Source organism: Bubalus kerabau, chromosome 1 (assembly GCF_029407905.1).
Source record: "Bubalus kerabau isolate K-KA32 ecotype Philippines breed swamp buffalo chromosome 1, PCC_UOA_SB_1v2, whole genome shotgun sequence".
Taxonomy (NCBI): domain Eukaryota; kingdom Metazoa; phylum Chordata; class Mammalia; order Artiodactyla; family Bovidae; genus Bubalus; species Bubalus kerabau.
Window position 1 is genome coordinate 227,884,262 of NC_073624.1, and position 557,729 is coordinate 228,441,990.

A 557,729-nucleotide genomic window follows, 5' to 3' on the forward strand; every position below is an offset into this window, starting at 1 on the left:
ATGAATGCAAAGTCTTTTCAGTGAAAACCTTGGAGATGCTTTAACGGTCAGCATGATGGGAAAAGATTAGCTGAAATAAGGAGAAATGAAGATTCAAGATGTATATCCTAAACTATTCTGCCTTCTCCAGACTACTCACTCAAGCTCAAGTCATGGGACATTGAAAAAGAAAGAACCAAAGGAAGGAGCATTCTCTCTTTTCAGAGTTTCCTGTTCTTTGGTTTCATGGCAGAGGACCATAGATAAGCATGAGAGGCTGCTATCAAATTTTAAGCAGTCTTTTCTTATTCCCCAAGAATTGTCTAAGAATAGTCTTTTTGACCCAGAGGGAAAAAAATAATTCTGAAGAGAGATCTTAATTTTCTTGTACCCAGAAGTATGTGAGCCATGTATGGTCTCTGCTCTACTGTCTCTCATAAGCACCTTAGCTGCTGAACAGTGACTGTAAATCACAGGCTCCCAAGGGCAACAAGTCAACTCAAGTAGAATCAGAAGGCATGTGGTCTCCTAGGCACCTCCAGTACTTGTTCTCTTCTGTAGTTCTCAGTCCCAGCATGTATGGAGTCATAGACAGGTATACCAGAAGGCTGGGTTTTATTTCAGACCCTTTCTTTGTTATAGGGACTTGGTGTAGGTGGGCATTGAAAGACAGTGAACGGAGATACTTTGTGAAGCCTCTCTGGAGCTCCCCACATGGCCCAGGCATTGTCTTTGGGGCCCAGAGCCTATCTGAGAAATCAAGGCTGATGGTGGGACTTGAGTCCAATGAGACACTCACTCTGTGTCCCTCTCTGGATACTTCTCTAGTGTTCCTCCAAGGAACTAATCTTACACTTATTTCATCATTAATTTGTGTGTGTGGGGGGCGTGGGGTGGGGGGGGGTGGGTGGGCGGTAATACTGTGTCAGGTAACTGAGACGTAAAACAAACCAAACATTATACACCTAAAATTCAAGCTGAGTCCCTATAATCAGTTGCAAGTATTGACTATCTTTTTCTCCTTAGTCTTCAGAGCTGAACTGCTCGAAGTGTCCTTTATACTTAAGTCCAGAGTTAATGACTGTACCAGCAAGAGGTTTACAACAGTGTTCTTGGACTCTGCCTCCAGTCCTCTTAAGTAAATCAAAACCCACCTTTCAAAGAGCTGCCTTGCTCTCTTTTCTTTGCCTCTCAAGGTTCTGGATTAAAGAGGTTCCAAAATATCAATGAACTGTCCCTTTTCTTTCAGTGTTTCTTTCCTCTAATTGATTGAGTTCCCTAAGTGCGGGCGGCTGCGACCAGCACATTTAGCGCGGGGGGCTACCCCATGTCTGAGGTCAGGGGCAGAAGCCGGGAGGACCCCATCCCCAAGAGGAGGCGGCCAAGAGGAGTTACCCCATGTCCGAGGTCAGGGGCAGCGGCCAAGAGTGCCAGGCTGCAATGGCGCAGGAACAGCGGAGAGGAGCTACCCCACGTCCGAGGTCAGGGGCAGTGGCCGAGAGTGCCAGGCTGCGACGGCGCAGGAACAGCCAAGAAGAACTACCCCACGTCCGAGGTCAGGGGCGGCGGCCGGGAGGAGCAACCCCCACCTCCAAGGAGTGGTGGCTGTGTGGGCGCAGGAGGGCCCAGAGGAGCTATTCCACGTTCCAGGTCAGATGGGGTGGCAGTGAAGAGATACCCCTCGTCCAAGGTAAGGAGCAGCGGCTGCACTTTGCTGGAGCAGCCGTGAAGAGATAGCCCACGTCCAAGGTAAGAGAAACCCAAGTAAGACGGTAGGTGTTGTAAGAGGGCATCAGAGGGCAGACACACTGAAACCATACTCACAGAAAACTAGTCAATCTAATCACACTAGGCCCACAGCCTTGTCTAACTCAATGAAATTAAGCCATGCCGGTGGGGCCACCCAAGATGGGCGGGTCATGGTGGAGAGGTCTGACAGAATGTGGTCCACTGGAGAAGGGAATGGCAAACCACTTCAGTATTCTTGCCTTGAGAACCCTATGAACAGTATGAAAAGGCAAAACGATAGGATACTGAAAGAGGAACTCCCCAGGTCAGTAGGTGCCCAGTATGCTACTGGAGATCAGTGGAGAAATAACTCCAGAAAGAATGAAGGGATGGAGCCAAAGCAAAAACAATACCCAGTTGTGGATGTGACTGGTGATAGAAACAAGGTCTGATGCTGTAAAGAGCAATATTGCATAGGAACCTGGAATGTCAGGTCCATGAATCAAGGCAAATTGGAAGTGGTCAAACAAGAGATGGCAAGAGTGAACATCGACATTCTAGGAATCAGCGAACTAAAATGGACTGGAATGGGTAAATTTAACTCAGATGACCATAATATTTACTACTGTGGGCAGGAATCCCTCAGAAGAAATGGAGTGGCCATCATGGTCAACAATAGAGTCCGAAATGCAGTACTTGGATGCAATCTCAAAAACGACAGAATGAACTCTGTTCGTTTCCAAGGCAAACCATTCAATATCACAGTAATCCAAGTCTATGCCCCAACCAGTAACATGAAGAAGCTGAAGTTGAACGGTTCTATGAAGACCTACAAGACCTTTAAGAACTAACACCCCCAAAAGATGTCCTTTTCATTATAGGGGACTGGAATGCAAAAGTAGGAAGTCAAGAAACACCTGGAGTAACAGGCAAATTTGGCCTTGGAATATGGAATGAAGCAGGGCAAAGATTAATAGAGTTTTGCCAAGAAAATGCACTGGTCATAGCAAACACCCTCTTCCAACAACACAAGAGAAGACTCTACACATGGACATCACCAGATGGTCAACACTGAAATCAGATTGATTATATTCTTTGCAGCTAAAGATGGAGAAGCTCTATACAGTCAGCAAAAACAAGACAAGGAGCTGACTGTGGCTCAGATCGTGAACTCCTTATTGCCAAATTCAGACTTAAATTGAAGAAAGTAGAGAAAACCACTAGACCATTCAGGTATGACCCAAATCAAATCCCTTAAGATTATACAGTGGAAGTGAGAAATAGATTTAAGAGACTAGATCTGATACATAGAGTGCCTGATGAACTATGGACTGAGGTTCGTGACATTATACAGGAGACAGGGATCAAGACCAACCCCATGGAAAAGAAATGCAAAAAAGCAAAATGGCTGTCTGGGGAGGCCTTACAAATAGCTGTGAAAAGAAGAGAAGCGAAAAGCAAAGGAGAAAAGGAAAGATACCCATTTGAATGCAGAGTTCCAAAGAATAGCAAGGAGAGATAAGAAAGCCTTCCTCAGTGATCAATGCAAAGAAATAGAGGAAAACAACAGAATAGGAAAGACTAGAGATCTCTTCAAGAAAATTAGAGATACTAAGGGAAAATTTCATGCAAAGATGGGCTTGATAAAGGACAGAAATGGTATGGACCTAACAGAAGCAGAAGATATTAAGAAGAGATGGCAAGAATACACAGAAGAACTGTACAAAAAAGATCTTCACGACCCAGATAATCACGATGGTGTGATCACTGACCTAGAGCCAGACATCCTGGAATGTGAAGTCAAGTGGGCCTTAGAAAGCATCACTACGAACAAAGCTAGTGGAGGTGATAGAATTCCAGTTGAGCTATTTCAAATCCTGAGAGATGATGCTGTGAAAGTGCTGCAGTCAATATGCCATCAATATTGGAAAACTCAGCAGTGGCCACAGGACTGGAAAAGGTCAGTTTTTATTCCAATCCCAAAGAAAGGCAATGCCAAAGAACGCTCAAACTACCGCACAATTGCACTCATCTCACACGCTAGTAAAGTAATGCTCAAAATTCTCCAAGTCAGGCTTCAGCAATACATGAACTGTGAACTTCCTGATGTTCAAGCTGGTTTTAGAAAAGGCAGAGGAACCAGAGACCAAATTGCCAATATCTGCTGGATCATCAAAAAAGCAAGAGAGTTCGAGAAAAACATCTATTTCTGCTTTATTGACTATGCCAAAGCCTTTGACTGTGTGGATCACAATGAACTGTGGAAAATTCTGAAAGAGATAGGAATACCAGACCACCTGACCTGCCTCTTGAGAAATTTGTATGCAGGTCAGGAAGCAACAGTTAGAACTGGACATGGAACAACAGACTGGTTCCAAATAGGAAAAGGAGTACGTCAAGGCTGTATATTGTCACCCTGCTTATTTAACTTATATGCAGAGTACATCATGAGAAATGCTGGACTGGAAGAAACACAAGCTGGAATCAAGATTGCTGGGAGAAATATCAATAACCTCAGATATGCAGATGACACCCCCCTTATGGCAGAAAGTGAAGAGGAACTAAAAAGCCTTTTGATGAAGGTGAAAGAGGAGAGTGAAAAAGTTGGCTTAAAGCTCAACATTCAGAAAACGAAGATCATGGCATTCGGTCCCATCACCTCATGGGAAATAGCTGGGGAAACAGTGGAAACAGTGTCAGACTTTATTTTTCTGGGCTCCAAAATCACTGCAGATGGTGACTGCAGCCATGAAATTAAAAGACGCTTACTCCTTGGAAGGCAAGTTATGACCAACCTAGATAGCATATTGAAAAGCAGAGACATTACTTTGCCAACAAAGGTCCGTCTAGTCAAGGCTATGGTTTTTCCAGTAGTCATGTATGGATGTGAGAGTTGGACTGTGAAGAAGGCTGAGCACCGAAGAATTGATGCTTTTGAACTGTGGTGTTGGAGAAGAGTCTTGAGAGTCCCTTGGACCGCAAGGAGATCCAACCAGTCCATTCTGAAGGAGATCAGCCCTGGGATTTCTTTGGAAGGAATGATGCTAAAGCTGAAACTCCAGTACTTTGGCCACCTCATGTGAAGAGTTGACTCATTGGAAAAGACTGGGAGGGATTGGGGGCAGGAGGAGAAGGGGACGACAGAGGATGAGATGGCTGGATGGCATCACTGACTCGATGGACGTGAGTCTGAGTGAACTCTGGGAGTTGGTGATGGACAGGGTGGCCTGGCGTGCTGCAATTCATGGGATCGCAAAGAGTCGGACACAAATGAGAGACTGAACTGAAGTGAAGATAATGAAGCCAAAGAACAAGTGAGTGAACAAGTTTGTTTATAGCAAATGAGTAAAGAGGAAGTTAGAAGAGGTAGGAAATGAAAGAGAACCTTTCTTCTGTCACCTCTCTCTGACTCCTGAGGTCTTGCTCTATGGCTCTCCCTGACAGGAGTGCTCCCTGAGGTTTTGAATGGCTAAAGGATGGTCTTAGCCTGTACTTGGTCTAGTAACAATTTTCATTGTTAACCAATTTTACAATAAACAAAATTATTCTTCAAGGAAGTACAGTTCAAACACTCCGCAGAGCCTACTTAGGTAAGAGAGTTTAAAAACAGCCAAACTCCAGCCTCCTTGCCCCCAAACCTCACTGCATTGGCATTGATGTAATTTTATGCCAGTCTAAAATAAAAGGAAATGCCCCAAGTATGGTGCAATAAAGTGCATTAGAAATATATTCTCTGGAATAGGAAAGGGTTCCTTGCAGTTAAGCATTTGGGAAGAGAACCCCAGGTGAAAAGGTAAGCAGACATGGCAAGAGCAAATTAAACATGAGGGTACATTTGTTGCAGAATCTGGGTAATCATCCGCAAATGCCATAAGAATCTTTAGAAAGAAGCTCTTTAGTTTGAATCTCCCATTAACATTTATAATAGTCTTATAGTCCAGCAAATCAGTATGCTGCTGCTGCTGCTAAGTCACTTCAGTCGTGTCCAACTCTGTGCGACCTCATAGACGGCAGCCCACCAGGCTCCCCTGTCCCTGGGATTCTCCAGGCAAGAACACTGGAGTGGGTTGCCATTTCCTTCTCCAGTGCATGAAAGTGAAAAGTGGAAGTCACTCAGTTGAGTCTGACTCTTCATGACCCCATGGACTGCAGCCGACCGTGTTCCGGTCGGACACGACTGAGCGACTGAACTGAACGGAACTGAACACATCAAGACATAGCAACACTGAATACAGACTCTTTGTGTTACACATATGGTATAATGCAAACCTTGGCCCATCAATCATTTTTTTCCAATGGCTTTGAGTAAATAAAGGCAGTACTGCTTTCGTAGGAGAATGACTCCTTCCCAGTTTTCCAGAAACATCAACAAAACCCCCTCTTGTTTGCAACAACAAGGATATGCTCATTTAAATTAAGTTGATCTCTGGAGACTGATGGACATGACTTACACTGAGCCTGCCCTGGGCAGCAGATACAACCAGGCGAGAACAGTAGGATGAACAGGTGAAGATTAAGATTTAGAAGCTGGGTCAGGTGATGGCCTAGGTCTACCTGAGACTTAGCAGAGAGAACTGAAAACCTTAGCTGGGATGAAGGGAAGTGAAGTGAAATTGCTCAGTCGTGTCCGACTCTTTGCGACACTGTGGACAGTCTGTCCATGGGATTCTCCAGGCAAGAATACTGGAGTGGGTTGCCATTTCTTCTCCAGGGGATCTTCCCAACTCAGGGATTGAACCTGGGTCTCCTGCATTGCAGGCAGACACTTTACTCTCTGAGCCACCAGGGAAGTCCAGGGATGAAGGGAAAGGAACCCTAAAAATCATTTGAATATTAATATGATAAAGGCATAATTTGAGCCTTGGGAAATCCTATTCTAATGCCTGATTTGGTTTCGCTCTGTTCCTTATTTTATACAATTTGGCCAATCTTGTCCTCAATGTCCCTTATAGCTGTTTTTCCCCTTCTTTTACATTTAATGTGCTCTCCCAGTTCAGGGGAAACAACTTACCCTTGCAAACCTTGCTCACTCACAACTAATTTCAAATTGTTGTCGTAGAGCACACTTCAGTGGCTTCTGTGGCATGGATGCATCATAGAGGGGATACTGACATATACACCATCTCTACTCTGTTTTTAAAAGGGAATTTTAGGTGGGGAATTTGATGACTATTTAATGGTAGCAATCAGAAATCAAGGCATACAGAGGCAGATGTCTCCATCTGATGCACAACCCACTGTTTTCCTTTTTAAGGAATGACCTCTGAAAGTGACCCCTGACATTCCCTTTGTTCTGAAAGGATGGGTGGATAACTACACAGCAACTTCATCGGCAAGTGTCAGGGCCACACTGGGAATCATACCTAGCTGAGGTCTTCCCGCCTCAGTATTCTGGGTTCTAAGAGGAACATCACTTCAGTGCAGATATGTTGACAGTACAGGACTGTCAAGGACACACAGATCAGAGTGCAGAGGGCAGAGTTACCTGCTCCTGCTTTCTCCTTCTATCCCTGCTAGGGAAGTTCACAATTTCCTCTCCTGGGACCAAAGCGCAGATCTCTCACTGCTAAAAGGATCCTGTTACAGTTGCGAGTTTTCTCACAGTGGTAAGTTTTAGTTCCTTGCCTACCACTTGAAACTGACTTCCAGCCAATGCTGTCTTGAGGAAGCAGATGCAGGGTGTTAGGGGACTTTGCTCTGTCCCAGCCTCATTCTCCTTCTGCTCCAGTAACATTCAAATAGAGTATTTCACCCAGATTCCTTAGAACGAACCAAATTATCCCTCTTCTCTCTTTCAGAACTTAACATCATTGATACCAGTCTCTCTCAATGATGTTTGCTTGAAAGTACTTTTTATCAGGTAAGTAACTTCTGGCTTTGAGTTTTTGAATGTCTGAGAGGAAAAGTCTGTCTCACTTTCCAAAATTATCAATTAGTACAGCTCCTTCTTCCTAGTTAGGTGTGCAAAATGCCCATTTTTGTTCCCATAGACACAATTTGTAAGCATGATACACTTCACTGTCTTCCAATAGAACTAGAACTAAATGTGGTCAAGATAGGTAAAGGCAGGAACAAGATATGAGAGCATCATTTACACTGGGCAGGGGTTTGGGAGAATGTTGGTGTGAAACAAGTGGCAAATCAAGCATGGGGACGACACTCTCGAGAGCAGTGATCATCTTTTCCTTGAAGATAACCCTCCTTGATGCTTAGGTCCATCTCCCTGTGCTTCAATTTCCTTTCCTCTCACCCCTAAGAAGCCTTGTTCTTACTGCCTCCTACACTGGAAGCAGAGAGAGGAGGGCAGCAGGCATAAAACCCCCAGACCTTTAGTCTTACCTTCCAAAGGTCTGGCTTTCTTTTTTCCATGGATAGTGGCCCTTCCTCCCATCCTAAATGTGCAGGATTTTATCTACTGAACAGAAGCAACAGCTCATCCAGAGATTCAGGCAACTTCTGGGAGATAAGACTGCTGTCATTCCCTCTCTGGGGCAGCTCTACAGGGACCAGAAAGAAGAGTAAACCTATAGGAAATGAAAGTAAGTCACTGAAGAAGAGAGAAGGACCATTCCCACCAGCATAGACAAACATCACGCACTTTTTCATCTTTTGCACTCCAGTATTCTTGCCTGGAGAATCCCAGGGACGGGGGAGCCTGGTGGGCTGCCGTCTATGGGGTCGCACAGAGTCCAACACGACTGAAGTGACTTAGCAGCAGCAGCAGCTCTCCTAAAAACCCATTTGTATCTCTTTGTTCTTCCCATAGATCCCTTTTCTTCTTCCTCCTTTTCCCCTACTGAGTTAAGCATATACACCTCTAAGTTTAACCATTTAATAAGCTAGTGACTTTTTTGTTAGCTTTTATATGGATATGAATCAGTCATTTTTCTCCTGTCAATCTGTTATGCTGCTGCTGCGGCTAAGTCGCATCAGTCGTGTCCTACTCTGTGCAACCCCATAGACGGCAGCCCACCAGGCTCCCCTGTCCCTGGGATTCTCCAGGCAAGAACACTGGAGTGGGTTGCCATTTCTTTCTCCAATGCAGGCAAGTGAAAAGTGAAAGTGAAGTCGCTCAGTCGTGTCCGACTCTTAGAGACCCCATGGACTGTGGCCCACCAGGCTCCTCCATCCATGGGATTTTCCAGGCAAGAGTGCTGGAGTGGGGTGCCATTATAGATCAGTTTAATTTGTAGACTCCAGTTACTGAACATAATTGGATAAAGAAAAGTTGTCTTTCTCCACACGTCAATTTTTAAATCTCAATTTTCATATAATATGAAAGCAGGAACCCGAACTCTTTAAAAATTTTGGCCACCACAACATTCTTGATATAAATTAACTTTCATTTATTAGAGAAAGTGCTGTGTTTATGTAATACAGAATACAGAAATACTTAGGCCTCAATTACTCCCCCTAGGAAACTCCAACAAACACATAAAGATTAGCACACTTTCTTATAATTCATGATTGACTGTGGTTATAATAAGAGAGGAACCAACATATTTTTATGGGAAATTGGAAGATAACAATTTGGGAGAGCAGGAAAAAATTCATGGGAGGCTTAAAAACTGAGGTAAATGAGGAATTTGGGGGATCCATCCCCAACTCCACTGATCTGAAATATCTGCAAGGTGAGGTTAGGCCACTGAAATTGTAAAGAAACTCTCCAGGGGATTCTCATTGAGTCTAAAATTTGAGAACCAATATCTTAAGTGATGTTTATTAAATAGGTAAAAGTGACAGATAAAAAAGGAATGCAGAAAAACATTAAGGGCTTATAATCACCAGGCTAAATTGGGACCTTCTTTAGTAGACAATGGGTAGCCATTACAGCTTTTTCATTAAAGGACTACTTTAATTATTTTGTGGTTTAGAAGCGAGGGTTCCCGGGTGGCACAGTGGTAAAGAATCTGCCTGCCAATGAAGGAGATGCAGGAGACACAAGTTCAGTCAGTCCCTTGGTTGGGAAGATTCCCTGGAGGAGGAAATGGCAACCCACTCCGGTATTCTTGCCAGGAAAATCCCATGGACAGAGGAGCCTGGTGGGCTACAGTCCATGAGATTGTAAAGAGTTGGACACGACTGAAACGACTAAACACATATGTTTGCATGAAGTGTATAGAGTAGGAGGATATATTGGAAGGAAGACAGGCTGAATAACCTTGGGCAGGTAGAGCACCTAATGAGTTATATTCAGTCATATCAGCAGTAATGCTGGGCTTCGAGAGGGTGGTATTTGAGGAAATGGAGAAGAGGGGTTAGACTTGAGAGAGTGTTTTAGTAATGGATTCCTTTGTCCAAATTCTATGGAAAATTTTGTTGATCCTCATGTTTTACCTCTACTAGATACCACTGATTTTTTTTTGATGAGCATGCACTGGGGAAGGAGATGTGTGTTTGGCTATGAAACAGATTTACTGACCTAACTCAAATACCTGAGAGTGCTTTAGATGCCTAGAAAATCAAGAAAAGAGGAAAGTTTAGAAGACTTTGGAGAGACCAGGGCTTCTACAGTGGCAGAGATCTTGAAAAAATGTTTGAGAAATTGGCAAGCACATAAAAGGAGCAAAAGAGGGGACACTTGAGAAGAGTTGTATGAAGAAAGAATTCTCAGAGGTCATACCTTCATCTGATAAGCCAAGAAAAAAATGAGACAGATGGAGGGTGTGGGAATAATATGTGTGTGTGTGAGAGAGAGAAATAGAATGGTGGTGGTGGTGGGGGGGAGTTGAGCAATAATGATAATTCAGAGATGTAATGCAGAGGCCAGAGAGCATGGTAGGTTCAGGGAACCTGGAGTAATTACTTTTAAAGAAGGGGAGGCTATAAATGCTGATCTAGATCAAGGCAGTAGCAGTTATAAGTGAGAGATGGACAGAGAGTGTAACATGACAGATAAGCCAAGGAACTCTGCAGTTTTACTAGTTATAACCATGAGTGAATGAGAATCTCAGTTTTCTCATTCCTAAAATGAGGCTCTGGGGGTGGGTTGGGGGGTTGGGGGTGGTTCTTGTGAGAATTCAATGGGACAATGCAAGGGAAGCATTTAACATAGGGTCTGGGACATAGGATTATTACTCAGTACAAGTTAGCTCCTATTATCTTTATTAATTTTCATTAACTTTACAAGACATTAAGGGCTAATTTACATTGTTAAGATTTGAAAGTTGATTTCTATTCAGCCATTTTTTGAGTATTTTAAAGTTCTTCAGAAACCAAAAAAAATTTATTTCAAACATATAGCTGTAAGTTTAAAGAAAAACACATATATCTCAGTAAATAAGAGTTTTTAAAAGCCCTGATATTTAGCATAAGCAGTTCAAAATATAATAACTTACTCTGAATATAGCTTTAAAGAATTACATTCACTATGAAACTTCCTAAATTTTCACTGTCTTTCTCTCTGCTTCTCATTCTCTTTCTATTTAGGTGCTTATCTTTATTATTATTATTATTGTTTTTATACTACACGTTTCCTCTGCATTTTGCTCCTCTAATTTCCACAGGTATGCATTTTTCTTATTTTCCCACTTGTTTTCTTTGTGTTTATTTTTCTGTTTCTAACACAACTGTTTGACAACACAACTAGATTCCTAATCTGCCACTTTTTGTTAGTCTTTTTCTTCCTTCAACAGGGAACAATAAAAAGCCCCCCAAATAGTATTAAGTTTATTTTACATGCCTTATTCATGACTACACATGCAATAAGTAGAACAGTCATCTATAATGTCAGGGGAAACACACTGACTGAAACCGCCCATCCTGGCCAGGCACCATAGTAACCATTTGCATGCGTTGTTTTATGACAGGAGGTCCTGGTAAGGAACACGGAACTAATCAGCCACCATCAACCGGAAGAGTTCAGGAAACGTCAAAAGGAGACACCACATGTCCAGCCACCTCCCAGAATCCTCTCTGGCATCCATCTTGGTTGAATAAGGCGTGTACCACCAGGAAGGACTCTGAGTCAAAAGAAGAAGTGAAGTCACTCAGTCATGTCTGACTCTGCAACCCCCATGGACTGTAGCCTGCCAGGCTCCTCCATCCATTGGATTTTCCAGGTGAGAATATTGGAATGGGTTGCCATTTCCTTCTCCAGAGGATCTTCCCAACCCAGGGATTGAACCAGGGTCTCCCTCGTTACAGGCAGACTCCTTACCGTCTGAGCCACCAGGGATGTCCCACAGGGGAATCCAGCGCAGCAGCTATTCTCTCCAGCCCTCTGAGTCAGAATGATTGGCTAAAGACAACCCGGAAACAAATCCCATCACCATAAAACCCAAGACTGCAAGCCACGTGGCAGAGCTGTTCTCCTGGGTTCCCTTACCCTGCTGCTCTCCACCCGGGTGCCCTTTTCCAATAAAGTCTCTTGCTTTGTCAGCACGTGTGTCTCCTTGGACAATTCATTTCCGAGTGTTAGACAAGAGCCCAGTTCCGGGCCCTGGAAGGGGTCCCTGTCCCTGCAACATATAATATTATCATCTTTTTAAAAAATGCATGGCCACAAATGGAGCTCCTCCAAACAGTGTTTTTTGACCTGATCTCCAAATAGCCATTTTTATTTTTGATGTTTGTTGGCTTTCCAGTGAGTGTCTGCTTGTTGAAAAGCAAAAATCTGTATTACTCCTTTTTCATGAACATCATTTTATTACCTCCACTTTTCACATTTTTAGCTAAAAATTAGGTACTGCTTACATAATGAATGAAAACAAAGGAAATTGTTGGCAGTGTAGAGCTTAGGACATTTTTATGTAATTGCCTCCTTTATTATGCAAATACGTTTTATTTTAACTTAGTTGGAATAAGCAAAGATTTTTAGGGGCTAAACTGGGCAAGAGAAATGGAAATAAAATGTTCAATGTTTTTCATGTTCCTATTCTTCAGGAGGCTCCATAAACTCTAAGAAATCATTGACTATAAAAAAAATACTCAAAAAAAGTTTAGTTTCAAACAAGTTTACTTCTCCAATGGACAAAAATATTTTTTTGTATAGTGTTTTTGTCTGATAGCTTTAAATTTCAAATACTAAGGGAAACCGTCCTGCCTTACTTATTTCTCCAGAGAAGGGGAACGTTATAACAGTGGAAGTTGGGTTTACTACCTTATCTTTTACAAGGGCCAAAAAAACCTTCTCCTTTCCGCAAAACTTATTCCCAGCCACTACTCTAGAGTTCTTGTTTTGGGGGTGTGGTTTATAGTTCTGGAATTTTTCTACAGTTAAAAGCAGAGAGATTTTAGTCTGACCTTGTATCCAGTTAAAGAATCTCTTCTGTAAGATAACAATTTAATGATGTAGTGAATTGTTTCTCCTCCTATCATGTACCAGGAGACCTCTTTAGTGAGCTCAAAGGGTTATGAGATGAATAACAACAACAACAACAACAGTTAATCCTTCTTGAACACCTAACTATAAGGTAGGCATTGTGCTGACTTTTCTAAGAGGGACTTGTTATTGTTATTTTTAACCCTATATAAGAGATTAAGGAATTGAGACATTGAGAAATTCTCTGCCTTTTTCCAGGACACATGGTTAAACAGTGGTAAAACCAGATTCCAGCCCAGGACTCTAACCCAGAGTCCTTGATTTTAACCATTATACTATTTGATTTTCTACTGAATCCAAATCAACCTCCCTTTAATCCCTACTCAATTAGTCTAAATTCTACCCTTTGGGGCCAAAAAGAGCATGTTAATTTCTCTTCTTCATTCATTTGTTTGTAAGAAAAAGAATATTAATCAGGCACCTTCTAGATGATAGATACTGTCTTGCAGCCTGTAATACAGCACTGAGAAGAGAGTTTCTGCTTTCATGGTGTTAACACTCTCTCCCTTAAATTGTTTGAAAACAGCCACCAGATTTCTAAAGGTTTGTCTTTCCTCAGACCAAAGTTTCCTATTCTTTCAACCATCTGTCATAGCACAAAGTTGCAAAATCTTCCCTATCATGGTAGCCTCTCTCCTCTAAACACATTTCAGTTGTAAATTTCTTTTTTTAATTAGCATATAATTGCTTTACCATGTTGTGTCAGTTTCTGCTATAGGACAACTGTGAATCAGCCAAATGTATACATATATCTCCTCCTTCTTGAGTCTCCCCCCATGAGCTGCTGAACCAACCAGACATGAAACAGCAAATCAAATAGCAATCCACATGCTTTCTGAAGGGTCTGTTAAAAATAAGGCAACCTGCCCCAAATGCAGTTTCTTAGGCTAAGACCCATGTCACCAACTGAATTAACTTAATTTTAGTTTCCATTCCCAGAAATAGAATCTTAAACTAGTGATCAGAAATTGCCTAATCAGCATCAGTTAAGTAATCTGCCTGATAGACCCCCACCATCCCCTAAAGAAAAGTGACCCTACAATACTCAATCTGCTTTTTGTCTAGTAACTTCTTGTCCCACCTCCTTTCTGAATGCAAATGCCACTTTGCACTGACCCTTGGGGCTCCTTCTTAACTGCTAATTTGGATGCTGCACAATTTGAATCCATTTTTGCTCAAACAGAATTTTTAATATGCCTCAGTTTATCTTAACACAGGTCTGGTGACTGAACAGAGAAACAAGGAGACCTTTGACGGCCCTCAGCGGCAATGAGCAACAGCAGCGAAGGTACCTGAGGAGTCCCTAGAGTCGCTGCTTCCTCACTGCCTCTGGAGGTGGTGGGTAAGTTTCCTCTAATCCTCCATCCATAGATTGTGTGTTAGGAGTGTTCACTGTTTTGAGCATTTTTTGCGTTTTGAGCATTTTTTTTCCCCACGGCCTGGATCCCCAAACTGGCCTGAGTTGGGTGGCATGGGACACAGATATAGAACTGTTTCCAGTGGCAGACCTGGTCCGACCCCTAAACCAGACCCGGTGGAGGATCAGACCGGGTCCAATTTACGCTGGATTGGGTCCAGAGTAAGGCCTCCAGCAAGTAAAATTTTGTTTGAAGGCTGTTGTCTTGTTTGAAGCAAGTTAAGCTTCCCAAAGATAATTATGAATTACAACGGCCACAGTGGAGTACTTTTAAGCTAGATAAGCTTATCCATGTATGACATGCCTTTGAGAAGATGTGTCCTGAAGAAAATGGGGTTTTCTCAGCCAACGCTCACCATACAGGATAGAAGCAAAATTCTTTTTCCTTCTTTAAAGTTCCTGGTGGCCACTGGGACACACTACTCTCTCCAGAACCTGCAGAGAGGATCCAGGGAAATCCAGCAGGAGCCAGCCAAAGATGAGAATACTTGTGTGGTGCTAAGTTGCTTCAGTCATATCCAACTCTTTGCAATCCTATGGACTATAGCCCACCAGGCTCTTCTGTCTATGGGATTCTCTGGGCAAGAATACTGGACTGAGTTGCCATGCCCTCCCCCCAGGGGATCTTCCCGAATCAGATCTCAAACCCCTGTCTGTCTCCTGCATTGGTAGGTGGGTTTTTTTTTGTTTTGTTTTGTTTTTTTTTACCACTAGCAGCATGGGAAGCCTGTAAGAATGGTTATGTGGACTTAAAAAAAAAAAAAGGCATGATGTGAGAATTGCTAATTCAGTTTTATTTGGGGCAGAGTGAAAACTGCAGCCCAGGAAACAGCACTTCAGATAGCTCTGAGAAACTGTTCCAAAGAGTTGGTGGGGGGAATGGTCAGTATATACATGATTTTTGGTGAAGGGGGAATACATGCAATCAAGCACATATTTTTCCAGAAAGTTTCTACTAGTCTTGTGAAGCCTTTGCTAATTACAGGGAACAGTCATTACCATGAAGGATTTTAGTGCTTTTCTAGATATGGGGAGATACAAGAACTGGGCTCCTGAAATCATCTATCTGAAAGACCTGTCCTGCCATCCCCCACCCTTGCAACTGAGTGCTTCATTTCTGATCTTCACCCTGAATTCCTTTCAGGGGATGTTGAAGGTCAGCACCCGTAGCAGCATATAACTTAATCCTTGCAGCAGTAGATAGGTAGATGGCAAGTGCCAATTTGTAGTTGACACCAAAGTCAGCTGGCTCATCACTGTTACTATCTGTGGTGCCTGCTCCAGAGAGGAAGGTAGGTTTCATTTTGTCCTTTCCTTTCCAAATCCAGATTGGCAGGAAAAAATCATTTGTAAGAAATCAGTCTGTTACTGAAGATAAGGTCATGTGCCCATTGCACAGTAAGGCCAAACAACCAAAACATCAGAGTGTGGAGCAGAAACTTACTGGAGGACCAAGCAACAGGCATGAGGTGGCTTATGCTCAAAAACCCCAACTCTCTGATGCCATTTAGGGAGAAATTTTTATAGCTAAAATTTGGGGTGAGGGCTATAGTGTGTGTGATTCTCTTCTGATTGGTTGGTGGGTGAGATAACAGAGTGGTTCCAGGAACTTTGTGCTCAGCCTGAAGTTACCATCCTCCACCCCAGTGTGGGCCTTAGTTCCTTCAGAAGAACTCAAAGATATCATTAAGTGTATCCCTTGGAAAAGACCCTGATGCTGGGAAAGATTGAGGGCAAGAGGAGAAGTGGGTGATGAGATGGTTGGATAGCATCAACAAGTCAATGGACATGAGTTTGAGTAAGCTCCAGGAGATAGTGAAGGACAGGGAAGCCTGGCGTGCTGCAGTCCATGGGGTCACAGACACGACTTAGCAACTGAACAGCAACAACACCCCTTGAGGAGGAACCAGGACTCGGCTTTAATCACTGAATTATAGTTTCTTGATCATTCTTCCTTTGTTTCTGCATTCTCTTACTTTCCTGATTGAATGTGCTATTTGGAACTCAGGGAAGGCCTAGGAGGCTGAAGCCCTTTTTCTGCAAATGAGAAATATGGGACAGGGAAAGGATTCCTACCCAGGAGGGCCCTCCAGGATCCCTCTGTTTCAGATCCTTGAATCATGTGACTCATAAATTTGCTTTCAGGTGCCATTAGTTGCCCTTCCTTTCTTTCCAGGGGCAGCTGTTTCCTCTTGTGTCTTGTGTCCCAAGAATTTGGCCTAGCAACAGTTAGGTTGGAGGTCTCAAAAATATGGCCAGGCAGAAAGGTGGGTTGCCTAAATTTATTTTTTAACAAGTCAGAAAGTGAGCAGAACCATTAAAGGTAGACAATCTAGGTTTATTTATTGCCTCTGCCTGTAATCTCCAAATCTCTTCTCTCCAGACCGTGACAATTTCTAGCATTCAATGTTTAAATCTGTTTACTAGAGCAAAGTTCCTTACGCTTAGCATTGCCCTTCAAATGTCCTCTAGCATCACAGACAAGATGCTGGAAGCCATCTTGCATCCATAATTTAACCTGGTGAGCTGTGAGGTGTGTTTGGCTGAGTCACTTAGTAGACCACAGCATCCCCTAGTGGTCAGATTTAAACCTCAAGCCATGTATATTCTGAATATCACAAGAAATTAACCTAAACCTTAAGTGTCATGCAACTGTGTTTTGCAAGTGTGGGACAGATTTTATTGGCTACTCTTGGTTCAATGGGTGATGAATTCTCCATTATTTATCAGGGAACCTGATGCATCTCAGGGTCATCTTACCATCTATCTACTTCTCCATTCTGGGCTACTTCTTTGTCTGAGCTTAGGAATTCAAACTGCTTTTCCTTCTCTATTTTTGTGATTATAGATATCTTTTTCCTTTTGAGGCACTTCTTATTTCTACATATGCCATTTATTGTGAGCATGTTACCTAAAGTTCCTGTAGAAATCAGGAAGGGATAGTCTACCTGGGGTGATTGTGGTTTCGACTAAAATGCATTAGATTTGGAGTCTGTCCTGAATTAAAAGCCTAGTTTTGCCACCTTATTTGGTGGTGATATTAGTCAGGTTATCTAACTTTGCTAAGTTTACTCATGAGATAAGGTTAACTACACAGGGTTATTGTGGCTCATAGGTAAAGCGAAGTGAACTACACAGAGGCCTCATGACCATTTCATCTGTGGTCTTGTAGGTCTGAAGTCCCTGTTTTTCACAGCAGATCACCTCTTGGGAGTGCTTTGGTGGCAAAAGTTAAATCAGAATCAGGTCTTAGTTCCTCTTTGTTCATCTCAGCGCAAACCCGTGAGACCCAAAAAAGCAGATCTCCAAGTCAAGCCAGAGATATAGTCCTCGGGTTGCCAGGGAAAATGGGGAGCTGTACATCACTGGCACTCACCTCAGTAACTAGTGGGGAATAGCCTCTGCTGGGGGAGAATTAAGGCTGAATGCAAAGGCTCCTCCACCACACAGCTGAGAAAATGTAACTTTTGGTTTCCTCAATGATTTAGAGCCTCTTTGAGAAAGTCGTGCCTCACCTCAAATCTACTGTGAGATACATGGAAAATCTTAAGACTAAACTCTATTCCACTGGATAGGCAGCATTTCAAAATCGTATGCCTCTGTGCCTAGACCAGTGCCAGGCACAATAGATGCTCAGTTAAATTCCAAGGAACCCTAAAGAAATTATTTCAGTCAGTGAATGGTGTGAGGCAACATGTTTCTGGACTGAGAGCTTTCCAATTGTTTCTTAAAATGCTAGTCTAATCCCCATGGGATTATGATATTTGTGATCAACTGCACATCCTGTAATTTAATGTCTGCAGTCACATTTCCTGGGACAGAGTCCTCAGAATGTGAGGAGGATGGGGAAGGGAAAAGCATCCTGAAAGAAACCCTGTCCAAAATTATAGGATTGCTGTATTTTGTAAAACTCGGTTTATTTTGAGTTTGCCTCCAGCTTCTGTTCTCGGTGTAATCAAACATGCCTTTGAGGAAAAAGCATATAGGAGCAACAGGACGTATTTAGATGCATTTTATTCAGCAATCAGGCCAGCCACGCATTGTAGTGTACTTATGGGATTTCAGAACTTTGGTTCTCAGCAAGGCCCAGATTTTTGAACGAGGACAGGAGTCTGACGTTCCCTGTAGAAGAGATTGGGGAAAAAAAATTAGTTTAAACTTTGCTGAGAAAATGTGACTATGGGGGGAAAACAAGGAAAAAATTCAGCTTTATTTAAAATGAGAGGTTTGGGATTTCCTTCCATTTCTGTTTCTCTTATTCATATATTTATTCACTTATTAAGTCATCAAATACTGATTGAGAACTACTACCTATATTGAGAATACAACAGAAGGGAAAACTGTTCATCCTTATAGAGTTGACAGATCTAGCAGGGCATCATTAAAAGCCTTGAAATGAATCTTTAATCCATTGTTGCTTTTCCTGCTGACGTCATTGTCCTAGCCACCAGATTTCCAGCAGCTACCCAGGCTACTTTAGGATCTTTGCCTTAGGACTCTGGGGATTCCCATCTGTGAGATTTTGCAAAAGGAAATCATATCCTTATCTCGTAGGATAGTTGCTTTAGTTAGCATCTACACAGAACCCATGGTTGGACTTATTTTCCATAGCTATGCTGTCCATGACAGCTGACATGATCTCATATAGCTGCTTAAATTTAAATCAGTTTAATAATGTTAAAAGTCCAGCTTTTTGGTTATGGTAGCCACGTTTTAAATGCTGGTGCCATGACTAGAGGCCTCCATATTGGACAGCATTTCCGTCATTGCAAAAGGTTCTTACAGGAGAATGCTAGTTTATAGAAAAGAATTTGCCAGTGTAGATTGCCTGAGAAGATATAGAGTAATTGGAAAAAAAGTTCTTACTGAATATATCTGCCAGGAGCATAGTGATCAAGGAGATGCAAGCCCTTGTTCTTCTACTCATCTCAAAACTCAACAACTAGGGTCAGAACCTGGATCTAGTTAACCATACAATATATTAACACTTGTTTGGCGGTTTTAATGGGCAGTAGAAAGAAAAGCAAAATGATACATGAGTAGCATTGAAGCGTATATATTACCATATGTAAAATAGATATCTAATAGAAAGTTGCTGAACAACACAGGGAGTTCAACGCAGTACTCTGTGACAGCCTGGAGGGGTGGGACAAGGTGGGGGCAGTTCAAGAGGGAGGAGACGTATGTATACTTACCGCTGATTCACACTGTTGTATAAACATTGTGAAACAACTATCCTCCAACTAAAAATATATTTTTTAAAAATGGTACTTTTGAAAAAGCTACATTTCTCTCTCCTGCTTTCTTATCAGAGAAATATAGGAAGAGAAAGTACTTTTTCGGGCATTCAAATATCACCCCCTTATTTACATATTTTTAAAAGAATAGAAAAAGCAGGCAGGACTGATAGATTTTTACAATCTAAAGAAACTGGGTGTCCCAGCCCTATGCTCATATTTTTCCAGTGTTTCACTCTAAATATTAGGCCGTTTGATCTTGGCACTTGGAAATCGTCCAAGTCTCAAGGCTGTTGTACTGCTTTCCCCTCCCCTTGGACAGAAATATGATGTTTGACTTTAACATCAATAACATAGGCCTTGAGAAAATTAACAGGTGGTATCAACTTTCTTTTATAAGTTTTTAATGTGGGATTTTTTTAAAAGCAGAGAATCTAATGTTTTCGGCCTAAAACTTTAGGATATTAACTATTTCTCCCTGGAAACCTATTTCCACAATCCTTGTTAAATACCAAGAATTTTCTGAAATGATTTAAAGCAGATCAAAGAGAGGGTTCATGATACAATGAATTAGAGCAGTGGAATGATGGAAGTGCATGCAGTCATTTGAGCCTAAATCAAAGTCTTAACACCACATCAGTTCCAAAATAACCGAGTTTTCTAGGTTCCTTGCGGAATCTCTTTTGTTTGACCATTCTACATCTTTAACCTGGAAGGTTTTTGTGATACTATGAAAACAGACCACTGTTTAAATGACTTCCTTTTCATGAATCCTTTCTTGACCCTTTCAGTAAGAAGCAATCTGTCTCTCTCCTTCATTCCTATAGCACATTGCTAACACCCATGTAATGGCATTTGTCACAAGTTACAAGAAGCTACCTTATTTGTGCTATTTTCTCTTAGTTATATTCACAAGGAAAGTGGAGGAGACTAGCACAATGCTTGGCAGAAAGTGTTCAGTAGCAAAGACAGAACATCTGTGGCAAATTTATTTCTCTGAGCTCGTGAGTCTGATTCCCATCACTAGCCACCTATGGTCAGTTCAGAAACTCCACTGAGGCTGGTTCTCACATCCATTAAAAAAAAGCGTTACCAAAATATGTTTTTGGTCACCTAATCAATATAATTCACCTTTGCATATTTTAAGACTTTAGTAAACACGATGATTACTATTGCGAAGAATGTTTTTTTTAAGTATAAGGGAATTTGGGGTATATTGTGAGCTTTAAAAAATCCATACTATCTCGTTTGCTACAAAAGCTTGGGGTTTTTAATTATAGAATTGACTTAAAAAATTAATTGAAAGAAGCATTCAAACACTTCCCCTCCTCTACTGCTTGGTAATTTCTTAAACACCTTTTATACTGCACCATATTATTACTTACATTCTGGCTTTTGTTCAGTTTTTTCTTCATATTGGAATGCTTCTCTCTCCTTCTTTAGAATGTCCTAGAGAAAGCCTCCAAACTTCTCAAAATCCTAGCAGGCATAAATAATTCTTTTTGATTTTGTGCTCTCAGAGCACTTTGCTTGCAGTACCACTGAGCCCACTGTGTTAGCGCTGAGCGTAAGCAAACCGGGAGACAAAACCTGGGGGATTTGCTTCTGTATCTCACACGTACTTAGGCTGGTACCTGACTTTATCATGGAAAGAGCAAGGATTTCGTACCAGATCTGTCACTCATTGCTGAGCATTATTTAAACCAACTAAATCTCAATTTTCTCCTGGGCATAATAAGCTTAGTATTATTTACCTCATAGAGTCATTACGAATATTAAATACCTTGCACAATGCTTGACACAATGTATACTCTTTTCTATCATAATGCACACACACTTCTATATAATCTTTACAGATATATAATGAGAAAAAGATCAAGACTGTTTGAGGGAAAACTAGGTATTTTGTTTTTCACATGGTGAAATTCATGTTATTGGCATATTCACTGAGTCTTAGATATATAAAAATCTGAAGACATCTAGCTTAAAATATATATTTTAAAAGAAATTCAAGCTTGTACTCACTTATTTTCCATACATAACAAGCATTCATTAGAATAAGTAACTCCATCTGTCCCACAGACAGGGTTATAGATCCTGGGACATCCGTTCACTTCATTTGTGCACTTGGCCTATAAATGGAATGGAACAGAATCATTTCCCATCATTTTTCATTCTTTGAATTTATAGCACAGCCTCTAAAATCTCCCTGAGTTGATCACCTTAAAAATGGATTGGAAGGATGATACTAAGTGTTCTAAAGGGAAGAATCCAAAATTTGTGTTCAGAAAACCTGGTTTTAAGTAATGCCTCCGCTACTTAGAGGCTGTGTGACATTGGGAAATCTCTTGGTGTCTCTGAACCACAGTCACTTCATTTGCCAAACAAGAATGATGTTGTCCTTTTGCCTACCTGTCTCATCAGGTGTTGTGAGGTTTGAATAGGGTGAGTGAGAGAATGTTCTAGTTTACAGTCACTACAAGTGCCAGCTTCTCTCAGGTCAGCCACACCTTGAAGCACGTTCTTCCTTGCACACAGTAGTCCTGCTACCCTGGTCTTATCCAAGTCACTTAAAGACGTGCAGTGCCTTCCACCTTTGGAGTTTTTGCACAGCCTGTTTTCTCTACCATCAGTAAGAACTAATAATTATGAAATGACTTTTACAGGGCAGATACTGTCCTAAATGCTTTTTATGTATTATTATATTTAAACTTCACAACTAGCCTATGAACTTTTTTATCATACTTTCCTTCTAGTAAGGATAATGAAGTACAAAGGGAGTAAATCTTCCCAGGTCACACACCTAATAATTACTGGTTCCTGGATTTAAACCCTGTCAATCCAGGTTCTGAACTTTAGCTCTTCTCCACTTGACTCTAAGATTTATTTATTTTGGGCTGCGCTGGGTCTTTGTTGCTGCACAGACTTTGTCTAGTTGCGGTGAGCACCGGCTACTCTAGTTACCGGGTGTGGGCTTCTCATTGCGGTGGCTTCTCCTGTAGCGGAGCATGAGTCTAGGGGCCCATGGGCTTCAGGAGTGGCAGCTTGAAGGCTCAGTAGTTGTGGTTCCTGAGCTCTAGAGCATGAAACCCATTTGCCAATGGTTTTGGCAAACATGTTTTTTGCTCCGCGGCTTGTGGGATCCTCCCCAACCATGGATCGAACCCATGTCTCTTGCACTGGTAGGAGGATTCTTTATCACTGAGCCACCAGGGAAACTCTAGAGTAAGTTGCTGATGGAATCAGAACTTCTTTATAATACATCACAAATGTAGTAATTTATTTACTCATGCACTTTTGGTTTGTCATTGGCCTTCTCACTACATATAAATGTAATGAGAAGAGGACGCTTCTTCCGCTGGTCTCCACTTAAAATTCGTGTCCTACAAGATAGCCCCACTATATAGAAAAACCCCTTTACAGCAAACATAATATGACTACACAGAAATTGCCTGTGTATCTGAGAATTTGTCCCTCAACATAAGCACCTGTGGGGAACTACAGTCACTACCCACATTTAGTAGGTTAAGCCTTGCCAGCGTTCAAACTCCTTGTATTAACTTGAGGCTAAATTGAAAGGTGAGTTAGACTATGCTTTGGTTGGAACAAACACTTCTCGCCCCAGAGGTAAAAAAAATTACAAAATTTTCTCTACCTCTCTTCCCAGGATGTTAGCTCCACTGTTACCTGGAAAACATAAATCAGACATGTGAAGTTGAGTCTTGAATGGGAGAGGACAGATGTATTCTCATTCAGAAATTTCTGCTTCCACTTAAGTCTATGTCTTCTCTGCTGGCCTCTTTCACCACCTAGCCCTTCTTATTTCCATCTTTTTTCCTCAAGGACATCTCACTGCTGTTCACTCACAGCCTGCCTTCTGAAACCTCAAAAAAATTAAGCAAAAATTTGATTAGGACAAAAGTTTTGTATGTTTAAGACAAGTTGACTTGTTTCCTTGAAAATAAAAATGATGTACTTACTGCTTCAGATGTCTCAGGCACAGAGCAAATACCTTCTGAATGCTCACTGACATTCTAGTTAGCAACTTGTTTATTGATGTAGGAAATGTAAGTATCTATCTTAAATTTATAGATAAAGATATGGAGAGTTTCTATAACCAGTAAAACAGTTAACACTAGCAATTACCAGGTCTTATGATGCAAAACTAATTTTTATATTTATGCATAAGTCTTCTTTTGTAAGTGATGCTAAAAAAAGTGGAATCTTCTGACAACTCAAACTTTGGTTCCCAAAGACCTCTTTTCATCCATTGCATTGTGCTATTAGTTTAATTCACATTTTTTGAATTTACAGGTAGATACTTAAAATTGTCATGCTGCATTTTCCAGAAAATAGCAGGTCTTGATGACATCACGTTTATGTAGGATTCGGTGACTCTGGGTGAGCTCATTGTAGGGAAGATGGACTAATTCGATAGTATTAGTCACTTCTTCTAAAGGAAGAAATGTTGGTCAGATTTGATTTTGTTATTAACAATCTCTGAGGTCAACTAGGTAAGGAGGTAGTTTTCCCAAGTTAAATGTTTTGAAAAGGCATAAGACACTCACTGGCCTGGAAAAGAAGGTCCCTGGAATAGTCAGAACCTGATGTGGTGAGAATCCCACTGGATTTTAGAATCTAGTTGAGTCTAAGATTTAATGAGCAGGTGATCGCCACACAGGCATCTATCTGTATTAATTGATATGCATGAGAAATGGAAAAGGGACCACCACTCCCATAAATATATAGCAAATACAACAAATAGCATTGTTCCTTTTTTCATAAAGTGTCGATTTGGTTTCTTTGCTAGATCTGATAAAAAAATTTAACACGTTATCCATTTCCAAAGACAAAAAGGAAGCTGATGCCGATTCTGGAGGTTCAGATCGTCTCTCAGCATTATCAAGACAGTTTGAAGACATACACATACCATCTATTCAAGAAGAATATTTTTTCTAAAATTATTCTGTAGGTCAGAAGTCAAATTCTTAAACTCTGCCCTGTACATTGTAACCTATTTCTACAATTCCATGAGAACATAAAATTTGTAAATTGGCCTTAAACATGTACAGAGTTAGAAGGGTACTTGATGTTGAAATAATCCCTTCATTTTTCTACCATATCTCTTGAAGAGTCAGCTTCATTACCTGAAAAAAAACATTTCATGTCTGAGCACTAGTAAAATTGTTTTCCTGTGTTATGTTAAAATCCCTCTTTCGATATATAATTCTCATCCACTGATCTTATTTCATCTCCCTAGAACCAAAAGATCTGTCCAAGAGTAGACTCTAAGTCTTGAAAGTCATGTGCTCAATAAGGCAACAGGTCAAAAAGGTTTTACTCAAATCAGAAAAATAAGCAAAGATACCTACCAGATAAACTCATCAGAACCAAGGCAGTGAGGAGAAAGATGCTTGCCAGCTTCATGGCTGAAATGCTGGTTCTAGAGCTCAGTTGAAAACTGCACCGAACTTACCACTTCGCTCTGGAACCCTGGGACTGGAAGGGTCATATAGGCAGTGTGGGCTTCCAGTCTCCACCTCCTGCTCTGAGTCACAGATCTCCTTGGTTATTGATTGACTCCGTAGCATAGCCTGTCCTCCAGGTTTGGGGCACACCACCAGTGTAAGAAAGCTGTAGGAGAGGAATGCCCTAGGCCTGAAATGTGCAAGATAAAGACTGTCGGGAAGAGATTATTAGTGGTTACTTGGTTCTTGCCCTAACTTCCTCTGACTATGGAGAGAAAGACCATGGTCAAATTCTGGTTTTCTCATCTGTAAGGTGAACTCAAAAGTTCTTGTCCTCTGTAATTCTGGGTGTATGAAGAGGTATGAATATCTAAAAAAACTCCATTCTTGCTTCTTTTTCTTCAGCTTTTAAAATTCTTTCTCTCTTTTCTGTCTTTTTCTGCCACCCATTCACAAAGCCTAAAGTAGCTGACAGAGGGCCAAGTTAGAGGTAAGGAGGACTCTCTTTCCTAGGTGTGTGTGTACTCCAAGGTAGAGTGGGCTAACCAGAGACTCTTACCAGCTCTATGTCCCTGGACAAGTAGTTCACCTGGGGATGGAAATAATAACAGTACCTACCTCAAAGAATTGATCTTCCATTCCAAAATATGCCTTGTGTATATTTTGGAACCATGTGTGGTTTGGGGAGATAATTCTCAATTCTTTCTCATCTTTCTGCATATCTTATGGGTAGAGACATCGACTGCATGTGGTTCAAACAATCTTTTCAAGAGTGTTTCTACAGGAAATAGCCCTGGAATGTAGAATAGTCTCTCTCTCTGGTGTAAAAGAGAGGTTTGTTTGCCATTGGGTATAAGATAGTATCTCTCACTAGGGCAAAGTTTAGGCAGGTATAATGCTTTTTTTGTGTATCTGCATCACATGGTTTGTGGTATCTTAGTTCCCCAACCAGGGATTGAACCTGGGCCATGGCAGTGAGAGCACCAAGTCCTAACTGTTGGACCACCAGGGAATTTCCAGGCATAGTGCCCTTGAAAAAATTTAGGGATTTTTAAAAGCTGGGCATCCTTCCCTTGTAGCACATTGTGCTTTCTCTGTATGTTTTCTTGGCCCTCTTCGTGTCACGGTATGGAGGCTGGGCCTGGAGAACCAGAGCAAATGCTGGGACTCTGGCTATTGCTATTGAGTAATTACATCCCTTTTCTCTGAGTCAGGAGTCTGTGTCTTCTGTCAGACTGCCTTTAACTGTGGCAGAATAACGTGTCAGCTTCTAACCAGGGTGAAATCTTTAACCCTCCCAGGTCATGATGTATGTTAACTGTATTCAAAAGAAAAAAAAGAACTGTACTAATCTATGGGGATGGATCACTGTTCTCATGAAGCTTTCATGACATTTTAGTTTGAGAGAGATAGGGAATAAAAAAGTAATCAAATAATTACAAAGTATATCAGATCAGATCAGATCAGATCAGTCGCTCAGTCGTGTCCGACTCTTTGCGACTCCATGAATCGCAGCACGCCAGGCCTCCCTATCCATCACCAACTCCCGGAGTTCACTCAGACTCACGTCCATCGAGTCAGTGATGCCATTCAGCCATCTCATCCTCTGTCGTCCCTTTCTCCTCCTGCCCCCAATCCCTCCCAGCATCAGAGTCTTTTCCAATGAGTCAACTCTTCGCATGAGGTGGCCAAAGTACTGGAGTTTCAGCTTTAGCATCATTCCTTCCAAAGAAATCCCAGGGCCGATCTCCTTCAGAATGGACCGGTTGGATCTCCTTGCAGTCCAAGGGACTCTCAAGAGTCTTCTCCAACACCATAGTTCAAAAGCATCAATTCTTCAGTGCTCAGCCTTCTTCACAATCTAACTCTCACATCCATACATGACCACAGGAAAAACCATAGCCTTGACTAGACGAACCTTTGTTGGCAAAGTAATGTCTCTGCTTTTGAATGTGCTATCTAGGTTGGTCATAACTTTCCTTCCAAGGAGTAAGCATCTTTTAATTTCATGGCTGCAGTCACCATCTGTAGTGATTTTGGAACCCAGAAAAATAAAGTCTGACACTGTTTCCACTGTTTCCCCATCTATTTCCGATGAAGTGTTGGGACCGGATGCCATGATCTTCGTTTTCTGAATGTTGAGCTTTAAGCCAACTTTTTCACTCTCCACTTTCACTTTCATCAAGAGGCTTTTTAGTTCCTCTTCACTTTCTGCCATAAGAGTGGTGTCATCTGCATATCTGAGGTTATTGATATTTCTCCTGGCAATCTTGATTCCAGCTTGTGTTTCTTCCAGTCCAACATTTCTCATGATGTACTCTGCATATAAGTTAAATAAACAGGGTGACAATATACAGCTTCGATGAACTCCTTTTCCTATTTGGAACCAGTCTTGTTGTTCCATGTCCAGTTCTAACTGTTGCTTCCTGACCTGCATGCAAATTTCTCAAGAGGCAGGTCAGGTGGTCTGGTATTCCTATCTCTTGAAGAATTTTCCACAGATTATACTAAATGTTATGGAGAAAAAGAAGATATTAAGCAGAGGCAGCATGAGGAAGCAGAAGATATTAAGAAGAGATGGCAAGAATACACAGAAGAACTATACAAAAAAGATCTTCATGACCCAGATAACCATGATGGTGTGATCACTCACCTAGAGCCAGACACCTGGAATGTGAAGTCAAGTGGGCCTTAGAAAGCATCACTATGAACAAAATTAGTGGAGGTGGTGGAATTCCAGTTGAGCTATTTCAAATCCTAAAAGATGATGCTATGAAAGTGCTGCACTCAATATACCAGCAAATTTGGAAAACTCAGCAGTGGTCACAGGACTGGAAAAGGTCAGTTTTCATTCCAATCCCAAAGAAAGTCAATGCCAAAGAATGTTCAAATTACTGCACAATTGCACTCATCTAACATGCTAGCAAAGTAATGCTCAAAATTCTCCAAGCGAGGTTCCAACAGTACATGAACCGTGAACTTCCAGATGTTCATGCTGGTTTTAGAAAAGGCAGAGGAACCAGAGATCAAATTGCCAACATCCCCTGGATCATCAAAAAAGCAAGAGAGTTCCAGAAAAACATCTATTTCTACTTTATCAACTACACCAAAGCCTTTGACTATGTTGATCACAACAAACTGTGGAAAATGCTTCAAGAGATGGGAATACCAGACCACCTGACCTGCCTCCTGAGAAATCTGTATGCAGGTCAGGAAGCAACAGTTAGCACTGGACATGGAACAATGGACTGGTTCCAAATCAGGAAAGGAGTACATCAAGGCTGTATATTGTCACCCTGCTTATTTAACTTGTATACAGAGTACATCATGCAAAATGCTGAACTGGATGAAGCACAAGCTGGAATCAAGATTGCCGGGAGAAATATCAATAACCTCAGATACACAGATGACACCACCTTTATGGCAGAAAGTGAAGAAGAACTAAAAAGCCTCTTGATGAAAGTGAAAGAGGAGAGTGAAAAAGTTGGCTTAAAACTCAACATTCAGAAAACTAAGATCATGGCATCCAGTCCAATTATTTCATGGCAAATATATGGGGAAACAAAGGAAACAGTGAGAGAAACTTTATTTTGGGGGCTCCAAAATCACTGCAGATGGTGACTGTAGCCATGAAATGAAAAGAAGCTTGCTCCTTGAAAGGAAAGCTATGATCAGTCTAGACAGCATATTAAAAAGCAGACACATTACTTTGCCAACAAAGATTCATCTAGTCAAAGGTATGGTTTTTTCAGTAGTCATGTATGGATGTGAGAGTTGGATTATAAAGAAAGCTGAGCACTGAAGAATTGATGCTTTTGAACTGTGGTGTTGGAGAAGACTCTTGAGAGTCCTTTGAACTACAAGGAGATCCAATCAGTCTATCCTAAAGGAAATCAGTCCTGAATATTCATTGGAAAGACTGATGCTGAAGCTGAAACTCCAATACTTTGGCCACCTGATGCAAAGAACTGACTCCTTTGAAAAGACCCTGATGCTGGGAAAGATTGAAAGCAGGAGGAGAAGGGGATGATAGAGGATGAGATGGTTGGATGGCATCACCAGCTCAATGGACATGAGTTTGAGTAAGCCCCGGGTATTGGTGATGGACAGGGAGGCCTGGCATGCTGCAGTCCTTGGGATCGAAAAGAACCAGACATGACTGAGTGACTGAACTGAACTGAACTGAGGTGAGCACATTTATCTACCTTATTTAAATTGCATATGTAAAATTGTGTATATTTCTCATATATGTATCTCTTTGCTAGATCTCTCCTCTGATCTTCATACCAGATATTAAGTGCCTTCCTGAAAATTTTGAACATCCTATAGACACTTCAAATTTAATGTTATACTACTGTTTTAATCATTTACCACAGATATTTGTCTCTTCAGCCTCCCAATTGCTTCTCTTTCCTCCAGTTGTTTGGTCAAGATCTAAGTGTTCTCCTTGATGCCTTCCTCCACCCTCACCATGTGCCATCTTCCACTTTTAATTCATTACCAAGGTCTCTTCTTGACTTTGTGTCCAAAATAACCTCAATTCTGGACACTTCTCATTCCCTTACATGGTCCTATCTAAGATGAGGCAATCATTTCCACCTTGACATTCTGAAATTTCTTTCAGGTAGTTTCCCAACAACATCTGTTATTTCATCTTCCAAGCTACCCTCCATAGGATAATTCAGTGATCTTTATAGAGTGTATGCGTGATCATGTGGTGCTCCGGTTCCCCGTGGTTCAGCATCCTAGGGAAGGTTGATGTGAATGACTTGGCTCCTGTCTACATCTCTTACTTTATTCCCATCAGTTTCCTGCTAGTTCAGTCTGTCAGTCTACATTGGTCTTTTCTCTGTTCTCTCTTGAAGGGGGGCGGCGTGGGGGAGCATCTAGCTTTTAACCCTCAGATTCAGGTTACATTTTCTCATGGAGCTGCCTTTCTGAGCATTCCCTAATTCTCTTCTGCGTCTATATTAACTTTTGTTATTTTATTATTTCCTGATACCCTGCATAGCACTTAACTTCCACTCTATAGCTGTTTTTATGGTTATTATGTAATATCTCTTCATGTTTAGGGAGCAAATTTTGTTGTTTTGTTTACTGTAGTAGCAAGCAAAGTACCTGGAAAAGAGTAGGTTCTAAAGAAATATTTACTGAAAACATAAGTTGAGTAGTACATGTGTATATCTGATTTTCCTAAAGACTCAGTTTTATGCCTTGTTCATTTTTACTCCAGTGTCTGCAATAGAGTAGTCCTTCACTGGCTTCTTTAGTCTTTTATTTGTTCAGCCATTATTATAATTGAATATTCATAGAGCCTTGCTATTTAAAAAGTCTGGCTTGAGTGCAAAGGAAATCCATATGATTTCTGCTCTCATGGAGTTTAGGCTAAGCATTTATAAATATCATCTGAATGAGTAAAGTTTTGTTCATTTCAAATCATAATTTAAATATTAGTTTTATTGTTAATAAGTTTCCAATAGCCACCATAAAGGGTTGGGGCTGTTAATATTTGAATTTTAATAGAAAAGGAATTTTTCTTTGGTTTCACAAGTAGTCTGAGGAGAAAGGATTGACTTGGGACAGGAATTCTTTTTTTCTTTTTTAAAAATTTATTTTAATTGGAGACTGATTACTTCACAATGTTGTGGTGTTTTTTGCCATACATTCATATGAATTACCATGGGTGTACATGTGTTCCCCATCTTGACCCTCCCTCCCACCTTCCTCCCCATCCCATCCCTCAGGGTCATCCCAGTGCATCAACCCTAATTGCCCTGGGACAGAAACTCTTTAGATAATAATAGCAGTAGTAAAACATTCAGATTTAGAACCATCTGATGCCAAAGCCCAGGCTCTTTCCAAAACACTGATTAATAGACATTTTGACTCTGGACCCAAAGTAAAACATAGATTTTGTGTTATGGCCTAGTATATACATACACACACATGTATGTCATAGACAAGTAAGACTGTTAGGAAATAAAACATAATCTTATGATACACGATGGTTCTTGGTACATTTTATTCTGTCCTATCTCATAGTTCACCAGTCCTGACTTGCAATTTGAAAAACATTTTACTACAATGAAATACCATGGACTCCATTCAATCTTGTTTTCTAATTCACGTGGCGGATTCATGTTGATGTATGGCAAAACCAATACAATATTATAAAGTAATTAGCCTCTAATTAAAATAAATAAATTTAAATTAAAAAAAAAAGAATCTGGGTAAAATTCTAGTTAGAAACTGCCCTAAACTATGATAGGAGATGGTTCTTTGGAGGCACAAATCGAAGAGGACATGAAGAGACAAACCTGGCTCTAATTACAATACTGCTGTTTCAACTGTGATAGAACTCTGGGAAAATTATTTTCTTTAACTATAAAAATGTATTTCATAAGATATTTGGTTTGAGTAAAAATAAACCTAGAAAAATAAATATTGTGCAAAAATATTCTTTCATCTCCCTTGGAATAATAATTGCTAACTGGTAATAATGTCACTCTTCTTCCATGGATTGGAATAATGGTAAAACATTTAAGCTTCTTATGATCAATGTTTTGACAGAATAAATACTGTTAGAATAAATACTATGTGCCCTAGAGGATGGGATGAGCACTGGTTGGAACAATTCTGCTACTGTTCTAGACGGTTAGTCATATTTAATGTGTTTACATGGCTAGCCTTGTGTAAATTCCTCCTTCACTTTACTTCTCTGTGTACATATCCATCAGTATATTATCAGGAACTCAATCAAATGTATTATGACCTACTGTCCTTTGCGTCAAGGACTAATTATTCACCTGTATAAAGAATGATGACAAACCTTAAGAGAACTGTTGTAATGGGTGCTGAGAGTATTGGCTGGAATGGGGATATTGGTTGAACACCTGTTAATTTTCACATCCTGTTCTCAAGGTTTGACTGGTATAAAAATTACAGAAATTGGAGAGACTCAGCCTCATATATTTAACCTGACACTTGAAGACTTCTTTGACTTAGCTGCATCTTAACTCTTAAATCTCATTTTTCACAATTCATGGACCTTTCTGATTTTTCTTAAATGATCTCTTCTTTTCTTTATACTGCTTACTCTCTTAAAAGGTACCAATGATTTTGTATCCATCCTCTAAAGCTTGGCTAAAATATCTATGGTCCTTGATTCAATTAGTTATGATTCCCCCTCCTCTTTAATCTCTCATAGAAGTTCATAAACCTATCACTTAATAGTTAAAAAAATTAGATCATCATCATTACTATAATTATAATCATTGTGGCTAAAAAATTTCAAATCTTTATGCCAGGCACTGTGGTACTTTATTTCCATCATTTAAAGACCCTATAGCATCATTATTTCCATTTTACAAGTAAGGAAACTAAGGCACAAAGATTTCAATTGTCATGTTTCTGACCACAGAGGTCAAATACTAACATACACATATTTCCTGTAGTCATGTATGGATGTGAGAATTGGACCATAAGGAAGGCTGAGCACCAAAAAATTGATGATTTTGAACTGTGGTTCTGGAGAAGACGCTTGAGAGTTCCTTGGACTGCAAGGAGATCAAACCAGTCAACCCTAAAGGAAATCAACCCTGAATATTCATTGGAAGGACTGATGCTGAAGCTGAAGCTCCGATACTTTGGCCATCTGATGCAAAGAACGGACTCCTTGGGAAAGACCCTGATGCTGGGAAAGAATGAAGGCAGGAGGAGAAGGGGGTAACAGGATGAGATGGTTGGATGGCATCACCAACTCGATGGACATGGGTTTGAGCAAGCTCTGGGAGTTGGTGCTGGACAGGGAGGCCTGGCACACGTCAGTCCATGGGGTCACAAAGAGTCAGACACAACTGACTGGCTGAACTGATATATATACACATGTGTATGTGTATATACATTTATATATGTATGTGTGTATGTATACATATGTATATTTATATTATATATATCTGGAGCTTCCCCAGTGGTTCAGTGGTAAAGCATCCACCTGCAATGCAGGAAATGGGGTTTGATTCCTGGGTTGGGAAGATCCCTTGGAGGAGGAAATGGCAACCCACTCCAGTATTCTATGGACAGAGGAGTCTGGCAGGCTACAGTCCATGGGGTTGCAAACAGTAGGACACTGAGCGACTGAGCACACACGCAGTGTATATCTGACAAATGACTTCAAATCTCCTGTTTGTTCTTTCTAATGCACTTTTTTATGTCCCACCACTTTTCACTTTGAAACAGTTGCTTGAGCATTTGAGTATAGTGACATGGTTAGCACTAGCTTAAGCTTTAGGAGGCCTGGGTTCCTAATTTAATATTGCCACTGACAACCGCTCAAGTTTCTTTAGTCCTCCAGCTTTGGTTTCCTTTTGATCCATGTATTACAAATATGTTCTTCTATTGAGTGGCTTACATTTTCATCTTTTCAGTGATATCTTTTGATGAACAAAGGTCCTTAATCTTAACAGGTTCCAACTTAGCAATCTTTTCCTTTATCATTAGTGTTCTTTTTTGGAGGAGAGTCTCCTGTTTAAGAGAGTTTTGCCTGCTGCAAACTTATGAAGATATTCTATATAATTCTAGAAGTTCTACAATCTACTGTAATTAATTTTTATAGATGATGTAGATAGATGTCAAGATTCAATCTTTTTTAACATAGATTTGTGGATAATCAATCCGTTTTCAATTATTGAAACTACCACTTTCCCCTATCACATGCAGTATCACTCTTGTTGGAAACCATTGCCCAGGACCACTGTGGGTAAGTTTCTGGTCCCTATTATCTTCTGTCTGTTCTTGCTTAGATATCATACTGAATTTTTTATCTAATGTGTTCTTCTCTCTCTGCAATACCTGCTTGCCCCTCACAGATGCACACCTTTGTTCACTGTGGTGGGCAGTAGATGGCAGCCTTCCCCTCTTATCTCTCCTATTGCCTAATGTTTCGTGACTTTGTAAAGGCCCATCCTGTGGCCATGGAAAATCCACCCTGAGCTATTTCTCCAATTACTTTGGTCTCACTGAAATAGGTCTTTAACTGTTACCACTAAGAATATAACTGGAGTTAAAATATTCTTCTCTTTCTTGGGTTTCTTTTTTTGTAGTCAAAGAATGTTGAAGGCAGGGGGGTTGCACCCTTGTTTTATAGGTGTCAACAGGGTACTGAGCTCACATATTCCTCAGAATTCCAATCAACTGGTTGTTTTAACATCATCATCAGATCCACATCATAAAAGTCTCATAGTTAAAAGTAGGGAACCTGAATGCTGTTTTGTAACAATACAGGTGTAGGGCAAACTAAATGTCAGCCATCTATCGCAACATGACTTTCCAGGGTTGTCACTGTTCTCTAGAATAACCATGTTCTCCACGGGATTGGGGAAGACAAGAATCATCTGTTCTAACTCTTTATCTGATGTTTAAATCTCATCTGTCTGACAGTGGGCATGTGCCAATGTTTAAACACTTCAGGTGACAGGGATTGGCAGTTTCTTCTATGGAGTTGAAACCTTTTCTGGAATTTCCATCTATTTATCCTACTGCTTGACCTCAGGTCAGTTCTGTTTTGCCACATCCTGATCCTCCAAATGTTTGTTAATAATGACTATTGTTCACTTTGAATGTCCTCTTCTGTGAGACAACCCAGTCTGTCAAGTATTCTTACTTGATATTGCTTTAAGTTTTTATTCCTCAGGGTGGTTCCATTTTGTCTTTGTGCTTTTTAAAGGGAATTATCTGGAATGCTACTGCAGGATGGTTTAACCACTGCAGTGGACTAGAGGATCGTTACCTTTCTCTCACTCCATGTATTAAATTCTAATAATGATGTCTAAAATCTTGTTAATTATCTTCCAACTCAAAGTTATACTCTTACTTACTCTGCCACACAAAATTTACCTGTCTTATCCCCCCCATCATGAGATATTCCAAAGTTTCTTTAAAAAAAAATCTGTCCTCACACTTACACACTTAGAAAACTTACATACACACACACTCACACACACACTTACTCACACACTTAGAAAACAAACCTATTACCAAAGAGGAAATGTAGGGGGAGGGATAACTTAGAAGTTTGGGATTAACGGATACATACTACTATATATAAAAGAGATAACTAATGACGATCTGCTGTACAGCACAAGGAATTCTACTCAATGTCCTATAATAACCCATGTGGAAAAAGAATCTGAAAAAAGAATAGATACATGTATATGTATAACTGGGTCTTCCCAGATAGCACTAGTGGTAAAGAATTGAAACATGTAAAATATCATGTATGAAACGAGTTGCCAGTCCAGGTTCGATGCACGATACTGGATGCTTGGGCTAGTGCACTGGGAGGACCCAGAGGGATGGTATGGGGAGGGAGGAGGGAAGAGGGTTCAGGGTGGGGAACACATGTATACCTGTGGCGGATTCATTTTGATATTTGGCAAAACTAATACAATTATGTAAAGTTAAAAAAAAAAAAGTCTAGTGTACTTTAAAAAAAAAAAAAAAAGAGAAAAAGAACCTGCCTGCCAATGCAGGAGACCTAAGAGACCCAAGTTTGATCCCTAGGTCGAGAAGATCCCTTGGAGGAGGGCATGGCAACCAACTCCAGTATTCTTGCCTGGAGAACCCCATGGATAGCGTAGCCTGGTGGGTTACAGTCTGTAGAGTTGCAAAGAGTCGGACACGACTGAAGTGACTTAGCATGCAAGTCACTGTGTGTAAACTGGATCACTTTGCTGTACCTGTCCTTTAGCTGACACTCAGTGTATCAGTTCATGTGGGGTGAGCCAGATGGGGAACTGCCTCAACCTCACCACTTCCTTAGTACATTGAAGTTTTACAACCGATGTACTTTTTCATTCACCAAATACTTATGCAGACTTATTATGTGTTAGGTGCTGGTAGAAGGGATTATATAAATTACATTCAAAGTAAGTTAGAAAGTGAAGAGAATGTGAGAAAATGGAAACGAAGAGAATGACATACATTTGAGGAACTTTTGCTCTAAAGAGAGTAGGGAATAGGTTCCTGAAAGTAGACGTGAGTTCAAAAAGTGTTTTAAGATTGGAAATAATGTGCTTCAAATATAGACTTTTGAAGACAACTATCAGGCTCAATCTACACACTCTTTTCTTTTTAAATTGAAGGACATTTAAATTACAGTACTGAGTTTTAGGTGGACAGCAAAATGATTCAGTTATACATTTAAATGTTTATTCTCTTTCAGATTCTTTTCCATTTTACAAGATATTGAGTATAGTTCCCTGTGCTCTACAGTAGTTTGTTGTTTATTTTATATATGGTAGTGTGCAAATATTTGTATATATTTAATCCCAAACTCCTAATTTATTTCTCCCCTCTCCACTCTGCTATCCTCTTTGGTAACCATAAGTTTGTTTTCTATATCTGTGAGTCTATTTCTTAAATACTCATTTCTGCAAACTCAAAATTCCTAGTTCTTTTAATCATTTACCAGAGTAGCAAGAAAATAATGTCATAAACCCTCTATAGAGCCTTTCTGTATTCAACGCATGAAAGGCAAGTGATAAGTATTTGCCGTTGGGGTAATAAAGGAAAAAATCAATCGAGATGATTTTTTTCTACTGAAGTATAATTGGCATACAACATTATATTGGTTTCAGGTGTAGAACTTAGTGATTTGACATTTTATATGTTGCAAAATGATCACTGCAGTGAGTCTGGTTACCATGTGTCACCAGACAAAGTTGCACATATTTTTCTTTGTCATAGAACTTTTAAAGATTTATGCTCTTAGATCCAAAGGTCTATAAGCAATAAATGCTGGAGAGGGTGTGGAGAAAAGGGAACCCTCTTGCACTGTTGGTGGGAATGCAAACTAGTACAGCCACTATGGAGAACAGCGTGGAGATTCCTTAAAAAACTGGAAATAGAACTGCCTTATGATCCAGCAATCCCACTGCTGGGCATACACACTGAGGAAACCAGAATTGAAAGAGACACGTGTACCCCAATGTTCATCGCAGCACTGTTTATAATAGCCAGGACATGGAAGCAACCTAGATGTGCATCAGCAGATGAATGGATAAGAAAGCTGTGGTACATATACACAATGGAGTATTATTCAGCCGTTAAAAAGAATACATTTGAATCAGTTCTAATGAGGTGGATGAAACTGGAGCCTATTATAGAGAGTGAAGTAAGCCAGAAAGAAAAACACCAATACAGTATACTAACGCATATATATGGAATTTAGAAAGATGATAACGATAACCCTGTATGCGAGACAGCAAAAGAGACACTGATGTATAGAACAGTCTTTTGGACTCTGTGGGAGAGGGAGGTGGGGGGATGATTTGGGAGAATGGCATTGAAACATGTATAATATCATATATGAAATGAATCGCCAGTCCAGGTTCGATGCATGATATAGGGTGCTCGGGGCTGGTGCACTGGGATGACCCAGAGGTATGGGGAGGGAGGTGGGAGGGGGGTTCAGGATGGGGAACACGTGTACACTCGTGGTGGATTCATGTTGATGTATGGCAAAACCAATACAATATTGTAAAGTAATTAGCCTCTAATTAAAATAAATAAATTTAAATTAAAAAAAGATTTATGCCCTTAGCAAATTCCTAGACCAGTAATTCTGCAGCAAAACATGTAAAGAAAATAAATAGCCTTACATGATCTCTTGACAGATTTTTCTGTCTAATGAGTTACAAAATAAAACAACAGAAATTTCTGGTTTTCAGAACTCTGCATGGTTTGGTATTATGAATTAGGGACTGTGGACCTATACCTACTTCATGGAGTTGTCATGAGAAATAAAGAAGATGATGCACGTAAAGCTCATGGCTCAGCCCATGGCACTAAGGGCTTAGTACATGGTTACTATTACTACTACTGACACACTATAGCTTAAGATAAATTTGGGATCAACCTCCTGCCCGTTCTCTTTTCTCTGATTGGTAAAATCTTTCTTCACTGTATATCTAATTAATAGGAAACTTCTGAACTGCTCTTGCATTAATTTTTTTTAAAGGTGGGGGGGTGGTTCTTGTGTCCCAAGCCAAATAAAAAATTATATATAAAAAAGGGGGCAAGCCATCAGTGTTGGAGATCACCCTTTCTGTCTTTCCTTGTTGACAGAGACCTGAGCCTCATTTTCAGCAGCTTTGCTCTTTTCCCAACCTGGCAGTGATTCCTCTCCAGCAATGATTAACTAAATGCTCAAATAGGGGAGAAGGAAACAGTCTAGTTGAGACATGTAAATGTTTTCTGGAAGAAAACAAAATGGTTTTGTGGTGTAAGGAAACCAAGAAAAATTCCATTGCTAAAGGTAGAAGCGTATATTTAAGGTTGAAAGATCAGTAGATGACTAACCATATTTCAAATAAGGAAATGTAGATGGGTGTGGAACAAGCACAGCAAGAGAGAGAATGTGAAGAAAATGAAAACAATTGGAGTAGATTCTGGCTTCTAGTCCTACTTCTGTTAAACTAACCTCTTGCATTTTAATAATGAATTCTTGCCAATTCAAATGATCTTTTCTTAGTCTTTCTCACATCTCTAGATTTATGGTTTATGTCTCCAGACTCTATGTGGCTTCATTCTACTCTGGAGAATTTCCACCGATGCCCTGACATCATTTTCAAACACTTTTGTTGTTGTTCAGTCACTTAGTCATGTTCAACTCTTTGTGATCTCGTGGAATGCAACACACCAGGCTTTCCTGTCCATCACTATCTCCCAGAGTTTGCTCAAACTCATGTTCTTTGAGTCAATGACACCATCCAACCATCTCATCCTCTGTCCTCCCCTTCTCCTCCTCCCTTCAATCTTTCCCAGCATCAGAGTCTTTTCCAGGGACTCAATTCTTTGCATCATGTGGCCAAAGTATTCGAGTTTCAGCTTCAGCATCAGTCTTTCCAATGAATATTCAGTGTTGATTTCCTTTAGGATTGACTGGTTTGATGTCCTTGCAGTCCAAGGGACTCTAAAGAGTCTTCTCTAGCACCACAGTTCAAAAGCATCAATTCTTCAGCACTCAGTCTTCTTTATAGTCCAACTCTCACATCCATGCATGACTACTGGAAAAGCCATAGCTTTGACTATATGGATCTTTGTTGGCAAAGTGATGTCTCTGCTTTTTAATATGCTGTCTAGGTTTGTCATAACTTTTCTTCCAAGGAGCAAGCGTCTTTTAATTTCATGGTTCCAGTCACCATCCACAGTGATTTCAGAGCCCAAGAAAATAAAGTCTGTCACTGTTTCCATTGTTTCCCCATATATTTGCCATGAAGTGATGGAACTGGATGCTATGATCTTTGTTTCTTGAATTGAGTTTTAAGTCAGTTTTTTCACTCTCCTCTTTCACCTTCATTAAGAGTCTTTTTAGTTCCTCTTTGCTTTCTGCCAAACACTGTACCAAACAAATATGATAATCTTTCTTGTCAGTCCTCCTTTTCTAAACTTTTCTTATTCTCTTGAGAGTGTCATCCTCATTTCAGATCTTAGGCTTAAAGCCATCTTTGGTCCTTACTTATCCATGGTACTCAGTCTAATCAACTGCAATGTTCCTAGTTCATCTTTTATCCACATCCTTCTTTCTAGTCTGATCCTATCACTCTGCTCCATGCATGGATTAGTTCCCTATGTTCTTTCAGGTGGGCTCTCCTATATACTATATGCTATGCATCTAATGGTTTTAAAGGGGCAGAGGACCTGGATTTATGACTTGGCTCATCCACTCACCAAAAAGGTTCTCTCTGTCCTCTATCTCTATACACCAGATTCCTTTGTTCCCTAACACAGTCACCAAGTCATGTTCGACCTGCTTTAAAAATCCTGACTCTTTTCTCTGCTGACACAGTGTCTCTCTAATTCAGACTCTTACCAAGTCATTGAAAGAGTCTCTAAACTGTTCTCAATACATCCTGCTCTTTCTTTAAGGGAGCTTCTTATTTTAGGATAGTTTTAGATTTATAGAAATATTGAAAAGATAGTACAGAGTCTGTGTATACCCCCCACCTCGTTATCCATATTGTTACATTATCTTGGTAGCTTTGTCAAAACTAAGGAACCAACACTGGAATATTTCTATTAACTGAACTTCAGATTTTATTCAGATTTTGCTACTTTTCCCACTGCTGCCGAGTCTTTTTTTTGGTCCCAGAATCTCATCCAGGATATGACATCACATTTAGTAGTCATGCTTCTTTAGTCTCCTCTGACCTGAGATGGCTCCTCAGGGATATCCCTTGTTCCTATACCTGAGTTTTGTAAAGTACTAATCACATGTTTTTTAGCATGTCCCTCAATTTGGGTTTGTTTGTGTTTTTTGTTTTTCTCATGATCAGACTGGGGTTATGGATTTGGGGAAAAACACAGAGATGATGAGATACTCTTCTCATCGGATGTCATGGAAACATGCTGTTAACATGACTTGCCACTGATGATGTTAAACTTGGTCACCTGGTTCAAGTAGTGTAGGCCAGTTTCCTCAACTACAAAGTTACGTTTTACCTCCCTTTTCACAGTCTGTTACAGAGAAGGCAATGGCAACCCACTCCAGTACTCTGGCCTGGAAAATCCCATGGATGGAGGAGCCTGGTAGGCTGCAGTCCATGGGGTCGCTGAGTCAGACACGATTGAGCGACTTCACTTTCACTTTCATGCATTGGAGAAGGAAATGGCAACCCACTCCAGTGTTCTTGCCTGGAGAATCCCAGAGACGGGGAAGCCTGGTGGGCTGCCGTCTATGGGGTCGCACAGAGTTGGACACGACTGAAGCGACTTAGCAGCAGCAGCAGCAGCAGCAGCAGCAAGAGATACTTGTCTCTTTCTCCTTATTTGTTTGTTTTTGTGTCCAATAATTAATTTATATCAGTATTTTCAGGGAGGGAGAAATTTCCCCCTCTACCCTTCTTGAGTTCTTTTGGTTGGACCAGTAATAAATTTAACAGAAGACTGATAAATGGGAGAAAAGGAAATAGGTTTAATTTGTGTGCATGAAGTTCTCATAGAAGTGGAGCCTAAAAGGTGGCCAAAGCAAGAAACTTTTATATTTTTTAAACAAAGAAACAATGAATTTATGAGCAATTGACAAGACAAAGAAACTTAGGCTTTGGGTGCTCAATTAGTGAATCTTCTAAAGAGAGTCTGGGCTTTGGGTAATAAATTAAAGAAGTGACAAGTTTTATTTATACAGGCATTTTGGTGCAAATTCTCTGTCTCTGGTGATAAGGCCATATGGGTGTCCTTATGTTTCCAGATGCAGGGAGGGAAATTTCACATGGGAGATTTATTTCCTACTTTCAGGGAGACAGAGAGGAGGATCAAAGTATCCCTGCTACACTGGGCATTTCTTAAGTCACTTTAATTCAAAATAAGCAATGTGATGGGTCACCTGAACCCCAACAGTTTAGATTTTGACATAAGTAAGTACAAAGTCTAACGAATGAACATGAATGAATATTCATTTAAAAATATGAATATTTATGTTTAAAATAAGCCAATACAATGCGATTTATTTTGTGGGTCAAAAACCCTTCCAACTTTGCCATCGGGAGTAATTTCCACTTGGTTCCTATAGCCCTACGTATATGCCTGCATGCTCAGTCGTGTCCAACTTTTTGCGACCCCAGGACTAGAGCCCGCCAGGCTCCTCTGTCCATGGGATTTCCCAGGCAAGAACACTGGAGTGGGTTGCCATTTCCTTCTTCAGGAGATCTTCCTATCCAGGGATCAAACCTGCATCTCCTGCATCTCCTGCATTGGCAGGCAGACTCTTTACCACTGAGCCACCTGGACATGTTCTTTTTCTTTCTTTTTTTTTTTTTGAGTATTTACTTAATTTCAGTCACTACAAAATGCTTGAAACTTACCTTGCATTTTTCCTGCCTCAGTCCTAGAATCAATTATTTTTCTCCTGCCAGTTTTTAAGTCTGTTCTTCGCTTGGAAGCAGAATGCTACTGTAACTCCCTCAATTAAAATTTTTCCTTGACTCCATTTTCACAATTACGATAAAATGAGAATTCCTCAACATGGCATAATCAGTCCTTTAGGACTTGTCCTGCTTTTGTGGACCAAATTCACCCACATCTCAGTTTAGATTTTGCTTCTTCTGGGAAACCATTCTTCATCAGTGCCCCTCTCCCCAAACATGGATTTAGAAAACTTTTCTGTGTGCTTTCTTAGTGCTCTGACTGTATAGTGAGAGGCTGTGAATAAACTGTGTTGAATGAGTAATACTGTAATCTTTATAATAGCAACAAACCACTGTGTTCTCATTTGAAAAATGGGCAGGCTGGCTTCTCATTATTAGTTTGAATGTAATGAAATAGGTTTATGAAAATTTTATGTGAATTTTAATCAACTTACAGATATGAATTAGGCTAGAAAACAGGGGTAAACAATTAAATAATGAAACTTCTATCCTCGAAACCCTCTCCTCCCCTTGACAATACAGATCCTAAGACAAGAAGTTTACTTGGTGGAAGCAGGAGGAAAGGAACTGAATGTGTAAGACAAAAAAAGTAGAAAAAGGATGCATTATTGGCCTGATTACCATAGAGGGCAATCGGTGCTCAATCCCCACTGAAAGGTCTGAGGACATACATAAAATCGGAAGCCGGAGTATTTATCTATGGAACTCTAACTCCCATTGCTAAAGGGTTGGTTCCAGAAGAGTGGACTTTCCTGCCTTTGCTTTTAAGCTCCTTAGAGGAAGGAAAAGATTCTGAGGCCAAAAGACCGAGAGGCACAATATTGTTCTAAGGTGAGATGTTGTCAGTGTGCACAAAACTGGTCGTTGCAGTGTTCATATTGAAATCAAACGTGGACTGAGTCGTTATGTTGGAAAACATACAAATCACTTGCTATGAAACCATATTCATGGGTCCTCAGGGTAGATAAAGTCATAAAAGACTTAGACCCAGAAATGATATGTTAGAAGAAAATGAAGAACTGTGTTGAATAAGATAGCTATTAGCTTGTATGAATGATCAGCACAGTGTAGAAATTAATACTTGCCAGAGTTTCCTTTTTTTTTTTTTTGAGACATCATTAAAAAAGTTCTTGAGGTAAGCCTTGAAAGGCACTTAAGATTTGGATTAACAGAGGAAGGAGGAAACTTCAGTTCAATCTTATTTTTAAGGCTGCCTGGGATGTGACCATTTGAGTGTGTTGTTTGACAAAACTTGACAGGTATTGCACCTACCCTTTCTCAAACTTTTATTAGTAATGCCTTGTATTACCAGGCTCTGGTTACATGGGAAAACTTGACTAGCAGCTTCTTTTACTGTTGTGAAAAGTGCACATCAGTATTCAGAGTGTGATATGGGTCAATAGGAACTGTGGAGAGTCCTTAACCTCATTCAAAAGAAAGCTTTTTGTTGGAGGAGGTAAAAACTTTTTCTCTACCGTTTTTTATTAAAAAAAATTTTATTGGAATATAGTTGCTTTACACTGCTGTGCTAGTTTTTACCATATAGCAAAGTCAATCAGCTATATGTACACATATATCCCCTCGTTTGGATTTCCTTCCTATTCAGGTCACGCAAAGCATTGAGTAGAGTTCTCCGTGCTATACAGTAGGTTCTTATTAGTTATTTATTTTATACACAGCATCAATAGTGTATATATGTCAATTCCAATCTCCCAATTCATCCCATATCCTCCTTTCCCCCTTGGTCTCCATACATTTGTTCTCTACATCTGTGTCTCTATTTCTGCTTTGTAAATAAGTTTGTGTATACTTCTGCCCTTTTGAATTCTTCTGTCTGGTCTGAGAATTAAGTTACAGGAGAAAAACGAACAGATATTTAATAGCATGTAGGAGAGATTTTCAGGAGAAAATCAAACAAATATTTAATATTGTGTGTGTGGATCACAATAAACTGTGGAAAATTCTTCAAGAGATGGGAATGCCAGACCACCTGACCTGCCTCTTGAGAAACCTGTATGCAGGTCAGGAAGCAACAGTTAGAACTGGACATGAAACAACAGACTGGTTCCGAATAGGAAAAGGAGTATGTCAAGGCTGTATATTGTCACCCTGCTTATTTAACTTATATGCAGAGTACATCATGAGAAATGCTGGGCTGGAAGAAGCATAAGCTGGAATCAAGAGAAATATCAGTAACCTCAGATATGCAGATGACACCACTCTTATGGCAGAAAGTGAAGAGGAACTAAAAAGCCTCTTGATGAAAGTGAAAGTGGAGAGTGAAAAAGTTGGCTTAAAGCTCAACATTCAGAAAACAAAGATCATGGCATCCGGTCCCATCACTTCATGGGAAATAGATGGGGAGACAGTGGAAACAGTGTCAGACTTAATTTTTTTGGGCTCCAAAATCACTGCAGATGGTGACTGCAGCCATGAAATTAAAAGACGCTTATTCCTTGGAAGGAAAGTTATGACCAACCTAGATAACATATTCAAAAGCAGAGACATTACTTTGCCAACAAAGGCCCGTCTAGTCAAGGCTATGGTTTTTCCTGTGGTCATGTATGGATGTGAGAGTTGGACTGTGAAGAAAACTGAGTGCCGAAGAATTGATGCTTTTGAACTGTGGTGTTGGAGAAGACTCTTGAGAGTCCCTTGGACTGCAAGGAAATCCAACCAGTCCATTCTGAAGGAGATCAGCCCTGGGATTTCTTTGGAAGGAATGATGCTAAAGCTGAAACTCCAGTACTTTGGCCACCTCATGTGAAGAGTTGACTCATGGGAAAAGACTCTGATACTGGGAGGGATTGGGGGCAGGAAGAGAAGGGGATGACAGAAGATAAGATGGCTGGATGGCATCACTGACTCAATGGATGTGAGTCTGAGTGAACGGGAGTTGGTGATGGACAGGGAGGCCTGGCATGCTGCGATTCATGGGGTCTCAAAGAGTCGGACACGACTGAGCGACTGAACTGAACTGAACTGATGGGAGCAAAATATGCTCCCCCAAACTGTGTCTCTTTAACATGAGAGTTAATTTAGGCTGATTATTTTCAAGGCTCAAAAGACTCAGGAAGACACTTTGATCTCTCCGATAACTGCCTAAAGGATATAGATGGAGGATCTGTTCCAGCTAGGGAGCTCTCACTATAGGTAACTATGCTAGGAATTATGTGTGTAAATGAGGAGGAACCTAGCAAAGTCTTTGTTAAAATTTCTTTGTGTCCCTTTGTCTCTGCATGTTCCAGTAAGTATTTCTTTAACAAACATTTGCTTTTCCCTCATTTGAACATCTACTGAGTATGGAGAGAATGTGAAAATGAATGAGACATACCTTTCACCAATTTTTGCTGCTTAAATGGAACATATACAATCCTTTAGTAAAAACTAAAACAAAATCCTAGAGCCCAGATTGGAAAGGATATTACTTGACTATCTGGTCAAAAGTTTGTGTTTTAATGTGGATATATTAAAGGTATTTAAATAGGAGAGTGTTGTCTGAAATAAAAAAGCACTATGTGAGATTGTGAATTTCAGTTTTATTCAGGGGTCTTACTGAGAAATATAGCCTGGAAGACAGTCTCTTAGATAGCTCTGAGGAACTGTTCTAAAGAGGTAAGGGAGGAACTAGGAAATAGAGCCGTTTTTGCTGGAAAAAATGTAGTTGAACATCAAAAGATTACTATTAATCATTAAAACAGACATCTCCAGTTAATGATTTTAGTGCCTTTCTATGTCCGGTAAGATGCAACAATCTGAGGTCATTGAAATTCTTTCTTAGCTATGCATCTTAAGTATCTAGGGGCCCTGTATCCAAAGCACAGAAAGCTTCCTATTTTTTCATCCTGCTGCTGCTGCTGCTGCTGCTAAGTCACTTCAGTCGTGTCCCCTCAGAGTGCAATCTGTGTTGGTCGGTGACTGCAGTGGGTTATGAAAAACCCCTTTGTATAAGGAGATGATGAGGACATTCTTTGTTCTTTTTGTTTAGAGCTTGTTATCTTTTGGTCATAAATTCTACTAAGGTTTGGTAGACATTTTATGATTGGTTTGTCCCACAATATGATAAAGAATCTGCCTTCAGGAAACCTGGGTTCGATCCCTAGGTCGGGAAGATTCCCTGGAGAAGGGAACAGCTAACCACTCCAGTATTCTTGCTTGGAGAATCCCATGAACAGAGGAGACTGGCAGGCTATAGTTCATGGGATCATAAAAAGTCAGACACAACTGAACAACTTTCACTCTGAAGGCTCATTCCTAGTTCAGGTGATGATTTTGTCAATAGGCTATTCATGTACTATATCTAGATTGTGTGTGTGTGTGTTCAGATGCTCAGTCATATCCAACTCTTTGTGACCCCATGAACCATAGCCTACCACGCTTCTCTGTTCATGGAATTTCTCAGGCAAGAATACTGGAGTGGGTTGCCATTTCCTTCTCCAGGGGATCTTCCTGATCCAGGGATCGAACCTGTATCTCCTGTGCCTCCTGCATTGCAGGAGGGTTCTTTACCTGCTGAGCCATTGGGAAAGCCCCTATATCTAGATTAGGCTTTGTTAATAACTTGTAAATTCTCTGGATCATATGTCTTCAGTTCAGTCGCTCAGTCATGTCTGACTCTTTGTGACTCCATGAACCGCAGCACAACAGGCCTCCCTGTCCATCACCAACTCCCAGAGTCCACCCAAACCCATGCATTGAGTCGGTGATGCCATCCAACCATCTCATCCTCTGTTGTTCCTTCTCCTCCTGCCCTCAATCTTTCCCAGCATCAGAGTCTTTTCCAATGAGTCAGCTCTTCACATCAGGTGTCCAAAGTATTGGAGTTTCAGCTTCAGCATCAGTCCTTTCAATGAACACCCAGGACTGGTCTCCTTTAGGATGGACTGGTTGGATCTCCTTGCAGTTGAAGGGACTCTCAAGAGTCTTCTCCAACATCACAGTTCAAAAGCATCAATTCTTTGGCACTCAGTTTTCTTTATAGTCCAACTCTCACATCCATACATGACCACTGGAAAAATCATATGTCTTACTAGTTTATATGATCCAGAAAATGTTTTCCTTATTGCTTCTTCCTGTATCTAGAGTTACATCATAGAATTTATTTTCTTTTTCTTTTTCACTGCACTGCATGGCATGTGGAAGCTTAGTTTCCTAACCAGAGATTGAACTTCTTCCTGCAGTAGAAGCACGGAGCCTTAACCACTCTACTGCCCGGGGAAGTCCCCAGTACAATTAATTTTATGTAGAGCTATATTTTGGAGAAGGCACTGGCATCCCACTCCAGTGTTCTTGCCTGGAGAATCCCAGGGATGGGGGAGCCTGGTGGGCTGCCGTCTATGGGGTCGCACAGAGTCAGACACGACTGAAGCGACTTAGCAGTAGCAGTAGCAGAGCTATATATGTGATCAATTGCCTTAAAATATTTAGTGATCATTAATTTTGTCAGAGTCTTAGTTAACACATGCAAAAAAATGACAATCTTATAAAATAGATAGGATTATGAGTAATACAGCTAATAGCATTAATAAGGTCTTAAGTAGGGATTTAAGCCATGAGCTTCCAGAATTAAACAAATTTTTTAGAAGATGACCAATATTAGGAAGTACATCACTTAAGGCAGAAATCTGATTTTTCATATGGGTCATAAAATGTTTTATATTAGAAGATTCATCTGATATAAAAACACAGCATTCAGTTTGAATTATGGTACAGGTGTCTCATTGAGATGCTAGAAGGATATTGAGGGCTGTATGATCTTGTAAGACCACTTTTATTGTCAAAGTGACCTCAGAATTCAGTAGGCTGATAGCCTGATCACTATTTAAGGCCTGTTGGGTGAATTTTGTAAAGGCTTCAATGTGGTCAATTACATCTTCCAATCTTACTGAAGGCACAAAAACAGGTGCTAAGTGGCCATATCAATGGTATGACTTAATGGTATATTTCCCAGTATGTATTCAGTGACTTCAGTCGTGTCTGACTCTTTGTGATCCCATGGACTGTAGCCCACCAGTCTCCTCTGTCCATGGCATTCTCCAGGCAAGAATACTGGAGTGGTTAGCCATTCCCTTCTCCAGGGGATCTTCCCAACCTAGGGATCTAACCCACATCTCCTGTGTCCTCTGCACTGGCAAGCAGATTCTTTACCACTACACCAGAGTTATATCTAAGTTAGCACTCTTGTGGCCTTGAGACAAAAGGAATCCTAGGGTATATTTTCCTTTCCATCTTGGAGAAAGCTAGGGCCACAGATTGATGCTGAAAGCCATTGAGTTCCATTGCTGCTACTGCTGCTGCTAAGTCGCTTCAGTCGTGTCCGACTCTGTGCGACCCCAGAGATGGCAGCCCACCAGGTTCCCCCGTCCCTGGGATTCTCCAGGCAAGAACACTGGAGTGGGTTGCTATTTCCTTCTCCAATACATGAAAGTGAAAAGTGAAAGTGAAGTTGCTCAGTCGTGTCCGACTCTTCGCGACCCCATGGACTGCAGCCTACCAGGCTCCTCCGTCCTTGGGATTTTCCAGGCAGGAGTACTGGAGGGGGGTGCCATTGCCTTCTCCATGAGTTCCATTAGGTGTGACCTAGTATATTTCTGGTTGCCAGACCCAGTTTGTTCCATATCAGTCTCTCTCTTTAGGGGAAACATGTTGGCATTTTTCATAAGGCACACGGCCTAGTTTTCTAGTTTTATTATGCTGGGTATCTCAGTATGATTGAATTGTTCCCAACATAGGGGAACCTTAAACTTAACTGACTATAGCTTGGTGTTAGCCATATAAATCCATCCCATAACTGAGGGTGGGTCCCTCCTGATAATTGGTTAGTTATACTCTTTGACTGAAATTAGCTGGTTGCTCTGATTGAGCTTGAATAACTTGAAAGAAAATTATTATTTATGGACATGGTCAGAGCAAGTATGGTTGATTGGACAAATGAGGGAATCCCATTTAGCAATATCAATAGCAGCCTGAACAAAACTACAATTTCTTTCTTCTAAAATAAATTTTCTAAGGGTCATCCAATCAGAGCTTTGTCAATAAAAAAATCCACCAGGGTAAACCAGAAGTACTGGATGCAAGTAATTAACTACAAACCTGACATTTGAATTGATTTCTCAAATTTGCATGGGATTGTATTCATGATAGAAAAACATTTTTATTCATATGCAGAAGTCCATGAAATAACGAAAACATTCTGAATAATTACTGGTCATGTCTGGCATCTTGGGATAGCTGTCTCCTTCTAATGTCATCTTCTTCTCATACTGATGTTGATGTCATTTCTCCTCTGAGTATTAAGATGAGTTCAAGATCAGCAGTTCTCTCCGTAGAGCAGTCCAATGTAGGAGTCCTTTTTAAGTGAAGAATATGAATTTGTGAGTTAATTCCCTTCAGTTTTGTTACTCATGAGCTAGTTAAGAGTACCTGATAAGGAGTCAACTGTCTGTTAATAGTTGGAAGACAGTCCTTTAAGTGATGCTTTTTCCAGTGCACATAATCTCCTGGTTTCAGGTCATGGAGCATCTGATCTTCATTCAAAAATATATTAGTGTGATAAGCTTCAGGAAGAAGCTTAGGGTATCTTTTAATAATTCAATTAAACTTTATAATAATGCAACATAGTAACAAGGAGCCATCTATTAATAGAAAGTGAAGCTTAGAATAAATACAAAATCTCACATTTTTCTCTCTTAAATTACCACCTTCATTTCTACCAAATATAGCCAATTTAAGACTCTTTTGTTTGCAAAATAATTCTAGCTTTTAATAAACTTGGCCTGATGATATATGTAAGTGTAAGTGATCATATAGGCTTTTATTTATTTTTGTTTGTGTTTTGCTTTTTGTTTTGTTTTTGACAGAGTCTTAACCACTGGACTGTGATGGAAGTCTCAATATAGGCTCTTTTAAATTGACTTTGCTGGAACTTTTCATAAGATATTTCAGACTGAACTTTTAAAAGATCTCTCAAGGCATGGAGAAGCACGTTAAGGACTTGTCATCAGATTTCACCTACAATATCCACAGATTTGTGATCAGTTCCTCTCTTCTTGGGGTTCTCAAACTATTCTGAGGTTTCTGTACTTGCCAGAAAGTGACCTTCATTATTTACTTCAATCATTACGTAATTTATCACTCAGGTTCTGGGAACCCTGTAAGCAAGGTACCAGGTTGTTTTTCCAAGGGCCTTTATGGCTTCATAAAGTTTAGGCGGTAGAGTACAACTGCAATGCAGGAGACCTGGGTTTGAGCCCTGGGTAGGGAAGATCCCCTGAAGAAGGGAATGGCAACCCATTCCAGTATTCTTGCCTGGAGAATCTCATGGTCAGAGGAGCCTGGTGGGTCACAAAGTCAGACATGACTGAGCAACTAACACACATGAAGTCCACCTTGGTTCTTTAAAGCTTTCTGGTCTTATCTGATTCTATGTGCATTGTCAAAAATGACATTCCAGTCAAAATCATGGTAATACGACCAGAATTTCTAATTATGCCCTGTCACAAGAAAAACAGATTCTCATTAAACTTATGCAAATAATTATATTGTCATGAAAATAAGAATCTCACTAAGAATTTCTAGATTCTGGAGGAATCAGAGAGAAAAGATAAATGTTTTAGTTCTGCTCACAGAGGTATAATTTATCAAATTGCTATAAACCATAATTAGCTTAAGGAGAAAGATTTCCTTGTATCTGGAAAACAAATATTAAAGCCAGTAATATTTTAAGAAAAAAGTCATAAAAATTATCATTTGGCCCTATGTAACTAATTCTTGTTGATCTTGATCTTCTGTTAACAGTTTTATGAAGTCATCAGGTTTTCTATTAGAATTCTTTATTACTCAGTTCATTGGTATGATCTGAAAGGTATCAGAAACCTGTGCTTGTCAAAAAGTTCTTTCTATGGTTCTTCTTGAAGATGAGGGTTTTTTGTAAAAGCATCATAGTAAAAGAGTAACTGTCTACAATTGATATGAGACTCAAAAAGTCACAGTTAAAGGCCTGATTACAATGTAATTGTCAAAGACTTTTGGTTATTTTGGTAACATACATTATTGAAATATTAACTAGAATTATGATTGATAACATTATACCAGTATATATTCAATTATTAGAAATTCCATATAGTTTCTATAACATTTATATTAATGACATTTACTCATACAACATAACCTAAGATGGTTTGTCATGACTCATTTGACAATGTTTCCCATGTAATTTAACATATTAAATAAGCCTAATTAGGTTAATATCTGTCTGGGATGTTCCAGGGCCTTCTGAAACATGCCAAAGTTAGCTACAGGTCAAAAGAACTTAATTTATTTAATTTAAGGATATTTATCAGATATCAAATAGTTATAAAACACTTGATCAAACAGGATCATAGGTCACTGTGAAACAATACGTATTCATTCAGCCTAGTGACAATAAAAGATTTCAAAGGCACATACAGAGAGTTGCAAAAGATTACCTAAAAGATAAACAGATTTTATAACCTGTTCTCAAAAGCGGATCACTAAGACAACATTGTAAATCAACTATACTTCAATAAAAAGTAAAAAAACAAAACAAAACAAAAAAACCCAATAGTCCAAGAATACTTTGTCCTCTTAACAGAGAGAAAACCAAATTCTAATTTGGTTTTAATTTCCTTTAATATTACCTTTACCTTTAATATTAAAATTCATTCCCAGCTATGCCAGTTCTAATCACATGTAAAACTCCTATCTCAGGGTTTCTTTTCCACAAAACATCTACAGATTCTCTCTTCACCTTCAGAGCCCTTCCTTTTCTTTTTTTTAACCTCTTTTTAGAATAAAATTATTATCTTCCCTTAACAAATGCACTTCTATTCCTTATACCTTCTTTCTTTTGCATACAATGATTTTTCCCTATTTTTAGTAGTTTTAATTTCATATTTTAATTAGAATTCTTAACCTTTAAAAATCTTAACTTCTAATAAAAACCAGGAAGTAAACAACTATAAACTACCCTTTATATTAGCATTTTGTAGAATGACAATCTTATAAATACTATTTATAGTTTCTAGAAACGTGTGCTTTTTTATAGTAAATGTCTTATTGTGGCACCAAACATATTTATTATTAATAGTCCTAGAAATTTTTAGTTTTCCTGTCAAAAGAAGCCTATTTTCAGTAATGTTTCAGTATCTTATTTTGTTTGGTAATGATCTAGATGTTCAGTAAACTTCCATCATTTGTGGGGTTTTAGTTCCCCAACCTGGAATTGAATCCATGTCCCCTGAATTGGAAGATGTATTCTTAACCACTGTACCACCAGGGAAGTTCCAGGGCTTTAGACTCTTTCCAACAGAATATTTCCCTTGTGAACTGTGGAAACATGCAGAGGAAAGGATGTACCTAGAAATGTAAAAATAAAAAATTTTTTGCATTAAAAAATTATTTTATATTGGAGTATAATTGATATACAGTATTGTGTTAGTTTCAGGTGTACAGCAAGGTGTCTTATTTATACACATCTGTACTCTTTTTCAGATTCTTTTCCCATATAGGTTATTATAGAGTATTGAGTAGAGTTCCCTGTGCTATACAGTAAATCCTTGTTGAAATGTATGAGTTGAAAGCTTTGGAGTTTCTTTATATGTGTTTAAACTTGGTTCTTAATTAGCTTCTCCCCTAATTTGGGCTTTATCAGAGTTGAGGGGAGAATGGTGCTCAGGCACTGGTGGTCTCCGAGGCTGGTAAAGTGCCAGACTCAGGTATTATCAAAATTTAATCATCACATGTAATGAGTTAAAAATGTCTGCCTCCATAGGTGTGTTTGGTAGGTAGAAGGACTGAAAAGGCAACTTGCATTACTGGTAATTCTTCTGAAGCCAAAAGTAACTCTTCTTTAGTCAATAATAATAGCAAAACCAATAATAATTATTAATGAAAGTACCAGTAGCAATAAAAATCTATGATAAATAATAAAAAGATATACATAATGAAAAGAACTCATTGCATACCAAGAACTATGCCATGTTGCCTAAACTCCTTTGATATTTTAAAACACACTAGGGCCTGTTTAACAGACATTTAACAGACAAGAAATCTAAGGTTATGTGGGTTAAGAATCCTGCTTGCCATGCTTGAGGCCACACTGTCAGGAGTGGCAGCTAAAAGCAGATCCTAGTGAATCCACATCATGTTTTTACACACACTAGAAACCCTCTTCTACACCTACATACTCCATTAAAGAAGCTGGTGCAGAAGAAATATTTGTGTGCCTCTGGAAAGTAGGTTATGCCTTAAACATGTGAGCAAGTCATTCCTTTTTTGTATTAGAAGGGATTAAAGAAGAAATTCGGAGAAGGCAATGGCACCCCACTCCAGTACTCTTGCCTGGAAAATCCCATGGACAGAGGAGCCTGGTAGGCTGCAGTCCATGGGGTTACACAGAGTCGGACACGACTGAGCGGCTTCACATTCACTTTTCACTTTCATGCATTGGAGAAGGAAATGGCAACCCACTCCAGTGTTCTTGCCTGGTGAATCCCAGGGATGGTGGAGCCTGGTGGGCTGCCATCTATGGGGTCACACAGAGTTGGACACGACTGAAGTGACTTGGCAGCAGTAGCAGCAGCAAAGAGGAAATTGCTGAAGAACAGTATGTTGAGTTGCAGGTTGGAATTTGAGCACTCAAGGAAGTTATGAAACACTACATTGTCCATTCAGTTCATACAGAGACTGTGGCAATTAAGAATCTTAAAATCCTGTAAGTCATCTGGTGAACTGTACATTAAGACTTTTAACAAACACTGACTGCTAATACAATGTGTCACTCAGTTGCTTCTGACTCTTTGCGACCCCATGGACTGTAGCCCACCAGGCTCCTCTGTCCATGGAATTTTCCAGGCAAGAATACTGGAATGGGTTGCCATTTCCTACTCCAGGGGACCTTTCTAACTCAAGGATTGAACCCAGTTCTCCTATGTCTCCTGCACTGTGGGCAGATTCTCTACCACTGCACCACTTGGAAAGCCCTAATACATTGTTTACCAAAGGACATTTTTTTTTCTAAAGTTCACAGGAAAGACCCAATGTTTAAAAACATTTAAAAATATAGGTTTTAATATTAAACTGTGAAACATGCTCATGATAAACTTTGGTAAAAGAAAAGCATATACCCTGAAAAACCATAATTCAAAAAGACACATGTACCCCAATGTTCATTGCAGCACTATTTACAATAACCAGGACGTGGAAGCAACCAAATGTCCGTTGACAGATGAGTGGATAAAGAGGATGTGGTACACATACACAATTACTCAGCCACAAAAAGGAATGAAATTTGGTCATTTGTAGCGATGTGGATGGACCTGGAGTCTGTCATAGGTAGTAAAGTAAGTCAGAAAGAAAAGAATAAATATTGCATATTAGTGCATATATGTGGAGTATAGAAAAATGGTAAAGATGAACCTATTTGCAGGGAAGGAATAGAGATGCAGATGTAGAGAATGGACATGTGGAAGTGGGGGAAAGGGGATGGTGGGTTGAACTGGGAGATTAGGGTCGACATATATACTTCCATGTGTAAAATAGGTAGCAAGTAGGAAGTTACGGTATAACCCAGAGAGCTCAGTTCGGTGCTCTGTGATGACCTAGAGGGATGGGATGGTAGGGGGTCCAAAAGGGAGGAGATACATGTATACATATGACTGATTTACTTCTTTGTATAGCAGAAACTAACACAACATTGTAAATCAATTACACTCCAATAAAATACATAGAAGGAGTGAAAAGAGTAAGAAATAGAGTGAACAGTGTACAAATATATATACTCAGTTGTTAATGAAAATAATCAATAAGCAATAAGAATAAAAAAGAAAAAAGCAGTATAAAAGGAAATTTTGTTGTTAGAAAAGATCTCCTTCTTAAGCCTTCGTGGGTCATATAGCTTCTATGTATTTGTTCTGACACAGGCTTTTGGAGACATATGATCCAATTCCCCTATTTTTCTTTGTGATAGCCCATCATGTAACTAGGTTGTCATATCCAGTTACGCTCTCCTACCCTCCTGCCAGGCTGGATCTTCTTTCTACAGTCTAAGTGTGGTAATAAAGAAAATGTGTTGAGTTGAGCATTTTGGCTTTAAAGGAACAGGGACCCACTCAAGAGAAAAGGTCATTCATTAGAAGAGATTCAAATTGATGCTAGAAAGCTATCAGAAGCTGCAATTGCTTTAGGGGTCAGATTCTCTTTCCCCTCTTGTGGGTCACAGGTTGCCATCCTTTAAGGCAATTCTTGCTTCCTCTCTGCTCGATTCTTTTCTCTCAATAGCAACTTCTCTATCTTTTACTTTCTCAAAGTTTCTGCTTTCTTATAATTTCACCTTGCCATAACCCCTCTTGACTCAAAGCAGTCTTTAGGCTTCAGCATCTACTATCTCCTACTTCGTTTTCTTGCATTAACACTTTTTGTTTCTAAAATGCAAATTCTGACCTAGCTCAGTGTGTGTGTGTGTGTTTGTGTACATACCAGGCTATGCTGCTGCTGCTGCTGCTAAGTCGCTTCAGTTGTGTCCGACTCCGTGCGACCCCATAGATGGCAACCCACCAGGCTCCCCCATCCCTGGGATTCTCCAGGCAAGAACACTGGAGTGGGTTGCCATTTCTTTCTCCAATGCATGAAAGTGAAAAGTGAAAGTGAAGTCGCTCGGTAGTGTCCAACTCTTTGCGACCCCATGGACTGCAGCCTATCAGGCTCCTCCGTCCATGGGATTCTCCAGACAAGAGTACTGGAGTGGGGTGCCATTGCCTTCTCCAACATACCAGGCTATACTATAGCTCATAATCCTCAATCCAGCTTGTAGCTTTCTCCTTTGGAGCTAGGTGCTTGGTCCCTGGATAAACCCATTAGAGCCTCTGTATTTGGGCCTTGTGGTAAACTTCATGGCTATCTGGCAAACAAGGGCTATGGGAGAGGCAGCTGCCTTCCATCAGCAAGGAAGGCATCCTGAGGGTCAGCCTATCCAGCGGAATCATAACCCTTACATTGCCTTAAAGATATTTATGGAGAAGGCAATGGCACCCCACTCCAGTATTCTTGCCTGGAAAATCCCATGGATGGAGGAGCCTGGTGGGCTGCAGTCCATGGGGTTGCTGAGGGTCGGACACAACTGAGTAACTTCACTTTCAGTTTTCACTTTCATGCATTGGAGAAGGAAATGGCAACACACTCCAGTGTTCTTGCCTGGAGAATCCCAGGGATGGGGGAGCCTGGTGGGCCGCCATCTATGGGGTCACACAGAGTCAGACACGACCAAAGTGACTTAGCAAAAAAAAAAGATGTTTAAGTACAAAATGTCCTCATGTAATCCACATTATTCATGTAATACTCACCAATACAGCAAGGCTCTACTTTCCCCATTTTAGAGAATAAAAAGCAGCAAAAATGAAGTATCAGGCCCCAAGCCATCATTATTAACAAGAGTTGTCTAGCATTATGGTCTGTTTGATCTTAAGACAAGTGTTCTGTCTTCTATATCAGAGGTTCTCAAACTTTGACATACATCAGAATTTTGACATACATCAGACTTTGTCTCAAAGTCTGACATACATCAGAATTCCTTGGAGGGCTTGTTAAACTCCACATTGTTGGGCTATAGCCCCAAAGTTTCTAATGCAGTGGGTTTAACAGTGAGTCAGAGAATTGGTTGACAGGTTTCTAGGAGAGGCCCTTGATATTAATCTGAGGTATACTTTCAGAATCGCTGTTGTATACGTGACTTTATCTGAGTCTCCCATTGATAAGCAGTTGTATCAATGCTTATTGATACAAGGGACCAGGTGACAGGAGAATGTAATTGTATTTATCTTCATAGTTATCTGGAACCTCATAATGTTTTGATTTTCCTGGAAGAGGTTGGGAATAAATCCAATCATTTACAAGGCTGGATCAGGGCCGTGGGTACCTCCTTGAATATTATTGTGATTTGACAGATCTGATCAAACACCTACAGCTATGTAGCTCACACATTTGAGGATGGTCAAACAGCCACATGATAAGCCCTGAGTTTGGCTCAGTGGGTAGCAGGGGAAGAGTTAGAGTAAGATGCAGATGATCTGGATTCTAATCCTAATTAACAGCTCATGGTATGACATTGGGACCATTTCAAATAAACTCAAACCTGTAAATTTTTCTGTGTAATAGAAATATTAATACTTGCCAAATTCCTATATTTTGTGGATATTACATGAAATTATGTATTTGTTTCAAATATATATGCTTTAGAGTTTACAAAAAGTACTTTGTAATCTATAAAACCTAATCCATGATACTGATTATGAGGATGGTGATGATAGTGTTGGCCTTTGAGAGCATCTACTCTGTTCTATTAATAGAGGTGTTGAGTACAAGTTAGAGATAAAAAGGAAATTCAGACTTCACACCTACTGGGAGGGCTACTTTTTTAAAAAAAGGAATAAAATAACAAGTATTGGCCAGGATATGGAAGGATTGGTACCCTTGCTCATTACTGATGGAAGTGTAAAAGGGTGCAGGCTCTGTGGAAGATAGTGTGAAGTCTCTTCAAAATAATTAAGCCTAGAATTACTATATGATACAGCAACTTTACTTCTGGGTAATATTCAAAAGAAGGCACAGGAAGCTTGGATCAGTGCTCTATGGTAACTTAGATGGGTGGGATGAGGGGTAGGAAAGAGGCTCAAGAGGGAGGGGATATATGTATTGTTGTTTAATCACTCAGTTGTGTCTGACTTTTTGGAACCCCATGGGTTGAAGCACACCAGGCTTCCTTGTCCTTCACCATCTCCCAGAGTTTGCTCAAACTCATGTCCATTGAGTCCATGATGCTATCCAACCATTCATCCTCTGGTGCCCCTTTCTCCTCCTGCCTCAATCTTTTCCAGCATCAAAGTATTTTCCAATGAGTTGGCTCTGCATCAGATGGCCAAAGTATTGGAGCTTCAGCTTCAGTGTCAGTCTTTCCAGTGAATATTCAGGATTGATTTCCTTTAGGATTGACTGGTTTGATCTCCTTGCTGTCCAAGGGACTCTCAAGTCTTCTCCAGCACCACAGTTCAAAAGCATCAATTCTTTGGCCCTCAAACTTCTTTATGGTCCAACTCTTACATCTGTACATGACCACTGTAAAAATCATAGCTTGGACTATATGGACTTTGGTCAGCAAAATAATGTCTCTGCTTTTTTAATATGCTTTCTAGGTTTGTCATAGCTTTTCTTCCAAGGAGCAAGCATCTTTTAATTTTATGTCGGTGGTCACTGTCTGCCATGATTTAAGAGCCCAAGAAAATAGAGTGTGTCACTGTTTCCATTGTTTTCCCATCTATTTGCCATGAAGTGATGGGACCGGATGCCATGATCTTAGTTTTTTGAATGCTGAGTTTTAAGCCAGCTTTTTCACTCTCCTCTTTCACCTTCATCAAGAAGCTCTTTAGTTACCCTTCCCTTTCTGCCATAAGGGTGGTGTCATTTGCACACCTAATGTTATTAATATTTCTCCTGGCTATCTTGATTCCAGCTTGATTTATGTATACATATGGCTGCTTCACTTCATTGTACAGCAGAAACTAACACAACATTGTAAAGCAATTATACTCTAATAAAAGAAAAAGAACTGAAAGTGAGGGCTCAGATGTACATACACCTAATACATATTTGCATTATGAATCATAGCAGCATTATTTACAGTAGCAAAAAGATGAAAAGAACCTAAATGTCCATTGAAAAGTGAATGAATAAGAAGAAGGTAGTATGTATATTCAACAGAATATTATTTGGCCTTAAAGAGGAAGGAAATTCTAATAATTCTAATGTATTAGAATTCATAGATAAAACATGAATGAACCTTGAAGGCATTATGCTAAGTGAAATAAACCAGTCACAAAAAGATATGTATTCTATGATGCCATTTGCATGAACCTAGAGTGTCAGATCACCCCACTTCAGTACTCTTGCCTGGAAAATTCCATAGACGGAGGAGCCTGGTAGGCTGCAGTCCATGGGGTCGCTAAGAGTCGGACACGACTGAGTGACTTTACTTTCACTTTTCACTTTCATGCATTGGAGAAGGAAATGGCGACCCACACCAGTGTTCTTGCCTGGAGAATCCTAGGGACGGGGCAGCCTGGTGGTCTGCTGTCTATGGGGTCACACAGAGTCGGACACGACTGAGGTGACTTAGCAGCAGCAGCGGCAGAGTGTCAGATACACAGATACTCAGATACGCAGATGACACCACTCTTATGGCAGAAAGCAAAGAAGAACTAACGGGCCTCTTGATGAAAGTGAAAGAGGAGAGTGAAAAATTTGGCTTAAAACTCAACATTCAGAAAACTAAGATCATGGCATCTGGTCCCATCACTTCATGACAAGTAGATGGGGAAACAATAGAAACAGTGAGAAACTTTATTTTGGGGGGCTCCAAAATCGCTGCAAATGGTGACTGCAGCCATGAAATTAAAAGACGCTTGCTCCTTCGAAGAAAAGCCATGATCAACCTAGACAGCATATTAAGAAGTGAGGTATTACTTTGCCAACAAAGATCCATCTAGTCAAAGCTATGGTTTTTCCAGTAGTCATGTATGGATGTGAGAGTTGGACTATAAAGAAAGGTGAGCACTGAACAATTGAGGCTTTTGAACTGTGGTGCTGGAGAAGACTCTTGAGAGTCCCTTGGACTGCAAGGAGATCTAACCAGTCCATCCTAAAGGAAATCAGTCCTGAATATTCATTGGAAGGACTGAAGCTGAATGTGAAACTCCAATACTTTGGCCACCTGATGCGAAGAACTGACTCATTTGAAAAGACGCTGATGCTGGGAAAGATTGAAGGCAGGAGGAGAAGGGGTTGACAGAGGATGAGATGGTTGGATGGCATTACTGACTTGTTGAACATGAGTTTGAGTAAACTCAGGGAGTTGGTGATGGACAGGGAAGCCTGGCGTGCTGCAGTCCATGGGGTCGCAAAGAGTTGGACATGACTGAGTCACTAAAGTGAACTGAACTTAGAGTAGTCAAATTCATAGAGTCAGGAAGTAGCATAGTGGTTGTAACGGGCTGGGTCGGGGGACAAGCAATTGGGGAATTACTGTGTGGGAACAAGTTTCAGTTTGGGAAGATTAAAAAGTTCTGGAATGGATGGTGATGATATTTACCCAGCAGTCTATGTGTACTTAATGCCACTGAACTATATACTTAAAAATGATAAATTTTATGTTATGTATATATTGCCACAAGGAAATTTGAGTAGTTGGTAAATTCTGAGCAACTGTGAGTGTTTAGGGACTAGCCTGGCTGCTCTTGTCGAATTAGGAAAAATTTTTTCTAGAAATCCTATAGGCATGTCAGCCTTGCTGTCTGAAATAGCAAGTCTCACTGGGGAAGATTTGAGCAGGGCAGCTGATCTTGGAGGAAGTAACTAGAAAAAAAGCTGATAGGAACTTAGAAATCAGCAGTTACTTGTCACAAGGCTTCAGTGGCTTTTGGCTCTCTGCCTTCTTAGACACCACTCATTCTTTTGAGAGACCTCCAATCTTCTTGATTCCCAAGGAACAGTTCAGAAGGAGTGCTGGGTCAGGGTAGGCAGGTACCATTGTAGATATGTAGACTGTTAGAGCTGGAAGGAGACTTGGGATCATCAAACTCAGAACACTTCATTTAAAACCTTCTGCTCAGAAAGAATGCCTTGGCAAAGTTTACCCAGCCACTGTGAAGCAGAGTAGGGATTAGAAGGCATATGCAAAAGAGACACTGATGTATAGAACAGTCTTATGGACTCTGTGGGAGAGGGAGAGGGTGGGAAGATTTGGGAGAATGGCATTGAAACATGTAAAATATCATGTATGAAACGAGTTGCCAGTCCAGGTTCGATGCACGATACTGGATGCTTGGGGCTAGTGCACTGGGACGACCCAGAGGGATGGTATGGGGATGGAGGAGGGAGGAGGGTTCAGGATGGGGAACACATGTATACCTGTGGTGGATTCATTTTGATATTTGGCAAAACTAATACAATTTGTAAAGTTTAAGAATAAAATAAAATTAAAAAAAAAAAAAAAGAAGGCATATGCCCTGTTTCCTGAGTTCTTTCTACGTCAGAATGCCTCATGAGTGCACAATACCTAAATCATCCAATTCCTGACTCAAAGGAATATTAAGATAGAAATCATGAACATTTTTCCTATAGTGCTGTGTATTCTTATGCTTTCTCTAACCACCAGCACAAATTCACCCCACCCCACTGCAGGTCACATTGTTGCTAGAGTCAATTTTCTACAAACATGGTTCTCATCATACCATTTACATCTAAATCCTTGCCCCTTATTTCCTCTAGGAAAACTATGTGAATTTCCTATTAAGACATTCAAAATTCAAAATATGGCCCTTAATAATTAAACATCAATGTATTCTCATATTGGAAATACATACAACTGAAAAAAGAATGATGGAGAAATGTTGCATATTTAGAAAAAAGTTCTAGGTTATATTGCTACAAGTAGAGGAAAAAAGAGATGCATATCATCATTTGGGTGTGAAATAAAGGTTATAAAAGTGTTTATTTATATTCCTCTTAATTACAAAAATAAATGCTCAAAGGATAAATAAGACATATATTCATATTATCCAAACCATGAATACATGATGAATTTTTGAAAATCAAATCTGATCCTTGACTAGCTCTCTTTCTCTTATTCGCTACCAAAATCTTGAACTCCTATAATTTTTGAAATTTTAGTATTTGTAACAATCTCAAATCTCTCATAAATTCTCTCATAAAGAGTCCATTCCAATGCTTATCTTCTTCCCATTTTTAAACTTAGTTTCTATGGAATTTTTTATTGGAGTATAATCACTTTACAATGTTGTATTCGTTTCTGCTGCACAACAAAGTGAATCAGCTATAAGTATACATATATCCCCCCCTTCTTGAGCCTCCCTCCTGTCTGCCCCCTCCATGCCGCCTCTCTAGAGCCTCACAGAGTACTGAACTGGGCTCCTTATTCTACATCACAGCTTCCCAGTCACTGTCTATTTCACACATGGTGGCGTGTACATGTCAAGCTACTCTTTCAATCTGTCCCCCCTCTCCTTCCCCCACTGTGTCCACAAGTCTGTTCTCTCCATCTCTGTCTCTATTCCTGCCCTGCAAATAGTTTCATCAGTATCATTTTTCTAGATTCCATATATAGGAGTTAATATATGATATTTGTTTTTCTCTTTTTGACTTACCTCACTCTTTATGACAGACTCTAGGTTCACCCACATCACTACAAATGACCCAAATTAATTCCTTTTTACGGATGAATAATATTCCATTGTATGTATGTACCACATCTTCTTTACCCATTCATCTATTGATAGACATTTAGGTTGCTTCCATGTGGCTATTGTAAATAGTGCTGCAATGTACATTGGGGGGAATTTTTTATATCTTGCATAGATACACCTCTTCTGTGAAACCTTTCTTGCCTCCCCAGATGGAATTTAGTGCCCCCTTCCCTGTGTACTTAGCCCTTCGGCATTCCCACTATTACTCTCCCTCTGTGTTCAAAAAGTTGGACATCTGCATACCGGATGGGGAGTTAATGATAGCAAGGACCACTGCCTCTGGTCCCTGGCACAGTGCTTGCCACAGTGCAGTGGCATGGCTTACTGCACTGGCTTTATCCGATGATTCTTTTGCAAAAGATTTTATTAAGCATGTATTTTGTCACATTAAAATTCTGTCTTTTAGTGCTTGCTTCGGCAGCACATATACTAAAATTGGAACGATACAGAGAAGATTAGCATGGCCCCTGCGCAAGGATGACACGCAAATTTGTGAAGCGTTCCATATTTTTAGGCAAAACACTCTCTGACATACATCACAGCAGGATCCTCTATGACCCACCTCCCAGAATATTGGAAATAAAAGCAAAAATAAACAAATGGGACCTAATTAACCTTAAAAGCTTCTGCACATCAAAGGAAACTATTAGCAAGGTGAAAAGACAGCCTTCAGAATGGGAGAAAATAATAGCAAATGAAGCCACTGACAAACAACTAATCTCAAAAATACACAAGCAACTCCTACAGCTCAACTCCAGAAAAATAAATGACCCAATCAAAAAATGGGCCAAAGAACTAAACAGACATTTCTCCAAAGAAGACATACAGATGGCTAACAAACACATGAAAAGATGCTCAACATCACTCATTATCAGAGAAATGCAAATCAAAACCACTATGAGGTACCATTTCACACCAGTCAGAATGGCTGCGATCCAAAAGTCTACAAGTAATAAATGCTGGAGAGGGTGTGGAGAAAAGGGAACCCTCTTACACTGTTGGTGGGAATGCAAACTAGTACAGCCACTATGGAGAACAGTGTGGAGATTCCTTAAAAAACTGGAAATAGACCTGCCTTATGATCCAGCAATCCCACTGCTGGGCATACACACTGAGGAAACCAGAAGGGAAAGAGACACGAGTACCCCAATGTTCATCGCAGCACTGTTTATAATAGCCAGGACGTGGAAGCAACCTAGATGTCCATCAGCAGATGAATGGATAAGAAAGCTGTGGTACATATACACAATGGAGTATTACTCAGCCATTAAAAAGAATACATTTGAATCAGTTCTAATGAGGTGGATGAAACTGGAGCCTATTATACAGAGTGAAGTAAGCCAGAAAGAAAAACACCAATACAGTATACTAACGCATATATATGGAATTTAGAAAGATGGTAACAATAACCCTGTGTACGAGACAGCAAAAGAGACACTGATGTATAGAACAGTCTTATGGACTCTGTGAGAGAGGGAGAGGGTGGGAAGATTTGGGAGAATGGCATTGAAACATGTAAAATATCATGTATGAAATGAGTTGCCAGTCCAGGTTCGATGCACGATACTGGATGCTTGGGGCTGGTGCACTGGGACGACCCAGAGGGATGGAATGGGGAGGGAGGAGGGAGGAGGGTTCAGGATGGGGAACACATGTATACCTGTGGCGGATTCATTTTGATATTTGGCAAAACTAATACAGTTATGTAAAGTTTAAAAATAAAATAAAATTAAAAAAATAATAAATAAAAAAAATAAAAACACCCCCCCCAAAAAAATAAATAAATTTGAAATACACATGGCCTTTCAATGCTGGTTATCTCTTTTAATATTTTTATTTTTCAACTCTTATTGAAAAATATTTTTAATTAATTAGTCTTGGCTCTTATTTACTATATAGAATCACATGAGCTTATTTTTCTCTTTCTTTTATAATAAACGCTAATCTATTGTTTAGAACCAGGGCCAGGGTGAAGGGAGTAAGGTCAAACATCAAGTGCAAAGTTTGATCCCGTCTTCATCTAAAATTTTGTATTTTGTTCATCATGGACTTTTAAAAAATATGTATTTATTTATTTGGCTGCCGTGGGTCTTAGTTGCAGCACACAGGTCTTCACTGGGTCATGGGAGGTCTTCAGTTGGCGGCGCCCAGGCTTAGGTGCCTGGTGGCATGTGGAAGCTTAGTTGCCGAACGAGAGATTGAACCTGTGTCCTCTATTGAACCTGTGTCCCCTGACTTCCCTGGTGGTGCAGATGGTAAAGTATCTGCCTACAATGTGGGAGACCTGGGTTTGATCCCTGGGTTGGGAAGATCCCCTGGAGAAGGAAATGGCAACCCACTGCAGTACTCTTGCCTGGAAAATCCCATGGACAGAGGAGCATGGTAGGCTACATACAGCCCATGGGGTCTCAAAGAGTTGGACACGACTGAGCGACTTCACTTTCACTTTCCCCTATTTGAAAGGCAAATTCTTAACCACTTCACCACCAGGGAAGTCCCCATTATGGACTTTTTTGTATTAATTTTGATTTGTAACAAATTATTGCATCAAGGTATTATTTATCTTGAAGCTGGATTATTTTGGTGCTCCCTAAAATTTCATACCTGAGGTGATTATCATATTAGAGTCACCCTAGTATCAACTCTGCTAGGGTTGTGATTACCAAATATGATTATTCTAGTTGCTCAGGCATTCTGGCACAAATTTGACTAAATGTAGGGTCCCATTAGCACTTGAGTTTCTGGAGGTATTTCCGTGGAGGCTTGTTGAGATAGTCTAGCTGGAATTATTTTCTGCCTTACTCGCTTGTCTGTCATACCATCTGCCCTCACCCACTTGTATGTTCCTAGGGTTTGCTCGTTCCTCTAGGTCTGGCCTCAATTCCCACTCTTATGAAGACTTTTCATACATATCAGTGCGCCTCATTTGTCCAGCCTGGGGGGCCACTAATTCCCATCCTAGCATCACAGTAATGTTGACAGGACTCTGACTCTGCTCCATTTCAAAGTTCTAGTTCTTCAGATTTAGTTATATCTCTGCCACTTTGAATTACGAAGACATGGGGACCTGGGGTGAACCAGATGACAAGGCCATTGCCAGCCAAGGCTAGAAAGAAAGTCACTGAGTAGGCTATCATGGAAAAGATGTCAAGGACAGACTTGACTCTCCAAAGAAACATCATAACTGACATAGGTTTGGAACTCTCCATGGTCAGCAGTTGCAACACAGACATATCCTCCAAGTTGCTATAAAAATAGCCAAAGTTTAGTTAGGCTTAATTTCTACAACTACATACACAGCTTAAATTTCTACTCTCTCTCTTGTAATAACTGCAGAGTATTTTCATGTTCCTGTTTTAGAATGTGTCTTTCTCTACTGCTGATATTCCTTTTTATTCCCTTCTCCTCCTTCTCCTCCTTCTCCTCATCTTTTTCATATTCAGCTTCTCTACTACACTTTTTAACACTTATTCTGTGACAGCCACTATCCTACTTACTGTCCGTATGATATTGCATACCATAAGTTATGTACCTAGTATGTGTCCAATGCTTTGCTCATATACTGCATTTAATTCATTTCTCATAGTAAATCTGTGATGTATAAAGAATTATTACAGATGAGGAAAGTAAGGATCAGAGAAGTTAGTAAACTCTTATAGTCAAATATCCTGTAGTTAAAAAAGCAGAACTGAGTTTTAAGCCGACTTCTACTTAATTGAAAATTTACATTCTTGACACTGTTTTTTAGTTCTTTTTGTATGTTCTCCACGGCATAAAGGGGGCCCATAGTTATATTCCCAATTTAGTTTATTATTTAGAGTTTTTCTTTAATTCACAGTATTTAACAATTCCAAAGATGGAACACTAGGCAAAATGTGTTTTGTTATTGACTTTACTTTATACACATGAAACCAAAAACTTAAAGAAGCTGTTGTCAGGCAGCTCACTGCACTAGGACCTAGCACCCTTGAACTAAGACCTCCTAATGCCTAGCGGTGTATGTTCCCCATTTCATTACAAGGCTTCCTTACTATTCCTTATTGTGAGAAAAGTATCTTGAAGTTGCTGTCCTGCGGTGTTGGACTCTGCCCCAGTGACCCTCCGAGTTCTCGTAAGGGAAGATGGTCACATCAGCTGCATATAGGAGGCAGGGACAAGGATAGCACAAATGTCTAACCTTATGAATTATGGTTGAGCTCAGTTGGTAAAGAATCCTCCTGCAATGCAGGAGACCCAGGTTCGATTCCTGGGTCAGGACGATCCACTGGAGAAGGGATAGGCTACCCACTCCAGTATTCTTGGGCTTTCCTTGTGGCTCAGCTGGTAAAGAGTCCACCTGCAATGTGGGAGGCCTGGGTTCAATCCTTGGGTTGGGAAGATGCCCTGGAGAAGGGAAAGGCTACCCACTCCAGTATTCTTGCCTGGAGAATTCCATGGACTGTATAGTTCATGGGGTCTCAAAGAGTAAGACACGACTGAGCAGCTTTCACGTTCGCTTTTCAATCTCTTGTGAGAAACCTAGTGACTTTTGCCTCATGTTGTTGGTATTGTTGACTGCTTCTGTTGCTTTTCTATTTTTGATATTTAAGCCCCTCAAGTTGTGGAGACAGTCTGTTAGTGCCTATTCAGTCTATTAACACCTCCAGGTTTTTGCTTATTGTGTTCTTGCTGCCTAGAATGACTCCCCCACACCCTTTTCTACTGGTGAATTCCTGCCCACGCATATCCTACTGGATTGAGTTGCTTCTTCCTCTTATTCTTCATAGTACGTGATAGAAGCTTAATTTCAGCAACAACGCATGTGTATCAGAAATCATTGTCTCAATAAATGTCTTAGATAGCACACTTCTTTTACTTTTCCATCTAACACCTTAGACAAAAGATTTAATCTCTCTGAGCTTTATGTTCCTCCTTTTTAATATAGATAAATAGTATGAATACTTCAGAGCAATGTCGCTAAGTTCTAAAGGAATAAGATCTAAAGGAATATGATCACAAGCTGGAAACAAGATTGCAAGGAGGAATATCAATAACTTCAGATATGCAGATGACACCACCCTAGTGGCAGAAAGCAAAGCAGAATAAAGAACCTCTGGATGAAAGTGAAAGAAGAGAGTGAAAAAGCTGGCTTAAAACTCAACATTCAGAAGACAAGATCATGGTATCTAGTCCCATCACTTCATGGCAAATAGATGGGGAAACAATGAAAACAGTGACACTTTATTTTCTTGGGTTCCAAAATCATGGCTGATGGAGACTGCAGACATGAAATTAAAAGATCCTTACTCCTTGGAAGAAAAGCTATGACCAATCTAGAAAGCATATTAAAAAGTTGAGATATCACTTTGCTGTCAAAGGTCCGTATAATCCAAGTTAGGTTTTTCCAGTAGTCATGTATGGATGTAAGAGTTGGACCATAAAGAAGGCTGAGCACCAAAGAATTGATGCTTTTGAACTGTGGTATTGGAGAAGACTCTTGGGAGTCCCTTGGACAGCATGGAGATCCAACTAGTCCACCCTAAAGGAAATCAGTCCTGAATATTCATTGGAGGGAAGCTGAAGCTCCAATACTTTGGCAAAGTATGCGAAGAACCGACTCGCTGGAAAAGACCCTGATGCGGGAAAGATTGAGGGCAAAAGGGGAAGGGTTAGACAGAGGATGAGATGGTTGGATGGCATCACTGACTCAATGGACATGAGTTTGGGCACACTCTAGGAGATGGTGAAGGACAGGGAAATCTGGTGTGTTGCAGTCCATGAGGTCAGACACAAAGAGTCAGATACAACTTAGTGACTGAACAACAACACTCTGATGTATTAATATTTCAGATTGATTCCTTTTCTTCCTTCCTCCGACAGAAGCCTAAGAGATTTTTCTGATACTTACCTTGGGAATCTTGTTGCGCTCCTGGAGATATTGTGCCCTTCCCACTGCCATGACTGGGTCCCTCTGCTGTTTTTAGCTCTCAGAATTGTGCGTGCTGAGCTTCCACCATTTCGTCAGTTATAGTTCAGGTTTCTCCTCCTCCAGCACTAGCTCGCCGGGTGTTTTCCCCTCATGAGTCTGTTCCAGTAAGCTGTGACTCCCTGGAATTGCCTGGCTTCCTCTCCAGTCTTAGAGCAGTTAACCCTGTGCCCTCATGTGTCTAATGGATCTCAGAGTAGTTGTTGATTTAGTAGTCTTCTGAACTTTTTATGTGTTAAAACAGAGCAGTAACTTTGAAGCTCCTTATATGTGGAATCAGAAAACAGTTCTAGCTTTTGTAAACACTTTGTACTGTTGCTGATGACAGTATCTTGGAAGTCGTGGATTTGGCACCCATAGACTAGAGACTGCTGAGAGGACAGAATATGAATGCAGCTTATTTATCAGACTGCCTGTTTATTTATCCAGGTTCTGGCATGACAGAAGGATCTTAAGGGTGTTCCCTGACACTGCTAAATATTTAGAGGTGCTGCGAAAACCTCTGAGGACTAGAGGCTCTCAGGGCTTCCAAGGACATTAGTCTCTTTGCTTTTACCTGGCTATCACTCTGTGCATCTTTCCACTCTCCTGCAGATAAATGCCCGCTCAAATCAACACCCACTCTCCCAAATCAACTATAATAGTTTCCAAACCTTCTGCTATGTTTTAGAGTTTCTTTTAGCTTATCATTTGAGAAATAAAATGAAAAAGCAAAAACAGTAATTCCCCCATCCTTTTAATTGTGTAATTCATTACTGCCCTGTAGCACAGACTCGGGCATAAGAAATGTATTCACAAATCTCTTTTCTGTTGTTTTGCTTTGTTTTGTAGAACATCTCTGAACTGGCCACAAGGGGGCACTTGTGAACCATTTTGAAAATTAATTTGTGTTCAACATCAAATCTCACAAACCCTCATGGTTTCCCATAGTTTGGAGTTATTCCTCCCTGGAAGAAATAAAATGTACAGTTAAGGGCTTCTAGAGCAGGGAGGCATATCAGACATAATCTAATTCAGCTTGTCAACCTGAAAGCCCCAGATCTCAGGACCTGTGATAGTGTTATTCTTTTAAGTATTGGTGAGGCATTGTGAGCTATTCTAAATATTTCGAAAAAGAAATATTTTAAGTGTTTAAATTGGTATTGGGCATTAAGTTGTTCTGACTTTAAATCATTATAGCCTTACTCATTTGATAGTCAAAACCTTAAAAAAATTGAGACCTATAGGGAAAAATAATTTGTGCATCAGCATATACTGAGTTGGAGACTTCTGCTTGTGACAGAGTCCTAGAAATGGTGGTGAGGGAGCTTCACTGACTTTAAAGTGGCTTATTGCAATCTTGAGCGCTTTCTTCTTAAATTAAGATTCAGGTTAAGGAAGCTATTGGAATGTACGGTAATAAAGATGGTATAATCTATCCTGTTATTTATTATAAGAATCTTTATATAGTAAGTGTGACATTAGCTCACCTCTATTTTTGGGTTTTAATACTGATTCACTAAGCTGTACAATCTTGTCATTTCTAATCATATTTCAAAAGAACTCTTAAATTCTGTTTTACATCCGAGTCTATTCTTCCTTCATTGTGATAGGTCCCCAAGTATTTGAACAATATCTTAAGGTCCCCTTGATTTGTCTTATCTCCAGGCTGGTGTTCCTATATTCATTAACTTTCTCTCATATGATCTTTCAAAAACCTGGACACCCATCTTAATATGGATTTGTTGTGAATTTAATATGGATACGGGTTCCTCCCACCAAGAATTAGAGTGTTTTTCCTCTCTGCTCAGATCTGGACTGGTCCTATGGCTTGACTGGAATAATAGAATGTAGTTTAAAACAGTGGTCCCCAGGAACCAGGGACCAGTTGGCACCACGGACCAGTTTCATGGAAGACAATTTTTCCATGGACCTTGGGGGTGGGGATGGTTTGTGGATGATTCAAATGCATTACATTTATTGTACATTTTATTCTTGTTATATCAGCTCCACCTCATATTATCAGGCATTAGATTCAGGAGGTTGGAGACCCCTGTTGTAAAAGAAACTGTGTATATTTTGAGGCTAACCATGATGACATCTTTGATTGCTCTGTGGTAAAGAGCCCACCTGCCAGTGCAGGAGATGAGGGTTCAATCTCTGGGTCAGGAAGATCTCCTGGAAGGAAATGGCAACCCACTCTAGTATTCTTGCCTGGGGAATCCCATGGACAGAGTATCCTGGCGGGCTGGGGTCCATGGGGCCACAAGAGAGTCAGACACGCCTTAGCGACTAAACAACAACAAATCAGGACATCTACAGTTGTAATTATATTTTCTTGGAATACACTTTCTGGCACTCGTGGACAACAAAGGCCTCTTGCAGACAGCCCACTACTGAGCTGCTGGCCAAAGCCAGCTACAAAGGCCAGTATTTTGTATATCCAGACATCCCAGTGCCTCGTAAATAGACAGCAGAAGGATACAGTCACTTCAAAGAATTATAAGAATAGTAAATGGTTGTTTCAAGCCACTAAGTTTTAGAGTAATTTATTATGCAGCCTTAAATAACTAATAGGTCCAGGTTGCAAATTGCTTCCAAGTATTAGGTTCAGATCTAAATAACCTGACTACGACTAATAACCAGTAATGAAATAAATTTTTTTCTTCTTTGATTTTGATACCACATTTTTATAATTCTGGCAGATTTTTTAAGATTAAATTCATCTTTTTTCGACATGTACTCACTGTTTCATTATATACATTTATTTTTGGTTGCACTAGGTCCTCGTTGCTGCATGCAGGCTTTCTCTAGCTGTGGAGAGTGGGGTCTGCTCTCTCGCGCAGTGCATGGCTTCTCACTGTGGTGGCTTCTCTTGTGGAGCACGGTCTCTAGGCACATGGACTTCAGTAGCTGCAGCACGTGGGCTCAGTACTTTGCTGGTTCTAGGGTGCAGAGACTTCAGTAGTTGCTGCACAGGGGCTCCCAGCAGTTGTGGCTCCTGGGCTCTAGAGTACAGGCTCAGCAGTTGTGGTGAATGAGTTGCTCCATGGCATGTGGAATCTTCCCAGACCAGGGAACGAACTTGTGTCCCCTGCATTGTCAGGTGGATTCTTATCTACTGTGTCACCAAGGAAGTCCTCATTCCGGTATATTTTTATAGCTGTATTATCAGAGCCTGTGGAGTTTGAAATGATTTTTGAGATTAAAACACTTTTTGCTCATATTGATGTTAAAAAAAAAAAAGGATCATTGAAATTAGTTTGGTCTTATTTCTCAGTCCCCTCTTTTGTCAAGAAAGGAATGAGTCCTAAATATTTTTCTAGATGTGATGGAATGATAACCTTCGTTTTCATTATTGTGATACTTACCTGTAAACCAAGAGCCTGAATATACACCATTTCAATTAATCCACGTAACCATATATGCTTAATATTTGATTTTCCTTTACAGGTGAATGAGCTGATATTCAGAAAGGTGAAATGATTTCCTATGGGAATTAAATGAAAGAAATTGATTAGAGATTCTCTGACCCCAGTCAACTGTTTTTTCTGTTTCACCATCAGTATAAGCTGTAAAAGCTGGCAAACTGAGGCACAAACATAGGATAAGAACAAAGCAACTTTTTTCCACTGAAGGACTGATTTAACTAAGAGAAGTTAAGAGAGAGCCATGGCATGCCTGGCATGCATGGCATGACTCTCCATGGCATGGAGAGTCATGGCCCGAGTAAGAAGAACATCCACTGAGGGGGTGCTGAATAGCAAAAGAGTCAAAGCCCTTGCAGAGAGAAGAGGTCATTTAAGTATATCTACATGTGTATACATATATTCTCTGGTTCTGTCCACTGGGAGGACCTTGATGCAGGATATCCTGACTGACATGAGTAACCTAGTCCCAGGACGATTCCACAATATTTTAATACCTTTTTTCTAAAAAGAACTAAGGGTCACTTTTTGGAGAAAGGTTTATTCCAGGGTTGGGGCAGAGAAAATTGAAGATGAGCCTGGATCATCTTGGGATTCCCTGGTAGTTCAGCTGGTAGAGTCCATCTGCAATGCAGGTGGACCCAGGTTCGATTCCTGGGTCAGGAAAATCCTCTGGAGAAGGGTTCTCTTTTGGCTCAGTTGGTAAGGAATCTACCTGCAGTGAGGGAGACCTCGGTTCTGTCCTTGGGTTGGGAAGATCCCCTGGAGAAGGGGATGGCTACCCACTCCAGTATCCTGGCCTGGAGAATTCCATGGACTCTATAGTCCATGATGTTGCAAAGAATTGGACATGACTGAGTGACTTTCACTGGATCATCCTGTAGTACCAAGGCAAGCAAAAGCAAGCAAATGCATAAAGAAAAATAGGAACACACCAGAGGCAGAGACCAGCTTGCAGGGGCTTTCACGGGCAATATTTGAGACATTTTGGTTATCAAATATAACGTTATAGTAATGGCTGATACTCCATTTGGTAAGGTAGGAAACCATGAATTGCTTCTGATATTTAAGCAGTAAATTGAATGTTTGCTTGGAAATTGGATATTTACAGAGTTTCAGTGTACATTCCCACAGAACATTTGTTATTTAAACAGGGAAATGAGAAGAATGGAGAAGAGAATGAGAACAATGGAGAAGTCCGGCAGACTTCACCTTAATCAAGGAATCACGATGAATAATACTCGCAGTAGAGGATAAACCCTGTGCCAAACTGATAGTATCCACTGACAATACAGCCTGACTTCTTGCATAACCGGAACCTGGCAATGAGGAAACGTTGGATGAAGCCAAATTGAGCAATAGTCTACAAAAAAAAAAAGGTGTGTGTGTGGGGGGCTGTGGTCTTTCAAAATGTCATGAAAGTCAAGGCAAGATGGAGCAACTCTTCCAGAGTGAATAAGACTAAAAAGACATAATGACTAAGTGTAATACATGATTCTGAACTGCATCTTTTGCTACAAAAGAACAGGATTCAGATAGTTGGTGAAACTTGAATTAGGTCTAAGTCCCAGTTGGTAGTAATGTATCAACATTAATTTCTAATTATATTCAAGTGGGAGGATGTCTATCCTCATAGTATGCACCAGTATTCCTTAAGTGATGGAGCATTGGATCAATAATTCACTTTCAAATGGTTCCAGAAAGAATTCTTCATACTCTACTCAGATCTTTTCTATAAGCATGAAGTTGTCTCAAATTGAAAAACTTATGCCAAAAAAACCTCAATTCTTTGTTTCCTGGATACAGTGATTATTCATTCCCCTCCTTTTATTCTATATAGCAAGCCAAAAGAAATATGGAATTCTTTAAAGAGAAAATTTAAATAAAAATCTCCAAATATTCAAAATTAAATAATTGAGAAGTTGGTGTTCATGAACTTGTTGGTAACGGTGGCTGCTGTGTTTGAGGTTATGGTTAGAAAGTTGGAAAACAAAAAGTAGAGAGGGAGAGAGTGGTAATAATAATAACATCTGATGTATATTGAATGCTCATCCTGCAGTAGTATTTCTTGTAACCATTTTGCGTGTTCATTCCTTCTCTGGTTCATAACAGTCCTATAAGGAAGTCAATTTTGTTAGCCTCATTTTATAAGTTGATAAAACTGAGGTACAGAGAGATAAGGTAATTTCCCTAATGGAGGAACTAGGATGTGAATCCAGGCAAGCTGGCGCCAGGACCTGTGCTCTTAATTACTAAATGAAGAATAAGGGCATTCAAGGGACAAAAAAGCAGTCTCAGCACTGGGAAGATCTGAAGAAGCCCGAGACATTGTTGAGCAAATATCAACTATGCACATTTGTCTGAGGCTTGCCAGGAGCCCACTCATGTTAGTAAAAAGGCCTCTCTCTCCCTGTACTTCTGGTCAAGAGTCATAGTGTAAACACTGGGAAAGGGAGAAGTGATTTATAGCAGAGGCACTGGTTGAGGACCTGTAACTTGGCAAAGTGCACCAGGAACTTTTCATCTTCTTCTGTGTGTGAGTCACACCCACATGGTGAACGTGCAGTCTGCCTGTTTCTTGGAGGGGTGTTAACTCACATATTCAAGAGAAGGCAAGGCTGAGGTCTTGACTGATTTAGTTGCTAAAGGTACAGTGAATCACTCTTAGATTTAGACAGTTTATCACTTTATTGACAGAAAAGAGAAGAATAGACCCAAAGTGTCAGATCCCTATCATCTTTGTCCCATACATTAAAAAGGATAAAAGTGGGGGCTTCCCTGGTTGTCCAGTGGTTAAGAATCTGCCTTGCAATACAGGAGACGTGGGTTCAGTCTCTGGTTGGGGGAAGATTCCACCTGCCAAGGAGCAACTAAGCCCATGTGCCACAACTACTGAAGCCCAAGTGCCCAGAGCCCATGCCCTGCAACAAGAAAAGTCTGCTCACCACAATGAAGAATAGCTGTTGCTCACTGCCACTCGAGAAAGCCCTCGTGGAGCAGTGAAGACTCACCACAGCCAAATAAAGAAATCTTTAAAAAAAAAATAATAAAGGATGAACATGAAACAGAAGGGACTGGATGACTCCAAGGCCAGTTGTGGGGAGCTAATTCTAGACTACAGCTGTGAGGTTTGGTTTGAATTATTCTGCAGCTCTTGTTCCAAGGCAGGTAGGGCAGAAAGTTCCACACCTCGTAGAACCTGGGAGGCAATGTCTTACGCCAGCCACCCAGGAGAGATGTGAAGGTGTGTGGGAGATGGCTCTTGTAGCCCTCCATCCTCTCAGGTTCCAGGAGGATCGCAAGGTGTTCCCCTAAGACTCAGATAAGCTATGGTTCAACCCTTTACCTGTGTGGATCACTGTAAGGTCACCAGGTGATACGGTAAAGTCATTCCCCTATAAAGAGCAGTTGAAAGGTAGGATTTAGAACATGATCTAGTCATGGAGAATGTCTGCTGGGCACTGGAGAGCTGCCTCTGGGAGTGTTGACATCTTTGCTGGAGGGAAGGTGTAGCAGATGCTATTCTGGTCCTCTAACAAGATGGTGACATTAGCTGTGAATATGAGAATGGGCCATCGATTGGGAGTATGGGGTCATCAGAGCCCAGATTCTTCACTGAAAGACCTTTCTGCTTCCCTTACACTATAAACCCCTCTGACGAAGTTCAGCCCTGCTCAAGAACCCAAATATCTCACTACAGATCAAGTCTTGCCAGATCAAGTCCCAGGCCACCAGAAATTAGTTTTTTATAGCCATACTTTCTCATTAACTCATCTAACACAGTCCATGGGCTGTTCGGTCGTAAACTAAAGATTTGTTTGAAATCTGCCATGGTCAGGGCCTGTTAACAAACAGTGCTGGGCAGAGAAAGATGGAAGAGACTTTTCCCACACAACTTCTTTTTAATTTACTTACTTGTCTTAATTAGTTTCTTAAAACATTACAAATTCTAGTTTTAGCTCTCATCTTCTCTACTTATTCAAATCTTTGAATTTAAGAACCACTTGAATTCATGAAGTCATCTTTGAAAACTCCAGCCTGGACAAATTCATGTTTTTACATTTTTGAGGCTTCCTAGATTTTTACTTCAATTTGGTCTTGATTTATGGGTCATTGGAGAAGGCAATGGCACCCCACTCCAGTACTCTTGCCTGGAAAATCCCATGGATGAAGGAGCCTGGAAGGCCGCAGTCCATGGGGTTGCTGAGGGTTGGACACGACTGAGCAACTTCCCTTTCACTTTTCACTTTCATGCATTGGAGAAGGAAATGGCAACCCACTCCAGTGTTCTTGCCTGGAGAATCCCACAGACGGGGGAGCCTGGTGGGCTGCCGTCTATGGGGTCGCACAGAGTTGGACACGACTGAAGTGACTTAGCAGTATGGGTCATTTCCTGTGTTTCTCCCTCATGGGCTCATATTCTATTTGGATTTCCCTGCAGTGTCTATAAAGAGGCTAAAAGTTAGCCTTAAACAATAATGGACTGATTTTCACTAGAAAGTGTGAAAGTGTTAGTCATTCAGTCCTGTCCGACTCTTTGCTTTCCCATAGACTATAGCCCGTCAGGCTCCTCTGTCCATGGGATTTCCCAGGCAAGAATGCTGGAGTGGATTGCTATTCCCTTCTCCAGGGGATTATCCCGACCCAGTGATTGAATCTGGGTCTCCTGAATTACAGGCAGATTCTTTACTGTCTGAGACAATAGGGAAGCCCTACTTTTCACTAAATAGGACTCAATCAATATTGTAGACAGTCAGGAATTGATTTTTTTTTTTTTTTTTTTTTTTTGCTTTTCTCCAAACTCCATGAGCTTGGTATACAAAGCTGTGACATTTGACTGTTACATGCTTGTGGTTTTCAAGACAAATTTTGAGACTCCAGTTCCAGTCCAGTTCAGTTGCTCAGTTGTGTCTGACTCTTTGCGACCCCATGAATCGCAGCACGCCAGGCCTCCCTGTCCATCACCAACTCCCGGAGTTCACTCAGACTCACGTCCATCGAGTCAGTGATGCCATCCAGCCATCTCATCCTCTGTCGTCCCCTTCTCCTCCTGTCCCCAATCCCTCCCAGCATCAGAGTCTTTTCCAATGAGTCAACTCTTTGCATCAGGTGGCCAAAGTACTGGAGTTTCAGCTTTAGCATCAGTCCTTCCAAAGAAATCCCAGGGCTGGTCTCCTTCAGAATGGACTGGTTGGATCTCCTTGCAGTCCAAGGGACTCTCAAGAGTCTTCTCCAACACCATAGTTCAAAAGCATCAATTCTTTCGTGCTCAGCTTTTTTCACAGTCCAACTCTCACATCCATACATGACCACAGGAAAAACCATAGCCTTGACTAGGCGGACCTTTATTGGCAAAGTAATGTCTCTGCTTTTCAATATGGTATCTTGGTTGGTCATGGCTTTTCTTCCAAGGAGCAAGCGTCTTTTAATTTCATGGCTGCAGTCACCATCTGCAGTGATTTTGGAGCCCCCAAAAATAAAGTCTGACACTGTTTCCACTGTTTCCCCATCTGTTTGTCATGAAGTAATGGGACCAGATGCCATGATCTTCGTTTTCTGAATGTTGAGTTTTAAGCCAACTTTTTCACTCTCCTCTTTCATCTTCATCCAGAGGCTTTTTAGTTCCTCTTTACTTTCTGCCATAAGGGTGGTGTCATCTGCATATCTGAGGTTATTGATATTTCTCCTGGTAATCTTGATTCCAGCTTGTGCTTCTTCCAGCCCAGCATTTCGCATCATGTACTCTGCATATAAGTTAAATAAGCAGGGTGACAATATACAGCCTTGACGTACTCCTTTTCCTATTAGGCCTTTGCTTTAAGCCATTTTGACCATCCGGTTTACAGCAAGCAGAAGAAAAGATAATGAACTCTACTTCAATGTCTCCAGTGTGACTTTTCAGTTACTGTCTCTTTTCACCTAGAAGGAAGAGTCTGAGATAAAATCTCGGGCTGATTCTTTTATTTTTCTGATCTGTGTCTTGAATCTACATTCGGTTGGCTTCTTTAGAACTATCATTCTTCTCACAGAGACAAAAAGGACACGATATATCGCTCCATCTGTTTGTGTCATCTTCAGTTTCTTTCATCAGCATCTTATTGCTTTTGCCTCCTTAGGTATACTTATTCATAGGTATTTTATTCTTTTCTGTGAAATGGTAAGTGGGACTGTTTCCTTAATTTCTCTTTCTGACCTTTTGTTGTTAGTGTATAGAAATGCAACCTAATTTTATATCCTGCAGCTTGATCAAACTCATTGATGAGCTCTAGTAGTTTTTCTGGTGGTGTCTTTAGGATCTTCTATGTATAGTATCATGTCATCTGCAAGCTGTGATAATTTTATTTTTTCATTTTTCATTTGGATTCCTTTTAGTTGTTTCTCTGATTGCTATAGCTAGGACTTCCAAAACTATGTTGAATAAAATTGTCAAGAGTGGACATCCTAGATTTGTTCCTGATCTTGGAGGGAATGTTTTCAGCTTTTCACCATTGAGAATAAGGTTAGCTGTGGGTTTGTCATATATGGCCTTTATTCTGTTGGACTTAGTTGCTTCTAACAGTTTCCTTTAATATAATCAAGAAGAGACAAGAGTCATGCTATATTTCTAAAATCTACCACAGAAGCACATCAGCCAAACATGCTCAATAAACGCTTGTTGAATGACTAACTGAACTTCCACTCCCAATTATGAACTTAATCTCCACAAGTTCATTCAAAAAACACACCCCAAATTAATTTAGAAACAGTGACATTTGTTTCCTTTTCATTTCTTCTAATGAATTATTTATTAACAAGTGCTTGCTGGAAAAGCTTATACAGTTCAGTTCAATTCAGTTCAGTTCAGTTGAGTTGCTCAGTCGTGTCCGACTCTCTGCGACCCCATGAATTGCAGCACACTAGGCCTCCCTGTCCATAAGTTTTTCAAGGTGAAGAAATATAAATCAGAAGAAAGGGCTCAAATTCGGGCCACATTATATATATTTAAGTGACTCTGGCAATTAATTCATTGCTTTCAGCTTCAGACTTTCTTATTTATAAAATGGGATTAAAACTGTTTATCATCAGGGGTTTTATGAGAATGAAGTGGATACCATATGCAAAGTGTAGGGCCTGGCACTGATTGGTAGTTCCTAATAATATTATCAAGTGTGTAAGATTTTGTGTTAGGATCCAAACACGAACAAGAAAAAGTTCTTTGAGATGTTTACAAATTAGTCCTGGGAAAGAAGAATGTGTTTTATATTTACGCAGGTCATCAGATCAGGAGATGACTGCCATTTTAAAGATAGTTTGTCACAGCGATAGATCCCCAGAAAAGGGGCATGCCACACCCCAGGGCAGTAGGGTGCATGGGAAGCTCTGGCTTTGTCAGGAAGGTGTGGTAGGGGAGTGGGCAGGAGCCTTTACTCTGGTTTCTGTGGGAAGGGATGGGGAAACAGGGTAAGCAGGTTTACGATAGGCTAGTTTGAATAATTTCAGTGGGCTCTGTCTGGGGTGTAGGCACTGTCCCTAGCTGTTTGGTACCTGCCTGGGCCTCAGGGGGTAATTGAAGCAGGCAGACAGTGGCCCAGTGTCGGGGATTCCCCAAGGAGGTGGTTGGCAGTGTGGGCTGTAGATTGGCTGGTTTGCTTAGGAAAGTACATTCCCAGGTGAGTCATTTGCTATCTAAGAATTAGTTAGCCCTGGGAACGGTAGTCCCTCCAAGATCAGCAAGGCCCCAGAATGTCAAAGCATCAGAAATATGGACTAAAAAGACATGAATAATACATGGACTCAGGACACAGGAAGCATGGGAGTAGCCAAGCCTGAATCTCTTTTCAGGTCTGACTGTACCCCTAACCCTCTTTTTCTCTACAATCAGTGCACCCTATTAGCTTCATCACAGCACCTAGGACTAGTTCTTTATTTGTTTACATGTTTATTGTTTGTTTATCCCATTACGTTGTCAGTTCCATGAAAGCAGGAAATTAGCTTGCCTTGTTAACTGCTCCAGTCTCAATTCCTGACAGTGCTGGGCACAAAGATGCTTAGTAACTATTTGTTGAACAAAAAAATGAAAACAGTTGTGTTTGATGATTTTGTATGTGTGCCTGTTCACATGCATATATTACTGTTCATGTAAGCATGAGAATGTTTGAGTTTGTGAGAGAGTGTTTGTGTGTTGCATGGAGGAGGTTCCAGTCTTTAGTCTAAGCCATCCATGTTTACAACTAGGTTTTGGTGAAGACAATGTCTGGTTTACTGCTAGATGGGCTCACCAGAAATCTATTAGCATAGGGGTCTGAGGAGCTTCCTGGGAGAGAGCTCACCTCCAGGACCAACAGACCAGCTGGAAACGGTGCCACATACTTCAGAGGTGGAAAAGGAGAAGCATCTGTGTGTGTATCGCTCTGTTTCTCCTGGATTGATCTAGCCTCTTGTGAACTTGTAACTTGGCACTTATGAGAGAGGCTGTTTCCAAACTGAAAGAGCTGTTTTGACCAAAAGCTCTATTATATTTTAGTATATGCTGTGTTAGGCAGAATCCAACCAAAAAATCAAAACCATATCCGGTGACCACACAGGAAAAATTTAACTTGAAAGATAATTTACAAGGTGCTAGAAAGGCAGCTGAAGCAACCAGGGGAAAGATGAGTCAACCCAGAGATTAGAAGGTGCAGGAAGCTTCTACTGCTTCTTGGTCAGGAGGGACAGGGAGAGCAAGTGGGGTCCAGGCTGGGGCTGCGCCATGGAAGCTGGGACAGTGGTGGTGCTCCCTGCTTGGGTCGGACCACAGGTGAAAGGGCATTTCTGGAAGGAGCCATAGAGAAGTGGAGTCACTGCCCGAGATGTCTCCTGAAGCAGAGAGAGGGAGAAGCATCCAGTTGTCTCCCTTTCTCTCCCCTCCAATCTTGCCCCAGGGCCTCCTGTTTGCCCTCCCTAACCAAAATGCCATTGGCCAGGAAGTCTGGAAACCACAGTTTGGAAAACTGAGCTTCCCATAGAGTAGGGCAGAGGGGGTGGATGTGCACAGAGAGGATTTGAGAACAAAATGGAAACAACCAGCAGAGATAAGGGCAGTACTGGTTCCATATTCTGTCAAAATGTCATTAACATAAAAATAAAGGATGACATTGACTCGATACCACTTCACCACATACAGCTTTGGCCATGTGAGAGTTCTGGCTTGGGATAATTCCCCAGGAATAGATGAAGCCTTCTCGGGCAGAGAAAGCAGTAGAAGGGGCAGGATTGAGTATGTGTAATACTCCATACATGCAGTAATACATGATCTCCTCCGTGTAGTTTATAAAGTAGCAGAAAAATAAAGAAATGGCAATTGTAACTCAGCAATGTATGGAAATGAACAACAGGTGACATTTATTAGGTGTTAATCTTGGGTTGGTACAGCTACATCCTGGGTCTACATAATTATATTAAATCCTCATAATAGTACCATACCCTCAAGCGGGGCCCCAATTCCTGGCCTGGCATCTAAAGTGGACTGTGCTTTGATATATCTTCCTCAGAAGGTTCTGAGTACCCACTCAGTGGAGGGGGTGGCCGAGGCCAGCAACATCATTTGGCTAGCTAGCCCTGAGCTGAGACTGGGATCCACCTGGACTCTGATCTCTATTTCTCCCTTTCAAGGTTCATTCTTTCTCTTTTTCTTGCACTAGATACGCCAAGGAGCTCTAGGGCTTGGGCTTACAGATAGGATCCTCCCTGGCCAACAAGTATTTTATTTCCATGATTGCAAGGGACTGGACTGCCAAAAAGGCTTCTGACATGCATGTTTTGGTGACCCAAGTTATTTATATGCATGGGATCTTGTAAAAAATTTTTTTTCCCTCAGGGTCACACCCCTTTGGGACTGTCTTGCTGTTAGCTGCTAAATGTCCTATTTTAGATGAGGAGAACAATACTATAGAGTAACTATTGAATCCCAGGTCTTTAAAAAGGCATTTTTACTTTGGGTCCTGAACTAAATGAGAACACAGAGAAGGCCTGATCCTAGGTGTTCCCCCCAGATAGATGGGAGGCACTAGAAGTGGTAAAATATCTTGCCATGGTAAATATGTGACAGGATTGGGGTGGGTAGAGGTAAATTCCAGAGAAACATGGTTACTAAATGCCATTAAGCTGAGTCTATATTATTTCAGGGCTGAAGGGACCTCAGAATTGTCAACTGGGGCGTTCATCAGGTAATGTGTTTCTCTGAAATTTAAACAAATAGAACACTGGAGGAAAGCAACAGAGCCTTAATCCTTTTAATCCTGATACAAAACCTTCTTTTCCAGGGAAAGGACTCATAGAGCTTTTTGCTTACCACCGTCCCCTATCCCGCTCCATGTCTCATGTAAGAGCTTGTGGTGTGAGAGAGCCTTGAGGGTGCTTTAAGTTAGGGCTTTGTTTCTCATGGGAACCTGAGGGAAAGTGGAAAAAGCCTTCAATTTGTTTAGAGAGGAAACATGACCTTCATGCTGTTCTTCCCAGGGGCAAGTCAAGTGGTCATGACTGAAATCCAAGTCCTTGGCATATAAATATGTGTGCGAGCAGAAGCCACTGCCACACTTGGTACAGCAAGGGGAACCACTGGCTCAGTGGACCCCTTAGGTTTTCCAGTTTAATTTTAAACTCCAGGTAAATATCACAGGTAACCCACCATGAAGCTGGTCACTGTGTTCCTGCTGGTGACCATCGGCATTTGCAGTTACTCTGGTAAGTGGCCTGGAACACACGATCTCTCTCTACTTTCTTGTAACAGGAGCACAACTAGTGAGCCGAGGCTCCTGGTGGCATATGGTGAAGGGGGTTTTAGAGCCACAGATATTGGTAAGGTCAGAAGGGACTTCAGATGCCTCCTGCTCCCAGCTCCAAGCTCTAATCCAACACAAGTTATCCCTGGTGTATCCTACAAAGAAATTAATCAGCTCCCACTGAGGGTCAACAAATGCACTTCATTACTGAACACTGGCCACCATTGATTTCCCTTAATTTTGAATTAAGATTTGATTCTTTCATGTTTCTGAAATTATATGGAGTCATCCTTGCTCTCATCTCTAATCAGATTGCCATGCTGGTTCTCTTGAGACATAGCTACTTTTATATGTTCATACAATCAACAGGTATTTGTTAGATGGCTATAATCTGTTGGGCACTGGGTAGGCTTTGGGAGATTCAGACCTGAATTAGACATGCATATTTCTGTCAAGGTTCTTATAGTCTGGCAGAGGAGTGAAGACTTCTACAGAAGTCACTATTGTACTGGTCCACTGTGATACACAATGAAAGTACAGATAGAGCTCTGTGACAGGGGTGAAGGGTGAACAGTTCCATTTCTAGGTAAGGTATGCTGCTGAGTTGCTTCAGTCGTGTCCGACTCTGTGCGACCCCATAGACAGCAGCCAACCAGGCTTCCCGTCCCTGGGATTCTCCAGGAAAGAACACTGGAGTGGGTTGCCATTTCCTTCTCCAATGCATGAAAGTGAAAAGTGAAAGTGAAGTCGCTCAGTCGTGTCTGACTCTAGCGACCCCATGAACTGCAGCCTACCAGGCTTCTCTATCCATGGGATTTTCTAGGCAAAAGTACTGGAGTGGGGTGCCATTGCCTTCTCCGAGGTAGGGTATAGAAGCTGGCTTTTTGGAGGAGAATGGCAACCAATCCTTTCTTTTTGGAGGCAGTCATTTTAGCTACAGGAAGATACATTTGGGTGTATCTGCAGAATACATCATAATGGCTGCTGCTCATTTGGAGAACAGAAAGCTTTGAGGATCTCCCCTCTGAAATATATAAGTAAATACAGAGAAGACACTCACCAAAGTGCTGAAAGTAGGAAGTAGGGAGATTAATCATAAGAAACTGTGTAATACCCACGCTACAATGGTGACTTTGACTTGTGAATTTTTGAACTAATTTGTAACTTCACCTATTTGGGCTATTTTGTCATTCTTTAATGTCTAGGGGTACCTGAGGAAAGGTGGCAGCAGAAAGATGGGTGGGAAGGATATAAATATCCCCTTTCTGGAGGAGAACTTTGGGTGGGAAAATAGGCAGTAGAAAGTGAAGGGAAAATAGGTGTACAAGCTCCATTTTTTTTTTATTTGAATGAGAAAACAGAAAGGATTGCAAAGGAGGATGAAGTGTTGGCCAGCAGTACGGGGGCTGGGAGTGCCAGCAGGAAGATGTGTGTCTCATGTATGTGCTTCTACATCTGTGTATTTACATACATGCACATGTATTTTGTAAAAATATGTATAATATGCATTTCCCCCATTCTCTAACATTGTCTATGTGAAAGTTATCTTGCTGAAGATATAAAATGCAGTGGTCCCATAGAAGAGCCATGGTAGCTCTCTATTACACTTGGGGGAAAAAAAATCTCAGACTCATTCATATGACATTCAAGTCTGAAAATCTGATCTCACTCAGGTTGCAGCCTCACCTGCTTAGCACATCCAAGTGGAAATCTGAAGAAGACTCACCATCCTGTGTATGATCTTTGATCTTATTATCTTGGTGTCTTGGTCAATTATTTTCCTCTTCCAAATGCTGCTCCCCTTCTTTACCTGTCATCGTGATATTTGACTCAAGACACAACTATGGCAACATCTATTCTGGGAAAATTCCTGTAACACTCTCTTATATTAGAATTAATCATCACTTCTTCCGTGTTTCCATAGAGCTTTGTCCATAATGTTAGCATAGCACGTGCTGCACTGTGGCATACACAGCTCTTTACTGTCCATCAGATTGCATGGGTTCTCTGAGTCAAGTATCTTATTTTATTCATCTGTGTATCTGCACCAACTGACTTAGAGTCCCTACTCAGTTATGTTTGTAGCACTGAGTTGAATTGGTTGGGAGCAGTTTCCTGGGCTCCAGTTGGGTCCATTCATGTGTCCAAGTGGAAGGTCATTATAGCATCTTTCCGTTGGTTTCAAACTCATGGGCTGTGGAGACAGCCACATTCAAAGTATATCCCTGTCCAGTCAATCACTGGTATCTACTGAGTTCATACTGTATACCAGGGTCTGTTCTAGGCATGGGGTACAGCAGTGAATAAAACTCAGTCCTTATTCTCGAGGAGCGTACATTCTAATGAGAGGATGAAGGTTAAATAAATAAATAAAGGTTTAATATTTTAGGTAGTGGTAAGAAAAATAAAGAAGGAGGGTGACTGGTGATGCCATTTTAGATACATCTCTGAGAATGTAACATTTGAGGAGAGACCAAATAAGTGAAGAAGAAAGACATGTAGCTATCTGGTGAAGGAAAGTTCTAGAGAGATAGAACAGTAGGTGCAGAGGTCCCGAAGCAGAAGTTTTTGGGAAATCAAGATGGAGCCACCGATAGAGTGGAGGGCGGTGAGCTCTCACTTGGGATCTCTTCTGCTCTGCAGCTACCGCCTTCCTCATCAACAGTTTGCCTCTTCCCGTGGACAAGGTCTTGCCTTTGCCTCTGGATGCTCTCCCACTCCTGGACCCACTGAAGCTTCTTCTGAATACTCTGGGCATTTCCATTGAGCACCTTGTGGAAGGGCTGAGGAAATGTGTCAATGAGCTGACACCAGAGGCTTCCGAGGCCGTGAAGAAACTACTGGTAACTACAGCCTGTGGGGCTAACTTGGTCAAAGGGCAGGGTTTACCCACCCTGAGTGCCCTTCCTGTCCAGCCCACTCCCACCTGACCTGTTCTCATTTGTGAACCTGTGCTTCCCCGTCGTGGACTGTACCCACACACATTCAGCATGTCCTGGAATCTCAGGGCAAGTGCAGTGTCAACATTTCTAGAAGGAATTTTTGAATGAGAAAACTTGTGTTCTGGTTGTAAAATGTGTGCTACTTCCCAGCTCTGTGATTCTGGGTGGGACTCAATCACTCTTGAGCTTTTGTTTCCTTGTCAGGATAATGGTGGTGAAATAGGATATTGACTATCTGCTAATGACATGTAAACTGTTCTTATTTTTAATATTGTCCTTTTGACTTTCAGGAGGCGCTCTCATATTTGGTGTGATGGCAGAAAAAGCAAGAGTGGGGGAGGGAGGGAGGGAGATGATGCTCTCCCTCCCTCCCCCGCAGAAACTCTTTCCATCCTAAAATGTAGTGGCCCCAGAAAGAATGAATAAAGCATTGAAAAGTCTTCAGTTTGTCCTGTTTTTGTTTGGGGGACTCTATTCAGAAGGGCCTAGTTAGATAGTTTTGTCCTTGGGTTATAAACTCTAGACAGTCTGTTGTTATAAAGACAACTCACATTTCCTTTTTTCTTTTTTTAAGATGGTACTTTATTTATTTTTGCACATTCATTTCAACATTCTTCACCTTTATTTTTTATTTATTAAAATTAATTTTATTGGAGTATAGTTGCTTTACAACGTTGAGTTAGTTGCTGTACAGTAGAAACTAACCTAACATTGTAAAGACAACTCGAATTTTCAGTAAGGCGTAGTCATTCTTCCCCTTTCCTTTTTCTTCTTATCTGGTGATTTTTCAGACTCCTCATGTTCTTATTCCCCTACTTCTAAAGACATTTTAAAAGGTTTTTGTTGAAGTATAGTTGCTGCACAATATTATAAATTACAAGTATACGATATAATGATTCACAGTTTTTATTTTTATTTATTTATTTTTCTTTTTTTTATTTTATTTTTTAACTTTACCAAGGTTGCACTCTATTTGTAGTTATTTGTACGGGTGTACACAATACACTCTTGTAGCTTATTTTATACATAATGGTTTGTATCTCTTTATCTTATATCCCTATCTTGCCCCTCCCCACTTTCCTCTTCTCACTGGTTTGTTCTTTATATATTCTATATCTCTATATCTCTATATTCTATATCTCTATATTCTCTTGGTCTCTGTATCTGTGAGCCTGCTTCTTTTATGTTATATTCACTAGTTTGCCGTCTTTTTTAGATCCCACAGATAAGTGATATTCTACAGTGTCTGTCTGTCTTTGACTTATGTCACGTATCATAAAGAAACTTTAAAACATGAAATACAATAGAAATTTCCATGTATTGTCTGATAAGACTAAAGTGCTACAAAGCTCGTTGGTTGGGAGTCTACATCAGCAGAATGTGAGCATGTATTAAGTCTGTAGTTAAATAAGGCCACCCCATAGCTTCACAGAACTACCACCAAGTTAGGTTGCTATTACATCATTCTAAAATATCTTCCCTTTCCTCAGTGCTACATGTACAATGACTCCAGAATTATCTTTTCCAAGATAACATTCTAGCTGTATATGACCACCGATAAAACAGATTTCAAGCTCCTTAGCATGGCATATAGGGTCTTTCATGATCTGGACTTATTTTACATGCCTCGTCTCATTAATATTCCTTTCTTCACATGTGCCCCAGCTCCAGTCATGCTGAAAAGATAACTAAATCTCTTTGCTGCTAACACATTTTATGCCTTAATGAAAAATCAAGCTTCTTCTCACCTGGAATGTTGGCCCTGGTCTGCCTCCAGACTTGGACTTGTGCAAATCTGGGACTATTTTCCCTCCAATCCATTCCCCATGTTCCGCATGCTCTACTCCATGTTGGGGGCACTGAGGGGATGAGATACTGACCCATGCAGGTGGTTCCCAGGTCGATCTCTCAGGTAATCATGAAAGTTGACGTTGTTGTTGCTGTTGTTCAGTGGCTAAGTTGTGTCCAACTCTCCACAGCCCCATGAATAGCAGTACGCCAGGCTCCCTGTCCTTCACAATCTCCCTGAGAGGCTCCCTGTCCTTCACAATCTCCCTGAGTTTGCTCAAACTCATGTCCATTGAATCAGTGATGCCATTCAACCACCCTATCCTCTGTCATCCTCTTCCCCTTTTGCCCTCAATCTTTCCCAGCATCAGGGTCTTTTCCAGTGAGTCCGTTCTTCACATACTTTGCCAAAGTATTGGAGCTTCAGCTTCAGCATCAGTCCTTCCAATGAATATTCAGGATTGATTTCCTTTAGGATTGACTGGTTTGATCTTGCTGTTCAAGGGACTCGAGGCACAAGCAGGAGATGGGTAGTGGGAAAAGGGGAAAGACCAGAGTGTGGCTTCCTCTTGCTCTCTATTTGAGAGAAGTCAACTGTCTGTACTGGGTCTGAGCCACCAGTTTCTGCTGGATAAGTTTGTTTTGGTTTTAGTTTTTGCCAGGTGAGCCAGTCCTTGGACTCTGGTTGTACCATCTCTTCTTTTTCTTTCCAGCTGAAGTTCATAGTGGCTTTCTGTTATTATCGGTTTCTAGGTTGCCTTACATCACCTAGTTAATTTTTTTAGGTCTTCTCTCAACTATTGAGTCAATTCTGTGCATTACATTCCTTCTGTTCTATGCATTAAAACAGTTTCTGTTTCTTGGTTGGTTTCTGACTAATACAATGTTAACTGTCATCTCCTCTCTGGAGAGTATCTTGATTCCTACCCTTCCTTAACCCCATATTGAAAAAATTTTTAAATTTAATTTTATTTTTGTCTGTTTCCTGACCAGGGATCGAAACTGTGCTCTTTACAGTGGAAGCAGAGTCTTAACCACTGAACCTTCCTAGCTGTCAATATAATCTCCATGTTAAGTATGAGGGGACATGGGCAAACCTATGGCTGAGTCATGTTGATGTTTGGTAGAAACCAACTCAATACTATAAAGCAATTATACTTCAATTATAAATAAATAAATTTAAAAAGAACTCTAAAATATATAGCTGCAACCTATATTTTTCCTTTGAGAAGAAGAAAATTAGTTATTTATAAATCACCTCCAACGGAAACTGTTTTTTAACGTTCAGCTCAAAAGACATTTATATGGACTTCTTTAAAACATACACAGATGTTCTAATTCCCTACCTCAGTATATAGCACCATTTTCCTTGTTGTATGGGGTCAGAAACTTGGGAATCATTCTAGGTATTCCGTCTTCTCAGAAGCCTAATTTTAGCTGCATCTACTAAGAATAGACTAGGTTGCCTCTCTGTGCTAATGCATGTGTGCATGCCTGCTAAGTCGCCTCAGTGGTGTCTGATTCTTTGGGACCCCATGGGCTGTAGCCCTCCAGACTCCTCTGTCCAAGGGATTGCCAGGCAAGAATAATGGAGTGGGTTGCCATGCCCTCCTCCAGGGGATCTTCCCTATCCAGGGATCGAACTTGCTTCTCCTGTGGCTCCTGCATTGCAGGTAGATTCTTTACTGCTGAGCCACCAGGGAAATCCAGCTGTAGTAATAAATAATTCCAAATCTCATGGGCTTACATCCACAACATTTTAATTTTTTATCATACTGTATGACCATCTTGGGTTGGCTGTAGCTCTCCCTGTGTTGCCTGAATTCTGTGACCCAGAACTGATGGAATAGTCTTTGTCTGGAGCATTTCCGATCATCATGGCACATGGGGAAAGAGAACTTAGGTGATAATTACTTGGAAGTAGTCAAGTAATGTGGTAATTTACATTATTTTAACCCATTTTTGGCATCTTCCATTCATAGAATTGTATATGCCCTTCCTAAATAAGTCAGGCATGGTCATATGACTTGCTTTGGTCAATGAATAGGACAGGATCACTTGAAAGTGGCAGCTTTAAAAGTTGGCTTAAGTTCTCTTTCCCCGTGCGCTGTGATTGGAAATGCAACCCAAGATGGCCATACAGTATGAGAAAAAGCTAAAATGTTGCAGATGTAAGACCATGAGATTTGGCGTTATTTATTACTTTCTAATTGGTAACAAAGCCCTGCTAATTTTAAGACTTTTTCATATCTATCATATACATTTTCATTATCACTACTGCTACTGCTTTCCTCAAAACCTTGTCATTTATCATTTGACTACTCTGTTAATCTCCCAAATATTCTCTGTATTCCCAAAGCTGATCTTTTCCAATCTATCAGCCACACAGAAGGAAAAGTGATTTCTTAAAATAGAAAATTCACTCCATCTTCAAACTCACTGAAAGATTTTTTAGTGCTGATTGAATAAAAAAATAGTCAGACACTATTTTAAACTAACAAACATACTCAAATCACAGATTAGACATACTTATTTTCAAACTTGGTCTTCCCAGGTGGTGCTAGTGGTAAAGAATCCTCCTGCCAATGCAGGAGACATAGGAGATGAGGCTTCAACCCCTGGGTCAGGAAGATGCCCTGGAGGAGGGCACGGCAACCCACTTCAGTATTCTTGCCTGGAGAGTCCCATGGACAGAGGAGACTGGTGAGCTAAAATCCAAAGGGTGGCAAAGAGTCAGACATGGCTGAACCAACTTAGCACACATGCATTTTCATCCTTATATCAAAATCTTCTTTCTCAACTGTGAAATCAGATTGATAGGGACCTGATTTTACTTATGTCTGTATTCTCAGCACATAGTACAGAGTCTGTAGGTGGTCAGTGTTGGGTTTGTGTTTATTGAATGGATGGATTTCTTTCTGTTAAGTTTTATCTTGTTGGGTTGATCCTTTTGTTCTCTCCTATCAGTTGTATTAATAAGCTGTTCATTTCTCCTACTTTGTGGCATTTTACATATTTAAGAAAGATGATAATGCTTTTATTCAAGGTGTTAAATGGAGAAGCCTGGGGCAAAAGTTCTGTTTCACCAAGTTTTAAGTAATAAATGTAACACAGCAGTCTGAAGGATTTTTTTCTGGGGGTGTATCAAAGGGAAGGACTTAGTTATGAAGGACAGACTATGTGAGGGAACATAGGCAGAGCCTGATGATAAACATTTGGCAGAAGTTGACAAAATTTATTATCAAAGTGACAACACCAAATGCTGTTAAGCATATAGAAAAACTGGATCACTCATACATTGCTGGTGTGAATGTAAAGTGGTACAACTACTCTGAAAAATATTTTGACAATTTCTTTAAAAACTAAGCATGGAACTACACCATACAGCCCAGCAATTGTACTCCTAGGCATTTCTCCAAAGAAATAACATTTATGTTTATGCAAAAGCCTGTACACAAATGTTCATGGCAGTTTCATTTGTAATAGTCAAAACCTAGAAACTATCCAGTTGTCATTAAATGGATGAATGGTTAAACAAACTGCTATATATTTATCTACAGAATTGGAATACTACCAGCAATAAAGAGAGAAGGAACTATCGATACACACAACAGTCCAGATGAAACTTCTGAGAATTATGCTAAAAAAAAAAGTGAATTATATGAAAAAAGTCAATCTCCAAAAGCTAAATACTGTGTAAGTCCATTATATAAATATAAACACTCTCAAAATAACAAAGTTATAGAAAAGGAAAACAGATTTCTGAGTTCCAGGGGTTAAGAAGCAGACAGGAATAAGAGGGAAGTGAGTGTGGTATATAAGGATCCCATGAGAAATGTTTATGGTGATAGAAGTGCTTTGTATTTGTATGTATTGATGTCAATACACTGTTTTTTATATTATAGCATCATTTTGCAAGAAACTTGGTAGAGAATATGGGGCTTCCATGGTGGTTCAAATGGTAAAGAAACTGCCTTCAATTCAGGAGACCCGGATTTGATCCCTGGGTCACGAAGGTCCCCTGGAGAAGGAAATGGCTACCCACTCCAGTATTCTTGCCTGGAGAATCCCATGGACAGAGGAGCCTGGCAGGCTATGGTCCATGGGGTTGCAAAGAATCAGACACTACTGAAGCGACTTAGCACACACTGGGAAGATAATCAGAATACAGAAATACATATTATATGCAATTTAATTAATACAAGCTATATACCTATATATGATATATATTATATGCATATATAATTATATACACATGTGACATGTGTATATACATATGTGTATAATTGTATACCCATGTGTATAATTATATATACATGTATCTATATGTGTATGGAGAAGGCAATGGCACCCCACTCCAGTACTCTTGCCTGGAAAATCCCATGGGCGGAGGAGCCTGGTAGGCTGCAGTCCATGGGGTCACGAAGAGTCGGACACGACTGAGCGACTTAACTTTCATTTTTCACTTTCATGCACTGGAGAAAGAAATGGCAACCCACTCCAGTGTTCTTGCCTGGAGAATCCCAGGGACAGGGGAGCCTGGTTGGCTGCTGTCTATGGGGTTGTACAGAGTTGGACACGACTGAACCGACTTAGCAGCAGCAGCATATGTGTATAATTACATCAGTTCAGTTCAGTCACTCAGTTGTGTCTGACTCTTTGTGACCCCATGGACTGCAGCACACCAGGCTTTCCTGTCCATCACCAACTCCTGAGATTGCTCAAACTCATGTCCATTGAGTCAGTGATGCCATCGAACCATCTCATCTCCTGTTGTCCCCTTCTCCTCCTGCCTTCGATCTTTCTCAGCATCAGGGTCTTTTCCAGTGAGTCAGGTCTTCCCATCAGATGGCCAAAATATTAGAACTTCAGCTTCAGCATTAGTCCTTCCAATGAATATTCAGGACTGGTTTCCTTTAGGATTTACTGGTAGGATCTCCTTGCAGTCCAAGGGACTCTCACAAGTCTTCTCCAACACCACAGTTCAAAAGCATCAATTCTTTGGTGCTCAGCTTTCTTTATGGTCCAACTCTTACATCCATATATGACTACTGGGAAAACCATAGCTTTGATTAGACGGACTTTGTCAGTAAAGTAACGTCTCTGCTTTTTAATATGCTGTCTAGGTTTGTAATTGCTTTTCTTCCAAGGAGCAAGCGTCTTTTAATTTCATGGGTGCAGTCACCACCTGCAGTGATTTTAGAGCCCAAGAAAATAAGGTCTGTCACTGTTTCCCCTGTTTACCATGAAGTGATGGAATATGTAACCTTAATCCCTTTCTTCCATAAATCCAACAAACTATAAGAAACCCATTCATAGTTTTATATGAGTTTTCAAAATATGGGCACATTTAAAAGCAACCAGGATTTCCCTGGTGGTCCAGTGGTTAGGACTCCATGCTTCTACTGCAGGGGGCATGGGTTCGATCCCTTGTTGGGGAACTAGGATCCCACATGCCCTGTGGCCAAAAAAATAAAGAAACATGCATACATGAATAAGCCATACTTAATCTAAACTGACATCAATATGAATATTTAAATCATTTCTAGTATGTTTTTTGTTACTTTGAAGAGTTCTACATATTTGCATTTATTTTTCTGTTTATATTTTCAGAAAAATCTTGGAAGTAGAAATTCAATGCCAAGAATTCTTTAGTGTTTAAAATTTTGATAGCCACTGACAAAGTTCCATGTAAAAGGGCAACTGAGATCTGAGATTATTTAAGTCAGAGAAGATCCATTCCCAAAGATGAATTAGGGACCCAAGACAAGGCTTCTGGTGTAATTGTTCTGCCTAAGAATGCAATAAATTCCTTTACTGGCTTGATATGTTGGAGGGTCGGGAGATGCAATATATGACATTCTATTTCTGGCCTCCGTGTTTAAGTCAAGTAATATTACAAACAAACAGATAAGAAAGTAAAACTTGCTGCGCTTATATACAGCTTGGAAAGGAAAAGCTTGCAGGCTGTTGAAGCAGATTGAAGACAGTAGGGGGCGCTCATAGGTCGTTAGCAACATCAAAGAAATTTTATTTGTTACATATTATCTATTGAAGATATTTAATAAGAAATTTCAGCACCTTCTATTGTATCAAATTTTTCATTTAGAAACATACCTAGATGAAAATGATCTAGATTGTCCTTCCTAGTAACTACCTATGGCTTTATTTTGAGCATTTTAAAAAGGTGCATTCTTTGCCACTAGCTAGGTGTGTGTGTCTGTCTAATGAGAACTTGTTTCCTAATTGAATGACAGTAACCATTAACATGACTAATAGTTATAGTAATGGTTGTTTGTTATTTATTATGTCCTCTATGTATTTTTAATTCAAGTGGTGATGGAATATAAATTACACTAACTTTGCCAAAAATTGAGCACACAATTATAAAACAAAATGAACATGGCCCCACAGATTTTGCAATGTGAAGAAAGACAGAAACTGTGTAAGTAAACACAAGTAAATAGATCATTATGAATTTATGATAAGAACAATGAAAGAAAAGAATAGGATTTTAAGAATAGTAATAGTGACAAGAGGTTCCCTGTTTTATTTTGAGTGGTCAAGGAAGTCCTCTCTTTGGAAATGTTATTTAAGTTGGGACTCGAGGTTATGAAGAATCCATCTTGGCCAAAGAATATTCTGTTGAGTTTCCTGAATATGCAAGTATCCTGAGAGTCACAGGCAGTTTTGGATCCAGTATCTCCATCTCCATCAGTAGCACCACCACAGGTCCAACTGTGCTAGTCAGACAACTGAGAGTCAGATTGTGTTAGTCAGACAACTTTTGATACTTCCATTTCCATGACACATCATATCCAACTCATCATCTTGTCTTGTCCACCTTGCTTCCTAATATTCTCTTGAGTCCTCCCACATGGCTCCATCTGCACTGATACCCCTTCACCCTAGTCTCTCATCTCTTGTAAGAGTTCACTCTCGAGCCCTCAGTCTGATCCTTGCAGCTGCCAAGTGATCTTCTCAAAATTCAACAATGAGCATTCTCATTCTACTGCTTCCAAACCTTTGGTGGCTTCCCATTGTTCTCGAAGTTAAGAATGGAATCCTGACCCTGCCTGTGAGGTCCTCTAGGCCTAGTGTTTGCCTTTCTCTCTGCTCTCACTTGTTTCCCAGCCACCTTGAACCTCTGGCACCGAGGATGCCTGACACAGGGCTTTTGCCTGTTTGCTCATAAGTACTTCCTCTTCATTTACTTCTGCTGAATTTTTTCTCATTATCTCCTTGTCATTTTTTTTCCTTTTTTCTTTTCCTGGATAACAGTTCAGGTTAGGAAAACCTCCTTATCTTAGGAAACCCTCCTCCCTGTCCAAGTGAGATACATTTATTAGAGGCTGTAATATAATCGTGTTCCTTCCCTTTGGAGCATGTATCTCAAAAATAATTGTATACTTACGTGTGATTAGGTGATCATTATTTGTCTCTCCCACTTGTTTGTGAGCTCCAAGAGGGCAGAGTCTAGTACCTAGCATAGTATGCGGTGCGCAGTAATGTTCAGTAAGTATTCTACGATTAAATGAGTAACATGAATTAATATATACCTATCAGATGATCCGTTTTCTAGATATTCTAGAAGGCATTTCATTTAATGAAAGGATAGGAGACTACACTACCTTCAGGTTAGTCTAGTATTAGTCTGCTTTTAAGTGAACACTGCACTCTCCACCCATGTTGGTAAGAGGAATGCAGGTAAGAGGACTGAAAGCTAGAAGTACCCTGGTTTCCCTCACGTATTACCCGAGCTAGAGGTGTATCGGTCATGTGTTTGGCTTTCCCAAGGTCCCTCAGTACTCACATATGCCAACCAGATCCACTGCGTGTCATTTGTCGTCTCAGTATCTGAGACATGGCTGAAAACGTGGTGAGGAACAAATAAGTACTCCGAAGTCTATCTTACAATTCTAGAAAATGTAAGCTAATCTGTAGTATCAAAAAGCAAATCAGCGGTTCACCGTGGCCAGAATAAGGGGTGGTGAAAGGGAGGAATGAATTACAAATGGATTCATGTTGATATATGGCAAAACCAACACAATATTGTAATTAGCCTCCAATTAAAATAAATAAATTTAAATTTAAAAAAAAAGAAAAATTGGTGGGGGGTAATGGATATTTTCATTATCTTGATTGTGGTGTTGATTTTGTGGAGCTATATATATATATAAAAACTTTTCAAATTGTATACTTTAAATATATGCAGTTTTTTATATATCAATTATGCTTCAGTAAAGTTGTAGAAAGTTATTCATACACTGAGAGATATATAGATCTCAGCTAATTTTTGTCAATACAATGTCAATTTGAGACAGTAAGAGAATTGCTACATTTTAAGTTTTTTTTTTTGACAATATGCATCATAGTTTTTTTTAAAAAAGTCCTTTCATCTAGCAACTTAGTTTTTGGAAGTCTTTTATGAAGAAATAAAGACATCTCGGCAAGTGTTTATATATATAAGAATGGTTATTGCAACATCCTGTAAGAGCTGAAAAAGTAGAAAAAAAAAAGAATCATGAATGTCCAGCAATAGGGAAATTATAGTGTCTTAAGTTTTGAGCTATCAGGTAGCTTTTCAAGGTTGTATCCAGTTATCTAAAATGAATACAGCGGGATATTGTTAAATGAGAAGGACATGCTGCAGAGCATAGGGCACACACAGACCTCGCTCTACATTTGCATGTACTTTATGATGGACAAGAGAATGGAGTTCCCCTCCACTGGTTGCTGGAGGGCTGGTGGGGATAATGGTGTCTGAGTGGGAGATGGTTAACTGATAAACTAGTTTTTCCCTTAGGGTGAGCAAGTTGCTGTTGTTGTTTAGTCACAAAGTTGTGTCCGACTCTTTGCGAGCCCCCAGGCTCCTCTGTCCACCGGATTCTCCAGGCAGGAATCCTGGAGTGAGATGCTATTTCCTTCTCCAGAGGATTTTCCTGACTCAGGGATCAAACCTGTCTCCTGCATTGGCAGGTGGGTTCTTTTTTTTTTACTGCTGAGTCATCGCATATACTACCTTAATCATTTTTGAAGAGGAATTTTGAAAAAATGTCTTGTCAATTAACACCTATTAGATAGTAAGTTCCCTTCCCTCTCAAAAACAACAACAACAACAGAAGGAAATCCTATCACAAACTAAAAAAGCATTGAAGTAAAACCCAGGGGTTTTGGGCTCACAGAGAAATTTTTTTTTAAGTTCAGTCCCCAACAGTGGTGATGTGAGGGATCTTGGGAAATTTCCTTAAACTTTCAGGTTCTCAACTGATTATTTCAAGTGAAAAGTGAAAGTGAAAGTCACTCAGTCATGTCTGACTCTTTGTGACCTGATCGACTGGTCCATGGAATTCTCCAGGCTAGAATACTGGAGTGTGTAGCCTTTCCCTTCTCCAGGGGATCTTCCAACCCAGGGATCGAACCCAGGTCTCCCACATTGCAGGTGGATTCTTTACCGGCTGAGCCACAAGGGAAGCCCAAGAATACTGGAGTGGGTAGCCTATCCCTTCTCCAGGGGATCTTCCCGACCCAGAATCGAACCGGGGTCTCCTGCACTGCAGGCAGATTCTTTACCAACTGAACTATGAGGGAAGCCCCGATAATTTCAAAAAGGAATACTAATATCTAATTTTTGCACTTACAATGAGGATTAAATGAAGCATCATTTCTGAAGGTCCGCATATGGGTGATGTCCCAATGATATCCATTCCTTTACCAACCCAGGTAGCTTTTGAACAGCTGCCATTGAATGTCAAGCATTGTCACAGTCTGAGCTTTAGTCTAAGTTGTCATCTGTGATTGAATTACCCTTCCTCCACTTTCTCTGTGTCTCCAAATCCTGTCTCATCTGTCCAGATTCTGTCTTCCCAGGGCTTCCAAATGAGAACTGATGGCTGTCCTGGTTCCAGTGCTACCATGTCTGTGCCTCTGTTAGATCAAGCTGAGTGTGGTCACTTGATTATGTGCTCATAACTTCTGCATCAAGACCCTGAACTACTTGAAGGCCAAAATTACAGAGTGTCCAACTTTGTATCCTTACTATCTTGTCCTTATGTATAATTTTTTTTCTTAATATGTTGTTGTTGTTCAGTCACTAAGTCATGTCCAACTCTTTGAGACTCCATGGACTGCAGCACACCAGTTTTCCTTGTCCTCACTATCTCCTGGAGCTTTCAGATTCATGTCCATTGAGTTGGTGATGCTACCTGACCATCTCATCCTCTGACTCTCTCTTCTCCTTTTGCCTTCAATAATATTTCCCAGCATCAGAGCCTTTTCTAATGAATTGGCTCTTTGCAGCAGGTGGCCAAAGTATTGGAGATTCAGCTTCAGCATCAGTTCTTCCAATGAATATTCAGGGTTGACTTCCTTTAGGATTGACTGGCTTGATCTCCTTGAAGTCCAAGGGACTCTCAAGAGTCTTCTCCATCACCACAATTTGACAGCGGCAATTCTACGGTGCTCTGCCTTCTTTATGGTCCAACTCCCACATCCATACACGACTACTGGAAAAACCATAGCTTTGACTATATGGACTTTTGTTGGCAAAGTGATATCTTTGCTTTTCTAATATGCTGTCTAGGTTAGTCATAACTTTCCCTTCAAGAAACAAGTGTCTTTTAATTTCTTGGATGTAGTCACCATTCATAGTGATTTTGGAGCCCAAGAAAATAAAATCTGTCACTGCTTCCATTTTGTCCCCATCTATTTGCCATGAAATGATGGGACTGAATGCCATGATCCTAGGTTTTTGAATGTTGAGTTTTAAGCCAGCTTTTTCACTCTCCTTGTTTATATTCATCATGAGGCTCTTTAGTTCCTCTTCGCTTTCTGCCATTAGAGTGGTATCATCTGTATATCTGAGGTTGTTGATATTTCTCCTGGCTATCTTGATTCCAGCTTGTTATTCATCCACCCCCACATTTCACATAATACTGTGCATATAGGTTAAATAAATAGGATGACAATACATAACTTTGTTGTACTCCTTTCCCAATTTTGACCCAATCAATTGTTCCATGTAAGCCTCTAACTGTTGCTTCTTGACTCACATATAGGTTTTTCAGGAGACAGCTTTCTCAGGAGACAGGTAAGGTGGTCTGGTATTCTCATCTCTCTAAGAGTTTTCCACAGTTTGTTGTGAACCACTCAGTACAAAGCTTTAATGTAGTCAATGAAGCAAAAGTAGATGTTTTTCTGGAATTCCCTTGCTTTCTCTATGATCCAACAAATGTTGGCAATTTGTCTCTGGTTCCTCTGCCTTTTCTAAATCCAGCTTGTGCATCTGGAAGTTCTCAGTTCACCTACTATTGAAGCCTAGCTTGAAGGACTTTGAGCACTGCCTTATTAACTTGCAAAAAGAGTGCAATTGTATGTTAGTTTGTACCTTCTTTGGCGTTGCCCTTGTTTGGGATTGGAATGAAAATTAACCTTTTCCAGTCCTGTGACCACTGCTGAGTTTTACAAATTTGCTGGCACATTGAGTGCAGGACTTTAACAGCATCATCTTTTAGGATTTGAAATTCTGGAAGTCCATCACTTCCACTAGTAGTAGTACTAGTGGACAACTACTAGTTTGTAGTAATGCTTCCTAAAGCCCATTTGACTTCAGACTCCAGGATGTCAGGCTCTAGGTGAGTGACCACATCATTGTGGTTTTCTCGGTCCTTAAGACCTTTTTTGTATAGTTTTTTCTGTGTATTCTTGCTACCTCTTTTTAATCTCTTCTGCTTCTGTTAGGTCCTTACCATTTCTGTCCTTTATCGTGGCCATCTTTGCATGAAATGTTCCTTTGATATCTCCAATTTTGTTGAAGTGATCTCTAGACTTTCCCATTCCATTGTTTTCCTCTACTTCTTTGCACTGTTCATTTAAGAAGGCTTTCTTATGTCTCCTTGCTATTCTCTGTAACTCTGCCTTCAGTTGGGTATATCTTTCCCATTCTTCCTTGCTTTTTGCTTCCTTTCTTTCCTCAGCTATGTGTAAAGTCTCCTCAGACCACCACTTTGCTTGTTGCATTTCTTTTTCTTTGAGTTGGTTTGGTTGCTGCCTCCTGCACCATGTTATGAACCTCTGTCCACTATTTCTTCAGGCACTCTGTCTGCCAGATCTAACCCCTTGAATCTATTTGTCACCTCCACTGTACAATCATAAGGGATTTGATTTAAGTCATACCTGAATGTCCTAGTGGTTTTCCCTACTTTCTTAAATTTAAGCCTGAATTTTGCAGTAAGGAGCTGATGACCTGAGCCAGTCACCTCCACATCTTTCTTTTGCTGATTATATAAACATTCTCCATCATTAGCTGCAAAGAATATAATCAGTCTGATTTCTGTATTGGCCATCTAGTGATGTCCAGTGTTGAGTCATCTCTTGTGTTGTTGGAAAAGGGTGTTTGCTATGACCAGTGTGTTCTTTTGACAAAACCCTGTTAGCCTTTGCCCTGCTTCATTTTGTACCCCATGGCCAAACTTGCCAGGACAAAGACTTGGTTTACTGTGATGCTGAATGGTTTGCCTTGGAAACGAACTGTGATCATTCTGTCATTTTTGAGATTGCACCCAAGTACTGTATTTCAGACTTTTTTTATTGACTATGAGGGCTTCTCCATTTCTTCTAATGGATTCTTGCCTACAGTAGTAGATATAATGGTCATCTGAATTAAATTCACCCATTCAGGTCCATTTTAGTTCACTGATTCCTAAGATGTTGATGTTCACTCTTGCCATCTCCTGCTTGACCACACCCAGTTTGCCTTGATTCATGGACCTAACTTTCCAGGTTCCTATGCAATATTGTTCTTTATATCATCAGACTTTACTTTCACCACCAGACACATTCCCATCTGAGCATTGTTTCTGCTTTGGCCCAGCTGCTTCATTCTTTCTGGAGCTATTGGTAATTGACCTCTGCTCTTCCCCAGTATCATAGTGGACACCCTAAGACTTGGGGGGCTCATCTTGCAGTGTCATATCTTTTTGCCTTATCATACTGTTCATGGTGTTCTCATGGCAAGAATACTGGAGTGGTTTGCCATTCCCTCCTCCAGTGGACTGTATTTTGTCAGAACTCCCCACTATGACCCTTGTTTTGAGTATCCCTGCACAGCATGGCTCATAGCTTCATTGAGTTTTGCAAGCCCCTTTGCCATGACAAGGCTGTGATCCATGAAGGGGTTTGCTTAATATAGAGCACAATAAATATTTATTGACCAGTTGCTGCTGCTGCTGCTGCTAAGTCACTTCAGTTGTGTCCGACTCTGTGTGACCCCATAGACGGCAGCCACCAGGCTCCCCTGTCTCTGGGATTCTCCAGGCAAGAACACTGGAGTGGGTTGCCATTTCCTTCTCCAATGCATGAAAGTGAAAAGTGAAAGTGAAGTTGCTCAGTTGTGTCTGACTCTTAGCGACCCCATGGACTGCAGCCTACCAGGCTCTTACATCCATGGGATTTTCCAGGCAAAGTACTGGAGTGGGGTACCATTGCCTTCTCCGATTGACCAGTTACTCTTTGACAAATGCTGTTCTAATTGCTTCTCATATATATTTCCAGGAATATTGAACAAAAGAAGTAAAAGTAGAGCCTCATAGAGCTTGTAGTCTATTGAGGGTGCAGAAAAGGGAACAAAATAAATAAAATTCTTAACACGTGTTAAAAGATGAGTGCTATGGACTAAAATATAGCAGCCTAAAGGGATAAGAAATGGTGGGCCAGAAGATGCAACTTTAAGCAAAATACCAAACAAAGGTCTCACTGAGAAGGTAATCTCAAAGAGAAAATGAACTGAGGGAGCAAGCCATGTGGCTGTCTTGGGGAAGGGTATTTTAGGCAAAGAATACAGTAAATGCAAGGCTCTGAGGAAAGAACATGCCTGGTGTGTTAAAGAAAGGCAAGGATCCCAGATGGCTAGAGTGGAAGGTGCAAAGGAATGAATGGCAGTAGAAGAAATGTGACCTGGGCAACTCAGGGAGGTCCTCAGCCACCACTGTAAAACAATCTGAATAGCTTTTGTTCAGAATGAGATGGGAAGTTGCAGAAGGAATCCATACAATTAGAATATTTTAATAGAAGTACTCTTTCTGCGTGGCTCAGAAGGTAAAGAATCTGAATTTGAATATTTCAATAGATGTGCTCTTTCTGCATGGCTCAGATGTTAAAGAATATGAATATTTTAATAGAAGTACTCTTACCCTGGTGGCTCAGACAGTAAAGAATCTGCCTACAATGCAGGAGACCTGGATTCAATCCTTGGGTTGGGAAGATCCCCTGGACAAGGAAATGGCAACCCACTCCAGTATGCTTGCCTGGAGAATCCCATACAGAGGAGCCTCGTGGGCTATAGTCCACAGGGCTGCAAACAGTTGGACACAACTGAGTGATAAACACCTTATTTTACTTTTCCTGCATGGCATTGCTGTAAAGTGTAAGAGGTAAATTCTCTGAAGTGCTGATGTCAGAGTAGGGACGTTGGGATTGTGGATACAGTGATGCTGTGAACTGTGTCCTCAGGGTGTCACAGGGCAGCAGAGCTGTGCTGGAGATTGGACCAGCCTCATGCTCAGCCACCATCGGCTCTCATATCTTAGGCATGATATCCATTAGCTTCCCTAAATCTTGGTTTCCTCACCTATCTTGTGAAGAAAATACTACTTGGCCCAGGTTACTTCAGTTGTACACTTGGCCCAACTGTACTGCAGTTATAAGGTTACAGTGAGATAATAGTGTCAAGGGATCATAAAAAAGCAAAAGAAAACATGAAGATATGAGAGATTCTTGATCTTCAAAAACAGTTGTTCCTCGAATTTGGGTCATTTGAAGTGATGTGGATGGACCTAGAATCTGTCATACAGAGTGAAGTAAACATATATCAAACATTAATGCGTATACATACGGAATCTAGAAAACTGGTAGAGATGAACCTATTTGAGGGCAGGAATAGGGGTGCAGAAGTAGAGAACAGACTTATGGAACACGGAGGGAAGGAGAGTGCGGGACAAACTGAGAGTAGCGTTGACATATATACCCCACCATGTGCAAAATAGATAGCGACCAGGAAGCTGCCATCTAGCACAGGGAGCTCAGCCCAGTGCTCTGTGATGACATGTGTGCGCTTAGTCGCTCAGTCTTGTCCAACTCTTTGCAATCCCACGCACTGTAGCCTGCCAGGCTCCTCTGTCTATGGGGATTCTCAGGCAAGAATACTGAAGTGGGTTGCTATTTCCTTCTCCAGGGGATCTTCCCAACCCAGGGATAGAACCTGGTCTCCTGCATTGCAAGCAGATTCTTTACCATCTGAGCCACCAGGGAAGTCCTCTGTGATGAGCTAGAGGGGTGGAATTTTGGGGGAGGTGGGAGGGAGGCTCAAGAAGAGGGAATATACGTATACATATAGCTGATTCGTGTTATATACCAGAAACTAACACAATATTGTAAAGCAATTTTACTCCAGTTGAAAAAAATAAAAATAAATAAAAAATAGAAAACAAAACAAAAATAAGTGTTCCTGCTGGCTGCAGAGAGGGGTCTTATTGGAGGGTGGGAAGAGGGGTAACATCGGGCAGGAAGAGGAAATGTGCATTGTAGAGCAGTTGGGAAATTTCAAAATCGCTACAGGTTGCTGGAGATCTTAGATATTTGCTTGTGTATTGGTTGCTCAGTTGTGTCCAACTCTTTGCAACCCCATGGACTGTAGCCCACCAGGCTCCTCTGTTCATGGAATTCTCCAGGCAAGAATACTGGAATGGGTAGCCATTTCCCTCTCCAGGGGATCTTCCTGATCCAGGGATCAAACCCTGGTGTGCTGCATTGCAGGTGGATTCTTTACCATCTGAGCCACCAGGGAAGTCTTACGTATTTCTTTGCAGTGCACCAAATCCAGTACCGATTCGGTGCCTACCTTTTTGCTGTTGTTATTTGTTTTGTTGTGTTGTGTTTTGCTATTTTACCAGCATGAAAGAGGGATTTCAAATTGTACAACAAACAGATGGAGATAACGACAAAAGCTCTGATAGGGCATGTCTCTCTCCCACAGGGAGTACACCAATCATTTTACTTAAAGTAAATTTCCTGAGCACAGATTAGGCACTCAGATCTAAAGGAGGATTCTTGGGTCATATTTGTTGGGAAGAAGCAGTCTGCATGTCAGATGCTGAATATAATAGAAATCTTAGATAACTTTAAGATGATGTGATGTTTAAATTTAGCTTAGTTTTGAAATGATAAACAAAATGAAAAGGTAACCTATGGAATGGGAGAAGTGAAAGTGAAGGTCACTCAGTCGTGTCCAACTCTGTGAATTCATGGACTATACAGTCCATGGAATTCTCCAGGCCAGAATACTAGAGTGGGTAACCTTTCCCTTCTCCAGGAGATCTTCCCAACCCAGGGATCGAACCCAGGTCTCCCACATTGCAGGCAGATTCTTTACCAGCTGAGCCACAAGGGAAGCTCTGAATGGGAGAAAATATTTGCAAATCTTATATCTGTTAAGGGATTAACTTCCAAAATAGATAAGGAACTCATAGTGATCAACAGCAAAAACAAATTTTTTTTAATTAAAAAAATGGGAAAAGGACCCGAAGAGACATTTTTTCCAAGGAAAACATAAAAATGGCTGACAGGTATATGACAAGGTGCTCAACATCACTAATCATCAGGGAAATACAAAACAAGGCCGTGATGAGACATCACTTTGCACCTGTTAGAACGGCTATCATCAAAGATAAGAGATAACAAGTGCTGGCAAGGATATGGAGAAAAGGGAACCTTTGGGCACTGTTGGTGGGGGTGTAAATTGGTGCAGTCATAAAGGCTAAAAAATAAAAAACAGAACTACCACAAAAAAAATAAAAACAGAACTACCACACGATCCAGCAATCCTACTTCAGAATATATATCAAAGGAAATAAAATCATTATCTCAAAGAAATATCTGTACCTCCATATTCATTGCAACATTAGTTACAATAAACAAGACATAGAAACAGCCTATGCCTGTCAATGGATGAATGGATAAAGAAGGTGTGGTGTTATATGTAATATTGTTCAACCTTAGAAAAGAAGGAAATCCTGCCATTTGCAGCAATGTTTCCCTGGTAGCTCAGTTGGTAAAGAAGTTACCTGCAGTGCAGGAGACCTGTGTTTGATCCCTGGGTTGGGAAGATCCCCTGGAGAAGGAAATGGCAGCCCACTCTAGTATTCTTGCCTAGAAAATACTATGGACAGAGGAGCCTGGAGGCCTACAGTCTATGGGGTCACAAGAGTTGGACACGACTGAGCGGCTAAACCACCAGATGAATTGTGATGATGTTATGATAAAGTGAAGTAAGTTAGACAAGAACACTGGAGTGAGTAGCCATTCACTTCTCCAGTGGATCTTCCTGATCCAGAAATCAAACTAGGGTCTCCTGCATTGCAGGTGGGTTCTTTACCAGCTGAGCTATCAAGTTAGACAAAGGAAGACAAATATTGTATGACCTCATGTATATATGAAATCTTAAAAAAAAGGGAAGTCATTCAAGTAGAGAGTAAACTGGTGGTTGCCAGGGCCAGAGGAAGTGGTGAGAGAAATGGGTGAAGCTGGTCAAAGTTTACAAACTTCCAGTTATAATATCAGTAAGCTGGGGATCTAATATACAGCATGGTGCTGTAGTTAATAATACTGTATTGTGAACTTGAAAGTTGCTAAGAAAGTAGATCTTAAAAGTTCTCACTATATGGACTTCCCTGGAGGTCCAGGGGTTAAGAATGCACTTTCACTGAAGGGGGTGTGGGGGTCCATCCCTGGTCAGGGAACTAAGATCCCACTTGCTGCACATGGCCAAAAAATAAATTAAAAAATAAAATTAAAAAAAAAGTAACCATGTGAGCCCATGAATGTGTTAACTAACCTTTTCATGGTAATCATTTTGCAGTATACATGTCTATCAAATCAACACATTGTACATCTTAAATTTACACAATGTTTATTAAATGTCAATGGAGTTGGGAATAAAAAACTGGAAGTCTCTGGAAAATGCAGAAGGTGGATTATCTAAATTTATGATAGAAAGTAATGTATTTTTCAGTATTTAGTAGGTATTCACTCTTGGCTTAGCTATCTGCATTATGAGAGTTTCTTTGTGTTGCATGCATACCTATACTGGCTTAAAGGAAGACAAACAAACAAAAGATTTATTGAAAATACACTGAAGTAATGCTTGGGAAGAACAGGATCCAGGACAGAAGTACCTAGATCTTCTATTCTAGACTAGAGCGCTATATGCTGTAGAGCTGTAGAGTGCAATTAATGCCGTAATTGTCATTGTGCTTTACGGTTTCAGTCTTGTCTTACTATCCACATTAAATAATTCTGGGAGAGTCTTCTGGCTCAGCTGGGTCAGATTTGACAGTGGTTTAATCCTTTATGACCAAGTGGGCAAGAACCACACCAGTGGCCACTGAGGACCCACATCTGTGTAACAAGGTTGTGGAAGAAATGAAAAGACTGCACTAGACTTGTCAAAATTCTTCCATCCACTCTTTTCAAGTGTCTTCAAGGGCACTCTGCTAGTCCCTGAGAATAACAAAGACTGGTGGGAGTAGTGGTTTACTCACTAAATCACGTCTGACTGTTGCAATCTCAGCAGGCTCCTCTGTCCCTGGGGTTTTTTCAGGCAACCCACAGGAGTGGGTTGCCATTTCCTTTTCCAAGTGATCTTCCTGATCCTGTGTTTCTCCTGTGTTGCAGGTAGATTCTTGACTGCTGAGCCACTAGGGAAACCCAATGAAGACTGTGGAACACCAATAACCTTGTTAATTTTTTTTTAAGGTCAGATTTTAGTTTACTAGCCCAACAACATGGGTTCAGATTTTTTGAAAGACTTTTCCAAAAAGAATTTATGAAATTTTAACTCTGAAATTTCATACATTTTTAGGGATTAAGGGCTTGTTCTTTGGAGTTAGGTTCAAATCCTTTTTCTTGTCATTTACTGGTTCTGAGACTTTGGACTTCCATTATCTGAAATTTAGTTCTCTTAATTTGAAATGTTCTTCAGTTATTCTGGATAATAATAATTTTTATATATTTCATTTTTTTTTGCATCATTAAAAACTGTAAACATTTTCTGGAAAAATTACTTCTACCAACAAAAACCTTAATGAACTAGGATTTGTGACCCATGGTGGACATATTTATTTTGATTTCTAGAAGCAAAATTGCAAAGTCAGGATGTTCAGAATAAGCTGTGTTTGGTTGAAGCTGGGGCCTGAATTCTGAGCACTCACTGGGAACTGCTTTGAGCCCTCTGTCCTGGAGGACTTGTGAAACAGAACTGGAAAAGCAGGATTTGGTTGCCCTTGGCTTATTCTGGAGCCTTGTAGGTGTGTCCTTAGAAACAAACCAGACACAGAGAAACAATTACCAGCTAGAGACGGCTTAAGACCTAGGAAAAACAAACATTTTTACGTCTCTGTACTGTAGAACATGAGATGATTTATTATAATGAAATCAACTATAATATGTATCTGAAAAAACAAGCAACAGCAACGACAATGAAAATGCAAGATATATGAGGCAAGAATCAAAAAAGGGATGAAGGGAGAAGGCACATATGTTAAACATTGGGATAAACTGAGTCATCAGTTTTTCTTTGAGTTTCTGGATAGACAGGAAAAATAAATGAAATAGACCAAGCTACATAAATCTTATAACCAGAAATGAGGAAGCAGTCCTTAGGGAAGGCTCATTTTTTTTCTTGCTCTAAATTCTGAAAGAAACATTTCCCATCAGACTTCATGGTGTAGATGCTGAGTGGTGTCTTGCCCATCTGCAGTTTTGCTCATTGGTTACTTAAGGATTTCCTATGAAATTTATTTTTCTAGCTCCCTCCTGAGGAAGTTCTGACTCAGCAAGTCTAAGCATGTCATCTAGTGTGTCAGTTACACTTTTTTCTTAATTAAAAAAATGCAAATAGATATTGAGAATTTGCAAAGTGCTTTGCCATCTTTTACTTCTCTTATAACCTTAGTAAGATTCATCAGATTCTTATTTTAACATAAGAAAGGTGTGTTAAATGTCAAATGACTTAAGACATTGGGAGACTTGAATCCCCATGATTTCAAGTGACTCAGGACACTAGGAGGTGAGATTGTAAGGCTATTAACATAAGGAAATTGTGTCAATGTGATTAAGCAGAGGTTGTGAGGACCTCAGATTAATTAGGTGTCTGACTATTAGAAGATTTGTTTGTGAGAACTTGCCCCTTTCTGCTCGTTATCTGAGACTAGACGGAAATGCAGCTTCTTTGCAAAGTCCTTCTAATGCCCACTCCTTCCTCCGGGTCTTCCTTTTTATATCCTTTCTACAAGGCATATCCACGGCACTTGTACATAGAACTTGACCGTTTTCCTGCACAGTCCTGGAGCACACTGTGCTAGGTGATAGCCCAAACTAGAAACTTCTTAATGATGGAACAGTGTTATTTATCTTGGTAGCATTGACAGAATTTGACACATAGCAGGCATGGGTTAAATGAGCGTTAAAGGACTGTGTAAGAAAGAGGCATATGTTACAGGAGAAAGATGGTTTATTTATATATCTACTTATAAATATATAAATATGCATCCCAGAGATGTATAGAACTCAACTAACCAAAGGGGTAGTGTATTATCTCTATGGACACCTCGAGGCATGTCTAAAATCACACAGTTCAGTCACTGTTCTCTGTTCTCCAGTGAGCTCTATTGCTTATGGTGGAGCACAGACTATGGACTCAGGCTGCTTGAATTCAGATCACCTTACTTAAGCTCCCTGAGCTTTGGTTTCCCTATTTATAAAATTTTAGAATGACAATACCTATCTTTCATAGAGAATGTTAGAATTAAATTAGGTAACGCATACAGAGCACTGAGCTTAATGCCTAAACTTAAACCTAAAACTAAGCAGGTTCATGCTAGTTACTCATAGAATTCCTTTCCCAGGTCTAACATTTCTATATTTATATTTTGATATCCATTCTCAAGAAAGAACTGGATAAAGAACCAGCAGGTATCTCTGAACACAAACCAGACTGTTTTCATATAAATTAGAGAGCTTATTAGTTCTTTCCGCTGGAAATAGTTTATGTAAATCTTATTCTCATGAGTAACTAACTGCATGATTTCATGGGTCCTTAGACTTTAGTGCATATAAGCTCCTCCTTTCACAGGCAGAACTTGCACAAATCAAGTTCCAAGCGGAGTTGGGACAAGCCCAGCTCTCCTCACTTCGGTGCTTACTTGTTTCACCCCACAATTGTGCTTTTCCCCTTAAGAGAATCTTACTAAGTCTGTGACTTTGAGATAATAAAAATACATCTATTTAAAATTATTTAAAAAAACAATGCAAGAACAAAGCAAAAACACACACACACACAAAAACACACCTTTTTTGCTATGTTCAGTATACTATTTTTTGATTGTAAGTTTTTAAGTTAAAATCACCTGGGAAAGTCACTTTGATGAATGTTCTCCTTGTTTTTTATCACCATGTTCCAAAAACTCTCTTGAAAAAAAAACAAAGAGAAAACAATGAATTATGATTTAGACTGATCAGGAATGTTAAAAAGATCACTAATTTATACTATTTGAGCAATACTTTTCTTCTCCAGGTTTGCCTGTGTCGTAAAATAATAAGATCTAAGATTTCTACAGTAGTTCATATTTGACAAACCATGCATGCATAATTCTCTCTTTAATTCTGCCAAGAAATCTATCAGTTTGGTGTCTAGTCTTATATAAACTCTATAAAGATAGATATTTTGATCTATTTGTTTCATAATACATCCCCAATACCTAGAACAATACCTGGCATATAGTATGAATTAATAAATATTTGTTGAATAGGTAAGTGATGATTTTTAATCTTTTTACATATGAAAAGACCTCTGAAGCTCACAGAGATCAAATAACCTGTTTAAGTCAAATGGCTGGTAAATTGCAAAGCAGAGTCTAAAACAGGTCTCCAGAAGCATGAATTAATGCCAGAGGTTTCTATACTGTTTAAGGATTGGCTGTGGGGTAGCTGTTGAGAGGGTAAAAGAAAAAAATGCAGTCTATGAGGAAATTCTTATCTAGTGGAGAAAACAGATGCATTCAGAGACAAATAATTTAAAACAGTGAGGTAAGAAAAGCCATATGCCTTCATAATGCCTTTGCAGGAATTTGCCTTCCTGCAAAGGCATTATGAAATCCCAGCATCTGAATATCTGATGCTGGGGTTTGTGGGTCTTCACAGAGCTTGTCTTTGGACTGGATTTTACAAAATGATTAGACTTAGCAGGTGAACAGAGTGGAGCTGGGGTTTGAGGGTGAGGCACTGATGACAGAAAATCATGTGCAAAGATAACTGGAGATTTAAACGAACATTATCTGTTCTGAAACAGAAATTACTTGTCACTGGGGCATCAGGTGTTTGGCTTCAGAAGTGAGAGATTTGACTGAAAGATATATTGGCATCAGGGAAGGCCCTTTAGCATCAGCTGTTGTATTTGCTCCCATTTTGCAGGCAATGGAAGTTCACCGAAAGGGTTTCAACCATGGCAGAGAGAGAATCAAATTTGTAGCTAGGTAGAGGATGGGTTGGAGTGGGGAGAGACAGAAACAGTGTAACTAATGATAGATCTAATGAGAAGAGCTCTGGAAAGAGATGATGATGGACTCAACTAGCCCTAGGAGTCAGTGGAGTTGAAGAAAAGGAATGGTATAGGAAGAAAAACTTGTTGTTTAGTCACTAAGTTGTGTCCAACTCTTTGCAAACCCATGGACTATAGCCCACCAGGCTCCTCTGTCCATGGGATTTCCCAGGCAAGAATACTAGATTGGGTTGCCATTTCCTTCTCTGTGGAATCTTCCTGACCCAGGGATTGAAACTGCATCTCCTGCATTGGCAGGTGAATTCTTTACTGCTGAGCCACCTGGGAAGCTCTAAGAAAAGCTTAGAAAATTTAGCAATTAGATGGAAGTGTTGATGAGCAGGAAGAATCAAAGAAGACCTGAAGTGTCTAGATTCTGAATAGATGGAAATGTGACTTATTGAGATAAGGAAAAAATGAAGAGGAGCAGATATGTAAGTGAGATGATGGGATTGGGTTTAGACCAGGTGAATTTGATGTATTGACGAAAACCTAAACAAGGTTTTTGTAGCAACCCATGAATTGTTACATTCTGTAGCTCAGGGAAAAGAATGCAATAGAGATCTGTATTAGGAACACATCAGACTGTAAATAATATTCCTAAGGTGGAAGCTGTGATGTGAAAAATCAGGGAGGCTCTACATTTGGAACCTTGAGTAGCAATGATGTTTAAGGGGCAGATGCATGAAAAGTCAAATAGAAAGAATGAGAAAGAAAGGCTTGTGGTAGGGAGAGAACAAGGAAAATGTGTCATGGAAACCTGGGGGTCAGGGTGAAATTCACAAGAATTGGAGGCTTCTCAAAGGGCCAGGGGAATTAAGAATATGGATATTTTTAGATCAGTGGTGACCAGAATGCAGTTCATATAGCTCTTAAGTTTACCCAGAGGGTAAGTGGAGGGAGTGAGCTGGTCTATTCATTGTCCTGAAAGCACATACCCAGCATTTGTTACATGATTGACACGGTATGTAGGCATCAGATACACAGGAGTAAACAAAGCAAAACTTCTATCTTTATGAAGGTCCATCATTCTTGTCATTCTCTCTTCTAATCAAATCTCATCGAGTCCTTTAAGATCCAAAGTACATCTTGCTTTTGCCAGAAACATTCCCCTAAGCATCCTTGCCCAGTGCCAGCTCCTTTCCTTAGACCCTTCACTGTGAGGGTTGACTGACATTTACCTAAACATCTTAGCTATCACCAGATCTGCTCATGTCATCTTATACGATAAGGACTGCAATTTCTTTGAGGAGACTTCTAGACTTATAGTCTAGATTGTTTCCTTCACAAGTCCTCCCCCTACTTTCCTAAGCACACATTAAGTTCTTAGGTATAGTTCTTGAGGGTCTCTCCCCACTCCCCATCCTCTGCCGTATTTATGGTATTTTCTTGGACAGAGGGAGGGCAGTTAGATGTGTTGCCTTGAGCAAGGACTGTTGTGTCTTTAATGAAGATCCCTCAAGTTTGAGTTAACAGAGAAAACAAGTGTTATTTTATAATACATCTAGCGAATTCCCCAGGGAAGGAATAAACGGGATTATTATTGTTCTGATTCTTTGCACTGCTATTGTTATGATTTATAACAATTTGAATTCAACTGGAGTCTAATCTGTACTTTGTAGATGAATAGTGTTGCTCTTATTCTTTTCCGTGTCAGTTTTTTCCTTGTTTACATGAACAGTTGTGGGAACTCGACAGTTGCAAAAGTAACCATGATAGGAAAAATGAAAACACAAAATAAACACCTTTAAGTTTTAACAGTTTGTTCTTGATTGTATGCAGACTCCTGCCTATTCACCTGATTGTAATATGTCAATTTAAGCAGATCGGGGATTACAAAATGGCCCCTGATCACTTCTATACAGAAGCGGTCCTTAATCTGTCACTGGTTATAGACTATTTTGAGAATCTTATAAAGTCAGAAGCACTGCCCCTAGAAAATAGAAAGAGTCACATCTACACAAAAATGTGAATATAAATTTAAAGGTAATGTGGACCTTTAAGACCCAGCCATGTAGCTCAGAGCATCCAATCAATGGTTAATCAATATTAGAATAACCTGAAAGGTTGTTAAAATGCAAACCTGCAGCTTTGCCCCGGAAAGGTACCACATAGGATGAAGCGGTCCGCGTTTTGTGAAGTTCTCCAGGAGATTCTTAAGCAGGTAAGTAATGGTCTATACTTTGTCAAACTCTGCTTAGGGTGTTGTGAAGAGAGAATTAGAGAGCAGAGTCTCAGAGAGGTTAGCACCTAGAAATTCAGGAAAACAAATTAGACCCTGGTGAGCTGAACTGGGAGAGGTTAATGTCAGGAGAATGAAGAACAGGGTGAAGTAGATTTAGAAACCAGAGCTATGTAAATCTAGGTAGGCTGTATTAGGAGTTGGGTACAGGAGCTTGGAAGCAGGTTGAAAATCACAGGAAGTTTATGGGCTGTGCAATTTGCCAGCAAGGCAGTCTCTCAAGATCAAAGCAAACCCTCCCTTCTAAGAGAGGTTCTCTAGGTTGCCTTGGAGGAGAGATAGCTACTGGGTCTGCTAACCCTCCTAAATTACTCAGACTAGAAAATAAAGATAGAACTCCTCGTGCCCCTTACTACTGAGCACATCCCTACCCACCACCTTCATCAGAGAATTACTGTGTCTGCATTGGGTAGGTCCTTTATTCCTTTAACTTGACAGATTAGCCAACTGAGGCACACAGAGAGGGAGAGTCTAACCGCAGATCACCCAGTAAGTAGCACCTGTGTCAAGACCAGACCCTAGTTTTCTGCCTGTTGGTCTGATGCTCTTCTTCCCCCCTACTTGGTCGTGAAATAAAACATATTTTATGGATCCCCTTGTTTCATAAATTCCTTGGGAATGTTCTCACCCCCAAAGAGTTTAGGGAATTCCATGCAGATGCAAATATATGTTAACGTAGGCAACGTTTCAATTAAAACAGTACATTGGCATGCATGTAATTTTGTTTCTCATTCATTTTAAGGCAATGTGGTCATTACCAACAGCCAACTGGACAAAAGCAAGGTTTGTCTCAGCGCTTACGTGCTCCTCGTCATGGAGCGGAGGATGAACTCCACCGCATTCTCAATAATGTCCGAGCCCAAAATGTTTAGGAATTTTGGGAACGCTGGCTCCGAATTTTTGCCTGAGTCATGTGGCTGCTCATCTGGCTTGCCCTCTGGTTTGTCATCTGTAAAACAAAACGGAATCTCAGGGTTGATTCTCAGCAAAAAGATAAGGAAGTTTCTTTCATTGTAAGGAATCCTAGGGCCCTTTATAACACCCCCCATTATATAACCTCATATAATTATATTTAGGGACATCTAATGCCTGCCTATTGTCTTCATGTGCATTATGCCATTTATTCCTAAACAAACAGACCCACAGATATTGATGCCTTTGGTAGACACAGTTTCTCTTTCTGATGAGAAAACCAAAGCTCACAGAAGTTGTTACTTGTTCAGAGTTAAAGCAGCTAGTAAACACCAGTGCTGGGACTGAAATACAGGATGCTTGGTTTTAATGTATTTTTCTCATGTAATCCCTGGACCTCTGGAAATGATAATGAGGAGGATGATATAATAAGAGCTAGCATTTGCTGAGCACATAGGACAGGCAATCCTGGGACAGGCAATCTATGTGCACCGTCTCATTTTATTCTCCCAGCAACCCTATGAGGGAGGCAACATTATTATCCCAAGTTAAAGGTAAGGAAATGGAAGTTGAGAGAAGTCTAGAAGGGGACCAAAGTCACAGTGTTGGAGTGGTAGAATCAGAATTCAGCCCCATGTTTGTCTGGTATTAAAACCTGGGTTCTAAAGCACTCTGTGATGAACTGCATAGTCTTGGACAAAAAAAGGTATGAACTAACTACATGTGTGTTATAAGACTGCAAGTATTATGATGACAAGGAGAAATTCTGTCATTTGTATCCCAGCATGTGATAGTTCTGTAAATAATGATTTTACATCTATATGTAATTTTAAGTTTGATCAATTTTTTGGACTGTGCAGATTTTAGCTCACTGGACTCAGAATCTGAGAACACTGGGTGACTTGCAGAAGATCTTACAAATAGCAGGAGAAGATGTGATTTTAACTGCTGGTCTCTTACTTTTTAAAAACCAGTTTTAATTGGAGGATAATTGTTTTACAATGTGTTGGTTTCTGCCATTCAGTTCAGCCGCTCAGTCGTGTCTGACTCTTTGTGACGCCATGAATCACAGCACGCCAGGGCTCCCTGTCCATCACCAACTCCTGGAGTTTACTCAAACTCATGTCCATCGAGTCAGTGATGCCATCCAGCCATCTCATCCTCTGTCATCACCTCTCCTCCTGCCCCCAATCCCTCCCAGCATCAGGGTCTTTTCCAAGGAGTCAACTCTTCGCATAAGGTGGTCAAAGTATTGGAGTTTCAGCTTTAGCATTAATCCTTCCAATGAACATCCAGGACTGATCTCCTTTAGGATGGACTGGTTAGATCTCCTTGCAGTCCAAGGGACTCTCAAGAGTCTTCAACACCACAGTTCAAAAACATCAATTCTTCAGCGCTCAGCTTTCTTCACAGTCCAACTCTCACGCCATACAACAACCTAAATCAGTCATAAGTATACATATATCCCCTCCCTCTTGAACGTTCCTTCCATCCCCCACCCCATCCCACCTCGCTGGATGTCGCCACAAAGCACTGGGTTGAGGTCCTTGCGTTACATAACAAGTTCCCATTGGCTATTTATTCTGCATATGGTAATGTATACGCTTCAGTGTCACTCAGTTCACCCCATCGTCTCCCTCCCCGCTGTGTCCACAGGCCTGTTCTCTACCTCTGCATCTCTATTCCTGCCCTGCAAGTAGGCTCATCAATACCATTTTTCTAGATTCCATATGTATGTGTTAATGTATGATATTTGTTTTTCTGTTTCTGACTTAGTTTACTGTGGACAACAGGCTCTAGATCTCTTACTTTTGATATTTAATCAAGTGCCTTTTGGAATAAGGCCAAAGATCCAGAAAGTGAAGTTGGTGACATGCAAGGTCCCTTGGTGGGTTTGGCTTTGCTTAGTGGTCTAACAGGTTCAGGGGATTAAAAGCAATGAAGAGCGGCATTTAGAAAGTACGAATGGCCTCCCCTTTGGACCCTGGTGTCAGGATGAAGTAGAACCCTTTATCTTTTGATTTAACTGTAGCCTCACAAGTAGTGCTGGCAGATTTGGTAAACAAAAACACAGATGCCCAGTTAAAACTGAATGTCAGATAAACAACAATACGTTTTTAGTATAAGAATGACCTGTGAAATATTTAGAACATACATAAACTAAAATAGAAAATTGTTATTTATCTGAAATTCAACTTTAACTGGGAGCCTTGTGTTTTATCTGTCAATCTTACCACAAATTTTGACTCAAGAAGTCCCACCCTCTAGACAAAGTACCCCATGACTCTGAATGAAGGAGATGTAACTAGCTTTTGGTGCGGAGGCTGTCAATTAGCGAGAAGAGTTGCATTTGTATCATATCCTAAAATAGAGACTCTTAGTAAAAAATATGGCTTTCAATTCTACAAACATTTATTTTTTACTTTGCCACAAAAAAAGATTCAATAGTCTGAGACCTAAAGACAAGATCAATATACCAACCACCAAGTATTTATTCAGCTGTTGGTTTTCACATTCAATAAGTGCTTTTGAGCCTACTATTATGTACATAGCATATGCTGCTAAGAGTTAAGGCCAAAATGGACGTATATGGACATGATCCTTACATAAAGGGCAGGGCAACCACGGAGACCAGAATTGCTTTGTCTTCATTACAGGAAGGGGAAGGAAAGAGAAGGCATATTTGTAACGTGTAGGTACTAGGATGTACATTCATCACTTTCCTGATCTTTATTCAACTCAGTGACAGCATTACAGTTTTATAGGAGAGAAGACAGATGTTCAGAGAAAATAAATGACTCAGCTAAAGTCACACATCTAGCAAGTGGATGAGCCAGGGTTTGAATCTATTTTTTTTTTTTTTTTTTCAAATTTCACAGAACATGTTTCTTACATGAAATCCTGCCTTCAAGTAGTTGTTCTCTGGAGACATTTACCAGCTGCAAATGGAAATTTCTTCCATGAAAAGTGAGTTCTTTTCTCTGGTTCCTATCTGCCTACTTGAATAACAATTTAATTTTATTATTTTTATTGTAACTTAGCAATAGTTACAAGTTTTCAAAATACAAGGAGCCCTGGCTTAGAGTGTATGTGAAGATCAAATCCTTGGCCCTGCCTTTGGATCATATATATGAGAGGTATTACAGTGTGGTGGGTGATGTTTTGAAGTCCTGTATATCTGAGTTTGATTATTGTCTTCAGCAAAAAATTCACCAATGTTTAACTGCTCTGCCTCTCAGTTTCTTCATTGTGTTCTTGTCAAGATGGAAGGATACTTGATGTATCTTTGTATATCATATATATGTGTATATATTACTGGAGTGGGTAGCCATTCCCTTCTCCAGGGGATCAACCCAAACCAGGGCTCAAAATGGGTCACTGGCATTGCAGGTAGATTCTTTACCAACTGAGCCACTAGGGAAGCCCAAATAAAAGCTCCCCCATATTATATTTGAAAGGAGAAAGTATTCAACTATTGGCTTTGATAATTTTTTTTTCTGGTATGTCAAATTTCTTAGTTTTTATTATTTTCCAAAATTTTCAAATTTCTTAATATTTTAGCAGCATTTATTTACATTAATACTTGACTGTGTTTCTTAGTATAATCATAAAGTTCTGAAAAACAATAATGCTGATATTTCTACAGTTTTTGTAGCTTATAAAGTGATTACAAAACCATGTTCATTTCACCTGGTGAAGTTGGTAATTATCTTATTCTACAGATGAGGAAACTGAGATTCAAAGCAGTGAACTGTTTTAACCAGTTTCAGTGTTCATGAGAGACAGACCTGGGACTGGTCTCTAGGATATAAATCTCACTTTTCGCTTTATCACAGTGATTACTTAGGGGTAGATGGACACAGTGGGCTTCCCAGGTGGCTCGGTGGTAAAGATCTTCCTGCAATGCAGGAGAAGTGGGTTCAATTCCTGGGTCAGGAAGATTCCCTGGAGAAGGAAATGGCAACTCATTCCAGTATTCTTGTCTGGGAAATCCCATGGACAGAGGAGTCTGGCAGGTTACAGTCCATGGGATTGCAAAGAGTCAGACATGCCTTAGTGAGTAAAACCAAAACCAAAGAACCAGATGGACACAGTAATCTCTGAGGCCACCTCTGCCATAGCCCTGCTGGAGTGTCTGCCCACATGTGCCAGTGGACGGTGGGTGACCGAGGCTGTGAGTTCTGCCAAATTATATTTAGAATAGCTCAAAAGGTTCTATTACTAATTAGCACTGTCTGTATTTTCTGACCTGTTATTCTGAATAGAGACAGATTAAGGGCTCATTGTCATCTGTAGACCAAAAATTAATTAATGAAACTTCTGCCTGCGGTCCTCTATGTGCTTGGAACAGACATGAAAGAAGTAGATGCTTTATAATAGAAAGAATCTAAAGACTTGGGTTTCAGTCCCAGATGTGCCACTTCTGCCTGTGTCAATGCTCAAGTAACTTTCTCTCTGCAAGCCTGGTTTATTTACCTGCAAAAAGGGAAATGATAAAACTGTGCATGTTTACTTAAAAGAATTATGAGAATCAAACGAGATAATACATATCCATAATGGTTAATGTTGGTGTTTATTATGGAACAGTATGTTTTATCTTTAATTTTCATGACAGCTAAATGAGAAACTTAACTAACCCTAACCCTAACCCTAAGCCTAACCCTAACCCCTAACCCTAACCCTAACCCTACTCCCTTTTAAGTGTGAGGCCCATAGAGGTTAAATAGTGTTTCTGAGTCACATTTCTGATTAGTGGTGGAGCCAGGCCCAGGAGTCTTATTCTAGACTCTTCACTTTTGAATATTATTAGTTACAGTCATTAAAAAAACAAAAAACAAATGCCCCCAGCTTTCAAGGAATTTATGGTATAATAGTGTCACTATATCATGTGAGGATATAAGAAAAAAAATCATTCTAAACTTCATACATTCACTGAGGATGGAGGCTGTAAATGATGCACACTTGAATAAAAATCCTACTTGCTTTTTGTTAAATCTGCCTCTGTCTCCCAGTCCAGTGCTCTTTCCGCGGTGCCCTAAGTTCCCCTCATTCCTCTGCATGTTCCAAATCAGTGCCACTGACTTCCTCCAGTCATGGCTGACTACTGCATAAAGCATGAGCTGAGACTTAAAGTACTTACCAGCCTGGCAAGTCAGGATTAAGACAAGGAGTCCCCAGACAATTGTCAGCCGAAGCACTGAGACAGCCATGTTTGTAGCAGTGGGTATCGATGCAGAGAAATTGTTCCGATGCATCCGAAGTCTTGCTCCATTTATAGGGCATTTATAGCTGACATCATCTGCTATGGAATTTAGGTTGTTGCATAATATATCAGTAGAGCTTGCTTCTGAATCTCTACTAATGGGCCCTGCCCTATCTTTAAAACCAAGAGTTTTACAGGTAGGAAAAGAAAAACCCTCTTGGTATTTTTAATGTGTGTTTTATAAATGACACTGCAATCATTCTTTTGCAGTTATTTCTGTGCCAGGGTTGACAATTGGGTGAGGATCATGCAGAATTGCTTTCCTGTGCCAAAGAACAAGCAATAAACCGGTTGGCAAGGTGTGCCTACTCTCCTCCCTGTGCACTCTGCTTCCTTCCTTGCTCTGAGCCAGTGACCTGTCCCCACCTGGGCTTGCCCATTCACACCCACATGCTGTGCTCATGCCCTTTGTTTTTCCTGTATATGTTATCATCCCTATTATCTCCCCTTGCTGCGTCCCCACTTATTCCTCAAGCTCAGGTTCAAATGCCCTCTCTGCAGAACCTCCATCATGGCCATTGCATCCCACTCCAGATAGTTGCTCCGTCACCAGCCATATATCCTCCTTGACTAGTTATTTGGGAGCTAAGTATTTTAATAGTTCTCTTCTCCTTTAGCCTATAGATCTCTTAAAGGCAGGGTACTTTATTCACTTTTGAATCCTCAAGGAGTCTAGCATAGTACTTGACATTAGTCTTGGCTTTCACTTCACTTCCCTGGGAACATTGTTCTGGTTCTCCAGGGAATGGCTAAGTGTTCTTTTTATGTACCCAATAGGCACCTGCTTAAATATCTCCACAAATTGACTGAAGGCTCCTTGAGGGCAAGTTTATCTTTTTCAGAATTTACATATATATATCTATTACTCAAGGCCTATAGCAGACATTAAAAAAGAGAAAAAAATTAAATTACAGCACTCACTGAAAGGTAATATTGGGTTTGACATGCTGTTATGTAAAATATCCTTCCTTTCAGATACAGACATTCAAGAAGATACAATTTGGTTCGAGTCTAGGTGATACTGCTTATTCTGAGGAATGATGTAATAAAACAGTTACCTGGAATAAGGATTTAGGGATGGTCCCTAAACTTACATGTTGAACAAAACTTGTACATCGTGAATGTCAGAGGATCCTTTTAATAAATGATGAAATTAACCAAGCTACAGAAATGGGCATTTCTGGTGTCACAGGGCCTAGGCTAGGTCCTCTTACTCTCAGTTTAGTACTTGAAAGCCATCAAGAAGCTCTGCTTGGATGCTTTCAGGCCTCTCCAACCTATCTTCTGGTTCGGTCTTTCCTATAGAGAGGGTTGGACCTGGAGATTGTGTTCCTAGTAGGGAGATTTCAGCAAGTTAGATTTATGCCATCAGGGTCACTGCTTAGGACTGAGCATTGTGCTCTCCAAGAGCCTAGTGGGGAAATAACATTCAAGCTAGCCCTGCCATGGACCCTGACATGTGCCTGTATTTGCAGGCTAACAATTCCTTTTGCTTTGCACAAGCTTCAAGTTCTCAGGGCTTAATCAGCCAAGAGAGTGGTGTGTTTTTCTAATTCACCACAAGGATGCTGTGCAGGCAAGCAAAAGCTCTGGGTATTACAACATAGGGCCTGCTGGCTTATCAAGGATATATCAGCTAAATGGGGCATGGAGATAAGTCTGCATACTCCATGTAATGGCTCATTTAATGAAGAATGAATGGCTCTTGGTAGTCGGGTGTCAAAGAAATAGCACCATCCTCGGGGTCAGAATAGTGCTTCTTCTCTCTTATTTTTATTATTTTTTAAAAATTCATTTCTGTTGGAGTATAGTTGATTTAGTGTTGTGTTAGTTTCTACTATATAGCAAAGCGAATCAATCATACACATACATATCAACTCTCTTTTAGATTCTCTTACCGCTGTGTGGCACTGCAGTGGCGGCTGCACGGCACTGGAGCAACTGTGAGGATATAAGCCTGTCCAAGGGCAAAGGCGCCCCAGCAAGACGGTGGGCGCTGGAGCAGTGGCTGTGTGGCACTGAAGCGGCTGTGAGGAGATACCCCACGTCCAAGGGCAAAGGAGAAGCCCCAGCAAGAAGGTAGGAGGGGCAAAATAGTGTTTAGAATCAAACCCATACCTACCAGAGATGCTCAGAGGGCTCAAACAAATCCGTGTGCACCAGGATCCAGAGACCCCATGGAGGCTGAGACAGAACTGTGTTTGAGTGTCTCCTGCAGAGGTACAGGTTGGCAGTGGACTGCGGCAGGAGCAGGGGCTCTGGGTGCAGCAGACCTGGGTATGGCATAAGCCCTCTTAGGGGAGGTCGCCATTAACCCCACTACAGAGCTGACAGAACTTACACAGGACTGTGGAAACATACACTTGGAGGGCACACACAGAACCCATGTGTGCACCAGGACCCAGGAGAAAGGAGCAGTGACCCCACAAGTCACTGACCCAGACTTGCCCAGGAATGTCCAGGAGTCTCTGGTGGAGGCATGGGTCGGTGGTGGCCTGCTGCAGGGCCGTGAAAGGTTGTTGCTGAACCATGAAAGATGCTGGGATTCTTGGCCTCTGGAGGAGAAGAATTCAATCTGGAGCCAGAGAAGAGGCGTGATGGTTCAGAGCTTTTGTGTAATAGAGTTTTATTAAAGTATAAAAGGGATAGAGAAAGCTTCTGACATAGACATCAGAAGAGGGCAGAAAGAGTACCTGCCAGAGTCCAGCTCCAGCAGCCAGGGATTCAACGTGAAGGGGTGAGTGGTGTCGGTGAGAGAGAAACTGAGGCAGCCTCTCAGTTTTCTTGGACTGACTGTTTATTTCAAGCTTATGATTCTCTTTTATACTTTTACAAAAGCGTTAGGTCAGAGGTTTGATATTTTTAGTTCCCATTGACCCAGATTTATTTTTCTCCAGAAATCATTGTTGCCCCTCAAAAGGAGCTCCTTCCTCAGCTATACTCTTATCTACTTTTTCTCATGTGTCCTTGTGAATACACTGTAACTCATGCTAATGTCTGGGCTGCATACCACATTCCTCAGTTTATTTCTTATCTTTCTAAGTTCTGTTTGCCCCTAGTATCCTAAGCTCACGGGCTTCTACCTAATAATATCCCTAAAGTCCCTAATTTCTATAAGCTATAGTAGAATATGCTAACATTACAGCAATCCTTATATCTTTAGCTTCTAACAATTTTAATTATTCCTAAGCCCTAAATTCAGCAAACTCCTTTGCCATAAACACTTTTCTCACAAATGGGCTTTGGATAGCAATCCCTCCCATGCCCTCAAGCTGCAGCCTGTGTGCTCACCCTGGAACATTTTTTGTAAAAGTCCTGGAACAAATGTCAGTGATTAACTTTATGAATTACTCTTTGAGCACAGCTGCAGAAGGCTTTATGCCTTCTTATGCTTCTCTCAAAAACAATAAGCACCTTAATATTCTCTTCAGTCAACTCAGCCGAGGAAAGGGAAAAACAAGTCAGAATCACAAAGCCTAACTCCTTCATTTCGGGTCAGTGCCTATGGAACAAAGGGAGGGGGTTTAGGGCCGTGCCTCCATTTTGTCAGTAATGCCTAATGCGGCTCTCGACAAGTACCCCCTTACTAGTGTTAAGAATGGAGTTATATACCTTTTAATTAGTTATTACAATCAATCAAAAGCATGTGAAAATTTTACCAGACCCACTCCCACAGTTTACATTTTAGGATAACAAGATTAGAATTTAACAATAGAAAGATCCTACCAGACCCACTCCCATAATATACATTCCAAGATATCAGGATTAGTCATAAGGTTTTCAGGAAGGAGAAACTGTCCTATAGCAGGATACATTGTTCTTGTATAATCCCTAGTACCGAGTTTAAACTGAGTTGTGTAATTGACTAAGACTAAGGCTGGATGGCATCACCGACTTGATGGATGTGAGTTTGAGTGAATTCTGGGAGTTGGTGATGGACAGGGAGGCCTGGCATGCTGCAGTTCATGGGGTCGCAAAGAGTCGGACACGACTGAGTGACTGAAATGAACTGAACTGAACTGAAGGGATGTAGAGGAAAAAAAAGTTTGTTCTTTTCTCCTCCTTGAGAATTCCAGACCCCTATCTCCACTTTGAGAGCCTCAGCCCCCTCTCCCCTTGGGGACCCTGGACTTCTCATCAATCTGCCTAGGAAGTGACTCTCAGTTGGGGACACTAAGTGTGGCAGTGCATGCATGGGACCTTTTGAAGGAGGTCACCACTATCTTCATTACCTCCACCAGAGTTTAGCCCCAACTATGGGAGGGAGGGAACACAGCTCCACTCATCCACAGAAAATTCGATTAAAATTTTACTGAGCATAGTCCTGCCCAACAGAACAAGGCCTGGTTTCCCCCTCAGTCAGTCTCTCCCATCAGGAAGCTTCTGTGTCTCTTATCCTTCTTCATCAGAGGGCAGACAGACTGAAAACCACAATCACAGAAAATTATGAGTAGGGGAACCCTAGACAGATGGGTCATGGTGGAGCGTTCTGACAAAACGTGGTCCACTGGAGAAGAGAATGGCAAATCACTTCAGTATTTTTGCCTTGAGAACCCCATGAACAGTATGAAAAGGCAAAAAGATAGGACTCTGAAAGAGGAACTCCCCAGGTTGGTAGATGCCCAATATGCTACTGGAGATCAGTAATCTGATCTGGAGTAGCATCTATCTATATCTGGAGAAATAACTCCAGAAAGAATGAAGAGACAAGCCAAAGCAAAAACAATACCCAGTTGTGGATGTGACTGGTGATGGAAGGAAAGTCTGATGCTGTATTGCATAGGAACCTGGGATGTTAGGTCCATGAATCAAGGCAAATTGGAAGTGGTCAAACAGGAGATGGCAAGAGTGAACATCTACATTTTAGGAATCAGTGAACTAAAATGGACTGGAATGGGTGATTTTAACTCAGATGACCTTTATATCTACTACTGTGGGCAAGAATCTCTTAGAAGAAATGGAGTAGCCATCATAGTCAACAAAAGAGTCCAAAATGCAGTATTGCATGCAATCTCAAAAATGACAGAATGATCTCTGTTCATTTCCAAGGCAAACCATTCAATATCACAGTAATCTAAGTCTATGCCCTGACCAGTAATGCTGAAGAAGCTGGAGTTGAACAGTTCTATGAAGACTTACAAGACCTTCTAGAACTAACACCCAAAAAAGATGTTCTTTTCATTATAGGGGACTAGAATGCAAAAGTAGGAAGTCAAGAGATACCTGGAGTAACAGGCAAATTTGACCTTTGAGTACAGAATGAAGCAGGGCAAAGGCTAATAGAGTTTTGCCAAGAGAACGCACTGGTCATAACAAACATCCTCTTCCAACAACACAAGAGAAGACGCTACACATGGAGATCACCAGATGGTCAACACCGAAAAAAGATTGATTATATTCTTTGCAGCCAAAGGTGGAGAAGCTCTATACAGTTAGCAAAAACAAGACAGGGAGCTGACTGTGGCTCAGATCATCAACTCCTTATTGCCAAATTCAGACTTAAATTGAAGAAAGTAGGGAAAACCACTCGACCATTTAGGTATGACCTAAATCAAATCCCTTATGATTATACAGTGGAAGTGACAAATAGATTCAAGGGATTAGATCTGATAGACAGAGTGCCTGAAGAACTATGGACGGAGGTTTGTGACATTGTATAGGAGGCAGTGATCAAGACCATCCCCAAGAAAAAGAAATGCAAAAAGGACAATGCTTGTCTGAGGAGGTCTTACAAATAGCTGAGAAAAAACGAGAAACAAAAGGCAAAGGAGAAAAGGAAAGATATACCTATTTGAATGAAGAGTTCCAGAGAATAGCAAGGAGAGATAAGAAAGCCTTCCTCAATGATCAGTGCAAAGAAATAGAGGAAAACAACAGAATGGGAAAGACTAGAGATCTCTTGAATAAAATTAGAGATACCAAGGCAACATTTCATGCAAAGATGGGCACAATAAAGGACAGAAATGGTATGGACCTAAGAGAAGCAGAAAATATTAAGAAGAGGTGGCAAGAATACACAGAAGAAGTATACAAAATCTTCATGACTGAGATCTTCATGACCCAGATAATCACGATGGTGTGATTGCTCACCTAGAGCCAGACATCCTGGAATGCAAAGTCAAGTGGGCCTTAGGAAGCATCACTATGAACAAAGCTAGTGGAGGTGATGGAATTCCAGCTGAGCTATTTCAAATCCTAAAAGATGATGCCATGAAAAGTGCTGCATTCAATATGCCAGCAAATTTAGAAAGCTCAGCAGTGGCCACAGGACTGGAAAAGGTCAGCTTTCATTCCAATCCCAAAGAAATGCAATGCCAAAGAATGCTCAAACTACCACACAGTTGTACTCATCTCACATGCTAGCAAAGTAATGCTCAAAATTCTCCAAGCCAGGCTCCAACAGTACGTGAACTGTGAACTTCCAGATGTTCAAGGTGGATTTAGGAAAGGCAGAGGAACCAGAGATCAGATTGCCAACATCCATTGGATCATCAAAAAAAGCAAGAGAGTTCCAGAAAAACATCTACTTTATTGACTATGCCAAAGGCTTTGACTGTTTGATCACAACAAACTGAAAAATTGTTAAAGAGATGGGAATTCCAAACCACCTGACCTGCCTCTTGAGAAATCTGTATGCAGGTCAAGAAGCAACAGTTAGAACTGGACATGGAGCAACAGACTGGTTCCAAATTGGGAAATGAGTACATCAAGGCTGTATATTGTCACCCTGCCTATTTAACTTGTATGCAGAGCGCATCATGTCAAATGCCAGGCTGGATGAAGCACAAGCTGGAATCAAGATTTCCGGGAGAAATATCAATAACCTCAGATATGCAGAGGCACCACCCTTATGGCAGAAAGCAAAGAAGAACTAAAAAGCCTCTTTAGGAAAGTAAAAGAGGAGACTGAAAAAGTTGGCTTAAAACTCAACATTCAGAAAACTAAGATCATGACATCTGGTCCCATCAGTTCACGGAAAACAGATCGGGAAACAATGGAAATGGAGACATAATTTATTTTTTTGGGCTCCAGAATTACTGCAGCCATGAAATTAAAAGATGCTTACTCCTTGCAAGAAAAGTTATGACCAACCTAGACAGCTTATTAAAGAGCAAAGACAGTACTTTGACAACAAGTGTTGGTCTTGTCAAAGCTATGGTTTTCCAGTAGTCATGTATGGGTGTGACAGTTGGCCTATAAAGAAAGCTGAGTGCTGAAGAATTGATGCTTTTCAACTGTGGTGTTGGAGAAGATTTTTGAGAATCCCTTGAACTGCAAGGAGATCCAACCAGTCCATCCTAAAGGAAGTCAGTCCTGAATATTCATTGGAAAGACTGATGCTGAAACTGAAACTCCAATACTTTGGCCACCTGATGCGAAGAACTGACTCATTTGAAAAGACAGTTGCTTGGAAAGATTGAAGGCTGGAAGATCAGGGGATGACGCGGGATGAGATGGTTGGATGGCATCACCGACTCAATGGACATGAGTTTGAGTAAACTCCAGGAGTTGCAATGGACAAGGAGGCCTTGTGTGCTGCAGTCCATGGGGTCGCAAAGAGTTGGACACGACTAGTTACTGAACTTAACTAAACCATATAGGTTATTACAGAGTACTGATTAGGGTTCCCTGTGCTATACAGTAGGTTTCTGTGCTTAGTTCCTGAGCTGCTCAGGAACTGCTGCTCACTCAGTCGTATCTGCCTCTTTCTGACCCTATGGGCTATAGCCCACCAGACTTCTCTGTCCACAGGGATTCTCCAGGAAAGAATACTAGAGTGGGTAGCCTATCCCGTCTTGAAGATATCTTCCAGAGCCAGGAGTCAAACAGGTCTCCTGCATTGCAGGCAGATTCTTTACCAGCTGAGCTACCAGGAAAGCCCACAGTAGGTTCTTAACTAGTTATCCATTTTATATATAGTAGTGTGTGTATATCATTTCCAGTCTCCTAATTTATCCCTCCACCCTTTCCTTCCTTGGTAACCATACATTTGTTTTCATCATCTTGGACTCTCTTTTGTAAATAAGTTCATTTGTATCATTTTTATTAGATTCTATATGTGATACCACATATTTGTCTTTCTCTGTTTGACATACTTCACTCATTATGACAGTTTCTAGGTACATCCATGTTACTGCGAATGGCATGATTTCATTCTTTTTAATGGCTTAGTAGTACTCCATTGCATATATGTACCACATCTTTATCCATCCTCTGTTGATGATCATTTAGCCTGCTTGCATGTCTTGTCTATTGTGAACCAATGCTTTGATGAGCATTGGGGTGCATGTAACTTTTTGATTTATGATTTTCTCCAGAATTATGCCCAGGAGTAGGATTTCCAGATGATATGGTAGCTCTATTTATAGTTTCCTTATAGTGCTTATACCAGTTTACATTCTCACCAATAGTGTAGGAGGATACCCTTTTCCAGACCCACTCTAGTATTTATTGTTTGTAGATTTTTTTTGTATATTTTGATTTGTGTGAGGTGATACCTTATTGTAGTTTTGATTTGCCTTTCTCTGATAATTAATGATATTGAGCATCTTTTCATGTACTTTTTAACCATCTGTATGTCTTCTTTAGAGAAATGTCTTTAGGTCTTCCACCCATTTTTTTGATTGGGTTTTTTTTTTTAATACAAAAAACTGCATGAGCTTTTTGTATATTTTGAAGACTAATCCTTTGTCAGTTGCTTCATTTGCAAATATTTTCTCCTACTCTTTGTCTTTTCATGTTTATGATTTCCTTTGCTGTGCAAAAGCTTTTAAATTTAATTAGGTCCCATTTGTTTATATTTGTTTTTATTTTTATTACTTTAGGAGGCAGATCAAAAAAGATCTTGCTGTGATTTATGTCAGCGAGAATAGTTGCCTTTTATTCCTTGCAGCACCCCTGATTGAATACTCTCCAGGCCTGACACTGTTTTCTCTGCTGTGTTCTAATCACTTCTCTTCTTTCAGTTGATTCATTTTAGCTTCAGATTTCAACTAAAATGTCTTTTCTTTTTGGTGAAAACTTTCATGATCCTCTAATTCAACTCATATTGCTCTATTACAATCTTTTCATTTATTTATTTAAAAATTTATTTATTTTAATTGGAGGCTAATTACTTTACAATATTGTAGTGGTTTCTGCCATACATTGACATGAATCAGCCATGGGTTTACATGTGTTCCCCATCCTGAACTCCCCTCCCACCTCCCTCCCCATTGAATACATTTCAGTCAGTTCTAATGAGGTGGGTGAAACTGGAGCCTATTATACAGAATGAAGTAAGCCAGAAAGAAAAACACCAATGCAGTATACTAACACATATATATGGAATTTAGAAAGATGGTAACAATAACCCTATATGTGAGACACCAAAAGAGACACAGATGTACAGAACAGTCTTTTGGAGTCTGTGGGAGAGGGAGAGGGTGGGATGATCTGACAGAATAGCATTGAAACGTGTATATTATCATATGTGAAACAGATCGTCATTCCAGGTTCGATGTATTATAATCTTTTATACACTCTATATTCTTCCTTCTTAGCACTTAAATATTAATTTTTGTTTATTTTAATGCCTCTCTTTTAAGAAATGCTAAAATCTGTTCTATGTTGTTCACTAAGACAGCACTGCTTTCTAGGATAGTGCCTTAGGTATAAGAGAACCGGCAATATGTGCTAAATACATGAGTTAATAGTTTTCAGAAGAGAAGCATGGACTCATGTAATAGTTCTATCAGTTATTATCTGTGGGACTATGGCAAGTGATGGACACCACTCAAGTCTCAGATTCTTCATCTGTAAAATTGAGTCATAATTTCCTGCCTGTTTATCTGTACTATCTTGAGGATTTAGGAGTTAACAGATAAAATGCCTGATAAACTGTAAAGAACCTTTAATATGTGCCATATTTAAAGCATTTAAGAAGTTGTGACTTACCTTCCACTGGCGTAAGCAAATGAATCCGACTTTATGTAGAGGGGAAACAAATTATGAAAGACAGTTTCACCCAAGCTGGGAAGAGGAAATGGGGACCTTCTTTCAGAATGCTGTTCTAGTGCTGCAAGAAGATAGGAAAATACAAGGAACATGGCATTCTTAGTTCTTGTGAACATTTCCATGCATAACTGAAAGTCATCACAGTTCTTTCTTCAGGTAATACTTGTAGTCTGCTTTGGAAATCTCATAGACAGATCTTGATGTGTGTGTTAGTGACTAAAGGCATGAGTTTTTGGATCAGACAACTGAGTTAGAGTTTTAGATTGCCACTTACAAGCTGTGTGTCTATGTGATCTTTAGGAATAGTTCCTAATTTCTTTATGCCTTGGATTCAGTATCTAAAAAGAGGAATAATGATATCTCTCAGGATTGTTATGAAAATTGGATGAAAAAAACATATGGAAACAGCACAGTATCTTATATATATTAAGTGAAAAATAAATGGTAAACCTGTTTTCCTATCCTGTTCTACCTTGGATTGTCCCAGAGGAGGGTGTGACTGCCATATAAGCAGCATTGGCAATAATAGTAATAATAAAACAACAAAAACAATAGTAATAGACTAATGTTGTTAACTCTGGCCAGGTATCAAACTAGATGAACTATATTGACAAAGCAGTTGAGAGGCTGCCATTATTATCCTGATTTTATATAAGGAATCTCAAGTTTGGGGAAGTTCAGTAATTTGCCTCGCATTGCAAATCATGTGTGTGCCAGAGCAAGGAACTGAACTCAAGGACATGATTTCGAAATTTGTGTTCTTTTTTCAATTTAATTTTTATTGGAGTATAGTTGATTTACAATGTGTTAGTTTCTGCTGTACAGCAGTGAGTCAGTTATGCATATACACATATCTGCTCTGTTTTAGATTTTTCACATATAGGTCTTTACAGGGTATTGAGTAGAGTTCCCTGTCAAAGTTTGTGCTCTTAACTATTACATTATTTGCAATGACACACGCTCAGTGCTGTAACTGATGAAAAGCCTGAGTCAAGCAAGGAGCCCTGCAGTCACCAGCCTGTTTGTGTAGATTCATCTGTTTTCCCCCAGTAAATTCCAGACTGCATGTTGACCTGAATCATTCACCTCTGATTAGCTCAGGTTGATGTATCAACAATTAGGCGTACAGAGTACCTCTAAATCCTTGGCAGAAAGTGAACTAGAGATAGGGCTTCAGAATTAAATACAGGTTACATCATAAAATTTGAGTTTCAGAGAACTAATGAGAAATTTCTATAATTATGTCCCAAATATTTCACAGAACATACTTCACTAAAAGAAATTTTGTTGGTTATCTGAAAAACAAATTTAACTGGGCGTACTAAAGTTTTGTTTGCTAAAACTGACAATGCTATCTGGAAAGGCCCTCATCAGTATTTTCTTACATTAAATCTCAGATTAGAGAGTAAAGGACAGGATGGAGAGGGAATCAAAGAAAATATTAAAAGATAGTACGTGAGATGTTAAAATCATACATGGAAGGAGGAAGTTATTGAAAAGCTCCAGTTCTATATTATCAAGTCTAGAGCATATTTCACTCCTGTGTTCATCATAAGGAAATTGTTAGCCCCTCTGTTGTTCTTGGTTCAGTCGACCTGAAGTTTCAAACCAGCCCCAGAAGGGACACACATGTTTGCAGGAAGAACTCCCCTTCCCGTGGTATCCATATGCTGAGGAGTGGCTGTAATTTTATCACCCTAATCACCTTTGTACACATAACTTGTAACTTACTCAATCCTCATGCCACCCATCAATTTATTAATTTCTTATTCAGTGGACACATCCTGGGCTTGCACTGTTTGCCAGGTGCTCTGCAAGACTCCGGGGACAAAAGACAAAACAAAACACTTAACACCAGTCCCTGACCTCACCTTTGTTGAGGAGGCAAACAAGTAACCAAACAACTGCAATTTAAATAAGTGAAATGCTGATGGAGGTATGAACAGAAGACTATCAGGGAGTGGTAGCATTGCCCAAGGAGGCAGTTATGGGGGTACCATTTGTGTGGAGCCTGGAAAAGTGGGTGTGTATGTGTTCACTATACAAGCAAGCTATGGAGAAGATACTTCAGGTAGGAGGATGGCATCTGCAAAGGCACAGAGCAGAGCATTTCCAAGAATGACCCCTCAAATTCTTGAGAGTTGAAATCAGAAATGAACATTAAACGTGAGCTAACTGAATGTTGAAATGTATTTTTTAAAAAATATGTATTTATTTTTTGCTGCATCAAGTCTTAGTCATGGCAGAAGGGTTCTTCATTGCAGCATGAGGTCTTAGATGCCCCACAGCATGTGGGAGCTTAGTTTCCCGACCAAGGATTGAACCCGCATTGCCTGCATTGGAAGCTTGGACTCTTAGTCACTGGACCGCCAGGGAAGTCCCTATATCCTTTAAATATGTGCAGTTTATTATACATCAATTATGCTTCAATAAAGTTAAAGAAGGTTACTCATGTACACGGAGATACAGATCTAAGCTAATTTTTGTCAATACAATGTCAATTTGGGCCAATAAGAGAACTGCTACATTTTGAAAGTTTTTTGACAACATCCATCATAGTTTTCTTTTAAAATTAATTAATGTATTTTAATTGGAGGATAATTACAACATCTTGATGGTTTTTGCCATGCATCAACATGAATTGGCCACAGGTATACATGCGCCCCCTTTGTCCCATATTTCCCCTCCCACCTCCCTCCCCACCTTATCCCTCTGGGTTGTCCCAGAGCTCTGGCTTTGAGTGCCCTGCTTCATGCATCAAACTTTCACTGGTCATCTATTTTACATATATCATGTATATGTTTCTCTCTCTTTTTTTATTTCATGTATATGTTTCAATGCTATTTTCTCAAATCATCCCACCCTTACCTTCTTCCACTGAGTCCAAAAGTCTGTTCTTTACATCTGTGTCTCCTTTGCTGCCCTGCATGTAGGATTATAGGTACTGTCTTTCTAAATTCCATGTATTTGTATTAATATATAATATTTGTCTTTTGCTTTCTGACTGACTTCACTCTGTATAAAAGGTTCCAGGTTCCTCCACCCCACTAGAATTGATGGACATCTAGGTTGCTTCCATGCCCTAGCTATTGTAAATAGTTCTGTAATGAATATTGGGGTACATGTGTCTCTTTCAATTCTGGTTTCCTCTGGTATATGTCCAGCAGTGGGATTCTGGATCATATGACAGTTCTGTTCCAAGTTTTTTAAGGAATCTCTACACTATTCTCCATGGACATACCAGTTTGCATTGCCACCAACAATGTAAGAATGTTTCCTTTTCTCCACATCCTCTCCAGCTCTTATTGTTTATAGACGTTTTGATAATGGCCATTCTGACCAGGATGAAATGATAGCTCATTGTGGTTTTAATTTGCATTCCTTTGATGAGTGATGTTGAGCATCTTTTCATGAGTTTATTAGCCATCTGTATGTCTTCTTTAGAGAAATGTCTATTTAGGTCTTTTGCCCGCTTTTTGATTGGGTTGTTTATTTTCTGGTATTGAGCTGCTTCAGCTGCTTGTATATCTTGGAAGTTAATTCTTTGTCACTTGTTTTATTTGCTATTACTTTCTCCCATTCTGAGGACTGTCTTTACACTTTGCTTATAGCTTCTTCTTGTGTAAAAACTTTCAAGTTTAATTAGGTCCCATTTGTTTATTTTTGTTTTTATTTCCATTACTCTGGGAGGTGCGTCATAGAAGATCTTGCTGTGATTTATGTCAGAGAGTGTTCTGCCTATGTTTTCCTCTAAGAGTTTTATAGTTTCTGGTGTTACATTTATGTCTTTAATCCATTTTGAATTTATTTTTTGTGTGTGGTGTTAGAAAGTGTTCTAGTGTCATTCTTTTACATGTAGTTGATCAGTTTTCCCAGCACCGCTTGTTGAAGAGACTGTCTTTTCTCCATTGTACATTTTTGCCTCCTTTGTCAAAGATGCGGTGTCCATAAGTGCAGAGATTTATCTCTGGAGTTTCTATTTTGCTCCATTGATCAGTATTTCTGTTTTTTGTGCCAGTACCATACTGTCTTGACTGTAGCTTTGTAGTATAGTCTGAAGTTGGGAAGGTTGCTTCCTCCAGTTCCATTCTTCTTTCTCAAGATCACTTTGGCCATTCGGGATCATACAAATTGTGATATTATTCTTTTCTAATTCTGTGAAAAAACACCATTGGTAGTTTGATAGGGATTGCATTGAATCTATAGATTGCTTTGGGTAGCACACTCATTTTCAATATATTGATTCTTCCAATCCAAGAATATGCTATATTTCTCTATCTGTGTCATCTTTGATTTCTTTCATAAGTGTTTTATATTTTTCTGTATACAGGTCTTCTGTTTCTTTAGGTAAATTTATTCCCAAGTATTTTTGTTGTTATTGTTGCCGTGGTGAATGGGATTGTTTCCCTAATTTCTCTTCCTGACTTTTATTGTTACTGTGTAGGAATGAAAGGGATTTCTGTGTATCAATTTTATATTCTGCAACTTTATTATATTTATTGATTCAGTTCAGTTCAGTTGCTCAGTCATGTCCGACTCTTTGTGACCTCATGAACCACAGCACGCCAGGTCTCCCTGTCCATCACCAGCTCCTGGAGTCCACCCAAACTCATGTTCATTGAGTCAGTGATGCCATCCAACCATCTTATCCTCTGTCATCCCCTTCTCCTCCTGCCCTCAATCTTTCCCAGCATCAGGGTCTTTTCCAATGAGTCAGCTCTTCGTATCAGGTGGCCAAAGTATTGGAGTTTCAGCTTCAGCATCAGTCCTTCCAATGAATATTCAGGACTGATTTCCTTTAGGATTGATTAGTTTGATCCCCTTGCAGTCCAAGGGACTCTCAGAGTCTTCTCCAACACCACAGTTCAAGAACATCAATTCTTTCGCGCTCAGCTTTCTTAATAGTCCAACTATCACATCCATACATGACCACTGGAAAAACCATAGCCTTGACTAGACGGACCTTTGTTGGCAAAGTAATGTCTCTGCTTTTAAATATGCTGTCTAGGTTGGTCATAACTTTCCTTCCAAGGAGCAAGAGTCTTTTAATTTCATGACTGAAATCACCATCTGCAGTGAGTTTGGAGCCCCAAAAAATAAAGTCAGCCACTGTTTCCACTGTTTCCCCATCTATTTGCCATGAAGTTATGGGATTGGATGCCATGATCTTAGTTTTCTGAATGTTGAGTTTTAAGCCAACTTTTTCACTCTCCTCTTGCACTTTCATCAAGAGGCCCTTTAGTTCCTCTTCACTTTCTGCCATAAGGGTGGTGTCATCTTCATATCTGAGGTTATTGATATTTCTCCTGAGAATCTTGATTCCAGCTGTGCTTCCTCCAGCTCAGCATTTCTCATGATGTACTCTGCATATAAGTTAAATAAGTAGGGTGACAATATACAGCCTTGATGTACTCCTTGTCTAGTAATTTTCTGATGGCATCTTTAGGGCTTTCTATGTAGAGGATCAAGTCATATGCAAACAGTGAGAGTTTTACTTCTTCCTTTTCAGTCTGGATTCTTGTTATTTCTTTTTCTTCTCTGATTGCTGTGGCTAGGACTTCCAGTCTTGTTCCTGATTTTAGAGGAATACTTTCAATTTTTCTCCGTTGAGGACACTGTTTGCTGTGGGCTTTTTATGTATGACTTTTATTATGTTCAGATATGTTCCTTCTATGCCTCCTTTCTGGAGAGTTTTTATCATAAATGTGTGTTTAATTTTGTCAAAAGCTTTTTCTGCATCTATTGAAATAATCATATGGTTTTTATCTTTCAATTTGTTAATATGGTATATCACATTGATTTGTGAATATTGCATCCCTGGAATAAAGCCCACTTGATCATGATGTATGATTTTTAATATGTTGTTGGATTCTATTTGCTAGAATTTTGTTAAGGATTTTTGCTTCTATGTTCATCAGTGATATTAGCCCGTGGTTTTCTTTTTTTGTGGCATCTTTGTCTGGTTTTGATATCAGGGTGATTGTGGCCTTGTAGAATGAGTTCGGGAGTTTTCCTCCATCATCATAGTGTTTAAAAGCATCCTTTGATCTAGCAACTCAGTTTTTGGAAATCTTTTATAAAGAAATAAAAACATCAGTGCATATGTATAAGGATGGTTATTTCAACATTCTATAAAAGCTGAAAAAATAAAATATGAATGCCCATCAAAAGGGAAATTATAATATCTTAAATTCTGAGCTATCAGGTGGCTTTTTAAAGGTTTTTATCTATGTCTCTAAAGTAAATACAATGACATATAAAATGAGAAGGGCAAGCTGCAGAGTACTGGGAACATATCCTTCTCCCTCTATGTTTGTATGTATATTTGGATTGCCAGGAGAATGGAGTCAACTATTGGTTGTTGGAAGGGCTGATTGGGGATAATGGTGTTTGAGTGGGAGATGGTTACTTTTTTTTTTTTTAATATACTGAATGTCATTTAGGCTTTAATGGTTATTTGTTCTTTGACAAATCTGTTCAGAAAGCAGTATAATGAGCACTACCTTTTTGAAATCAGTAAATGCTGAGATTCAAAAGGTGAGAAAAGCAAAGTCCTTGGCTTCTCCATGAATACAGCCTAGTGGAGGAAAATGGATAATTTAATAATCACAGTGACATGTAACTGCAAACTACAAGAGTTTCAAGAGTAGAGGAGAGGAAACTATAGACAGGATTGTGGGTGATGGAGCAAGTGATGGAGCATAGGGAATCTCTGAGGAAGCAGTGCTTGAACTGAAATCATGAAAAGTGATAGTTTAGTAGGTGAAGTGCGATGAAGTTGGGAAGAATTTCCACTCTGAAACAACAGTATTAAAATATCTCTAGGGCAGAAAGGACCATAGTATGTTGGGAGAACAGATAAAGGTCTGGTAGGACTAAAGTGTGGGGAAGAAGGAGGATGGTATTTTTAGATAAGAGGTAGGCAAAGGCTAGATCATGCATTACCTTCAGGGTGCCAATAGTAATGTTTATTTATTACTAAGATATAGTGTCTAAAAGCTTTGGGAAGCCGTAAGAAGGTTTTCATCAAAACTCAGATGTTCAGCATTTGGTTTCAAAAATGTCACTTCACATGCCCCAGTGTGGAAAATCAACTGGGTTAAGGAGAGATAGAGTGGGAACATGCTTGTTAGGAGGCTGCTTAGTATTAATAATGATCAGGCAAGTGATGATTGGGACTAAGGTGGCTGCACCAGATCAGCTAGGCAGCTATTTTAATAATCTAGGCAGGAGATGAGGGTGGTTTGGACTCAGAGCAGTGGTAGAGAAGATGGAGAGGGATGCATGCATTCTCCATAGCTGTTGTGTTTCTTCAGTGTCACATGGACCTCTATAGGCTATCCATGTAATTGATGCAATGAATTAATTGACAAATGCCAGCTGATATGAAATCTGCAGGTGTAATTATAGGTTTAATGGATCCCATTTTGGAGGGCTTTTTTTTTGATTGATATATTTTAAAATTAATTAATTTTTATTGCATTTCAGTAACTTTATTGAAAAGTATATCCCTTAGTACCAAAACATAATGGGAGTTTGGTTAGGTTATCTCTGGCAACTCAAAATTAACACTGATGTATTAAAAATATTGAAATTTATCAGTATGTTGGAAAAACTGTGAAGTTATCCATAAAACATGGTTTACAAAACTATAAGATATGCTGTGGTTCTTTGGTTTATTTTCTAATGTGTGTATACACATAACATGATGTCAAAATTGGGTACAGCCATTCCTGGATGGATTCAGGCTACACATTGCCCTGAGTAACTCTCTGCAACACTTTAACCCTGTAGATCTCTGAACACTACACCTCAGCAACCTTGTAATTATGAAGTTGCCTACTCACCTTTCTTAATACTTCCATTTGGCACAGTAGGGGCAATTAATGTAAGTATATTCTCTTCCTTTTAAGCAAAATTCTAAGTTAGAACCAACAAGTTTTATAAAAACAATCCTCAGTAAAAACTTATGGAGCGTTAAAAAGTTTTCAGAGTGATGCTAATTTGAGTTACTAGTACAGCAAAAAATAATTTTCTTGATGGGACTAGACTGAGGCAGTAAATTTTGTATAAAACTTTTAAAATCAAAGATATAAACATCACCTGTTTTCTAGAAAAATATTAAAGATAACTTCAGTTCAGTTCATTTCAGTCACTCAGTCGTGTCCAACTCTTTGTGACCCCATGTAAGCCAGGCCTCCCTGTCCATCAACAACTCCAGGAGTTTACCCAAACTCATGTCCATTGAGTCGGTGAGGCCATCCAACCATCCCATTCTCTGTCATTCCCTTCTCCTCCTGCTCTCAATCTTTTCCAGCATCAGGGTATTTTCCAATGAGTCAGCTCTTCGTATCAGGTGGCCAAAGTATTGGAGTTTCATCTTCAACATCAGTCCTTCCAATGAGCACTCAGGACTGATCTCCTTTAGGATGGACTGGTTGGATCTCCTTGCTGTCCAAGGGACTGTCAAGAGTCTTCTCCAACACCACAGTTCAAGAGCATCAATTCTTTCGAGCTCAGCTTTCTTTATAGTCCAACTCTCACATCTATACATGACTACTGGAAAAAGCATAGCCTTGACTAGATGGACCTTTGTTGGCAAAATAATATCTCTGCTTTTTAATATGCCGTCTAGGTTGGTCATAACTTTTCTTTCAAGGAGTAAGCATCTTTTAATTTCATGGCTGCAGTCACCATCTGCAGTGAGTTTGGAGCCCCCAAAAATAAAGTCAGCCACTGTTTTTACTATTTCCCCATCTATTTGCCATGAAGTGATGGGACTGTATGCCATGATCTTAGTTTTCTGAATGTTGAGCTTTAAGCCAACTTTTTCACTCTCCTCTTTCACTTTCATCAAGAGGCTCTTTAGCTTTTCTTCACTTTCTGCCATAAGAGTGGTATCATCTGCATATCTGAGATTATTGATATTTCTGTTGGCAATCTTGATTCCAGCTTGTGCTTCATCCAGCCCAGCGTTTCTCATGATGTACTCTGCATATAAGTTAAATAAGCAGGATGACAATATACATGTCCTAGCTGTTGTAATGGCACCCCACTCCAGTACTCTTGCCTGGAAAATCCCATGGACAGAGGAGCCTGGTAGGCTGCAGTCCATGCGGTCGCTAAGAGTCGGGCACGACTGAGCGACTTCGCTTTCACTTTTCACTTTTCATGCATTGGAGAAGGAAATGGCAACCCACTCCAGTGTTCTTGCCTGGAGAATCCCATGGATAGGGGAGCCTGGTGGGCTGCCATCAATGGGGTCGCGCAGAGTTGGACACGACTGAAGCGACTTAGGAGCAGCAGCAGCAGCTGTTGTAAACAACGCTGCAATGAACGTTGGGGTACATATGGCTTTTTCAATTTTGTTTTCCTCAGGGTATATACCTAGGCGTGGGATTGCTGGTTTTTTCCCTAGTTTTTAAAGGAATCTCCATACTGACTTCCACCAGTGGCTATATCAATTTACATTCCCACCAGTAGTGCAAGAGGGTTCCCTTTTCTCTACACCCTCTCCAGAATTTATTGCTCTTGAATTTTTTGATGATGGCCATTCTGACTGGTGTGAGATGGTATCTCTTTGTAGTTTTGATTTGCATTTCTGTAATAATGAGTGATGTTGAGAATCTTTTCATGCGTTGACTAGATCTTTTGCCCACTTTTGATTGGGTTGTTTTTCTAGTATTGGTTTTTATGAGTTGCTTGTATATTTTTGAAGTTAATCCTTTGTCAGTTGTTACATTTGCTATTATTTTCTCCCATTTGGAGGATTGTCTTTTCACCTTGTTTATAGTTTCCTTTGCTGTGTGAAAGCTTTTATGTTTAATTAGGTCCTACTTGTTTATTTTTGTTTTTATTTCTATTACTCTAGGAGGTGGGTCATAGAGGATCTTGCTGTGATGTATGTCATCGAGTTTCTGCCTATGTTTTTCTCTAAGAGTTTTACAGTTTCTGGTCTTACATTTAGGTCTGTAATCCATTTTGAGTTTCTTTGCTGTATTGTGTTAGGAATTGTTCTAATTTCATTCTTTTACATGTACTGGTCTGGTTTCCCCACCAGTGCTTACTGAAGAGACTGCCTTTGTCCCATTGCATATTCTTGCCTCCTTTGTCAAAAATAAGGTACTCATAGGTGTGTCAACCCACTCCACTGTTCTTGCCTGGAGAATCCCAGGGACAGGGGAGCCTGGTTGGCTGCCGTCTATGGGGTCACACAGAGTTGGACACGATTGAAGCAACTTAGCGGTAGCAGCAGCAGCATAGGCATGTGGGTTCATCTCTGGGCTTTCTATTTTGTTCCATTGGTCTATATTTCTGTTTTTGTGCCAGTACCATACTGTCTTGATGACTGTAGCTTTCAAAGATCTCCATCTATGTTTGTATGTACATTTGGATGGACAGGAGAATGGAACCAACTATTGGTTCTTAGGAGGGCTATTTGGGGATAATAGCGTTTGAGTGGGAGATGGTTAACTTTTAAAATGTATACATTTTCCCTGCTTTCCCCGTCATTTTTCCCTTTAGAGTGAGTGTATGCTACTTTAATCATTTTTGAAGAGGAATTTTGAATAAAGAATCTTCAAGTATCATATCCTTCATAAAAATATCTTGGTCATATCTTTGAGCTAATCCATGACAGAATTCACCATTTCTGCTATGGGCCCACACTGTACACCGTTCTATTGTAGTATGTATTATTTTGAGTCAGGGATTATTGTTTTATTTCTGACACCTTCATTAATCTACAGTTTCCTCAAGTGTGGGCCATGCCTTATTTATCCTTGAATACCATTTGCCTACGACATGACTAGCAAATAGACAGTGATGAATAAATGTAATAAATGTTCAGTGAATGCTCATTAGATGTGTAAATGGAAAATAAGAGCCAATAGCAGAGTGATTCAGGAACTCCAGTAGAATGAGAACCAGAGCTCAAATGGAGAGACCAGGTATAAACAAGGAAAGTTAGTTAAGAGTCTAGTGGCTTTGACTCTTCTAGCAGTTAGAGCTACAGTTGAGGATAGAAGCAACATTCCAAAAGAGGTACTTGATCATGCCTTTGGCATATGGGATGGAATGAAAGGGAGTTAACAAAAAATTAAGCATAAAGTAATCACATGGAAATAATGAATTTCCCCCAAATTATGAAGGCCCTAGCTCTGAATTCACAGTATAAAAATTCCTATACCAGTCATATGTAATTTGGGCTTCCCTGGTGGCTTGGCAGTTAAGAATCCACCTGCCAATGCAGGAGACAGGACCTGCAAACAATGCAGGTTTGATCCCTGGGTTGGGAAGATCCCTGGAGAAGGAAATGGCAACCCATTCCAGTATTCTTGCCTGGGAAATCCCATGGACAAGGGAGCCTAGTGGGCTATAGACCATGGGGTCACAAAAAGTCAAACATGACTTGGCAACTAAACAACAACAATAATGTTTATTAACGTATGAAACCCAAACTTTAAAAGATTCCAATAGAAGAAACTCTAGGATAACTTCACTAGTAAATTCTATCAGGGAATAAATGATAGTGCATCTATAGAAGACTTATTCAGAATGCAGAAAACAGGCTTCTTGGTCCTGTGGCTAAGACTCCATGCTTCTTATGCAGGGGTCCAGGTTTAATCACTAGTCACAGAACAAAATCCCACATCACAACTAAGAGTTTGCATGCTGCAGCTAAAATCCCTTGTGCCTCAATGAAGATTGAAGATCCTGTATGATGCAATTAAGACTCAGTGAAGCCAAACAGATAAATAAATAAATATATATATTTTAAATGTAGAAGCGGGAACAGTTCTCCACTAATTGTTTTAAGAGCTTTATTGAGATGTAGTTCACATACTATACACTTCAACCTTATAAAGCGTGTAGTTCAATATTTTTTTAGTGCATTCATGGAGCCATCATAATCAGTTTTACCATTTTTTTATTGCCCCTGCAAAGAAACCTATACCCAGTAGTAGTCATTCCTCATTTCTCCCTAATCCATCCACCTCCAGCCCTAGGCAATCATTAATCTGCTCTTGTTCTCTATAGATTTGCCTGTAAGGAACACTTCATACAAATGTAATCATACAATATGTGGCCTTTTGTACCTGGCTTCTTTCACTTAGCATAATGTGTTCAAGGTTCAATCATGTTGTAGTGTGTATTACACTTCATTAAGTTTTATTAATAAATAATATTCTTCTGTATGGATGTACTGAATTTTATTTATTTATTCATCAGTTGATAGAAATATGAGTCATCTCCACTATTTGCCTATTATGGATAATGCTGCTATGGATAGTCTTATACAAGTGCTTAAATGGATGTATGCTTTTATTTCTCTTAAGTATACACATAGGTAGGAATAGAATTGCTGGGTCACATGCTAACTCTGAGTTTAATCTTTTGAGGAACTGCCAGATACTTCCAAAACAGCTACACTATTTTACATTCTCATTAGCAGGGTATGAGGGTTTCCATTTCTCCATGTCATAACCAGCCCTTGTTGTTATGTCTCTTTTTATTCTAGCCATTCTAGTAGGTGTGAAGTAGTATCTCATTTTGCTTTTGAATTTCCTTAATAACTAATAATAATGAGAATTTTTTGTTGTGCTTGTCAGCCCTCTCATTTTACGAGGCCAACATTGCCCTGCTACCAAAGTCAGAAAAAGAAACTACAGGATGAGAAAATTTTCGAAGAGTTGACTCATTGGAAAAGACTCTGATGCTGGGAGGGATTGGGGGCAGGAGGAGAAGGGGATGACAGAGTATGAGATGGCTAGATGGCATCACTGACTCAATGGACATGAGTTTGAGTAAACTCCGGGAGTTGGTGATGGACAGGGAGGCCTGGCATGCTGCGATTCATGGGGTCGCAAAGAGTTGGACACGACTGAGCGACTGAACTGAACTGATCCCTCATAAGCATGAACACAACATCCCTCCCCAAGAAAGTACTATGAGATCAAGTAAGTAAGGCTTATAACTATTGAAATTGAAAATCAATAAATGCAATTTATCATATGACTAAAGAAGAAAAATCATGTAATCATATTAATTGATACAAAAATAATCTAAAAAAATTCCATATTTATTCATTAGTTATTTATTTTTGGCCACTTAGCATGCAGGATCTTAGTTCCCTGACCAGGAATCGAACTTGCACCCCATGCAGTGGAAGCACAGTGTCCTAACCACTGGACTGCCAGGAAAATCCCTCCGTACTTATTACATGTATATACTTCAGCAAACCAGGAATAGAAGGGAAATTCCTCAATTGATAAAAGGTGTCTAAAATATCCACAGCTAACTTCTTGTTTAATGTTGAAAGACGAATGGTTTCCCTCTTAAATCAGAAACAAAACATAGATATCCTCTGTAATTGCATCTTTCTGATATTGCGCTGGAGGTCCTTACCAATGTAGTACAGCAAGAAAAAGAATTAAAAGGCATACTGATGGAAAAGAAGATATACAACTGTTTCTATTCATAGAAGACATGATTGTCTATGTAGAAAATCCTGAATAATCTACAAAAATGCTGTTAGAATTGATAAGTGCATTTAACAAGGTTGCAGAATGCAAAACTAAGATACAAAAATCAATTGCATGTGTCTGTGCTTGCAAAGAACAAGTAGAAATTGAGTTAAATATATATCATTTGTAATAGCACCAGAAAAAATAAAATATATACATCTAACAAAATATATGTGTATTATGCATGCTGGTAACTATACAATTTTGTTAAAAAGAAATTTTAAAATGACCAAAATAAATTAAGACACTTACTATGTTCTTATATTGGAATACTGAATTTTTATTGCTAAAATGTCAATTCTTCCCAAAGTGATTTTGTATAGAAACTGAAAAAGTGATTTTAAAATTTATATGTTAGGGCAAAGAATTGAATAACCAAAAGAATTTTGGGGAAAAAAATGAGCAAAATCTATGGAGTCACTGCTCAGTAATTAACAGAATATTTTATTGGAGAAAGGATAGGTGTATCAATTGAACAGAATAGGGTTGAGAAATATGTGCACACTTGTATGGTCAACTGATATCAACTAAGATGCAAAGATCATCCAGTATAGAAATGATAGTCTTTTCAATGTTTGATGCTAAAACAATTGAACATCAATATAGAAAAAATAGGAAGAGAAATAATAAATTTTCACCTATACCTGTACAATATGAAAATTAGTTCAAAATATGTCCTAGACCTACCTGTAAAACACTTAAACTCCAAAATTTCTAGAAAAAAATATAGAGGAAAATACTTTCGTCCTTTGGTAAGAGAAAGATTCCTTAGATATAGCACTAAAAACCTGATCCATACACACACAAAGACAGTATTAAGAAAAAAACAAAATGTGCTTTCTGGTGGGAATGTAAAATGAGAAAGCAATTTCTTATAAAATAATATATGTACTTAACCATATGACCCAAAAATCCCACTCCTAGGTATACTCAAGTGAAATAAATACTTGTGTTCACACAAAAAATATACATGGATATTTATAGTGGCTTTATTGTTAAAAGTCCCAAACTGGAAAGAATCCAGTGTTTATCAACTGGTGAATGGTTAAACCAACCATGGTACATCTATGTAAAGGAAGATTGCTAGTAAGAATGATCTGCTGATATGCGCAACAGTATATTGTATAATGCTAGCTTCATTTATATAATGTTTTCAAAATGGCAAAACTATAAAAAACAAGAAACAGAATTCTGATTGCCAAGCATTGATCAGGGAGAGAAGGGCTTATTATAAGTGGATATAAGGGAATTTTCAGGGTGATGGAAATTTTCTGTTATGAGTATGGTTGTAGTTAGAAAGCTTTTTCTTTGGTACAACTCACAGAACATCATGTTAAAAAGATCAATTTAAACTGTGCAAATTAAACCTTAATATTTTACTATAGGTAAATTATATCCAAATAAAAAGAAAAAATTATTAGCCTTGTTTCTGGTGGTAAACAATTGGACACAACTGAGTGACTAAGCCCTGCATTGCATGGTGGTGGTAGTCAGGGTGGTTAGGATATATAATGGGGTGATAGCTTACATCTGTATTCCAGCCATGCAACTTAACTTACCTTTCCCCTTTCTTTCTTTTTTTTTTTTAATTTTATTTTATTTTTAAACTTTACATAACTGTATTAGTTTTGCCAAATATCAAAATGAATCCGCCACAGGTATACATGTGTTCCCCATCCTGAACCCTCCTCCCTCCTCCCTCCCCATTCCATCCCTCTGGGTGGTCCCAGTGCACCAGCCCCAAGCATCCAGTATCATGCATCGAACCTGGACTGGCAACTCGTTTCATACATGATATTTTACATGTTTCAATGCCATTCTCCCAAATCTTCCCACTCTCTCCCTCTCTCACAGAGTCCATAAGACTGTTCTATACATCAGTGTCTCTTTTGCTGTCTCGTACACAGGGTTATTGTTACCATCTTTCTAAATTCCATATATATGCGTTAGTATACGGTATTGGTGTTTTTCTTTCTGGCTTACTTCACTCTGTATAATAGGCTCCAGTTTCATCCACCTCATTAGAACTGATTCAAATGTATTCTTTTTAATGGCTGAATAATACTCCATTGTGTATATGTACCACAGCTTTCTTATCCATTCCTCTACTGATGGACATCTCGGTTGCTTCCATGTCTTGGTGATTGTAAATAGTGCTGTAGTGAACACTGGGGTGCATGTATCCTTTCAGGTTATGGTTTTCTCTGGATATATACCCAGGAGAGAGATTGCTGGATCATCAGTTCAATTCAGTTCAGTTCAGTTACTCAGTCGTGTCCGACTCTTTGAGACCCCATGAATCGCAGCACGCCAGGCCTCCCTATCCATCACTAACTCCCGGAGTTCACTCAAATGCACGTCCATCGAGTTGGTGATGCCATCCAGCCATCTCATCCTCTGTTGTCCCCTTCTCCTCCTGCCCTCAATCCCTCCCAGCATCAGGGTCTTTTCCAATGAGTCAGCTCTTCGCATGAGGTGGCCAAAGTACTGGAGTTTCAGCTTTAGCATCATTCCTTCCAAAGAACACCCAGGGCTGATCTCCTTCAGAAGGGACTGGTTGCTGGATCATACGGTAGCTCTATTTTTAGTTTTTTAAGGAGCCTCCATGCTGTTCTCCATAGTGGCTGCACCAGTTTACATTCCCCCCAACAATGTGGGAGGTTTTCCTTTCCTCCACTCCCTCTCCAGCATTTATTGTTTGTAGATTTTTTAATGATGGCCCTTCTGACCTATGTGAGGTGATACCTCTTTGTACTTTTGATTTGTATTTCTCCAATAATTAGTGATGTTGAGTATGCTTTCATATGTTTTTTAAAGCATCTGTATGTCTTTTTGAAGAAATGTTTGTTTAGATTTTTCACTCTTTTTTTTATTGGATTTTTTTTATATTGAGCTGTATAAGCTGTTTGTATATTTTGGAGATTAATCCTTTGTTGGTTGCTTTGTTTGCAAATATTTTCTCTCACTCTGTGTATTGTCTTTTTGTTGATGGCTTCCTTTGCTGTTCAAAAGCTTTTAAGTTTAACTAGGTCCCATTTGTTTATTCTTGTTTTTATTTTCATTACTCTAGGCAGTAGAGCAAAAAAGAACTTGCTGCTATTTATGTTAGAGAGTGTTCTGCCTATGTTTTCCTCTAAGAGTTTTATAGTATCTGGTCTTAACATTTAGGTCTTTAATCCATTTTGAGTTTATTTTTGTGTATGGTATTAGAGTGTATTCTGATTTAATTCTTTTACATAAAGCTATCCAGTTTCCCACCATCGCTTATTGAAGAGACTTTTTCCTATTGTGTATTCTTGCCTCCTCTGTCATAGATTAAGTGACCATAAGTGTATGGGTTTATTTCTGGACTTTCTGTCCTGCTTCATTGATCTGTACTTCTGTTTTTATGTTAGTACCATACTCTTTTGGATTACTATAGGTAAAGTTTATTTTGAATAATGACAATGTGAAAATAGTAAAATATATTCTTCCTATGAAATGTAACATGTTATTTACTTTCTGTAGAAATAACTGTAATGACCATTTCTTTGCATTAGGGGGTGTGGTTTTTACAATGATGTAGCCATCTTTTCCTTACTTTCAGTTCAGTTCAGTCACTCGTGTCTGACTCGTTGCAACCCCATGGACTGCAGCATGCCAGGCCTCCCTGTCCATCACCAACTCCCGGAGTTTACTCAAACTCATGTCCATTGGGTCGGTGATGCCATCCCACCACCTCATCCTCTGTCGTCCCCTTCTCCTCCTGCCTTCTATCTTTCCCAGCATCAGGGTCTTTTCCAATGAGTCAGTTCTTCGCATCAGGTGGCCAAAGTATTGAAGCTTCAGCTTCAACATCAGTCCTTCCAATGAATATTCATGACTGATTTCCTTTAGGATGGACTGGTTGGATCTCCTTGCAGTCCAAGGGACTCTCAAGAGTCTTCTTTAGCACCACAGTTCAAAAGCATTAATTCTTTGGCACTCAGCTTTCTTACTTAATCCTTCATATTTTCTCTTTCCCTTAAAAACCTTCTTTGTTTTCTCTTCTGTTCTTGTCAACATAGTCATCACAATTTGCATCTTGAAATTCTTCTTTCTTTAAATATGAGGTCTATTTCCCTTGCTCCCTTTCCCAATCCTGAGCTTGATTCATCTGCCCTCATTCTCCTCTTTCTTTTCCTCTTCCTCCTCTTCCTCATGTTCTTTGGGTGGACCAGCTCCATCCTCCACATTATCTTTATTATCTTGTTTTCATCCTCATCCTCTTCCCCTTCAGACCTGATGTTTTTTTTTCTTTCCTACCAACTCCCTGTAAGAATGTTTTACTGCAGCACTTAAAAAATACTTTAACTTTTAGGATTGCAATCGCATAGCTAAATAAGTCATGATTTTTCTATTTTTTAATGTCTCATGGATCATCGTGCCTCTTTCTTTTAAATGCACGCCACAAGGCCTTAAGTCGTTTCAACTCTCTGAATATTGCTGATGGGATTTGAAGAATACTGGACCATACATTAGCATATCCTGAAATGTGCTTCATAGAACACCAAACTTTGTGTGCTTCTCCATGGAGAAAATAAAAAAGATAGGTGTAACAAATTAAGTTGGCACACTTATTTCTCTATTAGGAGAGCATGGTACACTTTTACTATATTAAAGGCTTCAAGAAGTTCGAAGTAAAACACTTCTTCAACTTGGAATAATCTGGCATTTCTGTCACTTATTGACAAAGCCTTCTTTCTTTCCTCCTTCCTTCCTTTCTTTCCTTCTCTCCTCCCTTCCTTTCCTTCCTGCCCCCATCTCTCTTTCTTTCCTTCCTTCTTCACTTTGTTCTCTCTCTCTTTCTGTCACAATAATTTGGAGAGATGTCAGACTGGTTCTTTAAAGACATTTGTAAATATTAAAGTTTGTGGGTCTATCTTAGAAAAGTCAGGCAGAAGGAGGATTTTTCTAAGAGTTCCCCTCAGTTGCTGGTCAGGACAACTCCCAGTGGGTATCAGGTTTCCCAAATGGAGGCATCAAAATTTAATAAAAGAGCAGGGGATTTAGGAGCACCATTGGTGGGAGTCATTATTGAGCAAGTCTTTGGCCTTCAGTTTCTGCCTCTGTCAGAAGATGTGGGATCAGCCTGGTGACTCTGTCATGATCTGAATACTAGGATTACATCTGAGCTGTGTAGGAAATGTCCACTTGCCTGTGAGGGAGGAGAGGACCATGTGTTCATGCTATGAAGTTCAGAGGTGAACTCTAGTGCTCTTCTTGTTTGACTTAGAAGTAGAGTTTTCCCCAGTGAAGGTGGGCTTCCTCTCCCAGTGTAAGGATCTGGGGAGTCCTACATTTGGCTTGAAGAGGGCCTACTGACATAGATTAAGTGCCCAAACCTGTCCCACTTGCTTGACTCTGGGTTTCAAAAATATGGCCACAATCCAGAACAAAGGCCAAAGCTTGTGTCAACAGGTATTTTGATGTTATCCACCCTCCTACACCCTCCTGCATAAAGTTCCCAAGCCTTTAATATGAAGAAAAGAAGGATTCCTTATCAAGTTCCTGAAGTTTCCTTTCCTGTAAACTGATAAGTAGAAACTGTATAAGCTAGTGGATCCTGGTTTAGTGCAGTGAAAAAGAAAGTAGATAGTAATGCACCAGCAATTTTGACAGGAGATTCGGCAATGATAGGTAGTGGGCATGGAGAAAAGGGTCCTGAGGTCATGGAGAAGGAAATTCTGGTCACATTCAAAGAAATTCTTCTACATGTCCAGATTCGAAACGGAGACTCAGGTCTAAGAACCAGACTAAATTCCTGCTTATATAGGCGGTGCTGTGTAGTTTTTAAGAATTCATATTCAGAGGAAGGCAAACCCAGATCCAAACCTGGGGGAAGAGATCATCCAGATGACACGACTGCTGGTTGACCTGAGGGGTGGACCCAGGCAATTGGAGGCTCCTCACCTTCTCCCCTGCCCTTGGAATATCTGTTTTCTCCACTAGTCCCATAGTAGGAGCCATTTGCAAGCCACAGCCTCAAAAGGGTAATAAGTTCTTAAGACCATTGGGACTAGATACATGACTGAACCCTCTTCAAGGCTTCAATATAAACATTTAAGATGCTGGCAGGCAGGTGCAGAGATCTACCTATCTTGTGGTATGCAAGACAAGCCTTGAACCTTAAAGTTCCCGTAGTAAGACTGCCACCTATGAATTTAGAGTGGTCTATCTCTTTAATAATTACTCACATATTTTGATAATTCAGCAAGAGATCTTGAACCTATATTGTATCATGATAAAGGAACCTGTCAGATGTCTCTGTTCAAATCCTGATCCTGCTACCAGTTTGGGAAAGTTACTTTAGCCTCTCTGAAACCTTGGAAGGTTATGAAGATTAAATGGATAATGAATCCATGAACCTGTTATTGGGGTCTTCCTTCTATAAGCATTCAGTGAAAATAGATATTTTCATCACTAATGTAGAATATTGGAGTTCTAAAATACAACTGAATGAAGAAGTTCATAAACATAGGCCCAGAGTGGAAAAATGACTTCTCCAAAGTTACAGAAATGTAAGGACTGGAACCAAGTTCTCCAAGCTCGAAGCTAAGTGTTTTTGCCTCTGAATACTCAGTGGTCTCCATTACATAGTATTTGAAACACGTTTGAACAGTGGAGAAGTATGGTGTATGGTGACAAGTCCCATGGAACTCTGTAGACTTAATGAGGTCCTTTAACGTACTGGAACCTGGTGGTCCAGAGTCGATGATAAGAAAGAGAGAGAGAAAGAGGCTGATATTCCTTGGTTTATGCAGAAAACCAATAAAGCCCTTGACACAGGGCTTGTGTAGCTCACGAAGGTACTGAATGCCCTCTCGAGGGGGTGAAGGCACAGTGTGCCTTTTCGAGAGGGTCTTAGCAGCCTGGGCAGGAGAGTGAGCATGACGGGTTTCTACACTCCAGAGAATTAGCTGGGGGGAGAGAGAGAGAGAGAGAGAGAGAAAGAAAGAAAGACATGTGGACCCAAGCTCTGATGGAACAAGGGTGTTTTACTCAACATAGTGTTGGTATATATACTGTCTTACAAGGTAGCTTTGTTCAGCAAAGATAAAGATCAAAAGTCCAGACTTACAAATTATCAAGGAAACATAAGGCAATCCATATCAAAGAGAGAGCATTGTAAATAATCACTTTTACCATAGGGTTCATAAAAAGGAAGAGGGTTGTAAATAGTTACTTATCACCATATGGAAAAACTAATGTGGATTGGAAGAATCAATATAGTGAAAATGAGTATACTACCCAAAGCAATTTATAGATTCAGTGCAATCCCTATCAAGCTACCAACGGTATTCTTCACAGAGCTAGAACAAATAATTTCACAATTTGTATGGAAATACAAAAAACCTCGAATAGCCAAAGCTATCTTGAGAAAGAAGAATGGAACTGGAGGAATCAACCTGCCTGACTTCAAGCTCTACTACAAAGCCACAGTCATCAAGACAGTATGGTACTGGCACAAGGAAAGAAATATAGATCAATGGAACAAAATAGAAAGCCCAGAGATAAATCCACGCACATATGGACACCTTATCTTTGACAAAGGAGGCAAGAATATACAATGGATTAAAGACAATCTCTTTAACAAGTGGTGCTGGGAAAACTGGTCAACCACTTGTAAAAGAAGGAAACTAGAGCACTTTCTAACACCATACACAAAAATAAACTCAAAATGGATTAAAGCTCTAAACGTAAGACCAGAAACTATACAACTCCTAGAGGAGAACATAGACAAAACACTCTCCGACATACATCACAGCTGGATCCTCTATGACCCACCTCCCAGAATATTGGAAATAAAAGCAAAAATAAACAAATGGGACCTAATTAAAATTAAAAGCTTCTGCACAACAAAGGAAACTATAAGCAAGGTGAAAAGACAGCCTTCAGAATGGGAGAAAATAATAGCAAATGAAGCAACAGAAAAACAACTAATCTCGAGAACATACAAGCAACTCCTACAGCTCAACTCCAGAAAAATAAATGACCCAACCAAAAAATGGGCCAAAGAACTAAATAGATATTTCTCCAAAGAAGACATACAGATGGCTAACAAACACATGAAAAGATGCTCAACATCACTCATTATCAGAGAAATGCAAATCAAAACCACTATAAGGTACCATTTCACGCCAGTCAGAATGGCTGCGATCCAAAAGTCTACAAGCAATAAATGCTGGAAAGGGTGTAGAGAAAAGGGAACCCTCTTACACTGTTGGTGGGAATGCAAACTAGTACAGCCACTGTGGAGAAGAGTGAGGAGATTCCTTAAAAAACTGGAAATAGAACAGCCTTATGACCCAGCAATCCCACTGCTGGGCATACACACTGAGGAAACCAGAATTGAAAGAGACATGTGTACCCCAATGTTCATCGCAGCACTGTTTATAATAGCCAGGACATGGAAGCAACCTAGATGTCCATCAGCAGATGAATGGATAAGAAAGCTGTGGTACATAAACACAATGGAGTATTACTCAGCCATTAAAAAGGATACATTTGAATCAGTTCTAATGAGGTGGATGAAACTGGAGCCTATTATACAGAGTGAAGTAAGCCAGAAAGAAAAACACCAATACAGTATACTAACGCATATATATGGAATTTAGAAAGATGGTAACGATAACCCTGTATGCGAGACAGCAAAAGAGACACAGATGTATAGAACAGTCTTTTGGACTCTGTGGGAGAGGGCGAGGGTGGGATGATTTGGGAGAATGGAATCGAAACATGTATAATATCATATATGAAACGAGTCGCCAGTCCAGGTTCGATGCACAATACTGGATGCTTGGGGCTGGTGCACTGAACGACCCAGAGGGATGGTATGGGGAGGGAGGAGGGAGGAGGGTTCAGGATGGGGAACATATGTATACCTGTGGCGGATTCATTTCGATATTTGGCAAAACCAATACAATATTGTAAAGTTTAAAAATAAAATAAAATAAAATAAAAAAAAAAAAGCGTCCCTTCTCTCTCTCTCTTTTTTAAATGATTCCAAATGTTATTTTATTTTGGGTGAACAAATTTATGCCCATTTACACAGAATAATTTTCTAACAATCAGATCAGATCAGATCAGTCACTCAGTCATGTCCGACTCTTTGCGACCCTAATGAATCGCAGCACGCCAGGCCTCTCTGTCCATCACCAACGCCCGGAGTTCACCCAGACTCACGTCCATCGAGTCAGTGATGCCACCCAGCCATCTCATCCTCTGGCATCCCCTTCTCCTCCTGCCTCCAATCCCTCCCAGCATCAGAGTCTTTTCCAATGAGTCAACTCTTCGCATCAGGTGGCCAAAGTACTGGAGTTTCAGCTTTAGCATCATTCCTTCCAAAGAAATCCCAGGGCTGATCTCCTTCAGAATGGACTGGTTGGATCTCCTTGCAGTCCAAGGGACCCTCAAGAGTCTTCTCCAACACCACAGTTCAAAAGCATCAATTCTTTGGCGCTCAGCCTTCTTCACAGTCCAACTCTCACATCCATACGTGACCACAGGAAAAACCATAGCCTTGACTAGATGAACCTTTGTTGGCAAAGTAATGTCTCTGCTTTTGAATATGCTATCTAGGTTGGTCATAACTTTCCTTCCAAGGAGTAAGCGTCTTTTAATTTCATGGCTGCAGTCACCATCTGCAACGATTTTGGAGCTCAGAAAAATAAAGTCTGACACTGTTTCCACTGTTTCCCCATCTATTTCCCATGAAATGATGGGACCAGATGCCATGATCTTCGTTTTCTGAATGTTGAGCTTTAAGCCAACTTTTTCACTCTCCACTTTCACTTTCATCAAGAGGCTTTTTAGTTCCTCTTCACTTTCTGCCATAAGGGTGGTGTCATCTGCATATCTGAGGTTATTGATATTTCTCCTGGCAATCTTGATTCCATCTTGTATTTCTTCCAGCCCAGCGTTTCTCATGATGTACTCTGCATATAAGTTAAACAAGCAGGGTGACAATATACAGCCTTGATGTACTCCCTTTCCTATTTGGAACCAGTCTGTTGTTCCATGTCCAGATCTAACTGTTGCTTCCTGACCTGCATACAAATTTCTCAAGAGGCAGATCAGGTGGTCTGGTATTCCCATCTCTTTCAGAATTTTCCACAGTTTATTGTGATCCACACAGTCAAAGTCTTTGGCATAGTCAATAAAGCAGAAAAAATAGATGTTTTTTTGAACTCTCTTGCTTTTTCCACGATCCAGCGGATGTTGGCAATCAAAGTTACCCAAATATGGGACAGTCTTCCTTGGAGATAGTAAGTCTTCCTGAGCTGGCTTTCTTAAGCAGTCTTCTGATAATTGGAAGAGATAGTACAGGGGGTGTGGCTCACTAAAAAGAACCATTAAGGTATTTTCAAATCTTAAGAGTCAGCATTTCTATAGTAAATTTCAAAATGAAATAATTTGTCTGGTTCACAGTAGGCTTCATGGCAAAAGTAATCTTTCAGCTGAATTTGTGCATTAGGTAGGACATTTTTGATTACAAGTGGTAGAAGAAAAACTCTGAAGAAAAACAAAAAAAAGTTAATCATATGGGTCAGAAGATGTCTCAAGAAGTCCACAGGCAGAAGAAAGAACTGAAACTAGGATCTGAAATATCATCTGTTTTTTCTCTCCATCCTGAATTTATGCTCCTGCTTATAGATTATACTTCTTTCTTCTTTACTTCTCTCTAGAACAGGTTTCTCTCAGTTCCTCTGTCCACATGGCAGGAAGTAGATATCCATCTGATTGTTTCTGAGCTGACATGTTACAGATGCTACAATATTGAGAAAAAGAAGGAATTTTTCTTTTGGTTTCAATTCCAACATTTTGGTGGTTCATTTTTTATTTTTTATTTATTTTTTTACTGTGGTAAAGTTCATGTAATATAAAGTTAACCATTTAAAACTGTACAGTTTAATGTCACTTAGTACTTATAGAGTGAAACTATCATCTCTATTTATTTCCAAAGTATTTTCATCACCCCCAAAGAAACTTTTTATCCATTAAGTGGTCACTCCTCAACTCCATAACTCCTGGACCTGGAAGTCACTAACCTGATGTTTGTCTCTATGGATGGACCCATTCTGAATATTTCAAATAAATGGAATAATACCATAGTGACCTTTTGTATCTATCTACTTTCACGTAGCAAAGGTTTTTGAGATTCATCCATGTTGTAGCATGGATCAGCATACCATTCCTTTATATGGCTGAATAATTTCCGTTGTATAGGTATCTCACTTTGCTTTCTCCACTTATCTATGGATGGGCATTTGAGTTGTTTCCACGTTTTGGCTATTGTGAATAGTGCTGCAGCTTTTGTTTGAATGCTTGTTTTTAATTCTCTTGCATCTATCCTAGGAGTGGAATTGCTGGACCATATGATAATTTTATGTTTAATGTTTTAGGAAACTGCCAAGTGTTTTCTGCAGTGGCTGCACAATTTTATACTCCTGTCAGCAATGTGTGAAGATTCAAATTTTCTACATCTTTGCCAAACTTATTATCTTTGTTTTTTAAAAAATATTATAGCCACTCTAGTTGGTATAAAAAGGTACCTCCTTAAAGTTTTGATTCTTATTTCCCTGTAACTAATGATGTGGATCTCCTTTTTAATGTTCTTGTTGGCCATTTGTATATCTTCTTTGGAGAAATGTGTTTTTAAGTTAGTAACCTTATTTTAAAAATTGTGTTTATCTTTTTCTTGTTGAGTTATAATAGTTCTTAATATATTCTGATAATAGTCCCTAATCAGTTGATTCCCAGCTCTGCAATTTACCTCAGGCAAGTCACTAAACTCTTATGAACTTTGTTTTCTCTTTTTAAAAATACAGAGAAAAGATACACATACATCAAATATATGTGTGTGTGTAGAGAAGGGATCACTTCTCTCTGTATATGTCTCTTCTCACTACATAAAACGTGTGTGTGTGTGTGTGTGTGTGTGTATCCATCTTAAACTCTATCCATCTATCTGTCTATATCTAGGAGCAATATTTCATTTTTGCTAATTCATTGTTTGTAGTGACTTTTATGGGCTTCCCCGATAGATCAGTTGGTAAAGAATCCGCCTGCAATGCAGGAGACCTCGGTTCGATTCCTGGGTTGGGAAGATCCACTGAAGAAGGGATAGGCTATCCATTCCAGTATTCGTGGGCTTCCCTTGTGGCTCAGCTGGTAAAATATTCCACCTGCAATGTGGGAGATCTGGGTTTGATCCCTGGGTTGGGAAGATCCCCTGGAGAAGGAAAGGCTACCCACTCCAGTATTCTGGCCTGAAGAACTCCAGGCAGAATTCTATGCAGTCCATGAGATTCCAAAGAGTTGGACACAACTGAGTGACTTTTACACTTCACTAGTGACTTTTAGAATGTAAGCATCACAATAACATGAATAGACTGTATGATTTACAAATATTTTCTCTCATTTGGTATGTGTCTTTTCACTTTCTTAATAGTATCCTTTGTTGACCTAAAATAAACAGACCTCCAGCAAAAATGGGTTTATTTGGGATCAGAAAGACTTGGAATTTAGAGTCTGTAGCCAGAACCACTGCAAGTCCTTGAAGAGAAAGGGAAAAAAATTCTTTTAAAGAAAGAAGTTGGGAGGCCTATCCTAAACAAAAAAGCCCATGGCTTTTCATTGGCTCAGTCCTTGTCAGGAAAAAGGTCCTTCCTATTGTGTTCTTAAGGGCATGGGAACTCCCCTTTCTGGTCTCCTATTTAATTGATATTTTTGTTTATTTATTTTTAAATTTAAATTTATTTTAATTGTAGGCTAATTACTTTACAATATTGTATTGGTTTTGCCATACATCAACATGAATCTGCCACGGGTGTACACGTGTTCCCCATTCTGAACCCCCCTTCCACCTCCCTCCCTATACCATCCCTCTGGGTCATCTCAGTGCACCAGCCCTGAGCATCCTGTATCCTGCATCGAACCTGGCCTGGCAATTTGTTTCTTATACGATATTATACATATTTCAATGCCATTCTCCCAAATCATCCCACCCTCTCCCTCTCCTACAGAGTCCAAAAGACTGTTCTATACATCTTTGTCTCTTTTGCTGTCTCGCATACAGGGTTATCGTTACCATCTTTCTAAATTCCATATATATGCGTTAGTATACTGTATTGGTGTTTTTCTTTCTGGCTTACTTCACTCCGTATAATAGGCTCCAGTTTCATCCACCTCATTAGAACTGATTCAAATGTATTCTTTTTAATAGCTGAGTACAATACTCCATTGTGTATATGTACCACAGCTTTCTTATCCATTCATCTGCTGATAGACATCTAGTTTGCTTCCATGTCCTGGCTATTATAAACAGTGCTACGATGAACATTGGTGTACTAAGTGTCTTTTTCAATTTTTTTCTTACTTTTTCTCCTTTTGATCAAGATCATTCTCTGAAGCATCACTGATCAAATCAGCTTTTCCACTTTCAGTCGCTTTTTCTCTCTCATGCCTAGAAGGACCTTTCTGAGGCATGGTTTCTCATGTTGGTGTACAGATTGGAAACCTGTTGAGGTCACGCTCAAGTGACAAGGAGGGGTAGGAGGAAGAACTCTAGGGGACTTTCTATCTCAAGCCCATAAGTTATCAAGTGATAGATATTGGAGATCATCTGAAGCATTATGCCATCATCAGAGGTTTGGTAACAAAATTCCAATGGTTCTGTTCTGAATAACCTGGGAAAGTGGTCTCATCAAATGTGGTCTGCTTTAATTCAAGGACATCTTTACTTTCAGGTCGCCAGATGACATGCAAGTCTAGTCAGGCTTCAGTGCTTTCATAAGGTGTGAATTCAAGGGTCTATTCTCTTGAATTTGGAGGCATGAGGGTTGTTATAGCAGGACCTGTCAAGGCCCTTTCCAGTGAGGATGAAGAGAGTCTTTCTGGAAGTGTCTTCTCCAATAGATGAAATCTCCAGGTTGCAAGGTGTGATATTTAAGGTCTTTACCTCCTGAGAGTACATTGTGAAAAGACTGTTCCACCAGATCATGATTATTTCTAATAGAAGCAATTAGACCTTAGTAATAGTAGAGTATCTTTCCTTTTACATCATGGGTCACAAAAGGCAGGGACAATTGTCTTGCATGTCCTGTGACTGTCCCCAAGGGCGAGAGCTCATGAGTTTCAAAAAAGGTGGATCTAAGATTTAAAAGGACCAATGGCAAAGGTTTAGGTCAAGGTATTTGAAGAGTCTTTACAAATTTTACCAACTGAGTCTTAATAATGACATTAGTGTGTTCAACTAAGCCAAAGGATTTGAGGGTATTAAGCATAGTGGAAGTGTAAAACCATACAAATGATGTAGACTTGTTGAATGCCTGATATGTAAAATGGGTTCTTTGAACACTATAAAGTTGAAGAGGATTTCATCAGGTAGGGGTAATCTTTTCTAAGAGAATTTTAATCACAGAAGAGGTAGTAATCTATTTGCAAGGGAAGGCTTCAGTCCAGTGTGAAAGCATATAGACCATGACTAAAACATACTTGTATCCATGAGATGGGGGAAGGTGTATGAAACGCATTTGCCAGACCATGAAAGGTCCATTAGGCAGGTTAGCATGACAGCAAGTAGCACCAACATGCTTCCTTGTGCTGTATTTTGGACAAGTGGGAACAAGTGAGGAAGGCACTTTTCGCAGCTTTGTTCAGTTTCCCTACCAATACTGATTCATGAAAGCTATTATTTTGTCAGTAGACCAATGGTTTAATGCATGTAGAGTTGGGAGGAGTGGTAATTTCAGTCTCCAACAGGACTGAATCATCATTTGGTCCAAACCAGAGCTTTTTCTTTTTATCAAACCAAAAGTTGTTGACTTTCAGTCTTGGTTATTTCTCTTCTGAGGTCAACTTTTGGGCTTCTCTAGCCATTTTTTCTAAGTTATCATCTAGGGAAAATAGTGTTTGTACCAAGCAGAGGTTTGGCTGCTGTTGGTCCCTTTCAGGGCAGCATTCTTTGCAGAAACATCAACTAGGTGATTTTCTTTAGCTTCCAGAGACTCAAGTTTAGAACACCTTGGAATCTTCATAATGGCAAAAACAGCAGGTTAAAATATTGTATCTAATAATTCTTGAGCATCAAGGCCATTTAAAATTTAATTTCTGTTGAAAATTAGGAAGATATAGTGTTTCCACAATATTCAAAAACCATGAGCTGCTCCAAAAGCATATGTACTATCTAAAATATTGATAGTTTTGCCCTTAACTAAAGTGAAAGCCTATGTTGTTGCTTAGTTGCTAAATTGTGTCTGACTCTTTGACAACTCTATGGACTTTAGCCTGCCAAGCTCCTCTGTCCATAGGATTTCCCAGGCAAGAATACTGGAAGGAGTTGCCTTTTCCTTCTTCAGGGAATCTTCCTAAGAACATATCATTCAACCTGCTGGGCTGAAGTAGCCATAGGTAAAGATGCTGAAATTGAAGATTAAGAATTGTATCTGTACTGACAAATGCATAAAATGTGGTGTGTGTGTATTTCTATATAATATATATATATGAATACTACTCAGCCATAAAAAATATGAGACAATGCCATTTGCAGCAACAAGGATGAACTTAGAGATTATCATATTATGTGAAGTCAGAGAAAGGGGAATACCATATGGTATCACTTATCCATATTATGATAAGTAGAATCCAGATTATGATACAAATGACTTATTTACAAAACAGAAGCAGACCTGCAGACATGGAGAACAAATTTACAATTACCAAAGGGGTAACGAGGTGGATGAATTAGGAGTTTGGAATTAACAGATATAAACTGCACTATATAAAATAGATAAACAAAGTCCAACTGTTTAGCATGGGGAACTATGTTTAATATTTTCTAATAACCTATAGTGAAAAAGTATATATGTATAACCTAATAACTACACAAGAAACTGACACAATATTATAAATAAGCTATATTTCAATTTAAAAAATCCTTTAAAAAAAGAGAGAATTTTAGCTGTCTTCCTTTGAGGTGACTCATTCTCCATATGAGAGAGCTGATTTGCAGATTAATTAAATCTGGAATGAACATAATTTCTCATTCCATCCTGGTTGTTTTTCCTAGAAGGGTAAGGTCCTGGTTCATCCTTTAACCATTGGTTTAACACAATGTTAAAAGCTACCTAGGTGGAATCGATATCTGAAGGAATACCAAATTTTTTCTTTAAAAATAATCTGAAGTTGATTGTAATAGTCACGACAAGATTAATCAGACTTTTATGTGCAAACACCAACTTTGTTTCAATCAATACACTTTTGGAAAAACCCTAAAAGTTATTGGATAAAATCACCCGGTTATTGCCTGAGCCTAATATTATAATAAGCTAGCGGTCTGGTCTCCCAGATGTCCTCTTAGAGACCTTTCAGAGTGTTCCCAGTTTCATCCAGTCCTAGGCTGGCCTTCTTTGACAAGCATATGAACTAGCTAACACAAGACAGAAATACCAGGTTGATAGGTTTGAATGATTGTGTTAAATTCCTCTGCAAATCTGTGAGAATCTTCAGTTACTTTGGGAAGATCTTGGACTGTGGCTCATAGTTTAGATTCAGTCTAGGGAATATGAGAAATTAAGGGTTAGCCTCTGGATTCTCGGAAAGTTTAATTTTTTAAAAACTTTTTTATTTTGTATTGGGGTATAGTCGATTAACAATGCTGTGGTAGTTTCAGGTGGACAGTGAGGAAACTCAGTCATACATATACATGTATCCATCCTCCCATAAATTCCTCTCCCATCCAGGTTGCCACATTGAGCTGAGTTCCTTGTGCTTTACAACGGGTCTTTGTTGGTTATCTATTTTAAACATAGCAGTGTATACATGACCTTCTCAAAGTCCCTAACTATCCCTTCCTTCCAGCAACCATAAGTTTGTTTTCTAATTTTGTGAGTCTCTTTCTGTTTTGTACATTTGTATCATTTCTTTTTAGATTGCACATATGAGGGATGTCATTTGATATTTCTCCTTCTCTGTCTGACTTACTTCACTCAGTGTGACACTGTCTAGGTCCATCCACATTACTACAAATGGCATTATTTCATTCTTTTTAATGGCCGAGTAATATTCCATTATATATATGTAACATATCTTCTTTATCCATCTCTTGATGGACATTTAGGTTGCTTCCATGTCTCGGCTATTGTAACAGTGCTGTGGTGAGCACAGGGTAAATGTATCCTTTTAGATCATGGTTTTCTCCAGATATATGCCCAGGAGTGGGACTGCAGGATCATGTGGTAGCTCTATTTTTATTTTTTAAGAAACCTCCATGCTGTTCTCCATAGAGGCTATTCCAATTTACATTCTCATGAACAGTACAGGGGTATTCCTTCCTCTCCACACCCTCTCCAGCATTTGTCGTTTGTGGATTTTTTGACAATAGCCATTCTGACCAGTGTGAGGTGACATCTCATTGTAGTTTTGATTTACACTTCTCTAATAACTAGTGATGTTCAGCATCTTTTCATGTGCCTATTGGCCATCTGTGTGTCTTCTTTGGGGAAAGGTCTATTCAGATCTCTCAGAAAGCTTAGTTTTAAAGCAATATATTCTGACAAGTTCAGTGGAAAAGGGAGTGAGGCATGTTGCTGATAAAAAGGGAAGTTTAGTGGGAGAATTAGTATGGGGGAACTGAGGGTATATAGGTGTAGGTGGCATAGAAGGACAGGAGGAGGATGGGATACAACCTCAGAAAGGAGGCAGGGCTCGGCACAAGGAGTGGAGGCAGACAGAGCCGATGGCGCTGGAGGTGGCACCAGGGGTGAAGGAGCCAAGGAGGAAGCGCCAGTAGCTCTTGGACCCATTTTCACTTTCTTTAATCCTTTATTTGCATCAGTTAATCTTAAAATCTTATTTTGCAGAGAGAGGCAATTTTAGGCTCCTGATAATGTTGGAATCCTCAAAATATACACATCAAAATAGACATTCTATTTAGTTTGAGAAATTTTAGAGCTATGGTAGTCCAATTTAGTTTTAAGAAAATTAAGTTTGGGAGTTTCCCTAGTGGTCCAGTGGCTAACACTCTGCACCCTCAATGTAAGGGAGCTGGGTTCCGATCCCTGGTCAGGGCACTAGATCCCACATGCCACATGAAGATTGAAAATTCTGTGTGCCATAAATAAGACCAAGCACAACCAAATAAATATATTAAACAAACAACAAAAAAAAGAAAAGTAAGTTTGGGTGTTTTAAAAGTTCCTCTCAATGGCCACTGATATATTCTAAATTGCCTTTGGTTAGCTTGGTCCATTTAGTTAGAAACATGCATGAGGAAAGACTATGGTTTTTCAACATAAAATCAGCTCAAATCCCTGAAGGGAGAGTGCCTACAAAATACTTAGACAACTGGAGTCTGATTCTCAGAAGTTTTTCTCTAGGGCAACAGAATAATTTTCAAAACACCTTAACAGCTTATAGCTCAAACAGTTCAAATATCTCTCACAATCTGTAGGCCTAATACTAACCATTTCTGAGTAACAGTCTGGTCCTAGAGGGACCTACGTCAAGGCTTCTCAGCTCAGTCCCCATAGAACAGCCCTTGTTCCAAAAAAAAAAAAAAAAAAAAGATGGCTCAAAGGCCAAACCAGTCCAACTGGAACAATCTGGTTTCAAATCAGATCAAAATGCCATGACCTCTTCCATATAGAAGAGGGCCTTCCTAGAAAAGATGAAACCTGAAAATAGATCTAAAAAAAGAACTTCAAAATGCAAAAAGTGGGGGGAAGCTTTGATCCAAGAGAGACATCCTTTAAACTCCGGGGTCAGGGAGAAAAGCCATGAGTAATGGTGGGCTCAGTATGGGTACTGCACTTGTTTCTCACCAGCCCTGGAGTTATTGGGGGTCTTCTCTAAATTCCTGTATGTGCCACCAAAGTGTTGATCTAAAATAGACTGCTAGCTATTTCTCCAGCAAAAAATGGGTTTATGGGGGATTATAATTGCAATTTGGGGTCTGCATCCATGACTAGCAAGCCACATGCAAGTCCCCAGACAGCAAGGAGAGGGAAATTCTTTTATAGACGGGAAAAGGAGGTTGGGAGGGTTGTAATAAATAGAGTCCATGGATTTTCATGGACTGAGTTGTTGCTGGGAAAAAAGAGGAGTCTTTCTTCTCTGTTAGGCTCTGCTATTGTTGCAGGGCATGAGAGCTCCACCTTCTGGTCTCCCAGTTCAGTTCAGTCGCTGAGTCATGTCCAACTCTGTAATCCCAAGGACTGCAGTACGCTAGGCTTCCTTGTCCATCACCTACTCCCAGTGTTTGCTCAAACTTATGTCCATCGAGTCGGTGATGTCATGTAACCATCTCATCCTCTGTTGTCCCCTTCTCCTCCTGCCTTCAATCTTTCCCAGTATCAGGGTTTTTTCCAATGAGTCAGTTCTTCCCATCAGGTGGCCAAAATATTGGAGCTTCAGCTTTAGTATCAGTCCTTCCATGAATATTCAGGACTGATTTCCTTTAGGATTGACTGGTTTGATCTCCTTGCACTCCAAGGAACTCTCACGAGTCTTCTCCAACACCACAGTTCAAAAGCATCGATTCTTTGGTGCTCAGCTTTCTTTATGGTCCAACTCTCACATGCATACATGACTACTGAAAAAACCATACTCCATTTAATTGGGGTTTTGAAAGTGAAAGTGAAACTTACTCAGTCATGTCAACTCTTTGTGGCCCCATGGACTACACAGTAAATGGAATTATCCAGCCCAGAATACTGGAGTGGGTAGCCTTTCCCTTCTCTAGGGGATATTTCCAACCAAGGGATTGAACCCAGGTCTCCTGCATTGCAAGCAGATTCTTTACCTGCTGAGCCACCAGGGAAACCCAAGAATACTGGAGTGGGTAGCCTACACCTTCCCCAGTGGATCTTCCCAACCCAGGAATCAAACCAGAGTCTCCTGCATTGTAAGCAGATTCTTTACCAGTTGAGCTACCAGGGAAGCCCAATTGAGGTGTTAATTTATGAATTTTTTACATTTTTGATACATAAAAGTTGTGTGCCTTAGGCTGATGCCTTAGACTTTGTTCAGTTCAGTTCAGTCGCTCAGTCGTGTCTGACTCTTTGCGACCCCATGAATCGCAGCACACCAGGCCTCCCTGTCCATCACCAGCTCCCAGAGTTCACTCAAACTCATGTCCATCGAGTCTGTGATGCCATCCAGCCATCTCATCCTCTGTCATCCCCTTCTCCTCCTGCCCCCAATCCCTCCCAGCATCAGAGTCTTTTCCAATGAGTCAACTCTTCGCATGAGGTGGCCAAAGTATTGGAATTTCATATCCCTAATACTTAGCAGGGGCTTCCCTGGTGGCTCACCGGTAAAGAATCCACTTGCCAATGCAGGAGATACAGATTTGATCCCTGGGTAAGGAAGATCCTCTGGAAAAGGAAATGGCAACCCACTCCAGTATTCTTGCCTGGAGAATCCCATGAACAGAGGAACCTGGTGGGCTACAGTCCATGGGATTGTGATTTAGGACTGAACGGGGTCACACAGAGTCAGACAGGACTGAAGCGACTTAGCAGTAGCAGCAGCAGCAGCAACAATACTTAGCAGGTTTGCTGTTATCACTAATACTAGACACAAGAGGGTGCTAAAAGATCTTGCTTCTGGTTCTTTAGGCCCAAATATAGTCAGGGTCTCTTTCCTTTAATGCAATTTCTATTTTCAGAAAAGAATCTTAATAACAAAACAGGAAACTCTTAAGAGAAAAAATGAAAATACAGTATAATATCAAATGTTTAGATTTTAAGGTTAACTGAGGTGTAGTCCCAGTGTTGCTGATGATTCAGTACCATTTTAGATGAATGTAATAGAAGTTCATTTGCTAGAAAAACACGTGATACTTCCTTTTCTTCCTTCCTACTTCCCTCCATTCCCCGCCCCCCCCCCCACCTCTTTTTCCTTCCTGGGACACTTTGATACATGCAATTTTTTCCATTTTGAAAAAGTAAACAAAATATAAGCAGAACTGTTCTTGAAGTGGAGATAGGATGCTGTTTACTATTTGGTCCCTTATAGAAAAAAGTTCACTAATTCCTACTCTAGATGCTCATAATGACTTACTGGGATGAAGGAAAATATATTAAAATTTTGACTGCTATTTTAAAAGTCTAATTATTTAGAAACTTTTGTGGTATGCTTTGTACAATACATAGTATATTCAGATTGAATATTCTTTGGGCTTTCCGGCTGGCTCAGCAGTAAAGAATATACCTGTCAATGAAGGAGATGTGGTTTGATCCCTGGGTCAGGAAGATCCCCTAGAGAAGGAAATGGCAACCCACTCCAATATTCTTGCCTAGGAAATCCCAACAAAAAGCAGGCCTTTTGTTGTTGTTCAGTTGCTCAGTCATGTCCGACTCTGCAGCCCCATGGACTGCAGCATGCCAGGCTTCCCTGTCCTTCACTATCTCCTGGAGCTTGTTCAAACTCATCCGTGATGCCATCCAACCATCTCATCCTCTGTCATTCCCTTCTCCTGCTTTCATTCTTTCTCAGAATCAGGGTCTTTTCTAATGAGTCATCTCTTCATATCAGGTGGCCAAAGTATTGGAGCTTCAGCTTCAGCATCAGTCCTTCCAATGAATATTCAGGATTGATTTCCTTTAGGATTGACTAGTTTGATCTCCTTGCAGTCCAAGGGACTCTCAGAGTCTTATCCAACATCACAGTTCAAAAGCATCAATTCTTTGGTACTCAGCCTTCTTTATGCCCCAACTCTCATATTCATACATGACTACTGAAAAAACCATGGCTTTGACTATAAGACCTTTGTTGGCAAAGTAATATCTCTGCTTTTTAATACGCTGTCTAGGTTGGTCATAACTTTTCTTCCAAGGAGCAAAAGTGTCTTTTAATTTTATGGCTGCAGTCATCATCTGCAATGATTTTGGAGCCCAAGAAAATAAAGTCTGTCACTGTTTCCATTGTTTATCCATCTATTTGCCATGAAGTAACGGGATCGGATGCCATGATCTTAGTCTTTTGAATGGTGAGTTTTAAGCCACTTTTTCACTCTTCTCTTTGACCTTCAAAAAGCTCTTTTGTTCCTCTTCGCTTTCTGCCTTAAGGGTGGTGTCATCTGCATATCTGAGGTTATTGATATTTGTCCCCGCAATCTTGTGCCCAGCTTGTGTTTCATCTTGCCTGGCATTTCATGTGATGTACTCTGCATATAAGTTAAATAGCAGGGTGACAATATACAGCCTTGTGGTACTCCTTTCCCATTTTGAAACCAGTCCATTGTTCAATGTCCAGTTCTAATTGTTGCTTCTTGACCCGCATACAGGTTTCTCAGGAGACAGGGAAGGTGGTCTTGTATTCCCATCTCTTTAAGAATTGTTAAGTTTGTTGTAATCCACACGGTCAAAGGCTTTAGTGTAGTCAAAGAAGCAGAAGTAGATGTTTTTCTGGAATTACCTTGTTTTTTCTATGATCTAACGGATGTTGGCAATTTGATCTCTGGTCCCTCTGCCTTTTCTAGATCCAGCTTGAACATCTGGAAGTTCTCAGTTCACTCACTGTTGAAGTCTGAAATAAAGTGAAAGTGAAAGTTGCTCAGTCATGTCCTACTTTTTGTGACCCCAAGGACTGCAGCCTGCCAGGCAGTTCTGTCCATGAAATTCTCCAGGCTAGAATACTGGAGTGGGTAGCCTTTCCCTTCTCCAGAGGATCTTCTCAACTCAGGGATAGAACCCAGGTTTCCCACATTGCAGGCAGATTCTTTACCAGCTGAGCTACTGTTGAAGCCTCTTGGTGAGTTTTGAGCATTACTTTGCTAGCCTGTGAGATGAATGCAATTGTGTGGTAGTTTGAATATTCTTTGGCATTGCCTTTCTTTGGGTTTGGAATGAAAACAGACATTTTCCAGTCCTGTGGCCATTGCTGAGTTTTCCAAATATGCTGGCATATTAAGTGTAGCACTTTAACAAAATCATCTCTTAGAATTTGAAATAGCTCAGCTGGAATTCTATCATCTCCACTAGCTTTGTTCATAGTGATGTTTCCTAAGGCCCACATGACTTCACACTCCAGGATATCTGGCTTAGGTGAGTGATCACACCATCGTGGCTACCTGGGTCTTGAAGATCTTTTTTGTATAGTTCTTCTATGTATTCTTGCCACCTCTTCTTAATACCTTCTGCTTCTCTTATGTCCATACCATTTCTGTCCTTTATTGTGCCCATCTTTGCATAAAATGTTTCCTTGGTATCTCTAATTTTCTTGAAGAGATCTCTAGTCTTTCCCATTCTATTGTTTTCCTCTAATGTCTTTGCACTGATCACTTAGGAAGGCTTTCTTATCTCTCCTTGCCTTTCTTTGGAACTCTGCATTCAGATGGGTATATCTTTCCTTTTCTCCTTTGCCTTTAACTTCTCTTCTTTTCACAGCTATTTGTAAGGCCTCCTCAGACAACCATTGTGCCTTTTTGCATTTCTTTTTCTTGGGGATGTTTTTCTATCACCGCTTCCTGTACAATGTTATGAACCTCCATCCAGGTACTCTCTATCAGATATAATCCCTTGATTTTTTTTTCCACTTTCACTGGATAATTATAAGAGATTTGATTTAGGTCATACCTGAATGGCCCAGTGCTTTTTCTTACTTTCTTCAATCTAAGTCTGAATTTGGCAATAAGGAGCCCATGATCTGGGCCACAGTCTTGTTTGAGCCCATGATCTGGGCCACAGCTCCCGGTCTTGTTTTTGCTGACTGTATAGAGCTTCTCCATCTTTGGCTGCAAAGAATAGAATCAGTCTGATTTTGGTGTTGACCATCTGGGGATGTCCATGTGTGGAGTCATCATTTGTGCTGTTGCAAGAGGGTGTTTACTGTGACCAGTGTGTTCTCTTCGCAAAACTCTGGTCACCTTTGCCCTGCTTCATTTTTTCACTCTAAGGCCAAACTTGCCTGTTACTCCACATGTCTCTTGACTTCCTACTTTTGCATCTGGTCCCTAGGATGAAATGGACATCTTTATAAATAAATAAAATAGACATAATTTCGCATGCGTCAGCAGAAATGGTTTTTTGATCGAAGTGCATAATCAAATATTTTTAGAAACCACTCTAGTTTAACTGTATTATTTTACATATGGGAAGAATAAAATCCAGAGGGTTAAATGATTGTTCAAAGTCCCAAAGAAAGTTATTGGTAGATCAGCTACAGACTCCTGCCCCTTTCACTGTATTATTCTGCAAACAGGCCCACCTTATCTTTTGCTGTCCTCCAACTTGAGGTTTCTGAAGTAGGGGCTCCCCTGTGCTGACTTCACATTCTCTTTTTCACTAAATCTACTGCTGTGTTATACATTCACAAGGCTTTTTCCTCTCCTTATCAACTTCTGTATGCCCTGGTCATGTGAGTGCTCTTTGGGCTCCAGGGAGAAGTTGAGGCACACCCTAAATTAATCCCAAATGTCTTCCCTGAGCTTGTAAGTATCTGGCAGACAGATGAAGTAGAAATCTGCACACATACTGCAAGGTACACTTATCCTTCGCTTTAGGAATGTGGTGTCGGGGACAAGATCAGAGAAGTTTCTGTAGTTGACTTTGGACTTTCCTAGCTGTGATGATACAACTTATTTAGGAAAGTCACAAGTCAAGAGGGACACATGAAGTAATTGTAGATATTCAAAAGTAGGTCCAGGATGACAAAAAATAAGGAACCCCATGTGTGTAAAGAAGAGTAGAAAGAACTTGGTGGTAACTTAGCTCAGCGATGACTCAGATGCCCGAGTAATTATCTTCAGGTATCTTAATGATTGTCCTGGGAAAGAGGAACTTTTAACTGTCTCGTAAGCCCACATCTAGGACCGATGGGTAGAGTTAGCTGGCATTTAGGCTTGAGTTCACTAGTTAGAGATGTCCAATGAATAACTAGATGTTATTTAGACTTTGGCATTAGAGAGAGAGGGCTTCCCTGGTGGCTCAGAGGTTAAAGCGTCTGACTCCAATTCGGGAGACCCAGGTTTGATCCCTGGGTCAGGAAGATCCCTTGGAGAAGGAAATGGTAACTCACTCCTTAGAGAGAGAGGGGTATAATTCCTGGCTTCACCTCTTATTGCCTACTTGACCCTGGGAATTATGGTTATGGAGGAGAATAGTATATTGCAACATTGTATATAGAGCCCTCTTTTTTCCCCCTCTTCTACATGCCCTTGAACCTCATACATCCACTGTCAGTTTATACTATCAGAATTTAGAAACTCAAGGCTGCGAAAGTACTTTGAGAAAAAGGATTTTGAGTCTGGCTTTTAGAAGCAAAAGCCAGAATGTCTGGAAGGAAGTAGAATACAAAGTATGTGCTGAAACAGTTGGTTTGGAAATAGAGTAGGAGTCACATAGCACTGCCTCCTAATATCAAATAAAAATCCCATGGGCTAGAAGTTAAGATGTGGCAGCAAGATGGTGTTGAGAGAGGAGATTGGTGAAGCCTAGCCTGTCTGGGGCTCACAATACCCAAGGGAATGAGAGGGGGTGCTGTGGAATTGGCACTAAGGCCCATCAACTATCGATAGGGAGACATCCTCTATCACAAGATGAGAGTCAGATCATTAATGTACCTCACGGGATCACATTAGGCATTTGAACCACTGTCATGAGTCATCGATGCCATACTGTCCTCTTCACATTTTGTAAAGACCTCCTAATGAGACACTAGCAAAGGCTAGTCAGTGTCCTCTGAGAATTACAGCTCTTTGGGACCAAAACTTTGCTCAGCTCTATTCTTCTTTCCCTGTATGGAAACAACTTTTTTTTTTTTTTTACCAGATATATTCTAAGATGTTGGTGAGATGACAGGAGGCCTTCTGAACACCTGTAGGAGGAGAGGTGATATGGAAGGGAAGCCTCACATGGGTACCTTGGTAGGAATGAGTCGAACTGGTTTGAGATCCTGTCTCCTCCTCCCCAGTTGCATCAAAAACAGCAAGTCCAGTTACATGTTAACCATACTTTTACCCTTTCCATGTTGTTACAGTTAACTTTCCTAGATCATTTTTAGTGTTGGCTTCCCAGGTGGTGCTACTGGTAAAGAACCCACCAGGCAATGCAGGAGAATCAAGAGACGAGGGTTCAATCCTGGGTTGGGAAGATCCCCTGGAGGAGGGCACAGCAACCCACTCCAGTATTCTTGCCTGGAGAATCCCATGGACATAGGAACCTGGTGGGCTACAGTCCATAGGGTCGCAAAGAATCAGACACAACTCGAGCAATTTAGCATGAACAACTTATATTATCAATACTTGTTTTATAAGGTTGCTCTAAGATTAAATGAGATAATGCATAAAATATTAGCACATTGATTGTCTTAAGGATATATTCAATAAATGGAAGCTGTATTATTCAAGAGGTGATGACATCATGATCCCTTTAAGTGTTTTTATGAAACTGAGTGACCACTTGGTGTTCATGTGGTAAAGGACAGTAACATTTCTGAATGTGATAGTGGTCTCAGAGACTGATCTGTCAGTTTAGATCCAGTGGTTTTCAACCTGCTGTGCATGGGCTAGTATAGACGGATTATATAGCATAGCCTGAATAGTGTTAAAAATTAGATAAGTCTGGACCCAAATTCAGATAATCTGATTTCGTAGATCTAGAGAAAGGCTCAAGATTCTGTGTTATTAACAAGATGCTTCCCTCTGGAGGTTCTAGGAGAACATGCATTTCTTTGCCTTCAGGTTGTAGAGAATACCCATAGTCTTTGGTTCACAGTCCTACATCACTCCAACTTCCCCTTCCATTGACATAGCTCCCTTTCTGACTCGGACACTCTTACCTTCTTGTTATAAGGACCCTTATAATTACATTGGATCCTCCAGGATATTCCAGGCTTATCGTTCTGTCTTAAAATTCTAAACTCACTTACATCTGCAAAGTCTCCTTTGCTATATAAAGCAACATATTCACAGATTATAGGGATTAGAATGCAGGCATCACTGGGGATCATTATTCTGAAAATCATAGAGGGTAAACTATTTTTTTGATTGTCAGCTACAGGAGAAATCCTGGAGACTTTCTTCATTCCCACCCAGTAAGTCCATGTATTGGGAGAGTTTTTCTTCTAAACTATCAACCCCTCTAAGTATCTATTTCTTTGGTATACAAGTGTCCCAGGAGGCTGATGTAGACTTGACAATTCTATATTTAGATCCACTCTGCTGGTATGCAAAGTTCCAATATAAAGGTGGAAATTACTCTGGAGCAGCAGAATATTTTTACTTTTTTAGAGTGTTGGTTCCCACAATGGATAGAAATGCTTTGAGATCACCCTGGGGAAAACTGGCCTCTGAAGTCTTCATGCGGAATTGGGATGCAGCCATGTAAGACCTTATGTGGCTAAAAGAGATCATAGATAATAATTCTGTGAGTTTGCCACTTTAGTCTCTTCAATAGCAAACACAGCTCATTCACTGGTCTCTGTTTTCTTCCATCACCCCCAAAGATTATAATAGCATTATTGATCTCTTCCTTTGTGAGCCACAGTATCTTAACATGCTTTATACAATGTATCTACATATTCTATGCTTTTTGACCATAGTGAAGGTGAAAGTCACTCAGCTGTGTCCGACTCTTTGCGACCCTGTGGACTGTATAGCATATGAAATTCTCCAGGCCAGAATACTGGAGTGGGTAGCCTTTCCCTTTTCCAGAGGATCTTCCCAACCCAGGGATTGAACCCAGGTCTCCCGCATTGCAGGTGGATTCTTTACCAGTAGTCATGCAAACAAAGATGTTCAAAAACGCTGGCAGGTACTATTAATAAAAGATCTGGTCAAAATTATTCAACAGGAATCCTACACATATAAAAACCCAGTTACAGAGTTTGTATAATATTTATATGTTAACTTTGACTTTGGTAGGGCTCAGAAAAAGCTGAGGAAATATGAGTCAGTGCCAGTGAATGATTTCTTCTTGGTGACTTGAGGATTTCATTGAAAATGCTGAACTCTTTATATTTGAATTTTTTGTCTCAAAATACACTGTATCCATCAGTGTACCACCATTAACATGTTGGCAGGTAAACTGAATGTAACTCCAGAAGAAACTGAAAGGTGGATTGTAAATTTGATTAGAAATGCAAAACTGGATGCTAAGATTGATTCTGAACTAGGCCGTGTGGTTATGGGTAACAATGCAGTCTCACCCTATCAGGGATTCAAAAGACCAAAAGTATTTCATTTAGAAGACAGAGGTTGGCCATGGATATTGAGAAGAAATTTAAACAGGGGCTTCTAACTGAGCAATTCAGGACTCTGGCTTCTATTGAAGAACTGTACAGAAAAAGTATAAAAGAAAACTATAAAAGAAAAGTGAAACAATGCAACCATTTTATAAAATGAAACATGTTGAAAACAACATACTGAGTATAAATTTTGGAGAATTTGAATACAATTGTTTCATTTTAAAAAATACTCGACAATTCTAGGATAAGCTGGATGGGGATCGCACAAGCTTATGGGCCAGGGTATCAATGGCTTTCACTTGTGCTTGATTATCAGTGTGCTAGATGCTAGCTTCTGTCAAAGGAAGGACCTCAGCATAGCCCCTCAGTACAGGCAGCATGTAAGACTTCATGTCTGAAGGCTGTAGCTTCTATTCCTGGGTCCTGGTTACACATGGTCCTGCTCAGATGGACACTGGTCATTTTTGGATGTTGACTCAGTGCTGTGTTTAAGGTCTCTCCGGCTATTTCTTCTCATTCTTTGTCCAACTGTCTTCTAAGTCTCTTTTATCTTTTTGTTTTTAGCCTTTGGAACCCATCTTTTGCTTTCAAGGTAAACTTTCTCTTATCATTTATATCATCACCATATCATATATTCTTTCAAAACCTTATGCATCTATATCTGAGGCATAATGTGTGGGTTGCTAAACTCCAAACCAGCAACCGACTCCCTTTGCTTTCTCTGCTTTCTTCTGTCACTTCATCTCCACAGCAATGATGGAGAATGCTTAGCTGATTGAATGTGGGAAGAAATGAGGAATTAAGCAAAATTCTGGCAACAAATTCATATTGATTAACATTTCAAAATGTTTTCCATTTGCATGATTTTCAAAGTTTGTTCCAACACTGAAATTCAAAGGTACAATTTCCTAAGTTCAAGGCTACTGCCTGTTTCTACTAAACCACACCCCATTGTATTCGCTGTCATCATTTCAATAGCTTTTTCAACAAATTCAAGACCTTGGATTTCCAAATTGGCATATTTCTCCTTCACCAGTACACCTCCCACTCTTTCTAAATATCTGCTCTCACTGTAGTACGAGCATCCTGCTCCCCAGTTCCTGGGAAAGGCTAAGTAACAAGAAACCTGCACCACCCTCTGTTAAGCTGCCTGTCTACCCTTTCACAATTTCAGCCAACTGTCTGACTCAGCTCTCTGTCTGCCAGGAAAAGACTTGTAGAAAACATTTCCTACTGCTTCTCTTCTCCCAAGGAGTACAGGATTAGCATGCAGTATACCTGAGCACGGGGCAGCTCCTTTTCAGTTTGTTTGTCTGGTATTAAAAGGGGATGGGAACTAGCTTAAGGTCTGAAATGAGTTCCTTCCCACAGATACCTGCCCACCCTCTAATACCCAGGTACACAGCAAGAATGTGGACTTTGCTGGCCGCTCAACTGGTCCAGCTTCCTTAATGCAAGTGGCTGCTTGTCTGATTCTGTCTCATCATTCCAGCTCTTTCCTTTCAATTTTATAATGAAGTAGTACAGAGAGGCAGCCAAGATTAGTATGTAGGTTACTCTTGAGTTTGTATCAAAAAAAAAAAAAGTGAATTGAGCTGCTCCTTACTAATTAGGTGGTGTTGGGCAAGTTGTTTAAGTTCCTTAAGCTTCTATCTGCTCCTCTGTAAAATGATACTGAAGACACCTACATCATGGATTGCTAAAAGGGTAAAAATAAACTAGGTAAAACACTTACATGCCTGGTACATGTTATTCCATAAATGGAAGTCATGGCTGTATTTTGTGTTATTTAATAAGGAGATCCAACCAGTCCATTCTAAGGGAGATCAGTCCTGGGTGTTCATTGGAAGGACTGATGCTGAAGCTGAAATTCCAGTACTTTGGCCACCTCATGCGAAGAGTCGACTCATTGGAAAAGACCCTAATGCTGGGAGGGATTGGGGGCAGGAGGAGAAGGGGACGACAGAGGATGAGATGGCTGGATGGCATCACTGACTCGATGGACATGAGTTTGAGTAGACTCTGGGAGTTGGTGATGGACAGGGAGGCCTGGTGTGCTGCGATTCATGGGGTCGCAAAGAGTTGGACACAACTGAGCAACTGAACTGAATTGGACTGAGTCCTTACAATGAAATATACCATGCTTGGCACTATGGAATTAGGGAAAGAAGGAGACATGGTCCCTGCAGAGGACTTTACAGACTATTGGAAGAGAGAAAATATCAAAGTAAGCTAAGGACATGGGTGATGGAGGAGTGTTATGGGGCGAGAACTGAATGGAGATGAAGTTGGAACTATGCAGCAGGGAGGAGGGTCCAGAGGGAAAACTTCATTGCAAAAGTATGGGAAAGGCCACCTTGACATTAAATTCCATTCTGTGGGCAACAGATTTTTCTCATGTTTCTGACATTCTCCTATTCAGTAGTGGTGTATAATGACCGTAAGATGTATACCTCTATTATTCTGTACTTTTTGGATAACTGTGGGTATCGCAGCTTCCCACTAGTTATCTGGGTGGCTTAGACAGTGAAGAATCTGCAATGCAGGAGGCCTCGATTCAGCCTCTGAGTCAGGAAGATCCCCTGCCTGGAGAAGGGAATGGCTACCCACTTTAGTATTCTTGCCTAGAGAATTCCATGGACAGAGGAACCCCAGCAGGCTACAGTCCATGGAGTCACAAAGAGTTAGACATGACTGAGTGACTCACAGTTACAGGCTAGTTAGGAACAAAGAAGCATTTCTTCCTTTCTCATCCACCCCTCTTTCCCTCATACTACTGTGATCTTCTGGGTCATCTTTAGAAAGCTTAGATTTTTTTTTTTCTGTCTAGATGATAGTTCAATCACAGATAATTTTCTGGGCAGATTTTAGCCATCTCTAAAATTTAGAATGCAAGTTAACTGAAGTGTATATATGCCAAACCAAATGCATGTATGCCTTCTCTACACTCAATAAAGCAAACAGGTTGTCTGAATGCCTGACCAGATAGTCATCACATGTGTGGGCTGAATGGTACTTGGGGAAATGGCTGGGTCATTCTTCAGTTGACTAGCACACGTTACAAAATTCTCCTATTCCCCAACGTCATAAGGAATTTTATAATGAGAATCAGGGCACCTGTATTCTAGTCTAAGCCAGCAGTGATGATTGTATGTAAAATCAGGTAAATCTTCTTGATTGATTTCTCAGTAAGCAAAATAGGTGAAATAACCCCTGCCAATGGCTCTGTGGAGCACAGTTGTGATTTTCTTTGCAGAATCTGGTGCTTCTTATTTATAAAATGGTAAGAAATGATAACTTCTCCTTGAACCATTTTACCTGATTGTCGTTGAAGTCAGACTATAGAAAGGAAAATATTGTACATACACACCACATCTTCGTTGTCTATTCGTCCGTCAGTGGACATCTAGGTGGTTTCCATGTCTTGACTACTGTGAATGGTGCTGCTATGAACATAGGAATTAGAGTTTCTTTTGGATGTATGTCCAGGAGTGGGATTGCTGGGTCATATGGTAATTTTTTTGTTTGTTTTTTATTATTGTTTTAAATTTATTTTTAATTGGAGGATAGTTGCTTTACTGGTAATTTTATTTTTAGTTTTCTGAGGAACCACCGTATTGTTTTCCATAGTGGCTGCGCCAATTTGCATTCCCACCAACAGTGTAGGAGGGTTCCCTTTTCTTCACACCGTCTCCAGCATTTGTTGTTTGTAGACTTTTTAATGATGGCCATCATTTGCTGTACAGTAATAATGCAACATTGTAAATCAACTATACTTTAAAAAAGAAAGGAAAACATTTGGTAGCCTTGTCTCCAAGGCTGGTTTTTAAGTGCCTAAGAAGATTATGTTCCCATTAAGATTTCTATAGGTTGGTCATTTCCTGTTTTTCCAACCTGGCAAGGCAGATTTCCTGGGTGTCTGATTTCCCTCCTATTTTGGTCCTAGACTCTAGGCTGGTGAATTTGTTATCATTACCAGGTATGCATCTATCAGGTCATTTGTCAGCCTCAGGTTTTGCAGTTGTAGTCAACAGACAATAGGAAACAGTGTCTTCTGAGTTTCTTGGAACCAGGCGTTTGTAAATATGATCATCACATTTCAGTGTTCTTAAATCATCCAGTGACTGCTCCTCACACTTGGAATAAAACCCAGATTGTTACCAGAGACTGCCCACGCTCACATGCTGTCGCCCTGGCCTACTTTGGACAACACTGATTGTGATGTAGTCACAGGGGCCTTCTCTCTCCTCTTCGTACATGCCAAACCCATTCCTGCCCCAGGGCTTTGGCTCCTACTCTTTCCTCTCCCTTCGATGCTCTTTCCTCTCTCTTTAATGCTCTTCCCCAAGATCTCTGCATGGGTGGCTCTCACTCCTTCTTCCCTATTCCTGTCTCAAAAAAATCTCACTTCTGCAAGGAGGCCTTTCCTTATCTTGCTATCTGAGGTCCACCCCTGCTTCACCCCAACTACCATCTCATTTCTTTAGAGCTCTTATCACAATCTGCTATTGACTTATGCATTGTTTCATCCACTGTTTACTCTGTATCTTCTCAGTAGAATGGAATCTCTTTTCCCAGAGTGATATTCCAAATGTTTAAGAACCAGTGTCGCATGGCACTAATCAGTCAAGATTGACATTGGCCAAAGACTTGAAACAGGGTCCAGGGGGCCCCCTTGACCTTTAAGTTGTTGAGGAGGCCCAGGAGTCCAGAGGGAGGGGTTGGAGTAAATAAGCAGGGCAGGTTAATTACAGGACTCAAGAAAATGTCTATGTACCCACTGTTGTGGAAATATTTCAGTATGTTAGTAATCAGTATGACCATTAGTTTGTCTAGTTGAATATCCACCCTACTTGAGTCTTCTGTACTCAACACTGTATCCCAGGCCTGGAACAGTGACTAGAGTATAGCAACCCTCACATGGGACTTATTTGACCAGCAACACTAAGTTGATGTTTTCTAGAAGAGCTATAAGGTAGCCTGGGTTCATAGGTCACTCATAGGATTAAATAATGGTGTATTTAGGCCATGCAGCCTAATTGTTTTCTTTTAATGGCCACACTGCGTGGTGTTTGGGATCTTAGTTCCCTGACCAAGATCAAACCTGTGTCCCCTGCAGTGGAAGCATGGACAGCTTCCACTGGACCACTGGGGAAGTCCATATGGTCTGCTTTAGTGATAACTAATGTGTTGAACTCTTTATTGTTTACACAGTTTTTATGTCAATTGTCTCATTTTGTCCTCTCAACCATGCTGAGAGGCTGGTGCGACAAGACATTATATTCATTTCTCGACTGAATAAACTCAGGCTCCTATAAATCAAGTGGTAGCCAGAGGGTGGGCAGAGCTGTGAAACAGTCCATGTCTGGGCTGGGACCATGTTCTTTCCAGCAAGCTATGTGCTCTGTCCCCAGCCTTGGTTCCATCTAAATCTTGAGTGCAGAAGCACCTACTGGGTATATGTGTAAAGATTCTGGGTTTTACAACTACGGTTGTATATAGCCTTATATAATAAATGACTGTGGTTATTTTTACAGCATAGGGTAATTTAAGCAAGAGTGACCAGCCTAAGAGGGCCTAGAGGAACCTAGAAACTCTGTCTAAGAGTTGGAGGAACAGGAAATGACCAACCTTGAGAAGACTTCAGGGAGATAGGGTCTTCTCAGACACTTGAAAACCAGTCCTAAAGACAAGATTGCCAAGACTTTTTCTCTGTAGGCTCTGTAGTTAATACCTGTACCTCTGTAGTTAATACCAACACTGAGAAATAATTGCAAAAATCAAGATTTTGATTCAAAATATGTATTTAAAAAATTAGAAATAATGTAGCCCTGAACAATGTTTTCCAAAATACAGTATATACAAAATGGTGCTAAGAAAGATTTTTTTTACCTAGGACATGATTTAACATTTTGAAAAAATTTGTTATAAGTTTATTACATACTAGGGAAATATATAACTAGTAGACAAGTTTATGATTTCAGATATATAAGAAGTGGTTAAAGTAGATATTTAACTTTTCAAAAAAGTTGAAACAAAAGCATTTAAAGATAAAGTTTTGGTGTGTAACAGTAAAGGTGATTCTCAGACATGTTACAATTGAAACGATTGATGAGTGACTGAAGTTTGTGAAAATCATATTCTTTGAAGCCAGCTCTATCACTTTTCATGGCCTTGGACATATTCCTCACATTATGATGTTTAATTTCCTCATCTGTTTAATAAGTCTGTGTGGCAAGGACTAATGGTTTAATGAATGGAAAGTATTCAGCTTAGTTTGACACACAGTGAGAACCAACTAAATGTCCTCTGTTGTTTTCATTTTTATAAATAACAAAGAGAACTATTGAACCATGGATGGCTACCTTGTGAAGCAGAAAGCTCCTCATTGTGGAAGATGTATAAATAGAACCAGATGGGCATTTGTTAGGGGTGCTGAAAGGGAGATCCTATGTGGTGTGAACTCAGCTAGAACTCTGAGGTTGTTTCAGATGGGAGATGTCTGTGAGTCTACCCTTAGTGAATTCTCTCTTGATGTAAGAGAGACTTGAAACTAGAGTCTTCCTCCTACAACTTGGGAGGGCACCTAAAGTACTGCTTGACGGGACTCAAAGAGCTATTGCTGTGTGAGCACTATTGTTGGCCTTTATAGAACCCACGTCACAGTCAAGGAGAGTTGTCAGAACCACACGGCTATTGTCCCATAGTTCTTGCCCAACCAGGAAAAATACCTCACAACTGTGAGGAAGGCTGTGAGGGTTCCCATGGGTACAGAGGGGACCCGTCCTGTCTAACCCTCAGCTGGAACCTGGCCTTCACCCGCCAGTGGCTGCTGACAGGCAACCAGGTCCACTTGAGGGCTCTGGCCATGGGAAACACTTCCTTAAGCAAGCTGAAATAGGTTTCTCTGCAGCTTTCACCCACATGTCCTAATTTCGTCTTCTTTAACCACAAAGAACAAGTCTCCCATTGCCTCCCATGAGAATCTTTCAGAAGGCTGCAGACTGATGGAGTGCTTGCCCTGTGGTTATTGATTTCCATGCCGTTCTGAAGTGTTCCCACAGTTACACTGTTTCAGTCATAGTTTCCAGGCCTTCTTAGTCATTGACCAACATGTTCTAATATTTGTCTCTGCCCTTTTTTGAAGGCAAAAGATACTGGAATCTGGGCCCCTTTTCCAGTATAAACAGAGATGCTTTCATTAGCCATTCAGTTACACAAGATCCAGTCACTGTACTTATGTGACTCCATTATGACAGATTATGGTGTGTCTGGTGCTCTTTAGAGCTCAGCCCCTCCCCACCCCTTTTAACTCTGCAAATGATCCTAAAAGATGTCCTCCAGGTCTACTACCCTCGTTTGCATCCACAGACTGAGGATTCTAATGTCTAATTCAAATGCTCTCCTGAATTTCATGATTAAGTATAGCAGCCTTGTGAATATCTATGGATGAGTGTCTTACAGGTGTTTTATCTTACAAAGTTCAAATTGAACCCACCCACTTTCTATCTAGGCTCCATCTCTGCACTGAGGATAGTAATAGTATTTACTTCACAGAGTTGTTCTAAAGTTGAGGGTAGCAATAGTTCTAAGAAGTAAATGAATGAATGAATGTGCATAAAGCACTTAGGATTGTAACTGATGAATTTACTTATATATTGCTATTATCAGAGGATATAGAAAACAAATAAGGTATAAAGTTTGAAGAGGGAATGGTTATATGGAAAAAATGAAACAAGACAGATTGAGAAGTGTTGGTAGAAACAGGATGATGCTACAGGGCAGTTTTGGAAAAAATGACTATATGTTCCTCAGTGCTCTTCTTTGTGAAATACATGTCTGAAGAAATTCTTAGTGTATTCTTAAACACTGGTCATTCTGAGCCTTTTATGTTATTAAAATGCTCAATATGAGGAACCTTCTTTCCTATGGCTGAAGTCACTACTAAGTCCAGGATTTCTCTGAACTCATCAAAAGAAGTGAGTTCATGATAAAGTTAATTTCTGAAGAACAAGGGTTGCATTTGAAGATGGCAACAGCCTGCTTTGTAAGGCTTTATGCAGGTCAAATGTCAACTTGCTACTAAGAAGGATCTTGTGGATCTGGAAGGTGACTGGTTAGGCATGACATTAGAACATTGCTACTCAAAGTGCAGTCCTCAGACCAGTGCTGGTCCTCAATCTGTTGCTGTTCTGAATGTGATAAGTATGGGATTGAGAACAAGAATTTAAACAGATGTGTATCAGTCTTACAGAGTGCCTTTATGTCTGTTAAATCTATCAGTAGAGAAATGTGCACTCATATTTGGCACATGTGTGATAAAGGACTTGAGTATCTGTGGATTTTAGTATTCATGAGGAGTCCTGGAATCAATCCCCCATGAAAATGGAGGGCTGGCGGTATACATTTCATTTAATTTAAGGCATTGGTTTGTGATGAATAGAAAACAAACAAGAAGAAAAGAAAAGGAAAGAAAGAAAATAGAAGCTGTTTTTTTTATGACAGATTGTTTGAAAGCACTGGGCAGTGTGGAGTCATGGGTTCCAGTCTTGGCTCTGACACCAACTCATGTTATTTCCTCATCTTAAGCTATTTCTTCATATTGCAGTTGCTGGTATTGATTATCTTGTGGAGTCAAATATCTTGACACCTCATTCTTCTTTGGGTATTACTGTCTTCATTCATGGATGAAAGGTCTTAGAATAACTGATTTTTAGTTTCCATTTCAGTTCCACAGATGCCATAATCCCAAGAATCTTTAGAAAAAAGTCTAAATAAAAATTGAGTGATGCTCCATTGTTCTATTTCAAGCTAAATAATCCTGCTTTTTGGTAAAAGCCTAAGTATAGCATAGATTCTGAATGCTTTACTTCAGATCCCCATAAGAAGCATAGTTTTTCTTTCAGTGGTTATCTCTCTGTTGTTTTTTAATAAAAAGATCTCTTTTTCTTGCTGCTCTCAGGTTTTCCCCATGAATTGCAACATTTTATAGGGAAAAATTTCTCTGCTGGGTATTCATAGACTGACTGACGATTGTCTTGAATTTTCCAAGAGAGTCTCTGAGAATGTTCTCTGAATAAAATCTAACCAGCATTATAAGGAGTTTAGATCTTACTCTATGACTAAAGAGAAAGCATAAGATGGTGCTAAGAAGGAGACTGACAACATAATTTATTTTATCAAATAACATATTGGCGGATCTTTGATTAGACTGTAAGGGTACAGACTATAAACACAGAAATGTTCAAAGGCTATTGCAGTAGTATAGGCAGGCTATAATGGTGGTTTGGCCTATGGGATATAAAGAATAGGTTATGCGATCTAGTTTATTTATCAGCCTTGGCAGTAAAATGCCGTGGAATTATTTATAATTCCACATTTATAATTTATAGTTCCACTTATAAAATTTTTCTGAGCTGGATTGGGATCATAGGTTTTTGTTTTTTTTTTTAAACGGGGTTATAATTAGTAGTTTGTATTGGAACTAACATTAGCTCACAAAAAGTCCTATCTTAGATTATTACTGAATGTCCTGTTCATATAAGTGTATGGAATCAGAAAACGTGCGGGTATTGAATAACTATAGATATAGGATTTCAGATGATAGAGGGCTTCTATCTTTCTATCTCCTGCACTGAGAAAACAGACTTCACAAATAAAAGTGCTAGTGTAGAAGTCAGAAGCCATCCCAGACAAAGTGCTGGTTTGTTGGCTTCTTAGCCCTGCAGCTACCCAGAAGATAAAGAGACCTGCCTTTGGAGACAAACTGTCTTCAGTCACGCAGACCCCACTTTAGCTGAGTCAGCATCACAGAGCATGAAGCCATTCAACTCATTTTACTCTGGACTGTATCCAGGCATTTCACTGGGAAGTAAAAGACTGAGAGGAAGAAATAAGGACTCCACCTGGGTAAAAGCATTCTGGTGTAGTAATGATACAAGTGATTGGAGATTTCCATCTAGGGAAATATTTGATTTCACAAGATGGCCAATACCAGCGACTACAGAGTGAAGAGATAGCATAGGATGAGGAAGTAGTTCATGAAGCACGTGATGCAAAGAGCCTAGGCTTTAAGGTTTGACTGAGATTAAATTCCCCACTCTTTCCCCTGCTGGCCTCTAATTTCAGGTCATTGTCTAATTATCAGAAACTGTACCACCTTCTGCAAAATGAGATAATCGCACATTTTATGATTGATATGAACCCCAAGTGAGAACTAGATAAAATGTTTCAGTTCAGTTCAGTTCAGTCACTCAGTCGTGTCTGACTCTTTGCAACCCCATGAATCGCAGGACGCCAGGCCTTCCTGTCCATCATCAACTCCCGGAGTTCACTCAGACTCATGTCTGTGAAATGCCTCAGACAATTTTGTTATAATAGTAAGGCTTCCACTGAGTTGCATCAGAATGGCAATACTATTTGCAGAATTCATATGACTTGCTGGGTCACAATGCTGCTAAGTGAAACTTGAAAGACACTGTGAGAAAATACCTGTAGGTGTGGAATTGCATAATATATTAATATGATGATTCTTGTGTATGCATGTGTGAACTTGTTTGCACTACATCGGTGCTATATTTATGCTCAAACATGAACTATATTTTGATGGGATGGGATCAGATGTAATATGGGGCAAGGGTTCACAGCAAGGGCTTTGGAGTCAGAAAAACCAATGTTCATTCTCCAGCTTACAGGCTTCATGACAAAATTACTTAATCTGCACAAACTTCAGTTTTATCAGTTGCAAAATGGTGATAGTAATACCTACTTCAGGGTGTGGCAATGAGAATGAAATAGTATAAAGAATAAGAAACATTTAGCAAGAACTGAGAAACCGAAGACTCTAATAAATACTAATTGTTGTCGTCGTTCTTGTTCTTAAGAATAAAACTCACTTGGTGCTTATGTGTGGAAGGATGGAGACTCTTGCCTGGAATGGGACAAATGAGCAGAGATGACCACTTGTGTGAGGAGGGAACATAATTTCTGGAGTGTGTACCTCCCTGGTCTGTGGAGGAAGTCTCCAGAATCAGAGTCAGGATTTGATTCTCTATCCCTTTCCTCTCTAGCTTCTAGAAATGGAAAAATCTTGTGGGTGCTGGGAATTATGGATGAGGAAAAACAAAAGAATTAAATTTTGTCGATAGCCTCTTCCAAAATCATTCAGCGAATTAAGCTATATGAATAGAGAAGCAAGGAAGGTGACGGTCCTTGATCCAGTAAAGAGGGTAGAGAAGAAATGACACATGGGCAGAGTTGGGACATTTGGTCAAACTCTCTTTAGGGTCAAGGGGTTTTAGAGTCAGTAAAACATTGTGGTTACAAGAGGTGGCTTTAACGTTAGGCAAAGGAGTGTTCAAATTCCAGTTCTATCACTAAATGTGTGTAGTTGGGCAAATTACTTAAATTCTCTGTAAAGTACACACTGAAAGTAAAAAATAACACACTTCTTACTTGATGAGGTAAGAGTTAAAATGTTTAGCAAACTGGTAATTTGGGGGCTACTTTTAATAGCTAAGAACCTGAAGTTTCTCATTTAGAAACGGATTCATTTTGATGTTTGGCAAAACTAATACAATATTGTAAAGTTTAAAAATAAAATTAAAAAAAAATAGAAACTTGCTATTCACTAAAATGATTACCTTATTTTTCTATTTGGCACAGATTGATAAAGATGTTCATTTCAAAAATGAACAGCCAGCTTGTGACCTATGGCAAGCAGTGTAAACGTTTACATGCCTCAATTTCTGCATCTGTAAAATGAAGTTACAATAATATGAATAACTGTTAACAAGAGTGGTTGGAAGGATTAGATTAAGCCATCACTGTGACATCACTGGAGAAGGCAATGGCACCCCACTCCAGTACTTTTGCCTAGAAACTCCCATGGACGGAGGAGCCTGGTAGGCTGCAGTCCATGGGGTCACTAGAGTCGGACACGACTGAGCGACTTCACTTTCACTTTTCACTTTCAGGCATTGGAGAAGGAAATGGCAACCCACTCCAGTGTTCTTGCCTGGAGAATCCCAGGGACGGGGGAGCCTGGTGGGCTGCCGTCTATGGGGTCGCACAGAATCGGACACGACTGAAGCAACTTAGCAGCAGCAGCAGCAGTGACATCAGTAGCACAAAGCCTGGAACATTGTAAGCCCTCACTAAGAATAAGCAGTTATTATTATTAAATCATTCTGTATTATTCTTAAGGAGACAAAAGGGAATACTTTGTTTGTTAGAAGATTTGTTATAAAGGGCTTCATTGGTGGTCCAGTGGTTAAGCCTTCACCTTCTAAATGCAGGAGATGAGGGTTCAATCCTGGATCTTGGAGTTAAAATCCCACATGTGTCTCAGGTAGACAACCAAACCATAAAACAGAAACAATATTGTAACACATTCAGTAAAGACTTTAAAAATGGTCCACATCAAAAAATCTTAAAAGATTTATTTCAACATACATAACAGTTTTTTGAAACTTGGACTAAAATCTGCTCAGAAGACAAAACAGATCCTTATAAAATAAGACTTGAATCTCAGTGTTTCTTTGCATAAAGCGCATGTAATTTTGTTGCCTCTACATGTTATATTCTGAACCCACAAAACGTAATGATACTTCATTGTATGACGCCACTGAAAAAGGGAACAGTACCATCATGCTAATTTAAACTCAGCCAGTGGTCTACTCTCTTCTCCCTTATTTGGGTCAAGTGGTGTTTCTTCCAAGCCTGATACGGTCTTTCTCTTCAATTTGTTTTTGATAAATATTGTAACCAGTTTTCTCTTTTAAATACATTTAATTAGCATATTTTGAATGTCTAAGACATTCAATAAAATTATTTTAAGATTTATAATTGTTTGTGGAGATACCAGCTAATATTGTTGCATCAGTGCTCTACTTTATAGTTACCCAAGTGGTAGAACATTACGTTTAAGAGGTTTTTTATTTGTTGAAGTATAGTTGACACACAACCTTATGTCAAGTTCAGGTGCACAACACACACAGTGATTTGACATTTAGATACATTACGAAATAATCACCACAGTAAGCCTGGTAGCCATCTGTGTCCATACTGAATCCTGGCTCTGGCACTCAGAGCTGCGAGGCTGGATGATTCCAGGGGTCGCCATATACATAGATAGATAGATTACAGCATCAACAGTGCCAACTCGAGTTTTACACTAGGACAGTTTTCACTGTCATGCTATTTCATCTCTTGTGTCTTGGTTCCTTATTTATTTATTCATCTTTGAACTCTATCAATATTACTTGATTTCTGTACAGTTTATTTAGGTTATGTAGATAAATTATTTAACGCAATGCTTCTCTCTCTCATGTGTGCCCAGTCATGTGCAACTCTTTGGGACCTCATGGCCTGTAGCCTGCCAGGCTCCTCTGTCCATGGGATTTCCCAGGCAAGAATACTTGGGTGGGGTTGCCATTTCCTTCTCCAGGGGATCTTCCCAACCCAGGGATTGAACTCACGTCTTTAACACAGTATTTGGCACACTGTAGACAGCAATGGCAACCCACTCCAGTACGCTTGCCTGGAAAATCCCATGGACGGAGGAGCCTGGTGGGCGGCAGTCCATGGGGTCGTTAAGAGTCAGGCACGACTGAGCGACTTCACTTTCACTTTTCACTTTCATGCATTGGAGAAGGAAATGGCAAGCCACTCCAGTGTTCTTGCCTGGAGAATCCCAGGGACGGCGGAGCCTGGTGGGCTGCCGTCTATGGAGTCGCACAGAGTCGGACACGACTGAAGCGACTTAGCAGCAGCAGCAGCAGCAGACCATAAATGGGGGCTATAATTGTTGCTTTCATGATTACTATCTCCCGTAAGCCATAAGGCAATTCTCTGAACTTGATGGCCATTATTATATTCACTTTGCACATGAGGAAACTGCAGTACAAAAAATGCATATTCTTTTCCCCAAAGCAGGGACAAAGGCTGAGAGATTTTGCCATAAAATTGGATAGTATAATATTGTTTTTATTTATTATGTTTTAAAATATAAATTTATTTATTTTAATTGTAGGCTAATTACTTTACAATATTGTATTGGTTTTGCCATACATCAACATGAATCTTCCAAGGGTGTACACGTGTTCCCCATCCTGAACCCTCCTCCCTCCTCCCTTTCCATACCATCCCCCTGGGTCATCCCAGTGCACCAGCCTCGAGCATCCTGTATCATGCATCAAACCTGGACTGGCGGCTCGTTTCATATATGATATTATACATGTTTCAATGCCATTCTCCCAAATCATCCCACCCTCTCCCTCTCCTACAGAGTCCAAAAGACTGTTCTATACATCTGTGTCTCTTTTGCTGTCTCGCATACAGGGTTATCGTTACCATCTTTCTAAATTCCATATATATGCATTAGTATACTGTATTGGTGTTTTTCTTTCTGGCTTACTTCACTCTGTATAATAGGCTCCAGTTTCATCCACCTCATTAGAACTGATTCAAATGTATTCTTTTTAATGGCTGGGTAATACTCCATTGTGTATATGTACCAAAGCTTTCTTATCCATTCATCTGCTGATGGACATCTAGGTTGCTTCCATGTCCTGGCTATTATAAACAGTGCTGTGATGAACATCGGGGTACACGTGTCTCTTTCCCTTCTGGTTTCCTCAGTGTGTATGCCCAGCAGTGGGATTGCTGGGTCATAAGGCAGTTCTATTTCCAGTTTTTTAAGGAATCTCCACACTGTTCTCCACAGTGGCTGTACTAGTTTGCATCCCCACTAACAGTGTAAGAGGGTTCCCTTTTCTCCACACCCTCTCCAGCATTTATTGCTTGTAGACTTTTGAATTGCAGCCATTCTGACTGGCGTGAAATGGTACCTCATTGTGGTTTTGATTTGCATTTCTCTGATAATGAGTGATGTTGAGCACCTTTTCATGTGTTTGTTAGCCATCTGTATGTCTTCTTTGGAGAAATGTCTGTTTAGTTCTTTGGCCCATTTTTTGATTGGGTTGTTTATTTTTCTGGAATTGAGCTGCAGGAGTTGCTTGTATATTTTTGAGATTAATTCTTTGTCAATTGCTTCATTTGCTATTATTTTCTCCCATTCTGAAGGCTGTCTTTTCACCTTGCTTATAGTTTCTTTTGTTGTGCAGAAGCTTTTAATTTTAATTAGGTCCCATTTGTTTATTTTTGCTTTTATTTCTAATATTCTGGGAGGTGGGTCATAGAGGATCCTGCTGTGATTTATGTCAGTAGATATTTAATTTTTGTTTAAATTGTGATTTTTTTTTGTTGTTAATTAAATCGGGTTCTTTGCTGTTGTGTGAACATATGCGGAAAATAGTGTTTAAAGCCTGAGCATGAAAGACAGAAAACAAAATAGAACAGAAAAAGAGCCTAAGCGTGAAAAGAGCTGAGAGACTGTTTTAATGCTTTGGCCATGGAAATCTGGGTAGGAATATGCTACCATCTTCACATTCCTGAAGACTGAGAATTCTTAGGCAGGTTGACTCCCAGACACATCACATTGAATGTAGCTCTAGTCTGATGACAGCAAATGTAACAATATGAGCACCGACTCTTACAATTTTCACCCCTTACAGAATAATGTGAAAGTACTCATGGGGAAACTATTTCCTTAGTCATTAGGTTTGTTAATGTCAGGTATTAGTACTTTATGGGTTAAATGAAGCATATATTGTTGAGTGATATTCTGAAAGTTTCTGTATAATGACACTGCAAGAATTTGTGATATGTAGTCACAGGGCTAGGGGGAGGGAACAGAATGACTCATGAGTGAGGGATGTTAAGAGTCAAGAAAAAATCCAGAAATTTGTAAAATCCTGGTTAGGTGAACTTTGTGTTATTAATAGAATGATTTCTTTACATAGTTTCAGTTTTTGTATTTTCCATTAAACAAGAAGGCTGCTTCCTAATTTTGTATATTATTTCATCAAGTTGAATGATCTTTTAATAGTTATGTTTTGGAAAAGATTTGTCAAGCACCAACTACATGGGGTGTATTTGTCTAGGAGTTGGGAGTCCATTACAGGATGAAACAGAACTAATTCTTGACCTGAAACTCAAGGAGGGAAGACAGATAATAAAATGAATTACTTTAGATAAAAGAGTACAGAGGAATCGTGTCACAGGGAGCACTTATCTTGTCTAGTCAGTCATGGAGGACATTGCCTGAAGAAGTCCTATGCAAGTTGATATCTAAAAAATGAACAGAAATTAGCTGCACCCTAAGGCAGGTCTGGTTCTGTTCATTCATTCATTCACTCATCCATTTTTAAGACTAATGTTTGTTGTTTTCCTACAATGAGACATGCCCTATTCTAGGTTCCTATTCTAGAACTCAGGAATGAATAAGCACTCCCTTTCTAAAACAGGGGAGTAGATAAACAGATACATAAGAGAATTTCAGGTACTGATAAAGAATAAAAATAAGGAGGAGGAAGGAGGAGGAGAAGATGATTATTATATAGGTAAATGTGTTGGGGGAAGATACCTGGGAACCCGTTGCTCTGGGGAAATGACCCTTAAATAAAGAAGAGCCAACCATGCAAGGAGCCTTTTAAAGTTATCCTCAGTATTTAACTTCCTTTCCTTATTCACAAAGCCTCAGTAAATTCCAGTCAAAAAGTAGAAGCTTTGTTCAGGGACGTTTCGAGTAGCAAAGACACAACCAGTTTAGGGAAACTGCCTTCTCCAGTTGATAACAGAAGAGACTAGTAATGCTGATCTCCCCTGGACAACAGTGTAACCAAAAAAAATAATCAATTCCAAGGGTCACTAGCAACAGAAACTTTAGAATGGTGGCTTGATAAAGAACAGAGGGCAGGTGAACTAGAAGATCTATTTCCCAACCACATAAATAGCAAGAATGGGGGGAAAAAATCTCAGAAGTATTTGAGGAACCTTTGAGATGGGATGATTTTTGAACAGAGGATCATTAATCCCATCATAAATTGGTTATGAAAAGGAAGTATGCCCTCATTTTATTGTCACATCCTGTTTAAGCCTGGAGTGTGTATATTAAAACAATTTTTAATTGGAGTATAGTTGATAAACAATGTGTTACTTTCTGCTCTACAGCAAAATGAATCAGTTATACATATATATCTTTTATACATATACATCAGTTATACATATACACGTATCTACTCTCTTTGAGATTCTTTACCCATGTAGGTCATTATAGGGTATAGAGTAGAGTTCCCTGTACTATACAGTAGGTAATTACTAGTTATATATTTTATAGTGTTTAAAGCATACTTATATAGTGGTGGATGTATGTCAATCCCAACAGCTATAGATATTTTATTCAACATCTGCTCAAATACTACTTACGCTATAATGATTGCTAACACTCTTTGAACATTATGAACTATATGAATCACTCTCCCGCCTAAGTGCTAACATGTGAGCTTCTAGGAGGGAGCTACTACTACTGTTATTATTTTTTTCTTTTTTGTATTTTTTATCTCAGACACAGAGGACTTCACAGAATTTGGCTAAGTTCACAGTACTTGTTCAGGAGTCCAATGCAAGCAGTCCAGATCCAGGGCTCTGAATCATTTTGCAAGCCTGATTCTTATATTCCAGGTCTGTGTTTTTTTTTCCCCCTTAGCAGCTGCTAGGTAAGTAATACCTAGCAGTGTGTGGTATTCTTTATATGATGAAGAGTGAATTGTGGGAAAAAGAGATGGAGAAAGAGAGGGAAAGGGAGGGAGGGAGAGAGAAAGGAGAAGAAAGCATGTGGATAGAATTACTCTGTTTAAAAAAAATTCTGAAGAAAAAGAAAAGTGAAATTTTCCAGATATTATTCCAGATGCAGGTGTTATTTCTCTTACACTTCAAAGCAAACAAAGAAACAAGGTATTTTTAGCCCCATTTTACAGATGAGGAAATTAAGCTCAGAGTTCAGCAGCTAGGCTCTGCCTCTCATGCCAAGTTTCTGCTCCTTATGATTTTGTACCCTAGGGATGTCTATAAAAAAGAAAGAAAAGCAAAAATAAAGCAGTATCTAACTTGTCTTCCAGCCCTAGATCTATGATACTGAATTAGGCTTTCACACATAAAGAAAAATGAAGGAAGCTTAAAAAAATTTTTTTTAATCGAAACAAGTTGACTTACAATGTTGTGTTAGCTTCAGGTGTACAGCAAAATGATCCAGTTATGCGCACACACACCCATATACACACACACACATAAATTATAATTTCTTTAACATTCACTTACATTATAGCTTATTACAAGGCATTGAGTAGAATTCCCTGTGCTATATAGTAGGTTCTTGTTGATTATCTGTTTTACATGTAGTAGTGTGTATATTTTAATCTCAAACTCCTAATTTATCCACCCCACATCCTGTTTGGCAATCATAAGTTTGTTTTCTATGTCTATGAGTCTATTTTGTGAATAAGTTCATTTGAATCTTTTTTTTTTTTTTAATTTCATACGTACGCCTGACCCAGGGATCAAACCCGGGTCTCCCACATTGTAGGCAGATGCTTTACCATCTGAGCCACCAGGGAAGTATATCATTCACATGTAAGCAATATCATGCAATATTTGTCTTTTTCTGTCTTATTTCACTAAGTATGATCATTTCTAGGTCCATACATGTTGCTGCAAATAGCATTATTTCATTCTTTTTTATGATTAATATTCCATTGTACATATATACATCACTTCTTTATACATTCATCTGTTGATGGACACTTAGCTTGCTTGAATAAAGCTTTTTTATGGCTGCATAATAGACAGAGGAGTCTGATGGGCTATAGTCCATAAGGTCACAAAGAGTCAGATATGACTGAACAACTATGCACGCACACACACAACATATATTTGATCTTAGAAAAGCCTATGTGATCCACTACCCAAATCCATTTCATGGGAGAAGTGAGAACACTCCAGCACTCTCAGTGCAGTTCTGGAAGCTTTACTAGTATCACCCTGAGGATGCTGGAGTGTCCTTATTTGGGTGCCAAATATACACACACATGCTGGAGGGAATAATGAAAATTATTTTGTAGTATGCACACCAAGAAATGTACATATTAGTAAGAGTTTTAAGAAAAGTATAAAACATGTAACAGGCTTAACACAATAAGACCCTTTCATTAATTTAGGAAGGTCCCTAAGTATGACTACTGCCTCTATCATAAAACAAAAAAAGAAAAGATAATCACCTTGATTGTTATATTTCCTGTATTATTATTATTCTTAGGCATGTTCAACTTCCTTTTTGCATTGCTTTTGACATTTTGGATGTTTTGATATAAAGTCATCCATGCTGATGGCACTATATTAAAAACCCATACTCCTTTAAATGACCAGTTTACTAATATATACTCCCTTCCATAGTACAAAGTTTGTGCTCAGTTGTGTCCAACTCTTGTGACCCAATAGATGTACCCTGCCAGGCTCCTCTGTCCATGGGATTCTCCAGGCAAGAACACTGGAGTGGGTTGCCATTTCCTTCTCCAGGGGATCTTCCCGACCCAGGAATCAAACCCAGGTCTCCTGCATTGCAGGCAGACTCTTTACTGACTGAGCTATGAGGGAAGCCCAGTACCAAGTTTATGCATTGCTCTTTTCTTAATTAGCTTCCATGATTTGCTTCTTCTTCTTCTTCTTCTTCTTTTTTTTTTTTTGTTGATAGGGCTGTTAAGGGCTTCCCTTGTAGCTCAGCTGGCAAAGAATCCACCTGCAATGCAGGAGACCCTGGTTTGATTCCTGGGTCAGGAAGATCCACTGGAGAAGGGATAGCCTACCCACTCCAGTATTCTTGGGTTTCTCTGGTGGCTCAGCTGGTAAAGAATCCGCCTGTAATGTGGGAGACCTGGATCTGATCCCTGGGTTGGGAAGATCCCCTGGAGAAGGGAAAGGCTACCCACTCCAGTATTCTGGCCTGGAGAATCCATACATGGGGTCGCGGCTGAGTGACTTTCACTTTCATAGTACTATTAATTTTTAAGGAGTTGGTCATGATTAATTTAAATGTGCCTCTAATTTATTTGATGTAAAAATGTTTCAGGTTAGTTCAGTTGCTCAGTCGTGTCTGACTCTTTTCAACCCCATGGACTGCAGCACCCCAGAATTCCCTAACCATCACCAATTCCTAGAGCTTGCTCAAACTCATGTTCATTTGTACTCCAAGGTCTCTTTGTAGTCCAAGGGACTCTCAAGAGTCTTCTCCAACAAGCATCAAAACCATCAATTCTTCGGCACTCAGCTTTCTTTATAGTCCAACTCTCACATCCATACATGACTACTGGAAAAACCATAGCTTTGACTAGATGGACCTTTGTTGGCAAAGTAATGTCTCGGCTTTCTAATATTCTATCTAGGTTGGTCATAGCTTTTTTTCCAAGGAGCAAGAGTCTTAGTTTCATGGCTGCAGTCACTATCTGCAGTGAGTTTGGAGCCCCCAAAATAGTCTCTCACTGTTTCCATTGTTTCCCCATCTATTTGCCATGAAGTGATGGGACCAGATGCCATGATCTTAGTTTTCTGAATGTTGAGCTTTAAGTCAACTTTTTCACTCTCTTCTTTCACTTTCATCAAGAGGCTTTTTAGTTCTTTGCTTTCTGCCGTAAGGGTGGTGTCATTGGCATATCTGAGGTTATTGATATTTCTCCCGTCAGTCTTGATTCCATGTGTGCTTCATCCAGCCCAGCATGGACTCATGCCCATTGAGTCAATGATGCCATCCATCCATCTCATATTAATTAAATAATTAGTTTGTAATTTTGTGTTAGAAATGTCTCTTAAAAGCAGTTGCTAAATTTCTTTTCAGTTATATGGAGACTCCTTACATTTGATCAGGAATATTTACCTTTTATATTTAATGACTTTTTCATAATTTGACATTTGTTACCTTTTTGTTTATTTCCTTGAATTTATTTATATTTATTGATTATTTGTTTATCAGTACACCATCTCTTTTTTTGATTTTATACTTAAAATTTTGTGTGAGGAGGAAGTTTTTTTTTCTATGCTATTAGTTATTTCTTAGTATTTCAAACATTGTTAACCACCAGATTATCTATTTATGCTCATGTAAAATCTATTTTAAGCTTAATTTTATAGGGGAAAAGACCATTCTTATTGGCAACCTTTTTGTTTTGTTTAATCAGGAGAATGAGACTATCTTTAACTGCTTTTTAAAAAATTTGGTCAGCATGACTTAAATTTATTCAAAATATTACATTAATTTGGGATATTTAGTAGCTCCAGCTATCCTATTTGCAGTTAATGCTTTATTTTATTTTATTTCTTTTTCTATTGGTTGGTTTTTTGATTATTGGTTTTTTTTTTACCTTTGGTATTTAATGTATCAATTTTCTTTCACTGAGTAACAAATTATCACCAACTCATTGATTTAAAATAGCATAATTTTTTATCTCACAGTTTCTGTGTGTTAGGAATCCAGACATGGGTTAGATGGTTCCTATGGTCAGGACCTCACCAGGATAAAATCAGGATGTCAGTTGATGTTTAAATCTCATCTGTGGCTCTAGGTGTTACTCCTAAGTGATTGGTTGTTGATATAATTTAGTTCCTTACAGCGTGGAACTGAGGCTCTCGGCTCCTAGTGGTCAGGTTTCATTGTCTGAGACATAGCCCTCTTTAAAATACAGCAGTATTATCCTTTAGGATCTGCAGGAATGTGTATGCTCCTGCTTTGAAATGTGCTGACCTTATGTCTCTGACCTCCTGCTACACTGTCATTTAAGGGTTTACCTGATCAAGTCAGGCCTACTTAGGATTATCTGCTTTTAATTAATTTAGAATTAGTAGATCAAAGACCTTAATGACACCTGCAAAATTCCTTTACTTAGTCCTATAACATAGTGTAAGCTTGGTGGTGGTTTGCTCTCATATTCACAGGACCTACCACACTCCAGGACACTCACTGGGTATGTGCAACAGGGGCGGGAATCTTGGGGGCCTTCTTAGAATTCTGCCTACCACAGTGGCTCATTTAAATCATACAAATTCTTCATCAGTTTTGAGAAATATTTGTAAAGACTTGCTAGAGGATTTCTTTCATATAAATATGTTCTATGATGTTTGAAAAGAAGTTCTTGAGATACATCTCTAAATGTTTTATAAAAGTACTGCTTTTATATACAAATGAAATATATACATTGTGCAATATAGGTAAATTTGTAATGAAATGTATATTTTAAAACATTAATTCTAATACTTATTGGCATCATTATAAATTAGTATAACATTATACAAGATTAAGTTGCCTTAGGTTGTTTAAGCTTATGGGGTCGATAATCCCACTCATAAAAATCCACAGTAAGGAAAGGATTAAAGACAAGGAAAAATTCTTATGTACAAAAATGTTTAACAGTCTATCATAGTGAATGTTTCAAGTAAGATCAAATTAAAAAGCTGGGGAAATGTTAAGGAACTTCATGTGGATTCCCTGAATATATATTGTATGATCATTAGAAATGCCATAAGAATATGAAAAATGTGTACAGCATATGTGAAATAAGGAGCACAAAATTATATGTGTACTATGATTACAGCTATGTAAAATATGTATGTGATTGCTGTAGGACCATAATAATGTATGAGAAAACAGTAGCAGTTGATGAAACAGGTTGGTGTAACATATGCACATTTTTAAACAATTTATTTAATTGCCAGCAAAGGCTTTATACAAGGTACAAAGCAAAACTAGGTCAGTTTCCCACATGTCTAGAAAAGGGTAGGTGTGGACCTCCTTGACTTCTGATTCTCTTTCATCTGAAATCTGCTGAGCCTTTACTAATTGAAGGGTGAAATCTTCTATTGCCATTGATGAGAACTGAGTGAATTATATTGGGAGTAGACAGACCTGGCCCTTCCCTCAAGATGATGACTAATTGACAAACCCTTCTGAAGGGGTGTGACCTAGGGCTGACCCTTGATGACTAGGGTTGAATTACACACAGAATCCTCAGTTTTCCCTGACTTTTCTTTGAGGTTTCAAATGGGATGGGAGTATTGTGAGCAAGAAGGAATTACTAGATCCTCTTCATAAAGACATCAGTGCTAAAGGGTGTAGAGATGATAGTTAAAAGTTCTTTCATCCAGGCTGAAAATCCCTGCCTGCATGTGTGAGGGGATCACCATCCTTCTGCTTGTATAGCATGTATTTGCTACCACTGAATGTAGCCTATGTCTTTGATAAGCAGCAAACTTCTTTGACCACTTTTTCATGGAACACATCCTAGCTGCACTGTCCCCAGGTAGATCATTTGAGAAAGACTGAGTTACAAATAATCCTTTTATCTTTGTACAAAGATCCATGTCAAACAAAGAAACTTGGGATGTAACAGAGGAATTATACTTATTTCTCAAGGGCCCAAGAAGGTTAAAACTTGACTGAAAATGTAAAATTATATAATGAGTTAGATAACTAGAAAAAGATGGTTTTGTTCCAGAAATCAGGCTTCCCATTACTAGTAGTTCTCAAACATGGATTTGATCATCATTTGCTGTGACTATCATGGGGAGGATACAAGAGTTAGGCCCGAAATTAGAATTTGGACGATTTGTGATTTTCAGCCCTGTCTGAGCATCAGAATCTTCTGACTAATTTAACTAAACAAACAAAACAGGAAGGATGGATGGAAGGACAGAAGTACCTGGGCCCTATTTAAGGTCTACTGAATTGGAATATCTAGGTTTAGGGCCAAAATTTTTGAATTTTTAATAAGCTGCCTAGGTGACTCTTCCATATTCAGTTCAAGGGACTAACCATTGAAAACCAATGGGCCACATGACTTTTGACAGATAAGGTCTGTTTCCATGATACCAATAAACAATATGGCAAAGTAGGTAACTGGGAATGCTGCAGAGGTGGCATTGCTTGTCTTCCAGGAATCAGAAAATAGAAATTCAGTTTCTGAGATTTCCAGTCCAGGCGCACTGGAACCAGTCCGTGCTACTGAACTTCTTATTCTAAGAAACAGAAGGGCAGGTGAGACCTAGGGAAGAAGGAAGTTGCCTAGGAAGGTAATTTTGGAATCCCTTTTTGCACACTATGCAAACCCAAGATTTTGATTACTTGAATCTGTGCCTATTGCCTCATGGAGTTTATCGAGGTTCATCCCTTTCAGAGAGGCTACAGGACTTCCCAGATGGTTGTCACAGGGAGTGGCTTCTTGGGTCAGAGCAATTCACATAACCTCTCCTCTATTGGCAAGGGTCTGGCAGGATGCGTCTGCACTGCTGGACTTCCTGTTCTAATAGTGCCAACTGGTTTTGCCCAAACCAAGGGAGGGACCTCAGACAGGGTTTGCCACAAATTTCAGTTTTAGCTGGAACACATAGTTCTGTCTAGTGTTATATAGCGATCTAGGAAAAGAGGGAGCCACTTGTGGAGAAGTGCATCTAGACACAGGGTCTGGACGTGGCTAGGAAACCTGGACACCCTCCCAGACATCCCACACTCCCGACCCAGTCATGTGAGAGATCACTGCTCCTCAGAGATACCTAAAATCTGGGCAGCTGGAAGGTATTTGCCAAATCCATTTATTTATTCAATTACCTATATTTGTCCAGTGTCAACTGTGTGCCTTCCCTATATATATATATATATATATATATATATATATATATACACTACAGGTACTGAAGATAAAATAATGGATAAAAACAGCCAAGAGTTTAGTCTGGCTAGATTTCTGTACTTGCTCCAACTGGGAATTGTCAAGCTCTTCCTGGTCATCATTGTCTCCTCATTAACATAACAATAGTTACCCTTTATGGAACTGGCACCTATGTGCTCAAAACTTTTTAATGGCATATGTCTAACAAGATCAGATCAGATGAGATCAGTCGCTCAGTCGTGTCCGACTCTTTGCGACCCCATGAATCGCAGCACGCCAGGCCTCCCTGTCCATCACCAACTCCCGGAGTTCACTCAGACTCACGTCCATTGAGTCAGTGATGCCATCCAGCCATGTCATCCTCTGTCATCCCCTTCTCCTCTTGCCCCCAATCCCTATTATTATATCCATTTTTCAGCTGTGGAAGTACAGATATGTGGATAAGGACCAAGATTTATAGCCTCCCTTTGTCCTGAGGGTGGGTGGGAGAAAGCGGAGATTTAAGACTCCTTCACCACATCCTAGGAAGGTGGGTCGTCTTGGTTCTTGATTGCTGTGCTTAGGGTCTGAACCAGTCCAGGCTCCATTAGTATAGCATTAGTAAAATGTAGTCTCCAAACCCAATGAGGATCATTCTGAGGAATGGGGATTATGTTCAGGCCTTGAGTAAAAGAGGAGAAATAGGGTTGACAGTAGCTAACTTTGAATCTCAGGGGACCATAGAGGCTCAAGAGAAGAAGGAAGATTCTCAGAGTTTGGACATGGCTGAAAGTTTTCCTTTGGGTGCACCAGAGAGTGAGGCTCTTTCTACTGAACTCGGACACTTTAAAGAGTCAACAGGACACCTAAGTCTGACTTCCTGGATTCTAAGGGTCAGCTGGACCTAACCCCAGTGGGTCAAGGAGAGTAGCCAAACCTGAAGAGCAAGGGGCCTGACCAGGGAGCTCAGATTTAGTTTTATTCAAGTAATATTGAAAAAGTTTCATGGATGTGATTCATTTTAGAAAGATTTAGGTGTAATGCCACAGTATTTAGGTACCTCTGATTTGTGAACTCTCAACTATTTTGCAACAGTAATAATATAATATAAATTTTCAGTTCAGTCAGTTCAGTCGTTCAGTCGTGTCCAGCTCTTTGCAACCCCATGAATCGCAGCACGCCAGGCCTCCCTGTCCATCACCAACTCCTGGAGTTCACTCACACTCACGTCCATCGAGTCGGTGATGCCATCCAGCCATCTCATCCTCTGTCGTCCCCTTCTCCTCCTGCCCCCAATCCCTCCCAGCATCAGAGTCTTTTCCAATGAGTCAACTCTTCGCATGAGGTGGCCAAAGTACTGGAGTTTCAGCTTTAGCATCATTCCTTCCAAAGAAATCCCAGGGCTGATCTCCTTCAGAATGGACTGGTTGGAACTCCTTGCAATCCAAGGGACTCTCAAGAGTCTTCTCCAACACCACAGTTCAAAAGCATCAATTCTTCGGTGCTCAGGTTTCTTGACAGTCCAACTCTCACATCCATACATGACGACTGGAAAAACCATAGCCTTGACTAGATGGACTTTTGTTGGCAAAGTAATGTCTCTGGTTTTTAATATGCTATCTAGGTTGGTCATAACTTTTCTTCTGAGGAGTAAGCGTCTTTTAATTTCATGGCTGCAGTCACTATCTGCAGTGATTTTGGAGCCCCCCAAAATAAAGTCTGACACTGTTTCTACTGTTTTCCCAGCTATTTCCCATGAAGTGATGGGACCAGATGCCATGATCTTTGTTTTCTGAATGTTGAGCTTTAAGTCAACTTTTTCACCCTCTACTTTTACTTTCATCAAGAGGCTTTTTAGTTCCTCTTCACTTTCTGCCATAAGGGTGGTGTCATCTGCATATCTGAGGTTATTGATATTTCTCCCGGCAATCTTGATTCCAGCTTGTGCTTCTTCCAGTCCAGCATTTCTCATGATGTACTCTGCATAGAAGTTAAATTAGCAGGGTGACAATATACAGCCTTGACGTACTCCTTTTCCTATTTGGAACCAGCCCGTTGTTTCATGTCCAGTTCTAACTGTTGCTTCCTGACCTGCATATAGGTTTCTCAAGAGGCAGGTCAGGTGCTCTGATATTCCCATCTCTTTCAGAATATAAATTATAGTCTCTTTTAAAAACAAGATTCTCCCTAGTGTTCTTAAATTATTAACGTTTTTTGCTGCTCCTACAAAGGAGAAAATACCATATTCTTATTTATAGGTTATACATTTCTCTTTTCCAAGCCAAGGATGGCATTCCAGTCTTTGCAGTTGCATTCAAATATTTACCGACAACTTTTTCAAAATAAAGTTGGAATCAGTATATATGATTTTGTATTAGTTTTTATCCCTTAACATTTTCAATAATATTCTAAAACATTTCCTTCTGTCAATAATTTATTACTGATATTGTTTCAGAGGGGTGTATGATCGTCTATCACTCAGATAAACTGTAATGATTTAACAGTTTCTCTCTTACTATTCCAAGTTTTCCCCCTTTTATTTTGCCATTCACATTACAATGAGGAAAATCAGGAATAATCTGAATGCTAACACTATTTGGAACACATTTTGTCCATGAATCTTTTCAGTAAGTTATTATACTAGGTCCAATTTTGATACTTGAAATTTTCTTGTTGTATAGAATTTCAGTAATCATCAGAAGGGTCCTATTAATTTAATGTGCATCTGGGAAAGTTTTTAAAGTTTCTGTGCCTCAGCTCCCTCATCTCTAATATAGGAATCACAGTGGTATCCACTTCATGCGGTTGAGGAGACATGTGGAAAGTAATGCACACTCTTTGGAACTGTTTGCAGTCTGTTGTGCTCCCACCAGCAATGTACATTATTGCCACTGTGATGCAAGTTTGACAGCTCTTCCTTTTGTTTTATAGTAAAGAATACTAGCTTAATGGAGAGAAGTTACCCTTTTTATTTGCACTTTGATTACCAGTGGTGTTTGATGTTTTATTTTGTATTTGTTTAGCCCTTTGTAATTCTTTTTTCATGAATTGTATTTGTTAACTGGATTCTCATTTTTTTCCCCATGAATTTTATGAGCTCTTTTTATGGTGACCCTTTCCTATCTATTGTCTATGTTATAGGTATTTTATTGTCTTGTGAGGACCATTTGTTTCACTCTAGTTATTTTTGATTGTGGGTCAGAAGGACTGAGGCTTCAAGAAGACAGTCACACTTGGTCTGACCATTGAGTGGACGTAAATGGTCTATGAACTGCAGGGCCAGTGAGGGTGGTTGAGGAGGAAAAGTCCTGCACTGGGAACCAGAGACCATAGTTTTACTCCAGATCTTGTTCCTTGGATGAGCCAGTTAACAAGTCTGAACTCAAATATTCACCTATAAAATAACTCTTACTAATGACTGCGGAGTACCCATCTAGATCAAATGAGTTAGCATATAGTCACTTGCTGTATAAACTAAATAGAACTCCAAGTAACTGAGCTTATTATTTTCTTTAAAATTTTGCTATCTACATATATGGGAGGTCACTTTTGCATTTGAAGCCTACTCTGTTTTGTCACAACAGACTTCCTAGCCCACCTGCTATTTCTTTGGTAGCAGGAGGTTCCATGGTGACTGCCAGGAATAGGTGGTGCTCCATGAGGGAGAAGAAATGCACAAGAATTTTCTGCAAGAAAGCACAGGAATGGATAAGCTTAAAATTTGTAGTTGAGCTGCTTGTCTTGTCTTTTTTTCCTCACTATAATGTTATACATGTTTGCTATGTCTGAGTAGGCCTTTCATTAATATTTCTCTAATAACTCACGGGAAGGTTGGATATGCATAAAGACATTTCAGAGGGCTTTGTAACAATGTAAGAAACTTGAAAGGAATGTATCTGTCATGTTAGAGTTTATGAAGAGAGAAGGATGTCTGGATTAGAGAGCAGTATATGGAGGAGGATCATGGGTGGTGGGACTGGCCTTGGGTACCGGGGGAAGAGTTTTAGTGATGAAACATGAAGTCAGAGTCATTGAAGAATTTGGAGCAGGTGTGGCATATAAAACACATGTGTAAGGAGGATGCATGTGGCATGTAGAGTGGATTGGAAAATAAAGGAGGAAGCGGGGAACCTGGTTGGGAGTTTGTTGCAATATTTCCTTTTAAAAGCCATTGAACACACGCTTAGGTCTGCTTCCACTGGAGCTAGAGAAGAGTGGGCAAATTTGAGTGACATTTCCAGAAAAAGAATTGACGTTACTGTTGGCATTATATGGTAGAGACTCAGTTTCAATCCCTGGGTCTGAAGAAAGGAATGGCTACCCACTCCAGTATTCGTGCCTGGAGAATCCCATGGACAGAGGAGCCTGGCAGGCTATAGTCCATGGGGTAGCAAAGAGTCGGATATGACTGAGTGGCTAATACTTATATGGTGAAGAGGAAGAGGGAGAAAGTAAATCTCACTACAAGTAGTAAAATATTGGTTCTGGAAGAAGCCTGTTGGATCATCTCAGGTAACTCTCAACTTTACAATTGGAAAGTGGAAGCTGAGAACAGAAACAGAATTGCTCATAGTGCACAGCACACACCATATTAGTAACAGATGGGCCTCATGAACAGTTTTCCTGAATCACACTTACTGTCTTTTTTTACTCAGTGACTTAAGGGAATGTGTCTTTGCAACAAACAATGGAGGGAGTTAGTAAGGGGATTATGAGTTCTGTTTTATATAGGTTTGGTTTGGAAAAATGTTGAGACAATCAACTGAAAATGGCAGGCATGTGGTGGGAAGGGAGTCTGGTAGGGAGGTCAGAGCTGAGGTTACACATTTTAAACTTGGTGGCAGAGATGGTGACTTTAGTTGAGCTGAAATTTTTCATTATGAATTCATTTATTTTCCCTTCAGTTTCCTATTTTTGAAAAAAAAAATATGATATTGATTTATTCAGCACTTACCATGTGATAAATACTTAACCAGCACCTTATTTAATCTTGTCATAAACCCTATGAAGGAGATACTATTACTGTTAATGGCTCCATTTTACAATGAGAAAGCAGGGTCACCTTTGTCAATGTTTATCACATTCCTGACAATCTTTTAAAGTGGGCCTTCTAAATCTCAAAACTATAGACAGTTTTGGCTGGGTAATTGTTTTGTTGGAGAAGAGTTGGCGGAAGCTGTCCTATGATTTGTAAGATGTTTGGCAGTGTCCCTAGCCTCTCCTTGTCCAGCTGTGATAATAAAATAGGTCTATGGACACTGACAAATTTCCCCTGGTTTAGTTCAATTAACCTCTTCTATTAAAAATGTTCCCCAGAAGTTTCAGCCTTAGTTAATATGTTCTTCCTCTGTATTCTTGTACCACTTATTAACAAATTCTAAATATTTTGATTTTGTTTTTATACATCTTGCTTCCTAAGAAGCTTATGAAGTTTTTAAAGACTGTCTTTTGCACTTAATACAGTATTAGAAGTGAGCATCTTTCATCTTTGTTCTCGTCTCCATTCCTAATGTCATCCTCTGCCCCTCACCCCAGTTTAGAACCTCACGGTTTCTGAGTAAAGTTCTACATAGGAAAGAAATGCATTATCACTATCATATTTGTGTTTTAGGGAGTGTTTTCAACTAGGGAATGAATGATGTAGTTTGAAGAGGGGAGAAGGTAGGCTGGGAGACAACAAGCTACGTTATTTCTATAGTTCAGGTAAGACTTATGAGGTTCTAAACTGGGGTGAGGGGCAGAGGATGACATTAGGAATGGAGAAGAGAACAAAGATGAAAGATTAAAGGTATCCCACATCCTGGTCTCGGGGCTTCTCTGATAGTTCAGTTGGTAAAGAATCCGCCTGCAATGCAGGAGACCCCAGTTCGATTCCTGGGTCAGGAAGATCCCCTGGAGAAGAGGTAGGCTACTCCCTCCATTATTCTGGCCTGGGGAAGTCCATGGACTGTATAGTCCATGGGGTTGCAAAGAGTCGGACATGACTGAGCAACTTAAAAAAAAAATCCTGGTATCAGTATTTCTTTCAAAAGTGATTTTTCATCACTTATTTATGTGTAAGCTTTGCTCCAGTCAAAAATAAAGATGTTCACTCTATATGTCCTTTGACTTTCTGTCTCCATGCTCTTTCTTCCTTTTGTAGTCATTTTATTTCTCTCCATCCTTCAAAGCTAAGCTCAAATACCAAAGGTATACACTCCCACTTTCTCCCCTTAAGTAGAAAGAGGCTTCATTCTTCCTTAGATACCCACAGACTTCTTTCAATACTACTCTTATACTTCTTAGCAATACCTTCTTTGTCAGAATTATGTATGTGTGTATATGTTTTCTTCCTTTTGCTTAGTTTTAAACAGACCAGTATTTGAATTCTAGTATTCACTAGCTAGAGTACTAGTTTAACTCATCAGCCTTTTGTTTTATTTCTTCACACTTAAAATGGGCTAGCTACCTCCTAGCATCGTTTGAGAATTAAACAAAAATGAGGGAATGATGCTTGACATAGAGCTTGGCAGATAGAAAAATAGCAAGTGCTAAGTATTACCTACTAATTTTCAGCATAATTGTCATCATTATTGTCAATTTTTCTCTGAATAGGCACGCTACATTAATTTGTTTTATGCTTTGCCTGATGATGATGAGTAAGAGGTTTACTTGTAAAGACTAACAAGGCAACTGTCAGGCATTTTTATTTTCTTTTTAAAATTTTTAATTGGAGGATAATTGCTTTGCATTACTGTGTTAGTTTCTGCCATACATCAACATGAATCAGCCATAAGTATACATATGACCCCTCCCTCTTGAACTTTCTTCCCACCTCCCACCCCATTCCACCCATCTAGGTTGTTAGAACAACCTAGATGTTTGATTTCCCTGAATCATGCAGCAAATTTACATTGGCTATCTATTTTACACATGGTAATGTATATGTTTCCATGTTACTCTCTCCATACCTCCCATCCTCTCTGTCCTTCCCCCTCCATGTCCATAAGTCGTTTGTTCTCTATATTTGTGTCTGCATTGCAGCCCTGCAAATAGGTTCACCAATACCATCTTTCTAGATTCCATATATATGCATTAATAGATGATATTTGTTTTTCTCTTCCTGGGAAGTCTCAGGAATTTAAAGTTACTGATTATAGAACTGATATAGAAATGATATGTGCCAATTCTAACCTCTCAGAGAAAAGTAGCTTTTGAAAGGATTTCACAATAGACATTTGGGGATTTAGTGGATAATGAGTCTGGCTCTACTGAGAGTGCTCATAGGAGCTGATTGGAAGGTTCCTATGACACGGAGAGAAGGTTGTAAGCTAAAGCAGATGGCACAGCATCAGAGGGAAGTGGGTGGATAAAAAGAGTGGAGCTGAAATGCCAAAGACTGAATGGGAATGCATGGTTCAGGGAACATGAAATGAAACCCTGGTCTTTCAGTCTAAAGTGGCTGCCAGAATCTGTGTCTGTACAAAATCAAATTTTTCAGACAGGCAATATCAAGTTGAAGTTGTAGTTGAAGTCATAACCAGGAGCCCAGCTGATGGATCCATAATGGGCTTATGTCAGAATCCAGGCTAATGCTCTCAGTGAAACAGTGTAGAACAGGAAGGTGAGATTTTGAGACTTGAAACACCTGTAATGTGTCAGACACACAATCAAGCAGAGTTCTATAGGTAATTTAAAAGAGGGCTATGGTATGTCTAGGTGGCTGTGGCCCCATACAGAGTGTAGAACTATACCCAGGTTTCTCGGTGGCTTCAGAAAACAGAGCTAACCCAATATTAATTGACATTTGAGGGTAAGCCACTGGAGAAAATAACATTCATAATGGTTAACATTTATTGAGCAAATACTACACACCTGTGCTGTGCTAAGAGCTGTGTATGCACTGTGTATTTTAACCTACATAGTAACCCTATGAAATAGGTACTATTGTTATCCTCATCTCAAAGATGTGTGAAGCAGGGTTTAAATTGTTTAGCTTTTAAACAATTTGCCCATCATCACATTTGCAGTAAGTAGCAGAGTCAAGTTTTGAATCCAGGTCATTTTTATTTTTCACCAGGACATCTACTCTTAACTGCTAAAATTGTTGCAGCTTAGAAGAGACTGAAAGACCATGTAGTACAATTTTCTGATTCTATAGAAAAGCTGGGCAAATTTCAAAGGCAGGAGTTATTGCCGTAAGTTCCATAGGGACCAACCAATGGCAAAACTCAGTGGAAGGCTCAGACTTCCTTTATCTTAGGTTTCAGTAGAGAGGAAGCCAGAGTTGGAAAAGCAAGAGGGCTCATGTGACTACTTAGCCTTATACCTTATTTGCTAAGTCACTTCAGTCGTGTCCGACTCTGTGACCCCATAGACGGCAGCCCACCAGACTCCCCCGTCCCTGGGATTCTCCAGGCAAGAATGCTGGAGTGGGTTCCCATTTCCTCCAATGCATGAAAGTGAAAAGTGAAAGTGAAGTCGCTCAGTCGTGTCCGACTCTTTGTGACTCCATGGACTGCAGACTACCAGGCTCCTCCGTCCATGGGACTTTCCAGGCAAGAGTACTGGAGTGGGGTGCCACTGCCTTCTCCGTTATACGTATCCCTTTCTCTCTCTCTCTTTTTGTGTGTGTATGGCTCCTGTGGGCCTTCATTGGGGCACTCTGTGGCTTCTCTAGTTGTGGAGCCCAGGCTCTAGAGTGGATGGGCTCAGTAGTTGTGCTTGGTTGTGGCATTTGGGCTTAGTTGTCCTGTTGCACCTGAGATCTTAGCTCCCCAACCAGGGATTGAACTTGGTCCCTTGCATTGGAAGGTGGATGCTTAACCACTGGACAAGAAGAGAAGTCCCTCCAGCCTTATACTTTCTTGACTAGGACCATGGTTGGCCCAGAGCCTGTGTAGGATAAGCCTGAAGGAGCACCTGTGTGACCAGGACTTAGAGATTTAAAGGCTTCACATGCAGAAAGCCCAACAGCTTGCCCCTCTGTGATCACTAACATAATAGAAGAAGTTAAAGGGGCAGACATGTACTTGCCCCTGTGGTAGTTTTCTTCTTTTTCCTTACCTGAGTAGATTGCCTCATGAATGATCAGTCAGCCCTTATTTTATGAGACAAAGGATGCACTGTTGTTGTCATTCAGTTGCCAAGTTGTTTCTGACTCTTTGCGACCTCATGGACCACAGCTATGGCCAGGCCTCCCTGTCCCCCGCTATCTCCCAGAGTTTGCCCAAATTCATGTCCATTGAATCAGTGATGCCATCCAACCATTTCATCCTCTGTCATCCCCTTCTCCTCCTGCCTTCAATCTTTCCCAGCATCAGGGTTTTTTCAAATGAGTCAGTTCTTTGCATCAGGTGGCCAAAGTATGGGAGTTTCAGCTTCAACAAGAGTCCTTCCAATGAATATTCAGGACTGATTTCCTTTAAGATTGACTGGTTGGATCTCCTTGCAGTCCAAGGGACTCTCAACAGTCTTCTTCAACACCGCAGTTTGAAAGCATCAATTCTTTGGCGCTCAGCCTTCTTTATGGTCCAACTCTCACATCTGTACGACTACTGGAAAGACCCTAGCCTTGACTCTATGGACCTTTGTCAGCAAAATGATGTCATTGTTTTTTAATACACCGTCTAGGTTTGTCATAGCTTTCCTTCCAAGAAGCAGTCGTCTTCTAATTTCATGGTGAATCACCATCCACCGTGATTTTAGAGCCTAAGAAGAGGAAATCTGGACAGACTTTAAATGTGCTGTGATTTCTCAGTTGGAGAGAAATTTGACTGCCCTTTGCAGGTGGATCCCCATTAAATATGGGAAAACGGTATTAATCTAAAATACAAAATACACATGTATAAGAAATCACCCATCATAAAGAAAGTATAAAATTACCATGCTGCTGCTGCTACTGCTGCTGCTAAGTCGCTTCAGTCGTGTCCAACTCTGTGCGATCCCATAGAGGCAGCCCACCAGGCTCCCCCTTCCCTGGGATTCTCCAGGCAAGAACACTGGAGTGGGTTGCCATTTCCTTCTCCAATGCATGAAAGTGAAAAGTGAAAGTGAAGTCGCTCAGTCATCTCCGACTCTTAGCGACCCCACGGACCTCAGCCCACCAGGCTCCTCTGTCCATGGGATTTTCCAGGCAAGAGTACTGGAGTGGGGTGCCGTAAGGCATGATAAATGAGATTAAAACTACTGTTTTTTCGACTTCATGTTTAAGTAATGCTCAGCTAGCATCTTCCTGAGAATGTGATGCCTATTAAAATAATTTTCACAGAATAATTATTGCAATTACAGTGAAAGAGTTTTGATATGTCACATGGTCAAGAGCAATAATTCACCAAATGCCTGTGCTATTTCAGTGAGTTGGACCAGAAGTGAAGGAAGCTCAGCAGAGATCTAATGATTAATTTCTGTTGCTAACATTGTATGTTTCCTAGTGCACTGTATTCCACAAATGTCTCCGTGGGTGGGAAAACATTTTGTAGTATTTAGTTTCACTAGTGGATACCAGACATAGGACCTGGATGCCTACTTCCTGAGTGTCTATATGAATGGCCATAGAGAATTATCCCTTATAGTATTTTTGCTCTTGTTGATCTTCTTCTTTAAAATGTCTCCTGTCCCAACCAGAATTGATATTTCATTACATTGTATTATAATTCTGATGATTGTTGTTGTTGTTTTTCAATCAACCAGTTGTGTCCTACTCTTTGCGACCCCATGGACCGCAGCACACCATGCTGTATAAAAATTCTGATGATAATTCTGTTCAATCACCTATCTCCAAATCTAAGTGACTGCATGTCCCATGGGGACAGAACCAGGTCCCTCTTGTCTCCTACAAAAATAAATTTACTTTTCATATCCAGCTCTAACTTAACCTACACTGTGAAGTTCTCATCAGATTTTACTTGATGTAATTGTTACCTCCCTTTGTTTCTATTACACTTTGTTCTGTTAGTAGTATATATTACATGGTTTTAGAGGTAATTTGATGGGGCATGCTTCTTGCCATATATTGAACTCATTTTAAACAAAAACATTCCCTATTTATATTCCTAGTACAGCACTTGTAATTTGTTGGTGTTTTGAGCTTAGTAACTAGGCCTATCTCAGAAATCCCTCATTCAAACCTTTCCAAAATGAATAATGATTTTATCCCTAAAATATGCCCTTCTTTTTTTTAATCCTAAAGTGTTGTTGATGGATATTCATCTACTCATTCTCATATGCCAGAATTTAATCTTTCCTACCTTTCCACTGGCCATTCTCTACATCCAATTAATCATTAAATTCTATTAAATTTACTTTCTGAATAATCATTGTCTCTAGTCCTTCCATTTCCATGGTTACTTGACAGTTGAAAGTGGTATGATCTATTGCTTTTCACCTGGATCTCCACCTGATCTTTAGCCCATGTTTGGCAAAGTTGCCAAAATTAAACTAAAGAAAATTAATAAAATTAGGTATTTTTTGTACTTAAATTTCTTAAATACTCCGAATCCCAATCTATTACCTACAGAATGTACCCATTACTTTCTAGTGTTTCAAATAAAGATATTTATGGTTCAGATACCTTTCTGGGTTAATGCCATGGACCCCATTTTTTTCATTTCACAAACATTCACTATGCATTTTTCTTGCATCCATTCATTGTTAGCCACTGGGTAAAACACTGTGAATAATATATGTTGGATGCATATCATATACATGGGTATCATATTTATTGGGTAAGGTGATGAGAAGGACATAGCAAAGACTTTGAGAATCTAATGCTAGTAGAGAAGACCTTAGGTAAACTCACATGTGACTAGTTGTCATATGACTGATATCATGTGAAAGAAAACACAATTTTATGAGCATGAAAGGAGTGATGTCTCTATCTCAAAAAGTCAAAGATGGCATCAAAGAAGACATTTGAATAGTTCAGCAGGAATTTGTGAAACTGACAGAAGGGAGGGAGTCATTCTAAGCACAGGTGATGGCACAAAGACAAGGACGCCTGTGGTCACTTCCTACGCTGGGGAAAAGGCTAGTGTGGGGGTGCCGGCTGTCCTAGCGAGAGGAGACTGGGAAAGTCTGCTGGGCTAGATTTAGAGGAACATTTATGCGACCCTGATGATTATGAACTTTCCCTTACTTAAAAGCCTTTCCAGTTCTTTATTACTCACTCAGAGAATAACGAAACAATAATATTTGCTTGTCAAATAGATGACCCTGTGTGTAATGAGAAGGAGGACAGATACTGGAAGCACAGAAAGCAATACAAAAACAATTGAAATGACCTGGATTCAAGAAGAATGAGAATGTAAACTAAGGTGCTGTTGATGGCAATGAAGAGTAGATGTTGGATTCTGAAAAGAATCCTAAGTTTGAGTTAATAGGACACTGTTAAATTGAGGTATGCTCAAAGCAAAAGGTAGGAAAGAATGTGATATGGTAGGTGAATGAAACTGGTGACCAACATAAAAGGGAGGCATGATTCTTCATAAGTATACACTAACTCTGAAGGTCCCTGACATTCAGTTCAATAAATGAGAATTTTAGTTTTTGAACAATGAAGCAAAACATAATGGAAGACAAAACACAGCAAATAAAAATGGAAGGCTATCTTCTCTTTGTAGTACTCCTTTATAATGACAGATAAATGGGAATTACTGTGAACTATTTCAAGAGCAGTCCAGAAATATTAAATGGGAAATTCCACAAGTAAACAATTCACAAGTTTAAAAGTGCATGCTCTTCTGAGTTGTATGATGAAATTTCACAGTCTTGCTCCATCATGCTCTGGGTGTGAATCAGCTTTTGAACCTAAGTGGGACCTTATGCCTTAGTTTCTCTGTCTATAAAGAGTTATGAGTATAGAGAAGACTTGTCACTTCTGGGTTGAACATTTCATTGTGTGTTCCCTCCAGAACACCCTGCCTGAGTATTACCTGGTAGCTTTCAATATTGTGAGTGCTCTGCAGCCTGGGTCATTGAGTCAAAGAATAAGCAAAGTCCCTGTTCTTCAATGGACATGTGATGTTTTAAGAAATAACTTTTGTAGTTCAAAGATACTGAGATATTAGGGCTGTTTGCAATGCAGCATCACCTACCATATCCCCATTGATACATTTGGGTCCTATATAATCCAAAAAGCAAGACTGGTAGTAACAAATATGTAAGACAAGTTCTGATTTTTATGTGAATCATAAATAGTTTTTGAAGTTTTATCTGTTTTTAGAGGTTTTCTTTGACAGTCAAAAAAACAAAGATCTTCTTGGTCCTCTACAATAAAAATTAAAGGCTTTTTAACTGGCAGTGTATCGATTGTTTTATTTTTAAGAACTTGACTGAGGTATAATTGACAGAATAATCTGCACAAAGTTAAGAGAATATAACTTGATATGTTTTGACACTTGCATATACCCTTCAAAGCTTTACCTCAATCAAAACAATGAGCATTTCCACAACTTTTGAATTGTTCTTTAAGACCCGTATAACTCATGTCTCCCACTCCTCCCTCCCTCCCCAGACTACTGATACTTTCATCATTGTACATTAGTTTGCATTTTCTTGAGTTTTACATAAGATCATGCAGTATGCAGTCTAGTTTCTTCCCCTCGGAATGATTCTTTTGAGATTCACTCATATCAATTGCTTGTATGAATGCTGTGTGCTGTTCTTAGTCACTCAGTCGTGTTTGATTCTTTGTGACCCCCATGGACCATAGCCCCCCCCCTCCCCCCCGCCCCCTCCCCCCCCCCACCTCCTCTGTCCATGAGGATTCTCCAGGCAAGAATACTGGAGTGGGTTGACATGCCCTCCTCCAGGGGATCTTCCTAACCCAAGGACTGAACCCAAGTCTCCCACATTGCAGGCAGATTCTTTACTATCTGAGGAATCAGGGAAACCTAATAATTCATTTCTTTTTTTTTTTTTTTTATTACTGAGTTGTAGTCTGTTGTATGGATATAATACTGTATGTTTGTCTACTCACCTGTTGTTGGACACTTGAGTTGATCCCAGTATTTGGCTATTAAAATAAAACTGCTTTGAACATTTCAGTACAAGTCTTTACATAAAAATAGGCTTTCATTTGTCTTGGGAATGTAGGAGCAGAATGGGTGGGTTAAATAGTAGGGCTAAGCTTAATTATCTAAAGAAACTGCAAATTATTTTTTAAGTGGGGTTCCATTCTACAGTACTACTGTGCATCAATGCCACTGTGTTTGAGAGGTCCAATTCCTTCATGTCTTCTCCAACACTCAGTATGGTCAGTCTTTTTAAATATAGTCATTCTGTTAGGTGTGTAAGCATCTGATTGTGGTTCTACTTTTCATTACCCCAATTACTAATGATGCCAAGCATCTTTCCATGTGCTTATGTGCTAATTGTTTCTTTTGGTCCAATATCTATTCAGATCTTTTGCCCATTTTTCATTTTGGCTTGGAATACTGTTCTTACTGTTGGGCTTTGAGAATTCTTTGCAAAGAGATATTAGAAAAATTGGAGGGTAATGGACATATTTGTTCCATTGATTGTAGCAATGGTATTACATATGCATATGTATGTCCAAATTTATAAAATTGTACATTTGAAATGTTTAGATATGCCAATTATATCTTGAAAGAATGAGGTATGTGTATTTGTAATTTTATATGCTTATAATAAACAAGAATGTTTAGTTAACTGAAATCACAAACTTGTAAATAAATTTGAAATGGTTAACTTGTCTAAATCGATTTACACATATCCCTTCTGGTTGAGATTTTGTTATATTATTCTCAGTATTGCAGTATCTAAGATAGTTAAGCTTATTAACTTTAATAAATTTATGAAATTCACTAGTACTTAAAAATTATTTGTTAAACAATTAAAATACTTGAAAGGGAAACTAAGTTTGTAAATTTACTTTAAAAATGTTTATAGCCTTGACTATGTTTTAAAAATACGTCAAGTATTTTCAGAGGCTACTTAAAAGTTGTAAAAGAAAGAATGTTGCTCATTGTCCAGTTGTACAAGGTTCAAGTCATTAGCTACTGCAGTCACTGATGGACAGCACCCTGAAAGGAATTTAAGACAGAAAACAGAATAGGGCATTCTGTGCTTTGGAAAAACAGGCCCCTTAGATAGGTAAATGTATATCTCAGGAAAGATTTTAATAGGCCTGAATTCTTGCATCTTCCCATACATAGAAAAGCACTAAAATCAATAATCGAGATATCTGTTCCTTGTAACCAGCAGACTTCTTTTATCAAGATGTGTGCTTGACTTCATGTATTGCACAGCAAAAAAATCATATATAAACTGTCTTCTTCCCCTGCCTCTTTGGAGCAGTTCCCTCCGAGCTACTGAGAGGTTCTTTTCTCAGGCTGTTGTCCTCAGTAAGGTTCCTGAATAAAACTGAAACCTACAATTCTTGTACTGTGCATTTTTTTCAGTTGGGAAAGTGATTTTTCTTAAAACTTTATATACTTGAGGCCATACCACATGGACTGAGGGATCTGAGGGATCCAACCTACCCTTGTGGTGGAAATGTGGAGTCTTAACCACTGGACTGTCAGGGAAGTCCCAGCAAAGTGATTTTTAAAATTTGATTAATTTAAAATGTTTCATAAATGAAGCAACACGATTTACAAATTAACTGCTTCAAAGATAACTTCTAAGTTTTAAGTATTTTCTGCAGTTAAGAGGGAAAAACTATTACTCTGTGCCCTCTACAGCAGACCTCCAGGTACTGCAAATCAAGGTTTGGTGTCAGAGCAAATAACCTCAGGACTCGTGATATTTATCAGGAAAACCACAATCTAATAGCACCTAAAGCAGATGGCTTTTTCTCACTTCTGTGTCCATCTTCCCCAAAGGTCCCTGTAGGACAGCAAAATTTGCCACCCCAGTTGTATCTCTTTGGTAAGGGGATTCAATTTAGGCTGATTATTTTTAAGAAACAGAAGACTAAGGAATTCTTACTTTTTATCTCCCCCTTGGCTGACTAAAGAATTTAGATAAAACACCTGTTTCGGGAACAGAGCTATCATCAGAAATACCTGCAGAGAATACAAGCTAGGTGTGGTGGGGGGAAACTCAGGAAGACCTAGAGGTCAGAGTACACTCTGGGTCCTGTTGTCTCTGCATGGCTCAGCAAACATTTTTTTTTTTTTTACCATAGATTCACTTTTCCACCACTGTGTGAATTACCTTCCTCCCCTTTGAAGTCTCAAACTTCTTCTTTTGTCTTTAGCTGAAGATGGGGTCTTTGACCATTTGGCTTAGCTATCCATTTTTCCTGGGTCTCTCCAGTATGTTCGTGATATTCAACTTTTGTTTGATCTTTCCTCTCTTAATCTATCTCATGTCAATTTAATTTTTAGGCCAGCCAGCAGAATCTAGAAGGGAAAATTTCTTCCTCCCTGATACATGCAGACATGTGAAACTCAGTCAATTTCTTCTTGCACTCAAGGAGGAAATAAAAATCCTAAAAATGGGATTAGAAAGGATACTTGAAAGCCTGATTAAAAGTTTGGACTTTAAGTAGCTATTAATATATGGAAGGTATTTAAGCAAGAGACATAATGGATCAAAGTTGTTTTCAGGAACATTGGTTTGGTGGTGTTTTGACAGGGTTAGAATTGAGAGGCACCGTACATAGAGGAGAAATAATGTGACCAGAACTACTGATAGTCTGGACAGGAGTGCTGTCATAGAAATCAAGGGATAGATTTAAGAAACAACTCAGAAGAAAACCCTAGAAAAATTTGGTCACTGATTGGATCTGGATATCAGAGATAGGAGAGATTCTCAAGTCTTCATGATTTGGTGATTGATCCCCTAAGAGAACTCTGGAGTCAGAGAAAGATCTGACTGGAGTGATGAACAATTATATGATCATTATAAAACTGATAGCCTAGTGAATATATACATGTAAATATGTTACTATATCAGCATACTGGTGAATCAAAGATGAAATCAGCCTTGCAGAATATATGACAGTGCCTTTCGTCAATAATAAGGGTGTGGGACTGGAGGTTAAAGTCGCAATGAAAGGTATCCTTTATAAATACACTTAACCCTTGAACAGTGTTGGGGCTGGGGTACCAACCCTTTGCATAGTCGAAAATCCATTTGTGTGTGCATGTGTGTGTGTGTGTTTGTGTGTGTATGTATATACATATAACTTTATAATTAGCCATCTGTATCCATGTTTCTACATATGGAGATTCAACCAACACGGACTGTGTTCCCTTGGAGGAGGGCATGGCAACCCACTCCAGTATTCTTGCCTGGAGAATCCCATGGACAGAGGAGACTAGCAGGCTACAGTCAGTGAGGTCTAAAAGAGTCAGACTAAGCACAGATTGTATAGTATTTATAGTACGTACTTAGTGTGAAAAATCCACATATAAGTGACCCAGGCAGTTCAAGAGTTAACTGTAGTGTAATCCTTCTGTAGATCACATTTTTTTTTTTTAATCCAGATAAAGTCACCATTTCTTCCAAATGTGTATCCAAATGTGTATTGTCAGCAACCTTTCCAAGTACCTGTCTGGACTTTGCTGCTCATGGTTACATGGTCCACCTTCCACTCCCTTTCCCAGTGTCATGAGGGCTCCTTTTCTTGTGAGTCCATTAAAGTTTTTTCTCACCTCTTCATAAAAAGGCAGTCTCAGATGAGTACTTAAATTGTGTATTAAAGTAAATCTACCAGTTTACTATCTTGAGGAACTCAAATAAGATCCTTGGTTCTCATCTCTTACTGGTGATCATTGATTTTCTTTCTCCCAGCAAAGCTGTTAAAAATAGTTTAATAGATATTCTTTGCTGGTCCAATGGTTAAGACTTGCTGCTTTCACTGCCAGGGCCCAGATTCAGTCCCTGGTTGAGGAATTAAGATCCCACAAGCCAGAGGGGGCAGCTCCCCACCTCCCCCCCCAAAAAAAAAATTAGTAAAGGCTACAATCCTTATTGTAAAATTTGAAATCTGTGATCTTACTGGAATTGTAAATAGTTGAGCAACATAAAGTAAATCATGGGGGCAGTTTTAGTTTAAGGGAAAAAAACCCCACTGTGTTTGGGATCTATGATGAGATTTTCCCTATATGGACAACAGTTCTTCTTGTGGGCAAACAGAGGGGCAAAGGACAGATTTAGCACCATCATTCTTGACCCTGATGAAACATAGCTGTATGGGAAAGAGGAGTGCCTAGCAATTTTAAATGCAAGATTCTCAAATTTATTGTTATTCCATCACTCATTCGTGTCTGACTCTTTGCAACTCTGTGGACTGCAGCATGCCAGGCTTCCCTGCCCTTCACCATCTCCCGGAGCTTGCTCAAACTCATATCCATTGAGTCAGTGATTCTCAAATTGGTAGAGAGCAAAATAGGGTAGAAATTTGAGAATTGAGTGGAATTGGAAGACCTGAATGAATAACTAGGAATATCCTTTTGAATCTGAAGTCTACTCTTTACAGGAAACAGTGCTCCTGCTATGGAAATTGTTTTGTTTTCATTTTAAGCTACCAAAACTAAGACTTGAGAAGGTCAGATTTCACCAATAAATCTAAGAGCCCCCAAGAGTATAGGAAGAGTTATAGTAAAGCTTACTTAGTTTCCCTAAATGACCTAGCCTTGAAGTTGTGTGGTAGTCACAAGATTAAACACAGTTTTTTGTAAAGGGTTTTTAGTAAATACTTTTGGCTCTGCGGTTTGCAGCTACTCAGCTCTGCCATTTTAGCATTTACCATCATCAATACTTGGCCAAATGAGTGTGGCTTTGCGACAATAAAACTTTATTTGCAAAACAACAGGGCAGATTTGGCCCATGGGCCACAGTTTAATGATCTCTGGGGATGGAAAGACATTGGCATAAAAATCAGTTTGATTGTAATCTGGTCTTAATGTTGCTTTTGAACAAGTTTGTGATTTCAAGAAATGGTGTTTCCTTCTCAAGAACTTATAGTTAATATGAATTGAACACTTTTTATTTTGCAATACTTTATGAGCTTCATCTATTTAATATGTATAGCAATCTAATATGCAGGCAATTTTATTAGTTTAAAACACAGCTAGTGGGTTTCAGAATGACAATTTAAACTTAAGTCTATTTATCTCTAAAGTTCATATTATTCAGTTCAGTCACTTAATTGTGCCCAACTCTTTGTGACCCCATGGACTGCAGCACACCAGGCTTCCCTGACATCACCAACTCCCGGAGTTTACTCAAACTCATGTCCATTGAGTTGGTGATGCCATCTAACTATCTCATCCTCTGTCATCCCCTTCTCCTCCTGCCTACAGTCTTTTCCAGAATTAGAGCTTTTACAGTAAGTCAGTTCTTTGCATCAGATAGCCAAAGTATTTGAGCTTCTGCTTTAGCATCAGTCCTTCCAGTGACTATTCAGGACTGACTTCCTTTAGGATTGACTGGTTTGATCTCCTTGCAGTCCAAGGGAATCTCAAGAGTCTTCTCCAACACCACAGTTCAAAAGCATCGATTGTTCAGTGCTCAGCTTTCTTTATAGGCCACTCTCACATCCATGCATGACCACTGGAAAAACCATAGCTTTGACTAGACAGACCTTTATTGGCAATGTAATGTCTCTGCCTTTTAATATGCTGTCTAGGTTGGTTATAGCTTTTCTTCCAAGGAGAAAGCATCTTTTAATTTCATGGCTGCAGTCACCATCTGCAGTGAGTTTGGAGCTCCCAAAATAAAGTCTCTCACTGTTTCCACTGTTTCCCCATCTATTGCCATGAAGTGATGGAACTGGATAACATGATCTTAGTTTTCTGAATGTTGAGCTTTAAGCCAACATTTTCACTCTTCTCTTTCACTTTCATCAAGAGGGTCTTTAGTTCTTCTTTGCTTTCTGACATCAGGTGGTGTTATCTGCATATCTGAGGTTATTGATATTTCTGCCGGCAATCTTGATTCCAGCTTGTGCTTCATCCAGCCCAGCATTTCACATGATGTATTCTGCATAGAAGTTAAATAAGCAGGGAAAAAATATACAGCCTTGAAGTACTCCTTTCCTGATTTGGAACCAGTCTGTTGTTCCATGTCCAGTTCTAACTGTTGCTTCTTGACCTGCATACAGATTTCTCAGGAGTCAGGTAAGGTGGTATGGTATTCCCACCTCTTAAAGAATTTTCCACAGTTTATTGTGATCCACACAGTCAGAGGCTTTGGCGTAGTCAATGAAGCAGAAATAGATGTTTTTCTGGAAATATCTTACCTTTTTGATGATCCAGCGAATACTGGCAATTTGATCTCTGGCTCCTCTGCCTTTTCTAAATAGATGGTTCTAAATAGCTTGAACAACTGGAAGTTCATGGTTTATGTACTGTTGAAACCTAGCTTGGAAGGTTTTGAGCAGTAGTTTGCTAGTGTGTGAAATGAGTGCAATTGTGCGGTAGTTTGAACATTCTTTGGCACTGCCTTTCTTTGGGATTGGAATGATCACATGGACCACAGCCTTGTCTAATTCAATGAATCCATGAGCCATGCCATGTAGTGTCACCCAAGAAGGATGGGTCCTGGTGAAGACTTCTGACAAAACCGGAGAAGGGAATGGCAAACCACGTCAGTATTCTTGCCTTGAGAACCCCATGGACAGTATGAAAAGGCAAAAAGAGAGGACACTGAAAGATGAACTCCCCAGGATGGTAGGTGACCAATAAGCTACTGGAGAACAGTGGAAAAGTAACTCCAGAAAGAATGAAGAGATGGAGCCAAAGCAAAAACAACACCCCTTTGTGGATGTGTGACTGGTGATGGAAGTAAAGTCCAATGCTGTAAAGAACAATATTGCATAGGAATCTGGAATGTTAGGTCCATGAATCAAGGCAAATTGGAAGTGGTCAAACAGGAGATGGCAAGAGTGAACATCAACATTTTAGGAATCAGTGAACTAAAATAGACTGGAATGGGTGATTTTAACTCAGATGACCTTTATATCTACTACTGTGGGCAAGAATCCCTTGGAAGAAATGGAGGAGCCCTTATAGTCAACAAGAGAGTCCAAAATGCAATACTTGGATGCAATCTCAAAAACGACAGAATGATCTCTGTTCGTTTCCAAGGCAAACCATTCAGTATCACGGTAATCCAAGTCTATGCCCCAACCAGTAATGTTGACGAAGCTGAAGCTGAATGGGTCTGTGAAGACCTACAAGACCTTCTAGAACTATGTTAGTTTTAGATGTCCTTTTCATTACAGGGGACTGGAATGCAAAAGTAGGAAATCAAGAGATACCTTGGCCTTGGGGTACAAAATGAAGCAGGGCAAAGGCTAAGAGAGTTTGTCAAGAGAACACACTGGTCATAGCAAACACCCTCTTCCAACAACACAAGAGAAGACTCTACACATGGACATCACCAGATGGTTAATACTGAAATCAGATTGATTATATTCTTTGCAGCCAAAGATGGAGAAGCTCTATACAGTCAGCAAAAACAAGACTGGGAGCTGACTGTGGCTCAGATCATGAACTCCTTATTGCCAAATTCAGACTTAAATTTAAGAAAGTAGGGAAAACCACTAGACCATTCAGGCATGACCTAAATCAAATCCCTTCCATTATTATACAGTGGAAGTAACAAATAGATTCAAGGGATTTGATATGATAGACAGAATGCCTGAAGAACTATGAATGGAGGTTTGTGACATTGTACAGGAGGCAGTGATCAAGATCATCCCCAAAAAAAGAAATGCAAAAAAGCAAATTGTTTATGTAAAATAGATAGCCAATGGGAATTTTCCACATGGCTCAGGAAGCTGAAATAGGGACTCTGTATCAACCTAGAGGGATGGGATGGGGAGGGAGAATGGGAGGGAGGTTCAAAAAGGAGGGGATATATGTATACCTATGGCTGATTCATGTTGAGGTTTGACAGAAAGCAACAAAATTCTGTAAAGCCATTATCCTTTAGTGAAAAATAAATTAATTTAAAATAAAGGCAAATGTTTGTTGAGGGGGCCTTACAAATATCTGTGAAAAGAAGAAAAGCTAAAGGCAAATGAGAAAAGGAAAGATATACAAATTTGAATGCAGAGTTCCAAAGAATAACAAGGAGAGATAAGAATCCTTCCTCAGTGATCAATGCTAAGCAATGGAAGGAAACAATAAAATGGGAAACACTGGAGATCTCTTGAAGAAAATTAGAGATAGCAAGGGAACATTTCATGCAAAGATGGGCACAATAAAGCACAGAAATGGTATGAACCTAAAAGAAGCAGAAAATGTTAAGAAGAGATGGCAAGAATACACAGAAGAACTACACAAAAAAGATCTTCATGACACAGATAATCACAATGGTGTGATCACTCACCTAGAGCCAGACATCCTGGAATGAGAAGTCAAGTGGGCCTTGGGAAGGATCACTACAAACAAAGCTAGTGGAGGTGATGGCATTCCAGTTGAGCTCTTTCAAATCCTAAAAGATGATGCTGTGAAAGTGCTGCACTCAGTATGCCAGCAAATTTGGAAAACTCAGCAGTGGCCACAGAACTGGAAAAGGTCCATTTTCATACCAATCCCAAAGAAAGACAATGCCAAAGAATGTTCGTATTCTTAATTATAACCAAGTTACTCCTGGTAAAATGGCGGATTTGAACTTAATATTCCCTAAGTGCTCTTCTGTAGTAATTTTGTGGTAAAAATAAGAGAGTTGTCTGTAGTATGTTTTCATTTTTTCTGGTCTGGTAATTAGGGATTTTCTTAAAGAGATTTGCTGAATTTCTTTTGTATGTTAGTTCCAAGCTTGTTTTTGAACTTGGTCAGCCACTGGGATGACAGACTTTGAGGAGATGCTTCTCTACTATAAGGAGGTTAACCAGGCTTCTCCACCCTCTGCAGTATGCCTTTCCTATGCTTTTATGTTCTGTTTTTAAAGAAAGGTCATTCCACTCTTTTTCAGCATAAATTTTTATATTTCTACACTGATGAGAGGTAAGGTACAGACAGTCTTTAAGAAAGTCACTCAGAGGCCTCTACAAGGTCACACATAATTTTTCCACCCAAGACCAGCAGGTATTCAAGGTTCATTAAAAGATAGTAAAAGTGTCCATGCTCTAATTAGCCTGTGCTCATTTAAAAACAATGTTTCCCATGAAATATCTTTAGAAATCAGATTATGTATAGTTAGGAAAAATCAAAGGCTTTAGAAGTTGAGTAATATATTAAGCAATGTATACATAGTAGATGTTCAACACATGACAAGATTAATTTTTGTGTGTGTGTCATTGCATGCTAGGCTTAAATTTAAAAACTATGTTTGATAAGATTATCCATTTGGATGTTATGACACATTTATAAAGTCAGCTGCAGAATAATTTGTAGGATTTCATTACTATGTATGTGATAGAATTTTTTTTTAAGCTATTGCCTTTAGATTAAATAAATCACTTTGCTATTTATTTGAAAGGTCTCTTTAGGGGGAAAGTGCTCTAAAATTTTTTCAATTAAAAAAATTGAAGGTGATGTATGTCAGGAAGTAAAGGATACAGAAGGCGAAATTTGAAGGATAAGGAGAAGGAGGACCAAGGAAAGAGGAGGAAAATAGTGTTCAAGATAAAGTTAGTTCTTCTGGAATCTAGTTGAGAGAGGGAGGGGGGAATGAGACAGAAGAAAACAAATTCAGAGAGAGATCATGGAACAATTTAAAAGGCAGGAGGAAATGTAAGGAGGAAGTTGGGAAAGAAAGAGGTTGGCAGAGGAGAAAGGGAGACAAGGTCAGAAAAGGGAACAGAGAAGGAATGAGAAGCTGGAATGAGAAGGGCATGAGGGAGAGCAATCACGGAGAGAATTAGTCAGAAGGAAACAGAAGAAACTCCAGGGAAGAAAGAAAGGGGAGGAGGTGGAATGTGAGAGCAGATTATGGCAGGCCCTCCCTACCCTCCTCTTTGCAAATTTGCCCTCCCACAGAGCTTCCTCACTTCCTCTTCCTGCTCTTATTCACTGTTCTGTTTCAATCTTGAGGCCGAAAGGGGGCTGTTGAGATACTTGAAAGTAGGGCGGAAAGTAGGGCTTCTGGGAGGAAGGCAGTGGTCATTGTGTCTCATGACCGCCTCTGGGCTGGCAAATGAGTTCCACTTTTCACGCTGGCTTTGATTGTTGACAGTGATGCTGCCATGGAGGAGTCCTCTGGGCTCAGCAGAAAAGGGTACAGAGATCAAACCTGGAAGCTCTTGGTAATAGGTGCCAGCTGAATAAGTGTTTGTCATCCTTGGGCTAGAGCCAGAAATAAAGACCCTAGTTTTGTCTCTTTTTTTCCCCCTTAAATTCTTTTGTTTTGAGAATGATTTTCCCAGTTTTTGATATCTCTCCTCTGAATATAGATAAGTTGAAAGTCATGTTTTTTTCATGACTTCTCCAGTGGCTCAGTGGTAAAGAATTTGCCTGCAATGCAGAAGACACAAGAGACACAGGTTCAATTCCTGAGTTGAGAAGATCCCCTGGAGAAGGAAATGACAACCCACTTCAGTATTCTTGCCTGGAGAATCCCATGGACAGAGGAGCCTGGCAGGCTACAGACTATGGGGTTGCAAGAGTCAGACACGACTTAGCAACCAAACCACCACATTAGGGAATGAAAGTTAGTTCAGCATGGTTGAAAAGAAGAGAAAGAGACTGTGTTCAAATGATATGTGCTATGGAACAGCAGTGTATTGGTAAATCTGTTCTCAAATAGAAAGAACATTCATTTGTAACTTTTGCCAATTTTCGTGGTGTAAAAATTCTCACCAAGGCCAAAATCAAGCTACCAACAGTTTATAAACTGACTTGAAAACTTGTATTTAACAGTCATTTTTCAAACACCAGTGGAGCTAGCTCTAGCACAGCAGAAGTAAGGAATAGCCAGACCAAGATGGATTTCTAAGCCTTTGATTTTTTTTCCCAAACATTTCTGAAAGATAATGAATCTAAAAGTGGCATGGTCAGATCTGTCCTTTAGAAAGATTGTGCCACCAGCTCTGTAAGGGAATGCATTGAGTCAGGGCAAAGCTAAGGCCAGAGGCAGCCTCTTAACTAGCCGTCCAGAGTTCAAACCTTGTCTCTGCTCCTTTTGGCTGTATGAAGTTGAACAAACCATTTAACCTCTTTGGTCTCTTGTTTCTTTAACAAAATGTGGTTGATAACATTATACAGTGTTTGGAGGAACATGAAAAGTGATTCTATGGAAACATGTTTTAAAGGTAAAATTATTAATTTATTCTTTTTCTCTCTCTTTCTACCTGTGCTGTGCTTAGTCACTCACTCGTGTCCGACTCTTTGAGACCCCATGGACTGTAGCCCACCAGATGCCTCTGTCCATGGGATTCCTCAGGCAAAGAATACTGGGGTGGGTTGCCATTCCCTTCTTCAAGGGATCTTCCGAACCCAGGGATCAAACCCAAGTCTCTCACATTGCAGGTGGATTCTTTACCATCTGAGCTGCCTTGTTCTTTTCTCTCTCTTTCTCTGTCTACCTACCATTTCCCAGATTCTTTTCTCTGGCCCAGAGTGCTAGAAAGAGTATTAGATGGGAAGCAAGAATGCCTTGGGTCTGCACATTCCTCAACCACCAACCTAACTCTCTGGTCCTTTCTTATGTCATGAATTAGGTAACTGCCTCCTAATTAAAAAAAAAAAAAGTATTTATTTATTTGGCTGCACCTGGTCTTTGATGCAGCATGCAGGACCTTTGCTTTTGGCATGTGAACTTGTAGTTGCAGCATGTGGGATCTAGTTCCCTGACCAGGGATTGGGTCCAGGCCGCCTGCATTGGAAATATGGAGTCTTAGCCACTGGACTCCCAAGGAAGTCCTGTGCCTTGTAATTTTAAAGAGATAAAAACATTTGCTGAAAAAAAAAAAAATTGATGTAATTATCTACATGTCTTTTGTAGAGAAGATGGATTAGTTAACATGATTGAAAGCTGATGCTCTCCCCACCCTGCTTTTTTTGTTAGCAAGGCAAGTAATGTGTGAGCAACAGTGAAGCAACATTAATTGTGACTTAGTAGATAAGAAAATGCCTTGTAGACAGAGTATGCTATAAAACAGAATGAAATCCTGCTACCTTTATTCATTAGGTGATTTAAATCTTGGAAAGTCAGCTACTTATGTTAACATTTTTCTTGGCTGGTAAATCAAATACTTTTGCAAGGTATGTGTCAGAATTAGTTTATGCCTTTTCAGAAATTTGTTTTAGCACAGTAGTCTGTTTTTTTTCCATAGAATTTATTGTCTATGGTTTTAAGAGCTCACCAGGAAATCTCCCAAGGTATGCAAATGGACCACAGGAACTTTTTGTTTGGTTAGGTGATAGAGCAGGGGTGTTTAAACCTTTTTTTTTTAATTCTTATTTCTTCCTTTTAAAAAAAAATTTTTTTTAATTTAATTTTATTTTTAAACTTTACATAATTGTATTAGTTTTGCCAAATATCAAAATGAATCCACCACAGGTACACATGTATACCTGTTTAAACCTTTTGTGTGTTCTATGGACAGCTGAGGCAGTGTGATAATGCCAGTGTTTTTTGTCTCAGAATGCTTGTAAATGCATAACCTAAAATATATAAGATTATAAGGAAATTAATTATATTGAAATGGAGTTATAAAAATACTACACATTTGAGATATAGTAATAAATTTGCTTCTATTTAATATGCTCATAACAATATTCTCTAATAACTATCTTAAATCTCTAAGTGCCAAAGAATATAAATACTTCAAGAGCCATCATGTGCAAATGGCTGTGATTTCTATTACTGACAAAGTCAGTACTGCTTATACTACTGCCCTACATCATAATTAACATGTATGCTAAATTTTAGTTTGAGTAGAATAAAGGCATTACAATATTTAAAACAAATTATTAAAAGTCATAAACCATAGAGGTTAAAAACTCCTTTAGAGGAAACTTAAGCCTGGGTGAGTGGGGTCTGGGGAAGGTTAGAGTAGATAAATTTTAGAGGTTTTTAGTGTTTGCTTTTTAAATTTTTAAAACAAATTTTATTTTTTGTAATCATATATTGGTTAGGGTAAAAGACATTCTATTCTGGAAAACATGTTGCTTTTATTTGTATTTATTTTAATTTGTATTGGCATACAGTTGATTTACATTATTGTGTTAATTTTAGGTATACAGCAAGATGAATCAGTTTTATACATATATTCGTTCTTTTTTAGACTCTTTTCCCATATAGGTAATTACAGAATATTGTGTAGAGTTCCCTGTGATATATAGCAAGTCTTTGTTAGTTATCCATTTTATATATAGTAGTATGTATATGTTAATACCAATCTCCTAATTTATCTCTTTCCTCACATTTCCTCCTTGGTAACCATAAGTTTCGTTTTAAGATCTGTTAGTTTCTTTCAGCTTGTAAATAAGTTTACTTATATTATTTTTATTAGATTTCACATATAAGTGATATGTGAAGTATGATATCTTTCTCTGACTTACTTCACTTGGTGCGACAATCCCTAGATCCATCCACATTTCTCCAAATGGCATTATTTCATTCTTTTTATGGCTAAGTAATATTCTATGGCATATATATGTACCATATTTTCCTTGGGACCTGTAATGTTAGGTCCATGAATCAAGGCAAATTAGAAGTGGTCAAACAGGAGATGGCAAGAGTGAACATTGACATTTTAGGAATCAGTGAACTAAAATGGACTGGAATGGGTGAATTTAACTCAGACGATCTTTATATCTACTACTGTGGGCAAGAATCCCTTAGAAGAAATGGAGTAGCCATCATAGTCAACAAAAGAGTCCGAAATGCAGTACTTGGATGCAATCTTAAAAATGACAGAATGATCTCTGTTCATTTCCAAGGCAAACCATTCAGTATCACAGTAATCCAAGTCTATGCCCCAACCAGTAATGCTGAAGAAGCTGAAGTTGAATGGGTCTGTGAAGACCTACAAGACCTTCTAGAACTATGTTAGTTCTAGATGTCCTTTACATTACAGGGGACTGGAATGCAAAAGTAGGAAGTCAAGAAACACCTGGAGTAACAGGCAAATTTGGCCTTGGAGTACAAAACAAAGCAGGGCAAAGGCTAAGAGAGTTTTGTCAAGAGAACACACTGGTCATAGCAAATACCCTCTTCCAACAACACAAGAGAAGACTGCACACATGGACATCACCAGATGGTCAATACTGAAATCAGATTGATTATATTCTTTGCAGCCAAAAATGGAAAAGCTCTATACAGTCAGCAAAAACAAGACCAGAAGCTTACTGTGGCTCAGATCATGAACTCCTTATTGCCAAATTCAGACTTAAATTTAAGAAAGTAGGGAAAACCACTAGACCATTCAGGCATGACCTAAATCAAATCCCTTCCATTATTATACAGTGGAAGTGACAAATAGATTCAAGGGATTAGATTTGATAGACAGAATGCCTGAAAGAACTATGGATGGAGGTTTGTGACATTGTACAGGAGTCAGTGATCAAGATCATCCCCAGAAAAAGAAATGCAAAAAGGCATATGGTTTATGTAAAATAGTTAGCCAATGGGAATTTGCTGTATGGCTCAGGAAACTCAAACAGGGGCTCTGCATCAAACTAAAGGGGAAGGATGGGGAGGGAGGTTCAAAAAGGAGGGGATATATGTATACCTATGGCTGATTCATGTTGAGGTTTGACAGAAAGCAACAAAATTCTGTAAAGCAATTATCCTTTAATAAAAGATAAATTAATTTAAAATAAATAGGCAAATGGCGTCTGACGAGGCCTTACAAATAGCTGAGAAAATAAAAGAAGTTAAAGGCAAAGGAGAAAAGGAAAGATACACCCATTTGAATGCAGAGTTCCAAAGAATAACAAGGAGAGGTAAGAAAACCTTGCTCAGCGATCAATGTAAAGAAATAGAGAAACACAATAGAATGGGGAGTGCTAGAGATCTCTTCAAGAAAATTAGAGACACCAAGGGAACATTTCATGCAAAGATGGGCACAATAAAGGACAGAAATGGTATGGACCTAACAGAAGCAGAAGATATTAAAAAGAGGTGGTAAGAATACACAGAAGAGAACTATACAAAGAAGATCTTCATGACCCAGATAACCATGATGGTGTGATCACTCACCTAGAGCCAGACATCCTGGAATGTGAAGTCAAGTGGGCCTTAGGAAGTATCACTATGAACAAAGCTAGTGGAAGTCATGGAATTACAGTTGAGTTATTTCAAATCCTAAAAGATGATGTTGTGAAAGTGCTGCACTCAATATGCCAGCAAATTTGGAAAACTCATCAGTGGCCACAGGACTAGAAAAGGTCTGTTTTCACTCTAATCCCAAAGAAAGGCACTAACAAAGAATGTTCAAACTACTGCACAATGGTACTCATCTCACATGCTAGCAAAGTAATGCTCAAAGCTCTCCACGCCAGGCTTCAACGGTATGTCAGCCATGAACTTCCAAATGTTTAAGCTATTTAGAAAAGGCAGAGAAACCAGAGATCAAATTGCCAACATCCATTTGATCATCGAGAAAGAAAGAGAGTTCAAGAAAAACATCTACTTCTGCTTTATTCATTATGCCAAAGTCTTTGACTGTGCAGATCACAACAAACTGTGGAAAATTCTTAAAGAGATGGGAATACCAGACAACTTTACCTGCCTACTGAGAAATCTGTATGCAGGTCAAGAAGCAACAGTTAGAACTGGACATGGAAGAATGAACTGGTTCCAAATAGGAAAAGGAGTATGTCAAGGCTGTATATTTTCTCCCTGCTTATTTAACTTCTATGCAGAGTATATCATGTGAAATGCTGGGCTGGATGAATCACAAGCTGGAATCAAGATTGCCAGGAGAAATATTAATAACCTCAGATATGGAGATGACAGCATGCTTATGGCAGAAAGTGAAGAGGAACTAAAGAGCCTGTTGATGAAACTGAAAGAGGAGAGTGAAAAAGTTGGCTTAAAACTCAACATTCAGAAAACTAAGATCATGGCATCCAGTTCCATCACTTCATGGCAAATAGACAGGGCAACAATGGAAACAGTGTCAGACTTTATTTTTGTGGGCTCCAAACTCACTGCAGATGGTGACAGCAGCCATGAAATTAAAAGATGCTTGCTCCTTGGAAGAAAAAGCTATGACCGGCCTAGACAGCATATTAGAGAGTAGAGACATTACTTTGCCAATAAAGGTCCATCTAGTCAAAGTTATGGTTTTTTCCAGTAGTCATGTATGGATGTGTGAGTTGGACCATAAAGAAAGTTGAGTGTCAAAGAATTGATGCTTTGAACTGTGGTGTTGGAGAAGATTCTTGAGAGTCCCTTGGACTGCAAGGAGATCAAACCAGTCAATCCTAAACGAAATTAGTCCTGAATATTCATTGGAAGGACTGATGCTGAAGCTGAAACTCCATACTTTAGCTACCTAATGGGAAGAAATGAGTCATTGCATAAGACCCTGATGGTGGGAAAGATTGAAGGCAGGAGGAGAAGGGGATGACAGATCATGAGATGGTTGGATGGCGTCACCAACTCAATGGACGGGAATTTGAGTAAGCTCCAGGAGTTGGTGCTGAACAGGGAAGCCTGGCATGCTGCAGGCCATAAGGTCACAAAAAGTCGGACATGACTGAGTGACTGAACTGAATTGATATCTTCCTTATCCATTCCTCTGTTGATGGACATTTAAGTTGTTGGCATGTCTTGGCTATTGTAAAGAGTGCTGCAGTGGATATTGGGGTGCATATATCTTTTCTAATTATGGTTTTCTCTGGATATATGCTCAGGAGTGGGTATATGGAATTGCTGAATCATACAGTAGTTCTAAATTTAGTGTTTTAAGGACCCTCCATACTGTTCTCTATAACAATTGTACATTCCCACCAATGGTGTAGGAGGGTTCTCTTTTCTCCATACTCTCAGATGTTGGGGTCTGGGGAAGGTTCACTTAGATAAATTTTAGAGTTTTTTTTTTAATTCCTTAGGTTTTTATAATCTATGATTCTATAAAATAAAATATATCAACATTCCTTAGTCAAGGTGATGGTGGTGCTGCCATTGCTGATAAAATAGCAGTTGGCACTTGCTGATCACTCACCATAAGCCAGGCAGTGTGGTAAGAACCTGAAAATGATCATTTTGTTAGTCGTCACAGCAAACCATGGGTGGGCACCTCAAATGTTCTCATTTTGCCATCAGTAAACGTAAATCACTGAAATAATATATGTTACTCCACGTCTTATACCTCTAGAAGTTGCATTCGAATTCCATGTGTATTTGACTCCAGAATCTGTCTTGAACCATTTCATCATTTAAAATCATTCTCATACCATTTTGATGATTTTTTTTGTCATGTCACTTATACTATTAATTGCTTGATATTTTTCAGTTGATTGATTTTTTAAAAGAAAAATTCATATAACTATGATATTTGCAAAGCTTATGCAACTTTCCATAAAGAAAAGGTGACCATGAGTATAAAAATACAATTAAACTAAACAGACCTGCTTATTGTGAGTTTCTTAAAAAGGGAGATTATCAAGTCACAGAGTTACTAAGGCTATATTAGAACCATCCTGAGACTTTCTCTTTGAAGTAAGTACATTTTTTTTTAATTGACAAGGAAATTATTTTTCTTTTATGTGATTCAACATTATTTAAAACCAAATAAATCTTCTTGTAGTTGACTAGAGGGCTTCCCTGGTAGCTCAGCTGATAAAGAATCTGCCTACAATGCAGTAGATCCTGGTACTTTTCCTGGGTCTGAAAGATCCGCTGGAGAAGGGATAGGCTACCCACTCCAGTATTCTTGGGTTTCTCTGGTGGCTCAGTTGGTAAAGAATTCACCTGCAATGTGGGAGACATGGGTTCAGTCCCTGGGTTGGGAAGATCCCCTGGAGAAGGGAACAGCTACCCACTTCAGTATCCTGACCAGTATTTCAGTATTCTGGTAGTTGACTAGAGGACAGGGTCCTAAGCTTTGGAAAATGCTGCCCTGCTCCCAGGCCACAGGCTAAGGTTACTGTTGTAGAAAACACATAGCTATAGCAGCACTAACACTGCTTTAAGCAAGCAGAGACTAAATGCACAAGCATTCATTAGGTGGAGTAGATTAACACAGGAGTATTCCACTGGGTCCATTCACTGGCTGGTTTTATCATCTATAAAAATCAAAGAGGGTTAAAATAAATATTTTAATGCCCTTTATTTATTATTTATCACTTTAAATAATTTGGGGAAACTTATTTAACTTGTACTTTAGTAGCCATCTAAAAGAAATTAGGAGTGACATTATGGAAAGCTCTTAGAGAGATGGGAATACCAGACCATCTTACCTGTCTCCTGAGAAACCTGTATGTGAGTCAAGAAGCAACAGTTAGAACCCTGTATGAAACAACTGATTGGTTCAAGGTTGAGAAAGGAGTACAACAGGGCTGTCTGCTGTCACCCTGTTTGTTTAACTTATACACTGAGCAAATCATGAGAAATACCTGGCTGGATGAGTTACAAGCTGGAATCAAGATAGGCGGAAGAAACATCAACAATGTTAGTATGTGGATTATACCACTCAAATGGCAGAAAGCAAAGAGGAACTAAAGAGCTTCTTGAGAGTGAAGGAGGAGAGTGAAAGGGCCAGCTTAAGACTAAATATTAAAAAAAAACAAAACTAAGATCGTATCATGCAGCCCCATTACTGCATGGCAAACAGAAGGGGAAAAGGTAGAAGTTGTGACAGATTTCACCACTCATCCTCTGAGTTTCAATTTTCACATCAGTAAAACGGTAGTAATAATAATAGTACTAATAGTAGTAGTAATAGTAATAATACCTATTCAGGGGTTTTCTGATGATTAAATAAGATTGTATTTGTATTGTGTCTAAGTACTTAAAACATGAGCTCATGTTTTTTATTATTAGTTTTTAAACTAAGCTTTGATTTTCACTTTTAGATGATTGGATTACTCTTTTTATTAAATTAATTTTTAATTGGAGTATAGTTACTTTACATTGTTGTGTTTACATTTCTGCCGTAGAGCAAAGTGAATTGTCTATATGCGTACATACATCCCTTCTTTTCTGGATTTCCTTCCCATTTAGGTCACCACAGAGCACTGAGTAGGGCTCCCTGAGCTATAAATTAGGATAGTATCAATAGTGTTTATGTGTCAATCCCAATCTCCCAATTTATCCTACCCACCTCCCCATGTGTCTACTTCTGCTTTGCAAATAAGATCATCTATACCATTTTTCTAGATTCCACATATAAGTGTTAATATATCATATTTTTATCTTTCTGACTTCACTCTGTATGGCAGTCTCTAGGTCCATCCACATCTCTACAAATGACCCAATTTCATTCGTTTTTATGGCTGAGTAATATTCCATTGTATATATGTACCACGTCTTTATCCATTCCGCTTTTGATGGACATTTAGGTTGCTTGTATGTCCTTACTGTGAATAGTGCTGCAGTGAACATAGAAGTACATGTGTCTTTTGAAATTACGATTCTTTATAGAGAACTGGCTGTCATACCTTCAACAATTACATCTTATAGTTAGTTAGCTGTCAGTCTGCTGGCCTTGTTAGAACTGCACTTGGGAAAATCGTCACGCTACCTATCTATGTCTTTATGCAATTTCATTTTGCAAGTGGAATATGACACTTAATACTTAGGGTCTATGTAACAGGATCAATAATAAAGATTCTCCATTTTACTGCTACTAAGATCAAAGTATGCATATGCTTATTTATTACATTTATTATTTCTCATCATATATGGGTATACTTGACCCCAGGGTATTGAACCATCTTCCCATCCTACTTTGTACAGAATAAAAAGAAGAATGCTTCATTGTGATAACTTGCACCTGCCTCCACCCGCTCCCTTAACACACATCCATTGATGAATTTACGTTGGTATGCTCATTGGGCTTACCAGATAGCTCAGTGGTAAAGAATCTGCCTGCAATACAGGAGACCCAGGAGACATGAGTTTGATCACTGGGTTGGGAAGATTCCCTTGGAGGAGGAAATGGCAACCCACTTCAATATTCTTGCTGGGAAAATCCCATGGACAGAGGAACCTGGCTGGATACAGTCCATGGGGTGACAAAGAGTTAGACACGACTGAGCACACACATACACACAAACACAAACTCACTGTCTAGAACTCTACGCAGCATGCAGCACTTTCTCACTGACAACTCATTAAATTGATTAGTGAACTTTGTGAATGAATGACAAAAGCTATCATGCTGTTACTGTAATTTTTGCATCCTTACAAATGATAATTTTCTGTCATTCAAGTTAATAAACAATGTAAATGTATTTATTGTACTGTCACTCTAAAATATGAAGTATTGATTTTCATTTTTTTTAAATTGGAGTATAGTTGCTTTACAATATTGTTTCTACTGTACAGTGAAGTGAATCAACTATATGTATACATATATCCCCTCCCTCTTGGACCTTCCTTCTACCCCACACCCCCATCTCACCCATCTAGGTCACCACAGAGCCCTAAACTGAGCTCCCTGTGCTATACAGCAGGTTCCCACTAGCTAGCTATTTTGTATACGGTAGTATATATATTGGAGAAGGAAATGGCAACCTACTCCAGTACTCTTGCCTAGAGAATCCCATGGACAGAGGAGCCTGGTAGGCTGCAGTCCATGGGGTCGCAAAGAGTCAGACAGGACTGAGCAACTTCACTTTCACTTTTCACTTTCATGTGTTGGAGAAGCAAATGGCAACCCACTCCAGTGTTCTTTCCTGGAGAATCCCGTGGACAGAGGAGCCTGGTGGGCTGCTGTCCATAGGGTCGCACAGAATCAGACATGACTGAAGCAGTGTAGCATGCATACATGCATTGGAGAAGGAAATGGCAACCCACTACAGTATTCTTGCCTGGAGAATCCAGAGACAGCAGAGCCGGGTAGGCTGCTGTCTATGGGATCGCACAGAGTCGGACATGACTGAAGCAACTTAGCAGCAGCAGCAGCAGTGTATATATATCAGTCCCAGTCTCCTGATTCATCCCACCCTCTTTTCCCTTCCCTCCCACATCCATATGTGTGTTCTCGACATCTAGATCTCTACTGCTGTCCTGCAAATAAGTTCATCCCTACCATTTTTCTAGGTTCCACATATATGCATTAATATTTTGTTTTTCTCTTTCTCACTGACTTTGCTGTGTGTAACAGTCTCTAGGCCCATCCGCATCTCTATAAATAACCCAATTTCCTTCCTTTTAATGGCTGAGTAATATTCCATTTGCTGAGTAATATTTGAATTACTTTGAATTTGTAAAACAAAAACTATCATCTAATCTGAGGACTTCTATTAAGCATTCCTTCAAGTAGGCCTTGTTTCCACACTGGAGATAAGCCCATGTATTGGCCTCTAGTGACCAATGCTGTTTTCTATTCAGCATGTGTTCCTTGCTCCTCCTACCAGAATCCTGATTGTGTTCTCTACTCATCTCTGCAGAGAGCCTTATGTCTCTCGAGAAGCTGACCTCATGCACAGCTCTAGGCTGGGCCTTACTGATGTGAGAGAAATATTATACTATTTCCTAGCCATTAGTGATTAGCTTAGAAGTAGCCTGAACTCAGTGCAAGCCAAGGCAGCAACTGTTAGAGGCTTCTGGAAGAGGTTCCTCTCCCTGTAAGGATGCCTGAGGATGGCATGGTCTTTTTCTTCTCTGGCTTCATACCTAGAACTGCTGTACCCGGTTGACCCCCTGACTGAGGATGATACAAACTGCTACTGAGTCATCCAGTCTTGAAGCCTGTTCCACCTCTGACTTCCTGTTTTGTGAAATAATGATTCCCTCTCTGATTAAGATATTGTAATTAAGACAACCCTAGGCTTGACCTTAACTGTATTAACATAGTGGTTCCCAATAAAAAAGGATTGAGTTTCTGTGATGAGAAGGGGTTCCTGAGGTTTTGCAAGCTGCTAATGTGGGAACCACAGGTTTGATCCATGGGTCCGATCTGTGGGTCAGGAACCTCTGGAGTAGGAAATGGCAACCCACTCCAGTGTTCTTTCCTGGGAAATATTATGTACAGAGGAGCCTGGCTGGCTACAGTCCATGGAGCCACAAAGAGTTGGATCCAACTGAGCATGCACACAATGAGTCAGTATTCATATTAGACATTGTGGGTATTGTTAAAGATGAAATTTCTGACTTGTGCAATCCAAAAAGATTATTTGATAATTTAAAAAATACTGTATTCTGAGAATATCAAAGAGTAATGAAGCAACTGATATTCAGTTCTAGGAAATAAAATTTATGTTTCAGAAAAATTCCTTAACTTGTAATCTGAACTTCTCCAGTCCCTATACAAGAGACCTCAGACAATATATTTAACCTCCCCAAACTTTAGATTTGTTGTTGTTGTTTATTCACTAAGTCTTATCCAACTCTTTACAACCCCATGGCCTGTAGCCTGCCAGGCTCCTCTGTCCATGGGATTTCCCAGGCCAGAATACTGGAGTGGGTTGCCATATCTTTCTCCAGGGATCTTCCTGACCCAAGGATTAAACCCATGTCTCCTGTGTTGGCAGGCAGATCCTTTACCACTAAGCCACGAGGGAAGCCCGAACTTGAGATACTTGTTTGTAAATGGAGAAAATATGTATCACTGACTTGGCTCCCTAGCAGTGTTGTGAGGATGAAATGAGATACAGAAAATAAAAGAGCATTGTAAATTTAAAAGCACTGTCCACATGGAAGAGGTGATTTTTGTTAGGACATTATTGCTAAAGCTAATAATTTACTCTGTCCAGTGCTCCCCCTATTTCCACCCATCTCCAGACTGGTTTCTTGCCACAGCTTTCCAGATAGTTCCAGTTCCAGTTCAGTCTCTCAGTTGTGTCTGACTCTTTGCAACCCCATGAAACGCAGCATGCCAGGCCTCCCTGTCCATCACCAACTCCCAGAGTCCAGCCAAACCCATGTCCATTGAGTCGGTGATACCATCCAACCATCTCATCCTCTCTCATCACCTTCTCCTCCTGCCCTCAATCTTTCCTAGCATCAGGGTCTTTTCAAATGAGTCAGTTCTTCCCATCAGGTGGCCAAAGTATTGGACTTTCAGCTTCAGCATCAGTCCTTCCAATGAATATTCAGGACTAATTTCCTTTAGGACGGACTGGTTGGATCTCCTTGCAGTCGAAGGGACTCTGAAGAGTCTTCTCCAACACCACAGTTCAAAAGCATCAGTTCTTTGGTGCTCAGCTTTCTTTATAGTCCAACTCTCACATCCATACATGACTACTGGAAAAAACATAGCCTTGACTAGACAGACCTTTGTTGACAAAGTAATGTCTCTGCTTTTTAATATGCTGTCTAGGTTGGTCATAACTTTCCTTCCAAGGTGTAAGTATTTTTTAATTTCATGGCTGCAATCACCATCTGCAATGAGTTTGGAGCCCCCAAAAATAAAGTCAGCCACTGTTCCCACTGTTTCCCATCTCTTTGCCATGAAATGATGGGACTGGATGCCATGATCTTAGTTTTCTGAATGTTGAGCTTTAAGCCAACTTTTTCACTCTCCTCTTTCACTTTCATCAAGAGGCTCTTTAGTTCTTCCTCACTTTGTGCCATAAGGGTGGTGTCATCTGCATATCTGAGGTTATTGATATTTCTTGTGGCAATCTTGATTCCAGCTTGTGCTTCTTCCAGCCCAGTGTTTCTCATGATGTACTCTGTATAGAAGTTAAATAAGTAGGGTGGCAATATACAGCCTTGACGTACTCCTTTTCCTATTTGGAACCAGTCTGTTGTTCTATGTCCAGTTCTAACTGTTGCTTCCTGACCTGCATACAGGTTTCTCAAGAGGCAGGTGAGGTGGTCTGGTATTCCCATATCTTTCAGAATTTTCCAGTTTATTGTGATCCACACAGTCAGATAGTAATTTGAGGAATTTCCCCCTTTTTAAAGTTTGCCAGTTTTTTAATTGACTTTCAATGACAATACTTCTGCATGAAAATGTCACATCATCAAAATTTGAACTCCTAACTTGTGCCAGACATTGTATACACCCATAAGATTATAGCTGATTATTCCTGTCTGCCTATAAGTTAAAGACAGTAAAATAACCACATCCTCAGTTCAAAGACTTCTAATTCACAGGCTTTATATTTAGGACTGGACCTTGAATCCCATAAGCGAAAGATGCACACATATTTACTACAGAAAATACTGGAAGATCTAGAAAAAAATAAATAAAAACAAAAGGAAAACGTATCTGTTCATTTTAAAAGGTAGTTGAAGCATAAATCACAAGTCAGAATATTGAAAAAGTAGAATCCTAAGCCTTGCCACCCATAGTAGGTGCAAAGGCACAAATGTCAGATGTGTGAACGGTGGCAGATATAGGCAGGAGGAAGTGGGAAGAGGTGAATTTTCATAGGAAGTAAAATTAGGGCAGGTATGGTACATCCTGGAGGAATGCTCCTGTGGTCACAGGCTACAACTGAGTCAAACTGGGCACAGACAGCTAAACTAGAAATGTGCATAAATATACACATACACACACACCATTCATTTATCCATGCATGGACATACATACATGTGTGCCTCCCTATACATATACATGTATATACATACAAAGACACACATATAGAGCACCAGGAATTTCAGTAATTAGAGGCTGATATTAATAATATAGAATGTAAACTGTGGCTAAAAACCAATTTTGCATTTTCCTCATAAATCTGAAGCTTAGAGATTATTAATATTTTCATATGAATGAAGGAACTGAAACTGAGATTAATTTGTCTAAGGATGTAGAATGGGTTGAGTTAAAATTTTAACTGATATTTCTGGACTCGGAGTTCAAGGCTTATTCCACTCTACTTGAATCAAAGAGCCTCAAATGTTTCTAGGAATCTTAGAGTGATTTGGTCTAACCCACCTTTAATTTAAAGACTAATCCTACATTTGATTAATTATTGACCAGTTCATTATTTTATACTCTAAATAAAATGAAGATAGAAATATAGTTACTGTAGCCAATGGGATATATAAAAATTTTCACCACCTCTTTTTGCCAAAAAAATGTTCAGAATGCTAAGAACACAAAAATCATCTTAGTATCTTGCTTTCGTTTTGTCTAGCTCATAAATGATCAAGTTCTGAAGCATACTAATAAAATGTGAAATAATAATAAGAAAAACTTCAGTTATATAACTTCTAAGAGGAAGGCAGGGAGAAGGAAATGGCAACCCACTCTGGTATTCTTGCCTGGAGAATCCCAAGGACAGAGGAGCCTGGCAAGCCATGGTCCATAGAGTCGCAGAGAGTGGGACACAACTGAAGTGACTAAGCATGCAAGAGGAAGGCAGAGTACAATGGGTGCTTATGCCCCAGCTTGGAGAGTGACTCACTGTGTGACCTTGGGCAAGTCATTTATTCTTTCTGTGCATCAGTTGCATCATCTGTAACCTGAGAGAGTTACAAGGGATGACCTTTAAGATCCTTCCTACTCAAAGGTTCCACGCTTCTCTGAAGAGCTAAATGGAGATGAGTATGTCTCCAAGTAAGGGTACAGAATGACTGGCTTCTATAGGTTTCTTGTCTCCTTATAATTTTTCCAAAAAAACGGCAAGGGTTGGATAGAAGTCTCCATATGTATCATCGCCTTCAATGTTGTTTGTTTCTGCTTCTCTGGTAAAACATAAAATGTCAACTTGGCTCAGCCAAAGCTAGTTTGGGAACCCCAGGCTACCCTTATTTTACCACAGTTCTTCCAATCCCATGAACAAAATCTTTCCTTTCCTGATTCCTGTCCAGATCCACCCAGCGATCTTATGCATTTCACTGTTACTTCATTCCTTGTTTTTCTTCTTCCATCAATTATATAATTTCATTCAAATCTCCTGGCCATATGTTCTGGAGCTTTGAACTTGGCTGAGTCATTCAGTGAATGGGTTATTGTTCTAGCAGATGGGCTAATGTGGCACAAAGATGTGGTGCGTAGAGGTAAAGAGGCTGGTAGCATTTTAGCCTCAAGCAATCTAATTAATACAAAACCGAATTTCTGTGTACTTCAGTATTGTGATGGATTGGATTCTGTGCATATTATTTTCCACATTCTTTCCCCAACTTAAGTGCATTTGAGGGAAGTTTAATGTACAGTGTTTTGGTGTTTGCATCAGGAAGCTTGGGTATGGTCATGGTTTTGCTACTTGCCAGCTATATAACACAGACTTCTTGTTCAGCTGCTAAACCTGGCTAACTTCAGTGGAATTTAATAACTGGGAGAAGCTGGAACCTGAAACTCTATCCACCCACTTGGATTCGATAGTGACAGGCCGGGACTCAGTTGCAGATGGTGAAGTTAGGAATTGGAGACCAACCAACACAGTTCAATGTTTGTAAGAATAGTATGGTGGGTCCAAATATTGGACTGTCATAGAATATTCTTCTCTAAGGCAGTTTCTGGGTCTCAGTCTGATGAGAGATATTTGGCCTTTATTTTTTCCTCTGCTTCCTTAAAGGAAACATCGGCATTGAGTCTGCAATGAATTAAAACACACTCTCTGATTTTTCATACACCATTAAGAGAATTTTAAATTTCATCAAGTACAGTTCCTATATTTGACAGGTGAGGAAATTGTGGTGTAGTGGAAAAAAAAATTTGCCCTTGCCTCTTAGCTTTGTGACCTCCTGTAAGCCACTTAACCATCCTGAACTATATTCTTCTGATAGGAAAAAAAAGGAGGTAATTGTAGATAAATGTAAAAGTGCATAGAACAACAGTGAAGTATACTTTGTTGGTAAATGGTTAATCAGTTTCTGAGACTCTGACATGTTATAAATCTAGACTCAAGGATCAGTTTCTTTCCTACTTCTGGGAATATGTTGACTTGTATTAGCTATTTGCCTTCCTGTTGTTGTTGTTTAGTCGCTAAGTTGTCTCCAATTCTTTTGTCACCCTATGAACTGTAGCCCGCCAGGTCCTCCATTCATGAGATTTCCCAGGCAAGAATACTGGAGTAGGTTGCCATTTCTCCAAGAGATCTTTCCGATCCAGAGATCGAACCCCTGTCTCCTGCATTGGCAGGCAGATGCTTTACCGCTGAGTCACCAGGGAAGCCCATTTGCCTTTCTAAATTCAATTAAAAATTTAAATCCTTGCTTTTCCCTTTCCATTCCCTCAAGATTGTGCTTCTCAAATTTCATATTAGTGAGAATTAGGAAATGAATAAATACAGTTTTCATAACCCTTCCCCAAGAGATTCTGACTTAGTAGGTCTAGATAAGGGCCCAGGATTCCACAACTGATAGACAAGGACCTCAGTTACAGATGTATGAGCTGAAATTGGTCCCCGTGAATTAATTTGATATTAAAGCTTGGCTGCACACATTGTTGCACAAGAGCCGTTCTGGAGATCAGGATTCTATTTCTGGTTCAGATACCAAAGCAGTACTTCACACAAGGTAGGAGTTCAATGAATATTTACCTTAGTGAGTGAATCAAATAACTTGTCCTGCAACCTTGGATAAGTACCCCTCCCCCACTGAGCCTCATCATCAGTACAAGGAAAGTGTTGAATTAGATCATCTCTAGTGTCCTTTCCAGTTTTGAATGTCTTTGACCCTTTCAACTCTGAGGTCTGTCAAGGAATCAAGGAACAGCTTCCTAGAAATTATTTAAGCATCTTAAGAAGCTGTGCTTATTCTTTCCAGCAAATAAAGTTTTTGAGTGGTATAACTGAACAGTCAAGTTGGCATCCTGTTGACCTGAGTTTATGTAATTTGTTAGTGTGACTCATTTCATTTCATAGAATATCTTCAGCTAAAAGGAAATATTGTGGTTAATTTCTAAAGCCATTATACTTTATTTTTAGAAATTTAAAGATAACTCCTTTTAAAATCCCCATGTATTTTTCATGCTACTGGTAAATGAGCATGTTCTATCTCAAGTTAATCTGCAGCTCTGGGATTTGGTAACTAACCCATACTTAATAATACCAAAAATAGGAGAGATTAAACAGATGCCTAATTAGTCTGATCAAGCTACTTTCTTAGTCCTGATCTTTCTGTCTCTTTCCATAGCCTCTAAATTGTTTTTCCTAGTCTCCATTCCAATCTATCCTTTGTTCTTTTCTCATGGTTCTTTTCCCAAAACATCTTTTTTTCTTTTTTTAACAGTACAAATCTTAGTAACTCTCTTATTAGGATAAAAGTCTCATATTAGGATATTGGGATGACATTATTTTGTGTGTGTGTTTTCCCTTTATTTTTTTATTTTATTTTTTAACTTTACAATATTGTATTGGTTTTGCCATATATCAACATGAATCCGCCACAGGTATACACATGTTCCCTATCCTGAACCCTCCTCCCTCCTCCCTCCTACCTCCCCGTATCATCCCTCTGGGTCCTCCCAGTATACCAGCCCCAAGCATTTGAAATGTCTCTCTCTCTCTAAATTTCTAACTCATACTTTTCTGTTCTTATTCTTCTCTTCAGCCATACTGGATTCTTTGAGCTTTTTATTATTCACTATGTTTTAGTTCAAGCTGTTTCCTCTGCCCTGAATAATCTTTTTTTGACTCTGTTTACACTTCTCAAATCTTAAAGGGTAGTTCAAATGTCACTTCCGCTTTGTGACCTTTCTTTGTTACCTGTCCTGAATTAAACTTCCCCCTCTGAACTTCAATAGTTCTTTTTAAAATGTTTCCACTAAGTGGAAAAGAAAGGAGGTCATTTTAGGCAAAAGGAACCACAAGAACTAAATTTTTTTAAAAAAATGGTATAAGTTTACATATGTGAAATAAATAACCAATGGGAATTTGCTGTATGACTCAGGGAACTCAAACTGGGGCTCTGTAATACCCTAGAGGGGTGGGATGGTGTGGAAGGTGGGAGAGAGGTTCAAGAGGGAGGGGACATACGTATACCTACAGCTGATTCATGTTGATGTATGGTAGAAACTAGCACAATATTGTAAACCAATTATCCTTCAATTAAAAATAAATAGATTTTTAAAAATTAAAAAAATATATGGTATCAGTTTAAAACATTTACTACATATGAATAATAGTTTATTTATTTATTTATTTGGCTGTGCCACTTTGCATGTGAGATCTTAGTTCCTTAATCAGGGATGGAACCCATGATTCCTGCAGCAGAAGTGCAGAGTCTTAACCACTGGACCACCAGGGAAGTCCCTACATATAAATAATGTATACATAGACCAATCTTATATACAATAAAAAGAATACTATAATGAAGACTTGTGTACCCATGTTTCATCTTAAGAAGTAGTATATTACCAAATATACTGAAGATTCTAGATCTCATGGCCTTTTTTTCCCTTTAAAAATGACCACTATTCTGAATGTGTTTGTGATTGTTTTACTTTCCTTTACATACAGGTTTGTTTCTTAAATATGGGCATCTGAATAATTTGTTTAGGTGTTTATATGTTTTGAACTGCATACCAATGTTATTATATGCTAGTTATACTCAAACTACTTGCATTTTTCTTAATATTATACTTGTGAGATTTTGTCCATGTTGATATGTATATTTCTGTGCATATAACATTTAATTGCTCTGTATTATCCCATTGTATAAATAAGCCACAACTCATTTATCTAAGTCTCTTACTGATGGATTTTTGTATTGATTTATCTCTTTCCCTCTATTCTTTTCTCCTGTTGCCCAGAAATGGTATTTAAGTATTCTTGTACACATCTCCTAGTGAAGAGGTGCAAGAGTATCTCTGAGATATACATCTAGGATTTGCATTGCTTGTCCACAGGGTATATGTCTTCTCAATTTTGCTGGATAGTGTCCAGTTGTTTTCCAAAGTATTTTTGGAAATTAGCATTTTGTCATTAGTAATTGCTAGCCATAATTAAGCTTTTGTGTTTGGGAAGACTATTGGGAAATAAAGCTGGAAAGGAAGGGTGGAATCAGATTGGGCAGTAAGTTGACATGACAAAGTGTTTGGATTTTATTCTCCAGGCAAAAGGAGAATAAAAACCCTGTTGGTTATTTATTTTCTTTGAATCTTAGTTTCCTTTTCAGTAAAATGGGGACAATAACACCTTTCTCACAAGGTTGTCATGAAAACCATGACTTGGAATAATTACTCAATACATTTGTAGATATTGTAATAATATCAGAAAAATTATGAACTTGGTGTGATATAAATAGATGTATATTTTAGAATTGGGTATAAATAGCAACTGGTATAGAATAGATATTTTTAGGAAGACAGAAAGTTATTGCTATCTAGATAGTAGGAAATCCTCATTAATTTTTGAAGATCTAATTCAGAATTTCTCAAGCTTGGCCCATTTGAAGTTTTGAGCCAGATAACCCATTCTTTGGGGGTTGCTGTAATGTATATTGCAGGATGATTCCTGGTCTTTACCCACCTGGGTATCAACAACAATCTCCTTCTTCCCCAGTTGTGATGATTGAAACGTCTCTAGACATTGCCAAAAGCCCTTGGGAGCAAAATTGGAACCTTTTGAGAACCTCTGATTTAATTCCAACGTCAGTTTCTCCATGAAGACGTCCTTACCTCCTTTCAGTTCAGTTCAGTTCAGTCGCTCAGTTGTGTCTGACTCTTTGTGACCCCACGAATTGCAGCACGCCAGGCCTCCCTGTCCATCACCAACTCCCGGAGTTCACTCAGACTCACGTCCATCGAGTCAGTGATGCCATCCAGCCATCTCATCCTCTGTCGTCCCCTTTTCTTCCTGCCCCCAATCCCTCCCAGCATCAGGGGCTTTTCCAATGAGTCAACTTTTCTCATGAGGTGGCCAAAGTATTGGAGTTTTAGCTTTAGCATCAGTCCTTCCAAAGAACACCCAGGACTGATCTCCTTTAGAATGGACTGGTTGGATCTCCTTGCAGTCCTAGGGACTCTCAAGAGTCTTCTCCAACACCACAGTTCAAAAGCATCAATTCTTCAGCTCTCAGCTTTCTTCACAGTCCAACTCTCACATCCATACATGACCACTGGAAAAACCATAGCCTTGACTAGACAGAACTTTGTTGGCAAAGTAATGTCTCTGGTTTTCAATATGCTATCTAGGTTGGTCATAACTTTCCTTCCAAGGAGTAGGCATCTTCTAATCTCATGGCTGCAATCACCATCTGAAGTGATTTTGGAGTTTGCCTCCTTTAGGAAGACCAAATTGTCCTTTTCCTACCAATGCCTCTTTATGGCATTTCCCACATAATTTTGTAATCCTTTGTCTACTTCTGTATAAGAATGCCTGTTCTTAAAAACTACATTGATCATTTTCTGTATGTCAAGCACTTAGAACATAGTAGAAACTAATGTAGATTTTTCAAATGTGAATTATCAGGCAAATGGTTTAACAATTATTATTGAGCATATCCCATGATCTGGGGACAGTATCAAGTGCTGAAGCCATAATGTTGAAAAGAAAAGCATGGTCTTTGACTTTGTAAACTATATAATGCATTGGAAGAGAAGCAATGGACAAATAATAAATTAACAAAATGGTTATAGATATGATAAAAGCCATGAAGGAAATTAAAATGGTGCTTTGACAGAAAATAATGAGGGCCTTAACTTTAGATGTGTTTTTCATGGGAAATAGCCACAATTAGTTTGAGACATGAAAGCTGAGATAAGAAGTCAGGCAGGGATGACTTAGGCAGAACAGTTTTCGAGATGAAGGAACTAACATGAGCAACTTCCCTGAGTTAGGAGAGAGTTTATGATATCTTATAAACAGCAAGGAAGGTAGTGCAGTCAAAGCCAGGTGAACACAGATAAGAATAGCATTATGAAAATGAAGAGATAGGTAAGAAGGAGATTATGCAGGGCATTGCTGGCTACACTAAACAGTTTGTATTTAGCTATAAATGGTGGCTCAGACGGTAAAGCATCTGCCTGTAATGTGGGAGACCTGGGTTCAATCCCTGGGTTGGGAAGATATCCTGGAGAAGGAAATGGCAACCCAGTCCAGTATTCTTGCATGGAGAATCCCATGGATGGAGGAGCCTGGTAGGCTACAGTCCCTGGAGTCACAAAGAGTTGGACATGACTGAGTGACTTCATTTTCCTTCTATAAATGTAGAAGGCCTAAAGATGGCAGAGGAGTAGGTGGGTGTGTAGTACATCTCTCTCTACAGATACATCAAGAATACACCTTCAGACACAGAAATGCATGCAGAACACCAGCTGAGAGCAGACAGGAGTACCTGACCAGCAGAAAAGAATATATAGAACCAGCCATGCAAAACTCGGTAGGACCAAAGATCTAAGGGGAAAAACAGGGGTGTTAGTAGGACTGGACCTGCCCTGGGTGGGTGGGGGAACTGAAGCAGGGGTCTGATCCCCGCATTGGGGCAATTGTCTGAGTCAGAGGAGAAACATTTAAAGCTGAGAGTGAAACAGCTGATCTGTGGCAGCCTAAATGGAATGAGAATCAGACAGTCCTTGCTGCAGCTATACCCCTGACAGGGATGCAGGTCTCCGAGAAGGTGCAGTGGCTGGGAGCTAGTGTTAGGGATTGTGGAGCAACCTCAGGGTGAGGGCTGTTGTTGACTGCAGTGAGACAGATCTAGGGGATGTAAGGGAGGAGATTGTGGTGGGAAATGCCTGTGGAGGAAAGCCAGGCAGCCATGGAAGCAAGAGTGACTACTGCTGAGTCACTAGTAGGGCGTGGAGCCATCACCGTAGCCTCTCCCCACACGCCAGTATCAGAGTAGTTGAACGAGAGAAAGGCTGGCCCATCAGATGCCTGTAGCACTGAACTACACAGTAGGACCCCACCCAGGGTACCCCTTTAAGTGCCTGACATGCCGATCTACAGAGTAGGACCCCAGTCAGGGGAGCCCCTCTACATGCCTGACATGCAGAATAACAGAGAAGGACTGCAGACAAGGGAGCCCTCCAAGTGCCTGAATGGGCAGAGCTATGGAGAAAGACTGGCCAAAGGGGCTTGACTGCCAGCTACAGGAGGCTCAAGGAAAGACTTGAATAGGGCCATAACTCCTGTGGCGGAGGCAGTCTGTGTCCCTACACACTTGGCGCCGCCAGGATCCCCACAAACCAGGCAGCTGCGCCTCCATCACGCTCAACCCTCACTAGGGCAGAGCTGCCATGAGCAAAAACTGTCTTGCATCTGCGTCTGCAGGGTTGCTTCAGTCATGTCCAACTCTTTGTGACCCTGTGGACTGTGGCCTGCCAGACTTCTCTGTCAGGGGGTTTCTCCAGGCAAGAATACTGGAGCATATTGGCCAATACTGGTTGCCATATGCTTCTAGAGCACTATATTTCCTGCTGCCCTAGCTGCCAACTTCCCTTGAGTACCTGGTGCTGCCAGAACCCCTGCTACCCAAGCAGCTACACCACCTTAAAACTTGGCCCTCAGAGGGCCAGACCCAAGTCCTCTAGGGCAGCCTCAGGAGCAAATCCCAGTGGAGGACCCACATGCAGAGGTGGAAATAAAACCACAATTGAAACCCAGAGGCAATGTGGCTAAGGAAGAAGACCCAAAACCTTCCCACCAGCTGTACAAGCTGCAGATTAAATCCACATGATCACTGAGGCAGACTCTGTATCTATGGAATATATAAAAGGAACTGAGAGCTCCCACAAAAGAAAACACACTAGTTCTGATAGCTGTGGACAGTGGAGGCAAGAACACACAGGATCAGATTAGAATCTGAACTGCCCCTACGGCAAGTCCAGAAACCAGCACAGTATTGGAGGGCATCCTAGAGAGGTTGAGGTGGACTGTGACTCCCAGAGAGGAAAAAGGCTCTGACAACAGTGACTCAAGAAACACATTTATCATTCTTATGTTTTGACTTGTTTTGTAGATTCTTTGGGATTTTTTTCTTTTTTCTTTTCCTCTCCCCATCCCCCCAACCCCTCCCCACCCCCGCTTCCCATTGTAGTTGTCAGTTTTATTGGCACTAAAGACTCTGATGGAGAAGGCAATGGCACCCCACTCCAGTACTCTTGCCTGGAAAATCCCATGGACGGAGGAGCCTGGTAGGCTGCAGTCCATGGGGTCGCTAAGAGTCGGACACGACTGCGCGACTTCACTTTCACTTTTCACTTTCATGCATTGGAGAAGGAAATGGCAAGCCACTCCAGTGTTCTTGCCTGGAGAATCCCAGGGACGGGGGAGCCTGGTGGGCTGTCATCTCTGGGGTTGCACAGAGTCGGACATGACTGAAGCGACTTAGCAGCAAAGACTCTGATGCTGGGAGGGATTGGGGGCAGGAGGACAAGGGGATGGCAGAGGATGAGATGGCTGGATGGCATCACTGACTTAATGGATGTGAGTCTGAGTGAACTCCGGGAGTTGGTGATGGACAGGGAGGCCTGGCGTGCTGCGATTCATGGGGTCGCATAGAGTCCGATACGACTGAGCGACTGAACTGAACTGACTGAAGAAATCGAAGCTTTTGAGCTTTTTTTTTGTTTGTTTGTTTTTTGAGCATTTTTTATTGTTATTGTAAGCCTCTGCCTCTATGTTGGGCTTTTTCAATTCTGTGGAGTTTACCTTTTTTTTTTTTTCTTTTGTTTCTCCTTTTAAAAAAATTTTAACTTTTTAAACCTATTATTATTTTTTCTACATTTATTACATTGCTTTTCCTACTTTTCTTTTCCCCTTTAATGTAGTTAAATCTTTAATGTATATTTAAATCTTCTTTATCTAACTCTATTTAACTTTGCATATCTATTCTTTCTTTTCCTTGTTTCCTTTCCTCTCAATATATTTGTTAGTTTTATTTTCATTGTTTTATTCCCTACTTGGCACCTTGCTTTAGTTTTGTTTTCCAGTTTGTGCTTTAGTTAGTTTTGTTCTTAACTGATAGATATAATTTTTGGTTTCCTTTCTTTGCAGGGTCAATCTATTGTTACTTTATTTTTGTTGGACTGTGTTGATTTTGCATATGGGAGTATATGTATATGTGTATATTCTGTCACACTTGTTAAAACCTCTGCCTCTACGTTGGGCTTTTGCAGTTCTGTGGCGTTTTCCATTTTTCTTTTTTTTTCTTTTATCTTTCTTTTCTCTTTTTAAAAATTTTTTATTTTTAATTATATCCTTGCATACTTGGGGAAAACTCAATTTTAATATATCGTCCTCTTTTTCTCTCCTCATCCTCATATTTAAATATGTTAAGGGTTTTTGTGTCTATGTTCATGTAAGAGCTGTTTTCTAATTTTCCTTTCTTGTATTATCTCTGTCGGTTTTGGAATTAATGTTATGTTGGCTTCATAAGCAGAGTTAATGGTTGTTTCCTCTTTCTTTGTGAAATGTTTAACAGTTTTTATTTTCTTAATGAATGTCAGGTGATTTAGATTTCTAACTTATTCTTGTGTGTTAGGGAAATGGAGGAAATCTTGTTCAGGCTTCAGAGGCAGGGGGGCAGGGCTCTGACCTTATTTCTGACCTGCCTGGACGCTGCCCAGATCCCATGCTGGCCCACAAGCACAGCTCGTCAGGTGGCACTTTAGATAAGAAAGAGAGTGGGTCTTGGAATTCTTGAGGTCTGGGCAACCACTTGGGGTTTAACAAAATATATGACTCACAAGATAAAACAAACAGCATTGTAAAAAGGTTAAAGTAAAATGAGAGCTGCATTTTTGCATGCAAACTAATGATGATATCCGTTTGCTCTCTGGGATTGTTAAGTGGGAACCTCCAAAATTGCAGTTCAAAATCTCACCTGTGGAGTGGACACACTGCCTGGAACCCTTTTCGAACAGGGACTCCAGATTGCTGTTAACCAGTGACTTCTCAGTGCTCTTTTTAAATCTGGATGTTGGTTGGCCCAGGGTAAAGCATCTTTCTGCAATGCCAGAGACCTGGGTTTGATCCCTGGGTCAGGAAGATCCCCTGGAGAAGGAAATGACAACCCACTCCAAAACTGTTGCCTGGAAAATCCCATGGATGGAAAAGCCTGGTAGGCTACAGTCCATGGGGTCCCAGAGAGTTGGACACAACTGAACAACTTCACTTTCACTTTCTTTCTCTATGCTGTTACAGTCTTCTGTTGTTTCTATTTCTTTATCTTTTTAAATGATATTATTTTGCTTATTTTTGAACATAATATAAATGAAATCACATATATAATCATGCTTTGGTGTCTGGCTTCTTTCATTCAATGTAATGTTTTTGAAATTTATTTATTTAAATGGATGTAGGTATGTTGCTATTTATTGATGAATATTATATTGTATAAATATACTGCAATATATTTACTCTATTGTTAATGGGCCTTTGGATTTTTCTCTTATGGAGGAGCTGATGTACAGTTTGTACATGTCTTTTAGTGGAAATACACTTTGTTTCTCTTGAGTTTACACCTAAAAGTTTAATGGGTGTATCACAAGGTAGGCAATAGTTTTCCGAAGAGGTAGAACAAATTTACACTCCCACCAGGAATGCAGGAGAGCTCAAGTTGCTCAATATACTACATGAGGTAGTAGTGACAGTAGTAATGACGATACATGACGTTATCAGTCCTCTAAATTTTAGCTCTTTTGGTGGAGGAATAGTGATACGTTATTGTGATTTTGTGTTTAATTATTTATAATGCTTTGTGCCTTTTGATATGCACATTGGCCTCTTGGATATTCCCTTTTTTTTAAATTTTTAAAATTTTATTTTATTTTTAAACTTTACATAATTGTATTAGTTTTGCCAAATATCAAAATGAATCCGCCACAGGTATACATGTGTTCCCCACCCTGAACCTTCCTCCCTCCTCCCTCCCTATACCATCCCTCTGGGTCATCCCAGTGCACTAGCCCCAAGCATCCAGTATCGTGCATCGAACCTGGATAGGCATTTTGTTATTTAAGGCTTTTGCCCACTTACTAGTTAGGTTGCTTTTCTTATTAGTTCATATAATATTTCTGGTTTCAGTATTCTTTTCCATTGGTCTATTTTTCTATCTCTGCATCAAATCCATATTGTCTTAGCTTGTTGCTTTCTGGAAGGTCTTGTAGTTTAAGTCTTCCAAATTTATTCTCCCTTTTAAATATTATCCTTGCTGTTCTATATCCTTTGAATTTGTAGATAAACTTTGGAATCAGAATATTAATTTTCAAAAACTTACGAAAAAAGGCTACAAAAACTGGCCTTTTAAAATGGGTTTACATTGTAGTTATAGACCAATTTAGGGAGAATTAACATCTTGAATACTGAGTTTTTTGACCCATGAACAGAGAATATCTATCCATTTATGTGGGTCTTCAATTTCTTTCAGAATTTTTTTTTTTATTTCAGAGATCTTGCACAACTTTCTTAAGACTTATTCCTAAGTATTTGATTTTCTTAAAAATTCTATTATAAATGGTTTCACTTTATACTATAATTATTTTTTGAAGAACAGTTGATATACAATGTTGTGTTAATTTCTGCTGCATAGCAAAGCAATTCAGTTATACACACACACACACACACACACACTCCCTTTAATATTCTTTTCCATTAAGGTTTATCACAGGATATTGAATATAGTTCCCTGGGCTATACAGTAGGACCTAATTTATCCATTCTCTATATAACAGGTTACATCTGCTAACTCCAACCATGAACTCCATCCCGACCCCACGCCTGTTCCCTCTTGGCAACCACAGTTCTGTTCTCTGTGTCTGCGAGTCTGTTTGTTTCATAGGGATGTCCATTAGTGTCATATTTTAGATTCCACATGTAAATGATATCAAATGGTATTTGTCTCTCTCTTCCTGACTCATTTCACTTAGTATAATAATCTCTAGTTGCATCCATGTTGCTACAAATGGCATTATTTCATTATTTCTCGTGGTTGAGTAGTATTTTAGTTATAGCTTTTTTCTGGATGTATGCCCATGAATAGGATCGCTAGATTATATGATATCCATTTTTAGTTTTTTTGAGAAACCTTCATAGTGTTTTCCAAGTGGCTACACCAACTTACAAAGGATGTAACAGTGAGTTGCTACCTAACAAGAGTGTAAGATGATTCCCTTTTCTTAACCACCACTCCAGAATTTGTTATTCGTAGACTTTAACAATGGTCATTCTGACCAGTGTGCCATGTACCTCATTATAGTTTTTACTTGCATTTCTATAATAATTAGCAGTGTTGAGCATCTTTTCATGTGCCTATTGGTCACTTTCATTTCTTCTTTGGAGAAATGGCTATTTAAGTTTTCTGCCCATTTTTCAACTGTATTTTTGTTTTCTTGGTTATTGAGTTCTGTGTTGTTGCTCATTTGCGTCCAACTCCTTATGACCCTGTGGACGACAGCACACCATCCTTCCCTGTCCTTCTCCATCTCCCAGAGCTTGCTCAGATTCATGTCCATTGAGTCGGTGATGTCAACCAACCATATCAACTTCTATAACCCCCTTCTCCTCCAGCCTTCAATCTTTCCCAGCATCAGGGTCTTTTCTTATGAGTCAGCTCTTCGCATCAGGTGGCCAAAGTGTGGTGCTTCAGCTTCAGCATCAGTCTTTCCAGTGAATATTCAGGACTGATTTCCTTTAGGATGGACTGGTTTGATCTCTTTGCAGTCTAAGGGACTCTCAAGAGTTTTCTCCAACACCACAGTTCAAAAGCATCAATTCTTTGGCGCTCAGCCTTCTTCACAGTACAACTCTCACATCCATACATAACTACTGGAAAAACTATAGCTTTGACTAGACGGGCCTTAGTTGGCAATGTAATGTCTCTGCTTTTGAATATACTGTCGAGGTAGGTCATAACTTTCCTTCCAAGGAGCAAGTGTCTTTTAATTCCATGGCTGCAATCACCATCTGCAGTGATTTTGGAGCCCCCAAAACTAAAGTCAGCCACTGTTTCCACTGTTTCCCCATCTATTTGCCATGAAATGATGGGACCATATGCCATAATCTTAGTTTTCTGAATGTTGAGCTTTAAGCCAACTTTTTCACTCTCCTCTTTCACTTTCATCAAGAGGCTCTTTAGTTCTTCTTCATTTTCTGCCATAAGGGTGGTGTCATCTGCATATCTGAGATTATTGATATTTCTCCCAGCAATCTTGATTCCAGCTTGTGTTTCTTCCAGTCCAGCGTTTCTCATGATGTACTCTGAATAGAAGTTAAATAAGCAGGGTGACAATATACAGCCTTGACGTACACCTTTTCCTATTTGGAACCAGTCTGTTGTTCCACGTCCAGTTCTACCTATTGCTTCCTGACCTGCATACAGGTTTCTCAAGAGACAAGTCAGGTGGTCTGGTATTCCCATCTCCTTCAGAATTTTCCACAGTTTATTCTGATCCACATAGTCAAAGGCTTTGGCATAGTCAATAAAACAGAAATAGATGTTTTTCTGGAACTTTCTTGCTTTTTTGATGATCCATCAGATGTTGGCAATTTGATCTCTGATTCCTTTGCCTTTTCTAAAACCAGCTTGAACATCTGGAAGTTCATGGTTCACATATTGCTGAAGCCTGGTTTGGAGAATTTTGAGCATTACTTTACTAGTGTGTGAGATAAGTGCAATTGTGCGGTAGTTTGAGCATTCTTTGGCATTGCCTTTCTTTGGGATTGGAATGAAAACTGACCTTTTCCAGTCCTGTGGCCACTGCTGAGTTTTCCAAATTTGCCTTTCACACTGCTCCTCCCCCAAAATAAATTGAGTGCCGATCATGTGAAAGACTGTGTAATTTGTACAAATGATGGTAAAGTTGACCTTTGAATATGAATTATCTAGCTTGAGACTCAGTACTTTTGTTTTTTGTACTGTGTTTTCCAAAAGTGTTGCCAGGGACTTCACTAAAAACTTTTAATTTCAGGCATTTCTAAGCCATTATGAGATGAAATGTAAAATCCAAACCTAGTCTTTTCCTTATTATATGATCTTGAGTAAATTTCTTCCCTGTGGTACAGAGTAATTTTTTTTTTGTATACAATCCTAAATGTAATTCTAAATATATGAAGAAATAGTCTCTGGGTATTATTCAGTGGAAGATGAGTGAGCATCTTAGGATGATGTAAGACTTAAGACAAGCATCTTAATATGTAGGCATTTATTTTCTTCTTTCATTTTCTTTTTAGATAGAAGTTGCATATACTAAAATTTGCAAATCTTAAGTGTGCATTTTGAGGCATTTTATGTATGTATATATCTTTGTAATCATCATTCAGATCAAAGTATATACATTTTTTTATTGCCTTAAAGGTTTCTTTGTGCCTCTTAATAGCAAATGTCTCTTCCCCCCAGTCACAGGTGTTACCCTTATTTGAATTCCTATCACTACATATTTGTTTTATCTGTCTGGAACTTTATATTAAAGAAATTGTATATCATGTAGTTTAAAAACAGTAGGCTTAAATTTCCTTGTAAAATTTTACATGGTGGCCCCATCTTTTGTATCTGGCTTCTGTCACCCCACATACTGTCTTTGTGATTCATCCAAGTTGCTACTGTACATTTTAACGTCATTTGGATTCCATTTCTTAATCTATACAATGAATAGGTTGGGCTAGATGAACTCTAAGGAGTTTTTGACTTCTGACAATAGGTGAGACATTCTTTCCACTGTTTGGCAAGAATTAAAATGCAGGAATTCTGACCTGAATCAGTTGCCATGATACCATAATAATATTGGGAATGACAGCTATGAACGTATAAGCCAGTGACAGCATTAATGTTGCATGTCTAGGCTGGAAACATTTTATGCACCTGTGTTATGTAAGGACAGAAACATTGTTCTATCTCAGGATGCCTTCATTGACTTCTGAGCCCTCCCTTAGCCAGCATTCTCCCTGTGTGAATTACAAGTTGTACTCTCCATATTGCAATTTAAAAAGTCATTTATAAACAGGCTTAAAATAAGACTCTGGTACAGAGTACTCTGCTCCTCCTAGTTTTGTTTAGGAATTCGTATGAGTAGTGTTTAAGAGTAGTCGATGGCATTAGAGAAACTCATATTCAAATCCTGGTGTTTTACTTCTACTCCTGTGCATGACCTTGGGTAAGTCTTTTTTTTTTTTTAATTTAAATTTATTTATTTTAATTGGAGGCTAATTACTTTACAATATTGTATTGGTTTTGCCATACAGCAACATGAATCCGCCACGTGTGTACACGTGTTCCCCATCCTGAACCCCCCTCCCACCTCCCTCCCCTTAGCCTCCCTCTGGGTCATCCCAGTGCACCAGCCCCAAGCAACCAGTATCATGCATCGAACCTGGACTGGTGATTCATTTCTTATATGATATTATACATGTTTCAATGCCATTCTGCCAAATCATCCCACCCTCTCCCTCTCCCACAGAGTCCAAAAGACTGTTCTATACATCTGTGTCTCTTTTGCTGTCTTGCATACAGTGTTATCGTTACCATCTTTCTAAATTCCATATATAGGCATTAGTATACTGTATTGGTGACCTTGGGTAAGTCTTAAACTCTGTTGCCTCACTTCAGAATGGAGATAATTATAGCTACCTCATAGGATTATTATGAAGATCCAAATGAGGCACGCTGAGTGCTCAGAGTGCTTGTAATACAGATAGTGCTCCATCCAGGACAGCTATTATTGCTGGTGCTTCTCAGCCAAATCTGCCAACCTAGCTCCTGAGACCACACATTCTCCCTGAAGTTCCTTTTCTATGCCAGTCCCATTTGTTCACATGTGCTGGGACATGGCTGTAACAGTGAGTAGTGGACAACCACAGGATTTTTAATCAATCCCACGAGGAAGAAAACTTTCAATAGAGAATGAGCAAACAGTGAATGGGCGGTAAGAAGTGGGCTCTGACAGCATCTCTCATCACAAAACATTTCATTATCTTGACTGAGGCACCAGATCTCTTTGGAATAGACAGGATAGTTTAATAAATTAATAGAGTACATGTTTTTCATTCAAATCTTGTTCTGCCATGTACTCTCAAATTCCTCAAACTCTAAGGAAATTTCTTCATACATGAAAGTAATATAGAAGTTAAGAAAAGTTAAGAAATGAAGTTAAGCAATATAATAAAGAAGTTAATATAATATATAAGTTAAAATCAACATACTATAAAAGTTAAAGGAATATATGGAGTCAGATGAATTGGGTTTGAATTCTGACATTGCCATTAACAATACTTGCAAAATATTGGACAACTTAATTTATTTGCTTCTTGGCTTCCTGATCTGTAGAATGTGTTGTTAGTTGTTTTGAAGATTGGTTAACATAAGGAGAACAAATTTAACAGTGTTCTGTACTAGGTGCTAAGTCACTTCAGTCATGTGCAACTCTTTGAGACCCTATGGACTGTAGCCCACCAGGCTCCTCTGTGCATGGAATTCTCCAGGCAAGAATACTAGAGTGGGTTGCCAGTTCCTCCTCCAGGGGATCTTCCTGACCCAGGGATTGAACCCAAGTCTCTCATGTCTCCTGCATTGGCAGACAGGTTCTTTACCATTTAGTCAGCAAATGTTATCTCTTACTCACAGACATAATATTTCCTGTCTTTTCAGATTGTTAAGTATAGTTATATGAAATAAGATAGGTTAAATGACTGACACGGTTTTTAAAGATTTTTCAAGTCCTATTGTGATATATTAATATTCTAATTTATAAAAATACGACAGTGATGAGAAGATTTAAGGAAAAATAAAAATCATCAGCACCAGATTAATGGATTTACTATTTTTTAAATGGGAGTGTAAGAAAAAATAAGTGGGAGAAGCTATATGGTTTATGAGATCTATGTAAAGAAATGCTCTTGTTTTTTGCTCTGAAATAGTGAAAACCATGTAAAGATTCTTAAGTCAGACAATAAACAATAATAATGATGATAATGATAATAATAATAACAATAATCATGAAATACCTTTTCATGGAGTAAAATCTGAGAAATAATCCAGAGTTCTCTCGTAGGTAATGTCCTTGCGTTATGGAGTCTATATTTAAGTGGACTGGACTTAGTCACTCAGTTGTATCTGACTTTTTGTGATCCCAAGGACCTGTAGCCCACCAGGCTCCTCTGTATGTGGGATTCACAGGCAAGAATACTGGAATGCGTTGTCATTCCCTTCTCCAGGGGATCTTCCTAGGAAAAGAAAAATAGTAAAGAAGTAAACAGATTAATAGTGAAGAAGTAAACAGGCTTCCCTGGTGGTCAGACAGTAAAGAATCTTCCTGCAATGTAGAAGGCCTGGGTTCGATCCCTGGTTGTAAGATTTCCTGGAGAATAGAATGGCAACCCACTCAAGTCTTGCCTTGGAGAATTCCATGGACAGAGGAGCCTGGTGGGCTACAATCAATGGGGTCGCAATGAGTCAGATATGACCGAGCAAGTAATGCACACAAGCAGATTAATAGCAAGAGGATTCCAAATATTATTCTACAAAGACAATAAACTGTGTCATGAAAATGTATGGGAATGGGGAGGAAGTAGATGGAGGGACTGCTTTAGATTTGGTTGTGAAGAAAGATCTGAGAAGAAATATTTAAGTTGACCCTGTAAAGAAATCAACCACTCACAAATCTAGGGGAGAGACTTTCTAGGCAGAGGGTAAGCTGGTATAAGATTCTAAGGTAGGAACAAGCTTGGCATGCTGGAGAAACAGTAAGAGGGTTGATGGTACTGGAATATAGTACACGAGAAGAAACAACAGCACGGGATGACATTGGAAAGATTCACTAGCATATTGTAGACCACAGCTGAAAATCTGTATCTATCTCTGCATGTGAGGTTTGATGGGGAGTAATCAGAAGCTCGAAGATGTTTTAATTGATCTTATTTATATTTTTAAGACATCTCAGACTACTCTGTGAAAACTTCATTGGCATGGAAGCAAAGAAACTGAGGAGGAGGCTATAGCAGCAGTCCATATGAGAGATGAAAATGGCTTAGCTCAGTTGGTAACGACTGAGTAATTTAGAGTATGTAATAGAAGAATTGGTGGGACTTACCGAAAGTCTGTAGCTCTCCTTAGCTCAGCCCTCCTTATCTCTCCTTAATTACTTCTCCTTCACTTTCATGTATTGGAGAAGGAAATGGCAACCCACTCCAGGGTTCTTGCCTGGAGAATCCCAGGAACGGGGGACCCTGGTGGGCTGCCGTCTATGGGGTTGCAGAGTCGGATACGACTAAAGCGACTTAGCAGCCCCAGCAAGTAACTGGTGGCTCAGACGGTTAAGCGTCTGTCTACAATGTGGGAGACCCGGGTTCGATCCCTGGGTTGGGAAGATCCCCTGGAAAAGGAAATGGCAATCCACTCCAGTACTATTGCCTGGAAAATCCCATAGACAGAGGAGCCTGGTAGGCTACAGTCCATGGGGTCACAAAGAGTCGGACATAACTGAGCGACTTTACTTACCGATTTACCGAAAGATTATATAGAAAGGATAGAAAGGAGTCAGGTAGGAATCGTAAGCTTTAGGAGAAATTGAATTGAAGCTGGAGATGTTTACTGAGATAGGCTATAGTAATGGAGAGTGAGGCTTCAGGGACTTATGGGCACACACTTGTGAATATTCTATAGTTTATTTTACCATTTTCCTTTTGGTATAGGTTGAAGTTGATATTTCCTTTTATATAAAGGTGTGCAATTACCAATCTTATATGTTCAGGTTAGTGCATTTGCTCTATTATTTCACTGGCATAACAAAGTTAAATTGCTCTGCAATGCTCTTTAGAAACACTTTTCCAATTCACACTTTTGCCAGAGTTTAGTACACTAAACTCGATAAATTCTGCTGATTTCCACAAACTCTCCTGGCACGGTCAGTGTTTTTCTTTTTAACCTTTGTGAACCCAAATTGAATCCTATTTCAAGTCACTAAGTACTAAAGGACCCTTTTTTTATTTTATTTTATTTTTAAACTTTACATAATTGTATTAGTTTTGCCAAATATCAAAATGAATCCGCCACAGGTATACATGTGTTCCCCATCCTGAACCCTCCTCCCTCCTCCCTCCCCATTCCATCCCTCTGGGTCGTCCCAGTGCACCAGCCCCAAGCATCCAGTATCGTGCATCGAACCTGGACTGGCAACTCGTTTCATACATTATATTTTACATGCTTCAATGCCATTCTCCCAAATCTTCCCACCCTCTCCCTCTCTCACAGAGTCCATAAGACTGTTCTATACATCAGTGTCTATTTTGCTGTCTCGTACACAGGGTTATTGTTACCATCTTTCTAAATTCCATATATAAGCGTTAGTATACTGTATTGGTGTTTTTCTTTCTGGCTTACTTCACTCTGTATAATAGGCTCCAGTTTCATCCACCTCATTAGAACTGATTCAAATGTATTCTTTTTAACGGCCGAGTAATACTCCATTGTGTATATGTACCCCAGCTTTCTTATCCATTCATCTGCTGATGGACATCTAGGTTGCTTCCATGTCCTGGCTATTATAAACAGTGCTGCGATGAACATTGGGGTACACGTGTCTCTTTCCCTTCTGGTTTCCTCAGTGTGTATGCCCAGCAGTGGGATTGCTGGGTCATAAGGCAGTTCTATTTCCAGTTTTTTAAGGAATCGCCACACTGTTCTCCATAGTGGCTGTACTAGTTTGCATTCCCACCAACAGTGTAAGAGGGTTCCCTTTTCTCCACACCCTCTCCAGCATTTATTACTTGTAGACTTTTGGATCGCAGCCATTCTGACTGGTGTGAAATGGTACCTCATAGTGGTTTTGATTTGCATTTCTCTGATAATGAGTGATGTTGAGCATCTTTTCATGTGTTTGTTAGCCATCTGTATGTCTTCTTTGGAGAAATGTCTATTTAGTTCTTTGGCCCATTTTTTGATTGGGTCATTTATTTTTCTGGAGTTGAGCTGTAGGAGTTGCTTGTATATTCTCGAGATTAGTTGTTTGTCAGTTGCTTCATTTGCTATTATCTTCTCCCATTCTGAAGGCTGTCTTTTCACCTTGCTTATAGTTTCCTTTGATGTGCAGAAGCTTTTAAGGTTAATTAGGTCCCATTTGTTTATTTTTGCTTTTATTTCCAATATTCTGGGAGGTGGGTCATAGAGGATCCTGCTTAAAGGACCCTTTCTTTGACCAGATAATGCTAAATGTTTTGAAAGGGAGTTGGGGAGAAGGTTATCAAAGAAAACTAAAAATGAAATAATAATGATAAGCAAATACTATCTGAAATTGAGAGCTTTTGATTGTCAAGAACTATTCTAAGTACTTAATGTAAGTGTTAATTTAATTATGAGAACTCCTTTTACATTCAGAATTTATGTATAAATAAACTGAGGCAAGGAGAGATAAAGTAACATGCCAAGTTTTAAGCAGTTTGTTGGTGGCAGATACAATCCTTCCAAAATCCATACTTCTAATCATTAACTTCCATCAACAGTCTCCAAAACATCTGATTAGTGAATGTTTTATTTACATAAAGACAACAGCATGAGATAGAATTTTGTCTTTCAGTCCTCAGTCATGTCTGACTGTGCAACCCCATGGACTGCAGCACATCAGGCTTCCCTGCCCCTCACCATCTCCAGGAGCTATATGAGAAAGAATATAGGGTTTAGATATCAGGTATTCTAGTAGTTAGGGAAAAACACATGCAAGCTAAATAAGTAAGTATTGATTAACTTAGGACTTAGTTGAAGTTTTTATTCAGAGAGAGACTTTCTCTACTCTCTGAAAATCTGCTCAGTGGTCAAAACCCCGTCATCCTCAGTATTACCATCACTTCCAACTAGTAGGTGTCTGTATGTGCATGCTAAGTCACTTTGGTCATGTCCAACTCTTTGCGATCCTATGGACTATAGTCCATGGATCCTCCAGGCTAGAATACTGGAGTGGGTTTCTATGCCCTCCTTCAGGGGATCTCCTTGACCCCGGGATTGAATCTATGACTTTAACGTCTCCCGCATTGGCAGGCAGGTTCTTTACCACTAGTGCCCCCTAGGAAGCCCTACGTGAGTGCCTACTATGTGTCAAGTCCTGAGTTATAAGCACTACGGGTATTATCAGCAACCCTTATATTACCATCACCTTTTCACAGATGAAGCTAGGTTAAATGAAATGTGTACAGTCCCATGGGTATGAAGAGGCAGAACCTGGATTCAAACTCAATTTGTATCTAGCTTAAAATTCTTACTCTTCCTACAGTAACAAAAAGAGGAATAGCAGATATATTCATAAGCCAAGGTATGATCAAGGTCCAAGATCTCACATAGATTCACATATATTCCAATAAGTAAGTGATAGCCAAATTATGTAAATTTTACAAAACAGAGATGAATAGGAATATTTTGAAGCTTGGAGGAGTCATTGGAAAACTTTTGAGGATGGAATTTTTTTTTTAATTTTTAATTAGGACTTAATATTTTAGAGCTTTCAGAATCTCAATTAAATTAAGGGGAAGATTCAGGTAAATTTTTATTATCTACAGCTTATCAATTATTTCTTTCATGGATCATTCCTTTGGTGTTATGTCTAAGAAGTCATCACTGCACCCAAAGTTGTCTAGGTTTTCTCCAGTGTTGTCTTCTAGGAGTTTTATAGTTTTGTATTTTACATTTTGAAGTAATGTTTCTATTGAGTTAATCTTTGTGAAGGGTGTAAAGTCCATCTTATTTATTTATTTTTTGCTTGTGGATGTTCACTTGTTCCAGCATTATATATTTAAAAGACTATGTTTGTCTCATTTTACTGCCTTTTTCTCCTTTTGTCAAAGATAAGTTGACTATATTTATGTGTGTGTATTTCTGGGTTCTCTATTCTGTTCCATTGATCTGCATGTCTTGTAGCCAATACCACATTGTCTTGATTACTGTAGCTTTGTAAGTCTTAAAGTCAGGTAACATCACTCTTTTAACTTTATTTTATGTCTTCAACAGAGTATTGACTACTCTGTGTTTTTACCTCTTTATATAAATTTTAGAATCAGTTTGTCAATATCCACAAAATAATTTGCTGAAATTTTGATTGGAATTGCATTGAATCTATGGATCAAGTTTGGAAGAATCTTGTCATAATTGTTTATTAGTTCCAGGAATTTTTTTATGGTTCTTTTGAGCTTCCTGTGTAAACAATCACTTCATTTCTGAATAAACATGGATTTATGTTTTCCTTCCCAGTACCTTAATTTTTTCAATACCTTTATTTTAATGGAACTAATAGCTATCATTTATTAAGCACCTACAAAGTCCAAGGAATTTTCAAATATTTTCTAAATAATCCTCATGATAATTCTATGAAATACCTTAATCTCAACCACGGCTCAGAAATTTTAAGTAATTTTCTGAAGCTTTCATGGCTGGTAATGTTGGGTTTAGACCCCAAAACTAATCTACCTATTGTGCCTCACTTGGCATGTGTCCTGGCTATAAAATGTTATAAAAATGTAGATCAAACAAAACTGTGCATGATCTAAGATTATTGGAAGCATCAAATACAATCATTAAGGTAAAAGTGTTTTATTGTTACAATGTCTGAGACCAATAAAATGACAGAAAATTGTCTATGTGGACCAGGAAACATTCATAATTGTAAGCAGATTCAAGGAATTTAAATTTTTTAATTTGGGGAGAAAAAAAGGTTTCCCTTATCAGCAAGTATTCACTGTTATTTGGTATTTTATTAGGTATTTTGGTTATGAAAGTGTATAAGGTATTGACTTTGTTCTGTTAGATATACAGCTTTAAAAACAAAAGCAAATTATAACTTAATCATTAAAATAATGTGTCAAATGGGTGAGCAAGTCAGTATGTATATGCTAGAGGAGGGAGTGTTCTCTGAGGCCAGTTGGAGAGGGGAGGCTCTTTTTACCAGCTGGAACTCTCCTCCACTTGAATTCTGATTGATGCTCTTCCCACATGACAATGTTACATCATAATATTGAGAAGAAAATGAAGGATCCGCTAATCCCCATTTCTTATTTAGCCAATGTGGAAATTGGGGCTCAGAAACTGCAGATATTTAGGATGAAGTTGTTCTTGATGATGAAATCAGTTTTTATTGTTCAGTTGCTAAGTCATGTCAGATTCTTTGTGACCCCATGGACTGTAGCCTGTCAGGCTCCTCCACTATCTCACAGATGAAATCAGTGCTCATTTCTAAATGTATGTGGCTTTCAGATCTTTGTACCTTAGCACTTCTTTCCTTTTCTGTAGGCAATTGTTTGCTTGGAAACAATTCCTTGGAGACCTCAGAAAGAATAAGCTGTCTTATGTTTATGTTCGGAGAAGGCAATGGCAACCCACTCCAGTATTCTTGTCTGGAAAATCCCATGGACAGAGGAGCCTGTTTATATTCAGGAAATTTGATTTAGAAGTTGAGTTGCTGGCCTCAAATACTTTTTAGAAGAAGGTGGGGTAGAAATAAATTAGCAAGTGAACATAAATAGACATGAGTAGTCCTGGATAAAATGACATTCTTTAAATCTAAGGAAATCCTATATGATGAATCATACTCCATGCATTTTACATTATGATTTGACCTTGGAGAGTTTGGTGACTATTCAGGACAGTGTGATTTAATTCTTAAAAAGAATTGGGTGGGATCTGGAATGGAAGAGGAAGAGAATAGTCATTTATTGGACATCTTTTATTTGCCAATTATTGAGCTAGATTTCATTTAACTTTAATCCTCACATTATTTTGTGAGATCAATGTCATTATTTCTCCTCTTCTGAAGAGATGCCATAGTTAATATACCTGGTATGTGGAGAAGTTTGGCTCTAAAGCATGTCCTCTGAATTAGTTTGTCTCTAGATTTGCTGGAATATTAGGTTTCCTCATCTGTAAAATGAGAATGTTATTACCTTTCTCATTTATCTCCCACATAGGAACATAAAACAGTTCTATTATTCAATGAACTAAATATATGAAAATATTTTGAAAAATATTATGCTATTATTTTCAGCCAGAAGTGTGTGATTACAACATGCTGGTATCAAAAAAAATTTTTTTTGATTAAAATATAGTTGATTTATGACACTGTATTAGTTTCTGGTATACAGCAAAGTAATTCAGTTATACATGTATGCTGCTGCTGCTGCTGCTAAGTCACTTCAGTCATGTCTGACTCTGTGTGACCCCATAGACGGCAGCCCACCAGGCTCCTCCGTCCCTGGGATTCTCCAGGCAAAAACGCTGGAGTGGGTTGCCGTTTCCTTCTCCAATGCATGAAAGTGGAAATTGAAAGTGAAGTCGCTCAGTCGTGCCCGACTCTTAGCGACCCCATGGACTACAGCCTACCAGACTTCTCTGTCCATGGGATTTTCCAGGCAAGAGTACTGGAGTGGGTTCCCATTGCCTTCTCCATACATGTATAAATATATTATCTTCATATCCTTTTCCTTATGGTCTATTACAGGGTATTGAATATAGTTCCATGTGCTATAGGACCAGTAAGACCTTGTTGTTTATCTGTTTTACATATAGTAGTTTGTATTCGCTAATCTTAAACTCCTAATTTGTCCCTCCCCACCCCCTATCCCCTTTGGTAACCATAAGTTTGCTTTCTATGTCTGTGGGTCTATTTCTGTTTCATAAATAAGTTCATTTGTACAATATTTTAGATTCTACATATAAGTGGCATCATATGGTCGTTCTTTATCTGACTTACTTCACTTAGTATAATAAGCTCTAGTTGCATCCATGTTGCTGCAAATGGCATTATTTCATTCTTGAGAGTATGTATTACATTGTTTATATGAATCACATCTTTATCCGTCCTTCAGTTATAGACATTTGGGTTTCCATGTCTTAGCTATTGTAAATAATGCTGTGAACATTGGGGTCATGTATTTTCTTGAATTACAGTCTTCTCCAAATATGTGCCCAGAAGTGGGATTGCTGGATCATATGGTAGCTCTGTTTTCAGGTTTTTTTTAAGAACCTCTATACTGTTCTCCATAGGCTTCACCAGTTTACGTTCCCACTGTTGGTGTTTCAAATCTGGAAGGCAGCACAATAGCATGGCCTCTGTGGTCACATGTCTCTAGGTTTGAATCCAGTCTGTGCTACTCTCTAGTTTTATGATTTAGGTTAAGATTCTTAGCCTCAGTTTCTAATTTTATAATGGAGAAAAAACAATTCATAGGTCTATGGGGAACATTAAATAAGATGACAGGTGAAAAACATAGTTCTCTAGGCCCTCAGGAGAAGTTTTACCCAAGCTACCTCTAGTAATGAGAACGTATTGTGAGGATAACATGTGCCAATAAGAAAGAAGGATAATAGGTGGAAAATGTGGTATACACATACAATGGGATGTTATTCAGCCACAGAAAAGAAGGAAGTCCTATCACATGCTACAACATAGATGAACCTTGATGATATTATGCTAAGTGAAACAAGACAGACACAGATAGACAAATGTTCCATGATTCCACTTTATCCACAGTAGTCAAACTCATTGAAATGGGAAGTAGAAGGATGGGTTCCAGGGGCTAGGGGGAGGGATAAATGGGAAGTAGTTGTTTAATCAGTTTAGAGCTTTAGGCATGCAAGATGAAAAAGCTTAGAGATCAGCTGTACAGCTTTGTGCTTATAGTTAATACTGTACAGTACACTGAAGCTTTTTTTTTAAGAGGGTGAATCTGAAGTTATGTAGTTTCTACTGAAGTTGAATAAAAAAGAAGAAAGAAGGATAGTAGGGGAACTCCCAAAAGGCTTTGGTTGAAGACTGAAAGCAGTTCAAATAAATGATCCAATAGGAAAACTGACAGTATACTTAAGGAACCTACAAAGCTGAGGTACCAGAGTTTTATTTTTTAAGGTTTTGATATTACATTACAATCAATGCATAGTCACCAAGGTAAAATTCAAGTGTGTTGAACTGCTGTAGACATGTTTTGGTGATTAGTAATTTTACGATTTTGAGTTTCATATTTTGTCGAGAGTTCTGTTGATGTAATCGCAATACTTAGAACCCCTGTCCTGCCTTTATTTCTGGGAACAACAGATTTCCTTTCTGCAGCCCTTCATTAGTTCTTCTGACTTCACTATTATCCTAGCTTTAAGCTACTTTTTTATGTCTTATTTATTTTTTTGTTTGTCAGTATTTTGATTTTCTCCATATTGTACCACTCATATTCCATCAGGAAAATTTAGCTAAAATAGAGGGTTATTTAGCTAAAATAGCATCCATTGCCTCTCTTATTCAGAGCAAAGTATTCTCAACCTATGGATTGACTGCCCTAGGACCATATGTCCACCTTTGTCCAGCTAATGCCCTTGTCTTCCCGTACTCAAAAAATATCCTAGAGCTGCTTTTTCCTCAGATGAATTGGGCAGGGCAATTTCCTCATAGACAGGTAATGCATCATGGGAGACAAAATTACTATTATTGTTATTATTCGAAATTAGAAGTCAGTTGGTCTAGTCTCTCTGTGGCATAAATGAATAATCTTTGTTCTGAGAGGACAATGTAACTTGTCCAAGGCCAGATGACTTGTAATTAGTCAATGTTCCAATGTTTCTCCTAAAGCAGGTATGTTTGGCATGGTAATCAGCATTGTTAAGGGAAATTATCACATGGCAACACTTTTTCTTAGCACCACCAATCTGTTATGGCATTTGCCATAGTAATTGTTATCATGACTGAACATTGGGATAGATAGAGAGAAAGAGATAAAGATAGAATACTGATAGCTCAGTTGGTAAAGAATCCGCCTGTAATGCAGGAGACCCCGGTTTGATTCCAGGGTTGGGAAAATCCCGTGGAGAATGGATAGGCTACCCACTCCAGTATTCTTGGGATTCCCTTGTGGCTCAGCTGGTAAAGACTCTGCCTGCAATGTGGGAGACGTAGGTTTGAACCCTAGTTTGGGAAGAACCCCTGGGGAAGGGAAAGGTGACCAACTCCAGTATTCTGGCCTGTAAAATTCCATGGACTGTATACTCCATGGGGTCCCAAAGAGTTGGACACAACTGAGTAACTTTCACTTCTCTTAAATATATTTCAAAACCACAGCTTGTAATATTTTTTTCAAACAACTTTGATAATTTTTCATTTTACTTTTTTTCCAAATATTACTCATAAAGCTTAGCTCATTCCCAGTAAAATATCTTTTTCAACTCCACTTTAAATGTCATTTGTTCTAATTTTGGCCAAGTGTTAAAATAACATTCCCTTATTATATGTAAGTGAGAACAGTTTCCATTTATTATATTCTCTAATTTATAAAGGAATATCATATTGCTCTTCAATTTGGCATGCCAAAAGTTGTCCATACTCAGCAAATATTTAAAGCAGAATAAGTAACAAAGATGTTTATTTTAATAGAGCATTAATATGGTATTCAGACTTCCTATAAAATATTTGATACTAAAAAATATCAGGTAGAAGAAGCCATGGGAGATAAAGCTGAATGAGTCCCGAGATCCAGGTATTACGTCCTTTACATTGGGTCCCAATATCCTTTTTTTGCTTTTTTATATGGAACTCTTGACGAATTTGCATGTCATCCTTGTGCAGGGACCATGCTAATCTCTGTATCATTCCAATTTTAGTATATGTGCCGCCGAAGTGAGCACCTAATACCTTTTCCTAATTATATTTGTTGTTATTTCATTCACCTTTTGTTACAGTCAAATTAAACTCTGTAATATCACTGTTCATCCAGATATACATATCCTGAGTCTTACCCCACATATCTCTATGTTGACACCATTTCTCAAGGTTCATTTCATTTCTCAAGGCTTTTTTTTTTCAGATTTCATGTCTCCTATAAACATTTTCTTCATATTTCAGCTGATAGTACAATTTTTCATTCTAAATTCCCATGCCACTATATTGTTTGGCAATTAACACTTTTTATTTCAAAATAGAGCTACATTGGGCATACGCCTTGCCTACCTTATTATAAGATCCTCGAAGGCAAGACTTGTATCTGATTCATCTTCAGTAACTTCCACCAACTTTGAAATTGATGTTCAGTAATGACTCAGCAAATCAGTGAATGAATAGTTTCATTATGTGTGCTGCTGAAGCAAGTACAGTGAATGAACAGTTTTGATATAATGGGAAATGAGAAGACATCTTTAAAAATGAAGAGAAGCGATGGCTAATCTGAATAATGTGTTCAATGAAGAAAAATACAGTTCTTCATAACAGGAATATTTAGCATACCTCTGAGCAACTGAGATATAGGAGGAAAATAGGGAGAAAAGTACACACTTGACATTGTTGTGATTTTTCAAACAGTTTATATCTTTTTCTTCTTTCATTTTGATCAATAAAGTATATGTCTTGGCAGGTACCCCCATCCTAAATGCTAGATGTGTACAAATGATTTGAAAAGTTATGGTCTTTGTACTTGGCTGCCTAATGTGAAGAGCTGACTCATTGGAAAAGACTCTGGTGCCAGGAAAGACTGAGGGCAAGAGGAGAAGGGAGCAACAGATGATGAGATGGTTGGATGGCATCACTGACTCGATGGATAAGTTTGAGCAAGTCTGGGAGATAGTGAAGGACAAAGAACCCTGGTATGCTGCTGTTCATGGGGTCGCAGAGTTAGACAGGACTTAATGACTGAACAACTGTACTTGTAATGTAGGGGGAGGCTAGGTGAAGCATACTAGTCCTCCCATCTCTGTTTGGAAACAAAACACTTTTATTTATTATGTATGTTATGGTTATATTCAGGCTTCTCTGTTGACTCAGACAGTAAAGAATTTACCTGCAGTTTACCTGCAGGAGACCCGGGTTGAATCCCTGGTTTCAGAAGATTCCCTGGAGAAGCGACTGGCAACCCACTCCAATATTCTTGCCTGGAGAATTCCATGGACAGAGGAGTCAGGAGGACTGCAGTCCATGGGGTTGCAATGAGTCAGACACGACTGACTAACATTTTCACTTTTTCACTTGCATCATTATATTCAAGGTTATATTTGAACAAATTCTGTTGTTTAAACATTGAACTACATATAGCAAAGACAGAAATGTTGCCACCTCCAAAGTAAGAACAGAAGACACTTAGGAAAATTCTGAAGAAGCAGGAAGAATGGAAGTGAGGAAAGCACCCTTGGGAATGCAAATATAAGGTAAACCATGGTTTTAACAGTGAAAAGGATCAGAAATACAAATAAACCTTTGTATGTGACCAGCTGTGAATCCCTAGGTAAGTAACTTGGTGAAGTTTCATCAAAGGTGAAAAGTCACTCATGAAAGATCCTTGGAAGGAAAGGATCTTGACATTAGATCTACAAGAAGTTCAGCTCTGGAGATGCTTTTGAAAAAGTAATGATTGGAAAGCATGGAGGAAACAGAAGACCTAAGTAAAATGCCCAGTATTCTACATGTTTTTTAATGGTTCTTTCTCTCAAAAATGTGTTATTGATGGATTTAAGATTTGTTCATATGTTCTGTACTCAGGGGAGGATTTTATTTTTAAAATCAGAAATAAGAAATTGGCTAATCCTGTAAAACATTCAAAAATAAGTATCACTTGACTTTTCTATCAGTACATTATACTCCCTGTGGAATATAGCCAAATTCCTTGTTCTAGAATCAACTGTATAATCACCAAGATAATCAATGAAGCTTTGTAGTTAGTTCTGGTTAATAGCGCTAGAGTATAGTCTCTGAACATCTCTATTGGCATTTTAGATTGGATAATTCTTTGTTTGGGTGGGGAGAGTTGTGCCTTTCAGAATGTTTAACAGCATTCCCAGTCACTTTCTGCTAGGGGCCATAGAATATCCCTAATTGTGATAAACAAAAACATCTCCATACATTGCTAAGTGTCCCGGGGGTGGGGGGTGGGGGGCGCAAAACTGCCTCTACTTAAAATAAATTAAAACTATTTAAAATGTAAATGAGCAGTCAAATCCCATTATGAGTCTGAGTTTATTCCCTGACATACAGTGTGTTGAACAGTCAATCCTCAAATCAGGCAATGAATGAGTGAGTGAAAAAGTTGTGATTGGGAAAAATTACATGAAGCTAGGAGTCAGGAGAAGTGAAATGAGGTTCTAGCTCTCCTAGTCTCTAGCTATTTGTCCTTGAATCTATGGCTTCCTCTTACTGATAAAATGAAGATATTTTAATATAGTAGCATATACTATGACCCATTCCTGCTCAAAGACTATGACACATTTGTGACTATTCATAAATTTATATATCAATACACCTGGTTCTTCGGGTATTGAACTCTTGCCAAGACTGGAGACTCAAGAGGGCTGTGTGTTTTCTTGTTAGGGTCTGACCTGAAAGGTTTTCAGTATTTTTTCCTTTGGTGAGAGGATTCACCTCATATCTACTCTCACTGTTTACTTCCATGAGAAATGAAAGGAAAAAGTGAACTCTGACAAAGGCATTTATTTGGCCCTAAGATGATATTAATTTTTTCCACCCCTGGAGAAGAGGCCTGGGGCTAAGCTGCTTGGGTTATGCAAGCACCTTCTGCTGAGCTCAGAAGCCTAGGCCAAGTGGGCAAGGAATCAAGAGTGAACTTCCATGGGAATTACAGTGCCCATTTCTCTCCTCTTGCCTCCCTTCCCAGAAAACCAACGTCAGAGGATGTTCCTCATTTCCACCCTAAGTAGGTTGCCATTTTCCCATTGCATCACAGGTCTAAGATGAGAGATTATTTTGACTCCCAAGAGTTGTTTTCAGAGCACACCAGTTAATTAGGTGACAAGACAACAGGGTGGAGTGATACTTTATTATTCTGGATGTCTCCACACCCACAATGGATTTGGCCTGGTGCCGCAGTCAGTCACCCTCACAGCAGTGGCATCTTACAATGCAACCTCGCCCAGATGACAACAAATTGTATTTTTTAAGGACTAACTTTAATTTAAAAATTGCATATAGTCATTCATCTAGAGGCAAAAAAAAAAAAAAAAAATTGTGTCAGAGCTTCCCTCTCTTCTTCTCCAAACCTCACATACTTGTTTGAGATTTTGAGATGTGACGAGCTAGACTTGTAGGTAAATATATAATACCTGATAAAGACAGGAGCTGAGGCACACAATACCAGTCTTCACCAAGAAGAGTGACTGGCTTCTTCTTAACACCTTATGGCTCAGAAATTCCTTCCTTTTATATTGTTTAATTATATCTTCATTCAGGTTCACTTTTGTATTTATTTTTTTAAAAACTTTTAATTTTATATTGGAATATAGTTTCAGGTGGACAGCAAAGGGACTCAGCCATATATATACATGTATTAGGGCTCCCTCTTGATAGTGTACATTCTATGGGTTTGGACAAATGTATAAAATGTATAATGCCTGTTTCCACCATTATAGGATTATACAGAGTATTTTCAGTATCTTAAATATCTTCTGTGAAGCAATATTATTATATTGGTTGATACATTTCATTAGTACAGTTTAATTGGTCTACCTTCTTTTTGTTCCCTTTTTTCATTTCCCAGTGTGCCTCACCTCATTAGTAATTTAGGAATTTAATCTCCCTCACTTTGGATAAAAGTGAGGACTGGAATTAAAAGGCTTCCTAATTCCATATCAAACACTATTTTGACTTTATTCATGAACTTGCAAATGAGCTAAAGGCGTAAGAGGCTGGTAACAGAAAGAAAAGGCATTCCCTCCAGTCTCATTCCCTGCTGGATAATAAGCCACTTCCTCTCTTTTCAACAGGTGAAGTATTTGAAAACTTATGGGCTTAGAGTGAGCTGTTTGATTTTCTAAACTATTTGAAAAGGTATTGCTTCTTGATGACTCAGAAGACCTGTCAGTCTGTCCAGCCATGTGCGGCTATTGTTCATTAAGAGCGACCCAGTTCCTTACAAAACTATACCAGCTGGAGTACAATAAGTTGTCCAAAGCAAGGGGTACCAAGAAGGAAATAACTCCCCTCACCTGGAGTCTATTAGTTCAGTTCAGTTCAGTCACTCAGTCATGTCCAACTCTTTGCACGCCAGGCCTCCCTGTCCATCACCAACTCCCGGAGTTCACTCAGACTCACGTCCATTGAGTCCGTGATACCATCCAGCCATCTCATCCTCTGTCGTCCCCTTCTCCTCCTGCCCCCAATCCCTCCCAGCATCAGAGTCTTTTCTAATGAGTCAACTCTTTGCATACGGTGGCCAAAGTATTGGAGTTTCAGCTTTAGCATCAGTCCTTCCAATGAACACCCAGGGCTGATCTCCTTTAGAATGGACTGGTTGGACCTCCTTGCTGTCCAAGGTACTCTCAAGAGTCTTCTCCAACATCACAGTTCAAAAGCATCAATTCTTCAGCACTCAGCTTTCTTCACAGTCCAACTCTCACATCCATACATGACCACTGGAAAAACCATAGTCTTGACTAGACGGACCTTTGTTGGCAAAGTAATATCTCTGCTTTTGAACATGCTATCTAGGTTGGTCATACCTTTCCTTCCAAGGAGTAAGCGTCTTTTAATTTCATGGCTGCGATCACCATCTGCAGTGATTTTGGAGCCCCCAAAAATAAAGCCTGACACTGTTTCTCCATCTATTTTCCATGAAGTGATGGGACCAGATGCCATCATCTTCGTTTTCTGAATGTTGAGCTTTAAGCCAGCTTTTTCACTCTCCTCTTTCACTTTCATCAAGAGGCTTTTTAATTCCTCTTCACTTTCTGCCATAAGGGTGGTGTCATCGGCATATCTGAGATTATTGATATTTCTCCTAGCAATCTTGATTCCAGCTTGTGCTTCTTCCAGCCCAGGGTTTCTCATGATGTACACTGCATAGAAGTTAAATAAGCAGGGTGACAATATACAGCCTTGACGTACACCTTTTCCTATTTGGAACCAGTCTGTTGTTCCATGTCCAGTTCTACCTGTTTCTTCCTGACCTGCATACAGGTTTCTCAAGAGGCAGGTCTGGTGGTCTGGTATTCCCATCTCTTTCAGAATTTTCCACAGTTTATTGTGATCCACACAGTCAAAGGCTTTGGCATAGTCAATAAAGCAAAAATAGATATTCTTCTGGAACTCTCTTGCTTTTTCGATGATCCATCAGATGTTGGCAATTTAATCTCTGGTTCCTCTATCTTTTCTAAAACCAGCTTGAACATCTGGAAGTTCATGGTTCATGTATTGCTGAAGCCTGGTTTGGAGAATTTTGAGCATTACTTTACTACTGTGTGAGATGAGTGCAATTGTGCAGTAGTTTGAGCATTCTTTGGCATTGCCTTTCTTTGGGATTGGAATGAAAACTGACCTTTTCCAGTCCTGTGGCCTCTGCTGAATTTTCCAAATTTGCTGGCATATTGAGTGCAACACTTTCACAGCATCATCTTTCAGGTTGAAATAGCTCAACTGGAATTTCATCACCTCCACTAACTTTGTTCATAGTGATGCTTTCTAAGGCCCACTTGACTTCACATTCCAGGATGTCTGGCTCTAGGTCAGTGATCACACCATCGTGATTATCTGGGTTGTGAAGCTCTTTTTTGTATAGTTCTCCTGTGGAGAAGGTAATGGCACCCCACTCCAGTACTCTTGCCTGGAAAATCCCATGGGCGGAAGAGCCTGGTAGGCTGCAGTCCATGGGGTCGCTAAGAGTCGGACACGACTGAACGACTTCACTTTCACTTTTCACTTTCATGCATTGGAGAAGGAAATGGCAACCCACTCCAGTGTTCTTGCCTGGAGAATCCCAGGGACGGGGGAGCCTGGTAGGCTGCTGTCTATGGGGTCACACAGAGCCGGACATGACTGAGGGGACTTAGCCGTTAGCCTGTGTATTCTTGCCACCTCTTCTTAATATCTTCTGCTTCTGTTAGGTCCCTACCATTTCTGTCCTTGATTGAGCCCGTCTTTACATGAAATGTTCCCTTGGTATCTCTAACTTTCTTGAAGAGATCTCTAATCTTTCCCATTCTGTTGTTTTCCTCTATTTCTTTGCATTGATCGCTGAGGAAGGCTTTCTTATCTCTCTTCGCTATTCTTTGGAACTCTGCATTCAGATGCTTATATCTTTCCTTTTTTCCTTTGCTTTTCACTTCTCTTCTTTTCACAGAAGCAGAGTCTATTAGGTGTGTACCTAAAATTAAGCACTGGTTTTTAGCACTTCCTACAAAATATTTCAACAGTTTAAAAGACCCAGAAGTGGATTTCCCAGTTGTGGTCTCTAATTCAATGTTGTCAGCAGCCTAATGAAACGACCTTTCTAACAACAGATAGCACTGGGCACTCTCCATACTCGAGGTACCATCTAAAGACTTTACATGAAATACCTCATGTAATCCTCATGGCAATCATGTAACACTTCTCAGGTTAGTGTTTAAGAAACTGAGACAGAGAGTTTAGGAAAAGTATCCCTGGTCACACAGCCAAAAAGTCAGTTTTTGAATTCAGATAGCATTGCTCCAGGAGAAGGCAATGGCACCCCACTCCAGTACTCTTGCCTGGAAAATCCCGTGTATGGAGGAGCCTGGTAGGCTGCAGTCCATGGGGTTGCTAAGAGTCCAACATGACTGAGCGACTTAACTTTCACTTTTCACTTTCATGCATTGGAGAACGAAATGGCAACCCACTCCAGTATTCTTGCCTGGAGAATCCTAGGGACCGGGGAGCCTGTGGGCTGCCGTCTATGCCGTCGCACAGAGTTGGACACGATTGAAGCAATTTAGCAGCAGCAGCATTGCTCCAAAGCCAACATTTCTAAGTTATATCTCCATTGACTCTCAAGTAGGCTTCAGCATGTATAACTTGAACTGCTACCAATAATAATAGCTGTTTTAACCTTTTCACAAATCATGTCAGTCTGCTCAACAATTCTATAAAGTGAATGATTCTCTTATCATGTTTGCTGAGATCAATATGCTAGCAAGTTACACATTTCCAAAAACTACTCGTCTTCTGTGGTACAGGTTAGAGAATTAATCTTCTCTGTCCAGACAGTATTGGGATCCACCTGCAGGAGATCGGCCAGGAATCCTGAAACACTTTGCTTTGGCATTAAGAAGCAGGAGTCTGGAAGGATGAAAACTGCGCCCTCTATCAAAATAAATTATGACATTTGCAGTTAGATCATACAACTTAGGAGATCAAGGTACTGTGGATGTGTGGTTTTAAATTTAAATAATTAGGAAAAATCATTCTGTTAGTCTTAGCAAATGGTGCTTTGTGACCCCATGAACTGTAACCCACCAGGCTCCTCTGTCCTTGGGATTCTCCAGGCAAGAATAATTGAGTGGGTTGCCATTTCTTTCTCCAGGGGACCTTCCTGATCCAGAGATTGAACCTGTATCCCTTTCATCCCCTGCATTGGCAGGCAGATTCTTTACCATTGAGCCACCTGGTAAACCCTTTAAATTTAAGTAATTAGGAAAAATCATTCTATTTGTCTTAACCCTCATATCTTCATCTGTAAACTAAACAAGAGAGCTGGATGACTTTGTGTCCTATCCTGCCCTAAAAATGCTTAACTAATTTTTAAAATTAGCATTTTTGTTCTTAAAGATAATACCCACTTGGTGCAAAAAACTTATCAGACAAGAAAAATGAAAGAGAAATATGAAAAATCATAGGTAATTCTCTCAGAGATAACAAATGTTAGGATTGTCATGTAAATCCATTTCTGTCTTCCTTGAGAGAGATATACATATATATATAAATTTTTTGAAATAGTATGATATTGAATGTCAATTTTTTTTGCTAAAGTTGAGTTTATTGAAGTGAAATTTATAAAGGCAAAATTCAAAGTTTTGGGTGTATATTTGCATAAGTTACGATTAACAGTCACTTGTGTAACACACTTTACCACAGAGTATTTTCATGTGCACCTTTGTGGTCAATTCTGTATCCTGTCCTTTGGTTCATGGCCCCTGGAAGCCACTGATCTGACTTCTGCCCTTGTAATTTTGTCACTTTAAAACTGTCATATGAGTGGAATTTTGTATCTGGTTTCTTTCACTTAGAATAATGTTCTTAATGTTCATCCATGGTGGAGTAGTTCATTTCTTTTTATTCTTGAATAAAAATCCACTGTAAGGATGTGCAATAGTTTTTTTTTAATCCATTCACCAACTGACGTACATTTGGATCATGTCTGTTTCTCAGTGATTATGAACAAAATTGCTATAAATATTCTTTTATAAGTTTTATATGAACATATATTTTAATTTTCTTTTGAATAAATACTTAAAAGTGAGATTTCTGAGTCCAGTGATAAGTATATGGTTAGCTTTATAGAAAAAAAGGATTTTGTAATCTACATGTTTTAAAACCTTTTTTTTTTTTGGAATTTTGCTAAGATAGTACCATATGAAGAAGTCCTGTATATTCTTTACCCAGTTTCCCCCATAATGAAATCTTACATAATTATAGTATAAAAGCAAAACTAGGAATTTTATTTTGATGAAATGTATCAGAGTGGTTCCATGTTATTTTATTGAATGCATAGTTGTGTCATCAATCAGGATATAGGATTTTCCATCACCACAAAGATTTCCCTCATGCTACTTCAGTAGAGTCCATCCATACCCTCCATTCCCTCTCCAACAGCCATCCTTCACCTCTGACAATCTGTTTTCCATGTCTGTAATTTTGAATGTTATATAAATTGACCTACATTATATGCATTTTGGAGATAGCCTTCCTTCACTTAGAATAATGCCCTTGAAATCCATGCAAGTGGTTACATGTATACATAATTGATTCCTTTTTATTGCTGAATAGGATTCCATGGCTCAGTGTACTAAAATTTGTTTAGATGCTCAGTTGCTTTAGTTGTATCCAACTTGTTGCAACCGCATGGACTATAGCCTGCCAGGCTCCTCTGTCCATGGGATTTCCCAGGTAAGAATACTGGAGTGGGTTGCCATTTCCTCCTCCAGGGGATCTTTTCAACTGACCCAGGAATGAAATTTGAGTCTCTTGCATTGGCAGACAAATTCTTTATCACTGAGCCACCAGGGAAGCCCAAAGTTTGTTTAACCATTCACCTATTGAGGGACATTGTAGTTGTTTCCAATTTGGAGATATTATAAATAAAGCTACTGCAGGTTTTTGTGTGGATGTAAGTTTTCATTTTTCTGGGATAATTGCCCAGGAGTGCAATTACTGGGTAGTATAATTAGTATATGTTTAGTTTTGTAAGCAGCTGCCAACTTACTTTCCAGAGCGGCTGCACCATTTACATTCCTACCAGAAACATATGAGAGATCTGGTTTCTCCAAACACTTGCCAGCATTCTGTGGTCACTATTGTTTATTTTAGTCATTCTGGCATCCCACTCTTCTAAAGTTACTTTCTGCTCTTTCCTTTCTCATATATCAACACAGTCAAAAGGAGTACTACATATTCTTTCATAGACACCCCACATTATTTTGCTCCTGGAATTTTGTGTGTGTCATTCTGCTGAAAAATCAGTTACATTACCATCCCCACATGTTCAAATATTCTTAATCCTCAAGGCCCACTGCTATCTTCCAGATAGAAATAATACATCTTTCCTGGACATTTCACTTGTACTTCTTTTATGACACGTTAATATTTTATGTTCTGTTGAATCATTTCTGAGGCAAGTATTGGCTTCCTTACCAGGGTGCTAGATTCCTTAATGCAGAAAATTTTTTTTTTAATATTTTTATTCTTCCAGAAACTATGATTTTCAAGCTTTCAATTAATAAAATTCAACATGATGCCTACAAATTGATATTGATCTAAATTTGTGGTTGGCATTAGTATCCTTATATATAAGGATCCAAGAGAAAAATGCTTAATTTCAAATCTCTATGTTGAACGCTTTCTTAATCCTATACCAACCCCATTGTTTCTAGTTATTTCTACATAGGTTTCTATATAGCATTCAAATTTTATAGTTTAAAATCCACTTATTCTACCCAGGCTCAAATAGTAGCAGCCCGTGCATGTGATCTCCTAAGTGTTAGTTGTGGTTTTTCTGCCATCTCTGGTGTAAAAGACAATCTCTCTAAGACAACCACCTGCTTTATTTCTGGACAGATTTCCTTGCTAGAGAGATTTCCCTTTCAGTGGAGTCATAACAGCCTCTAACTTTGGTCAGATTCTAGCTCTACTCTCTTGGGTTACATGGAGTAAATTTTTTTTTTTCCTACTTGATCATAAGGAATTTCAAGACTTTCCTAAGTATTCAAAATGCCAGTGGGTAACAATTCTGTCTTCAAGTGAGTTATAAACAGATACTATGAATTTATAAACATATGAATAGTTTTCATCTAATGAAACAATAAGAAATATTCTCTCATTTAATTTTTATAAGTCTAGGTCTCCTTTGTTAGGTACAAACATTAAGAGTAGTAAGAGAGTCGTCTTTGGTAAACTGATCTCTTTGTCATGTTGAAATGATTCTCCTTATCCCTGGTAATATTCTTTGCTCTGAAATCTACATTTTCTGATATTCATATAGCCAATCAAGCTTTCTTTTGATTAATGTTAATCATCTTTTTACTTTCAACCTATTTCTATCTTTATATTTTGGAGAAGGCAATGGCACCCCACTCCAGTACTCTTGCCTGGAAAATCCCATGGACGGAGGAGCCTGGTAGGCGGCAGTCCGTGGGGTCGCTAAAAGTCAGGCACGACTGAGCGACTTCACTTTCACTTTTCACTTTAATGCATTGGAGAAAGAAATGGCAACTCACTCCAGTGTTCTTGTCTGGAGAATCCCAGGGACGGGGGAGCCTGGTGGGCTGCCGTCTATGGGGTCGCACAGAGTCAGACACGACTGAAGCGACTTAGCAGCAGCAGCAGCATCTTTATATTTAAAGTGCATTTCTTGAAAGCAGCAAATAGCTGCATTTTCCTTTTTCATCTAATTTGACAATCTGTCTTTCAATTTACACACTTACATATAACACATATTTTATGTCTAATACACTTTTTGTTGTTCAGTCACTAAGTCGTCTCTTACTCTTTGTAACTCCATGGTCTGCAAAACACCAGGCCTTCTTGTCCTTCACTATCTCCCGGAGTTTGTTCAAATTCATGTCTATTGAGTTGGTGATGCTATCTAACCATCTCATCCTCTGCCACCCTCTTCTCCTCCTGCCGTAATCCATCCCAGCATCTGGGTCTCTTCCAATGAGTCGGCTCTTTGCATCAGATGGCCATAGTATTGGAGCTTTAGCAACAGTCCTTCCCATGAATATTCAGAGTTGCTTTCCTTTAGGATTGACTGGTTTGATCTTCCTTGAAATTTTATATAAAACATATTTACATTTAATATATATTTTTAATAAAATACATAGATTTAAATATAGATTATTGAGTCTGCCATCTTTATGTTTCCTATTGGTCCCATCTGTTTTCTTACTACCTTTATCCTTTTTTCTGCTTTTGGATAAATCAAGTATTTTATGATTTCATTGCATCTCCTTTGTTAATTTATTATCATGTATAGATTTTTAGTTTTTTATTATTAAAGCAGTTGTTTTTAAAAGAGTTGTAAATAATAAGAAAAATTCTTATATATTTCCCCATGTAGTTACTCTTTCTAATGATACTCTTTCCTTTGTGTAGATCCATATTTTCATGTGATATGTATTTTTCTCTTGCCTGAAAATCTACCTTTAACATTTCTTTTAGTAAAGGTATGCAGTAAGGGATGAATTCTTTCAACTTTTATATATGTGAAAAAGTCTTTATTTCACCATCATTTTTTTTTTTCACCATCATTTTTAAAAGATGTTTTTATTGGGCACAGAGTCCTAGATTGACACTATTTTCTTTCATGCTTTAAAGATCTTTAAAGATGTTGCTTCACTGTGTTTTTACTTGTGCTGTTTCCAAAGAGAAAAACTGTCATTCTCCTAGTCTTTATTATTCTATATATAACAGCCTTTCTATACCCACCCTCTGGCCCTGTAGTTGCTATAAGGACTTCCTCACTGTTTTTGAGCAACTTGCTAATGATATGCCTTGGTATGGGTTCTTTCTATTTCTTATATTTAGAGTTCATTAAGATTCTTGACCTGTTGGTTTATAGTATGGAAAATTTGGGGCCATTATTACTTCAAATATTTTTTCTGCTTTCCCAGGCCAACTTTTGAGAACTCTAGTTAAATTGATATCAGTCTTCTTTTATTAGTTGTCCCACAGACCACTGATGTTCTTATCTTTTTCCTCTGTGTTTTATTTTGCATCATTTGTATCATATGTCTTTTATAATTAATCTTTTTATGATGACATCCAATTTACCATTAATCATATGTAGTATATTTTAAATTTTGTACTCCAAGGTCCAATTTTTATTTTTTGTAATTTGTATCTTCCATGTCTCTTCCTTATATTTTCAACATATGGAGCATGGTTATAACTGTTTTGTTGCCCTTGTCTGATAATTACAACATCTGTGACAGTTTTGAGTTAGTTTTAATTGATTGATTTTTCTCCTCACTATTTTCTTCTTTAGCATGCTTGGTAATTTTTATTGAATACCAGACATTGTTTTATATTATTGAGTAGAGAATGATTTTTTATTTCTGTAAATAATTTTTAATTTTGTTCTCAGATACAGTTCTGTTCATCGAAAACTGTGAATTCTTTTGGGTCTTGCTGTTACCATTTGTTAGGTAAGAGGGGAGAAATATTCACACTAGAGCTAATTATCATTTAGTACTGTGACACAGCCCTTATGAGTACTCTGTCCAGTAGGGTTGAGTTGCCTTATGAATTTTGAGATTTTTCCAGTGTGATTGATAGGAACAGGTACTAGTCCTGATCCTGTATAAACATAGGGTACTGTTCTCTTTAATCATTTCAGATGGACCTTTCTTTGATCTTGACTAGTTACTCATATGTGTTTGGTGATCAGAATTCTGCGGAATCCTTAGGGTTATTCATATTTTTAGGGTTTCCACTCATCAGCTCTCTCATCTCCAATATTCTGTTTTGATAAATTTCAACTGACTTCACCTTCCTGGAGTCTCAGCTGTCTCCTTAACACAGGGTCTGCATGGCTGTACCTGAGTTTCTCCTCCATTCTCTGTGACCTGTAAATTTTCTAAGGACAGTAAACTGGGGCAATTTTAAGGTTCATCTTGTTTGTTTACTATCTGTTTATCATGGGTCTCTTGTCTCCATTTCAAGAGACTGCTGTTCAGTATCTTGAAAACCATTGTTTCATCTATTTTATGTGTTTGTTTTTATTTGTTTACTTACTACAGAAGTGTAGTAAGTTCTGCTGTACTGCAGAAGTGTATCTCCGGTTCCTATTACTTTGCTGGAATCATGAGTCCAGCCAATTCTTTGGATTGAATTTTCCTTCTTAACATGAATTCCATTTCCTGTTTCTTGGTCTGTCTGTGGTAATTGTGGATTGTATGCTAGTCATTTTCTGTTTACTTTGTTAGGTGATGCATATTTTTCTTTCCTCTAAATGTCCTTGAAGTTGGTTCTGGAACATAGTAAAATTACTTGAAAATACTTAGATAATTTCTAGCCTTGCTTTTAAGCTTTGTTAGGTAGAAGCAGAGCAGCCTTTTGTGGATTATTTTGTCCCCCTACTAGAGAAATATCTTCTCAGATTTCTATCCGAATGACATATTTTTCCCCCATTTTATTGGTGGGAACACAAGCCATCTCCTCTCCTGTTTAAACTCGAATATTATTCCCTCTGCTTCTTAGGGTGATTTTTTTCCCCCAGCCTTGAGTAGTTTTCTCATGTAGAATTATTTATTATCACTCATTTGAAGACTCTAGGTGGATAATTTGCTACAAATCTCTCCTTGAAGTTCTCTCCTCTTGGTACCATGCCACGTAAATTTTAGTTCTCTTGGTCTCCCCAACTTTCAGCTTTCTATCCTCATCTCAGGGAGATTGCTGTGCTCTATCTGTGTTTTCTCTATGCAAAAGCCTAGAAACTATAGACAGTAAACTGTGGCAATGTAGCTCTAACTGGGGTTTTATTCTCACTCCCAGGGATCATGACCTGCATTATCTAATATCCAGTATCAGAAAACTATTGTTTAATGTAGTTTTTATCCTAATTAAAAAAAAAAATTATTTCAGTGGGAGGAAACCTCCTTTCCTTGTTCCTGTATCTTGGCCAGAAACAGGAATCTTATAATTAAAACAAAATAAAAGACAAAACCCCTGGTGTATCCTTTAGCATGAGCTTCCCAGGTGGTGCTAGTGGTAAAGAACCTGCATGCCAATGCAGGAGACGTAAGCGACACGGGTTCGATCTGTGGGTTGGGAAGATTCCCTGGAAGAGGAAATGGCAACCCACTCCAGTATTCTTGCCTGGAGAATCCCATGAACAAAAGAGCTTGGTGAGCTACTGTCCATAGGGTCCCAAAGAGTCGGATATGACTGAGTGACTTAGTACGCATCTCTTAGCATACATATTAATTTTTTGTTTCTCTTTTCAGAGAATAAAATAGGTATTTAGTTTTCTTATTTGCCTTCTCATCATTCCCTTTCTAATGAAATTATGAAAGCTGTACCTTCAAACATCTTTCACAGTGTTAGAAAAGCCTAAGGGCATAGGGAAAAGGCAATGGAATCTTGATTGAACAGACTTCTGTTGAACTCCAGCTTTCACCACTTACTGTTTGCATCTTTGAGAAAGTTACTATATCTCTAAGTTTTGCTAAAATGAGAATGTTAACAATAATATAGGTCCAGCCTGCTCAAAAGTTGATCTTGAGGCCCAAATGAGAATACGTATTAAAAGTTTTAATTTGTGGGACTTCTCTGGTGGTCCAGTGGTTTAGAACTTCACCTTTCAATGTAGAGGGTGCAGGTTCAATCCCTGGTCAGGGAGCTAAGATCCCACATGCCAAGTGGCAAAAAAAAACCCCCAGAAACATAAAACAGAAACAATGTTGTAACAATGAAGACCTTCAAAATGGTCCGCATCAAAAAAATCTTTAACAATTGTAATTTGGAAAGCATTTGACATGTTAATATTTGCCCTTCATCACCAAGATTGGTTCAAATTGAATTATTTCTCTCTTTCAGTGTACTTGGTGTCCTTCTCTTTATTTTCTTTCTGAATACCTGCCTCTCTTTTGTACTCTTTTCATGTTTTCTTCATTCTTATCCTAATCTCACTGAATTGGTGTTTAGACCTCATGGGAGAGTATAAAAAATATATGTATCAGAATGTATATATATACACATACATGTGTGTATATATATGGATATTAGGAGACTTGAATTCCTGACAGTGATTCCATTTATGGCTAACAGACATGAAGGAAATCATTCAACTGGGCTTATTTTCAGTTTTACTGACTATGAGTGGAAACAAGACATTATCTGCTTATCTGAAAGAGTTAATGTGAGGATCAGGTATATAAAATATAGACAGTATATACATATTTCTATATATACATGTTATGTACAAATTGGTATTGTACTATTGTTGTTGTTATTTATTTTCTGAGTCATGTCCAACTCTTTGTGAGCCTGTGGGCTGTAACATGCCAGGCTCCTCTGTCCATGGGATTTCCCAGGCAAGAATACCGAGAGTGGGTTGCCATTTCTTCCTCCATGGGAACTTGCTGATGCAGGCATTGAACCTACATTTCCTACTTGGCAGGTGGGTTCTTTACCACTGAGTCACCTGGCAACATCCTTATTGTACTGTGTTATTCTATAAATATTATTATTATATTATAAAATAAATCTTATACAATATTGCTCTGTAAGTACAATAATGTAAATGCCTTTATTAATGCTAGTAAGTGCATAGAGTTCTCAAATAATTTCCTATACCCTTTTATAATACTTCTCAGAAGCATAAGTAGTATTTTCTGTCTAGAAGTGAAAGAAAAATAATCTTATCTTACACTGTAGGCTAATCCAAGGCTGTGTATGTAGATAAATGTTCACTACATACAACTTCTTGCTCAGAAATATTAAAATTACTTTCTGGAAAATACTTTCTTAAATAGAGGTGTTTTATAGTAAGGACTTGGTGATGCAATGCCTTAACATCATGCAGGAGGTGTCACTCAAAAGAAACAAAACCCCACTAAATGCAAAGTGATTTCTACATTCACTTTTAGACTCAACTCCTGCCCCCAAAATACTGTTAGTTAGCTAACACTTTTAGTGTTTGTTAGTGATATAGTGGAAGCTAAAAATTCAGATAAAAGAATTTACTAAAGCAAAATGTTGGTTTTCTTCATTATTTAAGGAGTGATTCATTATTTAAAACAAAAAAATATTGGAGTATACTTGATTTACAATGTTATGTTAATTTTAGGTGTACAGCAAAGTGAATCATTTATACATATACATATAACCACTTGTTTTTAAGATTCTTTTTCCAGATAGGCCATAACAGAGTATTGATTAGAGTTCTCTATTCTATACAGTTGGTCCTTATGAGTTATCTATTTTATATGTAGTAGTGTGTTTAGGTCGATCTCATTCTCCCAATTTATACCTCCTTGCCCCTTACTCTCTAATAACCATAAGTTTATTTTTTTACAAGGAATGATCCATTTTGATTTACTGAATTTTTCATATGGATGAAGTCTATATACCTTTTTAACTCCAGCTTATTTTTTAGAATTGAGATTATCATCAGGGAATGCCCTTCTAGGGGTCAGATATCTTATTTTATGCTAGTTTGACTCAATGGACACCCTTTTTTTTTTAATTTTATTTTATTTTTAAACTTTACATAACTGTATTAGTTTTACCAAATATCAAAATGAATCCGCCACAGGTATACATGTGTTCCCCATTCTGAACCCTCCTCCCTCCTCCCTCCCCATTCCATCCCTCTGGGCCGTCCCAGTGCACCAGCCCCAAGCATCCAGTATCGTGCATCGAACCTGGACTGGCAACTCGTTTCATACATGATATTTTACATGTTTCAATGCCATTCTCCCAAATCTTCCCGCCCTCTCCCTCTCCAACAGAGTCCATAAGACTGTTCTATACATCAGTGTCTCTTTTGCTGTCTCGTACACAGGGTTATTGTTACCATCTTTCTAAATTCCATATATATGTGTTAGTATACTGTATTGGTGTTTTTCTTTCTGGCTTACTTCACTCTGTATAATAGGCTCCAGTTTCATCCACCTCATTAGAACTGATTCAAATGTATTCTTTTTAATGGCTGAATAATACTCCATTGTGTATATGTACCCCAGCTTTCTTATCCATTCATCTGCTGATGGACATCTAGGTTGCTTCCATGCCCTGGCTATTATAAACAGTGCTGCGATGAACATTGGGGTACACGTGTCTCTTTCCCTTCTGGTTTCCTTAGTGTGTATGCCCAGCAGTGGGATTGCTGGATCATAAGGCAGGTCTATTTCCAGTTTTTTAAGGAATTGCCACACTGTTCTCCATAGTGGCTGTACTAGTTTGCATTCCCACCAACAGTGTAAGAGGGTTCCCTTTTCTCCACACCCTCTCCAGCATTTATTACTTGTAGACTTTTGGATTGCAGCCATTCTGACTGGTGTGAAATGGTACCTCATAGTGGTTTTGATTTGCATTTCTCTGATAATGAGTGATGTTGAGCATCTTTTCATGTGTTTGTTGGCCATCTGTATGTCTTCTTTGGAGAAATGTCTATTTAGTTCTTTGGCCCATTTTTTGATTGGGTCATTTATTTTTCTGGAGTTGAGCTGTAGGAGTTGCTTGTATATTCTCGAGATTAGTTGCTTGTCATTTGCTTCATTTGCTATTATCTTCTCCCATTCTAAAGGCTGTCTTTTCACCTTGCTAATAGTTTCCTTTGATGTGCAGAAGCTTTTAAGGTTAATTAGGTCCCATTTGTTTATTTTTGCTTTTATTTCCAATATTCTGGGAGGTGGGTCATAGAGGATCCTGCTGTGATGTATGTCAGAGAGTGTTTTGCCTATGTTCTCCTCTAAGAGTTTTATAGTTTCTGGTCTTACGTTGAGATCTTTAATCCATTTTGAGTTTATTTTTGTGTATGGTGTTAGAAAGTGTTCTAGTTTCATTCTTTTACAAGTGGTTGACCAGTTTTCCCAGCACCACTTGTTAAAGAGATTGTCTTTAATCCATTGTATATTCTTGCCTCCTTTGTCAAAGATAAGGTGTCCATATGTGCGTGGATTTATCTCTGGGCTTTCTATTTTGTTCCATTGATCTATATTTCTGTCTTTGTGCCAGTACCATACTGTCTTGATAACTGTGGCTTTGTAGTAGAGCCTGAAGTCAGGTAGGTTGATTCCTCCAGTTCCATTCTTCTTTCTCAAGATCGCTTTGGCTATTCGAGGTTTTTTGTATTTCCATACAAATTGTGAAATTATTTGTTCTAGCTCTGTGAAGAATGCTGTTGGTATCAATGGACACCCTTTTAAGAAGATTTTCACAGATTCAGGTGAACAATGATTTGTATGATTATTTTCTACTTTTTCAATTAGACTATATTTTCTTAGAGATTAGAGACCGTATCTTTTATTCACAAGTATAACACTGGGCTCTCAAATGATATCAAATAAATGTAGGCATTTATTTTTAAAGAGATGGGAATACTAGACCCCCTGACCTGCGTCTTGAGAAACCTATATGCAGGTCAGGAAGCAACAGTTAGAACTGGACATGAAATAACAGACTGGTTCTAAATAGGAAAAGCAGTACATCAAGGCTGCATATTGTCACCCTGCTTATTTAACTTATACGCAGAGTACATCATGAGAAAGCTGGGCTGGAAGAAGCACAAGCTGGAATCAAGATTGCCGGGAGAAATATCAATAACCTCAGATATGCAGATGACATCACCCTTATGGCAGAAAGTGAAGAGGAACTAAAAAGCCTCTTGATGAAAGTGAAAGAAGATAGTGAAAAAGTTGGCTTAAAATAAAGCTCAACATTCAGAAAACTAAGATCATGGCATCTGGTCTCATCACTTCATGGGAAATAGATGGGGAAACAGTGGAAACAGTGGCAGACTATTTTTGGGGGCTCCAAAATCACTGCAGATGGTGATTGCAGCCATGAAATTAGAAGACACTTACTCCTTGGAAGGAAAGTTATGACCAACCTAGATAGTATATTCAAAAGCAGAGACATTACTTTGCCAACAAAGGTCCATCTAGTCAAGGCTATGGTTTTTCCAGTGGTCATGTATGGATGTGAGAGTTGGACTGTGAAGAAAGCTGAGCGCCGAAGAATTGATGCTTTTGAACTGTGGTGTTGGAGAAGACTCTTGAGAGTCCCTTGGACTGCAAGGAGATCCAACCATTCCACTCTAAAGGAGATCAGTCCTAGGTGTTCTTTGGGAGGACTGATGCTAAAGCTGAAACTCCAATACTTTGTCCACCTCATGCGAAGAGTTGACTCACTGGAAAAGGCCCTGATGCTGGGAGGGATTGGAGGCAGGAGGAGAAGGGGACAACAGAGGATGAGATGGCTGGATGGCATCACTGACTCGATGGACATGAGTTTGAGTGAACTCTGGGAGTTGGTGATGGACAGGGAGGCCTGGTGTGCTGCAATTCATGGGGTCACAAAGAGTCAGACATGACTGAGTGACTAAACTGAACTGAGTGGATATGTGTTATATTCATGTGGGCAATATTATGGAATCCATTGGAATACCATAACACCTAACTTTGGACTTACATTTAAAACTTTTTAAAACCACAGTTTGGTAATTTAGTCCCATACTTGACAATTCTCTAATTTATTAATCCTTTTTTCTGTCTAATGAATCAGAATTGTGATATGACACAATGGTTGGTGCTATTTAACTTGCTGCTTTTAGAACAAAATTTTAAGTCTTAAAACCTAGACATGAGCTCCATCTTGACCACGTACAAACCATGTGGCCTGGGGTAAGTCCCTGTGCACAGGCATCCATCGAGTCTGTGTCCAAATTTCTTCTTATAAGGGCACCAATCAGTTGGGTTAGGGCTCAACCCTAATGGCCTCATTTTTAACATGATCATCTTATGAAAGGATTTTTTTCTTAAGTACAGTCATGTTCTGAGATACTAGGGGTTGATTAAGACTTAAAACATATGAATTCTGGAGGGACACGGTTCAGTCTATTGCAAGGAGTGTCTGAGATAAGTTAGTTATAGGTGTAGATACTATGGTCACTACAATGTGTGGTAGTTTGGAGTTTGGGCTCTGGATTTAACTGCCTCTATTTGTACTGACTGTTAGCATTTTCAACAACCACTGCTTACAGGCTATATGACTTTGGAAAAGTAATAGAGTCTCACCAAACCTCACATCACCAGATGGTCGACACCAAAATCAGATTGATTATATTCTTTGCAGCCAAAGATGGAGAAGTTCTATACAGTCAGCAAAAACAAGACCGGGAGCTGACTGTGGCTCAGATCATGAACTCCTTATTGCCAAATTAAAAATTAAATTGAAGAAAGTGGAGAAAAGAACTAGACCATTCAGGTATGACCTAAATCAAATCCTTTATGACTATACAGTGGAAGAGAGAAATAGATTTAAGGGACTAGACCTGATAGACAGAGTGCCTGATGAACTATAGATGGAGGTTCATGACCTTGTATAGGAGACAGGGAGCAAGATCATTCCCCCCGAAAAAGAAATGCCAAAAAGTAAAATGGCTGTCTGAGGAGGCCTTACAAATAGCTGTGAAAAGAAGGGAAGTGAAAAGCAAAGGAAAAAAGGAAAGATATACCCATTTGAATGCAGAGTTCCAAAGAATAGAAAGGAGAGATAAGAAAGGTGTCCTCAGCAATCAGTGCAAAGAAATAGAAGAAAACAATAGAATGGGAAAGATTAGAGATCTCTTCAAGAAAATTGGAGATACCAAGGCAACATTTCATGCAAAGATGGGCTCAATAAAGGACAGAAATGGTAGGGACCTAACAGAAGTAGAAGATATTAAGAAGAGGTGGCAAGAATACACAGAACTGTACAAAAAAAGATCTTCATGACCCAGATAATCACGATGGTGTGATTACTCACCTAGAGCCATTCACATCCTGGGATGTGAAGTTAGATGGGCCTTAGAAAGCATCACTATGAACAAAGCTAGTGCAGGTGATGGAATTCCAGTTGAGTTATTTCAAATCCTGAAAGATGATGCTGTGAAAGTCCTGCAGTCAATATGCCAGCATTTTTTGGAAAATTCAGCAGTGGCCACAGGCCTGGAAAAGGTCAGTTTTCATCCCAATCCCAAAGAATGGCGATGACAGAGAATGCTCAAACTACCACACAATTGCACTCATCTCACATGCTAGTATACTTTACTATGCTTGAAATTCTCCAAGCCAGGCTTCAGCAATACATGAACCACGAACCTCCAGATGTTCAAGCTGGTTTTAGAAAAGGCAGAGGAACCAGAGATTAAATTGCCAACATCTGACGGATCATCGAAAAAGCAAGAGAGTTACAGAAAAACATCTATTTCTGCTTTATTGACGATGCCAAAGCCTTTGACTGTGTGGATCACAATAAACTGTGGAAAATTCTGAAAGAGATGGGAATACCAGACCACCTGACCTGCCTCTTGAGAAACCTGTATGCAGATTAGGAAGCAACAGTTAGAACTGGACGTGGAACAGCAGACTGGTTCCAAATAGGAAAAGGAGTATGTCAAGCCAGTATATTATCACCCTGCTTATTTAACTTGGACTTCCCTGGTGGCTCAGATGGTAAAGCATCTGCCTACAATGTGGGAGACCCAGGTTCAATTCCTGGGTTGGGAAGATCTCCTGGAGAAGGAAATGGCAACCCACTCCAGTATTCTTGCCTGGAAAATCCCATGGATGGAAGAGCCTGGTAGGCTACAGTCCATGGGGTTACAAAGAGTTGAACACGACTGAGTGACTTCACTTTCACTTTTATTTAACTTATATGCAGAGTACATCATGAGAAATGCTGGGCTGGAGGAAGCACAAGCTGGAATCAAGATTGCTGGGAGAAATATCAATAACCTCAGATATGCAGATGACACCACCCTTATGGCAGAAAGTGAAGAAGAACTAAAGAACCTCTTGATGAAAGTGAAAGAGGAGAGTGAAAAAGTTGGCTTAAAGCTCAACATTCATAAAACTAAGATCATGGCATCCGGTCCCATCACTTCATGGCAGATAGATGGGGAAACAGTGGAAACTGTCTGACTTTATTTTTTGGGTCTCCAAAATCACTGTAGATGGTGATTGCAGCCATGAAATTAAAAGACGCTTACTCCTTGGAAGGAAAGTTATGACCAACCTAGATAGCATATTGAAAAGCAGAGACATTACTTTGTCAACCAAGGTCCGTCTAGTCAAGGCTATGGTTTTTCTAGTGGTCAAGCATGGATGACCATGAGTTGGACTATAACAAGAGCTGAGCACCAAAGAATTGATGCTTTTGAACTGTGGTGTTGGAGAAGACTCTTGAGAATCCCCTGGACTGCAAGGAGATTCAACCAGTCCATCATCCTAAAGGAGATCAGTCCTGGGTGTTCACTGGAAGGACTGATGCTGAAGCTGAAACCCCAATTTTTGGGCCACCTGATGCAAAGATCTGACTCATTGGAAAAGACCCTGATGCTGGGGAAGATTGAGGGCAGGGGTCGACAGAGGATGAGATGGTTGGTTGGCATCACCGACTCAATGGACATGGGTTTGGCTGGACTCCAGGAGTTGGTGATGGCCAGGGAGGCCTGGCATGCTGCAGTTCATGGGGCTGCAAAGAGTTGGACACAACTGAGTGGCTGAACTGAACTGAAACCTCTATTTTTCATCCTGTAAAAACAGAACAAAATGGTATTTACTCTTTATTGTTGTTCCTGTCACTTAGTAAGTACACCTTAATGATGTACTTTATGTATGTACTTTATGTAATGATGTACATTATAGTACATAAAATGATGTACCATAAATGATAGCAAATTTTGTTTCTTTGCAAACAATTGAATAAAGAAAGCTGAGCGCTGAAGAATTGATGCTTTTGAACTGTGGTGTTGGAGAAGACTCTTGAGAGTCCCTTGGACTGCAAGGAGATCTAACCAGTCCATCCTAAAGGAGATCAGTCCTGGGTGTTCATTGGAAGGACTGATGCTGAAGCTGAAACTCTAATACTTTGGCCACCTCATGAGAAGAGTTGACTCATTGGAAAAGGCCCTGATGCTGGGAGGGATTAGGGACTGGAGGAGAAGGGGACGACAGAGGATGAGATGGCTGGATGGCATCACCGACTCGACGGACATGAGTTTGGGTGAACTCTGGGAGTTGGTGATGGATGGGGAGGCCTGGCGTGCTGTGATTCATGGGGTTACAAAGAGTTGGACATGACTGAGTGACTGAACTGAACTGAAATATATTTTCCTAATTTTACTTACAAATCTGACAATTTTCTTATTGTAAGTATGCACATAAAATATTTCAGTATAAAATACGCATTACTCTTTTACCTAAATTCAGTATACTAGCTACTTCAGAATTAAGTCATTGTAATTTTCCCCCAAAGGACTTTGGCTTCAGAAACCTGTTTTCTGCAGTCAGAATAAATCCTAGGAGACTTCAGAACATACAGAATTCCCAGGTAATGGATAGTATAGAGTCATGGAACAAGGGTCTCTGTAGTATCAACTTCAGGAGAAGCTGAGTATTGTATTTAAGAACCAAATATTACCCCAACACATGAAGCTTAATACGGTCAAACATTAGTGATTGAATCATTCTGTTTTCTTAATCCTAATCTAACAAAAGCAACAATTATATCTATAAATAGTAAGGTCTGTATGCTTAGTGATCAAACAGCACCCATCTCATCTTGTTCTTAGATAAAATGATATGCTTATCTCTATAGTCTCTTAGCCTTTCTAGACAGACAAAAAGAAATTCTCATAGAAGGAGTAAGGTACAAAGAGGTGATTAAATATGTAATCCCACTAAGGGATTTTAGGCTTCCCTAGAGACTCAGATAGTAAAGCGTCTGCCTGCAATGTGGGAGACCCAGGTTAAATCCTGGGTTAGTAAGAACCCCTGGAGAAGGAAATGGCAACCCACTCTGGAACCCTTGCCTGGAAAATCCCATGGACAGAGGAGCCTGGTAGACTACAGTCCATGGGGCCTCAAGGAGTAGGACATGACTGAGTGATTTCATTATTCATTATAAGATATTGTAAGTAGAAAAAAATATGGGAGACCCCTATAAGTTAATGGATAACTCAAGAAAACAGATTTACTTAGCAATAAACCATGCAAGAAGCACGAGACAGACCCCAAAACAATAAAACAGTGGTGACATGAGATCCCCATCCTGCCCAGTGAGCTCGGTAAGTTAATGATCTCCAGGACATGCTCTCTGCACACATAAAAAACAATAATTTGTGCACCTAGCTTGACCATGTAGGGACAAGAAAACTCCCTTGCTCAACCTGGAGGAGGAGCTGATGATGGAAGCCTGACATCTACTTAAGAAAGACAAAGAAGGTCTTCTCTCTCTCCCCGCTTTTCCTTTGATTGTAAAACTGTAGCTCCATAAGTTCTCAGAGCATGGCATTTCTCACTTGTCCACTTGTAAACTTCAGAAGAATCCTATTCTAAAAAAATCACTTCTTAATCTATCACTTTGCTCACACTGAATTCTTCTCTGCACTGAAACTGTGGTAACAGAGCTCTTCAGAGCCCCAGAAAAAAACACAATTGGTTTCAATACCTGTTAATAGGACTTTCAAAAAAAAAGAAGGAGGGTAAAGGCTGTTTTCCAGTTAGTGTCTTCAAAAAAGGAGAATTCAGTCTTGTTAGTCAGGAAAAACATGAGAATCTTAGGAAAGGAAACAAAAAATTAAGAAAATAAAAAATTAATTCATCTTCTAAGAACTATTAGGTTATATACTTTGTCAATCATGGTCACAGCATGCTTCTTTTTATCATCATGGGTTTATGGTTGTGTGTATCTATGAATATGTGAGAGCAGGCAATAAATAGAAAGGACCACATTAGCAATAAAATGTTGTATCTAGTTTAAAGCTCTATAACATCCAGATTCTCTTGAACTGCCTGAAAATCTATGTGCTGGCAATGTAGGGTGTAAAAAATAAGAAAGTGGCAAGGCTGGGACTACCACTGAGGCTAGTTCCTACTCTGAGGTTTATGAATGGCACCATTTTTGGCAGGTAAGGAAAGGACAATGACACCTGCTATGCTGCCTCACAGCATTGAATAAACAAGTCAACACAGCTCATGGAAGACAGATTGTTTGGAAAGATGCAGAAGGTGGTTTAACTGTAAGGGACTATAGTTATTTATTCACCTGTTGTGATCATCAAGGAAATCTCAGCATAGAAAAAGAGACCATCTGAACAGTGATCTGCTAACTTTGGATTTTAGAAGTGACCTTTGTCTTTAGTAACACTGCTGATCTGCAAAGTCTTGTTTCCTTCATAGTTTTCTCGTCTCTTCCCCATGTCAATATCCTTGATGAGGATTCAGATTCTGGGCCACTTGATACCTGTGTTGAATTGTAAAGTCTATATTTATTGCAACCTAACTCCATTCCTTTTTAATGGGAAGGAAAAGGGTTGTGCATATTTGATGAAAAACTAAAAGAGCTGGGGAAAAAATTTAGAATTTAAGGAAAGTATTCTGACAACCTAATACAAAAATACTCTATTAACCCAGCTCTCTAAAACCTTGGTTCCTTTCATTCGAATTTCAAGTCTATGGTTTTCGAAGTAAGACGTGATTAACAGAGTGTGTGATCAATCACCTCTGGATTTACATGTCTAAAATGAAGTGGAGAAGTAGCTCTGATGACAAGAGCCAGCTGACACGTGCTTCTGGTATTGCAGTGCTCGCTGAATCTTCTCTTGACGATTTTATTCTCCTGGAAGAGGTTATGAGTTTCAATCCTCTTATGCATTGTTTCATAAGGTTCTGGGTGTCCGTGAGGAACTCTTCTCCAGTAAGAAGGGAACTAACTCCTTCAATCCTTCCTCATAGCTGAGATACTTTAGAGACACAATCATCTTTCGGTTCTTTGTTACACCCTCTCACCACTTCCACTCCTGGGAAGACTGTCCGTTTGGGCTAGATTTGATTTTCATCATTGCATATTACATAGTCACCAATTCAATTGTAAACTTTCCTACTATCAATAATGGGCTTCCCTGGTGGCTCAGTGGTAAAGGATCTGCCTGCCAGTGCAGTAGACATGGGTTCAATCCCTGGGTCAGGAAGATGCCCTGGAAATGGCATCCCACTCCAGTATTCTGGAAATCCCATGGACAGAGGAGCCTGAAAAGCTACAGTGCATGGGGTTGCAAAGAGTTGGACATGACTGACCGCACACCCACACACACACCATCAGTAAGAGTGTATGGTTAGGACACATTTCATATGTTCTACCAGAATAAATGGAAGATTAAAAAATTAGTATTGGCATGTCATTATACAGAAGATGATTTTTACAGGAATCAATGACGACCAAAATCTAGCAACAGCTTTGGCAAATTTAAATGGCTAATACTTTGATTTGTTTTAGGTATCATGGTTTAGAACACAATGATAGGATGAAAAAGAGAGCTTGTATCTTGACTTTTTGATTTTACTTCAGAATGTTTTGGGATTGTTATTTCTATGCTGAGCAAACTTAAATCTGTCATTGTGGACCACGTCTAAGAGATGTTGACTTTTCTTGGAGTCTTAGAAATTACCTAGGAAGCCACATTATTATAATGAGATGAAAATGCAAGACCAGCTATCAACTATAAAGCTTATCACATGTACTTGGAATTTTCCTGAACATTACACACACACACACACACACACACACGATTTACCTCTAACTCTTATAACAATTGTACAATATAGTTTTACTATCTCTGCTTTACATATTTGGAAACAGGCTGAAAGAAAATAAGTGATTTGCCCAAGGCAACATGGCTGGTAACTCATGATCAAGATTTGAACCCAGGTTTACCATGAGCCAAAACCATGTTCATTTCCATTACACTGTATAGTTGCAAAGACAGAAATAGAAAAATTTTCTGATTCCCTGTCCCATTCTCTTTCCATTAAGCTATGACAGATATCAATTTTCTAACCTGTAATAGTAATGCAATCTGAACTTGCTTTCTATGGTCACTAATTTTACTAAACTGTTGGAAAGAAATACAGAAATACAGCATAGACTTTGAGACCAATGATTATATTTTATAGGAAAGCAATTATTTCATGAAAGAAAGAAAAAGAAACAGTATGGCTTTGATGGTGTATTCAGAATATTGACACGACCTCAGCATTGGCTAGCCTTAGATCAGTTTTCTGAAACAATCTTTAAAAGGGCTTTGATCCCATTGAATCCAAAATTTCCTTTCTATAGATTTGGAAATGTATAGAATACCAGAATCCAACCATTTGGCTTTGATTTCAGTCACCTTTGCTTAATTCTCCAGGTGCTTTATTGAATGGAGTAAAATAAACCAGTAGACAAAAGGCATTGCTTATAGAATGGAAGAAGGAACTAAGGAGAAGATACTTTCTCTGGAAAAGTTATCTATACTTTTAAATATTTTGTTTCTTCTTTACTTCTTGGGAAACTGAATAATGAAGTATTACAGGAGTAAACTTAATCTAAAACTGATTTAAGTGAAAATTTCCAAACAGTAATTTGGAAAGTGATGGACTGTGGAAAGTTAAACTGTGCATCTCTAATGTTTATGATTATGATGTTTGACTAGCTACAGATAAAGCTTGCACATTTAAACTGTCTTTCAGATTGAAAAACTTTAAAAGTAGCTGTGTGCAAGCTTTTTTTTTTTTTTTGGTGGAGAACGTGAGTAGCTATGCACAGGTTTCGATTTCACGTCTTTCTGCCTTTACTAATGTATAGTGGTGAAGCAGCGTATGGAGTTGAAAAAATGTTGAAATTGTGGTCTTCTCTTCCATCTCAATGGTGTGTTTTTGGGAAACTCATAGCTTCTTCTGTTGGTTTCTGTTTCCCCAAGTCTTCAGTGTTTGAATTTTGATAGTTATCCCTTAGGGTCATTTTATAACTTACATATGAGTCTGTGACACTGAATTGAAACACTCTAGGACAGATGCAGATGGAAGCAAAAGGAACCCTAGGTGCTCTTGCTATCAGCAGCTTTCTCCAGATGTCTTTAAATCTTTACCTGACTTGTAGGACAACCCATCTGCCTTATTTTCCCCTCCCTTCTCACTTATGAAGGGAGCTGAATTAGAAACACGTTTGTGTATGAGGAAATGTGTCTAGGGTTGGTGAGAAATTCAGTTCTCATATTGGACTCTGGAGTGTTAAACTTTGAGTTTTGGACATAATCTCTTGCCTTCTAGGGCAGGTATCTTGAAAACACATTAGAACTACTTTAGAAATAGCTTTTGTGCAAATCTGCCACCTTGACAGGATCCTAAAAGATGGAAACTAAATTGATGTGGTATATTAAGTTTAGCATGACCTTGAACAACTGGTTTTGCAGTGTTGGCTGTTGTGGGTGTTACCCAGAGTTATATTATAAAAGTGAGCAGCATCTCCACGGCTTCAGTCTTAGAGCACCAGCTGGTGAGCAATGCAAGAAGCAGACTGGTAACCAACTTACATCATCATCAACATGAAGATAACCACAGTGCCAGTGCTTCTGACCCTGGCTGTTTGTCTCATACAAGGTGAGCAATTTGCCTGTAATCTAAGCCTCTTGCCACACATTCCAAAGCTCTAGGCAGAGACTTCTCTCCCTTCCTCCCTCCTCAGTGTGTGTGTGTGTGTGTGTGTGTGCGCGTGCGCACGCGCGCGTGTGCATGTGTGAGCACATACATGTGTATACAAAACCCTGAACTATCTTGCCAGACATAGAGTTTTGAAGAATTACACATGCAACTTTATAAATAGGGTATCTTTAAAAAGGACATGTAGTGTGAGATAATCTGAATTTTTATCCATCAGAAATTCTTCCATTAATTCAACGTTAATTCTGAAAAGCTAATAGAGTCTTCTCCATATTCCCCTCACCAAACATATAAGTTCATAGTGATATTAATTATATATATATATTATACATATTTAGAATATTAAATGTATGAAACATAATTACATGAATTATGTATACAACAGATATTTAAAACTTAGATGTACTTAATATGTATACTTTAATACTCTACTTATAAATAAACATTAAAAAATCAAATTCAATCATCTGGTTTTAAACCAGCATGCTTTCTAGCAAATTTTATTTTTGTGTTTTCAAATCCTAAATGAATTGAAAGTATTTCTTCTACATGGTAAGGGTCTTTTCTTCTTTGGGTGTCAGGAGATGATAGGTTTTTGCTTTTGCTATCAGAATTTGAAGGGAACACAGATTACCTAGACTTAACTTGCTGTGAAGTGTTTACGTATTTTAAAAGGAAACTTCAGAGATGGAGAGTGAGGAGACTATTATACACAAATGATACCCACTTTCCTAAAATGAGTGTCTTGGTACCAAAAATAGTCTGTTAATGAGAAAGCGTATTAGTCTGTAATTTTAATTTTAATGTTCTGTGATAAACACCTTCATATTAATAATACAGACATATTATACTGATGGGCACTAATAGCTTTGTTAAAAACACAGAAACAGGTGTTTATGAATCAAGGCATAATATTTACCAGATCTCTAAATTTTGTGGCTGTGACGAGGAGACAGTATTACCAGAATCCAGAAATTTTAATTTTATGTATATAGGATATAAGCTTTATGCTACATTATTCCTTAAAACTGTGATTGATATATTGGATATGTGTGTTATAATTTTAAAAGAAGCCTACAATACTTTGTTCTGAAAGGATTTTTTAAGAAGTTAGATATTTTGAGGGGGTCAGAAAGTATATGAATATTATTTTTTGAAGAAATTGGCACTTTATGAATGAGAGATCTTTGTTATTGTATATACTGCTGGTGCGATGCCCTCACTTTATCTGCCATGGTGCATTTTAATGTGTTCAAATCAATTTGTGGTTTTAAAATATATTGTTGTTAAAGTAAGCAAGATACTACACTCAGCAGATTGTTCATTTTACTTATTAAATGTTGTACATTCCCTTAACTTTGGTTTCTGTATTTTTGTCCCAGATGCTGCCAGTGAAGATGTAAATCAGGTTAGTCCTGCTTTTTCTGTTCATTGAATTCATTCCAAGATCCCTGAAGAAAAATGTTCGGTGACCAACACCTTCATATTAATAATACAGACATATTATACTGATGGGCACTAATAGCTTTGTTAGAAACACAGAAACAGGTCTTTATGAATCAAGGCATAAATCACACACACACAGACACACACACACACGTCAATGCATTAATGATAACAGAGGTTGGCAAGAGGTTGTCTATCACACTAAAGGAATGCTTTACAATTCCACAAACAAACACATTAGTGAATTACTCTTGTTCAGCTTAACAGCTGAAAAAGTCATGACACACACAGGAAGCTGAAATAAGTTTTCTTATGATCACTATGCAAAAAGGAATTGTCTATATCTTGTATATATTCAGTGTATATAGTTCATTCGGTACATATTTTCTGAGCATGTTTTGTATGTCAGGTCCTGTTTGAGGTGCCAGGAATATAAAAACAAAAAAGAATCCTGCCATCATGGAGTTTACCTTGTAAGGGAAGAAAACAGACCAGTTAGTAAGTAACTTAGCAAAATATACAGTACATTAAATAATGATTAGTGCTAGAAGGATAGAAGATAGGAATTTCTGTGGATGGAAATGGTATCAGTTCTTCTCAATAGTCAACTAAGTTTCCTCTGAGAAGATAGCCTTAGAACAAGGATAGCATAAGATGCAGAGGGAGTGAATCATGAAGATACTTGCAACTCACAGCAGACTGAGCAGAAGCACCTGTGTTTAATTTCTATAGAAATTAAATATTTTTTAATATATTTGAAAGCCACATTGAGAGAGTCAATTATACACACACACACACACACATACATGCACAACTGTGCCATTATTTCAGATTTAAAATATTTCTGGTTATGAAGCAGATATTTACGTCTCTCAAAGATCATGAACATTAAAAGAATAAAATAATACAAAGATTGTTTTCTACACCAAAACTCATAAACATGATTAAAATACTCTTGCTGTATTTTATTGTTAACTTTTTTTAAAAGAAACTTGTTACAGGAATATTCTAGAGAATTCCAGTATAGTCTCTATTATTTCATTGAAGTTTGCTGATTAAAGAGGTTCAGAAACTTCCATTGCATAAGTAGAGTGGGATGATAGGGTAGGAAGAAAGACTGGATTTTTGAGAATCAAAGAGCACGCTTGTTTGGATATTTTATACTCAAAAAAGAAGGGTATTGTGTAAATCTCTCTGTGCATGAAGAAATATGTTTCTTTTTTCAGAGTCTATGATAATGGGTGGTAGTTTCTAGTGCATAGTTCAAATTTTGCACTGATTTTTCTCATACTGTTAAATTCTTATTTCACTGAAAAGCATTTTAAAAACAGAAATTTAGCCTCCTCTTATGTTGACAAAAGCAAAAAGAATATGAAAAGGGATTATTTATCTGGAAATATTTCAGATCATAGTCTGAATATTTTGTCAGAAATGAAAACTATTGATTTGGTCTTCCTTACAATGCTGGATTTTTTTATTTTCCGAGTTTGGTAGCTCGAGGTCTTTCTAGTACCACAAAACATGTTGAATGTTACAAACATGAGCCAGAGCAGCACAGAAAAGCACCAGATTGATCTACAAGGATCCTTACTAAATGCTTACATTTGTCATCCCAGAAGGGTAATTATGAAGCCACATCAACCTTGTTGGTGCTTTAACATAGAGCAGGGGTGATGCCAGCTCCTGGGGGTTTATTTTGATGCCTGGGGAGGAACAATGGAAGACAATGAGACGGATATCATAGCCAGTGAAAGAAAACAGAAAGAGCTTGGCCCTACAGGGCTCCAGTTTTTCTGAAATAAGTGGAGAAAACACAGAGAGCAACAAACAAAATTGAGCCAAAGACTGGAAATTACATCATGAGTAAACACTTGCAGAGAAGTCATCTCCCCACCTCAGAACCCCTGATGGTCCAGACCTGTTCCTGTTTCAACCTTCTCTATTATGGTCTTTGGGAAGCTATTTCACTTTTCCCAAAGAAAAATGCAACTGTTTCTTTCAATTTTCATGGACTTTTCCTCTTGCCCAAGAGAATACACTGGATAACCTCATAACTCAGAAAAATAGCACTGAGTTCCATCTTTACTGATTACAAACTGTGAACAAATTTCTAAACCTATTCTCTGGGACTCTGTTGTCCATTTGTGTGGGAAAAAAAATAAAAGAAGAGGGTCTTTCTCGGATTTAGGAATTTATCTAATTGTGATATTGGAGAAATCCAATTCAGGAATTATTTTCATTGATAATGTTCTTTTAGAGTTGACCAATAGAAACTATTTAAAGCTTCATTCTTCATGAATTTTTGTTTCTAGTATGTTCTTAAGACCTGCCTCACAAGAAATATATATTTATTACAAAGACACCAGGCTCTTCTCTCATTCCATGACAGGAATTTTATTTGGACTTTGTAGGTTCAGTTATATCCGGCCAGTTAAGCAGTAACTTGCAATATTGGCATAAAATACTACAGAATCAGAGACCAGATATGGATCTCAAGAGACCTAGTTGTCAGTCTGCTGCCATAAATTGTTGTTGTGCTACTCAGATAAAATCACTGGTTGGTGATCATAATCTTAGAGATGTCTTAGTAGGTTACCCTTAGCAAAATTTCCCAGGGCTGGTCTCTGAAATTATGTATTCTTCTTCACCATTAATCATTCTTCATTCTGCAAGTGCTATCACCTGCCTCCCAAGTGTGGGATGCTGGGTTAGGTACATCATTGTCCATTAGATGGTAAACACCATTTAGGCCAAGGATCCTTCTGCCTTATTTACTGCTATATCCATGGCACCTAGAAGAGTATAGTATCCTCATAGTGTTTGTTGACTGACTGAATGATTACTATAAAGATATAGGAGGTTGAGTGGAATTCTATAATCAATCCTTTGGAAGAGGTGCATTTGTCAGCATTGGATCAAAGGCTTGATTTAATTACTTATGTTTTCTGTTACAAGGATATTGAAGCCTTTTTTCAAAGTCAAAACAAAACAAAATAGAGACCAGTGAATTTCCTAAACTAATAGGCAATGTAACATTTTAAATCAGTGCTTTACTAGGTAGTGCAAATGCACCATTAATACTAAGCTCCTAGAAAAAAACTGAGTGTCATATACCCGGCCTTCATTAAATATATTGAGTAACTCAGAGGTTAAAGCGTCTGCCTGCAATGTGGGAGACCTGGGTTCGATCCCTGGGTCAGGAAGATCCCCTGGAGAAGGAAATGGCAACCAACTCCAGTACTTTTGCCTGGAGAATCCCATGGTAGGCTGCAGTCCAAGGGGTCATAAAGAGTTGGACACGACTTCACTTTCACCTTCACTTTCTAACCTTCTCAGCAACCTTTACATATACCTTTCAATGACAATTATTATTGAACTGTGACATTAGACATTTTTATATGTATGAGCTTAGCATATTCCAATAATAAGCATGGCAACAACAACAGCTATACTAAGCAGGAAGAAGAGGTGAAGTAGAGAACCTAATTATTGAATATCTACAAAGTATCAGGCCCTCTTTGAGGGATTTACATGCTTATGATATTTAATCCACACAAAACTTATGAAGCATGTATACTTACAAGTGGGCCTTTGAGAATTTCATTTGCCATGACTATTGGACTTATAAATGAGAACCCTGTCATATAGGCTCAGATTTTTTGACTCCAAGTCCCTTGTTCTTTCCATTTTGCTAATGGTTTTAGACGAATGCTTTTAGGTGAATTTTCAATCTCCAACAGACAATCCAGATTCATTATTTTTATTTGTATTATCTGTATCAAGTTGAGTGAATGTCTTCCATACAAAGAGGGTAGTGGTTATGAAATAACACTGTTCTTAGAAGGCAAAACTTGCTGTGATGAGGTTTGTGTAAACACTTTTTTCATATTTTTCCTAAGGAAACATGCAGTGAATATCGAGCATTGATGAAAAATGGAAAACTGTTCTGTTCCCAAGATAAAAAACCTTTTCAAAGTCCTGATAGAATAATGTTTGTCAACAAATGTGCTATGTGCAAAATGATATTGTGAGTAAAGTTTATCTTTCTTTCAATTGTTTTGAATTACCACTATTCTGTGAACTCGATATATTTTTATTTTCTGTCACGTATATTTTTCTGAATCTCAGTTGGTAAATAATAATGCTCAGCAGATGATACCTTTTGTCAAGTAAAGTTGGATAAATGCCACCCACCCACAAAGATTTTAATAAGCACTCATGGTGTTCCAAAATATCCCAGAGGACTCAGTATCAATACCTTATGTAGTACTTAATAGTCTTTTGAGGATGTAGTTCCAAGTTGAGTTTCTCACCTTGGGAGAAAAGGATTCTTGGGCCTGTTAAGACCTGATACTGTTATACCCCTGAGAATGATGTGAGAGCCAACCAGGAGAAGCAGGATATAGCCTGACTCTGGGAGCTCCCAGTAGGGCTTTAGACCTCTAGGATTATGCTAGCATGAAGGGACTCTAGAATCGATTGTGGCTTCCAACTGCCTGCAACACAGAATTAATATCCTGGAAGTTTACTGACATCTTTGCAATGCTTCCTAACTTGATTTCCTTCTCTCCAGTGACACCCAAAAAAAGTTTGGGTTGGAAAAGGAAAATCCTCAAATCAAAGAAACTTAATTTACTTTTGAACAGGGAATCCATTCTCAGTTTCTGACAGTCAAAACTTCAACTCTGGTACCAAGACAACACTAAGCTAACCCATTGAAGATAATTATGTTATAACTGGTAATGTGTCAAGGGATTTTATCTGACATACTTATTAATATTGGGATAACAAAGCTCTGATCACATATGCTTCTAATGAAGACATTTTGGAAGATGAAGGAAGGCAGGGCAAAATTTAGGGAGGGGAGACTCCCAGGGCAAGCTGAAGAATCCTTAGTCTTTTGAAAGCTGACTGTAAACCAGTAGGTGTATTACTTACTAAAGAGTTTTCTACTTGTTAACATAAGATGTTTAGATAGGAGACTGAAACTCTGAGTAAAATAAATTTATTGAAAAATAAAACAAAAATACAATGCCTTTAAATATGCAAGGCAGGTTATTTATCACTTTGAAGTCACTCAGTCAATTATTATGTTACTTATGTAAATTATATTGAGATAAACTTGGTTTCTTAACCTGGAAAGAAGGAGACTGCATGAGGCATTAAGGTTTTCTTTAAATTGCTCTGTGTGCTCTGTGGGTCCTTAAGAGGCTGGAGCCTAAGACCAAGACAGGCAAGCAGATTTGGGGTTGATGTGAATATAGCCTTTCAAAGAGAGCCTTCTAAAAATAGTACAAATGGCTTTTAGAGCTGGTGACCACCTGGATGTTAGCAGTATTTAAGGTGGTTAGTGTGTTGTGCCAGAGAAGGCAATGGCACCCCACTCCAGTACTCTTGCCTGGAAAATCCCATGGACGGAGGAGCCTGGTAGGCTGCAGTCCATGGGGTCGCTAAGAGTCAGACACGACTGAGTGACTTCACTTTCACTTTTCACTTTCCTGCATTGGAGAAGGAAATGGCAACCCACTCCAGTGTTCTTGCCTGGAGAATCCCAGGGACGGGGGAGCCTGGTGGGCTGCCGTCTATGGGGTCACACAGAGTCGGACACGACTGAAGCGACTTAGCAGCAGCAGCAGCAGCGGTGTGCCGTGCAGTTAACAATAGAGATTGTTGCCTTCAATAGGAATACATTTAAGATGGATGTATTTCAGTACTCAGGAGAAGTCTGTGGTACCTGTGGTCAATTCTGGACATACTTCCATTTCTGACAAGCTAGACTGGGCTGAGAACAGCCAAAATTCAGTTTACCATGTATGATGTTAGTCCTAAAAATTGGGCAAGCATGTCTGACCTATTCTATTCTTTGCTATCTTCCAGGGAAAAAGAAGCAAAATCCCAGAAAAGGTACAGACTTTTAACAAGAGCCTCCAGGGCTACTACCCCAGGAAAGGTGAGACTGTTTTGAGTCAACTTGTCATATTTGCTTTGGAGATCACATTCAACTCTATTCAGATCTGTTTATTTCCTTATTACTAGGTCATCACCTGTTGTAAAGCCAGCTACTTAGAAGGGAGGGAACAGGGCTTAGTCCAGGGGTGGGCTAAATATCTGGTACAGCTTGTCCATAGGCCCAACCCATGACCCAACTCTCTGAAAACATTCTGGGCACTAACAGATGCTAAGAGTAAACCAGTGTGGTGACTGCCTTGCATGGTCATTTCTCATTCCTACTATCCTGTCTTGGTTCCAACAAGGTCTTCATGGGACTATAGAACTAAGTTCAAGTCTCAGAATTTGGACAATTTATGTATCTCTGGGTCTCAGTTTATTCACTTTTGATATGGAACATGGGTCAAGTGAGAATCTAAATTTAAAAGGTCAGCTACAGTGTTTAACATGTGTTAGCAGGCATGTGACTCATTTCCTTTCTCTTTTCCTCTGAACATATTTTCTAATACTTGGAGATTTCCTCTAATTCAAGTAGACTGGCTTGTTTATATCTATTTTGCAAATTGGAATTCAGGCTAATATTTGTTGGAGAAAACTGTTCTGTGGTAAAATTTTTAAAAAAATAAATAAAATGAAAAAAACTATACAGATGCAACCCAACACACAACCACTTCCCTTTATACATAATTTTTCCATGATACAAAAATTTTTATTTGTATAAAAAAATAAAAATTCTAAGCCTTGATTAGGCAAAGTCTCTGGCTGGCCTACAACATCTCACAATAAGGTATTGACAAAGCTGGGGCTATCACAAGGTGTTCTGACAACTAGTCATATTATTCCAGGTCTCCTATGTAGCTTCTTCTCCAATATCTTCTTTCTCTTCCTCCTCTCGTGCCTCTGACACATAACCAAAATGATCAGTCAAGGAAGGCACACCCAAATTACCTTAATATCCCTGGTCTAACCAAGCTAACATCTTCCTTGTCAGTGTTACTCAGGACTGTCTGAGCACCTCGGCTTCCACAATTGACCTAGTCAACCAAAGTCTTTGCCTGGGCTCAAACGGTCTCACTTTTAAAACAATAACGCAGTGACCATGCAACTGATCAATAACTACAAACTCTGAGGAAAAGGGGGCTGCTTTTATGCTCCCCAAATCTGTGAGGGTCAGAAAAGTTTACTTGATTTTTCAAATCTGCCTTTCTTAGTCATATGTAGAGAGAGGCTTATAATGTAAAATCCATTCTCCTCCTCCTCCTCTTTTTTCTTCATGAAAAGCATATATATCAATGGTGCTTTAAAAAATACAGAATACAAGTAAATGACAAAAATCCCCCAAATACACCACACACACACACACACATGTGCATATATCATTTTTAATACTACTGTATTAAAACATGAGTAGTGATATGTTTTCATACATAGACATATATTTGCTGAATTTTAAAATAAGAGCTTTAAGAAAATTCTAGAATATCTACACAATATACTTCTCTGTTATCACTTTATGCCTGAATTATAATTTTGACCTCTCAATAAAGTTCTTATGGTTACATATTTTGCTACCTAGGAAATGATTTACTTATAAATGAAGGCAGTTAATATTTGGCTGTGTGCCTTAAAGTAATTCCCGTCTAGATTTTTACATGTCTGTGAATAGATTAATGCAACTATACAGTTTTATTGTTATTTTTATCCTCACTATAAAAGAAAACAATCTACTCTCTCTGTTTAGATTTCTCCCATCAAAAATTAACCCTGTCTCTTACTCTCAGAGTAAGATGCTCTACTGTTCAAAGAAAGTTTCTCCTACAGACATCCTCTCTCTTGCATCATCAATCTATTCTTCATTAGTGTATCTGTCATTCTTTAACCTTATAATTCTGATATCCATTCCATCAACAAGACTTGTTGGTTTTGCCTCCAACTAATATTTCAATTTGACTCCTTTTCATGATTTCCATTCTTACCACCCAAGTTTTCTGAATTTCCATAATTTCTAAGCACTAACATCTTTGGTCTATGTAGAAACTTTTGTTTTTTAATTGATCAGTTCATTCATTCAGTATTTCTCATTGATTTAGGTTGCCAGCTTTCTAGTATATTAAGTAGGGTTACATGTATGTGTTTCAAAGTTCCTTATTTGTTCATATTAGTTCATTTCTTTAATAACTAATAACGCATTCCTCTTTCTCACTTTTTCAAAGTTGACTTACCTATGCACAGGAAATATATTTTCCACATGAATATTTGAAATACCTGTGGCGGATTCATTTTGATATTTGGCAAATCTAATACAGTTATGTAAAGTTTAAAAATAAAATAAAATTAAAAAAAAAAAAAAAAACTTAACTCACAAAAAAAAAAAAAAAAAAAAAAAAAAATTTACTAAGTTTATTAAAAAATCAAACTTGAGTTTGGGAACTCGATATAGTTCAGGCTACAGAGAATTTATAAATTAATTTGCATAAAATTGACTTTTTACAATAGTAACTTGCCTACGCCAAAGGCATAGAATATCATATCATTAATTCATGTAATTTTTGTGGCTTCCCTGGTGGCTCAGAGGTTAAAGTGTCTGCCTGCAATGCGGGAGACCCAGGTTCGATCCCTGGATTGGGAAGATCCCCTGGAGAAGGAAATGGCAACCCACTCCAGTATTCTTGCCTGGAGAATCCCATGGACAGAGGAGCCTGGTAGGCTACAGTCCATGGGGTTGCAAAGAGTCAGACATGACTGAGCAACTTCACTTTATGAGATCCATAAAATATTCTCCACGGGTATTTTTATGTTTTTGCTAAGACCTAGAAAATTGGCAATTTTACTGCTCTTTTGAGTGGTATTTTTGTTGTTTATGGTATTTATACCTGATTATTGTTGGCATAGACAAATTCTATTGATTTCTATAAGTTGATCTTATATTAAAAACCTTTATGATACCTTGTTAATTATTATTTTTTACATGTTAATTCTCTTGTATTTTTCTTGGAAGTTGATCACATCATCTGTAAATAACAGAAGTTCTATAACTTCCTTTTCAATTTTGTTACTTTATTTCTTTTTCTTTCCTTATATCATTGGCAATAATCTAGAGTTCATACAGTAGTTCAACAGTAGCAATGATAATGAACTTCAAACTGCCCTTTCTTGTTGTGAAGTTGCTCAGTCGTGTCTGACTCTTTGCAACCCCACAGACTGTAGCCTGCCAGGCTCCTCCGTTCATGGGATTTTCCCGACAAGAATACTGGAGTGGGTTGCCATTTCCTTCTCCAGAGGCTCTTCCCGACCCAGGGATCGAACCTGGGTCTCCCACTTTGTAGGCAGACGCTTTTACCGTCTGAGCCACCAGGGAAGTCCTTAAGATAGCCCTTTCTTGGCCCATCTTAAATGCCATATATCTACAAAGTTTCTCCATTATATATAATGCTTACTATAGGTATTTTTTTTCTGTAAACTTTAATAAGTTTAGAAGTTCCTTTCTGTTTTTATTCTTCTGAATATGTTTTCATCATTATCACATGCCTTCTTGGCAACTATTGAAATAATTTTATAATTTTTCTCTTTCAATCAATTAATATAATACATTTCTGGATAACCACACTAATGCTAAATCATTATTTTCTCAGAGTAAATCATACTAATCACATTGCATTTTTAGTACACTGTTGAATTTGCATTGTTAATTTTAGAAAATTTGAAGCTATTTTTATAAGTGAAATGAGTCTCTACTTTTCCCTTTTAATTATTCTCATGTGGTTGGGAATCAATGTAAAATTACCCTGAGGGGTGGCACTTCAAACTATTGCTGAATCAGGAGTTCAGCAAATTCCCTCCCCAAGGAACAACAATAATGCTACACAAAATTGAGTAAAATAACCACTTTAGCACTCTAGAAATTGACCAGCAGCCTATGTTAATCTGATAATCAGTTATGTTTTAAAAACTGTTGAACTTTGGATAAGAATGATGGGAGTCTATGGTCCTCTTGCTTAATAATAATCACATCTCACCCCCATGGCTTGGTTGATATGAAGGGTCTACCAAAGAAGAGAAGACTATGTGGATCAGTAACTGCATCGCCAATGTTGAAAGGGGTCTATTTAATTTGGAGTTGTGGGGAACTGTCATATCCAGAGATATTTTTGGTTGCTTCAGTAAGGAGAAAGATCTTAGGGCTGTAGCAGTAAGCATATTTCTGGCTAAGTCTTCATAAAGGGGCAGCAGAGGCAAAAAGGGACTAAGCAAGTCACAAAGTCCTGGCCAATCATGAAGCTATGTGCAAGCACTTAAAAGACACAAGAATATCCTCAAGAAAAGCAAATGCTGAGGCAGATATAAAAATAGCCTGAGTTTTTAATATTCTCCCATACATACATAGGTCCTTCTGTGGAGGATGAAAACTTTACTGGCTTTGAGAAGTTTGTGCATAAACTGTGTCCAATCATTGGCCTGCTGCTAAGTTACACAGATCTAGGGAGAAGCAGCTCTGAGACTGCACTAAAAAAGAATTAGTAGGAGACTTCTCTGGTGGTCCAGTGGCTGGGAATCTGTGCTTCCAGTGCTGGGGGCCCTGGTTCAATCCCTGGTCTGGGAGCTATATCCCACCTGCCGTGGCCGAGAGTCTGTATGCTGCGACCAAGAATCCTCATGCTGAAAGTAGGAGTCCGCGTACTACAACTAAAGATCCCTCATGCTGCAATGAAGATTGAAGATCCTGTGTGCTCCAGCTGGGACTGGGCACAGCCAAATAAATAAATAAAAGCAAATGTTAAGAAATTAGGAAACTTGAAGATAGATGAATAAAGTTTAACAGAAGTAGTACAGAAGGAAAAAAATATTGACCAAAAATGTACAGAGTCACAGAGTCCTTGAGACAAGTATATCAATACATGTGAAACAGGGATGTCAGAAATAAAAGAGGGAGACTGGATAGAAAAGTTATTTGAAGAAAACAATAGCTTAAAATGTATCAAATTACTGGGCTTCCCTGAGAGCTCAGTTGATAAAGAATCTGCCTGCAATGCAGGAGACACTGGTTCGATTCCTGGGTTGGGAAGATCCCCTGGAGAAGGGAAGGCTACCCACTCCAGTATTCTGGCCTGGAGAATTCCATGGACTGTGTAGTCCATGGGGTTGCAAAGAGTTGGACACGACTGAGTGACTTTCACTTCATGTATCAAATTGGATGAAAAAATTAATCTTTATAGTCAAGGACTTCAACAAATTCTAAATAGGATAAAGGAGATTTACAGCTAGGCTCAGGCTTCCCTGGTGGCTCAGTGGTAAATAATCTGCCTGCCTATACAGGAGATTTGAGTTCCATCCCTGGGTTGGGAAGATCCCCTGGAGAAGAAAATGCAACTCAATTCAGTATTCTTGACTGGAAAATTCCATGGACAGAGGAGCCTGGCTGGCTACAGTCCATGGGGTCACAAAAGACTCAGACATGACTTATGATTAAACAGTACCTCCACCACCACCTAGGCTCCTCATGATGAAAATGCTGAGATCAAGAAAGAATTTTAAAAGCAGCAAAAGAAAAAACAATGCATTATATATACAGGTTATAATTGATGACTGGCTTGTCATTTAAAATAATGAGGTTCAGAAGGCAATGGAATGAGATGCTCAAAGTGCTGAAAGAAAAAAAAAATGTTAACCAATATTCTATATCCACAAAAATTATCCTGTAAAATTAAGTCAAAATAAAGATATTCCCATATCAATGAAATCTGAGAGAATTTGTTGCCTACAGATTTTACAAGTAATAATATAGTTCTTTAGAAAAAGGAATGACCACCAGATGATAACCTGGAATTATACAAAGAAATAAAAAGCACTAGAAATGGTAAATATGGTATACTCTATAAATATATGTTGCTTATTTTCACCTAGCTTCTTTTGAAGATATTACATACAGCAATGATTATAATGCTGTTTTACTGGGTGTATAAATATTATATAACATATATAATAGTTATAGTACAAAAAGGGATAGAGGAAATAGAGCTACAATTAGGGCAAAGTTTCTATATTTTACTAAAATTAAGTATTAATTGGTAGTAAATAGTGATCAGTTAGGATGCTTATTATAATCACCAGAGTAACCAATCAGAAGTGACATGTATACCTCCAATTAAAAATAAATTTAAAAAAAGAAATGACATGTATAATAAATACATAAAATCAACATGAGAATAAAAGAGACACACTAGTAATATTTAACCCAAAATAAGGCAGTAGTAGAAGAATAAAGAAGTAAAAAGAATAAGAGTGTATTGAAAACAAATAGAAACATAGCATATATAGATACTATCCTATGAATAATTATATTAAGTGAAATGGTTTTGACATCCCAATCAAAACGCTGAGATTGTTATATGCTAAGAAAAAAAAGCAACTGTGCCTCTAGTACATACTCCTTGAATTCAAAGTTTTAGAAAAATGGATTTTAAAGCTATTTGAACTGGGGCATTTTGGGGAGAGAATATCTTAGACTAATATATCTGCTGCTGCTAAGTCACTTCAGTCGTGTCCGACTCTGTGTGACCCCATAAACGGCAGCCCACCAGGCTCCCCCGTCCCTGGGATTCTCCAGGCAAGAACACTGGAGTGGGTTGCCATTTCCTTCTCCAATGCATGAAAGTGAAAAATGAAAGTGAAGTCACTCAGTCGTGCCCAACTGTGGGGTGCCATTGCCTTCTCCGAGACTAATATATCAGTTAATATTTATTCATGTGTTCAACTTTCCTCCTGCTTATTATCCCAGTGTAGATATTTTATATGATTTTTATAGCCATGTCTCCATTTTGATATCCATACAGATACTCACAGTATGCTTCAACTGTGTTTCTCAATGTTGATACAATTATTTCTAATATCATTGTGCATGGGTGCTAAGTCGCTATCCTTAAACTGTTATCCTCTCTTTCATCAGTTGTACTAGAAACTATAACCTTAGATTTTTAGAAGAGCATTAATTTGCTTTTGGCTACGCTGGGTCTTCATCGCCCTGCGGACTTTTCTCTAGCTGCGCTGAGCAGGGGCTCACTCTTCAGTTGCAGCGCGTGGCTTCTCTTGAGGAACACAGGCGGCAGGTTACATGTGCTTTAGTAGTTAACTACTGAGCCACCAGAGAAGCCCAACATTAGCTTTTATATTAATTTTCTCTGTAGTTTCTGTTCTTTATGTCATTCATTTCTATTTATGTCTGCTCTGCTGCTCATTTTACAATGAATTGAGCAATACTTTGGTCTTTAAATTTTCCTTTTTTAAGTTTCATGACAAGGGTATTTGAAGGTATCGGTGATCATCTACTTCAGATTTGCTCCTGAAGTGTTTTCCTGTGTCATTCTTTGCCAGTCATTTCTTAATTTTCCTCCCTCCCAAAGTTATTTAGTAGTACATTATTTGATTTTCAAATATGCAATAATTTTTCCATTTAAAATTAACCTTTAATGTGATTGAATTATGTCCAAAGCACATAGGCCATTTGACATTGATCCTCTGGAATTTCGTAAAACTTTGTGGCCTGATAAATATTCTGCTTTTATAAATGTTTTATATGTTCTGAAAAAATTGTTTATTTTCTGTTTCTTGGATGTAGTTTTCTATTAAAATCTAATAACTTAAACATCTTAATTTTTTCCTTTGATATGTCAGTTTCTGAGAAGTGTGTGTTAAAACCTCTAATATCAGTTATTGATTTATGTAATGATTACATTATATTGCTTATTGTTTGACATATTTAGAACCTATATTATTGAATATATGCTGATGATTATTATGCTTTCTCATTATGTTCTTCCCTTATGTAATGTCCTTCTTTGTTATCTGTGATGCATTTTGGACTGAATTCTATATATTAAGTATTATTATTGTTGCTTCTGCTCTCTTCTTAGTTACTTTTCTTATCCTATTATATTTGTGTATTTTTCAACTTTAATTTTTTTTAGTAATTTTTTTTCTGCTAAAGTGAGCTAGAAAATATTCAAGGCCAAGCTTCAGCCTCTGCCTCTCCTGGTGAGTGTCAGGAGAGGACAAGGGTAAGTCCCAGAGCTGAAGGTTCTAGAACCAGTGTTGCTAACTCTAGTTTGCTGCCTCTTGACCAGGTCAGGAATCCAGCTCTCAGAAATTGTCAGCATCAGGAAGAGGTGTTCTCTGTGGGCTGTGATCCACCAGCCCTTGGAGTTTGGAGGAGGAGGTGGAGGTGGAATAGTAAATGCTTGCACCTGTTCTCACCACCTCCCAGCTGGGCTTTTCATCTGCCAACACCTGTGACTTAGTATCTGCTGTTGAGTTCATTGGTGAAGGGGCAGAGGAGGGATGGCCCCAAGCTAATTGCTTGGATCCTTATCCCCTTGCTTCTTCAGTTTCTCCAGAAATAATTTTTGAGAGACAGTCAACAGCTTTTCTTCATGTTCCTGCTTTTTCCTTATGTTCCAGCAACACGTCTCTTCCCTCTGCTCCGTAAGCAGGAGAATCTAGTTCCTATCCCCAGTCCTTTGCAATTCTCCATGCCTGGAATGTTCTTCCCACGGATCTTTAATGCCTGGCTCCTGCTCATGAATCTCATCTCACAGTAAATGTTACCTTTGCAGAAAGATCTGTCTCGACACTATATTTAAAATAGCCACCGTCTGGATGCTACATTTCATAGCACTTATTATAATTTAACGTTGTTGTGTTTACTGGCTATCTTGTCCCATTAGAATGTAAATCCCTTGGAGTATGTATTCCATTTCTCTTTTTTGCTATGCTAGGGTCATAGTCTAGTGGAATACGTAGAGACTAGTAAATATATAATGGGTTTTGAGGAATAAATGAACCGCCAAATGAATAACATAGCACATACGGCCATGGCTTATCCTGTTTTCTCTCTATTTTTAACTTCTTCTTAAACATTCGACGTGAAGATTGGGCTATGTTTAAAGATTTTCTTTTCTAGTTTAAATTCTTTTTCCTTTTTAATTGTCTTCTAGGAGAGTTCCTCAGTGTAATCTTCTATGTTCACAAGTGTATTTTACATTTGTGTCTGTGCTACTTTTATCTTTGGTATTATGTGGCATACTAGGTCATGGGACCATATTCTAAGTTTTCAAATCTATAATTAAAACATTTTGTTATGACAATAATGACATTTTTTTTGATAAATGTGATATCATATTCTTTGGTTTTAGATAGAGATTAAATACAAGTTAACGCTGTATGTTCTTTAGCTAGCGTATGTCACAATAATGAGTTGCCAAATAATGTTTCACAACTATTTCTTTCTTTCCCACCACAAGCCTGTAAAGTGGATGGGGTGTGAATTCCCATTTTTCAGATTAGGGAAGTAAGGTTCAAAGAGGTGAAGTGAGTAGGTGGCAAATCTGAGATCTGAATACTAGTCTTCAGTTGTTACCTAGTGTGGTTGATTTCCTCACCAAACAGGTTTGTCGCTTTGTATATGTCATATTATTAGAGCAGAGATTTTGGAATTGCTCTCATCATCCCTAAAAGGTGTTTAGCTTTGTTGGCTTATCAGTATAGAAAACATTTAAAATAAGAACAGCAACAACAATAATAAATGGCCAGGATATGTTTGGTACTGTTCTAAGAGCTGTATGTGTGTCAATACATTTAAATATCTTCATAATCCTGAGAATCTGGTAATATATGCATTTTACAAATGAGGACTCGACAGCATAGAGTGGTTAAGTAACTGTCCCAAATCACACAACTAGTAAGTGGCAGATTTAAAATTATGAACCCAGCAATCTGGCTCTTAATCATTACTGTAATCTATAATACTATAAAAACTTTATTGGAGCTTATAGTTTACAGAGAGCTTTCATATCCACTGTCTACTGGACCTTATGACTACTCTGTAGAGAAGGCAGGCAGGCTTTGACAAACAGTTTTCTAAATATCAGAGAAGTGACTTGGCCCACCTCACCCACATAGCAGGTGTCTGAAATCTTACTGAAATGATTTCTTTTGAAATTAGACTATATCTCTGTTCTTGGACCATGTTTTATTATTCATTATTTTGTTAGCTCACTGCAACCTCCTTATTATATTTTCCTTCTCCACTGTATTATACTGTTGTGGGCTTAAAACATTAATCGATTTATGTATCTGAGGAATATCTTCTCTCTTACATTTTGATGTTCCTTGATTATGTCTCTTGCAGTTGAATTGTGATGATTTCAAGCAAGGAGAAGGGCCTGGGGATTTTATCTGTACCCTTGGTGGAACAGCTGTCTGTGGCACAGATGGGAAAACCTACAGTAACAGATGTGTGCTGTGTGCTATGAATGCGTGAGTATTCTCCGAAGGTTTTCTCCCTGAAGCATGTTCCCTGTATAGTTATGACACAGTTTTTGTACATCTTTAAGGTATCAATTCATTTTGTGGGAGTTAGCCATCTATAAATTATTAGGATCACTTCTTTTACTATTCTTAAGAGAAAAAATACGTATGTAATACAACACTCTATATTTAACAAAGCACACTTGTGTGCGATTTATCAGATGGTTAACACTTTCTGTGAAGTAGACAGATATCTGATATATCTGTAGCTGTATACACATACACACACAATTATATATTTATATATACATATACACGGGTTTCCCTGATAGCTCAATTGGTATTGAGTCCACCTGCAATGCAGGAGACCCTGGTTCAATTCCTGGGTCGGGAAGATCTGCTGGAGAAGGGATAGGTTAACCACTCTAGTATTCTTGGGCTTCCCTTGTGGCTCAGCTGGTAAAGAATCCGCCCGCAATGCGGGAGACCTGGGTTGGATCCCTGGGTTGGGAAGATCCTTGGAGAAGGGAAAGGCTACCCACTCCAGTATTCTGGCCTAGAGAATCTCATGGACTGTATAGTCCATGGGGTCGCAAAGAGCTGGACACGACTGAGCAACTTGCACTTCACTTCACTTCACTTCATACATATACACATCTATCTGTTTTCTTTCTACCTATCTATTTAGGTATATCTTTTTTTCATAGAGAATTATTTAATCATCAAAAGATACTTACTTACTAAATTCTCAGTAATTTATCATATTAAGGTAATGGGGCTTAATGCTTAACCCCGTCCCATCTACTCAGTGTTCACCATATATAGCTAAAGCATCTCATTGCCCTGCATTTTGTCCTTGTTCAATTCTTACTCCACCCTCAGCGCTAGGTTTGGTTATCAGTTGTCTTCAGCCAACAAGACGGCATACCTGCTTTGCAGGTTCTGGCTTATGATCTCCGTCTCGAATTGGCTGCTCTTCAGTTTTAGCAAATACAACAACCAATGTTTGAGAAGGCTAATTAGAGATGCTGATAAATATTCAGTCTTGAGGTCTACAAGCTTTGTCCCTCCTTATAATGAATATTTTTACCAAGCACAACTGAATTAAATCACTCTGATCTCTCACATGATTGCATTTTCAGAAATACACACTAAAACTGTATCTTCAACTTTCACCAAGGGTCAACATAAAGAAACAGAAAGCAAAAATAGGCACAGAAAGAACAAGTTGTTATACAAGTTGTTATTAGGAGTGCATTTGTAACACCACTATGACCACACTGTGTATTAGTTCTGACCTTGTTTTATGTGGGGAATCTTACCATGTTTTGTGTGGAGAGCTTATTTGAGCCTCTCATTTCTGGTATATGACTTTTTGATTATACAGTGAGAATCAGCTTGCTCACTGCATTTCCTTCTTAGCTCTGTCTGCTAAGAAACTCTGTAATGTCACTGGAATTCAATTTTTATATTTTCCTTCAGCTGATACCTTTTGGTATGATTTTTTTCCTATCAGTTTTAACTACTTAGTTTTTTTAAATTTTATTTTTATTATATTTTTATTGGTATATAGATGCTACAGATCTTTTTAGAATAGAAAATGTATCTTATATTTGTGCTACTATGTTCTCAGGCATGCTTTTAATGCTCTGTTAGGCAGAACAATATTAATTAGGGCCTTATGTATTTCCCATGAAAAACAAAATATTATCATAACCCCAATAAAGAATGGTAGAAAGTCTGAATCTTACCTCCAACATGCTCTCCAAATTTCTTTGACTGTAATTTATAGAAATGGGATTTCATTAGAAAGAGTAAGTAAAGGATTCAATGTGCTACCTATTTTCAAAAGCAAAGGAGGATCAAAATACAATGAACAGAAACTGCATATGCTGAGAAGTTCCATGATATTAAACTGCTGTGTCTACTAACTTTGAATTCCAGTGAAACCAGAGCTCAAGTTGGCATAAAAAGTGAAGGAGAATGTGAGAACACTAAGCCAGAACAGGTGAGGACAAATGTCAGAATGGGGGGAGACATGGGGGGACTGACTCTGACAAGAAAGAAGATGCTCTCTTCTTCCTTCTTTGATGGACGTGTTTGGAAAGAACGAATTCTTGCTGCACCGGAAGTAGAATACTGCTCATTTAGATGAAAAGCAACTGATAGCTCCTGAAACTGGAGTGGATTACTTTGGTAGTTAGACCTTTCATCTCTATTTCTGCTTTCTATGAAGAAAAGAGAAAAGAAAAGGAGGGAAGGAGGGAAAGAAAGAAGCTACATGTGTTGTACAAAGGGATCTACTTCAGCTACTGAACCTGAGTAGAAACCCCTGTCACTGACAGTCAGGATCTCAGGCAGATTACTCAACCACACTTTACCAGTGTTTCCATATCTACAACGAGAATTGGACCACATACCTTCTTTTGATGCTAAAATTCTGTGAGCCTGTGATAATAGGGGAAGTGAGTGAGTGTCTCGTACACCTCACACTTGATTTTTTATAGTTGGATGATTTTCCCAAGTCAAAATCTGGTGACCTTCCAATATGCAAGTGCAGCACTTGAGGTTACCTCCACCGAGACATTTAACACATTGTATTTTTTTTTCTTCATATTCATTTAAACTATATTTTTGTCATTTTTAAAATTGAAGTACAGTTGATTTACAATGTTGTATCAGTTTCTTCTGTACACCAAAGTGATTCAGTTACACACACACACACACATTCTTTTTAATATTCTTTTCCATTATGGTTTATCATAGGATACTCAATACAGTTCTCTGCAGCACACTGTATTTTAAAAGTCTCTTTGTATCATCCAGTAGATTGTGAACGAGTTCAGGGCAAGGACTGTGTTCTACCTTGGTTCTAGCACATCACAGGCTATCCACGTTTACTAACAAATGAATAAACAAGTAAATGAGCTCTATAGTGAACCCTGTGAATTACACAGCACTTAATGACCTGCTTCTACACACTGGCACTGCTCCAGGTAGCTAGTGTGTCCTGGGCAGAGGGCCACTGGGCTCTATAAAATTTCTGAAGACAGTGTGGTAAGCATTACCATCAGAATGGTAAATGTCAAGTTCCTTTCTCTGTTCTTCAGGATATATGTAGTGATTTTCGGCCTTATGTGAAGGATGGAAGACTTGGATGCACAAGGGAAAATGACCCAGTTCTTGGTCCTGATGGAAGGACGCACGGCAACAAGTGTGCAATGTGCGCCGAGCTTTTGTAAGTAACCTCACCCCCTTGCAGGCTCGCAGGTGAGTCTGTTGAGAATGCACTTGGTTGCTGTTCTGAGAACCACCCCACAGAGCAAGAAAGTCCTTTTCCTGAAGCATGTTATCCTTGATCTTTATAAGGTGAAATGGTCTCTGCTTCCACAGTGTCTTCTTCTCTTTTTAATTCATATTATCTGCTAATGTTTCTTAAAAGGAGTGGATAAAGTGGTTGTACTAGTTATCTAATTCAAGACTGTTAATTTGTTTAATGATAATGATTTAAATGATAGTGTTGTTTAAGGCACAATATTTCAAAATTTAAAAGGTGCTCTCTTCTGGAATAATCTAAATAAGTCATTTGACATGCACTGCTTTATTCAGGCATGTGTAGATAATCTTTCTGAAAATGGCAGTTGAAAATAATTATGTCGTGTGCCTAAATGTATTAGTTGTATAAAAGGTGGGGTGGGCTTTGTGAAAGGGAAGAACTCTTGGGTTAATCTTTCTCTCAGTGCTTGATGCTACCCTGAACACTGAGCCCCAGATATGAATAAGATCCAGTTAGTCTTTAATATTCTGGCTGTTAAACAAAGCACAGACTCTAATCTGTGTGTTAGAAAGCCTTAAATGCTCTGTTTACATTGTTGGATCTTTAAAATCAGGACAGAGAAAGACTCAACAGATTAAAGAACTTTGCACCTGTCTTTGAAAATCACAGTATGCTACTGTAGAATTCAGGCCTTCCCTGGTAGCTCAGCTGGTAAAGAATCTGCCTGCAACGCAGGAGACCCAGGTTCAATTCCTGGGCCAAGAAGATCCCCTGGGGAAGGGATAGGCTATCCACTCCAGTATTCTTGGGTATCCCTGGTGGCTCAGACTATAAAGAATCCGCCTGCAATGCAGGAGACCTGGGTTCGATCCCTGGGTTGGGAAGATCCCCTGGAGAAGGGCATGGCAACCCACTCCAGTATTCTTGCCTGGAGAATCCCCTTGGACAGAGGAGCCTGATGGGCTACAGTCCATGGGGTCACAAAGAGTCAGACATGACTGAGCGACTAAGCACAGCACATTGTGGATTTCAAGGGCGTGTCCTCTCAGGTTTACAAAGCAGAGACTAACTGGTTTCCAGACAGGAAATCATCCTCATTTCCACTTTTTTATCTACAAGGCATGTACTTTTAGTGCTCAAACCTGCCTTAATTCTGTGATTTTGTGTTTCTTTTCATTCCCTAGAGAATTTGACCTCCTTGACTCCTGGTTGGTTTCTTGCTCCATAGAACTAAGATAATCATGCCTATTTCTAAGATAAAATTGCAATTATATAATAGATCTGAAAGGATTTCCAAGCTTTGTTCAATGTAACTTTTTAGTGACAAGGGTGCTTCTACATGAAGACAAACAAATACTTTACAAGGTATAAAAAGCTATACATAAGGGTGTGTTTGACAACATGTACTTCAGATGCTTAGTTCGGTTTCATGCTTGTCACAGGATTGTTTTAAAGCTCTTGGTTCTGCTTGTTAAAGCAAGTTTTCCTGACAGTCATATGTTTGTCAATCAAGTAGTCACACCCATCCAATTTTACAGAACAAAGCTTCTAATTGACTGTCGGTGAGTCAGTTTCACACCCACCCTTATCTCTGGCAATTTTCTGGCTCAAACATTTGAGACAGGGGAAAGCTTGTCTCATGTAAGTGGATGGGTTTAGTAAGCTAGAGCACAGGGTATAGAACTGCTTAGCACAGAACTGGACATTGAAAATCTGATACAGTCATAAATCAATCAACTGTTTTCTTAACAGCTTAAAAGAAGCTGAAGAAAATGCCAAGCGAGAAAATGAAACTAGAATTCGACGTAGTGCTGAAAAGGTAAATTTCTCATCAACATAATTTAGTTCCTGTGGACATAAATATAACAACTTATACTTGAACCTTTAAGGTAATTCAGTAATGTCACGGTCCATTATTATATTGAGCTTTTTTCCTTAAAGTTCCCCAAGTTGAATTCCTGCTATACTACTCCTAGAATAATCTTCCTAGTATATTAATCATTAGATTCAACTTTAAAATAGCTTTTCCCACCTAAAGCTCAAAATGTGCAATTTCTGTCCTTGCTTAAAAAAAAAAAAAAAAAGACAAAATTTATACAAATTAAATACTATTTCATTTCCACCAGTCTTCTCTTTGGCTTAAATTACTTTTGCTTTGACTAGGTTAGTTTAAAAGGCAATATAATATAAATTTGACAGAAATAACTTTAAAACAATTCCAGAGTCTTTTCAACAGTATATTCACTGGTGTCTTCATTGTATAATCCTACTAATGCAAGTTAGTTATTCATTTTTCCATTATGGTTATTATGTTCAGAGAGGCCTGCATTTATAAAGGTCACGCTTCTAATTAAACAAAAACTTCAAATACTGATATTGTGGTTTTTAAAATACCTTTAAAATTAAGGATTTTTCAAATTATTTGATGATTTAGCTTTTCAATCTAATATAAAAAAATTATTCTTTTTGTTAATTGAATACTCACTGTAGGTAACGTAGCCTGGATTTCTTAAATCACCAAGGTTATTAAACTTTACTGTCAATGAAAATGATGGTAGTTATTTTGGTAATAAGGTTCCCTGGTGGCTCAGTGGTAAAAAAGCCACCTGCCAATGCAGAAGACATGAGTTCAATCCCTGGGTTGGGAAGGTCCCCTGGAGAAGGAAATGCCAACCCACTCCAGTATTCTTGCCTGGAGAATTCCCATGGACAGAGGAGCCTGGCAGGCTACAGTCCATGGGGTCACAAAGAGTCAGACACGACTGAGTGACCAAACAACAACAAAGTCTTTTGCTGAAAAGTGAGGACACTTGAGTTTTAGTCCTGCTCTGAGTGTGTCAAACTGAGCAACTCATCTCTTCTGTCCATGTCTCAATTTTCTTATTAGTAAAATATGGAGGCTGGGTAAATGATTTAAATCGCACCCTCCTGTTGGATTCCAATTCTGTGTCCTGCGCTCTTTTGTGCTAATATAAGGATACTATTTTTGCGGGTTGTAGGGCCTGTATTTTCCTAAAGGGACATGCAGGTCCAATTCTTGGTAGTTAAGAGCTGAACTTCCACTTTATAATGCAATTCAACGGATCAAATGTCCCACCCTAAATAGGGCACTCAGAGTTTAAGAAACACAGAACACTCGTAATTATCAATACTTTGTTCAACACTCACTGAGATTTCAAAAACACTTCTTTTGTGGTGGTTGTTAAATGTCAGTTTAACACTTTGGGTCATCTTGTGAGATCAATTTTGCATTACTTCATCAACAGACAGTTCCTTTTCCCTTGTCTTTCATCCTGTCTCAGCTACTTTTCCTTCTTTTACTCTCAATGGCTGGGGTCATTGTTTTGATGGGGTCACTAGATGTGATTTTGTTGAATGGGACTGCATTAGAGTGATGGCTCAGTATTTACCCCATGATTAACCTGTCAGTGGGTTGATCACACAGTATGTCTTTAGAATCTCCTTGGATGAATCATAACTTATAAACTGAAATTATCATTGTTTCTTTTATGGGAACCATTGAGCATTAATTTTATTACCATGCTATGATTATCAGATGACAGTCTTCTGTGTCTGTATTCCTAGATTGTTACAATCAGGAAGTTGAGAGCATACCTATTACTCCTCCAAAAACAAGTATCTTCTCATTAGATTCTCTTTTAAAGTATTCTAGTGAAATGTGAGTTATTTTTTTAAAATTAGAGAATACTAGATCTAGGAAAGGTCCTAAAGAGCAGCTGTTCTGAAAACCTCCTTTGTGTTGGTAGTGAGACTGAAGTCTCAAAGGTGAGGCGACTTTGCTATGGTTTCCCAGTGAGTTAGAGCCACAATTTAATTTCACTTCTGACTCCAAATCACATTCTTTTATTAAATAAGGTTTTTAATTGAAGTATAATTAACATACGGTATCACATTAGTTTCAGGTATGTGTCATAGTGATTCGATATATACATATATATGCCAAAATAGTTTTATTTAATTATATATATTATAAATATATAAAAAGTTTAAAATATATATTTATTCCAAAACATTACTTATAGACATCATTATTCATATATACATATATATATGCCCTCACCAAATAGAATTATATATATATATGTACACACACATATATATACACATATATATATATATATTTATGTGTATACATTTATGGCCCTCATCTAATAGAATTTTGAAAACACAGAGAGAAATACTGAAAATACTGAAAAATACTGAAAGCATCAATCAGGAAATTTGTGGATATAGACTTCTTCCGAATTTGGGGATTAAGTCGCAACCTTCTTAGGTTTTCTAAATAGATATATCTACTACTGTGGTGTTGGAGAAGACTCTTGAGAGTCCCTTGGACTGCAAGGAGGTCCAACCAGTCCATTCTGAAGGAGATCAGCCCTGGGATTTCCTTGGAAGGAATGATGCTAAAGCTGAAACTCCAGTACTTTGGCCACCTCATGCGAAGAGTTGACTCATTGGAAAAGACTCTGATGCTGGGAGGGATTGGGGGCAGGAGGAGAAGGGGACGACAGAGAATGAGATGGCTGGATGGCATCACTGACTCGATGGACGTGAATCTGAGTGAACTCTGGGAGTTGTTGATGGACAGGGAGGCCTGGCGTGCTGCGATTCATGGGGTCGCAAAGAGTCGGACACGACTGAGTGACTGAACTGAACTGAACTGAACTACTGTGGGCAAGAATCCCTTAGAAGATATGGAATAGCCCTCTTAGTCAGCAAGAGTCCGAAATGCAGTACTTGGGTGCAATCTCAGAAACCACAGAATGATCTCAGTTCATTTCCAAGGCAAACCATTCAGTGTCCCAGTAATCCAAGTATATACCCCAACCACTAATGCTGAAGAAGCTTAAGTTAAACAGTTTTATGAAGACCTACAAGACCTTCTAGAACTAATATCAAAAAAAAAAAAAAAAAAAAAGATGTCCTTTTCATCATAGGGGATTGGAAAGCAAAAGTAGGAAGTCAAGAGATACCTGGAATAACAGGAAAGTTTGGTCTTGGAATACAAAATAATGCAGGACAAAGTCTAACAGTTTTGCCAAGACAACACTCTGGTAATAGCAAGAGACGATTCTGCACTGTGACTTAGGTCAATACCTAAGTCAGATTGATTATATTTTTTGTAACCAAAGATAGAGTAGCTCTAAACAATCAGCAAAAACAGGACCAGGAGTTGACTGTGGCTCAGATCATGAACTCCTTATTGCCAAATTCAGGCTTAAATTGAAGAAACTAGGGAAAACATTAGGCCATTCAGATATGACCTAAATCAAATCCCTTACAATTATACAGTGGAAGTGACAAATAGATTCAAGGGATTAGATTTGATAGACAGTGTGCCTGAAGAACTACGGACAGAGGTCCATAACATTGTACAGGTGGTGATCAAAACCACCCCTAAGAAAAAGAAATACAAAAGGCAAAATGGCTGTCTGAGGAGGCCTTAAAAATAGCTAAGAAAAGGAGAGAAGCAAAAGGCAAAGGAGAAAAGGAAAGATATATCCATCTGAATGCAGAGTTCCAGAGAATAGCAAGGAGAGATAAGAAAGCCTTTTTAAGTGAACAATGCAAAAAAATAGAATAGGAAAGACAATAGAAAAATAGAAGAATAGAAAAACAATAGAATAGGAAAGACTAGAGATCTCTTCAAGAAAATTAGAGATACCAAGGGAACATTTCATGCAAAGATGGGCACAATAAAGGACAGAAATGGTATGCACCTAATTGAAGCAGAAGAAATTGAGAATGAGTGGAAGAATACGCAGAAGAACTATACAAAAAAGATCTTAATAACCCAGATAACCATGATAATGTGATCACTCCCCTAGGCCCAGACATCCTGAAGTGTGAAGTCAAGTGGGTCTTAGGAAACATCACTACAAAGATAGTAGAGGTGATGGAATTCCAGCTGAGCTATTTCAAACCATTAAAAATGTTGCTGTGAAAGTGCTGCACTCAGTATCCCAGCAAATCTGGAAAACTCAGCAGTGGTCACAGAACTGGAAAAGGTCAGTTTTCATTCCCAAAGAAAGACAATGCCAAAGAATATTCAAACTTCCACACAATTGCACTCATATCACATGCTAGCAAAGTAATGCTCAAAATCCTTCAAGCTAGGCTTCAACAGTGAAGTGAGAACTTCCAGATATACAAGCTGGATTTAGAAAAGGCTAAAAAGATCAAATTGCCACCATCTGCTGGATCATAGAAAAAGCAAGCGAATTCCAGAAGAAAACCTACTTCTGCTTCATTAACTATGCCAAAGCCTTTGACTGTGTGGATCACAACAAACTGTGGAAAATTCTTAAAGAGATGAGAGTACCAGACCACCTTACCTGCCTCCTGAGATATCTGTATGCAGATCAAGAAGCAGCAGTTAGGACTAGACATGGAATAACAGACTGGTTCCAAAATGGGACCAGTAATCATTTAGTATGTCAAGGCTGTATGTTGTCACCCTGCTTATTTAACTTATATGCAGAGTACATCATATGAAATGCCAAGCTGGATGGAGCACAAGCTGGAATCAAGATTGCTAGGAGAAATATCAGTAACCTCAGATATGCAGATTTCACCACCCTTATGGCAGAAAGAGAAGAAGAACTGAAGAACCTCTTGATGAAAGTGAAAGAGGAAAGTGAAAAAGCTGGCTTAAAACTCAACATTCAAAAAACAAAGATCATGGCATCCCATCCCATTACTTCATGGCAAATAGATGGGGAAACAATGGAAACAGTGACAGACTTTATTTCCTTGGGCTCCAAAATCACTGCAGACAGTGACTGCAGCCATGAGATTAAAAGATGCTTGCTCCTTGGAAGAAAAGCTATGACAAACCTAGACAGAGTATTAAAAAGCAGAGATATTACTTTGCCTACAAAGGTCCATCTAGTCAAAGCTATGTTTTTTCCCGTAGTCATGTATGGATATGAGAGGTAGATGATAAAAAAGACTGAGTGCCAAAGAATTGATGCCGTCTAACTGTGGTGCTGAAGACTCTTGAGAGTCCTTTAGACTGCAAGGAGATCAAACCAGTCAATCCTAAAGAAAATCAACTGTAAATATTCATTGGAAGGACTGATGCTGAAGCTGAAGCTCCAATACTTTGGCCACCTGATGGGAAGAGCCAACTCGTTGGAAAAGACCCTGATGCTGGGAAAGATTGAGGGCAGGAGTAGAAGGAGACGACAGAGGATGAGATGGTTGGTTTTCATCACTGACTCAATGGACATGATCTTGAGCAAACTCCAGGAGATGGCGAAGGACAGGGAATCCTGGAGTGCTGTAGTCCATGGGGTCACAAATAGTCAGACATGACTGAGCAACTGAACAGCAACAAAAGATAAAGATTAGTCTTGATGGCCCACAATTCTAAGTGAAAAGTGAAGAAAATTAGGTTCACTCTTTGAGGTTTCCACGTGCAGTGTTAGAAATGAGCACTGATGAGGAAGAGTAAATTAAAATGATCCACAGAGTGAAAAACAGAGTAAGCATACTGTTGGATGCCATCTTATTTCTTTTCCCTTGCAGATTATGCAGATTGTTCTTGACTTGTTCCTATTAAGCAGCTCTTAAATATCTTATCTCACAGATTCTATATTCTGCTTATTGGCAACATTTCTCTTGTCTTGGCTGCTGTGTTTTGTTATGTTCTTATTCTTTGGAACCCCATGACAGACCTTTTATTTTTTTCACAGATTTGAAAGTTAACAGTAACTATCTGATCTTAGAAAATATTTCCTCAGCCTGATTCTTTCCTAGGCTCTTTTACCTTTTAGTATATGAACCACACAGTAGATACAAGTACCAAGTAATTTGACAATATAATTTCTATTTTCTCATTAACTCCCCTTAATATATGTGTTTATTAGCACCTTCTGGATATAACATTCTTTGAAAATAAATACATGATGTACATTTTTCTAGGTTAAAGGGTAGAAAAGTGCGAAATGTAATTACTTGTCTTTTTTAAAGGATCTTTGCAAGGAATATGAAAATCAAGTGAGGAATGGAAGACTTTTCTGTACACGGGAAAGTGACCCTGTCCGTGGCCCTGATGGCAGGATACATGGCAACAAATGTGCCCTGTGTGCTGAAATTTTGTAAGTATAGATGTGGTTTCTTTGGAGTGACTCAAAAGGTGAAGTAAAGATTGACTAAAATGATGGGATAAGAACAGTGTTTATGGGAAGATTTGCTGTTGAGAACTTCTGAGCAATGTTATATCCTCTACAGATCATAATACCACCTAACAAGCAAGCTCTAATATTTCTTTTTTAATACAAGTGGATTCTAGTTTCCAGTGAGATGACTGGATCACAAAATACTTGTTACCATTTCTTCCCATCACCTTTGTAAGCCTTCTTGTGGGCTAGTCATAGTGTGTGTGTGCTCAGTCATGTCCCACTCTTTGCAAACCTATGTACAGATCGAGAGTTAAAAGTAGGCACCAGGACTGATTATTTTCCTTCAGTTATTACCACATTAGGGCTTCTCAAGTGGTGCAGTGGTAAAGAATCTGCCTGCCAATGCAGGAGACACAAGAGATGTGGATTTGTTCCCTGGGTCAGGAAGATCCCCTGCAATAGGAAATGGCAACCTGCTCCAGTATTCTTGCCTGGGAAATTCCATGGACAGAGCAGCCTGGAGGGCTATACAGTCCTTAGGGTTGCAAAAGAGTTGGACGTAATTAAGCAACTGAGCACACACATACATACATTCCCCCACTGTGGCAGAATAGATGGGATGCCCACAAAAAAATTCATGTTCATATGTGAACTAGATTAACTCTATCTTTTCATCTTGGACATCTGGCCCTGGGAAAAGAGCAGATCCCACAACACATAAATTAGGACATATATAAAGATGGCTCAGGAAAGGTCTCATCACACTTTCTTTCAGATCCTTGAACTCTATAAGCTCTTTCCTTTGAACTGCTAGTTCTTCTGTTGGTCAGCTAATGTCTCTTCTGTGTATTTCATATCAAAATTATACTTTCTTGGATAAGGTCTCTTAAAATCACTAATTAAATTCAATCTTTATAACATTTAATAGTTTTATAACAATCATAATAGTTTATATTTGTATAATTATTTCTAGTACTATCTATCGACTATCACTCTGCTCTACTGGTCTGTAAGTTCTAAGAAGATAGAATATGTGCTCATATTGCAAAGTACTCTATGCCCAGGGTGCTATCTAATGCTTGCCAGAAAATAATTACTAACCAAATGTTGAATAAATAATGGATGAATGTATGGACAAAGATCCTGGCTCTCAAGAAGCTTTTTTAAGGCTAACAGCAATACATGGATGTGTATGCACGTGTGCACATGTGTATGCGTGCACACACACTCTCTCTGCCAAAGAGAATGAAAACTATCCTATAAGAGAAGAAAATCCAATATGAAAACACAGTAAAAGATGTATAACTCATTTCCATTCTGAGGTATGGGATGTCTTCTTAAAGAAGGTAGAATTTAAGTTGGGGGAGATTTAAAAGAGAAGATGACAAAAAAAAAAAAAAAGATTGCTACAATGGGAAGAAATGGCAAACAGCAAACTTGAAGGCAAAATGAAAGGGGTTCTTTGGGAAAATAGTAAAGATTTCAATTTAATCAGGGCTTTAGGGTGATTTGAAACTGTTTGTTCTAAAACTCAGGAACACTTAGTTGTTTGTTTCTACCTGCATCTAAATGACTGTTTTGCTGCTTGAAGATTCAAAACATCTATATTCATTCCCCTTTTCATTTCTGTCTCCAGCAAACAGCAGTTTTCAGAAGAAAAAAATAAAGCAGATGAAATCTTGAAAAAGGATAATGAAAAAGCTAAAAGAGATACTGAGGTAAGGATTAGTTTGATCAACTTAGTTATGACTTTTATAGGGTGTGTGTGTGTGCCTTTTACTCCAGAATGGAATGGCTACCTGCTCCAATATTTTGACCTAGAGAATTCTATGGACTGTATATAGGCCATGGGGTTGCAAAGAGTCGGACACAACCTAGCAACTTTCACTCACTCACTCACCATCTTAGCTCAGACACCTACCAGCTTTCCTTTGCACTGATGCATAGGCATCCTGCCTGGTCTCTATACTTCTAGCCAGCATCCTCCTCAATCCTCAAGATTCATCTTCCATGTTGTTTTCAGAGTAGGAAACATCCACGAACCAATGGCATTATGGAAATCTAATGTTTAAAGTATACTGGGCCATTTCACTCCATGAAGAAACTCTACTTAACATAGCTCACTCCCTTAGTCCACCTTCTGTCTTCACATAACTCTTATTGTTAAGGTCTCAGTTTCAGTTGCTTTCTCCTTTCAATTCTGTGTTACAAAGGCCTTTTGATTTTAGCTATCAAATGCCCCCCAGCTATCCTTTTATGTTTCATTTTCAGTTTCTTCCTTCTTCTCTTTCCCTTCCTTCCCTCTCCCTCCCTCCCTTGTCTTCTAGAGTTTCCCTAACTTCAGTCTTTAGTCACCTAAACCCTCCACACATCTGACTGGACAAATTTTTTTATAACAAAAATCTGATTAGATTTTTCTCTGCTATAAATATTGTTTTCCTGTTTCCGATGAATAAAGTGCAGACGTCTTTTCAAAGTTTAGTGGTCTGTTTCTGACTTATCTTCAAATTCTCCTTTTGACCAGTTCCCAAACCTTCCTCTTTGTGTCCTGATAATTCTTTAGCCATTGTACTCATGGCTGTGATAGATTATCTGAAAATAACCTGTTCTTTTACACCTCTGGCTTTGCATATCATAATTCCTCCTGGAGTACATTTTTGCCACATTGTTTTCCTAGACACATTCTAAAGATACAACTCATGTATAAGTTCTTCTGTGAACTTCCTTGAATCATTCTTTCCTTTATGCTGGTGCACACTTAACTTTAGACATGTGTCATATCCCTTAGCTTTTCATATTGTAATCCCTTATCCTCTTCATTCAACATAAAAGGGCCAAATCACATTCATATTTAATCCCTCTAACTTAATACATTTGTTGAATACTTAAGTGAATGAATCTTTTAAGGAGAAATATCACAAATTTTAGAAAATTCTAAACCCTAAAAGTTTTATTTTTGATCCTTAATTCCTCTTTTCTAACATCTTTGATAAAGAATATCATACATTTATAAAGAATATCATACATTTATAAACAAAGAACCATCTCTAAACTGTCTGATTTCCATTATTCAGAAACTGTGCAGTGAGTATCAGGATCGTGCCAAGAATGGAGTACTTTTCTGTACCAGAGAAAACGACCCTGTTCGTGGACCAGATGGGAAAATGCATGGCAACCTGTGTTCCATGTGTCAAGCCTTCTAGTGAGTATAGACTTTTAGAATGTTGAGGAGTAAAAGGATCCTACAGTAATTTAATAGAACTAGCCTGTTTTCAGAACTGGGGACGGAGCTACAGAAGTTACACGGAGAATATTAATAATAGAGGCGGGAGTACGTATCTAGAGCTATTTATGCCAAGATGTCTGTTTCCCCCAACATCTATTCCTTCGCACTGGAACATCCTGATTTACACAAATATCAAATTCTCCTACTGCTGAAGCTTCATATTGTGAACCTGTTGTACAAGTTTATAGGCATTTAGTCTTCCCCAAATTAACACATAAACTGCAGAAATTGATTATTAAAGTTGCCCATGAAACATCCATGAACTCATAAAATAACAGTACATGTTGCTTTTTATACTGTGACATTTCTCAGTAAGTTATAATTGAGTTTGGTTTCAAAATCTGGGATTGGGCTCAGTTTATTTGATTGAGTTCAGATTAAGTAGTTCACTATATTTAGTTTGACCTTTTGCTTTGACTGACAACCATGTATAGTTGAAATACCATCAGTTAACTGTACATATCATACAATTCCATTGTAGAGAACAAACAGGCTCATTTGGCTTATCAAGGTATGGCCATTATTAATCTTTTTCTATCCATCCTACATTTCCTTATAGAGAACACAGTCCTGAGTAGGCAGTACATATAAATTGAATGAATAAATCTAGGGTATACATGAGGTGGTAGATTGAACATAGACTTGAGGAAAGTTCTTGGTTAGCTGTGGTCATGTCCTGAGATCACAAGCAAAGCCCTCACTACTTCACCTTGTCTCTGAAACAAGGGGACCAGTCGGTGGGCTTTGTTAAGGCCACTTTCAGCCTCCAGGGGTAATGTCACCAAGCTAGTAGTTTTGGTATCTCCTTGATGAATGCTGATGATGTTCCTTTTCTGAGCGTGGTCAATAAAGGTAATTTTCAGAAAGCAAGTCTCCCAGTATTGCTATCTTTATTTCAATGTTAAACAGAAACTATGAAGAAGATAAGGTACTTTACCACAATGGAGGCTGTTGTGTGCTGTTTCTCATTAATATGTAGTGATAAAGGGGCCACGTTGCTCCTTCCTAAGGATGGAGGACAGATTAGCAGTGCAGGAACATGGAGAAGCCATTGCCTGGGTTTGGTTCTATGGATCTGTCCTTTTTCCACCCCCTCATTCAGCCAAGCAGAAGCTGAAGAAAAGAAAAAGGCTGAAGCAAAAGCAAGAAGTAAAAGAGAATCTGGAAAAGCACCCTCATATGCAGTGAGTAGACTATAATTTGAACACACTTCAAAGAACCTAAATGCTGGCATACTGCCCTGCAAAAATCCCCAGAAAACCTTAACCCTTCAATCTAGAGATGACATTGAGATGCATGCTATGCAGACTGATCAATTCTTGCTGCTTCAGAGACTAACTCTGTACAATGAAAAGGACTTATTTGCAGTCTGGGGAAAAAAAAATGAGTACTAGTTCTACTTTTATCATGTAACAGACTGGACTAGCTTTTGCTACTCAGTTTTCAGAGACACTTGGTGTGTATTTTCTACAGGTGAATTTTTGAAATTTCACCTCTGAGTTGGGTTAAAAAATACCTTGCACACCTGGAAAAAACATGGTTTTTACCTTTGAAATGCTACAATATTCATTTTCATGGACCTATGTAAGTTATTTTAAATGATAAAAGTCGAATCCTCCTTTTCTAATTTTTTTTTTCCTTATCCAGCCATTCTCCCTAACACAGCTGGACTAAAGTTTCAAAATATCAACCAGATCATAATACTTATCTTCTTAAAATGCACAAATAACTCATTATCAACTGAAGGATGCATTTTAGTCTCCTTAGCTCTTATTTGGCTCCGTACTGCTGTTCAGAAATTCACATGCTGCTATATATGCCATGTAGTCTCCAACATGTGCCCCTCAGCTCATTTTAGCAATCTCAAATGTATATTTCTCAATCTATTTCTTAACCAGGAAAATCCTACTTACTCTTCAAAGTCTCACTCAAATTATTGTAATTCCCAGAAAACATCTTCCCTGATTTCCACAATCAGATTTCATGGTCCCAACATTTGGGTTCTCAGATTTTCTTGGACCTGTATGTGTGTACTTGTTTCATCCTATGTCTAGTAGAGTTTACTTGCCTCCCTCTTTTATTATGCATCCTCTGATGTCTTGTTTGTTTCCGTCTCTTAGCAAATCATGAGTTTTGCTCCTTGAGTTGAATTTTATATTTGAGAGAAACACAACTAAAGTCCTGGACTCAAAAGATTAGTTTCTACCAGTGGAAATGCTTTGAACTTCTGCTTTGAATGGGGATGAAATGTATTTCTAGATTACCTTCTCTATTTTGGCAGGAGGTGTGCAGTGAATACCGCCAGTTTGTGAGAAATGGGAAACTCCCATGCACCAGAGAGAACGATCCTGTCCAGGGCCCAGATGGGAAGATGCATGGCAACACCTGCTCCATGTGTGAGGCCTTCTTGTGAGTAGAGCAGATGCTGGGAAAATGAGGGAGGGTTCTGCCCTTTCTGCTTCATCTCTCTCTTTGGGAGCTTGTTTCTCTTTCTTAAATTGTGTCTGTTCTTGTCAATGGCGTTTGTATGTGTGTGTGTGGCACATTTTAGCACAATGTTGTAAGAATCCAAGAATGATTCTTGCATATCACTTGCTGGTTGAGTTCCCATGGGAGTGTAAATGATCTGAAACAAGGATAACACCCTTGTGGAGTGGGATATGAAATCATCAGAAATCATGTGACAGATCACTAGCAAACATACCAATATGCCCAAGAGTGCATACATAGTTCATAATTTATATCAACTGTAATAATCAAATATTTGAGTACTTTAGATCACTTTAAATCTGGATAGTCTAGAATTCTTACTCATTTCTCTTTAAATGACTCTCTTTTAGCCAAGCAGAAGAAAAAGAAAAGAAAAAGAAGGAAGGTGAATCAAGAAATAAAAGACAAACTGAGACCACACCTTCCTTTGAGGTAAGAGGACCTTCTGCAACAAGTCAGAGGCATATGGACCTGGGATCCATAGGTGGCATTCAGGGCACCCATAAATTCTTTAAAACCGTATGAAACACGAATACAGTTTGTGTTTGTGTATTTGTTTATATGTGTGCATGCACACATGTGCATAGATAACTGTTTCTAGGTTGAGGGTCTATAACTTCCATCATTTAAAATTGCTTGTGTCCTCAAAGTTATTCTAAAATTTACCAACTGATGAACCCAATTTGAGAAAAAAAGTCTAAACTTCAGGATTTTTTGCAATCTGATCCAACTTGTGTTCAACAGCTCAGACTTCCCTCCTTGATTTCACAGGAGCTGTGCAGCGAATACCGCAAATCCAGGAAGAATGGACAGCTTCTCTGTACTCGAGAGAACGATCCCGTCCAGGGCCCAGATGGGAAGATGCATGGCAACACCTGCTCCATGTGCGAGGCCTTCTTGTGAGTAGAGCCCAGGGCTTCTGAGGCTTGGGGGCAGGGAACTGCTAAGGGAAGTTTTCAAATAATTGTGAATAACACATTTTCCACTTAGGCATAGCTAGCCTTTTTTTCTGTGTCACATTTAAATGAACTGAAAAACAAAAACAAAACAAATCCAAAACTGAAAAACAAATGGAGAATTTTTAGATGATAACTTCTGTGATGCAAAGAATACATAATTATTTCAGGACATTTCAGAAAGAACTTTTTTTCAGAGCAGAGACTACTCTGTGAAAACCACACTAAATGCTTTTAGTTTTATGAAGGATTATTAACTGAGAGAGGAAATACATGAGATTATATACATTGATATCATTATGGAATACAGCGGATTTTAGGAATTTTTTGTTTTGGTTCACTATTTTTCTTTCTACTCATTCTGTGTGACTGCAAGCAACAGGATTAAAACTGATGAGAGATACAGGGAGACAGATTTGGATACAACATGAAGATGAGCTCTGCAATAGTTAGAGAAGGACTGCTTCAGGAATGATGATTTTATTGTGCAGGAGTTCAATACCCCATTTATAGGGACTAAAGTATGACTCTATTCTCAATAGACAACGTGGTATGTCCTCTTAAACCGGAGTCAATGATTTTCCTTAAGTCTTTTGCTCTTTGTCCCAAGGGATACTCTATTTTCTATATGCCTAGAATTTCTGAAGGAGAAGGCAATGGCAACCCACTCCAGTACTCTTGCCTGGAAAATCCCATGGATGGAGGAGCCTGGTAGGCTGCAGTCCATGGGGTCGCTAACAGTCAGACACGACTGAGCGACTTCACTTTCACTTTACACTTTCATGCATTGGAGAAGGAAATGGCAACCCACTCCGGTGTTCTTGCCTAGAGAATCCCAGGGATGGGGGAGCCTGGTGGGCTGCTGTTTATGGGGTCGCACAGAGTCGGACATGACTAAAGCAACTTGGCAGCAGCCACAGAATTTCTGAAAGGACTCAGTCATTCCATCTCCCCTAGCTGAGAGCAATATAACCCAGGAGATTTGTCCCATAGTGTGAGAGAGCCATGGAAACATTAAAAAAATCTGTTACATGGAAATCATGACAATGACCATATAATTATCATAACCAACATTTATTGAATGCATATAATCAGCATATACTTGTTGAGGGCTTTGCTGCCCAGTCTCATTTAATCTTTACAACAACCGTATGTAATGGGTTTGGTATTATCACAAGTTATAGATGAAAAAAAATTAAGGCCCAGAGAAGATGAGGATGATATAAATTTTGGCACAGGAAAAATGAAGAAAATGATAAGATTTCTCATTGTTTTGGTAGTAACATTTACATGTATTTAGGCTTATTTCAGTCTATTCTTGATATTAATCTTTCAGAGATGAGGAAGTAAGACTGCCACCTAATGGTCATCTCTGCTCTTTCCTCTAACTACATTATGAAAGGGAAATATGTTACATCTTACAGACAATTTACACTCATCATAGTAAAGTTTGGATCAGTTTTCAAATAATGAAGTTTAAGAAACTCCACAATTTTGGAGCTATTTTAGTTAGTTTCTTCCATCAATGTAAAAATTCTTTATTCAATTAAAGTTTTATTATCTCATATTTTAAGGATATGTTAGCAAAGGCTATTGCCTTTCTTAAGAATCATGCTTTCCTCCATAGTCATTTCTTGCACACTTTAATAGCATATACAAATAGAGTTCTCAACTTTTTAAGTTTTAATTTGATCAATAAGAATTTATGCTGATTGTAACATATAAAATTATTTTTGTCTCTATATGATTGAATTATCTGCATTATAGATCAAATTATGCTCTAGACTGAGCATATTAAACTCAGTTTGCAACACTGTTACTTTTCCAAAAGGGCTAAAAGCTGTTACTCTCATTTAAACATATGCCTGTTCTTGGAGAGTTAATTTTCAATAATGCTGATAATGCTGATGATATTGATCACTTTTATCAATCCCTTTATTATATACCAGATACTTATTCTCATTGCTTGGCTATGTATCAACTCATGTAATGCTCACACAGTCCTATGAGAGAAGTATTCTTATTACTTCTCCTATCCTTCCACTCTATCTCCCGCACTTAAAGATGACAAAGACACAGACAGGTTGACACTTTCTGTGTTTCTTGTTCAATTTTGCTGCAGAGTCTTTCTTCTTAATCATCATGCTATACTCCTCCCAGAAGCTAAATATTACCACTTTATAAAGAGTTTTTTTTTGGAGGGGGACTTCCTTGGTGGCTCAGACAGTAAAGAATCTGCCTGCAACGCAGAAGACCCAGGTTCAATCCCTGGGTCTGGAAAATCCCCTGGAGAAGAGAATGGCAACCCACTCCAGCATTACTGCCTGGAGAATTCCATGGACAGAGATGCCCGATGGGCTACAATCCATTGAGTAGCAAAAAGTCGGACATGACTGAGCCACTAACGCCTTGACTTGCATGAAGAGTTTTGTACCTTTTGCAAATGCAAAAGAATCAGCAAGTAATAAAGTCCTATTGCAAGTTATTTGCTGAGAAGCTAAATAAGTTTCCTTGTTAATTAAGTGATTATTTCTTGAATACCATTCTCTTGAGATGAAATAAATCATTCTAATTATTACCCAATAAAATGACACCTACTATAACTGGATCATTGGAGTTGCTTGAGAATAATGAAAGCAACAAATGATCAACCAGTGAGTGTTAAGAATCTACCATATTAAGATTCATTTCTTTTCTCTTTTTTCCTATTTCTTACAGTCAGCAAGAAGACAGAGCAAAAGCAAAGACTAAAAGAGAAGATGCAAAGGTAATTTTCTCACAAGTTCTTATATTATACCCTGACATGATTTCTCTACAATAACACTCTAGGTATCTCATTAGCGTAAATGCTCCCGTTTAATTTTTATGGGACACAGAAAGACAAATACCATATGATATTGCTTGTATGTGGAATCTAAAAAAGGTGGTACAAATAAACCTATTTAAAAACCAGAAATTGAGTCACAGATGTAGAAAACAAATTTAAAGTTACCTAGAGGCAAAGTTGGGAGGGGTGGTAAACTGAGAGATTGGGAGTGACATATACACATTACTATATATAAAAACTGGGATTCCCTGGTGGCTCAAATGGTAAACTGTCTACCCGCAATGAGGACACCTGGGTTCGATCCTTGGGTCGGGAAGATCCCCTGGAGAAGGAAATGGTAACCCACTCCAGTTCTCTTGCTTAGAAAATTCCATGGATGGAGGAGCCTGGAGGCTACAGTTCACTGAGTCGCAAAGAGTTGGACACGACTGAGTGACTTCACTTTCTTTTATAAATAAAATAGATAACTAACAGGAACCTACTGTATAGTACAGGGAACTCTCTCTATATATATAATTTCAGTTCCGTTCGGTCACTCAGTCGTGTCCAACTCTTTGTGACCTCATGGACTGCAGCACACCAGGCTGCCCTATCCATAAAAAACTCCCGGAGTTTACTCAAGCTCATGTCCATTCAGTCAGTGATGTCATCCAACCATCTCATCCTCTTTCGTCCCCTTCTCCTCCTGCCTTCAATCTTTCCCAGCATCAGAGTCTTTTCAAATGAGTCAGTTCTTTGCATCAGGTGGCAAAAGTATTGGAGTTTCAGCTTCTGCGTCAGTCCCTCCAATGAATATTCAGGATTGATTTCCTTTAGGATGGACTGGTTTGATATCATTGCAGTACAAGGGACTCTCAGGAGTCTTCTCCAACACCACAGTTCAAAAACATCAATTCTTCAGCGCTCAGCTTTCTTCACAGTCCAACTCTCACATCCATACATGACCAGTGGAAAAGCAATAGCTTTGACTAGATGGACCTTTGTTGGCAAAGTAATGCCTCTGCTTTTCAATATGCTGTCTAGGTTGGTCATAACTTTTCTTCCAAGGAGCAAGTGCCTTTTAATTTCATGGCTGCAGTCACCATCTGCAGTGATTTTGGAGCCCCCCAAAATAAAGTCTGTCACTGTTTCCACTGTTTCCTAATGTCATAATTCCAGATGTCATGATCTTAGTTTTCTGAATGTTGAGCTTTAAGCCAATTTTTTCACTCTCCTCTTTCACTTTCATCAAGAGGCTCTTAAGTTCTTTGCTTTCTGCCATAAGGGTGGTGTTATCTACATATCTGATATTATTGATATTTCTCCTGGCAATCTTGAATCCAGCTTGTGCTTCATCCAGCCCAGCATTTCACATGATGTACTCTGCATATAAGCAGGGTGACAATATACAGCCTTGATGTACTCCTTTTCCTATCTGGAACCAGTCTCTTGCTTCCTGACCTGCATACATATTTCTCAAGAGTCAGGTCAGGTGGTCTGGTATTCCCATCTCTTTCAGATTTTTCCACAGTTTATTTTGATCAACACAGTCAAAGGCTTTGGCATAGTCAATAAAGCAGAAGTAGATGTTTTTCTGGAACTCCCTTGCTTTTTTGATGATCCAACAGATGTTGGCAATTTGATCTCTGGTTCCTCTGCCTTTTCTAAAACCAGCTTGAACATCTGGAAGTTCACAGTGCATGTACTGTTGAAGCCTGGCTTGGACAATTTTGAGCATTACTTTACTAGCGTGTGAGATGAGAACAATTGTGTGGTAGTTTGAGCATTCTTTGGCATTGCCTTTCTTTAGGATTGGAATGAAAACTGACCTTTTCCAATCCTGTGGCCACTGCTGAGTTTTCCAAATTTGTTGGCATATTGAGTGCAGCACTTTCACAGAATCATCTTTTAGGATTTGAAATAGCTCAACTGGAATTCCATCACCTCCGTTAGCTTTGTTTGTAGTGATGCTTCCTAAGGCCCACTTGACTTTGCATTTCAGGATGTCTGGCTCTAGGTGAGGGATCACACCATTGTGATTATCTGGGTCATGAAGATCTTTTTTGTTTAGTTCTGTGTATTCTTGCCACCTCTTGTTAATATCTTCTGCTTCTTTTAGGTCCATACCATTTCTGTCCTTTATCATACCCACCTTTGCATGAAATGTTCCTTTTGTATCTCTAATTTTCTTCAAGAGATTTCTAGTCTTTCCCATTCTGTTGTTTTCCTCTATTTCTTTGCATTGATCACTGAGGAAGGCTTTCTTATCTCTCTTTGCTATTCTTTGGAACTCTGCATTCAAATGGGTATATCTTTCCTTTTCTGCTTAGCCTTTCGCTTCTCTTCTTTTCACAGCTATTTGTAAGGCCTCCTCAGACAGCCATTTGGCCTTTTTGCATTTCCTTTTCTTGGGGATAGTGTTGATCCCTGCCTCCTGTACAGTGTCACAAACCTCCATCCGTAGTTTTTCAGGCCCTCTATCAGCTCTAATCCCTTGAATCTATTTGTCATTTCCACTGTAAGGGATTTGATTTACATCATACCTGAATGGTCCAGTGGCTTTCCCTAGTTTCTTCATTTTATGTCTGAATTTGGCAATGAGGAGTTCATGATCTGAGTCACAGTCAGCTGACTGAGTCACAGTCAGCTGACTGAGTCACAGTCAGCTGACTGAGTCACAGTCAGCTGACTGAGTCACAGTCAGCTCCCGATCTTGTTCTTGCTGACTGTATAGAGCTTTTCATCTTTGGCTGCAAAGAATATAATCAATATGATTTTTGTATTTTATATATATATATATAATTTTACATTTATATAAATACATAATGTATGTTTTATATATATAAAAAATATATATATATAATTGATTCACTTTGCTGTACACTAACATAACATTGTAAATCAACTATACTTCACCTATCCACATTAGTTCAATTTACAAAACAAAGTGCACGTATAATAAAAGCTACTGGAGGTGATGGAATTCCAGTTGAGCTATTTCAAATCCTGAAAGATGATGCTGTGAAAGTGCTGCACTTGATATGCCAGCAAATTTGGAAAACTCAGCAGTGGCCACAGGATTGGAAAAGGTTAGTTTTCATTCCAATCCCAAAGAAAGGCAATGCCAAAGAATGCTCAAACTACTGCACAATTGCACTCATCTCACACGCTAGTAAAGTAATGCTCAAAATTCTCCAAGCCAGGCTTCAGCAATACATGAACCATGAACTTCCAGATGTTCAAGCTGGTTTTAGAAAAGGCAGAAGAACCAGAGATTAAATTGCCAACATCCACTGGATCATGGAAAAAGGAAGAGAGTTCCAGAAAAACATCTATTTCTGCTTTATTGACTATGCCAAAGCCTTTGACTGTGTTGATCAAAATAAACTGTGGAATATTCTGAAAGAGATGGGAATACCAGACCACCAGACCTGCCTCTTGAGAAACCTGTATGCAGGTCAGGAAGCAACAGGTAGAACTGGACATGGAACAACAGATTGGTTCCAAATAGGAAAAGGAGTGTCTTAAGGCTATATATTGTCACCCTGCTTATTTAACTTATATGCAAAGTACATCATGAGAAACCCTGGGCTGGAAGAAGCACAAGCTGGATTCAAGATTGCTGGGAGAAATATCAATAACCTCAGATAAGCCGATGATACCACCCTTATGGCAGAAAGTGAAGAGGAACTAAAAAGCTTCTTGATGAAAGTGAAAGAGGAGAGTGAAAAAGTTGGCTTAAAGCTCAACATTCAGAAAACAAAGATCATGGCATCTGGTCCCATCACTTCATGGCAAATAGATGGGGAAACAGTGGAAACAGTGTCAGACTTTATTCTTTTGGGCTCCAAAATCATGGCAGATGGTGACTGCAGCCATGAAATTAAAAGACGCTTACTCCTTGGAAGGAAAGTTATGACCAACCTAGATGGCATATTCAAAAGCAGAGACATTACTTTGCCAACAAAGTTCCATCTAGTCAAGGCTATGGTTTTTCCTGTGGTCATGTATGGATGTGAGAATTGGACTGAAGAAAGCTGAGTGCCGAAGAATTGATGCTTTTGAACTGTGGTGTTGGAGAAGACTCTTGAGAGTCCCTTGGACTGCAAGGAGATCCAACCAGTCCATTCTAAAGGAGATCAGTCCTCAGTGTTCTTTGGAAGGACTGATGCTAAAGCTGAAACTCCAATACTTTGGCCACCTGATGTGAAGAGTTGACTCACTGGAAAAGACCCTGATGCTGGGAGGGATTGGGGGCAGGAGGAGAAGGGGACGACAGAGGATGAGATGGCTGGATGGCATCACGAACTTGATGGACATGAGTTGGGGTGAACTCCAGGAGTTGGTGATGGACAGGGAGGCCTGGCATGCTGCAATTCATGGGGTCGTAAAGAGTCGGACACGACTGAGTGACTGAACTGAATCATATTTGATCTTTGTCAGGATCCAGCTATGGATGAATACTCATATTCCCACCTTCAAATATGATTATTAAGTAATCCTTTGACTCTTTATTTTAAACCTACATCACATGATTTTATAATTGTACATTTTTACAAGTAGCAGAGCAAACTATGTTGGATTACTCTCAGTTCAGTTCAGTCGCTCAGTCATGTCCAACTCTTTGCGACACCATGGACTGCAGTACACCAGACTTCCCTGTCTATCACTGACTCCCGGAGCTTGCTCAAATGATGTCCACTGAATTGGTGATGTCATCCAATTATTTCAACCTCTGTCATCCCCTTCTCCTTCTGCCTTAAATTTTCCCAGCATCCAGGTCTTTTCCAATGAGTCAATTCTTCACATCAGGTGGCCAAAGTATTGGTGCTTCAGCCTCAGTATCAGTCCTTCCAATGAATATGCAGGGTTGCTTTCCTATAGGATTGACTGGTTGGATCTCCTTGTTGTCCTAGGGACTAACAAGAGTCTTCTCCACCACCACAGTCAAATAGTCTTATAGAAAGTTTATCTTTATTCTAGTTCCTAACAAGAGTTACAAAAGTATAAGCCTAATAATTTTGGAAGGTGGGGGGTGGGGCAGAGTCAACAGAAATTAAAAGTTTTCCTTTATACTGACTAATTTTCTCAATAACTCTTGTTACCTGGAATGATCTTTTTATTAATATTAGTAATTCAGAATTGAAAATTTGTTCTATCCAGAATGTCTGATCAGTTTCTAAAATCCTCTAAGCTTTTTGAATGATCTTAACACATTCCTCCTTCTCTCCACTCCCACTGTTATTCTTCTTGTTTCAAATATGCCTCCTCCAACCCTGGACTCTATCTGTCAAGTAACTCTCAGAAAGATGTTAACCAGTTTCTCCAGCCATTATACTTTCCTATTTGCTCTCCCCAGATCTTTATTTCAGATATGTCTTTATTTCTTAGTTTGAGAATGTTTTTTCTCTTCTTTCTTAGCCTTTTAAAGACAAATGGAGGTCATAATATTCTTTGGGGGCGGGCACATTCATTTAAAAATGTCCAGCTTTACTGAGATATAATTGAATTACAACATTGGGCAAGGTGTATAGCTTGTTGATTTGGTACCTTATAAATTGGAAAATGCTTGCCACCAAAGCCTTGGTGAACAACTCCATCATGTCACATAATTACATTTGTCTTTTGTGTGGAGAACATTTAGTCTCTTAGGAACTTTTACATATATAATACAGTATTGTTTACTATAATCACCATGAACTAGAACTTATAACTGCAAGATTGTATCCTTTGATTACTTTCTCTCTCTCTCTCTCTCTCTCTCTCTCTCTCACACACACACACACACACAGTAAACACCATCTAATTCAGTTTCTGTGAATTTGGCTTTTGGGGATTCCACAGATAAGTGATACTACACAGTACTTGTTTTTCTCTGACTTATTTTACTTAGCATAATACACTCAAGTTTTGTCCAAATTGTTGTAAATGGCAGGATTTCCTTCTTTTTCATGAAGACCTAGTAATATTCTGTTTTTCCAGGAAGCCTCCTCTTCTAGGCCTGTTGAATTTCCTCCCCTTTGATCTTTCCTAGCTTTTATAGACTGTGATGTGCGACACATCATAAACATATATATTTTATTTTGGTCTCCACCAATTTTATCAGCCTTCCTCTGCACCTCTATTGTAAGCACCCTCAAGAAGATGCTGACGTTAAACATTTTCAGATCCACTAAACCGTCAGTACAATTCTGAGTCCATGATAGAAGACTTTTAAATGCTTACTGATTTACTGCTACATGTAATCACTTTTTTTCCCCTTAACTCTGCATTACTTCCTCTTCATAACAGACAGAAGTGTAGGAAGGGTAGAAAACCACTCTGAGAGTGTATTTTCTTCATTTTCTAGGAACTCTGCAGTGAGTTTCGGAACCAGGTGAGGAACGGAATGCTCATATGCACCAGGGAGAATGACCCTGTCCGTGGCCCGGATGGCAAAATACACGGAAACAAGTGTGCCATGTGTGCGAGCCTGTTGTGAGTGTCTAAGCTCTTCTTTCCCCTTCATTCTCTTTATAATTTATCAGCCCTGAATCTCAGTTTCTTCATAAATGTGTAGAATATAGACCATGACTTGAATGCTAGACAATTTTAAAAGCACATGGAAAAGACATTAAGTAACACTGAATCACAGTGACAATGTTATTCTCTATTCAGCTATCTTTCTATCTTCTAGCTAAGGCATGGGAAGAGTCTTAATTTAGTGCAAATATGTTTTTAACACTTGACAATCATCATTTGTAACAAAAAGCAACCAGAAGTTTGATGATCTGGGTGAGAATAAGTGTTTGGTCCCCCACCCCTGACATTTTATGATTCTGTGAGTATACTCAGATGCCAGTTAAAGGAAAACCAGGTAAACAGAAGTCTCTGGGGTCAGTGTGTAAACACATCTAAAATAGCCTAAACAAGAAATGGAATAGAATGGATTGCATTTATCTTTTCAGGGGCATTACCATATGCAGGTGAAATAAATACTCTGATAAATGGCTTACTGTAAGAGAGTAAAATCTGTAAGAGGCAGGCCCCATGATGGATGTTTACTAAAAGTCTTCTTCTTTAGCCATGTCCAGGTCTTCTGGGCCACTGTTTTTCTAAGTGGAGCCAGAGCTCTATTGTGTAGGACAATACAGAGATGGATTATTACCACCTCTGCTTCACCTCCTCTTTAGATTCTCAATCCTCTAGTGAGCCTCACACTAAAATGCTGATAAATATTTAAATAATATTTGTGTAAAGAAGTGCAGAGCTATTGCCCCTTAACTTTCACATGTCGTGGTCTAATCTAAGTATATTCACATAGTTCCTTAGAAGAAAGATTAACAGGGGCAGTCAATAAAAAGTGCCTGAGATTCAAGAAATCAGGGTTCTCCACTTATCTGCTTGATTTGCTAGTACTGTATTAGATGACTATATTAGATGCGACAAATGCTAAGGATTTTTCCAGCTCTGATATGCTATATGTCAGTAGAAAATAACAAGAATGTCAGAATTTTAGGCTCATGATTGACCTCAAAATGTTAGTTGTTGAATCTTCTTGGACTTGAATCATTATTATACTCTAAAACTTCAGTTTCAATTTGAATATTAATTCCATGAAAAAAATTAAAAATTTTAATTCTATATTAAAACATGATTCATTACCATTATGAGCCCCTCATCTGCTATGGTGTCACCCCTTGCTCTCATCATTAATATGGTAATTATTTAGATATAAAAAGCAATTTAAAATTTTTTAAAAAATTAAAAAGAAAATCAAGGCAACTGTGACTTTTTTCCAGATCATTGATTGAAGTCACTGAAAAAAAAAAAAAATACTAGCCAAGGTTCACATACTGATAAAAAAGCATACTAGGTTTATTTTTTTTAAAGGATGATTATAAACTACTGAATTTATCTGTATTATTGGGCAAAGTATTAGCACATCTTGATTGGATAAATTTGTACTGAAGACTGAATCTGACGTTTGGTCTGGAAGATTCTTACTCCTTTTTAAAATACATTACTGAAGAGAATGAGAAATTGCATTTAGCTTGTATCTTCTGTATTTTATTGCAGCAAACTTGAAGAAGTAGAGAAGAAAAATAATGGCAAGGAAGAAAAGGATAAAGCTAGGTCTACGAAAGTTAAGAGAGAAGCAGTGCAGGTAATTGTTTCATGTCATCAGAGCCACATAAACATTCCATTTTCTCTGGGCAAGGCTCCTGCTTCCACTGTCCTCAGTGACTCTGCAAACTGAAGAGCTATATTTGGATCCCCATACTTAAGAAGGTTCCTTCTTCTTTACTCAGCTTATCTATCTCATATCTGATCTAGTGCTTGCGCATTTAAGAAGATAACCACCCTTTCCTCCACTGACCACGTGAATTATAGTAATCGCGGGAAAGATGTATCTGAATGCAAACTAACAGAGGTAGAGTTTAGACTTTTCTCCACATTGTTTTGTATTAGAATATTTAGTTAAAACAAAATCCCAGTTAATTCTCTACGATCTTGAGAAAATTACTTAAAAGCATCTTTAAGCCTCAAGTTTACATTCTATAACATCTCACATGATGATGACAACGATGATGGTCATGGCTATTAATTATGTAGTGGCTACTGTATGACATGTTGCATAACAATTTTGTAACTGATCTTTGTAGTAACCATTCAAGGTATATATTATTATCTGTATTTTTTTTTTTTTAAAAAGGAACTGGAGGCTTAGATAACAAGTTAGGAAATATATATTTAATGACTATATATGTGTGTGTATATATACATACACACACACACACACACACACGGTAACTTGGGAGCTAACAGTTGAACCACATGTTCTGGCTCTGAAGCCTATGATGCTCTTTAGATGTTGCCCCCAACCTCCATGTGTGATATTTCTGAAGGCTGTGCTTCCAGTCTTCATCACTCCTTTCCTTTTTATCTAACTTGGAAGATCTTGTTTCTAACTGTTTTTTCTGCTCTCATCTTTGGTTCCGACTTTGAAGAAAGACTAATTACTTACAAATGTAAGGCAGGTTATTTGTGCCACCCAGTGGCTTCTCCTCTCACTCAGAGTAAGAACCAAGGTCCTTCCAGTGACTGACAGTGCTGTATGGAACCTGACCTCTGTCACCTCTCAGACCCAGTTTCCTGCTCTTCTATCCAGTGCTGTACTGGTCACCTGGTTGCTTCATGGACATGCCAAGCATTGATTCCTGGCTTTCCAGCCTGTAAACTCAAGAACACACTGGGTTAGAGTCCTGGGCTCTGGACTCAGACTGTCAGGGTTCAATACTGGTTCCATCTCCCTACCAGTAGAGTCAGACAGTTAACATCTATGCATTTCATCTCATTTATAAAATAATAATATAGTTATCATTATGTATATTATGTTTATGGAGTCCCCAGAAACCTACCCAAGAATAACAGCATAGCCCTACACACATTAGGTCCTTAGTATTGTACATACAGTGAGCTCTACCTTCTATGTGGCTTTCTTCCTACTCAGTCATGAGTGTTTATTTCCACCAACTGTCAAAATTCTGACCATTTCTCATGACTCAGATTAAGTATTCTCTATTTCTTAAAGATTTTCCCCATTTATTCCATAGATGTAATAGCTCTAATATCTATTATTTCTCAATTATACCGTTTTAAAATTGTAACATATAGATGCATCTATGTATTTTATCCAAAGAAACTAAAACCTGTGTTCTAGTTTTTTTTTTAATGGTTTCTCTGACAAATTACCACAAACTGGGTAGCTTAAAACAGCACACACGTATAATCTTATGATTATTTAGGTTATAATCTGGCATGGATCCCAAGGGGCTAATAAGGCTGGCTTCCTCCCTGGAATCTGTATGAAAGGTCCTTTGCTTTTTCTAGCTTCTGGAGGCTGTTGTTCCTTGATTCCTGGACTTTTTCCATCATCTTCAAAGCTGACAACACTGCATCTCTAATTGTTCTCCCTCTAATTAATTTCAAAGACAGGGTACAAGAGGCCTGTCATTCACATTAGTTTAATTTACAAAACAAAGTGCACATAAATTATCATATTTTCTGTTTGTCATCATCCAGCTATGGAGGAATACCAGTACTCCCATCTGCAGTTACGCTTATTCAGTAATCTTTTGACTATTTTATATCGACTTCACATTATTTTATAATTTTACAATTTACAAGTAGCACAGCAAACTCTGCGTCTACTCTCACATAGTCTTAGGTAAACCTCACAAGGTTTATTCTATTTCCTAACAACAGCTGCCAAAGTATAACTCTAATAATTGGTTTTTTTTGGGGGGGGGGGGATAGTTGACACAGCCTAAAAATTTGCCTCTAAACTGACTCATTCTCTTAATAATTTTTTGTTACTTGGAACCATCTTTTTGTTAGTAATTCAGAACTGAAAGTGTTTTATCCATAATGTCTGAAGAGTTTCTAAATCCTCATAGGTTTTTTTGAATGGTCTTAACACAATCTTCCTTCTCTCCATTGCCATTGTTATTCTTCTGTTTCAAATATGCATCTCCCATCCCTGTACTTTATCAAAAAACTCCCAGAAAGTTGTCAGTTTCTCTAGGTATTGTACCTATATTTTTCTCTCCGCATATTTTTATTTCAGATATGTATTTCTAAGCTTAGGAATGTCTTTGCTTTTTCAGCCTTTTAAAGACAAAAGAAGGGTCATAATATTTGTTTTTTGGGCACATTATTTTAATTTAAAAAAGTCCAACTTTATTGAGATACAATTGGATTATAACATTGGGTAAGTTGAAGGTGTATACGCTGGACACTTATAAACTGAAAAGTGTTTGTCACCATAGCATTAGCAAAAGTTCCATCATGTCACATAATTGCAACTGTTTTCTGTATGGAGAATATGGAATCTCTTAGGAACTTTTAAGTATGTAATACAGTATTCTTAACTATAAGCACCATGAACTAGAATGTATTCATCTTATATCTGCAAGTTTGTACTTCTGACTACTTTCTCTCTCGCTCACACACACACACACACATACATACATACATGTAGCCACCATCTGCTTTCTATGTCTGTGAATTTTGGCTTTTGGGGATTCTACAGATAAGTGATACCATGTAGTATTTGTCTTTCTCTGACTTATTTTACTTAGCATAATACTTTCAAGTTTTTTTTTGACTCCCTGATATGACATTTATTGATCTAATATATGATGTTTATTGATATAGTAATAAATTGACAGCTAAGGAGACTAAAGTAGAGAGAGTTCAAGGCCAACAGTTGGACAATACACTGTCACACAGTCTTACTGCTATTCACCATAATGCCTACTAAATTTTATATTATTTCAGCTTCATAGCTCATTTTTTTAAAAATTTTGATTTAAAATTTTTGGGGCTGTGCTGGGTCTTCACTGCTGCTCGGACTTTTCTCTAGTTGTGGTGCACAGGCTTCTCGTTGCAGTGGCTTCTCTTGTTGCAAAGCAAAGGCTTTAGGGCACGTGGGCTTCAGTAGCTGCAGCATATGGGCTCAGTGTTATGGTTCCCAAGCTCTAGGGCACAGGCTCCATAGTTGTGACATACGGGCTTAGTTGCTCCATGGCATGTGGGATCTTCCCAGACAAGGGATTGAACCCATGTCTCCTGCATTGGCGGGAGATTTAAAAAAAATTTTTTTTTTAATTTTTAAAAAATTTTTAAAAATTTATTTATTTTAATTGGAAACTAATTACTTTACAATATTGTGGTTTTTGCCATACATTGACATGAATCCACCATGGGTATATTATGTGTCCCCCATCCTGAACAACCCCCATCCCCATCCCATCCCTCTGGGTTGTCCCAGTGCACCGGCATTGAATGCCCTGTTTCATGCATCAAACTTGGACTGGTGATCTATTTCACATGTTTCAATGCTATTCTCTCAAATCATCCCACCCTTGCCTTCTCCCACAGAGTCCAAAGTCTGTTCTTTATATCTATGTCTCTTTTACTGTCTCATGTATAGGGTCATTGTTACTATCATTCTAAATTCCATATATATATGCATTAATATACTGTATTGGTGTTTTTCTTTCTGACTTCACTCTGTATAATAGGCTCCAGTTTCATCCACCTCATTAGACCTGATTTAAATGTGTTCTTTTTTAATAGCTGAGTAATATTCCACTGTGTATATGTACCACAATTTTCTTATCCATTCGTCTGCTGATGGACATCTAGGTTGCTTCCATGTCCTGGCTATTGCAAACAGTGCTGCAATGAACATTGGGGTACACGTGTCTCTTTAAATTCTAGTTTCCTTGGTGTGTATGCCCAGCAGTGGGATTGCTGGGTCATAAGGCAGTTCTGTTTCATTTTTTAAGTAATCTCCACACTGTTCTCCATAGTGGCTGTACTAGTTTGCATTCCCACTAAGTGTAATCCCTCAGTGTAAGAGGGTTCCTTTTTCTCCATACCCTCTCCAGCATTTATTGTTTGTAGACTTTTTGATAGCAGCCATTCTGACCGGCATGAGATGGTACCTCATTGTGGTTTTGATTTGCATTTCTCTGATAATGAGTGATGTTGAGCATCTTTTCATGTGTTGGTTAGCCATCTGCATGTCTTCTTTGGAGAAATGTCTGTTTAGTTTTTTTGGCCCATTTTTAGATTGGGTCTTTTATTTTTCTGGTATTGAGCTTCGTGAGCTGCTTGTATATTTTTTGAGATTACTTCTTTGTCAATTGCTTCATTTGCTATTATTTTCTCCCATTCTGAATGCTGTCTTTTCACCTCACTTATAGTTTCCTTTATTGTGCAAAAGCTTTTAAGTTTAATTAGGTCCCATTTGTTTATTTTTGCTTTTATTTCCATTACTTGGGAGGTGGGTCATAGAAGATCTTGCTGTAATTTGTGTCAGAGAGAATGCACTCATTTTATCCAAATTGTAAATGGCGGGATTTCCTTCTTTCTCATGAAGGTCCAGTAATATTCTAAGTTTTTCTAGGAATCCTCCCCTTCTAGGCCTGTTGAGTCTCCTCCCCTTTGATGTTTCCTAGCTTTTATAGATTGTGATGTGCAACACATCATAAACATATATATTTTATATTGGTCTCCACCAATTTTATCAGCCTTCCTCTGCACCTCTGTTGTAAGCACCCTCAAGAGGATGCTGACATTAAACATTTTCAGATCCACTTATAGAGTCAGCACAATTTTGAGTCCACCATAGAAACTTTTTAAATGCTTTTGATTTACTGCTACATGTATTCACTTTTTTTCCTTCTTACTCTGCATTAGTTATTCTTCAAAACAGACAGAAGTGTAGAGAGGGTGGAAAACTACTCTCTGAGAGCATATTTTCTTCATTTTCCAGGAACTCTGCAGTGAGTTTCAGAACCAGGTGAGGAATGGAATGCTCATATGCACCAGGGAGAATGACCCTGTGCGTGGCCCGGATGGCAAAATGCACGGAAACAAGTGTGCCATGTGTGCAAGCCTGTTGTGAGTGTCTAAGCTCTCCCCTCCCTTTCAATCTCTTCATGATTTATCAGCCCTGAGTCTGTTTCTTCATAAATGTATAGAATATAGACTATTACTTGGATGCTAGACAATTTTAAAAGCACATGGAAAAGACATTAAGTAACACTGAATCCCAGTGACAATGTTATTCTCTATTCAGCTATCTCTCTATCTTCTACCTAAGACATAGGGAGAGTCTTAATTTAGTGCAAATATATTTTTACACCTGACAATCATCATTTGTAATAAAAAGAGACCAGCAGTTTGATGATTGATCTGGGTGAGATTAACTGTTTTTAACGCTTGACAATCATCATTCATAACAAAAAGCAGAAATTGGATGATCTGGGTGGGATTATATATTTGGTTCTTTTCCCACCCCTGACATTTTATGGTTCTTGAATATATTCAGATAGTGGTTAAGGGAAAACCAGCTGAACAGAGGTCTCTGGGATCAGTGTGTAAACACTTCTAAAATAGCCTGAACAGAAATGGAATAGAATGGATTGTATTTATCTTTTCAGGGGCATTACCATATGCATTATTACCATATGAAATAAATATTTGTATAAGTGAGTTATTGTAAAGATTGAAAGCCTTAAGACTTAGAGCCACATAATAGATGTTTACTGAACTGTCTTCTTTTTAAGCAACATCCATGTTCCTCTGGGCCTCTGTTTTCCTGAGCGGGGCCAGAGCTCCACTGTGTGGGACAATATAGAAGTGCGATCATTATCACCTCTGATTCTACTCCTTAGATTCTGAATCCTCTAGTGAGCCCCACACTAAAATAAATGCTGAAAAAAACACTTAAGTAATATATCTGTTTAAAGAGGTGCAGAGTTATTGTCTCTTAACTGTCATATGTTTTGGTCTAATATAAGTATATTCACATAGTTCCTTAGAGGAGAGATTGACAGAAGCAGCCAGTAGATTAAACAGTGCCTGAGATTCAAGAAATCAGGGATCTCCTCTCACACGCTTGATTTGCTAATGCTGTATTAATGACTATACTAGATGTGATATATGCTAAGAATTTTTCCAGTTCTGATAATGGTACATGTCAGTAGAAAATAGCTAGGATGCCAAAATCTTAGGCTTATGATTTCCCTCAAAATATGAGCTGTCAAATCTTCTTGGACTTGAATCATTATTATACTCTAAAACTTGAATTCAAAATTGAATTTTAATTCAAGATAATATTTAAATTTTTAATTTTATAGTGAGACATGGTTTATTTTGATTATGGGTCCGTCATAGGATTGTATCACTCCTTAGTCTCATATAATTATAATTATTTAGATAGAAATTTTGAAAAATCAAGGCAATTGTTGCTCTTTTTCAGATCATTGATTGAAGTCACTGATAGAAAAAAGTCCACCCAAGGGTCACATACTGATTAAAAAAAAAAATACCAGTTTTGTATTTTTAAGGGCAATTTTTAACTACTGAAGTTATCTGCATTATTGGGCAAAGTATTAGCACCTCTTGATTGGATAAATTTGTACTGAAGACTGAATCTGATTTTTGGTCTGGAAAACTCTCATTTTTTCTTAAAATATATTACCAAAGAGAATGGAAAACTGAATTTAGTTTGTATCTTTTTTTTTTTTTTTAATTGCAGCAGACTTGAAGAAGAGAAGAAAAATGTTGGCAAGGAAGAAAACGAGAAAGCCGAGACTGAGAAAGTTAAGAGAGAAGCAGTACAGGTAACTGTTTCAGGTCCTTGGAGCCTCATGACACCCTATTCTCTCTGGGCAAGAAAGAGAGAGACCCCATGTACTAGTTTTTTTATGGTTTCTCTGACAAATTACCAGAAACTTACTGGCTTAAACCTTACAAACTTTTGATTTTATGTTTGTTTAGGTTAAAACTCTGACATGGACCCAAGGGGCTAAATCACAGGGTTGGCAGGGCTGTGTTCCTTTCTGGAATCTCTACAGGAGAGCCTGTCTCTGCTTTTTCTAGCTTCTAGAGGCCTTTCATGAAAGTGTTTTGGGTCTTGGACTCTTTCCATCATCCTTAAACACTGCATCTCTAGTTGTTCTTCTGTAGGCACAGCTCCCTCTCACTGTGCAGTCTTAACTTGTCCAGTCTTAAGGTTTGACCCTTGTGATTTCATTGGGCACACTAAGATAATCCATGATAATATTCCCATCTCTAGGTCCTTAACTTTTTCACAACTGCAAAGTCGCCTTTGCTCTGTAACGTATTCACAGGTCCTGGATATCAAGACTCGGACAGATTTCGGGTCAGGAGCTAATATTCTGCCATCCACAAACTGCTTTATGAAAGGGACAATAAATTACTGTTTTTAATCTCTCAGAGTGCTTACCTTAGAATAATATTTGAATTAAGTTGAAGGTTTTCTAATGAGATAAGTGACAGTAATCTTATATTCCACAATAATGTGTGACCTCAGCATCTGAAAAGTGTCTTGTCTAGTATTGACCTTCTGTGTCACCATCTTGATGCATCCATTATGTTTGGGGCATTATATCCTAGTTTTCAAAGGGGTAACGTGGAGGAAGCGTTCAGTATTCCATTACCTGATGCTTAACTCCTCCCTCGTTCGGCAGGAGCTGTGCAGTGAATATCGTAACTACATGAGGAATGGACAACTTCCGTGCACCAGAGAGAACGATCCCATTGAGGGCCCCGACGGGAAAATCCACGGCAACACTTGCTCCATGTGTGAGGCCTTCTTGTGAGTAGAGCTGCGGCCACTGTTCTCCTAAGTGCTGGAGAGGCTAGGCCTGTGGTGGGCGAGAGAGAGCATGTTGAAGGCTTCCTCTCTGAGGCAGACCGTGAAGATGACCTTTTCACTGAGTTTGGGGATTTACTATTACAAAGCTGTCTACTTAGTGCATTTCTTTATAGTGTTCTCAGTGTTCTGAAAGGTACTTGAATTGCTCTTAAGGGGGGACCATGTACTAAGGGGAAATTCCCCCAGAGTTAATGGCATACAAGGATTGGCCATTTTTGTTCTGCATACATACTGTCATGAATAACCCAAAGATGTAATCACTGAGTGCTAACAAATTGAAAGTACCCTATCGTCTCATCAATTTTTTAAGTATCCTCATTGCTTCCTGGGAAGAAGGACCACATCTTTGTTTTCCAAAGGAAGTAGAGTAATGAAAATTTATTTACTGGTTGCCCACGCCTGTGTCTTTGCTGCTGCTGCTGCTGCTAAGTCGCTTCAGTCGTGTCTGACTCTGTGCGACCCCATAGACGGCAGCCCACCAGGCTCCCCCGTCCCTGGGATTCTCCAGGCAAGAACACTGGAGTGGGTTGCCATTTCCTTCTCCAATGCATGAAAGTGAAAAAATAAAGTGAAGTTGCTCAGTCATGTCCGACTCCTAGCGACCCCATGGACTGCAGCCCACCAGGCCCCTCCATCTATGGGATTTTCCAGGCAAGAGTACTGGAGTGGGGTGCCATTGCCTTTTCTGCCTGTCTTTAGGTAACACTAAAAATAAGAGGTGCAGAAGTAATGGAATATATCTATCTGGAGAGATCCCCTTTAGGATAATAGGTTTCGGTACTAGGAATGGATTGATCCCCTTGCCTTTCTCTTACAGCCAGCAAGAAGCAAAAGAAAAAGCAGCAGCTAAATCCAGAAAAGCTAAGAGAGAAGCTGAAAAGGTAGTTATCCTGGGAGCTTCATACCACAATGAAGCTTTGTAGTTTCTCTTTAAAAATAACTCACGGGATCACTGAAGGCCTATGTGAGAGAACTCAGGTTCAGTTAGTCCAGGCCTCGATAAAATTTTCTTAAAGAGTCAGACAGTAGATATTTTAGGTTGCGACTATTTGGTCTCTGTCATGACTACTCAGCTCTACTACTGTAGCTCTAAGGCAGCCATGGATAATATGCAAACAAATGGGCATTTATTTTGCATAAATAAAAATTTCCAGTAACTTTTTATTTATGCAATAAGGTGGTGGGCCAGGTTTTGCTCACAGGCCATAGTGTGCAGACTTCTAATTTACTCCATTGCCCTATTTTTAAATGATTTAAAATCCAGAGAGAGGAAGAACTTGCGTACAAAGGTAGTGAGAGTATTGGTTTCAGAATCTTTATGTTTTTCCAAATTTGTCACACTTGAAAAATGGGAACAACAGAATTCAAGACACCAAATCTAGCATTACCTCCATACAACATGGAGATTTGGATGAACACATTTGGCCAAACCAGGAGTGTCCCTTGCTTTCATTATTTATGGGGCCAGCATTTGAGCAAAAATTAGAACAACATTCCCAAATAATATTTTCTTGGTTCCAAAAGGAACTCCAGGTAGATTTTTCCAGGTTTGTGGTCATTTCTTGCCCCCATCAAAAACTACTGATGTTAAAAATAATCTCTAATGAAATATCACTTGGAATTCTGAATGATTTGGTTTGTTTTACAACTGTATTTCCCACAATTGAGAATTTTTAAAATATTAGCTCATATGCTTTCCTTTTTTTCAACATCATTAGGAGGCTAGTCTTTAGCATCAGATGATTTCTGATTTCACATTAGCTACTACCATAAACTATCCTCTTATATTTCTTTTGCTAAATATGACCAGTTAGGGAATCTGGCAGTGAACCTTGCAGCAGAGCTAGGAAAAGTCACTCTTGTCTTCACTGAGTTTCGACTTGAACTGAAAGATACAGAAAAAAATGCAAAGTCAATCTTACTTGCCATCAGTAATTAATTATATGATCTTAATTATTTGCTTATTCCATCTCAATTCCTCATAAATTTACTGAGTACTTCCGAAATGTCAGTCATTGTAGATACGTGTAGAAATATATCATCTCACTTTATTGTCATAACAATTCAGCACATGTACTGAATACTTAATATTGGCATTATTATTTTAACTGTGTGGAATTTATATTATTTTCATGTTATAGAAGAGGCAGTTGAGTCACAGAGAGGGCAAGACCCCTCACCCAAGGTCGCAGGGCAACAGATTAGAATTCTAACTAACAATATTAAATAGCCATCAACACATTGGGTTTGTCTGGACATACCTGGAATATTATGTTAAATTCTGTAGGAAAGGGAAAGAAATCCGAATAAGAAATGGTGCAAATGACTGAAAAAGACTGGAACAGAATGACTGAAGTATCTGGGGGTGCTTTGCTATGGGAGAAGGACAAGAGGATTTTCTCCAGATATTTGAAGGAGTCCATGTGGAAGAAGAAAAATATCCTCAGGTTTTCTGAGGGAAGTAAGATATGTTGACTTTGCTTATTGGTTTGAAGGAAAATACTCATCCTATTTGCAATGACATCTTAGAAAAATAAACTGCTATGAATAAGGATCCTATAGGAGTGACTAGAGTTCCCTTCCAAGATCCTCCTAAGTAGCACATGGGTAATTTGTGGGAATGATCTAATAGAAATTCTGGAATGAACTATCTGGAGGGTAATGAACTCCTTATCACTGCAGGTGTTACAGTGCAAATTACACAACTTATTGGCAGGCGTGACATAAAGGGGATTATCAGGTGAACTTCAAAGTTCTACCTAAACCTTAATTCTTTAAAATTCTATGCTATATACAGTGTTCTTATTGCATTATAATATAATAGAGATAGACAATGAAGTCTTGATTAAGAACTGTGTCCAATCCTCTGAGAACCCAGTTTATTAAGAGATTCTTGCTTATGTGTGACTGCCAGGTTCAGTCTGGACTTGGAAGCTAAATCTCAAGGAAAAAGAAACAGGAACCTCTTTTTAAGTCCTGTGGTCTTAGTAGGAATTGAACAAAACAACTGCCAGAAAGAAACATTCATAGGTCATCTTCCTTTTCCTTTTTTTTTCTCCAGGAAGCACTTAGTAGGGACCCAGTAGGGTTATTTTCAAGAAAATACCCAAGCTCTTGCCTTTTCTCCTCCTTTTAGGATGCATGCAGTGAATTTCGGAGCCTTCTTCAAAATGGAAATCTTTTCTGCACTCGAGAAAATGACCCTGTGCGTGGCCCAGACGGCAAGACCCACGGCAACAAGTGTGCCATGTGCAAAGCAGTCTTGTGAGTGTGCAGATCAAGTCCATGCTGTGGGTGGCAGAGCTGGGAGGATAATATATAGTGTTGGTTCTTTCCTTACATGTATTGTAAAAGCAACAAATGATCATGTGTAAATCATTTTAGGGTGACTCTTTCTTTACAGAGGCTCAGATTCACAATTCTAGAAACAGACAACAGATGGCCAAGTTATTACACTACATTCTCCATTAGCCCTGGGCCACCGCCTCACAGTGGATCACACCATCTTTCTTGATAAAATTCTAAGTCCTGTGCTCTCAGGTGGATCCCTTCTCTGGATTATTTTGTCATCCCCATCGGAAAGAATGCACAGATTTTACTATCAATCTAACTCCTCTACCTACATTTTTTAACAAATCACATTTTTAGGAAATTAAAGATAGCTCTTTACACAAGGTTTGGAAGTATATCTGAAATATTTGTCATTTAACAGTCATTTGCTGAACATCTAGAATGTTTACGTGTATAATGGTTATACAAAGATGAATGAAATAGTATTACCAGAAATGATATAGGTCAGTAAGGATTAGATGTGGGAATAAATTAATATAATACAAAGGAGTAATTGCTAAATGAAAAATGATGTATGCAATGTGTTATGGTAGTTCAGGAAAGGGAGAGTTAATAGAAAGTTTTATGGAGGGATAAAACTGGATCTGGTAATTTGGATATGTGAACAGTACAGGAAGGAATGAGGATAAAACAGGGAACAGCATAGGTAAAATCTAAAATTAAGCAAGGTGTAGTATGTACATAGAAGAGAAAGTCATTTTAATTAGAACTTATCCACTTCACCAGCTTTGAATGCCAGGTCATGGATTTTGAAGCCAATTCTGTATATAGTGGTGAGCTGCTAAAATTTTTCAGCTAGGAGAATAAGTGGCATAAATGTGGTTCCTTTTTGGAAGATTCATATGTTAGCAGTAAAAAGAAAAGCAAGGTACCAAAATTCAGAATACTGTTGGTGATAGTAGGGAGTTACAGTAATCCAGCAAGAGGTAACTAGAACACAGAGCTAGAATAGAAGGTGAGTACATCAACACGGGAGACACAGCAAAGTGAAACCAATGTAAACAGCCATGTGAGCTAAAGAAGAGGGAGCAGTTAGGGATGGCTCCAGTGTTTCGTCCTTTCTGAAGGAGAATTCAGGAGGAAGAACACATTTGGTAGAGGAGATAATTATGTTGGGACCTCTTTAATATGAGGTGTTTGAGAGAAATCCCTCTGGAGATTCACGGAGCATTTACAAAATGCTAATTAATTGCTCACCAAGTCTTGCTTGTGGTTCCGTAAACGCTGGTTTTCTTCTACTGCAATAAGAGTCTTCCAGGCAAAAGGATGCAACATAATGCATTTTTCTATTTTCAAAGAATAGGGCCTGCAGTGTAATAGATGTTCAATAAAAGCTGGCGGATTCTATAAAAATCTAATATGGTCATAGGATGAGAAACTCATAGAAATGCATTCCACTTTCTGTAATCTATTATTCCCTACCTCCCACTTTCTAATTTTCAGCCAGAAAGAAGATGAAGAAAGAAAGAGAAAAGAAGAGGAAGATCAGCGGAATGCTGCGGGCCATGGTTCCAGTGGTGGTGGAAGAGGGAAAGCTAAGGTGAGAGCTGCCTCTAAGTTCCATAACCAGAGTGGGCTCAACTCAGTGGCACTAGGCCATGGCAGAGCCTGTGGTCAAAGGCTACGAGTGTACACAGTGCTGAATTAGAGAGCATCCTTGGAAGGACAGGGGATTTCCCCCTTATGACTGCAGAGTAATATCCAAGCAATTTTTAGTTTCTCTAGGGCTCACTCTGACTTCTCTGAACTTGAAAATAATTAACATGATGACCTGATCCCAGTCTCCTGACTCCTCTTTCTGTCATCTAGCTTTGAAGCCAATACATGATCCTAGGAGAGGAAGTGGCATAAATATAATGATGATCCACATCACGTGCTCTTTAGTTCCTTTCATTATGCACTCTCTCTGACTGGAGCCACTTTTGGGAGGTATATTTGCTATTGTTCCAAGACAGGATAATATGGTGCAAGAGCATAGGTTTTTGAGTCAGGTAGTTTAGGGTGTGATCCTACCTTTGCCACCTGGACTTGCAAAGCATTGAATAAATCACTTCATCTCACTCAACTCTACAGTTTCTCATATTTAGCAGTACTCTTATAGGGATACAGTAACTTAGGCGAGTGTTGGCACATTTCCTGAGATGTTTTAAATGTCACTATGACAATGTTGCATGCAAGCCCACTCCTCAGGCATGTGAACACAATTGCTAAGATCACAGACACCTTGTCTTTAGTCGTATGACCTGGTCACAGCCATCTTATCTCTAGTCGTGTGACCTGGGGATGTCAAGACTCTCTCTTTGCCTCCAGATCTGACATAGGCCCAGTGTTGCCTCTGAAAAATTTTGGATTTTCTGTTTGTGCATATTTTCTCCTGTAGGAGGTTTGAGTTCTTACTTTCAAGTACAGACTTGTTAAGACCCTTTGTCTATCTTGTCTATAATTTACTCAAGCCTGTCTTCTTTGGCATTTTGCATGATTTTATGCTTTCTCCTAGCACTTCTTTCTCTCTTCGATCTACATTAGAGGTCAGCATTTTTTTGTTTGTTTGTTTTCTGTAAAAGGCCAGATAGCAAATATTTGAGGTATTGCAGGTTACACAGTTTCTGTTACAACTATTCAACTCTGCCACGTCTATGGGAAATCAGCCATAAATAATACTTAAATGAATGAGTGAAGGGGTGTGTTTCCAGTTTTATATATAAAACTTCCTATATAAGAACAGACAGCAAAACAGATTAATGTTGTAGGCTATAGTCTGCTTACCCTTGATCTATGCGATTAAATTCCAGCCAGCTTTATAATTTCCTTGTGTAAAACCTTAAAAGCAACATTACCCATGACAGCTGACCTCTTAGAATATGGATGATTCCAGCCCCTTTTCTGTTGACAGCAATCCTAGGCATTACGTGCTGTATAAGAGGAGATAGATAAGAACTTCTGACTCAGATTATTTAAGAAACTTAATAAACATACAACAGACCAAGTTATCCAGGGGGCCTGCTCTCTTTTCCCTTTTCAGGACCAATGTGCTGAGTATCGGGAAAAAATGAAAGATGGAAAACTCAGCTGCACTCGCGAGAGTGATCCTGTCCGTGACGCAGATGGCAAATCATACAACAACAAGTGTACCATGTGTAAAGAGATACTGTAAGTACTTTGCTCAACCTGCTTGTCTAAAAGATAGCCACATAATCCTCCTGAATTAATGGCTGTTTCTCATTTGCCTGTAGTTTCTTTCATGGAATTTCTGTTAATTCTCAAATATTATCTCCTTCACTTGCATCCCCTAAGGAACAATGAGCCCAAGCAAGGGCAGCTAACCAGTGGCTGATTCCTATTTTGTATCATAATTCTGTGAACTATAAGCCACTGGAGATTTTTTATCAGATCCGTGACTGTAAATTGAATTCCACCAGACTGAATCATTAGTCTCTTTTTCCTAATATTTTGTTAAGGTTCCATGACTTAATGTTTGTTTGAATCTTCAGGTTACACTGACTACCGCTTCCCTATTTTTATTTTCAATTGAAGGATAATTGCTTTACAGTATTGTATAGGTTTCTACCAAACATCAACATCAATCAGCCATAGGTTTACCCATGTCCCCTTCCACTTGAACATTCCTCCCACCTCCCTCCCCATCCCACCCCTCTATGTTGTTTGAAAGAAATGAAACTCAAACCAAGCCCCGGTTTGAGTTCTCTGAATCATATAACAACCTATTTCTTATATATGAAAAGGGAGCTCCCTAAAATACACACACACCTATATTCATGTTATATATATTCATACACATTTCTTTTAAGCATAAAGCCAAATGGAACTTTGAAAGAGATATACAGGTACCAGAGTTCTGTACTGTTTGGATCTTGGATCAGAATCACCTGGGTTATTAAAAGTCAGATTACTGAATCTCAATGTAGATCCTGTCAGTAAAACTGTTGGGATTGACAGTGAATCTGATTTTTAAAATCTCACAGGTCATTCTTAATGTACATGAAAACTTAGGAACCACTAGCATAAATATTTTATCAGAAAGGTAAAAGATTAAAGAAACCCCCACCCCCAAACCATAATCCTAAGGTACTTCCTATATCACTTGTCTTCTATCTTGGAATCCAATGATAACCTAGATAAATTGAAATATTAGTGCTAGTCACTCAGTCATGTCCAACTCTTTGTGACCCCATGGACTATAGCCTACCAGGCTCTTCTGCTCATGGAATTCTTCAGGCAAGAATACTGGAGTGGATTGCCATTTCCTTCTCCAGGAGATCTTGCCAACCCAGGGATCAAACTTGGGTCTCCTGCATTGCAGGCAGATTCTTTACCATCTGAGCCACCAGGGAAGCTTAGGAACAAGGAACAAGAATGGTGAATTGGTAAGGAATCAAAACTACAACTTATGAAAAAAACGGTGAAAGAACTGAAGAAGCTGGATTTGGAGACCTGAAGCTTGCTGTTAAATATCTGAAGGATTAATATCAGGAAGAGATAATGGATTCAGCAGGCTTGTTCCATGCTTTCCTGTGGATGTGAAGTAAGGATGAAAGCTCCAGGGAGATTAATTTGGACATATATAAAGGAGACTTTGACATTAACTGAGTTGATCTCGCTAGAATATCTTGTAATGAGGAGCTTCTTAATACCCAAGGTGACTGTCCATCTCTGAGAGGTGCAGAGAGATTCTCTATGAAGAAGGTGGATTAGGATACATAAACTCTTAGGCTTCTTCCAAACCTGGATATGTGTTAACAACATGACTACTGAACTCTTCTGTTTTAGGCAAAGAGAAGCAGAGGAAAAAAACAAGCAATCTGTCTACAGATCAAATGGGACTGATTCAGCATCAGGAAAGGTAAATCATTAACTAGGTTTTGGCAAGAATGGTCTTTCTGTAAGTCATTACTTGACTATCAAAAATGTGGAAAGAGCATGCCAGTTGTTGCCAGTCAAGATCTTATGCTTAGAAGCTCAGAAGTCATCATGAATGTGAATATCACTGATAACTTGTTCAGTGCGGAAATTTAACACCAAATGGAAATCTTCCAGCCTAACATTTTATAAAACACTTTTATAAAGAGTAGTTTATTTAATTATCTCAATAGCCTGGTCAACTAAGATTTTCCCTATCTCATTTTATAGATGGGGAAAATGAGGTTTGGCTGCTATTACAAATTATTACCAACAATAGCTTAAAACAACCCTGATTCAGCATCATACATTTCTGGAGTTCAGAAGTCCTAAACAGGTCTTACTGTGTTAAAGCCAAGGTGTCAGAGAAAGGCTGCTTGCCTTGGAGGTTCTGGGGAAGGTCTTTTTCTTTGCCTTTTTTTTTTTTTTTTTTTAAACTTCTAGAAGTGCCTGCATTCTTTGGTTTGTGGTCATCTTTAAAATCAGCAGGGGCCAGTAGATTTTTTTTTTTAATGTTGTATCATTCTGACTCTGGTTTTCCTGCCTTCTTCCTGTTTCACTCATAAGAATCTTTTTTATTACACTGGGCCCACCCAGATAATCCAGCATAATCTTCCCATTCTAAAGTAACCTTGTTATAAAGCCATCTAACCTTGATGTGGGGGAGCTCTACACTGGACCACAGAGGTGTCCAAGTGATCATTTCTGGACTATGTAGCCTTACATGGCAAGCAGAAATTAAGGTTGAAGATGGAATTCATCTTCAGAAATTACCACTTGGACACCTCTGTGGTCCAGTAAAGAGCCTCCCACAGCAAGATTAGGTGGCTGCCCAACTCCTAAGTCAAAATCTTCAAAATTTTCAAGCTCAAATACTATGTGAAAATAGCCATCTCCAATATAATTTTTCCTTCTTTACAGGATGTATGCGATGAGTTTAGAAGTCAAATGAAAAATGGAAAGCTTATTTGTACCCGAGAAAGTGACCCTGTACGGGGTTCAGATGGCAAGACACATGGTAACAAGTGTGCTATGTGTAAGGAAAAGCTGTGAGTATTTTTCAAAAATGAGCTTTTAATTGTTGAGTCTTAAATAATCACTCATCCATTCAAGACAACATTTTTTTTTTTTTTTAAGCATACCTGAGGTGTTTGTTCATTTTGGTTGAAACGTTTCTTCTCATTTTTCTCTTCAAGGGAAAGGGAAGCAGCTGAAAAAAAGAAGGAAGAGGGGGAGTACACGAGGAATACAATCGGAAAGGACAAGGAAAAACAGGTAACACACGCCAGACGTGTCTTGTGCTCAACTGCTGTCACATCTGACTCTGTAACCTCATGGACTGCAGCCCTCCAGGCTCCTCTCGTCTATGGGATTTCCCAGGCAAAAATAGTGGAGTGGGCTGCCATTTTCTTCTCCAGGGGATCTTCCCGACTCAGGAATCAAACCCACGTCTCTTGCATCCCCTGTATTGGCAGGTGGATTCTTTACCATTAGTGCCACCTGAGCATGCTTAGACTTAAATTTGGATGAGTGGTTGCAAGCTTGGTTTATTCAACAAATAAACAGAATGCATATTATGGAATGCATACTCTGTCCCAGTTATTGTGAACTTGATAAACAAGAAAGACATGACCAGATAGTCAAAGAAATAACATGGAATTTAATTGTCCTTGAGATGGCTGGATGGCATCACCGACTTGATGGGCATGAGTCTGGGTGAACTCCGGGAGTTGGTGATGGACAGGGAGGCCTGGTGTGCTGAGGTTCATGGGGTCGCAAAGAGTTGGACACGACCAGCGACTGAACTGAAGAACAACTCTGATGCAGTTACCACATATTATAGGAACAATGGCAATTGTCAAATTATTGTTATTATCAACTTGATCTCCCCCCTGAAGTTTAAAAACAATTATGCAAATAGATGCCAAATTTATAAACAAGAAAAGGATCTAAAGCTTGGAGCTCCAGATGGTAAATTCTTGGCACTCTAGTGCCATCTTGTCTTCAACTTGGGGTTTTAAAAATGAGGTTCAATGCTTTACAACACCAGCACATAGATGACACAGTGCAACCTCTTCTAATCCATCTATGGACTGAGAAAAGTAAAACAGTGAAATTTCCCCAGGAAAGTTTCCCATTAAAGAGGCAACTTTTCATTAGTTTTATACTGACTAAGCAAAATGAAACATTAGTAGTAATGGTCATTTTTGAAAAATGAATTGGGAATATCTGTTACCCATATGTTGCTAGATCAATGGCTTTGAGAAAATACTTTGTTGTACAACTTCCAATGATCTCTACTGGACATCTATTCTAGACTGGTAAATTTCTTTCAAGTTTAAAAATATCTATTTCAAGAATTTCAAACAAGGGAAAAACCTATATGTAAGTATAGAAAACACCTAGGTATTTTTTGTGCCTGTGGCAAAAAGAAAGCTACGGTCTTAACTACAAATGCAAACTAAAATAAGCTTTACAAAGTACATGCACCATCGTATTTAAATCTGCCCACAATCAATGCAGTAGGTGGTAGTGTTCCAATTTTACAGTTGAGGAAAAAATTCAGAGAAGTTAACTACCCACAGATAACAAATGGAAGAGCTAGAGATTTACACCCGAAGAGCAGAGGCTGCAATATACTCACAGGGGTGCTATCATAGACACAGATGCATGTGGCATTTTAGGTACCTGGAAGAGGAAAACAAAATTCTAGCAAATTTAAAAATGATGGCGCTGAGACATTTCATATGTTGATCAGGTATTCAGTTCCAGAGAATAGTTAAAATGCTATTAAACAGAGAAAAGTAGGTCTGGAGTTGTTCATGGTACCACAATTTAAAGAAAGGTAACTCCAATCTAGGTTAAAAATAATTTTCCCATATACTGTAACTCTTTGGGCTTAAAAAAATGTTTAAGACAAACTTCTATGGATGTTCAAAAAGTTCAACAGGGGTTAAATCCTGTGGGCCCAGTTCCATTGCCTTCTTTTTAAGGTTCTTATTTTTCAAGGAGCAAAGACAGCAGCTAGCTCCATGTTCTTTGAGATGTACCAGGAGTCTTATCTTCTGCCATGTAAAGGCAAAGAAGGCAAGGAATCTATAGCCTGGTTATTAATAGGTTTCTGACCTCTGTTCCAACACTGATTTTAATCACTTAATATCTGTGAACTTTTTTTCTCTCATCTGTAAAATGGGGATAATGTGTTCTTATCTTACAGACTTTTTAACGACAACCAAAAGAAATCCATTACCACACACAACAAAATGCTAAGAATACAATACAGATTTGATGAAACAATTTTAAAAAAATTTTGTTCTTGAGGAACAAAGCTAAAACTTTAGATGTTTATATGCCGCCTTGCCAAAGGATGTCTTTCAATTCAGTCTAGGGCTTTTTAATGTGTGAAGTAATGAGTTGAGGTTCAGTGCAACAGGTTTGGGGTTCAACCCAATGAAACTGTATAAAAATGGCACAGGCTGCCTTAGGTGGCAGTGAAATTCCACTGGGGCTGACAAGTATTTGAAAGGGATGCTGTGGAGAGGATTCAGACTTCTTAAGCAGATACTGAACATAGTGCCTGTAAAATGGTCCCCAGCCTCCGGGATCTAATGTCTGATGATCTGAGGTGGAGCTAATGTAATAATAACAGAAATAAAGTGCACAATAGATGTAATGTGCTTGAATCATCCCAAAACCATCCCCCGAGCCCCAGTCCATGGAAAAATCATCTTCCACAAACTGGTCCCTGGTGCCAAAGAAGTTGGGAACCGCTGCTTTAAAATACATTTCATCTCTAAAATTTTATTTTCTCTAGATTTTAATTTTCCTCCTCAAGAATTATGAGTTTACATATAACCAACCGATCATATTTTCTGTTTTAAAGATCAGATGATTGTAGAAACATCTCTGTTTTGTTGTTGTTCTTATTGGCAGGATCAGTGTCATGAATTCCGGAACATGGTGAGAGATGGAAAGCTTATTTGCACCAGAGAAAACAACCCTGTTCGAGGCCCATATGGCAAGATGTATGCCAACAAGTGTGCTATGTGTCAGAGCATCTTGTGAGTAGAGAGGTTTATGGATCAGTTTGATATGCTGTGTCTGCTTCCCAGAAATCAGTTCCTTTTGATTTAAAACGTATGGTGTTTGGCATCACACATTAAAAATATATACTAATAGCTCCTCAGTTTAGAAGAGGACAGTAAGTTTCCAAAGCACTTTCATAAGAAATTTCTATTTTGAATAATATGAGAAGCATAATCATACCAGGAGCAGCTGGGATAGGAGAACACCCTGTTGTATCATGCCAACATCACTGACCTTCAAGGAGGAAGTGTCTCAGATAAGTGACATGGGACAGACCTGTTCACTCTGCAGAGCCTCCTGTATATACAGAGAATAATAACTACACAATAGAGTTTTGGTAGGGATTCAAGGAGATAATATTTTTAAAATGTTTACAAACCTTAAAGCATAATAGCAATATAAAGAACAATCAATACAGGAGAGTTATTGTAATTCAATAAAAAAAATAAAAAGGAGAAATGAAGCAACTCTCTACCTGAGAGTCATAAATAATCCTATTAGGAAAAAATGTAATGACGCTTCAGATGTATATCACTTTAGATGATGGTATAGAAACTGGGTTTATGGAAGTTGACAGCACCATCACAGATATATTATGAAAACCCCAATGATCAGAACTTATTTGTTTAAAAAGAATCTCATGTATTTTTTAGATACTAGCAAACAGTGTTAGATATTCTAATGTTTAGAATTGGAGAAATAGTTGGTTAAACAATTCAATAATGACTCTGGAAAAACTACTCTCTCCCTTTCATAAAATTTTTCAGTGAGCGAGAAGCTAAAGAAAGAAAAAAGAATGAAGAAGAAAGATCAAGAGCCAAGCCCTCAAATGATGCAAAGGTTATTTTTTAAGATACGAAGATAACTATTTTACTTTTCGTCCTCAGATTCTTGTCTTCCCCTTCACTTTTTGGATAATAAAGTTGCTAATTTTCTGCTTCAAAGAAAATTGATTTTGCCAATATTGTCATGTTGTGTTATAATGAGATTTATCTCCTGGCTTTGAAGTTTAATGTTTTTTCTCAATTTTATAGAGAATTCTCCTGCAGTGTGTATTGATTATTGCTTTGGTCTCTCCTGTTTGGGAGAATTGTGGACTGAAAAATAGTGGGTAAAATTCTTTACCACCTTAACTGCATGCTTATGTCTGACACTTTAAATGTGAAATGAGGCTTCATGTTGCTTGTTGACACTGATTTTAACAATTTATGTAAAATAAACTAGTCTCAAAGTCTCTCTTTTAGCGTCTCTCCTTGATGCCTTTCCCATTTTCTCCAGAGGGTCTTCTGAGCATCAGTGAATCAATAGTGCACGTGCATGGTGCTGCCTTTTCTATTTGCTTTTCAAGATCACAAAGAAGACATCTTCAATCAGTCTTTTGCCAGTGATAATGTCATTCATAGAGTTAGACAACTGTGGGATTGTCCTCTGGTCAAGAGCGTATCTCCTGTAAAAAGTAGAGGAAAGGAAAGATTGATGGAAAGGGCGAGCAAGACGAGGAGGTCTTTCAAGTATTGTTTTATGTTTCCCTGTATTTCCAGGACCAGTGCAGAGAGGTTCGGAATGAAGCGGAGGATGGGAAGTTTAGAGAGTTTGGGCGTTCCTTGGCCTCCATTGCCAGGATAAGTGCAGTGAGTCTGAGACCAGAGCCAAGAGAGGAATTCCTAAAACCAAGTTTAAGAAAGTAACCAAGTCACAAAGGGAAAAAGCCATGCCCACTTCCCTTTTCTTATTTTCTAGGATGAGTGCAGTAACTTTCGGCAGTATGTGAGGAATGATGAGCTCATGTGCACTAGAGAGAACGACCCTGTGCTTGGTGCTGATGGAAAGTTATACAAAAACAAGTGCTACATGTGCAGAAGCATCTTGTGAGTAATAGGATCCGGTACCCCCTTCAGCTAGTGCGGGGACTGCATTTTTAGAGACTGTTGATTAAATACTCATGTGCTCATGAATCCATGCAGGCTTTAAACCAAGTCTTTAGATGCAATGCTTTTAAGTTGACAACACCCATTACAGGAGAAAGAACAGTTGGACTTGAAGACAGGAAATCCAGATGGAAGTTCTAATCATATTTACTAGCTATGTCACTTTAAAAAAAAATGTTTCCAACCCTCAGTATCATAGTTACAAGAAATTATTCCAAATCGTTCTACAACTAGATCACACTTAAGAGAGGTCTTAAACACACACACACACACACACACACAGATTAGTCCTTCAAAATAAGTTAGAGTCTCCAAGGCTAAGGAATTTGTTTTTTAGAAAGGGTTTCTAGTTTATTCTGATGAACAACTATATTTGGGGACCTATGAACATGATGGATGATGATGGTTCTGAAAAAAACACTATGCACACAACAGTTATATATATTATATATACATATAATATATATATATGTATATATTAGCTCCTCATAGTACATTCCTTGAGGAAGGAATTACCAGAACTATCATCTTTTTATGGGACTTCCCTGGTAGCTCAGATGGTAATGACTCCACCTGCAATGCAGGAGACTCAGGTTTGATCCCTGGGTCGGGAAGATCCCCTGGAGAAAGGAATACTCTAAACAACTTGTCCAAGGTCACACATCTGTTAAGTGAAGGGAGTGCCAAGCCAGTTCCCAGCTGTGTACTTTTCTTAACATGTCTTCCTGGACACTTTCTCAATGTTCTGTGGTTCCATCATATATTATTAGAAATGTTTAACTTCCAACTAGAAATTACAGGAGCCAGTCTTTGTGGATGTAAATTTACTTTTGTCTTCTTTTCTAGTGAAAAAGAAGCTTTGGGAAGGATAAGACTTGAAGAAAAACCATCCCACTTTAGATCTTCTGAAGAGGAAGACAGCTCAGAGTCTTCCATTTCTTCTCTGGTAAGAACTGCTGTTTCTAAAAAGTTACTTATTAACTTAATTCACTTATTCTGAGGGGGGGGCAGTGCTGTTGCCACTTGCCCTCCATAAACCTCATTTCATGTAAAGGCCTAGGAAAGACTGATTCAGCACAGCCTCAAGTCCTTTCAAGGAATCCACGGAGTTCATGCGTAGTAAGAGTCTCAAGATTACTCACTGGTGCATTATTCTGTGCTCTTTGAGATTATTAGTCTTGCTCTAAATGAATTTATTTTGAAATTTAAAAAAGTGGGTGTACAGTGCATGTAACTTCTGGCACATGCAGTCAAATAAGTAGTTAGGAGTCTCAACCCTATAATTTCAGCAGACCAGAAAGGCTCCTCACCCACTTCCTACTCCCCCTCCAAACCTAGTCCTTTTCCCAATAAACTGAAATTTATGCTGAACATATTTATACTTATTATACATTTATAAGAAGTGTTAAATGACATACTTATATTTACATATTTACATTGACCCTATTTGGGATTGCCTTTTTAGAGCTTTGTCAAGGTCAGGAGTAGAAAGAAGAAGATATAAGAGCATGAAGTATATTCATTCACAAAGGGCAATCTCAAATTGGTCCCTAGAAGGGAGACTTTAGCACCTAGTCTGATGACCCAAAAAAGAAGAAAGAAAGGTATCAAACATGAATTTTATCTACTTATTTTCCCAAATCAAGTATAATAACAGATGAGTTACACTAACAAAATACTAATTACAAATTTCTAGTAAATCAAACTAGGGATCCCTAAGCATGGAGAAGTGCGAGCCACAAAATCTGCTCCTTTCCCCCCAGCTTTACTGTGTTGTGTGTGTGTGTGTGCTTAATTGCTCAGTTGTATCTGACTGTTTGTGACCCTTTGGACTGTAGTCTGCCAGGCCATCTGTCCATGGGATTTTTCAGACAAGAAAAGTGACACTAAAGTGGGTTGTCATTTCCTTCTTCAGGGGGTCTTCCTGACCCAGGGATCAAACCCACATCTCCTGCATTGCAGGGAGATTCTTTACCTGCTGAGCCATCGCAAGCCCTTACTGTATGTGTGTTGACATGTAACATATGTAAACTTGTGTACAACATATTGATTTGATAGACTTATTATAAAATAAGACATTATAAAATGATTACCACTATAGTGTTAGCTAACATCTCCATCACCTCATATAATTACCATTTCTTTTTTGTGGTGAGAATATTTGAAGTCTACTCACAGACTCTGAGTATATTACACATTACTATTTCCTATAGTTTTCCTGTTCGTTTCCAAGGCAAACCATTCAATATCATGGTAATCCAAGTCTATGCCCCAACCAGTAATGCTGAAGAAGCTGAAGTTGAACAGATCTATGAAGACCTACAAGACCTTCTAAAATTAACACCCCAAAAGATGTCCTTTTCATTATAGGGGACTGGAATGCAAAAGTAGGAAGTCAAGAAAACCTGGAGTAACAGGCAAATTTGGCTTTGGAGTATAGAATGAAGCCAGACAAATGCTAATAGAGTTCTACCAAGAGAAAGCACTGGTCATAGCAAACACCCTCTTCCAAAAATACAAGAGAAGACTCTACACATGGACATCACCAGATGGTCAACACCGAAATCAGATTGATTATATTCTTTGCAGCCAAAGATGGAGAAGCTCTATACAGTCAGCAAAAACAAGACCAGGAGCTCTGACTGTGGCTCAGATCATGAATTCCTTATTGCCAAATTAAGACTTAAATTCCTTATTGCCAAATTAAGACTTAAATTGAGGAAAGTAGGGAAAACCACTCGACCATTGAGGTATAACCTAAATCAAATCCCTAACGATTATACAGTGGAAGTGAGAAATAGATTTAAGGGACTAGATCTGATGGACAGAGGTTCGTGACATTGTACAGGAGACAGGGAGCAAGATCATCCCCCCAAAAAAAGAAATGCAAAAAAGCAAAATGGCTGTCTGAGGAGGCCTTACAAATAGCTGTGAACGAAGAGAAGCAAAAAGGAAAGGAGAAAAGGAAAGATATACCCATTTGAATGCATTGTTCCAAAGAATAGCAAGGAGAGATAAGAAAGCCTTCCTCAGTGATCAATGCAAAGAAAAATAGAGGAAAACCATAGAATGGGAAAGACTAGAGATCTCTTCAAGAAAATTAGAAATACCAAGGGAATATTTCAGGCAAAGATGGGCTCAATAAAGGACAGAAATGGTATTGGCCTAACAGAAGCAGAAGATATTAAGAAGAGGTGGCAAGAATACACAGAAGAACTGTACAAAAATCTTCACGACCCAGATAATCATGATGGTGTGATCACTCGCCTTGAGGCAGACATCCTGGAATGTGAAGTCAAGTGGGCCTTAGGAAGCATCGCTATGTTCATCGCTATGAACAAAGCTAGTGGAGGTGACAGAATTCCAGTTGAGCGATTTCAAATCCTGAAAGATGATGCTGTGAAAGTGCTGCACTCAATATGCCAGCAAATTTAGAAAGCTCAGCAGTGGCCACAGGACTGGAAAAGGTCAGATTTCATTCCAATCCCTAAACAAGGCAATGCCAAAGAATGCTCAAACTACTGCACAATTGCACTCATCTCACATGCTAGTAAAGTAATCCTCAAAATTCTCCAAGCCAGGCTTCAACAATACGTGAACTATGAACTTCCACATGTTCAAGCTGGTTTTAGAAAATGCAGAGGAACCAGAGATCAAATTGCCAACATCCCCTGGATCATTGAAAAAGCAAGAGAGTTCCAGAAAAACATCTACTTCTGCTTTATTGACTATGCCAAAGCCTTTGACTGTGTGGATCACAATAAACTGGAATATTCTGAAAGAGATGGGAATACCAGACCACCTGACCTGCCTCTTGAGAAATCTGTATGCAGGTCAGGAAGCAACAGTTAGAACTGGACATGGAATAACAGACTGGCTCCAAATAGGAAAGAAGTACATCAAGGCTATATATTGTCACCATGCTTATTTAAATTATATACAGAGTACATCATGAGAAACGCTGGGCTGGAAGAAGCACAGGCTGGGATCAAGATTGCTGGGAGAAATATCAATAACCTCAGATATGCAGATGACACCACCCTTATGGCAGAAAGCGAAGAAGAACTAAAGAGCCTCTTGATGAAAGTGAAAGAGGAGAGTGAAAAAATTGGCTTAAAGTTCAACATTCAGAAAACTAAGATCATGCTATCCGTTCCCATCACTTCATGGCAAATAGATGGGGAAACAGTGGAAACAGTGGCTGACTTTATTTTTTTAGTCTCCTAAATCACTGCAGATGGTGACTGCACCCATGAAATAAAAAGGCACTTACTCCTTGGAAGAAAAGTTATGACCAACCTAGACAGCATATTAAAAAGCAGAGACATTACTTTGCCAACAAAAGTTCATCTAGTCAAGGCTATGGTTTTTCCATAGTCATGTATGTATGTGAGTCATGTATGGATGTGAGAGTTGGACTATAAAGAAAGCTGAGCGCCGAAGAATTGATGCTTTTGAACTGTGGTGTTGGAGAAGATTCTTGAGAGTCCCTTGGACTACAAGGAGATCCAACCAGTCCATCCTATATGAAAACAGTCCTGAATGTTCGTTGGAAGGACTTATGTTGAAGCTGCAAGTGCAATACTTTGGCCACCTGATGTGAAGAGCTGACTTATTAGAAAAGACCCCGATGCTGGGAAAGATTGAGAGCGAGAGGAGAAAGGAACGACAGAGGATGAGATGGTTTGATGGCATCACCGACTCAATGGACATGAGTTTGAGTAAACTCTGGGAGATGATGATTGACAGGGAGGCCCTGCATGCTGCAGTCCATAGGACACGACTGAGCAACTGGACTGAACTGATTGCCTATAATCATCACACCATATATTAGACTGCCATAAATTGTATCTAAAAATTTATATCCTTTGACCAATGTCTCCTTATTTTCTCCAATCCCCTAGTAATCACCATTCTATTCTCTGTCTCTATGCGATTGGCTTTATTGTACAGTATTTGTCTTTCTTTGTCTGACTTATTTAACTTAGCATAGAATCCTTGGGGTTCATCCAAGTTGTCATTAAAGGAAGGATTTTCTTCTTTCTCATGTCTGAATAATATCCTATTGTTTCTATGTGTGTTTGTGTGTGTGTATCTTGGCTATCATCATAAAATCTGTTATTTAACATTTTACTGCAGTATAATAGTCAAAGAAAAAGTGTACCTATCATAAGTATATAACTAAATATTACAAAGTGATCACATCTGTGATATTGACACGTAGGTCAAGAAATAATGTATTACCAGCAGACCAGAAATCCCATCGTGCTTATTCCTGTGTAACCTGGTTTTGAGCTGAGCTTTCTCTTGGAGAAGAGAACAACATTCTTTATTCAGTTTGTCATTTAGCCATCATTTATGCATGCTACAAATAATTATTGAGCACTTGTTATTTTCCAAGCTTTACCATGTGTATGATTAAAACGGTGGTGCTGGTGGTTTAGTTGCTAAGTTGTGTCCCACTCTTTTGCAACCCATGGACTGTAGCCCGCCAGGCTCTTCTGTCTATGCAATTTCCCAGGAAGAAATACTAGAGGGGGTAGCCATTTCCTTCTCTAGAGGATGTTCCTGACCCAGGGATTGAACCTGAGGCTCCTGCACTGGCAGGCAGATTCTTCACCACTGCGCCACCAGAGAAGCCTTATGAGAACAATAGCCGTAAACAAAATAGATAAAACTCTCTACAATAGATCACAGGCGATGTGACTCAATAGAAAAATGACATAGTAAATGCTGAGATACAATTTTAACTATCTTGTACAGAAAAGATCTCCCTGAGAAGGTGCCATTTGCACCTCCTAGGGACATTAATTCCATACATGTAAGTGAGGGAAGAACATTCCAGGAAGAGGAACAGCAAAGCCTTGAGACAGGGCTTACAGTACAGCAAGAAGCCCAGTACAGCTGACACAGAGTGACCTCAGTGAGAGTTATACAGGAAGATATCATTCCAATAACAGGAGGCCTGTTATGTAAGGTTGTGTAGACCATTTTAAGGATGTTGTCTACTAGTCTGAATGAAGGTTTTGAAAAGAGGAGTAACATGATCTATGTTTTAAAAGGATACTGCACCTGCTGTATTGAAAATACACTGCAGGAAGGCAAGAGCAAAAGCTGGACAGCTAGTTAGCCACAGCACTAACCAGACAGGCTGGTTTATGGTGGTGGTAGTGGAGGTCATAAGAAGTAGCTGAATCCTAGGTCTATTTTGAAGGTGGATAATTTGTTCAGAGTTGATGTACTATGTAAGAAAAAAAGGCATAATTCTGCTTGTTGCTTCTTTATCACCCTTTATTTTGGTAGTTTTCAACCTTGGAGTGGCAGATACCTGAAAAATATTAAGGATATACTTGGTTCAGTCCTACCTTTGCCAGTGACTTACAGAAGGTGCTTGTTTAAACTCTCCCTGAATATCTCTATTGACATGGAATTCACCTCCATCTAAAGCAGTCCCTTTAGATGTTTGAATTATTTTAGAATACAAATTAGTAAATACTTCTTTACACCTCTGAAATGATTATCAATAGATATGCTGCTACTGCTAAGTCGCTTCAGTCGTGTCTGACTCTGTGCGACCCCAGAGACAGCAGCCCACCAGGCTCTGCCATCCCTGGGATTCTCCAGGCAAAAACTATACTACTATTAAATATCTACTCAGTGTCTGTTTCAGAAATTAGTTTTCAAGGAATTTATTAAGTTGTCAAATTTATTGACATTCAGTTATTCATAACATTTTCACATTATCCTTTTAATATCTATATATATGGCACCACTTTTTAATATTGGTAATCCGTGTTTCTTGACTTTTGTCAATTTTGCAAATAGTTTATCAATTTATTAATCTTTTCAAACAACCATTTGGCCTTCTGTTTTCTATTTCATAAATTTATTCATTTTCTTCTATTTTCTTTGAGCTTATTTTGCCTATTATTTGCTAGCTTCTTGAAATGGAGGTTTAAATTGATTTTAAGATTTTTTCTATTTATATATCTACCTAAAACTTTCCTTCAAATCACTGAATTAACTACTGAGTATTTTTTATTTTCATTATTATTCAGTTCAAAACATTTCTGTATTCCATTATGACTACTTTAGTCATGATTTATTTAGCAGTATGTTGCATAACTTCTAAATACCTAGTAGCTTCATAGCTATCATATATATTACTAATATTATTTCACTGTGATCCTAAAACTTGCATTTTATGACTTCAGTTTTCAAATTTATCAATACTGGCTTAATGGCCCAGAATGTGGTCTATTTGGGCAACAATTTCATGTCTACTTAAGAAGAATGTGTAGTCTGCAGTTGTTGGATATAGAGATCTACAAATATCATTGAGGTCAAGCTGATTATATTGTTTTTCAAATACATATTTTTATATTTGTGTCTGTGGTATTAATTACAAAAAGAAGTGTTAAATATAAACATAAAGTTTGATAAATTTGCCTTTTTCTCCTTTCAGCTAATTTTGCCTCATGGGGCTAGTGCACTGGGACGACCCAGAGGGATGATATGGGGAGGAAGGAGGGAGGAGGGTTCAGGATGGGGAACACATGTATACCTGTGGCGGATTCATTTTGATATTTGGCAAAACTAATACAATTTTGTAAAGTTTAAAAATAAAATAAAATCAAAACTAAAAAAAAAAAAGACTCTACTGTAGGTACATAAATGTTTGAGATTGTTAATTATGGAATCTATTATTTTATAATTAGAAATCCTCTTCTTTATCTCTGACATTAGTTCTTATCCTAAATTCTACTTTGTGTGATATTAATATAGATATATCACCTTTTGTGTGATGAGTGTTTGTACATATCTATTTTCCATCCTTTCATGTTCACCCTATTAGTTGAAATATAAAGATATAAAGTATACTTCTTTTAAATATTATAAGTTGAGTCATTTTGTTTCTCCAGACTAAGAGTCTCTGTTCTTTATCTGGAGTAGTTAGTCCTGCTGATACTTAATGTAATTTTTGACACCACTGACTTTGTCTTCCATAATCCTATTTTTAAAATTTCTGTGTTTTTTCCTTTTTCCTGCTTCTTTTAAGATTAATAAATTTATTATCATCATGAAACTCACAATTCCAAAAAACTACTAAGAACAAATATGTTCCTTTTTCTACATGAAAAATTTATGTATTTTTTACCTTAGGAAACTAACAACTATATACTGAGCACTTAGTATGTGCCAAACACTGTATTATGTATGCATATAAGTGCATTATCTGATTTGATTCCCTAAAACAACAATATGAAGCAAGAGCTATTATTATTCATGTTTTTCAGATGAGAAGCTAAGGCTCAAAGAAGTCAAGTAAATCACTCACTCTAGTTAGTGGCAGAGCTGGAACTCAAAACTCCATGTGATTACCTAGCATTTATTTTGAGTCTTTCCTTTCTAGATTGTATATAACCAATGTCTTCATTGGTTATATAGGACAAAAAAAAATATATAAGGACAAAAATAAAAAAGATATTATTCTCTGTATGGGAGTTTTCTCCCATACCTCAGTTTATCTGTGCCTAGGTGGCTTGGATGGTAAAGAATCCACCTGCAATGCAGGAAACCCGGAGACCTGGGATCTACCCCTGGGTTGGGAAGATTTCCCTGGAGGAGGGCATGGCAACCCACTCCAATATTCTTGCCTGGAGAATCCCCATGGACAGAGGAGCCTGGCGGGCTACAGTCCAGGAGGTTGCAAAGAGTCAGACATGACTGAGTGACTAAGCACAGCACTGCTGCTGCTGCTAAGTCGCTTCAGTCGTGTCCGACTCTGTGACCCCATAGACAGCAGCCCACCAGGCTCCTCCGTCCATGGGATTTTCCAGGCAAGAGTACTGGAGTGGGATGCCATGCCTTCTCCAAAGCACGGCACTATCTGGTAGGATGTCTGCTTTCTAATTGCTTTGTTCTTCCTTGTGTCTTGGTTTGGCTACTTCCTTAATAAAAAAGAAACTAAATCCAGGTTACCTAACAGTGATGGGAAATGAATATATGAGTTTGTATAACCTATGTTACACTTCCTTTACTGTTTAGTCACACATTATTGAGGAAATCAAGAGGTTTTCACCAAGTCCGTATCTCTTAAGTGCCATTGAGCAAATCTACTTTATGTTTTGTTTGTTCAGAATTCTGAGATGTGCAAACACTACCGAATATTACCCAGGATGGGTTACCTTTGTCCAAAGAATTTACAGCCTGTCTGTGGTGATGACGGCCAGACATACAACAATCCCTGCATGCTCTGCCATGAAAATCTGTACGTATACGAGTCCATCTTCTAGTGTAGAGGTTCTTGAAGACAGTGTTGACCCACAGTAGAGTACTGACATGAATGCAAGATACTGCAACTCATCGTAGAAGTTTAAAATTCAGATGTGAATGATCCTGTTCATGCATCAAATAGAGAATATCTATGGGTATGCCTTTAATAAAATTGTTCATATGCTTTACTGAGTGGAAGAGAAAGGGAAAAGTGGTGGGGTTACAATGTAATTAGAGAAAATCTCTCTAAGCCCATGTTCACTCATGGGAGTGTGAACATCATCTATACTTTGTGTAAAGAGAAAAAAGTTGAGAATCATTGCTGTACAGAGTCAGCCCAGGCGCTAATCTCTAATCACCTTATGACTAGCTTCTAGTCACAGATTCCCTTCATTCTCTACCTGTTTCCAGCCTTCATTTCACCAGCTTTAAATAAGGGCATGGTGGCAAATCTTGCCTTTTCTACCACATCCCACCTCAGGAACATGCAGTCCCTGAATGTTCATCCTGTCCTTCTTAGAACACTATAAACAAGGCCCAGAATATGAAGATGGGCCTGATATCCTCCTTTTCAATTCTGGAAAGATATTTGAATTTACATTTATTTCTTTAAAATCAACTAATTCACAAAAGAAAAAAAAAACATTCTACAGTTCATATATGTAGACTAAAATTTGAATATGAGTGTTTTATGTGTTATATCTGTAAGTAAGACACTTTAATATTCTCAGTTTCACTGACCTCACTACTTACTATAGAGTGGTATTATTTTCATTGTACAGAAGGTTAATCTGAGGCTCAGAGAGTCCAGGTAATCTGTTTAAAATGACAACGCTTTGGAAATAGAACGGACCGGATTGTAACCTTGTTGATTTGGGTTTAAATACAGTTTGCTTTTCTGTCTACTACAATACTGTTATATCAAAGGTAAACAAAAGGAGATCAAAGATTTCTTTGATAATATGGAGAAAGTTACCTCTTTCTACAAAAGAAAAAAATGATGAAACATTAAAAATCTGTATGCATAATATCTGTGGGCACATAAATCTCTTGAAGTCCATCTATGGATATTACACAGTTTTAATAACTAAGGAATCTTAATTCTTAAATGTCTTAAACATTTAAGAAATGAATAAAACCATTCATGAATCTGTTACAATATGTGTCTTATTCTCTCCCAGAAATCCTTCAATTTCTCTTTACTGTAAATACCAGGCCCTAAATTATCCAAGCAATGCTCTGCAAACATTCCATTAACTGTTTAAACCTGTAATAAGTTATACTTTATTCAAAGGAACTTTAGAAATTACAGAAATGCCCATGATCAAAATACTGATAAAGGATGTCTCAAGATGGATTGTTTAGCCAAAGAACTGAGAACACATGTTATAAAGAGAAGATTTAGGCTGTCCCAGGCAAGATGGAACATTACTGGTTTCTGAGGTCTTAGAAGAAGCTAGAGGGAAGAAATTTCAATTTTTGCAATGTTCAAAGACTAGATGAACTGTCCTGATAGACAGTTAGTCTTCTATCACCAAAGCAGACAAGTAGATGTTTCCTATATAATATTTCTTATGAGAAAGGCATTAAAATTCATATATCTTAAGATTCTTTCCAAGTATAAAATTCGCGATGACCATATAGTTATGTTTTATAACATATATACATAATTTATATATATTTATGTAAAACTTATTTTGTAAAATGTGTCCTATTTTATAATCCCAAAGTCACATTATAGATATCAAATAAAGTCAAATTCCTCTCTGGGATCCAGTTTTATCATCTATAAAATAATGGCTTTTGTGTTATATGATGTTTATTTCTAACATTGAACAATTCCATGAGTATATAGTATATAGGAGAATGAAATATGATGAAATAGATCCAGGCCTGGGGCATAAATCTGGAGCTAAATCAGAAGAGGGAGAATAAACCTGAATGATGCCTACTAGGAAATGGATACCAGTTCCTACCCCTGATTTCAGTTTTGATTTGATGCCCAAATGTCATTCATATTGATGCTTGGTTGTATTTTGTTTTGTTTTCATTATAACTGAGTTTTCCCAGCTTTGAAACTTCCTGTTCTGTTTTAGAATACGCCAAACGAATACACACATACGCAGTAAAGGAAGGTGTGAGGAGAAGAGCATCAAAGAAACAACACCTCTTGACGTAAGTACTCTGGCATTCAGAATCACAGTCTTAGAACCAGGTGGTTCAGCTGCTGTTCTCTTGTATTAAGTGATGAATGTTTCTCTGGCCAGGGAGATGATAGTAAGTCACATAACCCCAGAATTATCTTCATTGTGAAGATAATTAATTACTGAAATGTGTGGGATTTTAAATATAGTAGTTAACATTTCTAAATGTTTATAGTTTACTGGGATTGATAACAGACTGTTTATGAGCAATGTACATAATGCCACCAATACTTCTTTAGAGTAGCTTTTATTTTCTGTGAACTATGATACAGAGGCCAAGAGAGGTCAGACAGGGATAGAAGCAGACTTAAACTTTCTATACTTGTACTTTGCATTAAACTGTTCCCCAACATGAAAAATTGACCTTTTCATTTAAGTCCCTATAAGGAAGTTTCTGGAATCAACTTTGGAATCTTCTGGAATCAAGATTGCCAGGAGAAATATCAATAACCTCAGATATGCAGATGACACCACCCTTATGGCAGAAAGCGAAGAGGAACTGAAGAGCCTCTTGATGAAAGTGAAAGAGTAAAGTGAAAAATCTGGTTTGAAACTCAACATTCAGAAAATTAAGATCATGGCATCTGGTCCCATCACTTCATGGCAAATAGATGGGGAAACAATGGAAACAGTGACAACCTTTATTTTCTTGGGCTCCAAAATCACTGCAGATGGTGACTGTAGCCATGAAATTAAAAGACCCTTGCTCCTTGGAAGAAAAGCTATGACCAACCTAGATAGTATATTAAAAAGCAGAGACATTACTTTGTTAGCAAAGGTCCATCTAGTCAAAGCTATGGTTTTTCCAGTAGTCATGTATAGATGTCAGAGTTGGACCATAAAGAAAAGTGAGCACAGAAGAATTGATACTTTCAAACTGTGGTGCTGGAGAAGATGCTTGAGAGTCCCTTGGACTGCAAGGAGATCCAACCAGTCCATTCTAAAGGAAGTCAATCCTGAATATTCATTGGAAAGACTGATGCTGAAGCTGAAACTCCAGGGCTTTGGCCACCTGATGTGAAGAACTGACTCATTTGAAAAGACTCTGATGCTGGGAAAGATTGAAAGCAGAAGGAGAAGAGGATGAGATGGTTGGATGGCACCATCGACTCGATGGAAATGAGTTTGAGCAAGCTCTGGGTGTTGGTGATGGACAGGGAAGCCTGGTGTGCTGCAGTCCATGGGGTCGCAAAGAGTTAGACATGACTAAGCGACTGAACTGAAGGATGTTTTGACACACCCTACGGTAATCTCACCTTATTTGAGGTTTTGTTTTCCATAGTTTTAGTTACCCAAAGTTCACAAATACTAAATGGGAAACACCAAAAATAAATAATTCATAAGTTTTAAATCATTTGCTGTTCTGAGTAGCATGATGAAATCCTGCACTGTCCTGCTCCATCTCACCCAGGAGGTAAATCACCCTTTGTCCAGCACATCCCATCTCCTAGTCACTTAGTAGCTATCTAGGTTATCAGATCAACTCTTGTGATATTACCATCTTTTGTTCCAGAGACCCTTATTTTGCTAAATAATGCCCCTTAGAGTGCAAGGGTAGTGACACTGGCAATTTGTATATGCCAAAGAGAAGCCAAAAAGTTCCTTATGTGCAAAGTGGAAGTTCTCAACATTAAGGAAAGAAAAAAATCACGTGCTGAGGTTGCTCAGGTCTTTTGTAAAAATGAATCTTCTATCCATGAAATTGTGAAGAAGGAGAAAGAAATTTATTTTAGTTTTTCTGCTTCATCTCAAATGGCAAAAGTTAAAGACACATTATGTGATAAGTGCTTAGTTAAGATGGAAAAGGCATTATATTTATTGGATGGAAGACATGAACAGCAAATGAGTTCTGACTGGTGACAAGGTGTTTGGCCAAAAAGCATTAAGACTATAATGAGATTTCAGCAAGGAATCCCCTGAAATTAGTGACACCAAGCCATTTACTATAAGTAAAGTATGGTTACACAGATTCAGGAATAGGTCTGGACTGAAAAATATAAAAATGAGTGGAGTGGATGCATCTGCCATGAAGAAGCTGCTGCCACATTTCTAGCAGAGTTGAAAGGTTGGTTAAAGAGAAAGACTATCCTTCAAAGCACGTCTTCAATTACAATGAGACTGGGCTCCTCTGAAAGAAGATATCCAATAGAACCTGCATTTGCAGAAGCACAAAGGAAACACCAAGTAATAAAAGCAGGGAAGGACAGATTAACTCTGCTACTACATAGTAATGCCACAGGGGATTAAGGCCGGCAAAGTGTGAAGAGCAAATAACCCACCTGCTCTGAAGAACAAATATTAACTTCCCATGTTCTGGTAACAAAATCAGAAAGCGTGGGGGACAGTCATCTTATTTATGGAATAGTACCACCAGTGCTCCATCCCAGAAGTGAAAAATATTTGGAAGAGGAAAGTTTGGGATTTAAAGTACTACTAATAAAAGACAATGGCCTTAGACCTCCTGAATCTATCTGCTATGAAAATAAAAACACTGAGGTTGTATTTTTGCCTCTAAATACAATCTCATTGCTTCAGTCCCTTGATCAGAGCATTGTTCAATTTGTCAAAGTCACATACACCTGTCTGGTGTTTAATTACATTTGATCAGCAATTGATGCGACGCTCATTTGGACAAAAAACACTGCTGGAAATAATTCACTATTGCTGACACAGTAACATTCCTCAAAGCCACAATGGATAAATTAGAACGAGAAAGTGTAAATGCTTGCTGGAAAAATGAATGGAATGAAGTTGTGAATGATTTTAAAGGCTTCCTGGGGATTGATGGAGAAGTTAGGAAATTCATTCACAGGACAAGACAAGTTGATGGAGAAGGATATTCTGACATGCTTGATGAAGTGGAAGAACATATTGAAGGCCATCGACAAGTATCCAAGAATGAGGAATTAGAAGAACTTATTGAGTCATCAACAGAGGGAGAGGAAGACAAAGAAGAAACTGAAGCAGAACCACCAATGTAAACGTTAGCAAAATTTGCCAGTATTTCAAGCTGCACAAACATTAAGGCAAAATTATGGAGTATAATGGTGGGCTGCTGTCTATGGGGTCGCACAGAGTCGGACACGACTGAAGCGACTTAGCAGCAGCAGCAGCAGCAAGGAGTATAATCCTTGAATGGAAGCCAGCATTAAAGTCACCCATATGATCACCAAAGGACTGCAACTTTTGCAGCAACACTTTGAGTTAGAAAGAGCAACAACTTCTAACTACAATATCCTTTCAAAAGTTTTACTCAAAAAAAACCTTTTGCTATCAAAGATTCCTAACCATGGATATCAGCTCCTGACATCCAGCCATGCACACCATCACAGTTTGATGATACAGGATCGCTTGAAGCAGATGATCCTCTGGCTGATGTATTCAGAAAGTCAGTGATAGCCTAATGCTATGTCACAAAACCTCCCTCTTTCACATCATCTCAATTACACAAGCACTGTATTGTATCATTACAGAAGGGGTGGGTACAGTGAAATAAGATATTTAGAGAGAGAGGGGGGGGACTACATTCACATAATGTTCTGTTTTAGATTTATTGTTGTTAATCTCTTACTATGCCTAACTTATAAATTAAACTTTATCATAGGTGTGTAGGCATAGGAAAAAACATATACGAGATTCAGTTTACACATAGTATATCTATGGTCTCAGGCATCCACTGAGGGTCTTGGAATGTATACCTCCGGGGTAAAGAGAACTACTGTATTGAGTTTTACATTGTCCCTGGTGATGGCATTTGAGTAATCTCCTCCTCAAGCAAGAGGATATTTGACTTGGGTAAAAATATTAGGAAGTTTCAAATAAGAGAAAAATTTTGTTACCAGATAAGTATAAGTTCAGAGTTTTGGTGTTTTTCACATATGAGACCTTTGGCAAATCACATAAATATGTAAACCAAAGTTCTCACTGGGTTACTGAAAATTTTTAGTAAATACTTTTAAGCATTTGGCAATAACACTTTGGCAATAATGGAATTAAAAACGATTCTACCACATTTGAGGATCTCAAGCAACACTAGATGAGACCATATTCAAAAGAACTACTCAGTAAGCACTGATATGGGAAAGTGGAAAAATAAAAGAGCTATAAGCTAGATGTTTCTGCTTTTACACTGGCAGCTGGAAGGCAGGGGACTGGAACGAAATGAGGAGACCTTTGCTGTTTCTTCTTCTGGGTTAAAAAAGTCATTTATCTACTCTGGGTCTTTACACATGTACAAAGAGAGGTTTTAAACTTTTACCCTAGTCCCTGTATGGTGTTTGCTATCTTACTACATATAAACTGTTAGTGGTTTGCTTCTCATTTTATTGCCACAATATACTGTCTCCCCATCTTACAAACACATCTGGTCACATATATCTCAAATCAGGAAGGTAAAAATAATCTTTCTGCAAGCCCTACAGACCACACCTTAGACCATGCCTTGCTGTAATCTCACATAGACAACTTGATGAAAACTACTTTATGGGGAATTTGCCATAAAATAATACTAAGATGTTTTTATTCAAATAATGACGTATCTTGCCAGAGATAAGATCAAAACATTTTGTAAATTCCTTCCTTTCATATGAGGGTGTTTTCTTTCCACTGGAGTTATATAATGGATATTACTTATGGTTTTATCTGATGGAACAAAGATCTTGGATACACCAAGGTGGCATGGGTGGGTCATGGTCCAGCATTGCTCTGATAACTATTATGGGTGTAAATCCCAGAGGTTGAAACTTATTGCCTGAACCTAGTTCATGAGTAGATGATTCTCTAAGAGAGTCTAGAATCCCAAGAATGAATAAAAGACCCGACAGTAACAACTTTCCTGGAAAAACAGACTGAAAACCCAATATTCTAAGAAATATTTTTCATTATATGGTAACTTCTAAGATTTATATAACTCTATAGAGAGTTCCCTGTGCTCTTTCCTTTTGCATCCTCGTAGTAGATCTGTATTTAGAGCAGGGATCGTTATCTTTCCCATTTTAAAGAAAATCAGCCTGGGAGAAATCCTGCCATTTACCACAAGTTCATTAGAATTAAGTTCTGGGTCCACTGCAGACCTGCCACCATCCTTTAGTTGTCAGGAGATTCTGAAAACCGAGGGCTCTAGAAAAGGCATTATCTGAACGAAATAAAGATTAGCTACACTGGAAGGAAATTCCTATATTAAGAAAAATATCGATACTATTTTGAGATGAAGAAATGACTATTCTCAATTCCATGACAAAGATTTTCAAGGATTCAAGACCATAAGTTGCCAACCCAAATCAAAGAAAGCCTGATGTGTTCAATGTGAGAACTAAAACGGAGGTTTGAGTTTGTAATAATAATGCTGCTAGTGTTCCAGGCAGTACCAGCAGACAAAATGCAGTTACCATTTTAAAACGTTTAAATGTTGACTTAATGTTTTAAATGTTGATTTTAAGAATATGCATGGATGAGTCAGGCACAAAGACAGCTACTTAAATGCTTATGGTCTAAAACTATAATAGTAAAGCATTAATTGTTAGAGGAATTAGACTTAAGTCCTGACCAAATGCGAGACCTTGGCAAGTCAGTGAACTTCTCTGAAGCTCAATTGCTTCCTTTTTGAAAAGATATGAATGACACTCTCCTTCTTTCATTATCATGAGGGTCACAAGTAATCAAGAGCAGAGGTCATTTTTGCATCCACCTCAATAGGTAAAATGTACTACTCTATAAATACTCATTGAATCAATTAAATAAAATGTGAAAGTGATTTGAAATCCTGTATTCTTGGCAGAATGCAGGAATCTACAGATTTCTTTGACTATGTTTCAATAATACATGTGTAGCCAGCATTTCTACAATGTCTTTGAGTTTCTAACATCTAACCTCTTCATCTTCTTGTCTAGGTCAAATGATGCAAAAGTTGGTAAAAGCCATGAGGGAAAATGTGTACCTCGATTCTGAATTACCTACCTTCACCATCTGTATATACAAAGAATTCTTCAGAGCTCATCTTATTTACTATAGAAAACAATACAGAACTGTTGGGGGAATGGACTCACTGACTTTCAGTCTATTCCATCTCTTCCCTCCTAGATTCTGTGATCTAAGGGCACAGAGACATCTTAACCAGTTTGTGCTGTGGAAGCCTTCTGATCACAATGCTGTCTATTCAACTGCTTGTTCAATAAAAGTAAACCCAGCAGAATGCCATTTCTGGGATTTTTTTGTCCCTGTCTGGATAATAGGAATTTTTTTTTTTTGAAGAAAATTAACTATACCCTTTTTTTTCTTTAATCCTTTTCTCAAATTCTAGTTGCTCTCAGAGTTCAGAAGAAATGTCTAGCAGAGAGGTGACGAGGTAAGGGCTCCTAGGCTATGACTCAACCTCAACTTCACTGTTACCTTACCAGCTCCTCTATCTAGCTTCTTTATTTCCATGGATAGCATAACTATCTCAGTTACTTGGGTCTCATCCAATGACACAAACTAGTAATTTCTCATAGTAATCATGCAAGGAGATCCAACCATGCAAGAAGATTCATCCTAAAGGAGATCAGTCCTGGGTGTTCTTTGGAAGGACTGATGTTGAAGCTGAAACTCCAGTACTTTGGCCACCTCATGCGAAGAGTTGACTCATTGGAAAAGACTGTGATGCTGGGAGGGATTGGGGGCAGGAGGAGAAGGGGACAACAGAGGATGAGATGGCTGGATAGCATCACCAACTCGATGGACGTGGGTTTGAGTGAACTCCAGGAGTTGGTGATGGACAGGGAGGCCTGGCGTGCTGCAATTCATGGGGTTGCAAAGAGTTGGACACAACTGAGCGACTGAACTGAACTGAACTGAACTGAATCATGCTACCTCTTGATAATTTCCTGTATCAGAGCCTTGAACCCATACATAGTCTGGGGGAAGACTAATGCAACAAGAGTAACCAATGTATGCAAGTCTGAGCAGCACTGACTAGTAGAAATATAATAGTAGTTACATGTGTAATTTCAAATTTTCTAGTAGCTACAAAAGAAATGGGTAAAATAAATTTTAGGAATATATTTTATGTAGCCCAATATATCAAAACTATTATCATTTCAAAATACATACATAATATGATAATCATAATATCAATATAAACTTGTTGTTACTAAGTCTTTGATATTGGTGTGTATTTTAAACTTCCAGCACATTGAAATTTGGACCAGACACATTTCAAGTGCTCAAGAGCTACGTGTAGCTGGAAGCTACTAGTGACTTATAACACATGAGAAAACCACTAGAGAAAGTAAGCGCTGGACAGGAGTGGGACAGAACAATGTGTGAGCTCCTGCCTTAATGCTGAAACAGTCAAGCCCAGACTCTTGTTACAGCTTGCACCTAGTTCCCTCTCACCCTCAGACTCTGTTCCCATGCAGATTCTGGACTGATGCTGAACACACGATAGATGCAGGAAAGTAAAAGTGTGTGTCACTCAGTCGTATCCGACTCTGTGCGACCCCATGAACTGCAGCCTGCCAGGCTCCTCCATCCATCAGATTCTCCAGGCAAGAATATTGGAGTGGGTTGCCGTTCCCTTCTCCAGGGGATCTTCCTGATGCAAGGACTTGGGCTTCCCTGGTGGCTTAGATGGTAGATGGAGGAAGCTATGGGGAACCCATTGTGCTTCAAACTGTTCTTAGCTCTAGAACTATGCCAGGAATAGTTGGCTTATCTGGATTTGGGAAGTTAATTTTGTATTTATTATGCTGTCCTTTTTCTTTTAGATAAGTTGCCACTAAGCCAATTATAGCAAAATTTTGTGATCTTTGTCCTTTTTAACTAAAGTGAAGATAAATCATTCCCTAGGTGGTTTTTTTTTTTCCTATGATATCATTAAGAAAAAAGAAAGAAGGCTTACATATCATTTTTCAAGCATGAAAAACACAGAGGCATTTTAGGGGGAAAAAGTGAGAAAACACCATTGCTATTTTCTTTGGTAATTCCAGGATATACAGAATGGGTTTCGAGATTCTAGAACATATGAGATTGTATCTCTTTCCTGGTTATTTCTGAGGAATCCCAAAACACTATTTTCCTGACCAAGATATACAATTGTTTGAGAAATAGTTACTTTATTATATCATTATGAATATTTTATTGAGATAAAAATAGCAAATTCCTTGTACTGCTTTGATCATTATTATGATTATGGTCATAAGGTTACATGCACAAAAGACTATGTTATCGCACACTCAAGACTTAAGCAACCTTTGACAACCATATTGAGCACCAGGGAAAGAGTGTGGCTCAGGGATACTGTGAAGTGAAGGATAAGGTAGTCTAGAACTGGATGAGACACAGGAATAGAGAAATGCCTAAGGACCCAGTGAAAGACAAGGGTGAAGTAGGGATGCAGAGGTCAAGAAAGGAATGGGGACCAAGGAGGCTCAGGAATTGGGGTTAAGGATGTGAATGTGTGAAAGCTGTTTATTTTGGAGACACAACCTGGAGGCAAGCATAAAACGTCACCTGTGTCCAAACGGTCACAAGAAAATAGCGGCATTAAGTATTAAGTAAACTAATTTCTGGGTTGCTACTTGAATTATATCTTGATATCCATATGGGAGGCAAATGAAAACCAGACCCATCTCACTGAGGTTCCCCAAACCAGCCCTAAACTTCTAAACCGGGAAGTGACAACTGATCCTGAAATGGAACTAAAGAAAGCCAAACTATTTCTATTATCTCTTCCTGTCACTACCACAGACTGACGCATTTCTCTATAATTGATATTTCAGATTTAATTTGCAGAATGTGGGTTTTCAGAGAAGTATCACTGTCAAACTCCTTATCTTTCCTGTAAGGAACTCACCTGAAGTCTCCCCCTCTTTCTCTCAAGGCTTCAGAAACAAGTGCAGAGAGCACTTGTGTAGACTACAGGCCAACAAGCTTTTCCACTGAAGAGCCAGATAGACCTTGTGAGACATACAATCTCTGTCACAGCCACTCAATGCTGCTGTTGTAGAAATATATGAATTTACATTATGTAAGATCATATGGACAGCTGTGTTCCAATAAAACTGTATTTACAAAAACAGGTGGTGGGCCAAGTTTGACCTGTGGGCTGTAGCTCAGTAATGGTTAAGAATCGGTCTCTTTAGCTACATGTAAATCAATGACATTAGAAGGCTCCCTCATACCATACACAAAAATAAACTCACGATGGTTTAAAGACATAAATATAACACCATAAAATTCCTAGAGGAGAACACAGGCAAAACATTTTCTGACATAAATCACAGAAATATTTTCTTACATCAGTCTCCCAAGGAAAAGAAAGAAAAAATAAAACGGGACCTAACTAAACTTAAACGTTTTTGCACAGTGAAGGTAATATTAACAAAATAAAAAGACCACCCAGGGAACAAGAGAATATATCTGGATACATTGTGACGGACAAGGAATTTCCAAAATATACAAACATCTCATTAAAAAACAAACCCAATCAAAAGATGGGCAGAAGATCTAAGCAGACATTTTATCAAAGACACACAGATGGTCAACAGGCACAAGAAAAGATGTTCAACATCACTAATCATTCAGTTCAGTTCAGTTGCTCAGTTGTGTCCGACTCTTTGCAACCCCATGAATTGCAGCACGGCCAGGCCTCCTTGTCCATCAGGAAGGATGGACATTGCATTTCCGTCCAATGCAAATCAATATCAGGATGAATTATCACCTCACACTGACCAGAATGGCTATTACTGAAAAGCATACAAATAACAAATGTTGGCAAGGATATGGAGAAAAGGGAACTCCTGTACACTGTTGGTGGGAATGTAAACTGGCTCAACCACTATGAAGAAGAGTATGCAGGTTCCTTAAAAACTAAAAACAGAACTACCATATGATTCAGCAATCTCACTCCTTGGTATATGGCCAGAAAAGACAAAAATGCTAATTCAAAAAGATACATGCACCCTCAACGTTCACAGCTGCACTATTTATAATTGCCAAGACATAGAAGCAACCTAAGTATACATCACTAGATGATTGGTTTAAGAAGATGTGGTTTATATATATATATATATATATATACACACACACACACACACACAATGGAATATTACTCAGCCACAAAATGAATGAAATACTGCCATTTTCAAGCAACGTGAACAGACCTAGAGAATATCATACTAAGTAAAGTCAGACAAAGAAGTATTATATGATATCACTTATATGTGAGGTCTAAAAACAAATGTAAGTAAATCTACATACAAAGCAGAAACAGACTCACAGACATAGAAAAGAAAGTTATAATTACCAAAGGTGAAAGGAAGGGGTGGAGAGATAAATGAGGAATACGAGATTAACATATACGGACTACTGTACATAAGGGCTTTCCCAGGTGGCACAGTGGTAAAGAATCTGCCTGCCAGTGGAGGAGATGCAAGAGACAGGGTTTCAATCTCTGGGTTGGGAAGATCCCCTGCAGGAGGAAAATGGCAACCCACTCCAGTATTCTTGCCTGAAAATTTCCATGGACAAGAGGAGCCTGGGGGGCTACAGTCTACCACAAAGAGTCAGACATGACTGAGCAACTGAACTCACAGACACACACACTTTACATAAAATAGACAAGCAACAAGGATTTACTGTGTCTCAGGGCACTCTATTCGATGCCTTACAGTAACCTATAGTGAAAAATAACCTGAAAAATATATATCTATGTAGATAGATAACTAAGTCACTTTGCTATATACCCAAAACTAATGCGATATTGTAAATTAACTACATTTCTTTTTTTTTAAAAAAGAATCTCTTGTCCTTCTTTGTAAGTTATTAGTAGTTGTCTTCTCTTTGCTCCTTTCTATACATTTAAATACAAACCACACTTATTCGATGAAAATAATAATAAAAAGTAACAAATGTTGACATTTAAACATTTAATATGTGGCTAAAACTGAGACAAGCATATAATCAGACTAACATTTGTACCCCAATCCAACACTCTCTGTGGCCTTGCTGATTGACTTTGACCAAGGCCATTCTCGTATATAACATAGATTATGGTAAATGAAGTGAATGTACCCTCAAATTACACTCCCTGTGACCTTTACCAGTAATGGATAATACTTGTTTCCCTCATAGTAAAGAGCATAACAAGGCATCTTATTCTTTCCCTGGTACCATCCTGCCACAGAAATACCTTTTTCTTTGCAATATTGTAGTTAAAGCTCAATATAAATAATATGTAACCATAAGTCACTCTTCAAGCATGAAGGGAGGACAGAGAGAAAGACTTGGTCATCTGAAAATCAGTCATAGGGAAAAGAATCTAATAAAACATTAGTCATCCTTGAGGGACTTTTCACAAGACGGTAGTTCCTTGTGGATTATTTTGCGGGATGATGTGCTGTCTTCCTCCAGGCTCTTCTATACACTCTGTCCTATTACAGTCCTTGTAAATACCTTTCAAGCCTAAAGACAATTTACTTTTTAACTTTTTTTCTTTAATGAATTTTAGACCTTCTATCTTTTTAGTGGACTTTTTCAATGGCCTACCAGACGTGCTCGTCGCCATCCTTTACAGCCCTCTCTTTTAAAACAATCTTCCAATGACCTCTTTGAAACACAGATCTGCTTAATTCCCCAGTTTAATTTTTTTGTTTTGTTTTTTTGGAAAATTCCTACTAAGCAGCCAGGGTGCACTAAAACACAGTAAAACAAGACAAACCTGAAACCAAGGCAATGTATTTCCTACTCCCTTTTGTCCTCTATTCAGTTATCAATAAATTTATTAACTCTTTCGTTTAAGCCATCATCCTTTTATGACTGACTGTAACAACTCTATACATGATCTCCCTGCAGAGTACTGATCTGAAATCCAAATTTGGTAGTATTATGCATAAAACCTTTAAGTGATTTCTCTAGTCCCCAAGATGAATACCAAAGTCCCTCTGACATGCAAGGCCTCTGTCTACCTCTTTAGTCTCAGCTCTTATATTATCTTCTTTCCCTTCTACCCTTGAATAATTTCCTGAAATTTATTTATATATGTCCTCTCCTCCTAACATATCCTCTGTATTCACCTCTGGTCCTTCTCCCATTTTTTTCCTTCCATCTTATAAGGTTCATTCCTTTAAACTCTAGGATAAATTTATTCTCACCTCATTAAAGGTGCAGCTTTTTTCTACAAACCTTCCACAACTTCTTTCCCCTCTGAATGTGAATTAGTTATTCCTCTCTTATGCTCCCATAACCTCTTCTCCCTACACCCAGATTACCAGCTGTCTCATGTTTCCTAGTTGCTTATTTACAAGTCTGTCTCTCTCACTAGACTGTGACTGCTTTAAAAGAAGAAGAGATGGTTTAATATTCTTGCTTTTCTTTCTAGTTCATACATACTGTAATACTTAACTTGGAGCTATTACTTATTAAAGTTGTTGGGTAAAGCTATACTCGTTTAGAGTTTTTAAAGGAAATTTAGAACAGGCCTCTTAGTTACTGTCAATGCCTACAAGGACTTTTCAAAAACTGCTGGCAATGATGGTTGGAAACAAGCTAGTTAAATGAAAATATGAACTTATAAAATGTATCTCCTCTCTAGACAAAGGCTAGATTCATCAGGTATTTCTCAGAATATTAGAAAAGGCTATAGCTAAAGAGGGATGCAAAAGCAGTAGGAGCCCAGAAAAAAAAAAAAAAAAGCTATGAAGTATATTGTTATAATTAACCTTAATTTCAACTAATTAACTGCTCTTAATCAGCTAAATATATGATACATAGTGATAAAGAAAATCTCAATTATTTTATTTCAGGTTGATCAACTCCTAGATTGACAGAGCTAGAATAAAACTACCCCATGATTTATCCAGCATGTTTAATATATAGGAATCCTAAAGCCAAAAGAAAGGAAGTGATTTTCTGAGCTTACCCAGATGGGAGTAAATGAGGTATAAATTTAAGTAAATGGTTTTTAATTTCATGTCCCTTACACCACTCCCTCTGGCCTCATGAACCACAGTTTTACACTTCTCATGAAAATAACTAACCATCTGATTATGTTTTCAGACAAAAGGGTGGCGTTTATATCCAGTGATCCTAGAAAACTGTTTATTACCTACAGAAATGTCACTTCTGTTCATTTGTGGAATACTTCAATTCCAAATCTATGGGGTATGTGGCAGGAGAAAGTACACATGCAGATTTGTTAGCAAAGAGTAACAGAATTAACAACGAAAAGTAAATTCTAATGACAACACAAAAGAAGTCCTTGGAATAGTAATGAAACAGAAAACTGCCAGCTAGTATATTCTCATCTTGATTCTTTCTGCTCCTAAAATTTTAAGTGAGAAAAGTTGCCTAAACTCCACTGCAGAAGTCTCTAAAATGAGCTGTTGACAATTGTGCTTGCAAAGGATATTTGCTTAGGGCCCAGCCTCTGGTCGCAAGACGGGCATTGATGAATCAAGCAGGAAATGCCACATCCGTCTCTGCCCAGACGCTGTGCCAGGCACTCAGAAGATGTGTAGGCAGTTGGATAACCTCCAGTTATAATTGCCCCCTGAAGAATTTCTGGTAGAGCTCTTCCCCCCGCCCCCCATATTAGCACTTACCCCACTCCAGTACTCTTGCCTAGAAAATCCCATGGAAGGAGGAGCCTGGTAGGCTGCAGTCCATGGGGTCGCAAAGAGTCGGATACGACTGAGTGACTTCCCTTTCACTTTTCACTTTCATACATTGGAGAAGGAAATGGCAACCCACTCCAGTGTTCTTGCCTGGAGAATCCCAGGGATGGGGGAGCCTGGTGGGCTGCCATCTATGGGGTCGCACAGAGTCGGACACAACTGAAGCGACTTAGCAGTAGCAGCAGCAGAAGCACAAGATAAGACTCTAAAGAAGAATGGAATCGTGATACAGTCATTTTAATGCCAGTATGTCAAACAAGAAATAGTAACACAGCATCAACAACTCAAGCAGTAGTTAAAAGCTATTAACTAGTTTTCTTTGTATCTTTCCTTTACCATCAAGCACAAAGCTTGCAAAAAATGATATGAATTTTTGCCTTAGTAATTCCCTGGACAAAACTTGCAAAAAATGATATGAATTTTTGCCTTAGTAATTCCCTGGACAAAAACATAAAAACAGGTAAAATATTACTCCTAGTGTTGCAGCAAAAATAGAAATGGAGTTTTTCCTCTCCTGAGAACAAGGAAAGTAAAGGGAACAAAGAACAGACTAAAGAAGAAACATTAATGTACGTGAAAAAGTTAATAACACCTAGTTTTATTTATTTTTTTGTTATTTTATTTAAAAGAAAAAAATGATTTAGTAAAATGCTGCTTTATTTTCACTGTGACTGATAGTATATTCTCATTAAATATTCATGATCAACCTTGAAGAAAAATCATAGGATGAGGTAAAAATATTATTGAAAAATTGATATTATATAACAAAAACAAGATATTATAAGCACAGTAGGAAATGCCAACACAAAGTGTGAAAATTTCACTAAGAATGCTTTTTTCTTGACTGCTCTATCGAAAAAATTTTTTTACATTTTACTTTAACTGTTACTAACCTGTAGTCTCTATTTCACAAAACTAACTTGACACTATGTAAATTACATCTCAGACCTACCACCCCTTAACTCTATGCAAATTGCACCCTGTACCCGGTTCTTTCCTTCCTGGCACTCCCTTTGCAGACCTTGTCAAGCAGTTCAGTCGCTTAGTCTTTTCTGCCTCTTTGCAACCCCAGCTTCCCTGTCCATCTCCAACTCCCACAGCCTACTCAGACTCATGTCCATTAAATCAGTCATGCCATCCAACCATCTCATCCTCTGTTGTCCCCTTCTCCTCCTGCCTTCAATCATTCCCAGCATCAGGGTCTTTACAAATTTATCAGTTCTTCGCATCAGGTGGCCAAAGTATTGGAGTTTCAGCTTCAGCATCAGTCCTTCCAATGAATGTAATAAACACAGTGACTACAAGCAGACCTTGTAGCTTTCTGCATTTCAGAAAGTAGGCCCAGTAGGATGAACATGCAAGACTCACTACTTTGGTCTTTGTCACTTACCCCAGACTTGGAGCCCCATCTTACAGGATCCCCTCAGATTCCCCATGTGGGGAGGTGGGGGTAGGGTAGGGGGAGAACCACGGTTCTTGAGGCACCAGCCTGCTGTGTTCTCTCTCCGCTAGGCCAGCTGAGGATCAAAACAGCCTTTCTATTTCCTCCAGACTTTGTCTCTGTGGTATTTATTTGGCATCAGAGGGCAGAGAAAGCCAAGATTTGGGTGGTAACATTAGTGGCTTGAGTACTTTAGAAAGGAATGCAAAAACAGAAGAAATTAAATTTTCAAGAGAAATCAAAAGGACTGAGTTCTAACACTGACCAAGACTACTGCTGGCCGCTTCCTGAAGAGGCAGAGACTGCTGAGTGCCTGCCTATACAAAGTATCTGCTGAACCCTGGACTCAGGAGTTTCTCAATCTCAGTCCAAAATCACCCTGTCTCCTGTGTGGCATGGAATAGGGAGCTGCCTCAGTGAAGGGAGCCATTTAAGGCTGGCATGCACGACAGAGATGCAGGTAGCAACCATGCCTGTCCAGAGACAAGAGGGACTGCTCTCATTTCCCATGCACTGCTTACGCATTTCAGATCCTCACAAACTCCAATAATGAATGAGACTAAATCTACTCAAATCCAAGCAGAGTGAAGAGCTCAGAATTCTGTAATTTTATTTAGAGAAAAAGATAGACAGTATTGTATATCTTCATTTACTGATCAAAACTGACACCTACTCCGTGGAACCATGTTGGGGATTGCTAGGAATTCACATGCAGTGCATGTCTGCATCAAGGCCTACCTCAGAATCACAGCCAACCTAGCAGTTTTGAAACAAAAACTTTGTGCCTGTTAAGGAACTGGTAATAGAAATAGGTGTGGATTTACTGATGGGTTTTTTGATATGGGCAATGTATTATGAGGATGTTGAGTTTAATGTAATTCTACATACTATTTTTAAATCCTTAGTTACTGAATAGATAAAGGAAGAAAGAGAAATGGAGTCTTATTAGTTTGTTGAGCAGATTCATTTTTTTTTAATGAAGATTTCCAGAAAGAGAAGAACATGGGAGGTAGACATATAGGTCATTCTTCTTAAACTCTGGATTTAAAGGAATGAATCAATGAAACAAAGTTTAAAAAAAAAAAAAACACTTCATGGAGAGGAAAGCACATACACAAATTAAAACCTAATTGTTGAGAGATTAGATGGTGTGAAAATTAGACAGGATATGAAGACTCCTAAATTTTCCTGGGTTGGGTTACTACTGACAGCTATTAGCACAGTGAAACTGGAGAGAAGCCTAAAAGTGAGATTAAGCAGCAAGGTTTTGGGGGAGCAAGTTGACCTGGAAGATCCTACAGGATGCCCAGAAGGCACTCCTCAGTAAACAGTAGAGACCTGAGTCTAGGACCCAGGTAGCAAATCTTCCCTCATCTTATTTCGGAAAGTAAGTCACACCAGACATGTTGACTTAGAGCTGTGTGCTCGTGAGAAGATATGAAGTAGCAGGAAGAATCCTGTACTCTAATCAGGTGATCTAATTCACTGAATGGCCTCATCATGGTACTCTTCCTCTGAGGGCCTCACTTCCTTCTTTTCTTTTCCAAATTGATTTCCATGGAGCCTTGAAGTGCATGGTAGAAATGCAAGTACTCTTGAGCCCTATATTGCTTCCATTTAACTTAGTTTAAAAAAAAAAAAAAAATCTGCTTCTTCAGCATTTGCCTCATAAAAGTGCATTTGAGTGTGGAAAAAGTTCCCTTTTTAAATTTGACAACAATAACAAAAATGACAAACATAGACAGCACATTAAAAAGCAGAGACATCACTTTGCCATCAAAGGTCCATACAGTCAAAGCTATGATTTTTCCAGTAGTCATGTACAGATGTGAGAGTTGGACCATAAAGAAGACCGAGCGCCAAAGAATTGATGCTTTTGAACTGTGGTGATGGAAAAGACTCTTGACAGTCCCTAGGACAGCAAGGAGATCAAACCAGTCAATCCTGAAGGAAATCAGTCCTGAATATTCATTGGAAGGACTGATGCTGAAGCTGTAGCTCCAATACCTTGGCCACCTGATGCGAAGAGCCAACTCACTGGAAAAGATCCAGATGCTGAAAAAGATGGAGGGCAGGAGGAGAAGGGGGTGACACAAGATGGGATGGCTGGAGGGCATCACTGCCTCAATAGACATGAGCTTGAGCAAACTCTGGGAGATAGTGAAGGACAGGGAAGACTGGTGTGCTGCAGTCCAGGGGCCGCAAAGAGTCGGACACAACTTAGCGACTGAACAACAACAACAGAAAGTCTGAAGACCACAGATCCAGATGTTTGTTCTGGGACTCACCAATCCTCACATTCTGTGAGTCATTGTTCTCATTTCTGTTACCTGCTTAGAACACGGTCCCTCTAAACAGGTGTTTCACTATAACCTGGAAAGATGACCATTTACCCCATTCAGAAAACCTTCTGGATTGCACTTCATTGTGGTATACATATTTCAAATGTTGATAAAGCCTTGAAATATATGTAAAATGTAAGTATTCAAATGTTTACAGTAAACTAAAACTGTAGAATTCAGAGAGAAAAGAGGTGGTATTGGAAAATGGGAAGTATGAATGAGAGAAACATATCTTAAAAAATTAGAAACAAATACAGTCATTACTGGAAGATAGTAAGATCTGAAACTGGAAGATCTGGTTTCAGTGAAGATCACAATAGCTATCTATTTTGGGGAATTTGCTTACCTCCTCCAATCTCTGAATCTGTCCTTTGTGAATGAATTTTTCCTTTATATTAACTCTGTCTTCTGGAGAGCTGATATGAAGAGCACAAGGGATAACAGAGGTGAAAATGCTAAATAATTGGAAATCACTGGGTGTGTGTTATTGAAAAAATACTGGTCATGTGGATAAACAGAATATTTATAGATATGGGTGCAGGAGAATGGGTCATACACACTCATGGTATGATCTTAAAAGGCATGAGATAACATGTTGAATATGGGTTTTCATTATAAATATCCATTTTAGTGACCAAAGTAGTATATCGTAGTTTTTTGTTTTTTTAAAGTATAGGTAGGCCTAGAATTGGAAGGGACCAGCTCTCCTAACTGTTAAGAATGTGACTAAAAAGAATATACTTAATCTTTCTGATTTTGTTCTTTTATTTGCAAAATAGCAATAATACTTGTCTTCACATTTCATAAGGTTAATCATTTAACAAGCCTTCACAGAATGTTGTAAAGTGTGTTCATACTCTACAAAAGCAAGGTTTATGGTGCTATTAATGTTGTCTATTACAGTACATTTTAAAGAAATGTCCTCATCGTTTCTCTGATCTATTTCAACATTCTTGCATTTCACATAACTGTAAAATCCTTTTACGTGTCATTTAAAAGTCCATTTGCTATTCACTTCACCTATGACTTTATTTGTCCTCAAATATAGCCATGCCATTATAACTGCTGAGCGATCAAAGGATTATTATGGAAAACATCTGGTAGTTGGTATCAGGATGTAACTATTCCAATTGTCTGTAACTCAAGATAATAAGGAAGTTTTGTTTGACAGATGAAAAGAAACAACCTTGCTTGGATTAACAGCCAATCATCACTGCAAAGACCAGTTTTAATGAGGGTAGGTCTCTGCTCTGAGTGTATATATACATGCATCTGTCAGACTGCTTTTTGTCTGTTTCTCTCTAAACTTCTTGACTCGGGGCAGCGGCTCTCGAATACCCTCATTCATCATCACTATGAACAGCATCACTACTTTTGCCATCCTTGCTCTGGCAGCCATGACATGGGCTGTCACTCCACCCGGTGAGTTAGGATTCCTTTTCAATATTCATTCTCTTATGTTAACTGCAGTATATTTGGCCTTCAGTAATTATAGAATATTAAGTGAAAGTGAAATACTGGAGTGGGTAGCCTTTCCCTTCTCCAGGGGATCTTCCCAACCACAGGGATCAAACCCAGGTCTCCCACATTGCAGGTGGATTCTTTGCCAGCTGAGCCACAAGGGAAGCCCATAGAATGTTAAAGTCAAAAGAAAATTTAGTAGGCATCTATTTAGATTGGTCTGATCAACAGAGTAGGGGTAAATCAGACCTTCAGGAAGAGGAAGAGAGACTGAGAAGAAAAGGACTGAGAAGTTCCTGCTCAGTTCCTCATTAGATCTCTCAGGTTTCTGACTTGCCCTTTTAGAAATCAACTATGCAACCCTGAGACCTTAAGTCCAACTCTTCCTGGGCATGCCCACAGGATCTCCTGGATTCCTCTACAGTTCCTTCTCCAGTGATCAGAGATTCCTGCCCCCAACTTCATTTTTTTTTTTTTTTTTTTGGTGGGGGCAGGAGGTCAGGATCATATTTCTCTGACTTCACCCTTAGCTGGCCTGACTAAAGAAGTGACCTCTTTTGGGTCTGGTCTGGGCAAGCGATGTTGGGAAATGGGTTTTAGTCACTGTGAACAATGAATTCAGCTTTGCATTTCTAACTGTAGAATTTACTATTTCTCTAATTCCTTCTCTCCAAATGCATCTCATCGTAGTCTCTTCTGGTGATCAAGAAATAGGGATAGAGGTGAGTACCTTTTTGGCATGCTCTTTGTAAAAATGAAATCAGGGTGAATGTGTAAATGAGTGGTGAAGGTATCTAAATTGACTCACAGTGGGCTGAAATAATTCCGTGGGAGGTAAAAACTGTTTCTACTCTACTTTTCTAATGGTGTTTCTTTAAACAAATCTCTGTGCAAAAGGAGAACAGGAGATCAAGGAAGCTCTTACTTTTAGGTAGTATTTTAAACTTTTCTCAGTATCATTCATTATTCTACTGGACTCTCATTATAACCCTAAAAAAAAAAGAGAGAGGGAGACTAGTATTTCTTGCTTAAACTGCTAATTCTCATTTAAAGACTGTTCTAGGTCTGATTTATTTTTGCAGCACAGCACCTGGTCCACAAAAGGCCTTCTAGACATGTTTGCTGAAAAGCTGAGGAGGGAATCTTCCTACTCTCTTCTCACTCTTCACCATCTAGATATAAGAATGATAACAGAATTGAAGGAACAGAATGCAGAGTATTATTTTGTCCCAATTACAGGTGAACTGCACCAAATATAACATAAAAGGTACCGGGATTGCGTGCACAAAGATATGGAGTCCAATATGTGGCATAGATAAAAAAACTTACAGTAATGAATGTATGTTCTGTTTCCTAAATAGGTAAGTATTATACTCAATTTGGAGCCCAGTTTTGTTTTGCTTTACAATCACAAAAGTCACATTGGCCAAAATCTACTCAGCTTTTGAAAACATGGTTTGACATCTTACCTTTAGTCATGTTCCTCTAGTACTCTGTGGACATTGTTTTGTTTAAAAAAACCCCAAAACTAGTTATATTAGGGATATACATTATGCATATTCCTTTGCTATCCGGCCAAATTCTCATGTATATTATATTACGCGGTATCCCTCAGGCATTAGCTGTTACATATAGACATTTTTATTCCCAAATTACATTTAAGGAAACTGGGTCTGTGGCAGGAAACATATTTTTGGTCAAACTTTCATGATCTTTCTTATCAGTTAATGGAAACTCAGAAGAGAGCTGTTGCTACTTGGGCTGTAAGCCATGGACACTATTGTAACACTCTGATCTACCCTTCACATCCCAGAGGAAAATCATGTTGCTTCTCTGATTGTCTGGAAAAATCTAGGGAAGATAATGAAAGTACAAATGGATAGTTAGAATTTGTGGGGACCCTCACCACCACCATCCCCACACATTAAATATTAAGTTCTCACTATAAACAACATCTCAGCTTCTAGGAGACTTTACAATAATGATTATTACCAGTCACTCCATCAACTTGAACTCACTGCTTTCCGACTAGCAGTTAAAACCGTGGACTTTTGTGTCAGACATCTGGATTTGAATCCAGGCTGCACTTAGTAGATCTGTGACATTAGGCAAATAAATACCCATTCTGCTATGTACTTCTGTATTCAGCAAAGCAGAAATTATAATAGTGTTTAGGATTCATTGTGAGAAAACACGTCAAATCTTAACTAAGCAGCTGACACAGAGTGAATACTCAAAGAAATGAGCTCTTCTTCCTTTTAATCATTTTCCTCCTTCTTTTCTAGCCTTTCTGAAAAATCATAGTCAAATATAATAGCAAGTGTTAGTCAAATAAAACCCCTCAGAATATGCAGTACCAGAGACTAAACACTGAGATGGGATTAATTATATTATCTCGTATCTTTTTAGAAGGAGGAAATCTAATACTCAGAAAGGAGAAGTGACTATAACAAAATTACACAGACTATAAGTGCCAGATATGGATATGTGAATATTTTCTTTTAAAACTGCAAAAATATCCACATACTTTATTATACCTTTGATTTCCATCTGAGTATTCATGGACTATTTTAAAAATGCCCAATCTACTTTCCTTTTAGTGTTGATCTTATTTTTTTATATTTTAATTTGTTCCCAAAATGATCATTTATCAAAGATGCTAATGACAAATATTAACTAGGGAAGAATATTAACCAGAACTACTTAGTTCAGGTCAGACAACACAGAATGACATATGACCATGTTTTACTCTGTAGATTAAGAAATATCAAATTACTGATTCAGTAAAATCTTCTTTTTCAGTGATAAAGGATCTCAACTCAGGAAACTTCATGATAATGAATGCGTAAGTATACACAAAAATTTTACATATCCTTAATACAAAATGTTTCAACAATTCCTCCCTTTCATTAAGAACAACTATTTTAAGATATTTATTCTACAAATTATCTATGACTATGAGTAGTCACAGGTAACACACCTGGCCAGCCTAAACAGAAAATCTGAAATATAATTTATTTACCCAGAAGACTCCAGAAACTTTATTTATACTCCTTTATTCATAAGCCACAGGATGGATTCTGTTCATTAGCTACACGGGAGAATGAGAGAGAGGGCAGCCTTGAACTTGGGCTGAGCAATCTCTTGCTGTGATGGTATTCTCACCAATGTCGGGTCAGGTTATGTAAACTGCAGAAAATACACCTTTCTGCAAGTGGGATTCTGAACTAATGATCCTCTCAAGGCTTTAAAAGAGTTTCTTTTCTATGATTTAACGGTTTTTTTTTTTTTTTTGAACAGAGGGAGGTTGAGTGCACCACATATTCAGAAATATGCACCATGGAGTACATACCTCACTGTGGATCTGATGGGATAGTATATGGCAACAGATGTGCATTTTGCAATGCTGTTGTGTAAGTGCTTAATTCAGTATTTTATTTGTAGAAAGAGCCCCTCACACAGAACCAGAAGCCATCTTAGCTATGTAAGCCAGATGCTGCTATGAAGCCTAAGAGATGGCTGACTGAAAATCATAATATTTTACAAAAGGAAGGAAAAAGAGAGAAAATGAGAGAGAAAGAAAATGCCTAAGAATAAGAATTGAAGTTAGGGGAAGAAACATTTGATCGTCATCATAATATTATTCAGTGGCAGATAAAAGAGAAACTTACAGAATTTTTGGCTCCTAACACTGGCTTTTACTGGTACACTGAATTCCCTTTTTTCCACCATGCTGAAGCTTGGTAATTAATTGTTCAGCTTTCATGTTATGTATTCTTTCATGTTATGTATCTGGCTGGCTTGATCTAAGATGATGCAACTTTCAACTTAAGATTTCCAAAGCTCCCCTTTTAAAAGTATTATTTTTCTTGTAGGAAGAGCCGTGGCACACTTTATTTTGTAAAATATGGACCATGCTCTGAGTCTCCCTGATGTTCAAGGGCACCAAGTTTCCTTTGGCAGAGAACCAGTTTCTCTAGGATGGCTATGGGGACAAGTATATGGAGCTTAATTCTTCAATAAAAGATTCTCAGCAGAAAAAGTTGTCACGCTTATCTCTGTGGATGCAGTTCTTCTCACATCTATGGTCCTTTCCCTAAACTATAAGTCATACAGAAATATTTCCTCTATTTCTACTCCAGTTGGAAGCTAGAAAAGATTATACATAGAGTGGTGAAAAAAGAATCTGCTCTCAGCATCCCATTAAAAAAATATTTTTTTAAAGTAAACATGGATCAAAGTGTGTATCTGACCATTACTATTACATTACCTTTAGCTACACTAATGAAAAGTGGAAAATCCAGATTTGGAGAAAGATAGAGTGAGAATCCTTAACACTATAAATGAATCAGAACAGGCTAGGAATAACATAATACTTTAGGTATCACCATTTAAACAGAGCTCAGTCACATGTGAGCATCTGCAAAGGAAGGTACCTTATGGTTCATGTTGGGGAAGAGATTATATATATATATATATATATATATATATATATATATATATATATACACTCTAAATGGTGAATTCACTAACAATGCCTGAGAAATACGAGGCTATGTGCTGGACTCTCAGGAAGTAGAGATATGAGAACTTTCTCATGGCTGTGTCTCCACAGAGTACTCAGCTGAATACAGTGTGCACAGATAAATATTTAACTTGGTAAAGAATTTTTTAATAGCGAGTCTGCAAATAAGCACACAGTGATGCCCTATAAGTTCATGTTTCCAAAGCACAATGTATTTTTAGCAAAGAGTGGTTAAACACTTGCCAGCTATGCTGTAAATATTTGTGTGACTTTTCTAACAACACATATAGAAAAGTTACTAGAGAGGGGACCTTGTGGGGAGAGGGAATACAATGAGGCAAAGAGAAGCGTGCATGGCATTAAGGAATTTGTAGGCTAGTCAAAGAGACAGACTTTGTAAAGAGCTGATTACTAAATATAAAAACAGTATGCTTCAGAATTAATAAAATTCCAGCAAGAACTGACGGGGTGGGGGACAGTCTTAATCACACAATGAGCTTGTATATTAGTATGCCCAGGCTGCCATAACAAAATACAGATCTCCCTCCACTTAGGATGGGGTTCAGTTCAGTCACTCGGTCATGTCCGACTCTCTGCGACCCCATGAATCGCAGCACGCCAGGCCTCCCTGTCCATCACCAACTCCCGGAGTTCACTCAAACTCACGTCCATCGAGTCAGTGACGCCATCCAGCATCTCGTCCTCTGTCGTCCCCTTCTCCTCCTGCCCCCAATCCCTCCCAGCATCAGAGTCTTTTCCAATGAATCAACTCTTCGCATGAGGTGGCCAAAGTACTGGAGTTTCAGCTTTAGCATCAGTCCTTCCAAAGAAATCCCAGAGCTGATCTCCTTCAGAATGTACTGGTTGGATCTCCTTGCAGTCCAAGGGACTCTCAAGAGTCTTCTCCAACACCACAGTTCAAAAGCATCAATTCTTCGGCGCTCAGCCTTCTTCACAGTCCAACTGTCACATCCATACATGACCACAGGAAAAACCATAGCCTTGACTAGATGGACCTTTGTTGGCAAAGTAATGTCTCTGCTTTTGAACATGCTATCTAGGTTGGTCATAACTTTCCTTCCAAGGAAAACCCATCATAAATTGGAAATGTCATACATTGAAAATACACCTTACCTACCAGCCTCACCTACCTTAAATGTGCTCAGAATACTTATATTGGCTTACAGTTGGGGAAAGTCATATAACACAAAGCCTATTTTATTTATTTATTTTTTTCCTCTCTCTCTCTTTTATTTTTTTTTAATTTTATTTTATTTTTAAACTTTACAATATTGTATTAGTTTTGCCAAATATCGAAATGAATCCGCCACAGGTATACATGTGTTCCCCATCCTGAACCCTCCTCCCTCCTCCCTCCCCATACCATCCCTCTGGGCCGTCCCAGTGCACCAGCCCCAAGCATCCAGTATCGTGCATCGAACCTGGACTGGCAATTCGTTTCATACATGATATTATACATGTTTCAATGCCATTCTCCCAAATAATAAGGTATTGAATATCCTTTTCCTGGTGGCTCAGAAATTAAGAATCCACATGCCAATGCAAGAGATGCAGGTTCGATCCCTGGGTCAGGAAGATCCCTTTGAGAAGGCAATGACAACCTACTCCAGTATTCTTGTCTGGGAAATCCCATGGACACAGAGGCCTGGTGGGCTACAATCCATAGGGTTGCAGAGCCAGACATGACTTAGTGACAAACAACAACACTGAATATCTCATGTACTTTCCTGAATACTGCAAAAGCGGAAAACAGGATGGCTGTGTGGGTACAGAATGGTTGTCAGCATATGAGCTGTTTACCCTGGTGATCGTCTGGCTGGCTGAATAGGCACTGTAGCTCACTGCCCAGCATCACAAGAGAATACTATACTACTTATCACTAGCTCAGGAAAATATAAAAGTTCAAAGTAAATCTTCTACTAAATGTGTATTGCTTTCACATCACCATAAAGTCAAAAAATTGTTAAGAAACTGTCTATAGCAGAGATTGGGTGGCTTAAACAATAGGAATTTATATTCTCACAGTTCTAGAAACAGGGAAGTCCAAGATTAAGACACAGAAGGTTTGGCGTCAGGCAAGAGCCCACTTCCAGATTCACAGGCTACTGTCTTCTTGCTGTGTCTTCTCATGGTAGAAGGGGTAAGGGTGATCTCTAGACTCTGTTTAGGCCTCTAATTCCATTCATGAGGGCTGTGCCTTCATGACCTAACCATCCCCCAACAGTTCTACCTCCTAACACCATCACACTGAGGATTAGGCTTCAACATATGAATTTGGAGCTGGTGAGGGGGGCAGGGGCAGACACAAACATTCAGGCAGTAACACACGGGAGACTTAAAGGTTGATGGCCATTCTAGGTCATGACTGGAATGGTGGGTACATGGGGGTTGACCCTATAATAATAAGCAATTGACCTAACTGAAAACAACAATAAGACAAAGTCTACATATTGTAGGCACCTGGGAGGCGGATCAGCCCCAGGGAAGCCAGTGGCAATGGTCAGGCCAGGGAGCCCTCTGTCCCTGGGCATCCTCCAACATCAATCAGCTTTAGCCAACACCAGCAGCAGGGCCTTTGCCCTGGACCCCCGGCCGCATGTTGACCAACACCTGGTGGCCCATGAAGCTTTACAGTCCCAAGAGGACCAGCAGTGGGAGAAACAGGGCACTGGGCATGTCTTCCACCTAAGTGAAGCAGCTGAAGGGCATGGCCCTGGTAGTCAGGTCCTGACAAAACGTGGTCCACTGCAGAAGGGAATGGGAAAGCAGTTCAGTGTTCTTGCCTGGAGAACCCCATGAACAATATGAAAAGGCAAAAAGGTAAGACACTGAAAGATGAGTCTCCCAGGTCAGTAGGTGTCCAATACGCTACTGGAGAAGAGGGCAAATATAGCTACAGAAGCAATGAAGAGGCTGAGCCAAAGCAGAAAGGACACCCAGGTGTGGATGTATCAGGTGGTGAAAGTAAAGTCCGATGCTGTAAAGAACAATATTGCATAGGAACCTGGAATAGGTCCATGAATCAAGGTAAATTGGATGTGATCAAACAGGAGATGGCAAGAGTGAACATTGACATTTTAGGAAACAGTGAACTAAAATGGATGGGAATGGGCAAATGTAATTCAGATGACCATTATATCTACTACTGTGGGCAAGAATCCCTTAGAAGAAATGGAGTAGACCTCATAGTCAAAAAAAGAGTCCAAAATCCAGTACTTGGGTGCAGTCTCAAAAACCACAGAATGATATCCGTTTGTTTCAAAGGCAAACCATTCAACATCACAGTAATCCAAGTCTATGCCCCAACCACTAATGCCAAAGACGCTGAAGCTGAACGGTTCTATGAAGACGCACAAGACCTTCTAGCACTAACACCAAAAAAATGATGTCCTTTTCATCACAGAGACTGGAATGCAAGAGTCCCCACAGGGGACTGGAATGCAAACGCAAGACATACCTGGAATAACAGGTAAGTTTGGCCTTGGAGTACACAATGAAGCAGGAAAAAGTTAACAGAGTTTTGCCAAGAGAACGCACTGGTCATAGCAAACACTCTCTTCCAACAACAGAAGAGATGACTCTACACATAGACATTACCAGATTGTCAATACTGAAATCAGATCAATTATACTCTTTGCTGCCCAAGCTGGAGAAGCTCTATTCAGCCAGCAAAAACAAGACCTTGAGCTGACTGTGGCTCAAATCATCAGCTTCTTATTGCAAAATTCAGGCTCAAATTACTGAAAGTAGGGAAAACCACTAGGCCATTCAGGTATCAGTTTAGTTCAGTCATTCAGTCATGTCCAACTCTTTGTGACCCCATGGACTGCAGCACCCCAGGCTTCCCTGTCCATCACCAACTCCTAGAGCTTACTCAAACTCATGTCCATTGAGTCGATGATGGCATCCAACCATCTCATCTTCTGTTGTCCCTTTCTCCTCCCACCTTCAATCTTTCCCAGCATCAAACACCTTATGATTATACAGTGGAGGTGATGAATAGATTCAAGGGATTACATCTGATAGAGTGCCTGAAGAACTATGGACAGAGATTTGTAACATTGTACAAAAGCTGGTGAACAAAACCATCCCCAAGAAAAAGAAAGCAAGAAGGTGAAGTGGTTGTCTGAGGAGGCCTTACAAATAGCTGAGAAAAGAAAAGAAGCAAAGACAAAGGAGAAAGGGAAAGATACACCCAACTGAATGCAACGTTCCAAAGAAGAGCAAGGAAAGATAAGAAAGCCTTCTTAAGCAAACAATGCAAAGAAATAGAGAAAAACAATAGAATGGGAAAGACTAGAGATCTCTGCAAGGAAATTAGCGATACCAGGGGAACATTTCATGCAAAGATGGGCACAATGAGGGGTTCCTTTGTGGCTCAGTTGGTAAAGAATCCGCCTGCAATGCGGGAGACCTGGGTTCAATCCCTGGGTTGGGAAGATCCCCTGGAGAAGAGAAAGACTACCCATTTTAGTATTCTGTCCTGGAGAATTCCATGGACTGTATAGTCCATGTAGTCCATGGGGTGACAAAGAGTCAGACATGACTGAGTGACTTTCACTTGGCACTTGGGCACAATAAAGGACAGAAATGGCAAGGACCTAATAGAAGCAGAAGAGATTAAGAAGAGATGGCAAGAATACACAGAATTGTACAAAAAAGTTCTTAAGAAACTAAAAAAAAAAAAAACACCGAAAGCTTTCCTTTCTACTTAATGACCCAGATAACCACGATGGTGTGGTCACTCACCCACAGCCAGACATTGTGGAGTGTGAAGTCAAGTGGGCCTTAGGAAGCATCACTATGAACAAAGCTAGAAGAGGTGATGGAATTCCAGCTGAACTATTTCAAATTCTAAAAGATGATTCTGTGAAAAGCTACACTCAATATGTCAGTGAATCTGGAAAATTCAGCAGTGGCCACAGGACTGGAAAAGGTCAGTTCCCATTCCAATCCCAAAGAAAGGAGATGCCAAGGAATGTTCAAACTACCACACAATTGGACTCATTTCACATGCTCAAAATTCTCCAAGCTAGGCTTCACCAGTACATGAACTGAGAACTTCCAGATTGGATTTAGGAAAGGCAGAGGATCCAGAGATCAAATTACCAACATAAGCTGGATCATAGAAAAAACAAGGGAATTCCAAAAAAAATCGACTTCATTGACTATGCTAAAGCATTTGACTGTGTGGATCATGACAAACTGTGGAATATTCTGAGAAATGTGAATACCAGACCACATTACCTGCCTTCCGAGAAACCTGCATGCAGGACAGGAAGCAACAGTCAGAACTGGACATGGAACAACAGACTGCTTCAAAATTGGGAAAGGAGTATGTCAAGGCTGTATATCACCTGTTTATTTGATGAGCTGGATGAATCACAAGCTGGGATCAAGATTGCCAGGAAATATACCAACAACCTCAGATATGCAGATGATACCACTTTAATGGCAGAAAGGGAAGAGCTAAAGAACTTCTTGATGAAGGTGAAAAAGAAGAGTGAAAAAGCTTGCTTAAAACTCAACATTCAAAAACTAAGATCATGGCATCTGGTCCCATCACTTCATGGCAAACAGATGGGGAGAAACTGCAAACAGTGACAGATTTTTTTTTTTTTTTAGGGGGGGTGGCTCCAAAATCACTGCAGACGGTGATTACAGCCACAAAATGAAATTAAAAGACACTTGCTCCTTGGAAGAAAAGCTATGACAAGCCTAGACAACATATTAAAAATCAGAGACATCACTTTGCCAATAAAGGTCCTTAAGGTCAAAGTTATAGTTTTTCCAGTAGTCATGTATGGATGTGAAAGCTGGACAATAAAAAAGGCTGAGTGCCAAAGAATTGATGCTTTTGAACTGTGGTGCTGGAGAAGACTCTTGAGAGTCCTTTGGACAGCAAGGAGATCAAATCAGTCAATCCTAAAGGAAATCAACCCTAAATGTTCATTGGAAGAACTGAGGCTGAAGCTGAAACTCCAATACTTTGGCCAGGTGATGCAAAGAGCCAACTCACTGAAAAGACCCTGATGTTGGGAAAGACTGAAGGCAAAAGGAGAGGGCCGACAGAGCATAAGATGGTTGGATTCAATTACTGAGTCAATTTACATGAATTTGAGCAAACTCAGGGAGATGCTAAAGGACAGGGAAGCCTGGCATGCTGTAGCTCATGGGGTTGCAGGGAGTTGGACATGACTTGGTGACTGAATGACAACAACATATTGTAGTCTAGTATATGGTAGATAGACTATAGAGTACATTACTTATGTTTTAAAACAATAATTATAAAATAGTTACATAATTTTATTTTTTTTTAACCTATAAGTTGAAAAAGTGAGTTTACTTACATAAACTCTGTTTTTGTCTAAACAAAATTTTCCTTGGCAGATATGCAAGTTTGGACAATGTTGTCCTGTGGCTTCCATAAAACACTTGAGAAGGGAAACCCTTTACCCTACAGCCCAGAGTGAGACTGATTACTTGTGTGGTGCCTTTTCTCTGATGGGAGGAACATCTCCGGGGACCTAAAGAAAGGCAGCTTAGTATTGCAATGGTGTTATAATTGATTAGAGAATGGGCTAGATTGTGACAGTTCTATGGTTTAGACAGAGGAAATCGAGACTTTCCTTTCTACTGGAGAACATGGAATCTTAGGTTAAATCCTATGAAGGATTTTTACATCCCTAAAGGTAGTAAGAATCTGCTTTGGCCACATAAATATGGTCAATTAATCTTTAACAAAGGAGGCAAGAATGTACAATGGAAAAAGACAATTGCTTCATTAAGTGGGAAAATTGGACAGCTATGTGTAAAATTATGAAATTAGAACATTCTCTAACATCATGTACAAAAATAAACCCCAAATGGATTAAAGACCTAAATGTAAGACTGGATATTATAAAACTCATAGAGAAAAACATCGGCAGAACACTCTTTGACATAAACCTCAGCAATATTTTTTTGGACCCTTCTTCTAGAGTTACAGAATTAAAAGCAAAAATAAACAAATGGGACCTAATTAAACTTAAAAGCTTTTGCACAGCAAAGGAAAGCACAAACAAAATGAAAAGATAACCTGCAGAATGGAGGAAAACATTTGCAAATGATGCAACTGACAATGGATTAATTTCCAAAATACACACTGTTCATACAGCTTAATAATAATTTAAAAAACCCAAACAACAAAATCAAAATATGGGCAGAAGACGTAAATAGACATTTCTCCAAAGAAGACATATAGATGGCCAACAGGCACATAAAAAGATGCTCAACACTGCTAATCATTAGAAAAATACAAATTAATCAGAACTACAACGAGCTGTCACCTCACACCAGTCAGAATAGCCATCGTTAAAAACTCTGGAGATGGAGTGGAAAAAACAATACACTTACACTGTTGGTGGGGATGCAAACTGCTGCAGTCACTATAGAGAACAATATGGAGACTCTTTAAAAACTAAAAATAGATCTATCATATGATCTAGCAATCCCACTTTTGAACATCCATCTGGAAAAAACTATAATTCAAAATGACATATGCACCTCTATGTTCACAGCAGCACTATTCACAGTAGCCCAAACATGGAAACAATCTAGATGTCCACTGGCAGAGGAGTGAATAAAGAAGGTGTGGCGCATGCATACAAAGGAACACTGTGCAGCCATTACATTAAAATAGAAAGCAATGAAACGATACCACTTATAGCCACATGGCTGGATGGCATCACTGACTCGATGGACGTGAGTCTCAGTGAACTCCGGAGGTGGTGATGGACAGGGAGGCCTGGCGTGCTGCGATTCATGGGGTCGCAAAGAGTCGGACACGACTGAGTGACTGATCTGATCTGATCTGATAGCCACATGGATGCACTTAGAGATTATCATACTGAAAGAAGCAAGTCAGATAGTAAAAGATAAGTATCAGATCAATATAGTATCACTTATATGTGAAAACTTAAAAAATATATACAAATGAACTTATTTAAAACAACAGAAACAGACAGATGTAGAAAACAAAGTTACTGTTACCAAAAGGGAAGGAGGAGGGAGGGATAAAATAGGAGATTCAGGCTAACAGATACACACTACTATATATGAAATAAACAATAAGGACCTGCTGTATAGCATGGGGAACTATATTTAATGTTGTGTAATAATCTATAATGGAAAAAATCTGAAAAAGAATATATATATATATATTCTATGTATTCTATTATATATATATATATATATATGACTGAATCACCTTGCTGTATACCTGAAACTAACACAACATTGTAAATCGACTATACTTCAATGAAAAAAAGAAAAAGAAAAAGAATCTGCTTTGGACTACAGAGTGAGGAGTTAGTTTTTTAAAGTATTCATTTGAGATGATATTGGAACAAACAAATTGAATTATTTCCTAGCTAGGAAAAGGGGCCTGACATCCAGGGACAAAGCCCCAAATTGTGGCTTCTGGAAGTAAACCATGGGTATGACAGATGGTGAAGAAGTCACAGACTAAGGATTCTTTGATCCCTCAGTCTTACCTACTGTCCACTCATAATATTAGTTCAACTGGAATTTGGCGGTCATTGGAAAAGCTAAAAATATTTCAGTCTGATTTCTTTCTTATGTTTTACTTTTTCTTCTGTGAGCTTTAGGTTTAAATACTGTTTGTATACCTTCTATATTATCTTATTTTTGCATCTATTAAACAGAGTCACATGGTGAAAACATGCAATTTATTTTATTTAACATGGTGTTGCAAAGAGTCAGATACAACTGAGCGACTGAACTGTACGGTATTGGCACTGAAAGTACAGCAGTGAAAAAGAATGGCATCTCTTTACTCTAATGGAGTTTATACCTTGGCAGGAGAATATCACTGCAACCCCAGTTCCTTTTATTATTTAACTGCATAGTCTATGGGGTCTCAAAGAGTTGGACACGACTGAGTAACTTTCACTTTCACTAGGAAAGTTTGCTTCACTTTTACCTAATCAATGTATTAGACTTGTAGGATTTATTCATTTTTTAATTGGAGTATAATTGGCTTCCAATATTGTGTTAGTGTGGAATTTAATATTTGATTTCTCAGTCTGATATAGCTCAGCTGGTAAAGAATCCACCTGCAATGCGGGAAACTGCAGTCTATCCCTGGGGTGGGAGGATACCCTGCAGAAGGGAACAGCTACCCATTCCAGTATTCTGGCCTGGAGAATTCCATGGACTGTATAGTCCATGGGGTCTTAAAGAGTTGGACACGACCAAGCAACTTTCACTTTCACTAGGAAAGTTTGCTTCACTTTTACTTAGCCAATGTATTAGACTTGTGGGATTTATTTTTTTAACAGGAGTATAATGGCTTATAATGCTGTGTTATTGTAGAATTCAATGTTGATTTATCAGTGTTGATATGGATGAGAATCTGAGGGGCCATGATTATTACTGGAGTGTTGCAAAATTCAGAAACCTCAAATATTAAATTTTCTTAAGTCTGTCTTCCAGGAGTGAATATTTGTTTAATGATATTCTCCTGCCAAGGTATAAGCTCTATTAGGGTAAAGAAGATGCCATTATTATTCACTACTGTACTTTCAAAGCTGATACAATACAGTTCAGTCTCTCAGTCGTGTCTGACTCTTTGGACCTCATGGACTGCAGCATATCAGGCTTCCCTATCCATCACCGACACCTGGAGCTTGCTCAAAGTCATGTGCATTGAGTCAATGATGCCATCCAATCATCTCATCCTCTGTCATTCCCTTCTCTTCCTGCCTTCAATGTTTCCCATCATCAGGATCTTTTCAAATGACTCAGCTCTTCACACCAGGTGGCCAAAGTATTGGAGTTTCAGCTTCAGCATCAGTCCTTTCAGTGAATATTCAGGACTGATTTCCTTTAGGGTTGATGGGTTTGATCTCCTTGATGTCCAAGGGATTCTCAAGATCAATACCACAGGTCAAAAGCATCAATTCGTCAGCACTCAGCTTTCTTTATAGTCCAACTCTGACATCTATACATGACTACTGGAAAATCCATAGCTTTGATTAGACAGACCTTTGTTGGCAAAGTAATGTCTCTCTCTGCTTTTGAATATGCTGTCTAGGCGTATCATAGTTTTTCTTCCAAGGAGCAAGCATTTTTTAATTTCATGGCTGCAGGCACCATCTGCAGTGATTTTGGAGCCCAAAAAAATAAAGTCTGTAACTGTTTCCACTGTTTCCCCATCTGTTTGCCATGAAGTGATGGGACCAGATGCCATGATCTTAGTTTTTGAATGTTGAATTTTAAGCCACCTTTTTCACTCTCCTTTTTTACTTTATCAAGAGACTCTTTAGTTCCTCTTCGCTTTCTGCCATAAGGGGGTCATGTGCATATCTGAGATTATTGATACATCTCCTGGCAATCTTGATTACAGCCTACACTTCATCCAGTTTGGCATTTTGCACAAAGTACTCTGCATATATTTAAATAAGCAAGGTGACCATATACAGCCTTGACGTACTCCTTTCCCAGTTGGGAACCAGTAGGGTGTTCCACGTCTGGTTCTAACTGTTGCTTCTTGACCTGCATACAGATTTCACAGGAAGTAGGTAAGGTGGTCCAGTATTCCCCTCTCTTGAAGAATTTTCCACAGTTTCTGGTGCTCCACACAGTCAAAGGCTTTAGCATAGTCAGTGAAGCAGAAGTAGATATTTTTCTGGAATTCTCTTGCTTTTTCTATTATCCAACAGATGTTGGCAATTTGATCTCTGGTTTCTCTGCCTTTTCTAGATCCAGCTTAAGTATCTGAAAGTTCTCAGTTCACGTACTATGGAAGCCTAGCTTGGAGAATTTTCAGCATTACTTTGCTAGTGAGTAAGATGAGTACAATTGTGTGGCAGTTTGCATTATTTAGCATTGCTTTTTTGGGGGGATTAGAATGAAAATGGACTTTTTCCATTTCTTTGGCCACTGCTGAGTTATCCAGACTTGCTGGCATATTAAGTGCATCACTTTCACAGCATCATCTTTTAGGATTTGAAATAGTTCAGCTGGAATTCCATCACCTCCACCAGCTTTGTTTGTAATGATGCTTCCTAAGGCCCACTTGACATCACACTCCGGGATGTCTGGCTTTAGGTGAGTGATCACACCATTGTAGTTATCTGGGTCATGAAGATCTTTTTTGTATAGTTCTTCAGTGTATTCTTGGTACCTCTTAATAACTTCTGCTTCTGATAGGTCCATACCATTTCTGTCCTTTATTGTGCCCATGGGGCAACCCAGGATGGGCAGGTCATGGTGGAGAGATTTGGCGGACTGTGGTCCACTGGAGAAGGGAATGGAAAACCACTTCAGTATTCTTGCCTTGAGAACCCCATGAACAGTATGAAAAGGAAAAATGATAGGATACTGAAAGAGAAACTCCCCAGGTCAATAAGTTGGTGATGGACAGGGAGGCCTGGCGTGCTGTGATTCATGGGGTCGCAAAGAGTTGGACATGACTGAGCGACTGATCTGATCTGATCTGATCTTTGCATGATATTTCCTTCAGTTCAGTCAGTTCAGTCATTCAGTCATGTCCGACTCTTTGTGACCCCATGGACAGCAACACAGCAGGCCTCCCTTGTCCATCACCAACTCCCGGAGTTTACTCAAACTCATGTCCATTGAGTTGGTGAGGCCATCCAACCATCTCATCCTCTGTTGTCCCCTTACCCTCCTGCCTTTAATCTTTCCTAGCATCAGGGTCTTTTCAAATGAGTCAGTTCTTTGCGTCAGGTGGCCAAAGTATTGGAGTTTCAGCTTCATCATCAGTCCTTCCAATAAATATTCAGGACTGATTTCCTTTAGGATGAACTGGTTGGATCTCCTTGCAGGGACTCTCAAGAGACATCTCCAACACCACTGTTCAAAAGCATCAATTCTTCAGCAGTCAGCTTTCTTTATACTCCAACTCTCACATCCATATATGACTACTGGAAAAACCATAGCTTTGACTAGACAGAGCTTTGTTGGCAAAGTAATGTCTCTGCTTTTTAATATGCTGTCTAGGTTGTTCATAACTTTTCTTCCAAGGAGCAAGCATCCTTTAATTTCATGGCTGCAGTCACTATCTGCAGTAATTTTGGAGCCCCCCAAAATTGTCTGTCACTGTTTCCCGTTTATCCATCTATTTGCCATGAAGTGATGGGACCAGATGCCATGATCTTAATTTTTTGAATGTTGAGTTTTAAGGCAATGTTTTCCCTCTCTTCTTTCACTTTCATCAAGAGGCTCTTTAGTTCTTCTTTGCATTCTGCCATAAGGTTGGTGTCATCTGCATAATAAGGTTATTGATTATTCCCAGCAATCTTGATTCCAGCTTGTGCTTCATCCAGCCCAGCATTTCTCATGATGTACTCTGCATATAAGTTAAATAAGCAGGGTGACAATATACAGCCTTGACATACTCCTTTCCTGATTTGGAACCAGTCTGTTGTTCCATGTCCAGTTCTAACTGTTGCTTCCTGACCTACATACAGAATTCTCAGGAGGCAGGTCAGGTGGTCTAGCATTTCCATCTAATCTAATACAGTTATGTTAAGTCTAAAAATAAAATAAAATTAAAAAAAAAAAAGAATTTTACACAGTTTGTTGTTATCCACACAGTCAAAGGCTTTGGCATAGTCAATAAAGCACAAATAGATGTTTTTCTGGAACTCTCTTGCTTTTTTGATGATCCAATAGATATTGACAATTTGATCTCTGGTTCCTCTGTCTTTTCTAAATCCAGCTTGATGCACATGGAACCTTCTCCAGGATAGATCACATCCTGGGCCATAAAGCTAGCCTTGGTAAATTCAAAAAAATAGAAATCATTCCAAGCATCTTTTCTAACCACAATGCACTAAGATTAGATCTCAATTACAAGAGAAAAACTATTAAAAATTCCAACATATGGAGGCTGAACAACATGCTGCTGAATAACCAACAAATTACAGAAGAAATCAAAAAAAAAAATCAAAATTTGCATAGAAACGAATGAAAATGAAAACACAACAACCCAAAACCTGTGGGACACGGTAAAAGCAGTCCTAAGGGGAAAGTTCATAGCAATACAGGCACACCTCAAGAAACAAGAAAAAAGTCAAATAAATAACCTAACTCTACACCTAAAGCAACTAGAAAAGGAAGAAATGAAGAACCCAAGGGTTAGTAGAAGGAAAGAAATCTTAAAACTTAGAGCACAAATAAATGCAAAAGAAACAAAAGAGATCATAGCAAAAATCAACAAAACCAAAAGTTGGTTTTTTGAAAGGATAAATAAAATTGACAAACCATTAGCCAGACTCATCAAGAAACAAAGGGAGAAAAATCAAATCAATAAAATTAGAAATGAAAATGGAGAGATCACAACAGACAACACAGAAATACAAAGGATCATAAGAGAGTACTATCAACAATTATATGCCAATAAAATGGACAACGTGGAAGAAATGGACAAATTCTTAGAAAAGTACAACTTTCCAAAACTCGACCAGGAAGAAATAGAAAATCTTAACAGACCCATCACAAGCACAGAAATTGAAAACTGTAATCAAAAATCTTCCAGCAAACAAAAGCCCAGGTCCAGACGGCTTCACAGCTGAATTCTACCAAAAATTTAGAGAAGAGCTAACACCTATCCTGCTCAAACTCTTCCAGAAAATTGCAGAGGATTGTAAACTTCCAAACTCATTCTATGAGGCCACCATCACCCTAATACCAAAACCTGACAAAGATCCCACAAAAAAAGAAAACTACAGGCCAATATCACTGATGAACATAGATGCAAAAATCTTTAACAAAATTCTAGCAATCAGAATCCAACAACACATTAAAACATACACCAGGACCAAGTGGGCTTTATCCCAGGGATGCAAGGATTCTTCAATATCCACAAATCAATCAATGTAATACACCACATTAACAAATTGAAAAATAAAAACCATATGATTATCTCAATAGATGCAGAGAAAGCCTTTGACAAAATTCAACATCCATGTATGATAAAAACTCTCCAGAAAGCAGGAATAGAAGGAACATACCTCAACATAATAAAAGCTATATATGACAAACCCACAGCAAACATTATCCTCAATGGTGAAAAATTGAAAGCATTTCCTCTAAAGTCAGGAACAAGACAAGGGTGCCCACTTTCACCATTACTATTCAACATAATTTTGGAAGTTTTGGCCACAGCAATCAGAGCAGAAAAAGAAATAAAAGGAATCCAAATTGGAAAAGAAGAAGTAAAGCTCTCACTGTTTGCAGATGACATGATCCTCTACATAGAAAACCCTAAAGACTCCACCAGAAAATTACTAGAACTAATCAATGACTATAGTAAAGTTGCAGGATATAAAATCAACACACAGAAATCCCTTGCATTCCTATACACTAATAATGAGAAAACAGAAAGAGAAATTAAGGAAACAATTCCATTCACCATTGCAACAGAAAGAATAAAATACTTAGGAATATATCTACCTAAAGAAACTAAAGACCTATATATAGAAAACTATAAAACACTGGTGAAAGAAATCAAAGAGGACACTAACAGATGGAGAAATATACCATGTTCATGGATTGGAAGAATCAATATAGTGAAAATGAGTATACTACCCAAAGCAATTTATAGATTCAATGCAATCCCTATCAAGCTACCAACAGTATTCTTCACAGAGCTAGAACAAATAATTTCACAATTGGTATGGAAATACAAAAAACCTCGAATAGCCAAAGCGATCTTGAGAAAGAAGAAGGGAACTGGAGGAATCAACCTACCTGACTTCAGGCTCTACTACAAAGCCACAGTCATCAAGACAGTATGGTACTGGCACAAAGACAGAAATATAGATCAATGGAACAAAACAGAAAGCCCAGAGATAAATCCACGCACATATGGACACCTTATCTTTGACAAAGGAGGCAAGAATATACAATGGATTAAAGACAATCTCTTTAACAAGTGGTGCTGGGAAATCTGGTCAACCACTTGTAAAAGAATGAAACTAGAACACTTTCTAACACCATACACCAAAATAAACTCAAAATGGATTAAAGATCTAAACGTAAGACCAGAAACTATAAAACTCCTCGAGGAGAACATAGGCAAAACACTCTCCGACATACATCACAGCAGGATCCTCTATGACCCACCTCCCAGAATATTGGAAATAAAAGCAAAAATAAACAAATGGGACCTAATTAACCTTAAAAGCTTCTGCACATCAAAGGAAACTATTAGCAAGGTGAAAAGACAGCCTTCAGAATGGGAGAAGATAATAGCAAATGAAGCAACTGACAAACAACTAATCTCGAGAATATACAAGCAACTCCTACAGCTCAACTCCAGAAAAATAAATGACCCAATCAAAAAAATGGGCCAAAGAACTAAATAGACATTTCTCCAAAGAAGACATACAGATGGCTAACAAACACAGGAAAAGATGCTCAACATCACTCATTATCAGAGAAATGCAAATCAAAACCACTATGAGGTACCATTTCACACCAGTCAGAATGGCTGTGATCCAAAAGTCTACAAGTAATAAATGCTGGAGAGGGTGTGGAGAAAAGGGAACCCTCTTACACTGTTGGTGGGAATGCAAACTAGTACAGCCACTATGGAGAACAGTGTGGAGATTCCTTAAAAAACTGGAAATAGACCTGCCTTATGATCCAGCAATCCCACTGCTGGGCATACACACTGAGGAAACCAGAAGGGAAAGAGACACGTGTACCCCAATGTTCATCGCAGCACTGTTTATAATAGCCAGGACATGGAAGCAACCTAGATGCCCATCAGCAGATGAATGGATAAGAAAGCTGTGGTACATATACACAATAGAGTATTACTCAGCCATTAAAAAGAATACATTTGAATCAGTTCTAATGAGGTGGATGAAACTGGAGCCTATTATACAGAGTGAAGTAAGCCAGAAAGAAAAACACCAATACAGTATACTAACACATATATATGGAATTTAGAAAGATGGTAACAATAACCCTGTGTACAAGACAGCAAAAGAGACACTGGTGTATATAGAACAGTCTTATGGACTCTGTGGGAGAGGGAGAGGGTGGGAAGATTTGGGAGAATGGCATTGAAACATGTAAAATATCATGTATGAAATGAGTTGCCAGTCCAGGTTCGATGCACGATACTGGATGCTTGGGGCTGGTGCACTGGAACAACCCAGAGGGATGGAATGGGGAGGGAGGAGGGAGGAGGGTTCAGGATGGGGAACACATGTATACCTGTGGTGGATTCATTTTGATATTTGGCAAAACTAATACAATTAATAAAGTTTAAAAATAAAATAAAATAAAAAAAAAATAAATCCAGCTTGAACATCTGGCAGTTCACAGTTCATGTACTGTTGAAGCCTGACTTGGAGAATTTTGAGCATTACTTTACTAGCGTTTGAGATGAGTGCAATTCTGTAGTTTGAGCATTCTTTGGCATTGCCTTTCTTAGGGATTGGAGTGAAAACTGACCTTTTTCAGTCCTGTGGCCACTGCTGAGTTTTTCAAAATTTGTTGGCATATTAACTGCCGGACTTTAATAGCATCATCTTTTAGGATTTGAAATAGTTGAACTGGAATTCCATCACCTCCACTAGCTTTGTTTGTAGTGATGCTTCCTAAGGCCCACTTGACTTTGCATTCCAGGATGTCTGGCTCTAGGTGAGTGATCACACCATTGTGGTTATCTGGGTCATGAAGAACTCTTTTGTATAGTTCTTCTGTGTATTCTCGTCATCTCTTCTTAACATCTTCTGCTTCTGTTTGGTCCATACCATTTCTGTATTCTTTATTGTGACATTCTTTGCATGACATGTTCCCTTGGTATCTCTGATTTTCTTCAAGAGACCTCTAGACTTTCCCATTCTATTGTTTTCCTCTATTTCTTTGCATTGATCACTGAAGAAGGCCTTCTTATCTCTCCTTGCCATTCTTTGGAACTCTGCATTCAAATGGGTATATCTTTCCTTTCTCCTTTGCCTTTCACTTCTCTTCTTTTTTGCAGCTGTTTGTAAGGCCTCCTCAGACAACCATTTTGCCTTTTTGCATTTCTTTCTCCTGGGGATTGTCCTGATCCTTGCTTCCTGTACAATGTCATGAACCTCCATCCATAGTTCTTCAGGCACTCTGACTATCAGATCTAATCCCTTGAATCTATTTCTTACTTCCACTATATAATTGTAAGGGATTTGATTTAGGTTATACCTGAATGGGATTGGGGGCAGGAGGAGAAGGGGATGGCAGAGGATGAGATGGCTGGATGGCATCACTGACTCGATGGACGTGAGTCTCAGTGAACTCCGGGAGTTGGTGATGGACAGGGAGGCCTGGCGTGCTGCGATTCATGGGGTCGCAAAGAGTCGGACACGACTGAGCTACTGATCTGATCTGATCTGATACCTGAATGGTCTAGTGGTTTTCCCTACTTTCTTCAATTTAAGTCTGAATTTGGCAATAAGGAGTTCATGATCTGAGCCACAGTCAGCTTCCAGTCTTGTTTTTTGCTGACTATATAGAGCTTCTCCATCTTTGGCTGCAAAGAATAGAATCAATCTGATTTTGGTGTTGGCCATCTGGTGATACCCATGTGTAGAGTCTTCTCTTCTGTTGTTGGAAGAGGCTGTTTGCTATGACCAGTGGATTCTCTTGGCAAAACTCTGTTAGCCTCTGCCCTGCTTCATTCTGTATTCCAAGGCCAAATTTGCCTGTTACTCCAGATGTTTCTTGACTTCCTACTTTTGTATTCCAGTCCCCTATAATGAAAAGGACATCTTTTTTGGGTGTTAGTTCTAAAAGGTCTTGTAGGTCTTCATAGAACCATTCAACTTCAGCTTCTTCAGCATTACAGGTCAGGGCATAGACTTGGATTACCATGATATTGAATGGTTTGCCTTGGAAACGAACTGAGATCATCCTGTGGTGTTTGAGATTGCATCCAAGTGCTGTATTTCAGACTCTTTTGTTGACTATGAGGGCTACTCCATTTCTTCTAAGGGATTCTTTCCCACAGTAGTAGATATATTGGTCATCTGAATCAAATTGGCCCATTCCAGTCCATTTTAGTTTTCAAGGTGACAAAATATTGTAACTTGGTTTTCAGCTTTTAAGTCCAGAATTCTTTCTAAACAATGGAGTGCCTCTACCTCTGTGTACTGCAAGATGAATGACTTACTTAGGAAAGTGACAGGGTATATCTAAAATGTTCCATATTAGACTTACAAGAACAGAGCCTACAGGTTGGATGAAAACCACTTTTTTCATATTTTAGGTGACCCAAGTCCTTTCTGGAAGTTTCCAGTAGGTTTATTGTTAAGTTTTATTAAAATAATGAGACAAATAAACTTGGGTAAATAAAAATTTGTCCATTCCAGCATTGCTAATAATAATGAAATTGGAATCAACCTAGTTGAGCAACTGTAGAAAAATTTTAATATAATAAAAATTCATATATGTGACAGAACACAATACTAGGCATCTAAATTCATGTTCTATATGACTGTATTTGAACATCAAGACATTTCTAAGTCAAAAAAGCAGAAAATAATGTATACTACAAAAATATGATTAAATATGACAAAAATATGTGTATATGTGCATCTCTGTGTATGCATAAATACATATTTTTTTTTTTACAAAACTGGAATGATACAATTCAATGCAGTGTATGTTTCACAGTTATTTATGGGTTTTAAGGTTTCTTGTCTTTTACTTCTTTGCCAATATTTTTGCTTTCTGAATTTTCTAAATTTGTATTTCCTTGATATAAGAAGAATTGTTTTTGTTTTTTTTTTTTACAAAACATTACGTAAAGGCAAGAAGTTCAGAAAGCAGGAGGAAACCCACCATGACAAGGTATCTTCCCTGTTACAAAGCTGCAAAGGTCTGGAATGTTGCAGGACATGCTGGACCCACTGCAAATGGCATCCACAGACCTAATCTGTCACTGCAGCCTCCTCTCTTTCTCAGCTGTTCCTACATTTTTTCATTCGGGCCAAAGGTGCTAATTATTGCTGTGGAACATTCTATATTTTTTCTGCTATGCTCCTTCTTTCTGTGGTATGTTCCTTCTGCTCCTGCCTCTTTGGATTGCCTGCCCAGGGCTACCTTAGTGATCTGTTCTCACCTCCTCCCCCCCCATCCCCCACTCCCACTTGGCCAAGTCCAATAGACATCTCAGTGCTCCCTTCCCAGTACCTCCTGCTGAGTTTGCCTTTAACTCACACTAAGTGTTTGACCTCCCAGGGCCTGCTCAGCCCAGCATACAATGCATCAGTGCCTTCTCTCTCCTACGTAGCTATGCTATCCCCCTCTCGAGGCTCTAACATGTGTTCCTTAAGGAGAGGTATCAGCCACAAAGGAGCACATTACATCCCTCTTCCTTTCTGAGGTAAGTCAACCTGGGTGCACGCTGTAGGGAGAGTGGGCATTGTGTTCTAGTGCACCTGGATCTTTCACTGTTGAAGCTCCACTCCTGAAGGAAGCCAGGGAAGACGTCAGGAAGAGATGGGGGTCCACTTAAGCAAAACATGGAGTCACAGACTGACTCAGAAGCAGGCCAAGTAGACAGCTCTGGACACAGTGCCAAGAGCCTTCAGCCATCCTTGACAGTAGAGTACTTCAGAGACATTCAGTGATATTTGATAACAAATATCATACCATAACATAAAGGCAAAGAGTTTATGTAAATTACATAATCAGCATATGCTACAAAGCAGAGATTAAGGCCTCTGGGACAGTAGGGAGGACTAGCTCACTTTTGCAGAATTAGGAAGATGGGGAGAGTTCATTGTGGTCCTTAGTCAACCCTGGAACCTCCATACACCATTCTCTAGGGTTGGAAAAGCTGCTACAAAGACAGGCAACCCCAAGGGAAGATTTGCTCACTGCATTCTCCCTTTCTGTGTATGGAGGAAAATAGCTTTTATTCCTATGGGAATAATTCTTTTTTTCTCCCTATGCACTCTCTCAGAATGCTCCAAGAGAGTTTAGCTTTCCAAGCCAGAAGATTCTCAGCACAGCCAAGTAGGCCTGGATTTGCTGTATTACAAATCTCTGTCTTAATCCCAAGAGACAATCTCTGCTTTATGACTGTGTACAGATCTGCTTCCTCTATTAAGAAGCTCTTTTTTCTAGAAGCCTCTAGCAGCCTCATCATTTTCTTTGTATCCTCTCAAACAACAACAACAAAAAAAAAAAAAAAATAGAGAGAGAGAGAGAGAATCATCAGGTAAGATGCCTGTTCAATACACTTAAAATATCTCCATACTAAAATAATACAATTATTCCCAAACAGTATCCTCTCATTTACTTCTAAGTAGCCACAGATCTGTCACTGAGAGCTCTATATTTATTTATGACTAGTCAAAGTTTAACTTTTCCTGAGCATTTGTCCTTGGGGAATTAGCATGCAATGGGTAGACTGGAGATGAATATTCACTTCAAAAGTGGTCTCAATATCCTGGTAACCCCTTCTTTGGTGACTGCCTCAAAAGGTAACGACATCCTGAAACAACATCTCAGAGCATCACTTTGAGGACATGCCAGGAGGGAAAATGGCCATACCCTTTGAAGTACTCTGCTCACAACTGTTCTTTATCCCAATATATTTGGCGTTACCTTCTGGTGAGTAAGGCAGCTGTTTTGGGCAGGGATGTAAAAGGTTGATTGCTGGGTTCTGACATTATAATCTGAAAAAGAATGCTTTGAAATTCTTACTTACATTTTTATTTAAGTGTTTCATTTTACTATGTTTATGTATCTGTATCTATGGAGAAAGATACAATGAAGTGTGATTTAAAAAAAAAAAAAAGGCCCTGGGTCAAAGGGCAGGGGCCTTAACTTTCCCACCTGTTAATGCAAATTATGAGACCTAACTCACGGGGATGACGTGTGTGGGTGACTGGGTGAAGTAACACTTGAAAGTGACTGGTAATAAGCCTCCACCACAGTGCACCACAAAAATTCAGAACTTTAAAAAAATTTTTGCCATATATTTGAGAGGGTAATTATCTTTTGTGTCCTTTTTAGAGAAGTCATGTAGGGAAATCTGGCTTCAAGGATTGAAGAGCTTAGTTTTTTCCTATATCTGTCATGAATTCTTGGGCAAGTCATAAGATAATGGGAAGGGGTTAAAAGATCTCTTTAAAATTCCAGCATTTCTTGAAATTTCCTAATACCATACACAAAGATAAACTTGAAATGGATTAAAGACCTAAACGTAAGACCAGAAACTATAAAACTCTTACAGGAAAATATAGGCAGAACACTGTATGATATAAATCATAGCAAGGTTCTTTATGACCCACCTCCTAGAATAATAGAAATAAAAGCAAAGATAAAGAAGTGGGACCTAGTTAAACTTATAAGCTTTTGCACAGCAAAGGAAACTATAAGCAAGGTGAAAAGACAGCTCTCAGAATGGGAGAAAATAATAGCAAATGAAACAACTGACAAAGGATTAACTTCCAAAATATACAAGCAGTTCATACAATGCCAGAAAAACAAACAACCCAATCAAAAAGTGGCAAAAAACCTAAACAGACATTTCTCCAAAGAAGACACAGAGATGGCTAATAAACACATGAGATGCTCAACATCACTCATTATTAGAGAAATACAAATCAAAACTACAGTGAGATATCACCTTACATTGGTCAGAATGGCTACCATCAAAAAATCCACAAAGAACGAGTACTGGAGAGGGTGTGGCGAAAAGGGAACATTCTTGCACTGCTGGTGGGAATGTGAATTGATACAGTCACTATAGAAGACAGTATGGAGATTCTTTAAAATAAAAAACTAGGCATAAAATCATCATACAACCCAGCAACAACACTTCTAGGCATATACCCTGAGGAAACCAAAACTGAAAAAGACAAATGTACCTCAATGTTCACTGTAGCACTATTATTTACAACAGCTAGAACATGGAAGGAATCCATGTTCTACATGTCCCTTGACAGATGAATGGATAAAGAAGCTGTGGTGTATGTATATATATATATATATATATATATATATATATATATATATATATATGTATATATATATATACACACATACACACACACACACACACACCAGAATACTACTCAGTCATTAAAAGAAATGCATTTGAGTCAGTTCTAATGACGTGATGAACCCAAAGCCTATTAGAGAGAGTGAAATAAGTCAGAAAGAGAAAAGCAAATATCGTACATTAACACATGTATATGGCATCTATAAAGATGGTACTGATGAGCCTATTTGCAGGGCAGTAATGGAGATGCAGACATAGAGAACAGACTTATGGACAAGGGCAGGGGAGCATAAGGAGAGGGTGAGGTGAATGGAGAGAGTAGCATGGGAGTATATGCATTACCATATGTAAATAGACAGCCAATGGAGATTTGCTGTGCAACTCAGAGAACTCAAACTGGGACTCTGTAATAATCTAGAGGGGTGGGGAAGGGTGGGAGATGGGAGGGAGATTCAAGAGGGAGGGGACATATGTATACCTATGGTTTATTCATGTTGATGTATGACAGAAATCAAACCAATATTGTAAAGCAATCAATCAAACATAAATAATTATAAAAAATTTTCTAGCATTTCTTGATTTCTTTCATATACTGGCTGTCAGCTCTGAATCTTCTCAAGCCCAGGCTAATTAGTTAATCAAAGCAATTAGCTGGTACACTGACTGGTAGTGATGCACCTGTAGAGTCGTCTGCTGATTATCTACCAGGAGTAAAAGAGTTATCCCACATTTTAAGAAAATGAATGAATATATGTATAAATGAAACAATGTTTTCATTGTTGCATGCTTTCTTGGTACTACATTAGAACTACATTCTGTCAACAGATTAAGGCTATATGACTTATCAGACACCAGATTCTGTAACTATTTTCATTTGTTATGGTTTCAGGCCCTCCATGCTGGTAGCCACCACATGGAAATATTAAGGTAATCTTCCTTCAAATTCCCTAGGAATGAAACTCTAATCTGAGTTTTGTTTGGAATTACTGTCTTAGAACTTTACTGAGGCAAGTGATGTTCTTCAAGGTTCAGACACATGAAAAGGGCAGGCATGCTGTAGGTAGAGGGGCCCATAGGAGAGTAATCCCAACCGGGACCCAAGCTGAGACTTGGTCATGGGTACACCACAGAACCCTCCGCAGTGCCTGGAAAATGCTTGTGGACACTGGCAGTTGCCAGGGGGCATGGCAGGTTCTTACATGCCCACAGACTTGAGCATTGCATGGTTTCTTCTCTGGAGGGGATTGCAGTTTGATGAAGAGTATGCTCCTAACTGCCCTATAAGTTGCAGAGAATGCCTAGGGGAGTTGTGAATGGCAAACGCCAACTCTGAGATATAGACTGAGGATATGTGAAGGAACAGCCTATCTCTAAACAGAGCCTCAGATTCTGTTTCCAACTTGTATGAGGGCAAAGTGATGGAGGTACCTTTTTCATTTTCAGCTATACTTCTGAGCACTGAACATATTGTGAGGTAAAATAACGTTTAATAAATGGGGGAAACGGAGAAATGAAAGATTGTTTTGGTGTGGATTAATGTTCCTGTACTCCTTCATTTTAGGAGCATTTTCACTTCAAGCTTTAGCCTCTCTAGTAAATTTTAAATTTTACTTCTTAAAAAAAATGCATTCATGAGTTGACTGGTGACAAAGATGCTTTGAGGGCAGCTTAGCCTTCAGGGGACCCAGAGTGCTGAACCTGTCAGGGGCTATAACTCCAGCCAAAGAGTCTGTAGAATTGGTCTAGACTTTAGTCTCACAGAGTTCAGTCCTAGAGTTTTCCTCTTCTGAAGGTTGCCAGTAAGAATACTCCTTCACTTGTCCATCAATTTACAAACAAAAATAAACTTACTCATTCTTTCTTAGTTTCTTTAAGAAATATTTATCATCTGTGCTGTGCCCTAGGATACAATACTGAGGGAAAAAAAGACATATTCCCTTCTCCCATGAAGCTTACAAATAGCCAGAAAACAGAAAGAGAGAGACTGTTATTTGTAGCAAATTTTGTAAATAAAATAGGATGTTACAACAGAGAATATCTACTGAAAGTAGAGATACTACAGTCAACAATGTGATCAGTGAAGGCTTATTGGGCATGGGGATATCAGATGTGACGGAGAAAAGGAGTCACCCAGGCAGAGAGCAGTGAGGAGCATTTACCTACCTGAGTCACTGGAGACTTGTGAGGTTGGAACAGAATGAAGGAGCGGCTACATTGCACAACAGATGAATGCATAGTCCGCTCTCCATGAACAGGCTCATATTCTCTTTAAAACAGGAGGAATATATACATCCTACTGTAAAGAGGAAAAAAAAAAAAAGCTGTATTTACAGATGGTACTAGCTACTCTTGCTGTTATTTGATTATATTCATTCTGTTTGAACTATTTTATATCTTATTCACTTTGCACATATTGAAGGGCAATGATTAAGTGCCAATATATGTGCTGCTCAAATAAAGGTTAGTCTAATCAGACACAGACTTAACCGTTATGGACTTACAGTTCTTTGCGCTGTGCAGTTAGTCAAATAATTATACAAATACTTTATTGTACACTGATTAGAGGTATTAAAGAGAATGGAAAGCTGGAATTGTATTTTGAGAAGTATCTCTGAGAAAGTAGGCCATAACCTGAGCTCTGAAGGTAGAATGAGTTTGTTCTTGTTTGGTTGTGTCTGACTCTTTGCAACCCCATGGACTGTAGCCTGCCAGGCTCCTTTGTTGATGGGATTTCCCCAGGTAAGAATACTGGAGTGGGTTGCCATTTCCTTCTCCGAGGGATCTTTCCAATCCAGGGATCTAACCTGCATTTCCTGAATTGGTGGGCAAATTCCTTACCAATGAGCCACCTGGGAAGCCCTAGAATCAGTTTAGGTTCAAGGAAAAAGAGAATACATTTGATGGGGTGGTTGTGACAAACCACAAGACTGAGATGGAGGGGCTATGGAGCATTTGAAGCAAAAAAACGGGGGAATAGCAAAGAGCAAGGTGGTATAAAGCAAGGTTGGAAAAGTCAGGAGGTAACAGATCACATAGGGTCTTTCAGCCCATAATAAGAAGAAATTCTTTATGTGCAGCGAAATGCAATTAAAAGAGCTTAATGACAGGATTCTGTATGCAGGTCAAGAAGCAACAGTTAGAACTGGACATGGAACAACAGACTGATTCCAAATTGGAAAAAGAGTATGTCAAGGCTGTATATTGTCACCCTGCTTACTTAACTTGTATGCAGAGTACATCATGAGAAACGCTGGGCTGGAAGAAGCACAAGCTGGAATCAAGATGGCCCTGAGAAATATCAATAACCTCTGATATGCAGATGACACCACCCTTATGGCAGAAAGTGAAGAAGAACTAAAGAGCCTCTTGATGAAAGTGAAAGAGGAGAGTGAAAAAGTTGGCTTTAAACTCAACATTCAGAAAACTAAGATCATGGCATCTGGTCCCATCACTTCATGGCAAATAGATGGGAAAACAATGGAAACAGTGACAGACTTTATTTTGGGGGGGCTCCAAAATCACTACAGATGGTGACTGCAGTCATGAAATTAAAAGACATTTGCTTTTTGGAAGGAAAGTTATGACCAACCTAGATAGCATATTAAAAAGCAGAGACATTACTTTGTCAAAAAAGGTCTGTCTTGTCAAGGCTATGGTTTTTCTAGTAGTCATGTATGGATGTGAGAGCTGCACCATGAAGAAAGCTGAGTACCAAAGAACTGATGCTTTTGAACTGTGGTGTTGGAGAAGACTCTTGAGAGTCCCTTGGACTGCAAGGAGATCAAACCAGTCCATCCTAAAGGAAATTAGTCCTGAATATTCATTGGAAGGACTGATGCTGAAGCTGAAACTCCAATACTTTGGCCACCTGATATGAAGAACTGACTCATTAGAAAAGACCCTGATACTGGGCAAGATTGAAGGCAAAAGGAGAAGGGGATGACAGAGGATGAGATGGTTGGGTGGCATCACCAATTCAAAGGACATGAGTTTGAGCAAGCTGCAGAAGTTGGTAATGGACAGGGAAGCCTGGCATGCTACAGTCCATAGGGTTGCAAAGAGTCAGACATGACTGGGCAACTGAACTGAACTGAGAAGCTAAATTTCCCAAATCTGTCCTGTTTACACACACTTTCGTTTCCCAGTAGAACACAGCAGGCCTCTTTTCTCTGTTCCTTTCAGGAGATCCTGACAAGGAGGGCATCGTGCTGTTAGCTGAAAGGACATACCTAGGTTTTTGTCCACTTGCTTTGCAAAAGTGGAGCTGGAGAGCTGCTGGCAGACTGGGTTACGATCCCACGTTTAAATTTTCCTAGTAAAGTCCAGAGGTCTCTATGAGTGTGATTCTAATTGTATCATTCTTTTCAACTCAATTTCAGGTGAAATGTTCATATAAGAAAGTAGACTTCAGTTAGTTCCAGGGAACAGTGAACCCCTGCCCTGGTTTATATCAACCCATCTGTGGCAACAATTTTATAACCTATGACAACCCATGCATCTTGTGTGTTGAGAGTATGTGAGTACTACTGGGAGAAAAGAACAAGAAAAAAGCTTGGTCCAAGGCAATTACTATCAACCTCTTCTATGAAGTACAACAGCTATGAAGCCAGGAATTTGCTCCAGTATGTTCAGATAATAATCAGCCCCACTCAGGAGAACATGTGGTAACACAAAGCCCACTTGAGTAGAAAGCAGACTCGCTGTACTCAGGAGTGTTTGCTGGGCTCTTCTCTGAGCCCTCACATTCCCATAAGCCAAATGATAGATTTATTTTCACTTGAAGCTTCAAATATCCCTTTGAGTCCTTGAAATTCTTTGGTTTTAAGATAAGTTGTAGTTTCCTTCTTTCAGATATCTTCAACCTCATGTGTCTGAAATTCTGAGCTAGGATAAGGTGACCATAAAGTTTGGGTCCTTTGGTAAAGAGTCAGTGTTTAGTCTTTGGATTTATGGGACATGATTATCAGTGATTAGACTCTGAGTTCTCATAAAACATGGGGCTTCAGAATTGATCTCTGTATAAGACAGTCCAGTTTTCAGGGAGAAAAACTCTTCCCATGGCATCAGACTGGAGGCCTCTATTCAATAATAACTTTGCAATTTTCACAAAGGGCAACGGCAGGAATATGTAAACTCTAGGCCATCCCCAGTAATAAGGAATTCAGCCAAAGTGTAAGAGTATTGATAGAATAAGCTGAAGACTGATACACCTCATATATCACAAGCTCAGGCCTGATTAAATAACTTATTTTCAGAGAGATTATAGTATAGGGCATAATATCTTCAGTGGCATCTTAGCATGATGGGCAGATAACAGAGTAGGGAATCCAATAACCTGGATTTGTCTATAGTCAATATCCTTTATGCTTTTAGCTTCCTTAAATATAAAATAAGGGTGACAGATAATTTTACAAGTATTTTTGTAGTTCTGAAAATTCTATTAATAAAATACTTATTCTGATTCTTTCTTTAGGAAATCTCGGGGGGAAATTAGATTTCTACATGATGGACAATGCTAGTTGAGTGGACTTGGGAGTGCAAAGAAGAACTTTCATTTTCCTTCCATTGAGAAAATCCTTCTCCTCCACCTCACCCCTCCCTGCATGTGTTCTTAGTGACAGAAAACTGCCCCACTGAGTTTATATCAGATAGAGTCCTTTAGACCTCTCCCCTCATTGATTCATTGCCTTTCATATTCGCCCTAATAAACAAACATTTCTGAAAGTCTCATTTAACTTGGGTGCCAGATCTGTGTCTCAAGTCTCAGAAGTAGAACACAATGAACACTTGAGCCAAAGGTCAATAACAAACATGGAACTTAATCAGATCTCTGATAGTATAAACCATGGAGTAATCTATGTGAAGGCTCCTGGTTGTTTCCCAAGAACACAACAGAAATTTCTTCCATATTCCTTTGGCATTAAAAAAAATTAATAGGAAATATGGGGTGTTGTGCTTGTTGTGGCCATTCCTGTTGCCTCCTTTCCACATTAAACAATCTCAATTTCAGACTCAGCCTTGAAGCAGAGTCATTCAGGCACGTCTGGCTTAGGTAGGCAGGGACCTACAATTTCACCACCCCTCTCTTTTCTTCATAGAAGGAGGTCTACATTAATAGTATCCATGAATGTCCCATTGATCACTGGTCTTTTTCTTAAGTTCTCTTGACACATTTTAACCTCTGAAACATATGGGGACATTGTTCTTTGGGTTCAACCCTTTCTCTCTATCTGCCTCTCTCTCACACAGACACACATACGCACTTAATACAGAAAAAAGACTAATATACACTCTCTTTCCCTCAGCAGCTTGCTTCCTATTGGCCCGGGAAACAGTATCTCTTTTGATTCTGAATATCCTATAAGATTATTATCAGATTATTTATATGTTCTGTTGGCTTTCTGACCTTAACTACCATGCTGATTACATGGGGACACATGGGTCCAGTAAAAAGGAAGCAATCACCTTAGGCCTGTCATCTTTAAAACAGGAAAAGCAAACAGCTCTGGGGAAAATAAGAGTCTCTACCTTTACAGACTATCAGTTTCCACTGCTCTGACGCCTGGGCTATACAGGAACACCAAGAACTCCAGACAGGATTATTTTCCAATATTATTGCTTTGATTTCATGTTCATAACTATTTTCTTCTGTAGTCATCAATCTGCAATTAATGCCATTCAGTAGCTTTTTCATCTCATTTTAATTTTTTTCATCTCATTTTATCTCATTTTAATTTTTATCTCTACAAGTTTTATTTATATCTTCCATGTTTATAACTTTTAAAAATATCTGGTATGCAGTTACAATAACTGGTTTTATGACTTTAACTTCTAATTCTATTATCTGTGTCCATTCTGAGTTGGCTACTTCTCTTCTTGTTATAGGTAATATTTTAGGATATTAGATATTATGAATTTTACATTTCTGGTTCTGAATACTGTGGTATTTTTAGAATTATTATTGAGCTTTTTTGCGATATAGCTCAGTTACTTGGAAATAATATGATCTTCTGAAACTTTGCCTTTCACAGTTAGATGGGGTCAGTGCAGCATTCATTAAGTGGACTAATTACTTCTCTTTACTGAGGCAAGACACTGTCGAGGACTCTACTCAAGGCACCGTGGATTATAAGGCTTTCTGGTCTGGCTAGTAGGAACAAGCACCATTACCAGCCCTGTATGAGACCAGGCTCTGTTATCACTAATCCTCTCTGGCAGTTATTTCTTAGCCCTGGGTAGTTTTCTCACACACAAGCACACATCAGTAATCTGATGTGCTTTCTGTCCGACTCTCCAGGGCTGTGGTCCCACAAGCTATAGCCAATCTGGTCTCTCTCCTCTCTGCTCTATCTTCCCAATTCAGGTAACCCACCTGCTCTATCAGAGTCCCTCTTTCGTCTCCCTAAGATCTCTCACAATGCAGAAACCAAGGCCAACCACAGGGCTTGCTGTATCTGTTTCCCATCTCCCAAGTTTCAGCTCTCTTCTTTGCCTGACTAGACAGTGTCATTGTTTCATATATTTTGTCTAATTTTTTGTCTTTTCAGGTAGACAGTATAACTGGTTTCTCTTACTCCATATTATCTGAAAGTAGAAGTCAGGTTTATTTTTATCTTCATGTTTTAATCGGAAACCTTCTAAAGCCTAGAATACAATGTCATTATTTTACTTTTTCTAAGGACTCTGAAGCATAAGTTTGTCCTCTGCAATAATACAATTCCCCCCACACCCCAGTAAATAATACATTTACTTAAATTCGCTACATACAACAGCAAAAAGAACTTCCGTAATAGTATTTTTTTCTGTCATTTGATAGTAGACATTTTAAAAAAAAATTAAAGAAGCTCAGCGTATTTATCTAAATTTAAGATTTCCTTCCTTTCAGGGCAAGCCCTAAAAGATGATGATTTCCATAAATACTCTACCATTGTCAACATGAAAGGGTCTTCCTTGCATTGACAACTTGGTTTGGCCTTGGTTTCTGCATTGTGAGAGATCTTAGGGAGAGGAAAGAGGGACTCTGATAGAGCAGGTGGGTTACCTGAATTGGGAAGATAGAGCAGAGAGGATTATTTTGCTTGCCCTCTCTGGAAAGTGTTTTGAATTTTGACCTTCTTCTATATGGTTCCCTTATTTTTTATCCTCTAATTGTTGGTCATCCTTGCTATCTTCTCTTACCTATCCCCACTTCCTCTGTTTGATGATCTCCATTGCCAATATAATTATTGCTCACATATTCATACCATGAGACTGTACCCATTTTCTTGGTATCCTATACTAACATCTTAATTTCACTGGCTCAGAATTTTTTAAATCAATCTATCTAATATAAGTGCTATTTTTTCTTTCTAAAATTGATATTCCATATGCTTTGAGTCATTGAAAGTTAATGTTACTACTCGAGTCCTTTCTCACTCGAACTCAATTTCAATATATAATTTGTTTAGTCCTTATTTCATCTTAAGTATAAATTAAATCCATAAACTAAATGCATATATTTAGTCCAAGTATTCAAAATGTTTCATGAGTTACTTTTATATTCTTGTAACTATTACCTCAGCCTCCATCCTCTTCTCCTATCCATAGTCCTGCCTCTATTTTATAATGATTTAAACATTACCTGTTTTAAAAAGCACTATTTTTGTGAGTTATAATACAAACATCTTAGTATGACTTATAAGACACTTTTTTCATCTGCTAAAGGCACTGTATACCCAACTTGGAGGACTTTGTTAACAAACTCTATTTGCCCATAAAGTGAAGTCGCTCAGACGTGTCCGACTCTTTGCGACCCTATGGACTGCAGCCCACCAGGCTCCTCCATCCGTGGGATTCTCCAGGTAAGAATACTAGAGTGGGTTGCCATTTCCTTCTCCAGGGGAATCTTCCCGACGCAGGGATCGAACCCATATCTCCCACATTGCAGGCAGACGCTTTAACCTCTGAGCCACCAGGGAAGCTCTGGTGGCACCTTATTTGCCCATAAGGTGGCAGTAAAACACTGCTGTTTAAATCAACAACTTTGATGAGACCTGGACTTCCTTAGTGGCTCAGACAGTAAAGTGTCTGCATACAATGCGGGAGACCTGGGTTCGATCCCTGGGTAGAGAAGATCCCCTGGAGAAGGAAATGGCAACACACTCCAGTACTCTTGCTTGGAAAATCCCATGGATGGAGGAGCCTGGTAGGCTACAGTCCACAGGGTTGCAAAAAGTCAGACACGACTGAGTGACTTCACTTCACTTCACTTCATGGCCAATGCATCCATACCAATAATGTGATTTAGTGGCAAGTTACTAATGCTCAATCAGCTACACACTTCTCACCACTTCAAATGACGATAATACAGAGCTCCAGTCAGGATGTTGGACTAGAAGGACATGGAACTCACCTCCTCTCACAAATACATCAAAAAATACATCTACAAATGGAACAATTCTTACAGAACACCTACTGAACACTAGCAGATCTCAAACACTTGAAAGGACAAGAAAGAGCTCCATGTAACCAGGAAGGATGAATGAAAAAAAAAAAAAAAAGAGAGAGAGAGACAGGAAGCAGGACAAGTTCTGAACCTCTGGGAGGAAGCTTAAAAAGAAGAAAGCTCCCTGAATCTCAGGAAGACCCCTCACCTGCAGGGAGATCAGCCAGGACAGAAAGAGAGCTTCAGAAGCTCAGAGAGCACAACAACTAGTTTATGACAGGTAGAACAGAGAGAGACCTACACAGTCATGCCACTGCCCTGCACACCCGAGCCTGAGACATGCATCTGCTGGTACAGGTGGGGTCTGGGTGCTGAAACTGGGGTTGAGAGGACAGACCCAGGGAGGACTGCTGTTGGCTGCGTGAAGACAGCCTGAAGGGGCTGGAGTGTGGTATGTCTGCAACCAGGAGTCTGGGTGGAAACAGCACCTGACTGCCATAGAAGCAAAGCACCGCTGTAAAGTGACATGCAAAAAGCGAGGTGGGGCTGCCTTAGCAGCTTCTTTCTCCACATGTCAGCCCTGCCTCCATGGGCTCTGGGACAGCAAGCCCCAGTCACTGCCTTAAGTGCTCCCACCTCAGCAGGCTCCCACATCCCAGATGTCACCTTGGTGGGTTCTGGGGGCAAAATCCGGTGGGTCACCCAAGCACAAAGGCAGGGCTAAAACCATGGCTGAGTCCAAGGGGTTGCACAACCTAGGAAGCAAGGCCAAAATGTCTCTCTGTGACTATGTAAGCCTCAGATTTACACCTCCACCACCGGCTCTGTAAATGCAGCACCTGCAAGACATCCAAGTGGACAACAGGTACTCCAGTAGCTAGTACGGAGCTGGCTTTAGCAGCTGTGGGCCACAGTGGGTTCACATGCATGACTACTACAGTCCTGGGACCAGCCTTCGGTGGATCTGCACTGGTGGCCTTGTGAAACAATGCCTTAGGGACACCAGGGCCAAATACTGGCACTCCCATGGTTGAGGCAAGGGCCAATGGCAGTGCCAACAGTACTTTGTGAGCCTGAACAATGCATGACAGGTTTCATCACAGAGCACGCTCATCAGTGAACAGCTCTGGCAGAGGCATACTCAGTGGCTCATTTCCCAGTGGGAGCACTCCAATCCCACCTATCTCACACCACAGCTAAGAAATGCAGCTCAGAAACAGATCTGGGGGCCTCTACTCCAACAGCTAGGGAATAGACCCAGCCCCTGACCGGGCAGTGACAACCACAGAACAAAGAGGAGGCCTGCTAGATATCCTGTGCAGGGTCTGGTCAGCACCACACCAGTCACATCTCCTATCAAGGGGATAACAGCCAGCAGACACAGAGGAAAGAGGTGGTAGGCATCCACACTAAAAGTAGTCCTTGCATTAAAAAATATTAAATCCACACAGGAATCAGTTCAGTTCAGTCGCTCAGTCATGTCCGACTCTTTGCGACCCCGTGAATCGCAGCACGCCAGGCCTCCCTGTCCATCACCAACTCCCAGCGTTCACCCAGACTCACGTCCATTGAGTCAGTGATGCCATCCAGCCATCTCATCCTCTGTCGTCCCCTTCTCCTCCTGCCCCCAATCCCTCCCAGCATCAGAGTCTTTTCTAACGAGTCAACTCTTCGCATGAGGTGGCCAAAGTACTGGAGTTTCAGCTTTAGCATCAGTCCTTCCAAAGAAATCCCAGGGCTGATCTCCTTCAGAATGGATTGGTTGGATCTCCTTGCAGTCCAAGGGACTCTCAAGAGTCTTCTCCAACACCACAGTTCAAAAGCATCAATTCTTTGGTGCTCAGCCTTCTTCACAGTCCAACTCTCACATCCATACATGACCACAGGAAAAACCATAGCCTTGACTAGACAGACCTTTGTTGGCAAAGTAATGTCTCTGCTTTTGAATATGTTATCTAGGTTGGACATAACTTTCCTTCCAAGGAGTAAGCGTCTTTTTATTTCATGGGTGCAGTCACCATTTGCAGTGATTTTGGAGCCCAAAAAAGTAAAATCTGACAATGTTTCCACTGTTTCCCCATCTATTTCCCATGAAGTGATGGGACTGGATGCCATGATCTTTGTTTTCTGAACGTTGAGCTTTAAGCCAACTTTTTCACTCTCCACTTTCACTTTCATCAAGAGGCTTTTTAGTTCCTCTTCACATTCTGCCATAAGGGTGGTGTCATCTGCATATCTGAGGTTATTGATATTTCTCCCGGCAATCTTGATTCCAGCTTGTGTTTCTTCCAGGCCAGTGTTTCTCATGATGTGCTCTGCATATAAGTTAAACAAGCAGGGTGACAATATACAGCCTTGACGTACTCCTTTTCCTATTTGGAACCAGTCTGTTGTTCCATGTCCAGTTCTAACTGTTGCTTCCTGACCTGCATACAGATTTCTCAAGAGGCAGGTCAGGTGGTCTGGTATTCCCATCTTTTTCAGAATATTCCACAGTTTATTGTGATCCACACAGTCAAAGGCTTTGGCATAGTCAATAAAGCAGAAATAGATGTTTTTCTGGAACTCTCTTGCTTTTTCGATGATCCAGCCCTCCAAGATCACAGGAGATAAGAGTTTCTCTCAAACTCATACAGCAAGAGATATGTAAGTAAAATGAAGAAGTAGAAGAACCACTCCCAATTAAAATATCAAGAGAACTTCCCTAAAAGAATATAAAATGAAACATCTCTAATAGACACTGAGGTCAAAGAGGAGATACTGAAAATACAGAAGGAATTAAGGACTATTGATAGAAATGCAGATTACTATAAAAAGGAACCAAGAAAAATTACAGTGTTCATTCTCAGAGATAAAAGCTGAACTAAATGCAAAGAACAGCAGACTGAATAATGCAGAAGAATAAATAAGTGATTTACAAGATAGAATGGGCTTCCCATGTGGCTCAGTGGGTAAAGAATACACCTGCAATGCAGGAGATGCAGGTTTGATCCCTGGGTCAGGAAGATCCTCTGAAGGAGAACGTGGCAACCACTCCAGTATTCTTTCCTGGAGAGTTCCATGAACAGAGAAGCCTAGCAGGCAACAGTCCATTGCAAAGAATCAGACATGACTGAAGCAACTGAGTGCACGCACACACACACACACACACACACACACACACACACACACACATGACAGAATAATGGAAATTATCCAATCAGAACAGAAGACATAAATTCAAATAAAAAAAAAGAAATGAAAGCAATGTAAGAGACCTATGGGATAATTTAAAGTGTGCCAATCTATGCAGAATAGGGATTCCAGGAGGAGAAGAGAAGAGGGGGTTGAAAATGTGTTTGAAGAAATTATGGCCCCAAACTTTCCAAACCTAAAGAAGGAAACAGATATCCATGTACAGGAAGCATAGAGGGTCCCAAGCAAGATAAACTCAAACAGATCTACACAAGACATCCTATAATAAAAATGGCAAAAGTTAAAAACAAAGAGGATTCTAAAGGCTACAAAGTGAAAAACAAAGAGTTAATTACAACGGAATCCCTATAAGATTATGAAGGCCAAAAGGGAGTGGTGAGATATAGTCAAGGTACTAAAAGAGAAAAATCTGCAACTTAGGATACTCTAGCCAGCAAGATTATCATTCAGAAAAGACGGAGAAATAAAGAATTTCCCAGACAAGCAAAACCTAAAAGAAAACAATACTATGTCAATTCTATTAATAAAATAAATATCAAAAGGTCTTCTCTAAATAGAAAAGAAGAATTTATATAAAAATCAAAATTGGAAAGTAATCACTCAAATAAGCTAGTAAACAGATTTTTTCAAAAAAGTCAAGGGCTTCTGGTCCAAGATGGCAGATTAGAAGGATGTGTGCTCATCTCCTCCAGCAAGAACACCAAAATTGCAACTAGCTATTGAACAGCCATCGACAGGAGAATGCTTGAAACCACCAAAAAAATATATCCCAGATCCAAAGACTAAGACAAAGCCACAGTGAGATGGTAAGAGGGGCACAATCACAATAAAATCAAATCCCACACCCACTGGAGGGGTGATCCACAGACTGGAGAACAATAATACCAAAGAAGTTCTTGCACTATTATGAAGATTCTGAACCCCACATGAGCCTTCTCTGCTTAGGGATCTGACAAGGGACTGGTAATCCCCATGGAATCTGGCCTTGAGGGCCAGCAGGATTTGATTATAGGCCTTACAGAGGACTGTGGGAAACAGAGACTACAGTCTTGGAGGGCATAAACAAAATTTTGCATGTACCTAGACTCAGAGGTATGCTTACTCCTCGGAAGGAAAGTTATGACCAACCTAGATAGCATATTCAAAAGCAGAGATATTACTTTGTCAACAAAGGTCCATCTAGTCAAGGCTATGGTTTTTCCACTAGTCATGTATGGATGTGAGAGTTGGACTGTGAAGAAGGCTGAGCACCGAAGAATTGATGGTTTTGAACTGTAGTGTTGGAGAAGACTCTTGAGAGTCCCTTGGACTGCAAGGAGATCCAACCAGTCCACTCTAAAGGAGATCAGTCCTGGGTGTTCTTTGAAAGGACTGATGCTAAAGCTGAAACTCCAGTACCTTGGCCAACTCATGCGAAGAGTTGACTCATTAGAAAAGACTCTGATGCTGGGAGGGATTGGGGGCAGGAGAGGAGGGGACAATAGAGGATGAGATGGCTGGATGGCATCACCGACTCAATGGACTTGAGTTTGAGTGAACTCCGGGTGTTGGTGATGGACAGGGAGGCCTGGCATGCTGCAATTCATGGGGTCGCAAAGAGTTGGACATGACTGAGCAACTGAACTGAACTGAACTGAGACTCAGAGGAGAGGAGCAGTGACTCCACAGGAGACAGAACCAAAATTACCTGCTAATGTTGGAGGGCCTTCTGTGGAGGCACAGGTTGGCAGGGGCTCACCATAGGGACAGGGGCACTGAAAGTTCCCCCTTGGTGTAAACCCCCTTGGAGTTCACCATTAACCTTACTATAGAGTCTGTAGACCCCAAGGCTGGGTAGCCTAAGGCCAAGCAACAGGGACGAAGTGCAAACCCACCCATCAGCAGATAATTGGATTAAAGCTTTACTGAGCAAGGCCCTGAGCACCAGAGCAAGACCCAGTTTTTCCCATTGCCAGTTCCTCCCATCAGGAAGCTTACACAAGCTCTTAGCCTCATCCATCAGAGGGCAGACAGAAGAAGCAAGAAGCATAGTCATACCACTGCTAAAACAAAAACCATTTTACTGAAAGTTAACCATGAGGAAAAAGCAGAAAGTTACGTCCCAGATGAAGGGACAAGATAAAATCCCAGAAAAGCAATTAAATGAAGTGGAGATAGGCAACTTTCTAGAAAAAGAATTCATAATAATGATAGTGAAGATGATCCAGGATCTCAGGAAAAGAATGGAGGCAAAGATTGAGAAGATGCAAGAAATGTTTACCAAAGACCTACAAGAACTAAAGAACAAACAAACAGAGATGAATAATACTACTAGAAGGAATCAATAGCTGAATAACTGAGGCAGAGGAATGGATAAATGACCTGGAGGACAGAATGGTGGAAATCACTGCCACAGAACAGAATACAGAAAAAAGAGTGAAAAGAAATGAATACAGCCTAAGAGACCTCTGGGATCTATTCACATTATAGGGGTCCCAGAAGGAGGAGAGAGAGAAAAAGGACCTGAGAAAATATTTGAAGAGATATTAGCTGAAAACTTCCTGAACATGGGAAAGGAAATAGTCAACCAAGTCCAGGAAGCAGAGAGAGTCCCAGGAAGAATACACCCAAGGAGAAATGCACCAAGACACACATCAAACAGAAAAATTAAAGACAGAAATAAAATAGTAGAAGTAACAAGGGAAAAATGACAAATAACACACCAGGTAACTCCCATCAGGCTATCAGCTGATTTCTCAATGGAAATTCTACCAGCCAGAAGAGAATGGTATGATATATTTAAAGTGATAAAAAGGAAGAACCTACAAGAATACTCTAGCCAGCAAGACTCTCCTTCAGATTTGATGGAGAAATCAAGTTTTCCAGACAAGCAAAAATTAAGAGAATTCAGCTCTACCAAACCAGCTTTACAACAAATGCTAAAGGAACTTCTCTAGGCAGGAAACACAAGAGAAAGAAAAGACTTACAGAAAATAAACCCAAACAATTAAGAAAATTATACTAGGATCATCAGTTCAGTTCAGTCACTCAGTCGTGTCTGACTTTTTGTGACCCTATGGACTGCAGCACACCAGGCCTCGCTGTCCATCACCAACTCCCAGAATTTACCCAAACTCATGTCCATTGCATTGGTGATGCCATCCAACCATCTCATGCTCTGTCATCCCATTCTCCTCCCACCTTCAGTCTTTCCCAGCATCAGGGTCTTTTACAATGAGTCAGTTCTTTGCATCAGGTGGCCAAAGTACTGGAGCTTCAGCTTCACCATCAGTCCTTCCAAAGAACACCCAGAACTGATCTCCTTTAGGATGGACTGGTTGGATCTCCTTGCAGTCCAAGGGACTCTCAAGAGTCTTCTCCAACACCACAGTTCAAAAGCATTAATTCTTTGGCCCTCAGATTTCTTTATAGTCCAACTCTCACATCCATACATGACCACTGGAAAAACCATAGCCTTGACTAGACGGACCTTTGTTGGCAAAGTAATGTCTCTGCTTTTCAATATGCTGTCTAGGTGGTCAAAACTTTCCTTCCAAGGAGTAAGTGTCTTTTAATTTCATGGCTGCAGTCACCTTCTACAGTGATTTTGGAGCCCCCCCAAATAAAGTCTATCACTGTTTTCACTGTTTCCCCATCTATTTGTCATGAAGTGATGGGACCAGATGCCATGATCTTAGTTTTCTGAACGTTGAGCTTTAAGCCAACTTTTCACTTTCTTCTTTCACTTTCATCAAGAGGCTCTTTAGTCCCTCTTCACTTTCTGCCATAAGGGTGGTGTCATCTGCATATCTGAGGTTATTGATATTTCTCCCAGCAATCTGGACTCCAGTTTGTGCTTCATCCAGCCCAGCTTTTCCCATGATGTACTCTGCATATAAGTTAAATAAGAAGGGTGACAATAAACAGCCTTGACGTAATCCTTTCCCTATCTGGAACCAGTCTGTTGTTTCATGTCCAGTTCTAACTGCTGCTTCCTGACCTGCATACAGATTTCTCAAGAGGCAGGCCAAGTGGTCTGGTATTCCCATCTCTTTCAGAATATTCCACAGTTTGTTGTGATCCTCACAGTCAAAGGCTTTGGCATAGTCAATAAAGAAGAAATAGATATTTTTATGGAACTATTTTGCTTTTTTGATGATCCAGTGGATGTTGGCAATTTGATCTCTGGTTCCTCTGCCTTTTCTAAAACCAGCTTGAATAACTACTTTAAATGTAAACAGATTAAATGTAACAACCAAAAGACACAGACTAGCTGGGTGTATGAAACATGTGCATATATGCACTTTAACATATCACATCACTCTTCATGACCCTCCCCCCCAAGCAAATTGTATGTAATTATTTTATATTTTTAAGTTAATCATGTTCTCATTATGACTTGCAATTGTAATTATCTTTTATTTTTTGTCTGACTACTGAATGTGGAAAGTGATACACATCTTTTACTACTGTGATCATGTAACTATTACTCAATACCATTGTATGATGACTGGTCAACAGAAAAATAATAGAACTATATATCACAAAACCAAAATCACTGCAGATGGTGACTGCAGCCATGAAATTAAAAGACGCTTACTCCTTGGAAGGAAAGTTATGACCAACCTAGACAGCATATTCAAAAGCAGAGACAATACTTTGCCAACAAAGGTCCGTCTAGTCAAGGCTATGGTTTTTCCTGTAGTCATGTATGGATGTGAGAGTTGGACTGTGAAGAAGGCTGAGCACTGAAGAATTGATGCTTTTGAACTGTGGTGTTGGAGAAGACTCTTGAGAGTCCCTTGGACTGCAAGGAGATCCAACCAGTCCATTCTGAAGGAGATCAGCCCTGGGATTTCTTTGGAAGGAATGATGCTAAAGCTGAAACTCCAGTACTTTGGCCACCTCATGCGAAGAGTTGACTCATTAGAAAAGACTCTGATGCTGGGAGGGACTGGGGGTAGGATGAGAAGGGGATGACAGAGGATGAGATGGCTGGATGGCATCACTGACTCGATGGATGTGAGTCTGAGTCAACTCCGGGAGTTGGTGATGGACAGGGAGGCCTGGTGTGCTGCGATTCATGGGGTTGCAAAGGGTTGGACACGACTGAGCAACTGAACTTGAACTTGATATCACCAAAACTAAGATCTAATAGAAAAACCTGTAATCACTTTTTAAAATCCACATGCATATCAGAATTATCTTGAAATTTTTTGAATAATACAAATGCGCAGGTATTGCTTTTTTTCTTCAGAGCTCCAGATATGTTCCTAATGAGCAGTCATGTTTATTTTTTTTTTAGCAGTCATGTTTAAAAACAACTGAAATATATGATAATCTTTTGCTTTTACCTAGCTTGTTTCACTTTTTCTCTTTCATACTCAGTGCTCCCATTTCATTTAGTTTATGTTCTCCAGTTTCTCCATCTCTTCATTTTTCTTGATGTTCTTTCTCAAGTCTTTATCAAGTGTAGTAGAAAAGCTTTATATACATATATATGTACAATATATATTTTATAAAACTCGTGGTTTTTTTCCTAACTAAAAAATTATGATATTTTGATTCCACTTGTTCAACATATCTCAACATAATGAAAGCCATATATGATAAACCCACAGCAAACATTATCCTCAATGGTGAAAAATCGAAAGCATTTCCCCTAAAGTTAGGAACAAGACAAGGGTGCCCACTCTCACCACTACTATTCAACATAGTTTTGGAAGTTTTAGCCACAGCAATCAGAGAAGAAAAAGAAATAAGTGGAATCCAGACTGGAAAATAAGAAGTAAAACTCTCACTGTTTGCCAATGACACGATCCTCTACATATGAAACCCTAAAGACACCACTAGAAAAATATTAGAGCTAATCAATGAACATAGTAAAGTTGCAGGATATAAAATTAACACAGGGAAATCCCTTGCATTTGAGAAAACAGAAAGAGAAATTAAGGAAACAATTCCATTCACCATTGCTTATTTGATTTATATGAAGAGTACATCATGCAAAATGCTGGGCTGGATGAAGCACAAAGAAAGAAAAAGAAGTCACTTAGTCATGTCCAACTCTTTGTGACCCCACGGACTCTAGCCTACCACGCTCCTCCATCCATGGGATTTTCCAAGCAAGAATACTGGAGTGGGTTGCCATTTCCTCCTCCAGGGGATCTTCCTGACCCAGGAATTGAACCCAGGTCTCCCACAGTGCAGGCAGACGCTTTACCATCTGAGCCATCAGGGAATCCAAATGTTATTTGAGCATTTAGTTTACAAAGAAGAGTAATATCTACTACAGAGTCAATCAACTTGTTCCCCACTGCCAAAATTACTTGGGGTTCCTGTAGAAAGCGGATGAAGTCACTCAGTCATGTTCGACTCTTTGTGACCCCATGGACTGTAGACTGCCACACTCCTCCATCTGTGGGATTCTCCAGGCAAGAATACTGGAGTGGATTGCCATTTCCTTCTCCAGGGGATCTTCCCAACCCAGGGGTCGAACCTGGGTCTCCTGCACTGCAGGCAGAGTCTTTACCATCTGAGCCACCAGGAGCTTAGATGAAGCACAATCTGGAATCAAAGATTTCTGGGAGAAATATCAATAACCTCAGATATGCAGATGACACCACCCTTATGGCAGAAAGTGAAGAGGAACTAAAGAGCCTCTTGATGAAGGTGAAAGAGGAGAGTGAAAAAGCTGGCTCAAAACTCAACATTCAAAAAACAAAGATGATGGCATCTGGTCCCATCACTTTATGGCAAATAGATGGGGAAACTGGAAACAGTGGAAACAGTGACAGACTTAATTTTCTTGGGCTCCAATATCACTGAGGACAGTGACTGCAGCCATGAAATTAAAAGACACTTACTACTTGGAAGAAAAGCTATGACCAACCTAGACAGCATATTAAAAAGCATAGACATTACTTTGCCAACAAAGGTCCATATAGTCAAAGCTATGGTTTTTCCAATAGTCATGTATGGATGTGAGAGTTACACCATAAAGAAGGCTGAGTGTCAAAGAATTGGTGCTTTTGCTGTCTGTGGTGTGGAGAAGACTCTTCAGAGTCCCTTGAACTGCAAGGAGATGAAGCCAGTCGATCCTAAAGGAAATCAGTCCTGAATATTCATTGGAAAGACTGATGCTGAAGCTGAAACTCCAATACTCTGGCTACCTGATGCAAAGAGCTGACTCACTGGAAAAGACCTTGATACTGGGAAAGACTGAAGGCAGGAGAAGGGGATGACAGAGGATGAGATGGTTGGATGGCATCACCGACTCAATGGACATGAGTTTGAGTATGCTCCAAGAGATGGGAAGGACAGGGAAGCCTGACATACTGCAGTCCATGGGGTTGCAAAGAGTCTGACACAACTAAGTGGCTGAGCAACAACAAAAACGAAGCAATTATAGATGTGTTTTCACCTAATAACAATCCTAGATGTGTGTACATCTAAAAATAGATCACTGAACTATATTAAGCAATAATCAACAGAACTCCTAAGTAAGAATTTTTAAAATTATCAAATATAACTGGTATGTCAACATTACTCTCAGTCATTGATCGGACAAGTGTACTGAAAATCATTAAGAGTACAGAATACCTGAGACAGAGATGTAAAGAACACATGTAACCGGGAGATTGGGATTGACATATATATTCTACTATGTATTAAAGGTTTCCTGCATAGCTCAGTCAGTAAAGCATCTGCCTGCAATAGAGAAACGTGGGTTCAATTCCTGGGTCAGGAAGTTCCCCTGGAAAAGGAAATGGCAACCCATTCCAGTATTCTTGCCTGGAGAATCCCATGTACAGAGGAGCCTGGCAGGATACCGTTCATGGGATCACAATAGTCAGACACGTCTTAGCGCTATACTTTATTTATTTATAAAATAGATAACTAATGAGAACCTACCATATAGCACAGGGAACTCTACTCAGTGCTCTGTGATGACCTAAATGGTCGTCATAAAAGAGGGGATATATGTATACATATAGCTGATTTACTCTGCGATATGGCAAAAACTAACAAAACATTGTAAAGCAACTATATTCCAATAAAATTTTTTTTTAAAAAATATAGAAGACCTGAACAACATGACAAACTGTCATAACTGACCTTTATAGAGCACTTACTGAACAACAGCAGATTATATCCATTTTTTCAATTGCATATAAACATTCACCAAGATAGACCATATCATGGGATATAAAAGAAAAACACCAGTACAGTATAATAACACATATATATGGAATTTAGAAAGGTGGTAATGATAACCCTGTATGTGAGACAGCAAAAGAGACACAGATGTATAGAACAGTCTTTTGGACTCTGTGGGAGAGGGCAAGGGTGGGATGATTTTGGAGAATGGCATTGAAACATGTATATTATCATATGTGAAACAAATCGCCAGTCCAGGCTTGATGCATGATACAGGATGCTCGGGGCTGTGCACTGGGATGACCCAGAGGGATGGTATGGGGAGGGAGGTGGGAGGGTGGTTCAGGATGGGGAACACATGTACATCTGTGGCGGATTCATGTCAATATATAGCAAAACCAATACAGTATTGTAAAGTAATTAGCCTCCAATTAAAATAAATAAATTTATATTAAGAATAAATAAAGACAGTTAAAAAAAACTAATCTTAAAAAATTTAACAGAGCAGAAATCATACAATGTATTATTTGTTTTACAAATTATTAAACTCACTCTAGAAGAAATTAAATTAGAAGTCTATAGCTGAAAAATGGCCCACAAATCCCCAAGTATTTGAAGTTTGAACAGCATATGGTTTCTAAATAACCCATGAGTTATAGAAGAACTAAACTTTTTAACAGAATGAAATATGAACACAATCTATCAAAATCTATGGGTTGAATCTAAAGTAATTCTTAGAGGGAAATGTATAGCATTTAATGGTTTAAGTAAAGAAATGTATCAATCAATAATCTAGGTTTCCCATTTTAAAAACAGGAAACAGAAAAGTAAATAAAATCAAATGCAAATAGAAGGAAGGGAATAAAAATAGGGCAAAAATCAATGAAACTGTAAGAAGAAAAACAGCAAATAAAAATCAGTGAAACCATAGCCATTTCTTTATAATAGTTGCCAATAAAAAGGGGGGAGGGGGATGTTGGGGGCAAAAGGGGAGTAAAAAATAACCAGTATCACAAACAGTGGAAGAAATTAACAGATACTAGTTGGATAATAAGAAAAGATGATGAAGGTACTCCATGCATGTAAGTGCAAGAGCTTATATGAAATAGACCATGTACTGGAAGTCACAAATTATTAAACTCACTCCAAAAGAAGCAAATAATGTAAATAGTTCTATCTAGTTAAAATTTTTTTCAGTAAAGAAACTTCCAGGCCCAGATGGATCAAAGATAAATACTACTAAACATTTAACGAAGACTTAATCCAAATATATACACTGTATTCCACAAAAAAGAAGAGGAAAGACCACTTTCTAACTCATTTTATGGAGGCCAGAATTACCCATATATCAAAGATATTTTAAGAAAAAATCAATATACGGATATTTTCCATAAAATATTAGCAAATTTAGTAATACATATTTCTGGATAAAATAAAAACTCTTTGCAAACTCAGTATGGAATGAAATTTCCCTAATCAGATAAAGGGCATGTGTGAAAAATCTATAGCTAACATCATACTTAAATTATGAGAAACCTAATGTTTCCCCCCTAAAAACAGAAACAAAACAAGGATTTCAGCTCTCAACACTTCAACTCAATACAGTATTGGAGATTCTAGTCAGTATAATAAGGTAAAAAAACAGCCAAAAGAAAGGAGAGAAAAGAATAAAACATCCAGATAGGAAAGTAACTAATAACATATAGCTGAGTCCCTTTGCTGTACACCTGAAACTATCACAACATTGTTTGTTAATTGTCTATACCCCACTACAAATTTAAATAAAAAAAAAAACAGAAAAGGAAATTTGAAAATACAAAAAAAAAAAAAAAAGAAAAAATTGTCTTTATTAGCAGACAACACAATCACCTAGTACGAAATAATGGAATCTATAAAACAAGTTATTAGAACTAATAAGTTTAATCAAGGTTAGAGGGTATAAGAACAAAATACAGAATAAATTCTATTTCAATACACCAAGAAAATAATCAGCCATTTAAATGAAAAATAATACCATTTCTACAGAATCAAAATGGGAACTATTAGGAAAATGTGATTAACAGTTTTCATGTGCTATTCATTGAAAAAGCAATTTCTTGAGAAAAATATAAAAGTCCCAGAAAAGTCAAAACAGTATTGAAAAGAACACTTGAAAGCTAATTGGCTGCAAGAACTATTATAAAGTTACAATAATTGAGACAGTGTGGTATTAAAGTAAGAAGAGACAAACAGATAAGAGGAACAGAATAGAGAATTCAAAAATAGAGTCATACGCATATAGGTAACTTTTTTTTTCTTTTTACCAAGATGCAAAGGCAATTCAGTGGAGAATGATAATCTTCAACAATGGGGCTAGAATGATTGGATGCATTAAGCAAAAACAATGAACTTCAACCCACAGCTTACATCATATACAAATGCTAATTCAAAACGGATCCAAGAACTAAACTCTAAAAGTATAAAAATTTTAGAAGAAAATATTTTGTGACTTTGGGTTAGCTAAAAATCTTAGACACAACACCAAAAGCATTATCCATAAAATAACTATTTGTAACATGGACTTCATGAAAATTGAAATCTTTTAAAAAAAACTCAAGAAAGATAAGACAAACTAGAGAAAATATTTACAATGCATGTATCTGATGAAAGAATGGAATTTAGCGCATATAAAACTCTCAAAACTTAATAACAAGGAAACAAACAACCAAATATAAATGGGCAGATTTGAATCGACAAAAAAAAGAATATATACAGATAGTAAATAAGCCAACCAAAAACATACATTTGGAAATCAAAGGGGCAGATCTAAAAAACTGAGGTATGTGAAAGAAGCCAGACTCTTCCCTGCTCCCCGAAAGAATACAGCTCATATGATTCCATTTATGTCATTTCTTTAAAAAAAACCTGCTAACTAATTTATAGCCAGAGAAAGCATATCAATGTCTAGGGTTGGTAAGACATGAAGAAACTTTGGGGATGACAGAGGGTACATTTATTATCATGATGCTTGATTTTATGCATATATACAAACATCAAAATATCAAATTGCACACTTTACATGTGTGTGGTTTATTATAGGTCAATTTTGCCTCAATAAAACATTTAAGAAAATAATTAAAAGACCACCCCTTCTCATCATGTAAATGTAGAAATACAATGAGATATCAACTTATTTCTCCTGTTATGATGACTATCTAAAAAAGATGGTAAGTGCTGGTGAAGATGTCTACACTGTTGGTGAAAATGCAAACTGGTATAACCATTACTGAAAAATGTACTGAAGTTCCTCAAAAAACTAAAAACAGAACTACCATATGATCCATCAGTCCCTTTTCTGAACGTATACCCAAAGGAAATGAAATCAGCACCTCAAAGAGTTATCTATACCTATCATATTCATTGCAGCTTTATTCATAGTGGTCAAGATATGGAAACCATCCAAGTGTTCATTGAAAGATGAGTGGATAAAGAAATTGTAGAATATATACACACACACACACATATATATGCATACATTGGAATATTATTCAGCCTTTAAAAGGAACTCTTGTCATTTGCAACCACAGGAATGAACCTGGAGAATATTATGCTAAGTGAAATAACCCAACACAGAAAGATATATACTGTATGATCACCCTTATATGTGAAATGTAAAAATGTTAAATACATAGATTCAGAGAATAGAAAGGCAGTTATATGGGTAGGGAGGTGGGGAAAATGCAGAGATATTGGTCAAAGAGTACAACACTGCAATTATGTAGGATGAATAAGTCTAGAAATTAAGAACAGTATGATGTCTATAGTTAATAATACCATACTGAACACTGGAAATTTGCTAATAAAATAGATTTCAGGTGCTCTCATCTTTAAAAAAAAATGTTAACTATGTGTTAACTGTATTAATTAGCTTGAACATAGCAATCATTTTGCTCTATATTCATATCAAGTCATCATGCTGTATATAGTAAATAAAAATTTTTGTTAAAAAAAGACGAGTTCCTCCATCTATGTACAGTATCGCCTCCACAGTTGTCTTCTCAATAATATTATTTTAGCAATTTTATCAGTATACTGATAAAATCAATTTTTATCAATTTACTCTTTCTTCTGGACCTTTTCCAATAGTTTATATACTTCCTATTCTTTCTCTCATAAAAATATATACAGATAAAGAGAAAAAAAAAAGGAAAAGAAATAATTCCTGGACTCCTCATTTTCCTTAATTTTTCTTCATTAACTTCTTCCTATTAGAGCAAAATATCTCTAAAGGGTAGACTACAGAGACTGACTCCAGTTTACTCCCTTCTATTTTCCCTAAAGTCTACTGTGTGTGTGTGCTAAGTTGCTTCAGTCATGTATGACTCTTTGCAACCCCATGGACTGTAGCCTGCCAGGTTCTTCTGTACATGGGATTCTCCAGGCAAGAATACTGGAGTGGGTTGCCATTTCCTGCTCTAACATCTACTCTCATGACAACAATAAAACTGTTAGCATCAAGACCAGAGATACTTCTACACTGCAAAAGCCAATGGTTTTAATTCTCATTTCATTTTACAAATCAACAACATTTCATATATGTTTTCTCCCCTGTTAGGTTCCCAACACAACTTTCTCTTGGACATTTCATCTTAGTCTCTGCAAATTCCTATTCATCAACTGATCATAACATACTGGAGTGCTGCAGTGTTTCAGCCTTGGACCAAATTTGGATTTTATCTATATTTATTCTCTTGGTGATCTCTATCCTCTGGGCTTCCCTGCTGGTTCAGCTGGTAAAGAACCCCCTGAAGGAGATACAAGAGACACAAGTTCAACTCCTGGGTCGGGAAGATCCCCTAGCAAAGGAAATGGCAACCTGCTCCAGTAATTCTTGTCTGGAAAATTCCATGGGCCAAGGAGCCTGGCAGGCTACAGTCCAAGGGGTCACAAAGAGTTGGACACAGCTGACTGATGCTGAGGCTGAAACTCCAATACTATGGCCACCTCATGTGAAGAGCTGACTCATTGGAAAAGACCCTGATGCTGGGAGGGATTGGGGGCAGGAGGAGAAGGGGACGACAGAGGATGAGATGGCTGGATGGCATCACCGACTTGATGGACATGAGTTTGAGTGAACTCCGGGAGTTGGTGATGGACAGGGAGGCCTGGCGTGCTGTGATTCATGGGGTGGCAAAGAGTCGGACAGGACTGAGAGACTGAACTGAACTGACTGAGCGTGCACAGGTACACACACATTTCTTTTCAAAAATCTAGATTCTTGTACACAACAGCTCACTCATTTTTATTTGAATATCTAATCAGAATATCTAAATTATTCTGTACCAAACTGAGTCTTAACATTCTTCCCCCTCAACAATTATTTCTTTCTCATTGCTCCCCAACTCATAAAATGTCAAATCCAGTTTTTCCAGTTGCTAAGCCAAAAAACCTTATAATCATTCTTAACTCCACTCTTTTTCTCACACCCAACATGTGGTCCATCAGCAAATTCTTTTGGCTCTATCCTCAAAATATATCCTAAAGCACTTTTCATCACCTCCACTTGTTAATTCTCAGGCTGTCACTGTCTTGTTTAACTTGAATTTTCACAATAATCTTCTAATTACTATCCTACCTCTCCTTCCATATGCATTAACATTATACATCAACATAACACATTCAGCAAGAATCATTCTATCTAAACAGAATTTTAATCTTGCCACTTCCTTCATCATAAATCTCTAATAGCCAGGCTAATTATTTGATAAAGGCCCCACAACGCTACCTGGGAGCAATTTTCTGTTGTTTTAGATTTTGTCCTCTGGTCTCTTGGTTATTCCCTCTGAGTCACCTCCCCTCCACTAGAAAATCCCCCACCAAAAAATGGCTTAGGTTTACAGCTAACTAATTTTCTTAACCTACTTTCTTCCCATAAATATTTTGTATCATATTTCACAAAACAAGGCCTCTTTATTTATTTATTTATTTATTTTTTACCTGTCTGTCCCTTTTAATCTAGGCTTGCTGAGTTTCTTCAGAAACAGTAGGCTCTTTACATACCATTTTGTATTACACTTTACTGGACAAAAGGCACACTTCAAACCTAATCAAAAGAAGCCCTTCTCAACCTTTGCTCCCTGTATAGTTTCGGGCATGCGTGCTAAGTGGCTTCAGTTGTGCCCAACTCTGTGGCCCTATAGACTGTAGCCCTCCAGGCTCCTCTGTCCATGCAATTCTCTAGGCAAGAATACTAGAGTGGGTTGCCATGCCCTCCTCCAGGGGATCTTCCTGACCCAGGCATTGAACATGCATCTCTCATGTCTCCTGCATTGGCAGGCAGGTTCTTTATCACTAGAGCCACCTGGAGCCCTTGTTGTATAGTGACTGTTAGACAATGCCATGTAGGGGCTTCATTGTTTCAAGAGTTGATGAGATATATCCTTAAGATCCTTAGAAAGTTTACTGACTAGTACAATGGTCTTATGAAGGATCATCTGAAAACTATCTGAGGTTTAAGAGGGTTTGATAGTTGCACACTTGTATATACCCTGTGATGTTTTGCTGGCAGCAACCACGCTTTTATTTTTGTCCTGAGTCTCTTTCTGAGAGAGACTCAGGATGAAAGACAACTACTGTTTAAAATCCAGAAAGCCCTAGGTTTTATATTCCCTCTAGAGGAGCTGAAAAATGAACAATTCCTTCTTTAGTTCAGCTCTAGTTTTTCTGTACCTTAGGATGAAATCAGTTGATATTCTCAACACTTAACCTAGAAATCTCCTTAGCAAGATCTATCAGTTTGTTAGCTGGCATTTTCCCTACTTTCCACGTTTCCTAAACTTTTCATCAATAATTTTTAAAAAAGTCCCCTTTCCCCCAACTTCTTGTAACATTTTTCCTATTTTGATTTAAAGCCTCTCCCCGCGCCTCCCGAGATGGGGGAACTGAGTTTTCTATCCCAAATTCCATTAACTGTGACTGTGTGACTAGTTCTCAGCAATGATGAGTGTGTTGTGTTTTACTTTTAAGCCAAGTTAGTAAAAAATCCTGTGTGACTCCTTCACATAATGATACTCTTCTTCCCATTACCCTGATGAAAATGGACACAGCAAACCAGAGCCATGTGTTGAAGCCAGAAATGAAAGGAGACTGGGTCTCTTCATCACAGGTTGGAGAAAAACTGCCTGTAAATCAGGGATAATGACCTGAACTTTACAGAACTGGGAAGAAAAAAAAAAAACCAGACTTCCTCCTGTGTAAGTCATAATGCATTTGGGGTAATTTTTATATTAACTGAGATTATTCTACATAAAAAAATTTATAGGGAATTCCCTGGTAGTCAGGTGGTTAGGACTTCACACTTCTACTGCAGAGGGCCCAGATTCAATTCTTAGTCAGGGAACTAAGATCTCTCATGCTGCATGGTGTGGCCAAAAAAAGAAAAGGTAAAGCATTATGTTTTTTATAAGTCTGAAGAAAGGGAGTGATTCCTTCTTGAGCAACTGGGGAAAACATTTCAGATAGGCTATTAAATCAGAATCTGATAGGTAGAGGTAGCAACAATTGTTTGAGAAAAAATATTAATGGACAAAAGTAGAGGAACAGAAAATACAGATTACTCAGAGTCTAGTGGTATGTGCTTCTGGTGTTTGCAAAGGAAACCAGGAGATGAAATTGAGACAGAAGGTATGCCAGTTCACAGAATGATCCCTAAGCCAAAGCTCTTTAACTCTACTGGCTAAGCTTTGAAGCAATGGGGAGGCACTCCCAGTTGCTGTTTCCCTGGGGTAATTTGTCTAGACTAGAGTTGACAGATATGGGAGAGATTTGTATAGCAGAAATAATGGTATCATTGAACTTAAAAATTCTTGCAGAGGCTTTTCTCTAGAGTTCAGGGCAAACATAATAATGACTTGTTCGAACTATATCACTTGATCTGTGAAATACTGCTTTCTCATGATTTTAAAAGACTTTGGCAAACTTTCTCCCCATATTGTACAGTGTGTTAGCAAACATTTAAGAGGCTTCCACTAATGGCTATAATTAAGCTTCAAAGGGAACAGGCAAAGTCAGACACTGAGTGGAGCTGAAACTATTCCCTTTTCCCCATTGTTACCAATATGCAATTTACCCTAGCTTGCCTTCCATCACATTTTCCAGAGAGTGAATAAGTGTTTCAATTTAGGATGGTAGAAAAATCCATATGCCAGCAAGAATTTTTATTGCCATCCAATTCAGAGCTAGCTGAGTCATGCTGACCCACTATACAACCCTGTGAACAGCATGACACTCCAGGGACTTTTGCGTGCTGGCCTATTTTCAGGCTCCTTTGCAAGTATCCTTAGCAGGTATCCTATGCTTCCGCCTACTGAACGATTTTGTGTTCATACAGTTGATGGTCTTCACATATTCATGTCTATTCTCATAGATTTCAGCTCACTTTTATCTATACCTATGTGCCCTCCTCCTTCAGCATCCAGTGTTATTTTGCTACAGAACTCTTATTTATCCTCCAAGAATCAGTTGCGCAAGTATATTTTTTGAGAACTTCTCTAATGATACTATCATTAGAAAAGATGTATGATAGATATAATCTTAAAATTATTATTTTAATTGGATCTTTATGCACTTACAGCCTGAAAATATGTTTTTCTAGAATGCTATATTTGAATTGTACCATCTATATTTAATTTGCTAAATTGTGAGCTCCTTGAGTATAAAGATAACACTGTAAATGCTAAATTGAAGACATGCAAATTGATATGAGAAGCTAAAGGAAGCAAAGCCAAATAAACCTATAGAAACCATTCAAAAGCCTCAAAACTCAATAATGATATAGAAAGTTAGGAGGCAGTTTAGATAAGGTGACAAAAAGATTAATAAGTAAAAATGTAAATAAATATGAAAACAGTTTGAATTCTTTCATTCGAAACATATCAACAGGAAAATTTAGAAGAAAAGAAAGATAAACCCTCGTCTTGCCCTCCAGATCATTATAATCTCACACTGTGGGTAAAGCTACCAAACAATAAATAGTAAATAATGTAACATAGCAATTCAGTACCAACCTCTTTGCAACAAATTTCTAAAAATTCTAAGAAAAAAGAATGACTCCAGGAATAGAATTCAACCCTATTATCTTGAACTCTTTTATTGATAAATTTGATGAAACCACTGAAAGTGGGATTTTATGTTAGGAATCAAGCAGGTCTCTCATATGGGGAATGATGGCTGGCCGAAATGAAAGATGGAATGCTCTCTATGTAAATCAAGAAAATAAACCTGAAAAGGAGAGGATGGTGGAGATGTGACTTCATATTTAAAGCATGCACCCTATATTTTCCTTTAAGTCAGTTACAAAATTAACAACTGTGACAGTATTTTATTCCTCCTGCTGCTGCTGCTGTCATGTCAGTTGTGTCTGACTCTGTGCGACCCCATGGACTGCAGCCCACCAGGCTCCTCCATCCATGGGAGTTTCCAGGCAAGAGTACTGGAGTGGGTCGCCAGTGCCTTCTCCATTTATTCCTCCTAGGTGTGTTAGTTCAATGATCATTACCTTCTTGTTCAGTTGTTCAAACAGTCACAGAGGTCTACTCCTGTCTCTTTATCCTTTCACAATTATAGCAGGAAAGACATTATCTAATGCCTTGCTGATGTTCAATCGATTGTGTCTACTATATACCTTAGATCTACCAATCTAGTTACTAGGTCAAAGAAGAGAAGAAAATTCTTCTTTTTTTTTTTGACACATAAGGATAATAGTATCCTTTCAAAGCATTCCTAAACCTATACTATAATAATCTCTTTTTGGATCTTACCCAAATTAATGCTAAGCTGTAACACTTAAATTTAAAAATAAGAGACTTGAGGAGGCTTAACATAAAAATACATACACAAAATGAAATCTTAAAAATGAATTCAGTAGAAACATACAAAAACAAAAAATAAAGAAAATTAAGAATAGAAAAATCTCTGAATGAATTTTCTTTTAAGGGTTATAACATCAGCAAACTTCCAAAAGAATTTTTATAGAAAAGTATAATTTATGATTTACTTTGATTTCCACTGTGGCTAAAGTAATATAAATAAATATAGATAGCCTTGGCCATAGTGAAACAGGATACGAAGGGAGTATGGACGGTGGGTCAGAGATGATCAATGGTGCAGTTTACATGAACCAAAGAGAGAAAACTGCCACTCAAAAATGTACAAATTGCAAAATTTGACTCTGAAAGATGTGGTTAACTACGTCCTCCTTAATAAGGGTCAGTGAGTATTAGAATGTATTCCTTCTGTCTCACTAGGAAGCTGTTAAGGATAAAGGGGTTTATAAGTGAGATTACAGTCCTATTGAAATATAGCTAAGGAAATCAAAGAAATGAAAGGAAAGCTAGAAAACTAGACATGAGCAAATATCTACATGTGTAAAACTAAGAAGACAGATTTTGAAAAATGTTGGCTAGAATAATAATTAATGACCTGTGATTAATGCATAGTGCAAATTATTTTTAAAAAACATCTGTTTTCTGAATAAATGTGGAATTGCTAAACACAAGACCAAAATTTAAATAAAAGATTAATTAGATATAGATTCTGTTCACAAGGAACATCTAGTCAGGAGATGTTTGAAGGGCATAATTTTACAAAGTAGAACAGTTTCACAAGAAAAGCAGAGACACAGGTCATGAGAATGATGAAGAATTAAGTATTATTAGTGTGAGACAGTGACATTCTCAAACTCAAATGCCTTCTAGTGTCAACAACAAGTAAAGGACACATTTGAATGAGGCAGTTAGCACTAAATTTTAGCTGACTTTTGCCATACAATGAAGGGCTCAAATACTAAAAAAAAAAAAACAAACAAAAAAAAAAACATAAAAACTTGTGGTTTATTTTTATTTCCTGTTAAATATTCAAAATGTAAATATTTTTGAATATTTAATAACAAGACTGTTATTCTCGTGGTAGTGCTCAGTCAGGTCCAACTTGTTGTGACCATGCGGACTGTAGCCCACCACACTCCTCTGTCCATGGGATCTCCCAGGCAAGAACACTGGAGTGCGTCACCATGTCCTGCTCCAGAGGATCTTCCCAACCCAAATCTTGAATTAGCGTCTCTCATGTCTCCTGCTTGACAGGCGGATTCTTTACCACTGTGGACTATTACTAAGACATTTAAAAAACATTGTGTGGGTCAAATAAAACACATCAACAAGCCAGAATTGATCTTCATGGTACTAGTTTAGGATACATTCGTTAGAAGATTAAGAAATGTTCTATGACGAATACAATAATCTGGACTTGCCATTGTCTGATATATAGAATTTAGACATGTGATTAAAGAAAAGAAATCCCAAGCAAAGGCAATATCATGAGTTAAGGCAGGAAAATAGGAATGTGATGGAAATAAATGAGAAACTATGGAGAGCTTATTTTGGAAGAGATATATAGTGCATTGTATATATTGTAGAGGTAAATGGAAAGGAAAATGGAAAGTTAGGTCCATGAATCAAGGAAAATTAGATGTGATCAAACAGGAGATGGCAAGAATGAACATCAACATTTTAGGAATCAGGGAACTAAAATGGATAGGAATGGGACAATTTAATTCAGATGACCATTATATATACTACTATGGGCAAGAACACCTTAGAAGAAATTTTCTTCAAGAAAATTAAGAGATACCAAGGGAGCATTTCATGCAAAGATGGGCTTAATAAAGGACAGAAACGGTATGGACCTAACAGAAGCAGAAGATATTAAGAAGACATGGAAAGAATACACAGAAGAATTATAAAAAAAAAAAAAAAAAAAAAAGTCTTAATGATCTGGATAACCACAATGGTGTGACCACTCACCTAGAGCCACACAACCTGGAGTGTGAAGTCAAGTGGGCCTTAGGAAGCCTTACTATGGACAAAGCCAGTAGAAGTGATGGAATTCTGGCTGAGCTATTTCAAATCCTAAAAGATGATGATGTTAAAGTGCTGCACTCAATATGCCAGCAAATTTGGAAAACTCAGCAGTGGTCACTAGTAATTTTTCATTCCAATCCCAAAGAAGGGCAATGCCAAAGAATGCTCAAACTACCACACATTTGCATTAATTTAACATGCTAGCAAAGTAATGCTCAAAATCCTGCAAGCTAGGCTTTAACAGTATGTGAACTGAGAACTTCCAGATGTACAAGCTGGATTTAGAACAAACAGAGGAACCAGAGATCAAATTGCCAACATCCACTGGATCACAGAACAAGCAAGGGAATTAAAAAAAAAATCTACTTCTGCTTCATTGATGATGCTAAAGCCTTTGACTGTGTGGATCATAACAAACTGGAAAATTCTGAAAGAGACTAGAATATCAAACCACCTTACCTGCCTTCTCAGAAACTTGTTTACTGGTCAAGAAGCAACAGTTAGAACCAGACATGTAATAATGGACTGCTTTAAAATTGGGAAAGGAGTATATCAAGGCTCATACTGTCACCCTGTTTATTTAACTTATACAGAGTACATCATGCAAAAATGCCGGGCTGAATGAAGATTGCCAGGAGAAATATCAATAACTTTACATACGCAGATGATACCATTTTAATGGCAGAAAGCAAAGAAGAATTAAAGATCCTCTTGATGAAGGTTAAAGAGGAGTGAAAAAGCTGGCTTAAAACTCAATATTCAGAAAACTAAGATCTTGGCATCTGGTCCCATCATGTCATGGCACATAGACGGGAAACAATGGAAACAGTGGACAGACTTTATTTTCTCGGGCTCCAAAATCACTGAGGACAGTGACTGCAGCCATGAAATTAAAAGACGCCTGCACCAGTTTACTTTTAAGAAAAAGGAGAAATATTAAATATTTCTAATTTCAAATATTCCTCAATATAGTAACTGTTAAAAATATCCTTTACAAATAAAACACACACACACACACATATTACTCCCTGCTCATTCTGAATCAACAACTGAAAATCACTGGCATTGGACTAAAATAAAGATTTTTTCAAATAACAGTTGTATTTCAGCCTGGAAAATAATTTTTCTCATGCAGCTCTGGTGACTATGTAGATGACCCACCTCTTTTAGGTACATCTTGGATGTTGTGGAGTCTGAAAAGCCAAGTTACACCCGAGATTCCATTCCCTGGTGGTGGTGACTCATTGGGATCACAGACATGCAGGACCTGTCTGAAAGAGACACAGCATCAAGTGGGGCTCCACCAGTGAGTCATCCTTTTCATACAGTGAAACCTTAAAGGGAAGGGTAGGGAGGATGTATTGACGGTTAGGAAAACACAGATTACTGGTGGAAAATGACATCCTCTATTAATAAGATCTAAGGTAAGATCTAAGGTAAGACCTAAGGTACGACTCATATAATTGTTTTAATTTTTAAGATTGATGGGGAGCATGAAGCATTTCTTTAAATTGGTGACAGGTTCCAATAAATGCCTATATAGGACTGCAGATGGTTTCAGAATGAGAGTTTATAAAGAAGGTGGAGATCCCAGCTCCCTTTATCATGTCTATATATATGTCTCAGTGTGTGTTTCAGAGCTCTGGGAAGTGTCTTGACAGAGAACCTGAGCTGGACAAAGCAGCCTTGATCTGAGTGAGCTAACTGGCACCATGAAAACATCAGGTGTCTTTCTGCTCCTCTCCCTGGCTCTTTTCTGCTTTTTCTCAGGTGAGTTTTTTTTTTTTTTCCTTAAAGTTAAAATCCAATACTTACATTGAACTGGAAACAAGTGTATTTGTACGCCATATTTCAAAATCCTAATAATTTTAATACAAAAGATCAATTCTGAGAGATTATCATAATGACTGCAATAATGAAAATGGGTGATGGTAATAATGATAGAAATAACTTTCATCTGTTGAGCATACACTATATTCTAGGCAGGTACTCAGGGCTTTTATGCATTATCTGCAACACACATAACAAGGTATTCGTAGACACATTCCATATATAAGAAAACTGTAGCACAAAACAGTTAAGAAAATTTTAAGGACTTGTAACTGAGTTTGAGCAAGCTCCAGGCATCAGTGATGGACAGGGAAGCCTGTCATACCGTGGTTCATGGTGTCGCAGAGTCAGATATGACTGAGCAACTGAACTGAACTAGTGAGCAGAATTTGGAATTTGAATCTAGATCTTCTAGACATCACAGGCGTCTGTTCCAAAGGAACAGTATGGAGAATTGATAACTATTTTAAATATTAGCTTGGCTTTCCAAGACAAAGCTAAGCTTTTCAGTTCTCATTATTCTTATAATTAGGACTCAAATAACTGAAACTGAAACAAGCAGAAAACAGGAAACTCAGAGAAACCTTCAGAAAAAAATCATTGAACCTTAGAATTCATAAACATATGTTATTGGTGAACTAAACAACTCTTGAAGTAGGGGAGTATCTTTGGCCACATTAATGAGCAGCAGTCATATATTCTACCAATTCTGATTATTCAAAGGACAACTGTACTTCCGTCTGATGCCTTTCATCATGCCATCATCCATGTGAATGAACAAGGCCACTGCATCTATTTGTTTCTTTCTTTATTATTCTAGTGCCTTTGTAGTGGACAAAATACACACTAGAGTCTCTGGACACAAAACCTAGGTTCATCACATCCACCACCAGCCTGTGTCAACTAAAGAAATAGGTCAGTTCTCTGAGAGAATCTTTCATTCTTAGAATGCTGGACTTAAGACTGAGTCCTAGGAATCTGCAGATCTGGTGTATCATTTTCTGTGATAAAAGTAGTTGAATTTGGCTGCTATCAGAGACTGTAGATGCCCAAATGTGTAAAAACAACAGTTTTTCAATGAAATTGAGCAGATGAAGAAGTCATTGTTCACAGGGAACTGATAATATTTTCATAAGCAAATATATTCAGAATCATAAAAAAATGAATAAAGGGTTTCTGTAATATTATGAAGTAATTCTGACTATTAAAGCCAAGTAACTCAAGTAAGTGGATCAGTCAACTGCTGAAATGGTGTACAAACAGATTTGACTATATTAAAATCTACTTGCAAAGACTGTCTAAATAACGAATAACTTCTTATTTTTTCTTTTTACAAAGGCTAATTGGATCTGGGTGACTAATACAAACAAATACTAATACCAGAACAAGGTCCCTGATAGGCATGATGACATTTGGGAAGGCACAGTGCCCAGGAGCCTTAATGTTGAGACCAAGAGGAATGAATTTCAGTCCTGGCATTTCCATTTTGTAGCTGTGTGACCTTTCTGAGTCTCATTTTCCTCATCTGTAAAATGTGGATATAAAAGGACTAGCCCTGGGGAGTTAAATGAGAAAATGTACATAAAACGTTTAACATAATGGAACATAGTAAGTGTTTGAAAAATGTCTATTAATATTGCCATCACTAAATTTTAAAAATAAAAGTACTAGTTTGGCTCAGTCAGACTTAGCAGCAGCAGCAGCAGCAACTTCCACTTTGACATTTCCTACATGTAAGATGGTGATTTGTACAGTGGAAAAATGGCTGAAAATTTTAACTGTGAGTCTTCCCTGGTCAAAACAATTATTTGGGAGTAGTTAACAAAAACTATAGACTTCCAGACCCTGTTTGGTCTCATATAATGGAATTTTTCAAGTGGTTGTCCTGGGAGTCTATATATTTAATAATCAGTCATATCATTTCAACGTGGTTGGTAATCACTACAGTAGTTCATCACTAACTTTCTTTCAAATTTAAAAGCTTTATTCTCTCCTTATCCCCATTAACAGAGAATGTACTTTGAGGTATTTCCAGTTGTCTTCCCATAAATACTGGCCACCCTTCCTGCCTTTGAGGTGGCTGTGGACTTATATGTAAGGGGGTACTGCTAGTATTAGGAGTTCTACAGAAAAGGCCAGAGATCAAAATTCAGCAGCTCATAACAGGACTGAACCTAAGACTTTTATTATTACAGCATTTTTAAACCACTGTGCTAATTAGTCACAACCTAAAATCACATATTTAGTCATAAAGATGGAAGGAAAGAGAGAGAAGCAAGATTGTATTTTTGAAATACAATCTTTCAGCAATATAGAGAGATGTAGCAAGAAAAATGAGTCATAGAAAGTAAGTTTGTTCTTGCCAGTCTAAATTTGAGCTGAGGTTTTAAAGCTGAACACAGAAGGCAGAAGAACAATTTCAGGCTCAAAGAACAGACAGCAAATCCAATCCCTACCTTCAACTTCCCGAGACAAATGCTTTGGGGAGGGACCAGAAGCAGTAAACTTGGGAATGGCAGAGTTAGAGTCAACTTTCCAACCCAACTTCTCCAAAGTGAGGCCAGAGATGATAAATCATTTCCACAGTAAATGAGTGACGGAGCCAAGACAGTAAGATGAATCTCTAGATGCTTAAACTATTTTTCTCACTCCACCCCAACCTCCCAGAAATATTACACCATCATGGTCCATATCCACACATCACTTTCCAAGTTTCTACTGTTCCCTAAGAGGACAGCAAGTATAAAAATGTAAAGTAAACAAGCCATGACTTATTGAGATGACCAAGAACCAAGTACAAGTATCATTTTAGGTTTTGGGATTACCTAATATTGCAAATCCCACTCTTTTGCACATTCAAAAATTAGAGTGTTTGGATTTCATGTTTTCTTTTTTTTTTTTTTTCAGGTGTCTTCGGTCAAGGAGCTCAGGTCAGTGTACATAATTTTATTTATTCTTCCGACCTGGGTGGCTCTTAGCTGGTACTCCCTGACCAACGAGGTCTGTCTATGGATAAAAGAGCAAAGAAATGGACAAGCAGGACAAATGCAGAAAACAACAGAAGTTCTTAGTTTTCTAACTACAATCTCTTTATGAGAATACTGGTTTCAGTTTAAAAGGGCCTAGACACCCACTCTCAGATTTTGTTAAAATTAAATGAATATAAATAAAAAGAGAATGAATTTGTGGTAACACTCATGCTCTTTCACTGATTTCATTGTGTAATCTTGGGCAAGTTACTCAGCTTTTCTGAGCTACAATTTTCATACCTATTGAAAAGGGATATTACCATTTACCTCACAGAATCAGATTTAAACTACATGAACTATGTGGGATCATGTGGTAAACTACATGTAGTTACATAAACTATGAAAGGATTAGTTATTGATTAATAACAATCTTCTGAAAGAGTTAGAAGAGAGATTATTATTTTCTTTTTAGAAGGCAACCAAGAGTAGACAATTTGTGTAGTGTTCTGCATTGAGTAGACACAGACTGGTTTAATCAAATTTAAATACAATTTGGGTTAAAAAGTGGAAAGGGCACAAATTATTGTTTGGACTGGTACGTTCCAAATTAATCCACCAACTTTTTACCAGTTTTTTTGGCCTAGCTATCAAACAGACAACACAAACAAGAGGTATTTGCCCTGCCATTCACACCCGTATGTCCATACTGAACAGTAATACTTGACCTTGGCACTGGTTGTTGTTTGCCTTGCTGTGCCCAAGAACCCTGGGCATCAAGTTTCCAGACACTACTGCCAACTAATCAGGAGTTGGCAAAGAAGCTGAAAAACATTTTCCAACCTTAATATATCTACTACATTGCATAAGACATTTTCCTCCCAAATTTTAGTATCTCAGACACTGGGATGTATCTTGCAATGACTACACCTTACAACTGCCTGCCTCTGTGTGTGTGTGTGTGTGTGTGTGTGTGTGTGTGTGTGCGTGCACACTTGTGTGTGCATATGTGTGTTTATACTGATATACATAACTGTACATCTTAAAATTGATTTCTCCTTATATTTAAATAGTTATGTTAGTACAGTCTATATTATATATCAAAAGAAGCAAACAAGAATAAGATATAAGATCCAGCCAATATATTTTATACCTTATTAGGTAGGTATATGATTAAGACCATTATACATAGGTTTTTACAATATAGACTTTAATCCTGGTTTTCTCATTAACACAAAATTTACTTCCCTTCTTTGGGCTCTTATTTCCCAGATCTTTAATGTTTCATAGATTTTTAGTGGTTTCTAAAGTTCATTTAAAATATTCTACTGATTCTATTCCTTTAGATGAGCCTATGTCTTATATTCTGCTTGCTTCAGGATCCCTGGGGATGCTCACTCAACATGTAGATCCTCAGAGACTAGGCCAGACTTACTGAATAATAATCCCAGATAAGAAGCTTTGGATCTATATTCTAGGAATGTAGCACTGGAATGCACTGATTTTGGAGTGCTCCAGTATGTTGGAGACAATACAGAGAAGTCCCAGTTTGAATATTTACTGCCTGTGTAATTTGAAGGATGTCTCTGTCCTTTCTCATTGCCTTTGTTTCCACATCTCTAAAATGAAGACTTGGATTCAATGATCGCTAAAGCCCTTCTGGCCTGAGGTATCTGAATCAGTGTGAACTAAACATGCCTTACCAAGACTGCTGTCTCTCTTCCATTCAAATATAAATGGCAAAGAAGTTGTCACCTTTTGGATGACATCAAGGCTACACGTTCTCTTCTGCAAGTCTGGAAAGGGGGGGACAGTCCCAAAGCCAGGCAGAAGAAGTTGACGCTAACCTTAGGAGGTTGTCTGTCTAACTTTGATCCAGCCAAGACAAAGGAAGAACAGTTTTTTTCCAACACCCAAGTCATTCTTTCCTTGCGAAGAAGTCTTTCATTATGAAGCATCTTATGGAAGATTATAGCTAGCAGTCTTAATTATAGATCTGTAAAAGTTTCTCATTCTTTAAAAAATATTATTTGAGCTAAACTAAAAGTATGTTCTAAGACTTTTGGAATTCATGGTCCTGTAAAAATTTCCCCATAAATGTAAATGACTAATATGCTACCAAATCTTTAATTTCCCAAGTAAGAACATTAAAAAACATAAATAGTAAAATAAAAATAACAAAGCTATTATTTATTGTCACCACCCTTCATTTCAGAAATTGTAGTATAATATTAATAACAAATGCTTTAAAGTCATAATCTCAGAATACAGATAGTCCCTTTAACCTGGATAAATTTTTATTAGAATCACTTCCTACACTATCTTTAATTTTTCTTATTTTCTCTATCAGGCTGTGTATTTGGGAACCATATACTTAAAGACATGTTTAAAAGAATATTTATGATTGGGATTAACAAATCCCTCAAAAACAATGATAGGCAAATGTTTTCTTTTATAATAGTCTTAGGAATATCTAAATGTAGTTTTGTTGTATTTTAAGATAAACACATGGCAAATTTTAATACAGTTGGTAAAACAATGCTCTTGACTAGAAAATGGTGTTGTTCATGTTTCCTAATAACCTTGAAATCACTTATAACTATTATACTGACAGAATACTTAAACATTAATACAACTTGGAGATGTTAGTCAGCCTCAACCACTTAGCTACAGAGGAAAACCAAGGCCTCAGAAAGAGGCCCTCACTGAGTCAAGTTTACCAACAGCAGCAAAGCTGTGCGGTCATCATTTCAGGATATTTCCATAGCGCCATGCTACCTCTAACCAGCAACAGAAAGCAAGTATGCAGTTCATGGGAAAGTGCTTCGAGCAGTGTAATTATCGAACAAATACAGAATAGTGTTCACTAGCCTTATATCCTAAAGAAGTAATGGAAACAGTAGTTTCAAGTAAGACAACTTGTCTCTGTGTGTTGAAGGGATTTGGAAACTTGAAGAAAATGGAGGCAAAGAGAGCAGAATTCATTATATAAGCTTCAGGTCAGAAATGCTGAGGATGGCTATAGGTAGTAAATCTGAAATTAGTGAAGAGGCTTAAGATAAAGAAATACATGAAAGGGAACACTTGTTCCCTTTCTATCCCTGAGGGATAGAAATGATGATGTTTTAATCTGAGGGTAGGTTGAGGGATTTGAAGAATGGTGCTCTGATGGAGTGGAGAAGGCAATGGCACCCCACTCCAGTACTCTTGCCTGGAAAATCCCATGGACGGAGAAGCCTGGAAGGCTGCAGTCCGTGGGGTTGCTGAGGGTCAGACACAACTGAGCAACTTCACTTTCACTTTTTACTTTCATGCATTGGAGAAGGAAATGGCAACCCACTCCAGTGTTCTTGCCTGGAGAATCCCAGGGACGGGGGAGCCTGGTGGGCTGCTGTCTATGGGGTTGCAAAGAGTCGGACACGACTGAAGCGACTTAGCAGCAGCAGCAGTGATGGAGAGTGGAAAAATTAGAATGCAAAACTAGTTTAGAGGGAAAAATGAAGAGTTCTATTTTGGACATAAATGAATATTAAGTATGAATCAAACTGTTAACTAAAGATATCTTGTATATTTCTGACAAGTAGAAACTAGATATTGAAATTTTGTTTTTATAAAATTTTATTTTATTTAACTTTACAATATTGTATTGGTTTTTGCCATATATCAAAATGAATCTGCCACAGGTATACATGTGTTCCCCATACTGAACCCTCTTCCCTCCTCCCTCCCCATACCATCCCTCTAGGTGGTCCCAGTGCACCAGCCCCAAGCATCCAGTATCATGCATCAAACCTGGACTGGCGACTTGTTTCATATATGATATTATACATGTTTCAATGCCATTCTCCCAAATCATCCCTCCCTCGCCCTCTCCCACAGAGTCCAAAAGACTGTTCTATACATCAGTGTCTCTTTTGCTGTCTCGTATACAGGGTTATTGTTACCATCTTTCTAAATTCCATATATATGCGTTAGTATTCTGTATTGGTGTTTTTCTTTCTGACTTACTTCACTGTGTATAATAGGCTCCAGTTTCATCCACCTCTGATTAGAACTGATTCAAATGTATTCTTTTTAATGGCTGAGTAATACTCCATTGTGTATATGTACCACTGCTTTCTTATCCATTCATCTGCTGATGGACATCTAGGTTGCTTCCATGTCCTGGCTATTATAAACAGTGCTGTGATGAACATTGGGGTACATGTGCCTCTTTCAATTCTGGTTTCCTCAGTGTGTATGCCCAGCAGTGGGATTGCTGGATCATAAGGCAGTTCTATTTTCAGTTTTTTAAGGAATCTCCACACTGTTCTCCATAGTGGCTGTACTAGTTTGCATTCCTACCAACAGTGCAAGAGGGTTCCCTTTTCTCCACACCCTCTCCAGCATTTATTGCTTGTAGACTTTTGGATCGCAGCCATTCTGACTGGCGTGAAATGGTACCTCATAGTGGTTTTGATTTGCATTTCTCTGATAATGAGTGATGTTGAGCATCTTTTCCTGTGTTTGTGAGCCATCTGTATGTCTTCTTTGGAGAAATGTCTATTTAGTTCTTTGGCCCATTTTTTGATTGGGTCATTTATTTTTCTGGAGTTGAGCTGTAGGAGTTCCTTGTATATTTTTGAGATTAGTTGTTTGTCTGTTGCTTCATTTGCTATTATTTTCTCCCTAGACATTGAAATTTTGAAGACAAGAAAAAAAGTCTAGGACTTATTAGTATCATCTGGGGAAATACATGTTCTCAGAGAAAATCAAATATATAAAGTTTTCTTGAAAATGTATATAATTAATACCCAGGAGGAAGCTAGAAAAGATAATAAAAAAGAGAATAAATAGCTGGAAAACTGGGGGTACTGACATATATGAATCAGAAAGGAGTTTTGAAAAGGTGGGGGTAGTCAAAAATAGTACATATAAAGAAATCATGAGCATTTTATAAATATCCAACAGATCCTGAAAGATATCATTTATAGAGCAGTTTTGTAGGCTACAGTCCATGGGGTCACAAAGAGTCGGACATGACTGAGTGACTTCACTTTCACTTTGGTTGTGTGGAAGCACTATTAAAACAGGGGAAGTAGAAGTCAAGTTAGAGAGGAGTTAGGAAAACTGGTATTAAGGGGTTTGGGAAAGAAAGGGGTTACTTTACCCACAAAGGTAGTATTTTTCAGTAAAGAGCAGAAATGAAGTCTTACATCCTAGGGGAGTGTGTGTGTCTGCAAATTTTCACTGAATTTTTTTAGAATTAAAATATTGAAACTCAACATTCCAAAAACTAAGATCATGGCATCCAGTTCCATCAACTTCATGGCAAATAGAAGGGAAAAAAGGGGAAACAGTGACAGATTTTATTTTCTTGGACTCCAAAATCACTGCAGATGGTGACTACAGCCATGAAATTAAAAGATGCTTGCTCCTTGGAAAGAAAGCTATGACAAACCTAGATACCATGTTAAAAAGCAGAGGCATCACATTGCTGACAAAGGTCCGTATAGTCAAAACTATGGTTTTTCCAGTAGTCATGTATGGATGTGAGAGTTAGACCATAAAGAAGGCAGAGTGCTGAAAAACTGACACTTTTGAATTGTGGTGCTGGAGAAGACTCTTCAGAGTCTCTTGGATTGCAAGGAGATCACAACAGTCAATCCAAAAGGAAATAAACCCCGAATACTCATTGGAAGAACTGTTGCTGAAGCTCCAATACTGATGCAAAGAACCGACTCACGTGAAAAGACCCTGAAGTTGGGAAAGATTGAAGGCAAAAGGAAAATGGGAAAGCAGAGGATGAGATGGTTAGATAGTATCATTGACTCAATGGAGATGAATTTTAGCCAACTCCAGGAGATAGTGGAAGACAGAGGAGCCTGGCATGCTATAGTCCATGGGGTCGCAGAGTCAGACATGACAGTGACTGAACAATAACAACCAGCCTGGCTCTCTGCCTCAGAGCAGGGATTTCTGGCTGGCTCTGTAAAGGCCATATTCTGGGCCTTTGGCCACCTGATGTGAACAGCTGGCTCACTGGAAAAGACCCTGATGCTGGGAAAGATTGAAGGCAGGAGGAGAAGGGGACAACAGAGGACGAGATAGTTGGATGGCATCACCGACTCAATGGACATGAATTTGAGCAAGCTCCAGGAGATGGTGAAGGATAGGGAAGCCTGGTGTGTTGCAGTCCATGGGGTCGCAAAGAGGCAGACATGACTGAGTGACTGAAAAAAAAACAAATCTCTGGAATTCTCTGAGGGTGGTTCTTTTCTGTCCCTAGTCACCATGCTACAATTTTTCACAAGTGAGTGACGAGTATCCTTTAGACATGAAGGAGGAAACATTTGAACAATAGTTGTTATTTCTCCCACCAAATTGAAGAACTAAGGACCTAGCTTTACTAAGCTATTCCACCATAAGAAGTCACAGCTACAATTTGGATTATCAAAGCTGGAGCATCCTTAGGGATTTTCTAGTCTCATGATACTTAGCATTCTTTATGAGTTAGAGCCTTTGGGAATGTGATGAGAGATACAGCTAGTGCAGGCCTACAATGAGAGGCTTATTTTCTACACTACTCCTTCAGGACTATTTCAAATATTCCACACTGACTTTCTACAACTCTTAAGGTGACTACATTTGATTGTTATAAAAACCCTGGGAATGAGGCATGGCAACTGTATTTTGGGCTTTTATTTGTTTTTAAAATTTTGGTTAAGAAAATTGAGGCACAGATGTTGAGTACTTTGTCCAAGATAACACAACTGCCCAATGGCAAATGGCAGAAAAAGTTCTATAACTTGATTCCTGAGCTACCTTCAGGGATCACGGGAAGCCACTGCAATTTACAAGTATGTAGATTCGTGTACCTATGTTAATTTAAGGAGGCTTGGTAATATACCAGTTAGTTGATTTGGTTTTATTCACTGAAATCCTTTGCTTTTCCTAGTCCTATTTCCAGGGGTGATGGAAGGGTCAGGTGGGTTTGGGGAGGGAGGAGGGATCTGGAAATTCTCAAAGCAAAGAATCTCCCCAAGTGCCACTTCCATGTTGCTTTCTGAAGGACAAAGGAGGCTGCAACACAAGATCAGAGGGTTGGATGCCAAGGAAAGGTGGCTTAAGGAGGCGTCTCTTTCAAGTAAGAGACTTTTTTTTTCTTTTCCTTACCTGACCCGAGGCCACATCTGGCATCTTCCCCATATGCTGCTTTGTTGCAAACATCTTTGCCACAGGGGTTTCAGCCCTTGTGTCACTAGTTAGCTGCAAGGCAATTTTGCCATAAAAGATAAACCAGTTGATGGCTTGGGTTGGTATTTCAGCTTTCACTGGTTGACCATTTGGTTTCATTTCTCCATTGATACAGTATTCCCATTTTTATATTATATAAATCCTGGCCCTTATAATGGTCTGGATAGTGAGGCACACACTGGCAGTTTTAAAATAATGGCTAATAAAAACTTCACATATGGGCTTGACAGAAAATATGGTGGTAATACTTATTTAGCACTACACCAGGAAAATGGCACCCCACTCCAGTACTCTTGCCTGGAAAATCCCATGGATGGAGAAGCCTGGTAGGCTGCAGTCCATGGGGTCGCTAAGAGTCGGATACGACTGAGCGACTTCACTTTCACTTTCCACTTTCATGCATTGGAGAAAGAAATGGCAACCCACTCCAGTGTTCTTGCCTGGAGAATCCCAGGGACAGGGGAGCCCGGTGGGCTGCCATCTATGGGGTCGCAAAGAGTTGGACACGACTGAAGCGACTTAGCAGCAGCAGGAACAAACAACAGTGTAAAAGCTTTACAAAGTAAAACAAATAGTTACAAATGTGTATCCTAGTATTTGGAAAACAATTTGGCTCTTAATGAAGGCAGAAATTTTAGTAAAAAAGTGTGACGCCAAATAAGGAAACAAAGTAGCAGAAAAAGGTATAATACTATGAACTAAAGATGTTGAAGGCACCTGCTTAGGTACAATCCATAAAATTAAATTAGGTATTTGTGCAATATGGCCATGAATCTGCACACGTTTTAAATACATTCAAATATGCTATATTTTGCAATAAAGTTTTTTTAATTTTGCTATGAAAAATAAATTTCATTATATTCTCAATAATGTCTCTCTTTTATTTTTTGGAATTTTATCTTTTATGGAAAAATTGCTTTATAGTCAATTAGCTATCCATGAAAGTGTCTGTGGCAAAGATGTTTACAGCAAAGAAGTTGACGATGAAAATATTTAGAACCTGTAGGGAGACACCTATCTCTGACTGAGATGCCCTTTTTCTCAGTTTCCACATTGCCTGTATTTGTCCCATTGTGGCCTTTATGACACACAGTGCTGTAATTACCTGCCCTTCTCTGATTCCCTAATGCAGATAAGATGGTGAGCTTACTAATATATTTGTAACTGCTTCCTTCTTATATTACCAGCACCAAGCACTGTGTTCTCTAAATACTAGTTACCCATTAGCTCTATGTGAAATAAAAGAAAACATGATGATTCTGTGGTTTAAAGAATTTTCTTGACTCACGCACACAACTGCAAATGTGTACTTTAGTGACATAAATACAAAATACATTGTTTTTTGGTTGTTTTTATTTGTTTTTTTTTAAACATTCTATGGTTTTCCTGGTGGCTCAGGCAGTAAAGAATCAGCCTGCAATGCGGTAGGTTCCATCCCTGTGTCAGGAAGATCCCCTGGAGAAGGAAATGGCAACCCACTCCAGTATTCTTGCTTGGAAAACCCCATGGACAGAGAAGCCTAGCGGGCTACAGTCCACGTAGTCACAGCGAGTCAGACATGACTGAGTGAGTAACACACACACATTCTGTGATTTATAATATCCTAAAGATTTTCCAGCTTTTATTTTATATTTGGAGACCTAAAGAAAAGATAACTCTCCTGAAAGTGGTATGAGAAGATGGAGTTATCTGTAAGAGCAGAGGAGAAAGTGGGCCTATATGTAGGACAATAAGAAGCCTGGGTATCTTCTATCTGACCCAGCCCTAAGAAAATCACTGGTTGGTATCATACTACCCAATCTTAATAGCAAAAGATGCCAAATTTCAACAAAAAGTTATATTCAAGAGTTTTGGATACCTTAAACCTGATATATGTAATAATATTTTTACAACTCAGTTGTATGGCTTTTTTGCTGGGCATCTATCTCCTCATGCAAAGTTTCAGGGGGCTTTGTCAGTATATAATGGTTTGCTAATACTTTAAACAAATGATTCATCTTACCTGTGCCCATACAGTCCCCTAAGAAGTTACTCTAATAAAGTCTACATGGCCTGACTATAAGCAAGGTCAAGGTATATCATGACAGTTGGTCTTTATTTCTCTCAATGAAGATTTGTTGGAAATCAACAACTGTATATTGCCAGAAATTCTGGGTCAGCCATGAAAAGTATGTTCAAGCACCGGTCTCAGTGCTTCTGGTTGTATGGCACTGGTAAGCCACTTAATTTCCTAAGGATCGATAGTCTGTAAATTGGCTAATACGTTTTATATTGTTCAATGTGAATCTCAGTGTTACTGTGAGACGATGGAGTTGATCCATGTGAGAATAGTTCGGAGATTATGAAGCAACTGATAAACCTAAGACAGTATTATCTTAATAAAACTATGATGGGGTAAAGTATGGTCCCTCTATTCATGTTTAAATGTCACTTCATTCCACACAGCTGCCATCTGAAGGAGTTCAGTTTTACCTACTGCATATTGCCTGTTCTCTGGAATAAAATGGCTCAAATGTTATCTGCACACCAAATACTGACTCAATTGAGAGTGAATTGAAAAGAATCTTAAAACTCCAGACTAATTCCAAGATATCACTATAACTAAGGACATACCTTAGTAGCATAATCATTCCTTCCATAGAGCCCATGATGATAATCATTAATTGGTCACAGCGTGTTTTCTCACCAAGGCTAGATGCAACCTCAGAATCCTTCAAAACAGAACAGTTTAGGGCAGTCATTACTCAGTTATTGTAGTAGGCACAAAAGTTCAAATTTTACAGATTCTGGGACAGAGTAAGTTAATGTAAAGATATTAGAATTTTGTTTTCAAGAGATAATAAACTGATATAGCAGCCACGGGAAAACTGACCAGTTATCAAATAACACCTGGGAGCGTCTTGCAGTGACCATCCATATCTTTAAAGCAATTCAGGAGGAGTGCTTTTGGAGTTATACTAATACAAATTTTCTTGTTTTTTTATCTGTGGCATATAGCATGTGGGATCTCAGTTCCCAGACCAGGAATCGAACCTGCGTCTGCTGCAGGGGAAATGTGGAGCCCTAACCACTGGACAACCAGGGAATCCCAATACAGTTTTTTTTTCCCCCCCATTTAAAGACCCAAAACTACTCTCAATTGGTACAAATTAGCATTGGAGGATAAAACCATACCCATAGTATTTGTCTCACTCCTCCTGTAAGAAATAAGCATCTGCCTTATATCATTAACATACCCCTGAATACAGTGACTGTAGACATGTGCTTTTTAAAGAAAAAATCTTAATTATGTTTAATATATTCTAGTTAGAAAAAGAAAGTGATTTTTACTTAGAAAACTTTACACCACAACTATATACAACAATATGTATAATTTTAAGTTTACTGTCCACAACTTCTTATCTGAGGGACAGTCCCTTAGACAGAATGCACTAATATCAGTGTCACTGCGTTTACTTTGCTAGGTTGACTGTGGTGAGTTCAAGGACCCCAAGGTCTACTGTACTCGGGAATCTAATCCCCACTGTGGTTCTGATGGCCAGACATATGGCAATAAATGTGCCTTCTGTAAGGCAGTGATGTAAGTATCATATTCATCAAATCTACCTTGCAAACACAAACTTCCAGAATAAGATTATGACACTGTCCTTGAGATATTCTACAAAGTTCTACTCATACCCATCCATAGAAACTGAAGTAATAAGCTTCAGGCAAATGAGTTGAAAACAAATGAAACAAAACCACACCCCCCGCCCCGCCCTGCCAAAGTTATCTGAAGGTTTCTAAATTATCTAAAAACATAATCTCAGGTATTTCATTTTGTTAGTATTTTTGACTCAGGTAACTTAAAAAAATTTTTTTTATGTCTTTAGGCATTTTGATACATTTTCTTATTTTTTCATTTATTTCTAATTAAAATTTTAATCATTTTCATACAATTATGTTTGTTGTTATTATAATTTTGGAAAAGATGGAAGAAAGTTTTAGAAGTGTAGTCAAGTTAAAAATTTCCTCAAAATCAGAAACATGAAAAACTTAGGAGAAATTTTATCGATAAAAATATTATCCAAATTTTTTTCTGATATTTATTTTATGAAAAATAATACATTTTGAAGGCAATAAGTTCCATTCATTCTGATGAAAACAGCCTTTCAATAAACAACAGAGAGGATTACCCTTTATTATCCAGACTATACAAATTTTACCAATTATATTAGGAAGATTCTACCAAAGAAAAATATTTATTGAGTTTACATGTTTATAAAAAACAGAACAAGTGCTATAGATTTTAGTCTATATTATTTTAGTTGACTATTAGATTTCCGATGAAATGTAATCTTTATTTAATAAATATTTATTCCATCAATTAATCAATGTTTTGATTAATTGACTGCTCTAAAAGCCAGGGGATTTAAGCAAGATAAAAATGATCACACTTTCTAGTGTCTTCTACCACTCTCATCATTTTCTTGTATTAGAGTTTCTTCTATGAATTCCTTAACTTTCCTTAATTAACCCATAAAATTCCTAGGCACAGGGAATATATAAATCCCTATCAATAACAGGGCTAAGCATGTAGAATGATATTAATAAATATTGAATCTATAGATAATACACATGTGCCTATATTTCTGTATATCTGACATATCAATATCAACATTTTCCCAGGAGAAGGGCAGTAGGGTAAGGTGAGATTTGATTTAATGGGCCCATATTACTCAGAGGGCCTGAAAACATGTCTGCTAAAAAATGTCAAAGGCCTGAATATTTGGTTCAACCTCTTACATCTTCTATCAAGTTAGAACTATGACAGTACAGTCTATTTGCAATTATATCTCAATTTTTACATCTGTATACATATTTACGCTCAGATAATGAACAGTTAAAACCGAAAGGTCTAAACCTTAGTAAAACTCTGAAGTTTAAGATTCATACTTTGTGCAATTAGGCCAGATGTTACCTCCAAGTGCATTTAACTAACACCTAATCATAGACATGGATACCTGTGAATCAATTGATCCTATGACAGTTAAACCTTTTTCCAACCTCTGTGATGGATAGTAATGATACTGCACTGAGCATATATTTGTCATTCTTTTTTGTAGGAAAAGTGGTGGGAAAATCAACCTAAAGCACCGTGGAAAATGCTGAATCAGAACCAGAATGCTGAAAATGCTGAATCAGAGAGCTGACTTGCCAGCTCTCTCATATTTCTTTACTTGCCTCTGCTTTTACTTTACTTTTCTCTAGTGAATCCCTTCAATTTATAAAGACACACCTTCTACTCTACCTTGAGCTTAGGGTGTTCCGTATATATTTTTCTTGATTCGCTTGTCAATAAAGTAAATTCTGTAAAATCACTGTTTTTTTTTTTTTCTTTTTATAATTTGTCATTGAAAAAAAAAAAACAAAACAAAACCTACAGATATAATATAGAATACTGACCTGGCATAAACTTGGATAAAAAGATCTGTTTTTCTGATGGAAATCAACCATGCAGTGGTCACCATGGGAACCTAGGAAAACCCCCTCCCTCTTTTGTTTTTTCCACTTATTTTTTAATTGAAGGATAATTGCTTTACAGAATTTTGTTGTTTTCTGTCAAACATCAACAAGAATCAGCCACAGGTAGATCCATGTCCTTCTTTCTCTTTATTCTTGGAATGTCAGTGTAAATAATGAAGGAATTTTTACTGAGATGATCATATGTCTATAATTATTTTACAGTATCTATGATTTAAGTCTTAGATCACAAATTACAATTTCTTCCTAATTTCAGGAAAAATATTTTATATAAAAATAAAACATTTATCCTCTCTGGACCATAGTTTTCTTATCTCTAGGGAATGATGAATTATATTATTACATAATAGATCCTTCATAAAGACCTACTTTATTTGGCTTCCCAGCAACATCAAAGGATCTAGAAGAAAGAAGTGACTATATGTTCAATAAATAATGAATAGATGCAAAGTCTCTAAAACTGTGTAAAGGAATGAAATTAACTGATGTTAATCATGGAATGAGAGAGTTGGATGAAATGTGAGAAATCTAAAGGCCCAGAGAAAGCTTACTTATACTGACAAAGAAAAAAGCTCCAGTTAGTAGAAAAGCCAAGGTTAAAACATAGCTCTTTTGATAACCAGTTCTGTCTCCATGTAGCTGGCTCAATCCAAGGAAGACAAGCTAGATATATAAATATCTCATTCTGAGCCATCCAGTTGGAAGTGCTGAAAAACTATATTTTGAGTACTCTAATTCAATATAGCATGTATTTACAGATAACATTGTCCTGGGTGAACTCACACAGAAGACCGATCTAGATATATTTACTAGATGATCATCCCTCTGCCAGCAAATATTTACTGGGTGTCTACTCTGAAGGAGGCTCTGGTCTCCAAGCTTGAAATACAGTTATGGATAGGGATGAGAAAGTGCTGAGGTCCAGCCCCGGCTGATCCAGGGAATTCGAAGCGGGGACGGTGTCGGCGAGGATCAGGATATAATAGCTTCAATTAGATATTAATTAGAGATATAAAGAGTAATAGAATGAGGATAGCTCAGTAGGAAAATCCAATGGGGAAAAGAGGCTGAGTAGCTTGGTTTACGCGGGAGACCAATAAAACTTCAAGACAAGAAGTTTGCACCACTTATGTAGGCCGCAGGCGTCCTTCCATTCTCCTGAAGGAGAGGAGGCACTGAGGCCTCCCCAGTCAGATCTTAGAAGCCCAGGCAAAATTAGTAAGCTTGGTGGGTTCTGCGCTCCAGATGGAGACTCAGCCAGAGTTTGAGAGAGAGAGCGACATGGGGTGACCAGAATTTCGAGAAACTGATCCCAATTCTTTATTTTCCATGGCCTACTTTTATACATTGAGATGTTATGCAAAAGTCACGTGGGGTCAGCAGTCCTGACTTTTATCAAAGTCAGGTGCTTCATACAAATGTATACAGAGGTCTTAGGGGTGTTACATCATCTTCTGGCCAGGGGGCCTGCTGACAATTTATGACCCTCTTCTTGTGACAGCGGTCAGTCAACCAGGACACTTATTTCTCCAGGGGTGATTATTCTTAAAAAAGACTCCACCTTCTGAAGGTACCAGATAAAGTTACATTCCTATAGGGTGAGGGTGTAGTGGGTTTTAATTAAGGAAAGAATTTACTTAGCCTAAGGTCTAACATGATTAATATCAAAGGTTAATACTTATTTCTTCTATATATTCATTAATGTGTGTAAGGGCAGGGGATGTGGAGACTTAGCAACAAACATTGGTTCAACAAATGAAAAACCCTTCACCAATACAATTTCTAATCAGCCCACTATATTTATACTAATGGTTTTCTAACTTTTCTAAGGAACCTGTTTTTAGAAGGTTTAAAGCATCTAGTGCCTCTCACGGTTGGGAGGCTGTCAGCAATCACATGTGGCCGGACAAGCCTGTCAGGCAGGCTAGAGAACCTTCAGAGGAGTTTGTAGGTTAAAACACTCTTGTCACGCCCAGGAATTTTTATTAACTGGAGCTCTAAGTTAACTCCTTCTCTGAAAGAGGTGGTGGGGAACAGCCCCCCATAAAGTCTGAGGTGTAGGTGAGAACACAAAGTAGTAAAGTAGGCAGACTCTGGTTATGGGGGTAGATGTTCAAGGATTCCCAGGGGGACTCCTGAGGCTCGATCCCGCCTTTGCGTATGTCGAGCCTCCTTCCTCATGACCTTTGCCATGGGCGGAGTGCCTCACGCTGGCCCCCAACAAGAAAGGAAAAAACATACAGACAAACAAACAAAAAACCCCTATCTTGATGAAGCTTATATCACAGGAAGAGGTAACAGACAAAAAAATAATCATAATAAGTAAATAAATAATATAGAAGTACTTAAGGAGAGACAATAGCCAATTGCAATACTAAGTCAGATGATTAGAAGAGTTCTAACTAGAAGAAATGGAGATGAGAGAGTTGGCCAAACAAGTATCTTGTGGAACAGCAAAAGGAAAAGCTAGAACACAGTCCTTTAGTCTGAAGGACACCTGATTTGTTCGAGGTTCAGCAAGAAAGCAACAGTGACTGAAGAGGGGTGAATGTGAGGGGAAATTTCTGGTGATAAGGTCAGAGAGGCATAAGCCTAAATCATGACTTTATAGTCAATGTTTTCTCTATGTAGTTTTGTAATCAAGATTTTTTTTTCCTTTGTCATCCCCATTTATAACTGTATTCCAAGCATGGAGAACAGAGCCTGAGTCACAGTAGGTACCCAGGAAATGTTTGCTGGCAGAGAGATTTTTTTTCTTTTATTTATGTATAAAAGTATGTTAACTAAAAACATTCAGACCATTTTTTTGTTTGTAAAATCTCAATTATATCTTATGCACATAGATGTTACTCTTCATGTATATAATTGAAGAGGGTCTAACCAAAATGGGGGATGCATCTGATATTTAGGTAAAGAGCCTGGCTGGGGGGGGGTGAATTAGGTTGAGGAAAAATTAGGAAAAAGAAACACCTTATACTCTTGTCAAACGTGGGACTTGTACTCTTCCATGAATAAAGATGCTGTGCTGTGTGCTTAGTGGCTCAGTTGTGCCAGATGCTTTGAGACCCCGTGGACTGTAGCCCACCAGACTCCTCTGTCCATGGAATTTTCCAGGCACGAATACAGGAGTGAGTTTCCATTTCCTACTCCAGGAGATCTTCCCAACCCAGGCAGTGACCAAAACCATCCCAAAGAAAAAGAAATGCCAGAAGGCAAAGTGATTGTCTGAGACGGCTTTACAAATAGCTGAGTAAAGAAGAGAGCAAAAGGCAAGGGAGAAAGGGAAAGATATACTCAACTGAATGCAGAGTTCCAGAGAATAGCAAGAAGAAATAAGAATGCCTTCTTAAATGAACAATGCAAAGAAACAGAGGAAAACAATAGAATAGGAAAGACTACAGATCTCTTCAAGAAAATTGGAGATATCAAGGGAATATGTCATGCAAGGATGGGCATGATGAAGGACAGAAATGGTAAGGACCTAAAAGAAACAGAAGAGATTAAGAAGAGGTGGCAAGAATACACAGAAGAACTATACAAAATAGGTCTTAAAGATCTGGATAACCATGGTGGTATGGTCATTCACCTAGAGCTGGACACCCTGGAGTGTGAGGTCAAGTGGGCCTTAGGAAGCATTACTATGAACAAAGCAAATGGAGAGCTATTTAATGATGCTATTAAGTGCTGCACTAAATACGTTAGAAAATTTGGAAAACTCTGCAGTGGCCACAGGAATAGAAAAGGTCAGTTTTCATTCCAATCCCAAAGAAGGGCAATCCCAAAGAATGTTCAAACTACTGTACAGTTGTGCTTATCTCCCATGTTAGTAAGGTTATGTTCAAAACTTTCAAGTTAGGCTTTAACAGTACATGAACCAAGAACTTTCAGATGTACACACTGGGTTTAGAAGAGCCAGAGGAACCAGAGATCAAATTGCCAACATTCGTTGGATCATGGGAAAAGCAAGGAAATTACAGAAAAAATATCTACTTTTGTTTCACTGACTACAATAAAGCCTTTGACTGTGTGGATCACAACAAACTGTGGAAAATTCTTGAAGATATGGGAGAATCAGACCACCTTACCTGTTTCCTGAGAAACCTGCAAGTGAGTCAAGAAGCAACAATTGAACAACCAACTGGTTCAAAATTAGGAAAGGGGTATGACAAGGCTATATATTGCCACTCAGCTTATTTAACTTCTTTGCAGAGTCCATTATGTGAAATACCAGGTTGGATGAATCACAAGCTGGAATCAAGATTGCCAGGAGAGGTATCAACAATCTCAGATGATACTACTCTAATGGCAGGAAGTGAAGAAGATTTAAAGGACCTCTTGATGAGGGTTAAAAGGGAAGCTAGCTTGAAACTCCATATTCAAAAAGCTATTGCCATGGCATCTAGTTCTATCACTTCACAGCAAAGAGAAAGGGAAAAAGTGAAAACAGTGACAACTTTTATCTTCTTGGGCTCCAACATCATTGTGAACTATAGCCATGAAAATAAAAGATGTTTGCTCTTTGGAAGAAAAGCTATGACAAACCTAGAGAGCATATTCAAAAGCAGAGACATTACTTTCCTGACAAAGGTCAGTACAGCCAAAGCTATGGTTTTTCCAGTAGTTACGTATGGATGTGAGAGCTGGACCTTAAAGAAGGCTGAGTGCTGAAGAATTGGAGCCTTTGAATTGTGATGCTGGGGAAGATTCTTGAGAGTTTCTGGGACTGAGGAGATCAAACCAGTCAATTCTAAAGGAAATCAACACTCAAAATTCACTGGAAAGACAGATGCTGCAGCTCCAATACTTTGGCCAGCTGATGCTATGAGCCAACTCATTAGAAAAGACCCTGATGCTAGGAAAGATTGAAGGCAGGAGAAGGGGATGGCAAGAAGATGAGAAGGCATCATTGCCTCAATGGACATGAGTCTGACAAACTCTGGGAGATAGTGGAGGATAGGGGAGGCTGGTGTGCTGCAGTCCATGGAGTTCCAAAGAGTTGGACACAACTTAGTGACTAAACAACTGAGTAAAGATTATTCCCCTTGCGGAAGGGGAAAAACCCACATAATACAAAATTAGAGTAAGGCCATTGTAAGAGGGGGACTCTTTTAATCATACTGACCACAATATGAGTCACGACTCTGACATAAGCTATGTGCTTTTGAACAAGTCATCTGGCTTATGTGCATTGTGGTTTCAGTTCAGTTGCTCAGTCGTGTCCAACTCTTTGTGACCCCATGGACCACAGCACGACAGGCCTCCTTGTCCATCACCAACTCCCAGTGTTTACTCAAACTCATGTCCATTGAGTTGGTGATGCCATCCAACCGTCTCATCCTCTGTCATCCCCTTCTCCTCCTGCCTTCAATCTCTCCCAGCATTGGGGTCTTTTCAAATGAGGTTGTGGTTTACTCATCTGTAAAATGATGATACTAGTCCTTACCTCCTAAATGTACTGTGAAGACTGACAGCAGTAGCTTCTACTTTGATGCTCTGTCATCAATTTCAGCATTATACTAACTTTATAAACTATGGTCAGGGCATCTTTGCTCTTTTTATCAGTATTTACACAGTTTTAAAAATGCCTATAGAGGTTCCTTAAAAAACACTAGGAATAAAACTATCATACGACCCAGCAATCCCACTCCTGGGCATATACTCTGAGGAAACCATAACTGCAAAAGACACCTGCAAATGTACCTCAGTGTTCGCTGCTGCACTATTTACAATAACTAGAACATGGAAGCAACCTAGATGTCCACTGGCAGATGAATGGATAAGGAAGTTGTGGTATATATCCACAAGTGAATATTACTCAGCTATAAAAAGGAACACATTTGAGGCAGTTCTAATGAGGTGGATGAACCTAGGGCCTATTATACAGAGTGAAGAAAGTCAGAAAGAGAAAGAAAATACCATATATTAACACACATATATGGAATCTAGAAAGATGATACAAATGATCCTATGTGCAGGGCCACAAAGGAGACATGGACGTAAAGAACAGACTTGGACTCAGTGGAAGGAGAGGGTGGTATGATTCGAGAGAATAGCATTGAAACATATACATTATCATATGTAAAACAGATAAACAGTGCAAGTTTGATGTACAAAGTAGGGCACCCAAAGCCCATGCTCTGTGACAACCTGGAAGGATAGAGTGGGGTGGGAGGTGGGAGGGAGGTTCAGGATGCAGGGGACACATGAATTCCTGTGGCGGATTCATATTGATGTATGGCAAAAACCATCACAATAAAGTAATTATCCTCCAATTAAAATAAATAAAATTTTTTAAATCTTCTATTCATTTACCATTTTTGAAAATACACATGGTTTTCTTTTCTGTCACTTTTATCCATATACTAAATTCCCTGCTCATTACAGAAATTAAGCCCTCTTTGGTTTCTAATCCCTGAAGTTATTTAGCTATTTTAATGTCAACATGTAGAGTGCTATCTGTATTTTGATAACTGAATCAGTGCACATTTTTGGAAGTACTACCTTTCCACATAGCTCACTCCTTCTTTCCCCTGTTAGAACCATCCCCTCCAGCCAGGTGAGACTCCTGTTGGCTGTCCACATAAAAATTACATTTCCACCGCTTCACCATCTCCTGCCTAAAAAGCCTCTTGTGCCTTCTTCTGTCACTCTGCCTGCCCTTTATTCCTCATACAAAATTCTTATCTACATCTTAAGGCTATTATTTATTTCCAGGCTTATTTCCAGTGCCATAAGTGAATAAGTGAGCAAAATACCGTCTCTCGTCTAGTTCTGAGCTATTCTTTGGGTATGAAAGGGAAGCATGTAAGAAGGCAGAACCAATACAATATTGAAAGTAATTAGCCTCCAATTAAAATAAATAAATTTAAATTAAAAAAATAAAAATAAAAAGCAAACCAGAGGAGACCAGTCAATAATGTTTCTTAGAAGAAGCAAGTCACATATATAAAAATAAACACTCAAAATATAGGAGTCTGGGTTCGGTGATGCATACATTTTTTAAAGCCTAGTGAATACTCTAGTGAATACACACTAAAGATTTATGCATATCACAGTTTGCAAATTTTATATCAAAACAAAAAGTATAAACATGCACTGCAGTCTTAGCTATAATATACATAGAGAAATGCTTAAAGCAAAGGGTACGGATATATGCAATTTACTTTGAATTTCATTAAAGGTGGATTAATGAATAAATGGATCCATATGGGATGAAACAAGTGCAGTGAATACTGACGGTTCAGTCTAGAAGGTGGGTTCATTATAAAATTATTTTAACATTGCTGTTATGTTTAAAACTTTTCTGTAAGGTTTTTTTTTTTTTTTTAGCGATCTTTTAAAACACAGACATTCTGCCAACAGGAGCAGATACTCATAATAATTCTGTTTATGTTCCTCATTGTTGTGATCCAGGAAAGAACACAATGTTTCAAGTATAGTTTGTACCCTTCAAAGCATAAAAAACTAATTCATTTGATCTGAACAACCATATCTATCATTATACTTTCAGATAAAAATGGAAACTTTGTCAAAATTGGATCATAATAAACATAACCACTAACTGTCCTAAGGCAAGTTTTTTTTTTTCTTTTTCCGTGCCAACTGTTGCCAAGTCACGTCCTCAGCTTTTCTCTTCTTACTGGTGTTTTGAAGTGAAATTCCTTGCAAATATGACATTCTTTGTCAACAATTAGGCTTAAGTGAAGGAGGCAGGTATAGGGGCTTTTCTGTGCCAATGTAAAGGTTTCTTGAAGTAGACACACAAACTCAAAAACATGAACTCTAAGATAAAAAGAGGAAAAAAAGGGAAGAAAAGGCCAGAGAAAAAAGTAACTAAGATAAAGACTGAAATAATTCACCACTAATAAGGGTAATCAACTACTTACTATTAACCATGTTGACTGTGATAAGCACACAATCATGATCACATTTAAAGTTAGTAACAGCTGTGAAGTTATAGTCCCATTTTATAAAAGAGAAGCCTTTAGTAGAGAGAGATGATTAGGCCATGGTCCTACAGCTAGTGAGTTTCAAAATCTGGATTTACTCAATATGGTTGTGCCAACCTCATGCTCATAAACTACCTTTCACGTAAGCATAGTAATTTGAGTGACTTGGATATATGTGCTAAATTAGAGGTGTTGTCAAATGTACTTGGAGACATCAAAAATAGAAATATTCATAATTCAAAAGGCTTAAGTAAAGAGGGTGACATGCATCTACCATAATTCATAACATGTGAACGTGTCCGACTCTTTGTGACCTCATGGACTGTGGCCCTCCAGTCTCCTCCGTCCATGGGATTCTCTAGGCAAGAATACTGGAGTGGGTTGCCATCCTTCTTCAGGGGATCTTCCCAACCCAGGGATTGAACCTGGGTCTCCTGCATTGCAGGCAGATTTTTTAACATCTGAGCCAGCAGGGAAGCCCAATATGTGAACAATTATGTTAAATTCGTGATGGTCTACAGCTCTGCCTGAGAAGTCCCAGTTCAAAGAAGCTACTAACCATAAAACAGGCATTTAGTGAAATATTTTCTGTGTCTCTATAACTTTCGTTTTTACTTTCTCAGTGCTGGTATCTGCGACTTTACAGAATTCTTGTTCATTACAGTTTGGCAGTTTGACATAAAGGAAAATAAGCTGAAAAAACTTTTTTCTTTCTTTAGTTTGAAAAAATTGTCACCCTGCTTTTTTAACTTATATGCAGAGTACATCATGAGAAACACTGGGCTGGATGAAGCACAAGCTGGAATCAAGATTGCTGGGAGAAATACCAATAACCTCAGATATGCAGATGATACCACCCTTATGGCAGAAAGTGAAAAAGAACTAAAGAACCTCTTGATGAAAGTGAAAGAGGAGAGTGAAAAAGTTAGCTTAAAGCTCAACATTCAGAAAACTAAGATCATGGCATCCAGTCCCATTACTTCATGGCAAATAGATGGGGAAACAATGGAAACAGTGGCAGACTTTCTTTGGGGGGCCTCCAAAATCACTGTAGATGGTGACTACAGCCATGAAATTAAAAGATGCTGACTCCTTAGAAGGAAAGTCATGACCAACCTAGACAGCATATCAAAAAGCAGAGACATTACTTTGCCAACAAAGGTCCGTCTAGTCAAGGTTATGGTTTTTCCAGTAGCCGTGTATCGATGTCAGAGTTGGACTGTAAAGAAAGCTGAGCACAGAAGAATTGATGCTTTTGAACTGTGGTGTTGGAGAAGACTCTTGTGAGTCCCTTGGACTGCAAGGAGGTCCAACCAGTCCATCCTGAAGGAAATCAGTCCTGAATTTTCATTGGAAGGACTGATATTGAAGCTGAAACTCCAATACTCTGGCCACCTGATGCAAAGAGCTGACTCATTTGAAAAGACCCTGATGCTGGGAAAGATTGAAGGCGGGAGGAGAAGGAGACGACAGAGGATGAGATGGTTGGATGGCATCACCGACTCAATGGAAATGAGTTGAGTATGGAAATGAGTTGAGTAAGCTCTGGGAGTTGGTGATGGACAGGGAGGCCTGGCATGCTGCAGTCCATGGGTTGCAAAGAGTCGGACATGACTGAGTGACTGAACTGAACTGAACAAGAAAAAAGGCAGGTCCAGTTTATCTCAGTACAGCTACACTTTAGATTGGATAAGACATGCATACTAAAGGAATGTACATAATAAATCAACTCCATAAGTTTGGGTATATTGTTTCTGTTTCCATTTGACTCAGGCTTTCCCCCCTTTTGATCTTTACTTTGACCCACTGGTTTTGTTTTTGGAAAAGCGTTGTTTAACTTCCACATGTTTGTGAATTTTTCAGTCTTTTTCCTGCTGATTTCCAGTTCAGTGCTATTGTGATAAGAAACAATGTTTGATATGATTTCAACTTTTATAAGTTTGTTAAGACTTGTCTTGTGGCCTATGATCTAAGCTGGAGAATGTTCTCTGTGTACTTGAGAAGAATTCATATGCTTCTGCTATTGGATGGAACATTCTGTTTCATCTGCTCTATCTCTTAGGTCAATCTGATCTACAGTTTAATTCAAATCAAATGTTTCCTTACTGATTTTCTATCTGGATGACATTTTGCTGAAAATAGGATAGTGAAGTCCTCTCCTATTATTGCACTATTTCTCCTTCCAGTTCTGTTAATATTTGCTTATATATTTATATGTTCCCATGTTGAGTGCATATATGTTTACAATTGCTATATCCTGTTGATGAATTGACACTTTTATCACTGAATAATAACCCTCTTTACCTCTTATTAAAACCTAATGAAAGAAATTGAAGAAGACACAAATAACTGGAAAGATAGCCTGTATTCACGGATTGCAAGAATTAATATTGTTAACATGTCCATACTACCCAAATTATTCTATAGATTCAATGCAATCTCTTTAAAAATTTCAATGACATTTCTTACAGAAATAGAAAAATCCTTAGATTTATATGGACCCACAAAAGACCCTGAAGGGTTAAATCAATCTTTAGAAAAAATAAAGCTATAGACAACACACTACCTGATTTCAAGTTTTATTAAGCTATAGTAGTCTGACCAATGGAACAGAACTCACATGTATACAGTAAACTGACCTTCAACAAAGACACCAAGAATACACAATGATAAAGAACAGTCTCTTCAATAGAAGTTACTGAAAAAACTGTATATACTCATGCAAAAAATGAAATTGGACACCATTCTAATACCATAAACAAAATCAAGCTGACATGAATTAAAGATTTAAAAACAGTACCCAAAGTTTTAAAACTCCTTAAAAAGAAAGAGAGAGAGAGAGAGAGAGAGAAATATCTTTGACACTGGCCTTGACAACGATATTTTGGATATGACTCCATAAGCACAAGCAACAAAGGCAAAACTAAATAAGTAGGACTACATTACAGAAAAAAAGAAAAAGGTTAACAAAAATGAAAAAGCAATCTATAGAATGGGAGAAAATATTTGTAAACTTTGTATCTGATATGAGGTTAATATCTAAAATATATAAGGAACTCATATAGCTTAAAACAAATCAGATTAAATAATGGGTAGAGCATATGCAAAATAAAGAGCCAGTGGAAATTTGCTTTAAGATGCAGGAGGCTCATCCTGGTGCTCTGTGACAACTTAGAGGGGCAGGAGGGAGGTTTAAGATGGAAGAGACACAAGTACATCTATGATTGATTCATACTGATATATGGCAGAAACCAATACAATATTGTAAAGCAATTAGTCTCCATTTAAAATAAATTTTAAAAATAATGGGTAGAGGAATGAACAGACATTTCACCAAGGAAGACATACAAATGGCCAACAGGTACACAAAAAGGTGCTCAACATTATTACTAACTATCTTCAAAACACAAATCAAAACCACAGTAAGCTATCACTTCACATCTTTAGGGTGGCCATTATGAAAAATTCAACAGGGAATAACATTCTTTGACATAAATCACAGCACTATCTTTTTTGACCCATCTCCTAAAGCAATGGAAATAAAACAAAAATAAGCAAATGGAGTACAGAATGAAGCAGGGCAAAGGCTAATAGAGTTTTGCCAAGAGAACGCTCTGGTCATAGCAAATACCCTCTTCCAACAACACAAGAGAAGACTCTGCACATGGATATCACCAGATGGCCAACACCGAAATCAGACTGATCATATTCTTTGTAGCCAAAGATGAAGAAACTCTATACAATCAGCAAAAACAAGGCTGGGAACTGACTGTGGCTCAGATCATGAACTCCTTGTTGCCAAATTCAGACTTAAACTGAAGAAAATAGGGAAAACCACTACACCATTCAGATATGACCTAAATCAAATCCCTTATGATTATACAGTGGAAGTTAGAAATAGATTTAAGGCACTAGATCTGATGGAGTGCCTGATGAACTATGGATGGAGGTTTGTGACAATGTACAGGAGGCAGGGATCAAGACCATCTCCAAGAAAAGAAATGCAAAAAATCAAAATGGCTGTCTGAGGAGGCCTTACAAATTGCTGTGAGTAGAAGAGAAGTGAAAAGCAAAGGAGAAAAGGAAAGATATACCCATTTGAATGCAGAGTTCCAAAGAATAGCAAGGAGAGATAAGAAAGCCTTCCTCAGCAATCAGTGCAAAGCAATAGAGGAAAACAATAGAATGGGAAAGACTAGAGATCTCTTCAAGAAAATTAGAGATACCAAGGGAACGTTTCATGCAAACATGGGCTCGATAAAGGACAGAAATGGTATGGACCTAACAGAAGCAGAAGATATTAAGAAGAGGTGGCAAGAATACACAGAATAACAGTACAAAAAAGATCTTCACAACCCAGAGAATCATGATGGTGTGATCATTCACCTAGAGCCAGACATCCTGGAATGTAAAGCCAAGTGGGCCTTAGGAAACATCACTACGAACAAAGTAGTAGAGGTGATGGAATTCCAGTTGAGCTATTCCAAATCCTGAAAGATGATGCTGTGAAAGTGCTGCACTCAATATGCCAGCAAATTTGGAAAACTCAGCAGTGGCCACAGGACTGGAAAAGGTCAGTTTTCATTCCAATCCCAAAGAAAGGCAATGCCAAAGAATGTTTAAACTACCACACAATTGCACTCATCTCACATGCTAGTAAAGTAATGCTCAAAATTCTCCAAGCCAGGCTTCAGCAATACGTGAACCATGAACTTCCAGATGTTCAAGCTGGTTTTAGAAAAGGCAGAGGAACCAGAGATCAAATTGCCAACATCTGCTGGATCATGGAAAAAGCAAGAGAGTTCCAGAAAAACATCTACTTTTGCTTTACTGACTATGCCAAAGCCTTTGACTGTGTGGATCACAATAAACTGTGGAAAATTCTGAAAGAGATGGGAATACCAGACCACCTGACCTGCCTCTTGAGAAACCTGTATGCAGGTCAGGAAGCAACAGTTAGAACTGGACATGGAACAGACTGGTTCCAAATAGGAAAAGGAGTACGTCAAGGCTGTATATTGTCACCCTTCTTATTTAACTTATATGCAGAGTACATCATGAGAAACACTGGGCTGGAGGAAGAACAAGCTGGAATCAAGATTGCCAGAAGAAATATCAATAACCTCAGATACACAGATGACACCACCCTGATGGCAGAAAGTGAAGAGGAACTCAAAATCCTCTTGATGAAAGTGAAAGAGGAGAGTGAAAAAGTTGGCTTAAAGCTCAACATTCAGAAAACTAAGATCATGCATCTGGTCCCATCACTTCATGGGGAAACAGTGGAAACTGTTAAAATATAGTGGCTGACTTTGTTTTTTGGAGTTCCAAAATCACTGCAGATGGTAATTGCAGCCACGAAATTAAAAGATGCTTACTCCTTGGAAGAAAAGTTATAAGCAACCTAGACAGCATATTAAAAAGCAGAGACAATACTTTGCCAACAAAGATCAGTCCTCGGTGTCCATTGGAAGGACTGATGTTGAAGCTGAAACTCCAATACTTAGGCCACCTGATGTGAAGAGCTGACTCATTGGAAAAGACCCTGATGCCAGGAAAGATTGAGGGCAGGAGGAGAAGGGGATGACACAGGATGAGATGGTTGGATGGTATCACCAACTCAATGGACATTAGTTTGAGTAAACTCAGGGAGTTAGTGTTGGACAAGGAGGCCTGTCATGCTGTGGTTCATGGGCTCACAAAGAGTTGGAAAGGACTGAGCTACTGAACTGAACTGAAGCAAATGGAACCTAATTAAACTCAGACACTTCTGCACAACAAAGGAAACCATAAACAAAACAAAATACAACCGATATAATGGGAGTAAATATTAGCAAATGATTCCACCAAAAGGGATTAATCTCCAAAATTTAGAAACAGGTCACATGGCTCAATATTAAAAAAAAATAAAATAAAAAAAAGTGGGCAAAAGACCTAAATCAACATTTCTCCAAAGAAGACATACAGATGGCCATGAAGCACAGGAAAACATGTTCAATATTGCAATTATATAGAAATGAAAATCACAATAGCAAAAACAGAAACAACTTAAATGTCCATCAACAGATGAATGGATAAAGAAGATGTGGTATACATATATACAGTAGAATATTACTCAGCCATTAAAAACAATGAAATAATCCATTTACAGCAACATGGATGGACCTGGAGATTATCATAATAAGTGAAGTAAATTGGAGAGAGTAAGATAAATATCATATAGTATCATTCATAAGGGGAATCTAAAGAAAAAAAGATACAAATGAACTTATTTACAAGACAGAAATAGACTCACAGCCTTAGACAAATATATGATTACCAAAGGGGAAAGGTAGGGGGGAAGCGATAAATTCGGAATTTAGGATTGACACATATATACATAAATATATATACATACATTTAGATATATTGAATAAATTGGGATTTTGGGATTAATACATATGCATATAAATACATATCTGTATTTAAAATAGATAATCAACAAAGACCTACTGTATAGCACAGGGAACTATGCTCAATATTCTGTAATAACCTAAATGGGAAAAGAATTTGAAAAAGACTATCTGTATATGTATAACTGAATAACTTTGCTATACACCTGAAACTAACACAAACTGTAAATCAACTCTAGTCCAATATAAAGTTAAAAAATTTAATAAACAAGTACTGGCAAAAAGAGCAACTCGCGTACATTGTCAGTGAGATTATGAATTGGTACAACCATTATGGAAAATAGCAAGGAAATTCATCAAAAAATTTAAAATAGAACTACCATGTTGTTCAGCCACCCCACTTCTGTGTATATATTCTAAGGAAATGGATTTGGATCTCAGGAGCTATCTGTATTCCCATGTTCACGGCAGCTTTTCACAATAGCCAAGTTACAGAAGCAATCTAAGTGGTCATAGATAGATGAACAGATAAAGAAATTTTGGTATATATTGTCAAAAAATAAACTGAGACACATTAAAATCTATAAGAGTTTATTTGGGCAAACATCCATTCAACTCAGCAGATACCAAACTGAAAGTGTTTAGGAGTACTCTGCTGACAAGCTAGGGGAAAGGTAAAGAGATGATGTGGAAGTAAAGCAAAGAAGTTATTTGATTAGCCATGGATTAAGTGGTTGTCTTATTTGAGAAAGCCAAGCTGACAGTTAGTGATTAGTTGTTCTTAAGTTTTGTTTTCTTGGATTCGAGTGCATTGATTCTAGCTTAGTTTGGATTTACTTACTAGGTAGCTACCAAGGCATTAGAGCCACCTCAGTCTAATGGCTTCCTTGTTTAATTACGCCAACAATATATGCAATTGAATATTATTCATCCAAAAAAATAAAGAAAAAAATTCTGCCATTTGTGACAAGAAGAATGAATGAACATTATGCTTAACTATAGTGCATAAATAAATATTGCACAATCTCACTTAAACTCAAGGAATCTAAAAGGTCAAACTCACAGAACCAGAGACAAGAGTGGTGGTTGCCTAGGGTTGGGTGAGTGGAGAATGGGTACAAGCTTTCAATTATAAGATGAATCAGTGGTGGAGCCCTATTGTACAGCATGGTGACTGAAGTTAATAATACAGTATTGAAAAAGGATGTAAGAAAGAAGTGTGTAAGATGACCTCCTGAGAAAGGAAAGCAGTAGTGGGAGAAGGGAACCATGCCAATGTCAGGTCAGCACAACAATGGCAGTTACCTGTATTATTTTAATTTTCATAAGAATAATTTGACTTAATAAGTATCCTTAAGTTCCCATTACACAAAAAACTATTTGCTCATCCAATAAAATCTCACTCATGTTGTGGTAATAATCTTGCTAGGTGTGCAATGCTTTGAAAACTGTTTTATAGACAGTGTAAGCAGACATCATTAAATACTTTCTTACTGAGTCTAAAGAGGCACTGAGTCCCTCCTACAGATGTCATAACTATAAGCTAATTTGTGGGACTTTCTGAAAACCATCATACTCTTTTACGTAACTGAAACTGGCACAACCTCATAAACATGTCCCCATGTACCATTTCATCTCCACCACTTTCAGGAACCCAAGTTTTTTGTTCCCCAAATTCTAGAATCTGGGAAGAGATTGTGTCTACCTGCTAATTAGCTCTTTATATACCTGGTATGAAGGAAACTGTAGAACCATGCTGCCCGGGTGAGAAATATAATACTGCAGAGACACTACAAGGGAAGTTCTGTTTGATAGAAATGTGTAAGCCAGAAGACCATGTACTACAAAAAGATGGCAAAAGGGAATAAACATTCTTTTTCATGAATTTCTATCTTTGGTTCTCTAGCTCAAAGGTTATCTCTTCACTGGGGGCCTTGACAACCATAATCCTCACCATCAACCCTATCTGTATTAGAAATCACCCTGTCTGTGATTTTGGTACATATGTGTTTTCATTGGTTTGTCAGTACATTTTCTGGAAAAGTATCAATCATAATAAAGAGATCCAGCAATGACACAAATTATATAATTGATAGATGAGATCATTAAATTAGTTATCCCTTATGTTCAAGAAGGTAGGAGAAAAATAGAGCACGTGAAGTAAACAGATGGAAGGTGTATCTGGATATATAAATATATAGATATAAAGAAACAGTGTATTGAAAAAGTGAAATGCTTGAGAAGAAAAATAACACCATGTGATATTAACAGCAGGTTAGCTACTGCAGAAGATGAGATTAGTAAACTGAACTTGATCAGTTCAGTCGCTCAGTCACGTCCAACTCTTTGTGACCCCATGGACCGCAGCACGCCAGGCCTCCCTGTCCACCACCAACTCCCAGAGCTTACTCAAACTCATGTACACCAAGCCAGTGATGCCATCCAACCATTTCATCCTCTGTCATCCCCTTCTCCTCCTGCCTTCAATCTTTCCTAGCATCAGGGTCTTTTCCAATGAGTCAGTTCTTCACATCCAGTGGCCAGAGTATTGGAGTGTGAGCTTCAGCATCAATCCTTCCAATGAATATTCAGGACTGATCTCCTTTAGGATGCACTGGTTGGATCTCCTTGCAGTCCAAGGGACTCTCAAGAGTCTTCTCCAACACCACAGTTCAAAAGCATCAATTCTTCTGTGCTCAGCTTTTTTTATAATCCAACTCTCACATCCGTACATGACTACTGGAAAAACCATAGCCTTGACTAAACAGACCTTTGTTGGCAAAGTAATGTCTCTGTTTTTTAATATGCTGTCTAGGTTGGTCATAGCTTTTTCTCTAAGGAGTAAGCGTCTTAATTTCATGGCTCCAGTCATCATTTGCAGTGAATTTGGAGCCCCCCAAAATAAAGTCTCTCCCTGCTTCCGTTGTTTCCACAATGGATATAGCACTGGAAATGAACAAAAACAAAATACAGAGGGGGAAAAAAAGTACTGAAGAGAGGATTAATGAGTTTGGGGACAACTTCAAGAAGCTTGGGAGAAGGGTGATGAGGGAATAAAAATGTGTATTTGAATACATAACTTCTAAAGTTGATGACACAAGAAGCTCACAGATCCAGAGAGCTTAAAAGACTCCAAGACATGTGACAATCCTTAGAATAGTCTGTGAAATCTGTTATCTTAAGGCCTGCATTAAGTCTAACCATTGCTCTCATTTCTAAACATATACCTTAGCTCTTGTTTTCTTTTTTCCATATGATTTCTTATTCTTGAAATAATGGCTATCACTTTATGTGTCTCTGATTTTCCAATAACTCTAGGAAGCCTAGTCTTGACCACCTCCTCTCTGCCATGCCTTTTTCGCCCTACTCAGAGGAATGCACTCTCTTCTGAGCTCCCCTCGTATCTGTCTATAACTTTAGTCAAGTTGGTTTCTTCTTGTTTTGGTTGTGAACTTCTATTCAGTTCAGTTCAGTTGCTCATACTCATCTTTAAATTTCTAGGATCAAAGTTCCTGGAACCAGTAGGTTTCACCCAGCAAGTGTTTGAGAAAAGAATGATGAATGTAGCTGTATGACTCTTTGTTGTCACTTCATTTTCAGCATTTAGTAATACTTGCAATAATTGGTGTTCAATTATTATGTTAGAGTGAAAGAAGCAATTTTTACTATATAGCATTTCTAAAATCAGCAAGATGTTTGTGTGCTTCTGTGTGCAAGCCATTGTTCTATGTGTGGAGACACTAGAGAGAAAAAAGATCCATGAGCTTATATCCTAGTATGTGTGTGTATTTGTCAATATGATTGTATATATATGGTAGTTGGGAAATATACAAGTAAATAATTATGTAAGAAAGATCATTTTAGATGTTGAAAAGCATTATGAAAGCAATAAAGTACACTGATCTGAGTTTGGGTGGAGATATTTTGAATTGACAGGGAAATCTTCACTGAGCAGGTAGTATTTGAACTGATATTTCTTAAAAACAAAAAAAGAAAGAAACTAGCTATTTAAGGCTCTTGGCCAGGAGTCTTCCATTTGGAGGAAATAATGAGTAATAAGAGCAGGAGACATAAGGTGAAGAGTACTTGGTGTATTTGAGAGAAGCAAGAGAAGTGTGAATGGTATTTATGCCCAATTACTAAAATCCATCTGTGAAATACTTGTTAAAATAGAAATGTTAAGTAAGAATCATCATGTATGTTTTGCCTAAAAGCAAGGGGTTGAAGAAAATAGCCCCTAATTCACATTCATAGGGAATATCAAGGGTTTTTAATTCAATGACCATTAGGAGTATGCTCTCTTAGTTCAATAAATTCCTCGACCTTAAAATCCCTCACATTAGCATTTTTATTTTCCTAGTGGTTGTGACACCAAGCGTTATTAACATTGTGCACAAATTACACAGCTTACTGCCTGATGGAAGCTTTCTTGTCCCAAGGATCTGCTGGGAGCAGGTTCAAATATGCAAATTGCTAGAAAATTACTATTACTGAATGCTGATGAGAGCAAATTTTGGGTGTAATACATATAATTCATTTTTATTCTGCCTAAACAACATTTCAGACCATTGTTCCTGTCTGAAAAAGGCAGGAAATAAGCTTCTTTGGTTTCTGATGTCTCTAATCACTGGGGACATAGATTATATAATCAGGGTGGAGAATCTGGCTGGCTGCCAAATGTGTAGGTACTCAGAACATGCATATGGATCTACTTATAAATACAGCCTGTAGAACATCCACAGCGGTGAACTCTTGTTAACACAGTCCCTGCAGACTTGGCAGATTCATTGATCATGAAGTCATCAGGCACCCTTATGCTTCTGATCAGTGTGGCCTATTTGTTCATCTTGGCAGGTGAGTTTTATATATATATATATATATGTACACACACACAAAACAGAATTCTGGTCAATGTTAGCAGTCACGATATGATGTCATTATTTATGGTGATGATGATGATGGTGATAAGGATGGTTAATGATGGTGACCACCCATAATACTATTTAGAGGAAACTTACAAAATTAGCAACTTGAATTATCACTATAATACTATGTAAGAGATAGTGTCATCTACTCGCAAAAACAGTGTTATAATTCATAGGATGAGATGGCCTGTCCTAGACCAAATGCACCTCAAATGCCTAATCTAAAAGTTCCTGTCCAGGAATTCCCTGGAATGCCAGTGGTTAGGGTTCTGTGCTCTCACTGCCAACGGCCTGGGTGTAATCCCTGGTCAGGGAATTAATATTCCACAAGCCAAGCAGTGAGGTCAAGGGGGAAAAAAAGAAAAAAATAGAAGTTACAGGCCAGTTACAAACTGCTGCTGCTAAGTTGCTTCAGTCGTGTCCGACTCTGTGCGAAACAGCTTATTTTGAAATTATAATAGAAATTCTCACATAAAGTTACCTTCAAGAAATTCTTATCTAAAGAGCTTCAACTACTGAAATGTTCCTGAGATGCTTCCATCTTACTGAAAACTGAGGCATTCTTAATTAGCCTCCAGGTAAGCAAAGAAGAGAGGGAGGGAATGAGTGGAAGAGCCCAAGAGTAGGATTTTAATATTTGGCCGCTAATCTTCATTGTTCTACTATCTTCTTCTTTAATATTGAGCAACCCACTCCTTTCCTCTGGCTACTGCTCATCATGTGAAAACAGAGTTGTGACCCATATGTGCTCTAAGACTTGTTTCAATAAAAGGTTATGGTTATGTACATTGTCTTTAGAATCGAAGACCTGGGCTTGCTTTCTGGCTCTGCCATTTACAAGGTACATGCCCTCAGACGAGTTATTGGCCCCAGGTTTCAATTTCCTTAGATTTAAAACAGAAGTATTAGTATGACAATATATGTAAGATTTAATACAGTGCTTGAAATATAGAAATCCCTTAGTTCATGGTAGATACTGTTAGTGGAAATAGGGGTAAATTATATGGTTTTTTTCAATGCTCTCCAAATTATTTTGTATTTTATTGTTATATTAGCTCTTTGTTGGCCAATTGTCTTGATTATCCTTTAATCTAACGGTTTCTAGATTTTGGAACTTTCAACTTCTTTCTGATTAAATATATGCCACTTTGACATATATTCTTGCCATCCTTTCTTAAGTTAAAGCCTGGTTTTAAGGTAGACATTAAAGAAGTGAATATAATTAATAAAAGCCACACAGATCATAAATAGCAAATGTAGTGAAAAGAGCTTTGTACTGATCGTTTGTAACCTGGACTCTAGTTCAGCTGAGTAGTTAAGAAGCTGTGTGTCCTGGAGAAGCTTTCTGCCCTTCTCTGGGCCTTAGTTCTTCATCCTAAATAAGGCAGTTATAATATTAGAAGGTCTCTGAGGATCATTTAACTCTAAGATTCTGATTCTGGAATCTGCCTGTCCTATTGTGACTTATCATTGTTTGTTTTCTCCTTGCAGAGGCTGTGAGCCAAGGAGGCTCCCAGGTATGTATTTTTCACTCTCACTGGCCCTTTACTATCACACGAGGTTGTCTTACAACAAAGGTGATTTTGAGTTGGGAAGTACTGTGACTATTTCATTAAGGTCTTCTGAGTTCATTTGATTGCTCTGGTGAGAAGGTGGGATGGCATGCATGATATCCTTATTTAGGAAAAAATGTCATTTTTAGTGCAGATACCTTTTCCTTAACAGTACAAAATCACTTAAAAATTACTTCCCATTTTCTTTAGATGAGCCAGATGTCACATTTCCAAAGAAAACAGTATGTACACAGTCAAAGGCTCTAAAACAATACATTGCTTATAAAAATACAGGATGAATATAATTTATTTTCTAAATAAGGATAATTTTGAGAGTGAAAGTAGTATTTACAGTTTTTTTTTTTTTTGCTGCAAATGGCATTTTATTTATTTTTTAAATTTTATTTTATTTTTAAACTTTACAATATTGTATTAGTTTTGCCAAACATCGAAATGAATCCGCCACAGGTATACCCATGCTCCCCATCCTGAACCCTCCTCCCTCCTCCCTCCCCATACCATCCCTCTGGGTCGTCCCAGTGCACCAGCCCCAAGCATCCAGTATCGTGCACTGAACCTGGACTGGCGACTCGTTTCATACATGATATTATACATGTTTCAATGCCATTCTCCCAAATCTCCCCACCCTCTCCCTCTCCCACAGAGTCCATAAGACTGATCTATACATCAGTGTCTCTTTTGCTGTCTCGTACACAGGGTTATTGTTACCATCTTTCTAAATTCCATATATATGTGTTAGTATACTGTATTGGTGTTTTTCTTTCTGGCTTACTTCACTCTGTATAATAGGTTCCAGTTTCATCCACCTCATTAGAACTGATTCAAATGTATTCTTTTTAATGGCTGAGTAATACTCCATTGTGTATATGTACCACTGCTTTCTTATCCATTCATCTGCTGATGGGCATCTAGGTTGCTTCCATGTCCTGGCTATTATAAACAGTGCTGCGATGAGCATTGGGGTACACGTGTCTCTTTCCCTTCTGGTTTCCTCAGTGTGTATGCCCAGCAGTGGGATTGCTGGATCATAAGGCAGTTCTATTTCCAGTTTTTTAAGGAATCTCCACACTGTTCTCCATAGTGGCTGTACTAGTTTGCATTCCCACCAACAATGTAAGAGGGTTCCCTTTTCTCCACACCCTCTCCAAAATTGAAAGCATTTCCTCTAAAGTCAGGAACAAGACAAGGGTGCCCACTTTCACCATTACTATTCAACATAGTTTTGGAAGTTTTGGCCACAGCAATCAGAGCAGAAAAAGAAATAAAAGGAATCCAAATTGGAAAAGAAGAAGTAAAACTCTCACTATTTGCAGATGACATGATCCTCTACATAGAAAACCCTAAAGACTCCACCAGAAAATTACTAGAACTAATCAATGATTATAGTAAAGTTGCAGGATATAAAATCAACACACAGAAATCCCTTGCATTCCTATACACTAATAATGAGAAAACAGAAAGAGAAATTAAGGAAACAATTCCATTCACCATTGCAACGGAAAGAATAAAATACTTAGGAATATATCTACCTAAAGAAACTAAAGACCTATATATAGAAAACTATAAAACACTGGTGAAAGAAATCAAAGAGGACACTAATAGATGGAGAAATATACCATGTTCATGGATTGGAAGAATCAATGTAGTGAAAATGAGTATACTACCCAAAGCAATTTATAGATTCAATGCAATCCCCATCAAGCTACCAACGGTATTCTTCACAGAGCTAGAACATATAATTTCACAATTTGTATGGAAATACAAAAAACCTCAAATTGCCAAAGCTATCTTGAGAAAGAAGAAGGGAACTGGAGGAATCAACCTACCTGACTTCAGGCTCTACTACAAAGCCACAGTTATCAAGACAGTATGGTACTGGCACAAAGACAGAAATATTGATCAATGGAACAAAATAGAAAGCCCAGAGATAAATCCACGCACATATGGACACCTTATCTTTGACAAAGGAGGCAAGAATATACAATGGATTAAAGACAATCTCTTTAACAAGTGGTGCTGGGAAATCGGGTCAACCACTTGTAAAAGAATGAAACTAGAACACTTTCTTACACCATACACCAAAATAAACTCAAAATGGATTAAAGATCTCAACATAAGACCAGAAACTATAAAACTCCTAGAGGAGAACATAGGCAAAACACTCTCCGACATACATCACAGCAGGATCCTCTATGACCCACCTCCCAGAATATTGGAAATAAAAGCAAAAATAAACAAATGGGACCTAATTAAACTTAAAAGCTTCTGCACAACAAAGGAAACTATTAGCAAGGTGAAAAGGCAGTCTTCAGAATGGGAGAAGATAATAGCAAATGAAGCAACTGACAAACAACTAATCTCGAGAATATACAAGCAACTCCTACAGCTCAACTCCAGAAAAATAAATGACCCAATCAAAAAATGGGCCAAAGAACTAAATAGACATTTCTCCAAAGAAGACATACAGATGGCTAACAAACACAGGAAAAGATGCTCAACATTACTCATTATCAGAGAAATGCAAATCAAAACCACTATGAGGTACCATTTCACGCCAGTCAGAATGGTTGTAAGATTTTAATTAGAAATTTGATAAGACTACTTTGGAATTTCAAGCACTGGCACAAAGTAGGTATTCAATATTTGTCGAGTAAAAAGTAAAGAAATAAAATTGATTTCTTCATGGAACCATACAAAAGGGAATTATAAAGGAAGCTAAGCAACAAAAAAGGGAAAAAATTAAAGTATGAAAATTAAAGCATGCTGAACAAGAGAAAATACAGAAGAGAATGCACTATCTTTAGAAATCAACTTCTGGTAGAACATATCCCCTCTTTCACACCAAAATAAACTTTCTGGGGCTTCCCAGGTGGCTCAGTGGTAAAGAATCTGCCTGCCAATGCAGGAGACATGAGTTTGCTCCCTAGGGCAGGAAGATACCCTGGAAGAGGAAATCACAACACATTCCAGTATTCTTGCCTAGAAAATCCCATGGAAAGAGGAGCCTAGAGGGCTACAGTCCATACGGTCACAAAGAGTTGGACATAAGCGAGCGAATGAGCACACACACATGTAAACTTTTCAAATCAGAAATTGTTTTTGCAAAAGAAAATGTTTGAAAAAGACAAATTTGGTCTTGCTTAAACTGTACTATATGAAATATATAGATTTTTTAAAAGATGTCTTACCAATTCACAGACTAAATATTTCACTTAAATCTTTAATCTACTGTGTTTTAATACAACCTAGAAGTTGATTCATAATGCCTTCTATTCCATGTGGTGACTGCAGAAAGCATAAAAGTAACAAGTCAGATCCTTAATCCAAGACAATCAGAAAGTCATGCTATTAGAGTTGATGAGATTCTTCTTTTTGTTTGTTTGTTTGTTTTTTATTTTTTAACTTTACAATATTGTATTGGTTTTGCCATATATCAACATGAATCCACCACAGGTATACACGTGTTCCCCATCCTGAACACTCCTCTCTCCTCCCTCCCCGTACCATCCCTCTGGGTCATCCCAGTGCACCAGCCCCAAGACTCTTCTTAACTTTGATTCTTCTGATGTTTAGGGCGAGAAAACTAACAGTTACATTTTGTTCTCTTTACCATATGAGGAAACTTATATTCTGGGAGGCAGGTGGAGTTACATATTTTCATGCTGAACCTTTAAGTCTAGAAATATATTTTAAAGATTACTGAGATTAAATAATAACTTTATAAACTGCATTACTGTCATGATGTTTTTAATGCAAACTAATTTGCAATCAGATATATAACTATGAACAGGAAACTCTTGAGAGGAGGGACTTAGTATGCAAAATTAGATTCTTGGAAAAATGGGTTCATGATAGATAAAGAAACAAACTGCAAAATCACAATGTAATGGTATGAAAGTGAAGTCAAAGTGAAATTTGCTCAGTCGTGTCTGACTCTTTGTGACCCCATGGACTATACAGTCCATGGAATTTTCCAGGCCAGTATACTGGAGTGGGTAGCCTTTCCCTTCTCCAGGGGATCTTCCCAACCCAGGGATCAAACCCAGGGTTCCTGCTTTGCAGGCGGATTCTTTACCAGCTGAGCCACAAATGTAATGGTATATCTTGGTTCTAATTCTGTCCCCATCTCATGTGAAATGTTGGAAGAATGTCTTCCAAAAGGAAGTGACCCTTAGTGTCCCCACATGTAAAATTAGAGCATAGGAAATATTGCTTTTCAAAGAAATGCCCTTTGGCTAAACTGAAAGCAAAATCTCAACAGGTAAAAGTAACACCAGATAAACACTGACTTTCTTTGCTTGAAGTAAGGGTAATGAAAGCAGAATAAAAAAGATGGCTACTGAAGTCTGTCTATTCCCGTGAGGAAAATCTGTGAGCAGATTTTCTTTCATTCTACCTGTGAAGTTGTGTAATTATATAAAAACATTTTCACACTATTCAACAAAGTTCCATAAATTTCCTATTATGGTCAAGGCCTACAGGAAATAGAAATATGAAAAAATAATTTCAAAATTTGTATGGAAATACAAAAAACCTCAAATTGCCAAAGCTATCTTGAGAAAGAAGAAGGGAACTGGAGGAATCAACCTACCTGACTTCAGGCTCTACTACAAAGCCACAGTTATCAAGACAGTATGGTACTGGCACAAAGACAGAAATATAGATCAATGGAACAAAATAGAAAGCCCAGAGATAAATCCACGCACATATGGACACCTTATCTTTGACAAAGGAGGCAAGAATATACAATGGATTAAAGACAATCTCTTTAACAAGTGGTGCTGGGAAATCTGGTCAACCACTTGTAAAAGAATGAAACTAGAACACTTTCTAACACCATACACCAAAATAAACTCAAAATGGATTAAAGATCTCAACATAAGACCAGAAACTATAAAACTCCTAGAGGAGAACATAGGCAAAACACTCTCCGACATACATCACAGCAGGATCCTCTATGACCCACCTCCCAGAATATTGGAAATAAAAGCAAAAATAAACAAATGGGACCTAATTAACCTTAAAAGCTTCTGCATATCAAAGGAAACTATTAGCAAGGTGAAAAGACAACCTTCAGAATGGGAGAAAATAATAGCAAATGAAGCAACTGACAAACAACTAATCTCGAGAATATACAAGCAACTCCTACAGCTCAACTCCAGAAAAATAAATGACCCAATCAAAAAATGGGCCAAAGAACTAAATAGACATTTCTCCAAAGAAGACATACAGATGGCTAACAAACACAGGAAAAGATGCTCAACATCACTCATTATCAGAGAAATGCAAATCAAAACCACTATGAGGTACCATTTCACACCAGTCAGAATGGCTGCGATCCCAAAGTCTACAAGTAATAAATGCTGGAGAGGGTGTGGAGAAAAGGGAACCCTCTTACACTGTTGGTGGGAATGCAAACTAGTACAGCCACTATGGAGAACAGTGTGGAGATTCCTTAAAAAACCGGAAATAGACCTGCCTTATGATCCAGCAATCCCACTGCTGGGCATACACACTGAGGAAACCAGAAGGGAAGGAGACACGTGTACCCCAATGTTCATCGCAGCACTGTTTATAATAGCCAGGACATGGAAGCAACCTAGATGCCCATCAGCAGATGAATGGATAAGAAAGCAGTGGTACATATACACAATGGAGTATTACTCAGCCATTAAAAAGAATACATTTGAATCATTTCTAATCAGAGGTGGATGAAACTGGAGCCTATTATACAGAGTGAAGTAAGCCAGAAAGAAAACACCAATACAGTATACTAACACATATATATGGAATTTAGAAGGATGGTAACAATAACCCTGTGTACAAGACAGCAAAAGAGACACTGATGTATAGATCAGTCTTATGGACTCTGTGGGAGAGGGAGAGGGTGGGAAGATTTGGGAGAATGACATTGAAACATGTAAAATATCATGTATGAAACGAGTTGCCAGTCCAGGTTCGATGCACAATACTGGATGCTTGGGGCTGGTGCACTGGGACGACCCAGAGGGATGGTATGGGGAGGGAGGAGGGAGGAGGGTTCAGGATGGGGAACACATGTATACCTGTGGCGGATTCATTTCGATGTTTGGCAAAACTAATACAATTATGTAAAGTTTAAAAATAAAATAAAATTAAAAAAAAAAAGAAATATGAAAAAAATAATTTCTGAAGTAAATGCATCAAAAGTCTTTAAAAAGGCAAATTAAAAACAGAGGGTCTTTTTACTTCTAGAAATGGAGCCTAAGCAAAGAACTGAAAATGCATTTATACAGATATTCCTAGCAATATAGATTGCATTAGCAAACAATATGGAAACAAACAAAAAAAGGAAAAAACATGGAAACAAACCAAATGTTTCCAAATAGGGAATTGAATGATAATTAATATAATATATAGTAACTATTCAAAATGGTAATATAGAATGTATATTGATGCAAAAAGATACTGAAAGAATATTTCAAGTTTAAATCATTTTATAAAATGCTATCAATGGTAAAGAGACTTGGGAAAAATATATAAACAGAGAAGATGTCTGGAAAGGTACTATTAATAGTGCAAATTTCTGGATATTGTTTTACACATGGTTTAAATCTATCCCTTTTGTGCTGCTCTGTATTTTTAACGGTTCTATTATAACATGCATTGTTTGTATGATAGGTAGTTACAGAGATAGCTAATAAGCAATCAATTATAGAACTATGATTATATGCACATATATTTTATTATGCCTTAGTCCTAGGAGTTTGCATTGAACCCGGGTCTCCTACATTGTAGGCAGATTCTTTACTGTCTGAGCCACCACAGAAGTCCAAAGTAAAACAAAAACAAGTAAATAAAAGCAAATATAAATAAAAATATTAATAACATTTGTGTACTACTAAAGGTTGATGTCAGATAATAAACTTGTAGGCATTTGGAAACAGAAGCAATCTTTTTTCGCCTGAGGATTTTCAGGAAAATTTCAGAGTATGAGATGGTATTTGAGAGGTATTATTTCATATCATTAAAGAATGACATAAAAGAGAAAATCTATTCTAGGAGGAAAGAGTAGTATAGTGCTGGAGAAAAAAAAAAAAAGAGCAAAATGTTTTCAAAGGTTATTAAAGGCCAATTTGGCTAGATTAGTGGGTTTTCGTATGGTCAGAATGATATAATGGCTAAGAATATATGCTCTAAACTGTCCTTCAATAATAAGATAATGATAATAATAGTAAGAGTTTAGTAATAATAACTTTTTAAATGGATTTATAAGCATAAATAGAATATTTTTGTTATCACTTGAGAGAGGTAATGATGTCAATGCCATTATTCATGAAATTAAAAAAGAACTTTTAAATCACAGGCTTATTGCAGCAATTATGAGAAAACAGCTACAAGTGGAAAACCCTGTCCCAAGACCGACAAACCAGTATGTGGCACTGATGGACAAACTTACCACAACCTCTGTGAATTCTGCAAGGCAGCTAAGTAAGCACCTGAAAGCTGTCTTTGGAATAGCATCTTTGGTTTAGGTCAATGGGGTATAAGTCAGGGAAGTTATTTATTAAGTCTTTTACTATGCTAAGTATTTTACAGATAGTTCTTATTTAAAATAAGGCAGTATTATTAGCCTCAGACCTAGAAAGCTTAAGTATCATTTCCCAGTTCATTTATATTGGGCTTAACCCACATCCACTGCACTTCACTGCAAGCAGTATCTCTGTTCTTTCAGGGAAAGAAATTGGAAGCTCAATTTCAAACACGAAGGAAAATGTTGATTCGCCTGATGCTGCAATGCTGGAAGTGCCTACAATTCACCTTTTGCATCAGAAGAGTCTCTGTTTATCCAGTCTCCATTGCTATGTATTTGCCATCAGTTATTCTGCATAAAGAAAGCACTTTCAATAAAGTTATCTTGGCAGACTGACTACATTGATGTTCTTTTCAGCTAACAATGGAGCCTTTATTTGATTTAGACTAACTGCTAGACTGCCTTAGTACAAAATGATACAATTTGAAAACAAACCACAGGACATAAATTATTATCACACTTTTCAAATCCAGAATTCTCCAACCAGTACTCTGAGTCTGAATTCTTCAGAATTTATACAGATGAAGTCAAGGACAAGAAAGCTGGATCCAAGAAAATATAGATCATCTGATACAAATTAGCATTCTTTAGTATATGATATATTTGTGAAGTGTTTTTCCTTAGGGACATATTGAGTTAGTTTTAGAGCTTCTCAACTTGTACCCTGAGACAAGAAATAAGTAACAAGTGAGACAAAATGTTGGTCACGTCAGTCATTTGGGGCAGCTGAATAGGTTCTGCAACAACTGAAGCCTTTAGGCTAGTTGTCTCTGGCTTTATCAGTTTACTACATAAAATAATTTTCTATGCATGATAAATTGTGAAAAAGCTTGAAAGTATAGGTTTACTGGCATGTAGTATGTCCTCAGAAATCTAAAGATGTAGACAAGATTGTATCTTCAAACTGTTTGGAGGGAAAATTTTATAGCAACCAACAAACATATGGCTCAAACCATAAAAAATTTGCATGCAATGCAGCAAACCCAGGTTCGATCCCTGGGTTGGGAAGTTCCCCTGGAAAGGGGAATGGCTACCCACTGCAGGCAAGAGCCTGGAGAATTCCACAGACAGAGGAGCCTGGCGGACTACAGTCTAGGGAGTTGCAGAGTTGGACACGACTGAGCAACTAATATTTTCACTTTCACTTTCAAAGTACAGTTTGGTACACTCTTATTTTATAAAATCCCTGTGCATGAACTATTTCATTCATTAATCACAAATAATTATTCAATGATTATGATAGATACCAGGAGTCCCTGGTGGCTCAGACGGTAAAGAGTCAGCCTGCAATGCAGGAGACCCAGGTTTGATCCCTGGGTTGGGAAGATTCCCTGGAGAAGGAAATGGCAACCCACTCTAGTATTCTTGTCTGGAGAATCCCGTGGACAGAACCACTTAGCAGGCTACAGTCCATGGGGTCACAAAGAGTTGAACACAACTGACCGACTTCACGTTATGCTAGATACCATTCCCAGGATAGGGCAAACAAGACAAGATCCTTGGGGCCATAAGAATAAATATTTTAAAAATATTTTTCAGTTATTAATCAATTTATAAAGGAAGCAAAGTTGAGACATATGACAGAGAAAATGGGGTCCATTTTGGAGAGAATAATTATTTGAATTCTGTTACTTTGAATTGAGTCCTGAAAGCTGAAAAGCATTTCAGTTCAGTTCAGTTGCTCAGTCATGTCCGAATCTTTGCGACCCCATGAACTGCAGCACGCCAGGCCTCCCTGTCCATCACCATTTCCCAGAGTTCATTCAAACTCATGTCCATTGAGTCGGTGATGCCATCCAACCATCTCATCCTCTGTCGTCCCCTTCTCCTCCTGCCCCCAATCCCTCCCAGCATCAGAGTCTTTTCCAATGAGTCAACTCTTCACATGAGGTGGCCAAAGTACTGGAGTTTCAGCTTTAGCATCATTCCTTCCAAAGAACACCCAGGACTGATCTTTAGAATGGGCGCATGCAAATTTAGAGGAAGGGTGTTCTGAGCAAAGAGAACAACAAACATAAAAACAACAAAATACCAAAAACAAAACCCTGAAATGTAAATAAGGTTGCCATGATCAAGGGTGAGAGAAGTCAGTTTATAGAGAGCCTTGGGAGCCAAGGCACAGCGGGGTTACTTCGACAGATATGCTAAAATATCTTTACTAGGGTTGCTGCTGCTGCTGCTGCTAAGTCGCTTCAGTCGTGTCCGACTCTGTGCGACCCCATAGACAGCGAAAACAGCTATTTAATGACACTGTGCTTGAGTTTCCTCAACATACAGTTAAGGGTGTGACCAAATACTGTTTGAAGAAGTTAATGAGATAATGTACATAGAGCTTCTTGTACATGGTACCTATTTTGGTTATCATGGGGTCTTGATTCAATGTGAAAAATTAATCACTATCTTGTCAACAGTATTATAACAATTCTCTCTCTTTGCATAAAAGTTCATCTCCAACTTATGGGCTTAAAACAAAAATAGTAAGTTATAGTATTTGCCCACAATTCTGCAATCTGTGGACTTCCCTGGTGGCTCAGACGGTAAAGCGTCTACCTACAATGCGGGAGGCCCGGGTTTGATCCCTGGGTCAGGAAGTTCCCCTGGAGAAGGAAATAGCAACCCATTCCAGTACTCTTGCCTGGAAAATCCCATGGACGGAGGAGCCTGGTAGGCTGCAGTCCATGGGGTTGCAAAGAGTCGAACACAACTGAGTGACTTCACTTTCTGCAATCTGTGCAGGCTCAGCGGAAATGGTCTGCCTCTGCTCCACATGGTGCTGGCTGTGTGGCTCCCTTCGGATCCACGAAGAATTCAGCCACATTTCTGATGTTTCAGTGGCGGTGCTAGAGAGGTTTCTCTTTGTCTCCCTGTCTCTGTCTCTCTGTAGTTTCTCACTCAACTCTGCCAGGCTCTTAAGGCTTAGACCTAAAAATGACATGTTGTCATATTCACCACATTCTATTGGTCAAAGGAAGTCACTGGCCCAGCTCGGATTCAAAGGGAGTGGGATGGATTCTTCTGTAGGAGAGGAGTAACTTGCATGAGAGGATTTGTTAATGCTGATCTTAATAACAACATTCTGAAAATATACTCTTTACTTTAAAATATATTTGTAAGACTAATTATCAGTGGACATCACACAGAGGATGACTAGAAATATGGTTTAAGAAACAAGTAACAGAAAACTTGGACTCAAATAGTTAAATAAATCTGATGATCAACATAGGACCAAACTATGTAATTTATTGTATTTATGGTGGTGAAGAGGAAGTTAATTTGGGTGTGAGAAACAGATTATGCCTCAGATTTTATCCCTAGAATTTGCACCCTTGCACATTAATGAGAGTCTAGGCAATAAGTCAGTAAACACCTTAATTACAACAAATTTAGTTAATGATTATCATAATTATGTTCTACCTTATATTTTATTGTTCTCCAGTCACATCATGTGTATTCAACTAAAGTAAAGATGGGAGCAGTCATGTTTCTAATCTCAAATATTCACCTAAGTATACTAACAATCTAACTTTAATGTGTGTCAGATAGCTGCATCATCTCAAATAATGATGAAATTGAATATATTTGAATTTCAGTTTACATTAAGACATTATGTGCTAAATAAGGAAATGGACAACCAAAGCAGAGAAGAAGATGCCCAAGATTCTATCTCAAGCATCAGCCACTCTCCAGGACTTTAGGGTTCTGGAACTAATGCCTCCAATGGGTAAAGACCAGGTGAAATGATCAAATAAACTGAGAAATGGTGAAGAACCATAAGTAGAGATTACCTAAGCGCTTGATTTTTGGCTTCTTTCTTAATACTGTGAAGTATTTAATGAAACTTGGTAATCACCTGGCAAGTCTCCCCCTGACAATTTTGGCAAAGTGACATGGAATTTAAGACGTACTATGTCTTCTACTCCAAAAACCAAACCAAAACATCAGTTTGCCTTCTGGATTCAGTTTAACTTATTTGCATCTATATATGAATAACCTGAAGAAGGCAATGGCACCCCACTCCAGTACTCTTGCCTGGAAAATCCCATGGATGGAGGAGCATGGTGGGCTGCCATCTATGGGGTCACACCGAGTCAGACACGACTGACGTGACTTAGCAGCAGCAGCAGCATGAATAACCTATGGAGAAGGGAACCGCAACTCACCCCAGTATTCTTGCCTGGACAATCCCATGAACAGAGGAGCCTAGTGGGCTACAATCCATGGGATCACAGAGTCGGACACGACTGAGCAACTAATACAACATGAATAACCTAATGAATGCCATGTAACTGATGTCTTCTGTCCTTTATTGTGCTCAATCTTTACATATCTTCTTGGATTCAAAGAACAGTACTTGACACATGTTAGTCCCCACAGTTCCAGAAAGGATTAAAAGGAAACACATTGGCTATTCACCAGGAGAAACTAATAGAGAGTTCAAAGTCTCCTTCCCTTTAGCTGCATGACAAATGTTCAGTTGAGATTAAATCAAGTAACTGGACAGAGAGTGCTGTCACAGCCCACAGTCAGAAACCAAAATTACTACAGTATGAACTTTCTAAACCACAAAAACACTTAGCAAAATTTGACTCTTTCAGTGGAGTATTATTATCATGATTTTAGAAATAAGGAAGATGGAAAAAGGCAGATGGAAAGAGAAAGATAAATTTGTGTAAGATCACATAGCTAAATGAGAGGAGAGACAGAACCTCAGGTCATCTGACTTCACTGCTATTATTGTTATTTCCAGCCAGATATGATGACTACTGAAAGGATACCTTCTGTTTAGAATCTCACTCCCAAACACATGAAACACCCTCTTCCCTTCTCTAACAAGTGACTGTGGGGAGCATTTTCTGAGCCTACTCTAACATAGAATTTCAACCTTATTCCAAAGTGTAAAGGAAGATACTAATGGAAGATAATTCTAAAGGTTGGAAAGTTCTGACAATTAAAGGAGAAATTAGATTTCCCATTTAGGAAAATTGGAAGATTAAAAGCAATTATTCAAAAAGCTCTTTGGAATGGTTTGGAGAAGAGATATGTTAAAGAGAGAAAAAGGGCTACCTTACTCAGCACAATCAATGATACCTTCAACTAATCCACAGAGGCAGTCGCTGAGACCTCAGAGCACAGGCTTCCAGGAGATTTTACCTTCTAACTGCAGTATCCTCACATATAAGGCACTCATCATATTTGTTTTCTTTACATAGGCTATTTTCAAGTATGACGAAGCTGCAGTTGGGAAAAAAAACATGGGTAAGATAGATGATGGCATTGTGTAAGAAGCACTTGTTTAAAGCAAAAGGCAGATGCAGCTCTTGTGGTCCATTTGCTGTTATTTGAGAATTTACTGCATTGGAATCTACACATGAGTATCTGGGTGTAAAAATAATTTGCATAAAGTTTACTTATATTTATCAATACACATGGTAGAGCAAATGATGAACAAAGAATCTTAATTTTTTTAACTTGTTGGTATTTTGAAATTTTGTAATAAAATTTTAGCAAAAATTATAGGATGTTTAAAAACAATATACATATATTATATGGGGTATTATATATATATATTTATTGGTAAATAAAATATATGTATATATAAACATATGGGGGCTTCCCTGGTGGCTCAGCAGTAGAGACTCCACCTGCCAATGCAGGAGACTCAAGTTCGATCCCTGGGTTGGGAAGATCCCCTAGAGAAGGAAATGGCAACCTACTCCAGTATTCTTGCCTGGGAAATCCCATGGAAAGAAGAGCCTAGTGGACTATACAGTCCATGGGGTCCCAAGAGCCAGACATGACTTAGTGACTAACCCACTGCCACATAGACATATATGTATGTGTGTGTCTACACACACACACACACGTACAACTCAAGGTCTTCTGGTTCAATACAACCTCTTCTGACATTCATATGAAGCCCAGTCAAAACAAAGAAAAATTAGCTAGGGGTAAAAGTTGGCGATGGACAGGGAGGCCCGGTGTGCTGTGATTCATGGGGTCACAGAGAGTCGGACACGACTGAGCAATTGAACTGAACTGAAAAGTTACCTTATTACTGAGAATTTAAAATTTTCCTTTTTGATGCCTTAAAATTGTTAGCTTGGTTCAAATATATCATTTCCAAAATTTCCCTTCTAAATAAGCTAAAGTGAAAATCAAACACAATTCAGAACCACTAATCTGAGCATCTTAGAATTGGAAGGGATTATAAGAATCACTTAGTTCACCACCCTTCCCAAAGCACACATTTTCTTTAGGATTTAAAACAGTTTGTCTTGCACTTTCTTATATTGGAACTAGTTCTGCCATCTGGAACTATGCAGATCAAATAATATCTTGTTTCTCCATATTAACACTCTTCAAATGATGACTCCAATGGCAATATTAATCCTTAGTCTGTTTTAACTCAAGCTTATGTTTCCTAGCACCATCAATCATCCTTATTATGCTATGTGGTCTCCAGGCCTCACATTATAAAGGTCTCTTTTGGCCATGCTTAATTTTCTCTTGCATAAGGCAGCCAATCTCGAACACAATACTTTAGTGTCTCATAATAATGAGTTAATTACTGACTAAAAGTCCCAAGGTGATAGTCACATGAACTTGTTCGGTGTAATAGCTTAAGGCAAAAGGGTCGATAGTGTAATGTTCTTCCCAAACATGAGCTCCTTTGTCTTCTTGTTACCTCATAAAAATACATTACCCATTATCATTCCCCACTGGGTGTACTCATCACTTGCTAGTGACCAATATCAATGCATTTTCACTTGCTTATAAAATATAATTTGAAGTAAATATTTTGCACATAACTCATTTGTAGGAAAATTTTGTGGGAATCTCTACAGTGTCTCTACTGTGACACTCTAAACTTGGAGTATCAATAATAGTACTGACTGAAGATCAGTCATCTCTTAACAAAAAAATGAACAGTGAATTCATCACTTTCTCAGATGGGTTATACCTTTTAAATTTTTTCTGTGAGGAAGATATCTGATAGGAGCATATTAAAGTTTGGATATTTATGAGAGTCAGGGCGTGAAGCTAATTTAAACATGATAATCTACTTAATTTAAGAAGGAACACCTTTCAGATTTCAAAAATTACTGTAATTTTTTTTTTTAAACACAGTGACTGTGTTTAGCAATAAGGGTGGAGAATTGTCCAAATATATAACATGGTGGCAATCAGCATGGTTTATTCAGAAAGTATCCACTGAACACCCAACAACCAACTGGTTCTAACATGGAGGCTTTCATTTTCCTCCCCTTCATGTTCTTGGCCTTGTTCTCAGGTAAGAAAAGTTATATTCAATGGTTTTCTTTCCAATCTAAAAGTAAAGAATTAGAAATGTTGAGTGATCTAGTAATGTTTTGTCAGAAACTTTAAATGGGAAATCTTTGTCAGAGGAATAAAAGAAGGTAATTACAAGCCACTTAAATATAGACCAAAGGCACAAAGATAGTGACCAGGTAAGAGAACAATGAATAGTCTGGTGTGGCTTAAGAGCAGCAGAGGCAAAGAAAAAAAAATTAGAAAAGCAAGACATTAGGAAACAGTGTCAGACTTTATTTTTGGGGGCTCCAAAATCACTGCAGATGGTGATTGCAGCCATGAAATTAAAAGACACTTACTCCTTGGAAGAAAAGTTATGTACAACCTGGATAGTATATTCAAAAGCAGAGACATCACTTTGCCAACAAAGGTCCGTCTAGTCAAGGCTATGGTTTTTCCTGTGGTCATGTATGGATGTGAGAGTTGGACTGTGAAGAAGGCTGAGTGCCGAAGAATTGATGCTTTTGAACTGTGGTGTTGGAGAAGACTCTTGAGAGTCCCTTGGACTGCAGGGAGATCCAACCAGTCCATTCTGAAGGAGATCAGCCCTGGGATTTCTTTGGAAGGAATGATGCTAAAGCTGAAACTCCAGTACTTTGGCCACCTCATGTGAAGAGCTGACTCATTGGAAAAGACTCTGATGCTGGGAGGGATTGGGGGCAGGAGGAGAAGGGGACAACAGAGGGTGAGATGGCTGGATGGCATCACTGACTCGATGGACATGAGTCTGGGTGAACTCCGGGCGTTGGTGATGGACAGGGAGGCCTGGCGTGCTGTGATTTATGGGGTCGCAAAGAGTCGGACATGACTGAGCAACTGAACTGAGGCTGGAAAGAAAATTCAGTGTGACAGGATCACGAGAATTTGTGTATGTTCAAGTTCATGTTCCGAAAAGGATTTAGTTTTGTGTAATGATCCAGGGTAGTGTGGTCAAATAGAAATGGGTTCAAATCCTGGCAGTTCAATTTTCTATTTATGTGCTTTTGGGGCAATTTAACTTTTTCTAGCCTCAGCTTTCTCATTTGCAAAAATGGAAATAATTATACATTTCTACAGGTTATCATAGGAATCATGATAACATTAGCTATCATTACTTGAGATCTACACAAGTAACTCTCCTTCAACAATGCTTCTCTCTATTCCTTATCTCAACACAGTCAGGTTGTCTGTTTTCAGAGATATAAATTCCTAGCTAGCAATAAATTTGTCAAGATAATAAATGATACAGATAATACATTTCTTAAGATAATAAAAGTATGATAAATGAAACCAATTCCACTGTACTAATATCTCCAAATTATGACCTCCTACTTGACCATTTTTTCCCTACATCTAGTAAAATGAAATAATGGAAGTAAAGTGCCTATGACCTTCAACTGCTTAGAACAGGAACACAAGAAATAATGATTCTCTTCTCAATGAAAACACTACAGTTATTTCAGATTGTTGAGTACAGGAATGATCAGACCCATTCTGTTATGGAATATCAGTCTACAGTGATACTTAAAATGAATTACCTGTGAGAATAGTTGTACAGAAGTGACATTTAGGGATCTGCCGAAGTAGTAGAGTCAAGAAATAAGAATAGAGAGTGAAGTGATGGAATGGGAGAAGGGAGGAGAAAAGAGTATACATTTCAGAAGGAATAAAAAACAAAACATACAGCTGCAACTGGTCACTAGAACAGATATGTTTCACTATGACAGGTACCATATTGCCTGTGTACTTCAGCATCTTGCTGTATGACATTTAGTATGTATTCAATAATCATTTGTTAATGAAAGAACATATATTAGTATTAGATATGGAGGGTGAAGAAGAGAGAGGACTCAGGAATGCCTAGTACAATATAAAGCTGTGCCAATCACGTATTTAGAATTTGGGTAAATCAGAAGAGAAAACTACAAAACCAAAACTAAAAATACTTATTTTACAAAATTTTAGCTTAAAAAATAAGTGGATAAAACACATTCTTATATCTTAGTTATCTTCTTTTTTTTTTTTAATTTTTTTTTAATTTTATTTTATTTAAAAATTCCACTCCTAGTTTCTATTCTACAAATTTATATTATCCATGTAAGAAATGATACATTTATTAGGGTTTTCATCAAATCAGTGTTTGTAATATTAAGAGAGGAAAATAAACCAACTACTCATTGCTAAGAGACTGGTTAAATAAATTACGGTAAATGTGATAAATGAGAAAGTGCAGTCACTAAGGAGAAATAAAGAAGTTGCTTTGGAAGCACTGATGCAGAGATTGCCTCACTGTGCTCTCAGGGAGAAAATGAGTAGACCAGCATATATGGTATGCTACCAACTGTGTGGGAAAATATATTCAAATATTATTGTAAACATACAAGGTATCTCTGGAATGATACAGAAAACCCTGGGAAATGTAACTGTGTCCTAAGTAAGGATATGAGGGGACTGGAACAAGAAAGGAAGGAAAAGTTACTCTAAACTGTTTGCACTTTTGAATTTTTAGAATTTGATGCAATTTGCTTGTATGACCTACTAAAAAAACTAAACATAATTAACAAAAAAAAACCCCAGATTGACCAATTAATTTTTTCCATTTCATCCACATCTCTATTCTCGATTTCTACTTGAAGTTAGTGCCTGTTAATGAACAACATTTCTTAGAATTCATGCATAAACCCATCTCTCTGTCAAAAATATTTTTCTTATCCATTTTTCAGGCTATGGCCTATACTTCTTATATGTCACCTCCTCCAGGAAGGAGATATGATACTCTACTCCTTGCTATATTTCCTCTAGGAAAGGTATTTTTCCTCTAATTACTTCTTACATTATAGTACTGATCATTCTACTATAAATTCCTATTTGCTTAGTTGTATCCACTATTATGCAGACCCCTGTCAGCCTCTTGAGGGCAGAATCATACATGCATTGTTCAGAGTTCTTATCTCTAGATTTTACTATAGTTCTGGCATAGTAATGGACTCTCAATATATTTTTTGGTACATTGAATGAACAGCTAGATTATACCCACAAACCTCACCTCAGGTTACACCACAGTTGAATAAACCATGTTGTTGCTGCTGCTGCTGCTAAGTCACTTCAGTTGTGTCCGACTCTGTGTGACCCCATAGACGGCAGCCCACCAGGCTCCTCCGTCCCTGGGATTCTCCAGGCAAGAACACTGGAGTGGGTTGCCATTTCCCTCTCCAATGCAGGGAAGTGAAAAGTAAAAGTGAAGTTGCTCAGTCGTGTCTGACTCTTAGCGACCCCACGGACTGCAGCCTACCAGGCTCCTCCATCCATGGGATTTTCCAGGCAAGAGTACTGGAGTGGGGTGCCATTGCCTTCTCCATAAACCATGTTACTAACTGCTAAACTCCTATGCCTGAGTTAGGACCTTAACCACTATCAATGTAGAATACCACAGCATACTCAATAAAAAACAATTTATGAGGCATTTGATTTTTAGTTAAATCTAAAGACACACTTATGGTGTATACTCATGGAAATACAAAGCAGGACCAGTTGCAAATGCAAGTGAAATCCTACTATACTTTCCAAAGGTTTGGAAGTTCCCTGAAGAAGGGAAATGACTGCCTTTGAGACAGTAACAAGGGGGAAAGAAGATGACTACAGAAAACATTATGGAGATGGGAGAAAGGATGTGGAAGGAGGGCTCATGCCTGATAGCTTTTGTCTGGAAAGTTGATGACGGCATCTTCTGTACAGTGAGGTTCAGTATGTGTGTTCCGTGATGTGCTGAAAGCTTTCAGTTCAGTTGCTCAGTCGTATCCAACTCTTTGTGACGCCATGAACCACAGCACACCAGGCCTCCCTGTCCATCACCAGCTCCCAGAGTCCACCCAAACCCATGTCCATTGAGTTGGTGATGCCATCCAACCACCTCATCCTCTGTTGTCCCCTATTCCTCCTGCCCTCAATCTTTCCCAGCATCAGGGTCTTTTCAAATGAGTCAGCTCTTCGCATCAGGTGGCCAGAGTATTGGAGTTTCAGCTTCAGCATCAGTCCTTCCAATGAACACCCAGGACTGATCTCCTTTAGGATGGACTGGTTGGATCTCCTTGCAGCCCAAGGGACTCTCAAGAGTCTTCTCCAGCACTATAGTTCAAAAGCATCAATTCTTCAGTGCTCACTTTTCTTTATAGTCCAACTCTCACATCCTTACAACAGGCATTAAGTAGAGGCTGTCTGATTAATTGAAAGTGAAAGTCGCTCAGTTGTGTTCAACTCTTTGTGACCCCTCTTGGAATTCTCCAGGCTAGAATACTGGAATGGGTAGCCTTTCCATTCTCCAGGGGATCCTCACAACCCAGGGATAGAACCCAGGTCTTCCACATTGTAGGTAGATTCTTTACCAGCTTAGCCACCAGGGAAGCATTTGATTAATTAGTAATCCATTAAATCAGGACTTTGGAGTAATCTGAAAAGTGTTAGTCGCTCAGTCGTGTCCGACTCTTTGTGATCCTATGGACTGTAGCCCACCAGGCTCCTCTGTCCATGGGATTCTCACGGCAAGAATACTGGAGTAGACTGCCATTCCTTTCTCTAGGGATATTCTCAACCCAGGGATTGAACCTGGGTCTCCTGCATTGCAGGCAGGTTCACCATCTGAGCCACCAGGGAAGCTCAGGATAATCTGAAGGCCCAGTTCAAATAATTCAGACTCTGATTTCAAAAAGGGGCAAGATAGCTTGACACCATTATTTTTGGAAACCATGTAATAAAGTCAAGAAAAAAAATAATCAAATAATCAGGTTATTAGACATAGTGGGAAGACTCCAGCTTGGGGTTTGGTTTTAAAAGAGCAAAGAGGCATTAAATGCATGCTATATCTTGGGATGAATACTATTGATTTTATATTCTTAAATATAAACAACTTTGTTTTTGTGCTTATGGTTATCATTCCAGTATCTTCAACCCAGCCTTTGAAGACTGGAAGTGTTTTTAAACTAGGAGACAGTCCAGAACCTGCACTTATTCTAGAGAGAGAAAATGAAGCTAATCAGCAAGGAGGACAAAAAGAATTTAAAAGGGAAACAGGAAGCAACACCCAAGGAAAACCAGGGCCACTCATTCTGCAAAGAGAACCAAGGTATTCTAATCAGCCAGGAAAACCAGAAATTTTTAAACAGAAAGAGAGGCCAGGAGTCTTCAATCAGCCTGGGAGTCTGCAAGGGAATTCAGGACAATCTAACCAAAAAGGGAATCCAGAAGCTTCTAATGAGCAAGGAAAACCAGGATCTTTTAGCCAGCAAGGGAAGCCAGGGTCATCTAGCCAGCAAGGAGAGCCAGGGTCAACTAGCCAGCAAGGAGATCCAGGGTCATCTAGCCAGCCAGGGAAGCCAGGGTCATCTAGCCAGCCAGGGAAGCCAGGGTCAAATAGCCAGCCAGGGAAGCCAGGGTCATCTAGCCAGCCAGGGAAGCCAGGGTCATCTAGCCATCAAGGAGAGCCAGGGTCAACTAGCCAGCCAGGGAAGCCAGGGTCATCTATCCAGCCAGGGAAGCCAGGATCATCTATCCAGCCAGGGAAGCCAGGGTCATCTATCCAGCCAGGGAAGCCAGGGTCATCTATCCAGCCAGGGAAGCCAGGGTCATCTATCCAGCCAGGGAAGCCAGGGTCATCTATCCAGCCAGGGAAGCCAGGGTCATCTATCCAGCCAGGGAAGCCAGGGTCAAATAGCCAGCAAGGGAAGCCAGGGTCATCTAGCCAGCAAGGAGAGCCAGGGTCTACTAGCCAGCAAGGGAGTCCCAGATCATCTAGCCAAAAAGGAAAGCCAAGATTGTCTAGGCAACAGGGAAAATCAAAGTCTTTTTATAATCAAGAAGAAGGAAAAACTGGAGTCAACCCTTTGAATGACAATACAATGGAGATTCAGGTTAGTGTTAATTTGTCTTTTTTTCCCTCAGTCAACTTACTTCAGTCATTCTATTTTCCAGTTAAAAGAATACACTGTACTAATGGCAAACAGTTGGTGACAACACTGATTTAACAAAATGAGAGGAACTGGAGGTGGTGGCTTTCCTATACACCTACAATCAGTGGTGTGTCATGCTCTTCCAGTCTGTCTCATTGTCTTCTACTGTTTCCACTCAAGCCTTTCCACCTATACTGAACTAGCTCAGACCCTCAATAACTGAGTCCCTGTCCCCACCAGAATTAACTTTCATGTCTATTTTCATCTCACCCATAATATACAAACCACTTACACAGTATTTCTGAGTCACAAGTCTAATCTATCACTTTCCTACTAAAAATTCTTCAGTGACACACCACACTACCTAGACAATAAAACCCAAATGCATGAGCACAGCATGTAAGATTTTCTCATGATTAGACCCCAAGCCCAAGATTAAACATGACTGGATACTTCACGTCACTCTTGCTCACACACCAGCCACATTGTACAGAATCCTGTAGTTTTCCAAAAATGTATTCTTGATACTAACGATATCTTCTATCAAAGAATGGACATTGTTCTTTACAATTGGTTTTTATTCAATTAGAGCATTAACTTCTTAAAGAAAGTGCCATTTTAATTTCATTTATTTATTTTGTCATGTGGCTTGCAGGATTTTAGTTACCCAACCAGGGATCAAACCCATGCCCCCTTCAGTGGGAGCCCAGAGTCCTAACCACTGGACTGCCAGAGAATTTCCAAAGTGCCATTTCTTTTCAAACGTGTATTCCCAGATCCTAAAACAGGATAGGCATATAATAATTTCTCTTGAACTATTTGTCAGATGAGGAAATGAGTGGATTGTATTTGAGAGGCATCATTGCAAACAGGTACATAGCCATGTCTCCCATATTCCCTCCTAAGTCCTGATATGCTCTGCCTTTCCTTGCCAGTCTCTTTCCCAACAGCCAGCTTTCTAATTCCATTCAGCAATTACTTTGGACACTCCACTTAGTAGATTCAAAACTGTTTTCTAGAACACTTCCTCCACCTTGTTATCTTAATGGAAACCATTTTTTACCTCATAACATGTCATTCATCAATACCCTCTCAAGTAAAAGCAGCCTAATGCGCCTTGTCCTTATGCCTCTTCTACCATGTAGTAGTAATCTCCCAGGAACATCCCTGCTGTCCAGACCTTAATGCTATCACCTGCAGGTTTCTGAATCAGCACTTAGTCTTTCTCAATTTTATATTCTTTTCTAAAATGGGGGAGATAACCCTGTCCAATTCACAGAATAGGTGTGAATGAAAATAACAGATGTTATGTAACATGAGTAGCAAACCTCTGTCATTTCCAATGGTTTAGAGTTATCTGTCATCTTCCTTGGCTCTAGGAAGTCTAAGCTCCCTATTGGAGGCACTCACCATTCCATTTAGTGCCTCTGCTGTCATCCGCTAGTCACAGCTTCTTTATGTTCATAGCCTTCTGCCATCCTGTAACGTGATTCTGAGATATGCTTCAGGTACTACTATAGTTAACTGAACCCTCATAATCCTACCTCCTGACTCATTTTCTTTTTTGAAAAAAGAAAGGTTCAAAAAGTAATGACCATATGTGTTTTGTATTTGCCAGTTTATGTGCAAAGCATTCAAGTGAGATAGTCTGAGATACATACTAAGAGCAGAGGTTCTGGAATCGGATAACTCAGAGTTTCAATCCCAGATTGGGTAGTTGGTCCAGATATGATTTTGTGCTTGTCACTTAAATGCACTGTCCTCCTGGAAAAAAATAAACTCTTCTTTCATACTGTTGCACAGATTACATTAAAATGTAAAGGGTCAACAAAATAATTGATTGAGTACAATGCTTAATCAGTAGTTCATGAGTAATAAATACATGTTTTATTACAATAACATAATTAGAGTATCCTATATTTTACCTAATGGTCTTTCACATTACTAAAGACTGGCCATACTAGCAACAAGAACCCAACCGGAAAAGCAAAATGTCAGCCTAACTATGAACCAGTCTGTGGTTCTGATGGGAAAACTTATGGCAACCACTGTGCATTTAATGAAGCAAAAATGTAAGAGGACTTTAGGTTTGTTTGTAGTAGGAAGTACTATTCTGATCCAAAGGGACTAAACGGGTATTTTTCATTATATCTCCCATAGTTCTCTCTCAATAGCACTTTGGATGTCTGTCCAAAGGAAACATAAAAGAACACTTACCCTTGAACAGTAAAGTCACTCATTTCCTGAGAGAATGTGATACATTCAGCTTTGTAGATAGGTTCAAGCTTATTACTGAGTCATTCATTTACCAAATATTCATTAAACATCTGCTATGTACCAGGCATTGTTAGAGGCACTAAGATGGTGAGCAAAATACAGAATCTCTTGCTTCCATGGAGCCTTCATTTTTGCAAGGAAAGGCAGCAGACAAAATATATTAGGGGGCAAAGAGGATAATGAATCTCATAGATTACTAAGTGATGACTACTAAAATATACTTTAAATTTAAATAATATTAAATGTTGGATTTGGTAAGCCAAGCCAAATTTTAAGAGTTACAATCTATAAGAAATAAGATGACAAGGCCATTTAAAATTAGAATGTGTGGCTAAAAGATAGTTCAGCTTTCAAAATTAATGAATATATCTCTGAATGAAAGGAATAAAGTAAAAATTATATGTCCTGTGTTTTGGACAGTTCCAGAATTTATTAAGGTTAATGTTAATGTAAATATTAAAGGTAAGTGTCCTCTATAGCTATAAAATATAAATTGGAAGGCAGCCTGGACAACTTCTCATTTTATAGATAAGGCACCTGGCCCAGGGACAGGAAAAGACTGCCACAGAGTGTACAAATTCTCAGAATGTTCCATGTTAAACAGGCTAGCCACAGCCTGGCCTGCCTTTCCCATTTGTCTCTGTATGGTGATTCCACAATTACTTGGTCCTTGATTGCTCTCATTATCTTGTTTTCAGGTTGAGTAATGGAAAACTGAGTCTGAACCATGAGGGGACGTGTTAAGCATTTATTACAACTAATTACCTGGAACCTCAAAATCCACTTTGAATTCTCTCTAAACAATGGATTTCCCTGGGAGTTCTACTGAGGCCAGCAGGAGTCTTATATATACAATTGATCTTACATTATTCTCTAGATCTTTCCACTGCAAATAAAGTCGGTTCCACAGATGCTTCCAATTTCTGGGGTTGTTTATTTTCTAGACTTTCCCAAACCTTGCGTCTATGATCCACCTGTTCCCAAAGTGCCAAAATGGCTAAGACTTTAGGACCAGCAACTTCAGCAGCAATTTGCAAATCCTAATTAGTATAAAAATCTCAGGATTGCATGTAAAAAATAAAGATTCCCCAGTTGAGAAATACTGGTGCTGTAGGTCTCTGCTGCTGCTGCTGCTAAGTTGCTTCAGTCGTGTCTGACTCTGTGCGACCCCACAGACGGCAGCCCACCAGGCTCCCCCGTCCCTGGGATTCTCCAGGCAAGAACACTGGAGTGGGTTGCCATTTCCTTCTCCAATGCATGAAAGTGAAAAGTGAAAGTGAAGTCGCTCAGTCGTGTCCAACTCCTAGCGACCCCATGGACTGCAGCCAATCAGGCCCTTCCGTCCACGGGATTTTCCAGGCAAGAGTACTGGAGTGGGGTGCCATTGCCTTCTCCGAGGTCTCTGCTAGAGCTCAAGAAAGTGAAGCCTGAAACCACATTCCAGGTGTTTCTAATAAAGGTGGTCTCTGGATACTTGATGTAAAGCTGATTCAAGATTTCTTAAGGATGCAATGATTGGCTTCAGAGGGTCTATGGAAATAATATGCAAAATAAATTCTCTGGAAACTTTTTTTGTAAGAAAGTATCCAAACCTTTTGTTAATTTTTTTTTTTTTTTTTGCCACTCCTTGTGGCTTCTGGGATCTTAGTTCCCCAACAACCAGGGATCAAACCTGGACCTGGGGCAGTGGAAGCGCTTAGTCCTAACCACTGGACTGCCAGGGAATTCCCGCATTAGATTCTTAAAGGGATATGTGAGCACAACTAGAGTTTAAAACCACTGATCTACAGACCTGAAACATAGAAATTTATTGTATTTATCTGAAGTTGTGTTTGACGTCTGGCATCATCCCAAAACAGAATGCTTAGAAGGAATTGCACCAGGATGTTAATCATATTGGTTAGCAAGATGGGGCCCAAGAAAGGGAATAAGACCCAACATGATGTTGGGATCAGAGCTGGTGAAAAGAATAGTTTAATGAAAATGAAGTCAGAGAGCTTGCACAAGATCTGTAGGTCAGTGATAACTACAGGTTCTTTTATATCCACAGGAGCCCTATTCAACAGTAAGGAATTCAGATGGCAATCTATATCTGGAATATATGGGTAGAACCCAACAAACATAGCAGAATACAGACAATGGAATAAGGCACGTGGTCCAGATGAAAATGTAGAGGGAAGCTGTGGTATCAGACAGGATAAGTGGTTAAATCTAAGGAGAGAGAAACATAATGTGTCATGGTCTGGGAAAGTGAGGGGAAAGAAAAAAAGATGCAGAAAGCTATCACTGAGGGATATGTGAGTCATTAAGAGGCATACCAAGGGCACTCAATTCTGCGTATCTAATTGGCAATGAACAAACTTCAGAGATCAACTGTGGAATCCCCTCATACATGATTCAACTAGAAACTCAATCCCAAATTCAAATGGATAGAATCTAAGCAAACTCTTATCTTGGATTTTTCCTAGTACTCCAGGATGTTTCCTTGTGATTCTGTTTAATGGAAGATTAAACAGAGGGGATGACTGAGCCCAGTGCAAAATGCCTCATATTGTGGAACTAAATAAATAATTTTGAAATTAATATACACTTATATACAGAATAGAATTTAATGCTGGAAAATACCTCAGGACTTAATTACCATTAAGGTTAAATAAGTTAGTTTAGTTTTATTTGCCTCTGCCTCACAAACAAAACAATTCATACTGAACACAGACCTCAGACACGATGATGCCACTGCATAGAGAGAACTTGTAACTTTTTCTTAAATACTTAAGGATAAAAGATGTAATGAAGTTCTGTAGCTACCCAGATTTGTTTTGCACACATGCACAAATAAAATTATTTCTGTATTTTTACTGTCAGAATTATCTCAGGAAAATGTTCTGTGGCAGAAGCTACCACTGAGTATGCTCACAACAATTAGTCTGTAATATTAAAGAGGCATTTAATAATCACATGAAAAGACATTAATGCAATCTTTTAAATATACAGTGAGCATCTTGAGGGAGAAATTTTTAGACTTTTTTTGTACACAGAAGGGACTTAGGAAATTTGTTTTAATGAATGAATCATTGGACAATCAATGCAGAAGACCAGTGAAACAGGTGCTGTTGACTTCTCTCCTTAATTGCCTACATCTTAGTGCAAGCTACTATTCATTGTCTCCTCCTGAAACACTACAAGATCTCCTTAAATGGTTTGTGTCCTTTTACTTTCCGTCTTTTTAATTCATTCCTCATAGAGCAGCAAGAGTGATCTGTTTGAAATATGCATTTTATGATGTACTACTGCTATCCTAGCTTACAACCCTTGGGTCCCTAAAATATAGGACAACCTTCATATTCTACCCCTGATCCACAGGATAATCATCGTCCTGATAGCTAGTTTGACTATAGCCACTTTTGATCATTCAAAAGAGTTAGAAATCCTTTTCTAAAAACACTGCACATTCTTTTCCTTATCATCAATACCCTTAATCCTTATCAGCTCATGAGACTAGCAAGTCCCTGGCTCCTTGCTATCTGTTAAAAGTCATTGTCTGCCTGGACTCCTCTAACTTTTTCTGTCCTAGCCACAGAGATGTTCCCACTATCTTACCACTTCCACTAATTCCTTACAAATCAGGACCTGTGAATTTTCTTAGTCCTTCTGTAACACTGGAGATAAGAACTTCTTGAAATCTATTCTCCTACCATCAGTCAGTTCAGTCACTCAGTCATATCCGACTCTTTGTGACCCCATGGACTGCAGCACGCCAGGACTCCCTGTCCATCACTAACTCCCAGAGTTTACTTAAACTCATGTCCATAGAATCAGTGATGCCATCCAACCATCTCATCCTCTGTTGTCCCCTTCTCCTCCTGCCTTCAATCTTTCCCAGCATCAGGGTCTTTTCAAATGAGTCAGTTCTTTGCATCAGGTGGCCAAAGTATAGGAGTTTTAGTTTCAACAACAGTCCTTCCAAAGAACATTCAGGACTGCTCTCCTTTAGGAGGGACTGGTTGGATCTCCTTGCAGTCCAAGGGACTCTCAAGAGTCTTCTCCAAGACCACAGTTCAAAAGCAGCAATTTTTTGGCACTCAGCTTTCTTTATAGTCCAACTCTCACACCCATACATGACTACTGAGCCTTGACTAGACGAACCTTTGTTGGCAAAGTAATGTCTCTGCTTTTTAACATGCTATCTAGGTTGGTCATAACTTTTTTCCCAAAGAGTAAGCATCTTTTTATTTCATGGCTGCAGTCACCATCTGCAGTGATTTTGGAGCCCAAGAAAATGAAGTCTGCCACTGTTTCCACTATTTTCTATGAAGTGATGGGACCCGATGCCATGATCTTAGTTTTCTGAAGGTTGAGTTTTAAGCCAACTTTTTCACTCTCCTCTTTCACTTTCATCAAGAGGCTCTGTAGTTCTTCATTTTCTGCAAAAAGGGTGGTGTCATCCTGCATACATGAGGTTACTGATATTTCTCCCAGCAATCTTAATTTCCCAATTTGAGAAAGGAGTATTTCAAGACTGTATATTGTCACCCTGCTTATTTAACTTATATGCAGAGTACATCATAAGAAACACTGGGCTGGATGAAGCACAAGCTGGAATAAAGATTTCTTCCAAAGGCAATGGAAAAATTAAATCTTTCTGAGCATGAGTGAAATGAGTAGATTTCCATTAATATGGATGCTTAAACTAATTAACACTTACGTAGCACTAAAGGCATCTTGTTAATATTTCCAAAGAATAATTTTCTTCTTGCATTGAAAAAGCCCAGCTTATCTTAGGTAAATAAAGCAAGCTGCAGAAAAGTTTATGCTTCTATTAAATACGAAACCTCTGGTTCACAGTAGTAAAAAATGGCTGGAATGGGGTTCCAGAGATATTTCTACCTCTCATTCTGTTACCCCCAACTGTAGCCACGTATTTAGCTTGGATACTTTTAAAGATCAATGCCCAAGGTCTAAGACAGAGCACCTGAATCACGATCTGAGAAGGAGGCCAGGTGCTGTTTATTAAATAAACTCCTCAGGTGATCATCATATCTATCAGCTGTTTTTACTACCAAGGTTCTAGACTTTCCTTATTTTGAAGGCCTTGATAGTCTTGTATAGCACTGGTCAGCTATTTTGTAGAATGTTTCTCATTTGAGATTTGTGAGGTATTTTTCTCAAGAATAGATTGCGATTATAAATTATTTGAGAAAATGTACAAAAACTCTGAGCTGACTTTACAATGCTGACCAGGTAATTCACTACCCTGAGTCCTAATCTCCTTATTTGTGAAATAGAACCAGCTGTCCCATAAGTGTCTTTATTTTTTGTTTTCTGGAACACTTTTTTTTCTTAACTGAAGTATGGTTGATGTATAATATATATATGTTAAAACTGTGAATATGGTGTTTCACAATTTTTAAAGTTTATACTTCATTTATTATAAAATAATGACTGTACTCTCTGTTTTACAGTATATCCTTACAGATTTTTAGAAAATTTTTCATGTATTTTTAATAGGAGGTAGATTATTTTATACATAATAGGTTGTATTAATACCTCTTAATCTTCTACCTCTATCTTGCCCCCCTTCTTTCTCCCCACTGGTAGCCATTAGTTTGTTCTCTGTATCTGTGAGTCTGATTTTTTTCTTGCTATATTCACTAGTTTGTTGTAGTTTTCAGATTCCACATACAAGTGCTATCATACAATATTTGACTTTCTCTGTCTGACATTTCATTTAGCATAATACCATCCAAGTCCATCCCTGATCTTGCAAATGGCAATATTATATTCTTTTAACGGCTGAATACTACTCCTTAGGTATATAAACAGGACTAGGGTTCATAGAGACTTCACTGGAAAAGGGAGTACACAAGATTGCACAGACTCTGGCTCAGGGCAAAAGTAGTGACTTGACCAGGAGCCTGGCCTGGACCCACCTGCTGGTCTTGGAGAGTCTCCCGGAGAGGCGGACGGAGAGAGTAGGGAGCTGCAGCTCAGCCTGGGGACGGAGACAGTGGCAGCAGCCATTCTTGGGAGCTACAGCGCTGGTAGGAGCCACTGCAGAATCCTCCCTTCTTTATTACTGCCAAGACCTGGCCCCACCCAACAGCCCGCAGGCACCAGTGCTGAGATGTCTCAGGCAAGCAACTAACTGGATGTGAATACAGTCCCACCCTTCAGCAGACCCACTGCAGAAAGAATTTCTGAGCTCACAGAGCCCTCTGGACACAGCGCTCTGCCCACCTGAGAGCCAGGACTCAGCTCTATTTACCAGTGCACAGGAGCAGTTCCAGAATCTCCTGGGCCCAGGCCCTGCCCTGCAGGAAGCCGGCCCATGCCTCTGGAGCAGCCTCACCCTCCAAGGGGCAGACACCACCACAATCCCATAGCCTGCAGACCGGCCTGCCCACAGAAAGTCAGACCCTGCCCTGGAACCAGCTGGGCCCTGGTCCTGCCCAACTGCAGTTCAACACAAGCTTCAGGATACCCCAGACCCCAAGTCCAACTGTGTCAGGAACCAGCCCTCTACTACCAGGCACTGACACTGGTTCTGGGACCCCTGGGTCCTGCAACCAGACTCTAGGACTCACCTCTGCCTGCCAATCATCCAGCATTAACCCCAGGACCTGGCTTCACCCACCAGTAGGCGAGCAACAGTCCCGGGGTCTTCAGGACCCCAGGGCCCTCTTGTGACCCGGCTCCTGCACAAGGCTGGGCCTGGGGCCAGCCCCGCCTACAGACCCGCCCACACAGTCAACTTGCGGTAACAGAAGGCCCACCCCGCCCTCAGAGGGAAGCCCTAGAGCACAGGGCCTGGGTGAGGAGAGGGGTGTGTGCTACTGGGATGCCTAGGACTTCTCCCGCACAAAGCCAATTCTCCAAGGTCAGGAAGCCTATAAGATACATAAAAATACAAACAAAATGAGTGATCAAAGAGCATTTTCATTAGTGATTTTTTAGACCGTTGTGCTTTTGTGGTCCTTTAAATATAAAGTAAGTATGAGAAACATGGCTTCAACGCAATAGTGAGGTTGTTTTGTTGTTTCTTGGTCACTGTGTGCAGCTTGTGGGATCTTAGTTCCCCGGCCAGGGATTGATTCTGGCAGGAAAAACACCAAGTCCTAACCAATGGACCACTGGGGAGTTCTGGGTTTTCTTTCTTAAATCACCCCTTTCCTGGCCCCCAGAAGGTAAACAAAATATACATTTTCTTAACTTTTTCAGTCCAAAGCTATTTCTTTTTATAGAGAAATTTATCAGATTGATTATATTGTTAGCAGCCAAAGATGGAGAAGCTCTATACAGTCAGCAAAAACAAGACCAGGAGCTGACTGTGGCTCAGACCATGAACTCCTTATTGCCAAATTCAGACTTAAATTGAAGAAAGTAGGGAAAACCACTAGACCATTCAGGTATGACCTAAATCAAATCCCTTATGATTATACAGTGGAAGTGAGAAATAGATTTAAGGGCCTAGATCTGATAGATAGAGTGCCTGATGAACTATGGAATGAGGTTCTTGACATTGTACAGGACACAGGGATCAAGGCCATTCCCATAGAAAAGAAATGCAAAAAAGCAAAATGGCTGTCTGGGAGGCCTTACAAATAGCTGTGAAAAGAAGACAATCGAAAAGCAAAGGAGAAAAGGAAAGATATAAACATCTGAATGCAGAGTTCCAAAGAATAGCAAGAAGAGATAAGAAAGCCTTCTTCAGCAATCAATGCAAAGAAATAGAGGAAAACAACAGAATGGGAAAGACTAGGGATCTCTTCAAGAAAATCAGAGACACCAAAGGAACATTTCATGCAAAGATGAGCTCGATAAAGGACAGAAATGGTATGGACCTAACAGAAGAAGAAGATATTAAGAAGAGATGGCAAGAATACATAGAAGAACTGTACAAAAAAGATCTTCAGGAACCAGATAATCATGATGGTGTGATCACTGATCTAGAGCCAGACATCCTGGAATGTGAAGTCAAGTGGGCCTTAGAAAGCATCACTATGAACAAAGCTAGTGGAGGTAATGGAATTCCAGTTGAACTATTCCAAATCCTGAAAGATGATGCTGTGAAAGTGCTGCACTCAATATGCCAGCCAATTTGGAAAACTCAGCAGTGGCCACAGGACTGGAAAAGGTCAGTTTTCATTCCAATCCTAAAGAAAGGCAATTCCAAAGAATGCTTAAACTACCGCACAATTGCACTCATCTCACACGCTAGTAAAGTAATGCTCAAAATTCTCCAAGCCAGGCTTCAGCAATATGTGAACTGTGAACTTCCTGACGTTCAAGCTGGTTTTAGAAAAGGTAGAAGAACCAGAGATCAAATTGCCAACATCCGCTGGATCATAGAAAAAGCAAGAGAGTTCCAGAAAAACATCTATTTGTGCTTTATTGACTATGCCAAAGCCTTTGACTGTGTGGATCACAATAAACTGTGGAAAATTCTGAAAGAGATGGGAATACCAGACCACCTGATCTGCCTCTTGAGAAATTTGTATGCAGATCAGGAAGCAACAGTTAGAACTGGACATGGAACAACAGACTGGTTCCAAATAGGAAAAGGAGTACGTCAAGGCTGTATATTGTCACCCTGGTTATTTAACTTATATGCAGAGTACATCATGAGAAACGCTGGGCTGGATGAAGCACAAGCTGGAGTCAAGATTGCCGGGAGAAATATCAATAACCTCGGATATGCAGATGACACCACTCTTTATGGCAGAGAGTGAAGAGGAACTAAAAAGCCTCTTGATGAAAGTGAAAGAGGAGAGTGAAAAAGTTGGTTTAAAACTCAACATTCAGAAAACTAAGATCATGGCATCTGGTCCCATCACTTCATGGCAGATAGATGGGAAAACAGTGGAAACAGTGTCAGACTTTATTTTTTTGGGCTCCAAAATCACTGCAGATGGTGACTGCAGCCATGAAATTAAAAGACGCTTACTCCTTGGAAGGAAAGTTATGACCAACCTAGATAGCATATTCAAAAGCAGAGACATTACTTTGCCAACAAAGTTTCGTCTAGTCAAGGCTATGGTTTTTCCAGTGGTCATGTATGGATTGAGTGTTGGACTATAAAGAAAGCTAAGCGCAGAAGAATTGATGCTTTTGAACTGTGGTGTTGGAGAAGACTGTTGAGAATCCCTTGGACTGCAAGGAGATCCAACCAGTCCATTCTGAAGGAGATCAGCCCTGGGATTTCTTTGGAAGGAATGATGCTAAAGCTGAAGCTCCAGTACTTTGGCCACCTCATTCGAAGAGTTGACTCATTGGAAAAGACTCTGATGCTGGGAGGGATTGGGGGCAGGAGGAGAAGGGGACAACAGAGGATGAGATGGCTGGATGGCATCACTGACTCGATGGACGTGAGTCTGAGTGAACTCCGGGAGTTGGTGATGGACAGGGAGGCCTGGCGTGCTTCGATTCATGGGGTCGCAAAGAGTCAGACACGACTGAGCGACTGATCTGATCTGATTATCTCTCCTGTATTAGTGTATGTATATATACATATAATTTTTTTTCCTTCTACTTAAACTGCTTTTAACCTTTATTTTTCCAGCCTCAATGTCCTCTATCAGCCAGTGATTCTGAATTTCCACAGATCTCTGTCTTAGCATGTAATTTTATATATATATATATATATATATATATGTACATACACTACACTCTATGGGTAATGATCTCATCAACTATAGCAGACAATTCAATTACATCCATAAAGAATACTCATACACTAAAAAAAATTTTTTTTCACTCATATATTTTTATCTGTGTCCAGAATTCTTGCCTGGAAAATCCCATGGGCGGAGGAGCCTGGTAGGCTCCAGTCCATGGGGTCACTAAGAGTCGGACATGACTGAGCGACTTCACTTTCACTTTTCACTTTCATGCATTGGAGAAGGAAATGGCAACCCACTCCATTGTTCTTGCCTGGAGAATCCCAGGGACGGGCGAGCCTGGTGGGCTGCTGTCTATGGGGTCGCATAGAGTCAGACACAACTGAAGCGACTTAGCAGCAGCAGAATTTTTAAAACATATATTCACTGACCTATGATATTTGCACTTGGCTGTATCAACTTCAAAGCATTGTTTTGAATATTTTAAAGTCAGAATGTCAAAACTTAACTAATATCCTTCTCCTGCTCCACTGCAATGTGCTTCATTTACCAGGTTTAAAAATCATTGGGTGGTACAACCACACAGCTGATTACACATCAGAAATTCTGACTCTCCTTGATGCAGCCTCTTGTCCACCTCACCAACAGTGTTGTCTCTCAAAGTCAATTATTATGTCTCTTTCAGTTCAGTTCAGTTCAGTCGCTCAGTCGTGTTTGACTCTTTGTGACCCCATGAATTGCAGCAAGCCAGGCCTCCCTGTCCATCACCAACTCCTGGAGTTCACTCAGACTCATGTCCATCGAGTCAGTGATGCCATCCAGCCATCTCATCCTCTGTTGTCCCCTTCTCCTGCCCCCAATCCCTCCCAGCATCAGAGTCTTTTCCAATGAGTCAACTCTTCACATGAGGTGGCCAAAGTATTGGAGTTTCAGCTTCAGCATCAGTCCTTCCAATGAACACCCAGGACTGATCTCCTTTAGGTTGGATCTCCTTGCAGTCCAAGGGACTCTCAAGAGTCTTCTCCAACACCACAGTTCAAAAGCACCAATTCTTTGTGCTCAGCTTTCTTCACAGTCCAACTCTCACATCCATACACGACCACAGGAAAAACCATAGCCTTGACTAGACGGACCTTTGTTGGCAAAGAAATGTCTCTGCTTTTAAATATGCTATCTAGGTTGGTCATAACTTTCCTTCCAAGGAGTAAGTGTCTTTTAAATTCATGGCTGCAGTCACCATCTACAGTGATTTTGGAGCCCAAAAAAATCAAGTCTGACACTGTTTCCACTGTTTCCCCATCTATTTCCCATGAAGTGATGGGACAAGATACCATGATCTTTAGTATCAACCAAATAAGTATAAGATACTCTGTTCTTTTACTCAAGACTATTTCAAAGATTTCCTAAGTATTTTATCTATATCGTTCCAGCCACTTTTTTTATTCTACTGTTATAACCAGAGGAATATTTTTTAGGGGTCAATCTTATCATATCTTTCATAAAGTACTTCTAATACATCTAGGGTCCATGGCAATCCTATGAAGGATTGTGACCACAATCTTTATCGTAGCCTTCAAATTCTGTATGTTTTGCCCTTCTTTACTGATCCTCTGTACCTTTTATTATGAGTCTTTTTTTTTCCCTTCCTGCTCTTGACCTTGACCATTATTTACATGGCATACTGTTATACTTACTGACCCTAGGCAAAGAACCCTACTGACTGCTGAACTCAAATCCATCACAGTGGGCCCGTCCATACTAGAAAAGGACTCTCTGGATGATTAACTTGTCTCATGAGCTCCATGAAAACTTTCCAAATCTTTCTTACCATTCAGGGTGGTCTAGGACTCCAACCACTCATCCCTCACTCCTTCACCCTGAAGGAGTTTGTGATCTCAAACTCTGACACCCTTTCTGTCTCTCTCCCCATTCCACCCCTCCCCTCCATCCTATATAGGGATTTCCTCTTGCAAAATTTTTGCACTTTTAATCTGTAAATTGTATCTGTTTCTTGGACTTAGAATAATATAGTATGCAAAGCCTTCCCTTTCTTAGGTCAGGTCTGAGTCCTGAGTCAGGACTGAGCATACAGGAAGTATCAAGAGACACTGCACCCCAAAGGGGCGAGGATGTGTGCAAGGACAGGGAGCCAGTGAGGATCAGCTGCTGGAGGAAATGGAGCACAGCCTCTTCACTGTGTCTAAGTTCAAATCCTCCTTATTGAGGAAGACTTTGTAGATGTCCTGGGGAGTTTGTGTTCTTTTATTTCTTTTTCTTTCTCTGTAACTCATCTTTCTCTGAAGGAAAAGTGCACAGAACTCTTTGAAGATGGATATTTTTGATGGAGCTACATAATAGTATGCCTTTTATTTTTACTCCATTTTGCAGCAGATTCTATAAGTACTCTTCATAATTCAGGCTCTTATGTTCCTAAACCAGGTGAATCCTTCTAGAGAAAACAGGAAGGAATGTAGGATATTCAAGGTCCTGATCAGTTCTAAGATCTTATGGCTTGAGGATTTTGATCTCTATCTTCAGTCAATGACAGTTAATGAAGCATATCTTACTTAGTTTACAAATTGTCTTGAGGAAATTTAATGAACATACTTAGCAGGCATGTTTTCACCAAATGGTGTTAGAAGTATTAAACGTGAGCAGTCAAATAATGAACCTGAAAATACCCTACAACTTTACTAAAAGAGTAACCCAAAATGAAACAAAGTGTTTAAATGTAAAAATGAAATTATTTTCTTATAAAAACCTTTTATAAGAGAACATAAAGAAACTATTACTGATCTACAGTTAAATTAAGAGTTCTTAGAGGTTAAACGAAAACATAATTTATTTAAAAAAAACATATCATAAATTGACTTCATTAAATTTAAAAACTGTGCTCTGGGAAAGACCCTGTTACAAAGATGAAAAGTCTAGTAACAGAGCTGGAGGGAAAGGGTGAAAATCAAGTATCTGAAAGAGATGTGTACCCAGAATATAGGCCTCTATAAACTCAACAGTAACAACACAAGCAGCCCTGTGTGTGTGTGTCAATGTGCATGCATTTGAAAGGAAAAGAAGCACATGGAAAAGATATTAACCATGAGAAAAATGCAAATTAAAGCCACAGTGAGATACCTCTGCATGCCTATTCGATTGGCAAAAATAAACAATACTAGCAGTAGGTAATCCTGTCAAGGATATGGAAGAATTGGTTTATCATGTATTGCCAGGTGCAGTGTATACATACTTCAAAAATCAGCTTGGCAGATTCTAAAAAATTAAGTATACACTTGCCATATGACTCAAGAATTGTACTCCTAGACATTTACCCTGTACAAAGCAAAACTTAGGTTTATACAAAATCCTGAGCCTGAATCTTCCTAAAAGCATTTTAAAAATAATATCCCCAAATGGGAAACAACTCAAATGTCCTTCAATGGGAGAACAGATAAATTATGGTACATCTGTACAATACAATAGTGCCCAGAGAGGGGAGTTTGGAGGAGAATGGCTACAAGTATATGTACAGTTGAGTCCCTTCACTGTTCATCTGAAACTATCACAACACTGTTTGTTAATCGACTATACTCCAATATAAAATAAAAAGTTTAAAAAAATTATCCAGAAATAAAGAGGAACAGACTAAAGATGTATACACCAATCCAAGTGGACACATTATGATCAGCTACATTATAATCAGAAGGTAAAAATTCAACCTCAAAATCTTATTTACTTTATGGCTAATTCATATATTACTATCCAAATTGCAAAAATATAATGATGAAGAAAAGAGGAATGAATGGCAGTGGTTATGGTTGGTGAGAGAGTATCAAGGGGAAGCAAGAGGGAGCTTATTTGTGATGACTGAATTCTACATCCTGAATATGGTAGTAGTTATATTAATCTGTAAATGAAACACTTTCCATAGAACTATGCATCAAAGAATTAAGAGTTCCTTTATCAAATGTTGAAATCCAAATAAGGTACATAATTCAGTTAACAGTAGTATACCATGTCAATTTGCTCATTTCCTCTGTATTGTGATTATGTAAGACTTTATCACTGAGGAAGATCAGTAAGACAAAATAGGACCTGACTATATTGCTTCTACATCTTTCATGAATCTAAATCTATTTTGACATAAAATTGGTCAAATATAGTAAAGAGAAATCAGATTAGTGGTCCCCAAATGCTAGGAGAAGGGGAACGAATTGATTACAAAACAGCAGAAGGGAAATTGGGGGAGTTAAAGAAATATCCTATATTTTTATTGTGGTGGTGCTTACACAATTACAATAAGCTTGTCTAAATTTATAGAACTATACAACTATGAAAGTTGAGTCATACTGTATACAAATTATAATTTAATAAGTGTAGGAAATAATTTCAAAATTCAGTCACCCTTTTTAATAGTTGTATTATCTAAACCCAGTTCTGTTCTGTTATCTACCTCTGGTTTAAAAAAAAAAAAGCAGTTTTTTTTTTTTTTTCAATTTAGAACAATAGGATTGATAAGCTCTAGATCTGAATTTCACTGAATAACTTTTAGTGGATGTAACAACCCAGAGTTGTGACTCTATACAATTAAAAAGATATGCAGGCATTTCTGAATCCCTAAAGGAAAATTATCTCCCAAATTTATTTAAAGTAAAAATGTTATTTTACTGTCTTTTTGGTCTTTTGATAATTAATAATTCAGCTATTGGATTAGATATTCCTATAACTGAGTATAAAGTGTTCATCAGGCAAATACTATCGTCACCTCTGTTTGAAAGTTCTGGCTTGCTATTGAAGTCATATCTGACATAATTTAAGTATAATCTTGAACATAAAATGGTGGCATACTATGTTTAGTAAAATGATTCTTGCATTTAGAATGCTATTCCTTAAAGGAGACCTGGGCTCGATCCCTGGGTTGGGAAGATCCCCCCGGAGAAGGGAAGGGTCACCCACTCCAGTCTTCTGGCCTGGAGAATTCCATGGATTGCATAGTGCATGGGGTCGCAAAGAGTCGGACACAACTGAGCGACTTGCACTTTCACTTTCCTTAGAAGAAACTGCAATGTCTTGATGCAGAACAAATATTCTCATAATATTCTGGGTTTTCTTGTCCTGGACAAGTGAGATAAGAGTTGCTCTTGTCCAGACATTTGTATTGATCACAGCCTGAGGGATCTTTTAAAGCATGCTATATGGCACCCAGTAAGTTGAGAATCTTCTAGGACAAAAAGCAGACTAGAAGACTTCAGCGTCCTTTGAAATACTGGCAAATGGAGACTTTTATAATTCCTTCTCTAACAGAATAAAGTTTCCAAAAAAAACAAAAGATCCCCCAAACAAAAAACACTTTGTTCAGTGACCAGTGGAAGTTCACACGTGCATCTTAGTTGCTGTTTTACATGTGCAGGGTAAATTCAGTAGCTCTTTCTTGTTATTGCCCAAATGCTGGGTTACTTTGCCCACAACATATGGGGCAGACACCAAAAAGACTAGAGACTGCTCTTACTTCCTATTTTTCTCTCTCTTTTAATATCCCTATTATGTTAAATACAGAGTATTTTTCTTTTTTTTTTTTTTTTTTTTTTAATTTTATTTTATTTTTAAACTTTACATAACTGTATTAGATTTGCCAAATATCAAAATGAATCTGCCACAGGTATACATGTGTTCCCCATCCTGAACCCTCCTCCCTCCTCCCTCCCCATTCCATCCCTCTGGGTCGTCCCAGTGCACCAGCCCCAAGCATCCAGTATCGTGCATCGAACCTGGACTGGCAACTCATTTCATACATGATATTTACATGTTTCAATGCCATTCTCCCAAATCTTCCCACCCTCTCCCTCTCCCACAGAGTCCATAAGACTGTTCTATACATCAGTGTCTCTTTTGCTGTCTCGTACACAGGGTTATTGTTACCATCTTTCTAAATTCCATATATATGCGTTAGTATACTGTATTGGTGTTTTTCTTTCTGGCTTACTTCACTCTGTATAATAGGCTCCAGTTTCATCCACCTCATTAGAACTGATTCAAATGTATTCTTTTTAATGGCTGAATAATACTCCATTGTGTATATGTACCACAGCTTTCTTATCCATTCATCTGCTGATGGACATCTAGGTTGCTTCCATGTCCTGGCTATTATAAACAGTGCTGCGATGAACATTGGCGTACTCGTGTCTCTTTCCCTTCTGGTTTTCTCAGTGTGTATGCCCAGCAGTGGGATTGCTGGATCATAAGGCATGTCTATTTCCAGTTTTTTAAGGAATCTCCACACTGTTCTCCATAGTGGCTGCACTAGTTTGCATTCCCACCAACAGTGTAAGAGGGTTCCCTTTTCTCCACACCCTCTCCAGCATTTATTACTTGTAGACTTTTGGATTGCAGCCATTCTGACTGGTGTGAAATGGTACCTCATAGTGGTTTTGATTTGCATTTCTCTGATAATGAGTGATGTTGAGCATCTTTTCATGTGTTTGTTAGCCATCTTTATGTCTTCTTTGGAGAAATGTCTATTTAGTTCTTTGGCCCATTTTTTGATTGGGTCATTTATTTTTCTGGAGTTGAGCTGTAGGAGTTGCTTGTATATTCTCGAGATTAGTTGTTTGTCAGTTGCTTCATTTGCTATTATCTTCTCCCATTCTGAAGGCTGTCTTTTCACCTTGCTAATAGTTTCCTTTGATGTGCAGAAGCTTTTAAGGTTAATTAGGTCCCATTTGTTTATTTTTGCTTTTATTTCCAATATTCTGGGAGGTGGGTCATAGAGGATCCTGCTGTGATGTATGTCAGAGAGTGTTTTGCCTATGTTCTCCTCTAGGAGTTTTATAGTTTCTGGTCTTACGTTTAGATCTTTAATCCATTTTGAGTTTATTTTTGTGTATGGTGTTAGAAAGTGTTCTAGTTTCATTCTTTTACAAGTGGTTGACCAGAGTTCCCAGCACCACTTGTTAAAGAGATTGTCTTTAATCCATTGTATATTCTTGCCTCCTTTGTCGAAGATAAGGTGTCCATATGTGCGTGGATTTATCTCTGGGCTTTCTATTTTGTTCCATTGATCTATATTTCTGTCTTTGTGCCAGTACCATACTGTCTTGATAACTGTGGCTTTGTAGTAGAGCGTGAAGTCAGGTAGGTTGATTCCTCCAGTTCCATTCTTCTTTCTCAAGATCGCTTTGGCTATTCGAGGTTTTTTGTTTTTCCATACAAATTGTGAAATTATTTGTTCTATCTCTGTGAAGAATGCTGTTGGTAGCTTGATAGGGATTGCATTGAATCTATAGATTGCTTTGGGTAGTATACTCATTTTCACTACATTGATTCTTCCAATCCATGAACATGGTATATTTCTCCATCTGTTAGTGTCCTCTTTGATTTCTTTCACCAGTGTTTTATAGTTTTCTATATATAGGTCTTTAGATTCTTTAGGTAGATATATTCCTAAGTATTTTATTCTTTCCGTTGCAATGGTGAATGGAATTGTTTCCTTAATTTCTCTTTCTGTTTTCTCATTATTAGTGTATAGGAATGCAAGGGATTTCTGTGTGTTGATTTTATATCCTGCAACTTTACTATAGTCATTGATTAGTTCTAGTAATTTTCTGGTGGAGTCTTTAGGGTTTTCTATGTAGAGGATCATGTCATCTGCAAACAGTGAGAGCTTTACTTCTTCTTTTCCAATTTGGATTCCTTTTATTTCTTTTTCTGCTCTGATTGCTGTGGCCAAAACTTCCAAAACTATGTTGAATAGTAATGGTGAAAGTGGGCACCCTTGTCTTGTTCCAGACTTTAGAGGAAATGCTTTCAATTTTTCACCATTGAGGATAATGTTTGCTGTGGGTTTGTCATATATAGCTTTGATTATGTTGAGGTAGGTTCCTTCTATTCCTGCTTTCTGGAGAGTTTTGATCATAAATGGATGTTGAATTTTGTCAAAGGCTTTCTCTGCATCTATTGAGATAATCATATGGTTTTTATTTTTCAATTTGTTAATGTGGTGTATTACATTGATTGATTTGCGGATATTGAAGAATCCTTGCATCCCTGGGATAAAGCCCACTTGGTCATGGTGTATGATCTTTTTAATGTGTTGTTGGATTCTGATTGCTAGAATTTTGTTAAGGATTTTTGCATCTATGTTCATCAGTGATATTGGCCTGTAGTTTTCTTTTTTTGTGGGATCTTTGTCAGGTTTTGGTATTAGGGTGATGGTGGCCTCATAGAATGAGTTTGGAAGTTTACCATCCTCTGCAATTTTCTGGAAGAGTTTGAGCAGGATAGGTGTTAGCTCTTCTCTAAATTTTTGGTAGCATTCAGCTGTGAAGCCGTCTGGACCTGGGCTTTTGTTTGCTGGAAGATTTTTGATTACAGTTTCAATTTCTGTGCTTGTGATGGGTCTGTTAAGATTTTCTATTTCTTCCTGATCGAGTTTTGGAAAGTTGTACTTTTCTAAGAATTTGTCCATTTCTTCCACGTTGTCCATTTTATTGGCATATAATTGTTGATAGTAGTCTCTTATGATCCTTTGTATTTCTGTGTTGTCTGTTGTGATCTCTCCATTTTCATTTCTAATTTTATTGATTTGATTTTTCTCCCTTTGTTTCTTGATGAGTCTGGCTAATGGTTTGTCAATTTTATTTATCCTTTCAAAGAACCAGCTTTTGGTTTTGTTGATTTTTGCTATGGTCTCTTTTGTTTCTTTTGCATTTATTTCTGCTCTAATTTTTAAGATTTCTTTCCTTCTACTAACCCTGGGGTTCTTCATTTCTTCCTTTTCTAGTTGCTTTAGGTGTAGAGTTAGGTTATTTATTTGACTTTTTTCTTGTTTCTTGAGGTGTGCCTGTATTGCTATGAACTTTCCCCTTAGGACTGCTTTTACCGTGTCCCACAGGTTTTGGGTTGTTGTGTTTTCATTTTCATTCGTTTCTATGCAAATTTTGATTTCTTTTTTGATTTCTTCTGTGATTTGTTGGTTATTCAGCAGCGTGTTGTTCAGCCTCCATATGTTGGATTTTTTAATAGTTTTTCTCCTGTAATTGAGATCTAATCTTACTGCATTGTGGTCAGAAAAGATGCTTGGAATGATTTCTATTTTTTTGAATTTACCAAGGCTAGCTTTATGGCCCAGGATGTGATCTATCCTGGAGAAGGTTCCATGTGCGCTTGAGAAGAAGGTGAAATTCATTGTTTTGGGATGAAATGTCCTATAGATATCAATTAGGTCTAACTGGTCTATTGTATCGTTTAAAGTTTGTGTTTCCTTGTTAATTTTCTGTTTAGTTGATCTATCCATAGGTGTGAGTGGGGTATTAAAGTCTCCCACTATTATTGTGTTATTGTTAATTTCTTCTTTCATACTTGTTAGCATTTGTCTTACATACTGCGGTGCTCCCGTGTTGGGTGCATATATATTTATAATTGTTATATCTTCTTCTTGGATTGATCCTTTGATCATTATGTAGTGACCATCTTTGTCTCTTTTCACAGCCTTTGTTTTAAAGTCTATTTTATCTGATATGAGTATTGCTACTCCTGCTTTCTTTTGGTCCCTATTCGCATGGAAAATCTTTTTCCAGCCCTTCACTTTCAGTCTGTATGTGTCCCCTGTTTTGAGGTGGGTCTCTTGTAGACAACATATGCAGGGGTCTTGTTTTTGTATCCATTCAGCCAGTCTTTGTCTTTTGGTTGGGGCATTCAACCCATTTACGTTTAAGGTAATTACTGATAAGTATGACCCCGTTGTCATTTACTTTATTGTTTTGGGTTCGAATTTATACACAATTTTTGTGTTTCCTGTCTAGAGAATATCCTTTAGTATTTGTTGGAGAGCTGGTTTGGTGGTGCAGAATTCTCTCAGCTTTTGCTTGTCTGAAAAGCTTTTGATTTCTCCTTCATACTTGAATGAGATCCTTGCTGGGTACAATAATCTGGGCTGTAGATTATTTTCTTTCATCATTTTAAGTATGTCTTGCCATTCCCTCCTGGCTTGAAGAGTTTCTATTGAAAGATCAGCTGTTATCCTTATGGGAATTCCCTTGTGTGTTATTTGTTGTTTTTCCCTTGCTGCTTTTAATATTTGTTCTTTGTGTTTGATCTTTGTTAATTTGATTACTATGTGTCTTGGGGTGTTTCGCCTTGGGTTTATCCTATTTGGGACTCTCTGGGTTTCTTGGACTTGGGTGATTATTTCCTTCCCCATTTTAGGGAAGTTTTCAACTATTATCTCCTCAAGTATTTTCTCATGGTCTTTCTTTTTGTCTTCTTCTGGGACCCCTATGATTCGAATGTTGTAGCGTTTAATATTGTCCTGGAGGTCTCTGAGATTGTCCTCATTTCTTTTAATTCGTTTTTCTTTTATCCTCTCTGTTTCATTTATTTCTACCATTCTATCTTCTAATTCACTAATCCTATCTTCTGCCTCTGTTATTCTACTATTTGTTGCCTCCAGAGTGTTTTTAATTTCACTTATTGCATTATTCATTATATATTGACTCTTTTTTATTTCTTCTAAGTCCTTGTTAAACCTTTCTTGCATCTTCTCAATCCTTGCCTCCAGGCTATTTATCTGTGATTCCATTTTAATTTCAAGATTTTGGATCAATTTCACTATCATTATTCGGAATTCTTTATCAGGTAGATTCCCTATCTCTTCCTCTTTGGTTTGGTTTGGTGGGCATTTATCCTGTTCCTTTATCTGCTGGCTATTCCTCTGTCTCTTCATCTTGTTTAAATTGCTGAGTTTGGGGTGTCCTTTCTGTATTCTGGCAGTTTGTGGAGTTCTCTTTATTGTGGCGTTTCCTCGCTGTGTGTGGGTTTGTACAGGTGGCTTGTCAAGGTTTCCTGGTTAGGGAAGCTTGTGTCGATGTTCTGGTGGATGGAGCTGTATTTCTTCTCTCTGGAGTGTAATGAAATGTCCAGTAATGAGTTATGAGATGTCTATGGTTTTGGGGTGACTTTGGGCAGCCTGTATCTTGAAGCTCAGGGCTGTGTTCCTTTGTTGCTGGAGAATTTGCTTGTTATGTCTTTCCCTGGAACTTGTTGGCCCTTGTGTGGTGCTTGGTTTCAGTGTCGGTATGGAGGCGTTTGATGAGCTCCTGTCAATTAATGTTCCTTGGAGTCAGGAGTTCCCTGGAGTCAGGGATTGGACTTAAGCCTCCTACTTCCAGTTATCGGTCTTAATTTTACAGTAGTTTCAAAACTTCTCCTTCTATCCAGCACCACTGATAAAACATCTACGTTAAAGATGAAAAGTTTCTCTACTGTGAGGGTCACTCAGAGAGGTTCACAGCGTTACATGGAGAAGAGAAGAGGGAGGAGGGAGTTAGAGGTGACCCAAATGAGATGAGGTGGAATCAATAGTGGAGAGAGTGGGCTAGCCAGTAGTCACTTCCTTATGTGCACTCCACAACTGGACCACTCAGAGATGTTCACGGAGTTATACAGGGAAGAGAAGAAGGAGGCAGGAGACAGAGGTGGCCAGAAGGATAAAAGGGGGAAATGAAAAGGCGGGAGACAGATCCAGCCAGTAATCAGTTCCTTAAGTGTTCTCCACCGTCTGGAACACACAGAAATTCACAGAGTTGGGTAGAGTAGAGAGGGGTTAGGGAGGAGATACAGGTGACCTGGTGGAGAAAATGGAGAGTCCAAAGGGAGAGAGAGCAGTCAAGCCAGTAATCTCGTACACTAGTGAAAAATGGGTCCTGAAGATTGGGTTCTTAAAGGTACAAAATTGGTAACAAATACATAAAAACAAAAATTAGAAATTAGAGTAGAGTTTGGAATTTCAAAAATGCGATGTTAATGAAAAGGAGAAGGAAAAGAAAGAGAGAAAAAACGAACAAAGAAAAACAAACAAGGTCGTGAAAGTAATAAAGAAACTACAGGTACAAAATTGATAACTAATACCAAACAGCAAAAATTAAAAATCCAGAGTAGAGTTTGGAATTTCAAAAATACAACGTTAAAAAAAAAAAAAAAAAAAAAAAAAAGAAGAAGAAAAATAAAGAGAGAAAACAAACAAACCAACAAAAACAATGTCGCAAAAATTATAAAGAAAATACAGGTACAAAATTGATATCAAATACCAAAAAACATAAATTAAAAATCTTGAGTAGAGTTTGGAATTGCAGATATACGATGTTATATAAAAGAAGAAGAGAAAGAAACAGAGGAAAAAAAAAAAAAAGTCACAGCAATTATGAAAAAAACTATAGGTACAAAATTGATAACATATATCAAAAGGCTAAAATTAAAAATCTAGAGTAGAGTTTGGAATTTCAAAAATGCAATGTTGAAGAAAAGAAGAAAAAGAAAAAAGAAAAAAAAAAAAAAAAAAAAAAACCACGGTCAAAAAATTATAAAATATATATATGAAGTTTGCTGAAGAAGAAAAAAAAAAAAAATAGGGTCTTTTTTTTTTTTTTGCAAAGTAATAGTTATAAAAGTGAAAATTAAAGGACAATAGAGGACTTAAAAAAAAGTTTTTTTTAATAAAAAAAAAAAAAAGAAAGAAAGAAAGATTGATCGTAAAAATAGTAAAAATATATCTAGGTCTTTCTCTGGTTTTGTTGTGAGTATTGTGGGTTCAGTTCATTTTTGGCAGTTCCTTAGTCCGACTTACATTTCTCAAGATCTATAGGCCCCTTCCTATGTAATCTGTAGTAACCACAGGGTTTTAATCTATGGCCTGTAGCTTCCAAGGCGTTTCCCTCTGTTAGAGCTTCTTCTGTTTGCTGGTCTCTTCAGTGTCTGGTTCCCGCCCTGACACAAAGGGGACGGTGGAGGACCCTATTTTTTTTTTTTTTTTTTTTTTTTTTTTTTTTTAATTTAGGCTCACTTGTTCAGCCGCGCTGTGGGGAGGGAGGGAGGGATGCTGCAAACAGATAACACTGGCGTGCGCTCGAAGTGCCTCGGCCACACTGGGTCTGCCCCCGCTCACAGCGCGTGTAACCTCCCTGCCCACACTGCTTGGGCTCTAGGTTGTTCCGCCGGGAACAATCAGAGGCCGGCCCTGGACTGAGCTCCCAGGTCCAAGCCACTCAGGTTCAGGCACTCGGGTAGTCCTCAGAGGCGCAGACTCGGTTGGGCCTGCGTTTTGTGTTCTTCCCAGGTCGAGCAGCTCAGGCGATGAGGTGCTTGGCGGGCGCCAATGCTGCGACTTATCGCCTCCCCGCCACTCGGTTATCTGGGTGTAAAACCGGCGCACCTTCTCAGGCAGATGTTGACCGTCCAGACCCCCAAGAAGTTTTAGTTAGCAAAGAAGCCTGCTTACAGTTTTATAGATAGTGTCTCTCTGGGGCTGCGATTGCCCCCTTCCGGCTCTGGCTGCCTGTCACCGGAGGGGGAAGGTCTGCAGCCGGCTATCTCTGTTCAGTCCTTTGTTCTGTGCGCGGGCCTGGCGGTGTTTTAGGTTAGGGCTGGCTTTTCGCGTGGTAGATATCCCACAGTCTGGTTTGCTAGCCCAAATTATTTCGCTCAGATAGCGCTCAGGACATTCGGCCCGATTCTTACTCTAAGGGACACAGCCCGTGCCGCACTTCCCTGCCCAGCCCCCGCTTGCTAATGCCGTGTGCAGGCGTCTGCGCTGCTTCTCCGCTGGGGGAGTTCCCGTAGGGCTCACAATCCGCGATTTTTAATTGTTTATTTTTTTTTTCCCCTCCCTTTTATGTTGCCCTCTGTGCTTCCAAAGCTCGGCACAGATTCGGCAGTGAGAGGGTTTCCTGGTGTTTGGAAACTTCTCTCTTTTTAAGACTCCCTTCCCGGGATGGAACTCCGTCCCTCCCTCTTTTGTCTCTTTTTTTGTCTTTTATATTTTTTCCTACCTCCTTTCGAAGAGTTGGGCTGCTTTTCTGGGTGCCTGATGTCCTCTGCCGGCATTCGGAAGTTGTTTTGTGGAATTTACTCGATGTTTAAATGCTCTTTTGATGAATTTGTGGGGGAGAAAGTGTTCTCCCCGTCCTACTCCTCCGCCATCTTGGCTCCTCCTCCCAGAGTATTTTTCTTACCTCTGGTTCAAGTTGAGTAATATGTTCTTTTTTAATCTTTATGGAACTTTTAATTCACACATCTAACATTCCCTTTACTGGCTAGGTAAAAAATGAAAATATTGTAGCCTGCTGTGATTCATAGGCAGTCTCTTCTGCTTTTAATCTCTGCTGACGCACATATATAAAAGGAGATCTAGTGTATGCAACATGAAGACATTTCAATTCTAAACTTCAATTTGCTTTTCCTCAAATGTCCTGCACCAGAAGGACTGGTGCACTGCAGACACCTCTGGTTGTAGTTATGTAAATAATTCAGAGCTACTGCGAGAGTAATATTCACTGTCCCGTAATGATAGAGCACTTTCTGCACTCATCAGAGTTTGTATTCTCCGATTCAGTTGGAACGGAACACTGCTACATTAAAAGTTTCCTTTCTAAATCCTACCTTTCTCCACAGCTATAAAAGGCAAGTTAGATTAGGGTGGCAAATATAAGTCTATTCCAAACCTGAAGGCAGATTATCTTAATATTTTATCCCTGACTTCTAAGAGGCACGAAATGTCAGTTCCCTATTTAAAATAAAGAATTTTTATATTAGAAATTCTAAATAGTGTGTCATGGTTACTCAGTGGTAGTATTTGAATTTGAATTCAAGTCTTTCAACTGCCAGAACTTTTTCTAGAAATCAGTGAAGGAGATTCATTAATTAGGGAGACAATGGCTGATTAAATATTACCCTACTTCAAAGCCTCCAATGTCACCCACTTACCTTATTTAATATAGAATTTAAGGCATTGATCCACGTGGACTCAACCTCACTCCAATGAGCCTTCTTTTATTTTCTCTAGTTTTATTGAGATATAGTTGACATATAACATTATGTAAGTTCGGGGTTCCAAAACTGTCCCAATACTCATCTGGGAGCTTTGCAAACATACCATTGCCCAGATCTCATAAATTCAATAATTGATTCACAGTCTTGGTGTTGATAACCAACACTGATAAAAGGTCTCCAGCTGATGTCAATTCCTGGTGGGGACTTTGTACTGTAATCCTATAAGACATTCCCACTGGGAGAAACTTGTTAAAAGATACAGGAGAACCTCTCTTATTTCTGACAACTCTATGTAATAAATCTACAATTATCAACATAAAAAGTTTAAATTTAAACTTTAAGGAGAGTTTAAATTTACAATAAATCTTAAGTCTACAGTGCTCTGTCATGAAATAGAGGCTCTCGGCATGTGTTTGATTATAGTTCACAAGACTCTCCTAGACTTTGATTCTCTTGTTCTCTCCAACGCAATAGCCTGAAAAGTTTCCACATCTCTTCTCTATCTTAAGATCTATCATTTTTTGTATTTCTTTCTCCAGTCCTCATAGTTCTGGGTTCATCAGATAAAATTGCTCCAGACCTCCTATAGAGAGATGATCTGTGTGAGATCTTTGTGAGGAAGAATACAGAAAACCTCAGAGTCTTATCTGCCGGGGACCATCTGTTTCCCCCAACAAGGCTCCTCACCAACGGCCCAATAAAGGAGACTGCTCGGCTGGGGGAAGTAGTTGAGAAGAAAAGGAAATAGAAACAGGTGCAGTCCCTGGAGCTGCTGCCCTTGCTTTCTACCCCCTTCTCTGTGTCAGGTAGGTCAGGCGGGGATGCTATGGAGGCAGCCCTGGCGTGTCACACTGCAATGAGGACCGCTCCAGGTCAGTCCTTCCTAAAATAACTTTCTATTTTCTGAGGAAAAACTGAACTTCCTAAGTGCGTACTCCTTTAAATGCAGCCAGGCTCCTTGTGGGCTGAGCCAAAGGTTGATTCCTTCTTAAGTGGACAAAGAGGACCTGCTCTAGCATTTCTTGCAAGTCCGTGCAAGGCCTTCTGTTCACATGTGTGTCATGCTGCTTCTGTGGGTTAAGGGAAGAGAGAAGGGAATAGCCCACTATAATTAGGAATCTGGGGCTGGAGAGGTTTCTATATCATAAGACACTTTCATCTAGAAATAGAAATTTGTCTCTGTGCTATACACATGTCAGTTTCCTTCCACAGACCTGACAAAATGTCTCTCTTCTTATCATGGATCAAAGCTATTTTCATCATTGCCTTGGTATTTCCTCTTTATTCTGGTGAGTGAATTTTCCAGTACAAAGTGAAATATTTTACATATCTTAGAAATTATGGGAAACAACTTCTCTAAACTAGGAATGAAGGAGGTTGTTTTTTTACTGGGCTTGTAAATCTTAAACTGATAAAGTGAAAAAGGGCATATTACAAATGTCTTTTGAAAAAGGCATCAGTGGGTTGCTTTTTCTCATCTCCTGTTTTGGACAAGTAGAGACAGAGTAGAGCAGGTTAGAGTGAGCGCTAGAATTTTGCTCTTTGTCTACAACTATTGAACATGACCTATATTATTTTTCTTTCTGGCAGTCAGATTGTTAAAGGCAAACCTGGGGGGAGAAATGATCTTTTCTAGATCTAGTATTGCTTGATATTCTGATTATCATTCAATCTGAATCCCTTATGATACTTTCAAAGAAAGCTGTTTGGAATTCAAAAATACGTTGCATTAATTTTCACAGAGTTACAATAATTGAATAATAAATAATAATAAAATATTTCCAAATTTGGTATTGTTTTATGATTTTTTTTTGTTTTGTTAATGACAGGAAAGTCTTGCTTCATTAGTTGTGGAGTCTCTAATATTTAATGTGCACATGTTTCTGCTACTAATAAATATGGGCCTTGTTTACTAAAATTGATTCTTCTTTCCCCCTTCCCTTTCTCTTCCTCTTTCTCCCTCCCTACTCCTTCTATTTCTTTCTTCTCCTCCTCTTCCCTTTCTCTTCCCTCTCCATCTTCCTTTCCCTCTCCTCCCTTGCCCCTTCCCCCACTCCTCCTTCATTTTTAACTTTCTTTTTTTACCCATGTGTTGGTTGCAGAAATTTATTTTGAACCTGATTTCAGATTTCCGGTAAGTTAATACAGGTGCAGGTTGAAAAAGATAAGCAATCAACTTTCATATATTATAAATTTTAACAGCAAAATTCATCAAAAATTGTGCATCAGAGAGGTCTTTCCAAAACTAAAAAGATAGTATTACAACCAGAGAAGGAAATGGCAACCCACTCCAGTATTCTTGCCTGGAGAATCCCAGGGACGGGGGAGCCTGGTGGGCTGCTGTCTATGGGGTCGCACAGAATCGGACACGACTGAAGTGACTTAGCAGCAGCAGCAGCAGCAGCAGTATTACAACAAGGTCAAAAAATAGAAACTTAGCCATACAAAGCTATCTGTCATTATATAGACAACATAAAAATGTGCATATCCTGGTACACAAAAATTTAATTAATGGGCATAAATGTTGCTTCATACAAGCATCTGAGAAGGGTTGAAGGTGTTTAGAATAGTAGTGTTCATCTTAGCATAACAAAGGAAAAAGAATCAACCTAAATATATATTTAAGATGAAAATTTCTATAGATCCACATAGTATGATATTACATAAAGGTAAAAAAAAGCCTATAGCTCTAAATATCTGAATAAACAGAATCACATGTTTAAAAAGTAGATACTATAAGCAGATATACAGTATTTTTTATTATGTCAATTACCAAAACTGTCAACAGTAAACAAACTGCATTTGTATCTTCTGTATAGATAGATAGATAGATAGAGATATACACACACACACATATACACACACATGCACAAATACATAGATTTAGTTGGAATTATCAAGAATGGGAATAAGAAAAAGAACAATCTAATTTCATGATTTCTTCTTGAGTTTGAAAGGGAAGTAAAGATGATGGTCACTAAATTACAAAAACACATTTAGCCAGTTTTATGACCTCTTTAAAAAATTATAGCAGGTTTATGAAGACAATAATATTTTACTTTTAAGTGGGATATGTGTTAGTTTTATAAGTTCTAGTGTTATAGATAGTAGTTTTTAAAACTAAACATAGGTTGCTTCCCTGGTGACCCAGTGGTAAAGAAAGGGAAGTCGCTCAGTCGTGTTCGACTCTTCCCAACCCCATGGACTGCAGCCTACCAGGCTCCTCCGCCCATGGGATTTTCCAGGCAAGAGGACTGGAGTGGGTTGCCATTGCCTTCTCCGAGTGGTAAAGAATCTGTCTGCCAATTCAGGAGACATGGGTTCGATCCCTGAACAGGGAAGATCCCACATACCACAGAGCAGCCAAGCCTGCATGCCATAACTATCGAGCCTGTGCTCTAGAGCCTGGGAACCACAGCTCCTGAAGCCCACATGTCCTAGAGTCCATGCGCTGCAGCAAGAGAAGCCCCACAGTCAGAAGCCCACGAACTGCAGCTCGAGTAGTCCTCACTCACCACAGCTGGAAAAAGCCCACTTAGCAACAAAGACCCGGCAAGGCTAAAAATAAATAAATTATTATTTTTTAAAACCTAAATATAAAATACATTTCCAATTTTCTTGCATGGCACTTCATATCAAGACTAAACAAATTTTACTCAGACTTTCATTCCCTGATGAATTTTATGTTGTCTCTGCATTTAACAGCCAGACTGTAAAGTGTATACAGAAGCTTGCACCAGAGAATACAATCCAATCTGTGCCAGTGATGCAAAAACCTACAGCAATGAATGTACTTTCTGCAATGAAAAGATGTAAGTACACAATAGTAAATATTTGGTCTTCCAAGGTATGAAGAAATCATTACAAGGTGATGGTAAATCTGTGTTGCTGATTGTACCAAGGCACAATATATATATAGAAAATAACTGTAAGGTCATTGTAAAATATTAGAGGCCACTCTTTTTTCTTTCCCTGAAGTTCTTGTTTCTGAAAGTAATTTTGTGTTTGAGCTATCAACAACTTTGATTGATATTGTACAAATGTGTAAACAATTAATTTAACTTAATTATGAGTTACTAATGGCAGACTAACAACCAATAGAATGTAATTCCAAAGCCCAGATGCAGAATGATAGCTCTGTGTGGTGGCCATGTGACTGACCCTTGCAGACTTCCAGCTGACGGGAGCATAATTGTTCAAGAACCAAACAGACCACTGAATTCAGAAATTTATCATAATCAGCCCATTCATGTTAGAAAGGGACTCCTGTCAAGGTTGACTATGTCTCAAAAACTCTCTGTGTGTGTTAGTCACTCAGTCATGTCCGACCCTTTGTGATCCCATGAACTGTAGTCTGCCAGGTTCCTCTGTCCATGCAATTTTCCAGACAAGAATACTGGAGTGGTTGCCATTCCCTTCTCAAGGGGATCTTTCCGACCAAGGAATCAAACTCGGGTCTCCTACAGTGCAGGCAGATGCTTTACCATCTGAGCCACTATGACAGCCTCCAAATCTTCCCTGAAGAATGGGGCGTTCTAGAGCACCTCTATCTAATCTCCCTTTCTGCCTCCTTCCTCTGAGACAGTCTGCAGTCTAAAGGTTCAGCCAGCCTTCTACCTCCTGCCTCATTTCCTCTCAGGGGGTATTTCCTCTCACAAAATCTTTGCACATTTAATCCCCAAAGAGGCATGTGTTTCTGGAGGACTGCTGAGATAGTCTCCAGTCTCTCCTCTCTCAGATCTGGGTGGGTCCCAAACCTGAATCAGGACTGAGTGCACAGGAAGAGTGAAGTGGCCCCAGATGGGAACCGGCTCTAGGAGCAAGCAGAGTCCAGTTGCTTCTGCAAGTGGAACACAGCCACTCTACCTTGTTCCATTTTCAAATCCTCCTTATTGAAAAGATTTTTGGAGTCTTTATGTTTAGCATCCAAACTCTATTCTGCATGCATATTATCTACATTTCTGTACCACAGAAATGACTCCAATCTGTACAATCTATGGTAGAACTTACAGCATTGAGTGTAATTTTCTCAGTGATACTACACTGGGAGTTTAAAATATTCCCTTTTAAATAAAAATTTATGGTGGAGTAATTTTAGTTTTACAGAGAAATTTCAAAGATAGTACCCAGTTTTTGTATCCTTTATCCAGTTTCTCCTAAGATTAACTCCTTATGGAAACCTGGCACACATGTCAAAAGTAACAAATTAACTTTGGTTTATCAGTATTAACTAATCTGCAGAATTTGTTTGGATTTCACCAGTTTTTCTATTAATATCCTTTTTAATTTTTTTAAAGTGTAATGTACTTTATTTCTTCCTTAAAACTCTAATTGTTTCCTCTCTTTCTTTATAGGAATAATGATGCCGATATTCATTTTCAACATTTTGGTGAATGTGAATATTGATAAAGCAGCTCATAAATTGGTTTTTATTGTAATTACATTTTGTGGTGCATTCTACAGGCAATTAGAGTCTTCTCAATCAGACCTGACCATGTCAATTCTATGAAACAAGAGCTATTGATAGAATATAGAGCATTCAGATTCTTTCCAAAATTAATTTTTATGATTTCAGGATTTTCATTCTTTGTGTTCAATTTATTCAATGGTAGTTTGAAAAACTAATGTCACTTGCATGCTTGATATATAAAAGCTAGTGTAATTTAAAATAATAAATATTTCACTCATTAAAATGTTAATAATGATGTTATCTTTATTAAAACATCCTTTCTTTCAATAAGGGGTTAGGATATGTGCATACACTTGGTAACTATAATCAAATATATTTTCAATATTTTCAAAGATGAAAATTTGAACTATTTCAAAAATATTTGGTATTTACCAAAAGTACAAACTGTTGGGCTCCTTTCTATCCTATTGAATCAAATTCTCCAAGAAAAAGGGACCAGGAAGTTGAATTCTAATAAGCACTTAAGGTTAATGTTATGACCACAAATGTTAAACAATAAGAACCTTAATTAGTTAAATAATCAATTAGAACTTAAGTTCTATAATTGAATTAGTTGAAAAATCTATTCAAAGATAGCATAGGATTTCTGAAGCTTGGGAAAACTTTTACACGTTATTTTCTTTCTCTTTCATAAATAAGCCCAAAGGTAGTTGCTGCTGCTGCTAAGTCGCTTCAGTCGTGTCTGACTCTGTGTGACCCCATAGATGACAGCCCACCAGGCTCCTCCATCCCTGGGATTCTCCAAGCAAGAACACTGGAGTGGGTTGCCATTTCCTTCTCCAATGCATGAAAGTGAAAAGTGAAAGTGAAGTCGCTCAGTCGTGTCCGACTCTTCGCGATCCCCTGGGCTGCAGCCTACCAGGCTCCTCCTTCCATGGGATTTTCTAGACAAGAGTACTGGAGTGGGGTAAGTGCTATGAGCTTAGTTTTTTGAATGCTGAATTTTAAAAGTTAAGTTCTTAAAATTCCTTTTTTTGATTTGGTAGAGTTCTTTATATAACTTGGTTTCTAGGCACTAGCAACCAGCTGAGCTATTTCAAATCCTAAAAGATGATGCTGTGAAAGTACTGCACTCATTATGCCAGCAAATATGGAAAACTCAGCAGTGGCCACAGGACTGGAAAAGGTTAGTTTTAATTCCAATCCCAAAGAAAAGCAATGCCAAAGAATATTCAAATTACCATACAACTGCACTCATTTCACAAGCTAGCAAGATAATTCTTCAAGCTAGGCTTCAGGAGTATGTGAACGGAAAACTTCCAAACATACAAGCTGGATTTAGAAAAGGCTGATAGACCATAGAAAAAGCAAGAGAATTCCACCCCCCCCAAAAAAACCCAAACACATTTACTTCTGCTTCATTGATGACACTAAATCCTTTGACTGTGTGGATCACAACCAACTGTGGAATATTCTTAAAGAGATGGGAATACCAGACCACATTAATTGCCTCCTGAGAAACCTGTATGCAGGACAAGAAGCAACAGTTAGAACTGGACATGGAACAACAGACTGGTTCAAAATTGGGAAAGGAGTATGTCAAGGCTCTATTGTTACCCTGCAAATTTAATGAATATGCAGAATACATCATATGAAATGCTGGACTAGATGACTCACAAGCTGGAATCAAGATTGCAGGGAGAAAATCAACAACCTCAGATATGTAGATGATACTACTTTAATGACAGAAAGTGAAGAGGAACTAAAGAGCCTCTTGATGAAGATGAAAGAGGAGAGTGAAAAAGCTAGCTTAAAACTCAACATTCAAGAAACAAAGATCACGGTATCTGGTCCTATCACTTCATGACAAATAGATGGGGAAAAGTAGAAACAGTGTCAGATTTCATTTCTTTGGGCTCAAAAATCAAATAAGTCAATCCTAAATGAAATCATGGCTTCCCTCATAGCTCAGTTGGTAAAGAATCCACCTGTGATGCAGGAGACCTAGGTTCAATTCCTGGGTCAGGAAGATCTGCTAGAGAAGGGAAAGGCTACCCATTCCAGTATTCTGGCCTGGAGAATTCCATGGACTATGCAGTCCATGGGGAAGCAAAGAGTCAGATATGACTGAGCGACTTTCACTTACAAAGGTAATCAACCCTGAATATTCATTAGAAGGACTGGTGCTAAAGCTGGAATTCCAATACTTTGGCAACCTGATGCAAAGAGCTGATTCTTTGTAAAAGACTCTGATGCTGGGGAAGATTAAGAGCAAGAAGAGGAGGAAACAACAGAGGATGAGAGGGTTGGATTGCACTACTGACTCAATGAACATGAGTTTGAACAAACTCAGGGAGATAGTGAAGAACAGGACAGCCTGGTGTGCTGCAGTTTACAAGGTCACAAAGAGTCAGATATGACTTAGCGACTGAACAATAACACAAAAGGCCCTTATTAGATATACAACTTGCAAATATTTTCTCCCGTGTTTGAGTTGCCTTTTGAACATTCTTCACAGCATCCTTTGAAGAAAAATATTTCAAAATTTAGTGAACTTCAACCTCTCTCCCAGAATGTGAGGTCAAGTGGGCCTTAGAAAGCATCACTACAAACAAAGCTAGTGGAGGTCATAGAATTCCAGATGAGCTATTTCAAATCCTGAAAGATGATGCTGTGAAACTGCTGCACTCAATATGCCAGCAAATTTGGAAAACTCAACAGTGGCCACACTACTGGAAAAGGTCAGTTTTCATTCCAATTCCAAAAAAAGGCAATGCCAAAGAATGCTCAAACTACCACACAATTGCACTCATCTCACATGCTAGTAAAGTAATGCTCAAAATTCTCCAAGCCAGGCTTCAGCAGTATGTGAACCATGAACTTCCAGATGTTCAAGCCAGTTTTAGAAAAGGCAGAGGAACCAGAGATCAAATTGCCAACATCCTCTGGATCATGGAAAAAGCAAGAGAGTTCCAGAAAAACATCTATTTCTACTTTATTGACTATGCCAAAGCCTTTGACTGTGTGGATCACAATAAACTGTGGAAAATTCTGAAAGAGATGGGAAGACTCTTGACCTGCCTCTTGAGAAACCTATATGCAGGTCAGGAAGCAACAGTTAGAACTGGACATGGAACAACAGACTGGTTCCAAATAGGAAAAGGAGTACATCAAGGCTGTATATTGTCACCCTGCTTATTTAACTTATATGAAGAGTACATCATGAGAAATGCTGGGCTGGAGGAAGACAAGCTGCAATCAAGATTTCTGGGAAAAATATCAATAACCTCAGATATGCAGATGATACCACCCTTTTGGCAGAAAGTGAAGAAGAACTAAAGAGCCTCTTGATGAAAGTGAAAGAGGAGAGTGAAAAAGTTGGCTTAAAGCTCAACATTCAGAAAATGAAGATCATGGCATCTGGTCCCATCACTTCATGGCAAATAGATGGGGAAACAGTGGAAACACTGCCTGACTATCTTTCTGGGCTCCAAAATCACTGAAGATGGTGATTCCAGCCATGAAATTAAAAGATGCTTACTCCTTGGAAGGACAGTTATGACCAACCCAGCATATTAAAAAGCAGAGACATTACTTTGTCCACAAAGGTCCGGGCTATGGTTTTTCCAGTGGTCAGGTATGGATGTGAGAGTTCGACTGTGAAGAAAGCTGAGCACTGAAGAATTGATGCTTTTGAACTGTGGTTTTGGAGAAGACTCTTGAGAGTCCCTTGGACTGCAAGGAGATCCAACCAGTCCATTCTAAAGGAGATCAGTCCTGGGTGTTCATTGGTAGGACTGATTTTGAAGCTGAAACTCCAATACCTCGGCCACCTGATGCAAAGAGCTGACTCATTTGAAAAGACCCTGATGCTGGGAAAGATTGAGGGCAGGAGGATGCCGGGGACCAGCCCCGGCTGATCCAGGGTATTCGAAGCGGGGACGGCGTCGGCGACTTATTTAATTATTTATTCATCAAAGATATAAAGAGTAATAGAATAAGGATAGCTCAGTGAAGAAATTCAGTGGAGAAAAGCGGCTGAAATAAGGATAGCTCAGTAGGAAAATTCAGTGGAGAAAAGAAGCTGAGTGGCTTGGTTTACGCGGAAAATCAATATAACCCGTGACACCAGGTTAGCTCTGACCACGGAGGCCGCAGGTGCCCTCTCGAATAGCGGAAGGTGCCCCACCTTAGACACCTTCTCGAGTGGGTCTTAGAAGCCCAGGCAAATAAATGGTCGCAGAGGACATCCGCGCTCCAGATGGACACTCAGCTGGAATTTGGGAGAGAGAGTGACATGGGGAGACCAAGTTTCAGTGAACAAGGCCCGCACTTTATTTTCCAAAGTAGTTTTTATACCTTAAGTTATGCATAGAGGATAATGGGGGAAGGGGTAGAGTCATGCAGCAAGCCAGGCTTTTTTCCTGTAAACTTATCATATGCAAAAGTTCAGGTGATAGACATCATCTTCTGGCCAGGAGGCCTGTTAACATTTTAAGAAACTTATCTTTCTCTAAAGGTGATTATTCCAAAGTCAGGCGCCAGCCTTCCAAAAAGCATTGGACAAAGCTGCATTTTACATTTCTATACACCCATTATATCAATCAATACACTGCCAAGGACACAGTAGGTAAGGAGTATGGAGACTTAGCAGCAAACATTGGCCCAACAAGTGAAAAACCCTTCACCAATACAATTTCTAATCAATCTTTTAACTACTCAAAGGAATCTGTGTTTAGGCAGTTTAGAACATCTCCTGCCTCTCACAGTTGGGAGGCTCTGAACAATCACATGTAACTGGAAAAACCCATTCAGGCAGGCTAGAGGATTTCCAAAGGAGTTTGTAGGTTGAAACACTGTCACACCCAGGAATTATTAACTGGAGCTGTAAGCTAACTCTTTTTTCAGAGAGAGGTAGTGGGAGACAGCCCCCCGTAAAGTCAGAGGTGTAGGTGAAAGCACAAAGCAGAAAGTAGGCAGACTCTGGTTTTGGGGGTAGATGCTCAAGAATTTCCAGGGGGACTCCTGAGGCTCGATCCCGCCTTTGCGTATGCCGAGCCTCCTTCCTCATGACCTTTGTCATGGGCGGAGTGCCTCACGCTGGCTCCCGGCAGTGATAGAATTCCAGTTGAGCTATTACAGATCCTCACTCAATATGCAATATGCCGGCTCCCAGCAGGAGGAGAAGGGGACGACAGAGGATAAGATTTTTGGATGGCATCACCAACTCAATGTAAATGGGTTTGGGTGGGCTCCAGGAGTTGGTGATGGACAGGGAGGCCTGGCGTGCTGCAGTTCATGGGGTCACAAAGAGTCAGACACGATTGAGTGACTGAACTGAAATGAACTGATGAGGGTGAAGGAAGAGAGTGAGAGAGCTGGCTTAAAACTAAACATTAAAAAAACTAAGACCATGGCATCTGGCCCCGTTCAGATCAGATCAGATCAGTCACTCAGTCATGTCCGACTCTTTGCGACCCCATGAATCGCAGCACGCCAGGCCTCCCTGTCCATCACCAACTCCCGGAGTTCATTCAAACTCACATCCATTGGGTCAGTGATGCCATCCAGCCATCTCATCCTCTGTCGTCCCCTTTTCCTCTTGCCCCCAATCCCTCCCAGCATCAGAGTCTTTTCCAATGAGTCAACTCTTCGCATGAGGTGGCCAAAGTTCTGGAGTTATGGCAAATAGAGGCGGGGGAAAGGTAGAAGTAGTAACATATTTCCTCCTCTTGCGCTCTAAAATCACTGCGAATGGCCACTGCAGCCATGAAATCAGGAGACATGTGCATCTTGAGAGGAAAGCTATAACAAACCTAGATGATGTGCTGAAAAGCAGAGAGATTATTCTGCCAACAAAGATCCTTACAGCCAAGGCTATGGTCTTCCCAGTGGTCACATGAGAGCTGGACCATAAAGAAGGCAGATCCGTGAAGAATTGATGCCTTCAAACTGTGGTGCTAGAGAAAACTCCTGAGAGTCTCTTGGACAGCAAGGAGAACAAACCAGTCAATCTTAAGGGAAGTCAACTCTGAATACTCGTCAGAAGGACTGATGCTGAAGCTGAAGCGCTGATATTTTGGTCATCTGATGGATGTGAAAATCTGACTCATTGGAAAAGTCCCTGATGCTGGGAAAGACTGAAGACAGAAGGAAAAGAGGGCACCAGAAGATGAGGTGGCTGGATGACATCACCAATGCAAATGACATGAACCTGGGCAAATTTCGGGAGATGATGAGGGACAGAGAGGCCTGGCATGCTGTAGTTCACAGGTTGCAAAGAGTTGGAAACGACTGGGCAACTGAACAACAACAACAGCCATAAAGAATAAAATACTGCCACTTTCCGCAACATGGATGGACCTAGGTGTTATCAAACTAAGTCAGATGGAGAAATACAGATATTGTATGATATTTAAATATGCAATCTAAAAAATAAGGTAAATAAATTCATTTACAATACACAAACAGATTTACAGGTATAGAAATTAAATATAAGGTTATCAACGGGAGAGGAGTAGGGAGGAAAAATTAGGACTATGGGGTTAATAGATGTACACTACCATAAGCAATAAGAATTTAGTCTATAACACACAGAACTATATTCAGTTCACTTCAGTTCAGTCGCTCAGTCATGTCCAACTCTGCGACCCCGTGAATCGCAGCACGCCAGGCCTCCCTGTCCATCATCAACTCCCGGAGTTCACCCAGACTCACGTCCATCGAGTCAGTGGTACCATCCAGCCATCTCATCCTCTGTTGTCCCCTTCTCCTCCTGCCCCCAATCCCTCCCAGCATCAGAGTCTTTTCCAACGAGTCAACTCTTCGCATGAGGTGGCCAAAGTACTGGAGTTTCAACTTTAGCATCATTCCTTCCAAAGAAATCCCAGGGCTGATCTCCTTCAGAATGGACTGGTTGGATCTCCTTGCAGTCCAAAGGACTCTCACGAATCTTCTCCAACACCACAGTTCAAAAGCATCAATTCTTCGGCACTAAGACTTCTTCACAGTCCAACTCTCACATCCATACATGACCACAGGAAAAACCATAGCCTTGACTAGACGAACCTTTGTTGGCAAAGTAATGTCTCTGCTTTTCAATATGCTATCTAGATTGGTCATAACTTTTCTTCCAAGGAGTAAGCGTCTTTTAATTTCATGGCTGCAGTCACCATCTGTAGTGATTTTGGAGCCCAAAAAAATAAAGTCTGACATTGTTTCCACTGTTTCCCCATCTATTTCCCAAAGTTCTTAAAATAACCTATAATGGAAATAAACTGATATAGATATAGATATAGATATGTCTCAGAATCACTTTGCTGTACACCTGAAACTAACACAATAGTGTAAATCAACTACTTCCACTAAAAAAATAAAAATCAAACAACCAGATTAAAAAATAAGCCAAAGACCTTAACAAACACCTCACCAAAGAAGAAATATGGATAGCAAATAATCACATGAAAAGATACTTCAAATAATGTATGTAATCAGAGAAATTCAAATAAAAAAACAATGAGATACCATTACACTTCTAATACAATGGCTACAATCTACACCATTGAGAACAACAAATGTTGCCAGATGTGGAGCATTTGGAAATGCTCCAAAATTGCTACAACTATTTTGGAAGATGATAATTGTAGTTTCTTACAAGACTCAATTCAGGCCATCTGGAGCTCAGGCTCAGTGCTTGTGGCACACAAGCTCAGCAGCCTCTTGGCATGTGGAATCTTCCCAGAGCAGGGCTCGAACCCATGTCCCCTGCACTGGCAGGTGGACTTTTAACCACTGGACCACCAGGGAAATCCTAGAAATTTAAAAATTTTTCATTCTATAAGATTTTCATTTCCTTGCTTACTTTTTTCTTCATGAAGCTACACCAAATAATTTAGCTACCTAACACTATCTTCACTAATTAAAAATACTTGTAGCCTGCCATGATTCACAGACCTTATCTCCTGCTCTTAATCTTTGCTGACAAATATGTATCAAAGGAATATAAAGAGCTTCTCTGCAACTCCGCCTCTAGACTTTAGCTTACTCTTCTCTAAAATGTCCTGCCCCAGAAGGACTGATTTCCCGCAGACATCCCTGAGGGTGTCTGTGTACAAAATTCAAAGAGGAAGTACACATACAATATTCATTGTACTATAGTAAAGGAATATTTTCTGTACTGTTATATGTGAGCTCTTCAACTAAATTAGCATGAAATACTACTGATCTCAAAGTTTCTTTGTAAATATCCTAGACTTCTTCCCTGCAAAAAGTAGCAGGCAGGATTAGGGTGACAAATGACCATCCAACATACAACTTAAGCACAGAGAGTTTAAATGTTTTATCCCCATTTATCACAAACATATAAGATAGATACTATAACTCTCATATTTATAATAAGAAAACCGTGGATTATGCAGTTTGAATATTGAGTCCAGGTGACTCAGTGATACATGGGGTTTGTACTTGTATCCTTCACCTGCAGTGCTCTTTCTACTGAGTCAGACTGAAGGAGATGATTAAGAGAAAATACCAATGAAAAAAATCTCTGCATTTTAAAAAAAGGCTACGATATCTCAAAATATCTCAAAAATATCCCCAAGCATCTCTGATGTAAAATCAAATTTTTACCATAATTTAAGGCATTGCTTCATTCAGTCTCAACTTCACTCCCCACCTTTCACTCTCTCCTGCTCCAGAAAGTAAGTTTTAGACATCTAATGCACAGCGTAGTGATTACAGTCAACAGTACTCTGTTATAAACTTCATTGCTCTTATTTCAAAGAAAAAAAAATTACCATGATAGATGTTAGGTAACACTACAGCAGTAATCATAATGAAATATATAAATGATCACATCAACACATTGTACACCCTAAATATGTGTCATGTTGTATGTCAATTATCTCCATTAAAAACAAACAAAAAACCCATATATTTACACCGTCTCCTCAAGACAAGTTTCCCCAAAACCTGGCTACACATGAAACTCCTCTGGGAGCTTTTACACTTCTACTTCACAGGTCTACTCCTCTAACAATTGATTCACAATTCTGATTACCAGAAGGTGAATGCATTATTTTTACCATTTCCTAGGTAACTGTAATATGCCAACAGTTTAGAACACGTTTGAGAGCTTATGCCCTTAATTATCTAATTACCATTCCCAGACTCTTCTCTTTCCTGCTTGACTCTCTTTACTTTGTTCAACTCATGCTTGGAAAGCTTTCGCCTCTCTTCTCTCTCTTAGAATCTGTAACCTTCCCCATATTTCTGGGTACATGAGATCAAGTTGTCCCCAGGCCTCCTACTGAGAGAAGATTAATGGAGGGTTACTTGTGAAGCATCTCTCCTGACCTACTTTACAGCTTCCAGTGAGGACACAGAATAGCTCTGTGTCTTATCTGTCCTGGGCCATCAATCTTACCCCATCAAACTCCTCACCAGAGGAACAATAAAAGAGACTGAGCTGGAAGGAGATGGCTGAGGAGGCAGGTGAGCAAGACAGCCACAGTCTTCAGAGCCACTGACATCACTCCCCATTATCTCACTGTCAGGTAGGCCAGGTGGGGACTCTAGAAAGGTGTGGGTACCCTGGTGTGTACCATTCCAGGAGGACTGCTCCAGGTTAGTCTTTCCAGAAATAACTGTTTCTATTTCCTGAGGAAAAGAACTGAGACCCAAATGTGCATTGGTACTACAGGCAACCAGGCTGGCTGACAGAAAAGCTGAGAGAGTAATCAGTTCTTTCCACTTTGTTAACAGACTTATTTTCCTGGGCTCTCTTAAATGTCTCTGGGGGAAGCCTTCCAACGATGACACTTTATTTTATTGAATTGTAGGTTGAAGGGAAAGGTAAAATGAATAGTTATCTAGGAGGTGGGAGTCATTGCTTTAGAAACAAGAATTTTTCTAGAACCTGGTTCTGGAGTCTATCTACCTAATGTGTCATGTACCATTGTTGCAAACACTCTTTAAGGTATCTTCCACAGACTTGATAACATGTCCTTCTTCTGAGAGAGTAATCAGTTCTTTCCATTTTGTCAACAGCATTATTTCCTGGGTTCTCTTAAATGTCTCTGGGTAAGCATTCCAACAATGACACCATGTTTTATTGAATCGTAGGGTTGTGGGGAAAGCAAAAGAAACAGCCATCTAGGTGGGAGCAATGTCTTTAGTAGAAATTGGCTTAAGAGTCTATCTAAAATGGTATGCACAACTGTTACAGATACTCCTAAAGGTGTCTTCCACGGACTTGATAACAACATGTCCTTCTCATCATGGATCAACATTATGTTCATCATTGGCTTGGCATTTCGTCTTTATTCTGGTAAGTATATTTTTCACTTCTGGATGAAGCAGTTCAAGCATCATAGAAGATGCAGGAAACAACTACTATCACACAGGAATGGAGAAACTTGCTGTGCTGGGTGTGTAATACTTAAACTGGCAAATGAAATGAGACATGTCACAAATATCTTTTAAAAAATTGCATCAGTAGATTGGTTTCTCATTTCCCACTTTAGAAAGGTGGAGAGAGAAGGGATGGTTAGAATGAGCAATTTAGGTGTTTGATAATTTATGACCAAAGATATTTATCTAATTTTCCCCCTTTTTGGAGGTCAGGTTTCATGGTTTCTAAATGCAGAGTGTGAGGAGTAATACTGTCCTCAGATCCAATAGACAATCCAATTCATTGTTTGCCATCTCTGAGTGCACTAAAGTCAAGACTTTGTGTAAGGAGAGAACTAATTGATCCCTCTGCTGACAACTTATCTTCCTTTAAACAGAGGCAGCCCATCAATTTCAAAGTAGAGTAACTGTGAGGTATGCAAGTTGTCCACAAAACTCGAGCTAAGTGTGAAAGAATTAAGTAGTAATTAACTTCTTCATATTAAGTGACTTCATATAGGTATATTAGGGACTTCCCTATAGCTCAGGTGATAAAGAATCTGCCTGTAATGCAGGAGACCTGGGTTCGATCCTTGGATCAGGAAGATCCCCTGAAGAAGGAAAAGGCAATCCACTACAGTATTCTTGCTTGGAAAATCCCATGGACAGAGGAGCCTGGTGGACTGCAGTCCATGGGGTCACAGAGAGTTGGACACAACTAAGTAACTAACACACACACACACACACACACACACACACACACACAACAGGCAAGGCATTGTTTTCTCTGACAACAATATGTCATGTACAAATATGAAAAAAAATAGTATCTCCAAAAGATCTGGCGATTATTAAACTGGACTTAGTCATTTTTCACAGATTAAGATGAATTTAGAATTCTGTTCCCAGATTTCGAGTTCTTTTGTGAAAGTATTTTTTTGATACTGCCACAAAAGCCTCACCTCATTATGTGAGACATTTTGAGTATGCAACTTACATAGTATTTTGCTAGTAAAAGATGTGGGTGTGTGCTTAGTCACTCAGTCGTGCCTGACTGTTTGCAGCCCCATGGACTGTAGCCCACCAGGCTCCTCGGTCCATGGGGATTCTCCAGGCAAGAATACTGGCGTGGGTTGTCATGCCCTCCTCCAGGGGATCTTCCCAACTCAGGGATTGAACTCAGGTCTCCTGCATTGCAGGCGGATTCTTTACCATCTGAGCCACCAGGGAAGCCCAAAAGATGTGGGTACTTCCCATTAAAGACACTGTTTTCCCTCTTCTTCCTCTTTTTAATTTTTCTTTTGTCTATTGGCTGCAGAAACTGCTTTTGCACCTTCCAGAGAAACTTACAAAAGGGCAAGTTCACAGCAATTAATTTGGGAAATGAAAAAAAAAATTATTTTACGTGTAAAATTTTAATAGCAAATTTCACCAAAAAAGTGTACAACATACTCCTTCAAAAACTAACAGACTGTCATTATTCCACCAAGTTCAAGAAATAGTATCTTCCCAGTCACATAAAACTGTTTGCCTTTTCATACAAAGTAAAATTATCACATTATTCAAAATTATTGGGAATAAACCTTATTATATACAGACATCTGAAAAGTGGTTTTAATGTAGAATTGATAATCCTAGCAAACAAAAATATCAAAATTTTTTTTTCAACTTCAGTTCAGTCGCTCAGTTGTGTCTGACTCTTTGCGACCCCATGAATTGCAGCACTCCAGGCTTCCCTGTTCATCACCAACTCCCGGAGCCCACCCAAACCCATGTCCATCAAGTCGGTGATGCCATCCAACCATCTCATCCTCTGTCATCCCCTTCTCCTCCTGCCCTCAATCCTTCCCAGCATCAGGGTCTTTTCCAATGAGTCAGCTCTTCATGTCAGGTGGCCAAAATATTGGAGTGTCAGCTTCAACATCTGTCCTTCCAATGAACACCCAGGACTGATCTCCTTTAGGACGGACTGGTTGGATCTCTTTGCAGTCCAAGGGACTCTCAAGAGTCTTCTCCACACCACAGTTCAAAAGCATCAATTCTTTGGTGTTCAGCTTTCTTCGCAGTCCAACTCTCACATCTATACATGAGTACTGGAAAAACTATAGCCTTGACTAGATGGACCTTTGTTGGCAATGTCTCTGCTTTTGAATATGCTATCTAGGTTGGTCATAACTTTCCTTCCAAGGAGTAAGCATCTTTTAATTTTCTACTTAGAGGAATGTAAACTAATTTTTATGTTGTCACAGGGTCAAATATTACATAGAGGTGAAGAAAATCAACTATACTTCTAAACATCTAAAAAAATAAAGGTGTTTAAGACATTCAGAAAGCAGGCCATGTGAGAATACATACATTATTGTTTATTTATGTGTATTACCTACAGAGCCATTACTCACCAAATTACATATATATGTATATGGCTAAATACACGTATACAAACACTCATATATATGAATACATACATATATGGTGATAATTTAAACTATCAGATTATATAGTAGTAAAATGATTGAGAAAAAGGAGACTCATAACACATTCACTTTTATAATTTTTTGTGATATGAGGTAATGGGGAAAATCTCACCCAAGTATGAGGAGAAATAGAGGCAAGCTTCCCTGGTGGCTCAGATGGTAAATCGTCTGCCTGCAATGCGGGAGACCTGGGTTCGATCCCTGGGTTGGGAAGATCTCGTTAGGTTGTAAAATGAGTTTATCCAGCTATTTGTATGTTTTTAAAACATAATGCTGGGCTAGTAAAAAATATATACATATATATTATATATATATATCAATATATATATTTATATCTAATCAGATGTTGATACTTGATGTTTATTTTTAGCCTCAATATAGAAAATATTTATTGGATTTTGATGCATATCATGTTGTATTAAGAGTAAAGAATATTTAATTCAAAAAGTTCATCATCTGAAAAATTTTATCTTGTCTGTTTATGTTCAACAGCCAGATTGTAAGGAGTATGTGGATCAACCAGATATTTGCACAAAAAAAGTAGATCCAGTCTGTGCAACCGATGGCCAAACGTACGCCAATAAATGCATTTTCTGCACTAAAAAGCTGTAAGAGCACAAGACTCAATACTGCCTCTTCCAAAATAATGAAGAAACAATCAGAAAATAATAGGAACATCCATGTCTCTGATAGTCAAGGCACAATATACATGGAACACAATTGTTCTTTCTTGTGAAAGCCACAGAAACACACTGGTACCTTTCCCTGAAGTCATATTCCTAAAAGTAGTTTTATTTGACCTTGAAGTATATCCCTGCTGGATATTACCCACAAGCATAAACCAATTACATTAATTTAATTTAATTACTATCACTTACTGTTGGCAATCTGGTCACCAATATAAAGTAATTCTTAACTTCAGAGGCCTAAGTTAAGCTCCAAGCATAATTGAGCAAGAAATGCTACCAACTTCAGAAATTTTAATCCATCACAATTGGCAATTTATATCAGGAAAGAGCTCCTCTAATGGTCCACTTTGTCCTCTGAACTCCATGACAAGACTCCAAACTTTCCTCAGAGAGTAGGGCAGTCTAGGACACTTCTGCCCAACCTCCCTGCCTGCCTCCTTCCCCCTGAGGGAATTCCCAGTTTGAAGGTTCAGCCAGCCATCCTACTTCCTGCCTCCTTTTCTCTCACTGGTGTTTCCTCTCACTGAATCCCCAGATGGGCTTCTATTTCTAGAGAACCAGGAAAACAGTCTTTAATCCTCCTCCTGAGCTCTGGGTAGTTTCCCAGGTTGAGTCAGGAGGGAGCATGTAGGGAGAGTCAAATAGCCCTAGGGGATCAGGAGGACCTGTGCTGGGTAGGGAGGGCGGGAAGGGCCCCGCTGCTTGTGGAAGGGAGCATAGCCCTCCTAGCTCTCTCGCAGTCAGATTCTTCTCATGGAGAAGCACTTAGTGCAATACTTCGGCAATTTAAAATATTTTTCAAAAATAATTTTTCTTTCTCTCTGTTTCTTTCTTTAGAGAAAAAATAGTGGAAATATTGGTTTTAGTCATTGGGGTTGTTGTTAACTCTGCCTCAGCTACACATTCCTATGGCTTTTATTGAAATCCTATTTTGCTATGGATTCTACAATCAATTAGTCTTTTCAGTCAAGGCTTTAAATTCTTAGATGACCAGACTAAGCCTTCAGTAGTACACAAGCCAGAATATACATTGTTGGAGAATTTTTCAACTCTAAGAACCCCTCAATGAAGGATTTCCATTTTCTTTCTTCAATTATACATTGGTAGTTGAAAACCTATCTTAATTGTGTGTTTGAGAATAGAAAATCTAATGGAATTTGTAATCATGAATATTGAATATTTCAATCAATAAAATGTTAAATAGCATTCTCTTTATTAAAATACCCTTTCTTGTTTTTTTGGTTGTATTATTGGATTATATCACACAAATACTTCTGGCAACTATCATTAAGGAAATAGTCTCAAAAGTCAATAAATAATCCATTACTTGGGAGTTTATTAAAAGTAGAGACAGCTGGGCTTCTCTTTATTCTAAAAAATCAAACCCTTCAGAAGAGGAATGTGGGGGCTTGAATTCTCACAAATACTCCACGCCAATCTTCTGATCAAAAATGTTAACCAGGATAGACTTAAATTATAAAACAAAAGACATATCTATTAACGTAACTGAATGAAGTGCAAAGACTGTTCAAAGATATTGTATGATTTCTGAAGTTTGGGAGAAAAAAAATTATGTTATTTTCTCTCGTCAAGAGACAGTTCAGTGATCCTGGCAGGCCAGGAAACTCTGCTTTTACTGATCTAGGATATTCATTTGTAGTCCAAGTCTGATGTTCTATTTCTCTTTACCTGTCAACCAACAAGAAACTGAGTGAAATCTGATCAGTCAAAAACTCATTTAAAGCTTGGTTATAATGGCAGAAATGCAGACTACTAGAAAGCAAGTTTCAAACTGCTACATATGTGGTATCAGACCTGCTCTCCCTTTCAGTAAACATTTTCACCTCTAAGATAATCTAAATGGAAGTTACTTTCATTTACCTTCCTTAGTATTAATTCTTAATGAAAGTATCCATTAAAATGTACAAATTTGGAGCCACATTATAAAAATGCATTCAACTACTTTCATGGCCTTTTTTTAAATTATAAAAACATTGTTCAGTGAATGCTGGTAAATTCATGCATGCATTCTTTTCCTTTGTAAAAATGTTTTAAAAATTTAATTGAATACTGATTTATAATATTCTGTTAGCTTCAGGTGTACAGTAAAGTGATTCAGCTATATATGAATGTATACATATATGCCTGTGTGCACACGTGTGCACGTACACACATATACACACACTCTTTTTCAGATTCTTTCCATTCTAGGCTATTACACATTAAGTATAGTTCCCTGTGCTATATGGTAGGTCTTTGTTGTTTACCTATTTTGTACATAGTAAGTATTACGCTGTGCTTAGTTGCTCAGTTGTATCTGACTCTTTGCAACACCAAAGACTGTGTTTTTGAGGAGCTTGGCAGGCTTCTCTGTCCATGGGGATTCTCCAGGCAAGAATACTGGAGTGTATTTCCATGTCCTCCTCCAGGGGATCTTCCCAACCCAGAGATGGAACTCAGGTCTCCCGCATTGCAGGCAGATTCTTTAATGTCTGAGTCACCAGGGAAGCCCCTATATAGTATTGTGTATTTGTTAATCCCAAACTCTTTAATTTATCCCTCCTGGCTTTCCCCATTGGCTAACCATAAGTTTGTTTTTTACATCTGTCAGTATATTTCTGTTTTGGAAATGAGTTCATTTGTATTATTTTGTTTTAGATTCTACATATAAGCAATATCAGGCTTACTCCAATTGGTATGACAATCTTAAGTCCATCATTTTGCTTCAGATGTTATTTATTTCACTCTTTTAATGGCTGAATAATTTTCCATTGTGTGTGTCTATGTATGTGTATATATACACCACATCTTCTTTATTCGTTCATCTGCTGATAGACATTTAGGTTGGTTCCATGTTTTTGGCTATTGTAAGTACTGCAGCTGGAATCACTGAGTGCATGTATTTGAATCAGAGTTTTCTATGGATGTATGCCCAGGAGAGGGAATCTTGGATCATATGGCATCTCTATTTTTAGTTTTCTAAGGAATATCATACTATTCTCCATAATGGTTGTAGCAATTTACATTCCCAC

General features: G+C 38.9%; 8 protein-coding genes, 2 long non-coding RNA genes, 3 other non-coding genes and 2 pseudogenes across 39 annotated transcripts; 10 read left to right on the forward strand and 5 right to left on the reverse strand.

The window, feature by feature from the left end:
• Window positions 1–11,649: 11,649 nt before the first annotated feature.
• LOC129642238 (uncharacterized) lies at window positions 11,650–12,088 on the forward strand. Its single transcript, XR_008709569.1, has 2 exons — window positions 11,650–11,768; window positions 11,854–12,088. It is a non-coding gene; the product is annotated as an uncharacterized LOC129642238 (long non-coding RNA).
• Window positions 12,089–18,443: 6,355 nt separating this feature from the next.
• Window positions 18,444–23,562, reverse strand: SPINK1 (serine peptidase inhibitor Kazal type 1). The gene is made up of 3 exons (XM_055566791.1): window positions 23,340–23,562; window positions 21,710–21,816; window positions 18,444–18,569 (listed from the first exon to the last, which is right to left on the reverse strand). Exons 1-3 carry the CDS (start codon window positions 23,391–23,393, stop codon window positions 18,524–18,526), a joined length of 207 nt encoding a protein of 68 aa, XP_055422766.1. The 5' UTR covers window positions 23,394–23,562; the 3' UTR covers window positions 18,444–18,523.
• A 2,530-nt stretch (window positions 23,563–26,092) lies between these two features.
• TRNAE-CUC (transfer RNA glutamic acid (anticodon CUC)) lies at window positions 26,093–26,164 on the reverse strand. Its single transcript has one exon. It is a non-coding gene; the product is annotated as a tRNA-Glu (tRNA).
• Window positions 26,165–62,812: 36,648 nt separating this feature from the next.
• On the forward strand, window positions 62,813–62,919 carry LOC129642448 (U6 spliceosomal RNA). The gene has a single exon (XR_008709719.1). It is a non-coding gene; the product is annotated as a U6 spliceosomal RNA (small nuclear RNA).
• A 19,506-nt stretch (window positions 62,920–82,425) lies between these two features.
• SCGB3A2 (secretoglobin family 3A member 2) lies at window positions 82,426–85,774 on the forward strand. Its single transcript, XM_055566792.1, has 3 exons — window positions 82,426–82,480; window positions 85,162–85,361; window positions 85,751–85,774. The coding sequence occupies exons 1-3, from the start codon at window positions 82,426–82,428 to the stop codon at window positions 85,772–85,774; spliced, it is 279 nt and encodes a 92-aa protein (XP_055422767.1).
• A 20,532-nt stretch (window positions 85,775–106,306) lies between these two features.
• On the reverse strand, window positions 106,307–118,260 carry C1H5orf46 (chromosome 1 C5orf46 homolog). Of its 3 annotated transcripts, XM_055557825.1 has the most exons (4): window positions 118,191–118,260; window positions 112,940–113,087; window positions 108,707–108,767; window positions 106,307–106,613 (listed from the first exon to the last, which is right to left on the reverse strand). In XM_055557825.1, the coding sequence occupies exons 1-3, from the start codon at window positions 118,258–118,260 to the stop codon at window positions 108,716–108,718; spliced, it is 270 nt and encodes an 89-aa protein (XP_055413800.1). In that variant the 3' UTR covers window positions 106,307–106,613; window positions 108,707–108,715. The 3 variants fall into 3 exon arrangements, 1 of the variants encoding a protein (XP_055413800.1); XR_008706120.1 differs by lacking the exons at window positions 112,940–113,087; window positions 118,191–118,260 and adding an exon at window positions 111,980–112,111; XR_008706121.1 differs by lacking the exons at window positions 112,940–113,087; window positions 118,191–118,260 and adding an exon at window positions 111,980–112,111 and having other exon boundaries at window positions 106,599–106,613; window positions 108,649–108,767.
• Window positions 109,527–377,879, forward strand: SPINK5 (serine peptidase inhibitor Kazal type 5). 16 transcript variants are annotated; one of them, XM_055557706.1, is made up of 42 exons: window positions 109,528–110,330; window positions 111,986–112,060; window positions 112,881–112,921; window positions 115,930–116,017; window positions 118,524–118,612; window positions 120,202–120,392; window positions 290,769–290,955; window positions 292,398–292,423; window positions 296,361–296,488; window positions 298,339–298,411; window positions 308,591–308,718; window positions 310,654–310,717; window positions 311,820–311,947; window positions 313,739–313,805; window positions 319,982–320,109; window positions 321,770–321,851; window positions 323,208–323,335; window positions 324,522–324,603; window positions 325,701–325,828; window positions 326,260–326,341; window positions 326,681–326,808; window positions 329,584–329,632; window positions 336,021–336,148; window positions 337,730–337,817; window positions 342,999–343,126; window positions 344,769–344,853; window positions 345,724–345,851; window positions 346,729–346,792; window positions 349,048–349,175; window positions 350,706–350,802; window positions 352,285–352,412; window positions 354,051–354,123; window positions 355,101–355,228; window positions 355,376–355,454; window positions 358,113–358,240; window positions 359,033–359,105; window positions 359,807–359,896; window positions 360,006–360,133; window positions 361,040–361,139; window positions 369,334–369,464; window positions 371,566–371,644; window positions 377,562–377,876. In XM_055557706.1, the coding sequence occupies exons 7-42, from the start codon at window positions 290,901–290,903 to the stop codon at window positions 377,568–377,570; spliced, it is 3,468 nt and encodes a 1,155-aa protein (XP_055413681.1). In that variant the 5' UTR covers window positions 109,528–110,330; window positions 111,986–112,060; window positions 112,881–112,921; window positions 115,930–116,017; window positions 118,524–118,612; window positions 120,202–120,392; window positions 290,769–290,900; the 3' UTR covers window positions 377,571–377,876. The 16 variants fall into 16 exon arrangements, with proteins under 16 accessions (XP_055413726.1, XP_055413681.1, XP_055413688.1 ...); XM_055557751.1 differs by lacking the exon at window positions 118,524–118,612 and having other exon boundaries at window positions 109,527–110,330; window positions 344,772–344,853; window positions 377,562–377,877; XM_055557713.1 differs by lacking the exon at window positions 118,524–118,612 and having other exon boundaries at window positions 290,835–290,955; window positions 377,562–377,877.
• LOC129630385 (eukaryotic translation initiation factor 3 subunit E-like) lies at window positions 168,901–170,640 on the forward strand (annotated as a pseudogene).
• On the reverse strand, window positions 261,905–262,008 carry LOC129642516 (U6 spliceosomal RNA). The gene has a single exon (XR_008709785.1). It is a non-coding gene; the product is annotated as a U6 spliceosomal RNA (small nuclear RNA).
• On the reverse strand, window positions 340,383–355,456 carry LOC129635147 (uncharacterized). 2 transcript variants are annotated; one of them, XR_008706123.1, is made up of 4 exons: window positions 355,322–355,456; window positions 347,743–347,796; window positions 345,694–345,900; window positions 340,383–341,284 (listed from the first exon to the last, which is right to left on the reverse strand). It is a non-coding gene; the product is annotated as an uncharacterized LOC129635147 (long non-coding RNA). The 2 variants fall into 2 exon arrangements; XR_008706122.1 differs by lacking the exons at window positions 340,383–341,284; window positions 345,694–345,900; window positions 355,322–355,456 and adding exons at window positions 350,460–350,568; window positions 352,114–352,177 and having other exon boundaries at window positions 347,274–347,796.
• Window positions 377,880–414,662: 36,783 nt separating the features above from the next.
• LOC129630434 (serine protease inhibitor Kazal-type 14-like) lies at window positions 414,663–422,673 on the forward strand (annotated as a pseudogene).
• A 28,845-nt stretch (window positions 422,674–451,518) lies between these two features.
• LOC129630582 (serine protease inhibitor Kazal-type 6) lies at window positions 451,519–466,989 on the forward strand. Its single transcript, XM_055551121.1, has 4 exons — window positions 451,519–451,576; window positions 454,544–454,566; window positions 465,303–465,418; window positions 466,944–466,989. The coding sequence occupies exons 1-4, from the start codon at window positions 451,519–451,521 to the stop codon at window positions 466,987–466,989; spliced, it is 243 nt and encodes an 80-aa protein (XP_055407096.1).
• Window positions 466,990–503,016: 36,027 nt separating this feature from the next.
• On the forward strand, window positions 503,017–511,103 carry MARCOL (MARCO like). The gene is made up of 3 exons (XM_055551205.1): window positions 503,017–503,065; window positions 508,021–508,988; window positions 510,978–511,103. The coding sequence occupies exons 1-3, from the start codon at window positions 503,017–503,019 to the stop codon at window positions 511,101–511,103; spliced, it is 1,143 nt and encodes a 380-aa protein (XP_055407180.1).
• Window positions 511,104–516,415: 5,312 nt separating this feature from the next.
• Window positions 516,416–542,103, forward strand: LOC129635110 (acrosin inhibitor 1). Of its 9 annotated transcripts, none has more exons than XR_008706116.1 (5): window positions 516,416–516,545; window positions 536,275–536,541; window positions 536,948–537,024; window positions 539,441–539,547; window positions 541,845–542,103. XR_008706116.1 is itself a non-coding variant. In XM_055557809.1 (5 exons), the coding sequence occupies exons 1-5, from the start codon at window positions 536,562–536,564 to the stop codon at window positions 541,853–541,855; spliced, it is 273 nt and encodes a 90-aa protein (XP_055413784.1). In that variant the 5' UTR covers window positions 536,014–536,561; the 3' UTR covers window positions 541,856–542,103. The 9 variants fall into 9 exon arrangements, 5 of the variants coding, with proteins under 5 accessions (XP_055413784.1, XP_055413778.1, XP_055413762.1 ...); XM_055557809.1 differs by lacking the exon at window positions 516,416–516,545 and adding an exon at window positions 537,838–537,869 and having other exon boundaries at window positions 536,014–536,607; XR_008706118.1 differs by lacking the exon at window positions 516,416–516,545 and having other exon boundaries at window positions 536,031–536,489.
• A 9,165-nt stretch (window positions 542,104–551,268) lies between these two features.
• Window positions 551,269–555,313, forward strand: LOC129642240 (serine protease inhibitor Kazal-type 10-like). The gene is made up of 2 exons (XM_055566793.1): window positions 551,269–551,472; window positions 554,501–555,313. The coding sequence occupies exons 1-2, from the start codon at window positions 551,311–551,313 to the stop codon at window positions 554,618–554,620; spliced, it is 282 nt and encodes a 93-aa protein (XP_055422768.1). The 5' UTR covers window positions 551,269–551,310; the 3' UTR covers window positions 554,621–555,313.
• Window positions 555,314–557,729: the final 2,416 nt, after the last annotated feature.

Excerpts from the sequence above, each read along its gene's own strand:
- SPINK1 (XM_055566791.1), bottom strand. The coding sequence starts at position 23,393 with ATGTCTGATTTATGTTTTCCAGGTAACAGTGGAGCTAACATCCTGGGA. Across the intron at positions 21,817-23,339 it reads CTAACATCCTGGGAAGAGAG|GCCAAGTGCACAAATGAAGT; the intron begins GTAGAGAAAATT and ends TTCCATTTATAG. Across the intron at positions 18,570-21,709 it reads TTGTTATGTATGGAAAATAA|GGAACGTCAGACTCCTGTCC; the intron begins GTGAGTACAAGC and ends TCTCTTCTACAG.
- SCGB3A2 (XM_055566792.1), top strand. The coding sequence starts at position 82,426 with ATGAAGCTGGTCACTGTGTTCCTGCTGGTGACCATCGGCATTTGCAGT. Across the intron at positions 82,481-85,161 it reads CGGCATTTGCAGTTACTCTG|CTACCGCCTTCCTCATCAAC; the intron begins GTAAGTGGCCTG and ends TCTGCTCTGCAG. Across the intron at positions 85,362-85,750 it reads AGGCCGTGAAGAAACTACTG|GAGGCGCTCTCATATTTGGT; the intron begins GTAACTACAGCC and ends TTTGACTTTCAG.
- C1H5orf46 (XM_055557825.1), bottom strand. The coding sequence starts at position 118,260 with ATGGCTGTCTCAGTGCTTCGGCTGACAATTGTCTGGGGACTCCTTGTC. Across the intron at positions 113,088-118,190 it reads AATCCTGACTTGCCAGGCTG|ATGACAAACCAGAGGGCAAG; the intron begins GTAAGTACTTTA and ends TTTGTTTTACAG. Across the intron at positions 108,768-112,939 it reads CGCTCCATGACGAGGAGCAC|AGAGTTTTTGGAACATGGTG; the intron begins GTAAGCGCTGAG and ends TTTTTTTTCAAG.
- SPINK5 (XM_055557713.1), top strand. The coding sequence starts at position 290,901 with ATGAAGATAACCACAGTGCCAGTGCTTCTGACCCTGGCTGTTTGTCTC. Across the intron at positions 298,412-308,590 it reads GGGCTACTACCCCAGGAAAG|TTGAATTGTGATGATTTCAA; the intron begins GTGAGACTGTTT and ends TGTCTCTTGCAG. Across the intron at positions 313,806-319,981 it reads TTCGACGTAGTGCTGAAAAG|GATCTTTGCAAGGAATATGA; the intron begins GTAAATTTCTCA and ends TCTTTTTTAAAG.
- LOC129630582 (XM_055551121.1), top strand. The coding sequence starts at position 451,519 with ATGAAAACATCAGGTGTCTTTCTGCTCCTCTCCCTGGCTCTTTTCTGC. Across the intron at positions 454,567-465,302 it reads TCTTCGGTCAAGGAGCTCAG|GTTGACTGTGGTGAGTTCAA; the intron begins GTCAGTGTACAT and ends TTACTTTGCTAG. Across the intron at positions 465,419-466,943 it reads GCCTTCTGTAAGGCAGTGAT|GAAAAGTGGTGGGAAAATCA; the intron begins GTAAGTATCATA and ends TCTTTTTTGTAG.
- MARCOL (XM_055551205.1), top strand. The coding sequence starts at position 503,017 with ATGGAGGCTTTCATTTTCCTCCCCTTCATGTTCTTGGCCTTGTTCTCA. Across the intron at positions 503,066-508,020 it reads GTTCTTGGCCTTGTTCTCAG|TATCTTCAACCCAGCCTTTG; the intron begins GTAAGAAAAGTT and ends TTATCATTCCAG. Across the intron at positions 508,989-510,977 it reads ACAATACAATGGAGATTCAG|ACTGGCCATACTAGCAACAA; the intron begins GTTAGTGTTAAT and ends ACATTACTAAAG.
- LOC129635110 (XM_055557787.1), top strand. The coding sequence starts at position 536,928 with ATGTCAGTTTCCTTCCACAGACCTGACAAAATGTCTCTCTTCTTATCA. Across the intron at positions 537,025-537,837 it reads GGTATTTCCTCTTTATTCTG|AAATTTATTTTGAACCTGAT; the intron begins GTGAGTGAATTT and ends TGTTGGTTGCAG. Across the intron at positions 537,870-539,440 it reads AACCTGATTTCAGATTTCCG|CCAGACTGTAAAGTGTATAC; the intron begins GTAAGTTAATAC and ends TGCATTTAACAG.
- LOC129642240 (XM_055566793.1), top strand. The coding sequence starts at position 551,311 with ATGTCTTTAGTAGAAATTGGCTTAAGAGTCTATCTAAAATGGTATGCA. Across the intron at positions 551,473-554,500 it reads GGCATTTCGTCTTTATTCTG|CCAGATTGTAAGGAGTATGT; the intron begins GTAAGTATATTT and ends TATGTTCAACAG.